The 576,716-nt window shown below is 36.1% G+C and overlaps 3 protein-coding genes and 1 non-coding gene across 4 annotated transcripts; 3 read left to right on the top strand and 1 right to left on the bottom strand.

Annotated features, from left to right (window-relative positions):
* The first annotated feature begins 5,226 nt into the window (after positions 1-5,226).
* Positions 5,227-31,093, top strand: LOC150097246 (uncharacterized). Its single transcript, XM_090407509.1, has 3 exons — positions 5,227-5,929; positions 11,273-11,432; positions 30,962-31,093. Exons 1-3 carry the CDS (start codon positions 5,492-5,494, stop codon positions 31,030-31,032), a joined length of 669 nt encoding a protein of 222 aa, XP_090263635.1. The 5' UTR covers positions 5,227-5,491; the 3' UTR covers positions 31,033-31,093.
* Positions 31,094-102,305: 71,212 nt separating this feature from the next.
* Positions 102,306-355,460, top strand: LOC150097244 (TOM1-like protein 2). The gene is made up of 15 exons (XM_090407627.1): positions 102,306-102,518; positions 130,451-130,535; positions 144,129-144,213; positions 177,529-177,675; positions 194,046-194,180; positions 206,760-206,864; positions 227,910-228,116; positions 249,189-249,267; positions 263,605-263,711; positions 276,079-276,171; positions 277,592-277,701; positions 291,974-292,037; positions 316,410-316,448; positions 346,300-346,342; positions 355,013-355,460. The coding sequence occupies exons 1-15, from the start codon at positions 102,455-102,457 to the stop codon at positions 355,087-355,089; spliced, it is 1,440 nt and encodes a 479-aa protein (XP_090263753.1). The 5' UTR covers positions 102,306-102,454; the 3' UTR covers positions 355,090-355,460.
* On the top strand, positions 123,148-123,266 carry LOC150097245 (U6atac minor spliceosomal RNA). The gene has a single exon (XR_016549746.1). It is a non-coding gene; the product is annotated as a U6atac minor spliceosomal RNA (small nuclear RNA).
* A 27,298-nt stretch (positions 355,461-382,758) lies between the features above and the next one.
* Positions 382,759-575,612, bottom strand: Nubp1 (NUBP iron-sulfur cluster assembly factor 1). The gene is made up of 11 exons (XM_090406875.1): positions 575,451-575,612; positions 569,451-569,555; positions 564,428-564,561; positions 526,610-526,678; positions 494,709-494,741; positions 490,650-490,740; positions 462,060-462,214; positions 430,082-430,192; positions 421,342-421,444; positions 394,179-394,262; positions 382,759-383,622 (listed from the first exon to the last, which is right to left on the bottom strand). The coding sequence occupies exons 1-11, from the start codon at positions 575,479-575,481 to the stop codon at positions 383,579-383,581; spliced, it is 960 nt and encodes a 319-aa protein (XP_090263001.1). The 5' UTR covers positions 575,482-575,612; the 3' UTR covers positions 382,759-383,578.
* Positions 575,613-576,716: the final 1,104 nt, after the last annotated feature.

Here is a 576,716-nt window from a genome sequence, read left to right as displayed (position 1 = left end):
TCAACTTCCAGCACATTTGTGACATCAATATCCTCTCTTGGATGACATGCCGTTCCAAAGCAGTTCCTCAGTAGACTCGACTAATTTGTCTGTTTCTGTCACTTCACTACTTAACTAGTAATTCTCTCTTTTATTTGCTACACATAGCAAAACACTTTCTTTTCCTTTCGCCTGTTTGTGTAACTTCTAATATGATTCTGCCTTCCTCTCCATATTGGTCAATTTTCTTACCTGAGTCTTGTAATGCCCTTGAAATTTCTGATTGCCTTCCTCTTTATAAGCTCTCCATAACATTTTATTTTCTATTTTTTTTATTTTTTATTTTCAGTTGAACATTAATGCTGCTATTCATTAATCAATCTCCTATCGATTTAGCCTCTTGATCTTGGGTTTACAGACTGATATTGCTTCCTCTCAGATAATCCTTAAATATTCCCTATGCACTTCTAACATCCTGAGATGTATATTTGTATGCCATAGCAGCTTATCATAATCACCTGACTTGTAGGTCCACATATAATCCATCATGATTGAAATTCCTCATGTTTTGAAGTCATCTGAATCAAGACCACCTGATCATTTTTCCCAATAGAAGGCAATATAAGTAAATGCCCATTTATATTGACTTAATAAATGTTTATTTATATTTATATTTGAATTAATAAATATGGAGTTATTTATTAGTTCAAGTCTCATCCAAGGACCCCAGTGTAGATTATACATCTTCATGTGATGATGCACTTCGTAACGAGTGCTGACTTTTATAAAAATGGTGCTTGTTTTTGTTTATTCTTCTTGTTATGACTCTACTGCCCAAATCGAAGCTTCGCTTCTCGGATTCTGCCCTTCCAAAATACTTGCTTCTCAGGTATAGACATTTCTATATGGCATTACACTCAATGGACGAAACATTAGATATACCTACTTAGTAGCATGTCGATCCTCCTCTAGCGCGAATAACAGCCTGTACTCTCTGAGGCACTGACTCCACCAGATGACGGAAATAATTCCTGTCATGCCTGTTGAGCATTGTCAACAACTGCATCTTAGGCGTCAGTCACGGATATATAAATCTGATGTCTTGCTCCATGGCATCCTAGTGAGATTCGATGAAATTTAATTCCGGGCCCTTGGGAAACACTGTAAAAGTGTTCCTCAAGCCATACCTGGGTGGTTGCGGCCCGGTGGGGTGACGCACTGTTCTGCTGAAATAGACCATCAGCTTCAGGATGCACGAAGGCCATGAAAGTCTGTAGCTGATCAGCCAGCACCTTCTGGTATTTCGTAGCGTCTTAGTAACTCTCGAGCCACACTAAGGTATCTAATGTGTCACATGAGAAGGATCCCGCAAAGCATCACGCAGCAACCACCTGCTTGAACATAGCCGACCTGGCACAACGGGCTATGGTCTCATACTGTCGACGCCGCACCCGCACCCTCTCGTCAGCTCGGTACAACTGATCACTGGATTCATTAGACCACACGATTTTGGTCCACTCTGCAGAGGTCTAGTTTTGATGGTCCTGATACCCGGCGAAGCGCAATGCTCGATGACGAACTGTCAACAGCGGTGCACGATTAGGACGCCGGCTGCTGTAGCCCATGGTATGCTGGGTACACCGTACCGTTCGCTCGCTGACGCTGCTTGGACCTCCGACATTGAATCGGGATTTGATTTGATCTGTACCAGCCTGAACAGTCAACATCGACCCCTGTGTTTTCACTGGCGTGTGGTTGGCTAGCACTTGCTCACTGAGTGCTGGTACATCCGTTGATGGTACACACGCGGTAGACATTTCATACGACTGTCCAATAGAACCCTAGGGTTCTTTCCACTTGGCTCATAGAATGACCCACCAGTCTTGCGCAGATAATACGTCCACGTTCAAAATCACTAAAATTGCTACATTTACTCATGTTCCTCGATTGCAATACACTGTTGGAAAGCCCGGATATCTGCCTATTACTGTCTGCATACGGTTTGGATATGTTTCACTCTACGCGGGGGATTGCAGTGTCAACTTCACATCATCCCTATCACTAACGTTTTGTCCAATTATTTCTAGATGGCCTAAATTAACCACACATATCTGGTTCTGGACTCAACTCTAGGCGGACACAATAGCTACACTCAAACGAAATTGAAAAAACATGCGTTCAACTAGTATGGGTAAATCTTCTCTAAGAGCTTTTCTGCTGAAAGTGTTAACCATTCACATACTGATATAGAAAATTATTCCTTGGTGACATTCAGGTTTCTCACTCTGTATAATAGGCAATAAATTTAATAACCAAAACAAAAACATAAGAATTAAGAAATGTCTCATTGACTATAAGAGGCAATCAAAGGAAAAGAAGATCGAGTATCGAAAGATCCTACAAATATGCCAGCACATGCTCTGATAAGATACTGACAAAAATGTAAAAAGTGAAGCAATATGCATGACTATCTACCTTCCACTCCATTTTGGATTCTTACCTGAGTCGTATAGTTCAGGGATGACTGGTTCGAACATAGAGCAGAAATATTAGGAAGTTGGAATTATAAGCTGCTGGTATTCGCAGAATTGTTACGAAAATTGAAAATAAAGATAAATGCAGTTTAATCCTTTATCCAAGTGTAATCCAAGTGTAACCAAGTGGGAAAAAACTTCCAACATCCTTCTCGAAAATAAAGATATTCTACGTGTCCGTAGATAATTACTTTGAAAGATTGCTAAATAAAAGAAAACGTGAAAGAACAGTGATAGAAAATATTCACAAGGAATGAATTGTGGAGTACATATAATTACATTAGGTAGAAAACGGTCAATCAAAAACCTAAAGTGTCGAAACGTTGCTGGAGTAGATGATATTGTTATTACTTTAACTCTCCGATTCTCAATGACTCATCAAGGGAGAGGTTTATACAATTAATAATTACGTTTTATGATTTCAAAATTGAGTTGCAAAAATAAAAAACAACTGCGGAAGGAATTTAAGGAGAAAGGTGACCTGCAGGCACATGAACGGTATAAAGCGCAGACCAGAAGGGTAACGAGTGTGGTGAGAAAAGCAAAAACGGTTTATGAAAGGAAATTAGCCATGCAAGCTAAAGAAAATCCCAAATAGTTCTTTCAATATGCTGCTAGCAAAAGAAAAACTGTACACGGCAGAATGATCTTAAGGAACGCCGATGGTAAGGAGGTCACCGAATCAGTTGATATAGTGGAATTACTGAGTGAGCACTTTGCAAGAGTATATCATCCAGGTGGTGACATTGAAAGAATGAAGGAACCATTAGTTTATACAGGAATTGTGATGAATGAAGTGGAGGTGAATAGTCTATTACAGAACCTTAATGTGAATACATCCGTGGGATTGGACGGTATACCGGCACAAATATTACGTGAAGCCGCTAAAGAATTGTCAGTGCCCCTGACCTCATCGTTTAATCTGACTCTCAGGTCTGGTTTAGTCCCTAAAGCGTGGAAAGAAGGGAAAATAGTTCCACTGCATAAAGGAGGATCCAAGACTACTGTTGCAAATTACCGACCGATCAGCATATCAGGAGTCGTTTTCAAGGTCTTGGAGAAAGTAGTCAAGGAAAAAATACAGGAATGGAATGATGAAAATGAGATACTGTATGGGGGACAGCATGGTTTTTGTGAAGGGTAGATCATGCCTCAGTAACTTGCTCAGGTTTTATAACACAGTGACGGCTGAACTGGATAACGGTAATGGGTTTACAGTGATACTGCTGGACCTGGCTAAGGCCTTTGACAGAATACCACATGGAAGTCTAATCCGTAAACTGCAATATGGGAATAGATACAGGGTTAGGGAGATGGATAGGAGGGTGGTTGATGGAGAGATACCAGAGAGTAGTGTACTCAGGAGTAGAGTACAAAAGACGGCCTGTGACTAGTGGTATGCCACAGGATTCTGTTCTTGAGCCACTGCTGTTCACTTTGTTCATTAATGATATAGGGAAGAGTCTGAGAGGAATGGTTCATTTGTTCGCTGATGATGCTAAGTTGGGTAGGGCAATAGTGAATGCAGAAGACGTCAAAATTTTGCAGGATGATTTGGATAGATTGGTGTTCTGGGCTAAAGAGAATGGATGTGAATTTAATGTGGCAAAATGTAAGGTTATGCATTTTGGGGTGAAAAGATTAGCAGCAGTATACCACATTGGGTGGAACTGTACTCTATGAGATTGATGAGGCCAGGGACTTGGGAGTGTTGGTGGATAGGGAGTTGAAGTTTAGGGGGCACATCGCAAAAGTGGCTAAATCAGCTCATTGAATCACTTGGATGCTGAAGAATACTTTGACGAGCAGAGATAAGCAAGTTTATTTTACTTGTGTATCGAACCTTGATAATACCCCACCTTGATTACTGTGCCCAGATCTGGTAACCTAGCTTTCTTCTTGATTGGGAGGAGGTTGAGAGGATCCAGAGGCGGGTGACCAAGATGATAACAGGTCTATGGCATGAACCTTAAAAAACAGGTTGAAGATTTGTGGGTTGCAGAAACTGGTTGACAGGCGGAAAGGGGGAGATATTGATGATGATGATGATGATGATGATGTGGCACTTTGAACGTTTTTCAACTTTTGCAGTTAATTCTAAAATAAAGTCTCGAGAACTCATTTCCAAATGTTTTAATACTACTGCGAATTTTCCTCACAATTGCTGTAAGTGTTGCTAGTTGTGAGAGGAGTTTTTCTAAATAAAATTGATTAAGAATTATTTACATTAGTATGAAATAGACTTCGCCAATGTCATCGACGATTTTGCTAAGAGAAAAGCAAGAAAAATAACTTTTTAGAATGTTGAAATTATAAAGTTTTACTTCAAACATAAACATAGTGTTTTAATTTATTTCCTATGCGTCGTTTTGACTTTTTGTAGTATTTTTGGTGTGTATTGAGTCGGGTGGCAAACTCATGGTCTGCTCTAGCCCCAGCAAAAGCACTAGCTACACCACTGATAATGGGTCTTCATTTTTTATTCAAAACAGATTTAGATTGGTTCTACATTCCTTAGGAATTTTCTTTCCTTCCTATGATTAAAATAAATTCGTATTTTGTCTACTAGTTTCTCTCCTGCAACAACTGGTTTCAACAGCGCTGTAGAAATTTAACAATTGCTAGGATTTTTAATTCCTGAATGATGTACTATATCGCCTAAGCTCTTGCCTCGTTGGTATATCTGTAGATGCTTCTTCTAGGGTAGTCATTGGCAGAAATTATTGAATATTGTTCATATTCAGTAATTTCTGGAAATATTTTCCCCGTCTGTTTTTATTTTATTTTATTTATTTGTATAAGGATGATGACTGACATTGAAAGTTTGGAGATTATAATCTCGTTAACTCACTCCGAATTTTTTTTTTTTCACTCGTGAAAATACGAATTTGATGGTTGTAGATTTTCTACAAGTTATGCTGCGTTTCGTGAAGATTAATTTAAGTGGTGTAATTAGAGACTTCATTTGAAATTTTGATATGAAAGTAACTAAGCGCCGTGTAAAAGATTCTAGGGAAGCAGTTCTCAAAAATTCGCGTAAGTACATTTCCAAATTTAAAATAAACAGCCAGGATACCATACATGAGGCTGTTACAGACTCTGAAAGAACCGTTGTAAATAATAATATACAAGTATATATTGATAATAATAATGATAATATCGATGAAGAAAGTAAAAATTCACACTCTGAAAATAAACGGAAAAACACTATTAAAGATAGAGAACGGAAAAGGGAAAAGAACAGGTTAAAAAGGTTGCAAAAGAAAGAAAGAAAAGCTGAAAAAAAAGGTGACAAATTAGAAGCAAGAGCACATGCTTTGTCTTATCTTCATTTATATCATTCATGTAAAGAAGCGTGGTCCTTTAAAAAGATACAACAAACGTGGTTGTTAAAGCACATTTGGGACAAAGAACAAGTAAGTGTCCGAAATATGCTTAATTTGCTCCCCATGTCTGTCTGTAGTACCATTGAGACTTAATACAGTTCCCAGTGCCGAAATGATCAAACGTTTTCAAGACGTTTCATTTTTTTTTTTTTTTGTTATTACAGTATATTGCATATCTATCTGTATTTTTTTATACTTAATAAGAATACACAGAAAACTAACAATGAATATAAATTTTTATTGTACAGGATATTATGATAGTACTACTTGAAAATGTTGCATTATTATCAATTTCTTTTCTTCAAATTAATCTCTCTGTTTGGACTTCAGTATTATCAGATATTATATTTTGGTCTTCTAAGGTATTTCGTAATGTATCAATCCACCTAAATCGCGGTATTCAACAACAACAACTGTGACTTCTTGCAATCTGTTTAAATGATCATGCCAGGTGAGACTGGCTGTAATATCCCTAAATGTTAATAATGTGAAGTCTTCCCTAATATCCATGTTTTTAATATGATGCTACCATCTGTTCACTCTCCTAATCTTTCTGAGTACTTCCACATCCGGTCTGCAGTCTGTGATTTTTTTTTTTTTTTTATTTTCCCCAACTAGCCCAGCTCTCAGATCAATTTAAAATTGGTTTGAACAGTGTCTTGTACATAGCCAGTTTAGCATTTTGACTATTTTCTTTATTCCATACATATTTATATGGTTGATTCCTACCACACCAACTTGGCTAATTCTTATCTGTTTCCATGTTTAGCTTGCCATCTTCATAAAAATTGTGCCTAAATAACTGAAATGTTCTACATGCTGGACGCAGCTGATGTTTTCTGTGTTTCTGCCTATTTGCATTGCCTTTATCTTTTTTTTTTTTTTTGCTGATTTTCATCCCAAATTTATTCAGCAGTTATTCACTTTAGTTAGGGAATCGTGCAGACTTGTACTGGGTTTATTTAAGAGTATCACATCATTTGCAACCAACAACTGCTGTGGGTATGAATGTTTGTGAATGTCTTTACATGGATTTCACCACCTAGTATGATACTACGTCCCCCACTTATTAGGGCTGAAACACCTTGAGAAAGTTCGTATTTAGTCCCTAGAGCAAGGTTTCTGGATCTGTTAAAACAATAAATCAAAATATTAAATATATATATATATATCTCATCATCATCATCATGCGTATCAAGGATTTGGCCCAGGATGGCCTGTTCCGGCCTTAGAAATCATCGTTGAATCGTGAGGATGTCCTGGTTTTCTTTTTCCTAATGGCTTGTACTTTAAGGCTTGTTTTGGTAATCTTTCTGTTTTCATTCTTTGAACATGTTCCATCCATTTATGTTTATATTTTTTAATTTTTTCTATTACTGGTTCTTGGTTTAATTCTTTCATAATTTCTTTGTTTGTTTTGTGATCAAATAGGGTATACTTTGCAGTTTTTCTCATAAACTTCTTTCTGCTGTTATTAATCCTTGTTTGACTTTTTGTTTGATTGTCCAGATTTTGCTTCCATACATTAAGACTAGTAGGGCTAATGTATTGTATACTTTTAGTCTGGTTTGTTTTTGAACGGTTTGATTTAAATATAAAGTTAATTACACCTGTTATTTTTAAATATTTTGCAATTTTTACATTTACATCTTTTTCATTTTCATATGTGATCATACATCCCAGGTAGTTAAATGAATTCACCTGTTCTAAGATCTTGTTATCTATTACTATTTTAGTTTTTGCTGGATCTTGTCCTTTAAAGGCCACAGAGTTTGATTTTTCTGTTGATATTATCATACCATAATCTTTGGTTATCTCATTTAGATCTAAAATAACTTTCTGTAAGTTATCTTCAGAATTTGTAATTATTATTTGGTTGTCGGCAAAGAGGAGAGTGTTTAAGTTTACTGTAGGAGAAAGTTTAATTCCTTGATGTAAATTTGTATTCCATTTTATTATTATTTCATTTAAGTAAATATTAAAAAGAGTTGCTAAGAGGGGACATCCCTGTCGGACCCCTTGGTTTATCTCTCTCATATATGATAGCTCCAGATTTAATCTTATTTATGTTTGATTATTTTCATATATACTTGTGATAGCTTTTAGGATATTATTTGGTATTTGTCTTTTTAATATGTTAAATAATGTTTCTTGTAACTTTTTCAAAGTCAATAAATGCAATATGTGTTTCTAAATTGTATTCTCTTCTTTTCTCTATTATTAATTTTAGGCAAAAGGCTGGGTCTATACATGATCGTCCTTTTCTAAATTCATTCTGTACTTCTAAAAAGTTTTCGAAATATTTCATTAGTTTGCTATTTAAGATTCTGCTATATATTTTGTAACGGAAATTTAGTATACTGATACCTCTATAGTTTTTAGGGTCATCTCTATTACCTTTTTTAAAGATAGGAATCACAATTGCTTTTTTCCATTCTATTGGGGGGGGATACCAATTGAATAAATTTTATTTAAAAATAATAAGTCTTTCTTTGAATCTTGTTCCTGCATATTTATATAGTTCTGAATTTAGCTGATCTTCTCCAGGTGATTTTCCGTTTCTTGTTTCTTTCAGGCTGATTTCTAATTCTTCTTTAGTTATTTCATTTTCGTTAATTGTTTGCCAGTTGTCTTTTTTAAAATATTTGTCTGTCCACAATTCTGTGTAGTAATTTAGAAATTCTTCTAATTTCAATTCGGTGTTTAATTTTGTTTTCTTTGGTATCTGCATTTAAGTGTTTCAAAATCTTATATACATTGGGTCTTATTTTATATAAATCATGTTCTAAATTAGAAACAAATTTGTTCCATCATTCTCTGTCCTTTTCTGACTTCTCTTTTAGCTATGGCTCTTATTCTTTTATATTCTATTTCATCTTCTAATCTTTTACTGCTTAACCATTTGTGATAAGCTTCTTTTTTTTTTTTTTTGATTACTTCTTTGATTGTATCATGCCAGATCTTCAGTTTTTTCCTTTTATTGAATTTTTTGGTCTTTCCTAAGCTTTCATTTGCTGCTGCATTTAGTATCGTTTTTATATTAAGCCATTCTATTTCTTCATTTTGTTTCATTTTATCTAGATATTGGTTAATTCTTTGTTCATATAGCCATTGTACATTTGTGTCATTCAATAGTCTAGTTTTATAAACAAATGTTTCAACTTTTCTTTCTGTTCTTGTTACTTGTAGCCATTTAGGTGGTAATCTTAATTTTATTTTAACAAGGAAGTGGTCACTGCTTATTTCATATCCTCTGTGAACTCTAACATCTAGTGAAAATTTTGATGTCTTTTCATTTAATATAAAATAATCTAATATTGATTTCCATCCTCTTGCTGCCCAAGTATATTTATGTATGTCTTTTTTTATAGCAGGAATTCATTATTTTTAGGTTATTATAAACTACAAACTCAATCAATTTTTTACCATTCCGGTTTAGAGTATTTTCTCCATGTATTCCTATATTATTATTAATTTTCATGTTTCCAGTTCTTGCATTTAAGTCTCCTGCTAAAATTATGTAATCATTTTTATTTATATTATTATATATGTTTTGTAGCTGATTATATAAAATCAATATTATCCTGTTCTCTTCCTTCTTCTGGGGTATATAAACCAATTATTGTTAAATAGCCTCTATCTATTTTTATTCTAGCTTCTATTATTCTTTCATTCCATAATTTATAATGTTTTAACTGTTTTAAAAGGGAGTTATGAATATATATATATATATATATATATATATATAAAATCAATAAAATGTAAATAGTACATGTGTACCCATGGTATGAATGTACTATAGGTACACATAACCTTACCTTACATGGGTCAAGCCACATAAAAAAAAAAAAAAACACTTGAGACATCTAGAATATCTTTGTCTTCATTTTTCATGTTACTGTTATTATTTCTGTTTCCTTTTGAGTTACTGTTTCCTCCATTTCTCGACTATTTTAATAGCCTTTGTAATATTTTTGCTATCTTCCTGATATTTGATTTCTATGTTCTTATCATTACTTTTCTTTAGCTAGTTTTACATAATACTTCACTTTCTTACATTTTTATTTGTATTCTCTCTGAGCCCAAGCTAACTTACTTGTTAGCTTGAACTCAGAGGTAACAAGTAATAAGGTAACTTATGCTTTTTTTACCATATATTTTGAAAATAATAAAACCAAAATATAAGTTCTATTTAGGAATTTACTAGTTTTTTGTTCTCTGTTTCCACTTGCAAAACATTTGTCATCGTGGTGTATTCAAACATTGGATTTATTGTGTACGTTTATATATGGAATGAATAATGCAGTATTGCTTACTTTCCTGTCATGATTTTTGCTTTTGGTGTGTCTTTTGATGAATTTGCAACTTCACCCATATTATTAGTCTTACATCTTTCTCTTCGCATAGTGTAAGCCATTGTTGAATATATGAAGCAGAATTGTAATTCATACACTTCATACATGCTGATCACTCATGCATGAGTTCTCTAGCATTAACCAAAGAACATCAGCTATAATCCAACAGCAGAAATCAGCTTGTAGTAATTCATCTTTTAAAAAACAATTCTGCATCACTATGATAAAAGCAACTAGTGAATTATATCTTCAGGAATCAATAGCTATTAAAATGCTAATAAAATATTAATAGCTGTTAAATGGCTATTAAAACCTTTTCTTTATTAGTTTCTTTTATCTTCAGTAATTTTTGTTTCCCTCTCCTCCCAGATTCATTAAAAAAATATCCAGTTTTCGCTAATAATGTTGTAGCATCAGACAAAGGCTACTGCTTTCTGATACTCAAGAAGTTGATAAAACATGATCTATGTGGCACATGATTGATGTCATCAGAAGTGATGTTGTCTATTGGTTTATTTGTTTACTGAGGAATGTTTTGTGAATTTTTTTTCCCCTCCTTTGAAGATGGTGTTATTATTTTTTATTGTTTTTTTGTAAGTGTTTCTGCAAATGGGTTGGATGTACTATTTTGAATGTGCTTTTGTTTTAGTGGTGACATGTTTAATTAGTGTTTTAATTTACAAGAGGAGAGAATACCAGAAACACAACCAAACATTCTTCTAGCTGCAAACTAAAGGCATGTGTTTGGTTGTGTTTTTGGTGCATACATTTCTGATATTGAATTTTTTGTTTGTAGCTTTTTTTTTTTTTCAGAGCCATACTATGGTGGTTTTACTGACTTTTCAAGTAAACTTTACTTGACAGTTAACTGTCAAGGACTGAAGGCAAAAGCCATTTAGTTTTTAGGACCTGTGTTTCTGTATTGGTGTTTTTTGTATTTGTGGCTCTTTTCTAGATACAGAAATTATAAAATTATCATTTTAGTTTTCAGTCATTAAACAATTTACTTTTGTTTTAGATACCTAAAGGTGACTTCAAACTTCTTGTGAATTATTTGATTGACATTAAAGGAGTTGCCAAAGAAAGATTACTTGCTGAAGCTCAGTTAATTATTCAGAAATGGGACACAGCACTTCAAGATGAAAAGAATTCTGTAGTTACAACCAAGGAAGAGGAAGGTAGTATGAGAGATATTAAGTTAACTATTTTATAATAAATATGATTTAATTTTTATCAGTGAATGTTATTGTTGTTGCATCCAATCATTTTTGGTGTTGGGCTGCTCTAGATGTAATATATTAGAACTTGACTGTATCTAGGTCATCTGGATGTTTGATGAAGACCATCAAAGTTTGATGACATTTATTTCATGGTGAAACACTATGTTAGCTTAATGAAGGCTTGAAGTGACTGTTACCATGTTTTGTTTGGCCATCTAAAATATAACCCCCTTTGAGGATTTAGCTATATAGCTAAATAGCAGCTATTCTACTAGTCATAGATAGTACAAAGTATTAAACCTGCAGATATCAGAAGGTAAAAGAGTACCAACTAGTGAAATAATTAGCTGCCACTCAGTTTCCTAAGTCATGCCTTGTTAGTTGGTTGATTTGGATTTATGGCTGAAGTAACCCATGCTGTTAGGACAGTGTAGTATTTTTGTCAATTGTGTGTGTTCTAATGGCTGGTTTGTCTGCTTTGCAAGATGAAAATCCCGGGAGGGAAAACCCTGCCACTTTTGTATGAGACTGACTGAGTGTTCAGCTATAGTGGTATTCATAGTGAAACTTTTTAAACTGCTTAAGAAACTGTTTCCATCTTCCAGGAAAAGAAACACTCTCCTTTCCACACAGTCGAATGGAGAGGCTTTTGCATTAGGAGACAGTTTTTTTCGTGTTAGGAATACATGCCTACAAGTGCAGTATCTCACTCATACTATGATGTCCCGACTATTTAACTTCTTAACATAATCAACTGTGCAGGTCACAAATAACAACAGCAAATAAATAACTTTAAAAAAAATTCTTCACATCCTTTTCATTAATATTTAGTCTTAACTATAATAAGCTGATGTGCACCACTACCTACAGACATCCAAACCTAATCTGATAAATTTAACAGAACTTCGGCTAGCAACCTCAATCACCACTGTCACCTCAACTTTACTAACTACACTCTCTCCATAATTTCTTCCACTACAGAAGTGGAGCTTGTGCATTTGTCAAATCTGGCATAAATCTTAAATCACCATTTTATGATCTGTTCTGGCTCAATGGGACAAGGGTTAAATGGGCCCCTGTCCCATTCGGCTGCACTCTCCAAATTCTGGCAACCACTCTGACTTTTTTCATTGCTTGTCTGAATCTTGATTACCTACAGTTACTTAGTAAAGTTGAGGTGACAGTAGTGATTTAGGTTGCTAGCTGAAGCTCTGTTAAAATTATCAGATTAGGTTTAGATGTCTGTAGATGTGATCTCTGAAGATGTCTCAGTGACAGATGAAATATTGGAAGCATTAAAATTAGTTTTTTAATCCTTTTATAGTGCTGTAAATATTCCATTAAACCTTAAACATGATGTCCGTAGCGCTTAAGCCTTAACACACAGACCATTAATGACACTAGACCTATTATACTGTTAAACATTCTGTATTTCTATTACCCTGATTTGCCATGAATAGTTGACTGTCTTAACTATCAGCTGCTGCCATTTCTTTATTTCTATTAGATCTTATGTTCTCATACTCTATAGTCTAACAAATTTGTTTTACGACTGCACCAGTCAGACTATATGTTGACTGAGAGATTATAAGATTTTAAACTAAAAACAAAGCAGATATTGTTAGCATTCTTCTATTATTTTAATCTTTACCTTTAATTAGTCGTGGCATAATTATTGATCACTTAAACATTATCTTATGCGGCTTTGAAATTTTCAGGATAGTGCATTGACAGAATCAGTCCAGTCACAAACCATTTAATTAAATCAAAAAGGAATATTTACACAGTCTGATCCACATTAACATATATCTCCTCTCTATATATAAAAAGATAAGCCGAAATTTGGAATTTTTTTTGTCTTACCAGCCCGGAACTCGGGAGGGGTGTAGCCGGCAGAGGACAGTCCCCCCTCTAGTATATATATATATATATATATATATATATATATATAGACAATTACATTACAAGTCTTTGTCAATTTCAATTCTTCCTGATTCAGACTTAGTTATGTGTTTCTTCCCTTAAAGTTAAATCACAATCTAGAATATCCTGCTAGTCATATGTACACAAACTGAAAAACAAAGCATATCTTGAGCAAGCTTAAATCAATATTAATTTATATTATCCAGTACTGTACTCCTCTTACTCTTCCAATAAATTATACACAGTTGAGATTAAGATGCACCTTGGAGCTTATTTCAGTTAAATTACGCAATCTTATTATACCCATAAGCAGACACACATGATGTATATTCTTGCTTGGAAATATCACATATATAAGTACCTTACAATTCTTGTTCAGCACCGCCTTTTATATGAATCTTTTATTCACATGAAAGTGCTCCTTTTTGTCTTTCTTTCCTTTTGCTGGCTCGTGTTTGATTTCCTGCCAGATTTCTTCTTTGTCCGAGTCGTCAGTTATTTTATGCCCTTTTGGACCCTTAACATGGCGGCAGTGTGCAGCTCTTTCCTGGTGAGATGTCCCGATGATTGACACAATACTTCTCATGGCAGTAGACCCAGGTAAGTACCAACAATGGACCTCACATGGCGGCAGACCCAGGTAAGAGAAGATTGAGAAACCTAAGACAAAGTCCTTTTCGACATTTCACCCTGTAAAGGCTCAGACTTCTGTTGTATGCATGTGCTTGTCTCCCGAAACTTCCATATGTGGTCATATATGGACATCCAAACATGACATCATACTTCATGCATCTTTTGAAATTGCTATATACGGACATGAGTTAACAGCATCACGTAATGATGTAATGTGCCACATTATTTTAACAAAAGGCTCATGGTTAAGTCATCACAAATACAAGATTATTATAGACAAAATTGACATCTCTCTAAGTGCAATCTCCTTAAACCACATGTAAAAGCAAACATGATAAGTTACATATCATGAAAGATTTTACAATACCTCTCCTTCAACTTGTTCGCCAGCAAGACACTCATTTATCATTATCCCAGTAAAAAAGACTAGTGCTTATCTCACTGTTACACCAATTTGAGGGGGTTGGTGCCTTGTTTTTTCTTTATGTTCCATCCAGTTATGTATTAAAAGATTTCATTAACATGTACTGTTCTTTAAAACTCCTTTACTAATTTATGTTTTATTAATATTCCCTTCCTCAAGGGCTCACTTGGTGAGTATGGGAATGGCAAACCTGAGGTACCCGATACTGGACCATGCCTTACTTAATTTAATATACATCTGTTATATGATCTGTAGACTGGTCACTCCCCTTCTTTCTTTCTTTACTTCTTGTTTATTTCCTCTGATGCTCTTAGAGTATTCAAGGACTAGGGGGTGAATCTTTCCTATTTTACTATTTTATTTCGTCTTGTGCAGAGGAGTATGCTGCATCTAGTAGGCAAAAGTCCCAGCCCACCTGGCCAATGTGGGATGAATTGGGGGCCAAAACTTCCCTGATATTTGGAAAGAGCCTCTGCATCCCTACCACCTTTTTTCTTGCAGTTTTTTCTTCACTCCAAAATGCTAATATGGTTGTGCTTTATAATACATCTCATGTGGCATCACTTATTGCACAGAATAATCAGAGCCAAGTTCAGGGCTTACACAGAGGGTCCTGTTTGAGAATTATATCACAGTCTCCAACAAAAGTCATTAATATTCTGAACAAGAAAATATGGAAGGTATGGGATTAATCGTATAGAGGAATTTTATCTATGCACATGGAATGTGTGAGGTCTACAGATGGGTATTCTTGATATTGTCTATAAAGAGATGGAGAGGTATAAAATTGAAATTATGGGAATTACAGAGACCAGATGGAATGGAGAAGGTTGCTTCAAACTAGTTGTTCATTCAGGAGGTGATTCAAAGCATCATGGGGCAGCTGTGATACTGAAGATAGTTCAGGCAAAAAACTCTTCTTGGTTGTAATCCTGTTAATGACCTGATGCTTTAGGTCTTTAATGCGAAAGTGGGAAAGAGTATGAGTGTTAGGTCTGAGTGTGGCATGTTTGGTCTGGGTGAACATAACACCCATGGCGAAAAACTGTTGGAATTCACCCATGCTAACAAATTAGTTATTACCAATTCATTACCAATACCTGCTTCTAGAAACACCTACAATGGGCCTATACTCAGATATCTATTATTCATAGATGTTTGAGTATAGATTGATTACATTCTGGCTCTCCAAGGTGGAAGACCAGCATCTTTGATGTGCATACTTGTTCTGGAGCAGACTGTGGTACAGACCGTCAGCTAGTAAGTCAAAGTAAGACTATGATGCTGAAACCTTCCAAGTCAGACATAATCACTATACTGGATGTCAAAGTAATTCATAATGGGTTCACAGAAGCACCATAAACTCACTTGTAATCTTTTTGAGATTAGTGAGGAGAATTCACCCCCAGGTGCTTTGGGAAGGAGTCAAAATAATAATACAGGATACAGCCAAGAAGTATCTCAGCCCAATGAAGACCAAGAGACCCATGGATATCAGATTCAACTCGGGATCTAATCGAAAGAAGGCAGTTGGAGAAACAAAGAAACAGGGACTGAAATGTTTTAGATTCATAAATGTGAAGAGATGTTCCAGATGAGGAGGCACAAATATAAAATTATGTTTCGTTTAGTGCATGATATAAACATGTTTGATACCAAATTGAATGGGAATTAAAAGATAAGAATGGAGCTGAGTAGTAACAGAAGAAATGGAATGGAAATCAAAATCGATGTAAAGAATATTGTGAGAAACTGTGCAACAGAGAAGATAAAGAAAGAAAATTGGAGGAGCCCCCTCACCAGAAAAATTTCAATTTGGAAACTCCTCCACTTAGGCATGAGGCTAAAAGAACAGTTAAGGCCATAAGGGATAAGAGTGTTTCATAGATTGATTACAAGGATATGGGATACAGGATTTTTGCCTAGAGATTGGAAGAAGTTGGTTTTCATAAGAAGAGTGAATATGAAGGATTGCAAGAACTATAGAACACTCAATTTAATCTCTCATGCAAGCCAGATTTTATTAAAGATCATCCTACATAGGATCAAGGCCAAAGTTGAGTCAAAGATGCCTGAGGAACAAGCAGGTTTTAGGAAGGGTAAAAGTACCAGAGATCAGATCCTTTGGCTTAGACAGATCATATAAAAATATAAAGAATTTAGACTCCCTGTGGTAATATGTTTCATAGACTACCCTAAAGCTTTTGACTATGTTTAATATGTTAAACTGTGGGAAGTAATGAAAAGAATGGGTTTTCCTCAACATGATAGCTAACTTGTACAGTTAACAAGTAAGAACAGGTGTTGGATTCACTGATTGGCTTCAGGTTGGAAATGGAGTTAGCAAGGATGTCTACTTACATGTTATCTATGGTCTTAAAGTTCTTTCTTCCAGACAGATATTAGGATAAGTGGTAGATTGATTAGTAATCTGAGATATGATGGTTATACAGTACTCCTTTGTAATGACAAGGAAGGACTAGGACCAATTCTTAACAATTTCAGTAAGAACAGAGAACTTCAGCTCAATCCTAGCAAAATAAAATTTATGGTTCTCAAAGGAAATACAGACCGGGAATCTTCTTAGAAACAAGTGTATCTTTATGGGAAAAGAATTGAGGAAGTCAGTAAGTTCAAGTAACTGTGCTTCATTATTAATGTTAATAAATTGCTGTTCAGAAGATGCAGAAGAATGGCTAAAAGAATTACAGACTTCTAGAAGGATAGATCGTCTGGAAGAAAGAACTTTTATCCTTGGATTTTGGATTCAGCTGTTTTTCCAACAGTGACTTATGGATGTGAGACTTGGAACTTAAAGAAGATAGAAAAATGATAGCTGCTTTTCAGCTGTAGTATTACAGAAGGCTGTTGAGGATATCATATGCTGAAAGGCAGACAAATGGATGGGTGCTAGATAGGATTGGTAGAACTTTAAAGCTCCTTAAGGATATTGACAGAAGAAAGTTGAAATATTTTGGACACATTGAAACTATGGAAGGTATTCTTCTCAAATCGGTAATAGAAGGCAGAGTTCCTCGTAAAAGAGGAAGGGGTAGACTGTTAATGAGATGGATGGTGTGTCTGGAGTGATTGATCTTCAGAGAGTTGAAACCTCCATAAAAGCAGATGGCAAGGACTGGTGTGTCACATCATTGAGCATCTGAGTGACCATCCGTCATTTGTTGATGTCTAATGAACTGATGGGTAAATCATATTCCCAGTCTTTGGTCTGGGGTCTGGGAACCTATGATCTAAAGTTTGTAAGTCACAGACCTTCAGACCACAGTCTGCTTTCTTTCTGTAGGTTTACTATTTTAGTCACTTGCTTCTGGATCATCTGAACCACTTCTCATCACCTAAAAGATGGGGGGGGGCAGAAAATTGTGCATAGCAGTCCAGTTGTAGCCTTATCAAAGCTTTATAAAGAAAGAGAATAGCTTGCTTATTCCTACTTGTCATTCTATGTCCTCCTAGTATTCAAGTGATCCCGTGAATTATTTGTCCACTTTTGTATTGTCCTCTGAACTTCAACTCTGTCCCTATATCAGTGCAGATTTTTCAGTGAATACAGCAAGGATTGCTGTATTTACATGTGCTACAAGAATGCAAGAGAACTGGTAGTGCCTTTGACAAATTGTTTAATATAAGTATCAGCTCTGGGAAGGTTCCAAGAGAGTGGAAAGAGGATAAGGTAGCTCCATTTCATAAAAGTGGGTCAAGATAGAAGTAGCAAATTGCAGACCAGCTAGTATCCCTGGAGTGTTGATTCAAGGTAAAATTCAAAAATGAATGGATAGGAATATGGTACTCTAGAGATAGCATGAGTTTTGTAAAGAATCAGTTCTGTGTTAGTAATTTATTCACATTTTATAATGTGACAACAGAACTGGATGAAGGAAATGGCTACACCATGATACTTCTGGACTTGCAAAGGGCATTTGACAATACCAAATGGAAAAACTGGGAATGGAGAAAATGGGAATGGATAGTAGGCTGGTGGCATGAATGTGGGTGCAGATGGACATCAGAGAGGGTGGAATCAAGGCAGTTGAGGGTGGCTAGTGGATTGTCCCAGGGCTCTGTACTAGGGCCAGTACTCTATAGTTAATATATTAATGCTATAGCAGAAGATTTACAGTGAATATTTCGTTGTTAGCTGAGAGTGCCAAACTGAGGAGGGCAATAGTGATAAAGGTCATGTAGATATCATGCAGGATTGATTTAAATAAATTAACAGTGTGAGCAAAGGACAATGGTTGTCAGTTTAATGTTGCAAAATATAACATAATGCATTTCGGGATGAAAAGATTACATACTTTGTATCATATCGATAGTTCTGGATTATAGGAAGTTGACAAGGCTGGAGATCTTGTGGGTAATGGTGGGTAGAGATTTGAAGTTCAGAGAACATACTGCAAAAGCTGTAAAAATAGCTCAAAGGATTACATTGATATTGATGAACACATGGCTAAGTAAAGATAGCAAGATATTATCTTCCTAATAATAATGGAAAATACTTGTTGGATTTCTGCTCAGGACAGGACTGATTATTACTAACACAATGTTCCAACATAAAAATGTGCACAAATTCACATGCAGAGAAGAGGCAAGGATTAAGAAAAATCTCATTGACTATGCTATTGTTGACAGTGATGTTTTCTTCCTGGTGCAGGGACACGAGAGTGTACAGAGGATTTGAAATTGGAAGTGATCACCATTTAGTCTTGAGCAGGATAAAATTGAATTTCATATTGAAAAGAAGAACATGTACGAAAGTTTTGAAGCAAATAAAAGTTGAGCAGCTCTCACATGTGAACTGTAGACTAAAATACACAAACATTATTCAAGAGAAAACTAAAAAGTTTGGGAACAGGAACCAAATCTTGGAGATTCAGTGGCAAGCCCTGAAGAAAACACTGATTGATTCAGCCAGAGAGGCATATGGTGAGGTTGTCTGCAAGGATAAAAAAATCAGAACTCCATGGTGGTCACAGGAAGTTAAAGAGGCAGTGAAGGAAAAGAAGAAAGCTTATCAAAAGTTCCGCAAATAAGTCAGCTTGTGCTCTTAGAGAATACAGAGACAAATGTAAGAAATGTTTTAACATGAAATGTAAGAAAGCTAAACACTGTTTAAAACTGGCTAAACAAAAGTCATAGGAGGATTTTGGTAATAGAAAATAAATATCTAGAAGGTGACAAGATATTCTGGAGGTTCTTGAAGACGCTCAGAAATGGAAAAAAGGATGCTGTAAAAGGAATTAGAGATGATAAAGGTGACAGGAAAACTGGAGAAAAAGATATCTTTGAAGTATGGAGCTATTACTTCGAAAAATTGCTAAATGAAACAAGCAGTAATAGCACAGTGGTAAAAATCACTCAACAGACATACGATCAGGAATACATATCCATACTTGAAGTAGAAAAAGCTGTCAAAGGCTTGAAATGTGGAAAGGCAGCAGGAGTAGATGATATTCGACCAGAAATGCTGAAATATGGTGGTATAAAAGTCTTACAGTGGCTGCACTGCATAGTTCAGAAGTCCTGGACAGAGGGACAAATTCCTGATGATTGGAGTAGAGCTCTCATAGTACCCATATATATAAAAAGGGAAATAAAACTGAATGTGAGAATTACAGAGTTATTTCCCTACTGAGTGTGCCTGGTAAGATTTATGCAAGTATACTTGAGAAACGGTTGAGAAGAATTGTGGAAGAAAAGCTTGGTTAAGATTCAGGCCAAATAGAGGCTGTCAGGATCAGATCTTCACTTTACGACAAATAGTTGAGAAAGCATAGGAATATAACAAAGATCTGTATTTAAGTTTTGTCTATCTAGAAAAGGCATATGACAAGGTGCCAAGGGAGAAGCTATTCAATACACTACAGTTATGTGGTGTCAATGGGGCATTATCAAGCAATACTTAGTCTTTATTTGAGTTGTAAGTCAGCAGTTATAATTGAAGGAAGTACAGGAAGATGGTTTAATGTTAAATCTGGTGTGAGTCAAGGATGTACATTATCCCCCTCTGTTATTCATTATCTATACGGATCACATTATGAAGGAGACAAGTGGTATTAAACATGATATCAAAATTGGAGATGTTAATCTCAGTTCTTTGCTTTATGTGGATGATGTTATACTTCTAAATAAATCCCCTACAAGTCTGCAAGATTCCCTGACTAAATTGAATAACTGTTGTAATGTATATGGTATGAAGGTCAGCATTAAAAAGACAAAGATAATGAAAATAGGCAGAAGCATTGAAAATATCACCTGCATGGTGAATGGAGAACCTATGGAACAAGTAAAATATTTGAGCTACTTAAGCACGATTTTTAATTAAGATGGTAAATTAAATATGGAGATAGACAACAGAATCAACAAAGCGGGTATGGTAGGAAATCAACTGAATAAATTTATATGGAATAAGAGACAAATTAGCATTATACAAGACAGTGCTCAGATCAATTTTAACTTATGGATCTGAAAGCTGGGTTAGAAATAAAACACTCGACCAAAGACTAGGGTCTACAGATACGAGAGTCCTGAGACAGATTAGGGGCATGAACAGATGGCATCAGTGACAATATCATATTAAAAACGAGGATATTAGGAAAGAACTTGACATTGTCAGCATTCAGGAATGCATTAGCAGAGCTAATCTCAGGTGGTATGGTCACTTAAACAGAATGGGCGAGGAACGATTAGCAAAAGAAGTGTTCTCTGCCAGGTTGGCAGGAAAAAGACCCATAGGAAGACCAAGATATTGGTGGATTGATATGGTAAAAAGTCCCTTAGAAGATAGAAATATAAGATCTGACAATGTTTGAAGGGTATCTAATATCTAATATCTTGACAGGTAATAGATTGATTTGGAGAAAAATTGTAGATAGGAAGTTGATAATGATGTAAATTTTTCATGTATTACTATCATATCCTGTAAACCCCCTTGAAGGTATATATCAGGAATTTGATGATGATGATGATATTATCTTCTTTATAACGCCATGATTTTTTTTTATTATGTTGCCCTCACCCACAAAAGGTTATTTGTAAAGTTATAGTGCATACATTTTGCACCAAGTTGGTCTCCAATAAGCAGGGTGGTGGTTTCACACCAGGCAATATGACATCTCCCACCTAAAGGCAATTGCAAACAACCATGCCCAAGGCAGGATTCAAACCCACAGCCTGCTGGTTTAAGAGTAGGTATGCTAACCTTGGCCAAATAGTCCAATATTTGACCACATCTTGACTACTGTGCACAGTATGGTCACCTGGGTTTTTTTGGAATTAGGAGGTGGTGGAGAGAGAAAGAAAAATGATTAAGCTGGTGAGAGGTCTATGATACTCATTGAGCAGTAAGGAAATGCATAACAGCATCAGTGTGTGAATGTATCCTGAAAGCTTAAATGCTGAATAAGGTAGGTGTAAAATGGATGAATGTGGAGCTTAAACATGAAATCTGGAAAAAGAAGATATTTTGGAGGAAGTACTAGATGAATAATGGTAATATCCAGTTACATGAAGTGTATAAAAAACAAGCCTGGAGAGTGACTTAGTAAGAAAAACAAAAGTAGAGTATGAGCAGAAATTGGTAAATCAGACAAAGAAAAACCCTAGAGAGTTCTTTAGATATGTGGCAAGTAAAAGGAAGAATGAACATGGTAAGATGATGTTAATGGATGAAAATAGTAGAATGGTAACTGCTGGAGAAGACATTGTTGAGGAATTCAGTGATCAATTTATAAGGATGTTTCATCCTGATCAGGGTGGAATCTTGAGGAACTTAAGTGTAGAGGACACAGAAGAGGATAGGTTAACTGTGAGTGAGCAAGAGGTATTGAGGAAATAAACTTGATGTCAATAAGGCAATAGGATTTGATGACATATCATCACCTGTCTTAAGGGAATGTTCCAGGGAATTGGCAATAGCATCGCCCTGCCTGTTTAATAAAAGTCTTGCAACAGGAGAGGTTCCAAGGAGTGGAAGGAGGATAATATTGTTCCAATGCATAAAGGTGGTGATAAGGCTCTTCTAACTTCACATTATAGGCTGGTCTGTATATCTAGAGCTGTGATAAAGGTGCTGGATAGATTGGTGAGAGGTAGGATGCAGAAATGGGTTGATAACAGCAGTATTCTCTGGTTATTAGCATGAGTTTTTTAAAGGGAGATAATGTTTTACTAACTTATATATGTACTATTACAAGTGACAAATACCTTGAACAGGGAATATGTATGTACATGGTGTACTTGGATTTTGCAAAATCTTTTGATAGACTGCCACACAATAAGCTGTTAAATAAATTGAAACAGATTGGATAACAGACTTCTGAGTTGGATCAATGTCTGTCAGATAGGTTGTATATGGGAGTGCAGTATCCTGAAAGATAAAGGTCACTAGTGATATACCACATGGGTCAGTTTTGGGACCATTATTGTTCAATTGGTATGTTAATGATATTGGGATGGGTTTAACTAGTGGTATTTGTTCATTCATCATATAGGAAAAGATCTGAGAGGAACTGTTCATTTTTTTGCTGATGATGCAAAGTTGGGTAGAGCAATAATTAATACGCATGATGTCAAAATGCTAGACTTCTCTGATATTTAGAAAGCAACTATCTTTTCTTCAATACACATTGTGACTTTTTGTAGACATCATTCAATGTTGGACCATTTGGTTTGTTTAGATACATGAATAAGAGATTCATTCATGAAATGAGCACATCTGGTTTCAGTGATCTTTGACATAACAGCACTAATAAAAGAACTAACATCATATCAGGTTATCCTCAAGGGTTGGATTTAAAGTAGTTTATAGCTGTACGGCTGAAGGTGGTCTTAAAATGCCATACTCTAAATTTTTTATAAATGAATGCATACTTGTTGAAATTCAGAGAGTTCATTGCCGATCTTGATTTTAAACAGTCCCTCAAATTTGTAATGACTTCTGCATAGTATTTATAGTTTTCTTCTATTTAATTCTGTCACAGGTGTCTGACATGTGGTCTGCTAGTGTTCATTTGCAGTAATAGTGACAGCAAATGTATTTATGTTGTACATGACAAATGTGTAGATCTTCCTGTCTGTCCCTAGTAGCAGGGTTGCCAGCAAAAGGTCATCATCAAATTCCTGCTATTTACCCTCAAGGAGTGTGCATGATATGATGGTACCAGATGAAAAATTTACATCATTACTAACTTCCTATCTACAGTTTTCCTCCAAATCAGTCTGTTACCTGTCAATACTATCAGATCTTATATTTCTGTCTTCTAAGGCTTTTTACTGTATCAATCCACTTATATCTTGGTCTTCCTCTAGGTCTTTTTCCTACCAACCTGGCAGAGAACGCTTGTTTTGCTAATCTTTCCTCTCCCATTCTGTTTAAGTGACCATACCACCCGAGATTAGCTCTAAGGCATTCCTGGATGCTGACCATGTCAAGTTCTTTCTCAATATCCTTGTTTTTAATATGATATTGCCATTGATGCCATCTGCTCATGCCCATAATCTTTCTCAGGACTCATATCTGCGGTTTCTAGTCTTTGGTCAAGTGTTTTACTTCTGACCCAGCTCTCAGATCCATAAGTTAAAATTGTTATGAACACTGTCTCGTATACAGCTAATTTAGTGGTTTGACTAATCTTTCTTATTCCATATAAATTTATTCAGTTGACTTCCTATCATACCAGCTTTGTTGATTCTGTTGTCTATTTCCATATTTAATTTACCATCTTCACTAAAAATCGTGCCCAAATTGCTGAAATGTTTTACTTGTTCTATAGGTTCTCCATTCACAGTGTAGTTGATATTTTCAGTGCGTCTGCCAATTTTCAGTGTCTTTGTCTTGATATTGCTGACCTTCGTACCATATCTATTACAACAGTTATTCATTTTAGTCAGGGAATCTTGCAGACTTGTAGTGGGTTTATTTAGAAGTATAACATCATCCATATGAACAAAGAGCTGACATTAATATCTTCCATTTTGATATCAGGTTTAAATACCATTCTCCTTCATAATGTGATCCATATAGATAATGAATAACACAAGGGATAATGTACATCCTTGTCTGACACCAGATTTAACATTAAACCATCTTCATGTGCTTCCTTCAATTCTAATGGCTGACTTACAACTCAAATAAAGACTAGGTATTGTCTGATATAATGCCTCACTGACACCATACAACTGTAGCGTTTTGAATAGCTTCTCTCTTGGCACCTTGTCATATGTTTTCCAGATCTACAAAACTTAAATACAGATCTTTGTTATATTTCTATGATTTCTCAACTGTTTGTCATAAACTGAAAATCTGAAACCAGCTTGTTCTTCACCAAGCTTCTCTTCCACAATCCTTCTCAACCATTTCTCATGTATACTTGCGTAAATCTTTCCATGAACACTCAGTACAGAAATCCCTCTGTAATTCTCACATTCAGTTATATTTCCCTTTTTATATAGGGATACTATCAGAGCTCTGCTCCAATCATCTGGAATTCATCCCTCTGTCTATGCCTTCTTAACTATACAGTGCAGCCACTGCAAGACTTTTATTCATCCATACTTGAGCATTTCTGGTAAAATATTATTTATTCCTGCTGCCTTTCCACATTTCAAGCTTTTGATGGCTTTTTCTACTTCACGTATGGATATGTATTCCTGACTGTATGCCTCATTTTGCAATTTTTTGAAGTAATTACTCCATACTTCAATGATATCTTTTTCTCCAATTTTGATGTCACCTTTATCATCTCTAATTCCTTTTACAACACTCTTTCCTCCATTTCTGAGCTTCTTCAACAACCTCCAGAATATCTTGCCACCTTCTTGATATTTATTTTCTATATTCTTACCAAAGTCTTCCCATGACTTTTGTTTAGATAATTTTACACAGTGTTTAGCTTTCTTACATTTGTCTCTGTATTCTTTAAGATCACATGCCGACTTATTTGCCAGGAACTTTTGATATGCTTTCTTCTTTTCCTTCACTGCTTCTTTAACTCCCTGTGTCCACCATGGAGTTCTGATTTTTCTATCATTGCAGACAACCTCACCACATGCCTCTCTGGCTGTTTTCTTCATGGCTTTTTCACTGAATCATCAAAGTTTGGGTCCTGTTCTCAAACTCTTTCACTTTTTCTTCAATCATGTTTGTGTATTTTTGTCTACAGTTCACATCTGAGAGCTGCTCAACTTTTATTTCCTTTAAAATTTCTTACATGTTCTTTTCAATATGAAATTCAATTTTATTCTGCTCAAGACTAAATGGTGATCACTTCCAATTTCAAATACTCTGTACACTCTAGTGTCCTGCACCAGGGAGAAAGCATCACTGTCAACAATAGCATAGTCAATGAGACAGACTTTTCTTATTCCTTGCCTCTTCTCTCCATGTGAATTTTGCACATTTTTATGTTGGAAAATGATGTTAGTAATAACCAATCCATGTCCTGAGCAGAAATCCAACAGGTAGTATTTGCCATTATTATTAGCTTTGTTCTTTTCTCCAAATTTTCCCAAAATATTTCTGCATGTCTGACAATCATTTCCTTCCCTGCTATTTAGATCCCCCAACAAAGACCCACTTTCGCTAAAGCCTCAAAATTCCTCCACTTCTACCTTAGTAGAACCTTTTGTGGGACCATAGGCACAAATTAGTCTCATTGTCCAGTTCCCCATTCTGATATTTGCCCACATCACTCTACTCGAGACTGCCTGCCATTCAAGAAGATTTGCCTTGTATTTAGTGTTGAATACTATGGCTACCCCTTCTTTTCCTTGCTTGTCATTGCCTTAATATAATATTTTGTATTTATTGTTCAGAAAGATCTCTCTAGTTTTGTCTTTTTTGTTTCAGTCACCCCTATTATGTTGATCTGGTACTTATCCAATTCCTCAGCTAGCTCCATTTCTTTGCCATTCAATCTTCTTATGTTGATAGTACCGATCTAGAACTCTGGTGATATTGAGTTGGGGTGGGTTTAGAATTTGTTTAATATTGCTAGCACACGTTATATATAATCCTGGATGTGTTAGTGAAGAATGGAGTTTGTTCTTAGATGTTATTCAGTCTCATTTCCATATTTCCTCTTGACATTTTTGAAGTATTTAGATTATCAGTTTGTGCTTGTATTTTATATGAAAGGGAAAAAATAAACAGGCTGGTAGATGAGCTGCCTCCCTCCCTTTTCCAATTTCTGTATAGAATATTTAGAGAAGAAAATCATCATTGCAGCTTTACACTCAAACTTAGCCTGGCTGCACTATGTATATTGTCTTTATTATTTTGATCCCAAGATTCTTTTTAGTGCATTTAAACACCTAGTATCCTGAAATGCACTTTCACTTTGGAAAATTTTTCCTGACTCTGCCTTTCTTAATCATTAGTAAGTATATCTTTAAATTTTTATTTTATTTTTATTTATTTTTTATAGAAAGTAAATACATGCACTAGGGCAGTCATCATCATCATCATGCATATCAAGGATTTAGGCCTAGCCTGGCCTTCCAGCCTTAGAAGTCATCGTTGAATCGTTTAAGAGGACGTCCTGGTTTTCTTTTTCCTAATGGCTTGTACTTTAAGGCTTGTTTTGGTAATCTTTCTGTTTTCATTCTTTGAACGTGGTCCATCCATTTATGTTTATATTTTTTAATTTTTTTTCTATTATGGTTCTTGGTTTAATTCTTTCATAATTTCTTAATTTCTTTTGTAATCAAATAGGGTATGCTTTGCAGTTTTTCTCATAAACTTCATTTTTGCTGTTGTTAATCTTTGTCTTTTTGTTTTATTGTCCAGATTTCGCTTCCATACATTAAGACTGGTAGTGCTAATGTATTGTATACTTTTAGTCTGGTTTGTTTTTGAACTAGGTTTGGTTTAAATATAGAGTTAATTACACCTGTTATTTTTAAATATTTTGCAGTTTTTACGTTTATATCTTTTTCTTTTTCATATGTGATCGTACATCCTAGGTAGTTAAATGAATTCACCTGTTCGAAGATCTTGTTATCTATTACTATTTTAGTTCTTGCTGGAACTTGTCCTTTAAAGGCCATAGTTTTTGATTTTTATGTTGATATTATCATACTATAATCTTTGGATATCTCATTTAGATCTAAAATAGGTTTTCTGTAGTTTATCTTCAGAATTTGTAATTATTATTTGGTCGTCAGCAAAGAGGAGAGTGTTTAAGTTTACTGTAGGAGAAAGTTTAATTCCTTGATGTAAATTTTTATTCCATTTTATTATTATTTCATTTAAGTAGATATTAGAAAGATTTGCTGAGAGGAGACATCCTTGTCGGACTCCTTGGTTTATCTCTCTCATATATGATAGCTCGTGCACAACAGGGCAAAAATGTACTAGGGCAGTATCTCTCATATTTCTGGTTGCAGCCCACTTGGACAAAGTATATAACTCTCTGACCCACTTAGCTCCCATAATCCACCATTTACTGATAGGTCATATTTTACCTCTAGGTGTGAGCTTTTTATGTGCTGCTAAGTGCAAAATTGTGGAGTAGTTGGCATAATTAACTCAGCAGAAAATTGGAATAGGAATGGGATATGTTGTGAATTTTACCAAAAAAAAATTAGATACTTGTGAAGTATTTGTTTGTTCAAGTTTAAGCATTTGAGGAATTAAGTTCGTATTAAAAAGTATAAAATATTTTAATTATATTAATGGGAAGAATTTTCAAGCTAAAGAATATACAGTGTTTTGAGATATATAGCGTGTGGTAAATGCTTATAATGAAATTAAACGAATTTTGTAAAAGTTTTTGATTGACATAATTTTTAATATGTTGTATGATATATCTGAAAAAATTACAAACTAAGAAAAATTATCTATATACTAAAATTCTCCCACAGACCACACTTTGAGTAAGGCTGGTGTATACTCCAAAACAATTATACTATCATCTCAACAGTATGATGTCCTTTAACCACCTTACCGGTCATTATGGATCAAATATGTATCCTCATACGCTTCATATCCATCATATATTTCAATGCAATATCAATAGTATTATAATTTTAATATGCACTTCACATCCATGATAACCTTGACATCTTGGCCGGTAGTGTGGTTAAACTACCAGCAGCACACAGGGATAGGGTTATTATTCCAGTCATACAGCTGATGCCAAAGAACTCAAGTTATGTATACCGTGTCTTTTTATTCAGTGAGTTCAACCCTGTTATAATATATAAAATGCTGCATACTCTCTGTCTTTCCTGTCCCATCTTGACATCAAAGATCTTATCAAAACTATTCATATTCTGCTATATCTTGGACACATCTGAAAAGATAGTGCTACATGTTATTTTCACACCACTTTTATGCCATGCATCTAAAATATTAGCAATCCTTATGTTTCCTAAGAGCAGACTATCCTTTTCCATATTCAACAGTGATAACATGCCTTGTGTCTGCAACTATCTGGCTTAGGTATTATCAAGGAAAAGAAGATAAGTATTGGTTTTCACTATCAAATGAATTAGATAATTAGTGCGTGATTTGTTAATTTTCAACAGGAAGGTCTACTGGAAAGTTTTTCCAGCAAAGATACCATTAATATGGTGACTAGCATTGTAGAAATGGGCTAATCTAAAGCAGTTCCCTAACTTGTTTGTAAAATTTTCTTCTTTAACTAATAACTGTAATCCTTTGGGTTGACAAGGTAAAAAACCTTTGTCATGCTTGTCATAATGGATTACACCAGAAAGCTACCCCTTTCAACTTCATGACCACTTTTATAAGATTATTTGTAGGAGAATGAAGCCAAATTAATAAGCTCAAGAAATTACTAAGTGAAATCTTGGGAATCTGACATTACTCATAAGCTTTGTAGCCATGAAGCCAACACTAGAGAGGAGGGTTCTTTTGACACTGATTTTTAGCAAAACTTTCCAAAACTCTGTTTTTATAGTTTCAAGGGTAATCATGGGAGCGCCTGTCATTTATCATTCTTTTGACTGTAAAGCAAAATTTAAGAACTTCATATCTGTCTGAATGAACTTACTGAAACTGTAGTTATAAACAAGACTCAGTCTGGTTTATCCATTCTGATTGTTTCATTTAAATGGGACAATTTATACTACACCAAATTGTTTACTTGAATGTAAGATTCAGATATATGAGAGTTGTTTGAAAAGTTTGGTAAATTTCCAATAGATGGTGATACAGTTCGTTCATTCATACCAGTGTTGGCACATATCATCTTTTTCATGACCCTGGCAAAATTTTAGCAATGTGCCATGTGTAGGTCCTGTTTTGCAAACATTTAAATATTTATGTTCATATTTTTCATAAAAATGGAGAAAAACGAGTTTCATGCAGTGATAAAACACTTTTATTTGAAGAAGTGGATGACTGCACAGATCAAAGCTGAGTTAGATGCAGTTCATGGGGACTCTGCACCAGCATTAAAGACTATTTATTTTTGGATAAATGAGTTTAAAGTGGTCGTAAGTCCATTGAAGATGAAGCGTGCTCCGAATGCCTAAGTGTGGTCACTACGAAGGAAAAGATTGACAAAATCCATGGTATCGTTATGGAAGACCACCGAGTGAAAGTGCATGAGATTGCTGAGATTGTAGGCATCTCAACTGAGTGGGTGTATAATAACCTGCATGAAAAATTGCACATGAAAAAGCTGTGTGCACAATGGGTGCTGCAATTGTTGACTGTCAATCAAAAATGCATGCAAAAAGACATTTCAGTGCAGTGTTTGCTGATGTTTAATTGCAATTCTCAGGATTTTTTGTATCGATTCATGACTGTAGATGAAACTTGGATCCACCACTACACACCTGAACCCAAGCAGCAGTCAAAATAGTGGACAATGCCCAATGAAAGAGCACTGAAAAAAGCAAAGAATGTTTTGTCATCTGGGAAGGTGATGGCCACTGTTTTTTGGGATTCCCAAGGAATTATCATGATAGACTATTTGGAAAAGGGTAAGACAATAACAGGAGTCTATTATGCGTCATTGTTTGACCGTTTAAAAGAAGAACTGAAGAAAAAACAGCCAAGATTGGCTTACAAAAAAGTGCTCTTTCATCAATACTGTCCCATACATCAGCAGTCACAATGGAAAAATTGCACGAATTGAGGTTCAAATTGGTTCCACATCCACTGTATTCTCCAGACTTGGTCCTGTGTGACTTCTTGTTCCCAAACTTAAAACTTTGGCTTGGTGGGAAAACATTTTCCTCAAGCGAGGATGTCATCAAGGCTGTCAATGACTATTTTGCACAATTTGACAAATCCTACTTTTTAGATGGGATTTAAAAATTGGAAACTCACTGGACCAAATGTGTAGACCTTGATGGAGACTGTTGAGAAATAAAGGTGATTTTTTCCAAAAAAAAATGTTTAACTTTTTTTTTACCAAACTTTTCAAACAACCCTTACAGTTTATATTGGACCTATACAGTTTATATCGGATCGCTTAATGTAATGCATATCTAATAAAAGCAATTTTCTTTGCAGGAAGCTCAAGTATCCAAAATGTTACTCTCCATATGTACAAGAGAGCAAGGGTAATCATGCAGACTCTTTAAAAGGAAATAACTACATGTAAAAAATAAATAAATAAAACATGTTAATTGGAAGAAGATGCCATTTAATAGTTAGAGAGGTTTTCAGCATGTTGTTTACTTAAATATTTTGGGGAAAACATTTTGCAAGTATATACTTTTCTAGGTACAGTCAATTAATGCAATGAAACCTGTTCACACTGAATTGCAAAATCCATATCGGCTCTCTGACCACTCCAGCAATATGAAAAAATTGTTAATATATTTATTCAGCTTTCACTATAAGGAAGTACTGTTATTGTAGAACTCAGCAACTAGAAAGTGGGAATGTTGTAAGAAAATACTCCACTTCCTCCTTTGTTTTGTTTCATTGTTCCAATGAAACAGATCCTTACCTTGGGATTTCTAGAATATTTTTAACTTTAAAATGTTGCAGTGTTTATATACCTGTTATCCCATAATGCACAAACTTCATTATTTTAATATTTCATTAATTCTGAATTTTGTGTTTCTTATTTTGTTTTCCTTTAGCAGTTATATAATTTTAAAGCCACTTACCTTTTATTCAACTGTATACCTCAATATAACACCAGAATCCAAATTAATCATTATAACAGAATGAACAACTATTACAATACAACTACATTGGAAAGTATGTGATTTATTCTAATTTAAAAGTATATTCCAGTAAAGGGAATTCGTTTGAGAATTGATTTAAAAAAAAAAAAGAAAGAAAGAAAGAAAGAATAGCTCTAAACAGCTTCTTGCTTGCTGATTAAATACTAACATTATTAAATAAAATATCAGGTGATTTGACCCTAGTTATTATGTATGGGCACCTCCATGGAGTCCAAAGACTCATTGTGGTAGACCCAAACTATCCACATAATCTATCATACCTCTCCTTGAACCCATTAACAGACAAAGTACTAACAACTGACTTTGGCAACCCATTCATTCACAACTCTCCAAGCAAAAAAATCTAGTCCTCATGCACCTACTAACCACATTTTTCTCAAATTTCAGGGATGACTTCTTGTTCTGTCCTCTAGCTAAGTGCTGAAACATTTCCCCTGCATCAATCCTATTAAACCCTTTAAGTAACAAATGTTTCTATCATATCCCTTCTTTTTCACCTATCAACCAACTTCAAGTTTGAAAGAGGTGTTCTAATAGGATGCCATTTTGCAGGCTTAACTGTTCGGCAAATTGGGCCATCCTAGGTCAACAAACAGTGATACTAAACTGAGATGGAATCTTTAAGTGAGTGGTTGGTCTTTCTTCTGGCTGTAGGAAATAAAACTGCCATTCATCACCCAACATGTTAATGCAGAGTTCTGGGCATCAGCTGGAATATGCATCTGCACAAAATCATTGAGAACCAAGGTTCACAACATGGGTTTCCATGGTAGGACTGCTGTGTGCAAGTCCCACATTACCTGAACAAACATGCAGCATCTTCAGTGGTGAAAAGACTGTGTGCAGTGGGAGTGGAAACTTGGAAAACTGTGTTATGGAGTGACAAATCATGCTATGCCCTTTGCTGAGCAGTGAACCTCATAGAATTAACCCTGAAGAGGTTTTTCATAAAATGGTGGGAGATAGTGGAAGAACAAGAGGTCATTCCTGGAAGCTGTAATAGGAGGTTGTCAGAAGTAGATTATTTTGTATGGAGAGTTGTAAATTATTGGAATGCATTGCCTGAGAGTGTAGTGTCTGCAGATTTTTAATAAGTTTAAGGCAAAGTATGATGAGCTGTGTGTGCGTGACAGACCTATATGAGTACATGCAGTCTTAGGACTGATTGAAAAGTCGTGGACTGATTACTCTCACCTCAATTTTGTCTCAAATAATTGAGAAGGTTATCAACAGTCAACTTCATCACTGCTTGAAACCAAAACACCATCTTCTTGCACTGCCTAAAACATTTGCTCACAGCACTTGTAAAACCGCTATTAAAAGGAAAAGTCTAAATTCAACAAAAATAAATGTAAAAAACTTGCTTCTTGTGCCTTCTGTTCCAGTGCCAGAGCTTATTGTTTATTATCTATTCACTAAACTATCAGATGGAATCCACCCTACCTCATGGAAGAAAGCCTATACAAACAGTTCCCAAAAAATGGTCATGTGTCTACCATCAAAGTCGTGAACTGATTACTCTCACCTCAATTTTGTCTCTAATTGAGAAGGTTATCAACAGTCAACTTCATCACTTAGAAAACTGCCATCTAATTAATGACCACTAGTATGGATTTTGCCATTCTAGATCTAGCCTACATCATGCACCTCTGGATCCAGTCTATGAAAAGGGTTTGGAGAAACCTGTACCATTGTTCTTGATGTCTCAAGAACAATGGTACAGGTAAAGCTCAAGAACAAGGTTTTGATAGGATTTGGCAAGAAGGGCTTCTCAAAAGGTTACTGCCATTTGGACTGCCTTAATCCTTGTGTAACTGAAATTTCCAGTTTTCTCTTAGATGGATTCAAATAATGGTGGATGGTGTTCTCTCTTCAGACTTTCCAGTTAATGTCTGTGTCCCTCATGGCTCTGTCATTTCATCTGCTCTCTTCCTGATATATATAAATAAACTGCTCTTATTGACTAAACCCTAGTCGTTTTGCACATTCCTTTTCATCTGCCTTTCGACGCTTAAGCATTTCAAGATTCGAAACCATCTGTAATAAGTGCCTTGAACTGAACACTGATCTCCACAGTATCCTTGGTGAAAACAAAACATAACAGCATGTGTGCAACATCATCCCACCCAGCTGCATTCAGCAGTTGAACACACTGTGATGGATGCAGTTTGTGGCTTACTGGGAAGGGCAGCACACATTGAACATTGCAACCCATGAATGCATAATGGAAGTGAATAAGAATGTGTTATCGATGCTTGTGTCGCTTTTCTCCTTACGCACAGAAAAATTATATCTACCTTTGGTACATCATTCAGCATCCCTTGGTGAATTTTGGGATTTTTTTCCCCCTCAGATGTCACCTCATGATGCACAGTTTACTGCAAATTTTGCAGCATTTGGATCACTGGGTGGTGCTTCACAAGGCCTGAAAGAGGGGTAGTTTAATTTTGATCATCGTGTACATAATATAAAATCAATATCTAATCATATTTAGTACAGAAATTGGGAACAGTAGAATTTTTACTGAAGTTTCATTGCCCATGTACACAACATTACAGCATAGATGCATACAACTTATGCTTTATGTTCTTGTATGCAGATGTGTACATACACTATGTTGACAAAAGTATTTAGACACCTAGTTTTGGTAAAAAATAGTTTTTAATGATATTTCTAGTACTGAGTGGGACCACCTGTGCCTCTATGACTGCAACTATCCTTGGCATGATTTCAACCATTTTCTGATATGTTGCAACAGGAATCTTCATGCAAAGATCCCCTACCCACTGCTGATGACTGTCACTGTGGTCTTAGGAAAATTCAACATTCTAGTTCATCCCAAAGATGTTTCATGGGGTTGAGGTATGGGCTGTGAGCTGGCGAGTCCAACATTATAACGTTTTGTGGAAACCAGTCTTGTACACAGGGCAGTATGGTTATGGAGCATTGTCATCCTGAAACATGCAAGGGTTACTGTACTTCATGTATCACCTTTTCTAGTACCTTTGCTACAGCAGCCAAGATACTACTTGTTCTATAAATTGCTACAGCTGTTTAACCTACTTTATGCAAATTATTTTGCACTTCTTTATTCTACTCAATTGGGACTTGGACAGAGCTGAGACACATAATATAGCCTGTGTAACAAATTACTAACACTGGGTTTAATGAGTTGTAATAACAGCTAAACCGACTATTTTTGTCACATATGTTAGTGGCTTCTGGAAGAACAGAAAATACAATAAGCGTTAAACATGAACCATTACATAAAATTAAAAAACAAACACATGGTCATTGTTCATACATGATAGGTGGCAGAAAGATCTAAGTAACTTCCAAATATCACAAAAATCCTTGGTTTCTGTTGAGTGCCTTGGAAGTGGTTAACGTTTGCAGTGTCCGATTTTGGGGGCATTGAAATTGTCTTCTATGAAAGCCATGGAGTTTTTGTCCAGTGGCATAGCTGGGGGGGGGGAGTGGAAGGGGTGGTCCAAACCTGCTGGCACTCTGAACTTTACCCTATATGTCGTTTGTAGCATTTTTGGTGAGTTTTTTTGGGGGGGGGGGAGGCAAAAGTTCTAGCAATGCCACTTTTTGTCCCATTCAATATTGTGATGAGTGTGGGAGAAATAGAAAGCTAGTCGAGCTGTCTTCTCTGTTGTTATTAACTTCTTCAATATGCTCTTTTGTCTAATGTCTAAACTTATAGCTATTTACTTTATATAAGCAAGGCCACAAGAACATGGAATATCATAAACTCCAGGATGTTTGTGGTAACGGTTGTGGTCCTTAGGTGTTACGTCTAGTCACATTGGGCCTGAATCCCAGTCTCCTGTTATGACATTTCAGATATAGTTCACCCACCGATTAGAGATCCTTCGACACTTCTGCGCATCTCAGAAAAAGGAGAATCCATTCCGATAATAGGGTAATCAGTCCGTATAGTCGGATGAGTTGTTTATTATTACCGGTCGGAAAATTAACTTCTCTTTTATGATTATTGTAGTTAACTATGTTGCTTGTATAACAGTTGGAAAATTTTACCTATAAAGCACGTGATTTCGCGTGTTGGCGACCAATTCGGACGTACTTCATTTCTTTCTCCCCTTCAGCATGAATCGGCTATTCTTGGAAAGACGCGAAGCAGGGACCTACAAACGGTGGGCGAACTATAAGAGATTTTGAGAGAAAGTTTGCCAACAATATAAGGGATGGAAAGAGAGGCTCTCATGAATGGTGGCGATCCATTGTGATGCATGAGTAGAGAAAGAATAGCGTTCGTTGTACCTAGAATATCTGTTACTCACCAACAGCTGGAGAAAATATAATTCTTTTAGTTTCTTCACTTGTAATAAACATTGCCCTTTATTTCAGCGTATGTGCGAGTATAAGAACTAATTTTTGCGATATATATTGTACAATGAAGAGAAATATAGTTAACGATCTGTATCAATCAGTTCAATCAATATCAATAAATAAATTTATCTAGGAAAGGTATATATACAATATACCTTTCCTAGATAAAAAAAAAAGCAAGAGACTTGCTTTTTTTTTTTTTTTTATCTAGGAAAGGTAATTTTCCTTCATTTTCAAGTTCTAAAATAAATTTAATTTTATGATGGAAAGAGTTAATTGACGAAAGAAAATCATGTAATTCAGCCACTCTCCCAATTATAAATACGAGGGTGGTCTGAAAAATTCTCAGCCTAACAGTGAAAAAACGAATTTATAATTTCAAAATTATTTTTATTTTTCAACAATCTCCCTTAAGACTAATACATTTATTCCAGCGTCATTAACCCGTCCCTGTAGTGGTTCTCAGTAAGATCTGCAAAATACCCCTCTACAGCTGGGATCACCTCTTGATTCGAAGAAAAACGCTGACCAGTGAGGAAGAGTTTTGGGAAAAGATAGAAGTCAGAAGGAGCAAATTTGGGGAATAGGGTGGATGTTCCAACAATTCATAGTGTAGATCCCTTATTTTCCCATTGCTAAAGCACCTTTGTGTGCAGGTGCATTGTCCTGATGAAAGATGTTTTGTTCTTCTGCAAACCGGGTCTTTTCTCACAAATTTTTTTGTCTAGTCTGGTTGAAAGATCGGAATAGTATTCCCTGGTTATTATTTTACCCTTTTCAAGATAATAAATAAACAAAAAGCCTTTAGCATCCCAAAACACTAATGCCATGACCTTGTCGTCTTTGGTGCTGAACAACCGGCTTCTGTCGACTGTTTTGACTGCTGTTGAATTCTGGTGTGTAATGGTGAATCCAAGTCTCACAATCGGTTTTATTCTTGTTAAAAGGCTCCAAGCACTGCTCAGAAATTTTCATGTGAGTGCGTTTTTGATCTGTGAGCAAGCGCAGCACCTGTCTTGCACAGAGATTTTTCATTTCAATTCTTCATGCAAAATATATCTTACACATTCTTTTGAAATGTTTATAGTCTCAGCAATTTCATGCACTTTGACTACTTTTATGAAGTTCATAAAAGAATTAATGTTATGTTCTTTTTAGGAAAGAATTTTATAACCGCACAATACTCAATTTTATCCGTTTCAAGGGATACAGACACTTTTGCTTCAGACAGCTGTATAAAACAAACTATTTGATATAATGACTTGCAATTTCACATGAGTGCTTATGACAGATATACCAACTTAGAAAAAAAATCTTGCCGATAGTGTTGCCATCTATGGTCGAGGCCAGGAACTTTTCAGACCAACCTCATGTCATCTATGTATTATTATTATTCCTGATTCCTCCAAGGAGTCCGAAGACTCATCGCGGGAGGACACTTCTGTCTCAACCACTACACCGAGCCTCTACTACGAATCAACGCCATCTACCGCCCACCTCCACCACCAGTATCTCCAACAAAGTGATGGCTTTTGATTTGCATAGAGCAGGTCTTTTTCGTTTTTCCATGAAAATAGATCAGCACATATAGGAGATAGAGGGCTTCGATTGCAAAGCCAGATGTTTGTAGATTTTTCCTATTCCATCGGAAATTTGAGTTAAAACAATGTCTAAATATTTGCAGAGAGCCTATGTAGCTCAGTGGATGTGGCGTTTGCACACCACGGCGCTTGGCCGCACGAAGAAAGACTTGATTTCGAGTCTAGTCGGCGACTAGATGAAATTTTTCGAAGTCTTTTCGACCGGTTCCCGAGTTAGTCGATCTCTGGCACGGGCAAGCGGGTTTTTCGTCCTGTAAACTCAAGAAAATCGACCGTAGAACCCACATTATTTCAGACATTTGAGCCGTCTCTCTTCACTGTGTACCGCTTAATTAGTGATAGCCTTGGGTCATCTATCTCTGATTGGTACCAGTGGAGATGAACTGCCCACTCAGTCTCCAAAAGTTAGATAGGGCTAAATGGCCTCGCCTACTCCCCGTATACGGGAATAAAAAGGCGTTAGCTAATTTTTTTCTAAATATTTGCAAGATGTCTACAGGAACATTAGTGAACAAATATACAATATCTAAACTAGCTGGAATGTGCGTGGTAAGATTTCTTGTAATTTTTCTACAAATTGTTGAGTGTTTTTGATGGAGTCCTTGTGTCTAATGTGCTCCTTTAGAATATTAGCCTGATTTTTTGATAAATAAGTAGGCGAGCTAATACCATCCACAAATAGGCCAAAGAGGAATATTAGTCTTCTGCACCTTGGGCATTCCATATAATCGTGGAGTTAAAGTGTGTGTAGATTACAATCATTAAAGTCTGTAGAACACGTAATGTTGCATAAAAGGTTATTCACTTCATGGTTTGTCCAAGTAGAGTCATAATCTAATTGGAGTGTAAGTAAAAGTATCAGAGAGTAAATATGAAATTTTGGACATATCAATTATATTCAGTACAGTTGAATTGCATTTATCAGCTTTAAGTACTATAATATATTTTCTTTAAATTTGAAACTGCTATTTTTTTTTTCTGAGGAATTAATGTTATGTTCTTTTTAGGAAGACGAGAAGATTCGCAGTCTTTAATCTAATGTCATTTTCAAGGTTGAGATAGAAAGTAAAGAGCCTTTTCTACGTTGCAAATACCTTTTTTTAGAAATGTGCTCTGGCGTGACAGCAAAATTGAACTCTTTCTTTTAAAATGCTAACTTTCGCCGATGTCAAGTTATAAATGTTGAACAGAACTTCTTGACAGGGGGGGGAGTAAAAAGAAAGGCGCTTAAACTACAACATATAAAATACAAGAAACACTTCTCAATCAACTTACATTTCTGAAAAGATTAGGAACAGAGGAGCTAAACAGATCTATCGAAAAGCGTCTTTGGCCTTATTACTCGAGAAAACAATCCACATGGTATGTACTTAACCAAGTTGATTTGTCGTGTCTTCACTTGAATTATACTCTAACTGCATAGATGCTAACCTGTGGTCTGGTTTAGATAATGATCAATGCAACGACAACAAAAAATAATAAAAATTAGCTAAAGCCTTTTTATTCCCGTATAGAAAGTAGGCGAGGCCGTTTTAGCACTATCTTTTGCAGACTGAGTGCGCAGTTCAATCTCAACTGGTAGCCAATCAGAGATAGCTGGCCCAAGGCTATCACTAATTAATCGTATGCAGTGAAGAAGGTGGCTAACAAGGGCCGCCATCTCGTGGTCCCTAACACTTTAATATCTGAGAATAGTGCGTGTTCGACGGCTGATTTTCTTGGGTTGTTTTACATATAAATAATGAATTGATAAACTATATTTGATATTAATATTAAACATTAATTCCTCAAGCACCAGGCGACAACCTTTTACTATATAATAAATATCACTTAGTTTGGATTAGGATTATATTCGCAGTCTTCTCTTGAAAAAACAGTCAATTCAAATATACGTAAGATCAGACAAGATGCAAAAACACAATTATAATACCAGACGCTTGCAACCACTGCTATGCAATGAATGAGTACAGGACGGATACATTATCCGGGCATTGTATATATCATTTTGGAATTTCTTAAATGATGCCTTAACAATAAATTTTATTATAACAAATACGCAATCAAAATGCCACCGCTTGGATTAGCTGTCCTGTGCTGAACAGCACGTACACCTACACGTATGGCAGGAAACGGAATATGCAAGCCACCGATTACCTGACGACTGACATGCAGCGTCTTTGTCTTTAGAGAAAGCGGTTGGACGTGGACGCTTGGAAAACAGATTGACGGGTGTAGGTTCGTGGATTCCAAGTTTACATCTCTTAGCAGTACGTGTTACCCTAGCTTTGAAGTTCAGATGTGGCGATGTGATGGTATTTTCTTGTTTTTCCTTTTTCAGTCTGTTTTTTGTGCCACGAACGTTGAACTCTGATTAGTATTTGAACATTCTGGAAAATCCAACACTTTCTACTTGTGGCGGTTCTATGGAAATGTCTACTGTCTCTTTCAGCAAGACAATGCACTTTGTCATAAGGCTGATGCTGTAACTAGGTGATTTGTGGACATGAACCTCACTACACTTTACTAGGCACTACAGAACCGTGATCTCAACACTATGAAACGCCTTTGGGATGAACATGTACGTTGCGTGATGTCAAGGAACATCTCCCACAATTGTCTAGGACTTCATTACATGCATCGCTATTGTACGCTTAAGGAAAGTATAACCCGTAGAACTGCTGCAGTCATCGCAGCGAAAAAAGGTCCTACATCTTATTAAGGTGGGTGCCATGTTTCTGTTTGGTTCTCACACAGTGGTGTCGGTTGACTTCTTTCTAAGCAGCGTATAATGTCTATTACATTACATTATTATTGTATAATGCAGAAATCGCTCAGTATTACATGGGTCTGTAATTACTGATTAAATTTCTTTTTCCTTGTTTGTATGTAATGCAGAAATCGCTCAGTATTACATGGGTCTGTAATTACTGATTAAATTTCTTTTTCCTTGTTTGTATATGGGTGGGATTATGGCGGTCTTTAGCATACTTGGTATCTCTCCTGTTTTAAATAGTTTGTTTATTAATTTTAGTAGGATAGGACCTAAGCTAGTTGCATGTTGCTTGATATCATTGGGTCTTATACCATCAATTCCTGGGCCTTTGTTTGGTTTGATTTGATGTATTGCAGAGAGAAGTTCTGCTTCCTTTATCGTTGGGAACCATACTGTCTGTTTTAATTGTGGTCCAAGTGGAGGATCACGTTTTGTGATTGGGGGAATATTTCTGTGCAGTTCTTGGATGGAATCTACAAAGTATTGGTTAAAGTCATTTGTTAGTCGTTGGATAGGTTTTGCGTCTTTCATGAAGCTGTGTTTTATGGTTTCAGAGGCGGTGGTGTTGGGAGCACAATCTAGCATCTCGTTGATCAGGTGCCAGGTTTGTTTCACGTTGTTTTGTGCGGAGGTTAATTTGTCTCTGTAGTAGATTCTGTTTGCATTTCTTATTTGTGTTGTAAGGCGATTCCTTGTTATCCTATATTCAGTTTTTAAAGCAGTGTTATTTGGATATCGCTTGAATTCTTTCCATGGAGCGTCTTTCTGTGTATTTCGAGGATTAAGTTTTGAGTTATCCAAGGATTTTGGGGTTATTTTTGAACGAATTCTGACTTTCTTTGTAGCTTTCTTATATATATCCTCCAGTGTGAATCTAATGTTGTTGTATAAGATATCTGCTGAATCTGATGCCATGTGTTCCCACTTGGGTTTTCTTATTTCGTGGTTGACTACTTCTTCGTCTATTATTGTTTTGTGTTGCTTTTCTTCTGTGGGGCGTTGCATGGATATTGCTTTAGTGTGCAGGTTTAGGGCCATGAAGTAATGATCTGCTACTTGGAAATTTTGTGACTGATGCAGTGTAACTGTTTGGTGGTGCTCAGACGTTTATATGATCTAGGCAGGAAGCAGTGATGGTATTTCCGAATTTTCTTCTGTAGTACATGATGTTATTGTTGGTATTAGATTATACATGGATAGCGTGTCTAGGTATTGTAGTGTTGTTCTGGTTTTCGTTTACAATTATTATTATTATTATTATTCGTGACACCTCCAAGGAGTCCGAAGCAATATTTATGTTTATGTCGCCGATTATCATTAGGTATTCGGTTGAGCATATTTCTTGGCGTGAAAGCCAGCAATTGAGTTCGTGCAAGAATTTTATCATGTTTAAGTTTGGTGGCCTGTAAATAGCATTTAGTATTATGGGATGCTGTCTATTTGTTGTATTAGTGATTTCGAGGCAAAGGGTTTCAGCATGCTCAAATTGATAGGTAGTTTCTTTTGCAATTAATTTATGTTCGATAAATATTAATATTCTCTATAATAATACTCCCTCTTTTTGTTTGGCGGCATGATCTATGTTGTTGGAAGCCTGGAATTTGGAAAGCAGTCGCTTCGTCATTAGTTATGGATATTTCTGTTTTGACCAATATATCAATAATACCGGTGTAATTCCTCAGATAAGCCTGTTGTATTAGTGATTTCGAGGCAAAGGGTTTCAGCATGCTCAAATTGATAGGTAGTTTCTTTTGCAATTAATTTATGTTCGATAAATATTAATATTCCACTCCCTCTTTTTGTTTGGCGGCATGATCTGTGTTGTTGGAAGCCTGGAATTTGGAAAGCAGTCGCTTCGTCATTAGTTATGGATATTTCTGTTTTGACCAATATATCAATAATACCGGTGTAATTCCTCAGATAAGCCTGTAACAATAACCGATGTTTTCGGATGCTTCTGATATTAATATGCAAGATTGAGTGTCCTCTCACTTGTACTGTGTTGTTTCCATGCATCAAGCGAGTCGAAAGTACAATTGCTGTTGTATTCTGGTTTGATTACATCTATCTGATGGTTCACATTCATTTTTGTTGTGTTGAGGTCTTCTTTTTGAACTAAATTTGGGTCTTTTATTTCACTCTGGCAACCTATCTATGTCGCCCGAGCTTTTTATTTGTGTAGACTTTGAAGTTTGTGACTTTCTCAGGAGTATCTTGCTGTTTTCGATCCACAAAAAGTGATATTTTTTTTCTGTTTTTGAATTTCTTGCTTGGTACATCAGATTCTGATTGAAAGGTGTTAAATACTCAGATACAAAGAGTGGTATATTGTCTTGTGTTGCGTTTAAGTCCTTGACAACTGGTTTTTTTTCAGTCTGCTGGATTTTATGAGATTATCTCTTGTAGCCTTGCTTGTTAGACGAACTATGACTGGTGCGAGTTGTGGCTAGCCATGTTTTTTTGTTCTTCCTGGGAATCCGCGATTTATGGTCTGGATGTCAATTGCATGACCTAACTTTATAACTACGACTGAGATTTTCTGTGGATTCACTTTCTGGAAGATAGTTTATGACAAAGTCTTCTTTATGTTGTTGTTGATTTAAAAGTTCGTATTTGTAGTTTTAGGGGATTAAATTCTAGGCGGAGTTCGGATGTGTGTTTTATCAATTTGTGTTACCTGTCAGTTAGTACGTTAATGCTGGTTTTAATATATTTTACCGTTTGTAAGACTTCTTCGACTGTTGTATTATTAAAGTTAACAAACTCTTCATATTCGCTTATTTTTTTGTTATTTGTTTATTCTGTTTATCAAATAGTTCTTGGACAAGATCTACTAAGCTGGCTTTAATATTGTCTAAACCTTTTTCTAGTAATAAATTTATGGAATTCAAATTATAAGACTCACCACTATGTTTTTGTTTGTTCAGTTCATCGTTCGATTCTGCCTCCGGCGTAATTAGTTGCGCAGTGGGTGGCAGCGTTTATTTGTTCTCTCTGCAGTATAAGCATTTCCATTCCTCTCGTTTGGCATTAGATTTGCGTTGCCATGTTGTTTCTGAAAGTCCGAAACATGTAAAGTGAAGATTCCTAAGGCATTTGCTGCAGGTTATATGACTTCCATCGGACGGTAATTCCTTCAGGCACTTGTTGCATTTATGACTCACCTTTCTTCCCTTGGACAACTGTAAAGATGGCGACGTCCTTTGTTCTATGCTCGTTAGTGACCACGGCAAACTGTGTTCAATTTTCAGCACAAAGTGCTACATTTTCTACATTGGATTTCAATTAAAATTTTTAAAAATACTTTCTTGTCTTTGTATTATGTATTTATAACACATGTTCTTCTAATATTTACAATAAAGATGTACAGAATTTTTGAATATAGAATATAAATAATAATAATAATAATAATTTATTTTATTTATTTATTGTTTTTTTTATGTCTCAGATAAATTGCATACATAGATCTTGTAATAATTATATATATATATAATATTTATAACACATTACAATTGTGAATAATAGATACTTGAATAATAATAATAATAATATGTTGTCGTAATTAACAATAACATATTCAACTATAAGCATTATGACAAGGCTTACTGGAATTTCGCAACGAAAGAAAAAAAAATGTATACATTTTAATAAATATTATTTTAAACCACCTTATTTTTCATATACAAGGGCAGTCTGAAAAGTTCTCGGGCTAACTAACAATAAAAAAAAACGAATTTATAATTTCAAAATTAATTTTATTTTTCAACATAATCTCCCTTAAGACTGATACATTTATTCCAGCGATGCTCCAGCGCTATTATCCCGTCTCTGTAATGGTTTTCAGAATCTGCAAAATACCCCTCTACAGCTGCAATCAACTGTTGATTCGAAGAAAAACGCTGACCAGAGAAGAAGCGTTTTAGTTCATGGGAAGAGATGAAAGTCAGAGGGAGTCAAATCCGGGGAACAGGGTGGATGTTCCTAAAATTTGTAGTGCAGATCGCTTAATTTTCCCATTGCCAAAACACCTTTGGTGACAGGTGCATTGTCCTGGTGAAAGATGCTTTTTTTTCTTCTAGTCTGGTTAAAAGATCAGAATAATATTCCCCGGTTATTGCTTTACCCATTCCAAGATAATTTATAAAAAAAATGCCTTTAGCATCCCAAAACACCGATGCCATAACCTTTCCTGCTAATGAACCGAATTTGTCTTTTTGGTGCTGAACAACCGGCTTGTCCACTGTTTTGTTTGCTGTTTAGATTCTGTTGTATAATGGTGACTCCAAGTCTCATCTATAGTAATAAATCGACTCACAAAATCAGTTTTATTCTTGTTAAAACTCCCCAAGCACTGTTTAGAGATTTTCATGCGAGTGCGTTTTTGAGCTGTGAGGAAGCGCGACACCAATCTTACACAAAGTTCTTTCATTTGCAATTCTTCATGCAAAATATATCCTACACGTCCTTTTGAAATGCCTATAGTCTGAGCAATTTTACGCACTTTGACTAGCTCGTTATGCAGTATCATACTGCATAACGAGCTTGATCAATGATTTCTGGTGTTAAAAGGATAAAAATCCTATGTTGTTATATAGCCAGTAAGTGAAACCCAAGATCGAGAACTACGATCTATGAGTTTCAATGCCGAAAAACTCGGCGAAGGCAATTCAAAGCAAAGGTGGAGCAAGCTCCCTCACTATTCCTGATATTCTCTCATAATGTAAAACACAGCTCCTAGGAGATGCTTCTGGTTAAATCAAAATGAAAAGCCGTTTGGCTTTTCATTTTGATTTCTGGTGTTGTTACACTTTTTGGACGTCCTTCACGTGGAACAACTTCAAGGCTGGTACGGCTACGTTAAACTCAGCAGCCCATTTCTTAATTGTTGAAAACGAAGGAGAAGAGTGTCCATAAACTTTTATGAACATGGAATGAATTTCTTTTGGCGTCAAACCTTCTTTTACAAAGAATTTTATAACTGCGCTATAGTCAAATTTATCCATTTCGAGGGATACAGACAATACTTTTGCTTCAGACTGCTGTATAAACCAAACTCCTTGACAGAATGGCTTGCAATTTCAGACGGATACTTATGACAGATGTACCAACTTAGAAAAAAAATTCTTGCCAATATTTCCATCTATGGGCGAGCCCGAGAACGTTTCAGACCACCATCGTATATTTCACGTGATCATTTTCTTTCGAGCATTTGAAAAAAATATCTGCAATTTTTTCAACGAAATTAAATGATGCGACGTGATGTGTCAGGAGAGTTCGAAGAATAAATAGAGTAGGAGTCAAATGGATGTGTAATCTTATTAAGCAAGAGATTCGTAAGAAATGTATGATGTGGAAGGAATACTGTTTGCATAAGGATGACGTCCGTTATGAAAGTTATGAGCAGGTTAGAACAGTCACGACTGTTGTACAGAAAGCAAAGCCTGAGTATAAAAAGAAACAGGTTCTGAGTGCTAAATAAAACCCACAAGAATTCTATCGATATGCTGCAAGTATATTATTATTATTATTTTGACACCTCCTGGGATCCAAAGACTCATCGAGGGAGAGTGTGCCGACAGCATCGAACGATTGGCCCCTTCCAACTACTAACCGCGCTCAAAGTTACTTAACTGAGCCATTAGTAGCAGGGGCTCTACCAATCGACCAACCTTTGCCGGCAAAGGTTGGTCGATTGGTAGAGCCTCTATATCGATATGAAAGAATAACCCTTCTAAAGCCAGATGGCGTGATGGTTTCAGATGCAGAAGAGGTTGTTCATTTCATGAGTGCCGATTTTGTTAAAAGCTATCAACCTGGTCAATGCAACATTGAGCTCAATGTTACCTCTTCAGTAAATGAAGAAACTTAGGTGTGTGGGGCCGAGGTATTAGAGCTGTTGCACAAATTGAATAAGAATTCGGGAAAGGAACTGATGGAATATCAGCACGTGTGCTAAGAGAGTGTTCAGCTAAACTGGTCATTCCTTTGACCAGGATGTTTAATAAAAGTCTCAGAACAGGGAAGATTCTGCAAGAATGGAAAGAATATATGGAAATTCCATTGCACAAGGGTAGCGCAATGACCGATGTATCCAACTATCGACCAATTAGTATCTCAGAAGTGGTGGTGAAGAATTTGAAAAAATTGGTTAGGCCCAGTGGTGAGTTATAAGGGGTTCGAAGGGCCTCGCCCGAGTCCTTTGTTCAATTTTTCTCAAATTTGCTAGCTCCTTGTTCTTGTTTAATAATACTGTAGAACTAGAAAATACTACCGTATTTTCTAGTTCTACAAAATCATTTCATTTCATTTTGTTCTCATGGAGTTAGTGTAATGTTAGGAAACAAATCAGGTGTTTCCTAAGTGTAAACTTAGGAAACACCACATAATTTATGCTTAGCATTAGACGATTCGATAAAAAACATTAAAGAAATAAATCATTTTGAAATATTTATGGATAAATTATATGCTTTCATCATTAATCACCAAAAAATCAATGACCTTGGTATCGAAATTTTAAAGATCGGCCGTGTGTTTGGACCACGATGGGCACCTTGCAGTTTACGAACGGCTCTTGCTTTGTGGAGAAATTACCCAGTGTTGAATTCTGAATATATAGAGATTGGAGTAATTATTATGTGATTCAGAATCCAACATGATCTTCCATCACAAAGGCTAGACTTGTAAATATTATTTAATGTAAACAACTTATTTTACAATTTAATATTCATATAACTACTTTAATTTTGTCTAATATCTAATTATTTAATCGAAGATATATGTATTAATAGTGATAAGACTGTATTAAATATTAAGTTTTTTTAATTATTACTATGTTAATATTATAAGAACTTGTATTTGATAATTTAACTGTGCATTAATTGAAATGTAAATATTCTTTATTTATTCCTATTTATAGAAGTTTAGCGTTATGCAATACCTCAATTTTATTATATTTTGTTTGGTTGTCATGGAAACGTATCTAAGTGAGCGCGTTTTTGGAACACCACGTGAGAAGGTTTATTGAAAAGAGTTTTAGAAAGAAATCACGAGAATAATTTAGGCGGGAAGAACAGATATATAAGCGATGAACGCTGAAATTATTAAGGGAAGGAGGCTCTCTGAAAAGATGGCGGCTCGTGTTGTAGTGTTTAGTGTCGTGTATTATTGATAGTGGATTACAATCGGGTTTGATATGTTTTTAGCGAGTTATAGTTATGCTTAATCATTAGGGTTAGTAGTTAATTGCTTGCTACCATAATTAGTCACATATTTTCCTGAGTGCTTTATCTAGTAGGTAAGTTAACCTTTTCTTTCTAAAACAACGGCGATACGCTAGGCTTACTGCCATCAGCATCGCCATTGTGTTATAGAAACTGTCTATTACCATAGTGCGGTGGAAATGGACAGCATGTACTGCTCCGCAGAACAACTTGCGGATCCAACCACAGATGTACCGTACGAGGACCTCACCTTTAAACAGCTCCTGGCCATTTTCAAGCACATTGGAAATCTGCTCCACACAAAATGGCCTGGCAAGGTAGTAGTTCATGAAATTCAAGAGGTTGATGCTGACGATGCTCAGCTTCTTGAACTGCTTCAGGGCGGCGCTGCTGAGGAATCAGCGGCGGCTGATGATCATTCCCGCACTGACCATGCTGATGCTGATTTTCAGGAGGTTCGCGCAAGCAAAAAGCGAAAAACCGCGACCTCTGAATCACCAATAATGGATGTTGTAGTAGAAGATGGCTCTGCTGCAGACTCTCCTACCTCCGCAAGGGAAAAGATCCCCCCGATTATTCTGCGTGAGAAGAAAAAATGGATGACAATAAAGAACATGATGTACAACCTAAAGATTTCGTACAACAATGCAAAGAATATCACAGATGGTGTCAAAATCCACCCCAACACTGTCTCAGATTACCGTAGGTTGACAGCAGAACTGAATTCTAGAGGGGTCCAGTACCATACTTATTCGCTCGGCTCCGAAAAAAATCTTAAGATCGTAATTAGAGGCGTACCTGAGGATGTCTCCATAGATGAAATCATTGCGGATCTGCACTCGAATGATTTACCACCAATCAAGGTCAGCAGAATGACCAGGAGGGACAAGACTCCAATGCCACTGGTGCTGATCGAAATCAGTCAAGCCCACAAACACATATATGACTTGACAACCATCTGTGGATTGAAAATCTCGGTAGAACCGCTAAGGAAGAGAGCTTCTACTGGGCAATGCCACAGATGTCAAAAATTTGGGCATGCCCAGAAAATGTGCAGGGCAGAGTTCAAGTGTCTGAAGTGTGGGGTTGGTCACCCAACGAACACCTGCTCTAAACCAAAATCTACCCCGGCTAAATGTGCCAATTGCGGCGGCCCTCACACATCCAACTACAAAGGATGTTTATATAATCCACGTAATAGGAGGTCAGAAGAGGGAACATTCTCTCCTTCCATTAGCTCACCTACATCTGCAGCTACTTCACAGTCTCCTAAAGTTCAGAATAAAGATTCAGAAGCCCATCTGCCGAAAACTGAGTTCCCTCAAAAAACAACTCTAAAAAGGCAGTCCAGGTCATATGCGGATGTAACCCGCCCTAAACAGACATCCCTAGAACAGCCAGCTTCACGCCCAAATTTGACAGCTATCATCACCGCGTCCCTGGCAAATATGCTATTAGATTTCAGCAGATCTAATCCTTCACAAAGTTCTACTAACAGATTCCTCAAAGACACCCAAGTCATCATTTCAGCGCTCACTAATGAACAGTAAAAAATTAAAACCAGAATCCTTAGAGATAATAGCCTGGAATGCCAACGGCTTAAGAAATAAGATCCTAGAACTTAAAAATTTTGTCCATAGACATCGGCCAGATGTTCTATTACTAAACGAAACACATCTAAGACCAGCAGACAATCCCAAAATCTACGGATATCAATCATATAGAACTGACAGATCAACCCACAGAGGTGGAGGCACAGCAATTTTCATCAAGAACTTTATCTCACATCACTCCATAAACCTTCCTCCTACCTCCACTCTTGAGGTCACTGGCATTGAGATTCTCACGAGCTCAGTAGGCAAATTAAAAATTTTTGCAGCATACCATCCACCACAAAAATCATTACTATCTTCTGACTTGAATGCCATATTTGATACTGGAGAGCCTACCATTGTGGCAGGGGATCTAAATGCCAAACATCCTACCTGGAATAGCCACTCCACTAACAAAAATGGACAGATACTACAGAACTATGCTGATTTCAACAACCTTCACGTAATAGGCCCTGCTGATCCCACCCATCACAACACTTATGGTAGGGCTGATGTATTGGACATTGCCATACTGCAGCACATTAGACTCCAATACAATTTAATGACAATCAATGATTTATCATCAGATCATAACCCAATACGATTAAAATTAGGAAATCTTGAAAAATTATCTCCACCCCCTCACTCATTTATTCCCTGGGAAAGGCTCTCCAAGATGCTTCCAAAATATATTGGTCCTGTTCCCATCATTAAATCAAAAGAGGAAATTGAGATAGCTGTCAAAAATCTAACAGAACAGATCACAGCAGCCTGTGCAGCAGTTACTACCCCTGTAACTACCCACAAACCCAACCATCTGCCCGAAGATATTATGAATCTGATTAGGGAAAAAAACAGGGCTAGGAAAAGATACCACAACACTAGGGCACCACAAGACAAGCGGATCTTAAATAGGTTAAATTCTGCAGTGAGAGATGCACTCGCAACTCATAGATCTCAACTCTGGGAAGAAAAACTGACCTCCATCTCCACTGATAACCACTCTGTATGGAATCTTATCCGTAAGATCAAGAACAAAAACAAACCTCTTCCCCCTCTACAAACAGATTTAGGCCTCATCCACACTGATGCTGAAAAAGCCGAGGCAATAGCGAATCATCTTGAAAAACAGTGCAAACCTGCCTACGACCACCTTGACATTAGTCATATTTACAAGATACACCGTAATGTCAGATATTCGCTCAATTCTGCTCCCACACAATCCACTCAAATCACACCCACCTCGCCTGCTGAAATATATGCTATTGTTCAGAAATTCAAAAATAAAAAGGCTCCTGGACCCGATGGTATCTCCAACAAAGTTATAAAACTTCTACCTCGCAAAGCTATTGTTCATTTAGCAAACATAATCAACTCCATACTTCACTACAAGTATTTCCCTTCCTACTGGAAACTGGCGTACATAATACCAATTCATAAATCTGGAAAGGATCCCACTCTGCCACAAAATTACAGACCAATCAGTCTCATCTCTAATCTCGGAAAAATTGCTGAGAAGGTGATTCTTACTAGGCTTCAAGATTCAGTACTCCACTTAAACATCCTGCCTGAGGAGCAGTTTGGCTTCAGACAGTTGCATAGTACCACTCAACAAATACACAGATTGGTGGAACATATCATTACAGGTTTTAACTGGCGTCAATGCACTGGGGCTGTTTTCCTAGACTTAGCCAGTGCATTTGACAAGGTTTGGCATTATGGTTTGCTATACAAGCTTATATCATCCGGTGTTCCAATCGGAATCATTCAACTCATCAAGACATACCTCTGCGATAGGCGCATGCAAGTGAGATTAAGTGGAGTAGTGTCTGCACAGAAACACATCTTGGCTGGAGTTCCACAAGGATCCTTATTAGCACCGATCTTATTCTCCTTATACTTGCATGATATCCCACACAACCCATTATCTTCAATTAAAGCTCTTTACGCTGATGACACGGCGATATTGGCCAGATCATTAAAGCCTCATTTAGCCATCAAGAAACTGCAAGAAAACCTACTACAAATAGAACAATATTTTGCCAAATGGCGACTCCAGGTGAACCCTCAGAAGAGCGTAGCCGTCTTATTCTCTAGAAGATCAGTGCTTCCTAATGAAGATATTCTCCTGTTTAACACAAAAATTCAGTGGAAAACAGAGATCAAATATCTTGGTGTAGTAATGGACAGAAAACTGACTTTCAACTCCCATATCAAGACTCTCTGTGTAAACACGTCAAAAACCATAGCCCAGCTCTATCCGCTAATAAACAGAAACAGTAAGCTGAGCACCAGAATCAAACTTCTCATATATAAACTGATGGTTCGTCCAATACTCACCTATGCCTCACCGGCCTGGAGCCATACTTCAAACTCAAATATCATTAAATTACAACGCATTCAGAACAAGTGTCTCAGAATGATCCTGGGCGCTCCATGGTTCGTCCGAACTGTCCGACTGCACCGGGACACGGAGGTCCCCTATATCTACACCTTCATGCAGACTATAGCAACCAAATTCTTTTCAAAGGCAACTGTGCACCCTAACAGACTGATCCAACTGGCTGCTGACTATGATGCTATGGACTACTCGAAGCACAAAAGACCTAAAGCCATCCTCAAACCCCTCACTGAGGATTAATCTCCTAGCCTGCTGAGGGCGAGCAATTAGCTCATAAACTCTTTCTACTCACAGTCTCTATTAAGATAGCCGGGAATATGAAAAGCTTTTGCTTCACCCGTTAAGCCAGTAATGTTACTTGTTACTTGTTATTATTAAGGGAATTAAGAGATAGATTAGAGAGAGAAAGGAGAGGATTGGCATTAGGTTGGAATCGGAGCATTTGGGATTCTCAGTGCGATATTAAAGAGTCGGCAAGTCACTCAAGCAGCTATTTTAAGTCTACTAGTCGAGAAGCAGTTAGCTAATAGGTTGTAGAATAACAATTATAACTACGAAAAACAGCTGAGAGACTATTAAATAGACTAGCGATACTTGAGTTGAGATTCAATTTCAGGGCCGATCTTTCAAGGACATACGGAACCTTGAAGCAAAGCGCAGAGTTATTAGAGAGAAGTAGAGGCTGAAAATTGAAATTTACTGATAGCTGTGTTTGAAATTGTAGTGTCTAAAGAATTAATTAAATGCCAGAAGAGTGAACAACTGTGCATATAAAACCTCAAGTTAAGGAATTATTGTGTGTTGCCTTATTTCATGAGTGATCAATAGTACTTCATGTAACAACGTTTGTTTATGTGTATTGTGACCGATGATTAATTCAGTTATTGCTTAGAAGAATTATTTTGATGAGTGCCGTATACTGTTTAAGTGTTTACAGTTATAAAAAGTGTTTACATATAAGTAGATGAAGAAAAAAGATTATCGGTAAGATTATTCCAACCGTTAATATTCCTATACAGAGAAGTGTGAGAGTTTCATCCTAGAATTTCCTTATACTAACAGTAACTATTGAGGAAGTTAGCTAAAGTGTAAATTTAAAAGTGTTTGGTTGTGAAGAGGTATTACTGCAATTTTTGTTGTATTTGGAACTTAAGGAACTGTGAGAAGACTGTATTATAGCGATAACAGATTTACCATTGTATGAGTTGAATGATTGAATTTATCTGAGGAGTTAAAATGTTTGTGATGTCTGAATTACTGAATTGAAGTTAAGTGTAAAATTTGTGATTTTAAAATTAAATGTTTGTTTTTGTTAATCAAAAGTTGTATTTTGCCTAAATCTCTTTTACTTCACCATTCATAAATTATTCGAACCAAAGCGGGTAAATTAAGTAAGATAAATATTCTCGGCCAGTATATTTAATATTAACACCAAAAAGGAGAGATAGTTGTGAGTTGGTTTGTCTTCAATTCTTGAACTAATTTAGATATAAAGTGGCGCAGTCTTTAAATATAAATTTTCTTTATATTTGAATTAGAAATCAACTAGCAACCTTCTATTTTGTTTAAGAACATCATAGTAAATGACATGTCACATCCAAAGTATAGAATGAGAAGAAGTAGGATCCAACACCAGCTTTATGCAAGCATTTTACATCGAACGATAAAATATAAGGGCTTTATAAACCGACTTCTCAATTTGGAATTCTTAAAAGATCTAGCATTAATGATTGATATCCTACAAGAATCATCATATCAGTCAGAAGCTCTACAAAGTCGCAATATAAGTATTATAAGGGCTGAATTAGGCCTTTTTTTTTTGCTCGACGATGCGAGCCCTTTGTTAAAATTTCCATAGCTCACCACTGGTTAGGCCCACATTCAGAAATGGGTTGACAATGAATCTTTGCAATGAACAACATGCGTTTACTAAGGGAAGGTTATGTTTTAGCAACTTGCTCATATCCCATAACAGTGTTCCCATTGAACTAGACAAGTGGAATGGATATACCATGATACTTTTGGATTTTGCTAAGGCTTTGGACAAAATACAGCATTGTAGACTCTTGCATAAATTGGAGAAAATGGGTTAGGGTTATAAAATATTAGCATGGGTAAAAGAATGGCTGACTGACGGATATCAAAAGTTGTGTAATGGGGATCTGAGTCTTCAAGGTTTAAGGTAACAAGTGGTGTATCACATGGATCAGTGCTTAGTCCATTGTTATTCAATCTGTACATTAATGATATTGGGAAGGATTTGAGAAACAACATACAGCTATTTGCTGATGATGCAAAAATAGGTAGAGTAATCAGAAATGCTGCTGATATGCAGTCTTTTCAGAATGATTTGAATAGACTGGAATTATGGGCATGGGAAAATGGGTATTAGTTCAATGTCAGTAAATGTAATGTCATTCACTTCGTTATGATTAGATATCCAATGTCGCATTATATTGGTGGGATTAGGCCAGAAGAAACTGATGATGCTAGGGATCTTGAAGTATTAATAGACAGGAAGTTGAAGTTCAGGGGAAAGTATCAGAGATTACAAATACAACTCAAAAGATAATTGCAATGCTGAAACGTACGTTCACATATAAATATTTGGATGTTATTTTGCCTCTTTACAAGGCCTTGATAAGCCCTCACTTGGACTATTGCGCACAGGTCTGGTCTCCTGGTTTCTGTTGTGATTCTGATGTATTGGAGAGAGTACAAAGGAGAGTTTAAAATGATATCAGGATTGTAAAATACTGATTATGAATGGAGATTGAGAATTTGTAGCCTGCAGACACTAGCAAACAGGAGAAAGAGGGGTGATATGAATGAAACTTACAAACTTCTAAAAGGGTCATACAGGATTTCAATTAATGGAATTTTTCAATTTATGGATGGTGGGGAATGGACGATAGGACATCCTTCGAAACTGAGAATGAAGGCCGCCAAGAAGGGTATCAGTGATATATTTTTCTCTCAGATGGTGGTGAGTGATTGGATTGGATTGCCATTATATGTTGTGAGTGTAAGCAATGTGAATGAATTCAAAAATAAGTATGATAGCAGGTGTGTGTAGTATGTGGCCTCTCTCGATGAGTGCCTGGAGGTCTTTCTTAATAATAATAATAATAATAAATTAATAATAGAATACCTTATTCATTGCAGTGATTGGAAGAATAAAAGATCTCAACTATTGCCAGTAATTACAAATATATTGTAATTACTGGCAATAGTTGAGCAACTGTAATTACTCAGATTGATCTCATATTTCGAAATAAGTGAAATTTATTTTCTTTTCACACATGAAATTTTACCTCTTGTAAATAAATTAAATAAATAAAATACGAAGCAAAACGTTTCGATCCTTGAAATATCGTAAAGTAAAATGATTTGCAGATTAATATTGAGACGTATGATGGGCGCATGAGAACTGTTTCATAGAACCATGTATGTCTAAGAAACCGGGTACAGTGTGATATATTTTAGTTGGAACATTCCATATCTCAAATCGCAGGTTATAGAGTTTTATACTCTCCAACTTGTCTCACCTGGGAGATAATTGGCCAGGCCTTGGTTGGTTCATTGAACGTTTCATTGTAGCCATTACATATTCCATTACGCCGAATAGACAGTACCGTAATATATTTTCAAAGGAAACATTCGTATATCTCCATGGTATTGGCTAATATACCAAGGTATTTATAAGGCATCGAATTTTTTCTGCAACATGCTACAATTTTCCTTTTAATTCAGTAGTATAGGAAATATTCACTCCAATCCTTTAAATACTATAACAGATTCTGAAGTGAAAATGAAGTCGGAAGAATGACCATCCTAAAGATGACAAGGAACCAGCCTACAGATAATAGTAAGGTTTCTGTTATTTGAAATAAGATATGATCCAGCATCAGGTTCCTCTGGGTTTCTATTCCTGTACTCACTAGATGCGATCGCTCAGAATGTATTAGAAACGAATAATTAAGGGAGCTTCTATATTTGGTCAGTATATTTAACCTAATCACTGATAAACAGCATCTTATACAGATATATACATATCGGTAATTGCGAAGGATTGAGCCAATCCCCGACATAGTTTCTAAAGTTAGGCTAAACAGTTTCATCTGCTCCTATATGAATAAAAGGAGTCAGAGAATTTATTTTTATTTTTGATTTAATAGGTGGGGTGGGGGGGGGGGGGGGTGGGGGGGGGGGGGGGTGGGGGGGGGGGGGGGTGGGGGGGGGGGGGGGTGGGGGGGGGGGGGGGTGGGGGGGGGGGGGGGTGGGGGGGGGGGGGGGTGGGGGGGGGGGGGGGTGGGGGGGGGGGGGGGTGGGGGGGGGGGGGGGTGGGGGGGGGGGGGGGTGGGGGGGGGGGGGGGTGGGGGGGGGGGGGGGTGGGGGGGGGGGGGGGTGGGGGGGGGGGGGGGTGGGGGGGGGGGGGGGTGGGGGGGGGGGGGGGTGGGGGGGGGGGGGGGTGGGGGGGGGGGGGGGTGGGGGGGGGGGGGGGTGGGGGGGGGGGGGGGTGGGGGGGGGGGGGGGTGGGGGGGGGGGGGGGTGGGGGGGGGGGGGGGTGGGGGGGGGGGGGGGTGGGGGGGGGGGGGGGTGGGGGGGGGGGGGGGTGGGGGGGGGGGGGGGTGGGGGGGGGGGGGGGTGGGGGGGGGGGGGGGTGGGGGGGGGGGGGGACCTGGTTGGCAAAAAATGATTTAGTTACAGGGATAGAAAGTAAAGGGTATTATATTTTCAGGAAGGATTAAAGGAATAAGATTGGGGTTGGATATTGTTGATGACATTTGAAGAAACCAACAAAATCATAAGTTAAAGAGGATCTTAAGTCTCAGGAAGATGATTCGTTTGAGGCAATCCGGCATGAGATAGAAGCCAACTGTTGGTTGCTACTATAGATAGGAGGTCTACAGAAAGATGTAGTTGCTATATATCAGCAGATTAACACAATGTGTGCAGGACAAGCAATTATTGTGGGGTACCTCAACTATGGGTGCATAGATTGAAGGGAGGAAAGGGGAAATGAAGAGATGGGAATAAAATTTATATAGTTGCTAAGGGATAATTACCTGAAACAGCATGTAATGGAAGGGACCAGAGGTTCAAGTGTGCTGGATCTGGTAACAGTATCAGATGATATGCCATAACCAAGACAGACACTGTGGCACCAATCAAGGACATTGACCAGGCAATATTGTTCTGGGAGGATGCTAAACGTGGAATTCTCTTTCAAGAAAGGGTTTATGTTGAAATATCTATAAAAATGGTAATTATGACAGATTTAGGAGGTATCTTGGAGAAGTGCCATGGCTTGAGAAGCTACAAAAGAAAGAATGTCAATCATGCATGGAAAGTGGTCAGAGATTGTTTAAGAAAAGCAGTATCAGACTGCACACCCATGGTTAGGATAATAAACCAAGTGGGGATTAAGTGGATGAGTAAAGATATAAAGTAACAGCTGCAAAAGAAAACAAAAATGTAGTGGAGGGAATATAAAGAGAAAGGTGATCAGCATACTTATGGGCAGTACAAATAGCAAGCAAGAAGGGCAACTAGAATGGTAAAGAAACCAAAATCAGATTATGAGAAAAAATTAGCTAAGCAGACCCAAGTAAATCCAGAAGTTTTTTTTTTATTATGTAGCAAGCAAGAGGAAAATGACTATGGAAGGATGATTTTAATCAATGCTAATAGCAGGAAGGTGAGAGAGGCAAAAGAAGTAGTTGAGTTCTTGAGTGATTCACTTTGCCAAGATGTCTCATCCAGGTGGAGATTTTGTGACAAGGTGGAATGTCAGAATTGAAGTAGATGTTCAAAAGGTGCTCAGCATATTGAAAAATATCAATGTGAATACCATAGTGGGATTGGATAGTATGTCAACTGGTGTATTACAAGAGTGTGCAAAAGAACTGACATTATCTCTGATGAAGTTGTTCAATCTAATTCTCAGCTCCTGCCTCATTAATTTATTCATATTTTATAATACAGTGAAAGCATATAGGGATAAGGGAAATGGCTACCACAACACTGCTAGATTGCAAAGGCATTTGACAGAATACCACCACATGGAAAAACTATTACAAAAGTTGGAACAAATGGGAATGGATATGAAGATGGATTGTGTGTGTGTGTGGGGGGGGGGAGAATCAACAGAAAGAAACACCAAAGAGTAATATATGACAGAGTGAAATCTAGGATAATAAAGATAACTAGCGAAGCACATCAGGGTTCTGTACTAGGGCCAGTATGCTTTAATCTGTATATTAATGACATGGTGAAAGATTGAAGGGAGGGGATATTCAATTGTTTGCTGATAATGCAAAGCTGGGGATGAAAATAGTTGATAAAACTGATGCAGATATCCTGGATGATAATTTAAATAAACTGACATTATGGCCAATTGTGAATTTAATGCTACAAAATATATAGGAATGTATTTGGGTTGAAAAGGTCACATATTGTGTATCACATTGATGGTACTGGATTGCAGTACCATTATCGTGATGATGTTGGATTGCAGGGAACTGATGAGACTAGGGACTTGGGGGTTAATGGTGGACAGAGAGTTCAAATTCAGAGAGCATATTGCTAAAGTTAGTAAAATAAATTAAAGGATTACTTTAATGTTGAAAACACACTATAAAATAAAAATAGAGAAGCATTTATTCCTCTTTATAAGGCTATGATACCACCACATCTTGGCTACTGTGCACATATTGGGTCACCTGGGTTTCTTGGGAATCAAGACAGAGCTGGAGAGGATTCTGAGATGAGTGACTAAGCTGGTAAAAAATCTGTAGACTGCACCCTATCGGGATAGGCTGAAGATGTATGAGTTGCAAAGCTTAGTTGACAAGTAAAGAAGAGGGAATATGATAGAAACGTAAGATATTAATATCTTTAAAGTTATCCCCATTGGGTGTAACTATGTTAATAATGGGAATGTGCATTATCATAGAAATAATTATGAGGAGAGAGAACTAATTTAATTTTCTGTTCATCCAGTTCAGACCCATCAAGCATGTGCAAAGATATCTGCATAAATAACATACCAGATAACAAGAGAGATCTGCAAGTTGTCCAACTGTGTCACACGGACTACAGACGAGAGTATACAAAAAAAACATGAAGGTAACTTATTATGCACATACACAAAAAGTATACAAAAACAACATGAAGGTAACTTATTATGCACGCATAGGAATGCTAACAGCATCAAGAACAAAGCGGAACAGTTTATTGCTTTGGACTGGGACCTCAGATTGTAGAGATTAGTGAGATTTGACTATTAGAAGCAGACATACTGACTCATATCAAGTGTAAAAGGTACAGAAGTTTTAGGAAGGACAGACAGGATAGGAGAAGAGGGGACACGCCACTAATGTGGCATGCCCCCTCCCCTCCTCTCCTATCTGGATTCAAGTCATCCAATGATACTGGATGACTTGAATTCAGTTAGTGTTGAGACACCCATGAACTGTAATACTAGTAACAGTTTTTCATCTGACAGTGTGTGTTTGAAGCCATCTGGTTTGAGGTGGAGGTTAACAACATCAAATACATGGTGGAATGTTATTACAGACCTAGTGGATCAGTTGCTAGCGATGAATAAATGCATTGCAAAATAAAGTTGATGGGCGCAAAAACGAGTAATGGGGGACTTTAATTATTCAAACATTGATTGAGTAGGTAAAATCTCATGATAAGAACAAAACTGAATTTATTGAGCTGTTGCGAGACAACTTCTTCCATCAGCAAGTGACAGGAAGAACTAGAGGTCAGAGAGAGTTAAATTTGATTATAGCATCAGAGGGTGTTTCAGTTAAAGATATGACTATTCTATTTCTGGTTGGTGACAGTCACTATGTAGTACTCGCTTGGAAAGTAGCTAGGTTTATGAATATTCCATTCAGAAAAGTTTACATGGTGAACTACAGAGCAGGAAATTATGACCATTTGAAGAGTTATGCTGGATTCTGCACCATGGTATCAGTTGTTGGATGGGAAGTATATCAACAGTGCCTGGATAGTATTTAAAAAATACTTAAATGATGCAATATCAGAATGTGTCCCTAGAGTTTGAAGAATAAACAAAGTAGGAATGAAATGGATGTAATCTGATTAAGCAAGAAATTCGTGATATAATCCACCAAAGGACTTATAGAAATGACACAAGGTAAAACAGGCATCCAGCAAGTTAGGTGTAGAAATGAGTCTGTAGGAAATAGTTAATCAGTTAGCCAAAGCACCAAGAAATTTTAGGTATGTTTTGGTCTATCCACCCCATAACAAGTTTTTCAACTTGTTCATATTTTCAACATGAACAAGTTGAAAATATTTGGGATACATATAGAAAGTTAAGAGATGAACAGATGAAAAGAACCATCATGATTAGAAAATGATTTTTTTTTCTTTTGACAGGATAACAGATCTGATTTGTCTATCCACAGGGTTTGCCAATAAGTAAGGAAATGGGAGTGGAATGTCATCAGCAAAATTAGAAGAAAGATATGAAATCAATGAGAGATAGACATTTATTTAAAAGTGAGCATATAAAAGAACAACAGCCATGAGGTAATCTCACATTATGAATAAATTTTAAAGTAGGTACCGTCTTCCACCATGACATGAAATGAATGGCCAAAGAGAGAAAGAGAGAGAGATGGGGGGGGGACAGACTATTCAAGTGCAAGTTTGGAGGGCAAACATAATGACAGTTTATGGCCATGCATCTGTTCAAGATCCATCAGATGCTCTGGAAATGTCAAAAGCATAGATTTCTCTAAATCTTTCCATGGCACATGTCACAAGCAGGTGATGTATGCTAAGAGATCTACTAGAGTCAAGAGCAGTAAAATTCACACAGGTAGTAACTGATTAATGAAGTTCTCTATTAATTTAAAGAAGGCTAAAGTAGGGCAATGGGCTGATAGTTTGATGGCAGACTTTTATTCCCTCTTTTTTAATGGATCAAATACAAATGGCTTGCTTCTATACTGTGAAATAGATGTGCTAAGTATGAAGAAGGATAAAGATGATAAAGGGCATATGTTTTGCAGAGCATGGCTACTAAATATGATTGGGGAAATATTTTAAGTATGAAAACCTTTTGAAGACTTTTTCCCCCTTTGTTATATAAAGTTATTCAAGATTATTTTAAGGTTTTTCTGATGACAGTCCACAGATCATAGCATAGCAGAAGGTTGTAAAACTAAAGAAGTTGGTAAAAAAGCAAGAGGTCAGCTTTTTCATTACATATGTTAAAATTGTACCAGCTATATAAAGAAAAACAATATAATCATTTATTCAGTGTTGGAAAAGTATTTATTGGGTTAGACGGTTTTGAATTACAGCAAAAGCAATTAAAGCTATAAGTCCAATGTATTATGATTTAATTGTGTGGGAGCACTTTCTTTTGGACAGATTGCAGGATGAAAACATTCAAGTTTTCCAGTTTCCATCCTGCTTCTGTGCTAACTCATCTTCAGCTAAAAAGCTCTAATAAAGGTTCTTTGCCTCTTAGACAGGAAATTAAGCTAGGTCTTACAATCAAAAGACATTACTGATATCATGGAAAAAAGTAAATTAAAGAATAGAGTTGTGCAGAATGAACAGTCACTGCTATGATCCTTTGCCAACAAGTCTGATCCACTGTATCATCAATCCCCATACTTATATTCATTTCTATATTATTACTAAATCACTTAAGGAATTGACAGTGTAGATAAGAATATAAATTAAGTTATACTTTAATAAATATTTCCGATATTTCGGCAACATCACGTTGCCATCTTCAAAAGGAACTTACAAAAAAGGCACGTGCACGTAGGCACTACAACACAGTAACTGAGAATGAAGTGATGAAGCTATTGTTCTCCTAAAAGTCCTGATGGTGCCCCCTAATGGGCTAAGCAGGTGTTCATGGCCACTGGGCTGAAGGTCTGCTGATTTAAGCCTCCCAAATTTGGGGCAGTCTCATACAACCAAATTTGTTGAGGTTTGGAGAGTTTCTTAGGGCTGAGGCTGACACCATGAATAGTCTTTCGAATTTGAATTTGCTACGGTGTATTACTGTAGCTTTCTTCCACCGTATTCTGTGGCATGTATCCAGAGCATGGTCTGCAAGACCAGAGTGGCTGTACTTGTGAAACCGGATGTAGTCCTTGTGTTCCGAAATTCTCATATTTGCTGTCCTGCCTGTTTGGCCAAAGTAAGACAGTTTACAGCTGCAAGGGACCTGGTATACACCAGGTAGGTCTAGGGGAAGTGGTTGGTCTTTAGTGGAGCAGATAAGGGATGCCAATTTTTTGTATGGTCTGTAACAGGAGATCAAGTCATGTTTTTTTTTAAATTTTGGTAATTTTTTCCGAGGTGCCTTGGATGTAGGGAATGGTGATGAATTTAGAGTAATCCTTGTTGTGAAAGGGGGGGGGATATAGTTTGTTGGTTTCGTTTTTTTTTTGGGGGGGGGGGGGGGGATAGCCATTGGCTGAGAAAGTGTTGAGGATGTGATTTAGTTCACTGTTTAGGACCTTGTCGATAGAACAGGTTAGGTTAGCCCTGTTGTATTGTGTTTTCACCACTCCATATTGTTGTGAGGGGGGGGGGGAGATTGTTGGTGAATGTACCTGCCTGTATGGGTGGGTTTTCTATAAACTGAGAAAAACCAAGGTTCCATCAGGCTGGCTGGTGAATAGTGTGTCTAGGAAAGGGAGGCTGTTGTTTTCGTCTTTTTCCAGAGTGAACTTGATTCTGGGGTGATGGTTTTTTAAGTGTGTTAAGGAGGAGAGGAGTGTATCAGAGCCATGTAGCCAAATAGCGAACACATCATCAACGTAGCGAAGCCATATGGTTGGTTTTTGTGGCGCAGAGGCTAAGGCTTTTTCTTCAAAGGTTTCCATAAAGAAATTAGCCGAGGGTGGGGGAGAGTGGTGAGCCCCTCTATTTGTTTATAGAATTTTCCCTGCCAAACAAAATAGCCTGAGTTCATTGTGAACTGAAATAAGGTTGAGATATCGGGAGAAAATTTAGCTTGGATTAGCTCTAAAGTTTCCTTAGTGGGACATTTGTGAATAAGGAGGTGATGGCAAAGCTGACCATTATGTCAGTATGTTGGAGTGTAAAGTTTTCTATGCTGGCTTTGAAGTGGGCTGAGTTTTTTATGTGTAATGGTGCGTTGACAGTATAGTGTGCGAGTGCTTTGGCCAAATGTTTAGCTAATTTGTATGTGGGGGAATCAATGCCATCCACTATGGGACGTAATGGCACATTTTCTTTATTTATTTTTGGGAGTCCATAAATACAGGGGGGGGAGGGTATAAAGTTAAACGGTTTTAATCTGCTAGTAACTTCTACAGGACAAGAGGTGACTTTCTTAAGGCGCCTGTGAAGTTTTCTGATTTATGAGTTGGTGGGATTGTATTCGATAGGGAGGTAAGTAGCCCGATCTAATAGAAGAGCATTAAGCTTACCTGTGTAGTCCTTTTGGTTAAGTACTACTGTTAGATCTGAAATCGGCGACTTCAGAATTTACTTCAGAATTTACCTGACATCACCATTCCAGAATCTAACAATTTACATAAAATCAAAATTGTATACTTATCCTTTAGCAGAAAAATTGTGTTTTTTGTTTGTAACTACTTTCTGTATAGTAAATTTTATGAATTTGTGAATTTTGAAACTAATACCTGAGTGTATAGCATAAATATAAGTCAGAAAAAAGGGCAGAATAAGAGAGGAATTATTAACAAAATAATGCAAAGAAAGAATGCGAACTATTCGATGACATAGGGGCAAAGATCACCCTAAATGCAGTAAAATCAGAGAAATACCTGAGGGCACTATATCTTAGAAAGCACACCGACTCATACGTTCCCCGAACCAAGAAGTCCCGTATGTAAATCGGTGGTCACCCGAACAGAGACCAATGGGTGAAGCGATGGAAAATTTCAAATGCGAAAAGGTTGCGCTCTTAAAGATGGTATATAACCCGTAACATGGAAGTAAATCCCCCCCCCCACGTTTTTTCTTGTTCCTGAAATTTCTCTCCGTGTGCTTTGAGAAGTCTTCGCGGCTCAGCTCTCATATTTGAGGGCTGACTTTCGACAGGGTTCAGTATGTCACCGTAGTAGAGTCGGCAAGATAAAATCGCAGGCCGTAGTAAGAAGTCCAACTACGCAAAAATCTAGGCAGAAGAATAGCGTCCAGCCCAACGAGCACGTGTAAACCACGTGGCATTGATATCGAGAAATCCAGATTCGAAAACAAAGGACGAAGGACGGTAAGAAAACCGAAGACAAAATTAGATAAGTACTCTCACTTATTCTAGCCTTTTTGAGATTGACTTATATTTAAAAGAGTGGGATTTAAGATTGTATTAGAAGAAAGAGTGAAAGGTTTAGATCTGAATATAAAGGATTATGTTTTCTCAAGACGAACTTTTGGAACTTTCAACCCGATAAAGATTCTGTTATGATTGTTCTGAGAGAATTCGAAGAGTGTGTTAATGTGCTTTAATGAGAAAAATGAATTGCAATTTTAAGTGTAACGTATACTGAGTTAATGAAGTATTGAGTTTTACTGATAATCTGAATTTAATGTATAAAGTAAATTGTAAATTTTAAGTGTAACATGTTCTGAGTCATTGAGATATTGAAATTTTGCTTATGTTCTGAACTTAGTGTTAATAATAAATTGTAATCATAAGTGTATTATGTATTGAGATATTGAGACATTGAATTGCTGATACTTTGAGGTAGATTACTGAAATTGATCAATGACTGAAAGAGTGAATCAGAGGTAATGATTTAACCTTAGAATTTGATAATTAATTTAATTTGTGTAGTATCTTCAATTGGATTTAATAAATGCTTGATTCTTTAAATGTATGTGTATCTGATCATGTTGACTGACTCTGACCCTTCATAAAAATCGAACCTGAGTACGTATGAGTGTGCGGGAATACCCCAAGTGAAAGTAAGGGTACGACTGCAAATAAGAGTAAGATTATGCCAGAGATTCCCAGTCTCTAGAAAATTAATTATATTGCTAGAAACATCTGAGATTCTATAGTTAACCTAAAGGTAGTGTCTATCCCTAACTTTAAGGCTCAAGCTGGCGCAGTAAAAAATAAATTTGTTTGAGTAATCAGGATAATATATAGAACTCAGGGAACGGGTAATTTTCTGGTGGCCCTAAAGGTTAAGATAAGTAAGAAAATTATAGAAGAAACGCGATGTAAAGCTTAGTTTATTATTACTAATGTGGAACGCATACAATAACGCTAATCTATTCAACATAGAGATATACGATCGAATTGACATTAGTATATTACCAGTACGATAAGATAAGAAAAGAAAATAACAATAAATAATAAAGAAGCATCCGCAACACTTTTTTCATTTGCATTTCCCTTATCCGCTTTGGTGATAACTATTTCTTTATTATTCCTCATTTCCTGCAGAGCTTTATATTCCTTGTTGGGTATGTTGGTATTTGGAGAGGACACAAGCTACATCCACTCTTAGACTGTCGGCGATTTGATTCGGAAAATGGTGGATACCGCATTCGATCTGGATTATAATATCCTCGCTAGGTATTTTTCTAGAAGCAATGTTTGGCATTGCTCCCAGAAAAATACCTAGCGAGGATATTATAATCCAGATCGAATGCGGTATCCACCATTTTCCGAATCAAATCGCCGACAGTCTAAGAGTGGATGTAGCTTGTGTCCTCTCCAAATACCAACATACCCAACAAGGAATATAAAGCTCTGCAGGAAATGAGGAATAATAAAGAAATAGTTATCACCAAAGCGGATAGGGGAAATGCAACTGTAGTACTTAACCAAAAGGACTACACAGGTAAGCTTAATGCTCTTCTATTAGAATGGGCTACTTACCTCCCTATCGAATACAATCCCACTAACTCACAAATCAGAAAACTTCACAGGCTCCTTAAGAAAGTCACTTCTTGGCCTGTAGAAGTTACTAACAGATTAAATCATTTAACTCTATATCCCACCCCCTGTATTTATGGACTTCCAAAAATTCATAAAGAAAATGTGCCATTACGTCCCATAGTGGATGGCATTGATTCCCCACATACAAATTAGCTAAACATTTGGCCAAAGCACTCACACACTAGACTGGCAACACACCATCACACATAAAAAACTCGGCCTACTTCAAAGCCAGCACAGAAAACTTTACACTCCAACATACTGACATAATGGTCAGCTTTGCCATCACCTCCTTATTCACAAATGTCCCACTAAGGAAACTTTAGAGCTAATCCAAGCTAAATTTTCTCCCGATATCTCAACCTTATTTCAGTTCACAATGAACTCAGGCTATTTTGTTTGGCAGGGAAAATTCTATAAACAAATAGAGGGGACAGCCATGGGTTCACCACTCTCCCCACCCTTGGCTAATTTCTTTATGGACACCTTTGAAGAAAAAGCCTTAGCTTCTGCCTCACAAAAACCAACCATATGGCTTCGCTACATTGATGATGTGTTCACTATTTGGCCACATGGCTCTGATACACTCCTCTCCTTCTTAACACACTTAAACAACCAACACCCCAGAATCAAATTCACCCTGGAAGAGGGAAAAAAACAACTGCCTTCCTTTCTTAGACACACTAGTCACCCACCAGCCTGATGGAACCGTGGTTTTCTCAGTTTATAGAAAACCCACCCATACAGGCAGGTACATTCACCAACAATCCCCCCCCCTCACAACAATATGGAGTGGTGAAAACACAATACAGCAGGGCTAAACTAATCTGTTCTAACAAGGCCCTAAACACTGAACTAAATCACATCCTCAACACTTTCTCAGCCAATGGCTACCCACCCCTCAAAAAAAAAATCCAAAAAATATTGAAACCAACAAACCATAACCCCCACTTCACAACAAGGATTACTCTAAATCCATCACCATTCCCTACATCCAAGGCACCTTGGATAAAAATTACCAAAATTTAAAAAAACATGACTTGACCTCCTGTTACAGACCATACAGAAAATTGGCATCCCTTATCCTCTCCACTAAAGACCAACCACTTTCCCCAGACCTACCTGGTGTATACTAGGTCCCTTGCAGCTGTAAACTATCTTACTTTGGCCAAACAGGCAGGACAGCGAATATCAGAATTTCGGAACACAAGGACTACATCCGGTTTCACAAGTACAGCCACTCTGGTCTTGCAGACCATGCTCTGGATACACGCCACAGAATACGGTGGAAGAAAGCTACAGTAATACACCGTAGCAAATTCAAATTCGAAAGACTATTCATGGCGTCATCCTCAGCCCTAAGAAACTCTCCAAACCTCAACAAATTTGATTGTATGAGACTGCCCCAAATTTGTGAGGCTTACATCAGCAGACCATCAGCCCAATGGCCAAAAACACCTACTTAGCCCATTAGGGGGCACCATCAGGACTTTTAGGAGAACAATAGCTTCGTCGCTTCATTCTCAGTTACTGTGTTGTAGTGCCTACGTGCACGTGCCTTTTTTGTAAGTTCCTTTTGAAGATGGTAACGTGATGTTGCCGAAATATTGGAAATATTTATTAAAGTGTAATTTAATTTATATTCTTATCTACATTGTCAATTCCTTAAGTGATTTAGTAATGCATAACCAACATATAAGCTTGTCTACGAGAATTCATTTCTATACTATACAGAAATTAGAAATAAATTATCTTCTTGGACTTCAGTAGTTATATATGCATGCTCATATATCACTTTTTGATAAAAGTAGGCATCCTACAGCATATCTAGTGCTTTATGCATTGTGTGAATCACACTCTGCCTATAAACTACATCAAAATCAACAGCTTAATAATCAATCTGATATGTGAAGAAGAAACACAGATACTTCTTTGTGAAACAAAATAATTTACACAAGAGAGAAATGACAAAGTAAAATTGTTACCTGGATTTTCTATATTCTGCTCCAAGTGTTCTAGACTGTGCTAACATATCAAATTCATCATTGCTGCTCTGGCTGTCACAGTGAGTGATAGATTTCTTTATTGATGTTGTTGAGGTATCATTATTTAAATCTGTTGATATATAAAAACATAACATCAGTATATAAAGAAATTGTAACATCTGTCTGTAAATTTTTGTTTATCTGAAAAAAAAAAAATTAGCAATGGTGAAACGATCCATCTAGCATACTGAAATATTACCTACTTTTTTAAAAAAATTTACCGATGATAAACTTTTACATAATTCTGCACGGCGAATACTGATATCTGTGTAACAATGAATTCAAGAAAGGTTGCCGGCCTGGTTGGCTGAGTGGTTAGCATATCCGCTCTTCAGCCAAAAGGCTCCTGGTTCGATTCCCACCATAGATGTTTATTTGTGAAAAATACTAGTGGTGATGGTGGTCAGTAGTAGATGGTGTTGGTGTAGATGATGAAGGTAGTTGTGGCTGGTGGAGTGGTGGAGACAGAGAGTTGTAGAGTAGGTACCTTCCCCTCAATGAGTCTTTGGACTCCCTGGAGGTGTTATGTAATGATAATAATAATAATTGTCATAATGTATGGAGACTTAAACCACAAGCAGTGCAATCAACATGGTAAACTAAAGATATGTGTTTCTATGTTGATCAACTGGCTAGTGTTTTTAAAACAGTGTGGAGACAGCAACTTGATACCCAACTGCATCACATTAAAAAGAACATTCACTTCAACATAGAAACACACATATTTAGCAGATCATTATCGATTTCAATAAAAATCTGTTATTTCTACATACAGCTCATGGTTCTGCCATGCCCAATCTGAAAGTCAAGAAAGCACTAACATCCACACATCTTTGGAGCCCTAATCAGATACTTCTTAGGGTTTTCTGTACTTCTTATTTAGGAGGTACATAAAGGTCTAACAGAGGAGGTTATACACCTCCCTATGTAGACTGTTAGCAACTAGAGAACACTGGTATATTTATAACTCAAATATATATATCACAGTTTATGTTTGAGGTATTTATTCAACCTCTTTTGTTGGGCTTATTTGGATATAACAATGAATATTACTATGTGCCAATTTATCCATGGAAAATTTTGAAAAATGTTTCTTCCCGTCAACAAACTAAATCTACAATTTGGTAGTGATACATAGATGACATCATCATCTGAAAACATACTGCTCCTGAGTTACACAATTTCCTTGTTTCTATCAACTCATTTCATCAAAAAAAAATTAAACTTCACTTTGAAACTAGAAAGTGAAGAAAACTTACCCTTCCTAGAAGTTTTAATTACAAAAAAAGCTGAAAAAGGCTTTTCACTTAGTTTAGATCATAAGCCTACTTATACAGGTCATTACTTGCACTCATCTTTATTGTACCATATGTCACAAAAACTGGTTCTCACTCACTCACACACACACAGAGAGAGAGTCTGTCAAAAAAGTGTACTTGGGACTTTTTTCAAAGTTGGATTGAATTATGGTAGCAATGTGTAGTATGATGTTCTCATTAAAAGATGAGATGTTCTCTCAAAAGATGCCATTACTCACATGAATACTATCATCAACACGTGACGGGAAGGACAGTCAAACAAAGTGGCCAAAGCATGATTTTCATTCGAGGAACACAAGACCATTTGAAAGTGGTATTTCAAATTTGAAAATGCTGTTGAAGTTCAATGACAATGGAGGCATGAGTTTGCAACACAACCTCCAACATGCCCGACATTTGAGCGTATTTGTTCAATTGTCAGGCATGGGTCTCAGACTTATCAAAATAAGTCTGAGACCCATGGTACCGTGTGTGATGTGCACAAGGGAAGATCTGGGAGGCTTCACACAGCAACAAGTCCAGCTTCCTCGGCTTTGGTGTTGACTGTCCTACTGGTCAAGTGTTGATGTTAGTATTCATGTGAGTAACAACATCTTTTGAGAGAATATCATACTACACATTGCCACCATAATTTGATCCAACTTTGAAAAAAGTCCATAGACGACATTTCTTAAAGTGTGCATACATTTTTTTACGGACTCTGTACACACACACACACACACACACACACACACACACACACACACACACAACAGATAGTCTCTATTACAAGAAATGAAGAAAAACTTAATGAAGTATACACTACTCCAACTATTCGTCCCAACATGACAATAGATATTCACAGAAACTTGTACACAACTTGCTATTGTCTAATCCTGCTCTACAGCAAAATCCTGACATTCACTATAGGAGCTTATGTTTCCATCCCTTATACTGGTAAAATTTCTTATCAAGATCTCTAATTAAATTAAAGATGTCAAAAATTATATTCTTGTTTAATTCTTTATCCAGGTTTAATAATCCTTTATCTAAGGATAAAGGATTAAACCAAGTATATAATTTCTTGGTATCTTTATTTTATAGTATAACCAACAACTATCTCTAATCCAGAGTCTTTTATTTTTTATTGAAATAGGTTTTATTAAGTTTTATTTTCATTATTGATCCTACCAAATAATGATCAAAATCACAATCAGCACCTCTACTTAGAAGCAGTATAGTTTGGATACTGCTTCTAAATCTTCTTTCTATTAAAATATGATGAATTTGGCTTTGGGTTAATCCATCAGGTGATGTCCATGTTTGCTTATGGATGTCTTTCCTCATAAATGTTGTGCTACTTATTATCAGATTCTTGGATATTGCTAAATTTATTAACCTTATACCATTATCATTTGAGATTTCATGTAGGCTATTATTTCCGATTGTTTGTCTATAGATTTCTTCTCTATTTTTGCATTAAGGTCTCCTAAAAGTATAATTATGTCATTATTTGGTATTTCATCAATTATTACTTCCAGAGTATCACAGAATTCATCCTTGGTATCTTGATCAGTTTCCTCTGTGGGTGCATGTGCATTAAATTAAGGTTATTTTGAACTTTTTTGTTAGCAGTCTTATTTTACTGAGTCTTTCATTGATGGCCTCAAAACTTATGAGTCAATCCCATAGCCTTTTTTGTATCATAAATCCTGTTCCAAGTTCATAATCTCCTAATTTATGTTCACCATTATCAATCCATCTAGTTTCCTGAATTGCCACTATATCCATTTTATATTTTTTAAGTTCATCACTTAAAGTTTGCAGTGTACCTGCTCTATATAAGCTTCTGACATTCCATGTTCCAAATCTTAATTCCTTTATTCCAAGCAATAGATCGAGTTCCATCTTGTCCAGTCAGATATTGAGGCTTATTTGGTGCTTGGTTCCTAACAAGTATGGTTTTTACAAGATGAGGTTGTCAGCCTCATGCTCGACCTCCAACCTGGAGGACCAGGGTGTCTCTCTCTTAGTCTGGACCCTCACCTTTGACCAGTCCAGCTTGGGAGGGCCTACTGCCAGCATTTCTCTCAGAGTCAATAGGACATGCAAACCCCACCATAACAAGGTGAAAACACCATCTGGGGGGGGGGGGGGGAATCGATATTAGACATTATGTAAGAAAGAAAAGAAGCTAGAATGTAAAAGTTATAGAACAATTGCTTTGACAAGTCACCTTTGTAATGTGATGATAATGATACTGACAGAAAGATTGAGAACACAATTGGAAGCATACCTTGCAGACAAGCAAACAGGATTTAGGAAAGATAGAAGTACAATTCAACAGATTTTGACAATGTGGTTAATAGCAGAGAAAGCTAGGAGAAAAAAATAAAAACATATATACTTGCTTCGTTGATTTTCAGAAGGCATTTGACAGTATCAACCAGAAAGGGACATTAACAGTGCTAGAATCCTATGGTATTGATAGAAAACTAATAGCTATATTAAAAAATGTTTATAAGAATGTAGTTACAGCAGTTAGAATAGGTAATGATTTGGGGAAATGGTTTAGAAGAAGCAGAGGTACTAGACGGGGGGGGGGGGAGACCCAATATCACCAAGCATTTTCATTGCACATTTAGAAAGGGCAATGGATAAAATGAAGGAAAATGCAAAAGGAATATGAATATCAGTACAGGGGTGAGAATTAACAATATGATTTGCAGATGACACTGTTACTACTGAAGAAGACGAAAGAGAACTACAAAAAACATTGAAACTGTTAAATGAGGAAGGGAAGAAATTTGGACTTGTTATGAACTTGGAAAAAACAAAGACAATAGTATTTGATGAGAAGAACATGAAATAAAAGATACAAGCGAATGGAATTGATATAAAAAATGTAGAGTAATTCACATGTTTAGGAAGTAAAATGACATGATTTGGACTATAAAAAAGAAATAAAGATCAGGATTGCAAAGGAAAGATCAAATCTGAAGGCCATGGATAACATCTGGAAAAGTAAAGTGATCAGCCTGCAAACAAAACTAAGAGTATACTAGAAACATACATCTTTAGCAGTGTACTGTATTGGTCTAAAATGTGGGTAATAAATAAAGAATCAAGAAAAAGAATTTTGGCATTTGATTACAGGAAGATTCTAAGAAAAGGATGGGTATAGAAAAATCACAAATGTAGAGCTCTGTTGGAAGATATAAACAAAGGAGAATCTAATGCAGAAGATTATAAAATGGAAGCTGCAATTATTTGAACACATCTGCAGAATGAGTGTGGACTGGAAGATAAAGACATTCATGTTTGGTATTATGGATGGTGTAAACTAAACAGAAGAAGTAGACCATACAGAGAATGGATAGACAACATAAAGGACTGGTGTGGAATGGGTTTACAGAAACTGCAACACTGTGCACTGGACAAAGAGAGGTGAAAGAAGATAGTGAAGGAGGCATCGGACACCAACAGGCAGTGAGCCCATGGTTCGTGATGATAATGATGATGATAATACCTGTGAAAGAGACACTTATGATGGAAATGGCATGATGGTTTGGAGAGGCATCTAGTTGGGTGGATGCACTGACCTGTATATGCTTGCTAGCAGAACCATATGTGCTTTGTTATGGGATACTAAGGTAAGTGATGTGAAGTCATTAGCTTCTATACACGAGTTGTCCCAGGCCTGAAATACTTCAGGCGCAAACTTTGTTTGCTTACACATGGATAAAGGATTAAATCAAGTATATAATTTCTTGGTATCTTTAATTTATAGTATAACCAAGTGGAAAAATTACAAACAACTATCTCTAATCCAGAGTATATTAAGTTTTTATATTTTAATAATAAGGTGTGACATGTTTTGGCCACTCATATATAAAAATATGATTTCTGCATTACTTCAGCCTTAGTATCATCTCTGGGTTTGGCTCCCACTGATGAGACCTCAATAAAGGTTGAAACCAGTCTGGGTAGTGACCCTTCCCATAATGCATGGCATTATACATGTCTGTAAGGATATGTGCTTTGCATTATGGTATATTAAGGCAAGTGATGTGAAGTCATTAGCTTCCATACACAAGTTGCCCAAGTCCTGAAAATACTATAGGTGCAAACTTTGTTTGCTTACACTTGGATAAAGGATTAAACCTTAATATATAATTTCTTGATATATTTAATTAATACCATTATAAACAGTTCGAAACATTGTTATGAGTGCTGTACTGCTATGAGGGATAATCACATTCCTTATTGAGGTACTTCAACAATCTTATTTTGACTTCATGTTTTTGGCCATTGTCTTTATGTGCTCATTTGTTGCTGAATTAGACTATTTATTTAAATTTTTTGGGGTGTTTCTTTCACATCTCATATCATACTGCTTTTCACTGAATTGCATAAAAATTGATCATGCAGTTTTTCAGTTGTTTTTTTTTCTCTTTCTTCCTTAATTTATGGAAATCAGTGTACTTTTACACATCCAATTTTGTCACTTGAGAGACTCGATTCCACCTTTTTTGATCATTCTCACACTTACTTGCCTCATGGGGTCTGCATGCGAGTGCATGCACACACATACACACAGACACCTAGGTCCTCCTTAATAACAGTTATTTTCATGACTTTCAGTGAACAATGCTTTTTTATTTCTTTTAAGACACCTAACTTCAAATCTATTTAAACACAACCAATCAGCATTAAGTCTTTCTATCCATGAGATTTAGTCCACAGGGATACTTCTTTCTGCACACATTTGAAATCATTGTCCTCCTCCTCAACTCATTTCCATCAGCAGAATTAAACTATGTGCTCTCTTATGCTTCTTTCAAGTTTTCAAATGACACATTAAAATTAACAATTTTGGAGTAGCAGGCCTCTCAGATCATGCTCTTAACACCCTGCACCAAATCGACCGGAAAAGTACTTCTTCTTTACATCATACAAAAACCTAGTATGAACAGAAATTTAAAGAAGCATTTAAAATTTCAATTAACCACCCCAATCTTAACAATAATGGTGGCATAAAAACCCCAAAAATTTGGATAGCACACATTCAGCCCACTTAGTTTTCCAGAAAACCCTGACTTTAGGACTGTAAGCAATTTTCAGCTTTTATTGGCCACTATCCATTGGTTTGTTTAAATTTATATGTATACTTATATAAGTAATTTTTTTTGGTGCGAACATGTTGCTCTCCAGCTTAATTTAATTTTACCCTAATAACAACAATAACAGGACTCTAGCTTGATGTAATGAGGGTTTTTTTTGTTTTGTTTTTTTACACTGGACGTCAGGCCAATAGTTATAACTGTTGATCAGTAATTTTAGCAAACCATGTAGATTGTTGTCAGCTTGTTTCTTTGTATATATATATATATATATATATATATATATATATATATTACTGCAGATGACCTTAATGTGAAGGTCAAAATGTCAAATGTTTATTTTGGTTTATATTAAACTAAAGTTTTACTCTAATGTGGTAGTTTGTTCCATAATTTTCTTAATGCACCAAACACAATATTTTAAACATATTCACTTGATCTGCTCTCCTAAGGATAAACTCCACCCCACCCCACTCATTTTAACGGTATTACAACACCAAACTAAATTATATTAAAAAAAAAAAGGGTGTTTATTAAATGGCCTATATTTTGCTAGATTTCAAATCAGCATCTTCAGAGCATATAACATCTCCCTATGCTCTATAGTTGATAGTATAGACAGTTCTACTTATAAATATGCTCAACAGTCAGCTATGTTACTTGCCACCTTAATGGAACTCTACTTTTATAAAAAAATTCTTTACACTTCAAATCACTATTCAAAAATCACATCCTTAAAAATTCAGAAATAATGGTTAGTTTTGATGTCACATCTTTATTTACTAATGTACTACTAATAGACAAGCACTCCTGATTTAATAAAGTCTAAATCCCCCCCCCCCACCAATATCTTTGAATTATTCAAATTTACTATGTATGTAAGTTATTTACATGGCAAGGAAAAATCTACAAAGAGATTAATGGTACTGCTATGGGTCGCCCACCTAACTTTTACATGGAGCACTCTTTGAAAACAAAATACTTACCATGGCTACATATAAGCCCTTAGTGTGTTTATGCTCTGTTGTGGATGTGTTTGCCATTTGACCCATGCACTAAAAACTTCGGATTCTTATGTTACATACATAAGAATTTACATTGTTATTAATCTCCCATCAAAAATTTTCTTCCAAATCAATCTATTACTTGTAAGCAATCCAATATTATCATATCTAACATTTCGTGCTTCTAAGAAATTTCTGACCAAATTAATCTGCCCAGACTTGGTTTTCGTCTGGGTCTCTTTCCTGCCATTTGGCACCAAACACCTGTTCTGCTTACCTCTCCTCACCCATTTTATTTAAGTGGCCATACCGCCTTAGATTAGCTCTGCTGACACATTCTTGAAAGCTCGTAATGTCAAGTTCTTCCTTTCTGATATCTTCAATTTTAATATGATTCTGCATTTGATGTCATTGGTTCACTCCCCAAATTTTTCTCAGAACCCTCATATCTGAAGTCTCTAGTCTTTGATCAAGGGTAAATTTGTAACCCAACTCTCAAATCCATAATTTAAAACTGGTTCAAACACTGTCTTGTACGAGGGTGGTCTGAAAAGTTCTTGGCCTAACAATGAAAAAAACGAATTTATAATTTCAAAATGATTTTTATTTTTCAACATAATTTCCCTTAAGACTAATACATTTATTCTAGAGATGCTCCAGCACCATTATCCCATCCCTGTAGTGGTTCTCAGTAAGATATCCAAAATACCCCTCTGCAGCTGCAATCAGCTCTTGATTCGAAGAAAAATGCTGACAAGCAAGGAAGAGTTTAAGTTTTGGGAAGAGATAGAAGTGAGAGGGAGCCAAATCTGGGGAATAGAGTGGATGTCCCAACAAATCATAGTGCAGACCTTTAATTTTCTCATTGCCAAAACACCTTTGTGGGCAGGTGCACTGTCCTGATAAAAGATGATTTTTTTCTTCTGCAAACCATAAACTCCTACCACCACCCAACACAAAAACTAGGTGTTGTTGGAGTCTAAATGAAGAGAAATGGAAATTGTTAATACATCATTCAGAGTCCAACATAATCTACCATTCCCTGAGCAAAAATAATTTTTTTTTAACTAATAGTCTCATACTCATAATTTGCTATTTATGTAATTTCTTTCAAGTTATGTTAATCAATATTTATTTATTTATATTTTTTGGGATAAATTATGGTTATGAAAAGCTGTATATTAAAATATCAATTATTTTGTAAATTTCATTCCTTTAATATAATGTTAAAGACTGTAATATGTGCATTTTTAATGTATCCAGGAAATTCCTTAAGATAACACTTGATTGGCTGCTATGAGAAATTATGTTACTTTTAGCTAGCGCGTGCCTTAGCGCATGTTACTGTACAGGACACACGAAGCCAGTTGGATATAAACAAAACCAGTTAGAACCAGATTTTGGTGGGAAAGGAGAGTAGGATTTTGATAAGCAGCACATGAAAAAGACACACAGGAGTAGGGAAGCAGGCAAGAAAGGTGGGCGATTAACATGGCGTAAACGGAATAAGAAGGACGGAGAATCGCTTGGCACTTTGACTTACCTTTTTCGGAGTACTAATCCTATTGTAATTTCCTATCGCCTTGCACTGGAATAATGCAGGTCAAGGGATAATAAGAATAAGAAAAGAAAGAAATTGGAAGTTAAGTTGGACCAGTGCAAAGGATATATTCTCCCAAGTCTATTAATCAGTTACGGAAACAGAAGATTCTTTTAAGTTAGTGTAGTCTCAAAGTGAAAGTCAACAAGAATTTAAGTGTGTTCATAGGATTCTCGATGTGAAAAAGTTATACTGCTTATGCCGGTAAGATTATCTTTTCTATGCCTAATGTGTAGTAGCGAACTTATTTCCAGCGAACATAATTTAATCCTTATCGCTGTATTTATCTATTCAAGATCGAATGTGATGTGATGTAATGAGACATTTCCCTCTTGTCGTGCCAAATATTCTACTATTTGGATTGATAGTTCAAGACTGAAAGTGTGATATAGAGAAGCCTTAATGTAATATTGGAAACTAAAAATTCTGCGAACTATTTTGCTAGGTTGATAGAACTTTAAAATCTTCAATTGAATGTCTGATGGTTTATATTTTATAACTGTTCTGAATGGTTAAACTGAGTTGATATTTAAACTATATTGAATAATTATACATAAAAATATAACGGAAAAACTCACGTAGAAAAATTATTTAATGGTATAATTTTCGCCCGTGTGTCACAGGCATCTTCAGTACAATTAGGCACAAAAATTAAACATTAACTGACAATTCCAAAAAGCGCCACCTAAGTAGCTGGTGTAAGATAACTAAAAAGGTCAATAACTTTCCTAAAAAAAAAAAAAAAAAAAAAAATTAATACAATAAAAAGTTAGGAAAGATTAGCTGATTTGTAAAGTACTATCTCCCATAAAGGGGATAGACGTAAGCCGTCGGATCTGTTTAAGTTAGGAGAATGAAGTAGAGTTTCACATGCTTCTTTATAAAGGCGTTCCATGAGAAACTGACTTTTGTGAAGAACTCTTGTCTTTTTCCAATGAACTCTGTGTCTAGTGAAGATGGCATGTTCTGCAAGTCCAGACTTTTCAGGTTTAAAGTATTCAATATAAGATTGGTGTTCTTCTAGCCGAATGGAGGCAGATCTTCCCGTTTGTCCGAAATAACATAATCCACAAGAGCACGGAATCTGGTAGACACCTGGATGATTGAGATGTGGAAGCTTGTCCTTTGGAGAAGCGAGAAAGGTGGAGATTTTTCTAAACGGTCGAAAGGCAACAAAAATATGGGGTGGGGGGGGGGGGGGGTGGGGGGGGGGGGGGGTGGGGGGGGGGGGGGGTGGGGGGGGGGGGGGGTGGGGGGGGGGGGGGGTGGGGGGGGGGGGGGGTGGGGGGGGGGGGGGGTGGGGGGGGGGGGGGGTGGGGGGGGGGGGGGGTGGGGGGGGGGGGGGGTGGGGGGGGGGGGGGGTGGGGGGGGGGGGGGGTGGGGGGGGGGGGGGGTGGGGGGGGGGGGGGGTGGGGGGGGGGGGGGGTGGGGGGGGGGGGGGGTGGGGGGGGGGGGGGGTGGGGGGGGGGGGGGGTGGGGGGGGGGGGGGGTGGGGGGGGGGGGGGGTGGGGGGGGGGGGGGGTGGGGGGGGGGGGGGGTGGGGGGGGGGGGGGGTGGGGGGGGGGGGGGGTGGGGGGGGGGGGGGGTGGGGGGGGGGGGGGGTGGGGGGGGGGGGGGGTGGGGGGGGGGGGGGGTGGGGGGGGGGGGGGGTGGGGGGGGGGGGGGGTGGGGGGGGGGGGGGACTTCTTTCAGTAGATGTAGTAATCATGTATATATATATATATATATATATATATATATATATATATATATATATATATATATATATATATATATATATATATATATATATATATATATATATATATATATATATATATATATATATATATATATATATATATATATTACCTGTTACCCGATATATATCCTTTAAATTTGATCTTCCCTAATTTAACAGAAAAATTTATCCAAGTATTTGGGCTGTATTCACTGAGTTTGTATCCCTATAGTAAGAGATGGTTTTCTCAGTAGAGGTCGTTACTCAACTGATTTAGCAAAATGGCGATGTAGCAAAATAGATGTTTTTGCAGGACGTTTTGGTAAAGTGCTGAAAACTTCAGACTGTTTTATCACTGACTCGAGTTTTTCTTGGTTCAGTATGTAACTTGCCTATATGAGTATAGGCTGGATCGAAATTCATTGTCATCTATTATGTGGAGTTGTTAGGGTATTCAGGACAGTACAGAATTTCCAGTGTTCAGCTTAATTCAGTTATTTTTGAGATACAGAAAAGGCAGAGTTCTGTTTTTGTCTCTGAATAATAACTGAGTTAATTCGTAGTACTTTCAGTCTCTACTATCTTTGTAATTAAGGGAGACTGATTTTTTATCCATTTTTTTAAATTTACATTCAGGAAATAGAAAACTTTGGTTTTTCTATTTCCTGAATTTTTAGATTTCTTCACTATTTTATGTATGGATTTACGCTGAAACCTATCATTAGGCCTTTGATTTGCCATTAGGTATAATTCAAAATGCACCAAAATAGATGAAATGTATTAGTTGATTTTATTTAATTGCAGACATATACAGGTTGACTGGTTACAGTTAATGATTCTTTCACTTCTGCAAAGTGAATAGGTGCATTTCCACAATTTTACAGTCCACTGGAGTTCCTATTTGTTTCCCGTTTTTTACTATTTCAGCATGTTCATATTGCTTACTGAGATCAGTAAATTAAGCGCTTTTTTGTGTCTATAACATACAATGTCCTATTGTATATTATATGTTTCAGAAGATTTCTAGTTCAAGGGAAAATATCAGGTAACATAAGAAAGTTGAAGGAAACATGCATATAAGGAAAGTTGGAAATTGAAATAGTTAAGAGAGCAATGTGTAAAAGGGTATGAGGACATTTTATTTACTTTCTGTTGATTTTCATCTCTTAATTCAGGTATTCAAACATCGGAGCTTTCAGTAAAATTTGGAAGTGGTTGGTGCTCAGTTAAAAGAGGGCATGATTTTCATCAAAAAAAATCAAAAATCATCTAACGCCATTTTATTCCCGTATACGGGGAATAGGCGAGGCCATTTAGCCCTATCTAACTTATTGGAGACTGAGTGGGCAGTTCAATCTCCACTGGTACCAATCAGAGATAGATGGTCCAGGGCTATCACTAATTAAGCGGTACACAGTGAAGAGAGACGGCTCAAATGTGCCGCCATCTCGTGGTCCCTGACCCTAACACAATATATTTAATGTCTGAAATAATGTGGGTTCTACGGTCGATTTTCTTGAGTTTACGGGACGAAAAACCCGAGTTTCCGGGAAGAAAAACCCGCTTGCCCGTGCCAGAGATCGACTAACTCGGGAACCAGTCGAAAAAAGGCTTAGAAAAATTTCCTCTAGTCGCCGACTAGACTCGAAACCAAGTCTTCCTTCGTGCGGCCAAGCGCCGTGGTGTGTAAACGTCACATCCACTGAGCTACACAGGCTCTCCATGATTTTCATATGATTCAATAAGAAGAGATTTAAAGCAATTAATCTTGACATTTATGTCTCTTTTCTCCTGTTTAAACGGAAAAAAGAATCCTAACTTTTAACTCAGAACTAAGCAAACTGTAGAACACACTGTTCCAGACCACAATCGTGTTAAATATTTTCATCCTCGGTGAAGGTTTAGAATCACTGAATGGTCGAACTCGTCCGTCGTGCTAATTACCAGATTTTAAAAATGACTGAAAGAATTGATTGTGTGTCTGTGCGTCTATGTCGACTTGTTTTGCAACTGATTTCCGAATAGAAATAGCGATAGTTCCGCCAACGTCTTGGGAAAAAAAAAAAAAAAAAAAAACTTCGATTTTTTTTTGTAAAAATTTATCCGCAAAAAAAAAAAAAAAAAAATAAAATACGCTAACGCCTTTTTATTTCCGTATAGGGAATAAACGAGGCCGGTTTTTAACCCCATCTAACTTTTGGAGACCGAGTGGGCAGTTCAATCTCCACTAGTACCCAATCAGAGAATCAGAGATAGCTAGCCCAAGGCTATCACTAATTAAGCAGCATGCAGTGAAGAGAATGGCTCAACAAGTGCCACCATCTCATGGTCCCTAACTCTAACACAATATATTTAATGTCTGAAATAGTGTGGGTTCTAAAGTTGATTTTCTTGAGTTTACGGGAAGAAAACCCGAGTTTCCGGGAGAAAAAACCCGCTTGCCTGTGCCAGAGATCGACTAACTCGGGAACGGGTCGAAAAAAGGATTAGAAAAATTTCCTCTTGTCGCCGACTGGACTCGAAATCAAGTCTTCCTTCGTGCGGCCAAGCACCTTGGTGTGCAAACGTAAAAATTTATGGATAGTTTAAAAAATTAAGAATGTATCTGAGATTTAATTTATAAAAATTATTGACTCTTTTTCAAAAATCTATGGCTGGCCTTCTGATGAGATGGATATGAACCAGCGCTGAGGGCTCGTGTCAGATGGGCGCCAATTCCAGATCATCGAAACTGTCACAGCATGAAAGGCACTTAGATATATTCACAAAATGATAAAAGCAACTTATAATTTTTTATAAGCTCCAAAAACAGACAAATTAAAAAGAATATAATGCTATGTACGAGAAACTTTTTCTCCCGAGAGAGTTATTCTATGCGTTGAAAAAAGTATCATTTAACATTTCTGATCATAACTTGACATCAGTAGACGTTAGAATATTAAAGAAAGGTTTAATTTTGCTCTCATGCCAGAGCACATTTCTAAAACTTATTGTTTGAACATAGAAATGGCCCTTTTCTATCTACTCAACCTGTTGTAAATGACATTATATTGAAGACTGCAATTCTTCTCTCTCTTCTAGTCCACGTATAAAGAACATCAATTCCTCAGAAAAAAAATACTCTTTCAAATAAAAAAAAAGAAAGAAATTATAGTACTGAAAGCTGATAAAGGCAATTCAACGGTTATTCTGAATACAACTGATTATTTTTCAAATATTTCATTTTTAACTTCTGAGAGCTCTACTTAGACTCCATTAGGTTATGACCCTACTTGGACAAATCATGAAGAAATCAATAACCTTTTATGCAACATGACTACGTGTCCTACGGATCTCGAATCATTGAAATATATGCACCCATTAACTCCACGATTATATGGAATGCCTAAGGTACAGAAGATTAATATTTTCATCTTTGGCTTATTTGTAGATGGTATCAGCTCGCCTACTTATTTGTTATCAAAAATTTGGCTAATCTTCTAAAGGAGCACACCAGACACAAGAACTTCTTCATCAAAAACGCGCAACACTTTATACGAAAATTCCCAGAAATTTTACCAACGCGCATTCTAGCTAGTCTAGATATTGTATTTTTGTTCACAAATGATCCTGTAGAAGTTATGGCACTTGTAGATGATCTATGTCCTGCTGTCACCTCCCAATTATTTGGATCTTGTCTCAACTGAAATTATTTCCGATCGAATGGGAAAATTTACAAACTATATGGCTTTTCAATGGAAAGCCCTCTATCTCCTGTATGTGCTGACCTATTCATGGAAACTTTGAAAAAGATTTCTTGCTATTTACAAATAAAAAACCGTCACTTTGGTGAATACGTAGATGTTGTTGTCATCCTGTAGAATCTCACTGCTGGGCAAAGGCCTCTCCCATGTTATTCCATTTGGCTCTGTTTTGGGCTGATCTCGATCAGGTTTGTCCTGCTGTTAGAATATGTATGTTGATGATATATTTATAATCTGTCACTGAAAATAGTGCGTATAACTCAGCTACACTAGAAATAGTGTCGCTGAGTTACACGATTTTCTTTCATTTATTAACTATTTGCATAATAAAATTAAGTTCACTTTAGAACTTGAAGATGAAGGAAAATCTCTCTCTCTCTCTCTCTCTCTCTCTCTCTCTCTCTCTCTAAGCGTATACCAAAAGCGCATTCATACAGATCATTACCTACATTTCTCTTCATTGTACCGTATATCGCAAAAATTAGGCACTATATATACAGATAAATCGGCCTTCAGAACACGCGCAATTTCCAGGCACAAAATGCTAGTGGTGGTGATGAGCAGTAGATGGCATTGGTGTAGATGATGATGATAGTAAAAGTTGGTGAATTAAATGGTGGAGACGGAGATTTTTAGAGTAATTACCCTCCGTCGATGATTCTTTGGACTCATTGGAGGTGCCACGAAATAATAATAAAATAATAATATATATATGCTGAAATAAAAAGGTAGTGTCTATTACAGGGAATGAAGAAACACTAAAAGAAGAATTACATTCTCTTATCCGTCTATTGGTGAGCAATGGATATTCTAAGAAAATGGTACAAAGAATACTATTCTCTACTCTTACATCACAATGGATCCCTGACATTAGCTACATTGCCTCAGTTTCCATCCCCTTTATGTTGGTAAACGTTTCTCTCAAAATCGCTAATCTCATGACAAAGAGTGGCCTTCAAACACCCATTGTGACTATTCGAGCTCTGCTACGTTCACGTAAGGACGACAACTTTTCAACAAACATCCTGGAGTGTACAATATCCATTTTTTTGTGAGCTTGCTTACATAGGCAAACATCTAAAAATTTTGAAATTAGACAAAAAAGAGAATATTGGGGACGTTAATAACAACGGAGAAGACAGCTCAATCCTAGCTTTTCACTTTCCTGCACTCAACACATTGAATGGGACAAGAGCTCCATGCCTTTCACAGGTGACAACTTCAATGCCCTCAACATCAAAGAGGCAACAACGATTATTCTCTCACCAGGCACACTCACCAGAAAGAAAGGTTTTTATGTAATATTTGGAAGTTACTCATTAGATTTTTCCACAAATCAGACTTTCTGCCAACTCTCATGCATACCTACTGAACAATGACTTACCCCACGCCAGCTTCCACTCTCCAAGTGTTTCTCGCTTTTTTTTCTTTTGTCTAATGGTTCATGTTTACTGTTTATTATATTTTCGTTCTTCCTAAGCAAAAAGCAGTCATTAGCATATATGGCGGAACTAATCGGTTTAACTATATTATCACGACCTATTAAAACCAGTGTTAGTTATGTCACATTCGCTTTTTGGTAGAAAAATGTACATAGTTATTAATAAATTGCCTAGTCCGAGGCATTGCTAGTTTCCTTAAAAAAATACGCAAGCTGATATCCCATTTTATCCTACAGCTGTAGAATAAAATGGACGAGAGTCTTTAAATTCCTAAGTACTTCAAATTGACCAAATTTTGGCCAACAAGTGGTGGCTCGATAAATGAACTGTATCAACTTCCGTTGCCTCACTACCATCAGGACTTGCTAAAGTTATCCTTCGATAGTTCTTCTTCCTCTTACTTTTTTCATAATGAACGAACACTGATTTCCTTTGGCATGCATTTTAAAGTTAATGAAATGAACACACCCTTTGAGAAACAGATACAGAAACGTCAAGTTTCAAGTAAATGAAAGCAACATCCTTTCATAAACAAATATATCCCCACCCAGGGCTGTCGCCAGATTAGATCGCGCCCTGAGGCAAACAATTAAATATTGCCCCTGATGGATTATAAGACAAAAATATAAGATAATCTCCAATTGCTATTTTTGTTTTTATTACAAGAGAAACATTAAAACAAAACCATTACATAACAACATTAATTAAATGTTTGCAATACGGGATATCGCACAATAAAACTGTTTATAACTTCTAAATTTAAATTATAAGTTATGTCTGCCTCTATCGATATAGTTGCTAGACAAACCAATCTTTCTTGGGTAATTGCTGTTCGCAAATAATTTTTCATCAGTTTAAGCTTGGAAAAAGGTCTTTCCGCACTTGCTACGTAGCGACTGGGCCTACCGCAATATGGCTGAACAAGCGCCCTTATTAAGCTGCGCCCTGAGGCAAACAATTAAAAATCACCCTTGATGGATTATAAGACAAAAATATAAAAAAACCCCAATTGCTATTTTTGTTTTTATTTCAAGAGAAACCCTAACGCAAAATGATTACACAAAAATATTAATTAAATGCTTGCTCTAAAGGGGGTATCGCACAATAAAACTGATTATAAGCGCTTCTAAATTTAAATTAAAAACCACGCCCACCTCTATCAATCATTCCTGTTCGCAAATAATTTTTAATCAATTTAAGCTGGGATAAACGTCTTTCAGCACTTGCTACGCCTACCGTATTATGGCTGAACGAGCAACCTTATTAAGCCGCCCTGTGAGGCAGGCTGCCTCTATGCTACACCCTGTCGACGGTAATGTCCCCACCAACACCAAAAAAGCGAGTATCAGAAACTCAGCGACCTACAGCCTTCGAGAAGTAACCGGACCTATTCAAGTCAGTGAAACCAATATATCAACGCTTCAGAAAGAGACGATGCCACAACAACAACAACAACAACAATAAACAGTACCAGGAAAGTCGGGTACAAGAAACAGGTACCTCTGAAACAGATACCTGCAACCCCTGCAAGCTTATCTGACCATTTAATAGTCAAATTTACATATGAGTTTCTTGGAAAGTAAGCAGCGTTAAACATTATGTGGGAAACAAACAGCCATGGCCCCCATCTATACAAAAGTGATCAATGGGAGTTCCAAAACCTCATTACCATGAGTTTCTGGACAATTGTGGGGCAGTCGTCTCTTGACCTCAATCGACGCTTTACTTCATCCCAAAGATGTTCAATAGGATTGAGATCAAGGTTCTGTGGAGCCCATCAAATGTGGTGATATTCGTTTTACAAAACATGCAGTTACAGCAGCAGCCTTATTACACAGTTCAATGCAATGGCTAGTTCCGTAGAAACGTCACAATGTAGGAAGTATTGCATTGTCTAGAATGTTCCGATATCTCTAGGAAGTCACTCAAACAGAGGTTTGAGGCCAAACTAGGATAAACAGGATCATACCATTACACCGCCACCTCCGAATTTTATCGTTGGAATTACCAACTCTGGTAAGAGACGTTCACCGAATATCCGCTACACCCATCCATCTGTTTGGAAGAGGGTGTAGCCTGATTCGTCGCTGCATAACACAGCCTTCCAATCTTATACTTCCCACTGTACTCGCTCTTTGCACCATTAAAGACGGTGAATGTTGGTTCGGCTAATGTGGACTTGTGTATTGCCTACCATGGAAACCCATGTTGTCAGCCTCAGTTCTAAATGCTTTTGTGCAGATTCTCATTCCAGTCGATGCATGGAAATCCGCATTCATCATGTGCGCTGACGAATGGCGGCTTTTATATATTATCCTTCTTAGCATCAACCGGTCATGTTTGGTGAGTGTGGTGGGTCATCTTAGCATCAACCGGTCATGTTCGTCCATTGCAGGTTTGTCAGATTATTGACAAACAATTTGACAAACAAATAGGCCTGCAGTATGGACTCCTATACGCCTCTTTCAAACAGTTCTCTTCTCGCAGCCATTTCACTCAGACACAGTTACAATGATTTGGGAGCATCATATTCTTTTAATTTATACCAATTGCAAACACGTGATTCGTTACATGGCCCGATGCAACTCATCCATGGGGTGTCCGTTGACTTCTTTTCAAACATTGAAGGCGAAAAGTAGAAAAGCTAGTACTATGAACCCATCACTACTAACTACCAGGTCTGAAATAAATAATAAATAAAAATGAAAGAATTAAAAGAGATAATTCATTAAAAATATTTAAAACGAACTGAAATAAAATAAGACATCCACAACACTGGTATAAGCACTGCTACCACAACCGAATTAAAAAAAAAGTAACGTTAAATATACCTACTTGAAAACGAAAGGAAACAAAACCTTACAAAACATAATGCAAACAAACACAAAAGAAGAGGCCAACCAGGAAACTGTGTTAGGAGGCTGTGAGCAGGGAAGTGAAGAGTGAGTTTTTTTGCCTTGAGAGTGGCATGGAAGATTACAATGATTTCCTTGAGAGCATGGCGAAAACAGCGAATACATGTAACACTCAGTATGATGAACTGTAGATGTGACAGTGGATCCTCCCATAAAGAGTATTTGGACACCATGGCGGTGTAACAATAATAATAAATTAATAATAATAATAATAATAATAATAATAATAATAATAATAATAATAATAATAATAATAATAATAATAATAATAATGTTAGGTACCTTTGATACCTTTATCTTTGATACCTTTATCTATTTCTGAACAAAACCAAACTTGGATATGAAATTCCTAAATGTAATATTAAAATTTCCTATCTATTGGATTTGGATGACTTCAAGTTATAGGGTAAATCGGCCAAGCAAATAGACTCTTTACTGAACATAGCGTTCGCGCGGTTAGCCTAGTGGCTGTCCACTTCGCAACCATGTGACTGGAGAAGGAGTGTAGCAGTTCGATTCCCATTGAAGACGTGAGGAATTCGAGGATCTTCCTCAGCCATAGCCAAGTTAGCCGGTCTTGGGCACGGGCAGTAGGGTTTTTTCCGCCAGTTTACCTGGCGTTTTTCATCCCGCAAGCAGGCAAACCGGCCCCGTGAACACACACGGATCTACAGCCTTAAATACTTAACCCCCTCATGAGGGGGCTCAACTCGCTCCAATAGGGACGTGGGAGAAAAAGGGAGGAAACTGCCCCAATAGGGACGGGGAGAAAAAGAGAGTAAACTCCATACGAATAAATAAATAAAAAAACTGAACATAGCTGGTATTCTCAGTTAGGACATCAAAATGGAATTTGGTTTAGATAAATACGCAGTTTTATTTATTAAACGAGCAAAAATTAATGGCACTAGCAATTTTAATTTTGATCAAGAGAAATATATAAAAGCAATTTCAGCTGACGAATACCACAAATACCTAGCAACATTAAAGGCCAGTGACATTCTCCACTCGAAAGTTAAACAACAGGCAGCAGAAGAATACACCGAAAGAATTTGAAATATTCTGAAAACAAAACTAAATAGACTAAAGGCAATAAAAGCAATGAATTCTTGGGCTATACCAGTCATTCGGTACACAGCTGGCATAATAGATTGGACAAAAGAAGACCTGGACAAATTGGACTTCGAAACTAGAAACTAATGACCATGTACATGCATTACATCCACGAAGTGATGGTGACCGTTTGTACCTACCAAGGAGAATAAGTGGACGGGGTCTGCTGCAAGTGAGACAAACTGTGGAAGAAGAAGATATTAGCTCAAAAAGTTACATCAACAATAGCTCTGAGCAAATGATTCAAGTAGTTACACGGAAGAGGGTTAACTGAAAGCAACAGGAAACAAATGCGATTACAAAGAGGAAGAGAAAAATCTGTCCAACATGAACAAGGCGTGGAAATGGCTACAATATGAATATATTAAAAAAGAAATAGAAGGCTTTATTCTAGCAGCTCAAGAACAGGCATTACAAACTGATGCAATGAAAGCAAAAATTGTGAACATCAATTATAATAGCAAATGCTGATTATGATCAGAAAATGAGATCAGAAAGATGAGACTGTAGAACATCTAATCAGTGCCTGCAGCAAGATAGCTCAAACTGACTATAAATACCGACATGATCGAGTTGCGAAAATAATATGGCTTTTCTACATCTGATAATTAGTGGCAGCATAAAATAGAGTACTGCATAAAATACTGGAAAACGAAACAGCAGAAATTCTCGTGGACTTTCGAATAGAAACTGATCCGCATTAGAAACACAACAGACCTGACATCACAATTATCGAACATTGACAGACTTGGATTATTGATATCGCAGTACCCCGTGATAACAATATTAACAACAAAGAACTAGAAAAAATTACTAAATATCGAGATCTGGCAATCGAAGTTGGCAGGCTGTGTTTTAAACACGCTAAAGTCATCCCAATAGTTATCAGTGCACTCAGCGCAATTTCAAAGAAGCCATCCAACTATTTACAGCAATTAAACATCAACGAAGTGACCCAATATGATCTACAAAAAACAGTATTACTGGGAAAAGTCCATAGTTTACGACGCTACCTGACCTGACAGACTATTTTTAGATTCTTGGATGGAATCTGAATTGTTCTGTATCACCACTCAAATTGTTCTTTAAATAATAATTTTAGTTATCAATACATGGCAGTACTTGTTTGCCAGTCTTTTCATCGGTTGCTGCTTATAATTAGTGCTAGTTTTGGGCCCGCTATCGCTGATTGGCTAGTAGTAGAGAACAGTCTCCAAAACCTAGATAGGGTTAAAAGGCCTGACTTACTCTCTATAAGGGAATAAAAGGTGTTAGGTGATTTTTTGACGGTGATGATGATGACAGTAAAAATAATAACGAGTTAGTTGATCTCTGGCACAGGTAAGTGGGTTTTTACCACTGAAACTCGGGTTTTTCGTTCAGTAAACTCAAGAAAATCGACTGTAGAAACCACACTATTTCAGACATGGAAATACTGTCGTAGAGTTTTGGAGCATGAGATGGCGGCGCTTGTTATTCGTTTGTTCACTGTGTGCCGCTTAAATTAGTGATAGCCTTGGGTCAGCTGTATCTGATTGCTATGAGTGGAGATTAAACTACCTACTGAGTCTCCAAAAGTTAGATAGAACTAAAACAGCCTCGCCTTCTCCGTATAAGGCAATAATAGGCGTGAGCTTATTAAAAAAACAAACTCAGAAAACTGCTATTACAACAAACAACAAGCCATGAAGAAAAAACAATTCAACTTTACCAGATGTTTCATATATGTTTTTGATGTCGATTCTAGGGATCCTGTGATAGTAATTGCTGTTACTTGCTTGCTCCAGCTCAGTGGATATGGCATTTGCACCCCAAAGCGCTTGACTGCATAAAAGAGGGCTTGCTTTCTAATCTAATCGGCGACTAGAGGAAATTTTTCTAAGCCTTTCTTCGACCGGTTCCGGAGTTAGTCGATCTCTGGCACGAGCAATCGGTTTTTTCTCCCGGAAACGCGAGTTTTTTTTTCGTCCAGTAAACTCAAGAAAATCGACCGTAGAACCTACATTATTTTTCAAACATTAAATATATATTGTGTTAGGGGGTTAGGGACCACGAGATGGCGGCACGTGTTGAGCCGTCTCTCTTCACTGGGTGTTACTTAATTAACCTTGGGCCAGCTATCTCTGATTGGGTGGATGCGGCGTTTGATGTTACCAGTCGAGGATGCTACCAGTGGAGGAACTGCCCACTTAGTCTCCAAAAGTAACATAGGGCTAAAACTGCTTTGCCCACTCTCTATACGGGAATAAAAAGGCGTTAGTCCCTATGCTTGGTCAGTTTCATGCACTGTTTCTTCTACTCTACTAACTCCCTAGCATATATTCTTGTACTATGTTGCTCAACTACAGTGAAGTTTGGCATATTATGTTAAAGATGCCTATCTCTATGAATTTTAAAGTCTTTGCATTTTCATTTTCAATTATTTTTCAACTGTTTTCCTTGGAATTTTTAGAAGTTGGGAAACCATATATTCTGCTTCAGCTCAGTGTATAGCGTTTGCTACTAAGTTATTTACGCTATTTGTTTATAGTCTGTATGGACGATCTTGTTGCAAGAACTAATTAGATGATCCATTGGCTCCTCGTTAGCTCTGCACATGCAGCTTTCGTTATCATTACAGATATTTTGAATGTTGTCTTTATTACATTTATTTCTAGTGATTGTTCTTGAGCTGCAAATATCAGGCCTATCTTTTTGTTGATGTTTCCATTGCTAAATTAAAAGATTGTCTTCTTTTTGTTCAGTATCTTTCAAATATCGACCATGGATTGCTTTATTTTTCTAATCTTCTGATCTTTTTCACACCCATTGCTTTCTCCTTGTGAGGCTTCAAACTACATCATTCACTACTTTTTCTTCGCATGCTTCATTGAGCACCTTTTATCTGCTTTTATAGATATAATCTTTCGACGACTACTTTTCTTGTACTGTTTTCTTGACTTGTAAAAGACCACGTCCTTCACATTTTCTTGGCTGTGTGTAACCGACTCACATCACTGCATGGGAGAAAGGTATGTTTCATTGTCAATCATTTTGGTATTTTACGATCAACTTCATCCAAACGGGCTTGTGTCCAGTCAAATATGTCTGCTGTGTATCTGATTACAAGAATGGCTCATGTATTATTATTATTATTATCATTATTATTATGATTAATATCGCTGCTAAAGTTCACACCAGAAATAACATAGTTCAGAAGCTTTGTGGTACTATAAGGGGCTCAAGTGCCACAACTCTGCGATGCACTTTAATGGGTCTATTTTACAGTGCAGCAGAATATGGTGCTCCTGTTCGGCTCAATAGTTACCATGTCAATAAACTAGATACTCAACTTAACTCCACTCTGCGTTTAATAACAGGTTGCATTACGAGTGCACCCTTACAATGGCTCCCCACTTTGAGCCATATTGCTCCTCCGGAAGCCTTGCTTCCGGAGGAGAAATATGAAGCCTCGACAACAGGAAGCCTTGCTTCGTGAATGTAAAAGAATTTTAAATAATCAAAATCTCCAAATACATGAATTTATTCCAGATGCTTTATCCAACAGACTAAAATCCAGAAGCCCTGCCATAAAAACCGCCCGTAATCTTCTTAGTCAGAATGAGAGTATGGTGAGTAGGTGGGATGTACTGTGGTCCCAAGCAGTATCACCTGAAGTTCGCAATCACATAAACATCTTCCAAAAAAACCATGTGGATTTGATCTGCCCAGGAATATATGGACGACGGCTAACAGGATTCGTACAGGCATGGTGTATGTGGAAACTTACTTTCAAAGTGGGGTAAGATACCAAATCCCCACTGTCCCTGTGGAGCCAAGATCGAAACCATTTACCATATAGTACAGGAATGCGAGCTGACAGCATATCCAAGTGACTTTAAGGATATCTTTGATCTATCCCCAAAAGCGATCAACTGGATCAAAAACCTAAATGTTCAAATATGAGTAATCTTCAATCTGATGCTTCTCATAAATTTCATATATGTATTTGTCTGAATGTAGACTTTTTTTAAAATCATATATGTGTATCTTATCTATACTCATGTGTATTATACATTCTTGTCTTTTAACCATGTGTACAAGCAAGCTATACGACAAATAAAAAAAACAAAACAGCTAACGCCTATTTGTTCCCGTATAGGGAGATGGCGGGGCGTTTACCCTATCTATCTTTTGGAGACTGAGCGGACAGTTCAATCTCCACTGGTAGCCAATCAGAGAGATAGCTTGTCCAAGGCTATCACTGATTCATCGGTACGCAGTGAACAAGGCGGCAAGCTAATGCCGCCATCTCGTGATCCCTAACCCTCACACAATATTTTTAATGTCTGAAAATAGTATGGAATCGACGGTCGATTTTCTTGAGTTTATGTGACGAGAAACCCGAGTTTCCGGGAGAAAAAAACGCTAGCCCGTGCCAGAGATCGACTAACTCTGGAACCAGTCGAAAAAAGAATTAGAAAAATTTCCTCTAGTCGGCAACTAGATTTGAACCACCAAATTCTTTCTTCGTACGTTCAAGCCCTGTAGAGTGCAAACGCCACTTTTACTGAGCTACATAGGCTCCGTACGATAGATACATAAATCATTATTATTTACTCCTTTTATTCCCGTATAGGGAGTAGGGGAGACCTTATTAGCCCTATCTAAATTTTTGGAGACTGAGTGGGCAGTTCAACCTCCACTAGTAGTTAATCAGAGACAGCTGGCCCAAGACTATTACTAATTTAAGCGACTCACAGTGAAGAGACGGCTCAATAAGTGCACCATCTCGTGGTTGCTAAGCCTAACATAACATTTTAAATGTCTGAAATAGTGTGGGTTCTATAGTCGATTTTCTTGAGTTTACCGGATGAAAAACTCGAATTTCCGGGAGAAAAAAAAAACGGCTTGCCTGTGCTAGAAATCGACTAATTCGGGAACCGGTCAAAAAAAAAAAAAAAAAATAATAAAGGTTTAGAAAAATTTCCTGTAATTCGCGATTAGAATAGAACTGATGACCTCTTTCTTCTGACAGTGTAGCATTTAGGAGTGCAAACACAATTTCTTTTGAGCCACACATGGCATGCATTAAATAATAAAAATTATTTTTAATAATAGTTTTTAATTTTAGGATGATTTCAATAAATTGCCATTGTGGGCAAAGGATAGTGATTGTCAATTTAATGTTGCAAAATGTAAAGTTATGCACTTTGGGTTGAAAAGGTTACATATAGTGTATCATATTGATGGTATTGGTTTGCAGGATATTCGTTGATGATATGTATTTCAGGATAATGGTGGTTAAAGCTCAGAGGGCATATTGTAAAAGTTGGTAAAACAGCTTAGCGAATTTCTTAGATGATGAAAAACATGCTTAAAAGTAAACATAAGTTATTATTCCTCTTTATGGCTCTGATTCCGCTACATCTTGACTCTGCGATCAGATTTGGTCATCACCTGGATTTCTTGGGGACGAGAAAGTGATCGAGGATTCAGGGACGTGTGACCAAGAAGGTGACACCACAAACCTTCTGCGGAATAATTTTTACGAGGATAGGTTTATGGTTTGTGGGTTACAAAGTTTAGTTGATAGACGGAAAAAAGGGGACATGATAGATATGTCGCCTTTTAAGGGGACATAGCTATCATGCCTATAAAATTGATGCAATGATATCATGTCTATGAAATTGACGCAAGTGATAATTTTTCAATATATAACGAATAGTCAGAGAACTGTCGGTCATTCTTGGAAATTTTGTATGAGTGTGGTTAGTACAGGTGTGCGGACCACTTTTTTTTTTTTTTTTTTTGCGTGGAGAGTGGTGAGTGAGTAAATGAATTGCCAGATATGAGTTCCCTGACAGTGAATGAATTCAATGAGAGTTATGATATGATTTATGTGTGTATGGTGGCTGATTTGGGTCTCTCGCGACGAGTCTCCAGACTCCATGGAGTTGTCGTAAAATAATAATAATACAGTAGACGCCGCTTATTGTGATCACTTTGGGACAGTCAGTTTTCGATAACAATAACTAGCTGATAACATTAAGCAAAGGATATAAACAATTGCATCATTTTATTTCAATTTATTGTTATGAACATTATTTAATTTCATTTATTGGTTTAAACAACTTTTTAATAATCTTCATCATAAAATTTATTTTAAAAACTTATCTAGTATTTATTGTCTGTTGTGTGTTTGAATACAGTACTTCACGAATAAATTGCTCATACTCATAATTGCCTTTCGAAGTTTGTCGCTCTATGTTGCACACACACACTGCGAGGAAGTATTAATAGAAGTTCTTGCATCTGGTCATTAGTTGCAGCAACTTCTAAATTTGTTATTGTATACTTGTATTAGGTTCGCTTTTTTCTATAATTTAAAGTTCTCATCGGAAACAGCTTAACATATTTCTGACACTGTCATTGTAGCCTCCACTTCAACGTTGTTATCAATATTCGACCAATATTCAAATTCTTCTTTTAACATATCGACTGGGGTTTTATTAAAAATTTAATTTCTAAGATATTAAAATTCTCCGGAACAAGGAGTTTCAGAGTTTGTTTTAAAAAATCCAACATGCGACTTCCACCCCCCCCCCCCAAAAAAAAATCAGCTCAAGCCTTTTTGTTCCCGTACAGGGAGTAGGTGAGGCCGTTTTTTAGCCCTATCTAACTTTTGGAGACTGAGGGGGCAGTTCAATCTCCGATCACAAAAATAAAATCTATAAAAAATCCACTTTTTCGGAAGGAGTTTTTAAGAGTCTTCTCTGAGACTTGCTTCCATGACATTGCTACCAAATGCAATGCATCAAGAAGGGAAATCTGTTTTGCAATTGCCCTTGCATCAGATTGGTCTTTTATATAATCAAGTTCAGCTATAATTTTCGCACGAACTTCCCTGCGATAATAAAAATGCTTTGGTCACATGATTGAATTAACGATGTAGGGTTCGAAGGCAAGAAAATTAATTTGATGTTCTTTAATTTAAGATCTCATTTAACTAATTGTTGAAAATGTCATTATTCATCCAAGCATTTGGACTAGAACAGTAGTGAACAGGCAAACGTTTGACACTTTTAAAACACCGATTTTTACTTTTTTCAATCACTAGGAGCTCTCTTTTCTCACCTTTCATATTAGCACAACAAAGAACTGTCACTCGCTCTTTTGAAGATTTTAATCCTTTAGTACAATACTTTCATTTTTAAACAAATAAGTGTGTTCAGGCATTGCACGAATATACAGCCCTGTTTCGTGTGCATTGTTAATATCCTCGGAAGAATATTCAGCAATAATTGTTGGCCACTCGGTCTTAATCCATCATCAGCTGATAAAAAATCAGCACTTTTTTCTTCGCCATGAATACGCTTGTACACGATATTCACTCACTTTTCCCATCTGTTAAACCACCCATCAGTTACGGTGAATTTTCTTTGCGCATTGTTTTGGCAAGTTCTGATTTTTGACAAATCAAAGGCCCATTAATCGAAGCATTCTTTCACGAACATTACTAAACTAAATTTTTAATGTTGATTCAACTTTAGTATCAGCAGTAAATGTACCAGATCTTTGCTTTTCTTGAAAAGATAGCCACTATCACACCTGCTCTGAGATCCTCTTATACTGAAAAGGTAACAGTTAAGGAAGTGCCAACAGCAACTCAGCAAAGGTTGGTCGATTGATAGAGCCTCTGCTACTAATCGCTCTTAAAAAGTTAAGCAAGTTTGAGCGTGGTTAGTAGTTGGAAGGAATTAAATCGTTTGATACTGTTGGCACACTCTTTCTCGATGAATCTTTGGACTCCCTGTAGGCGTCACATAATAATAATAATAATAATAATAATACAATTACTTGCAGAGCCTGTGTAGCTCACTGGATATGGCGTTTGCACGTCACGGTGCTTAACCACTCGAAGAAAGACTTTGTTTGGAATCTAATCGTCTAGAGGAAATTTTTCTAAGCCTTTTTTCGACCGGTTCCCGAGTTAGTCGATCTCTGGCACGGGCAAGCGGGGATTTTCTCCCCAAACTCGGTTTTTACACCCCGTAAACTCAAGAAAATCGACTGTAGAACCCACATTATTTCAGACATTAAATATATTGTGTTAGGGTTAGGGACTATGAGATGGCGGCACTTGTTGAGCCGTCATCTCTCTTAATTGCTTGCCGTTTAATTAGTGGTAGCATTGGGCCAGCTATCTCTGATTGGCTGCCAGTGGAGATAGGATAAACGGCCTCACCTACTCCCTATACGGGAATAAAAAGGCGTTAGCTGATTTTTTTTATAATTACTTGCTTCTGCCATAATGCCAAGGGCAGTTTTAACGAGCACTTAAAGTCAAATTCACTTACTGAAAGAGAGCACGCAAAAAAATTCGAAACATCACAATTAGACTGTATTTATATCCCACCCCACCTGCATTAACCTGGAAGATTTAAGATTTATGGAAGATTAAGATTACCCACCTGCATTTGCTTTGGGATTAAAGGAAGATTAGCAAGAAAGTTAGATTTCGACAAATGTTCTTTGTTAAATTTTCTCCTAATTGAACCTTATTTCTCAGAATTCTAAGAAATGAGATGCAAAAGGCTAAATATTTGAGGATTTCGATAACAATAACTGGAACTTTGATTATAATAGACAGATTATTTTAAATTCATTTTTATGATGCTTTCTGAGACAGACTGATTTTGATAGCAATAGCCGATAGATAATATTATCCGCGATCACAATAAGCGGATTCTACTGTAATAATAATAATAATAACAGAGCCTGTGTAGCTCAGTGGATGTGACATTTGCACACCACAGCTCTTAACCGCACGAAGGAAGACTTGCATTCGAATCTAGTCGGCGACTAGAGGAAATTTTTCTAAGCCTTTTTTCGACAGGTTCCCGAGTTAGTCGTTCTCTGGCATGAGCAAGCAGGTTTTTTCTCTCAGAAACGCGAGTTTTTCGCCCCGTAAACTCAAAAAAAAATCGACCGTAGAACCCACATTATTTCAGACATTAAATATTTTGTGTTAGGGTTAGGGACCACGAGATGGCGGCATATGGTGAGCCATTTCTCTTCACTGTGTGCTGCTTAATTAGTGATAGCCTTGGGAAAGTTATCTCTGATTGGGTACCAGTGGAGATTGAACTGCCCACTCAGTCTCCAAAAGTTTAATCGGGCTTAATGGCGCCTCGCTTACTCCATATACGGGAATAAAAAGGTGTTAGCTGATTTTTTAATAATAATAATAATAATAATAATAATAATTTTATTATTTTTTTTTATTATTGTTCTTTCAAATATTTACATATGTACAATGATCATCTATTCAGTATATTATTTTAAAAGGTTCAGCACTTTGTGCTACATATAATGAGATTTAAATACTAATGATGATAACAGTTTTTTTTTATATAACAATCATAATAATAATTTGCAATTATATTGTTCAGAGTTACATAAGTTGTATGATATTACATGTTGTGGTTTACTATTTTTTTTTCAAGTTTGAAAAGGTGTGATTATTCAACAGTATTTACACATATGCAATCTGAATATTATGTGTCTTTATTTTCACAAACATACGGTGTAAACTCATGATTTACTTTTAAAAGAATTTTTTTTTTTTACATTGCATACATTTGTTACAGTTATTATATACATTACATACATTTGTTACAATTATTATATACATTATATTCATTTGTTTACATATGATACATTACTTACATTTGTTTACATGTGATATTTACATTACGTACATTGGTTTACATATAATACATACATTGGTTTTCTTGTGATACTTACATTACATGTATTTGGTTACATATGATACATCTTGGATGAGAACTAATTTTTTTTTTCCTTTCCTCGAAGCTTAAATGTAAGCTTATCTGAGGATGACACCAGTTGGTTATTATTTATTTATTTATTTATTTTTTTTGCTGTGTTAGGATGCTACGGAATCTATGATTGAGAAATTCGCGCGCGCGCACTCACACGCACACGCATGCACGCGCACACACCGCGCGCACCCTCCGCCCACCCCACCCCCCACACACAATAAATTGGAATGTACTGATGCGTCACTGAACTGGAAGCCTGAGCGAATATATTGTGTTTCATTAAGTTTGTATGCCATTTTGGGTGCGTGTTTCTTGTTCGTAGTATGTCCTTAGAGCTCTTTTCAGGTTATTGTAGTTTGTAAGGTTTCTGTATTCAAAAGGAAATTGTTTATCATGTCTGGGATGTAGAAGTTTCGCGTGGCCTTTCCGTAGTGATTATTGTATTTATATGTGATATAATTAGTAGTCTGAGGTCTTGTTATACGGTATGTATTTCTAACTGTCCTGTAGTTGGCATCGAAATAATGTTTTAGCAATAGGCTGCATAGTGACATAAATGTTTTGCTGTCAGTATTTTGTGTTCTGCCATTGCAATGTTTATAAGGTCGTGATTTTCTCTTTGTTCCCAAAAGATCAGTTTAGTCATTTTGTACTGTAGCGACATTAATCTATTTAATTTGTAGGGTGCACAGAAAGCATACGTTGTTATAGCGTATCTTAGTATATTTTGGCATAGTGCTTTGTATATTAGTGATTTTAGGCGTATGGGAACTATGTCTTTTAATCTGTAGAGTTTGCCGCTTATTGTTCGGAGTTTGTTGTGTGGATGTTTTATATGGCTATTCCAGTTCATATCTGCATCAAAGTAAATTCCAAGGTATCATATTGTTTCAACCTGAGTGATTGTGGTGGTTTTGCTGTTCTGTGTGTTTTTTTGTGTTGGAAAGTGGATGTTGGATAGTTATATATTTGTTATCAACTGGTCGAGTCAGTGGATTTCTGAATATCATTAGTTTTGTCTTTTCTGAGTTTAGGTGTATGAAGTTTTTCGTGAGCCAGCCTATGATCAGATTTATATCATGTTGCATATTTGTTTGGGCTATGCTTGCGTTATTATGGATGGATATTATTGCTGTATCGTCTGCGTACTGGAATATCTTACCTTTGAGTGGTAACTGATTAATATCGTGAGTGTAAATGTTGAATAGAGTTGGGGAGAGTACAGCTCCCTGTGGCACTCCACAGGTTACTGGTAGCTCTCTGCTTTTTCTCTCCACAGGTTACTGGTAGCTCTTATAATTTTTTTTTTTTTTTTTTAACATTTTATTATGTCTCAGTATAAATTACATACAATAATAATATTTACAATATTTACAATAAGGTTTATACAGAATTTTTGAATTTAGAATATAATAATAATAATAATAATAATAATTTTTTTTTTTTTTTTTTTTATAAACGACTTATTTGTTTTTGTTTTTACAATGAAAATGATAAGGTTTACTATCACACAGAGTATCTGCACACACACAATGAAAAACATATTATCTTTTCTGTACAGTACGAAAATTCGATATACAAAATGCAGAGTACATTTTATAAATATGAATATACATTTTTTTAAACTAGCTAAATATGGATTGGCACCAATGTGCACACAATTCACGATACAATGCAGTAATGCAGCATACACACACACAATTCAATAATAATAATAATAATTTTTTTTTTTTTTTATTATGTCTCAGTATAAGTTACATACAATAATAATATTTACAGTATTTACAATAAGGATTATACAGAATTTATTTATTTATTTTTTTTTTTATGTCTCAGATGAATTGCATACATAGTTGCTGTAGTAATTATATGTATATAATATTTATAACGCATTACAAGTGTGTATAACAGATACTTGCAAGTTAGTAATTTTCTTCCTCGAAGCTTAGCAGAGCTTATCTGAGGAAGATAATAGATGACAGAGGGTGGTGGTTTCATGGTTGTGTTCCTATAGTGGTCACAAGCCAGGTGTTGATTTTACTGTTTGTTGGTACGTGCTTGAAAGACTTCGACTGCTATTACAGTTTAACTTTTTTTTTTTTTTTTGTGAAAATAGGGTTGGATTTAGACATGGTGTGTTTGTTTCTTTGTGTTCTTGTAGTGGTAGTTTTTTGAGAGGGGGGGGTTGTCGTAGGTTTGTGTGTGTGTGTATGTGTGGTGGGGGAGAGAGAAACAGGAATTGCTCTAATTTTCATTCTCGCTATAATATTTATATAGTGCCTGTTTCAGCTCCCTGTATGTTCCTAGGTTTCTGTTGTCGAACGGCAGTTTGTTTATCATGTCAGGTACGTAGAAGTTTCGGGTGGCTTTGCCGTAGTGATTATTGTACTTATATGTTATGTAGTTTGTTGACTGTGGTCTTGTTATTTGATATGTTGTTCTGGTTACTCTATATGTTGGGCTGTAGTAGTGTTTTATAGTTCGCCCACCGATTAGAGATCCTTCGACACTTCTGCGCATCTCAGAAAAAGGAGAATCCATTCCGATAATAGGGTAATCAGTCCGTATAGTGGGATGAATTGTTTATTATTACCGGTCGGAAAATTAACTTCTCTTTTATGATTATTGTAGTTAACTATGTTGCTTGTATAACAGTTGGAATATTTTACCTATAAAGCACGTGATGTCGCGTGTTGGCGACCAATGCGGACGTCCTTCATTTCTTTCTCCCCTTCAGCATGAATCGACTATTCTTGGGAAGACGCGAAGCAGGGACCTACAAACGGTGGGCGAACTATAACATGACTGTGTAGTGGCGTAAGTGTTTCACCTTAAATATTTTGTGTTTTGTCCATGCTTCCTGCATAAGAGTGGGTTGTTCCCAGAATATCAGTTTTATCATTTTATCTTGCAACCTTGTAGCCTGTTAAGTCTGTAGTCTGCACAGAATACGTATGATGTGATTGCATATCTTAAAATGTTTTCACATAATGCTTTATAGATTAGTATTTTTATGTAGGTTGGGGCAATGTCTTTTAATCTGTATAGTTTGCTTGCTATTATCCTAAGCTTGGTGTGTAGGTAGTTTGTATGGCTATTCCAACTTTGATCTGCATCGAAGTGAAGTCCAAGGTAGCGTGTTGTTTTCACCTGTGTGATGGTTGTGATTTTATGTTCTGCATTTTGTGTATAGGAGGATGAATGTTTGATAGAGATATTTAGTTTCTATGGGCAGGGTTTGGGGATTTTTGAATATCATTAGCTTTGTTTTTTCAGGGTTTATATATATGCCGTTTTCGGTTAACCAGTTAGTGATTTGATTGATGTCGTGTTGCATATTTTTGTAAGCGATTTTTGCAGTGTTGTGAATGGATACTATGGCAGTGTCATCTGCATACTGGAAGATTTTACTTTTTAGGGGGAGTTGGCTTATGTCGTGTGTGTGTTTATGTTAAATAGAATGGGAGATAGGACAGCTCCTTGCGGTACTCCGCAGGTTACATGTACCTCTTTGTTATTAATAATAATAATAATAATAATAATAATAATAATAATAATAATAATAATAATAATAATAATAATAATAATAATAATAATAATAATAATAATAATAATAATAATAATAATAATAATAATGCCATATGCATTCATTTCACTTTTCAGGATAATAATTAAAATAAAAATATAAAAAAATCGACAGCAACAGTGAACACTGAGACTTTACAATTTTACAACTCTACAATTCTGTACTAACCATGTATACAATTCGGTACAGCACTTCACTTCACTTCACTTATCATTACTTCTCAGAAAATGACATATACAGGGTGTTCGGGATAAATTTGACAGTTTCGTAAGGAAAAAGAAAATCTTCTTTGTATCTATTAAATTTAATGAATTGACAAAAAAACATTACAGGCAGAGTTAATTACAATACTATCAACAAGATTTACTCAAATAACCACCATTAGCATCGATCACAGCTTCAATTCTGCTTCGGAACCTCGAACAAGCTGATGCTACAGTCTCCCTGGGAAGGGCCGCAAAAACTGTTTTAATTTTATCCATTAACTGGGCTTTTGTATTACTGGAAGTGCGATTGGTGTCTTTTTCAACTGCGCCCCATACAAAATAATCCATGGGGTTAAGGTCTGGGGAGTTTGGAGGCCAAACATTTGGACTGGTGAAGTCGTAGAAATTTTCAGACAACCATTTTTGACTTTTCCCAGAGGTGTGGCAAGGGGCCGAATCCTGCTGCCATACATACGGCCTACCATTGGCTACCCTTGTTATCCAGGGCTTGACTACAGTTAGCAACTCCACGAACAAAGCCCGAATTCCAATGCCAGGGTTCTTCAACACCTGTTCCTGCAGATTTGTGAGGAATCCTGCTGTACGAACGCAATCAGATCGTGTGCTAGGGATCTTTCTTCTTGCTACATCCTCGTAGTCACCATTGCAAGTCTCTAGTTCATGCCTGATTGTTTTTACTGTATTCAGGGAGCATTGGGCAGCAGTCGTAATATCCTTATTTTGATGGCGGGCACGAATCATCATGATACAAGTTATTCTCTTCCATGATTCAGGTGGGTTCCAGCTATCCATCCTTTCTGACAACTTGTATATGAATGAAGAAGGGTCCAAACTTTTAAATGAAGAGAAGTGTGTGTTAATACATGTAACTTACGGAAAAATATAATTAATTATAAATATGTCAAATTTATCCCGAACACCCTGTATTTTATAATAGTTAGGCAACAGTACTACAATTTCTTACGTTACACAATTCTTAAAGACTTGAAACCTTAGAGATGGCGCTGCTAATCAAGCGTCATAGGCAGGAAACCAGGTGAGATGGAACATTAGGCTATGTGTCAAACAAACTTCCGATTTGCTAGTTGGAGATTGGTAAATAAACAGATAAACAGTAACATGCAGTGATTGTTGCGTGACGTATAATGTTTAATTTGCTTCATAGTGCTTTCCTATAAATGGTCTGCCCTTTCGTTTCGAGTGTTTCTGAGTATTAAATATCCCTATTAAAGAAAAAAATAATAATATTCAGCTGCATAATATGGCAGGTATTTTAGCCCAGTTGGGTGGAAACCCATTTAACACAGCTGTTGGACAGAAGATAGGTAAGTGGTATTTTAAACTACGGACATTTGTCAAGCGGAACCAACGAAATCCTTTTTTTGTTTAGAATTAAACAGACAACAACAAAATACACGTATCATATGTGACAAGCAATATCAATATTCACATGATGTTATTTGAATAAATAACATCATGTCAAATTATTAAATAGTGAATACTGATTACCTGTTTGATTGTTTATTATCCTTATCAGCTCTAAATGGAGTCAATAGGCTCATTGCAGAAAGTCTACGGGATGCCTCCATCCTCCTCCATCTACTTGACTGCAGTTTGCATTCACTCTCTCTCTCTCTCAAAGACCAGAAACCACTCTAGTCAATCATATCTAAACTCTTTCCAACATCTGGTCATCCTTTTGTAAACCAGTTGACCAGATCAGTGCATAGTAATCTATATGTGGTCTGATCACAACGTTATACAATGCAGTTATAACATCCTTATTTATACACATGAATATCCTCTGCATCATTGCCATAATCCACTAAAATGTTCTCACAATTTTAGCAGATTTCCCCTGAAATTTCAGATCCCTACCCATCATCACCCCAGATCCCTTATCTCCTCCATCTTCTCTAAGATATCCCCACCCCAATACTCTGAATCCCATCTTTGCTTCCCAAATTTTAAAACCTTAAACTTTGTGACATTGAACTGATAACCTACTTATTTGCCCATCAACAATGTTTATTCAAGTCTGCTTGCAAGGCTACAACATCTGTTCCACTTCTCACAGGTCTTCCCAACTTTCCATCAACTGTAAACAACTGTGTTTCACTATTTAAGCCCTTCTCAATATCATTTAATAACAAATTTTAAAAGCAATTGCCTACAGACCCTTGTGGTACACCTCTAGTGGTGTACTTATTTTGGGATATTATGCTCTCATACATAGCTTGCTGCCTATCAGACAGCCACTCTCCAATCCAGTACAGTAATCTACTATCCAACCCCATCTGTTTCAATTACGAGCTTGTCATGTGGCAGTCTGTCAAGTGATTTTTTGCAAAATCTAAATATACAACTTTGTATGCATTTCCCTTGTCCAATGCATTTGTTGCCCTGTTATAATAACTAACCAGATTGCTAAAACACGATTTTCCTTTAGCTGTGGCAACAAAGATATATTTTGCTAGCTTTCATTTCTTTAGAGTTATGAGTTTAGAGTTTTATTTTAACATATGCTGCAGAATTCAGCATATGTTAAAATCCTCTAATTAAATGTTACATGTTTATTGCTAGAGATGGATAATATTTTTTTGCTTGCAAGTTGAACTTTATAAAAGAAAAATAATTCATGTTTATTATTAAGTTTTTCAACTCTTCTGGCATTATCTCCTGACTATTTTTACTATATTTTGATGTTACTCAATAGCAGAAACTGAGGGAATAGTATATGAAAACAGGTGTAAGGTTCTTAAAATTTTGATGGAACACCAGGGCTAAAATTTTTGGATTTGATAACATTGTGTGATTGTGAAAGAATTATTCATTTCTTCTCTTTGTATGACAGCTGTTCTTCCAACCATCTACACAAAAGATAATATGCCTAAACATTTAGTTAGCATCCACAAACTTACTTTGCCACTCAAAGGAAATTAGGAAATTAAAACTAATTTTCTTTCTTAATATGATAAAAATTGTGAAATGTTTAGGCAAATTAGTTGGGCATGTAAAAAGAAGATGATCCTGATGGGAGACTTTAGTTACAAGAATATAGACTGGAAGGAGGAGATAGTGTATGGGAACAAGGAGAGCAAGTTTGTGGAATTTCTGAGAGATAAGTATCTTAAGCAGCACATGATTGAAGCAACTAGAGGCTTTAATGTTTTTGATTCGGTGATAACTTTACAAGATGTATTTGTTAATGAAGTGCTGACACTGCCGCCTGCTGGTGAGAGTGATCATGAAGTACTTGTTTGATAAGTGATTAAACAAGAAAAGGTCACTGCCAAAAATGGATACATATGGAAGTATAAAGCAGGTGATTATAGGAAACTGTAGTCAGTTAGCATCAGTACGTTGGGTAGATGAGTTAAGCAAAAAAGATGTTGATAATGCATGGAAACTCACAAGGCAGTATCTGACAAAAGCAAAAGCAATGTATGACTGCATACTGAGGATTAAGTGAGTAAATAGAGTGGGAGTGAAATGGATGAACAGTGAAATCAAGCAAGCTGTACTGAAAAAGAAAATGTTATGGAGGAGGCATAAGATAGTTGGTGGTGATAAGATCCATGAAGAGTATAAGTGCAGGCTAGAAAGGTGACGAGCATGGTACAGAAAGAATAGGTGTAGTATGAGAGGAGATTGGCTGGTCAGTCCAAGGTTAACTCAAGGGAAATTTTCCACTACATGCCAATCAAGAGGAAGAATAATTATGTCAGACTATATTCAGGGGCATGTCAGTAGTGTTTCGGCACCTGTTTGCAAAACTTCAGTTGGCTTCCCTATTCCCCCCCCCCTTCCAATAAAAAAATCACTTAAAAAAAAAACGTTTTTTTTTTAAATATTTCCTCCTCTTTGACGCCTTTACTATTCTGGCATAGACTATAATTTTTCATTGAGTTTTATTTTCATGCTTGTTTCATATTTTGTACTTTAAATATTTCTGTGTATTTCAAGATTGATATAATAAAAATTGATAACTTAAATATTTTAGTTCACTATTTTCTTTTAATTAAATGGTTGCAGCCCAGTTATTATAAATAAAAGTTAAATGTGGCCCGCGAGTCTGAAAAGGTTGCCGACCCCTGATGTAAAGAGTAGGTACTTTTCCAATCAATTTGATGTAGGGTGTTGAGAGCATGATCTGAGAGGCCTGCTTCACCAAAATTGTTATATTTAATGTGGCTTTTGTGTTCTTTTTTACCTATAGGGATTGTACATCCAGTTTCACCAATATAATTTTTTCACCAGAGGTCAGGCCAATAATTGTTGTAATGGTTAGTCAGTAACTTTAGCAAACCCATGTAGATTGTAGTGTAGCTTTTTTCCATGTGTATATATTGTGTATGCTCCAGATGATGACCTTGATATGAAGGTCAAAATGTTGAGCATGTATTTTGGTTTATATTAAGTTTAAATAAAGTTTTTTACTCCAACACGGTAGTTGTCTCCATAATTTTCAAAATGTATTTTGATCACCGTGTACGCATGAAAGAAAGACAGTAGACAGTTTAGAAGGTATATTTCTAGTGTTGCAAAGGTTGTACATCGTAGTTCTGCTATGATGAGAAGTACTCTTAATGTGCAAGGATAAGGAAGTGGTTGTACCACTGTATAAGGTACTGGTCAGATCACACTTGGACTATTGTGCTCAAATCTGATCACCTCGTTTTCAATGTGATGTGGAGACATTGGAGTTGGTCCAGAGATGAGTGACTTAAGACAATATAAGGAGTTTGGAATGCTGGAGAGAGATTGAAGAAATGTGGATTGCAGAGTTTGGTGGATAGGAGGAAAAGAGGTGATTATGATAGAGATGTTTAAGTTGGTGAGAGGATTTTATCAGATTAATCCAGAGGGGATTATAAAAGGAGTAAAAGACAAGAGGGGAAGAACCAGAGGTCATTCCTGGAAGTTATGTAAAAGTGTGGGGAAGAGTGTGAGGAGTAGATTTTTTACATGGAAAATTGTCAGTGAATAGAATGCATTACCAGAATGTGTTGTTAATGCAAGGAGCATTAAGAATTTTAAGATTCTATATGATAAATAGAATTTTGAGATTCTATATGATATGTCAGTTGAATGAACCTCCTACGATGAGTCTTTTGACTCCTCGGAGGGAATAATAATAATAAAGAGAAGAAGGAGAATGTGAGAAATGAATTGTTGAAGAACAGGAGAAAGGATATGTATGAGAGAACAAAAGAACAGAAAGTTCAGGAAAGCAGATATCAGGTGATCAGGTTCAACAGAGAATCTAGAGACTGTGAAAGGAAGCAAATGTCATAAAAGAGTTTCTGGAGAATGGTGATAGGGGTAGGTACAATGATATTGAACAGACTACAATCAGTTATGATTGGTGAGTATAAGAATTTTAGTATAGGGTGGAGTGGTTTGGGAAGTAATAAGCTGGGGGTAGCTGGAGTATTGATACCAGCTTGGATGCTATTATTATTAGACATTAGACTTCCATGGAGTCAAGACTCATTGTGGGAGGTGCACACTATACACAAAGTTCAGTAAACTATTCTTTGGTCATTCATTGTGTTCACATTCCTCACAATGTCAGGCAGTGCCTTCTACTCACCAACTGCTCTCTATGCAAAGACCCTACTCCTCACTTGCTCACAACAACCTTACATAGTGTCCAGGGGTAGCCTCTTACCCTACTCTCTTCTCCCTCCCATTCCAAGAAAAATTTCTTCCACACCAACCTGGTAACAGCCTCATATCAACTTAAACATTTAATTATACCTCCTCCTCCCATTCACAAGACTTGGCGCATGTTTAAACAACACATTAAATTAAAGATACCAAGAAATTATATACTTGGTTTAATCCTTTATCCAAGTGTAAGTAAACAAGTTTGCACTCGAACTATTTTCAGGACTGGGGCAACTTGTATTTAGAAGCTTATGACTTTATATCCCTTGCCTTAGTATCTCATAATGCGAAGCGCATATCTTTACGGGTATGTATAATGCTATGCATTATGGGAAGGCTCACTACCCAGACCGGTTTCGACCTTTATTGAGGTCTCATCAGTGGGAGCCAGACCCAGAGGTGATACTAAGGTTGAAGTAATGAAGGGTATGGCTCCCACTGCTGAGACCTCAATGCAGGTTGAAACCAGTCTGGGTAGTGACCTTTCCCATTATGCTTAGCATCATAGATATTTCTGTTTTTACCTTCCAAAACTATCCTAACCTGAACAAATTTGGTTGCATGGAACTGCCCCAGATTGTGCTGAAGTGCTGAGGATAAGAGCTTCTCATCCTCTGCACTTCAGCACAATTTAGTCCACCAGAGGGTACTATCAGGACTTTAGGCCTACTTTCAGTTGACATGTTTCACCTTACTGTAGTGCTGCATCTTCTGCTAATATTATGTATCCTATGGTTTTTTGTATCCTGATGATGGCAATTTGACTTTTCCAAAATATAGGAAGTATTAATTAAATTTATTTTAGTTAATATATTATGGTAGTTGATGTAATTTCCTTAAAAAATATGCCTATGAATGGTCAGTGTATAAGTCCTACCACCAGGATAGCATTATATTTTTCCTTGCCCAACCACATTGCCCAAACACATTAAAATAATTTCATAAGCCACTGCATGAAGTTATTTTAATCTTTTTCCTCTGCACTGAGTGATCATAATGCTTTTGCCAAAGCATTTGTTTATATTTAATTTGTAACGAATGAGTTGAGATAATCACTTGGTGAATAGGCAATTGGCTATCCACAAGGTGCAACATGGAGTCAATACTTATTGTGGGAGTTGGCAGTTGGTGAATAGGTTTGGTATTCCAATATCAAGGTGATTGATATTGTAAATGGGCTACTGTGTGTGTGTGTGGGGGGGGGGTGCATGCAGTTTTTTATATATGGTGTTAAACTGGGCTAAGTTATTAGAAGTGATGCTGATATAATTGGTTCTTTAGGAGGATTTGAGTTGGCTGGAAAGATGCAAATGAGTTAGGGATACAAGTTTTATCTTGACTGAGTGTAAAGTTTTAAACTTTGGGATTCTGTGATGGAAAACTGTATTGTATATTCCATTGTTGGGAATATATTAAATGAGACAAGCAGTATTGGAAAGTTGGGGGATAGGGAACTGAAATTCAGCAAATATGTTGAAAGGATGGTAAACATTACCCAGCAGATTACTACAGTAGAAGGACACTAACGAGCAGGAATAAGGATGTGATAGCTCGATTCTTTATATCCTTTATCAGACTATACCTGTCATTTCAGTTTATCACTGCTTTGAAAGTAGTCAGCAACCACATCATCCACCTTAATAAGATGGAGGACCTCCTTTCACTGCTGTGAATGCAGCAATCCTATGGGGCATACTTTGCACAAGTGTACGATAATGATCAATGGGAATTTTGGACATTCTTTGTGTAGACATGTATTGACATCCTGGGTGCTTCAGTTTATCCCACAGATGTTCAGTAGGGTTGAGATCATGGCTCTGTGGTGGAAAGTCAAGTGTGGTGACATTCATGTTCACAAACCATGCAGTTACAGCAGCAGCTTTATGACAGTGTACATTGTTTTGCTAAAAGAGACAATGGTCAGTTCTGTAGGAACACCACAAAGTAGGAAGCATTGCATTGTCCTGAATGTTCAGATACTGCTCGGAGTTCACTGTTTGTGGCACCACAAATGGCTGTAGGAGGCCAAACCAGAAAAATCAGGACCATGCCATTATGCTGCCACCTCCGAATTTCATAGTTGGGGTTATGCACTCTGGTAAGAGACATTCACTGGATGTCTGCTGCACCCACACCTGTCCCTCTGTTCAGTATAGGGTGTAATGTAATTTGTTGCTCCATAGAATGTTGAATTTGTTGCTCCATAGTATAGTGGGATCCAAGCTTCTGCATCCCACTGTACACAGAAGATGGTGCATGTTGGTTGGAGTAATGTGTGGCTTGCATGTTGTGGTTCTATATGCGGTTCACGTATTGGTTCACATATCAGACAGCATATTGGTTCACAACCAACATGTGGTCCTTGCATATTGGTTGTGAAATTCTGATTGTTTTTGTGCAGATTCGTACTCCAGTTGATGCCCAGAACTCTGCATTAAACGTGTCTGCTGACAAATATCAATTTTTACATGTTATCTCGTGTAGCACCCTATGGTCATGTTTGGTGAGTGTGGTGGGTCAACCTCTGTGAGTAGCACTTGCAATTGACTCCCCACTTCCATCTCGGTATGGTATCACTGATTGTTGACTTGGGATGTCCCAATTTGTCAACGGTTTGCTGAACAGATAGGCCCGCATCATTTGAAACAGGCATCTTATCAGAACGCCTGTTTCAAACTCTGTCAATTTCTTTCTCACAGCTATTTCACCCAGACACAGTTGCACTGACTTGGGAGCATCATATTCCTTCAATTTATATCAGCTACATACATGTGACTCGTCACATGGCATGATGCACCTTGCATCATGCAGTGTGAATATTATTATTATTATTCAGGCCTCCATGGAGTCAAAAGACTCATCGTGGGAGGTCCCTCCTAGGAAACACAAAGTCTATCATACTACTCCTTAAATGCATTGACCGTTCTCTCTCTCTCTCACCACTCCATCAGGCAATGCATTCCATGGTTCAACCACCCTCCATGTAAAGAAACCACTCCTCACCCTCTTTCTCACAGTTTCCTTTCGTAACTTCCAGGGATGGCCCCTTGTCATGACTCCTTCCCGCTGTTCAACCAAGCGAAAGAACTCCCCAGTGTCAACCCTGTAACCACTCTGAACAGTTTAAAAGTCTCAATCATATCACTCCCTCCTTCTTCCATGATAATGGGCATTTCTTCCATAAAAGGTAGGTGACCTGTGTACATTAGTATTAGTACTATAGTTAGGTTAAGGGTTAGATAAATTGGAAATCATGCAGAAAAAAAAAAAAACATGGAAACTTTTTCCAAGGTACATTGTACTGCAACTTCCTGGTCTTACACCAGGTGATATAATTGGTCTCTTCACTAAAAACATTCATGAAAGATCTATACTTGTGGTGGGATTCAAACCCAGAGTCTGTTAATCAGATGCTGGATAGACACACTAAGCACTTGGCTGAACTGGCTGAGAAATTTACCAAGGTAGCAATTATTGTTTAATTCAGAATGTTGTAAATCTCACATTATTTTAATATATAATCATAGAAGCTGTTCTTAATAAATATGGAAAAAGATGAGAGATTTATTTAGGAGTAAATACTACAACAATAAGAAAAAAAAAAACAGTTGTCTGTTACATAAACTATGCTGAAAATGGATTCTTAAATGGGCATCCTATTATAGAATAGTAGTTTTTTCTCTTTGTTGGGAGGCTCAGTATTATACACATTGGACTCATATGTGCCTTTGGTACATTTTTTTAATTTATTATTTATTTATTTTTTATGTTGAGCCTGTACATGAGAGGTTGGTTGATCAACCTATAGTACATTAGTACTGTATGTAGTGGATTGGGAAAGGAGGAATTTGTTTACATTTGATTTAAAAGACTGTATATTGTATTCCTTGGGAAACACAATGGGGCAGGGGGAGACATTGCACAATCCAGCAGTTGCAGGGATGTAGGAGGAAAAGAAACCTGTTCTGTGGGTTTCAAGGTACATTGTGAAGGGATGTTGAGCAGCAGTTGCACATGTTCCAGCAAACTTAGTACTAAGTGGGGGAATTATTAATTTATTTCAGATGAACATTTCCCATGGAAATATTTGTAGAATACACACAGTGCAGAAACCAAAAGTCTGTGTGAAAGTGGGGGGTTGCATGATGTTGTCGAACTTGACCAACAACATTGGTCATTAATAAGTAATTCCTCTCCTTTGTATTGAGTCAAACATTTTGAGGGAGCTTTTAGGGGCTCCACTCCATATGTGAGAGCAGTATTCAATAGCTAGGTGGATTTGCAATTTGAATAAAGTTAACAGCTGTTCAGGGATGAAGTAATGTCTTCAATGAAAGAGAAATCCAAGTTTTTTAGAAGCTGAGGATGCAATGGTTGTGATGTGTTTATGCCAGGAGAGGCTTGATGTCAGGGTAATTCCAAGAAGACAAATCTCAAATTGTCTGGAGTAGAGTGCCCTTCTTGGGAATGGGTTGAGTATAGGCCAATTTCCACGCTGTGGGTTAGATGCCAGTGGAGTAAGAGAGTATATACAGGCAAAATGTTAAAGAGATCATGCAAGCCATTGGTATGAATGCTGACAACATCATCATCATTATTATTATTAATTATGTGACACCTCCAAGGACTCATTGCAAGAGGGTGCTCTGCTCTACTCCACACACACATCTCACTGTCTTCCCTACCAGGGCCGGTATGAGAGTATCTGATGCCCCTAGACAAAGAAAATTTAGGTGCCCCTATACATTGTCTATATTATAGAGACAATGTATAGGGGTGCCTAAATTTTGATTGTTAGTTTGAGGGATACCCCATAACTTCCCAGCTTATCTTGGGACAGATGCCAGAAGGAGGAAAAATCTCTAAACTTGAGGTTAAGTATACAAAGATCAGGGGAGTGGAAGAAATAGAGAAAGGCAAAAATAATATAGGATCATCAGCGAGCACCAGGATGGCTAATTTTTTATTATTAATCAAGGTTTTACTAATTTTTTTCGAAGGTTGTAATTTTTGCCCGAACTATGTAGCAAATTCTGGCACCCAGAAGTCTTAGAGCCCCTAGGCGATTGCCTAGTTCACCTAATGATAAAATGTTCCCTACTACTTAATTTTCCAAATTATCTGCACCAAACATAGCAACGTTCCTCCATGACAGGTTTGCATTTCATCATGTAGCATCTCACTTTGTTAACTAAGGAAGTCCCACACTCTGTCATCTATATGCACAGAGCAGAGTACTCTGATTTTCTATCCATTTATACTGACAGGTCAAAATCTTGGACTTCTGTTGGTTATGCTGATGTGTTTGTTGATTGTATTATCCAAAAAGATCCCACTTGATTACAGTAATTATACAGCAGAGTTGTTTGGCTTGTGCATATAAAAGAAAACCACAACTGTTGTACAAAATAAAGATTCTTAATTTTGATGTTTGCCATTGATAATTTTGATGGTTGTGCTGGATTATCAGCCACACTGGAATTAAGGGCAGTGAGATTGCAGATGTATTTGCTAGATCTGCTTATACTTTTTCAACACACTATATGTCAGTCCCCTATCTGGAGTAGACATTTGATAAAAAGCTAAATACCGATGACAGTCATTTTGGCAGGAAGCACAAATAAATTAATTACACAAGATTAAGTTGACATTGACAGTCTAGTCAGTAGAAACAAAAGAGTTGTTTTTGCTAGGCTTTGCATAGGTCAGTCATCTAATACATTCTTATCTATTGAAGGCTGATGATCCACCTGTGTGAATACTGCATCACACAGCTCACTATTTGCCATGTTCTAGTAGAGTGCCGTATACTCAAGGCAGACATTATCAGACTCGGACACATTGCAAGAAGTTTTTAATTTTTTACAAAGAATTAATTTATACAGACACATTTGATTATAAATTCTGTTTTTGTGTAAATAGTGCATTGCTTAAATTATTTTTTTTTAAAATTCATTATCACATAACATGTTATTTATTAATTTCTCTCTTTATTGTTATTTATCATTATCTTGAGTACTGCTGTAATCTTAGGTTTGGTGCATTATGACCTTTGCTTTCCTTCTGCCAGTAAACTGCAAATCAGTCAGTCAGTTAAAAGTGGAATAATGTTATAAAAATTCAAGCAATAAAGCAAAACATGATTGAACGTGAAAAAAGAAAGTACATTCTCAAAGGGAAAAAAAGTTGTGTGTGTGAATCTCCATGAAGTTTTAAAACTCATCACAGAGCACTCCCAACAAACTGGCAACCCATTCCACTCATTCACCACTCTCCAAATGAAAATCAAGTTCTCACACCCTTGCTAACCACACATTTATCCTATTCCAGGAATTATCCCTTCTTCTGCCCTTCTAACCAATCACTACATCAATCCTATAAAACTCTTTTACTAGCTTAAACATATTGTAAAATCTTGCATGATATGTGACTTCATAATTTATCATGTTTGTTTTTACATGTTTTTGTTTAGGAGAAAGTACTTAGAGTAATGTTAATTTTTTGACTGAAATAATCTTTTCTGTAATAATATTATATCGAACCTTTGTTAAAATAATGTGGAGCATGACATCATCATGTAATGCTATTAAGTAATAATTATATAGTGGGTTTTATCCTTTATCCAAGTGTAAATAAAGTTTGTGCCTGAAGTACTTTCAGGACTGGGGCAACTCGTGGTAAAGGTGTTATAAGTTCTTATCACTTGCCTTAGTATCTCCCATAATACAAAGCACATATCCTTGCGGATATGTATAATGCTATCCATTAAGGGAAGGGCCACTACCCTATGTTTGCATTATGGGAGATACTAAGGCAAGTGATGAGAACTTATACCACCTTTACCACGTGTTGTCCCAGTCCTGAAAGTACTTCAGGTGCAAACTTTGTTTGCTTATACTTGGATCAAGGATAAAACCACTATATAATTAGTAGGCATAGCAAAGTGAAAACGACTTCCATAAACTTATCTCTAATCCAGAGAATTTTAATAATAGGGTATGACACCCTTTGGCAACTCATATAGGTAAATATGACTTCTCCATTACTTCCACTTTAGTATCATCACCTCTGGGTCTGGCTCCCACCGATGAGATCTCAATAAAGGTTGAAACCAGTCTGGGTAGTGGCCCTTTCCTTAATGAATAGCATTATACATCTGCAAGGAGATGTGCTTTGCATTATGGGAGATACTAAGGCAAGTGATGAGAACATAAAACCACCTTTACCACGAGTTGCCCCAGTCCTGAAGGTACTTCAGGCCCAAACTTTGTTTGCTTACACTTGGATAAAGGATAAAACCCACTAGTATATAATTAGTAACATAGCCAAGTGAAAAAAAACTTCCATAAAGCTATTAAGTAATGTTAAATCAGTAAGTTTAATGCTAAGATTAGTGAAGAATTCTGAGAATTGACATAGATGGAAAATTCCAAAGATGTGCGAAAGATGATGTCATCATGTCCAAAGGTCAATATATGACCATAGTTGTCATGGATAAAGAATTCCAAAGACACACGAAGAATGATCAGCATATCTGGATAAAGGATAAAATGAAGGTCAATAAGTGACCATTTTCGAGAGATGCGCACTTTAGAGGTCAGGGCCTACATAAGGAAGTTGAAAGGAAGGAATTTTGTCTTAGGATGTCTTCTCTCACCTGAGCCCGCCCGTCACACAAGGTTCGTTGTCGGGAAATGAATAGAAGCATCATTTATTTTAGGATTTTCTAAAAACCTTCTCTTACCTGAGTCCACCGTCATGCTAAGTTGTTGTCTGGAATTGAAAGACAAGCGATGTAGTCTGAAGTCTTCTACCTGGATTTGCTGCTGCATGAGAATCATTGTGTCGATTGTTTCAAAAGGAAGGAGCTGTACATTGCCGCCATATTAAGGATCCTATAGAGCAAGGCATAGCCAACAACTCCAACAAGGAAGAAATTTAGCAGAAAAAAGAGGAACGAGTCAGCAAGCAGAAAGAAAGACGAGGAAGACTTACGTGTGAACGAAAGGTTAATGTGAAAGACTGTATGCTGAACAAGATTTGTAAGTAGTTATAATATTGAACAAGAATGTATGCCAAGTGTTTATGTTTGTGAAATAATGTATATTAATTTTGAATTAGGCTTAAACAAGGAATGCCTTGTATTCAGTTAATTTTTATGCTAGATTGTGAATTAGCTTAGAACTAAGGTTTGATTAGAAAGAAAAGAGAATAGCAAGAGAATTGTAATGACATTGAATATATATGTGAATATGAATACATATTTCCTTTTGACTTAATTAAATAGTTTGTGAAAAACACGTTGAACTGATTCTGTCAATGCGCTATCCTAAAAAATTAGAACCTGCATAAGATAGAAGTTTATATGAATTATAATTAAGCCATGACTAGTTTAAAGTAAGAATATATTTAAGCTGGGAATATAAATGATATCTGCTTTGTCTTTGGGTCAAGATCTTATAATCTTGCACTCAGTATATAGTCTATGTGGTGCAGTCGTTAAATAAATAAATTTGTTAGACTGTAGAGCATGAGAAATGAGATATAGTAGAAATAGATAAATGACAGCAGTCAACCATTAACAATAAATAAGTAAAAAGAGAAATAAAGACAAAGCATGGTTAAAGCCGGGTAGTAGAGTTATGTATCAGATGAGATTGAATGTACATTACTTTAACAATAGATCACATATATCCTCTTTTCTATCTCAACCAACCAACCTCTGAAATCTACAAATTCTCATTATATCATCATATGTAAATTCCATAAAAATTTCACTCATTGCTTGGTTGCTTGATTCTGGATCCTTTCTATTCCTTCCTCATCCTCCAAGAAACCCAGGTAATCAGATCTGAGCACAGTAATTCAGAGTGACCATATCAAGTGAAATTAAGTTAAAAGACCTATTTGAAATGAGAAGTTAGTTCATAACAAATTAGTGTAATGGTACAGAATTTATTGATATCATCAGAAATATCATTCTATATCTCTGTGATGTTATTTCTGATGATATCAATAAATTCTGAAATATCAATAAATTGTCTACCTGTTTCTGAAAAGGCAGAAACAGGTAGAAAAAAGAAATTTTAAAATCATAATACAACATCACATAGCAGATATCCATTCAACTGTATTCTTCAATAGAGATCACACAATTACATGAAAAATAATGGATTTTCATGCAAATCTGTGTGGATGGAGAAGACGCCCACCACACAGTACATCCTTAACCCATTGAAGAAACACTCTCAACATCTGTTTCAGATAGATTCAATAAAGATCATACCTCAATCAAGAATTAGAGGCCTATTTTCCTATGTAATACTCACTATCCTTTTTCAAATCATCAGTGACAGCTCAAAATAGGAATGACATATATAATCAAAAGCATGCAGGTGCATTGCATTCCAGGATGATCAGTAGAATTTAATCTGTTCTACCTATGTGATCTACTCTGTCTGGTGAGAATAAAAAAAACATCTAATAGAAGTACCCCCTCAGTGGATCTGACTTCAGTGATAATGCCTGGCCCCTTTCTCTTCTGGTATTAAAATTGTTGTTTAATCATTGCAGTGTCAAAAATCTCTAAAATATGATAAACTAATCACATATGTACAGACTTCTTTGGTATTTACCTACAGTTTCATCTCCTGTTATTTGAAATAGATGACTGTGATAGTCCAATGGTTAAGCTTGCTTCTGAATACTACAGCATTTTTCTGACATTGACATTCTTTGCATCAATAACAGCATAACCTAGTATATGAAAAGAATCATCCTTTTCTGTCATAAACTTCCATAGTTGGGTACTATGATATGCTATTTAACAACTTAAAGTTCCAAAGATAACTTTATGGGGGTTTGCATGCTTGAAGAATTGGATGTGTGGTCATCTTCCAGCAAATGTTATTAAATGATGTTAATTTAATATCATTGATCCAGTCTTTGACATCTGTTACATGGGAACAGTAGAACACGCAGTCTACAGCTGTCCCATTACTTATGTATTTGAACAGATTATGCACTTGGCATTCCAATACTCGCAGCTGAATAGATTTTTTGCAGTACTGTCTACCCGTTAGCTGTGCAAAAAAAGAATTTCGGTGTTTATAATTAATGAATAAAAACATTATGTATGGAAAGTTAGGGAAAAAATTATTTGAAAAGCAACAACATAACATATAAATGCTATATTATGTTGTATTATTGAAGTGCCTGTCAATTTTTAAACTTAGAAAGAGTGAAACATCCTGGAGATATTAGATTTTTGGCAAGGTAGTGCAGGCCCTTCACGTGCAGTATTCATAGGAATAAGATAAAATTCTGAATTTGGTCTCTTCCTATCATTAAAACTTTCTCATATTTCGCACATAGTTTACTGTAATCTTATGCTCCTCTTTGGGAATTACTGAGAAGATACCCCAGGCAAGTGAAGGCTATTTCAAAGACTTAGTAAAGGCTAATCGCCTGGCTCAGTCACCCCTGAATTTTAGTTACATCTGAGTGACCAAAAGATCTATTGTGTGATCCTAGCGAAAATGAAAAAGAAAAACATACTCTTTGGCTCCATGACAATATAAATCAGCTGGTGTTTTCTCTATCTCTTCAACTATCTACATTATCTGATCAAAAATATTTGGATGCCTGTTCATCCCAACTCTCACTCTAATATGGAGTTGGTCCATCTTTTGCTGCTATAACAGTCTTCACTCTTCTACGAAGGCTTTCCACTAGTTTTCTACCTTGCTGCAGTAATTCCCTTCTGTTCTTCCAGAACATCATTAGTGAGATGGTCACTGATGTTGGGTGACTTGATCTTGCTCACAATCAGCTCCAATTCATTTCACAGATATTCAGTCGGGCTTAGATCTGAGCTCTCCCTAAACATTTCCGAATCATCTCTTTCTGAATTTTCTGGCCTGTAGCAACATCCCATTAAATATCTAAAATTTAATGGGATGTTGCTACAGGTTAAATATCTAAAATTTATATTCACCTGAATTTCACACCAAATAGCCTCACAACCATTATCATACTGCTTTCTTTAAGTTCTGCATGGAGGGGACATAACTCCTGTGAGGTCATCATTTTTATCCCACCTCCTCTTTAATCTTTTCTGTCTTTTTGAAAAATGCTAGAACCATCATATTCTCCAGTGAGTACATCATCTGTTAACCACATTTGACATCAGTGATTTGGAGACTGACTAATTGTATCAAGGCCACGAACTCTGCACCCTTATCTTAATACTCTTTGCATTGGTATATAAGCATAGCAGCTTGCCTTTAGTTCCTTTCCTTCTCACAATTCCTCACCATATCATTTGAGCTCTTTGACTTTCTTGCTCTTATTGAAGCTATTCCTGCTTCCTTATTATTATGTGACACCTCCAGGGAGTCCAAAGACTCATCGAGGGAGAGTGTGCCAACAGCATTGTACGATAATCCCCTTCCAACTACTAACTGCACTCAAACTTGCTTAACTTTTTGTGAACCATTAGTAGTAGAGGCTCTACCAAATGACCAACCTTGCTGGCCTGCATTCCCTCCTCATTTATCTCACACCAGCCCTTTTAGCTTACACTCACATTCCCATCATCTAGTTTTTATTTCCCTGAATGGCTGCACCCTTTTCTCCTCTCATCAACAGTTTACCCATCTTCACATTGCTACTCTCACTCAAATGTAGACCACTTTAAGCAAAGTTTTCTCCTCCCTTCATATTTGTCCCATACTTTCACAACTTCTCTGCATATACTAATAATCAGGCATTAATAATTCTTGTGCTTCTCCTCACCTTCTTACTATCATACCTTGGCAACAGACTCACAGTTCTCCCTCTCATACTCTACCACTTCACTAACTCCAGCTGCACTTACAAATCCAGTGCTGCATCGTCAGTGGGAGCCAGACCCAGAGGTGGTGATACTAAGTCCTTATAAGGACTGGCTTAAAGGGGCGAAGCAAGAATGCTTTTCATCTTCCCCGTTATCTGTAGCGGACAGTGTAGGGATAAGGTGTTGTTGAGCTATTAAAGCTCTGATTATGGCAGGAGGATAACAGCAATAGCCAAGCCTCAGTTAGAACTTCATTGGCTGCAGCATTGCCATCCATTACCCTCCAAGAGTATGGTCGGAATGACTCCAAGATCCCAGTAGGAATCTTCTGTCTGAGCCTTGAGAATGGTGATACTAAGGTGGAAGTAATGGAGAAGTCATATTTACCTATACGAGTTTCTAAAAGGTGTCTCACCTTATTATTAAATTACTCTGGATTTAGAGAAAGATGTTGGAAGTTTTTTTTCACTTGGTTAGACTATAATAAATTTAGTTGAATTCTTTATCCAAGTGTTAACAAACAAAGTTTGCATCTGAAGTATCTTCAAGACTGAGGCAACTCATGGTAAAGGTGGACTAAGCTCTCATCTTAGTATCACCACCTCTTGGTCTGGCTCCCACTAATGAAACCTCAATAAAGGTCAAAACCAGAGTGGGTAGTGGCCCTTCCCTTAAAGCATAGCATTATACATGTCCACAAGGAGATGTGCTTTGCATTATGGAAGATACTAAGACAAGTGATGAGAGCTTAGTCCACTTTTACCATGAGTTGCCTCAGTCCTGAAGATACTTCAGGTGCAAACTTTGTTTGCTTACACTTGAATAAAGGATTAAACTAAATTTATGAAATACAGAGTAATTTCAAAATAGAAGGACTAGTTGCTTCTTGAGGGTTAAAGATATGAACATAAATTAAAAATTAAAGCATATCTCATGTAAACTATTAGAATAGTGACATCCTATGAAACAACAATGAAAATGAGGTTCTCCAACCTCATTTTCATTGTTGCTACATTATTGAGTGCATATCATTTGTTCTCCAGGAGACTTCTACTGGAAGTTTGAAATCAATCCCTTCAATAAATATTAAGATGTCTACACAATTCATGTGATTTACCAATTTCTCATTTCAAAACTTCTGCAGACGTTTTGAATTAAGAAATTGGTAGATCACATCTGGAAGACAGCTTCTTCCAGATGTGATCTACCAGAAGGACATATCTTATGTATTAATGAATCCACTGCTATTGTACATTTCGGTTCCCTCAAACCAGGGATTTATTTTAAATGATATATGCCATTAATCTAATCTCTTAACAAAATTGATTTCAATTTTTACAACAGTCATCTCAGAAATGTTCTGGAGAACTGCTGATACATCATTTAATATGTACTCTAATTTGTATTTATATTCATATTTTTCCTTATAGAAGTAGTTGATTCTTTTGTTGTGATTCTAATTAATATTTAATATTATTATTATTATTATTATTATTATTATTATTATTATTTAGGCTTCCATGGAGTCGAGACTCATCATGGGATGTCCTTCCTAGGAAACACAAAGTTTATCATACCATTCCATGAACTCATTGACTGTTCTTGCTCTCACCACTCTATCAGGCAATGCATTCCATGGTTCAGCCACCCTCCATGCAAAGAAACTATTCCTCACCCTCTTTCTCACAGCTTCCTCTTGTATCCTCTAGGGATGGCCCCTCGTCATCGCTCCTACCTGCTATTTCACCAAGCAAAAGAACTTCCCAGTGTCAGCCCTGTAACTACCTCTGAACAGTTTAAAAGTCTCAATCATATCACCTCTCCTTCTTCTATCTACCAAACTCTGCAGTCCACATTCCCTCAGCTGATCCTCATAACTAACATTGTACAGTCCTGAAACCATCTTTGTTATCTCTCTGTACCCTTTCCACAGTTAATTTAATGTTCTCTTCAAATACTGGAGACCAAATATGAGAACAATAGTCTAAGTGTGGTATGATCAGGGTCTTAAACAATGGAATGATAACTGTTTTCTCTCTGCAGGTCAGCATCCTTCTCAGCATTACAGCAATCCTCTGGGTTACCTTCACCACCTTTGCAATCTTACGATTAATTGTTGAGTTCTGTGTAAAAAAAATTTGTATAAGCAGTACTAATTGATAGGTAACATTATACTGTAAAGTGTTTTCATTTGCTTTTCATTTCCTGTTCGTTTTATTCACACTTTATTCAAAAAAAACTTTTGGAAAGGTGCCGAACATTAATCGCACACACAAAAAAAGACTAGGTACTGGCGCTGTCCATGTTCACTCTCACAGATAACATTAACATCATCCAAAGCTGTATATGGTCCCTCACTAATTTCTCCAAGATCTTAACAACTACTGATGAAACACAAACTGGCCTATAATTTGACACTTCCAGTCTGCTACTGTCCTTATGCAATGGCACTGTCTTACCTTCCTTTTATTCCTTGGGTACCTTTCCCATAGCCAGACTTTCATTGAAAAGCCAGGTCAATAGAGCTGTCAGTTCTTTAGCACATGCTCTCAAAACCCATGGTGAAATACCATCCAGTCCCACAGCTTTACTGACATCTAGCATACTCAATATTTGGAACACACTCTTCTCTTGCACCTCTAAACCTTGAACCTGCCCTATCCCTTTAGTATTAAAACATACTTCTCTAGGATGAAATATTCCAATAAACTGTTCATTGAACAACTCCACTATGTCCTCTGCATCAGTCACTTTATTTCCATTTTTATCCCACAGTGTCATTCTTCTACAATCATTTCTCCTCCTACTGGCCACATAGCTAAAAAATTCTCTAGGATTTTCTTTGGATTTTGGTGCCAATCTCTTCTCGTATTCAGTTTTGCCTTCCTCACCATACTAGTCACCCTCCTGGCCTGAGTCTTATATTCTTCATGCATCTGCTCTCTACCCCTCTCCTTATATCTCTTCCATAACCTCTTTTTCACCTGCAGTTCCTGTTTGATATTGTTTGTCATCCGCTTTACAGCAAATTGTGTCCTCTTCTTCACTTGTGGAATACAGCTTACTATTGCTGCTAACAAATATTCTTTCACAATTTCCCAAGCACTAATGATATCCTGTCCTTCCAATTCTGCTCTCCATGGAACTGCCCCAAGTTGATATCTAAGACTATTATAATCACTTGCCTTATAATTCCACATACGTTCCCTTTTTTTTGATACTCCAAGTCAAAACCACATGGTCACTCTTTCCAACTGGGGGAGAGAGAGAGAGAGAGATGTCATCTCACTTATTATCAACTCTACTGATGCTATAACCAAATCTAAAACTCTCAGACCTCTTGTTCTCTCTATTACATGTTGCCTAAGACATTTGTCTCTCAAGAATTCTAGAAATTCCATTCCCTTATTGTTACATGCAATTTCCTCTTCCCAGCTTATACTGCTGTAGTTAAAATCTCCCATAACAATCACTCTTCTTGCACTTGCCAAGCTCAACTGCCTAAACATCTCCTGGTCCCCACCCCTCTGTACTCCCTGGTTTATAGCAACACCCCACTAAATATCCTGTTTTGTCCAATTCTACCTCACACCATATGCTTTCAAAACATTTATGTCACTGCCTTCCAAAGCCTTCACTCTTAGAGGACATAAGTCATCACTTATCATAAGCAGTTCTCCACCAACCCATTTTCCCTTCCTATCCTGCTGAAAAATGTTGTACCCTGCTACTTCTATTCCTGTTATTGTATCATGTACCATCAATTACGTCTCAGAGATCCCAATAATCTTTGGTCAGGCTGATGCTATCAGTGCCACCGATTCATCTCTTTTATTCCGGATACTCCTGGCATTAGTATGAAGCATAAAAATGCCACTGCTTTGTAATATTTGGTTTAACTTCTGTTATGCCTTAACACCTATTAAAGAAGTTTCATTCTCAAACAAAAAAATGCAGTATTACATAAGAAATGCATATATGATTACATTAAAATATATGAAATGAGAAGAAACGAAAAATTTATAGATCAGCTGTTGCAATAGCAATACAAAACACTACTTATCAAAATAAATAATAACAGTAATTATTACAATTAATAATTTACAGAAACTTTTTTTTGTGTTATTCCAAAGATTCCTGTGGTTATTAAAAAATACTCTATATTCTGTAAGACCAGAATTTTCAGTTTGACGAAACATTGATAAATTCCACAACTTTTGAATGACAGATGTTTAGCCAGAATAGGAGAGATATTGTATGAATAAGTAATCTGGTAAACTCTGGGATATACCAAGAGAACATAATTATTTTTATGAAAGGAAGAATCTTATCTGAAGGCTTCTAACATGCAGAAGATATATGTTATTTTTGTACAATATTTTAAAATTTTAATTGATTGTGAGAAATGTTCTCTTTTCAAATTATTGAGATACATGAATGATAATTTGTTGTATGAAAGGAGAGAAGGTTAGCACTCCCCTTGATAAGGACAGACCGGCCTCTGGGCCTAATACATATAAGGTTAAGGCACTGCCGCTTACTTCACGGCACTTAACCAATTTTTGGGAAAATAGTTACACTGCATAAAGGAGGATCCAAGACTACTGTTGCAAATTACCGACTGATCAGCATATCAGGAGTCTTTGTCAAGGTCTTGGAGAAAGTAGTCAAGGGAAAAATACAGGAATGGATTGATGAAAATGAGATACTGTACTGGGGTACAGCATGAGATACAGCATGGCTTTGTGAAGGGTAGATCATGCCTCAGTAACTTGCTCAGGTTTTATAACACAGTGACGGCTGAACTGGATAAGGGTAATGGGTTTACAGTGATACTGCTGGACCTGGCTAAGGTATTTGACAGGATACCACATGGAATTCTAATCCGTAAACTACAACATATGGGAATGGATATAGGGTTGGTGAGATGGATAGGTGGGTGGTTGATGTAGAGATATCAGAGAGCAGTTTATTCAGGAGGAGTCCAAAAGATGGCCTGTGACTATTGGTGTGCCACAGGGTTCTGTTCTTGGACCACTGCTGTTTAATTTGTTCATTAACGATATAGGGAAGGATCTAAGAGAAACAGTTCATTTGTTTGCTGAATGCAAAGTTGGGTAGGGCAATAGTGAATGCAGAAGATGTCAAAATCTTGCAGGACGACTTGGATAGATTGGAGTTCTGGGCTAAGGAGAATGGATGTCAATTTGATGTGACAAAATGTAAGGTTATGCATTTTGGGGTGAAAAGATTAGCAGCAGTATACCACATGGGTGGAACTGTACTCCAAGAGATTGATGAGGCCATGGTCTTGGGAGTGTTGGTGGATAGGGAGATGAAGTTTAGGGGGAACATTGCAAAAGTGGCTAAATCAGCTCATCAACTCACTTGGTTGTTGAAAAATACTTTGAAGAGCAGAGACAAGCAAGTTATTGTACCTCTGTACCGAGCCTTGATAAGACATCATCTCGACTACCGTGCCCAGATTTGGTCACCTAGGTTTCTTCTTGATGGGGAGGAGGTGGAGATGATCCAGAGGCGAGTGAACAAGATGATAGCAGGTCTATGGAATGAACCTTATGAGAACAGGTTGAAGATTTGTAAGTTGCAGAAATTAGTTGATAGGCGGAAAAGGGGAGATATGATTGCAACATTCAAATTGCTGAAGGGTTTCTATAGGATTAATTCAGAGGATAGTTTTGAGATCGGGACTGGTGGTGGGAGAACTAGGGGACACATATGGAAGCTGGGCAAGAGTGGGTTAGCAAGGTGTTAGAGCTGGGTTCTTCTTTTAGAGTGGTAAACGAGTGGAATAAGCTGCCAGAGTCTGTTGTGGGTGCTATGACGGTGAGTGAATTCAAGGCGAGGTATGATAGATATTGTGAGAATGTCGTATAGTTGTGTGGACATGATGTTTAGGTCCACCTTGATGAGTCTAAGAACTCCCTGGAGTCGCTCGTAATAATAATAATATTATTATTATTATTCATGACACCTACAAGGAGTCAGTAGACTCATTGCGGGAGGACACCTACTGTACAATTCTCTGTTTTCACCACTACACTGAACCTCTACTGCCAATCATCTACATCAGTGCCATCTACTGTCACTACCACCACAACTAGTATTTTTTGTCTGTAAATTGCATGTGTTCTGTGTTCTGAAGGACCAATTTGTCTGTGTGTGGAGAAAAAACCTGAGTTTCCAGGAGAAAAAAACCCTGTTACCTCCGTATGAGATCAGCTAACTCACCTTTGATTGAAAAAGTCCATATAAAGATTCCTCCTGTTATGACAAGAATCGAACTTAAGCCTTTTCTAATCGAAGGACGCAATGTACCATCATTCTTCCAATTGCACTATGGAGGTGCTTAGAAAAATTTCTTCTAGTCTTCAACTAGATTAGAAACCAAGTCTTCCTTCGTGCGGTCATGCGCCGTTGTGTGCAAGCGCCACATCCAGCAAGCTACACAGGCTCACCAAATGAATGGATTTGGAGTTAGATGTCTCGAGAAAGTGTCATTTAGTGAAAATTTGAAAGAACAGAGTCAAGGAAAATAGAGTTTTTAGCAAGGGGGAAACCAGGAATGTGTGTGTGTGTGTGTGTGTGTGTGTGTGTGTGTGTGTGTGTGTACAGGCATCCTCAAGGAAAATGAGTGGAAGAATGATCAGATAATGCTAAATGTAACTCTTCAGGTTCGAAAATTGAGTGGAATAGACAATACAAGGTGTGATGAAGATTGTAGGCCAAAGGAGAATATTGCTGTTTATGCATACTAAAACCAAAAGCATCTAGAATAAGGAGGAGGAAAAAATTTTTGTCATTGGTTAGTTCAACTTAACCAGAGATTATAGCATTAGTGAGACTTTTTCGACAGAAAATGATCTAGGAATAGAATTTGATAGGTACAGTATTTTCAGAATAGGACAGAGGGAAGGGCTTGCTAATGATAGCAAAAGAATTAAAGCCTAAAAAAGGGTAGAAGTTTCAGCTGGAAGTTTGGGATAATGAGGGCAATACATTGAGATAGAGGCTAACTGGGTAAATATATAGTTGGTGATATATATCAACTAATTAAACAATAAGTGCAGGTTGAATAATTATTATGGAACTTCAACTATGGTGAGATAGATTGGAAGGAGGAACAGTCACAATGATGGGTGGATATGGAATTTACATGGCTGCTAAGAGATAATTACTCTAGAAAGCATGTGATGGAGGGTATTAGGGGTGCAAGAGTGCTGGATCTGGGGATAGTTTCAGTGGACTTGGCCATAAGCAAGGTAGTCATATTGTCCCCTGTTGACAGCAGTTATGGGATCCTGACTTGGGAAATTTCTGGTTATGAACTTTTCAGTTAAGAAGGTGTATATTTGGAATTGCAAAGCAGGTCATTATGATACTTGAGAAGCCAGCTTGGAGCAGTTCCAGGGCATAGAAATCTGGATGATAAGGATGTTAGCAGTGCATAGTCAAAGGGGAGTTTGAAGGAAGTAGTATCAGAGCCAGGAAGATAAATATGTTAACATATTTAGGCTGAAGGTGGATGAATTAATAAAATCATTAAGTGAGAGTTGCTAGGCAAGAAAAATGGTGAAAAGTGTTTAAAGAGAAAGGCGACCAACATGCTCATGAGCAATACAAGGCACATAAGCTAGATGTATGATCAGTATGGTAAGGAAGGGAAAAGCTGATTATGGGAGTAGGTTTTTAGAGCAGACTAAAGAAAATTCCAAAGAGCTCTTGTTATCTGGCCAGTAAAAGGAACAAATATGGAAACATAACTTTAACAAGTGCCAGTGGTAGAGAGTTAACTGAAACAAATGAGATAGTTGAGTTACTAAGTGATCATTTTGCATTGGTGTACCATGTAGGAGATATTGCAGTGCCAGATGTGACACTGATTGATATGAGAATAGAGGTGGAAGAATTGGAGGTGCTTTGGGATATTGCATAACCTTAATGCAAATATAGCCAAAGATTAGGTAGGATATCATCCTGCATAGTATCTGAATGTGCAGGTGAATTGGCAGCTTTTGCTTACCAAGCTGTTTAAGTCTCAGCTCTGAAAAAGTGCAAGGAAAGTGGACAAAATAGTTCTGTTGCATAAAGGATGCAGCAAATTACATATTTTTCAGTATGTTGGGAGTGGTGGATATTGGAGAAATTGGTAACAGGCAGAATTCAGGAATGGGTGGACACAAATATGATACTGTGTGTGGAGCACATGGATTTGTAAAAGGCAGGTCTTGCCTTAGTAATTTGCTCACTTTTTATAATTAAGTGACAACAGAGTTGGATAAAGGAAATGGCTACTCAGTGATGCTGCCAGATTTTGCAAAGCCTTTTGACAGGATACCACATGAAACTCTGTTACATAAATTGACTCGAATGGAGTAGGATGTGAAGCTGTTGATATAGATAAGAGAATGGCTGGTGGGCAGACACATCAAAGTGAGTAGTCTATAAAGGAATTGAATCCAGGAGAATAAAGTGACCAATGGTATACTGCAGTCTCTGTACTTGGGCTTCTGCTATTTCGTTTGTATATCAATGATATAGGAAACAGTTTAAGAGGAAATATCCATTTGCTTGCTGATGATGGAAAACTGGGATGAGCAATAATTAATGAAGATAACATAGAGCTCTTGCAGGATGACTTAAATGAGATGGTAGTATCGATAAGGATAACAGCTGCTATTTTAATGTAGCAAAGTGTATGCTGATGGAACTGAACTGCAGGAAATTGATGAAGCTAAGGAATTGTGTGTGATTGTGGACAAGGAGTTGAAGTTTAGAGTACATATTTCAAGGGTGACCAAAACAGCTCATCAGATTAGTCTGGGATTTTAATATCCACAGTGCCAACCTACTTTCCTCCTCCAGCTGTACAGATCAGGCAGGTAGAGATGCTGAGACATTTGCTATCACCAATGACCTTATCCACTCAAATACCAGATAACCCTACCCAATCACCAAACACCCTGGACCTCTTCCTTACTAGTGACCATCCTTCTGAGTTTACACATATTGGCTACTGAATTAGAAACTTTATTTAATACAATGGTTTCTGTATAGGCATGAGACTGCCATTACTGATCCTCTTCAATTCCCTCTGCACATATTATGGTGAGATATGGATAGGGAACAGCCTTCATTACATTCTTCAGTCAGTTGCTGTACACAGGAAGCTCTGTTTGTTCATACCAGTCATCTCAGATGACAGCGATCTCATTCCTGACAGTTTCAGGACCACAGTTATGCCTCTTAGACAAGCAATGTGGGTTATTTTTCCACTGATTAAAAACCCATGATATCTCACCTTTTGAGAAACCAGTCAGCTCTGCTGTTTTTAAAATTGCAAACCCAGCAAGATGGGCACCCACAATAATGCCTTTATTGAACTCCAAAAGATTCTTTGTTTTTCCCATTGTTATCAATGTTATTGAGATTACTGACCAGCAACATTCTTAAATAGTTGCCTAGAACTGTGGTGATACACATGACCAAGTATTTTGCATATATGCTGCATAAGATGCTTATGTATATCTGTATAAAATTTCTAATTCAGTGGCCAGCATGTATACACTATGAATGTACTTGTCATTGAGGTAATTCAGATCATCTAGTATTGATCTTTTCCCCATGAAGCAACATGCACACAGCCATTCCTACTGGCATTATAAAAATGCCAATTGGAATGATCTTTACAACTTCCATGCCTCGTTTCCTTGGTTGGAATATGTTTTCAATTTCTGACCTGAACATATGTACCAAACACATTACTGAAATAATTCTCGTGGGTATGAAAATGTTTATTTCCCATTGCACTTTACATTCCCAGCTGCTAACTAACTTTGGTTCTCCAAAAGGTGCACCAATGTTGTATAGGGTGGCCCATAAAGTCATGAAGGGGTTTAAACATATTTTTTTTTTTTTTTTAATTATTTTATTTTATTTTTTGTTATAATGAAATACGGAACCTGGAGATTTTTTTTTTATATGAGTTATTCACATTTTAAATCCCTTCATGACTTATGGGCCACCTTGTACAAGTGAAGAATCAAGCATACTGTAACTGGCTCTTATCTAGCTTGCTGTTCGAAATAAGCAAAGAAAACAGTTGTTTACAACTGTTCATTGGTGAGATTCACATTAATAAAAATCTGTAGCACAATAGTATTGGGATGATCTAAGTTTAACCTAGCACAGTAATCTGCTTCAGGCATCCAATAAAAGCGGGTAAATTTTTTTTTTTTTAATTAAGGTAAATCCTACCAATAAATGATTATAAACCTGTAGCATGCTTCTGTTGGGATGAGCTAAGTTTAATCTGGAAAACTCTGATTCAGCAATCAAATAAGGTAAGTTTTTTAAAAAATTTTAAAATCTACTTGCTGGCCTGGTTGGCCAGTGGTTAGCGTATTCGCTCTCCAGCCAAAAGGCTGTGGGTTCGAATCCCGCTGTGGGCATGGATCTTTGCGATTGTCTGTGAAAGTAGTGGTGGTGGGCGGTAGTGCAGTTGCGGTTCATTGTAGTTTGTGGATTGAGTGAATGGTGGAAACAGAGAGTTGTAGAGCAGATGCCCTCTCTCGAAGAGTGTTTGGACTCCCTGGAGGTGTCACGTAATAATAGAAAAAAAATTTACTTCAGACCTGCAGTAAGGTAGTGATCTCACATCAACTGATGAAGTTCATCTACTCCATTTGCAAACATCTATTCATGCCCACAGATGCATAAAACACATTCCATTGGTCAAAGAAAAGAGGTGCTATCTACTTGACATATCAAGCTGGCAAAGTTTGCTTCTGATTTATTGTTTTTGTTTTTCCATTCTCTAGTGGTTGCCAATTATCATCAGCACATTATGTCTGTCTCCTGTAAGCATTCAAACATTGTTTGATGCAGTGACAGCATATGCTTGCTGAGCTCCAAATCATCACATGAAGGTTATAAATGATAATCTATATCTATATGCAGGATATACATACTGGAAAGAAGTCAATGTGAAGAACAAACAGCCATGGCACCCACCTTAATAAGATGGGCTTTTCACACTGCCACCACTGAATTTCATAGTTAGGGTTATGTACTCTGGCAAGAGATGTTCACCTGCCACACCCACACCCATCCATCTATTCTATAGAGTGTGTTACATGATTCGTCACTCCATGCCACTGCTCTTCCAAGCTTCCATGTCCTACTGTATATGCCCTTTGCACCACTGAAGATGACAGTGCTTGTTGGTTTGCGTAATGTGGTGCTTGGATATTGTCATGGAAAACATTGTTTTTGTGCAGATTCATGTTCCAGTCGATATCTGAAACCAGATTCAACATGTTAGCTGATGACTGGCAGTTTTTCTGTATTATCCTTTGTAGCACCCTATTGTCATGTGGAGTAAGTGTAGTGGGTCAATTGCAGTTGACTCCCTGCACTTTCATCTTAGTATGATATCATTGATTGTTGATCTAGGATGGCCCAATTTGTCAACAATTTGCCAAATAGGCCTGCAGCATGGCTTATCTATTCTGCCAGACACAGTTGCACTAATTTGGAGAATATTCTTCCAATTTATACCAGCTACAAGCATGTGACTCATTAAATGGCACAATGCACCTTGCCCATGGAGGTGTCCGTTGACTTCTTTCCAAGGAGAGGGGGGGGGAGAGAGAGTGTGTGTAGAGAGACTGTGTGTTATGAATATAGCCAAGGTTTTGTGGTATTTATATTTTTCCTTTTTTACAGAACAGGCAACAGACGGATCGTTAGCATCAGAAAACTGGACTTTGAATATGGAAATTTGTGACATCATCAATGATACTGATGAAGGGTATGTTAATTTTAAAGGTAGTAAAAGAGTAGACATTTAATTTATTCGGGTTATATATTTATGTGTTCATTTGGGTTTGGAATTTAGACTATAGTAGTTCCCCATTCAGGGTTTGTTTTTTTGTGACACTCAATTTTTTTCTTAGTCAGAAGAGATATAATACGAATTATTTAAGAATGGCATTCTTATGGAGGGGTTGATTCCATTATTAGAGGCAAGGTGTATGAGAAGTTACACAAAGTTTGTTTTACTGTTGAATGAACAAAATTATTGAGGTTTAGATATGATGATTAAATGAGCAGAAATGTTAACGATTCAATTTGAACAGTGGATATTAGAAAGTTGTCTGTAATTCTGACTTCTGACATTATTATTATTATTATTATTATTATTATTATTTTTTTTAATTTTAAAAAGCTGGGAGTGCTATGAGAATTCTAATACAGTTGTCTGGAATTCAACCTACTCACCAAGCTTTCTGACTTATTCGCTAGCCAGTGTATAACTTTTCTGCCAAAAGAATGATTTTGATAAGATTATGTTAATGAATTAAAATGGTGGATTGGTAACTGCTGCAGAAGACATTGTTGAAGTATTCTATAATCAATTTATAAGGGTGTTTCATCTTGATCAGGGTGGAATTATGAGGAATTTAAGTGTAGAAGACACGAGATGTGGATCACAAGAGGCACGAGATATGAAGACCCAATATCTCCTCAGTCATCTTTATGATGCTTTTGGAAAGAACAATGGATGTCATAAAGGATAATATAAGGGGAATTTCAGTTCAGTGTATGAAAATAAACAACTTACAATTTTCAGATGACTTAGTTAGTGAAGAAGATAAAGAGGAACTAGGAAGAACAATGCTGAAGTTAAGTGAAGAGATGTGTTGATAATGAACATCGATAAAATGAAAACAGCGATATCAAGAGAGAAGAAGAAGATGAAAATGCTAATAAAGGTCAGTGGACAAGAGCTGGAAGAGGTTAGGAACTTCATATATCTAGGGGGCATCATATCACATGATTTAGACTATAAAAAAGATATGAGATCTTGGATAACAAAAGAGAAAGTAAATTTACAGGCAATGGGCAAGATATTAAAAAGTAAATCAGTGAGCCTTCCCATAAAGCTGAGCCTTCTGGAAACATGCATATTCACAAGTGCTCTTTATGGTTGTGAGATATGGGTAATAGTCCAAGACTCTGTGAGATGAATATTGGCTTTCAAAAGAACATGCTATAAGAAATATTCTATGAATTGGATGGATGCAAAAAGTAACAAATGACGAGCTGTATCACAAAGTAGTCTGCAAGAAGAATAATGCGGAAAATCATTCAAAGGAAATTAAAGTTTTTTTTTTTTTTTTCCCCATATATCTGTAGAAAAGCCTGCGTAGCTCAATGGATGTGGTGTTTGCATACCATGGCGCTTGGCTGCATGAAGGAAGACTTAGTTTCGAGTCTAGTCAGCGACTAGAGGAAATTTTTCTAAGCCTTTTTTCAACCAGTTCCTGAATTAGTCGATCTCTGACACAGGCAAGCAGGTTTTTCATCCCGGAAACTCAAGAAAATCGACCGTAGAACCCACATTATTTCAGACATCAAATACGAGTGTTAGGGACCACAAGATGGCAGCACATGTAGAGCCGTCTCTCTTCGCTGTGTGCCACTTAATTAGTGATAGCCTTGTGCCAGCTATCTCTGATTGGGTACCAGTGGAGATTGAACTGCCCACTCAGTCTCCAAAAAGTTAGATAGGGCTAAAAATGGCCTTGCCTACTCCCTGTATATACGGGAATAAAAAGGCGTTAGCTGATTTTTTTTTTTTTTATTATATTTGTAGAATGGGTAGCAGTAGAAAGATAAAAATCTTGATGCTTGGTATAATGGATGGTATAAATAGAAGAGAACAGCCAAGGCAAGAGTGGCATGGAAAGAGTTTGCATGATTTGAGCCATCTGGCAATGGACAGAAAAAAAATGGCAAAGAATAGCGAAACGAGCATCAGACCCTAACTTGCATTGGATCCATAGGCAATGATGAATACATAATCCATATATGAGGTGTATGTCAGCAGTTAGAATTGAAGGTGGTAAAAGAGGGGTAGAATAGCTCTCAGGGGCTCACATTGGTGAGTACGGGCATGGCAAACCCGAGATACCCAAGCCAGACCTGATCTTACTTCATACAATATACACTTGATATATCATATACGGAGACTGGTCTTCTACTCTTATTTCCCTCTACCCTCTCTTACTTCTTACTCCTCCCCCCAGTGCCATTAGAGCAACTTGAGGGCGTGACTCTTTCCTCTCAAACTGTAGTTCACTATCTACTAAAAAAAGCGGCTGAATTCAGGTCAAGGAGTGGTGGTTGACACTTGACGGAAACTTAACCATTGAAACCGAATAAACTCTAACCAAACTAAAGATACATGCCGGCTTGACTGTCGCCCGGTCAAACAAGGGTCACACCCACTATTAGGGAACCAAGATAGTGAAGACGAAAAATATGCTATTGGCACAAAACATCACCTAATAGACAGGAAAAATATGACAAGCATAGGAACATGGAATATAAGAACTCTTCATGAGGAAGGAGCATTGGAAATACTACTATGTGAATTAGACAACTACCGATGGGAAGTGATTGGACTCTGTGAAACCAGATGGATTGGAAAAGGAGAATTCCACCATTGGACATTACAAAATCTTAACTTCAGGCAGGGAGGACAACAAACACCAAGAAGGAGTAGCACTTATATTAAAACCAAAGGCTCAAAACTCTCTATTGTCCTACAATCCTATCTCACCTAGGATAATTAAAGCAAGATTTAAAACATCAATTGGATCACTAACAATTATTCAACTATACTCACCAACTTCGACATCATCAGAAGAAGACATTGAGGAGTTCTATATAGATTTGCAAAAAGCAGTACAGCAGACATCAAGTCAAGATCTCCTAATTGTAATGGGGGACTTAAACACAAAAGTAGGCAAAGACTGGGATACCTGGCCAAGAGTAATCTTAAAGTTCGAGTATGGAGAAAGCAATGAACATGGCAAAAGACTGCTAAACTTCTGCTCAAATAATAGACTCACAATAACCAACACTCTTTTTAAACATCCAAAACCCCAAAGAAAATGGACATGGATATCACCAGACAGACAAACCAAGAATATGATAGACTATATTATTGTAAACCAAAGATGGAAATGAAGTATCCTAAATTGCAGATCCTTCTCTGCAGATTGTGGATCAGACCATAAGCTAGTATTAGCAAACCTAAGAATAAAGTTAAAATCTGGAAGCACTTTTAGAGTCAAAAGGAGACTGAATGTAAAAAAACTACAAGACAACAGTATTCTAAGAAAATATCAACTAGAACTAGATAAAAACCTGAAGGACCTACCAAAACAGAATATAAACATCGAAGAACATTGTTGCAAATTAAAGGAAATAATATTAAATTCGGCAGAAAAAACAATAGGTTACACAGAAAGAGAAAGTAAAAAGGATTGGATCTTGAATGAAGTAAAAAGGTTAAGCGATCAAAGGAAAAGCATGAAACTAAAACAGAACTATAACAGAAATGAATATAACATTTTAACCAGAGAAATTAGAAAATTGGTTAAAAGAGGCAGGAATAACTGGTTAGAAGAAAAATGCAAAATGGCAGAAAAGCTATCAAAAGAAAATAACCTTCGTGGATTATATAAACAAATAGACCAAATTAGTAAGACACGGACAACAAAAATTATAATGATCAAAAACAAAGAGGGACAACTAATTGAAAGTAAAACAAAAAGAATGTCCAGATGAGAAGAATACTTCAAAGATTTATATAATAAAAACAGCTCCCAGGATATTATGATTCCAGCCACTGAAATGGAAAAAGAAAACAAATATCTTTACCAAAGAAATAATAGCACACAGCATAGAAAAACTCAAAACTAGGAAGGCACCTGGCATTGATCAAATATATGCAGAATTCTTAAAAGCAGGAAATGAACAACTTTTGGAACCATTAAAAACATTATTTGAAAGGATCTACAAAAACGAAGCAGTGCCTACTGATTGGACCAAATCAGTCATAACTCCTATATACAAAAAAGGAGATAAAACAGAATGCAATAATTACAGAGGCATTAGCCTCCTCAGTATTCCAAGTAAGGTTTTTACAAAAGTACTCCAAAAACAAATTAAGCCATATATAGAACTGGCACTAGGAGAAGAACAAGCAGGTTTCAGACCAGGGCAAAGCATAATTGATCAACTATTCACCTTAAGACAGCCAATAGAAAAGACACAAGAGTACAACCAAAGTTGCAACATAAATTTCATAGACTTTTGTCAGGCATTTGATTCAATCCATAGAAGAGAACTATGGAAAACTATGGAAGAATTTGGAATTCTCAACAAAACCATAAGAGTAATAAAGAATCTGTTTGAGAAATCTGAAAGTACAGTACGAATGGAGGACACCTTAACCAACTGGTTCCACACAGAGAACGGAGTAAGACAGGGATGCAATCTGTCACCAGACCTGTTCAATCTTACACTGAAAGAAGCAACCAATAAGGCCTTAAACAATGAAGACTCCAGAATCAAAATATTTGGAAAAAATGTGACAAATTTAAAATTTGCCAACGACATTGCATTACTTGCAAGCACAAAAGAAAATCTACAGCGAATTTCTGATAAAATAAAGGAGGAGTGTATAAAAGCTGGCTTAAACATAAATATAAACAAAACAAAAATTATGCAAATAGGAAAAAGAAGCACCAATCTGAAAATTGAAATTGATAGTAAGAATCTAGAACAGGTAGAAAACTTTACCTACCTTGGAAGAGTTATTGAATACAACGATGAAATTATAAAACATATAAACAGACGAATCAGTCAAGCATCCCAAATTTTTGGACGACTTAATAAAATATGGAAGTCAAGAGACATCAAACAAGTAACAAATAAGAATTTATGAAACAATGGTCCTCCCTATACTCCTCTATGGAAGTGAATGCTGGAATCTCAAAAAGGCTGAAGAGAAAAAATTATTAGTTACTGAAATGAGTTGGCTAAGAAGATTACTTGGAGTATCTCTGCTGGATCGACTAAGAAACGAAGACATAAGGAAACGACTAAAACAAGAAATAACAATAATATACAAAATCAAAGAAAGAAGACTGATGGTTTTGGCCATTGCAGAATGGGAACAGAAAGACTACCATCTAAAGCCCTGAATACAACGATGGAAGGTAAAAGATCCAAAGGATGGATAGACAAACCAAATCATAACAAGCAACACCAAACTGGACAGAATTGTGCTGACTCTCCCAGGACAGACAGAAGTGGAAAGAGTTCATTCATCCTCATCATCATCATCCACATAGATGATGGAAGAGAGAAGAAGAAGAGGTGTTGATGTTACATCAGGTGAGAGAAGGGTACACATTAAATCCAGATTTAAAAACATTGTGAAAGAAAGTAGTATTGATCATCTTGATGTGACATTCCTAAATAAATCCTGTACAATCTGCAGATTCCATAATTAAATTAAATAACTGTTGTAATAAATTTAATATGAAAATCAGCAATAAAAGGAAACCGGCACAGTGAAAATACACAGAAACATTGAAAACATCAACTGCATTCTGAATGGAGAACCTAAAGAACAAGTAAAATATTAACTATTTAGGCACAATTTTTAGTATACATGGCAAATCAAATGTGGACATAGACAACAGAATCAGCAAAGCTGGAATTTCAGGAAATCACCTGAATAAATTTATATGGAATAAGAGAGAAATTTGCCAAAACGCTAATCCAGTTGTATACAAGGTGGTGTTTAAACTGATTTTGACTTATGGATCTGCGAGTTGAGTTAGGAATAAAACATTGATCAAAGACTAGAGACCACAGATATGAGAGTTCTGAGAAAGATTAAAGAAGTGAACAGATAGTATCAATGTCAGAATCATGTTGAAAATGAGGATATTAGGAAGGAACTCGGAGATTGTTTGCATTCAAGAGTGTGAGAAGCAATCTCAGGTGGTAATAGTCACTTAAACAGAATGGGAGAGAAAAGATTAGTAAAACAAGTGTTTTTTTTTTCTTCTTCCAGAATAGCAGTAATCCTGATAGATAATAGATTAATTTGGAGGAAAATTGTTTATAGGAAGTTAATAGCGATCTGAACTTTTCATGTAGGACTATCATAATATCCTGTATCCACCCTGAGGTACATATCAGGAAGTTGATGATGTTAATAATTAGCATCATTTTCCCAAAATCAGCCTGAAAGAAACAAGAAACAGAAAGTCACCTGGAGAAGATAAGCTAGGTTCAGAACTATATAAATACGCAGGAACAAGATTCAAAAAAAGACGCTTATTATTTTTAAATAAAATTTACTCAACTGGTATCCCCCCAATAGAATGGAAAAAAGCAATTGTGATTCCTATCTTTAAGAAAGGTAATAGAGATGACCCTAAAAACTATAGAGGTATCAGTATACTAAATTCCTGTTACAACATATATAGCAGAATCTTAAATAACAAACTAATGAAATATTCCGAAAACTTTATTCTAGAGGTACAGAATGGATTTAGAAAAGGACGATCATGTATAGACCCAGCCTTTTGCCTAAAATTAATAGTAGAGAAAAGAAGAGAATACAATTTAGAAACACATATTGCATTTATTGACTTTGAAAAAGTTACAAGAAACATTATTTAACATATTAAAAGAAAGACAAATACCAAATAATATCCTAAAAGCTATCACAAGAATATATGAAAATAATCAAATACAAATAAGATTAAATCACGAGCTATCATATACAAGAGAGATAAACCAAGGGGTCCGACAGGGATGTCCCCTCTCAGCAACTCTTTTTAATATCTACTTAAATGAAATAATAATAAAATGGAGTAAAAATTTACACCAAGGAATTAAACTTTCACCTACAGTTAACTTAAACACTCTCCTCTTTGCAGACGACCAAATAATAATTACAAATTCTGAAGATAACTTACAGAAAGCTATTTTAAATCTAAATGAGATATCCAAAGATTTTGGTATGATAATATCAACAGAAAAATCAAAAACTATGGCCTTTAAAGGACAAGATCCAGCAAGAACTAAAATAGTAATAGATAACAAGATCTTAGAACAGGTGAATTAATTTAACTACCTAGGATGTATGATCACATATGAAAATGAAAAAAGATATAAACGTAAAAATTGCAAAATATTTAAAAATAACAGGTGTAATTAACTCTATATTTAAACCAAACCTAGTTCAAAAATAAACCAGGCTAAAAGTATACAATACATTAGCCTTACCGGTCTTAATGTCGAAATCTGGACAATAAAACAAAAAGACAAACAAAGATTAACAACAGCAGAAATGAAGTTTATGAGAAAAACTGCAAAGTATACCCTATTTGATCACAAAAGAAACGAAGATATTATGAAAGAATTAAACCAAGAACCAGTAATAGAAAAAAATTAAAAAATATAAACATAAATGGATGGAACACGTTCAAAGAATGAAAACAGAAAGATTACCAAAACAAGCATTAAAGTACAAGCCATTAGGAAAAAGAAAACCAGGACATCCTCTTAAACGATTCAACGATGACTTCTAAGGCCGGAACAGGCCATGCTAGGCCTGAATCCTTGATACGTATGATGTTTAAGATTCAATACTATGATCATACTACATAATTAAGTCTTCAGTTAGTACTGATTTCTTTTCAATAGTATTATTCCAAATTAATTTATAATTTTCAAGATTTTCATGTGAGGAATAATTTCTTATCCTTCAAACACTAAAAGAATGAGAAATATTTTTCCTCATATACACAGCAGACATCCAGAACTTAGATATCTGATTACATAATACAAGAGGAAGACAGTAGGTGGCAGTTTATTTGAGAGGCATTTTTGCTAGACTGTAACTTCAAACTAGACCATTTGATCAGGTCTGTTATCAATATTTGCTCACTATATTGCCTACCTACTACCTACCACCTTCTGCAATCGGATAGCCAGCTTTCTCTTTATGGTAATTCATTTCATGTCTTGATGGGTGGTGCCCTCTCTTCAGCCTTCACTAATGCAGGAGTGCCTCAGGACTCTATTCCATTACCTGCCTTTTTTCTCCTATACATAAATGACCTACTCACAGTTACTACTAATCCTACCCACAATTTTTTACTTGAGTGATAATTGCACCCATAAAAAGCATGTATTTCTTTGCCTTGGTGACCAAAGCAAACATTTATTCCACTAAACATCAGCATGAGTGATAATCTCTAACCTCAGTAATACAAATCTCTCTCTGCTTGGACTGACATTTTCTTTCAGCCTCTCCTGGCGTAAGCAGATCAAATCAATAGCTTTCTCAACCTCTAAAAAATTTAAGTATTCTTTTCCACTTTATTTTTATATATTTATTTTTTTTTGAGACACTACTTGTTCATCCATCCAACTTCTAATGCTATATAAATCCCAAATTACCCATTCCATACACTACTTTTCACATGTTTGGGGTAATGCACTTAAAACCTTCCTAATAATTGTCGATGCTGTTCAGAGGAGTGATAAATTACCCTGCTCTTACTAACTCACTTTAACTTCCATCTCACAAAAGCAGTGTTTCAGCTCTGTGTTTTTTCTCCAAGTATTTTAATGGGCACTACTCCACTTAATTTGTAACCATCATTCTCCACTTTTTGTTAAACAAGAGCAGCAGCTGCTCAACATCCTTTTCCAGTACGCAGAGAACTTGCTTCTCTCCTTCCTCTTTTATTCCATCGCCTTCTGTTCTTTGAAACAGACTCCCTCATGAAGTGTTCCTCATTTCTTCTTTCTCACTCATCCCCTGCACCCCTACACATGGTGCTGATGTGCTGTGGTTCTTCTACCTCTTGTGTATGGGATATATTAAAAAAAAAAAAATCTAAACATTGTGAAATGCTAAATACAAAAGATGAGATTTCTTTGGTGACCCATGTAATAGTTTCTGGAAAAGTATGATGCTAGGAGGTCAACTTTGTTTATTGGTGATGTGGGTGAATCTTTACAATACGGAAGGAACTGGAAAATTGCAACTGGTGCTTGTGGTGAGTAACCAAAAGGCATAAGAGCCATTTGGGAACAAGGCAAGTTTTTTCCAGTGGCTAACTTTTTTATAGAAGGTTTTTTCTTGCTTCTTTAGATGAAGAAATTGAAGCTGGAGACTCCTTTTTCAGTTATAGTATGTTTTATTTTTCTTATGTCAATAGCCCATGAATTTCATTGATAGATAAGGTATTCAGGTACTCATATCAATGAAAATAATTTCTGTAATGCTTTCTGAGTGTGTGTGATAAGGATAGGAGACTGATTGCAACAATGCATCAAGGGAAATGAAGAGTAGAAATTGTAATTCACATCCTATTTATAATTTTTGCAGTGATAAATGGCACAAAGCTAGGAAAGACAGAGATACTAGGAACCAGCATTTTGTATCAAATTATTATTATTATCATCATCCAGGCCTCCATGGAGTCAAAAGACTCATCGTGGGAGGTCGTTTTTAGGAAACACAAAGTTTATCATACTACTCCTTGAACCCATTAACTGTTCCCGCTCCAACCACGCTCTCAAGCAATGCATTCCAAGGCCCTCCACGCAAAAAAACGACTCCTCACCCTCTTGCACACAGCCTCCTTTCGTAACTTCCAGGGATGGCTCCTTGTCATTGCTCCTTCCGCTGTTCCACCAAGTGAAAAAACTCTCCAATGTCTACCCTGTAATTGCCTTTCAACAGTTTAAAAGTCTCAATCATATCACCTCTCCTTCTATCCACCAAACTCTGCAGTCCACATTCCCTCAGTCGATCCTCATAACTCATATTGTTCAGTCCTGAAACCATCTTTGTATCTGCCTCTGTACCCTTTCCACAGTCAGTTTATCCCCTTCAAATCCTGGGGACCAAATCTGAGAACAATAGTCCAAGTGTGGTCCGATCAGAGACTTATACAATGGAATGATAACCCTCTTATCTCTGCAGGTCAGTGTCCTTCTCATAATAGCAGCAATCCTCTGGGTTACCTTCACCACCTTTGCAATATGTCCCCTAAACTTCAGGTTTCTATCAATCATCAACCCCAGATCTCTTGTCTCCCCTACTTCCTCCAGTATAACTCCTCCCATAGAGTATGCAGCATCCCATCGATGTTTTCCAAACCTCAAGACCTTACATTTTGCTGCATTAAACTGACATCCCCATTCATTTGCCAATCTGTCTAGTTTATTCAAATCCTCTTGCAGGACTGCCACATCTGCACTATTACTGATAACCCTTCTCAGCTTCACATCATCTGCAAACAACTGAATGTCCCCTTGAATTTCACTTTATTATGAAAGACAATTATATTACTAAAGCAAGAGCACCCCTTAACAAATCCATGTTGATTCTCACAGATAACATTACCCTCATCTGCTCAATGCTGTATATCGTCCCTCACTAATTTCTCCAAGATCTTAACAACTACTGATGACTTACAAACAAGTCTATAATTAGACACTTCCAGTCTGCTACTGCCCTTATGTAGCAGCACTATCTTGCCTTCCTTCCATTCCCTGGGTACCTTTCCCACAGCCAGACTTTTATTGAAAAGCCAGGTCAACAGAGCTGTCATTTCTTTAGCACATTCTATCAAAACCCGTGGTACAATATCCAGTCCAACAGCTTTACTGGTATCCAGAGTACTTAGTATTTGGAACACACTCTCCTCTTGCACCTCTAAACCCTGAACCTGCTTTATCCCTCTAGTATTAAAACCTCCTCCAGGATGAAATACTCCAATAAACTGTTCATTGAACAACTCCACTATGATTTCCATTTTTATCCCACAGTGTCATTCTTCTACAATCATTTCTCCTCCTACTGGCCACATAGCTAAAAAATTCACTAGGATTTTCTTTGGATCTTGGTGCCAAAGAAAATCCTAGTGAATTCTTCCTCACCATACTAGTCACTCTCCTGGCCTGAGTCTTATATTCTTCATGCACCTGCTCTCTACCTCTCTCCTTATATCTCTTTCATAACCTCTTTTTCACCTGCAGTTCCTGTTTGATATTGTTTGTCATCCCCTTTACAGCAAATTGTGTCCTCTTCACTTGTGGAATACAGCTTACTATTGCTGCTAACAAATATTCTTTCACAATTTCCCAAACACTAATGATATCCTGGCCTTCTAATTATGCCCTCCATGGAACTGTCCCTGATACCTAAGACTATTATAATCACCTGCCTTATAATTCCACACACATTCCCTTTTCTTTGATATGCCTGCATGTCTGTTCATCTTCCAAGTCAAAACCACATGGTCACTCTCTCCAACTGGTGGAAGAGATGTCATCTCACTTATTATTAGCTCTTCTGAAGCTATGACCAAATCCAAAACTCTTGACCTCTTGTTCTCTCTATTACATGCTGCCGAAGACATTTGTCCCTCAAGAATTCCAAAAATTCTATCCCCTTCTTACTACTTGCATTTTCCTCTTCCCAGCTTATACTGCTGTAGTTAAAATCTCCCATAATAATCACTCTTCTTGCACTTGCCAAGCTCAACTGCCTAAACATCTCCTGCTCCCCACCCCTCTGTACTCCCTGGTTTATAGCAACACCCCACTAAATATCCTGTTTTGTCCAATTCTACCTCACACCGTATGTTTTCAAAACCATTTGTGTCACTGCCTTCCAAAGCCTCCACTCTTAGAGGACATAAGTCATCACTTATCATAAGCAGTACTCCACCACCACGTTTTCCTTTCCTATCCTGCCAAAAAATGCTGTACCCTGCCACTTCAATTCTGGTTATTATATCATCCTCCATCAACCACGTCTCAGAGATCCTAATAATCTTTGGCCAGGTTGATGCTATCAGCACCACCAATTCATCTCCTTTATTTCAGATACTCCTGTCATTAGTATAAGAGCATAAAAATGTTACTGCTTCTCTAGCTATCATTGTCCCCCCCCCTGGGCTCAATGTTACCTGATGTATGTCATTCCCCTTCTCTCAACCACCCATTCCCACAAGAGGCCAACCCTGCTACCATCCACCCTGGGAATTCTAGTTTCCCTGCAATGACACACTGACTCATTCAGAAAACAACAATCTTTCCAGATGCCTTTGTACCTCCTCATTCAAATGCAAGCAGTCTCTAGCATACAGTTCCCTTCTGTCCTCAAATGCCCTCCAAGCATCCACGTATTCCAATCCTCTCTTTTCACACATTCTGGCTATTATGCAATTCAGTATTGCTGCTCTTCTGCTCAGCTCGTCACTATCATACCTGGGCAACGCACACACAATCTTCCCTCTCTACGTTTTCTTTTGCACAATTTCAAGCAAGAATCTCAGATCTCTCGCCGCCTGATTTATACTGCCTCTCAAGTCATTCGTGCCCACCATCACAATCATTTCATCCATCCTTTCACCCCTCTTAATTGCCATAGCCACATTTTCTATCGTCCCTCCATACAAACACACCTCTAGCATCCTATCTTGCACACCAGAGAGACCTGAAGTGCATTCATGCTAAATGGTAGAAAAAGCAAAGCAAAGGAGAAAGGGGGAGGGGAAGCTGGGAAAATTTCTCTGTCAACATGGTTATGCACCTCAGGTCTCTCTCCAGTATGCTGACAGTGTCTTTGTTACTCATTTCTCAGGAATTTCCTTTGTGGAAATTTGTCACAGCACATGAAGACAGATAAATATTTGACTGAAAGAGGATATATATACACACAGCCTTGTAATAAAAAAAAATTATCCCATTCAAATCCAAAGTATTGATATATACAAAATATTTTACCTGCCTCCTTCAAAATAACTCCCAAGAGACTAAATGCATTTGTTGTAACATTTGTGTAACTTGGAAACACTTGAAAAACTTTTTTTCGGGTGTGTTTTTCTGATGTCATACATACTATCAAATCACCGTCTTTTTAATATTAGTTCTTTTAAATTCATTTTTAATATTAGTATTAGATCACCAAACTGTATAGTTGGTTAGCTGCTTTTGATTTATAGCTGAAGCATCATTCAAGACTATGAGTTCTAGCATATCTGGTCTATAAATTGCATGTGGTCTTATGCCAATTTATTTTGCAAGATAAAAACCCTTCCACCTCCATATGAGACCACCCAACTGCATATCATATGGACTTATTTGTACTAAAATAAAATACAACAGTGGAGTACCACATGGCATCGCGGGAAGTAGTTTTCTGATGTTCAACATGGATTAAAATTAAATTTGATTAATAAATTTTGGTAAGATTCATTGTAATCATATATGTGATGCTGAGAACCCTATTTTTGATATTGTTGCTTCACTTTATGCAAATTCAATTTTGAATTAGATTTACATTTAGTATACAGTACTTTGAAATAAGGCAAATTAATTCTTTATTCTTCTTAATATTATTCATTGATTATAATGAATGCTGAAGGTTGTTAAAATAACATCTCATTATTTTAAGGTATGCATATATGTTTATAAATATTTATTATATTTTTAGTCCTAAAGATGCAGTAAAAGCAATCAGAAAAAGATTGCAACAAAATGCTGGAAAGAACTACACTGTGGTCATGTACACCTTAACTGTGAGTAAAATATTTTTAGTTGTAGTAAGTTATTAGCTTTCGTATAATCCTTTTAAACTGTATCATTGGCTTAATTTATTTGCTGATATAGTCTTTGTGGTGGGACTACCATAATACAAAACTGTGCAGTATAGGGAGAAGAGGAATAAAAGGATTCTGGAAGGACTAATGAATGCTTTCATGAGCTTGAGAGCCTGTTGATGGCAAACTAATATTTTCTGCCACTAATATAAGAAATCCTCATTAACCACCCAACTGGCCAAGACATATATATACATTCAGGTTACCATGGATGTGAAGTGCATATTAAAATTGTAATACCATTAATATTACATTGAAATATATGATGGATACGAAGTGTAGAGGAGCGATGTATTTTATCCATATTGATGGCGACGTGGTTAATTTGATATGAAGTAAACAAAACAAAAAAAGAAAGCTAACTTTGAAACAAACATGTACGTTTCTTTTCCTTCGTGGTTACATGGTGATCAGAATTCATCATAAAAAATTATGGAAACAACTACCATGTTAGAGTAAAACTTTATTTTTATAAACCCAAATAATCACTCGACGTTTTGACCTTCACATTAAGGTCATCATCTGGAGTATATACATATATACAAAGAAACAAGTTGCACTACAATCTGCATGGTATGTTAAAGTTACATTGACTTGTTCAACCTCTAAAACTATTGGCTTGATCTATGGTGGAAAAAAAAAACATTACTACATAAGCTAGAGCTATGTTATTATTATCTATTTGGTTATAAAAATAAATTAAACTAGAGAACAACATGTTCACACAAAAGTTACTCATATAAGTATACATATAAATTAAAACAAAACAGAATGGATGATGGACAATCAAAGCTGAAATAATTGCTTAGAGTCCTAAAGTTATAGTTTGTGGGAAAACTTGAACTAAGTGGGCTGAATGTGTGTCATCCAAATTCTTGGGATTTTTATGTCACCATTATTGTTAAGATTAGGATGGTTAATCAAAATTTCACAGGTTTCTTTAAATTTCCATTCATATCAAGTTTTTGTAATATGTAAAGAAGATGTACTTTTCCAATCATTTCGGTGTAGGGTGTTAAGAGTGTGATCCTGAGACTCCTGCTTCACCAAAATTGTTAAATTTAATGTGTCATTTGTGTTCTTTTTTTATGAATAGGGATTATACATCTAGTTTCACCGATATAAGGTAAGTTACAGGTGCAATAGATACAATAAACTCCAGGATGAGCCAATGGGGGGGGGGGAGGATCCTCTAAGGTGGTTTAAAAGTGGCATTAAGATTATAATGGTGTAGAGTTTTATTAATTTTTTCTAAAAAACTTTAATATATGGAATAGCTATGGTTTTATTGTAATCTTCAATATATTATTTTTTGATGAAGTTTTATGAAGAACTTTATTAATAGTATTTTTGCTATAGCCATTATTTATAAATGTATTGCTAACAATTTTTAATTCTTGTTTAGGAGCTTGTTTATTAGAGTAAATTGTTATAGCTCTGTTTTTGAGGGTGTTAATGACTCTTAAGTTTTTGCAAAGGGTGGTTAAATGAGTTAGCATATATATATATATATCTATATATATATATATTTATAAAAATATATAGATATATATATATAGAGACAAATTTATTGTTAAGATACAACTAGTTTCGTTGAAATACAACTTCTTCAGGTATCATGGGCAAAGAATAAAATAAAAAATAACAGACACGTGAAATTTTTAATTTCACGTGTCTGTTATTTTGAACAATTTTTAATTCTTGTTTAGGAGCTTGTTTATTAGAGTAAATTGTTATAGCTCTGTTTTTGAGGGTGTTAATGACTCTTAAGTTTTTGCAAAGGGTGGTTAAATGAGTTAGCATATATATATATATCTATATATATATATATTTATAAAAATATATAGATATATATATATAGAGACAAATTTATTGTTAAGATACAACTAGTTTCGTTGAAATACAACTTCTTCAGGTATCATGGGCAAAGAATAAAATAAAAAATAACAGACACGTGAAAAAATACACTAACAGATCTAGTATAAAACAAGTACATTTAAAAAAGAATGCGTGCTAGAGTTCCAACTGAAGTTGACTACGTGCGTGAGCTGGTATTAGTGCACCAGTATTGAACAGTGGCAATGTGCGCATCAGAAATATTATAGCTAAGACTGTTATTAATATGAGACGAATCAAGCAATATTTCTTTAGATTCAATTATTCTTCTTTCCAGTTCATCATAGCACACATGGATATTAGAGGTTTTTTGCCAGTCAACGATGTGTTGGCGATCATCATCTGCGTTGATGGAGAAGAGAATGTAGCTAGAGAGAGCGCTGGCTCTGGTTCTGTTGTAAGAAATGTCTCTTTGATGTTCTTCAATGCATAAAAGGATGGATTTAGCAGTTTGGCCGTAATATGGTTTGCCACAATCACACAAAATCTTACAGACTCCTGGATACTGAGTAGGAAGATGTTTCATTTTAGGTCTACTTAGTATGGAGCGAAGTTTAGGGAACGTAGTGAAGCAAGTTCTAATATTGAATTTCTGAAGCATTTTTGCCAGTTTCGGGGAGAGAGAGTTGATGTATGGTAACGAAATAAAACCTCTTGGTGGAGAAGACTCTTCAAGAGCAGTTGAGTGGTGGACAGAGAGAAATTTATTAATCTTTTTAAGAGAGAATCCATTGTTAATGAAAGACTTTTTAAGAAAATTGAGTTCATATTCAATTTCTGTTTCATCTGTTAATAAAGATCTGGCACGATATGCCAGGGTTGAAATAATACCAAACTTTTGTGGAGGGTAGTGATGGGAAGAAGCATGAAGATATCTGTCTGTGCGAGTGGGTTTTCTACAAATGGAGATTTTGATGTTCTCAGCGCATCTCGTAAGTTTTAAGTCCAGAAAGGGAAGACATTCGTCGGATTCTAGTTCACAGGTGAAGTTGATTTTCTGATGAAACTTGTTGAGGTGGTCCAGAAAAAGGTTGAGGTTGTTGATACCGTGTTCCCAGATGAGAAATACATCGTCAATGTAACGATACCAAACTTTAGGTTTAAGAGGTGAGGAATTAATAGCTTTTTCTTCAAAATCTTTAAGAAATATGTCAGCAAGAATTGGAGAGAGCGGGCTGCCCATAGCTAAACCTGGGTTTTGTTTATAAATCTTGTTATTGTATTTGAAGTATCCTGAGTTCACACAGTGAGAAAGTAAGGAGAAAATTTCTTGGATAGTTTCCTCTGGAGAAGGTATAGAACTTCTTGAGTAGAGACATTCATGAAGAGGGAAACAATATCGAAACTTGCCATTAAATCCGATGTGTTGAGTTTGATATCTTTAATATTTGAGACAAAATCAGCTGAATTTTTTACATGAGAAAAGGAAGTACCACAAAGGTTTTTTAAAAAGGATGTGAGGTATTTTGAGAGGTTGTAAGTAGGGGAGTTTATGCCTTCAACGATAGGTCTAAGAGGAGAGTTTAATTTATGGATCTTAGGGAGTCCATATAACCTAGGGATTAGAGGATGAAATGACCTAAGGAAAAGTCGGATGTTTCTTGGTTACTCTGAGGTGGTTTTCAGTAAATTGTTGGTCCTATTGTGCAGTTCTTTAGTAGGATCACTATTTAGTTCAGAGTAAGTGTCAGTGTTTAGTAGTTCTAAAATTTTGTTATGATAATCTGATCTATTTAAGATGACAGTAGCATTCCCTTTGTCTGCAGGGAGAATAATGATGTCATTATTGTATCTCAAACTTTTAATAGCTGATCTCTCAGAATGAGAAATGATATCAGAAGGTGGTCTTGCATGATTTATGGTGAAAATAGCTTCCATACGAAGAAGGTTTGCCTCTGGAATTGGTAATAGGGATGTTGCTTTTTCTATCTTTGTTAAGAATAGTTCTTTAGGTATTGAAGTAGGAGCTATAACAAAATTGAGACCTTTAGCAAGTACACTTTCTTCTGCCATTGAATAATTGAATATAAAGAAATATTGCTTGATTCGTCTCAATTAATAACAGCCTTAGCTATAATATTTCTGATGCTCACATTGCCACTGTTCAATACTGGCGCACTAATACCAGCTCATGCACGTAGTCAACTTCAGTTGGAACTCTAGCATGCATTCTTTTTTAAATGTACTTGTTTTATACTAGATCTGTTAATGTATTTTTTCATGTGTCTGTTATTTTTTATTTTATTCTTTGCCCATGATACCTAAAGAAGTTGTATTTCAATGCAACTAGTTGTATCTTAACAATAAATTTGTCATTCTCGGTTTAAAGTCATTTAATTTCCTTTTTTATATACAGTTCTACCGAGTAAATAATGAACATTAATATATATTTATATATATCGGCTCAATAAATATAAATAAATATATATATATATATTGGCTCGGGGCTTCCACGGGCTACCGAGCGTGTCCCCTAGGTGGCGGATGGGGGAACCATACCATCCATTGGATATCAGGGCAGCTCTGAATATATTGAAGAAAGAGCTGTGGAACTGTGGCGATCCCATGTGAAAATATTGCCATTTACCAACCCGCACTTGGCCAGCGTGGTGAATTAATGGTCTAACCTTCTAAGATGAATCTGACAGAAATAAAATGTCCCTCATTCCCCGGAGGCCAGATTGCTACTACCTATGGCAGCAGGCAGTTAAACATGAAGGCAGAGGGTGCTAAGAATCCCGGGTAACCAGATCATGCTGCCATTGGAAACTAGAGCTTGGAACGTTAAACTGTAGGACTCTGAGCAGTGAAGCACGGTTAACTGAACTAACTGAATAGCTAAAGTGACTAAAATGGGACATTTCTTGGACTATACGAAGTCAGACATAATGGTGAAGAAATTCTTCGATTAAAAAATGGAGACATATTATATTATAGAGGTCAAGATAAAGAAAGAATCAGTGGAGTTGGATTCTTGATCAACAAAAAACTGAAGAACAACATAATAGAATTTGACAGTGTATCCGATCGAATAGCAAGTATTGTTGTTCAAATCTCGAAAAGATACACTCTTAAGATCATCCAAGTCTATACACTAACAATAAGTCATACTGACGCAGAAATTGAAGCCTTCTATCATGATATATCCCAGCTCTACAATAAAGGAAAACATCATTTCAGAATTGTAATAGGAGACTTTAATGTTCAACATTCCGATAAAAGCTCAATGGGAAATTTTGGATATGGCATGAGAGATGACAGAGGAGCAAGGTTAATAGAATTTGCAGAAAAAGAAAACCTGTATATCATGAATTCTTTCTTCATGAAAAATCACATAGAAAGTGGGCTGGAAAAACTAGTGAAATGGACTTTATCCTCAGCAATAAGAACAACATCTTTCAAGACTGCTCTGTTATAAACACCTTCAACATTGGAAGTGACCATCGTATGGTACGCAGTAAGATTCAAATAAACTTCCAAAAAGAAAGAAGTAAAATGTTTCGGAGATCAAAGCAAAACATAGATGAACACAAACTCAACATTAAAAAAGATATATTCCATCACGAACTAAACAATAGATTTAAACATCTTATTATAGATGACAATGCTGATCTATCAGAAAGTAATGACATTATTATCCAAACATATAGAATGGGGAATGACCAACCAAGTCCTTGAGTGTTGCCGCTAATTTCTTGGCTAGGTGATAATTTGGGCTGTCTTCAACTATTGGCCGAAGCAGAATGTTACGTTTAGGTGGCTATATATTCTGGGAGAATGGGCATAATGGGGTAACAGTTTTTTAACAATGTCCAATGGCCAAGAAGTGACAGACTTTAAGTAATTTCACAGTTTTTTCCCCTTAATCCTGTTAGTTGATTTATAGTTCACAAGTTGATAAGTGCTGTTATCAGAGACTAGTTGATTCAACTGATAAATGTAAGTAGATCTGTTAGGGATAACCATGGCATTATCTTTGTCCGAATTTGTTAGTTGTATATTGATTAGTTTTCAGTGAATTTTTCTGAGCAATAAATACAAGCAATAAATATTCAGGCAATGACAATCAAGGATAAGAAGGAGTAGGTAGCCATAGTATTCAACAGAAAATACGAGGCTAATCTTCTTGAATGGCAGTCAGTCTCAAGTAGAGTAATGTGGACAAATATGAGAATGGAGAACTGGACAATGAGACTTATTTGTGCCTATGGTCCCACAGAAGGTTCTACTAAGGTAGAAGTGGAGGAATTTATTGAGGCTTTAGAGAAAGCAACTGACACAATGAAAAAGGAAAAGTTGTCCTTGTTGGGGATCTAAATAGCAGAGTAGGGGAATGATTGTGAGACATACAAAAATATTTTGGGAAAATTTGGAGAAAAGAGCAAAGCTAATAATAATGGCAAATATCTGTTGGATTTCTGCCCAGGACATAGACTGGTTATTACTAACACCATGTTCCAACATAAAAATGTGCACAAATTCACATGGAGAGAAGAAGCAAGGAATAAGAAAAGTCTCATTGACTATGTTATTGTTGATTGTGATATTTTCTCCCTGGTGTAGGACATCAGAGTGTACAGAGGATTTGAAAATTGAAGTGATCACTATTTAGTCTTGAGCAGGATAAAATTCAATTTGACATTGAAAAGAATAACATGTAAGAAAGTTTTAAATCGAATAAAAGTTGAGCAGCTCTCAGATGTGAACTGTAGACTAAAATACACAAAGATTATTGAAGAAAAAATGAAAGAGTTTGAGAACAAGAATCAAACCTTGGAGATTCAGTGGCAAGCCTTGAAGAAAGCCCTGATTGATTCAGCTAGAGAGGCATGTGGTGAGGTTGTCTGCAAGGATAGAAAAATTAGAACTCCATGGAACTGGAAGTTAAAGAGGCAGTGAAGGAAAAGAACAAAACATATCAAAAGTTCCTGGCAAATAAGTCAGCTTGTGTTCTTAGAGAATACAGAGACAAATGCAAGAATGCTAAACACTGTGTAAAACTAGCTAAACAAAAGTCATGGGAGGACTTTGGCAAGAATATAGAAAATAAATATCAAGATTTGGCAAAATATTCTGGAGGTTGTTGAAGAAGCTTAGGAATGAAGGAAAGAGTGCTGTAAAAGGAGTTAGAGATGATAAAGGTGACATGAAAACGGGAAAAAAAAAGATATCCTTGAAGTATGGAGTAATTACTTTGAAAAACTGCTAAATGAAACAAGCAGTGATGACAGAACAGTGGTAAAAAACACTGACCAGGCATGCAGTCAGGAATACATATCCATACTTGAAGTAGAAAAAGCCATCAAAGGCTTAAAATGTGGAAAGGCAGCAGGAGTAGATGATATTCGACCAGAAATGCTAAGGTATGGTGGTATAAAAGTCTTACAGTGGCTGCACTGCATAGTTCAGAAAGCCTGTACAGAGGGACGAATTCCTGATGATTGGAGTAGAGCTCTCATAGTACCCATATATAAAAAGGGAAATAAAACTGAATGTGAGAATTACAGAGGTTTCTCAAGTATACTTCATAGATCTTGCCAATTACATTGGCAAGATCTATGAAGTATACTTGATTGAGAAGAATTGTGGAAGAAAAGCTTGGTGAAGAACAAGCTTTAGCCGAAATAGAGGCTGTCAGGATCAGATCTTCACTTTACGACAAATAGTCGAGAAAGCATGGGAATATAACAAAGATTTGTATTTAAGTTTTGTCGATTTGGAAAAGGCATATAACAAGTTGCCAAGAGAGAAGCTATTCAATACGCTACAGTTATATGGTGTCAAAGGGGCATTATATCAAGTAATACTTAAGTCTTTATTTGAGTTGTAAGTCAGCAATTAGAATTGAAGGAAGTACAGGAAGATGGTTTAATGTTAAATCTGGTGTGAGACAAGGATGTACATTATCCCCTCTGTTATTCATTATCTATATGGATCACATTATGAAGGAAAGTGGTATTAAACATGATATCAAAATTGGGGGTCCCCATGGGGCTTGCAACTTCCAGGCACAGACATGGCTAACCCGGGATCCTAGAGCTACGTATGATCTATTTCAAAGCTTTTGGTCATACTTTTCTCTAACTCTTCCACTTCCTACTTCTACCCTCATACTAACATTCTTCCTAATGAGGATTCTTTACTTAAAACTTTCTGTCTGTCTCTTTTCTTGCTTACTAACCTCAGGAGGAGGTCCTCCATTCTCCCTGAAGCTATTACAGTACTCGAGGGCTAGGGGTGTTTCATCCTCTTTCAACTAACCACTAATAGTTATAGTAGTGGGCAGCAGTGCTACTTGTATTAACCTCCTGTAGCATACATGTTACGATACTGCAATGTGGAAGGCAAGGGGAAACCACCATATTACATTCCCAAGTAAAAGCAGCAATGGAAGTTAAAAATGAAATCAAGATTGGCGATGGAACCTTCACTGAAGGAGTCATGCCCGGAAGGAGAAGTAACCGGGCTTCTCAGGTTGACAGCCAATGAAATCCTGGCACTTATTCAAAATTGAAGACAAGAAATAAGCTGAATATTGGACCATGGAATGCAAGAACACTGCTAGAACAAGGTAAAATAGAAAATGTGAAAAAAGAAATGGAAAGACTTGAAATAGACATTCTGGGCATTAGTGAGACGAGATGGGAGGGACAGGGTGATTTCTGGAGTGGAGAATTTTGGATAATATATTCAGGACAAAAGAAGGGCGAGTCAGGTGTTGCAATAATGCTTCATAAAAAAGTTGGAAAGTTAATCACTACAATAATTAACTATAGTGACAGAATCATAGCGATAAGCATTCGCATTCAAAATGAACCAGTAAACCTCAATATTATAATGGTCAATATTATAAACCTCAATATTATAACGGTCTACATGCCAACATCACAACATAGCGATGAAAAAAATAGAAGAAATTTATGAACAAATAGAAGAAATCTGGAGCAGCTTTAAAGACAGAGACAATACAATAGTAATGGGAGATTGGAATGCTATAGTGGGAGAAGAGAGCAATGATAATGTTTCAGGAAGATTTGGTCTTGGACGTAGGAATGAAAGAGGAAAGCAATTAATAGAATTTTGTACACATAAACAGTTAGTTATAGCAAATACACTATTTCAAGCTCCAAAAAGAAGAAGATACACCTGGAAAGCACTTGGGGATTCAAATAGGTATCCAATAGATTATATATTGGTCAAGAAAAGATACAGAAGCCAAATAAAAAATTGCAAAAGCTATCCAGGTGCTGACATTAGTAGTGACCATAACCTTGTCTTAATGAAAACAGAACTGAAACATAGGAAACAAATCCAAAGATACAAACCAATAAGATGGAACCTTGAAAAATTAAAGAGTAAAGAAGTAAAGAGAGGATACCAAGAGGCAACTGATCATAACATCCAGAAAACATAAATAGTCAGAATAATATTGAAAACCAATGGAATATGATTAAAGAGTTAATTACAAATTCATCAAATCAGTTATTGAAAAATGCAGAAAAAGAAAAAAGAAAACATTGGATAACAGATGAAATACTTGGCCTTATGGATGAAAGAAGAAAATATAAAAATGCTGTTAAAGAAGAAGATGTGCCAAATACAAATATCTTAAAAATCAAATTACAAGAAAATGTAGACAAGCCAAAAAAGAATACATAGAAGAACAGTGTAATAACATAGATGAATTATTTACAAAAGAAAACATAGAGAAAGCCTATAAAGAAATTAACAAACTGACTTTCAAATTTAATAAGAACAGCAAAAACAATGCCATCAAAGATGAAAATGGAAAATTACTAATAGAATCTGAGGATATATTAATGGAATGGAAGAATTATCTTGAAAATCTCTATAATGGTGACGAACTTGATGTTGATATCAGCATAGAAAATCAAAATGAAGATAATCTAGGACCCCCAATAATGCGAGAAGAATTTGATAAAGCACTGTCCGAAATGAGTAATGGAAAAAGTCCAGGTGTAGACAATATTCCTATAGAACTGCTACAAAATCTAGGTGATGAGACAAAAACCTTACTCTATCAATTAATAGTCCAAATCTATGATAGAGGAGAAATACCAAAGGAGTTTATGAAATCAACCATAATACCAATACCAAAAAAGAATAATGCAAACAAATGCAGCCAATTTAGAACAATAGCTTTAATCCCACATGTTAGCAAAATTTTGCTAAAAATTATTCAAAATAGAATTTATTCAAAAATAGATTGTCTATTGGATGAAGACCAATTTGGATTCAGAAAGAATAAAGGAACAAGAGAGGCAATACCCTGTTTAAGAACAATAATAGAGAGAAGATTAGACCTTAGTCAAAATACTTACATTTGCTTCCTTGATTTAGAGAAAGCGTTTGATAAAGTAAACCAGCAAATACTGCTAAATTGTCTAACTAATATTGGCATAGATTTGAGGGATAGGAAAATAATTTATCAAATTTACAAAAATCAAAAGGGATGGATTAAAATCAATGATAAGGAGAAAATAATAAATATCAGGAGTGGAGTAAGACAAGGATGTACAGTTTCACCACTTTTATTTAATTTATACTAAACTAAAGATGAAATAAATAGTGGCATAAAGATAAATGGTGAGCAAGTCATGTGTATAAGATTTGCTGATGACATAGCCCTTGTAGCAGAAAACAGAAGAACGTTAAAAATAATGCTAGAATTACTAAATAATAACCTTGAAAAATATAAAATGAAAATCAACACAGATAAGACTAAAATCATTGTTACAGGCAAAATCCCTATCAATACACAGCATATAGACATCAGCGGGGAACAAATAAAACAAGTGAAAAGCTTTAAATATTTAGGAAGCCTAATAACAGAAGATGGCAGAACAAGAGAAGACATAAGATCAAGAATAAACAATGCAAAAGCCCAATTCTCTAAGATGAAAAGCATTTTAACAGGAAACCTCAACCTACAATTGAAAAAAAAAAATTAGTAAAGACATTGATATGGATGTGAAACCTGGATTCTAGGCAGAGAAGATCTAAGAAGATTGGAGGCTTTTGAAATGTGGTGCTGGCGTCAGAAGTAAAACACTTGACCAAAGACTAGAGACTGCAGATATGAGAGTCCTGAGAAAGATTATAGGTGTGAACAAATGGCATCAATGGCAATGTCATTAAAAACGGGGATATTAGGAAAGAACTTGGCATTGTCAGCATCCAGGAATGCGTTAGCAGAGCTAATCTCAGGTGGTATGGTCACTTGAACAGAATGGGCAAGGAAAGATTAGCAAAACACGTGTTCTCTGCCAGGTTGGCAGGAAAATGACCCAGAGGAAGACCAAGATATAGGTGAATTGATACGGTACAATGTGCCTTAGACGATGGAAATATAAGATCTGATAATGTTGGAGTCTTGACAAGTAACAGACTGATTTGGAGAAAAATTGTAGATAGGAAGTTAGTAATGATGTAATTTTTTTCATGTAGTACTATCTTATCCTGTACACCCCTTGAGGGTACATGGCAGGAATTTGATGATGACGACTTGACTGCTGCTAGTTCAGTTTTTGTAAGATACTACATATGGCTTTTTTTATATTCAAAAGTGCTGGTTTCTAAATGAATTTTATCAGCTATATTATTTGAAAGAGACCTAATGCCTCTTTCTATGTATGGTATATAATATCTAGTTTATTAACAGTTCTAGGTGCTACTGCAAAGTTTAAGCATTTTATTAAATAATGCAAGTTCACTGTTATTTAGGGTGTGGCTAGATAGGTTGATCACATGAATATTGCCTGCATGTGGTTGGTCGCTCCTGATCTTATTTGTTTGTTACTAGCTAAGAAAGCATTGTGAATGTAGTTAAGTTCAGTAGTTAGGACACTGCTATCAGAACTGATAATTTTGTCCTATTATATCATCATCATCATCATCATCAAATTCCTGCTATTTACCCTCAAGGAGCGTGCAGGATATGATGGTACCAGATGAAAAATTTACGTCATTACTAACTTCCTATCTACAATTTTCCTCCAAATCAATTTGTGACTTGTCAAGACTCCAACATTATCAGATCTTATATTTCTATCGTCTAAGGCACTTTGTACTGTATCAATCCACCTATTTCCTCTGGGTCATTTTCCTGCCAACCTGGCAGAGAACACTTGTTTTACTAAGCTTTCCCCTCGCCCATTCTGTTTAAGTGACCATACCACCTGCGATTAGCTCTGCTAAAGCATTCCTGGATGCTGACAATGTCAAGTTCTTTTCTAATATCCTCATTTTTAATATGATATTGCCATTGATGCCATCTGTTTACATCTCTAATCTTTCTCAGGAATCTCATATCTGTGGTCTCTAGTCTTTGGTCAGTTGTTTTACTTCTGACCCAGCTGTCGGATCCATAAGTTAAAACTGGTATGAACACTGTCTTGTATATAAATTATATATATAATTTAGTGTTCTGACTAATTTCTCTCTTATTCCATATGAATTTATTCAGTTCACTTCCTACCATATCAGCTTTGTTGATTCTGTTGTCTATATCCATATTTAATTTACCATCTTCACTAAAAATCATGCCTAAGTAGCTGAAATGTTTTACTTGTTCCACAGGTTCTCTGTTCAAAACACAGTTGACATTTTCAACGATTTTACCCATTTTCATTGTATTTGTCTTTTTATTGCTGACCTTCATACCATATCTATTACAACAGTTATTCATTTTAATCAGGGAATCTTGCAAACTTGTAACAGATTTATTTAGAAGTATAACATTGTCCATATAAAGCAAAGAGCTGACATTAACTTCTCCAATTCTGATATCATGTTTAATACCACTTTCCTTCATAATGTGATTCATATAGATAATGACTAACAGAGGTGATAATGTACATCCTTGTCTCACACCATATTTAACATTAAACCATCTTCCTGTATACTTCCTTCAGTTCTAACTGCTAACTTGCAACTCAAATGAAGACTAAGTATTGCTTGATATAATGCCCCATTGACACCATATAACTGTAGTGTATTGAATAGCTTATGTCTTGGCACCTTGTCGTATGCCTTTTCTAGATCGACAAAACTTAAATACAGGTCTTGTTATATTCCCATGCTTTCTCAACTATTTGTCATAAAGTGAAGATCTGATCCTGACAGCCTCTATTTGGCCTGAATCCAGCTTGTTCTTCACCAAGCTTTTCTTCCACAATTCTTCTCAACCGTTTCTCAAGTATACTGGCATAAATCTTGCCCAAGAACACTCAGTAGGGAAATACCTCTGTAATTCTCACATTCAGTTTTATTTCCCTTTTTATATATGGGTACTATGAGAGCTCTACTCCAATCATCAGGAATTTGTCCCTCTGTCCAGGACTTCTGAACTATGCAGTGCAGCCACTGTAACACTTTTATACCACCATACTTCAGCATTTCTGGTCGAATATCATCTACTCCTGCTGCCTTTCCACATTTCAAGCCTTTGATGGCTTTTTCTACTTCAGGTATGGATATGTATTCCTGACTGTATGCCTGTTGAGTGTTTTTTACTACTGTGCTATCACTGCTTGTTTCATTTAGCAATTTTTCAAAGTAATTACTCCATACTTCAAGGATATCTTTTCTACTGTTTTCATGTCACCTTTATCTAAGGTTCATATATTTTTGAAAAAAAAAAATACGGGACACTTTCGGTTTGAATAAACCAACAAAATTTTTTTGCTTTTCTTACTTATGAACATCAGCAAAGGGAAAAGAGTTTAATTAATTATAGCAATCTTAAAATTGAACTTTAAAAAACACTAAATCATTGATCTTTGCCTGTGATATACTTCTCAGATGACTGTATTTTCTCAAGTAAAGAATGATTATAATTAAAATGAAAAGCCAAACGGCTAGTTTTCTGGCAACTTAGGGATAAAAATCCTATGTTGTTATATAGCCAGTAAGTGAAACTCAAGATCAAGAACTACGATCTATGCTCCACCTTTGCTTCGAATTGCCTTCGCCGATAGTTTTTTGGCATTGAAACTCATAGATCGTAGTTCTCGATCTTGAGTTTCACTTACTGGCTATATAACAACATAGGATTTTTATCCCTTTAATATCTATTAAGTTGCCAGAAAACTAGCCGTTTGACTTTTCATTTTAATTACAAAATATAAGCACACCTTTATGGCATTCGTATAGTGAAGGTATGTAAGTTCTTTTCACTAAGCTTTGATATCTTCCAGGTCTACCTACTCACTGATGAGATCTCAAAAAAGGTTGAAACCGGTCTGGGTAGTGACCTCTCCTCATAATGTAATGACAGTATTACATCTCCTAGGAGCTGTGTTTTACATTATGAGATAATATCAAGAATAGTGAGGGAACTTGCTCCATCTTTGCTTCGAATTGCCTTCGCCGATAGTTTTTCGGCATTGAAACTCATAGATCGTAGTTCTCGAGCTTGTGTTTCGCTTACTGGCTATACAACAACATAGGATTTTTATCCCTTTAAAGAATGATTATGCTTTACCAAGTTATGAAATTCCACACAGTCCTTATTGAAAAACACTTTAACAATGAGCATAGCTTTCACAGTTTCTACAGATAACCTATTCTTTTCGTTTGTCCATAAGGAGTTCATCCGGGAAAACAGTCTTTCTATACTAGTATTTGTGCCAGGAATGCAGCAGAAGAACTCAACAATCTTCTTCAAATTTATTAATTCATTTACTCCAACACTGTTGAATAATTCATACCAAATTTCTCCTGTAGATTTTGCTTTAATTTCTTTTTTCTTCTCTGTAATTGCCTTTTTCAAGATCATCACCTCATCAAACAGTTTAGTTTCACTTATTTTTGTGTTTGGGCAGACCTCTTCAGTAGTTGTTACACTTTTCTGCACACTTTTCCAACTGAGACTGGCTTCTGGATTCTTCAATAAAATCCAAGACAAACTTTCAAAAGTAAGAGTTTCAGAAGACAATTCTTGGATGTATTCTATACAGGTGTTATAAAATTCATTTTTATAATTACCATAATTCTTCTCAGTGATGAGTCCATCTTCAATTAATGCCTTCAGTAAGGACTGTTCTTTCCTTGTTGCAAAATCATTATCTTGTCTCAGCTGAAGTTTCTGTAAGAGACTTTTAATAATGGATTTTGCTTCAGCAAGAGTGACTTTCTCACTTTCAATTGCACAAATTGTTGCATGAAACATTTCAGATCGGCATTCTAGAAATGTGGCTATTAGCTCTGAAACTGGATTACTAAAGAAATTTTTTAGAAGCAGTGGTGGTTTATCAAGTGAAAGAACATATAAATTGAGAACTTCGTACATCTCATTCATCCTTTTGAGAGCAGAGTACAGAGAAAACCATCGCGTTTTGGAGTGCCCTAACACTGTCTTGTACTGTATTTAAAAAGTCATAAAACCTTTGAGTGTATGCACTCTAACAGTATAGATATAAAAATGCTGATATAATTTTTCAATGACAGCTTGACCATGGACAATGTATCAGCTGCACATTGTATAGCATTATTTACGATATGGGATGAACAACCAACTCCTATCAATGTATGATTCAATTTTGATTTCAATTTATGAAAAACATTGTTCTTTTCTCTTCTGGAACTTCCACCAAAATTTGTATTAGTATTATCTGCTGACAAGGCAACAACTTTCTTTTCAATATTCCACTTTGTCACTAGTTGCCATACATATTCTGTAAGTTGGTTTGCAGTTTCACACGGTAAATCTAAAAACTCTAGAACCATAGTTTTGATGGCCTCTTCTGGTATGAAGTATCGAACTAGAACTGGAACTATTTTCAAAGCACCGTGGTTAGAACTGTTTATCATTATTGACACATAATTAGCTTTCTCAAGTTCGTTTCTGAAAACGGCCATTGCATAAGGCATTGCATAATTGTTAATACACTCACAATTATAGCTTGAGTCTTCTTTTGACCGCAAGAACTTTTTTGTCATGTAGTTTCCGGATTATTTTCAACGTGCAGTCCATTGAACTGAAACTCTGGTTGTGCATGCTTACGTGATATGCAAATGTAGCTTCATCAGCTGCAAGATTTCTTTCCATTTCACCCATTGTTTTTTAGAAAAATAATCTGACACTTTACTACTTACACTTGCATTTTCTGCTAATTTGTGTCTCTTTGTAGTGATGTGATGTCTGACCGACCGCCGTGTTATATGCTGAATATTGCATTACATTGTGTACATTTCACTTTCTCGTCGACTTTGCCATCACAATTACATGGTATAATAAAAGGGTATTCAGTCTTTAGCTTTTCTATGAGAACACACTTTCTCTTCGGCATTTTAAAGGTATATAAAATAATAAAACTAATTACTTTTCATAACCGATCTGTGTCATATCAAATAAGCCGCGCTTAGTTATTACAACGTCCGCTAGTTGTACTATTCTTGCAACATGTCAGTATTGTCAATTGATAAGACAATTTTATGATCAGTAACTAATATTGATTTCTTGCCAATTACATGTTTTATGTTTAAGAATGGGAATATTAAACACAAAACCACAAATTACAGGACAATTCTGCATTCCGAAGAGTTTTATCGGGATGCCAGGACACATACTCATAATAAGGGACAATCCCGTAAAATACAGGACGTATACGAACCCTACTTTATCATCTCTGATTCCTTTTACAGCACTCTTTCCTCCATTTCTATCTACAAGCTCCAGACCACCTTCTTGATATTTATTTTCTATGTTCTTGCCAAAGTCCTCCCATGACTTTTGTTTAGCTAGTTTTACACAGTGTTTAGCTTTCTTACATTTGTCTCTGTATTCTCTAAAAGCACAAGCTGACTTATTTGCCAGGAACTTTTGATATGCTTTCTCCTTTTCCTTCACTGCCTCTTTAACTTTCTGCGTCCACCATGAAGTTCTGATTTTTCTATCCTTGCAGACAACCTCACCGCATGCCTCTCTGGCTGAATCAATCGGGGTTTTCTTGAAGGTTTGCCACTGAATCTCCAAGGTTTGGTTCTTGTTCTCAAACTGTTTCATTTTTTCTTCAATAATGTTTGTGTATTTTAGTCAACAGTTCACATCTGAGAGCTGCTCAACTTTTATTCGATTTAAAACTTTCTTACATGTTATTCTTTTCAATATGAAATTCAATTTTATCCTGCTCAAGACTAAATAGTGATTGCTTCCAATTTCAAATCTTCTGTACACTGTGGTGTCCTGCACCAGAGAGAAAACATCACTATCAATAATAACATAGTCAATGAGACTTTTCTTATTCCTTGCCTCTTCTCTCCACGTGAATTTGTGCACATTTTTATGTTGGAACATGGTGTTAGCAATAACCAATCCATGTCCTGAGGAGAAATCCAACAGGTATTTGCCATTATTATTAGCTTTGCTCTTTTCTCCAAATTTTCCTAAAATATTATTGTATGGCTGAGAGAACTTGACCAAGTAGTAATGGGAATCCCTGATGGTGAGAGAGTGATCGTCGGAGTAGATCTGAATGGGCATGTAGGAAGGCGACGAAGTGGTGAAGAAAGGGTACATGGAGGTTGGAGTAGTGGTGAAAGAAATGAAGAAGGTAAAAAAATCATAGAATATGCTGTGGCCTTCGATCTGGCTATAGCTAACACGTGGTTCAAGAAGAGAGTTGGGCATCTGATAACCTATAAGAGCGGGGATAGAATGAGTCAGATTGACTATATTATGTGCCGTAGGAAACATCTGAAGGAGGTGAAAAACTCTAAAGTGATTAATGGAGAAAGTGTAGCAGCACAGCACAGGTTGGTTGTGGTAGACTATGATATAAAAGGAGAAAAGAAGAATAGACAGAAGTGGTGGGTACAGAGGAGAATAAAGTGGCGGAAATTGGAAGAGGAAGGACCAAGGAATAAGTTTGAAGAAGAGGTATTGAAAGAAATGAAGTTACCAGAGGATGTGGAAGAATGGTGGGACGTTAATAGTCGGAATATTAGAAAAATTGGAGAAGAGGTGCTTGGTATAACATCAGGAAAGGGACCACCTGAGGATAAGGAGGCATGGTGGTGGAATGAGGAGGTGCAGTTGGAGATCAAGGAAAAGAAAGAGGCAAAGAAAAAATGGGACATGACTGGAACTAGAGCCGACAAGGAGGCATATAGATTAGCAAAGAAAAATGCAAAGAGAGCTGTGGCAAGGGCAAAAGTGAGGGCAGTTGATGAGGTTTATGAAGAACTGGAGAGAAACGGTGGCGAAGCTCAGTTGTTGAGAATAGCGAAAGCCAGAGATAAGGCCTCGAAAGACATAACATCAGTCAAGCAGATAAAGGATGCCTCAGGAGTAGTATTACAAGACGAGGACAAAATCAGAGGAAGATGGAAAGAATATTTCCGAAAACTACTAAATGAGGAGAATCCAAGAGAGAGGTGCGAGGATGGAGAGGTAAATGAGAGACCGGTGCAAGACATAAGTAGAGAGGAAGTGGTTTGGGTACTGAGAAAAATGAAGAATGGAAAGGCTGTGGGAGCAGACCAGATACCTGGGGAAGTGTGGAAAAGTTTGGGCAGTGAGGGCGTGGATATGTTATGGGATCTGATGTGTAAAATAGCCCAACAGGAAAAGATACCAGAGGAATGGAGGAAAAGTATTCTCGTCCCAATCTACAAAGGAAGAGGAGATGTTCAAGACTGTAGCAACTATAGAGGAATCAAGCTGATGTCACACACATTAAAAATATGGGAAAGAGTAATTGAAGCAAGGTTACGGCAGTAAATGAAAATTGGTGAGGAGCAGTTTGGATTTATGCCAGGAAGAGGGACAACGGATTCAATATTTGCACTAAGGCGATTGATGGAGAAATATAGAGAGATGCAAGTGGATCTGCACATGGTGTTTATAGACCTGGAAAAGGCATACGACAGAGTGGCCAGGCAGGAGGTATGGAGGTGTATGAGGAAGAAGGGGGTGTCGGAGAAGCACGTGAGGTTGGTGAAGGAGATGTATGAGGGAACAGAAACTCAGGTCAGGTCTAGTGTCGGCATGACAGAAGGGTTCCCTATTGTCATAGGGCTACACCAAGGGTCAGCTCTGAGCCCTTACCTCTTTGACCTGGTCATGGATGTACTAGTGGAGGATGTCAAGAAGGAGGCACCATGGAGCGTGCTGTTTGCCGATGACATTGTTCTATGCGAATCCTCCCGAGAGAAGCTTGAAAATACCCTGGAAGAGTGGAGAAAGGCATTGGAGGAGAGGGGCATGAGAATTAACCAGGTGAAGACTGAATATATGTCAGCGGGGAGTGACGAGGATATCGTCATACGACTCCAGGGTGAAAGGCTAATTTCAGGGAAGAAATTCAAGTACCTTGGGTCAGTTGTCGAGAGGAATGGTGACCTGGATGAGGAAATACAGCACCGAATAACATGCAGTTGGATGAATTGGAGGAAGATGAGCAGGGTCCTGTGCAACAAGAGAGTGAGTTGTAAGAGGAAAGGAAAGCTCTATAAGATGGTGGCGAGGCCGGCGATGCTCCATGGTGCGGAGACGTGGCCTATAACCAAGGCACAGGAGAGGAAGATGGGGATAGCGGAGATGCGGATGTTGAGATGAATGAGTGGTGTGACAAAGAAGGACAGGATAAGGAATGACTACATCAGAGGGACAGTTAAGGTGGGACCAATTGGCAAGAAGATACAAGAAAGTAGGCTGAGGTGGTTTGGACATGTAGAGAGGAAGGGTGAGGAGTATGTTGGTAAACGAGTGGAATATATGGAGTTGGATGGAAGGAGGAAAAGAGGCAGGCCCAAGCTGAGGTGGAGGGATAAGATGACAGAGGATCTTAGGGAGAAAGGATGGAGTCCGAAGGATGCTCTGGACCGGAGAACTCGGAAGAGGAAGGTTAAAGATTGGTGCGCCGACCCCGTTTAACATGGGATAAGGCAGAGTGAAAGAAGAAGATTTTTGTATGGCTGACAATCACTTCCTACTCTGCTATTTAAATCCCCCAACAAGGACCAACTTTTCCTTTTTCATTGTGTCAGTAGCTTTCTCTAGAGCCTCAAAAAAATTCCTCCACTTCTACCTTAGTAGAGCCTTCTGTGGGACCATAGGCACAGATAAGTCTCATTTTCCATTTCCCCATTCTGTTATTTGCCCACATCACTCTACTTGAGACTGCCTGCTATTCAAGAAGACTAGCCTCGTATTTAGTGTTGAATACTATGATCATCCCTTTTTTCCTTGATTGTCATTGCCTGAATATAACATTTTGTATTTATTGCTCAGAAAGATCTCACCAGTTTTTGTCTTTTTTGTTTCAGTCACCCCTATTTTGTCAATCTGGTACTTATCTAATTCCTCAGCTAGCTACATTTCTTTGCCATTCAGGCTTCTTTTGTTGATAGTACCGATCTTTAACTCTGGTGATGTTGAGTTGGGGTGTGCTTTCAGATTTGTTCCAGTAGCTGACTTTTCACTGTTCACCCTGGGTCCCTGGCAAAAACAACGGAGGCCTTGTTTAACCCATCCGGCATGAAATTTTGTCATGTTGTACCATCATTTTGTATTTTGGTTTAAGCCAATAAGAATACAATTTGGTCAGCTAAATCCCAAATTGCCAGCCCATCCTCATTCATTCAGTATCCAGATAGATACCCAACAGGGTGCACCACGAGAAGGTGAGGATTGGACATTAGGTCAGAAGACCTGGTTGGTTCTCTGCATTCCTTTAAAGGCTATGTGGAGGTCTCCTCTCATTTATATGGCTTTGTCCCTTAAGCACTCCATCCTGTTATATAGGGTTTTATAATCCAATATTGTTAGGAGGGGTGGCTACTGGTGAATGTATCTAAGAAAGTGTTAAGGATGTGGTTCAGGCTGGCATGTAATCAGAGTGTGTAGGAAGTAGGCGACTGTTGTTGTTTTCCTTTTTTTAAGGTGAATGAACTGGATCCTGGGATGTTGATTTTTATGATGTGTTAGGCAAATGTTGAGAGCATCCATGCCATGTGGCTAAATGGAGAGGAGGATTCATCATCTACATAGTGTAGCCAAGCCATGGATTTATGTGAAGCAGAGTTTAAGGCTTTCTCTTCAAAGATCTCCATGGAATAGTTGGCCACGGGTGGAGAAAGTGGTGAACCCATGGCTGTTCCCTCTATCTGTTTGTAGAACGTTTCTCCAAACTAAATAGCCAGAGTTTATAGTGAATTGAAACAGGGCTGAGATATCGGGAGGAAGTATACCTTGGATAAGGTCTAAGGTATCTTTAAGTGAGACTTTGGTAAATAAAGTGGAGACATCTAAACTGATCATTATGTCAATGTGTTGGAGTATGAGGTTTTCTATACTGACTTTTAAAATTGGCTGAGTTTTTTTATGTGTGAAGGAGTGTTGTCAGTATATTGTGAGAGCACATTTAATTAAATGTTTGACTAATTTGTAGGTGAGTGAATCAGTGCCATCCACAATGAGACATAATGGCATATTTTGTGTATAGATTTTTAATATCCCAATATATCTGGTGGGGGAGGGTCTAGAATTATATGGCTTTAGTTTATTGGTGACTTCCACATGCCAAGAGTTGATATTTTTAAGGAGTCTGTGAGGTGTTCTGATTTGTGTCTTGGTGGGATCATAGTTTAAAGAAAGGCACGTAGAGCGATCTCAGACTAAGGAGGCAAGCTTACCTGTGTAATCCTTTTGGTTTTAAACTACAGTGGCATTTCTCCTTATATGTTTTTGTAGTAGTTACTATTCTGTTGTTTTTAATTTCTTGTAGCACTTCATTTACTTTCCTCAAGAGATTGCTTTTTAGTGATTTTAGTGATGTATGGATAAGTACACTGGCTACTTCCAGTCTAATGTTGTTGGCAATATGGATATGAAGGCTGAGGATACCTTCTTCTACTTGGATCATGCCAGACTGGAAAAAACTCTTCAAACCTTAATAAATTTGGAAAGCACTCATCCTCAGATCCTCAGCCCAGTGGCTAAGACTACCCAATTCTTGTATTATGGAGTGCCATTTAGACCTCTAGGTATAACTCTGGTTGCCTTTCTTCAACCTCATTTACTCAGTGTTAGTGCTTGTATGCATATGTCATTGTTCTGTGTTCTCTGATGATGACTATGTACTGTTTCCAAAATATCGGAAGCATTAATTAAAGTTGTAATTAATATACAGTATATGCTGTAATTTGCTGAAAAAAAAAATTATTATTATTACAGGCAACTCCAAGGAGTCCTTAGACTCATCTATCATACCTTGCCTTGAACTCATTCACAGTCATGGCACTCACAACAGACTCTGGTAGCTTATTCTACTCATTTACCATTCTCTAAGTAAAAAACATAGCTCTAACACCCTTGCTAACCACACTCTTGCCCAGTTTCCATGGATGGCCCCTAGTCTTCCCACCACCAGTCCTGTTCCCAAAAATATCCTCTGAATTAATCTTATAGAAACCCTTCAGTAATTTGATTGTCTCAATCATAACACCCCTCTTCCGCCTATCAACCAATTTCTGCAACTCACAAATCTTCAACCTGCTCTCATAAGGTTCATTTCATAGACCTGCTATCATCTTGGTCACTCGCCTCTGGATCCTCTCCACCTCCTCCCCATCAAGAAGAAACCCTGGTACCCAAATCTGGGCACAGTAGTAAAGATGGGGTCTTATCAAGGCTTGATACAGAGGAACAATAATTTGCTTGTCTCTGCTCATCAAAGTATTTTTCAGTAACCAAGTGATTTGATGAGCTGATTTAGCCACTTTTGCAATGTGCCCCCTAAACTTAAACTCCCTATCCACCAACACCATAATATTTACAACACCCGTGTGTTGAGGCTTAAGTGCTGTGAAGAATTCATGTTGGAGGTTTAATGGAATATTATCAGCACTGAGAAGGGATTAAAACTAATTTTAATACTTCCAATAGTGCAGATGTGGTAGCCCTGCAAGAGGATTTAAATAAGCTAGATAGATGGGCAAATGAATGGGGGTGTCAGTTTAATGCAGCAAAATGTAAGGTCTTGAGGTTTGGGAAACATCAATGTGATGCCGCATACTCTATGGGAGGAGTTATACTGGAGGAAGTAGGGGAGACAAGAGATCTGGGGTTGATGATTGATAGAAACCTGAAGTTTAGGGGACATATTGCAAAGGTGGTGATGGTAACACTGAGGATTGCTGCTATTATGAGAAGGACACTGACCTGCAGAGATAAGAGGGTTATCATTCCGTTGTATAAGTCTTTGATCAGACCACACTTGGACTATTGTTCTCAGATTTGGTCCCCAGGATTTGAAGGGGATAAATTAACTGTGGAAAGAATACAAAGACGGATGACAAAGATGGTTTCAGGACTGTACAAGGATAGTTATGAGGATCGGCTGAGAGAATGTGGACTGCAGAGTTTGGTGGATAGAAGAAGGAGAGGTGATATGATTGAGACTTTTAAACTGTTGAGAGGTGGTTACAGGGTTGACACTGGGGAGTTCTTTCGCTTGGTTGAACAGCAGGAAGGAGTGATGACAAGAGGCCATCCCTGGAAGTTACGAAAGGAAACTGTGAGCAAGAGGGTAAGGAGTGGTTTCTTTGTGTGGAGAGTGGTTGAGCCGTGGAATGCATTGCCTGATGGAGTGGTGGGAGCGAGAATGGTCAGTGAGTTTAAAGAGTGGTATGATAGACTTTGTGTTTCTCAGGGGGGGACCTCCCCTCGATGAGTCTTGACAGACTTTGTCTTAGGAAGGACCTCCCTCGATGAGTCTTTTGACTCCTTGGAGGCCTGAATAATCTTCTTCTTCTTTTGCAGCTTCTCCCACTTAAGTGGGGTCACTGTTTATTATGAGTCTCCTCCACACCTTCCTGTCTTGGGCTGTCACCACATCCAAGTTCTTCATCTTCAAGTCCTCTTCTACCAGCTCCCTCCATCTCTTCTTTGGCCGCCCACGCTTCCGCCTTCCTTGCACATCCATCTGCATGACCCTTCTTCCCACATATTCGTCCTCCCTCCTCATCACATGACCAAACCATCTCAACCTTGCCTTCTGTATTTTCGCTCCTAAGTTCGTAACTTTCACTGTTCCCCTGACATACTCATTTCTCAGATGATCCTTTCTGGTCACACTGCACATCCACCTAAGTATTCTCATCTCTGCTACTTCCATCCTGCTAATGTTATTTTTCCTCAGGGCCACAGTTTCTATAGCATATGTCATAGCTGGCCTCACTACTGTCCTATAAATTTTGCCTTTCAGATTGATCGGCACCCTCTTATCACATAACACTCCAGCCATCTCCCTCCAGTTCCTCCAACCTGCTTGTATCCTGCATCCCACTTCCTTCTCACCTCCTCCATCTTCTTCCACTGTCGAACCTAAGTATCTAAAGTCTCTCACCTTCCTGATGACATTTCCTTCCAGCTCCAGGTCTGTCTCTTGGCCACTGCCCACTGCGCAACACATATACTCTGTCTTACTTCTGCTCAGTCTCATACCTCTCTCTTCCAGTACTTTTCTCCATCTTTCCAGTTTAGTCTCCGCTTCTTCTCTTGAATCTACACACAGCAAGATGTCATCTGCATACAACATTGTCCAAGGTGCATCTTCGCTCACCTCCTCTGTTACCACCTCCATCACAATATTAAACAGAAACGGACTTAATGCTGACCCTCGATGCAAGCCAACTGTTACTTGAAAACTTTCTGTCTGTCCCAAACAGGTCCGAACACTTGTCTTCACATTTCTGTACATTTCCTGCACCAACCTGACATATTTCTCCGGCACCTTCTTCTCCCTCAGACACCTCCAGACTTCTTGCCTTGGCACTCTATCGTATGCTTTCTCCAGATCAATAAATACCAGATGTAGCTCCCTTTGTTTCTCTCGATATTTTTCCATCATCTGTCGTAACCCAAAGATAGCATCTGTTGTTGATCTACCAGGCATGAAGCCAAATTGTTCCTTTGCAATCTCCACCTCCTCCCTCAATCTACCATCAAGAACCCTTTCTAGGATCTTCATTGTGTGGGACATCAACTTTATTCCTCTGTAATTTTTACAGTCTTGTGCATCCCCTTTGCCCTTGTAGATGGGAACAAGAATAGTTTCCCTCCATTCCTCGGGTATATTTTCCTGTTGGCAAACTTTCATGAACAGGTCCCACAGCAAGTCAATTCCCTCTTCCCCCAGTGCCTTCCATGCCTCCACTGGAATTCTGTCGGGGCCCACCACTTTTCCATTCCTCATCCTCTTCATGGCCTCCGTCACTTCCATTCTACTGATGTTCTGCACCATCCCCTCAGAAGGCTGCCCATCTCCTCTGTGAGTCCTTGCATTTTCCTCATTCAGAAGTCCCTCAAAGTATATTTACCATCTGTTTCTTATGTCCACATCCCTCCATAATACTCTTCCTTCAGCATCTTTGATCTGCCTCACATGTAAGATGTCCTTAGCTGCTTTATTTCTACATTTCGCTAGTTGGTAAATTTTTCTCTGTCCTTCCTTTGTTTCTAATTGATCATACAGATCTTGATATGCCATGGCCTTCGCCTGTGCCACAACTCTCTTGGCTTCTTGCTTTCTCTCTTTGTACACCTCTCTGTCCTCTTCCACTCTTGACTCATCCCACTTCTGCTTTGCCTTCCTCTTAGCTGTCACTGCCACTTGTACATCATTATTCCACCACCAACCCTCCTTCTGCTCTCTAATCTTTCCAGATGTCTCACCAAGCACCTCGATTGCACAGCTCAGGATTACTTTTGAATTATGTTTCCACCAATCTTGTACACTTTCCAGTCCATCCGAAATCCTCTCTAACACTCTCTCCCTAAAATGATTCCTCACACTCTTTTCTTTTAAGCGAAACCACTTAATTGTCTTCATCCCATGGCAACCAGAAGTTCTTATCTTCGATCTTAATTTAAAGTCTGCGCACAGCAGTCGGTGTTGTTGTGCTACTTGATCTGTTGGAATTACCTTACAATTTGTCACAACCTTAAGATGTTTTCTTCTAGTCAAAATGTAGTCAATTTGTGAGCTGTTGTTACCACTTCTAAATGTTATCAAATGTTCTTCCCTCTTGAAGAAAAACGAGTTCACAATTGCCAGATCAAACGCTACTGCAAAGTCCACAACCCTCTCTCCTTCCTGGTTCATCATTCCCACTCCGTGGCCACCATGCACCCTTTCACAGTCTCTATTCTGTCTTCCTATGTGCCCATTCAAGTCTCCTCCGACAATCACCATCTCATTTTCTTCCAATTCCCTCATTTCTTCATCTAACACGTTCCAGAACTCATCTTTTTCTTCTGCTGTACAACCAACTTGCGGGGCATATACACATAATACGACCACCCGCTCTTCTCCAAGACCCAATTTCATTCGCATGATCCTGTCGTTCCTTCTACCCACGTCCAGTACTTCACCCTTCATTCTACCACACACCACAATTCCTACACCATTTCTTCCCTCGTTATTCGCTCCAGAGTAGAACAATTTATATCCATCTCCCAGTTCCTTTGCCTTTCCCCCTTTCCACCTTGTCTCCTGCACACATAAAATATCCAACTTCCTCTTCCTCATCATGTCTGCCACCTCTCTTCCCCTTCCAGTCATGCTTCCAACATTCAGTGTTCCCACTCGCAACATCCTCTCCACCTGCTGGGCTCGCTTCTTTAACCGCACCCGCCCTTGATGCGGTAGCCCTCGTCCACTTCTCACAGCTGTAGGGCGATGTGGCTGCGCGTCGCTTAAGGGGTACGCCCTAGCCCTTATATCATTTTCTCTTCGACTCATAATCATAGTTTGAGTTGGCACTGAAGTTTTACGACCGGATGCCCTTCCTGACATCAACCCTCGCATTTACCCGGGCTTGGGACCGGCACCTATTGAGGCTAGCTTGCCTCCTTCGGTGGCTGCATAAGACGAAATGACTTAGCAAGATAGGAAAGACTCACCCCTAGCCCTCGAATACTCTAATAGCATCAGGGGAAAGGAGCAAGGAGAGGAGAAAGAAGCAAAGAAAGAAGAGGAGGGACCAGTCTACAGAATAATATAACAGATATATATTATATGAAGTAAGGCATGGTCCAGCATCAGGTACCTCGGGTTTGCCATGCCCGTACTCACTAAAGTGAGCCCTTGAGGATGGAGGCCTGAATAATAATAATAATAATTTAATATTTTTTTTTCTTCTGTTTTCATTGTACCGTGCAACCTCCCCCCCCCCCCCCAGAAGTAAGCCAATATACCTAATTTAATATATTTTTTTCTTCCGTTTTTATTGTATTTGCAACCTTTTTTTTTTTTTTCAGAAGTAAGCCTGTGCCTAATTTAATATATTTATTTTTTTTCTTCCGTTTTTATTCTGTTGTGCAACCTTTTTCAGAATTAAGCCTATATCCCATCTTCATGGGAACATACAACTATGACACTTGCATGCAGGCACTACAAAGAACAAAAAATTAGTTTTAATCCTTTCTCAGTGCTGATAATATTCCATTAAGCCTTCAACATGAATATTCACAAGAAATAGTACTTTAAAGGGGAAATAGTTTACTTGTTCTTTAGGTTCTCCATTCATTGATTCCTGTAGATAGGCTTATACATTAGTAACACATGACTATTAAATTATTTAAGGAATTTACAATGTATACTGGAATGTTAATTAAAAGAAACTTGAATAAATACTTCCTATATTTCAGCAATGTCACATTGCCATCTTCATGCACGCAGGCACTACAAAGAGCAAATGAGGCAGAAGAGAGAAAACTGATGTTGTTCCTGGATTCCTAAAGGTGCCCCCCTCCCTCCCTAGCAGGCTATATTGGGTTGTCTTGGCTGTTGGGCTGAAGTTCTCAAGATACAAGCTTCCCAAATTTGGGACAGTCTCATGCACTCAAATTTGTTGAGATTTGGAAAGTTTTTTAGAGCTGAGGCTGATTCCATGAACAATTTTTTGTATTTAAATTTGTTGTGGTGTAATAACGTGGCTTTCTTCCAGCATATTCTGTGGCAGGTATCCAGAGCATGGTCTGTAATCCCAGATTGGCTGTAATGGTGAAACCGGATGTAGTCTTTGTGTTCCGATATCCTGACACTTGCTGTCCTGCCTGTTTGGCCAGAGTAGGACAGTTTACAGCAGTAAGGGATCTGGTATACTCCAGGTAGGTCTAGGAGAAGTGGCTGGTCTTTGGTGGAGTGGATAAGAGATGCCAATTTCTTATATGGTTTGTAACAAGAAGTCAGGTTATATTTCTTTTTAAATTTTTGTTAACTTTTCAGAGGTGCCCTGGATATAGGGAATGGTGATGGATTTAGCCTTTATTATGAAGGTCGGGTGTATGTGTGTGTGTGTGTGTGTGTTTAACTGGTTTTAATATTAAAATACAAACTTATTTAATACTGACCATTTACAAACAAACTTCACATTATAGCCTAAAAGTGTCGCCAGCAAACTGTCTGGCTTTTTCAAGGCGTTTACGGAAAGACATAAAAACTAGTAAATGCAAATTGAAAAGAACATAAAAAACATTGTAAACCAACTAGTAGCTAAGGTTACACGTTCGCGTGACAGAGAGGACTTATTGTTCTTATTCATTATCACGCATGCGTGTTTGTTATAAACATGTAATGTGATTACTGGCTAGCTGTAGTTCAGATTGATTTAGAGAGAGGATCAGGTTTTTCCACGAGCTGTTTAGGATTGCACCCTGATTTCTGTTGAGGTTTCCACCAGTTATTAACACTATTGTGGCTTCCTTGAATAAACAATGTCTGTAGTCGTCATCCAGATATGGCATGGAGCTGTTTTGCCACTCTATCGTGTGGTTAGATGTACAGAAATGATGTGCTAAGCCGGAAGAGATACTTCTGTTGTGGTTTACATCACCAACGTGTTCTTTTTGTCTGATTTCTAAACTCCGTGAAGTTTGTCCGATGTAGGCAAGACCACAGGAGCAAGGAATGCAATATACTGCTGGATATTTGTAGAGTGGCACCTTATCTTTTGGGGATCCTAAAACTTGTCTGATGCTGGTGGTTGGTTTGAAGACCACTCACTTTGGTTTTAATATTTTTTGGATTTTTTGGGGGTTTTTTGGATTTTTCAGTGGTTAGGGCATTGTCATCTGAACAGATTAATATAGTGTTTTATAGTTATATAGTGTTTTTATAACCCCATATTGTTGTGAGCAGGGGAGAGAGATTGCTGATGAATGTATCTGCCTGTATGGGTGGGTTTTCTGTAAACAGAGAAAACCAAGGATCCATCAGGCTGGTGAGTGATTAGAGTGTCTAAGAAAGGGAGACTGTTGTTTTCCTCCTTTTCTAAGGTGAACAGGATTCTGGGAGTGTTGGTTGTTTACGTGTGTTAAGAAGGAGTGGAGTGTATCTGAGCCACGTGGCCAAATAGCGAATACATCATCTATGTAGCGAAGCCAAACAGTGGGTTTTTGTTGGGCTAAGTTTAAGGCTTTCTCTTCAAAATTCTCCATAAAGAAGTTGGCCAGGGATGGGGGAGAGTGGTGAACCCCATGGATGTCCCCTCTATCTGTTTGTAGAATTTTCCTTGCCAAACAAAATAGCCCGAGTTCATTGTGAACTGAAATAGGGCTGAGATATCAGGAGGACATTTGGCTTGGATGTGCTCTAAGGTTTCCTTGAGCGGGACATTTGTGAATAGGAAGGAGATGTCAAAACTGACCATTATGTCAGTATGTTGGAGTTAGAGGTTTTCTATACTGGCTTTGAAGTGGGCTGAGTTTTTTGTGTGATGGTGTATTGCCAGTATAGTGTGTGAGAGCTTTGGCTAAATGTTTGGTTAATTTATATGTGGTGGAATAAATGCCATCCACTATGGGACGTAATGGCACATTTTATTTATGTATTTTTGGAAGTCCATATATTGAGGGAGGTCAATAGTTAAAAGATTTTAGTTTGTTGGTAACTTCCACAGGCCAAGAAGTGACCTTCTTAAGGAGCTTTTGGAGTGTTCTAATTTGTGAGTTGGTGGGATCATATTCAATAGGGAGGTAGGTAGAGTAAAAATATAGCACTTTATTATGTTCTTTAAATTGCTTTTTGTTTTTTTATATACTTTATTCGAAATCTATCTATTCAATATTCCTTTTTCTTTGCTTATTATCTTTATCTTACTTAACAGTCGTATCTCCGAGTTCTAATCTCATTGCTTGGTTTAGTCTTGTCACTTTTAATCTTTTGGTCTACAATTTCATCCCCCCCCCCTTTCAAGGTCGTAACCATTCTACTGTCACATGTGCATAGTTTAGATTTAGAAATTGCCTCTGGCTGGAGCCAATTACTTTGTCTAATTAGCTGGCTTTCTCTAACACTGATCTTTAAAAATTTATTTGTATTAACGACTGCACCATTAAAGATCGTGCAAGGAATTGTTTGTCTTTCCTATACATGTAAGAGAAATGCTCAGCAGAACACGGAAATATCTCTAAAATTCAGCTCTAAACCAAGCAACGTTTGTAACTTACTATTTAGTCAGTAATGGCTACTTCTAATCTCAAGGACACACAGGTTCTATCTTTTTATGAGAAGTGCATTGGTAAGTTGAAATCAGGCAAGTTATTTAACAAACAAAACAATTTATTCATGCTAGGACATGGTAATTACAAATTAAAAGAGAAAAGATTTCACACATATCTAATTTACCAGGCTCTTATCAATTTAGCTAAGTAACAAAGCAATGCACGTGTTTCTCAACTTACTTAAATCAGTACTTCTAGCCTTTAGTTTAGAGACAATGACAAATATTTATGTTCAAAATTATATCAGACACGTGGTTAGTTTCATACACACTTTAAAACAATTTAAATTAGACCATTAACAGAATTATTCTTAACTAAGCTTCATATTCAATCTCTCCCTCAAACACTAACTCTTAACCTTTAACAATTGCTCAGAATTCTTTAGACAGTTTAGACCATTAACAGAATTATGCTTAACTAAGGTTCACATTCAATCTCTCCCTCAAACACTAACTCTTAACCTTTAACAATGACCGCTTTACATTAGCAATTGCTCAGAATTCTTTAGACAGTTATTTCACGATAATTTAGAAGTGCTGCCTTCCCACTTCATAACCTTACAATATGCTAGCAATTTTATAATCAACAATCCCTGCTCTAAGGTTCACAAACCATAACAGTTCTACATTATTCTTACTTGTTACATTTCTCAGCCAGTTCCTCAGTCACAACCCTAGGGATCATGAACATAACCTTCTTCTTTCCCAATAGAATGGCAAAGACATTATTCCATGGCAATGTCAATATAGCATTCTTGGAGATCACTTATCGAACTTCGCAACAGGACTTTCTGGAACAGGCTGACACTGCTATATATTGCTACCGGAAATTCTTTCCCATCCTTGGAATGGCTGGATACAGGAAAACCTTCTTCAAAGTGAGAGCAGAGAGCCAAGCTAAACAGCAAGTTTAAACAACAAGTTCTGTATCCAGGAGCAGAGCACCTGTCTCCTTTTTATTCACCGGTGATGGCCTTTCCCCAGATGCTCTCCCAGGGGTGCCTTCCCCCCTGTGAAATTGCTAAGTCATGGTGGGAAATCCCGTAACTCGCTGACCTTCGTGCCTGGCGATAGCCTCAGGTCTACATTCTAATTTTGTCTGGGCTATCTCTTTGTTTGCACAATATTGGCGGTCAGATAACTTAGCAGTTAATTCTAATATTTTTATAGATTACATGTTGGTTGTTAAATAATTCAGCAATTCATTCTAGTATTTTTCCAGATTACAAAAACTTTCATGAAAATTTGTTAATTTAACTATAAATATTTCGCATTGACTTTCTTTTTTCAAGTAAAATCGGTATATAAGGATTTTATACAAAATTCCTTCTATACAAGATTTTATAGTAGCTTGATCTAACAATAAAGCATTAAGCTTACCTGTATAGTCATTTTGGTTGAGAACCACAGTGGCATTTCCCTTATCCACTTTGGTGATTACTATTTTTTTGTTTTTCTTCATTTCCTGTAGAGCTTTATATTCTCCTTTGCATAGGTTGGTTTTTGGAGGTCTTGCTTTGGTGAGAAAACCGCTACATCCAGTCTGATATTGTTGGAGATATGGTTTTGAAGGTTGCGGATGCCACATTCTATCTGAATCATTATTTCTTCAGCCAGTATTTTCTTAGGAGTTATGGCAAAATTGTAGTCATGTGCCAGTGCTTTGAGTGCCTCAAGATTGGTTGATTACAGTGTTGAGTGGTTGTTGAGGTTCGGAGGTAGAGTCCTCTTTCAAGTTTTCAAATTTTTTGATGTGCCAACTTCATATCTTTTCAAATTCCTTCTCTGCTGAAGCACACTAGATGTCATAGAGAATCATCCAAAGGTTGTGGTTCAGCATAGTGGAAAGCTCCTCCTCTAATGCCCAAATAGCTTTGTTTATGTCGGCCAGGAGAATGCGTGCAGCTGTAATTTGTTCTCATAGTAGAGTGAAGCTAGTGCAGTTATAAATGAGGAGAGCCTTCTGTGAAGAGAAACAGTGCTTTAATTTTACACAATTTGGTTTTGCCTTTCATCATCAAGTTGTATCAGTGTGCTAACAAAAACTATGAATTTGCAATAATATCACCTAAGAAGTTTATCTGATCACTGCATTCCACATTCAAATATCTCACAGTAATACTTAATCTACAATTTGTTCAAAATTAATCAAAATTACAAATCATTACATACATTACATCGATCATTACAACATCAAAATACAAAATTAATATACAATGCCGGCCTGGTTGGCCAAATGGATAGCATAACTGCTCTCCAGCCAAAAGGCTGCGGGTTTGAATCCTGCCTTGGGCGTTTGTGATTGTCTGTGGAAATACCAGTGGTGGTCAGCAGTAGATGGCATTGGTATAGTTGTGGTCAGTTGGTGATTGAATGGTGGAGACGGGGTAGTAGAGCAGGTGCCCCTCCCTCAACGAGTCCCTGGACTCCCTGGAGGTGTCTAATAATAATATATCATTATTTAGACAATATTGGCACACATTTAAATATAAAACTTACTTATCTTGCTGCAGCGCACACAATGACTAATGTTTTAATTCATGCAACCTAGTGCTGAATTTATTTTTAAAACAAGATGCAGTTTTATCAATCTAGAATTCATTTTGCCTTACTGATTTTAATTGAAAGCAGTTGATTATATAAGATTTTGATAATTCTTTATGATGTGTTGTAGGTACAGTGTAATGTAAAAATATACTGTTATATAACAGTTGTAGTAAGAAGTTTGAATTCTGTAAAATGAACTAATTCAATAATCTCACAAATCAATTTTTTTAAAAAAAGTTTACATATTTGACATTTTAGGTTTTGGAAACATGTGTAAAGAACTGTGGCAAAAGGTTTCATTTACTGGTTACTCAGAAAGAATTTGTTCAGGAATTAGTTAAGCTTATTGGACCAAAGAATGATCCACCTACTGCAGTTCAAGAGAAGGTGTTAACTCTGATTCAGGTAAATGTCACAAAAAAAAAGTCTTACTTTATAATTATTTTGTTTATGTTTTAAAGTGTAGTGAGACTATGATGTTATTATCATTATCATCATAGGATCTGCATGGAGTCATGATACACATTGCAGGAGGTCTGTTTAGATACCACAGTTGGTGTCACTTTTTGAATTTATACTCTGTCTTGTACTTTCGTTGCTCTCTCTTAGGCATATTCCATTCATCTGCTATTCTCCATGAGAAATTAAAAACTACATACTTCTCAACAGCTTATGTCTGAATTATATTACCTCATCATCTTCTGTCTGGATTATCTGCTTTTAATACTGATAGCCAACATTCCACAGTGTCATATTTTGTCGCTCACTTTTCTTCTTTTACTAATGTTTCTTCATCCTTGTAAATCCTGGTGACCAAATGTCAGGCAGTGCAGCCCAGATATGGTATCAGAGCATGAACCATTCCACTGTTTTTTTATACTGCTGCCCATTGTTCTCACTATTACAGCACTTTATTGATTTTCTTCAGTACTCTGCAGTGTTACCTTAACTTCAGATTTTTATCCACCATTATCCTAAGATTCCTTGATATCTTCACTTCTCTAATACAGTTTCCACTAACAGGATAAGTTACTTCTATCTGTGATCTCCCAAGTTTTGAACTTGGAGATCTGCAAATAGAATGAGAGATCCACTTGATTGAAACCCTATCCATACTCATTATCCACTTCCCATCTTAGATCCTCCTGAGAAGGTTCAGCAGTGGCACATGGCTAATAGCTAGGTGTGCTGGTAAATTTTTAATGAACATTTCACTAAAACAAGAATAAAGATCAGTGATATTAGTGAAGTGGTTAATTTGCAGAATGGAAAAGCAAAAGAGTTGACTGTTTTGGCAGGAAAAAATGATTTGAAATGGGAGAAATATGCAATGAAAGTCATTAAAAGAACAAAAATGAAGAGTAAAAAAGTACAGATTGTATATCTGTTGTTTCGGTATGATAGAAAAGAATTGTATATAAAAAAAAAAACATGGTTGCTAATGAATCAATGAGAAGATTGTGCAGGGGGAATGGTGTGCAGTTTATAGATGTATGAAATGAATTTGATGGATAAAAGGCTTATATATGCCTCATGGACTACATATGAATGGTTTTGGAGTTAGATAAGCAACAAAATTACATGATAACCACAATAATAAACTTTAAGGAAAGTACAGATATTTTGTACTGAAAATAACAGTATATCAATGTGTAGAATCAAGCAAATCACTGAACAGAAATACAAAGTACATACAACAAGCGCTTTACCAATTTAAAAAACAAACAGACAAACCTATATGATGATTTTCCACTTGACGTGAAAATTTTTGAATTTTTTATACAGTCAGGATATTTCAGCTGGTAAAACAAGATCTATACACAGGTTTAAGACACTGCGATGGGTTGTCCTCTGTCTCAGCCTTTGGTAAACTATTTTTTTGAACCATCCAGAAGATACCTTGTTCTCATCCATTCATCCATAACCCTCTCTTTGGTTTTGTTACATCGATGACATTTTTGCTTTTTGACCTCATTATGAAATTGAACTTACCATTTTTCTACATTGGATCAATAGTCCTCACTCACACATTCAGTTCACCATGGAAAAATAAACTGCTGGTAGCTGACCATTCTTGGACATTCTTCTTTACTCACACAGTCTCCAGTACTTTGTCATCTGGTGTTTATTGAAAACCAACCTTTACTGGCAGATACATTCATCAAAATAAATGTTGGAAGATGTTGGAAGTGTAGAAAAAAGAAACTTCCAACATTCATCAAAAATCTGCTAATCACACCTCTAAAAAATGAGTGTTATCAAGTCTTTAATTAACAGAACACATAATGTGTACTCCTCTTCCTCACTTGTCACTATCAAAACTTTAATGGAATTAAATAGTTGCAATCCTTAGCAAATTCAGCAGATTTTTCAACAGACCACAGGATTCCAATGCCTTATATTTCTGGTATCTCTGAACCTGTTAGTAGAATTTTGAAGAAGTATCATCACCTTATTCCTACATATTTTCCTAGCAAAAAAAATTTCTCATCTGTTACCATCTACAAAAGACAAACTATCACCTCTATTCTTAGCTGGTGTTCACCTGATTCCTTGTGAATGTAATGTGAGCACACAGGCCGTTCTGTGGAAAAAATAATTAGCATGAATACTACATGGAATATGTGAAACCTCAGAAGTCTGGTTTGGCACAGCATAGTATTGACATTAAACACAGTATCAGGTGTGATGAAGCTTGGCTTTTCCATAGATGCAGTTTTAAATATGCATGCCTTTCAAAGAAAGTTATGGAACTCCTTTTATATCGGCATAATCTAAATCAGAATGATTGTCTCTTCCCCCCCCCCCCCCAAAAAAAAAGTTTGGGAGATTCTCATTTTATGTAAATAGCAAAAATAATTTTAATATTATTTATTAATATTAATCATTTTTAATTGGTAAATTGATTGTTCTATGTGCCTTGTATTCCTGTTCTTTGATCTGCTTTGTTTCTACACACTGATGATGTACTGTTATTTTCAGTATGAAATATCTGTACTTTCATTAATAACATGTAATTTTGTTGTTTGTTGTGCCACAGGTACCCTTTAGAGATTAGATTTGGAGTTAGATGTTTGGAGAAAGTGTTCTTTAGTGAGAATTTTGAAGTGCAAAACCAGAGAAATTAGTGATATTAGGTAGGTTGCAATCAATCATATGTCTGACTGCCACTGGGATAAGTGAATGTGTGTGTGTGTGTGTACTGTACTGAGAAAGTGTTCTTTAGTGAGAATTTTGAAGTGCAAAACCAGAGAAATTAGTGATATTAGGTAGGTTGCAATCAATCATATGTCTGACTGCCACTGGGATAAGTGAATGTGTGTGTGTGTGTGTGTGTGTGTGTGTGTGTGTGTGTGTGTGGCGGGGTGATTTTACAGGTCAATTTGAATGGATTGGTAATGACATTACACAAGGGTAACTGCAGAGCCATGAGGATGCTGAAATGCATGTTCACGAATGCCAAAAATCAGAAATAAGGGAGAGGAATTTTTGCATTGGTCAGCTCAACTTGGCTAAAAATTATAGCCATTGGCGAGACTGGTTGACAGAAAATGATATAGTTACAGAGCTAGAATGTAAAGGGTATTGTATTCAGAGGGAGAATAGGGGTAATAGGACAGCAAGTGGGATGAAGCTTATGCCACCTGCTGTCCTATTCCCTCTTTTGGTGTGAGATAAAGGACAGTAGTACAAAATATATTGTTGGTTGCTGCTATAGACCAGGAGGTCCACAGAAAGATGTAGATGCCATGCATTGGAACTGAAAAAAAAAAAAGACAAGATGGAAGTGGAATTTATACGGTTGCTAAGGGATAATTACCTAAACATCAAGTCATGGGGGCAGGAGTTTGAGAGTACTTGATCTGGTAATAGCATTAGAAGGTATATCCATAATCAAGGTAAATAAACTCAGAAAAAAAGAAAAACCTTGTGGAGAGAATAGAAAGGAAAAGGTGATCAGCATATTTATGAGCATTACAAAGTGCAAGCAAGAAGGGTGACCAGTATGGTGAGAAAGTCCAAATCAGGTTATGAAAGAAAATTAGGTCAAAGGAAATCCAAAAGAGTTTTTTCATTATGTATCAAGTAAGAGGAAAAATAATCATGGAAGAATGACTTTAATCAATGCTGATGATAGGAAGGTAATGACAGGAAAAAGAAATAGTTGAGCTGCTGAGCAATCATTTTGCAAAGGTGTATCATCCAGGTGGGGATTTGCAGTTGTTGATGTGACAGAGATGCATGTCAACATTGAAGTAGATGAACAAGGAGGTGTTCAGCATATTGAAAAATATCAACGTGAACATAGCTGGATGACATGTCAGCCTGTGTACTACGTGAATTTGCAACCGAATTGGCATTGCCTCTGATGAAGTTGTTCAGTCTAAGTCTTGGCTCTGGCAAGGTTCCAAAGGACTGGAAAGAGCGTAAGCAAACTACAAACCAATTAATATCTCATGAGTGGTTGTTAAAGTATTGGAAAATTTTGTTAAAATTGAAGCCAACAGTGTGTGGATAGAGATATGATACTCTATAGCAGGCAACACAGGTTTTTAAAGGTATTTTAATCGCTTTTATAATAAAGCGACAGTAGAAGTGGATAAAGAAAATAGCTACACCATGATGCTGCTGTATTACCAGGATATTGCAAATGCATTTCACAGAATATCACATGGGGAAAACTATTACAAAAGTTGGAGCAAATGGGAATGGTTATGAAGCTAGTAGCATGAATAGGGGAGGGGGATTAAAAGATAGACACTAGAGAGTAGTATATAGTGGATTTGAATTTAGGAGAATGAGGATCACTAGTGGAGTACCTGAGGGTTCTGTACTAGAGCCACTACTCTTGAATTTGTATATCAGTGATACAGGAAAAGATTTAAGGAGGGGGGGATAAACATGATGTAGATATCCTGCACGATGATTTAAATGAATTGATATTGTGGCCAAAGGATAATGATTATCAGTTTAATGTTGCAAAATGTAAGGTTATGCACTTTGAGTTGAAAAGGTACATAATGCGTATCACATTGTTGGTACTAGATTGCAGGAAATTGACAAAGATAGGAACTTGGGAATAATGGTGGACAGACAGTTAAAGTTCAGAGGACCCTATTGTTAAAGTTGGTAAAATAGCTCAAAGGTTGAATTAACAAGTAAAGATATGAAAGTTATTATCCGTCTTTATAAGGCAATGATTCAGCTGCATCTTGACTATAATGCACAGATTTTTCAACTGAGTTTCTTGGGAATGAGGGACTGGTAGAGAGGATTAAAATAACAATGACCAGCCTAGTTATAGGTCTGTGGAATGCTCCCTACGAGGAAAGGCTGAATCCATGTAGGTTACAGCAGGTGGAAAAGTGGGGAACATGATAGAAATATGATACATTTTTTTTTTTTTTGTATAAAAGGTAGTGTGGGTCTTCCATGATGAGTATTTGCATTCCATGGAGATACTGTATATTAATAATAAGTGTTTATATATTTATTCTAAGCTTTACTGACTTACAGTAATTGAAAGTGCAAAAATTTCAAAATAATAAAGTATATTCATTTTTTATTGTACTTTCAATCTAGCCCATTGATTCTTACAAAATTTTTTTGTTGACTTTTGCTGAGTTCTTGTATCCACAGTCAGTCTGGTTGCAATTTAAAAATGTGATTTGTCCAACAGAGTGGCATACCAATCCGTTAACTCTTTTTTCTAATAAATTTATAATAATTAAATCCAGTATATAATCTCTTGTTAAACTATTTCTCTACCCTCCATCCTCTTTGGCAACTACCAAATGGTAGGTTCTCCCTTTGTTAGAATTATAACCGAATGAAAGTATATGCAAATTCCATTATCATCAAACATCTGTTTCATTTTGCATGGGCCACTTCTTTGGAGAATGCCCAACAATGGTAGAAATGTGAAGTCGCTGATAGATGTGGAACATGGGGATGTTGTTACCTTAAGAAGTAGTTCAATCAAAATTAAGTACATATTTGTTGAAAAATAACATTCCTGAAAACATTCCTTTGTGCTTCCTTTCCACAGTCCCCTTGCTCCGTTGGGAAGGGGGCTGTGGAAAGGAAGCACAAAGAGTGCTGCTGAAATAAGCCCATTGGCTGTTTTTGTGTTGCCACATATAAGATTATTGCTCAGATGCCACTAGCTTCTGTGGATTAAAGTGCATGCCACTGTACAATTTATAGTGATTGTCAGTTCAACAACTGGCTTTAAGTTTGTACTAGCTAGTTCTAGGACACCACTGCCAATAATCCTCCTCATATTCACATTATAAGTAATTGCTATAAGTAACTGAATGTCTTTCTTCTAATCGGTGGTGGAAGTATCATTGACATAAAGGTTGAATGCTAATAGTCCCTATACTGAGCTCCATGGAATCCTATTCCTTGTAACATTGCTTCTCTTTACTGCTTACCCATACATTTGTTTGATACCATGTTGTCATGTTGCTAGTTACCAAATCAGCCTGCTGATGTAATATCTAAATGCATTTGTTGCAACTTAATTATCAACTTTGCATGAATAACTTGCCAACTGCTAAGAATTAAGTTGACAGGTTTTTAATTACATATATTCTAGTATATGCATTCCTTCATTATTGCCTTGTTATTTTCATTATGAAAGCATAAAAGTAATAATAGATTACTGAAATGAGAGTACCCATCAGTAAAGAGGGAAAGAAAACAATGCAATAATTATAAAGGAATTTCTGTAATGAGTATTCCAGGTAAGATTTATGCGAGCATACTTAAGAAGAGGCTAGACAAAGATCTGTATCAGTTTTGTAGATCTGGAAAAAGAACATGACAGGGTGCCAAGAGAAAAGCATTTTGAAACTGCTACAATTATATAGGGTAAGTAGAACATTATATAGTCTCTATTTGAGTTGTAAATTAGAAGTTAGAAGAAGCACATGAAGATGATTTGAGCTAAAATCTGGTGTGAGACAAGTGCATACTTATCCACTCATATTCATCATCTATATAGATCACATAATGAAAGAAAGCAGACATTAAACCTGATATCAAAGTTAGCTCTTTACTTTATTCTGATTATGTTATATTCGTAAAACAAATCCAATGCAAGTTTCCAGGATTTTTAACAAAAGTGAATAACTGATGTAAGAAATTAGGTAAGAAAATCAGCAATAAAAAGATCAAAACTGAAAAAATATGCAGGAACATGGAAAACTTCAACTTTATTCTCAATAGAAAATCAGTAGAACAAGTAAATGACAGATGACAGAGACTAATGTGAGAATTGAGGTAGATGCTTTGCATATTGAAAAGTATCAATGATATAAAAAATCAATATAAAATAATAAAAAAAATCAGCTAATGGCTTTTATTCCTTATAGGGAATAATTTTATTCCTTTTATTCCTTATAAGGTTAATAGACCAGGCCTTTTAACCACCTTATCTAGTTTTTGGAGACTGAGTGGGCAGCAGTAGAATCTTCACCAGCAGCCAGTCAGAGATAGATGGTCCAAGAATATCACTAATTATAAGCAGCAACCAATGAAAATACTGGCAAATAAGTTCTGTCATCTCTTGGTACCAAACCCCAACAAGATATGTTCTTGTCTGAAATAGTTTGAGTTCTACAGTTGATTTTCTTGAGTTTATGGGATGAAAATCCTGAGTTTCTGGAAGAAAAAACCTGCTTGTGCCAGAGATCAACTAACTCAGGAACTGGTCGAAGAAAGGTTTAGAAAAAGTTCCTCTGGTTAGTAACTAGACCTGAACTTAAGTCTATCTTTGGGTGGCCTATAAAATCATCATCATCATCAAATTCCTGGCATGTACCCTCAAGAGGTGTACAGGATATGATAGTACTACATGAAAAAAAATTACATCATTACTAACTTCCTATCTACAATTTTCCTCCAAATCAGTCTGTTACTTGTCAAGACTCCAACATTATCAGATCTTATATTTCTATCATCTAAGGCACTTTGTACCCAATCAATCCACCTATATCTTGGTCTTACTCTGGGTCGTTTTGCTGCCAACCTGGCAGAGAACACTTGCTTTGCTAATAAATCAAAATATAAAATCTATAAAATCAAAATATCAAAAATATCAATGTGAATAGAAGAGTGGGACTGGATGGCATGTTGGCCTGTGTGCTATGCAAATGTGCAAGAGAATTGGCAGTTCCTGTGATAAAGTTGTTTAATTCTCAGTTCTGGCACATTTGGTAAGATATTTCTATTACATAATGGTGGCAATAACACTGAAGTAGCAAATTACAAACCCATTAATATTTCAGGAGTGGTGGGCAAAGTATTGAAAAGTTGGTTAAAATAAATTCCATGAAAGGATGGATAAGAATATAGTACTCTGTGGTAATCAGCATGGCTTTGTAAAAGGTAAATTACTTAAATTAATTTATTTATTTCATATCCAAACACAAGTAGTATAGTAGTAAATAAGTGGTACAACTTGATTTACAACAAATTAGGATACATTACAATGAGATCAGCTTAGATTTGGTAGGTGAATTATACAGGGAATAATAATTAAATATGAAAAAAAGGAAACTATACATAACTTATATACAATAAACATGGTCAGATGTTCTTCCAGTATCTTGCACAATCAACTGCTCTTTCTGTGCAGGATATAAGGTCCTCTTTTGCACAAGGCGATGGAAGAAAGGGACAAGAAAGAAGGTATTCCATGGACTTGGTTGTCCCACACTCACAGTTGTCTGGGCCAGTGGGGTAGCCCCATTTGATGAGGTTTTGTTTGTAGTGTCCTGTGGTCCGGAGTCTGTTTAGGCTTTTCCAAGTATTCCAGTCCAAGTGGGCACCATGTGGAAGATGTTCGGCTGTTGGAATACCAGTATTATTTTCAGGATATAGTGCAAGCCATTGTTGAAGTCATGTCTCTGGGTGGTTTTTAGGTGTTCAGCAGTTGTCAGGAAGCTATGTCGGGATCTTAGTCTTTGGGGCACTGTGGTCTAGCTGAATCATTCATCATTCATTTGGCTGCTTCTTTCATCAGCTGAGAATGCAGATGTTCAAATTGAAGTGGATGCAACACCAGCCAAAGTATACAGGTCTTTTAGTGGTATTGGTTTCAGGTAACCTGTAATTAAGTGGCAGCTTTCATTCAATGCTGGATCAAATTTTTCAGCATGGCAGGATCTGGACCATACTGGGCAGGCATATTCAGCAGAAGAATAGCAAAGGGCCAAAGAAGATCTCAGTGTGCTAGGATCTGCACCCCATTTGGAGGAGGTAAGTTTTCTTAGTATGTTGTTTCTTGCATTCACTTTTGCCTTTTTTTTTTATGTGGGTTTTATATGAGAGGGTGCGATCGAGAGTCACACCGAGGTAGATTGGTTTCTAGGAATGTTCTATATTAGAGCCTTCCCAAGAAATCTATAGCTTCCTGTTGGCTTCCTTATTGTTAAGGTGGAAAAGGCCAGTCTGGGTTTTCAAGGGGTTTGGTTTTAGTTGATTGCTGGTATAGTATGTGGTGAGACTATTTAAGGCAAGTGATAGAATAGTTTCAATGGACTTGAAATTTTTTGACTGAGTAGCTATGGCAAAATCATCAGCTTAGATAAAATTTCTAGTTCCTGGAAAGATGGGGGGGGGGGATCATTAATGTACATGTTGAAATGTAATGGTGATAACACACTTCCCTGGTGGGGTGGGCATTTTTTTGGTGGTGCCAGCGGCTCTTCCTACCCCCAAGGTCCACGTAAAAGCGTCTGTTTTCCAAGAGTGATTGGATCAGGAGGACAAGGCAATAGTCTCTAGTTATTTTGTATATTTTATTTCTGAGTGTGAGATGGTTTATGGTATCATATGCTGCAGTTAGGTCTAAAAAGACTACTCCTGTGGCTAGTTTTTGCTCATAACCATTTTCTATATATTGAGTGAGGTTGAGAATTTGTGATGTGCAGAATTTGCCTGGTCTAAAGCCAGCCTGCTCAGCAAGCTGGTTCATAGAGTTTAAAGAGGTTGCTGAGTAGTGATATAGGTCTGTAATTTGTTGTTTCAGTTGAGGTTTTTCCCTGGTTTCAGAAAGGCCACCACTTTGACATGCTTCCAGAATAGTTAGCATCCTTAGGGTTCTGAGGCAAGTGTTGTATAGATTTAATAACCACTCTTTAGTCCTGGTTCCAAAATGTTTAATCTGTTCATTACAGACATCATCAAGGCCTGCAGATTTTCTAGGTTTAATAGGTTTATGGCAGCGTTTAGTTCAGTGATGGTGAAATCTGAGTTAATCATATTTTGTTCCTCACTTGGGGTTCTAAGTATCTTATTTTTTGTGTGTTTTTTAGTGAATTTTCCATTCAGCAGCAGCTGATGAGCAGTTTGATTAGCTGTTACCTGCAGATGCTCATATGGTTTAGTGAAATCCTTCCTAATTCTGTTGATAAAGTTCCATGCCTTTTTTTTTTTTTTTTCCCACAGGAAGCCTGTGAGATTATTATAAACCACCCCAATCTGAACAACGATGGTCTAAAAAATCCCAAACATATGGAAGGTATATATATTCGACCTTCCTCACCAAGAACAACTATAAACAGGATTGTAGAAAATCCAGTATTGTAAATCAAAATAAGAATTATAATACTAAAAATAGGACACCAATTGTTTCTGAAAGAAAACCATCTAAAAGAATGTTTATTCCTGTCATTGTAAAGTAGAATTTAGCTTGATGTAAAAATTTATTTATTTATTTTTTTTTATTTATTTATTTTTTTTTTCCACCAGAGGTCACACCAGTAGAATAACATGTGATCAAATCATTGTTTCTCTCGCTTACAGTTAATGATGTAGCTCAGCTTGTCCTGTATATTTATGTATGCTCCAGATGATGATCTTGATGTGAAGATCAAAATGTCAGGATAATAATAAAAGTTTTTTAACACGGTTGTAAATTCCATAAAATTTTCAAATATCAATACCTTGATATTTTTAAATTTGAAAATTTAAAAATATCAAGGACTTCTATTTGATTACTTACAACTTGACAACACTGGAGGGACTTCTTCTATGGAGCGGTCAAGATCTTCCATGAAACCCTTAAATTAATTTAAAGTAAAATAAACTTAAATTAATTAAAAGTAAATCACTAAGTCCTACCTTAGTAATTTACTCACATTTATATAAGGGAAATGGCTACACTGTGATACTGCTAGAATTTCACAAAATACTGCATAGAAAACAAAAATTGAAGTATATGGGAAAGGATACGAAGCTGATGGCATGTCTAGTCTGGTTGCTGACTGACAGACACCAGAGAGCAAAACTTGGGAGGACAATGGTTGATAAAGGTTATGTAGATATCCTGCAGGATGATTTAAATAAATTGACACTGCGTACAAAGGATAATGGTTGTCAGTTTGATGTTGAACAACGTAAGTTTATTCATCATCATTATCAAATTCCTGCCATGTACCCTCAAGGGGTGTACAGGATATGATAGTACTACATGAAAACAATTACATCATTACTAACTTCCTGTTTACAATTTTCCTCAAAATCAGTCTGTTACTTGTCAAGACTCCGACATTATCAGATCTTATATTTCTATCATCTAAGGCACTTTGTACTGTATCAATCCACCTATATCTTGGTCTTCCTCTGGGTCGTTTTGCTGCCAACCTGGCAGAGAACACTTGTTTTGCTAATCTTTCTTCGGCCATTCTGTTTAAGTGACCATGCCACCTGAGATTAGCTCTGCTAACGCATTCCTGGATGCTGACAATGTCATGTTCTTTCCTAATATCCTCGTTTTAATATAATATTGCCATTGATGCCATCTGTTCATGCCTCTAATCTTTCTCAGGATTCTCATATCTGTGGTTTCTAGTCTTTGGTCAAGTGTTTTACTTCTGACCCAGCTCTCAGATCCATAAGTTAAAACTGGTTTGAACACTCTCTTGTATACAGCAAATTTAGTGTTCTGACTAATTTCTCTCCTATTCCATATGAATTTATTCAATTGACTTCCCACTATACCAGCTTTATTGATTCTGTTGTCTATTTCCATATTTAATTTACCATCTTCACTAAAAATCATGCCTACATAGGTGAAATGTTTTACTTGTTCCACAGGTTCTCCATTCACAACACAGTTGACATTTTCAATGATTCTGCCTATTTTCATTGTCTTTGTCTTTTTATTGCTGACCTTCATACCATATCTATTGCAAAAGTTATTCAATTTAGTCAGAGAATCTTGCAGACTTGTAGCGGATTTATTTAGAAGTATAACATCGTCTGCATAAAGCAAAGAGCTGACATCAACATCTCCAATTTTGATATCATGTTTAATACCACTTTCCTTCATAATGCGATCCATATAGATAATGAATAACAGAGGGGATAATGCACATCCTTGTCTCACACCAGATTTAACATTAAACCATCTTCCTGTACTTCCTTCAATTCTAACTGAACTTACAACTCAAATAAAGACTAAGTATTGCATGATATAATGCCCCATTGACACCATATAACTGTGGTGTATTGAATAGCTTCTCTCTTGGCACCTTGCCATATGCCTTTTCCAAATCGACAAAACTTAAATATAGATCTTTGTTATATTCCCATGCTTTCTCGACTATTTGTCTTAAAGTGAAGATCTGATCCTGACAGCCTCAATTTGGCCTGAATCCAGCTTGTTCTTCACCACGCTTTTCTTCCATAATTCTCAACCATTTCTCAAGTATACTGGCATAAATTTTGTCCAGAACATTTTAAGCCTTTGATGGCTCTTTCTACTTATGGATATGTATTATGGTTTGAAAAGATTACATACTGCATATCACATTGATATTACTGAATTGCAGTTAATGGATGGGGATAGGGATTGGGGGATAATGGTGGACAGAGAGTTAAGTTTCAGAGGGCATATTGCAGAAGTTGGCAAAAATAGCTAAAAGGATTACTTACATAGTGAAAAACACACACAAGTAAAAATAGGGAGGTTGTTATCCCTCTTTATAAGACTATGATTAGCATCATCTTGATTACTGTATACAGACTTGATCACCTGGGTTTTTTGGGTATTATCAGGAGGTGGTAGAGAGAATTCAAAGACAACTAACCAAACTGGTGACAGGTCTGTCAAATACTCCCTATGAGAATAGGTTGAAGGTATGTGGCTTGTAAAGTATAGTTGTTAGGCAGAAAAGATAGGAAATGATAGAGACTTATATTAAAAGGATTACATAAGATTGACACACAAGAAATATTTCTATACATGACAAATGGAGAGAGAGAGAACTAAGGATCCCTGGAAATTGTGTAAGAGTGTGGGTTAGTAAGGTGCACAGACTACTTTCTACTTGGAGAGTGGTGAATGAATGGAACGAATTGTCAGAATTATTTTCATGATGACCCCACATATGAAAGGTCACAGGACATATAACGTAAGAGTACCTTGTGGTGGGAAAGTGTTTATGAAGAAAGAAGTAATCTATTGATATATTTCTTAAAGATTTGGAGGTTGTACTCAGTAGGAAAAGCAGTATGGGGTAGATTGTTACAAAGAATAGAAATGGATGAAATGAAGGCGAATGATGGGAAGTTTGTTGAGTATGTTTGGAGTTGGACAGAATGTTGGTGTTGGGCAGTGGCTGCTCTAGTTCTTACATAGAAGAAAGTGGAGGAATGGTGGTGGCCAATTCATAGGAGTAATGCCCATGAAAGTACCTATAGAAAAGGCACAGTGTAGAAACAGAGCTTATGGGGAAGTGACTGAAGGGAGTCTTTGAGGGAAGGGTCACCTATTAAGTAGATCACCCTCTTCTGTATATCACCAAGAATTCTTAGAGAAGTTTTGAGTGCACTACCCTAAATGTGAGAACAATATTCCAAGGTGGTGAGGCCTTTGACTTATAAACTGTTACGTGCTGGGTGGAAGAGAAGTTGTAAAATTCGATGTGGTGAGATTTTGGTAAAATTTCCTCTGGAAATTTACATAGAAGAAAGTGGAGGAATGGTGGTGGCCAATTCATAGGAGTAATGCCCATGAAAGTACCTATAGAAAAGGCACAGTGTAGAAACAGAGCTTATGGGGAAGTGACTGAAGGGAGTCTTTGAGGGAAGGGTCGCCTATTAAGTAGATCACCCTCTTCTGTATATCACCAAGAATTCTTAGAGAAGTTTTGAGTGCACTACCCTAAATGTGAGAACAATATTCCAAGGTGGTGAGGCCTTTGACTTATAAACTGTTACGTGCTGGGTAGAAGAGAAGTTGTAAAATTCGATGTGGTGAGATTTTGGTGAAATTTCCTCTGGAAATTTTACCAAAATCTCACCACATCGAATTTTATGGGAGGACTGGATTTTTCGGAGGTCATAAATCATGTGAAAAGAACAAAATTATAAATTACTGTAATTTAATGGACACATACTGATTGTAAACTTGTATAAGTAACTGACAAAAAGAATGACATAGAATTGTTCATAAATTATAAAATATTGCAAAAGTTCAAATTGTGCACTACGTTGATTTAATATTAAGTTTTGATGTAAAATTGTAAGAATAATGGAATGTTAAAAGTAATTTTGCCTCAAGTTAAGAGGATTGGACAAGATTATGTTGGCGACTTGAAAGTGAACAAAAGTATTGAAGGTCATTCAGATGTGGAGATTTTGCTGCCAAAATTGAAGGTCAAGACAACAGTGACGTCAAGATTTGGGGGTCTCCAACCCTAAAACAAGGAACTTATGAATCGTACTTGAGAACCTCAAAAAAAAAAAGAGTGGAATTTTTTTTGTCTTGCTGCAGTTCATTGGACCGCTTGGACTTCCAAGATTTCATCGGAACATGAGGCAGATTATTCTTCGGAGATGTATTTTCAGTAATGGAATGTGTGACCAGATATGTGGTGCCTACAGTAGATCCAGAACTGATGGTGAGCTACAATTCCCGGAAGAGGACTACAGCAGGACGACCTCCAAAAGCCATTCGTCGAAGGCTAGTATATAGGATGGAGGAAAGTAGTCAGCAGGACCACCACAAATCTTCAAAGTTGGGAAGACTGAATATGTTTCTGCAAATTTGTGAGTAGATTCTATCGTATTAATGCTGAGGTAATGATTAAGTATTGTATGTCCACTGAACATAGCTTTGTTAAGATAATTGTATAATCGCTATAAGAAATAATTGAGGCTGAGAATTAGCTAGTATATATATTAAGAAGAACGTTAGCCTAAGATATAGATTATAACAGCCAGTAAATGCATAGATTTTGTAAAGAAAGTTATTTAAGCATTGTGAATAGCAGGTCTAAATTGTAAGGTTATGATTTTAGATTGAATAGGCATCAGAGAGAAATTGTTCAATTGTATATTACTTTATATAGTTGCTTATGGTAAAATAAACATGCTTTGTTTGTTTAAAACTATCTCCTGATCTTTGACCAATGCACTGTCTCATAAAAACAACCGAACCTGTGTGTTTAAATTAGAGAAATTGCCACGACTCACTATTGAAGTAATTAATTTAGAAAGTGATCTATTCTATAAGTGTTATAACTAATCTTCTCGTGCTATAAAATTAATTTAGGATGGCACAGTCGAAAAATAATATAAATTTTTCTTGAGTGGGAAATAGTTAACTGTAACCATGAGTTGTCTATTCCAGAGGCCTTCTGACTGACAGCACTAACACTTGTAGAAAGTATAAAGGATTTCAAATGGGGAGTAAGTTAATTGGATTAGATTAGAATAAGGTAAAGAGTACTACAGAGAGTCTGAAGTTAAAGCAGACATAGGAAGGATAACGACAAAAGCATAAAAATAATACAAAGATGCAGCAGCAGATATTGACGAAAGTAATAAATAAACGTAACAACATAATATTACAAAGTGGTGTTTTGAACAGAAGAGAAGTTTTTAGCAGTTGTGAAAGCTATATATGGAGTATATTTGTGCCAGATATGCGACAGTGTATCTGGCACAAACAGGAAATTAGAACATTATCAAAAGTAAGTGAGAGTGAAGTAGGATTTTTATTCTGTTTAATAAGGCAGGCTTGAGTTTTTATGCCATTGAAATACTAAATTGTCTTCTCCTCATTTGAGGGTATTGAAAGAGAGAGACAAAGAAAAGGTTATTAATGATAAAGGAGGGAGAGAATGGGTAAGAGTACAGAACCCTGGGGCGCTCCAGTATTGACAGCGAAATTGATAATTGCAAGCCATCCACCATGAATGACATACATTGAATGACCAGTAAGGAAGCTGGCAATCCAATCATAATGATTGGATTGATGCAGTGATGCCATAAGACGGTAACTTGTTCAGGATGCCTCTATGCCAGACATGATCAAATGCCTTTGAAAGATCAAGTGCAACAACATAGGTTTTTCTAAATCTTTCTGTGGCTTGTGGTAAGGTAGTTTAAGTCAGCTGTAAGAATGAGATGGTAGAATTCATATTGGTGATTGCTAATTAATTGATAAATCTCCATTTATGAAAGAAATTGGTTGTTGATAACCTTTTCCATCACTTTTGAAAGTACCGAGGTGAGAGCAATGGGACGATACTTGATGGCTGTCTTTTGTCTGACTTTTTTTTCTGTCATTTTGATTAATCACTTCATTATAAATTGTATAATTTATCATTATGTGTACCCTCAGTTACAATGAGGGTGTGTGGCATATACAAAAAGACAGTAGTTAAAGAAACTGCAACATTCCCTCCCCTTAAATTGCTTTTTCATAACCATTAGATCACTTCATAAATCTTGTTTTTAAATCCTTAATTTAGAGCTGGGCTGAAGCCTTTCGTATTAATTCAGAGATGCAAGGAGTGCTTCAAGTATACACTGATCTTAAGCAAAAAGGTATCGAGTTTCCAATTAGTGATGTTGACTCTTCAGTGCCAATACATACACCTCAGAGGGTAAGAATGTATAAACCAATATAATTCAGTACCTTAAGTTTGCTAGTATTGTTATTATATATATATATATATATACACATATATATATACACATATACAGTCATACTCTGACTTACACGAATCCAGAGTTACGCGGTTTCTTATATGTACGTATTCCCGTTCCGCTTCACCACTAGTCGTATGTTTCCAGCGCCAGCCACATTCGCCAATGTCGCACACATGCTGTGAAGAAGCACTGACGTGTTTCACACATTCTCCATTCATACACGATTTTTATAGCCTACAAACCTTGTGATTGTTTAATGTTATGTTCTTGATATAAATTTTATCACATAAAAAATAATGATGTTCTCCAACAGAAGCAAGTCCGATTCTGATATAACTAGCAAGAAAAGAAAAACATCGACTTTGGAAACAAAACTCAACATTATTAAGGATTTTGAAGGCAGAATGAAAATTTGTGAGCTGCAAAGAAGTTTGGTCCACACAAATCCACAGTAAGAACAATCATAAAAGAAAGGTTTACAAACCTTTTTCTAATGGTGAACGAATCGTAGCCACAAGGCAAGGAATAAAAAAATCATTGACTTGCTATGAAGAAATTTTGCATGACAAGAAAAAGACATTATGACATCAGACGAATCTATTTAGCTATGAAGAAATTTTGCGTGACAAGAAAAAGACATTATGCTGTCAGTCGAATCTACTTTGGGGTATGACTGTATATATTTATTTATTTATTATTTAATTTTTTTTTTTTTTTTTGTTTTATTCATTTAGCAAGATACTTCTTAATCTAGATAGCAATTTCTCTGAATATCATATCCAACTTATCCAGCTCAGGATAAGTTGGATATGATATTCAGAGAACTAATCTGAAAAAGAGCATGACACATTTCTTTCAATCATATAATCACATATTTCAATCACCTAAATTAGCTGGCATGGTTGGCCGAGTGGTTATCTTATTTGCTCTCCAGCCAAAAGGCATGGGTTTGAATCCTGCCGTGGGCATGGATGTTTGTTATTGTCTGTGAAAATAATAGTGGTGGAGGTGGGCAGTATATGATGATGATTATTATTATTATTGTTGTTCCGGGAAACTCCAAGGAGTCGACAGACTCATCGAGGGAGGCCCTAACATCATGTCTGGAACAACTATTCAACATTCACACAGTATCTATCATATCTTGCCTTGAACTCATTCACAGTCGTAGCACCCACAACAGACTCTGGAAGCTTATTCCACTCGTTCACCGCTCTCCAAGTAAAAAACCTAGCTCTAACACCCTTGTCAACCACGCTCTTGCCCAGCTTCCATGCATGGCCCCTAGTCCTCCTACCACCAGTCATATTTTCAAAAATATCTTCTGGATCAATCTTATAAAAACCCTTCAGTAATTTGAATGTCTCAATCATATCACCCCTCCTTCGCCTATCGTCCAATTTCTGCAACCCACAAATCCTCAACCTATTCTCATAAGGTTCATTCCACAGACCTGCTATCATCTTGGTCACTCGTCTCTGGACCCTCTCCACTTCCTCCCCATCACGAAGAAACCTTGGTGCCCATAACTGGGCACAGAAGTCCAGATGGGGTCTTATCAAGGCTCGATACAGAGGAACAACAACTTGTTTGTCTCTGCATGTTAAAGTATTTTTCATAAGCCAAGTGATTTGGTGAGCTGTTTTAGTTACTTTTGCAATTTGCCCCCTAAACTTCAACTCCCTATCCACCAGCACTCCCAAATCCCTGGCCTCATCAATCTCCTGGAGTACGGTTCCACCAGTGCGATATACTGCTGCTATTCTTTTCACCCCAAAGTGCATAACCTTACACTTTGCCACATTAAACTGACATCCATTATTCCTAGCCCAGTCCTCCAAACTCCAAATCATTGTGTAAAATTTTGACAATCTGTGCACTCACAATTGCTCTACACAACTTTGCATCATCAGCAAACAAGTGAACACTTCCTCTCAGATCCTTTCCAATATCATTGATGAACAAATTGAAAAGCAGTGGTCCAAGAACAGAGCCCTGTGGCACTCCACTAGTCACAAGACGTCTTTTTGACTCCACTCCTGAATAAACCACTCTCTGGTATCTCTCCTTCAACCACCCTCCTATCCATCTTACCAACCCTATATCTATTCCCATCTGCTCCAGTTTACTGATTAGGGTTCCATGTGGTATCCTGTCAAAGGCCTTGGCAAGGTCCAGTAGTATCACTGTAAATCCATTACCCCTATCCAGTTCAGCCGTCGCTGTGTTATAAAACGTGAGCAAGTTACTGAGGCATGATCTACCCTTCACAAAACCATGTTGTCCCCCATACAATATCCCATTTTCATCTATCCAATCCTGTATTCTTTTCTTGACTAATTTCTCTAAGACCTTGACAATGATTCCTGATATGCTAATCGGTCGGTAATTTACAACAGCAGTCTTGGAACCACCTTTATGCAGTGGAACTATTTTTCCCTCCTTCCACCCGCTCGGGTCTAACCCAGACCCAAGACTCAAATTAAACAAAATGGTCAAGGGTACTGACAATTCTTTAGCTGCTTCTCGTACTACACGAGCTGGTATACCATCCAATCCCACAGATGTATTGACATTGAGGTTATGCAATAGACTACTCACCTCCACTTCATTCACCACAATTCCCGTATAATCTACTGGTTTATTTGTTTCTGCAATGTCACCACCTGGATGATATATTCTTGCAAAGTGCTCACTCAGTAACTCAGCTATCTCAACTGATTCATTTACCTCCCTACCATCGGCATTCTTTAAAATCATTCTGCCATGTACATTTTTCCTTTTACTTGCTACATATCTAAAAAACTGTTTAGGATTCTCTTTAGCCTGCATGGCCAATGTTCTTTCGTAATCCTTTTTTGCTTTTCTTACCACACTCGTCACCCTTCTGGCCTGCGCTTTATACCGTTCATGTGCCTGCCGGTCACCTTTCTCCTTAAATTCCCTCCATAATTGTTTCTTTTTTTGCAGCTCAAGCTTAATGGTGTTATTCATCCATTTAACCCCTACTTGATTTATTATTCGGACTCTAGGTATACAGTCAGCCATTGCTTCATGCAAGCACTTCTTAACTACCTCCCATGCACTATCAACTTCTAGTTCTTGCAGTTGTACATGCCATGGCACTGAGCCAATCAAACTCCTAAGCTTGTCATACTTTCCAGCCCGATAATTCCAAATGTACCCTGTCTTAATTGAAAATTCTACACCTTTAGCCACCTCCCAAGTCAAGACACTATGATCACTCTCACCGATTGGTGGCAATGTGGTCATATTTGTTACAGTCAAATCCTTAGATGTAATTACTAGGTCAACTCTGACCCCAATTCCTTCCTCCCGTGTGTCCTCTCCTCACTCCAATCAATGCGACCATAGTTGAAATCTCCCATAATAATCACCCTCCTTCCTCTCATTTCTTCTATTTGCTTGTGCATATTGTCACCACCATCTTTTCCATCACCTGGTCTATAGCAGCACCCAATTGTATATTTAGTTCTGCTAGCCACAATCTCACACCAAATGGCCTCAAACGTGCTCTTTTCTCTATCCTGCAATTCAACTTCTATTCTCCTTGGCTGTAGCTCATCAGCTGTCATCAACAATACTCCTCCCCCCATTTTATTCTCTCTGTCATTCCTGAACACACTATACCCATCACATTCAATCAAACTCCTAAGCTTGATATAGCTAGTGGGATATCATCTACAGTCAGCCATGTTTCACTAATACCAATAACCTGTGGTCTGGAAGTGCCAACCATGGCCAAAAACTCTTCCTTCTTGTTCCTAATACTCCTAGTATTAGTGTACATGAATTTAAGGCCCCCATTAGCCCCAACCCTACCTTGATGCCTTATATTAACTATCCCACTCTGGTTTGTTGTCCTTATTTGCTCTAGCATTTTATATTTTTTCTTACATTCAACTGCCTCCCTAAGGACTGTATATCTACTCCCCCCCCTTAATGAATCTAGTTTCCCTGAATTTGCACATCCACTACATTCAGCAACACTTTCTCAAGTCTTCTTACACCATAACCATTCAAATGCAAGCCATCCATCTTATATAGATCCTTTCGCCCATCAAACTCACTCCACACGTCCACAAATTCCACGCCACTCGTCATACATAACCCACGCATAAAGTCATTCGCAATTATGGCCCTCCTTTTAAACATTTCACTGTCATACCGTGGCAAAAGACTAATCATTCTAACTCTCTCACTCTTTTCTTTTGCTACCTCAAACAATTCATTCAGGTCTTCTATCATTTCCATTTTATGTCCTTTCAAATCATTCGTACCTGCCACAACAATCATTTCTTTCCCTTTCCTTTTGCTCTCTAATAGACTCAGTTACATCCTTTATGGTCGCACCACGTTGGTACGATTTTGTCAAATCCTCTACTAACACGCCTCGTACTAACGAGTCTCCATACAGCACTCTATCCTTCATTTTGTTCATGTTCACATTCATACGCCTATTTTTCCTGTCATACCTTTTATTATTGGTTGGTTCATTCAGTCGACTTTTGTTCATGCACTCTAGCTGCTGTTTTGCCCTTTCTATCGCACCATTCAACAACGCGATCTCATTCATTGCATCTATCTCATCTTTTTTATTCTCTGAGAAACCATTAATACTATCAATCACACTTTCTACATTCACACTCTCATAATTCTCATGTACAACCTTGCCGTTTCTTGTCATATCGCTATTTTCTTCATTCTGAAGGTTGACAAAAATATCACACTCACGATCCGAAATACACTTCAATTCCTCATTCTCCCTACATTTTCTACACACATTCAATCCTTTATTATCATCTATCCACACTCCGACTGCACTCCGTAAAGCGTACATTTCACAGCTAGTACACTGACTCATTTCTTTTATACTACTGTTCTTTGATAACGATGGCGAACCATCATTACTGGCCGCCATTTTCCTTCGTACAGGTGCCATAATTATTGCAACGTGTTTTATCAAATAATAAGTTATACACACCAAAAACACACAAACAGATGCACTAAAATACGCAAGGCAAACAAAACTATGCAATATTAACTAATTTTATCAATGATAACTGAAAATGATGATGGTAGTTGCGGTTTGTTGTAGTTGGTGGAGTGAGTGGTGGAGATAGAAAGTTGTGGAGTACTTCCCTCGATGAGTGTCTTTGGATTCTCCGGAGGTGTCACGTAATAATGATTCTTTCAGGAGATATTTGTATATCTCCTTATGACTCAAGATAATGCTAATCCTGGACTAGTGTTATAACAATCATTTGTTGATGATCATTCCCTTTTCTCATCTTGCACAGTTTAGTATAACCTTATATGCCATGTGATAAATTGTTATATTTAGAGCAGCCATGTATGTAAGAATTTTTATTGTAATTTTACTTACTTCTTTTTAGATTTTTCAATTATGTAATTTTATGCATGTTACTGGAATACAACTCATGCAGTTTGTAAATACTAAATGTGTACTTGTACCCACTTTAAACCTGTGTGTCTCCAGAATGGGAGTCTCATTCTGGAGACTCCCATTAACCTTTATAAACAATACTTATTGTCCCTCTCCTACTCATTTCCGTCAGGGCACTCACAACTAATTCTGACAATCTATTCCATATATTCACCACTCTCCAAGCAAAATATCTAGTCTGCCAACCTTTATTAACCACTTTTTTTATACAGCTTCCAAGGATGACTCCCTAGTTTCCTTTCTGTTCATCACGTATTGAAAATTTTCTTTTGCATCAGTCTTATACAACCCTTTTAGTATCTTAAATATTTCTATCACGTTCATTCTTTTCTGCCTATCAACTATACTTTGCAACCCACACACCTTCATGCTATCCTCATAAGAAGTATTCCACAGTCCTGTCACCAGCTTGTTCACTTGTCTTTGATTCCTCTCCACCACCTGCTGATCCCCAAGAAATCCAGGTGAACAGATCTGTTCACGGTTATTGAAATGTGACTGAATCATAGCCTTATAAAGAGGAATAAGAACTTACTTATCTTTACTTTTGTGTTTTTCAACAGCCCATTAATTCTTTTATCTGTTTTATTAACTTTTACTATATGCTCTCTGAACTCCAACTGTCTGTTCACCTTTACCCTGAAATCACTAGCCTCATCTCTTTCCTGCAGTTCATCAGTGTGACACTCAGTGGGTAACCTCTTCAACCCAAACCTTACATTTTGCAACTTTAAATCCACAATCATTATTCTTTGCCCACGATGCCAATTTATATAAATTATCCTGCAGAATATCTGCATCATCACTATCAACTATTATCCTCCCAAGTTTTGCATCATCAGCTGACAACTGATCAATATGCCCATTAAATATTCCCTATATTATTAATATACAATTCAAGAGTAGTGACCCTAGTACAGAGTTATGAGGCACTCTGTACTAATCACCCTCCTTCTGCTATATTACACTCAACCATATACTACTCTCTCACACTTGTCTCTCAGACTCCAGTTATCCCAGTTGAAGGTGAGTTAACCAGTCTCATACAGAGGTGGAAGGTTTTTCTTCCTGATATACTTGGGTCTTTTTATCCTGCAAAACAGGCCAGTTGAGCATTAAAATGCATGCATTTAACAGACATAATACACTGTCTTATAGTCTGAGTTGCTTATGCCAAAAAATCCAAATACTCCTTCCCCCTTTCATCTATCCATGCCACAAGCTTCATATTCATTCTCATTTTCTCCAACTTTTGTAATAGTTTTTCATGTGGCATTCTGTCAGAAGCCTTTGCAAAGTCTAGCATTATCATGGTGTAGCCATTTCTCTTATCTAATTCTGTTGTCACTCTAATATAAAATGTAAGTAAATTACTAAGGCAAGACTACTTTTTACAAAGCCATGCTGCCTACTATAGAGTAACATATTCTTATCCACCCATTGCTATTTTCCAATACCTTAACCATGACTCCTGAGATATTAATTGGTCTGTAATTTTCTACTTATGTCTTGTAGCCACTTTTATGTAATGGGATTTTGTTTTCTTTTACTCCTATGAAGTCTTACCGGAGATGAGACTTGGATAAAACAATTTCAGTAGAGGTACTGATGATTCCCTTGCATATTTAAATAGTGCATGACATGACATTTTTTAATATGCTGAGTACCTTTTATTTTATTGAGTACAATTCTCACATCAGCAACTGCAAAATCTCCACCTGGATGATACACCAGCCTTGTAAAGGGATCACCCCACAACTCAACTATTGGATCCACGAAGAATAAATAATGAAAACATTCTTATGATGGAATTGTTGTGGACTCCAGAATATCAATAAAATATCAGTATATCAACATCATGAGCCTTGTGTCTCAGCATAAACCAGTGTGCTTTGCCTGCAGGAGACACACCTAAAGCCTAGTTGAAAATCCTACATCATAAAATGTCACCATCATCCAGGAGATAGGAGATGGACCTGCAAATGGAGAATCACCATCCTTGTGGACAGCCACTCCCTATTCCAGCAAGTCCCACTCAACATAAACATAGGGACAGCTGCTATCTCCTTCCCAGTAGGACCACTTATGTTGCTGCATTGAGTGTGTTGTCTGATGCAACCAATACATTCAATTTCTTCTTAACAAGCTCCCCTACCTCTCAACCTCATATGAGTCTCCTTTGCCATGGAACAACCTTCACCCAAAAATTCTCAGCATTACACTATGGGACCGCCAAAACATGAGACTGATCCAAACACCTGCTCGGGCAAAAACAAGAATTGAGGGCCTTCATCCCTCATTCCACCCCAAATCCCCAGCCACTACCACTCAAGTCTAGGTTCTCAAAAAAAGTATGACAATGCAGTATATGAAAAAAAAAAAAAAAACCCTCAGCATACCATGAGTGGCTCAAGACTAAACTTTCAGCTGCTGCTTCACCTATATTGCAGCTCTCAAATGGATCTTGCTATAAAAGAAAGATCCATCAACAAATACATATCAGATTTTGAAAGGTCCAAGTTCAAATTCATCTCCTTTCCAAATTGAAGTCAAAACTTCTGGTCCAATTTTCAAGGCCACTGGGCACATAACTTTTGTCCAACCATGCTTCCACTACTTGCTGACCTAGTTGATCAGTTGGTTAGTGTACATGCTCTCTAACCAACAGGCTGTCAGTTATAGGCATGGATATTTGTGATTTCTTTCGATGGGAGATGAATTTCATTGCTTGATATAAGACCATGGCTTCACTTACTGGAGGTATGAAGTGACTTGAAAACTTTCCATGTTTGGTCTCTAGAGCAGAATTTCCCGAGTATGTAAAAAATAAATAAAAAATACCAAAAAAAATACATTAAAAAAATCCAATCCTTAATCCACCCATTGTACAAATGTACTATTGGTTTAAAGAAAAACCTTTGTGGGTGGAAGCTACATAAAAAAACATATTCAGATGGTATCATAGCCACTTCACCCAAAGATAAGGCCAACTTACTGGCAATCATGTCTTCTCTTCTTTCATTGATGACCATGACAAAGTTTTCCCCACTTTACCAGGAACTGCTCACTCCATGCCACTCATAGTCTTGTGCCAAAAAAAAGAAATCCAGAGCATCCTTAATAATGTGAACATAATGAGCAAGGCATCTTTTACTGATGGTATCCTACATACTGTGTCAAAAACTTCTACCCCAGAACTAACGCCTATCTCGTATAGTCTTTTTGATCTATCCTGTTGAACTGACAATCACCCTGCATTATGAAAACAGGCCCATATTTAGCTCATTCCAAAGATAAGGATAAAAGTCAGCTACTAAACCACCATCCAATTGTTTTCGCTTCTGTTCTCTCTCTCTAAAACTATGAAGCAGCCATCTTATGCACTATCTGGAGACCCACCAACTAACCAGTGACCAGCAATATAGATTCCACCACTCTTGATCCACAGCTGATCTAGCTTTCACCACCTATCTCGCAACTCAAACATGAAAAATTTGGAGAAACTTGTGTGTTGCTCTTGACATATCAAAAGCATTTGATTGGGTTTGACATAGGGGTCTACTTAGCAACTGCCATTCTATGATCTGCCTTCCACACTCTGCAACTGAATCGGCAACTTTCTCACTGGTCATTTGCTACAAGTCATGGTGGATGGTTTCCTCTCCTCAGATTTCCCCACCAATGCTCAAGTACCTAGGGTTCTGTACTTTCACCTACTCCTGTATATAAGTGACTTGCTCTCACAGATTTTAAGTTTCACAAATGGCAGTACACTCCATTCCTCCTTTTCATTTGACAAATCTTGTAATACCCAATTGTTAGAACTCTCAAGATCCACTGTGATGATGTTCTGAATTCCATTCTCCTAGCTATATTTCAGTGGGGCAAGGATAACCTTGTAGACTTTAATTTCACCAAAAGTAAGTCCTGTTTGATTTCTTGCAAGAAAGAGCTTGCATCCCTTCCCCTCTAACCCTTAGTAATAAACTTGATATTCAAATGCGATTATTTCTCCCTTCGTGGACTGACTTACACATCCAACCTTTCCTGGCACAAACATATTTCACAATAGTTGCTGCAGCCACCAAAAACTTGGTGAACTTTTCTGCCAACTCTATACAAGTGCAAAATCTGTCTATCCATGGACCGTTGCTCACATATTTGGGAATGATTCCACATTATCAGATCTTATATTTCCATCGTCTAAGGCACTTTGTACAGTATCAATTCACCTATATCTTGGTCTTCCTCTAGGTCGTGTTCCTGCCAACCTGACAGAGAACGCTTGTTTTACCCAAAAATACACAAAGAAAATGTGCCATTACGTCCCATAGTGGATGGCATTGATTCCCCCACATACAAACTAGCTAAACATTTGGCCAAAGCCCTCACACACTATACTGGCAACACACCTTCACACATAAAAAACTCAGCCCACTTCAAAGCCAGCATAGAAAACCTTACACTCAAACACATTGACGTAATGGTTAGTTTTGATGTCTTCTTCCTATTCACAAATGTCCCACTCAAAGAATACTTGGAGCTAATCCAAGCTAAATTTCCTCCCGATATCACAGCCCTATTTCAGTTCACAATGAACTCAGGCTATTTTGTTTGGCAAGGAAAATTCTACAAACAAATAGCGGGGACAGCTATGGGTTCTCTCCTCTCCTCACCCTTGGCCAACTTTTATATGGAGACTTTTGAAGAGAAAGCCTTAACTCTACCCCACAAAAACCAACCATATGGCTTCGCTATGTTGATGATGTGTTCGCTATTTGGCCATATGGCTTCGATGCACTCCTCTCCTTCCTGACACACTTAAACAACCAATCCCCAGGATCAAGTTCACCCTGAAAGAGGAAAAAAATAACTGCCTTTCTTTCTTAGACACACTAGTCACCCGCCAGCCTGATGGAACCTTAGTTTTCTCAGTTTATAGAAAACTCACTCATACAGGCAGATACATTCACCAACAATCCCCTCCCCCCCACAACAATATGGAGTCATTAAGACACTACACAACAGGGCCAAACTTATCTGTTCAACCGACAATGCCCTAACCACAGAACTAAACCACATTCTCAACACTTTCTCAGCCAATGGCTATTCCTCCCCCCCCCCCCCAAAAAATCACCATTCCCTATATCCGAGGCACCTCGGAAAAAATTACAAAAATCCTAAAAAAACATGACTTAACTTCTTGTTATAGACCTTATAAAAAATTTGCATCCCTTATCTGCTCCACTAAAGTCCCCCTCCCCCCAGACCTATCTGGTGTAGACCAAGTCCCTTGCAGCTGTAAGCTCTCCTACTTTTGCCAGACAGGCAGGACAGCTAATATCAGAATTTCAGAACACAAGAACTACATCCGTTTTCACTCTGGTCTTGCAGACAATGCTCTGGATACCCGCCATAGATTACGGTGGAAGAAAACCACGATAATACACCGTAGTAAATTCAAATGCAAGCTATTCATGGAATCAACCTCAGCCCTAAGAAACAATCCAAACCTCAACAAATTTGGTTGCATGACACTGTCCCAAATTTCAGAAACCTACATCAGAAGACCTTCAGCCCAATTGGCCAAGAATACCAACATTGCCCACTAGGGGGGGCGCCATCAGGACTTTTGGGAGAAAGAATAGCTTCGGCTTTGTTCCTCATTTACTGTTTGTTGTGCGTGCGTGCATGTGTCTTGTTTTTAAGTTCGTGTGATAATGGCAACGTGACGTTGCCGAAATATTGGAAGTGTATTAAAATTTATTTTAATGTATATTCTATTGTACATTGTAATTTCCTTAAGCTATTTAGTAAGAATGTATAACCAATGTCTAAGCCTTTCCACGAGAATTAAATCACATATAATAGACCTTAATTGGTATTTAGTCATCTAGTTCATATCAGTAGACCCTTGAGATCATTATCATCTTCTTCCTTCTGATTCTTGCTTACCCACACTGTCACTGTTTACGATATCTATGAGGGCACTTCCACAGGCAGAGATCATCAGGAACCTTGGCGGCTTGAAATCCAGAATTTACTTTCTACACTGCATAAACAACCCATCTAGCATCTTTGGGTGTCTTTTGGCTGGAACTGGGTCCCTTCACCTAGAATCGGCAAGACATACTCAAACCGGGAGCCAGAACAGAAACTGGGCGAAAACAAACTTATCCAGCAATGACCATTGAAACGACCTCTCCTCCTAAGCAGTCTTCTAGCTAACTCAACTCACCTTCTCCGAAACGTACCCTCTTCATGATGACTGACCTTCCTCGAAAAAACTTCCTCTCTCTCCCATTTTCTTTTCACTGTCTCCCCTCTTTTATGCTGCTCAATCGACCTTGGTTCTTGCTACTTTTTTATTCCCCTAGATATTCATTGAGGTCTTCACCCCCACCTTTTAGGTCGCTGCATAAAGGCAGGAAACCCCGTACATTCTTGACCATCCTGTGTGCGATGGCCTTAGGTCTAATTCTTAATCCCATCTGGGATTTTTTTTTTGTCTTAACAATCTATTGTTACAATTTATTCAGACATTTTTTTTCTGTCCTTTGTTGTTGTACAGCAAGTCATTAGTTAAATATTAACCAAAATTACAACTATGTTAATTTGATTTGAATTCCTAAGTAAAATCGGTATAGAAAGAATTCTAATTTAAATTTGTCTATACAAGATTTTACAGTATACACACACACACACACATCATCCATATATATATATATATATATATATCATGCTTGCAAATAGAAGAATACAAGCATTTCTAGTAGTAATATTAAAATTATTTATTTATATTATATATATTTCTTAATTTCCAGCTTTTTTGAAAATACAAAATACAAAATACTAACATTTATATAGTGCTTAAAGAAAAGTACTGTTTAATGATAGGAGATAATATATTCAAAATACTAATTTTCTATGTTTTGTCCAGACTGCATATTGCAATCTCTTGATACAAAGGCCAAAATGTAGAGAAACTGAAAACAGTATTTTTGTTACTGGGAAATTTATTAATTTCTGTTTTCTATCCATCTAGAGTGTACCTGTTATATCATCTAGCAAACCACCACCACCACAACAACAACAGCAGCAGCAGCAGCAACAGCAGCAGCAGCAACAACAACAAGAACGAGTACCCCAGGTAAAAATAATTGCATAACTATCTTTGCTCATTTAAAAAAACATAAACAATTTTTATTATAATTACCTTTTCTTTAATGTATTCTATTTATAAATATGCAGCATTTTATTCATATAAACTTTTTAGTTAATGTGTTTAACAGTAAAAAATATCTGATTTTAATATAGTTCTTGTTTTAAATAATAAAATTTGCACAAAATATGACTCAAGTATTTTTTATATGGAAGGTGAGTTGGCTAGTCTCATCTGGAAATTAGGATTTTCTCCCAAAAAATAGGTAAACCAGCTAGAAAATACACACAGTTAACAATGTTATTGTTCTAAATTATGTGCACAATAGCATGCTGTTATTGCATGGTGTATTGTTGACAGTAAATCGTATGGCATCAAGCAGCCACCCATGATGAGTCCAGGTGCTCTGATAATGCTATACTCATTTCTAATACACTAAAATGGCCCTCATTTTTGCAGGGAGAATGTTTAGCCCTGACTTTTAGCACATTTCTTTGGGGAATTAAAAGGCATTAGTGGATGTTTTTAAAAATGCTAAATAACTCTTAGATAGTATTTCCTGAACACTGTTGCCTGAATTCAACTAAAAGTTGGATACGGGCAATAGCGACCAGGAAATGGAAGAGTAGTCATAGTATTAAATACTAAACATGAATTTCAAGTAATGAGATGTGTGTACATTTTAAAATGAGGGATTTAACAATGAGACTTACTTGTACTAATAAGTCAACAGAAATGTTAACTGCTCTACTGGCCATGTTTTGTTTAACCTCCCTATCAACCAGGACGTGTATGTATGTCCAGCAAAACCTGGATGCATACTATCCTTTGAAAGAACACAGATAATAAGTGCAAGTCATTTGTCATTTCCATTACATGGTGCAATAATGCTTCATGCTGAGGAAATACTTAACCAGATAACTTGAGTTCATAGTTAATCTACATTTCTATAACAAGAAATGTAGTTCCTTGTTGTAGGCCAGATAACTTAAGCCTTAGTTATATTAGATAGACTGAATACCTACAGATTTTTTTTTTCTACTTCTTTTAATGTATGATTATAGTTTATAATGCCAAGACAAAATAAGAGGTCCATTTACGTTCTTAACTTAAAAATTGAGTATGACCTTAAAACCAGTGTCATTTTCAGTTTTTTTTATGTTAATTGTGTTTAATTACTAAGGGGACATTTTGCCAAACAATTATTTTATAAGTTAATGAAAATCTGAATCTTAAGGGGAAAAAAAAAGAAAACGGGTCTCATATGTTCCAAATGAAGCTTTATTTATTTTTTATTCATCATCTTAGCTCGAGGAATACTTCACTGATTTCATGAAGCTCTGCACTTTTATGATTTTGCTTTATACAGAACAATACAAAAATCTTTAATCATATCATGAAATGTATAATCCTAATAATATAATGTGCAGTTCTTTGTGCTTCAACTTTCTTGGTTTCCTAGAATTGCTCATGACAAATTGAAATAAATGGTTATGAAGTAAATTGTTATGTATATATTTTCTGTAAGTTTATATATTATGGATCAATTTTGAAGTGGCAATACTTTTGCTATAATTTATCATTCAAAATATGTGTAGGTGCATGCATCAAAAGTGAAATTTCATTTCCAGATTTCTCACAAATAGAATTAAAATTGTATTTTATCTTTAATGTTTAACCCCTTCCCCCCATAACACTATCACACATACTCAAAACTGTTATGTAACATAGCTTCATTATTATTGTTGTTATTATTTTTTTTAAATTTATTTTTTCAAGATAATTGTACTGGATAGTTTTTAATTTTTCAATACTGAAACTAAGTTATGATTATTATAAATTAGGAAATTATGTATATTTTCAAACTTATATTATTTCTGATTATTATAAATCAGGAAATTATGTAATATTGGGTAATTGGGGAAAGTATTGTTTTTTTTTTTAAAAAAAACCACATGCAATATCAGAATAAAATGTTTTGAATGTGTACTAATCAATCAGAAAGACGAAAAAAAATGAAACAAGAAATTTCTGCATGATAGATATTAGCTATTACTTGAGGCTTTTTAGTGTGCATACTGGGACATTACAGTGCATGAATTTGAAACTTCACTAAAAACCCAAAACAAGAAAGTACCTGGATAGCAGAGGCCATTAAACACAGAGGAAAAGAGCTTTGGAAAGGACTGTTAAAAATCTGTAATACACTCCTAGCTACATCCAACATTCCATCAGAATGGAGAGAAGAGAAGCCCTTATTAACACCAATATAAAAAAAAAAAAAAAAAAAAAAAAAAAAAAGGCAATTTAAACAATCCAGAAAATTACAGAGGAATCGCACTACTTTTTACCACACTGAAAATCTATAACAGGATGCTTCTAAACTGAATTGAATCATATGTAACACCTCTTCTACTCCAAAATTAAGCAGGTTTCTTGAAAAGAAGGATCAAGAGATAAAAATCTTCCCTTAATCTTAAACTTCATAGGTTTCTCAGAAGCCTTCAATTCAATCAATAGACAAAGGATGTTAAAACTTCTCAGTTATTACAGCATACCCTTGAAAGTAATCAAAGCAATAGCAGAACTATATCAGAATTATCTTGCAAGAGTAATGGTTAATGTAGAGATATTTCCACTGGAGTTCTTCAAGGAGATTCTTTGGCACCATATCTTCTTCTTATTACCCTTGATTATATATTTAGACTCACAAGAAATGGATATGAAATAACTATCAAAGATTCAGCAGGACAAAACCACATAAGCAGTCTGTTTTGCAAATGATGTGCTGATTGACGCTAACATTTAGACTGCCAAAACCACTTAGATAATTTACGTAAAAATGTAGCTCTGATTGGGTTGATAGTCAATAGCAGTAAAACTAAAGTCCTAAAGAACAGAATAGGACATATTAGACATAGAGGAAGAGGATGACCAAGAAAATAGTTTTGACAATACATAAGCAACTTCTTTTTTTTTCCAGATGAGGCCTGTGAACCATCTGATATTTACTATTTAGTACAAAACAGACAACTTGGTTCATTTTTATCTAATAGACTATATTGCCATGAGTTTTTGTTCTCTGAATATTTCTGTACAATTTCCCTATTCATAAATGAATAAATGATGATAATAACTGGGATGTGTTCTTTCTTTCATTTCTCAGTGGGTGGTCAGTAATGTCTGTTAGCTTACAGCCTGTTACTCAGGCAGAAAGAAATATTAGCTAGTATATCCAAGGCACAATTCATTTCTGAGATCACAAGTAGTAGCAGCAGTAACATTCAGGATAAAAAAAAGAAAAGTTCGGGAGATGCAGAGAAGTTGGAGCCTTTGTTTTTCAAGTAGCACTTGCTCTACTGATGATGAGGGAAATTTTTCTAGCTCTGAAGATATTGATTCTGCCTGTAGTTTAGACATGTCTTCATGTGGAAGATGGGTGATTGCCACTGAAAGCATACCAGCTTGTTCATGGTTTCCATTCATAGGTAAGCCAGGAAGTACTGGAAAAATCAGTGCCTCCTGAAGTACTGAAGACAAAGGCTCTTTCCATATATTTCTAGACTATAATATTCTTTCCTTCATAGTGAAACAGGCTAACCTTTATGCTTGTCAACAACAACAACAGCAAGTTGAGTACGGTCCACATTCTCACAGTAAACTCGGGAGCCCAATAGATATCAATATGCTACTTAAATTTATAGGGTGCTTGATTGTGCAAGATATCTTGAAAAAGCCCACTCTTGAAATGTATTGGTCTACAGAATGGCTGCCAATGTTTTGTGATGTTATGACTGAAAAACAATTCAGTCTCATCATGAAGTATTTACATTTTCAAAATAACAAGAAATATGATCAGGCAACACATCCTTGCCCAGTGCTAGACCACCGCCCAGCATATTGGAGGCTTGAAGTGGCTTGAAAAAAATTTCATGTTTGTCTCTAGAGCAGGGTTTCCAGACTATATAAAAAATAAAATACAAAATTGATAAAAGCAGAAAAAAAATCATTAACCCACATACAGTACAAAATGTACTATAGGTTTGCAAATAACCTTTCGTGGGTAGAAGCAACATTAAAAAAAAGTCCTCAAAAAATTTATGATTTTCTGATGAAAATTTGTTAGTAATTTAGATGACTATACTATTACTATTCCTGAGAGAGAGAGACTTGAGTATTGATAAAAGCCTTATACCATTCAAAGTGAGATGTAAACAGTGTATTGCTCAAAAGAAAGCAAAGTATGGGGTAAAATATTTTATGTATTGTTGAAGTGTAAAGTGGATATCTTTGGGAATTCAAACCTTACGGGAAAGCTGATTGTACTTGAGCATGAATGTTCAGCATGATAAATATAAAGCTTCATAGTTGATGTCAATTCTAAAAATAGTTCTTAGACCTATAACAAATTCTATGTAATATAAATGGTTTCCTCCATCTCACCCTATGTGAATGAGTATCAGAACAAGGTCTGCCAATCTCGACTTGTCATGCAGATGATAGTGGATGTAATTTTTGTGTTCTTCAAGGCGGATTAACTAATCTATCAGTCTGTCCAAAGAAGGTTGAACTGTAGGCACAAGGAACTTTATACACGCTGGGACTTTCAAGAGAATGCGGTTAATTTTTAGTCGAATGTATGAAAATAGCTAGCTGAATGAAAGGTTTTAAAGTGGCATGGAGATCATATTTGCAGAGAACTGTGGTTATTTTTTCTTATGTACCCTGAACATATGGGAATGGCAATGGTTGCTATGATTCTGTGTTTTGGAAGAATGGAGAGTTGCATGCAATATTTTATCTATTTTATATGGGCTGTAGTCATTGGCTAAAAAGGTGTTGCAAAGGTCCACTAAGTTCAGTTTCAGGGACTGTGTCATTTGAACAAATGGCCTTGGCTTGGTCAGTAAATATTTTGAGGATTCCATACTATTGAGAAGAATGGTGTGATTATGTATGTACATACCTGTATGAGTGGGTTTTCTGTAGATGGAGAAGATTAATGAGCCATTAGGAAGTCATGTTACTAATGTATCTAAAGAGAGGAGACAAGTGTTACTTTCTTTTTCATTGGTGTTTATTTTAGGATGCTGGCTATTAAGATATGGCAACAATGTATGAGGGTGGTCTGAAAAGTTCTTGGCCTCGACCATAGATGGCAACACTATCGGCAAGATTTTTGTTTTTTCTAAGTTGGTACATCTGTCATAAGCATCCATGTGAAATTGCAAGTCATTCTATCAAGTAGTTTGTTTTATACTACTGTCTGAAGCAAGAGTGTTGTCTGTATTCCTTGAAATGCATAAAATTGAGTATCATGCAGTTATAAAATTCTTTCTAAAAGAAGATTTAATGCCAAAAGAAATTCATTCGAAGTTCATAAAAGTTGATGGGCACTCTTCTCCTTCATTTTCAACAATTAAGAAATGGACTGCCGAGTTTAAACGTGCATGGATCATATTCAAAGCTGGATGTCCAAAAAAAAGTATAGCAACACCAGAAATCATTGATCAAGTGCACGATATGGTATTGGATGACCGGCGAGTCAAAGTGCTTGAAATTGCTGAGACTATAGCCATTTCAAAAGAATGTGTATAATATATTTTGCATGAAGAATTGCAATTGAAAAAAAAAAAAAAATGGGGTGCTTAAGGATCAAATCTGTATAACTGAGAGGAGACCTCCACATAGCTTTTAAAGGAATGCGGAGAACCGACCAGGGCTTCTGACCTAATGTCCAATCCTCACCTTCTCGTGGTGCACCCTTTTGGGTATCTACTTGGATACCGAACAAATGAGGATGGGCTGGCAATTTGGGATTTAGCCGACCAAATTGTATTCTTATTGGTTACACCAAAATAAAAAAATGATGGTACAACATGACAAAATTTCATGCCGGCTGGGGCGTCGCCTGGTTAAACAAGGCTCCCCGTTGTTTTCACCAGGGAAGCAGGGCGAACAGCAAAAAGTCAGGTACTGGACAAATCTGAAAACACACCCCAACTCAACATCACCAGAGTTATAGATCGGTACTATCAACATAAGAAGCCTGAATGGCAAAGAAATGGAGCTAGCTGAGGAAATAGATAAGTATCAGATCGACATAATAGGGGTGACTGAAACAAAAAAGACAAAAACTGGTGAGATCTTTCTGAGTAATAAATACAAAATGTTATATTCAGGCAATGACAATCAAGGAAAAGAAGGAGTAGCCATAGGATTCAACACAAAATACGAGGCTAATCTTCTTGAATGGCAGTCAGTCTCAACTAGAGTGATGTGGGCAAATATGAGAATGGGGAACTGGACAATAAGACTTATTTGTGCCTATGGTCCCACAGAAGGTTCTACTAATGTAGAAGTGGAGGAATTTTTTGAGGCTTTAGAAAAAGCAACTGACACAATGAAAAAGGAACAGTTGGTCCTTGTTGGAAATCTAAATAGCAGAGTAGGAAATGATTGTGAGACATACAGAAATATTTTGGGAAAATTTGGAGAAAAGAGCAAAGCTAATAATAATGGCAAATATCATTTGGATTTCTGCTCAGGACATGGAGACTGGTTATTACTAACACCATGTTCCAACATAAAAATGTGCACAAATTCACATGGAGAGAAGAGGCAAGGAATAAGAAAAGTCTCATTGACTATGTTATTGTTCATGGTGAGGTTTTCTCCTTGGTGCATGACACCAGAGTGTACAGCGGATTTGAAATTGGAAGTGATCACTATTTAGTCTTGAGCAGGATAAAATTGAATTTCATATTGAAAAGAATAACATGTCAGAAAGTTTTAAAGCGAATAAAAGTTGAGCAGTTCTCAGATGTGAACTGTTGACTAAAATACACAAACATTATTGAAGAAAAAATGAAACAGTTTGAGAACAGGAATCAAACCTTGGAGATTCAGTGGTAAGCCTTGAAGAAAGCCCTGATTGATTCAGCTAGAGAGGCATGTGGTGAAATGGTCTGCAAGGATAGAAAAATTAGAACTCTATGGTGGACACAGGAAGTTAAAGAGGCAGTGAAGGAAAAGAAGAAAGCATATCAAAAGTTCCTGGCAAATTAATCAGCTTGTGCTCTTAGAGAATACAGAGACAAATGTAAGAAAGCTAAACACTGTGTAAAACTAGCTAAACAAAAGTCATGGGAGGACTTTGGCAAGAATATAGAAAATAAATATCAAGAAGGTAGCAAAATATTCTGGGGTTGTTGAAGAAGCTTAAGAATGTAGGAAAGAGTGCTGTAAAAGGAGTTAGAGATGATAAAGGTGACATGAAAACGGGAGAAAAAGATATCCTTGAAGTATGGAGTAATTGCTTTGAAAAATTGCTAAATGAAACAAGCAGTGATGACAGCACAGTGGTAAAAAACACTGCCCAGGCATGCAGTCAGGAATATATATCCATACTTGAAGTAGAAAAAGCCATCAAAGGCTTGAAATGTGGAAAGGCAGCAGGAGTAGATGATATTCGACCAGAAATGCTGAAGTATGGTGGTATAAAAGTCTTACTGTGGCTGCACTGCATAGTTCAGAATGCCTGGACAAAGGGTCGAATTCCTGATGATTGGAGTAGAGCTCTCATAGTACCCATATATAAAAAGGGAAATAAAACTGAATGTGAAAATTACAGAGGTATTTCCCTACTGAGTGTTCCTGGCAAGATCTATGCAAGTATACTTGATAAACGGTTGAGAAGAATTGTGGAAGAAAAGCTTGGTGGAGAACAAGCGGATTCAGGCCAAATAGAAGCTGCCAAGATCAGATCTTCACTTTACGACAAATAGTCGAGAAAGCATGGGAATATAACAAAGATCTATATTTAAGTTTTGTCGATTTGGAAAAGGCATATGACAAGGTGCCAAGAGAGAAACTATTCATTATGCTATAGTTATATGGTGTCAATGGGGCATTATATCAAGCAATACTTAGTCTTTATTTGAGTTGTAAGTCAGCAGTTAGAATTGAAGGAAGTACAGGAAGATAGTTTAATGTTAAATCTGGTGTGAGACAAGGATGTACATTATCCCCTCTGTTATTCTTTATCTATATGAATCACATTATGAAGGAAAGTGGTATTAAACATGATATCAAAATTGGAGATGTTAATGTCTGCTCTTTGCTTTATGCGTATGATGTTATACTTCTAAATAAATTCGCTACAAGTCTGCAAGATTCTCTGACTAAATTGAATAATTGTTGTAATAGATATGGTATGAGGCCAACTGTGTTGTGAATGGAGAACCTGTGGAACAAGTAAAACATTTCAGCTACTTAGGCACGATTTTTACCGAAGATGGTAAATTAAATATAGAAATAGACAACAGAATCAGCAAAGCTGGTATGATAGGAAGTCAACTGAATAAATTCATATGGAATAAAAGAGAAATTAGTCAGAACACTAAATTAGCTGTATACAAGACAGTGTTCAAACCAGTTTTAACTTATGGATCTGAGAGCTGGGTCAGAAGTAAAACACTTAACCCAAGACTAGAGACCGCAGATTGAGAGTCCTGAGAAAGATTAGAGGCGTGAACAGATGGCATCAATGGCAATATCATATTAAAAACGAAGATATTAGGAAAGAACTTGATATTGTCAGCATCCAGGAATGCATTAGCAGAGCTAATCTCAGGTGGTATGGTCACTTGAACAGAATGGGCGAAGAAAGATTAGCAAAACAAGTGTTCTCTGCCAGGTTGGCAGCAAAACAACCCAGAGGAAGACCAAGATATAGGTGGATTGATACAGTACAAAGTGTCTTAGATGATAGAAATATAAGATCTGATAATGTTGGAGTCTTGACAAATAACAGACTAATTTGGAGGAAAATTGTAGATAGGAAGTTAGTAATGATGTAATTTTTTTCATGTAGTACTATCATATCCTGTATACCCCTTGAGGGTACATGGCAGGAATTTGATGATGATGAGAATTGCAAATGAAAGAGCTTTGCACAAAATGGGTGCTGTGCTTGCTCACAGTAGATCAAAAATGCACTCTGAAAATCTGAAAAGTGTTTGGAGCATTTAACAAGAAGAAAACTGATTGTGTGCATTGATTTATTACTATGGATGAGACTTGGATTCACCATTATACACCGGAATCCAAACAGCAGTCAAAACAGTGGATAGAAGCTAGTTGATTAGTGCAAAAGAAGACAACTAGACAAAAAAATTCGTGAGAAAAGACCCGGTTTGCAGAAGGAAAAAGTTATCTTTCATTAGGACAGTTCACCTGCCTACAAAGGTGTTTTGGCAATAGGAAAATTAAGTGATCTGCACAATGAATTGTTGGAATATCTCCCATATTCCCCAGATTTGGCTCCCGCTGACTTCTATCTGTTCCCAAAACTAAAACTCTTCCTTGCTGGTCACATTTTTTTTTGAATCAAGAGGTGACTAAAGTTGTAGAGGGATATTTTGTAGATCTTACTGAGAACCACTACATGGATGGGATAATGGCGCTGAAGCATCACTGGAATAAATGTATTAGCCTTAAGAGAGATATGTTGAAAAATAAAAATAATTTTGAAATTATAAATCCGTTTTTTTATTGTTAGGCCGAGAACTTTTCAGACCACCCTCGTATGTAATGTCTTTGGACTACAAGGCCAAACAACAAACACAATATGAACGTAGTGCCTGCAAAACTTTCCAACAGTATGGCATCCCCAATAACTCCTTTTTCATACTGGAATAAAAGAATATTACTAGTACGATTAAAATTAAATAAGCAAATTTAACAGTTGTTGGAGTGTGCGCCCCTGAAGAAGGGAAAGAAGAAGAAATTGATGACTTTTGCAAACAGTTCCAAGGATTATATGAAAAATTAAATAAAACAGACAATATAATTATAGCTGGAGATCTTAACTCCAGAATAGGAATGAAAAAAATGATTAATAATATAGAAAAAATTGGAGAACCAATAGTAAACAAAAATGGAAAATGACTCATTGATTATATAATAATTTAAAAATAATGAATACATTCTACAAACATAAAAGTATATGAATGCTGTCCAAGGGTCCATATATTCATATTTTATTAATACATTTGATAAAGGTTTCACTGGCTAAATATGGACACCTGGGCAGTGCTCATGTCTTTTAAATAGTACAAACTAAGGCAACTCAGGAATGCCGAGGATTGTATTCTTATAAGCTCTCAGGTCAACTTATGAAACTTAAATAGTTTCTACAAACATTCATCTTTGAAATAATGTTGGATCTAGTATCCACTTAGCATATGTAATTTTACATCACTGAAATGAAGCTTTATGGCTTTCTTTAGTAATTAATTTTACACACCGACTGAGTTTACAAGAAGCCTTAAGAGAGAAAATACATTCCTCTGACATTTCAATTTCCTTAGTACTGAATGAGAATTTTTGCTCTCTTAAGGCTTCTACTTGGTCTCTGAAGAGAATCAACCATTTCGAAATAGCTGTCAGGCCAGTGGAACGTTTATCAAATGTACTAATAAAAGGCAAATATATGGACGCTTGGGTATTGCTCGTGTCTTTTAAGTAGTACAAGCCAAGACAACTTGTGGAAGCCGAGGATTGTATTCTTGTAAGATCTTAGGTCAACTTATAAAACATTAATAGTTTCTACAAACATTCTGCTTTGAAATAATGTTGGATCTAGTATCCCACTTTGCCAGGAGTATCCGGAATAAGGGAGAGGAATTGGTGGCGAAGATAGCATCAGCCTGGCCAAAAATTATTGCGATCACTGAGACATGGTTGACAGAAGGGGATATAACAACAGGAATAGAAGTCGCTGGGTATAGCATTTTTCGTCAGGATAGGAGGGGAAAGCGTGATGGTAGGGTACTGCTTATGATAAGTGATGACCTATGTCCTCTAAGAGTGGAGAATTTGGAAGGAAGTGAGACGAATGATTTTGAGAGCGTATGGTGTGAGGTAGAGGTAGGCAAGACAGGATATTTAGTGGGGTGTTGCTACAGACCCAGGAGCACAGAGGATTGGGACCAGGAGATGTTTAGACAGCTAAGTTTGGCAAGTGCAAGAAGAATGATTGTTATGGGAGATTTTAACTTCAGTAGTATAAATTGGAGAGAGGAAGATGCATGTAGCAATAGGGGAATGGAATTTCTAGAATTCTTGAGGGACAAATGTCTTAGGCAACATGTAACAGAGGGAACAAGAGGTTCAAAAGTTTTGGATTTGGTTATAGCATCAGAAGAGTTGATAATGACTGAGTTGACGTCTCTCCCACCAGTTGGAGAGAGTGACCATATGGTGTTGACTTGGAAAATGAATAGACATGCAGGAGTATCAAAGAGATGGGAACTTATGTGGAAATATAAGGCAGGTGATTATAATAGTCTTAGACGTCAACTTCGGGAAGTTTCATGGAGGGAGGAATTGGAAGGCCGGGATATCACTAGTGCGTGGGAAATTGTGAAAGAATATTTGTTATCAGCAATGGTAAGTTGTATACCACGAGTGAAGAAGAGGATGCAATTTGGAGTAAAGTGGATGACAAACAATATTAAACAGGAATTGCATGCGAAAAAGAGGCTATGGAAGAGATATTAAGGAGACAGGTGAAGAGATGCATGAGGAATATAAGACACAGGCCAGAAGAGTGACTAGTGTGGTAAGGAAAGTGAAACTGGAATATGAGAGGAGATTGGCCCTAAGATCCAAAGGAAATCCTAGGGAATTTTTTAGCTATGTGGCCAGTAGGAGGAGAAATGACTGTGGAAGAATGATATTGTGGGATAAAAATGGGAATAGAGTGACTGATGCAGAGGACATAGTGGAATTGTTCAATGAACACTTTCTTGGAGTATTTCATCCTAGAGGAGTCAGTTTTAATGCTAGAGGGATAGGACTGGTTCGAGGTCTGGAGGTACAGGAGGAGAGTGTGTTTCAGATACTGAGTACTCTGGATATCAGTAAAGCTGTGGGACTGGATGGTATTTCACCACGAGTTTTGAGAGAATGTGCTAGGGAATTGACAGTGCCTTTAACATGGCTTTTCAATGAAAGTATGGCTTTGGCAAAGGTGCCCAGGGAATGGAAGGAAGGTAAGATAGTGCCATTGCATAAGGGTGGTAACAGACTGGAAGTGTCTAATTATAGGCCAGTCTGTGTGTCATCAGTAGTTGTTAAGATCTTGGAGAAAGTAGTGAGGGACCGTATACAGCATTGGGCAGATGAGGGTAATGTTATCTGTGAGAATCAACATGGATTTGTGAAAGGACGCTCTTGTTTTAGCAATATGCTAGCCTTTTATAATAAAGTTACAAGAACATTAGATGAGGGAAAGGCATATACTGCAATTTTCTTAGACTTGGCGAAGGCATTTGACAGGGTGCCACATGATAAGCTGATATTTAAGTTGCAGCACATGGGTCTGGATGTCAGATTGGTCAACTGGATTCAGGATTGGCTGTCTGATAGGTATCAGAGAGTTGTGTATGGTGGAGCAGTTTCCAGGAGGCAGAGGGTTACAAGTGGGGTCCCACAGGGCTCAGTACTGGGACCTATATTGTTTAACCTTTATATCAATGACATAGCCAGTGGATTGCAGGGGGGATATTCAGTTGTTTGCGGATGATGCAAAGCTGGGAAGGATTATTAGTAATAGTGCAGATGTGGTAGCCCTGCAAGAGGATTTAAATAAGCTAGATAGATGGGCAAATGAATGGGGGTGTCAGTTTAATGCAGCAAAATGTAAGGTCTTGAGGTTTGGGAAACGTCGATGGGATGCTGCATACTCTATGGGAGGAGTTATACGAGGAAGTAGGGGAGACAAGAGATCTTTGGTTGATGATTGATAGAAACCTGAAGTTTAGGGGACATATTGCAAAGGTGGTGAAGGTAACACAGAGGATTGCTGCTATTATGAGAAGGACACTGACCTGCAGAGATAAGAGGGTTATCATTCCATTGTATAAGTCTCTGATCGGATCACACTTGGACTATTGTTCTCAGATTTGGTCCCCAGGATTTGAAGGGGATAAATTAACTGTGGAAAGGATACAAAGATGGTTTCAGGACTGTACAAGGATAGTTATGAGGATCGGCTGAGAGAATGTGGACTGCAGAGTTTGGTGGATAGAAGAGGGAGAGGTGATATGATTGAGACTTTTAAACTGTTGAGAGGTGGTTACAGGGTTGACACTGGGGAGTTCTTTCGCTTGGTTGAACAGCGGGAAGGAGTGATGACAAGAGGCCATCCCTGGAAGTTACGAAAGGAAACTGTGAGCAAGAGGGTAAGGAGTGGTTTTTTTGTGTGGAGGGTGGTTGAGCCGTGGAATGCATTGCCTGATGGAGTGGTGGGAGCGAGAACGGTCAGTGAGTTTAAAGAGTGGTATGATAGACTTTGTGTTTCTCAGGGGGGGGGACCTCCCCTCGATGAGTCTTTTGACTCCTTGGAGGCCTGAATAATAATAATAATATGTAAAATAAATATGTTATTATTTCTAGATGATCAGGTAATAATATCAGATAAGGAAGACAATTTACAAAGAGCAATATTTAACTGAAACATTATAATAGAACAATTTGGAATGAAAATATCCGTAGATAAAACTAAAACAATGGCATTTTGTGAACAAACTCCAGTTAGAAGTAAAATAGTTATTAATAATAAATAACTATTTATTATCAATCCCAATATTGTACAAAAAGAAACGCGCTTGAAAATATGCAATACTTCAGCAGTGCTTACATTATTATATGGCAGCGAAATTTGGGCAATAAATAAACAAGATAAAGAAAGAATAAAAGCAAATGAAATAAGATTCATGATAAGAACTGCAAAATGCATAATTAGACAAAAAAGGAATGCAGATATTTTAAAAGAACTAAAAATAAAATCACTAGAACTATTTTTTCCTAGAAGAAAAACTAAACAATTACAAACAAAATCGGATAGAACATGCAAACTGAATGACCAACACCTGATATCCTAAACAATTAATAAAATAAAAACCAGTTGGAAAGAGAAGGCTGGGTAGAACTCAAAAGAGGATATTAGATGGATAATGAGACTGGAACAGACCAACTTGATCTATAACCATAATTAGCATTATGATGATGATTTCTGAGATGGGTGGTGTTCTAATGTATTGTGAATATAGGGTCCTGTAAAGGTCGGTGTTCTGTAGACCAGAGCACACAGGATCTTCTGAGGGATGCTCAAACAGAAATTGGAAGCCATTAAACAAACAGCTCTACTAAATGGATTCAACCCAAGAAGAACATGATAAATAGTTAATACCACTTCAGGAGAACATCCATGAGAAGAAGTAGAATTACAAAGGACTCCTATACCTTACATAAAAGGCATCTCTGAATTAGTTGCAAAGATTATAAAAAGATAGCAACTTATTGCTATCCTCAAACCTATTAACCAAATCCATAATCTCTGCAACTCATTTTCATTTGTATACTCCAGGTAGTAGCATCATTGGTACTCTCTCCAAAAGACAAACTCTCAGCAGTGATGCTACCTGGAGTATAACATCTCATGTTCATGCTATCTGTCATACTATGAACAAACAGGAAGATCAGTCCAGAAACATATTTCTGAACATCAAGACCACATCTGACTTATCAAACTGCAAAAATCAGTCTTAGCTCAGCATGGAATTGAAAATACAAACCATAGGATCCAATGGGAAAACAGAACTTTTACATAGATCTATGTACAGATATGCTGGTGTCCAAAACCTAAGCATGAACACCATTTCTGAAGATTACAGCTGCAAATTCAGATGGGTCAGCTTGTGGCAGTTTGTATAACTGACAATTGTGAGTAGAAAGTGGTACACATTCAAATTTTTGAATTGCGTAGAAAGGATCACATGGTAGCACTCAGCAGGATAAAAGGCAAAAGGCTGTGCTAATTGAATTGTATTTGAAGGAAACTATTTTTTGTGAAGAAATAAAGTTGCAAATTTGGGTGTCTTGTAATGTCTCAAATACATCATCTAGATAATTTCACAACGAGAAGAATTGGAAAGTTTGAGGAAGACCACAGAATTACTGATATTGCCAGAGAGTTTGGGATTTCGCATATTTGTATCCAGACAGTTCTTCAAACCAATGGAATGTGTTCTGGACATTTGGCGAGAGATTGCCCTCACTCTACCACTGAGCATGAAGAGAGATTTTTGGTTATAACAGCAAAACATAATTGACACACCACAGCAAGTCAGCTTGCAAGTTGGCTCCATTCAAGCACAGGTACATAGATATCTCAATAAACTGTGGCGAGACATCTGCAACAAGTAGGTTTATATGCCCAAAGGCCTTTAGTCTGCATCCCTTTATCCAACGCTCATCATAGAGCACGTTTTCAGTAGTGTTGTATCTATAAAAATTGGACAAGACACTAATGGGCTAATGTACTCTTTATAGATGAGTTCTTTTAGTCTTTCTACCGATTCTAGACGACACTTGATCTGGCATGAAAATGGTACTGCTAGTATCGAGAATGTTCTTGAAAGGATAGATATGCTGATGCTGGGGTCATGGTGTGGAGAGGTATTATGCTTAATGGATGCACTGAACTATAAGTGCTGTAAAAAGGGACTATGACTGGTGAACAATATAGCAACGAAGTTCTTCAACATTAAGTTCAATTGTTCTATGGTGCTGTAGGCAAAGAATTCATTTTTATGGATAGCAGTGCCACACCACATCGTACACGAGCAGTGGAGATACTTCTGGAGATGGAGGATATTAATACATTCAAGTGGCCAGCTTGTTCCCCAGATTTCAATCCAATAGAACATGTTTGGGACACAATAGGGAGATGCATTGCTGCTCGAAATTCCCCTTCGGATATCATACAAAGCCTTATCCTTGCTCTGAAGGAGGAGTGGGCCAGTTTGCTCTTGAATAACTTGCCGCTAAGCCTGGTATGATGTTGTGAGAGCCACATCGCAGTTTGGGGTGGACATATTCCATACTGAAATGTCTCTCCGCATAGTTTTCTGTAAGCACTGTATGTTAATTCCTTATCTCCATCGTTAGGAAATTTGTAACTTTTGCCAAAAAGTATTGCAGTTTAATTTGTATGAAATTCATAACACACTTTTTGTGTGATATATAATATATATATGTGTGATATATATATATATATATATATATATATATATATATATATATACGTAGGCTGTTCAATAAGTTATAAGACTATATTTATACAGAAAACAGATTACCTTTAATCGTCATCATTTACATGGTCTTTATCGAAGTAACTACCGTGAGACGTGATGCATTTGTCCCAATGTTGCTTCCACTTCTTAAACACATGTGAAAGTCTGTTTTTTGAGAGTTCTTTCAAAACCGCCTCCGCAGCTTTTACACATGCTTTGTTGCTTTCGAAATGGCGGCCTCTTAGTGGTTTCTTGAGCTGAGGAAACAGCCAGAAATCGCACAGTGCGAGATCAGGACTGTATGGAGGGTGTGGTAGATTATCTATGTTGTTCTAATGCAAAACATCCACTACACAACCAACAATATGTGGCCTTGCATTATCGTGGTGCAATAAGAAGCCATTCTTCAGCAATGGACGCTTCCTTTTGACGTACTGTACCATTGTCCGTAAAACATCTGCATAGTATGAGCTGTTTACAGTATTCCCGGGTTCTACAGCATGTTGGTAAACAATGCCTTCGTAGTCAAAAAACATTATGGTCATAACTTTACCAGCCGAATTTACCGTTTTTGCTTTCTTGGGGGGTAGGCGAAGACAGATGCTTCCATTCACTGCTTTGTTGTTTCATTGTAGGGTCATAGTGATACAACCAAGCTTCATCTGCTGTAATGATGCGTTTTAAGAAGTTGTCACCTTCTTGTTCCAGTCTTTCTTTCCATTCTGTGCACACATCCACTCGATGCTGCATTTGCTCCGGTGTCAAGAGTTTGGGAATCCATCGGGTGCAAACATGTTTCAGTCCCAAATGTTCAGCCATGATTGAGTGAACACTTCCCACAGAAATATTCAGGACAGCATGCAGCTGGAGTACTGTAATTCTGCAATCCTCCTTGATGATAACTGCTGCTGTGTTGATCATTGTCTCTGTAATGGACGTTGAAGGTCTTCCCTCACGTTCAAGATCTTCCACATTTTGCCTTCCTTCCTTAAAAGTTTTATGCCAGCGAAAAACACTTGCCCTCGACATTGCTTCATTGTGGAAAGCTTCGCATATCATGTTAAAAGTGTCCGATGCCAATTTTTGCAAATGCACACAAAATTAATCGCATAACGCTGTTCCAAGGGCGCTTCCATTTCGACGACTGGTTGTGGCTCATAGGCGCGCCGAAACAAGCTTGCATTTAGTCACGTGACATTCTGGCACATCAGCTCGTATACGCAATCCATCAACCTCTTTTGTTAATACAGACAGCAACATTTCTTTATTCCACAGAAATTAATATTGTGATGAGTTGTTTTGTGACAGTAAAATTAGTCTTATTACTTATTGAACAGCCCCTCATATATATACACACACTTGGTCGTCGACTTACGACCGACTTCCATTCTGGCTGACAGGTCGTAAGTCGATCTGGTCGTATATCGGCCATATATTTATTAACAGTATTCTTTAACCTTTCTAATCTTTTTATCATCTTTATAATTTATTTTTATAATCTTTTAAATTTATAATTATGTATATTGGACATAATGTGAAAAATAATACTGTACATACTGTACTGTAAACATAAAAATACAATCTAAAATTAATGTAAAAATTAATACAAATGAAATTTACAAAATCAATTTTTAATCTTTGCTTGTGCTGGGTTGTGGAGTGTCAGGGTCATGTTCTTGGGTTGAGGTAAGAGATGTTCTCTTGATGAGGAATATGCTGAGCTTTGTTTGAACAGTTGGTTTCTTTTTTTCTTCATATATCTCATGATAACAACGCACAGCATCTTGAATGATATGTTCAACCTTTGTGAATCGTTCGACATTAGGGTCCATTGCTTCGAAACTGGCCAGTTGCAAAAAAGAATGTGATAAACTCTTTGCAGTGAATTTCTTTTCTGGCTCCTCTTCTTCTTTCTCTTCTTTCTCTCTCGCTTTTTCTTCTGACAGTCTCTGTGCTTCTAATTCAATCAACTCTTCACCCGAAAGTTCTTTTATTTCACAATCTAGCAACTCCTCTATGTCTTCTATTTCACATTCTAATTTAAGATTTTTTGCAAGTTTAACTATTTTTTCTGTAATCACTTCCAGTTCCTCTCCCTTTTCAAATCCTTCAAAATGTATTCACACAACGTTTTAGACACTTTTTCCAAATTCCCGACATACTATTCTTTGTTACACATTCCTATGCAGTCGAAATATTTGAATTGATCTTGAAGAATGTTGTACTGCTTCCAAAAGTCTCGCAAAGATAAATCAGCATCAGAATCTATCGCTTCAATGGCTTATGCAAATGTCGTTTTGAGATAGTGAGCCTTGAATGCTGAAATAGCACCCTGATCCATGGGTTGAATGAGAGCAGTTGTGTTAGGTGGCATAAAAACCACTCTAACGTCATGTTGTAGGTCGTCCAGATGAGGAGGGTGGCTAGGGGCATTGTCCATAATCAATAAAATCTTGAAAGGGATACCTCTCTCCGCACAATATTCACAAGCCTGGAGAATAAAACAGTTCATGAACCAGTCTTCGAACAGTGCTTGAGTCATCCAAGCTTTAGGGTTTGAACAGTAGTAAATGGGAAGTGTGTGCTTAAATGCACGAGGGTTTTCTGAATGATAAATGAGAAAAGGCTTCAGCTTAAAACCTACGGCATTCCCACCAAGCAACAAAGCCAACCGATCCTTAAAAGCTTTGAATCCTAGCATCCTTTTTGCTTCTTGGTGTATGTACGTACGTATGATTAGGCATGCATTTTCATTGCAAGCTGGTTTCATCCACATTAAATATTTGTTCCGGTGATAACCTTCTTCTTTGATTAAAGAGTCGAAACTATCAACGAATTTTTGGGCTTCATCTGCACTTCCTGCTTCTCCTGTGCATACATTATGCAAAGCAAATCTTTTTTTAAAACACTTAAACCATCCAGTACCAGCTTGAAAATCTTCGGCGTAATCGTCTCTGGCACATGATTTTAAACTCTGAAACAGACTTCTAGCCTTCACTTGCAATGTGCAAAGGCTCATGGGTGAATTTTTCTGTATTAAATCTTCCATCCACATAAACAACAATTTCTCCATTTCATGGATGGGTCCCTGTCGTTGTTTGGTTAAAATTGTAGACTTCGTAGGCGGAACCTTTCACAGTGTCCCGAATTCTTTCTTTGTCCTTAAGTATCGTCGATACCGTAGAATATGATAACTTCAAGTCACGTGCTATCGTATTCACTTTCTTTCTGCCTTCATACTTCTGGATAACTTTCATTTTACACTCTAAATCAATAGTTTTCCTTGACTTCTTAGCTGGTGTATCTGTAGATAAAGGCATTTCCTTTTACTAGACATTTTATGGGTAGTATTTCATTGGAATTTTAATTAATACACCACACGCAACAGATGCTTGAAAGCAACTGAGTGTATGTGAGAGATAGTTATCGTATGTGCAGCTGCCTGATTTATTATTAATTTATTCATTCATTTTTTTTTTTTCTTTGTGGTCGTAAGGGCAGACAGTCGTAAGTCGACAACCAGGTGTATATCAAAATCCTTTCCTTTAGTATTATGCAGTGATCAGCATTCATTTCAGACAAATTATGGAGACTTCAACCATGTTATAATTAATTACTTTAATTTCCCATTAAAGTAATTAATTATAATACGGTTGTAGTCTTCATAATTTGTCTGAAAAGAAATATAGTGTGTGTGTGTGTGTGTGTTCACATTGGGATGTAGTCATGAAATTTTTTCGTATACAGATAAAAATAACCTGTACTGGGACTAGAATACAGAAAATGTTTTCTTACAAAACATGTAAAATGTTTTGTAAAGGGAGCGGGGGGGGGGTTGATTCATCATATATTTGCATTTTATGAAAAAACATGAATATTTTAGATAAGGAAGAATATGAAAAGTCATTTGTTATTTCATTTTCTTCCCACAAATCATAATATTCACAGTGTAGAATGGTTACTCCATCTATATTCAAATATATTCATCATTATCCTCATCTGCCTAAGGCAGGTTAAGGCTTCCACAAAAAGTTGCTTTCCAGTCTATCAGCAACTAAGTTATTTAAATTGCTGTAAGAGTTCAGATCACTCGTGCTCTTCGTGTTTTCTATCCATTCTCTTCTAGGTATTCCTGGTGGTATCTTTTCTTCTACTCTTTCATTTTGGAGAATTTTGGGAAACCTTTTAGTAGGCATTCTATATACATGTCCATACTACTGTAATTGCTTTTCTTTAATTCTTGTTATATGAAATATTATTATCATCTGACCTCCAGGAAGGATGTAGATCTTAAACTTTTTACACAGGATGCACTCACTACTTCAACAGGCAAACTCTATTATCAGTCCTCTATTATATCATCCCTCTTTCTCCTGCTTACTGGTGTCTGCAGTCTGCACACTCTTGTAATCTACATTCCATAATATCAGTATTATCTTTCTTGTTCTTCTTTCCACTTCTTTTTTACTTTGATTACTGTATACAAGTATTTAGCATAATTACTCACTTTAATGTACAGCATGGAACATTATAAGGTAATTGAAATCATAATAAAATTTAACAAAATATACACAGCTAACAGGCAGAAATACTATTAGTGGATAGTAGATGATAGTGTGTAGATGGGTTGTGGTCTGGAAGACTTTCCCATGATGTGTCCATGGACTCATTGGAGTCCTCACATAATAGTAAAATTTAAGTGTAATTTAATTCCATTATGGTGATCAATTTTGTGTATATTGGTTGTGATTTATTTTTTATCCCTTAAAAATAATTTTGAATATCTACTTGAATCTAATTGAAATCTTGGATATTAATATTTTTTTTCATATTGGTCATTATTAAACATTATTTATTTTTAATCATAAAATTAATTTCTGTGTTTTAGCCACCTCAGCGGCAGATGCCAACCAGTGGTGGTGGAAGAGATGGTGGTAATGTAGGAGGAAGAGGAAGCAGTAATCTAACTCCTAGTCAACTGGTTAAATTGAGGTCAGAACTTGATGTGGTTCAAGGTAACATGAGAGTATTCGGAGAAATGCTGACTGAGATGACCCCAGGCATGGAACACCCCAGTGATTTGGAATTGTTAAGAGTTAGTAATAAATTATTACTTTTATTTCAGTAGAATGAAGCTATTAGTCTTAAAATTACACTTTTATCTAACTTTCAGTGTAGTTTGATAAGATTTTGTTTAGTTCTATTAAAACTGTTTTTTTGGTGAATATTTTGTCCTGAAATTAAGATGTAATCAGAATATCTGTGTCAGTCAGGCACTGAAGGAAATCTCTAACAATCACTATTTCAGCATGTAATATATATATACACACACACACACACACACACACACACACACACACACACACACACACACACACACACACACACACACACACACACACACACACACACACACACACATTAACTATCATATTATTAGGATCATAAGTAATTCAAAACATGTTTAGGCTGAATTATTAGCACAGCACTAATTGTTGGCCTGAGTGGATAGCCTGTCTACTCTCTAATATCCATAGTGAATTCAAATCCCACCATGGGCTTGTGAATATCTTGACATGGTTAAATGAATTTTATTATCTGGTGTGAGATCACATTTATTGGAGACTTTAAAACAACTTAAAAAAAATTCTATGTTTGGTCTCTAGAACAGCATTTTTGGATTATCTCACCCATAGCCTACTCTTGGTACTAATAGTAATATTCAGTAAGTTTACAGCCTTTTTTTGAATACTTTACGTTAAAAAATGCAACAACAACAAATGGGGAAGGACTGAGCATATTTCTATATTTATTCCTGTCCCATTCATTTGGCTTTATATTCATTCAAGAATTGAAGTAGTTCGAGTTACGGCATTTGGGTAGACTGTTACATTCATAAGTTCAGTATAGTAAATAATAAGTTAGAATTACTGGAAGTTATCATATTCCATGTTTTGTTGTTCTGTGATTTTGTCTGTATTGGGAAATGATTCTTCTTGTTATTTTACCATTCATACATGACTAATAATGGCTATCTTACAGCAGCAGCTAATTATTGCACTCATCTTTTCTAGATTGTTTTGATAATTGCTATATGGTAGCACTGGTACTGTCAATCTCTGTGAAATGTTGCAACTGAGTACTGTATGCTTGTCAAAACCAGTACTGTATATGTGTGTTGTTCCTAATTTTCAGATTGGTTAGTCATGTTGTATGTGTGTGTGTGTGTGTGTGTGTGTATATATATATATATAAATGTAATATGATAATTTGAGGCATTAACATTATTCTACTTCGGATGTGTTTTTTCTTTCTTTAAGTTCACCAGCAGAAATTTATTATCATTACCAAATCTGTGGAATCAAAGACCATTGTGAAGAAGGGAATTCTCACACACAACTCATCAAACTGCACCTTAAACTCATGCACTGTTTCCATATTCACCACACTCTCAGGCAATGCATTCTACTCTCCATGCAAAAGGCCTACTCCTCACTTCCTACCCACATCCTCCTTATACAGCTCAGGGATAGCCTCTTATTGTATCATTGCCTCCCTCTTTCCTATAAAAAATCTGTGGATCCTCTCAAATGTGCAGCCTCGTCCACCAACTTATATGTCTATCATATCACTTTCTACTTTTCCTGTTCTGGAGGTTCTACAAATGACATTCCCTTAATTTGTCCTCATGCTGCCTGATCAAGGTCTTATTACATTGAAACTATAACCTGCATGTCAAAATTTTCATTGTTGTCTCTCCCATTCTCTAGCCTTCCTCTTTCCTTTGCCCTCTGATGCTGTTCTCTTACATCTACTCTCATTCCTCTCACACTAGCCAACCTCTCTTAGAATGTTCGTATCCATAGTCTGTAGTTTTTGATCCTGTTTTGTTTCTAACCAAACTCTCAGGTTCATAAGTTAATTTTTTAGGTTTGAACACCGTCTTGTATACTGCTTCCTGAGCATTTTTGCTAATTTCTGTCTTATTCCATATAAATTTATTCATCTGGCTCTGCAATCATACCAGCTTTGCTTATTCTTTTCGTCCATTTCCATATTTTATTTGTCATCTTCACTAAACATTGTGCCTAAATAGCTGAAATATTTTACATGTTATAGGTTCTCTATGGGGTGCTTAAAGGTCAAAGCTGTATAACTGAGAGGAGACCTCCACATAGCCTTTAAAGGAATGCGGAGAACCGACCAGGGCTTCTGACCTAATGTCCAATCCTCACCTTCTCATGGTGCACCCTGTTGGGTATCTATCTGGATACTGAATGAATGAGGATGGGCTGGCAATTACAATTTGGTCAGCATTTTGCTGACCAAATTGTAATTCTTATTGGCTTAAAATAAATTACAAAATGATGGTACAACACGACAAAATTTGATGCTGGCTGGGATATCGCCCGGTTAAACAAGGCCCCCCCCCTGTTGTTTTCACCAGGGAACCAGGGTGAACAGCGAAAAGTCAGCTACTGGAACAAATCTGAAAACAAACCCCAACTCAACATCACCAGAGTTATAGATCGGTACTATCAACGTAAGAAGCCTGAATGGCAAAGAAATAGAACTAGCTGAGGAATTAGATAAGTACCAGATCGACATAATAGGTGTGACTGAAACAAAAAAGACAAAAACTGGTGAGATCTTTCTGAGCAATAAATACAAAATGTTATATTCAGGCAATGACGATCAAGGAAAAGAAGGAGTAGCCATAGTATTCAACACAAAATACGAGGCTAATCTTCTTGAATGGAAGTCAGTCTCAAGTAGAGTAATGTGGGCAAATGTGAGAATGGGGAACTGGACAATGAGACTTATTTGTGCCTATGGTCCCACAGAAGGTTCTACTAATGTAGAAGTGGAGGAATTTTTTGAGGATTTAGAAAAATCAACTGACACAATGAAAAAGGAAAAGTTGGTTCTTGATGGGAATCTAAATAGCAGAGTAGGAAATGATTGTGAGACATACAGAAATATTTTGGGAAAATTTGGAGAAAAGAGCAAAGCTAATAATAATGGCAAATATCATTTGGATTTCTGCTCAGGACATGGAGACTGGTTATTACTAACACCATGTTCCAACATAAAAATGTGCACAAATTCACATGGAGAGAAGAGGCAAGAAATAAGAAAAGTCTCATTGACTATGTTATTGTTGATAGTGATGTTTTCTCCCTTGTGCAGGACACCAGAGTGTACAGAGGATTTGAAATTGGAGGTGATGATTATTTAGTCTTGAGCAGGATAAAATTGAATTTTATATTGAAAAGAATAACATGTTAGAAAGTTTTAAAGCGAATAAAAGTTAAGCAGTTCTCAGATGTTAACTGTTGACTAAAATACACAAACATTATTGAAGAAACAATGAAAGAGTTTGAGAACAGGAATCAAACCTTGGAGATTCAGTGGCAAGCCTTGAAGAAAGCTCTGATTGATTCAGCCAGAGAGGCATGTGGTGAGGTTGTCTGCAAGGATAGAAAAATTAGAACTCCATAGTGGACACAGGAAGTTAAAGAGGCAGTGAAGGAAAAGAAGAAAGCATATCAAAAGTTCCTGACAAATAAGTCAGCTGGTGCTCTTAGAGAATACAGAGACCAATGTAAGAAAGCTAAACACTGTATAAAACTAGCTAAACAAAAGTCATGGGTGAACTTTGGCAAGAACATAGAAAATAAATATCAAGAAGGTGGCAAAATATTTTGAAGGTTTAAAAAAACTCAGAAATGAGGAAAGAATACTGTAAAAGGAGTTAAAGATGATAAAGGTGACATGAAAATGGGAGAAAAATATATCCTCGAAGTATGGAGTAATTACTTCGAGAAATTGCTAAATGAAACAAGCAGTGATAGCACAGTGGTAAAAAACACTCAGCAGCCATACAGTCAGGAATACATATCCATACTGGAAATAGAAAGAGCCATCAAAGGCTTGAAATGTGGAAAGGCAACAGGAGTAAATGATTTAAGGGGATAAAAATCCCTTATTGTTTTTCAGCCAGTAAACGAAACTAAGATCGAGAACTACGATCTGTAACGTTTCATGCCGACGAACTGTCGGCGTATCCAAGCGTAAGTGCCCACTTGGTAGTGCCACACCACGGCAACTAATCCCCTTAACTTATCAACCTCGCCAGAAAAAAATAGCCATTTGGCTTTTCATCGGAGTAGATGATATTCGACTAGAAATGCTGAATTATGGTGGTATAAAAGTCTTGCAGTGGCTGCACTGCATAGTTCAGAAGGGACAAATTCCTGATGATTAGAGTAGAGCTCTCATAGTACGCATATATAAAAAGGGAAATAAAACTGAATGTGAGAATTATAGTGATATTTCCCTACTGAGTGTTCCTGGTAAGATATATGCTAGTATAGTTTAGAAACGGTTGAGAAAAATTGTAGAAGAAAAGCTTGGTGAAGAACAAGCTGTATTCAGGCCAAATAGAGGCTGTCAGGATCAGATCTTCACTTTATGATAAATAGTAGAGAAAGCATGAGAATATAACAAAGATCTATATTTAAGTTTTGTCTATCTGGAAAAGGCATATGACAAGGTACCAAGAGAGAAGCTATTCAATACGCTACAGTTATATGGTGTCAATGGGGCATTATATCAATACTTAGTGTTTATTTGAGTTGTAAGTCAGCAGTTAGAATTGAAGGAAGTACAGGAAGATGGTTTAATGTTAAATCTGGTGTGAGACAAGGATGTACATTATCCCCTCTGTTATTCATTATCTATATGAATCACATTATGAAGAAAAGTGGTATTCAACATGATATCAAAATTGGAGATGTTAATGTCAGCTCTTTGCTTTATGCGTACGATGTTGTACTTCTAAATAAATTCGCTACGAGTCTGCAAGATTCTCTGACTAAATTGAATAACTGTTGTAAAAGATATGGTATGAAAGTCAGCAATAAAAAGACAAAGACAATGAAAATAGGCAGAATCGTTGAAAATGTCAGCTGCATTGTGAACGGAGAACCTGTGGAACAAGTAAAACATTTCACCTACGTAGGCATGATTTTTAGTGAAGATGGTAAATTAAATATGGAAATAGACAACAGAATCAATAAAGCTGGTATAGTAGGAAGTCAATTGAATAAATTCATATGGAATAGGAGAGAAATTAGTCAGAACACTAAATTTGCTGTATACAAGAGAGTGTTCAAACCAGTTTTAACTTATGGATCTGGGTCAGAAGTAAAACACTTGACCAAAGACTAGAAACCACAGATATGAGAATCCTGAGAAAGATTAGAGGCATGAACAGATGGCATCAATGGCAATATCATATTAAGAACGAGGATATTAGGAAAGAACTTGACATTGTCAGCATCCAGGAATGTGTTAGCAGTGCTAATCTCAGGAGTTATGGTCATTTAAGCAGAATGGGCGAGGAAAGATTGGCAAAACGTTCTCCGCCAGGTTGGCACAAAAACGATCCAGAGGAAGACCAAGATATAGGTGGATTGATACGGTACAAATTCCCTTAAACTACAGAAATATAAGATCTGATAATATTGGAGTCTTGACAAGTAACAGACTGATCTAGAGGAAAATTGTAGATAGGAAGTTAGTAATGATGTAAATTTTTCATGTAATACTATCATATCCTGTACACCCCTTGAAGGCACATTGCAGGAATTTGATGATGATGATGATGATCAACAAAAGAATTTATTTTACTAATTTCAGTAAAATTATTATTATTATTATGTAACACCTCCAGGGAGTCCAAAGACTCATCGAGGGAGGGTACCTTCTCTGCAGCTCTCTGCCTCCACCACTCAATCCACTAACTACAACTAACCGCAACTACACCAATGCCATCTATCCCCCCCGTATTTCAACAGACGATCACGAATATCCATGTCTGCGATGGGATTCAAACCTGCAGCCTTTTGCCTGGAGAGTGGATATGCTAACCACTCGGCCAATCACGCCGGCATGGTTGGCTAATTATCGAGACTAAAAATAATTATTAAAGTAATTATTCCTAACACGATTGTAGTCTCCATAATTTTATTAAAATGAGTGCTGATCACCGTGTAACACTAAAGGAAATTTATTTTACTCGTTTCTCACATGCTGTGGTGTGCTTATTAGATTAGACATTATAATATAACCTTCTTAGGTTATGTAATACTTTTAGTTAATACTTTTAACTGTAAAGGTATTATATAACCTATCTTGATATTTATGCAAACTGTTGCCACCAACATATTGGGAAAACTAATTCAAGAGATCGTCACCTGGGCTAATTGCTTGAATGGTTAGTGTTCCCACTCTCCAATTAACAGTCACCGGCTCAAATCTCCTTGTGGCCATGGATATTTGTGGAGGGTTTTTTAGTGGAAGATGAATTTCATTGTCTGATGTGGGACCACCACTCTGCTTATTGGAAGCCTGAAATGGCTTGAAAAAGTTCTATTTGTTCTCAATAGCAGGATTTATTGATCATGTTAATTAAGTAAAAATTTAAAAACAAAACCTCAGCCTCGCTACATTAGTAATGTATTAAAGGTTTACAGCATTTCATAGATGGGAGTTGCATAAAAAATAAATAAAGAAAGAAATCCACAGATCTCTTGGCAAATTTAGGTGGCAAGTCTAATTTCTGGTGTATCTAAGCTAAAAACAGTATTAATACAAGAGCTGTATCCTTTCACTATTGGTCTATTCAAGCATTTCTTAGACAATACAATTTTCAATTTGAGTAGAGAGGAGATTTAACATTTGACTGAACCCCCTTTCTGCTCATAATAATTATCAAAATTTGAATTTCACAATTTCTCCATAATTAGCCAATATTTAAAAATGGACAAGTGGGCTATCACTAAAATATGGCTACATTACATGGATGGCATTTCCTCATCTCACCAGGAATAAAAGAAAACCGACTAGATTTAAAAATGAAGACATAAGTGGATGGCATAATATTAAATAAAAAATTAAAATAACGGAATTAATGACATCTGTTAGAAAAAAATATTTAATATTTGCAGAATTTTTGGCTAGGTTTCCTAGCCGTTCTTGTTACACTTTAATGGAATAATTTACAGCACAAAGAAAAATAATTAAAATGAGTTTAATTCTTTCAATATTTCACCTTAGTCACAGAGACATCTTCAGAAAATAATGTTAAAATTGCAATAATACATAAAAAAACACACTATAAACAATAACTGAAAGAAATGAGGTAGAATAAATAAAGACTCAAGTCCTATGAGGGGCACTTCTATTGGTGCTATTGGCTGTCCTTAGATGTTGGGGTGGGAGGCCTAAGAATTAGTTTCCCAAATTTTGGGAAGTTTAATACAACCATATTTATTAAGATTAGGCTGGTTTTTTAAGTTTGCTGCAATGGAGCATGGGGGGGGGGTTTCTTCCATCTGATTCTGTGCAAGGTATCCAAGCATGGTCTGCTAGATGTGACCATAGTTGTAGTGACAGATGTATTTTTGTGTTCTTCTAGGTAGATGTTAGCAGATCTCTCAGTCTGACCATAATATGATAATTTGCAAGAACATGGAACCTTGTAAACACCTAGAATAGAGAGGAAACGGAACCTTTGGACAGGAGACAAGGGAAGGCAGCTTCAAATGGGGTTTGAAAGAAGTGCAAAGATTATATTTCTGTATCTATCTGTATGGGTTGGTTTTCTTTGTGTCCTTTCTTTTTAAACAGAAAGAAAGGACACCATTGTGCAGATGTATGATATTAGAGTATCTAAACAGGCAAGCTGTTTTTTTTTTTTTTCAATAGTGAATTGGATTCTGGGTTGTTGACTGTTGAGGTGGAAAGAGGCTAATGTGTCTGAGCCATGTTGCCAAATAGAGACCACATCGTCAGTATATCTTAACCAAATAGAAGGTTTGAGACTGGTAGTATCAAGAGCATTTTTTTTTTTTTCAAAAATGCTCCTTATAGAAATTGGCCAGAATGGGCTCTGCATCCTCCCCTCTCTATTCCAGGTGCTTACAAGGTATCTTGTTCTTGCAAATGATCATATTATGGTCAGACTAGGAGATCTGCTAACATCAACTAGAAGAACACAAAAAAATACATTTGCCACCACAACTGTGGTCAACTCAGGTTTAGCAGACTGTGCCTAGGTACTTTACACAGAATCAGATGGAAGAAACCACCATACTTCATCACAGCAAATACAAACTTGAAAGACTCTTTTTAGAATCAGCAGCAGACTTAAAAGAACAGCCTAATCTTAATAAATATGGTTGCATTAAACTTCCTGAAATTTGGGAAACTTTACTTTGGCCTCCTACTCAACATCTAAGGATAGCCAATAGCACCCAGTAGCCCTCGTAGTCACAGACTTCAGTCTTTATTTATTCTACCTCATTTCTTCCATGTATTGTTTGTGCATGTTATTACAACACACATATTTTGACATTGTGTTTCTGATGATTTCTCTTTGACTGAGATGAAATATTGAAATTGATTAAACACGTTTGATTATTTCTTTGTGCTATAAATTATTCCATTCAAGTGCAACATTAATGCAAACCAGCAACTATGCCTAAATACTCCTTTCCTAGCCATTATTGTTGGTTGTCTGCTGTATTGATAATGGCTAATGGCTAGGAAACCTTGCCAAATATTAAATTTTCTTATTATAACTAAATGACACCTCATATCCAAACAGCTTAAACTTCAAATTAAAGTTCACACTTCTGAGTAAAAAAAAAAACGATTCTTCTACTTCCTTAGTTGTTACTAATTGCTGCTTCAGCATAGATTACACTAAAAGTTTTTTAGAGATATTGACGTGCCACTTAATGTTATCACCTCTTGCGAAAATGATGTATCATTAAAATCTTGATAAACACAGCTTGTGCCCTTTCAAGTGATGAGAAGGATGAGAATTCCTGCACAGATCTTTTACAAAAAAACAAGAGCCTGCGATGCTTAAGAATACAATTACAGTAGTGTTGTCACTGTCCATGTATTAAAAACATAACAGATGAAATAGCTTTGGTTTTAAATAATACAAGCTGAAAGTGGGATTCACACCTTTGAAGAAAATATCATCTAAATTTTTTACTCCTTTGGTTACTCTTATGTAGAATAACCATGCTACTTGGGATAGATAAATTTAAAAGACCATTTTAAGAATGTTCAGAAAGAAGATCTTACAAATTGTCTTGGTTGGTACAAATGATTTGATTTGAGAGGCAAAAGTATTTTATGAGGGAGGATGTAAAGGAGTTGTTAGATGAAGCAAAAGAAGAGTTAGAAGAGGTAGTGCATGGGATTTGTTAGGGATCATCTAGAGCAATGGTTCCCGACCTTTTTCCTCTTGTGTACCCCTTTTAAACCCATTTCTATAAATTGTACTCCTTGTTTTTAAAATAGCAGTGATTCAAACTTAACATCTATTGTTCCATAACTAACATTTGCATTTTTCAAATGTTATTTATTTTTCTTCAGTTACTGATTATTTTTCGTATACCCCTGAATGGCCCAGCACATACCCCTGGGGGTACTCGTACCACCGGTTGGGAACCGATGATCTAGAGCAGGGATTCTCAACCTATGGTACGCATACCACTGGTGGTACTTGAGCCACTGCTGGGTGGTACGAAAACAGATTTGCTTACTGGTACATCTAATATCTTGAATTAAATATAGTGGTACGGCACTGGAAAAGGTTGAGAACTCCTGATCTAGAGGAAGCAGAGCAGTATTAAGTTGTTGTTGGAAGTTTTCCACTTGGTTATACTATAAATTAAAGATGCCAAGAAATTATATACTTGGTTTAATCCTTTATCCAAGTGTAAGCAAAGTTTGCACCTGAAGTATTTTCAGAACTGGGCCAACTCATATATAGAAACTAATGACTTCACATCACTTGCATTAGTATCCCATAATGCCCATAATAGTCACTCTTCTTGCTTGCACTTTGTATTGCTCATGAGCATGCTGATCACTATTTTCTTTATATCCCCTCTCTAGTGTTTTATTTTATTTTATTTATTTCTTTTTGCAGTTCATGCTTTATATCTCTATTCATCCACTTAATCCTCACTTAGTTTATCCTCCTGACTTTTGTTATGTAGCCTAATATCACTTCTCTCAAACAATCTATGGCCATTTCTCATCATAGCTTCTCAAGCCATGGCAATGCTCCAAGATGCCTCCTGAGTGTGTCATGAATACCAGCTTTTTAAATAGTTCAGCATAAACTCTTTCTTGACAAAGAATTCCACATGTTTAGCAACTGTCCAGAATAAGACCTCATGGTCACTCTGTCGCCAATTGGAGGCACAGTATCTACATTGCTTATAGCTATATCTTCTGATGCTGTTGCCAGATCCAGCACCCTCATACTCAACCCCTAGACCCCTCTATAAGATGTTGTTTCATGTAATTATCTGTTAGCAAGTGTATAAATTCTACTTCCATCTTGCCATTTCCCACTTTCCTCTGTCCAATCAATGTTCCCATAATTGAAGTCACCATCATCTAATTCCTGCCATGTACCCTCAAGGGGTGTACAGGATATGATAGTACTACATGAAAAAAATTACATCATTACTAACTTCCTATCTACAATTTTTCTCCAAATCAGTCTGTTACTTGTCAAGACTCCAACATTATCAGATCTTATATTTCCATCGTCTAAGGCACATTGTACCGTATCAATTCACCTATATCTTGGTCTTCCTCTGGGTCATTTTCCTGCCAACCTGGCAGAGAACACTTGTTTTGCTAATCTTTCCTTGCCCATTCTGTTCAAGTGACCATACCACCTGAGATTAGCTCTGCTAACGCATTCCTGGATGCTGACAATGCCAAGTTCTTTCCTAATATCCCCGTTTTTAATGACATTGCCATTGATGCCATTTGTTCACACCTATAATCTTTCTCAGGACTCTCATATCTGCAGTCTCTAGTCTTTGGTCAAGTGTTTTACTTCTGACCCTGCTCTCAGATCCATAAGTTAAAACTGGTTTGAACACTGTCTTGTATATAGCTAATTTAGTATTTCTGACTAATTTCTCTCTTATTCCATATGAATTTATTCAATTGACTTCCTACCATACCAACTTTGTTGATTCTGTTGTCTATTTCCATATTTAATTTACCATGTTCACTAAAAATCGTGCCTAAGTAGCCGAAATGTTTTACTTGCTCCACAGGTTCTTCGTTCACAACGCAGTTGACATTTTCAATATTTCTACCTATTTTCATTGTCTTTGCCTTTTTATTGTTGACCTTCATACCATATCTATTACAACAGTTATTCAATTTAGTCAGGGAATCTTGCAGACTTGTAGCAGATTTATTTAGAAGTATAACATCGTCTGCATAAAGCAAAGAGCTGACATTAACATCTCCAATTTTGATATCATGTTTAATACCACTTTCCTTCATAATGTGATCCATATAGATAATGAATAACAGAGGGAATAATGTACACACCAGATTTAACATTAAACCATCTTCCTGTACTTCCTTCAATTCTAACTACTGACTTACAACTCAAATAAAGACTAAATATTGCTTGCTATAATGCCCCATTGACACCATATAATTGTATTGTCTTGAATAGTTTCTCTCCTGGCACCTTGTCATATGCCTTTTCCAGATTGACAAAACTTAAATAAAGATATTTGTTATATTCCCATGATTTCTCCACTATTTGTCGTAAAGTGAAGATCTGATCCTGACAGCCTCTATTTGGCCTGAATCCAGCTTGTTTTTCACCAAGCTTTTCTTCCACAATTCTTCTCAACTGTTTCTCAATTATACTTGCATAAATCTTACCAGGAACACTCAGTAGGGAAATACCTCTGTAATTCTCGTAATTCTCACATTCAGTTTTATTTCCATTTTTATATATGGGTACTATGAGAGCTTTTCTCCAATCATCAGGTATTCATCCCTCTGTCCAGGCCTTCTGAATTATGCAGTGCAGTCTCTGTAAGATTTTTATACCACCATACTTCAGCATTTCTGGTCGAATATCATCTACTCCTGCTGCCTTTCCACATTTCAAGCCTTTGATGGCTTTTTCTACTTCAAGTATGGATATGTATTCCTGACTGTATGCCTGTTGAGTGTTTTTTAGCACTGTGCTATCACTGCTTGTTTCATTTAGCAATTTTTCGAAGTATGTACTCCATACTTCAAGGATATCTTTTTCTCCCATTTTCATGTCACCTTTATCATCTCTAATTCCTTTTACAGCACTCTTTCCTCCATTTCTAAGCTTCTTCATCAACCTGCAGAATATATTTTTAACTTTCTTACATTTGTCACTGTATTCTCTAAGAGCACAAGCTGACTTATTTGCTAGGAACTTTTGGTATGCTTTCTTCTTTTCCTTCACTGCCTCTTTAACTTCCTGTGTCCACCATGGAGTTCTGATCTTTCTATCCTTGCAGACAACCTCACCACATGCCTCTCTGGCTGATTCAATCAAGGTTTTCTTCATTTTTCTATCCTTGCAGACAACCTCACCCCATGCCTCTCTAGCTGACTCAATCAGGGTTTTCTTCTTGCCACTGAATCTCCAAGGTTTGGTTCCTGTTCTCAAACTCTTTCATTGTTTCTTCAATAATGTTTGTGTATTTTAGTCAACAGTTAACATCTGAGAACTGCTCAACTTTTATTCGCTTTAAAACTTTCTAACATGTTATTCTTTTCAATATAAAATTCAATTTTATCCTGCTCAAGACTAAATAATCATCACCTCCAATTTCAAATCCTCTGTACACTCTGGTGTCCTGCACAAGGGAGAAAACATCACTATCAACAATAACATAGTCAATGAGACTTTCTTATTCCTTGCCTCTTCTCTCCATATGAAGTTGTGCACATTTTTATGTTGGAACATGGTGTTAGTAATAAACAGAGGAGAAATCCAACAGGTATTTGCATTATTATTAGCTTTGCTCTTTTCTTCAGATTTTCCTAAAATATTCTTGTTTATCTGACAGTCATTTCCTACTCTGCTATTTAGATCCCCAACAAGGACCAACTTTTCCTTTTTCATTGTGTCAGTTGCTTTTTCTAAAGCCTGAAAATATTCTTCTACTTCTACCTTAGTAGAACCTTCTGTGGGACCGTAGGCACAATTTAGTCTCATTGTCCAGTTTCCCATTCTGATATTTGCCCACATCAGTCTACTTGAAATTGCCTGCCATTCAAGAAGATTAGCCTCGTATTTTGTGTTGAATACAATGGCTACTCCTTCCTTTCCTTGATCATCATTGCCTGAATATAACATTTTGTATTTATTGCTCAGAAAGATCTCACCAGTTTTTGTCTTTTTTGTTTCAGTCACCCCTATTATGTCGATCTGGTACTTATCTAATTCCTCAACTAGCTCTATTTCTTTGCCATTCAAGATTCTTATGTTGATAGTAGTGATCTTTAACTCTGGTGATGTTGAGTTGGGGTTTGTTTTCAGATTTATTCCAGTAGCTGACTTTTCGCTGTTCACCCTGGTTCCCTGGCAAAAACAACGGAGGCCTTGTTTAACCCAGCCGGCATGAAATTTTGTCGTGTTGTACCATCATTTTTTATTTTATTTTAAGCCAATAAGAATACTGTTTGGTCGGCTAAATCCCAAATTGCCAGCCCATCCTCGTTCGTTCGGTATCCAAGTAGATACCCAACAGGGTGCACCACGAGAAGGTGAGGATTGGCCATTAGGTCAGAAGCCCCATTCGGTTCTCCGCATTCCTTTAATGGCTATGTGGAGGTCTCCTCTCAGTTATCATTTTGACACTTAAGCACCACTATAATTGAAGTCTCCCATAATAATTGTTTGGTCTGCACTCATTGTGCTAATTTGCTGATGCTTGGCACCTGCAGATTCCTGTAGACCTACTGGTCTGTAGACGCAACCAACAATAAATTTTGTCCTATTGGCCTATATCTCACACCAGACAGCCTAAAAGGAACCATCTTCCTCTTGAACTAAAATTCTCTTTAATTTCTAATTTTGTTGGTTGCAGTTTTTCATCTATCATCAGAAGTACCCACCTCCTGTCCTATTTCCTCCATCCTTCCTGAAAATATAATTCCATTTATATTCTATCCCTGGAACTATAATTTTCTGTCAACCAGATCTTACTGATTGCCTGTAATTTTTGACCAAATTGAGCTGGCCAATGACAAAACTCTTCTCTCTTATTTCTGATACTTTTCGCATTCATGTACATGCATTTCAATATCCCCTTGGATCCAGAGTTACCCTTGTGTTATGTAATTGCTATCCCATTTGAATCTGATACCTGTGAAATCACATACATCATTGCTTAATCATTTCTGTACTCGCAATAATTTATCCCAGAGGTGGCCAGACATGCTTGATTTCATATCCCACTAATATCTTTAGTTTTCCTGTTTTCACACTTCCAGACTCTCACTAAACAACACTCTCCAAACATCTAACTCCAAGAACCATTCGAATGTAATCCATCAGACATAAGTCTTTCATCAATCAAATTCACTCCATACATCTATAAGTTGCCCACCATTCCTGCCGCACAATCTTCTCATTGACTCATTATCAATCATGGCCCTTCTTCTCATCTCCGCCCTATCATGCACAGGCAGTAGACTCACAATCTTTACTTCCTTACTCTTCATTTTTGCTTCTTTCAACACTTTCATATCCTCTCATTGCATATTTTTTTTCCCTTTCAAATCATTTGTTCCTGCCAAAACAATCAACTTTTTTCACTTTTCTCTTCTGCAAATTAACAGCTTAAGAAACATCTTTAATCTGCTGCTTAGAAGGATAAAAGAGAATAGTGTGACAGGAAGGGTGATCAGCATGTTGCTTAGGTATGACTGTGGTGAGATGAGGCAGAGAGCAAGGATTATGAAGGATATGCTGGCTGACATGTGTGAGAAGATGGGAGTTCAGTTTGTTAATGTGTGGAATGAGTTTGAGGGACAAAGTGAACTGTATGAGAGCGATGGACTCCATTTGAGTGGTTATGGTGTGAGTCGCTTTGAGAGACTGCTGCTGGAAGGTTGAAGAGTGAGAGAGAATGAATCAGATCAAGCGGGAAGTGATGTGGAAGAACAGGAGAGTAAGACAGGAGAGATTGAAGAGGTGGTTATGAATGAGGAAAGGAGTGGTATGAGTATAGAAAATGAGAGAATGGGTGTGCAAGTGGAGCAGGGAAACAGGGAGGCTCAAGGTGGACAGGGGTACACAGCATGAGAAAGGTGGATGCTCAGAGAGGAGATGAGAGGAAAGAAATGGGATGACCTGGGATCAAGAGGAAACAGTTGGAATTGAAAAGGGTTTTAAAACGAATAAGCGAATAAGCACAGAAAGGGAAATGGCCCCAGTCGAGCTTGGAGAGATCACATTGAGTGGGTGGTATCAGTGGAATTAAATGTAGATCCAGAAATGAGCTGTTGTGTTTGTATACAAATGCTAGAAGTATAAGAAACAAGGCAGATGAAATGGTTGCATTAATTGCATCTGTTCACCCAAAGATTGTTGGAATAAGTGAGACATGGTTGGAAGAGGACGACATCCTGACAGGAATAGAGATGGAAGGGTATGACGTGTTTCATGAGGATAGAAGGGGTAAAAAGGGAGGGGGAGTGCTATTGATGATAGAGAAAGAGTTATGTCCATACAAAGTAGAGATGCAGGAGGGAAATATTGCCAGTGGTTTTGAGGTAGTATGGTGTGAGATAGAGGTCAATGGAATCAAATACTTGGTTGGATGTTGTTATAGACCAGGTAATGTGGATGGTGGTGATAATGAAATGTATAATCAAATTAGCCAAGTAAATAAGAAAAGGGTGATCATTATGGGTGATTTTAATTATGGCAATATAGACTGGAATGATGAGATAGCAACTGGAAGTATAGAAAATGAGTTTCTTGAGTTTTTGAGGAATAACTACCTCAGACAGTATGTAACAGAGGTCTCGTGAGGATTGAGGGGCTTGGATTTGGTTATCTCATCAGAGGATGTAATTATAAATGAGGTGTAAAATCATCCACCAATTGGTGAGAGTGACCATGAGGTGATTACCTGGGTGGTTACTAGCAGTGTTAGGACCTCTGTGAGAAAAGGGTATATGTGAAACTACAAGGGGGGGGGGGGAATGATTATGAAGAGCTCAGGAGACAGCTTGCGAGTGTAACATGGAATGAGGAGTTAGCTGGAAAAGAAATCAATGCAGCTTGGGGGATTTTCAAAAACTATCTAGTAGATGCAATGTATAAATGTATTCCAAGGGTGAGAAGGTTAAATAAGGTGGGTGTGAGATGGATGAATAAAGAGATTAAGCATGCGATACAGAGAAAGAGGGCATTGTGGAGGCAGCATAAGAGAAGTGGAAATAACCAATTCCATGAGGTCTACAAAAGACCAGGCAAGGAGGGTGACTTGGCTGGTGAGGGTAGCTAAAGAGAGGTATGAACAGCAGTTAGCTAATGAAGCCGAAAAGAATTCTAAGGAGTTCTTTCGATATGTAGCCAGTAAAAGAAAGAATGATTACAGAAGGATGACATTGATAGGAGAAAATGGTATAAGGACAGCTGTTGCAGAATGTGTGGTGGAGATACTTAATGAGCAGTTCATAGAGGTCTTTCATGAATGTGACTATACAGAGAGATTAAGAGCAGTAGATGATGGGGAGGAGAGACTGACTGTAAGTGAGCAAGAGGTGTATGGGGAGTTGAGTAAACTAGATGTTAATAAGGCTGTGGGACTTGATAATATATCACCACATATTCTGAAGGAATGTGCCAGGGAGTTGACACTTGCCTTGACATATTTTTTTAATACGAGTCTTGCACTCGGTTGAGTTCCTAAGGAGTGGAACGAGGGCAAGATTGTGCCACTTCATAAAGGAGGTGATCGAACTCGAGCATCAAATTATAGGCCCATCTGTGTGTCAGGTGTTGTGGTTAAGTTGTTGGAGAAGCTTGTGAGAACTAGGATCCAGAGTTGGGTTGACAACAATGGTATTATCTTTGATGGACAGTTTGGATTTGTTAAAGGGAGGTAATGTTTTAGTAATCTACTTATTACAATAACGTGACTGCTTCCTTGGACAGAGGAGAAGGATATACAGTAACATACTTAGATTTCGCAAAGGCTTTTGATAGCGTACCTCATGATAAATTGATAGTCAGACTAGAGCATATGGGGTTGGATATTAGATTAGTGCATTGGATTGGAGACTGGCTATCTGATAGGTATCAACAAGTTGTGTATGGGGAAGCGATATCCAGGAAAAGGAAAGTCACCAGAGGAGTGCCTCAGAGGTCTGTTTTAGGGCCATTACTGTTTAACTTGTATATTAATAATATAGGTGAAGATTTGGATGGAGATATTCAGTTGTTTGCAGATGATGCAAAGTTGGGACGAACCATGAAGAGTAGTGAAGATGTTGTGGCCTTGCAAGAAGACTTGAATAAATTGAGTGATTGGGCACAGAAATGGGGATGTGAGTTCAATGTTTCAAAATGTAAGGTTTTAAAATTTGGAAAACAAGGATGGGATGCAGAATTTATGCTTGGTGAGGATATATTGTTAGAGGTGGAGGAAATAAGAGATCTGGGGGTGATAGTGGATAAGGATCTGAAATTTAGGGGACACATAGCCAAAATTGTGAACACAACACAAAGGCTTCTGGGAATGATGCAGAGGATACTGACATGTAGAAGTAGGGAAATTCTTGTTCCTTTGTATAAGGCTTTGATTCGGCCACACATTTTGGCCTAATCAAAGATTATTGTTCCCAGATTTGGTCACCTGGTTTTCAGAAGGATGAAGAGATGTTGGAAAGGGTCCAAAGGCGACTGACTAAGGTAGTTTCTGACCTCTGGAATGTCGAGTATGAGGAAAGATTGAGAAGATGCAATTTGCAGAGTCTGGTGGATAGGAGGAAGAGGAGAAATATGATAGAGACCTAGGGGTTGGTAAGGGGTTATTATAGGATCAATGCTGGAGAAATTCTACAGAAAATAGTGGGAGATCAGGGGAGAACTAGAGGTCATTTCTGGAAACTGTATAAAGAAGGTGTGAGTAGGGGAGTGAGAGGCAGATTTTTTTCATGCAGAGTTGTAAATGATAGGAATTCCTTGTCTGAGAGTGTGGTGTCTGCAAGGAGTTTGAATGTGTTCAAGGCACAGTATGATGAGCTGTGTGTGTGATAAAAGGACCTCCCAGATGAGTCTTTGACTCTGTGAGGTCTTGGGGTAATAATAATAATAAATCTTCGAACCTGGGAAACATACTATCATCGTTATCTCATTAACTATACCTCTTGTCATTGAATTCCTGTACATTATATTATACCTTATTATTTCCAGTTTCTTGCACTTTCATACTTTCCCCATTTACTTTTTCTTTCATTCTTCCGTCTGCCATACCATATAACAATCATTTCGCCAGTCACTCTAGCTCCCATTTTGTTCTGTGCAGGATGCTGCATAAATGTGCTATTTCACTCTGTACTCTCATCTCATCATCCACATTCTTCAGAACACTTTCACTATCTTTCATTTTCCTTCTTCGCACACGACCCATTTCTTACAAAACATTTGACTCTTTCTCTCTCTCTCTCTTGCTCGTTGTCTCTCATTCTCTCCAATTTCGCTTTCATACCATAACCCACTCACTCTTGGCAGTGATACATAGAACATACACTACATTATACGAAATCCCTCATAGTAAACTCGGTAAACAAGGATGCCTTGGTTGCTATTTTCCTTCTATGCATTGGTGCCATGAAAAAACACTTTCTAATGTTATCCAGTATTAAATTTCCAAAACAAACACTCACACTCACCTTCACAGACTAAAGCAAGTAATATGCAACCCAAAATAATAATTACTAAAATTTCTAATATTCACTTTAAAAAAAATTGTATTCTTATAAACCTCCTTTGGATAATGATAGGGTGATTAACCCTATCTTCATGGTGTGTTCTATCGGTTAGTACCCATGTTATGGAACTGGTGTCTCTGTTTTGTATTTGGAAATCCCAAGATTTTTCTAGGAGCACCGTATCACTTCATGTGATATAGTTTAGCTTCTAATTTTTTAGGAAATGACATAAACTAGATTATTACTTTCGAGAGAAACTTGTGACATGAAATTAAGAATTATCAACATGTTAGTACAAGAAAAGTATGTTCAATATATTGCCAGATTTTCAGTTTGAAAATAACAAACTGTCATCAGTGGCTTGACAGGAAACAGTTTTTTACAAGGTATAATACAAACAATTGACCATTCAAAGTTAGAATGAGCCTCGTGATGTTACATCACTAATCACGATATCATTTCACTGAAGAAAGGTAAACATAAGGCTGTCCTGGTTGGCTGAGTGGTTAGCGTATCCGCTCTCCAGCCAAACGGCTGTGGGTTTGAATCCCGCCTTGGGCATGGATGTCTGTGAAAGTACTAGTGGTGGTAGTCGGCGATAAATGGCGTTGGTGGTAGATGATGAAGGTTGGTGGAGTAGTGAGACGAGGAGTTGTAGAGTAGATACCCTCCCTTGATGAGTCTTTGGACTCCCTGGAGGTGTGATGTAATAATAATAATAATAAGAGTGCAGAAATAAAGTGCATGTATAAATTTACAGTGCCATACAAAAATCTTAATTTATAAAATCATATTAAAGATATCATTAGACAGATATAGTATCAAGAAGGTCTTAATTAAAAAAAGAAATGAATGTCTTATTCTGATCAAACTTTCCCATATTTTTGGGAAACATACAAATTTGGGAAGCATACATTCTAAGATCGGCAGCCTCAACACTCTCTTTGAATAGCCGTTAGAATTTATACCGACATCTATGTAGAAGGTGAGTTTTAAACCAGAGAATGTTTTGGTTTGTCTCTATTCCATGTTGCACCAATTCAGACTTATCAGATTTGTTATGAAGAATATAAGAAAGATGTAACTTGGTATACACCAGGAAGAGACATAGTTGAGCGTTTATCTTTAGACAATGGGAAATAGGTGGATATTTTATTGATAGGAATATAAGTAGCTGTTAGATCATATTTCTTCAGAATTCTTGAAATTGGTTCTGAAATTCTGAAGATATATGGGATTGGAACTTGACGTATTGATTCTTTGTTGCTTTGGTTTGGCTTTTGTTGATGGTTGGGAAATCTGCAGATACCTCGTTCTATGCATATCATTATTTCTTTTGCAGGGATCTTTTTAGGTGCTGTTATGAAGTTGTGGTCATGTGCGAGTTTGCTAATTGCTTCAGGCTAAGGGATGATAGGTTTATTACCATTTTAGGAGGTAGTTGAGCTTTGGAAGCCAGGTTCTTTTGTAGGCTTTCAAAGTTTTTTAATATGTCGATATCATGATCTTTGAAATTCTTTTTCTGCTGAAGCATTTGAGACATCGGAAAGGATTGTCCAAAGGTCGACGTTCATCATCTGGTTCCACCAATACATTACTCAGGACTTGCTGACCATGCTTTGGACACCCACCACAGAATATGGTGGAAGAAGGCCACTTTATTATATCGCAGCAGGTACAAGTATGAAAGACTATTCCTTGAATCTGCCTCAGCTGTAAGAAACTTTCCAAACCTCAACAAATTTTAGTATATTAGACTGCCTCAAATTTGGGAAACATACATTCTAAGATCGGCAGCCCAACAGCTAAGACAACCCAATTTAGCCCACTTGGGGACACCATTTAGCACTCTAGGTCCAACTTCTGTTGTCTTTCCTTTAGCCTCATTTACTTAGTGTGAGTGCCTGCTGCACATATCATTGTTTGTGATTGCTAAAGATGGCAGTGTAACACTGTCAAAATTTAGGTAGTTATTAATTAAAGTTTTTATAATTAATAATCTAGTTTACATTGTCATTTCCTAAAATATTAGAAACTATGTCCAACCAACATATGCGTTCATCTCCAAGAATTACAAACATGTGATATGGGCTAACTCACCTTCAGTTAAGAAGTCCATATAAATGTTCTACTCCATCTGAATGAGATGTGAACCGAGATCTTTCCAAGCAGACCTTTTCCACAACCAATATTTGTAGAGGCACTTGATATTATATGTTATGAAAATCAATTTTTAATGAGTACAGTTTACATAGCTGACTTTTGTTAATAGTTGTGTGAAAAAATTTTCTTTACTTTCAATGTTCAGGACTTACACAAGACTTGTCAAGCTATGCAGAGTAGAATTGTAGAACTTCTGGACAAAGTAGGAAATGAAGAAGTCACAGGTAGGTTACGAGCACATCACAATTTCATCTATAGCTTATAATAATAATACCTTATAATAATACCTGCAAAAATGTCATAAACATTTGTGGAATAGGTTGAGAAATTTTTCCAGCCATTAGCATTGTGGTAGTGGTTGAAGAAATGTTATTGTATAAATTATTATTATTATATGGTTATCTCCACAGAGTCAAAGACTCATTACAGGAGATCCATATCATGCTTCTTAAACTTATTCCCTGTTGGGGTGCTCATGACTATTTCTAGCAATCCATTTCACTCATTCACCACTCTCCAAGCAAAGAATCTGGTCTGCACACCCTTACTGACCACATCCTTATACAGCTTTAGGAGTGGCCTGTTGTTCTCCCTCTACTCCTCATGTATTAAAAATTTCTTTTCTGTTAATCTTCTACACATACTGTACACTGAATTAGAAACCTTTATGCAGATGTACGTAAATATCACTTTTCAACATATATGCAAAATAGTTGATCATATGCATCACTTGTTCTAGGTAACTATATAACAATACTGCTGCTCAGTAATCATCAATAGTGTCGATCATAATAGGAAAAACAAAGGATCTTTTGGAGTTTGGTGGCAAGGTGACCTTCTCAGAAATAAGGCATCTGTTATAGAGACTAGAATAATAGCACATACCCCCTACATATTTTAGGGAATGTGCAAATCCTGTTGTATGATAGTTTTATTCACAAGCTGAGGGAGATGGATAATTGACTAGTTACATGGGCAGGAGATTGATTCTCTGAATGATGATAGTAGATTGTATGTGTGTTGTTATAAAGTATTGTGTAAAGGAAAGTAAGAAGTGGTATGCCACTAGGCTCTCTTCTTGAGCTACTACTAAGGTTATTGATATTGTTGATGATATTTCATGTAGATTGATATGGGATATTCAGTTGTTTGCTGATTATTCAAAGTTGTGAAGAGTTATAAGGAATGATACTGATATCTTCAGAAAATTTTGGACATATGAGGATCTTAATAGGTGCAAGCAAAACGTGTTTCACTTTGGGTTTAGAGGCAATCTGGGTAGTGGATCAGATTTGGAATCTAAGAATGGTGGTTGATAGAGGTGTGAATTTCAAAGGTCTGCTGTTGTTGAAAGTTTTTCACTTGGTTATGTTATAAATTAAAGATACCAAGAAATTATATACTTGGTTTAATCCATTATCCAAGTATAAGCAAACAAAGTTTGCGCCGGAAGTATCTTTCAGGACTGGGGCAACTTGTGGCAAAAGTGGTATAACGTCTCATCACTTGCCTTAGTATCCCATAATGCAAAGCACATCTCCTTGTGGACATGTATAATGCTATGCGTTAAGGTAAGGGTCATTTCCCATACCAGTTTCAACTTTTATTGAGGTCTCATCAGTGGGAGCCAGACCCAGAGGTGGTGATACTGAGGTGGAAATAATGGAGAAGTTATATTTTCCTATATGAGTTGCCAAAAGGCGTCACACCTTATTATTAAAATACTCTAGATTAAAGATAGATAGTTGTTGAAAGTTTTTCACTTCGTTATGTTATAAATTAAAGATACCAAGAAATTATATGCTTGGTTTAATTCATTATCCAAGTGTAAGTAAACAAAGTTTGCACCTGAAGTATCTTTCAGGACTGGGGTGAAAAACTTTCAGCAACTATCTATCTCTAATCTAGAGTATTTTAATAATAAAATGTGACACCTTTTGGCAACTCATATAGGAAAATATGACTTCTCCATTATTTCCACCTTAGTATCACCACCTCTGAGTCTGGCTCCCACTGCTGATACCTCAATAAAGGTCGAAACCAGTCTGGGCAGTGACCCTTCCCTTAATGTATAGCATTATACATGTCTGAAAGGAGATGTGCTTTACATTATGGGATACCAAGGCAAGTGATGAGAAGTTATACCACCTTTGCCACGAGTTGCCCCAGTCCTGCAAGATATTTCAGGCACAAACTTTGTTTGCTTACACTTGGATAATGGATTAAACCAAGTATATAATTTCTTGGTATCTTTAATTCAAAGGCATACATTGTGCAAAAGTTGCAAAGACCACACAACATATTTCTGCTGTTGTAAGGAGGAACTGACAGTAGATAAAGAAGTAGTCTAATGTGATGAGACCATTCCTGAACAATTGAAGAAATTGGAGAAGGTTTATAGATGAGAAACTGATGCAATATGAACAAATTACCGTATTTTTCGATAGATAACGCACTCGTTATCTATACAAAAAAGTCTAAATTCGTTAAAAATTAACATGCACGTTATACATTTGAAAGGTATGAGAGGTAAATCAAATGTAATAACAAAAGTAAGGTAGAAGTATTACTTAATATTTATTGAACATTACACTATTCAAATCCAAAAAATCCTCATCAGACTCAATATTGAAAGATACAATTGCATTAAAATTTTCGTTTTTAATGCAATTTAACGGTATTTATTCAGCTTCATAATCATTGTCACTGGACACCACTGCATTCCCTTGTGCTTTAATGAAACCATTTCTAACACAGTTTTCACTTACAGCAGCCCAACTTTCTACAATCCACGTAACTATATCTTTATATGATGTTCTTTTCATCTGCCCTGTTTTGTTATATTCATTGATTCCTACCTTTCACCTACACCTACCTTTCAATTGTTGATGCAGCCTACACAAGTTATCTTTTGGGCCCAGTGGTCACACAAAAAAGTCGTAGTAATGTTACAGTGCTCCCCAATAATGTGAAAATTGTAAAATTTGGAATTAAAAAAATCGGCCACTGCTACTAGCAACGCACATGTTTTTAAAGAATTCCTCTGTCTGTACTGCCTAACTCTACCGCTAGTTGGCGCATGCACACTATACATCAAAAGGAGTGATGAAAATGTTGGGGTGCACGTTATCTATCAAAAAATACGGTAAGTTACTTTTACATCTTTGTCAGGTATCCCTAGCATAATAAACATTCTTTTTAGATGGTTTTTGTTTAGTTAGGGAATTCAATATCCTCTATAGCTATTTTTTTTTGTTCTGTCCATTGATGGATGATCATTGTTCTTTCATATGTATTGTTAATTCCAAAAAACTGCTGCACAATGTCCATTATATTAAATTATGATGCTGTTGTTAGTTATACTGCACTTACAAATTTTGTTGCCTTGGATATGAGTTTTTTATATTTAGCAAGTTCTTTGAGATTTAAATTCTGATGTTTAATGAAATCATTATGATAGTAAAAAAAAAAAAAATATTTCTTAGCATTTTGACTTTCATAGCAAGGTCTCCTCAAGAATATACAGGGTGTTCGGGATAAATTTGACAGTTTCGTAAGGAAAAAGAAAATCTTCTTTGTATCTAATAAATTTAATGAATTGACAAAAAAACATTACAGGCAGAGTTAATTACAATACTATCAACAAGATTTACTCAAAATAACCACCATTAGCATCGATCACAGCTTCAATTCTGCTTCGGAACCTCGAACAAGCTGATGCTACAGTCTCCCTGGGAAGGGCCGCAAAAACTGTTTTAATTTTATCCATTAACTGGGCTTTTGTATTACTGGAAGTGCGATTGGTGTCTTTTTCAACTGCGCCCCATACAAAATAATCCATGGGGTTAAGGTCTGGGGAGTTTGGAGGCCAAACATTTGGACTGGTGAAGTCGTAGAAATTTTCAGACAACCATTTTTGACTTTTCCCAGAGGTGTGGCAAGGGGCCGAATCCTGCTGCCATACATACGGCCTACCATTGGCTACCCTTGTTATCCAGGGCTTGACTACAGTTAGCAACTCCACGAACAAAGCCCGAATTCCAATGCCAGGGTTCTTCAACACCTGTTCCTGCAGATTTGCGAGGAATTCTGTTGTACGAACGCAATCAGATCGTCTGCTAGGGATCTTTCTTCTTGCTACATCCTCGTAGTCACCATTGCAAGCCTCTAGTTCATTCCTGATTGTTTTTACTGTATTCAGGGAGCATTGGGCAGCAGTCGTAATATCCTTATTTTGATGGCGGGCACGAATCATCATGATACAAGTTATTCTCTTCCATGATTCAGGTGGGTTCCAGCTATGCATCCTTTCTGACATCTTGTATATGAATGAAGAAGGGTCCAAACTTTTAAATGAAGAGAAGTGTGTGTTAATACATGTAACTTACGGAAAAATATAATTAATTATAAATATGTCAAATTTATCCCGAACACCCTGTATATATATACAAGAGACACAGATAATACTATTTCATGTGTAGTAAGCTAGTAGAATAACACTATTTTCTAACCCTTATGACAAGCTGGCATTTGATAGATAAAAAATTTGCTCAATTAAATAAATTCCTCTAACATGTTTTATTTCTCAAAGAAAGCAGGTGGAAATTTTTAGCTCTAAATAACTTTTAGAAATTAGTAGGTGGCCAGTCTCATTATTTATTCTTTGCAGGTATGTGATTAATGGTTAATATGATTTCAAGACTGGTTTGAGAGTACAGCAGATTATTGCTTTCATCTCCTATTCCTAAACTATAACTTTCATATTATTGTATGATATAGTGTAAGTTATATAGTTGATTTTTTCTGAATTGCAGAAAAAATCAACTATGCTAAAAATCAACAATTTGAGAACTAGTCGAAAAAGCCAAAAAAAAAAAAAAAGTTCTTCTAGTCAACAGTTAGAATTGAATCTATTCATTTTATTAATTAAAAATATCTATTAATTAAAACCAATCTTTCCTGGTATTCTCGTATTATGGGTACAGATTCATTATCACAAGACTACATAGGTGCTTTTCATTTAATGAAGAATTTATTATTATTATCCTAAGCCCCCCATGCAGTCAGACTCATCTATTAGGTCCCTTTTGTCTCATACACACACACACAACTCATCATACCATGCCTTAAACACATTCAAGTTCTCTGCAGACACCACACACTCATGCAGTGCATTCCAGTCATTCATAACTCTCGATGCAAACAACCTGCTTCTCACTCCCTCCTTATACCGCTTCCAGGGATGACCTCTTGCTCTCTCCCAGTCTCCCACCATTTTATGAAAAACCTTTCAATGTTAATCTCTATCATATCACCCCTCTTCCTCCTATCTACTAGACTCTGCAAATTGCATTGTCTCAACCTTTCTTCATATTTAACATTCCAGAAATCAGAAACTACTTTGGTCAATCACCTCTGGATCCTCTTCATCGTTGTGAAAACCAGGTGACCAAATCTGTGCACAGTAGTCTATACATGGCCTAATCAGAGCTATATATATATACAATGGAACCAGAATTTCCTTACTTCTACAAGTCAGTGTCCTCTGCATCATTGCCAGAATTCATTGTGTTGTCCTCACAATTTTGGCAGTATTGCCTCTAAATTTGAGATTCTTATCCACCATCACCCCAAGATCTGCCCAGTTGTGAAGTTCCTTCACATGCAAACTTTGTTTGCTTACACTTGGATAAAGGATGAAACCAATTATATAATTTATGGCAGCTTTAATTTATATTATAACCAAGTGAAAACACTTTCAGCTTCTGTCTCTAATCCAGAGTATTTTAATTCTCGTGGAAAGGCTTAGACGGTTATGCATTTTTTACTAAATAATTTAAGGAAATTACAACGTCAACTAGGATATATACAGGGTGTTCGGGATAAATTTGACAGTTTCGTAAGGAAAAAGAAAATCTTCTTTGTATCTATTAAATTTAATGAATTGACAAAAAAACATTACAGGCAGAGTTAATTACAATACTATCAACAAGATTTACTCAAAATAACCACCATTAGCATCGATCACAGCTTCAATTCTGCTTCGGAACCTCGAACAAGCTGATGCTACAGTCTCCCTGGGAAGGGCCGCAAAAACTGTTTTAATTTTATCCATTAACTGGGCTTTTGTATTACTGGAAGTGCGATTGGTGTCTTTTTCAACTGCGCCCCATACAAAATAATCCATGGGGTTAAGGTCTGGGGAGTTTGGAGGCCAAACATTTGGACTGGTGAAGTGTAGAAATTTTCAGACAACCATTTTTGACTTTTCCCAGAGGTGTGGCAAGGGGCCGAATCCTGCTGCCATACATACGGCCTACCATTGGCTACCCTTGTTATCCAGGGCTTGACTACAGTTAGCAACTCCACGAACAAAGCCCGAATTCCAATGCCAGGGTTCTTCAACACCTGTTCCTGCAGATTTGCGAGGAATTCTGCTGTACGAACGCAATCAGATCGTCTGCTAGGGATCTTTCTTCTTGCTACATCCTCATAGTCACCATTGCAAGTCTCTAGTTCATGCCTGATTGTTTTTACTGTATTTAGGGAGCATTGGGCAGCAGTCGTAATATCCTTATTTTGATGGCGGGCACGAATCATCATGATACAAGTTATTCTCTTCCATGATTCAGGTGGGTTCCAGCTATCCATCCTTTCTGACATCTTGTATATGAATGAAGAAGGGTCCAAACTTTTAAATGAAGAGAAGTGTGTGTTAATACATGTAACTTACGGAAAAATATAATTAATTATAAATATGTCAAATTTATCCCGAACACCCTGTACATTAAAATAAATTTTAATATACTTCAATATTTCGGCAACGTCACGTTGCCATTTTCAAGAAACTTAAGAACAAGACGCGTGCACATAGGCACAACAAACAGTAAGTGAGGAAGAAGCTGGAAGCTATTATTTCTCCTAAAGTCCTGATGGTGCCCCCTAGTGGGCAATGTTGGTATTCTTGGGCGATTGGGCTGAAGGTCTTCTGATGTATGTTTCCCAAATTTGAGGCAGTCTCATGCAGACAAATTTGTTGAAGTTTGGATTGTTTCTTAGGGCTGAAACTGATTCCATGAAAAGCCTTTCATATTTGTATTTACTATAGTATATTATCGTGTCTTTCTTCCACCTTATTCTATTGCAGGTATCCAGCGCATGGTCAGCAAGACCAGAGTGGCTGTATTGGTGAAACCGGATGTAGTCCTTGTGTTCTGAAATTCTGATATTTGCTGTCCTGCCTGTTTGGCCAAAGTAGGACATCTTACAGCTGCAAGGGACCTGGTATACACCAAGTAGGTCTAGGTGGTGGTGGGGGGGGGAGTTGGTCTTTAGTAGAGCGGATGAGGGATGCCAATTTTTTATATGGTCTATAACAAGAAGTTAAGTCATGTTTTTTTTTGTAATTTTTTCCGAGGTGCCTCGGATATAGTGTGTGGTGATGGATTTAGAGTAATCCTTGTTGTGGGGGGGGGGGGTTACTGGTTTCAATATTTTTTGGATTTTGGGGGGGGGGGTAGCCATTGGCTGAGAAAGTGTTAAGAATGTGGTTTAGTTCTGTGGTTAGGGCATTGTCATTTGAACAGATAAGTTTAGCCGTGTTGTGTAGTGTCTTAATGACTCCATATTGTTGCAAGGAGGGGTGGTGGGATTGTTAGCGAATGTATCTGCCTGTATGGGTGGGTTTTCTATAGACTGAGAAAACCAAGGTTCTATAAGGCTGGCAGGTGACTAGTGTGTCTAAGAAAGGAAGGCAGTTGTTTTTTTCTTCTTCCAGGGTGAATTTGATTCTGGGGTGTTGGTTGTTTAAGTGTGTTAGGAAGGAGAGGAGTGCATCGGAGCCATGTGGCCAAATAGCGAACACATCATCAACATAGTGAAGCCAAATGGTTGGTTTTTGTGGGGCAGAGTTTAAGGCTTTCTCTTCAAAAGTCTCCATATAAAAGTTGGCCAAGGGTGGGGAGAGTGGAGAACCCATGGCTGTCCCCTCTATTTGTTTCTAGAATTTTCCTTGCCAAACAAAATAGCCTGAGTTCATTGTGAACTGAAATAGGGCTGTGATATCGGGAGGAAATTTAGCTTGGATTAGCTCTAAAGATTCTTTGAGTGGGACATTTGTGAATAAGGAGGAGACATCAAAACTGACCATTAAGTCAGTGTGTTTGAGTGTAAGGTTTTCTATGCTGGCTTTGAAGTGCACTGAGTTTTTTATGTGTGAAGGTGTGTTGCCAGTATAGTGTGAGAGAGCGTTGGCCAAATGTTTAGCTAGTTTGTATGTGAGGGAATCAATGCCATCCACTATGGGACGTAATGGCACATTTTCCTTATGTATTTTTGGGAGTCCATAAATACAGGGGGGGGGGGTTATGGAGTTAAATGGTTTTAATTTGTTAGTGATTTCCACAGGCCAAGACGTGACCTTCTTAAGAAGCCTGTGGAGTTTTCTAATTTGTGAGTTGGTGGGATTGTACTCGATAGGGAGGTAAGTAGCCCGATCTCACAATAGAGCTTTCAGCTTACCTGTGTAATCCTTTTGGTTAAGCAATACTGTGGCGTTCCCTTTACAGCTTTGGTGATTATTATTTTCTTGTTTTTCTTTAATTCTAGTAGAGATTTAATTTCCTTTTCCTTACTGGCATGTTGGCTTTTTGTGGTTTAGCTTTGGTCAGAACACAAACCAGAGTATTTTAATAATAAGATGTGACACCTTTTGACTACTTGTATATGGTAATATGACTTCTGCATTTCTTCAACCTTGGTATCACTTGTGGGTCTTGCTCCCATGGATGAGACATCTATAAAGGTTAAAACCAGTCTGGGTAGTAGCCCTTCGCATAATACATAGCATTATACATGTCCATTAGGATATGTGCATTGAATTATGGGATACTGAAGCAATTGATGTGAGATCATGAGACTCTATATACAGATAGCCTAATCATGAAATTACTTCACACAAACTTTGTTTGCTTACATTTCGATCAAGGATGAAACCAAAAATATAATTTCTTGGCATCTTTAATTTATAGTTTAACCAAGCGAGAAAACTTTCAGCCTCCTAAGTTTGTCATACTTGCAAGTTTTGTAGTTCCACATAAAACCTTTCTTGACTGAAATTTACACATATTGATCATCCTCCCAGGACAAGACTTCATGTTCACTTTTTCTGATTGGAGGTAGAGTTGATACTGCAGTTTTAGTTAGATCTTCTGATGCTATTACCAGATCCAACACTGTCAAACCCCTGATCCCTTTCATCCATGCTCTTTCAGGTACTTATCTCTTGGTAACTGTATAATTTCCATTTTGCCATATGTCCTTTTCTCCTTCAAATCTATATCACGATAGTTGAAGTCTCCCATGACAATTGCTTATCTGCACTCATTATGCTAATCTGCTGATAAGCAATTTTCATTTGACAAACATCTGTTTTATCCATGTTTTCTGGACCTCCCAGGTTTATAGCAGCAGCTAACAATGCATTTTGTCATATTGGCCTCTATGTCACACCAGACAGACTCAAATGAACCATTTCTGTCAGATCTACAATCTTCCTTAACATCTTTTTTTTTTTGTTGTTGTTGTTGTTGAAGTTCTTCAGCTATCTTGTGTGTGATGTAATGACAGATGGTTTTGAAAGAGAGATTAAATGTGACACAATTGAGAAAGAGAGAGTAAATCTTGACTGAAAGAATAGTATGACTGATGTAAAGAATGAAGAGTTGTCTATAATGAGGGAGATAGCTCAGTTGCGTGAATAAAGGTATACAGCTGATAATAGAAAGAAAGAAGTATGAAATGAGAGAAAGAAAAATTAAGCAGCGAGTCTCGTACAATGATTCAATCTCGAAAGGTGTGATTGACATGAGATTGACAGAATGTGCTTTCTGGGTGCAAAAATTAATGATGTTAGTGAGGCTATTAGAGCATAAAAGGGTAGCTGAAAGAGATAATTGTATTGGCTGAAACAAATGATTTGAAAGAGAAAAGTATGGCATGAGAGAGGACATGAAAGAATTACTGAAAGTAGCAAAAGAAAAGAGTGAGAGAGTTAAGATAGTGAGCCTGTTGCCTCAAGATGACAGAGTAGAGCTGAGAAGGAAGGCCATAATAGCGAATGACTGGATGCGTAGATTATGCAGGAGGAATGGTGTGGAGTTTGTGGAGTGAGTTTGATGAGCAAAAGGACTTATACAAGAAGGATGGTTTGCATCTGAGTGGATTTGGTGTTTGGAGACTGGAAAAAGTGTTGTTGAATGAAGTGAAAGTGGATGTCCAGAATCAGGGGAACTAGAGCTTTTTTTTTTTGGAGGAGGGGCGGTTATTGAGTGAATATGCAGACATCAATGGGGCAGTTGAGTGTAATGTGTATAATATGCCTAAGTTAGTACCACTGGTAACAAACCAGAATGGCATAGTTGTACATTCTTTCTTTTACTTGCAGCATATCGAAAGAACTGTTTGGGATTATCTTTAGCCTGCATTGCTTACTAATGCCAGGAGCATTCAGAACAGCAAGAGGAATTTTTGGCATTAGTTAGTTCATTCTTGCCAAAGATTATTGGCATTAGTAAGAGATGGCTAACAGAAGATGGGATAGAATGTGAAGGGTATAGTGTGTTCAGAGAGGATGAAGAGAAAGGAATGGGAAGAAGGAGTGTTATTGATGATAGCTGATGAATTGCAACCAAAGAGAGGAGAAGTTCAACTGCAGGACAAGTGTAAATAACACATTTGGGATAGGCCTCTCTCTGGTAAGATAGAGGCCTACAGAACAAAATAATATACATATGGATGCTGCTATAGACCAGGGGATGGAAAAAGACTTCACCAACATCTGTGGTCTAAACTCCAACTTTAATAGTGTCCACTACCATCTTCAGTCTACCAAATCCCATCTACTCTTTCTGGCAGAAACTCATATCTCGCTAGTCATCTCAACCTTCCAAACCACACACTCTAATTCCTTTTGGAAAAGATGAGATGATGGAGATAGTATGCATCAGCAAATAGACTCAATGAGTGCAGGGCAGGTAATTATTATGGGAATATTAACTATGGGAACATAGATTGGTATTTATGCTGAATAAATTCTATGAAATGGAATTATTTAGTTACTAAGGGATAATTACCTGAGACAGCATGTGATGGAATATATTAGAGATTCAAGAGTGCTTGATCTAGTAATTACATCTGAGAAATTGTCTATTACGAATATGGCCATGTTGCCACCAACTGGTGAGAGTGATCATATGGTGTTGACCTGGGAAGTGGCTAAATGTATGATTTTCATTTAAGACGGTATGTGTGGAATTACAGGGCTGGTAAGTATGACATGTTTACATGGGAGTTAAATAGATGAATATCATCGTTAAGTTGGAGCTGCCAAAAAAAGACAATTATGGAGGGAATTTAAGGAGAAAGGTGATTAGTAGGCACCTCTGCCTTATACTGCTCATACTCTTCTTTTGCCTTTCTTACCACACCAGTTACCCTTCTGGTGTGGTAAGAAAGGCAAAAGAAGAGTATGAAACAAAGTTAGCATTGCAGGCTAAAGATAATCCCAAACAGTTCTTTTGATATGCTGCAAGTAAAAGAAAGAATGTATATTGCAGAATGATTTTAATGAATGCTGATGGTAGGGAGGTAACTAAATCAATTGAAATAGTAGCCATACTAAGTAAACACTTTGCAAAAGTATATCATCCAGTTGGTGATGTTGCAGGAACGAGAAGGACAAAGGCTTATATGGGAACTGAGGTAAATGAAGTGGAGGTGTGTAGCATATTACAGAACCTTGATGTGAATACAGTTGTGAGATTGGATGGTATACCAGCTCAAGTTTCACATGTGAAGCGGCGATAAAATTGTCATTACCCATGACCATATTGTTTAATCTAAGTTTCAACTCTGGGTTTAGTCCTGAGGGGATGGAAAGAGGGGTAAAAATAGTTCCATTGCATAAAGGATGCTCCAAGACTGATGTAGCAAATTACTGACTGATCAGCATATCAGGAGTTGTCAAAGTATTGGAGAAGTTGGTCAAGAGCAAAATAGAGGAATAGGTAGATGGAAATGGGATACTGTATGGGGGCATCATAGTTTTATGAAGGGTAGGTCATGCTTCAGTAACTTGCTCACATTTTATAACGCAGTGACAGCTGAGTTGGATAAAGACAGTGGGTTTACAGTGATACTGCTGGACTTTGTAAAGGCCTTTGACAGAATAGTACATGAGGATGGATATAGGGTGGTTGATGGAGAGATATCAGAGAGTAGTTTATTCAGGAGTAGAATCCAAAAGAAGACCTGTCACTAGTGTCATGCCGCAGGGTTCTGTACTAGGACCGTTGCTGTTTAATTTGCACATTAATGATATAGGAAAGGATCTGAGAGGAACCGTTCAGTTATTTGCTGATGATGCAGAGTTTGGTTGAGCAATAATAAATACAGATGATGTCAAAATTTTGCTGGATGATTTGGATAGATTGGCAGACTGGGCAAAGGAGAATGGATGTCAGTTTAATATGGCAAAGTGTAAGGTTATGGAGTGAAAAGATTACCAGTTGTATATCACATTGGTGGAACTGTAATCCAGGAAATTGATGAAGCCAGATACTTGGGAGTGTTAGTGGATAGGGAGTTAACGTTTAAGGGGCACATAGCAAAAGTGGCTAAAAGCAGCACATCAGATTACTTGGTTACTGAAAAATACTTTGACAAGCAGGTTATTGTTCCTCTTTATCAAGTCTTAATAAGATTCCATCTTGACTATTGCGTGCAGATCTGTTTGCCAGGGTTTCTTGGTGATGAGAAGTAGGTGGAGAGGATCCAGAAGCTAGTGACCAAGAAGATTGCAGGTCTATGGAATGAACCTTATGAGAACAGTTTGAAGATTTGTGGGTTACAAAAACTAGTAGATAGGTGGAAAAGTGGTGATATTATTGAGACATACAAATTACTGAAGGTATTTTACAAAATTAATTAAAAGGAATTTTTCAGAACAGGTCTAATGATGGGAGAAGTTGGGATTATCATGGAAACTGAGTAAGAGTGTGGTTAGCAAGGATATTAGAACCAGGTTTTTTGCTTGGATAGAGTAGTGAATGAGTGGAATAGGTTGTCAGTTCCATGACTGTGAATGAGTTCAAAGCAAAGTATGATAGATACTGTGTAAATGTTGGATAGTTCTTGACATATTTAAGGTCTCCTTCAATGAGTCTAAGGACTGCTTTGAGTAGCCTGTAGTATAATGATAATCATTAACAATATTTCCTCCTGGCTTTATCTTCTCTGAAAAAAAAGTATTCATTGCATTCCATCCCTATAACTACATCATTCTTTGGCAACCAGGTCTAGTGATGCCAATAATTTTTGACCAAGTTGAGCTGACCAATACTTAAAAACTCCTCTCCTTTATTTCTGATACTTTGGACATTCGTGCATGGATTTCAACATCCCCTTGGGCCGACAGTTACCCTTACATAATGTCATTGAATGTCCATTCAGATTAGAAACCTGGGAAACTGCACCCGACTCTTTATAATCCTTTCTCCACTCATACTTATCAATCCCAGGGGTGGCTAGATACATGCTTGATTGCTCCCCCCCCCCCCCCCCCCCCAATATTTCTAGTTTCCCTGGTTTTGCACTTCCAAACTCTCACTGAACAACACTTTCTCCAAGTACCTAACTCCAAAACTATTTAAGTGCATTCTATCAGGTATATACAGATCTTTACATCCATCAAATTCACTCCATTACATTTATAAACTGCACACTATTCCTTCTGCACAATCTTCTCATTGGCAATCATGGCCCTTCTCAATTCTATCCTATCCTACTGAGGCAGCAGACTCACAATCTTTACTTTCTTACTCTTCATTTTTGCTTCTGGCAACTCTTTCATATTTTTTCTTATTGCATGTTTCTCATTTTTTCAAATCATTTGTACCTTCCAAAACAATTAATTAATTCACTTCTTCAAACTTAAAACTTCACTAACATCCTTTATCTTTGCACCTGAAAAAATGTTTTTGTCACTATCTCATTAAGTATGTCTCTTATCATCGAATCCCCATACAATACTATCTCTTTTTTCCCAGTTTCTCCCACTTTTATGCTTTTTACATTCAGTTTTTCTTTCATGTTGTCCTTGGATTTGAAAGACCTGGGTTCAAATCTTGGCTAAGATCCAGAGAACTCTTATAAGACCTTTTCAGAAGGTGAGTTAGCAAGTCTCATATGGAGGCAGCAGAGTTTTTCTGCCACCTGAAAACTTGGGTTTTGAATCAAAACAGGCAAACTGGTCATAAGAACACTTGCAACTAACACTTAGTACATAATTTTAGCCATAATCTCAAATTGTATCACCTGCTGTTGGCCTAAGGAGATGAAATTTGTTTTTCTCTACTCGTTGCTCATAGACAGTATACAAGACAAAAATATTAAGCTATAGTCAATATTTATTGAAGCATCCTTATAATCACCTAATAATATGATATAATGTCAGCTTTTTCAAAGAATTATTTTGTAAAAAGTTTTAAATGATTTATTTCCAGGGGAATTGCTACAAGTGAATGATGAATTGAATAACTTGTTCCTTAGATATGAAAGGTTTGAAAAAAAGAGATCTGTAGTAAACCAACAGCAGGTACCACCTCAACAGGTAAATTATAAATGTTTTGTTACTTTTTAAACTGATATTAATAGAATTTCCTTGCTTATGTTGTGTTAGCTGAATGATTAAAGTTTCTGTTTTGCTACCAACAGACTATTTAAATACTACTGTGGCATTGATATTTGTAAAAGTTTTCAGGTGATGATGATGGGTGATTCTCATTGCCCAGTTGGGTACTATCTTTTCTTATTTTTATCCTTAATTATTATTATTCTGGCTGTTCCTCCAGGGAGACCAAGCATTAATCAAGAGAGGACACTTTTTTGTTACTCATGTATAAATACCTCTCATATCTCTTATTACATTCATTGAAAATGCACTTACAACATCTAATAATGAGGTACCTCATTCCTCATATTTACCACATTCCATGAGAATAACCTTCACCTCACATGCTTCTTAACCATACCCTTAAGATCCCATTATTAATTTATATGTTTCTGTCACATCTTCTCTCCTCAATCTATTCAACTTTGAACATCATATTCCATCAATCTGCTCTCATACATGTACTCCATAGGCTTATCATCTGGTTACCTGCTGCTGGATCTCCTTAGAAACCATGTAGTCTTATCAAAGTCTTATAAAGTTAGGACAGTAACCCCCTCCCACTTTGTATCAGATAGTTTTTTAACATCTGATCTAATTCCATAACCACCTTTAGCAACATGACACAAAGAATTAAAGTATAAGAGTCATCCCTATACCTTAATATTCTGTATGCTATAACTTTCAGGTCGCTAGCTTCATTGTCTACTTTCAGCAAATTCTCATCAATGTAATACTCTACTTTCAGTGTCCCCAGTCCAAAATGCATAATCTTGCACTTAGAAACTTTAAACTGACACTAATTAACATTTGCCTCTAGAATTAATATGTTTTCAGGTCACCCTTTAGAGATTCTGTATCACTTGTACCAGCTTAGCATTATTGGCAAATAACTAGAAAGCACTCTGTAGACCATCCTTAGTATCATACATAAACAAGTGTAAAATCTCTCATGATAAATAAAGTTAATTAATTTTTCAAGTTCGATTTTACAGAGGATTCCAAACATATAAAATAGAATTTATGTTGTAATAAAAATAAATGCAATAATTTTCTGTAAAAATGCATAATTTAATGCCCATTGAGCTGGATGTAAAATGAAAAGAGGGGATTAACCCAGATTAGAATGATGACTTAGCAGAAACAAATGTTCACAATGTTCACAAGGTCTTGCAAACATAAAAATATGCACCCACGAACGGAGGGAACCAAAGTGATGTCATCATGCTTGCGGGTAATCCTGGAAACTACATCATAGCAACAAAAGATTAGTGATGATATAAAAGGCGAACCAGCAGATTTCTTGATTTTTAGATTCCAAATTTTGCCTTGTCCTGGAGAACGGAGTTCCAGGTGTGTGCATATAGGTGAGGCCGTTATTTGATGGAGCTCCTGTTTGAATGTAATGGACATGCTAGGAGAGTGCTACTACCCACAGTCATAACTGAGACTTTGGCAGTACCTTTCCAGTTACTGATGGAAGAGTTGCAGCAACCTTGTCCGGCAATTCCCAGAGCGTGAACTGCTACATCGTCCAAGCAACAATCATAACCTATGGTGAAGACGGACTGAGGTATTGTGCAATTGACCGAAATGTGCATGTAAAGGACTATTGTACGTAGGCACAAATTTTGTTAATGCTTTGTAAAGGTGAAACTGGAATTATTATATGGAATGAGTGTGCTTGCAGATAATCATTAGAAAAGTGTAAAGTAATGAGTTTTGGTTACAAAGGGGTAGATTGATTATAAATTTGTACATAGAATGGAAGAAATTAAGCTAAGATATAACTTCAGAGAATAGCTACATGTTTAATTTAGATTAATTAACAATATGAAGGGGCTCAGGAAGTTGTATGTTGTCCTTATTGTGTATGTTGATAGGCTGAGAGAGAGATATCATTTCCTCTTTGTGTGTATTATACATTCTTTTTAGGTTTAAAGAAAATGTTTTGTTTGTTTAACTACCTTGCCTGATCTATTTGCCAATGCACCATCTCTAAAAAAACTAGCGAACCTGCATGCACATTACATTGAGAATCGCTATGACTTGCTATAGAAGAATATGTGTATTAACTAAGATCTTGCCTGTATTCCTTACCTTAATTCTCAAACTACATTAGTTCAATTAGAATGGTACAGTTGTTAAAAAAAATTTTTTTTCCGATTGATTAGTGCGAGAATTGGTAACCTGCATGTCGTAGATAGGCTGATAAATTAAAGTCTGTTTGCTAGCAATGGGAACAGGAAATGAGATTAAGTAGGATTAACAGTGAGATACATGTTAAGCAGATTAAAGTGAATTTAAGAACAAAGTAGCATAGTAGCAAAGGTGCTGGGAGCGTAGCACATAAAAGGTTAACAAAGCACAGTTGAAATTAAGATACAAGAATAAATTAATAGAATATTACAATGGCACAGATGACGAACAATAAAATTTAACGCAAATTAATACATTCACATCAGACACAGACAGATCATCTTGTGTTGCACTTGCCCATGGGGCCGATTTCTGTGCTTGCATATTGACTGCACGAGACAGATTGTTGCAATTACTATCAAAACTAAAACTGTTTAGATGGGAAAGGATATTTTCAAAATATGTATGTAACCAATAATTAAGCTAATTTCTAGAAGCAATTTTTTTTTTTTTTTTAATGTAAAGATTAATTTTTATGCATTTTAAAATGTTTGTTTCAATTTGCATAAAAATGTAGAAGTGTAAGTGTTAAAAATCTTTTGGTACAAGATTTTTATTCACTTATATGTCTATAATTTCAGTATGCTGGAATAAAACTGTGTGTAGTGAATAACCTTACCTCTATCCCAAGCCACCACTTGCTCCCCAGTGCTAGACATGTGAAATCTCACATGATAAATAATTTATCATTTTTGTTTTTTACGATTTTTTTTTTTTTTTGCAAATTACACATAAAGGAATGTCATTAATTGTATTTTTATATAAATTTTTTGTATGTAATAACTTATTCACAAGACTGTCAAACTATTGTGATGCATGAAATATGATGTCCCTACGTAACAATGTAAACACATATCCATATATGGAAATTTTGAAAGGCGAGGTGTGATGTCATCATGTCGAGATGTTTGATCCATGACCATATATGAAAGTTTTGAGAGATGAGCACACACTTACACTCGAAGTCCAGGCCTTTATAAGCTCCATCATCTGGAAGGAATTTGTCTTAGGGTTCTTAGCCTTCTCTTACCTGAGTCTGCTGCCATGTGAGGTTCACTGTCAGTCATCGAAAGAGAAGTGTCTTATGTCCTGAGATTCTTCGAGTCCAGTTCATTCCCTGAATTCACTGCCATGAGAAGTCTGCTGTCATACACCAGTATGCCTCATTAGAAGAGAGCTGCTCATTGCTCCCATGACTCATCATGGATGGTCCCCCTATCATACACACAACGCTTCACACCATACCTTAAATATATTCACACTCTCAGTTTTCATCATCTTCCACCACTCTATGAAAAATCTTTTCAACATTAATCTGATAAGAACTCTTTACTAGCATACATGTCTCCATCATATCACTCCCTTCTCTTCCTATCCAGCAGACTCTGTAAATTGCAAACTTCTCAACCTTTTTTCTGAATCAGTTTCCAGGAGAAAGAATCCTGCTACTTCTATATGAGATTGGCTATCTCACCTTCAGTTGAAAAAAAAAAACACTGTATAAAGATTCCTCTCATCATGATGAGAAGGATTCCAGAGAGCGGAAACTACCTTTGTCAGTCATTTCTGTCCCTTTCCAATACCACTTCATCCTTTTGAAAATCAGGTGACCAAATCTGTATACAGTAATCCATATGTGCTGTAATCAAGCCTTATATAATGGAACCAGAATCTCTTCTACAAGAGTGTCCTCTGGCAGAATTTGTTACACTGTCTTCACAATTTTAGCAATGTATTCTCTAAATTTTAAATTCCTGTTCACCACCACTTCCAGATCACTTATTTCTTCCACCTCTTCCAATATATCCCTACCACATGTAAACTCTACATCTCATCTTTTCCAAATTTTAAAACCTTACACTTTGCAACATTGACCTGTTGCAAAGTGTAAGGTTTGTACTCCTCTACTCTACTCATTCACTCAATCTATTGAAGTCCTCTTGTAAAGCCACAACATCTGTTCTTGTTTGCTGTTGATCCAAAGTTGAATCATCAGCAAACAACTGAATATCCCAATTCAAATTATTCCCAATATCATTAACATACAGGTTTAAACAGCAGTCATCCTAAATAGACCCTTGAGGCACACCGCTAGTGATTTCCTCTTCTGGGATATAGCTCTTTCTGATACCTATCAGATAGCCAATGACTAATGCAATATCCCACTCCATCTCTTCTAGTGTAACACTCAAAATCTCTCTTGTCCAATACATCTGTCACCTTATTGTAATTAAGTAAGCAGATTACTCAACATTACCTTCCTTTAGTAAATCCATGCTGTCCATCAAAGAGAATACCACTCTTGTTAACCCAAATTCTGGATCTTGGTTCTCACTAACCTCTCCAACACTTTAACCACAATAATTTGTGGTTAAACAAGTATGCCAAAAGTAGATATCAGTTCCCTGGCACATTTGCTCAAAACACATGTTGATACATCATCCAGTTCCACAATCTTATTGACATCAAGTTTGCTCAATTTTCCATGTACTTCTTGAAGCAGTGTCATTCTTCTATAATCATTCTTTTTTTCTGCTGGCTACATATCAAAAGAACTCCTTGTTTTGTTTTGTGTTTTTTGCTTCATTAACTAGCTAACTACTGCTCATACTGCAGTTTCCTTACCAACTGAGTTACTCTTCTTCCCTGTTTTTTGTACTCCTCATGGAACTGATTATTACCATTCATTGTCTCCATAATGTCCTCTTCCTCTGTATTGCATGCTTAATCTCTGCATTCACCTATTCTAACCTACTTTTTCACCTTCTATCCTCAGAATACATTTCGACATTGCTTCTATTAGATAATTCTTGAAATAGTATTGATCTCCTTTTCACCTAACTTCTCATCCCATGCTACAGCTGCAAGCTGTCTTTTGAGCTTTTCATAGTCACCAGCCTTGTAATCCTACATATATCTTTTTCTCATAGAAGTCATCCCTTTTCGAGGGTACAGTTTTAAAATGCTTATCTGCAGACTACCTGTCATATATTTGCTAAATCAAACTTGATGTGAACTACACTCTTGCCAAACTTACAAAGATGACAGCATTCGTTCTTTCTTCTTCTACCATGCAATGAAAAAATCTGTATCTGTCCTGTAAAATTCTTTCACCAAGGTATACATGTCTATCTTCTAATTTGCTTATTATGGCTAAAACACTCAGTGATTTAGTATCCTTTAATCTATCCTCATAATCAACATTTTGTACTCTTAATATTGCATTGGTTGTTCATCTGAGTCATTCAGATTATAACTGTCGATTTCTTCACCCATGGATGAATACTTTCATAGTCACTTAGGCTTGGTGTTATATGAATTATAAGTGGATTGAGCTGTATAATTTCTATTCTTTGTTTCTTTAGTTACTTATCATTCTGTCTCTTCTAATCAGCAAATATTTACACTTAGATGCATCAGTGCAGCAATTATTAGAGGCATGGAAACATTTATTCACCATTCCAATTTAAATTCTGTCATTTATCTAAACTTTGGTTCTCCACAAAATGTGTTGTCTTCCATCTTCCTTTTCTGCATCTTCTAATAACCTTTTCACTTGTACATTCATGTGGGATTGTTCAGTCTATTGTGAATTAGTGTAGATGAGAAGAAAGAAGAAATTGTTAATTGTGGATTCGAAGCCAGCAGATTGTATACTTTATGAAACTCATAAAAGAAGACTGTTCCCAAAAATACATTCCATGCAATGAATGAACAAATGAAGAAGGAAAATGAGTGGAAATAACTTTTAAAATCTGTTTATAAAGTAAGTTTCCAAATAAGTTGTAAATTAACAGTTTTGTTCATATGCATATATGCCAGAGAAATAGGAGGAAACTTCAAAACGTGGATGTTTGTGAATATTTTTGTGGTAGATAATTTACATTGCCTAGTGGCCCTTATAAATTCTGTTGCTTGCTTTAAAAACTTTATTTTCAAATGCAAATGTTTGCATATTTGATTTTAAATAACATATTTGTTTTCCTTTCTTTTGGCCATTTTTCATTGCCAAGTTTGAAGCCTTATTTTGCTCATTTCTTCGATTTCAATTGGATTCTCTCTCTTTTATGTAAAGTCAGTGATGTAATAATGTTAATATATATATATATATATATATATATATATTTTTTTTTTAATCAGTTGTAGTAAGAGTTCTCTTTCATTATTTTTGCTATGATGACAGTCCTTTTGGTCATCTTTAACAATTCTATAAGTCTGTGTCTGCCAGTTGGTCATATTTGCTATTCAGTTATTTTGGCAAAATAAGTTGGAACTTTTTTTTTTTTGTAATTTTATTATGTGACACTTCCAAGGACTCATTGAGGGAGGGCACTCTATGCTACAACTCTCTGTCTCCACCATTTAATCCTCTAACTACACAGAACCACTACTACCATCATTATTATCTATGCACAATGTCATCTACTGCCCACCACCACCTAGTATTTTTTGTCTGTAAATTGCATGTGTTCTCAAGTCTGATTTTCCTGTATTGCAGGATTTAAAACCTCAGTTTCCAGGAGAAAGAATCCTGCTCCTTCTATATGAGATTGACTATCTCACCTTCAGTTGAAAAAAACTGTATAAAGATTCCTCTCATCATGATGAGAATTGAACTTAGGGGCCTTTTAGAAACTAAAGGATGCAACATACCATTGTTCCAATTGTGCTACAGAGGTTCTTATGCAATTTTATGCAATTATCTGGTGATATGGCTTAATCATTACTGCTGTTCTGAGTAACCACATTTCACTAACATTGTAACTACTATCAGTATAATGTGACTACTGTCACTGTTACAATTATCAGATTTTTGTCATTCATTCATTCATTCATTCATTATTTATATTCATTTAGTAGCAGACTGGAAGTGTCAAATTATAGACCAGTTTGTGTTTCATCAGTAGTTGTTAAGTTCTTGGAGAATTGAGGGACCATTTACAGCATTGGGCAGATGAGGGTAATGTTATCTGTGAGAGGTAGCATGGATTTGTAAAGGAGCATTCTTGCCTTAGTAATACGATTGCCTTTTATAATAATGTAACAAGAGCAGTTGAAAGGCATGCATATTCTGCCATTTTTTTTTTATTTTAGACAGGGTGCCACATGATAAGCTGATATTTAAGTTGCAACACATGGGTTTAGATGTCAGGTTAGTGAACTGTATTCAAGATTGACTATCTGATAGGTGTCCAAGAGTTGTGTATGGTGGGACAATATCAAGGAAGCAGAAGGTTACAAATGGGGTCCCACAGGGCTCAGTATTGGGATCTGTATTGTTTAACCTTTATATCAATGGCATTGTCAGTGGATTGCAGGGGGATATTCAGTTGTTTGCAGATGATGTGAAGCTAGGAAGGGTTATTAGTAATATGCAGATGTGGCAGCACTGCAAGAGGATTTGAATAAGCTGACAGATGGGCAAATGAATAGGGGTGTCGGTTTAATGCAGCAGAATGTAAAAGTCTTGAAGTTTGGGATACATCAATGGGAGGAGGCAGCATACTCTGTTGGACGACTGGAGGAGGTAGGGGAGACAGGAAATTTGGGGGTGATGATTAATAGAAACCTGAAATTCATGGAACATATTGCAAAGGTGGCGAAGGTAACCCAGAGGATTGCTGCAATACTGAGAAGGATGCTGACCTGCAGAGATAAAAGAGTTGTCATTCCATTGTATAAAGTCCTGATCAGACCACACTTGGACTATTGTTCTCAAATTTGGTCCTCAGTATTTGAAAGGGATAAATTAATTATGGAAAGGGTACAGAGGCAGATAACTAAGATGGTTTCAGGACTGTACAATGTTATGAGGATTGGCTTAGGGAACGTGGACCTCAGAGTTTGGTGGATAGAAGGAGGTGATATGATTGAGACTTTTAAACTGTTGAGAGGTAGTTATAGGGTTGACAGTGGGGGAGTTCTTTTGCTTGGTGGAACAGGGAAAAGCAGTGAGAACAAAGGGCCATTCCTGGAAATTACGAAAGGAAGCTGTGAGCAAGAGGGTAAGCAGTGGTTTCTTTGCATGGAGGGTGGTTGAACCATGGAATGCATTGCCTGATAGAGTGGTGAGAGCACGAACGGTCATTGAGTTCAGGGAATGGTATGATAGGCTTGATGTTTTCTGGGAAGGACCTCCCATGATGAGTCTTTTGACTCCATGGAGGCCTTCATAATAATAATAATTATTATTATTTATTTATTATACAAGTGACTCTCACTACAGCTGTCTTATAGGGGCAGCAAGAAGAGTTTGTTATGGTGGATAATTTGCTATAGTGAATTTACTTTCTCCTAGTAGTGTCCATTTATTTATAATAACATTGTGCCTGTGGGACTTCAATTCAGAGCTCTTCAATAGTTGTTTGAATGGTCCTTTGTTTATACAAATGGACCTAAATGTTTCTCATTTGACAATCATGTAGAATTAGAGGGAATTTAAAAAAAAAAAAAAAAAAAGTTGGTAAACATGGAATCAAAATATTTATAAAAAAAAAAAAAAAAAAAATCAGCTAACGCCTTTTTATTCAGTAGCAATTAAGTAGCAATGGGGGTAGCAATAAAATTAAGTAGCAATGGGGCATACACCATTGCTACTTTTTTTTTTTCACTTGTAGATGTATGCAAAATATTTATATACTTCCCAAATTGATCAGACATGCAGAAGTGAAAAGAATATGTAGTAATTTCTAGGAATTCATATGTTTTCTGTAAATGGCATTTTTTAAAGGTGCCATTTTTTTCATAATTTTTCATTTCATCAGTTTACATGAAATTAAGTACAGGCATACCCCAGTCAACATGTTAGGTTCCAGACCACTGTCATATAGGAAATTGCTACTTTTTTTTTTTTTTCACTTGTAGATGTATGCAAGCTCTAATAAAATTTTTAAGTATTCATGTATGTTCATAAATGATGTAAATAAAGCATTTATTTATGTCAGATATGCAAACATACATGAACCATTTTGATCATCGATCTCTACTATTAATCACCCAAATGGCCACATGGTTGAATTATATCAGAAATATATGCTTGTTATCAATGTTATTACAATAGTAGCCAAATGTTATATTAAATGCAATGGATACTTTGCATCCACATAATTAGTGATGTGTATACATGTCAAGTCATGTGTACAATACTACAGTTATCTGTAAATGTGACAAATGGACCTAAATGTTTCTCATTTGACAATCATGTAGAATTAGAGGGAATTTAAAAAAAAAAAAGAAAAAAGTTAGTTGGTAAACATGGAATCAAAATATTTATATACTTCCAAATTGATCAGACATGCAGAAGTGAAAAGAATATGTAGTAATTTCTAGGAATTCATATGTTTTCTGTAAATGGCATTTTTTAAAGGTGCCATTTTTTTCATAATTTCATTTCATCAGTTTACATGAAATTAAGTACAGGCATACCCCAGTCATACAACATGTTAGGTTCCAGACCACTGTCATATAGGAAATTGCTACTTTTTTTTTTTTTTTTTTTTCACTTGTAGATGTATGCAAGTTCTAATAAAATTTTTAAGTATTCATGTATGTTCATAAATGATGTAAATAAAGCATTTATTTATGTCAGATGTGCAAACAAAAATGTTAGAATAATTGTTGCACTTGAAAACATTATTTTGAATAGCTTGGCTTAAGGGAACGCAACAACCATTTTGATCATCGATCTCTACTATTAATCCCCAAATGGCCACATGGTTGAATTATATCAGAAATATATGCTTGTTATCAATGTTATTACAATGGTAGCCAAATTTTATATTAAATGCAATGGATACTTTGCATCCACATAATTAGTGATGTGTATACATGTCAAGTCATGTGTACAATACTAGTTATCTGTAAATGTGACAGTCTTGTTGCTGAAACAGTGAAAAGTTTTTCTGTTTCAGCAACAAGATTGTCACATTTAGTATTAGCTAGTGTAGCACTTTTTTTTTTACTTTATCTTCGTTTTTAACAAGTGTGACAACAATAATGCATGGTAAGTTTTGTTGTGGCCTATCTCAGTGTTCAATACACTATTGTCATTCAATTTAATAATTTTAAGTTTAGTATCTAATGTAATAGATTTATGTGTCTTCTTCTTTTCACTGGAAGCAGCAGCATCCTTGCTTTGAATTTTATATGCCATTATTAACAACAATAAAATAAAAGAATGGTTATAAACAATTTATAGTTCACACCAAAACACAGATAGATGTAGCACACAATGATGTCATGTTGTTAAATGCATTGTATAAGTGAATACAGCATCATATCAATGCACATTGGTCAAAATTTTAAAAGTGTTGTATGAGAGGATCATGGTAAAGTAAAGCATCATAAGATGGCATATTACTGTACTGTTTTGCTTGAAAGCTTCCTCCCAATGACATTTATGATCAGTCATTTTCACTAAATTATAGCCTACTACTGAATAGATCCAATTAATGTTATAGTTTATCACAAATGATAATTGTGGTATTTATTTACTACTAATATCTTCTTTCAGCTAGTTTCAGTTTAAAGTTTCAGTTTCCACAGTGGATATATTCTGAATTCTCCTACTATTATAATGAGCATTTGTTATAACTGCACGTTTTTCTGGTCATTGGAAACTCACCATAATGAATCACTATTGTGTTTCCAATTTTTATGCATTTATTATTTTGTTAATGTGACTTCCAGCAATGAAAGGTTGTAAGTGCAAGCCTGTATGGCTAAAGATTAATATTCTGGAAACTTTATTCTACATTTGGTATTGACCAAATGTTGGATTTTTTCCCAAGCTAGTTGAGGCTTTCAATAAGAAAATTCATTGAAATTTCATTGCCTACTAAAGACATGCAGACATTCATGCCTTGCAGTAGAATTTAAAACCAAAATTGGAAAGCAGAGATACTACCCGTCAACCATCTAGGCCAGAAAATTACTTAACAAATAAGACTCTCGCTACAAAATAACATCATAATAATTTAACAGTTTGAAAGTTTTTTCACTTGGTTATATTATAAATTAAAGATGACAAGAAATTATATTCTTGTTTAATCCTTCATTCAAGTGTAAGCAAATAAAAATTTGCTCAACTGAGCATAAATAAAAAACATCATGACTGGGCTACTTGTATATAGAGGCTAATGACTTCACATTAATTGCCTTAGAATCCCATAATGCAAAGCACATATCATTTTGACTACTTCTATATGGAAATATGGTTTGTGCATTTCTTCAACCTTGGTATCACTTCTGGATCTGGCTCCCACTGATGAGACCTCAATAAATGTCTGGGTAGTGGCGCTTTCCATAATGCATAGCATTACGACATGTCTATAATGATATGTTTTAGCCTCTATATACAAGTAGCCCAGTCATAATGTTAATTCATGCACAGACTTTGTTTGCTTTCACTTGGATAAAGGATGAAAACAATAATATAATTTCTTGGCATCTTTAATTTATAATATAACCAAGTGTAAAAAACTTTCAAACTACTAAATTATCATGATGTTATTTTGTAGTGACAGTCTTATTTGTACAGTAATTTTCTGGCTTAGATGGTTGACACATTTCTCATCTAGAAATGTGTTGATGTTAGCCTATATGAATTACAGATTGAGCTTTGACACACTCAGGTTAGGTCACAAATTAAGTTTTTTTCATGTGGCTTCCACCTGTGAAAGGTTTTTTGTAAACCTGTAATATTGTTTCTGCTGTGAATGGGCTAAGAATTTTTTTTTCTATTTTTATTAATTTTATGTATTTTTTGCATTTTTATTTATTTTTTACATAGTCGAAACCCATCTCTACAGACCAAACATGGAACTTTTTTCTAGCAGTTCAGTAGTCTCACACCAGGTGTTGAAAATCATCTCCTACATAAAAGCAATTGCAAAACAAACACCAATACCCACAGTGGGATTTGAACCTGCAGCCAGTTGACTGGAGAGTGGATAAGTGGATATACTAATTAGGCTGGCAGTTTTGCATCTGCTTTCTCTAAAGGTGCCAACCTCCCTCATTACAGGAGATTCCTTTGTTTATTTAGTGATGTTTTCTGTTGTTATATGATTTATATTCATACAGAATAATCCAAAACTTTAAATTTCAGGCAAGTACTGACTCAAGGCCTTTGATAGATCTCAGTGAAAATGGAGGAGCCAGTCCTGAGGAGATTCAAGTTCAGATGACTGGAATGAGTAAGGTGCTTTTAAATTAATAAATTAATCTTTCAGGATATTTATGTAGTTTTCAACATTGTAATTTTTTGCTATAGTATATTATCTTGCATGATAAAATTAATGGCAATAAATATTATTGAATTATTCATTTGTCAGTACTTGGCTATCAAAACAACTGAAATTTTTTTATATTTTGCTTAAAGGAAGCATTCAGAATACATTAAAGTGGTACAGCAGATTTTCAAAAGTTTTTTCTTTTTTTTAGAGCGATTTCTAGTCAAATGCATTTATAAGGTTTGGTATACTGAAATCACCTCCACAGTGCAATTTCAAGTTCATTTGTGTTTTAGTTAGAAAGACTTGGTGGTTAAATCCAGTGTTGGATGTAAGATCAACCGAAGATAAATAGCTTTACTCATCCACTTAATCCCCACTTGGTTTATTATCCTAACCATGGGTGTGCAGTCTGATACTGCTTTTCTTAAACAATCTCTGACCACTTTCCATGCATGATTGACATTCTTTCTTTTGTAGCTTCTCAAGCCATGGCACTTCTCCAAGATACCTCCTAAATCTGTCATAATTACCATTTTTATAGATATTTCAACATAAACCCTTTCTTGAAAGAGAATTCCACGTTTAGCATCCTCCCAGAACAATATTGCCTGGTCAATGTCCTTGATTGGTGCCACAGTGTCTGTCTTGGTTATGGCATATCATCTGATACTGTTACCAGATCCAGCACACTTGAACCTCTGGTCCCTTCCATTACATGCTGTTTCAGGTAATTATCCCTTAGCAACTATATAAATTTTATTCCCATCTCTTCATTTCCCCTTTCCTCCCTTCAATCTATGCACCCATAGTTGAGGTACCCCACAATAATTGCTTGTCCTGCACACATTGTGTTAATCTGCTGATATATAGCAACTACATCTTTCTGTAGACCTCCTATCTATAGTAGCAACCAACAGTTGGCTTCTATCTCATGCCGGATTGCCTCAAACGAATCATCTTCCTGAGACTTAAGATCCTCTTTAACTTATGATTTTGTTGGTTTCTTCAAATGTCATCAACAATATCCAACCCCAATCTTATTCCTTTAATCCTTCCTGAAAATATAATACCCTTTACTTTCTATCCCTGTAACTAAATCATTTTTTGCCAACCAGGTCTCACTGATGCCTATCATTTTTGGCCAAGCAATTTTTGGCTATATATTTATATATACACCAGCTTTATAGATAGTTCAACATAAAACCTTTCTTTAAAGAGAATTCCACATGTTCATTAACTTCCCAGAACTAAATTGCTTGGTCATGCTACCCAATTGGAGGCAGAATGTTCTCACTAATTTGAAAGTACTCTCAAATTAATGAGACATGGCTGATGGGAGATAATATAGTTAGTAGTATAGAATGTGAAGAGTATTGTGCATTCCAGGAGGATAGAGAGAAAAGAATAGGAGGAGGAGGAGGAGGAGTATTGATGATAACCAAAGAGAGTAGAGGTTTAACTACAGCCAGTAAAGATAACACATTTGAAGCCATCTGGTGTGAGATAGAGGCAGCAGAACAGAATATACAGTGGATGCTTCCATAGATCAGGAGATGTAAAGGATGATGGGGATAATATGCAATTTTCAACTATGAGAACATAGATTGGATGTAGGAGAGGACATATGGGAGGAAGGAAATGGAATTTATGCACTTACTAAGGAATAATTATTTAAGGCAGCATGTGAGATGGAGTGTACTAGGGAGTTTGAGAGTGCTAGATCTAGTAATTGCATCAAAGAATTTGTCCATAACTAGTATGACCACATTGCCACCAACTGGTGAGAATAATTATATGGTCTTGATCTGGGAGGTGACTAAATGGGCAAAATTTTCAGTTAAGAAGTGGTATATGTGGAATTGCAGAGCTGGTAGGTATGACAAGCTTAGGAGATTGCTTAGATCAATGCATTTTAGTGCATGGTAAGTAATAACAGACTGCATACCTAGGAGAATAATACAAGTGGGAGTTAAATGTCTGAATACCATCATTAAGCAGGAGCTACAATAAAAGAAAAATTTGTGGAGAGAATTCAAGGAAAAAGGTGACTAGCAGATACATGAGCAAATAAACCATTTGGATAATTTCAAAGAGCTCTTTCAGCATTGTTGCAAGTAAAAGGATGAATGTTTATGGCAGAGTGATTGTAATCAATGGCAGGGAGGTAACTGAATCAGTCAAAATACGAGAGTGGTCTGAAAAGTTCTTGGCCTCGACCATAGATGGCAACACTATTGGCAAGATTTTTTTTTCTAAGTTGGTACATCTGTCATAAGCATCCACATGAAATTGCAAGTCATTCTATTGAGTAGTTTGTTTTATACTGTTGTCTGAAGCAAAAGTGTTGTCTTGTATCCCTTGAAATGGATAAAATTGAGTATCGTGCAGTTATAAAATTCTTTTTAAAAGAAGGCTTAACGCTAAACGAAATTCATTCGAAGTTCATAAAAGTTTATGGGCATCTTCTCCTTCATTTTTGACAATTAAGAAATGGGCTGCTGAGTTTAAACGTGGCCATACCAGCCTTGAATATGATCCACGTGAAAGACTTCCAAAAAAAATATAACACCAGAAATCATTGATCAAGTGCACGATATGGTATTGGATGATTAGTGAGTTAAAGTGCATGAAATTGCTGAGACTATAGGCATTTCAGAAGAACAGGTAGGATATATTTTGCATGAAGAATTACATATGAAAAAGCTTTGCACAAGATGGGTGCCATGCTTGCTCACAGCAGATCAAAAATACACTTGCATGAAAATCTCTGAATAGTGCTTGGAGTGTTTTAACAAGAATAAAACTGATTTTGTGTGTCGATTTATTACTATGGATGAGACTTGGATTCACCATTACACACCAGAATCCAAACAGCAGTCAAAACTGTGGACAGAAGCCTGTTGTTCAGCACCAAAGAAGACAAAGTCAGTTCCATCAGCAGGAAAGGTCATGGCATCAGTGTTTTGGGATGCTAAAGGCATTTTGTTTATTAATTATCTTGAAAAGGGTAAAACAATAAACAGGGAATATTATTTCGATCTTTTAACCAAACCAGATGAAAAAATTCTCTTCCTCTATTTTGAGGAAGATCCACTTACTTTAACCTTCCTATAAGGCCTTATCAGCCAACTTTTCTCATTTTATGACCCTTATGCTATTAGAGTACTTGAGGGCCATGGGGATCTTTCCATTTCTGGCATTATATCTATATCCCCTCTATAAACCTCTACTATAATTGTACTCTTTCCCTTTCAATATACCCTATTACTCCTATGGGTTTAAATTTGGAAGAAGGCTAGTTTATACTCCTTAAGGTAGCAGCCCTACCACTGGACTATCCATTGAGGATAGTGACCTGACATGGAGAACATTATTCTTCTTTTTAGCTGACAGAAAAAGGTAATTGGAATTAATCTATGGAAAGCGACCCTGGAATAGAAAAGGTAAAACAAAAATGGAAACAACAAAATATAATACATATAGCAAACTGGAACATAAGAGGAATTGCATATAAAGAAATAGAATTAGACCAGATATTAAATGAAAGAAATTTTCAAATAGCAGTAATCACTGAAACAAAAAAGAAATTAAAAGGAACCATGAGAACCAAAAATTTTAATGTAATATATAGCGGAGTTGACAGAGACCAAAGAGCACAAGCAGGAGTTATGATTTCGATTCATAACTCCCTTTCAAAACAGTTAAAATATTATAAATTATGGAATGAAAGAATAATAGAAGCTAGAATAAAAACAGAAGTTATTTAACAATATTTGGTTTTTATGCCCCAGAAGAACGTAGAGAACAGGATAATATTGAATTTTATAATCAGTTACAAATATATATATAATAAAATAAATAAAAATGATTATGTAATATTAGCAGGAGACTTAAATGCAAGAATTGGAAAACAGAAAATTAATAATAATATAGGAATATACAGTGAACATACTGTAAACAGGAATGATAAATAATTGATCGATTTTGTAGTTTATAATAACCTAAAAATACTGAATTCTTTCTATAAATATGAAGACATACATAAATATACTTGGGCAGCAAGAGGATGGAAATCTATGTTAGATTATTTTATCTTAAACGAAAAGACTTCAAAGTTCTCTTTAGATGTTAGAGTTCACAGAGGATATGGAATAAATAGTGACCACTTCCTCGTTAAAATGAAATTAAGATTACCACCTAAATGGCTACAAATAACAAGAACAGAAAGAAAATTTAAAACATTTGTTTATAAAACTAGATTATTAAATGACACAAATATACAATGGCTATATGAACAAAGAATTAACCAATATTTAGATAAAATAAAACAAAATGAAGAAATAGAAATAGAATGGCTTAATATAAAAACAATGCTAAATGCAGCAACAAATGAAAGCTTAGGAAAGACCAAAAAATTCAATAAAACAAAAAAACTGAAGATATGGAATAATACAATCAAAGAAATAATCAAAATGAAAAAAGAAGCCTATAATAAATGGTTAAGCAATAAAAGATTAGAAGATGAAATAGAACATAAAAGAATAAGTATAGCTAAAAGAGAAATCAGAAAAAGACATAGAGAATCATGGAACAAATTTGTTTATAATTTAGAACATGATATAAAATAAGACCCAATGTATATAAGATTTTGAAACACTTAAATACAGATACTAAAGAAAACATCAAATTAAACACTGAATTGAAATTAGAAGAATTTCTAAATTTCTATATTTTTTCTAAATTTCTATATTTATCTCTCCACAGAATTGTGGACAGATAAATATTTTAAAAAAGATATCTGTCAAACATTTATTGAAAATGAAAAAGAAATAACTAAAGAAGAATTAGAAATCAGCCTGAAAGAAACGAAGCTGAAAATCACCTGAAGAAGATAAGCTTGGTTCAGAACTATATAAATATGCAGGAACAAGGTTCAAAGAAAGACTCCTATTATTTTTAAATAAAATCTATTCAACTGGTGACCTATAAAAACTATAGAGGTATAAGTATACTAAATTCCTGTTACAAAATATATAGCAGTATTTTAAATAACAAACTAATGAAATACTCTGAAACTTTATTTTAGAAGTAGAGAATGGATTTAGAAAGGGCCGATCATGTATAGATCTGGCCTTTTGCCTAAAATTAATCATAGAGAAGAGAAGCAAATACAATTTAGAAACACATTTATTGACAAATAAATACATTTATTGACTTTGAAAAACCATTTGACAAAGTTAAAAGAAGCATTTTATTTAACATATTAAAAGAAAGAAAGACAGATACCAAATAATATCCTAAAAGCTATCATAAATATATATGAAAATAATCAAAGACGAATAAGATTAAATCATGAACTATCATATACAAGAGAGATAAACCAAGGAGTCTGACAGGGATGGCCCCTTTCAGCAACTCTTTTTAATATTTATCTAAATGAAATAATAAAATGGAATAAAATTTTCCATCAAGGTATTAAACTTTCTTTTACAGTGAACTTAAATGGTCTCCTTTTTGCCGACGACCAAATAATAATTACAAATTCTGAAGATAACTTACAGAAAGCTATTTTAGATCTAAATGAGATAGCCAAAGATTATGGTATGATAATATCAACAGAAAAATCAAAAACTATGGCCTTTAAAGGACAAGATCCATTAAGAACTAAAGTACTAATAGATAACAAGATTTTAGAAGAGATAAATTCATTTAAACTATCTAGGTTGTATGATTACATATGAAAAAGATATAAACGTAAAAATTGCAAAATATTTAAAAATAACAGGTATAATTAACTCTATATTTAAACCAAACTAGTTCAAAAACAAACCAGACTAAAAGTATACAATACATTAGGTCCACCAGTTCTAATGTATGGAAGTGAAATCTGGACAATAAAACAAAAAGACATTCATTCATCTTCAAGGCCCATCTTTCCTAATTGGGTTGTGGGGGCAGCAGCTACAAGAGGAACTTCCAGTGGTCATGATCCTCTGCCACCAAGATCAGGTGTTCTGGTGGGACTCCCAAATGTGTCCACCCAAGGTATTGGATATAATCTATCTAGCGAGTAACAAAAAGACAAACAAGATTAATAACAGCTGAAATGAAGTTTATGAGAAAAACTGCAAAGTAGACTCTATTTGATCACAAAAGAAACAAAGAAATTATGAAAGAATTAAACCAGGAATCAATAAAAAAATAAAATAAAATAAATAAACATAAATTGATGGAACACATTCAAAGAATGAAAACAGAAAGATTACCAAAACAAGCCTTAAAGTACAAGCCATTAGGAAAAAGAAAACCAGGATGTTCTCTTAAAAAATACAACGATGACTTCTAAGGCTGGAACAGCCACTCTAGGCCTAAATCCTTAATAGGCATGATGATGAGATGAAAAAATTCATGAGAGAAGACCTGGTTTGCAGAAGGAAAACATCTTTCATCAGGACAATGCACCTGCCCACAAAGGTATTTTGGCAATGGGAAAATTAAGGGATCTGCACTGTGAATTGTTAGGACATCCATCCTATTCCCCAGATTTGGCTCCCTCTGACTTCTATCTCTTCCCAAAACTAAAATTTTCCTCGCTGGTCAGCATTTTTCTTCGAATCAAGAAGTGATTGCAGCTGCAGAGGAGTATTTGTAAATCTTACTGAGAACCACTACATTGACGGGATAATGGCACTGGAGCATCACTGGAATAAATGTATGTCTTAAGGGAGATTATGTTGAAAATTAAAATTAATTTTGAAATTTATAAATTTGTTTTTTTTTTCATTGTTAGGCTGAGAACTTTTCAGACTACCCTTGTTAGTAGAATTACCAATTGAACAAAGTGAATGCTTTGCAAGAATATATCATTCAGGTGGAGATATTCCAGTAATGGAGAGACAAAGGGTTATGTGGGAACTTACGTAAATGAACTGGAGGTGCATAACATATTAAAGACCCTTGATGATGTGAATTCACCTATGGGATTAGATAGTACAGGTGGTCTTCAATGCATGGCCTGTGGAGCTCTTTGCTGTGGCCCACCTGCCATTTTGAAAAAATAACTACTTAACATTAAAATACGATTAAATAAAAAATAATTTCAGTGAAGCCCACTGACCACTAAGTTATACTGCAGTATTTAGAATTGTAAGATGCTTTCCAGATTAACAAGGAACGCTGTGCATTCGATACTTTACATAAAATCCTATAAAAATAAATATTAAATAGACATGCTTCTTCTACCAGTGCCAAGCACTTAAGTACTAGTACTAATGTTGCAGGTAGATGGCTGAAGCGTAGTTTGTTCCAGTGCGCTGTGTAGTGCCTTCCAGATACATCTCGAAGGTTCTCGATACTTCGTTATTTTCATATAAATACAAGAGGATCTCATCCACAGTCAGTCGTGAACAGTGTGATATTCGTGTATAAGCGCACACCGGTTCATCGCGTCAGCCATAGTCTATTGTGGTTTTATATTGCCAGACTTTTTTCATTAGTGTGAGACATATTCAGTGGATAATAACTGTTACACATGTATTTTGAATCATTGTTTGGGTTCACTTTCCATCACTCTGGCGTCTATGAGTAAAAAGCGTAAATCAAGTGATTCTTGTCGGGTTTTTAATGAAAGGTGGACCAATTTGTACTTTTTTGTGCCGATCGATGATAAGCCTGTGTGTTTAATTTGTCCTGTGTCAGTGAATACAATATAAAAACGACACTATGAGACAAAGCATGCGTCCAATTTCGATCACCTTCAAGTGTGGCTTCGTATGGACAAAGTGAACTGTCTCCAAATTTATTTAAAAGGCCATCAGGGTACTTTTAAAAGGCAGAGGGAAGAGAGTGAAGCGTGCGTCAAAGTAAGTTATGTAATAGCTGAAAAACTTGCTAAAAAATCGAAAGCCTTCTTCGACTGCAAGTTTGTGAAATGTCTCATCGCTGCTGGGGATATTCTGTACCCAAATAATAAGGAAGTGTTTAAAAAACCGAGTTTGTCTGGGGTAACTGTAGCATGACGTGTCGAAGAACTTACCAATGACATTGAAGGAACTTTAAAAAAAAACAATTGTCCGAATTTATGTCATATTCACTTGCTTTAGATGAGAGCACAGATGTGAAGGGTACAGCACAACTGGCTAGCTTTGTCCGTGGCATTGATCAACAATTTAATGTGACAGAAGAACTTCTAGCACTCATACCTATGAAGAGAACGATGAAAGGCACTGATATTCTTGAAGCTGCCAAGAAAATGCTCCAGTGTTTCGACCTCAGTTTAACCAACCTCGAGGGTGTGGTAACTGATGATGCCCTTGCTATGGTGGGAAAGAACGAAGGGTTTGTTGCACTGCTACAGAAAGAACCGGAACTAGAAGGAAAAGATTTCATCCATTACTACTGTTTAATCCACAGGAGAATTTGTTTATGAAAACTGTTGGATTTGAGAATGTCATGAAAGTTATTGTCACTGTCGTCAACATTATTAGGCATTGGATTGAATCATCGTCAATTCCAAGAGTGCGAAGCGGATCATGGTGATGTGGTTTATTATAGTGATGTGCGTTGGTTGAGTAGAGGGAAGGTTCTTAAAAGGTATCCAGAGAGTTCATCGAAAAGGCAATTCATCGAACGACAATTCGTCGCAAATGCAATTCATCGAAAAAACAGTTCACCGAAAATTTAAAATTTTCAAAAATGTTATGAGAAAATTGATCCATTTAGAACAAAACCTGAACTGTGAATAAGGAGATTACAATGCTACTTTCATAGGGAAAAATTATAGAATAATATGGTTCTTATAGTCTTTCTTGTCCGATAACTGTTTCATGTCTGTTCATGGGACTGATCTGCCTGTTTCCGGAAGCCCAGCCGTATCTATATTATGCCTGCTAACTTACCTTTAGCAGAACAGGACTGATAAAAATTATGCGTAAATGGGATCCAACTACCGGGGTCTTTCTAACTAAACGGCTTCGTTTTTACCGACTGAACTATGTGGGCTTCATTATTATTATTGTTGCTAGTAGTAATATGCGACTTCAATAGAGCAATTATTATGGGATGAATTTTACTCAGATTCGCTATTTGAAACATTTACAAGAAAATGTCGAACTGTTCTGATTTTCAGTTCAACTATATTCGGGGTGACAAAGAAATAATGTGTCCAAATTATGTACTGTTTACAAAAACTCTGACTTAAATGACTTAGTAGAAGTTGTTGGTACAAGAAACTGTCAGCATGGTTCAGTTTTTGTTCTAAACGGATTACTTTTACCATAACATTATCGAAATTTGAAAATTTTCGGTGAATTGTTTTTCGATGAATTGCATTTTCCATGAATTGTCTTTCAATGAATTGCCTTTTCGATGAATTCACTTTTCGATGAATTTTCCTGTAACCTCTTAAAAGAGTCTTTGACTTAAGGAGTGAAATACAGCAGTTCATGCAAACCAAGGGGAATCCAATTGCAGAATTTAACGATCCGAAGTGGATGACAGACTTTGCCTTTGTGACTGACATCTCATTGCATATAAATGACCTAAATACTTGGCTACAATCCGAAGATAACTGGTGCATACTCTGTTTGATCACATCAAAGCTTTTGTGGCCAAGCTCAAACTTTGGGAGCACAACTCGCCAAAAAAGACTTAACTCATTTTCAGCTTCTCGCTTAGTCCAACTGTTTGTTTCTTGATGAATACGCTACAAAATTAGCCGTGTTGCTAATTGAGTTCAAAGAGAGACGTAGTGATTTTCATAACCAATAGTCTTCTTTAGATTTATTTTCAATGCCATTCAGTGTCAATGCTGTTGAAATGCCAGGCTCAGTACAAATGGAGCTGCTTGAACTCCAAAACACCTCTTCTTTGAGAGAAAAATTATTCAACGTGCCCTTGCTTACATTTTACAGACTACATTTCTGAGGACGCTTTCCCTAATCTTTGCCAGCATGCTTTGAACATGTGTGCTTGTGATTGCAGAATTTAATGATCCGAAGTGGATGACAGGCTTTGCCTTTGTGACTGACATCTCGTTGCATATAAATGACCTAAATACTTGGCTACAATCCAAAGATAACTGGTGCATACTCTGTTTGATCACATCAAAGCTTTTGTGGCCAAGCTCAAACTTTGGGAGCACAACTCGCCAAAAAAGACTTAACTCATTTTCAGCTTCTCGCTTAGTCCAACTGTTTGTTTCTTGATGAATACGCTACAAAATTAGCCATGTTGCGAATTGAGTTCAAAGAGAGACGTAGTGATTTTCATAACCAATAGTCTTCTTTAGATTTATTTTCAATGCCATTCAGTGTCAATGCTGTTGAAATGCCAGGCTCAGTACAAATGGAGCTGCTTGAACTCCAAAACACCTCTTCTTTGAGAGAAAAATTATTCAACGTGCCCTTGCTTACATTTTACAGACTACATTTCTGAGGACGCTTTCCCTAATCTTTGCCAGCATGCTTTGAACATGTGTGCTTGTGATTGCAGAATTTAATGATCCGAAGTGGATGACAGGCTTTGCCTTTGTGACTGACATCTCGTTGCATATAAATGACCTAAATACTCTGCTACAATCCAAAGATTAGCTAGTGCATACTCTGTTTGATCACATCAAAGCTTTTGTGGCCAAGTTCAAACTTTGGGAGCACAACTCGCCAACTTCTCGCTTAGTCCAACTGTTTGAACTCCAAAACACCTCTTCTTTGAGAGAAAAATTATTCAATGTGCCCTTGCTTACATTTTACAAAGACTACATTTCTGAGGACGCATTCTCTAATCTTCGTTAGCATACTTTGAAGATGTGTACTTTGTTAGGAAGCACATACTTATGTGAGCAGTTCTTCTCCAGAATGAAGCATGTAAAGTCCAAGACAAGAACTCAGATTACGGACCAACATCTCAAGAATACTCTGTGCATAGCGACTTCCAACATTGATGCCAACATCGACAAGCTGGTGAAGAAAAAACATTACCAAGTTGCCCATTGACATTGTAAAAAATGAATGTTTTCTTCATTAAATTATCTTTTTTCAAGTATTAATTGTATTTACTTATCATGAACTTGACTGCTGCCTATGCTCTTAAAGGTGAGTTTGTTTATTTTTATAGGATTTCATGTAAAGTATCAAATGCACAGCTTTCCTTGTGAATCTGGAAAGCATCTTACAATTCTAAATGCTGAAGTATAGCTTAGTATCCCGCAGGCTTCATTGAAATTTTGAATGTGGCCTGCACTGTCTGAAATGTTGACCACATTATTTAATCTAAATCTTACCACTGGGTTAGTTCGAAGGGTGTGGAAAGATGGGAAATAGTTCTATTACATAAAGAATAATTTAATAATAAGGTGTGACACCTTTTGGCAACTCGTATATGAAAATATGACTTCTGCATTACTTCAACCTTAGTATCACCTCTGGGTCTGCCTCCCACTGAAGAGATCTCAATAAAGGTCAAAACTGGTCTGGATAGTGACCCTTCTCATAATGCATAGCATTATACATGTCTGCAAGAAGATGTGCTTTGCATTATGGGATACTAAGGCAAGTGAAGTGAAGTCTTAGCTTCCTTATGCTAGTTGCCCTAGTTCTGAAAATACTAAAGGTGCAAACTTTGCTTGCTTTACACTTGGATAAAGGATTAAACCGGGTATATAATTTCTTGGTGTCTTTAATTTATATTACATAAAGGTGGCTCCAAGACTGATGTAGGAAATTATGACTGACCAGTATATCAGGAGTCATCAAGGTACTGGAGAAGTTGGTCAAGAGCAAAATACTCGAATGGATAGACAGAAAAAGATACTATTTGAGGGCAACATGGTTTTGTGAAGGGTAGGCCGTGCCTCAGTAACTTGCTCGTGTTTTATAATACAGTGATAAATGATATGATAAAGGTAATGGGTTTACAGTGATACTGCTGGACTTTGCAAAAGCTTTTGACAGGATACCACATGAAATTCTAATTAATAAATTGCAGCACATGGGGATGGATATAGAGTTCATGAAGTGAATAAGAGGGTGGTTGATGGAGAGATATCAGAGAGTACTTTATTCAGGAGTAGAGTCCAGCAGAAGACCCTCTGACGTGCCACAGGGCTTTGTTCTTGGGCCACTACTGTTTAAATTGTACATTAACGATATAAGAAAAGATCAGAACTATTTAGCTGTTTGTCTATGATGCAAAATTGGGTAGAGCAATAGTTAATACAAATGATGCTAAAATTTTGGAGGATGATTTGGATTGACTGACAATCTGGGCAAAGGAGAATCGATGTCAGTTTAATATGGCAAAATGTATATTAGGTTCGGTATATTCATCCCAAAATGTTAGTTCTGCACTTTGGGATGAAAAGATTATCAGCTATGTACCCCATTGATGGAACTGTACTTAAAGAAATTGACAAAGCCAGGGATTTGGTGTTAGTCGATAGGGAGTTGAAGTTTAGAGGACATATTGCAAAAGTGGCTAAAGCAACTCATTGGATTACTTGGCTATTGAAGAATACCCTGATGAGCAGAGAACAAGCTGATTATTATACCTGCTTTACAGATAGAGCCTTGATAAAACCCCATCTTGATTACTGTGCACAGATCTGGGCACCTGGGCTTCTTGGGGATGAGGAGGATGTGGAGTGGATTGAGAGATGAGTGACCAAGATGGTCACTGCTTGGTGGAATGAACCTTATGATGATAGGTGGAAGATTTGCTGGGCATGGAAACTGGTTGTCATGCAAAAAAGGAGTGAAATGATTGAGACATGCAAATTACTGAAGGAGTTTTACAAAATTATTACAGAAATTTTTATAGAATAGTTCTGGTGGTGGGAGAACTAAGGGCCATCCTTGGAAACTGAACAAGAGTGTAGTTAGCAGGGGTGTAAGGACTAGATTTTTTGCTTGGACAATTGAGAATGAGTGGAATAGGTTGTCAGAGTCTGTTGTGGGTGTTATGACTATGAATGAATTCAAAGTAAAGCGTTGTGTTTCAATTTACGATTTCTACTGTAATCTTGCAAATTCCTTTTATCTATATTCTTCTAACTTCTATGCCCGAGATTTTACCAAACTTATACCAATATCTAAGTTATTGCTCCCCATAGTACCCCTAATATTTGTATTTATACTGTGCCTTTTGGGATATTTAGTTTAGGATATTACATACATAAACAAGGAGAAAGAACTCATATATATCTCAAAGTGTAACTATTGCAGTCGTGACACTTAACTCGAATCTCAACTTAAATTTTCCGCGCGACTAAGTACAATATTTTCAAGTGGTTATCGACTGCACCATTTATGTTGTCATGAATAGGGAGAAAGTCAATCTCGAATATATCTCTTAGTATTTAAATATTATTGCAGTCGTGACTCTTAATCTCTTTCCTCAACATTAAATTTCCCGCGTGATTAGGTACGATGATTTTAAGTGGTGTATTGGATTAGCAACATCAGACAACTCTTTTATCATTGAACAAAAGGTTTATTAAGTTTCTAAACATGGTACAATTCAAATACTAAACTAAAATACTTATAGACTAACATTAAATCATTACAAGCAATATGGCTATTTGTGATTATGCTGCCATACACATTAATTCATAAATTCACCTGATGTGAACAAATTAGATCAATTCACACTATCTGATTATTCATACTGAAGTAGATTAACATATCATCCACTGCTAACACATACTTGTGACATTTCAATTATTTTATACATTACATTAGGCATTCAATTCTTAGGATACGTAATTACTTAATTCACACTATTCCGTTATACCGTTATTTGCACTAACACACAATTATGTCATTTAAATATCTTGTGCAATATAATAGACATGCAAAAATACCTTAGGACTCTTAATCATTCACAAATCTTTAACACTAGTCAATCTACACATAACACATTCTATCATATACTAAAGTCCTAGTATAACTTCAACAGTTCTGTAGTGGAATCACGATACTTTTCACAGACAAATTTCTAGCTAACATAGGTTGTGATTTACAGTACCTTTCTTGAGCTCTTCGTATGGGCCTTTATTCTTTTCCAATCGAACCTCTGGTATAACTTCTCGTAACTCTGGAATACTTTAACACACATATATTTGCTCTACTATCAGCAACGAGGACATCGATCTCTTTACAGCTTTCTGCTTTGCGTAGTTATCACTAGCGTCGAAACGAAGAAGATCCTTCCTTTTCTAGGACTCTATGGCAATTTTTCCTTTGCTTCCTACTCGGGAAAACGGGAATCGAAATCCCGCTCACTTTCGTTTCCGTGTTGTGACGAGGAGATATCACCCCTGTCGGCCACTCAGGAAAACCCCCGTGAACTCCACCGGAACCAAAACCAAACTCCAAGGCCAAAAGTGACTATCCAAAAAGAAGTCCTTCCCAGGGGGTTACCAACCCTTTTATAGCTGCTACCCTAACGGCACCTTTTCTTACTTCCTTTCTCCTCCTTCTACTTGTTTTTAATCATCGACCAATTATGGTGGCGTTTTCTCGCCAAACATCATTTGATCGGCAAGCCCGTTCTCAATGTTTCAATCCGGGGATCGGCCCTAAGCGATAGCTTTGCTTTTCTTGTGCTAGCCTGACTTAATCCCCTTTCAAACTTTTTCTATGAATTCTACTTAATAACTTAATCTCTCACTTAACATATCTTATGACTCACCCATTTCTACTTATTTACTTAACTCTCTCATTTTTAATCGTATTACAATATTAATCTATACTTTCCTTTGTTAGCTACTTATTTAGTTAGAATTCCTTATTTTAAGTCATATTACAATATTAATACATTCCTTCCTTTATCAGCTACTTTAACAACAACCCTTATGTTTTATACATATTACTGGATGCAAGAAATTTTCCATTAAATAATTCATTTTTTTTATGCAGGGGTTTTAATTTATGATATTTATGACCCATGTTACACCATGATAGCTGAGAATACTATATTCCTAAGATATCAGGTGTAACAGCATGATAGCCACTGCGCAAATGTCGGATAGTGCTTGGGATAGTTTAGGGCCTCCCTCGATGAGCCTAAAGACTCCATGGAGTAGCCTATAATAATAATATGATGATGATGAGCTCATGATTCCCTGGAGGTTTCTCTTAATGCTACTACTAAACATTTCCAGTTCTAAAAGAAATTATATGTGAAGAATTTGATCAGGGATATGAATCAATTCTGTAGTTAAAATACAGAAAATGTGAGTAGTCTGTTGGTGAATAATCACTCAAGCATCTTTTGAACATATTTGTTGTGTTAATCTAAGTAATTTTTTGGAATTCCAGTATGAGTAATGAGTAAATACAATACTATAATGTATTAATAATTGTTACATTAATTAATAATTAATGTAATACAATACTGTATGAGTAAATACAATACAATACTAATATACTTATTAAATTACTTACTTTTTTAACTGTGTGTGTTCTTGTCAAACCTTTATATTTTGTTCATTTGATTTTTTTATATATAATATTTTACCATCATGGAAGCAAATGTTTTCCCACTCATTAGATATTATTTATGATAATTATTAACAGGATGAATATTTAAAATTTTTATGAGTAAGCCTAAATTAGTTTTCTTTTATACTCCTCTTGTAGAGGTGGAAGAAGCTCCATTATGATATTGAATTATGCTTTTTTGGAAATCAGTTTTTTTAGCACAGATATATGTTTTTTTAGTTTGTACCATATTTAAATGAATAATTTGTTTTTTTTTTCCTTCTTGCCAAAGTAATACCACTGATAGTAGGTTAGAAAAATCTGGGGCTACTTTGTCACGACCACTACAACAAAAGGTAAAGCCTTGAGATACATAGCTTACTTAAAAAATAGTTAAACTATGCAATAAAATAAATGTTTACTTATATGAATAACCTGAGAACTATCCCACTAATGTGAAATCCCTTGTCAGTTGGAATCACTGACATGTTTTGAGTCTTATTTATGGAATATGGTACTTATATAATAAAAGCAATAATATAAATAAAGTAAAATTTTAATTCGGTGTAGATATCTCATCTGATAACAGCTTGATCATGAAGTGTTAAACATTAACTAAAAATTAGTCCTTCTATTTAGTTGTAGGGGATTTTTTCACCTTGGTTATTACACATTATATTATACTTAACAAAAAATTATGTTCTTCATCATCATCATAACGCTAATTACAAATATAGACCGTATTGGTCTGTTCTGGTCTCATTATCCATCTAATATCCTCTTCTGAGGTCTACCAGGCCTTCTCTTTCCAATTGGTTTATATTTTATTATTTGTTTAGGATATTGGGTGTTCTTCTGATATTATATGAAGTTACAATAAATTTAGTTTAATCCTTTATCCAAGTGTGAGCAAACAAAGTTTGCACCTGAAAATATCTTCAGGACTGAGGAAAGGTAGTGCAACACCAGGCAACTCGGAGCAAAGGTGGACCAAGCTATCATCACTCCTATCTCAGTATCTCTCATAATGCAAAACACATTTCCTTGTTTGCGGATATGTATAACGTTATGCATTAAGAGAAGGGCCACTACCCAGACCGGTTTTGACCTTTGTTGAGGTCTTGTCAGTGGGAGCCAGGCCCAGGGGTGGAGATACTAAGGCAGAAGCAATAGAGAGGTCATCTTTACCTATAGGAGATACTGAGATAGGAGCAATGATAGCTTGGTCCACCTTTGCTCCGAGTTGCCTGGTGTTGCACTACCTTTGCGCAGTCCTGAAGATATTTTCAGGTGCAAACTTTGTTTGCTCACACTTGGATAAAGGATTAGACTAAATTTATTATAGTCTAACCAAGTGGAAAATAAACTTTCAACATCTTTCTCTAAATCCAGAGTAATTTAATAATAAGGTGGCACACCTTTTGGCAACTCCTATAGGTAAAGATGACCTCTCCATTGCTTCTGCCTTGGTATCTCCACCTCTGGGCCTGGCTCCCACTGACGAGACCTCATTGGCCCTTCCCTTAATGCATAACATTATACATATCCACAAACAAGGAGATGTGTTTTGCATTATGGGAGATACTGAGATAGGAGTGATGATAGCTTGGTCCACCTTTGCTCTGAGTTGCCTGGTGTTGCACTACCTTTCCTCAGTCCTGAAGACATTATGGGAGATACCGAGATAGGAGTGATGATAGCTTGGTCTGCCTTTGCTCTGAGTTGCCTGGTGTTGCACTACCTTTCCTCAGTCCTGAAGATATTTTCAGGTGCAAACTTTGTTTGCTCACACTTGGATCAAGGATTAAACTAAATTTATTATAGTCTAACCAAGTGCAAAATAAACTTTCAATATATGAAGTTACCTTTTGTGAGCATGTAAAGTAACTACATGCTTTGTTTCAATAAGGAAACACTGTGAGTAGGCATATTTAAATAAATTATAATGCTGGAATAAACTCACATAAAATATTATTTTATTAGTATAATTTTCACCTAAGTGTCAAAGGCATCTTCAGTACATGTAAGAAGCTAATCGAACAATAACTGACTATTCCAAAAGGCGCCACCTAAGTAGCTAATGTAAGAGAACTAAAAAAAAAAAGTCATTAAATTTTCTAACTTATTAAAAATATATATATTTGCGTGCGCGCACGTGTGTGTGTGTATTTTGTTATTATTTTTTACTAAGTTAGGAAATTTAGTTAAATTTTTTAATTATCTTACATTAGCTACTTAGGTAGTGCCTTTTGGAATTGTCAATTATTGTTCGATTAGCTTTTTACATGCACTGAAGATGCCTTTGATACTTAGGCAAAAATTATACTAATAAAATAATAGATTACTTGTATTGTGTGCTCACAACTTCACATCACATTTCTCTATTATTTTGCAATCTGGAATCATAGTACCCCATAATTGTGAAATTACTTGATGTTCCCATGCTTGGATAAAAGATAAAAACAAGACGTTAGGAATAATTGATGCTGTAACTAAGTAAAAAACACTTTCTATAACTGTCTCCCTATCTCTTTCATCTAGAGTATTTTAATGATATCACATTATACAAGTTTCCTTTTTTATATATAAAAGTTTGACTTCAATCATTGATTTAACTCTTAGAGACCTCAATAAAGTTGAAACCAGTCTGTATAGTGATCCTTCACATAATGCATAATAATATACACATCTGAGAGAAAATGTGCTGGGCATTATAAAAATCAGCATTCATCAGCCAACATGTTAAATGTGGAGTTCCGGGCATCGACTGGAACATGAATCTGCACAAAAACATTCAAAACTGAGGCTCACGACATGGGTTTCCATGGTAGGACCGCAATATGCAAGCTCCATGTTACCTGCACCAACATGTAGCATTGTCTTCAGTGGCGTGAAAAGTGTAAACAGTAGGATGTGGAAGCTTCCAAAGTTGTGTTATCGAGCAATGAATCATGCTACACCCTTTACCAAGCAGATGACCAGGTGTGGATGTGACAGATGCCTGGTGAACATCTCTTACCAGAGTGTGTAACTCCAATTATGAAATTCGGAGGTAGTGTTGTGATGGTATGGTCCTGTTTTTCATAGTTTGGCCTTGGACCCCTGTTTATGATGCCATGAACATTCTAGACAATACAATCTTCCTACTTTGTGGCATTTCTAAACTAATCATTTTCTTTCAGTAGGGCAATGCACTGTGGGATAAGGCTGTTGCTGTAACTGTGTGGCTTGTGGACATGAACATCACCACACTTGACTGGCCTCCGTGGAGCCCTGATATCAATCCTATTGGATAGTTTGAATGAAGATCACTTTTTGAATGAGGATCACAGGTTAGCAAACAATATTGCATAGTTACTGTGGGTTTAGCAAAGCTAACAGCACCCTGGGAGTATCTGTAGAAAAGACATAATGTAGAAACACTGAAGGAGGGAGTTTGAGTGGGGGAGTAAGTCATTTTGTACCCTCTTTTGAACAGTATCAAGAATTTTAGAGATTTTTGGTGTATCAGATATGAGTGAAGTATATAGTGTAAGGTGGATGGACTGGACTTTGCAAATGACAAGTAATGTCCTGAATGAAGGAGGATGCCAAGATTTTTAAGAATGATGATGATGCTGCTGCAAAAGTAACGTATTTGTTCCAGGAAAGGCTAGAAGTAAGTGTTAGTCCAAGAACAGATGTCTAGTCTTGACCATTCAGCTATACAGCAATCCCTCGATTAATGCGCTTAATGCGTTCTTTAAAACAGGCCATTAATTGAAAACACACTAATCGAATACAAAAACCTATGGGTAAATGTATAATTAGTTCCTCAGATTTCTTCTTTGACCCTTAATTTTTTTTATAAAAGAATTAGGGTATGTCTCAAAGCCTAGTTAAAGGAAAACCATGAAGCTTAAAGACAATAAAACATATTCAGAATATAAATTTATCATTCTGCTTCTTAACAAAGAATTGAGCTAACATAGTTTGGTGGGCATTCTGTTTCTTTTTTCCATAAAACTGACGGTATGGCTCTATTGCCTCTTCTGCAAATTTTACTGGTTCTCTCTTCACCAGGATCAGTCTCTAAGCATTGCTGCTTAAAAACTTTGATTGTACGAAAACTATTTTCAAATTGTGTCTGTGAAACCTCTTTGGGCTTGTCAGCGATTAAATTTTCCTCATATTCTTCAGGATTTCCCACTGTGCATCTAAATTTAGCAGGTCGGCATTCCTCAACTTCTCAGAATGAGATTTAATGAACTTAGATTCATTTGAAAAGCCTCTAAAATCATTTGCGCAATGAGGAAGAATGTGCTTCCAAATGACTCGCATACTTCTAGCAGTAATTTCATTCGACTTTGTGACTTTATAACCAGGCTGAGATTTATCTGATTTAGCTAGAAAAGTCTTGGAAGGCATTCGCTTCCAAAAAAAAAGGCCGGTTTCATCGACATTAAATATTTGTTGATCACAATAGTCCCCTTCTTACACAATTTTCTTCAAAAGCTCTGGATATCTCCTTATCTGCACTTGCAGCTTCGCCTGTGATTAGAACATTATGTAGGCTATTTCACTTCTTGAAATGCTCAAATCACCCAACACTAACATGGAATTCTTCTTGTTTTCCATCAGTGTTTAGCAGGATCTGTTTTGGGTCACAATCTTCGATCCATGTAAAAAGAAGTCTCTCTAATTCAGTCATTATAATACTTTGATTTAGAGTGCATGCATGATGAACTGGAAGCAGCCTTACCTTTCTCTTTGTATTCAGCAGTTGATTCACCCATTTTTGTGTTCTTGTCCTAGCTTTGCTCTGGACACACCTTGTTCATTTTTCTTTATTATTGTGCCCAGATTTGGTCACTTGGTTTTCAGAAGGATGAAAAAATGTTGGACAGGGTCCAAAGGCGATTGACTAAGGTAGTTTCTGACCTTTGGAATGTCGAGTATGAGGAAAGATTGAGAAGATGTAATTTGGAGAGTCTGGTGGACAGGAGGAAGAGGGGAGATATGATAGAGACCTACAAGTTGGTAAGGGGTTGTTATAGGATCAATGGATAATAGTGGGAGATCGGGGGAGAACCAGAGGACATCCATGGAAACTGTATAAAGAGGGTGTGAGTAGGGGAGTGAGAGGCAGGTGTTTTTCGTGCAGAGTTATAAATGATTGGAATGCCTTGCCTGAGAGTGTGGTGCCTGCAAGGAGTTTGAATGTGTTCAAGGCACGATATGATGAGCTGTGTATATGATAAAAGGACCTCCCATATGAGTCTTTGACTCCATGAGGTCTTGGGGTAGTAATAATAATAATAATAGCCCTTTCTTTCCCGGTTACAAAGAGACAATGCTTTCAATTTAATAAGGCCAGTGTTTAGCAGGCTCTGTTTTTGGTCACAATCTTCATCATCATCATCATACGTATCAAGAATTTAGGCCTAGCATGGCCTGTTCCGGCCTTAGAAGTCATCGTTGAATCATTTAAGAGGATGTCCTGGTTTTCTTTTTCCTAATGGCTTGTACTTTAAGGCTTGTTTTGGTAATCTTTCTGTTTTCATTCTTTGAACGTGTTCCATCCATTTATGTTTATATTTTTTAATTTTTTCTATTACTGGTTCTTGGTTTAATTCTTTCATAATATCTTCGTTTCTTTTGTGATCAAAAAGGGTATACTTTGCAGTTTTTCTCATAAACTTCATTTCTGCTGTTGTTAATCTTTGTTTGTCTTTTTGTTTTATTGTCCACATTTCGCTTCCATACATTAAGACCGGTAAGGCTAATGTATTGTATACTTTTAGCCTGGTTTGTTTTTTAACTAGGTTTGGTTTAAATATAGAGTTAATTACACCTGTTATTTTTAAATATTTTGCAATTTTTACGTTTATATCTTTTTCATTTTCATATGTGATCATACATCCTAGGTAGTTAAATTAATTCACCTGTTCTAAGATCTTGTTATCTATTACTATTTTAGTTCTTGCTGGATCTTGTCCTTTAAAGGCCATAGTTTTTGATTTTTCCGCTGATATTATCATACCATAATCTTTGGATATCTCATTTAGATTTAAAATAACTTTCTGTAAGTTATCTTCAGAATTTTTAATTATTATTTGGTTGTCTGCAAAAAGGAGAGTGTTTAAGTTAACTGTAGGTGAAAGTTTAATTCCTTGATGTAAATTTTTACTCCATTTTATTATTATTTCATTTAAGTAGATATTAAAAGGAGTTGCTGAGAGGGGACATCCCTGTCGGACCCCTTGGTTTATCTCTCTTGTATATGATAGCTCGTGATTTAATCTTATTTGTATTTGATTATTTTCATATATACTTGTGATAGCTTTTAGGATATTATTTGGTATTTGTCTTTCTTTTAATATGTTAAATAATATGTTTCTTTTAACTTTGGTCACAATCTTCGATCCATGTAAAAAGAAGGCTCTCTAATTCAGTCATTATAATACTTTGATTTCGAGTGCATGCATGATGAACTCGAAGCAGCCTTACCTTTCTCTTTGTATTCAGCAGTTGATTCACCCGCTGCATTAATCGAGGGATTGCTGTATTTTCAAAGTTAAAAGAGTGAAAGAGAATGAGAAAGATATTTTTTTTTTTTTTTGCATGAAAAAAAAAAGACATAACTCCGTATTGAAAGCATTGAAAGTGACAGGTTGTTATTGTCCCATTGAGGCAGGGTATGGTAATACGTATCTGGTACACTGTAGATTGTAGAAGATCTACAATCTTCTAATATTCCAAGCATCAAGATCTTCTACAATATCTTGATGCTTGGGATATTTGAGCATTGCAGGGTTTGTCACATGAGTGTAGAGTATTATCATCAGCAAAACTGTGAATAAGGTTTAAGGCCAGAGAGGAAAGGTTGCTTATTATTATGATTACACCCTCCATGGAGTCAACAGACTCATCATGGGAGGTTCATTCAACTGATAACATGTTTATCATACCAAATCTTAAAATCCTTAACACCCCTTATATTAACAACATATTCTGGGAATGTGTTCCATTCACTGAAAATTCTGCATGTAAAAAATCTACTTCTCACACCCCCTCTTCACCACACTCTTACATAACTTCCAGGTATGGCTTCTGGTTCTTCCCCTCTCGCCTTTTTCTTTTATCCATTAATCCCCTCTGGATTAATCCATTAAAATTCTCTCGTTAACTTAAACATCTCTATCATATCACCGCTTTTCTTCCTATCCACCAGACTTTGCAATCCACGTTTCTTCTACCTCTCATCATAGCCAGAATTCCAAAGTCCTGATATTGTCTTGGTCACTCATCTCTGGCCCCTCTACAAGGTTTCTACATCACATTTAAAACCAGAAAACCAGATCTGAGCACAATAGTCTAAATGTGATTTGACCAGTGCCTTATTCAGTGGCACAACCATCATAACAGCACTACGAGGTGCAGTCTTCACGGCACTTGCAATATGTCCTCTAAACTTTAGTCTACTTTCAGCCATCATTCCCAGGTCTCGAATCTCGTCCACTTCAATATAGCCTCATCAATATAATACAGAGCCTTATATTTCTGCACTCCAAAATGCAACACCTTCCTCTTATTGATATTAAAACTACGACCCCACGCTTTTGCCCAAGTAAAAAGTCTATTCAGATCTTTCTGAAGGGAATTAACATCAGCAGTGCTACCTATAATTCTTCTCAACTTTGCATCATCAACAAACAACTAAAGATCCCCAGTCAGTCCACATGATATATCATTTACTAACAAGTTAAGCAGTAGGGTCTCAAGAGCAGAACCCTGGGGCATGCCACTGGTTACCCTCCTTTCTTGAGACACTGCTCCATGAAACACGACCTGATCTGCCTAACCAATATACTATATATATTCTAATCCTCTGCAGCTTGTACACCAATTTATTACATGGTGATCTATCAAACACTTTTGCAAAACCAAGAATATCACTGCATATGATTCTTCCTTATCTAACACACTCATTACATTATTATGAAATGCAAGGGGTGTTTAAGGGTCAAAGCTGTATAACTGAGAGGAGACCTCCACATAGCCTTTAAAGGAATGCAAAGAACCGAAGAGGGCTTCTGACCTAATGTCCAATCCTCACCTTCTCATGGTGCACCCTGTTGGGTATCTACCTGGATACCGAACGAACGAGGATGGGCTGGCAATTTGGGATTTAACCGACCAAATCTTATTGGCTTAAACCAAATTATAAAATGATGGTACAACATGACAAAAATTCATGCCATCTGCGGCATCGCCCGGTTAAACAAGCCCCCGTTGTTTTCGCCAGGGAACCAGGGCAAACAGCGAAAAGTCAGCTACTGGAACAAATCTGAAAACACACCCCAACTCAACATCACCAGAGTTAAAGATCGGTACTATCAACATAAGAAGCCTGAATGGCAAACAAATGGAGCTAGCTGAGGAATTAGATAAGTACTAGATCGACATAATAGGGGTGACTGAAACAAAAAAGACAAAAACCGGTGAGATCTTTCTGAGCAATAAATACAAAATGTTATATTCAGGAAATGACAATCAAGGAAAAGAAGGAGTAGCTATGGTATTCAACACAAAATACGAGGCTAATCTTCTTGAATGGCAGGCAGTCTCAAGTAGAGTAATGTGGGCAGATATGAGAATGGGGAACTGGACAATGAGGCTTATTTGTGCCTATGGTCCCACAGAAGGTTCTACTAAGGTAGAAGTGGAGGAATTTTTTAACGCTTTAGAAAAAGCAACTGATACAATGAAAAAGGAAAAGTTGGTCGTTGTTGGGGATCTAAATAGCAGAGTAGGAAATGATTATCAGACATACAAAAATATTTTGGGAAAATTTGGAGAAAAGAGCAAAGCTAATAATAATGGCAAATATCTGTTGGATTTCTGCTCAGGACATGGATTGGTTATTACTAACACCATGTTCCAACATAAAAATGTGCACAGATTCAAATGGAGAGACGAGACAAGGAATAAGAAAAGCCTCATTGACTATGTTATTGTTCATAGTGATGTTTTCTCCCTGGTGCAGGACACCAGAGTGTACAGAGAATTTGAAATTGGAAGTGATCACTATTTAGTCTTGAGCAGGATAAAATTGAATTTCATATTGAAAAGAATAACATGTAAGAAAGTTTTAAAGTGAATAAAAGTTGAGCATCTCTCAGATGTGAACTGTAGACTAAAATACACAAAGATTATTGAAGAAAAAAATGAAAGAGTGAGAACAGGAACCAAACCTTGGAGATTCAGTGGCAAGCCTTGAAGAAAACCCTGATTCATTCAGCTAGAGAGGCATGTGGTGAAGTTGTCTGCAAGGATAGAAAAATTAGAGTTCCATGGTGGACACTGGAAGTTAAAGAGGCAGTGAAGGAAAAGAAGAAAGCAAATCAAAAGTTCCTGGCAACTAAGTCAGCTTGTGATCTTAGAGAATACAGAGACAAATGCAAGAATGCTAAACACTGTGTAAAACTAGCTAAACAAAAGTCATGGGAGGACTTTGGCAAGAATATAGAAAATAAATATCAAGAAGGTGGTAAAATATTCTGGAGGTCGTTGAAGAAGCTTAGGAATGGAGGAAAGAGTGCTGTAAAAGGAGTTAGAGATGATAAAGGTGACATGAAAATGGGAGAAAAAGATATCCTTCAAGTATGGAGTAATTACTTGGAAAAACTGCTAAATGAAACAAGCAGTGGTGACAGCACAGTGATAAAAAAAAACACTGACCAGGCATGCAGTCAGGAATACATATCCATACTTGAAGTAGAAAAAGCCATCAAAGGCTTGAAATATGGAAAGGCAGCAGGAGTAGATGATATTCGACCAGAAATGCTGAAGTATGGTTGTATAAAAGTCTTACAGTGGCTGCACTGCATAGTTCAGAATGCCTGGACAGAGGGACAAATTCCTGATAATTGTAGTAGAGCTCTCATAGTATCCATATATAAAAAGGGAAATAAAACCGAATGTGAGAATTACAGAGGTGTATCCCTACTAAGTGTTCCTGGTAAGATATACGCAAGTATACTTGAGAAACGGTTGAGAAGAATTGTGGAAGAAAAGCTTGGTGAAGAACAAGCTGGATTCAGGTCAAATAGAGGCTGTCAAGATTAGATTTTCCCTTTACGACAAATAGTGGAGAAATCATGGGAATATAACAAAGATCTGTATTTAAGTTTTGTCTATTTGGAAAAGTTATATGACAAGGTGGGAAGAGAGAAGCTATTCAATATGCTACAGTTATATGGTGTCAATGGGACTTTATATCAAGCAATACTTAGTTTTTATTTGAGTTGTAAGTGAGCAGTTAGAATTGAAGGAAGTACAGGAAGATGGTTTAATTTTTAAATCTGGTGCGAGACAAGAATGTACATTGTCCCCTTTGTTATTCATTATCTATATGGATCACATTATGAAGGAAAGTGGTATTAAACATGATATATCAAAATTGGAGATGTTAATGTCAGCTCTTTTCTTTATGTGGACGATGTTATACTTCTAAATAAATCTGCTACAAGTCTGCAAGATTCTCTGACTAAATTGAATAACTGTTGTAATCGATATGGTATAGGTCAAAGACAATGAAAATAGGCAGAATCATTGAAAATGTCAAGTGTGTTGTGAATGGAGAACCTGTGGAACAAGTAAAACATTTCAGCTATTTAGGCATGATTTTTAGTGAAGATGGTAAATTAAATATGGAAATAGACAACAGAATCAAGAAAGCTGGTATGGTAGAAAGTCAATTGAATAAATTAATATGGAATAAGAGAGAAATTAGTCAGAACACTTAATTAGCTGTATACAAGACAGTGTTCAAACCAGTTTTAACTTATGGATCTGAGAGCTGGGTCAGAAGTAAAACACTTGACCAAAGACTAGAGACCGCAGATATGAGAGTCCTGAGAAAGATTAGAGGCGTGAACAGATGGCATCAATGGCAATATCATATTAAAAACGAGGATATTAGGAAAGAACTTGACATTGTCATCATCCAGGAATGTGTTAGCAGAGTTAATCTCAGGTGGTATGGTCACTTAAACAGAATAGGCTAGGAAAGATTAGCAAAACAAGTGTTCTCTGCCAGGTTGGTAGGAAAACGACCCAGAGGAAGACCAAGATATAGGTGGATTGATACGGTACAAATTGCCTTAGATGATATATCTCCTTTCTTTCTTTGTGTGTGTGTGTGTCACTTTCTTGTTAATTTTCTATCTTAAATCCTTGTCGTACCAACTAAGCCTGAAATCTCTAACCTATCTCTCTGGGGCTGCTTCTCTATTCAGAACTCTGACAAAATTTATTTATTTTAGCTGCGCCAGCCAGAGTCCTAGTACAGAAGAGTTCTTGTACAAAGAAACCTTCTCAGAGTTTAAGTATTACCTAATCTGATTAAAGTATTAAGTGCCTATAGAAACTTCAACATTGCAGTCATGGCCTAAACTTTCTAAACTTTAATTTCTCCTTATTCACAGATTCGAAATTTAGCGAGTGGTAATTTCAGTCTCATGCTCAGACAGACTCAGACTTACATAGGAAAAACATGTTTATTAATTATCAAGATTACATACATTAAGCTTCCACACATCAAAGATATGTCATATCAAAGTTCTAATTTACTAGCTAAACAATAAGGAACATTCTAATTATCAAAATACTCTAATCTTACACCTCTAGGTTAAATAAGTACACATTCATCATAAAACACTAGTTCAAATTCTAAATAAAACTTGCTAACAAAGATCAATTCACATTCAACTATGTGTTGCATGCCCTCATGCTTTCAGACTACTAGATCAATATGACTAACACGTATATTCAAAGCTAATCAAGATCAATACTAAAAAACAGGTAAAGCAAGGCAGTGGTAATCAAACAGGCAAGTTATTTGTACACTTTCATGATTCATCTAAATCACAAACATGGTTCCTGATATCAAATTAAATTAGTGCTACTAACGACCCATACACATTAACTAGGGTTTAGACAATCTAAAAACGTAGACTACCAGTCAATCAACTTAACACATGAAACTGTCTCTAAATTCTCACTATCTTCTTTTCTAATCTCTGTCCATTTTTTTACAATCATCACTAATAGATAATACAAAAAATGAAGATTTTGTATGTTACCACCTTGTTAGACGATTTCTCGATCCTTCCATCTGTTCTTTGTCATGGGTTGTCCCCTCTTACGGTGATCTGCCGCCATGTGGAGTCACATGCTCGTCCCAATTTTTTTTATTTGTTTCCTCTGGGCTTATGAACTTTTCGTGACGCTGCTTTTAACACAAATTATCTTCAAAGGGAATCCTTTGCTGCCTTCTCATCGGTTAGAATCGTACCGATGGCTGAAACTTGAAATAATGTCATCATCTCGTGCTCAACTTCTTTGATTCACCCCACTCAGCAACTAGAGATACGTTGCCATCATGCCATCTTATCAGATATCAGCCGTGCTGACCCGCTTCGGAATTACGAGCCAGTAACTCAAGTGGGGGGGGGGGGGGTCACACGTGACCGGGGAACACCACAGGAACCAAAACCAAAATGTAGAGGGAACTAAGAGAGCCTCCAGCCCCGTGAGTTCGTTTTTAAACTCTTCTATAGCGCCCTCTTCTGTACTCCAAGCTTGTCTATGATGCTTTCCAATTGGCTGTCACCTCCTCGCTGAATGAGGATCGCTCTCTTCGGAGAATGCGAAATTCGAGCACCTTCCACGAATGCCTACTCATTGTTCGTTACATCATCTTTGGTGGTCACACAGCAACCTTTGTACTTTCGTTCGCACGACAATACACGATTTTATACATGGCATAGTTTAAGATTTCCATCTATTTTAGACAATACTTTAAATATAGTACAATCTAATACTTATTTCCTTCTTCAATTTCATTTTAATTTAGGATTCAATTTCTTCCTTTATATTTTAATTTCCTTCTTAAACAAAGTTAACATCTGCATTTTTACATATTATGTCTGTTTTGCCAAGAATACAAGTATGCTTTTGCTTGATATGGTTGTTCTTGTTAAATCTTGAATGGAGCAGTTCTATTCTTGATAGAACCATCATTCATGATCTAACAATAGAAATATAAGATCTGATATTGTTGGAGTCTTGACAAGTAACAGACTGATTTGGAGGAAAATTGTAGATAGGAAGTTAGTAATGATGTAAATTTTTCATGTAGTACTATCATATCCTGTACATCCCTTGAGGGTACATGGCAGGAATTTGATGATGATGATGCAAGTAAATTGCTAAAACAAGACCTACCTTTTACAAATCCATGCTGACCATCATAAAGAGTGCTATGTCCATCAACCCAGTCCTGTATTTTATTCATAACCAGTCTCCAAAACTTTGACTACAACTGCAGTTATACAGACTGGTCTATAATTGGAAACTTCTGTTCCTAGAACTATATTTGTGAAGTGGTATCATTTTGCCTTTTTTCACTCCTTAGGAATCCTGTCCACTGCAAAACTTTCATTAAACAACCAAGTCAAGGGCATAGCTAAATGTTGTGCACATTCCTTAAGAATATGTGGTGATATGTCACCATTTCCACAGCCCTTATTAACATCTAACCCAATCAACACCTGATACACCTCTGATTCTTTCACTCCCAATTCTTCTAATACTTGCTTCCCTTCTATATATTGCATGCCATAATTTACACCAGTTTGATATACACTGATAAACTCCTGATAAATTCTTTCTCTTGCTCACCATATAGTGAAAAATTCCCTTGAATTAACTTTGCTGACTAGCCAATCTCCTCTCATACTCATGTGTATGAGAGGAGATTGGCGTTTCTTACTTTACCATGCTATATGAGAAAGATCATGTGTTTGAGTGTTGTAATCAAGATAATGATATCAGTAAAGAAATATAAAGAAAAAACACCACTGCATTCAACAAATGAAGAGGAAAAACTGACAACACAGTTATCAAAAAGCTAGAAAGGAGGCCATAAGATGACAGTTCTGAGAAGCTTTATGCCAGATCCTATCAGATGTCTTTGAAATGTTGCATACAACCACAGTTTTCTCCAAATCTTTCTATGAAATGTATCCTCAAATGGTTAAAGTATGATTTCATTGAATTGCATTATGGAACTGCTTAAAGAATGAGAAGTACAAATCAGCTCTTTAATGTCATATTCTCTCTTCTCCTCTCTCTCTCGTTTTAATTTGTTTCCTATTGCATCATCTGTTTTATATTTTTTTATTATCTCTTATTAGGCTTTATTAGAGTTAGACTTCAAATAACAGAAGTTGTAAAGTTAAAACAGCATTCACCTAAGAATTGTATTTCCCTTAATTAAGTTAAGGGGATAAAAAATCCCTTTATTAAGAGCCTTTTGGCTCTTAATTGTATTTTCCTATGGTTTTTTTTTTCTTTTTTGTTTGTGTTCAACTTCCTCATCAAAAACTAGCAGTTTTTTTTTGAGTAGTGGAGCATTAACACAGTAGCACTTTCTGGTTTTTTGAATTTTTACTTTTTGAGGTAGTAAGTGTATGATTTTGCTCTGAGAAATCTAATCTAATCTGATATTAATAACAATAAAACCAGTATGTCAGAAATTAAAGAAATGTTTTACCTCTGGAAGCTGATTTGGTATTAGTCAAAAGAAATATGAATCATGTATGATTTAAAAAACGAAGTCTGCATGGGTTGCTGTTTGCTTTATTCTTTGTTTTTCTGGCAGAATTTGTAAACAAGATCTGGACATAAGGGAAAATTTTTGACACAATGTTAAACATCGATTGTAACTTTATACTTGAACCTGATATCAAAATTTATAGAAATAATAAACTAGACTTCATACTTAAATGTACCATTCCAAGTTGAGATTAAATAATAATAATAAAAAAACATTGCAATCTGAAGCTTTCAATATCTGTATTAATAGTAAGTTTGCAATGTCTCCTTCATTGAGTAGTATGTTCATATTTCATTTGTCCTGGAATTTCTGTGGTATTATTTTATGACTTGGATTCATATCCTGTGATGACAAGAGTTTCTTACACTTTAGCTGTGCAAGTTGCAGGATTGTTTTTTCTCTGTCCCTCCCCAGATGTAACCGATAGCAGATAGAAATCTAGCTCCACATGATATCTTTTAAACAAGAGTACCATGTCTGACCACTTAGACAAGAATACATAATATTATCCATTAGCAATTCATCTAGATGTTAAAAGAAAAAAAAAATTTTTTCTCAGATTAAAAGAATTTGAATAAATCGAAGTAGACAACTAATTGGTGCTGGATGTAATCTACTAACAATAAAGTAATTTTTCCCTGGATTATTTTATTATAAAATAATAATAATAATAATAAATAAAAATGAAAATTGATTCCTGTGTTTCTTTCCCAGTGTTTCTGCTTGCTGATATAGCAGTTCCTATTTTTTTTTTTTTCCCTAAGCCATAGTCTGATCGATCTGAGGGCATAGGAGAATTAAGTAGCTAGGTTGGCTTAGTGGATAACATATCCACTCTCTAAGAAACAAGCTGTGAGTCAAATTCTACTATGTGCATGTTTGTGAATGTTTTTAGGTTGCCATCACAATCATCAAATTCTTGATATGTACCCTCAGAGGTGCAGAATATTATGATTGTGGAAGAATGACAATGATGGATAAAAATGGGAATAGAGTGACTGATGCAGTGGACATAGTGGAATTGTTCAGTGAACCCTTTATTGGAGTATTTCACTCTGAGAAGTGGTTTTAATACTAGAGGGATAGTGGCAGGTTCAAGGTTTAGAAGTGCAAGACTAGAGTGTGTTTCAAATACTGAGTACTCTGGATGTTAATAAAGCTGTGGGACTGGATGGAATTTTGCCATGGGTTTTGAGAGAATGTGCTAAAGAACTGACAGCTCCTGGCTTTTCAATGAAAGTCTTGCTACGAGAAAGGCACCCAAGAAATGGAAGGAAGGTAAGATGATGCCATTGCATAAGGACAATAGCAGACTGGAAGTGTCAAATTATAAGGTGGTTTGTGTTTCATCAGTAGCTGTTAAGATCTTGGAGAAATTAGTGAGGACAGATGATAGTAATGTTATCTGTGAGAGTCAACATGGATTTGTTAAGGGACACTCTTGCTTTAGTAATATGATTGTTTTTATAATAATGTGACCCCTTATTCCTCGCCCCTTGGGGAAGGAGCGAGGATAAGGAGCCATCCCTGGAAGTTACGAAAGGGAGTTGTGAACAAGAGGATGAGGATTCTTGTAGATAGGCTTATACGTTGATAACACGACTATCAAAATATTTAAGATATTTAAGGAACCAAATTGTGTAAAATTAAAGCACCGTTTCTCTTCACAGAAGGCTCTGCATTTATAACTGTAGTAGGGCTAGCTTCGCCCTACTACGAGATCAAGTTACCGCTATGCGTGTTCTCCTAGCCGACGTAAATAAAGCTATTTGGACGCTAGAGGAGGAGCTTTCCGAAATGCTGAACCACGACCTTTGAACGATTCTCTAACGTGTTGTGTGCTTCGGCAACAGAAAAATTTGAAAAGATACGAAGTCGGCACATCAAAAAATTTCAAAACTTGAAAAAGGACTCTACCACCGAATCTCAACAACCACTCAACACTGTAATCAAACTTTCTTCCATTACTTTGAAGCCTGGGGCACTCAACGCACTGGCATGTGGCCACAATTTCACCATATTCCCCCTAAGAAAATACTTTAGAAAATACTGATTCAGATAGAATGAGATGGATAGCAACTGGAAAAATCAAATTAAACTCTGGTCACTACTTAATCTACTCTGGGAACCAAAATACGAATGACCACACAAAGGGAGTTGCGCTAATGATGACAAAGAAAGCTCATAGTGCACTAATGGAGTGGAACCCAATATCCGAAAGAATACTAAACTCTAGATTTAAAAGCAGAACATCACAATAACTGCTATATATGCACCAACAAATGATGCGATCCAGGAAGAAAAAGATAATTTTTATAACATGCTACAGAGAAGTATAGAAACAACAAATAAAAAAGATATGCAACGTATAATTGGAGACTTTAATGCTAAGGTTGGAAATGATAATACTAATAAAGAAACTGTTATGGGAAAGTATGCAGAAGGAGAAAAAAATGAAAATGGAGAGTTACTTATAGACTTTGTATGTTCAATCAGCTTGTAATAGGAGGGAGTCTCTTCCAACATAAAAAACATAAGTGGACATGAATAGCACCAGATAGAAAGACAAAGAACCAAATAGACCATGTACTTATATCAAGGAATTGGAGGAAATCACTCCTGGATGTCAGAGTTAAAAGAGGAGCCAAGGCATATTCACTTTCTTTCACTTTCTCCTAACAGCTACCATAAAAGTAAAAATATTTAAAAATAAACAAACAGTGCACAATAGGAAGAGGTTTAGAATTGAAAAACTCAAAAACAAAGATATTAGAAATAAGTTTATAACAACTCTATAGGATAAATGTGATAAACTTGAAAAAAAGAGAAGGAGATAACATAGAGGGAAAATGGACTAAGATTAAAGACATACTAATAACCACATCAGAAAAGATATTGGGATTTCGAACAAATTCAGACAAAGAATGAATATCAGAAAACACCAAATTAAAAATAGAAGAGGGAGATAGAATAAAAGAGAAACTGTTACAGATTGGCAAAAATGTTGAACAAGAACAAGCAGAAAGATATAGAGCAATTAATAAAGAAATAAAAAGAAGTGCAAGAAATGATAAAAGAAAATACATAGAGAATCTAGCACAGGAGGCAGAGGATGCTGCATATATAAATGATACTAGAAAGTCGTATGATATTACAAGGAAATTAAGTGGAAAAAGAAACAAATGGATAGTTCCTATATACAATAAAGAAGGAAAACTATTATTAAATGAAAAAAGAACAGATAAATAGATGGGTGGAATTCTTCTTAGAGAAATTTCAAGAAATGACTGATGGTAACCAGAGCCTAGAATTAAATGAACAAAATGCATCATTAGATATAAATTTGAATGAAATAACAAAAATAGAAATTACAAAAGCAATAACTCCGATCGATCAAAACAGGTAAAGCACCAGGGGCAGACAACATACCAGGCGATATACTAAAAGTAAATCCAAAACTTATAGCAGAGATATTATATCCCTTAATGAGATATGGCAGAAAGAAGAGTGGCCTAAGGAATGGAATACTGGATTACTGGTTAAATTACCCAAAAAAGGGAACCTATCTGAATGCAAAAATTGGAGAGGTATAACATTGCTGAGTGTTATAAATAAAATACTAGCAAGGATAATACTAGAAAGAATCAAAATAGAAAAACAACTAAGAACAGACAGGATTTAAAGCCAATAGATCATGCACCGACCACATTGCTACTTTATAAATTATCATAGAACAATCATTGGAATGGCAGGCAAACTTATATTTAAATTTTATCGATTTTGAACAGGCTTTCGACAGTATAAACAGATCTTCCCTATTGAAATTACTTAGACATTATGGACTCCCAGAAAAAATAATAAGAATAATTAAAAAAAGTATGAAGATTTTGAAATTAAAGTAATACATGGAAATACCCTCTCGGAACCATTTAAAACAAAGACAGGAGTAAGGCAAGGTTTTGTACTTTCCCCTGCTATGTTTTTAATTATCATAGACTGAGTGATAAGAAAAGTATCTCATGGAAATACAGGATTACAATGGTTACGTCAAAACCAACTCCACGATCTAGATTTTGCAGATGATATCTGCTTACTTTCACAGAAGCACCATATAGAACAAAAAACAACAACACTTGTAGAAACAGCCAAAAAAGTTGGTCTTAGGATAAATAAAAATAAAACAATGTTGATGAAAATAAATGCAAAGCAAAATAAACAAATAACAATAGAAGAAACACTGCTTAAAGAAGTAGAACAATTTATATACCTTGGTTCAATAGTATCAATAAAAGGAGGAACTACTGAAGATATAAATAGAAGGAAACAGCTGGCTTATTCAACTTTCAACCAACTTAGAAATATCTGGAAAAACAAGAATTTGTCTATAAAAACTAAAATGAGAATATTTAACTCAAATGTAAAGGCAATGCTAATGTATGGATCAGAAATGTGGAGGTTAAACAGAAAGATAGTTAACAATTTCCAGGTCTTCCTAAACAAGTGTTTAAGAATGATACTGGAAATATATTGGCCAAAACTATCAAACGAAGAACTATGGCAGAGAACAAATCAGAAACCAATGTTGCAACAGATACGTGAGAGGAAATGGAGATGGATGGGGCATGTGTTGAGGAAAGAAGATAAAATAATAGTAAAACAGGCTCTAGATTGGAACCCACAGGGTAAAAGAAGACGAGGAAGACCAAGAGAAACGTGGAAAAGAACAATACTGAAAGAAATAACAAATATTAATAAAAACTGGACCAAATAAAAGCAGAAGCAAAAAACAGAGTCCGGTGTAAAATGGTGGTTGAAGACCTATGCTCCCAGGTGGAGTGAAGAGGATTAAGTAAGTAAGTAGAATGTGGTATCTGCAACCTTCCAAACCATATCGCCGACAATATCAGACTGGGCATAGCCAGTGTTCTCACCAAAAGCCAACACCAAAGTTGAATACATAGCTCTACTAGAAATGAAGAAAAACAAGGAAATAATAATCACCAAAGCGGATAAGGGAAACGCCACTGTGGTTCTCAACCAAAAGGACTACACAGGTAAGCTTAATGCTTTATTGTTAGATTGGGCTGCCTACCTCCCTATTTAGTATAATCCCACCAGCTCCCAAATTAGAACACTCCAAAGGCTCCTTAAGAAGGTCACTTCTTGGCCTGGACGTGACCAACAAACTAAAACCTTTCAACTCTAGATCCCCCCCCACCCCCCGAATATGTGGACTTCCAAAAATACATAAACAAAACGTGGCATTGATTTCACCACATACAAATTAGCCAAAGCACTCACACACTATACTGGCAATACACCATCACACAAAAAACACAACCCACTTCAAAGCCAGAGTAGAAAACCTCTCACTCCAACATACTGACATAATGATCAGTTTTGACATTTCCTCCCTATTCTCAAATGTCCCACTCAAGGAAACCTTAGAGTTCATCCAAGCCAAATTTTCTTCCGGTATCTCAGCCCTATTTCAGTTCACAATGAACTCAGGCTATTTCGTTTGGCAAGGAAAATTCTACAAACAGATAGAGGGGATAGCCATGGGTTCACCACTCTTCCCATCCCTGGCCAACTTCTTTATGGAGAATTTTGAAGAGAAAGCCTTAAACTTAGCCCCACAAAAACTCGCTGTTTGGCTTTGTTACGTTGAATGATTTGTTCGCTATTTGGCCACATGGCTCAGATACATTCCACTCCTTCTTATCACACACTTAAACAACCAACACCCCAAGAATCCAGTTCACCTTGGAAAAACAGGAAAACAACAGTTTCCCTTTCCTAGACATTCTAATCACTCGCCAGCTGATGGTTCCTTGGTTTTCTTTGTTTACAGAAAGCCCACTCATACAGGCAGATACATTCCCCAGCAATCCCTCCCCCCCCCTCACAACAATATGGGGTTATAAAAACACTATATAACAGGGCAGAATTAATCTGTTCAGATGACAATGCCCTAACCACTGAACTAAACCACATCCTTAACACCTTCTTAGCCAGTGGCTACAACCCTCAAAAAATATTAAAACCAGTTAACCACAACCCCACTTCATAACAAAGATTACACTAAATCCATCACCATTCCCTATATCCAGGCCACCTCTGAAAAGTTAACCAAATTCTTGAAAAAATATGACCTGACTTCTTGTTACAAACCATATAAAAAATTGGCATCCCTTATCTGCTCCGCCAAAGACCAACCACTTCCCCTAGACCTACCTGGGGTAATACCATGTCCCTTGCAGCTGTAAACTGTCCTACTTTGGCCAAACAGGCAGGACAGCAAATGTCAGGATTTCGGAACACACAGACTACATCCGGTTTCACCAGTACAACCATTCTGGACTTGCAGACTATGCTCTGGATACCCTCCAAAGAATACCTTTTAAGAAAGCCACGTTAATACCCTGCAGCAAATTTAAATATGAAAGATTGTTCATGGAATCAGCCTCAGCTCTAAAAAACTTTCCAAACCTCAACAAATTTGGGTGCATGAGACTGCCCCAAATTTGGGACAGTATGCAAAGAATTTTTCCCTAACTCCTTTGCTCACACCTTCCTTATACAGTTTCCAGCGATGGCCTCTTGTTCTACTCCCCTCTCCCATTCTATGAAAAATCTCTTTCACGCCAACCTGAAAACATTCCCTGACTAGCTTATATGTCTCAATCATATCCATCTCCTCCTATTCATGAGATTTTGCAAATTACATTCTCTCAATCTATCCTCGTACTCCACATTCCAAAGACCACTGACCACCTTGATGAATCTTCTCTGGACCCTTTCCAACATATCCTCATCACTATGAAAATCCAGTGGCCAAATCTGTGTACAATAATGCATATGAGGCCTGATCAAGGCCTTATACAATGGCATCATAATCTCTCTCTTTCTGCATGTCAGGGTCCTTGCCATTATCCAATGTGATGTCTTCACAACTTGTGCAATGTTGCCCCTGAATTTCAGATCCTTGTCCACCATTACTCCTAGATTCTAGAGTCTCATATCTGTGGTTTCTAGTCTTTGATCCATTGTCTTATTTCTAACCCAGCTCTCAGATCCATATGTTAAAATTAGTTCTAACCAGTGATTTTTTTCTGGAAAAAAAGGTGCCAGTACCCACCATGAAGATGTTATTACAGCAACTTTCACACTTTTAACATATCCTCCGATATATACCCTCATCGTCTCGCTTTGTGCACTGCACTCCCCTTAAAATTGTAAATCTTTTTTCTTAATGACATTAATTGTTGTTTGCAAGATTCTCCAAAATGACTGATTTTACCATTTGCCCACTCCACTGAAATTTTCATTCCCATGTGTTTATCGGCGACAAGATTTCCGACATCATGACACATTTACAGCCCAACATTTTATTCTTGACATACAGCTACTCATTTCTCTCGCAGAAGTCCTTTTTCTGCAAAATGTCCAATCATTATCAGAATCTGCTTCCTGTTGACCACATGGATCTTCGATCTTGGTTTTGTGATCCTCTTCACCAAGTGTAATTTTGGTGCTAGTTTTCTGTTTTACAGGATCACAAGTAGATTCAACAATTTCTGCTAATTCAGCCTTCCTTTTTTTACTCATTGGTATAAAGTAACTACTTATTTTACTCATTTTGAACAATGATTGTACTGATTTAACTTAGATTAATTCAAAATTCACGTGAACACCTTCCTGTTGCAGAGTGAATATAGACCTGATAAACTGATATTGGAAGCAATCGGAAGTGAACACGACTTCCTGTTTCCGGTTCTGTACCAACCTATGAAACAGGAAAGCAGGATACCAACTTATGAGTAATCAAAACTGAAAATTCAATTCGTGAACACAGTACCATCTACCAGAATATTTATAATACGTTTTGTTGTCAATAAATCGCAAATTTTTAAAAACTTAAGAAAAAAGATGCTAGTACCGAGTACCATTGTGTACCGCCAGAAAAAAAGCACTGGTTCTAACACTGTCTGATATACAGTTATTTTAGTGCGTTGACTAATTTTTTTCTTATTCTGTATAAATTCATTTATTTAACTTCTTACCATACCAGCTTTGCTAATTCCGCTGGTTGTTTCTAAATTTAATCTGCCATCTTCACTAAACATTGTGCCTAAATAGCTCAAATGTTTTATTTGTTCTAAAGGTTCTCTATATAGGATACAGATGACGTTTTCAGTCTTTTTGCTTTTTTTTTAAAAAAATTACTGATTTTTGTACCAAATTTATTATAGCAGTTATTCAAGGAAACCTCCAGACTTTTACTGGATTTATTTAGGAATATAAGATCATCTGCATAAAGTAAAGAGCTGAGATTAGCACCTACAAATTTTGATATAAAGTTTAATACCATTTGTCTTCATAATGATCCATATAAATGACGACCAACATGGGGAATAATGTCCACCCTTGTCTCACATTTGACTTAACATCAAACCATCTTTATTTATCTCCTTCAATTCTAACTGCTAATTTACAGTTTAAATATAGACTATATATTGCTCGATTTAATGTGTTTAGGTGGTAGGTGAAATTTGACCAGTGTAAAGCAGCTTTTATGGAGGCTTGAGGTGGCTTGAACGAAAAAAAAAAGTTCATGTCTGGTCTCTACTAGATCATGGTTCTCTTAGCTCTTCCATACAATATGAATGTATTTATGATCTTTCATGAGTGAGATTCCTTTTAAAATTATAATCGGTTGAGAATCTAGAAAAATACCACAGAAACATGTACCACTATTGAAATTCCTGGATTCAGAAATGAGTGACCGAGTTGGTGTGATAGGTCTGTGGAATAAGGATAGGTTGAAGGTGTGTGGATTACAAAGTTTAGTTGATTGGCAGAAAAGAGGGGATATGACAGAAACTTATAAGATATTAAATTGGTTTTATAAAATTGGCACAAAGGAAATTTTTCCATATATGACAAATAGAGGCAGAACACTATGGAACTCCATGGAAGTTGTGTAAGAGTGTGATTATTAAGGGTATGTGAACTAAATTTTTTTGAATGGAGAGTGGTGAATGAATGGAATGTATTGCCATTTGTGAGTGTCCTGACAGTGAATGTTTAAGGAGAGATATGATAGGCTTTGTGTGTATAAAAGTTAGTGTGGGTCTCCCATGGTGAGTCTCCAGATTCTATGGAAATAATGTATAATAATAATAATAAGGAAAGAGTTCCATTACACATGGTTGGAAAGTTCAAATCCATCACTCTTGGATTCTGATCCTATATTGGATACAATGAATCTCTATAAGGACTGACTCACCTTCAGCTGAAGGTGAGTCTGTCTCACATGAAGGTGGCACTGATTTTCCAGAAGGAAAACCCCCACCACCTTCATATGCAAACCATGGTAAAGAAAGAAAAGATGCAGTGTGAGAGGAGATTAGCTGATCTGGTGAAAGTTAACTCAAAGGAATTATTCTGCTAAATGCAAGCAAGAGAAAGAATAATTATGGCAGGTTGAAACTGGTGGATAGTCATGGCAGCAGAATAAAATTTGCAAAATATATAGTGGAATTATTGAATGAGCACTTTATGAGTGTATATCACAATGGTGTAAATGATGCAGTGCAATATATAGAAAGGAGGCAAATATTAGGAGAATTGGGAGTGAAAGAATCAGAGGCGTATCAGGAGTTGGCTGCATTAGAAGGCTGTGGGAATGAATGACATATTACGCATTCTTAAGGAATGTGCACCACAGTTGGCTATGCCCTAGTTATATAATGAAAGTTTTGCAGGTAGGATTCCTAAGGAGTGGAAAGAAGGCAAAATAATACCACTCCACGAGCATGGTTCTAGGACAGAAGTTTCCGCTTATAGATCAGTTTGTATAACTGCAGTAAATATGGTAGCCAAAGTTTTGTCAGATTTTGTTTTGAGACATATAATATGATGATTAGTGTATATGCAGATACTTTTGTTGTAATTAATGTGTAAAATAACAATTTTACACATTTATCACAAGTAGTATGTTTATTTTTATTTGAGGTACTGCTTTTATGAGTTGATAAAATCTTCTTTGTTTGTATAGAGTGGAAGTGGTCGCACAGAAGATCATGGTGTAACAGAGGTAAGTGATCTGTTATAACTTCTTGTTTAATTGTAATATTTAAGATTTTAATGAACACTAAATGAATTTCATAAGGAAGATAAGAAATATTGACAGAATGAACACAATAAATCTTGTCATTTTAGGATAGTCAAGAAACAAAAATATATAATTTCTTGTCAAGAATAATGTTTCATATTATATTTGACAAAAAAATTATATTCTTGTTTTAATCCTTTACCAAAGCATGAACCAACATTTTGTGTGTGAGGTATGTTCACGAGTAATCTACTTGTATATAGAGGCTGCAACTTCATATCGATTACCTCAGTATCCTAGATGCAAAAACATTGTGGGAAGGGTCTCTATCTGGACTATTGACATTCTGTACATCATTCTAATTATGGAATTAAAATTTAAGTATACATTATATATTGTTCTGTATAATATTTGTTAAGATCTGGGTTTCTATGCCAGAATTATTCTTAGATTTATTTGGAACACTGAGGAAGGAAATTCTACTACAATCCTCACTTTTTCCATGAGTATTATGAGAACTTTACTTCAGCCATCCAAAATCTAACCTTCAGACCAAGGAGTCACATAAGAATAGAACTTTGAACCACTTTTCTCTTGGCAAATTAATATAACTTTTTCAGATCAACAAAACACAAATTGCTGTTGCAATTTCAATATCTTTTTGACTATTTGTTGTCATCATCAAATTCCTGACATGTTCCTTTAAGGGTTTGGGGGGGTGGGTGCTTGTACAGGATGCTGTGAGAGTACTACATTAAAATTTTATGATATTCCTAACAACAATTTTCCTCCAAATTATTTTGTTATCTGTCAAGGACATCGTTATTGCTGTATCTTATATTTGAGCTATCTTAAAGTAAATTCGTGATAGCCTCTATTTTGTCTGAACCCAGTTTGTTTGTCTTCTCTGGGTTTCTATGCTAGAGTTATTCTTAGGCTTATTTGGAACACTGAGGAAGGAAATTCTTCTACAATCCTCACTTTTTTCCATGAGTATTATGAGAACTTTACTTAGTCATCCAAAATTTAACCTTCAGACCAAGGTTCTGAATTTTACAGTGTTACTACTGTATATTTTCCTACCTCTATATTTGAGCATTTCTGGTTGAATATCATCTATTTTATCTATCTTCTCACTTTTTAGATTTCATGGATTTTTGGTCTCTATTGTATTCCTGATCATTCCTTTTGAATATAAAATTTAATTTAATGTCCAGGAGAATACAACAGGAATGCTATTTCATTTTATTTATTTCACATTTTTTTGCTTTTGAAATTTAAAATTTTTGCCACTAATATGTCCCTGCTAAACCTGTTTAACAATCTTTCAAATTAATTACTGTATACATCCAGATCATCCATGTATACAGTTTTTATGCCACCATTATCATTTCTGATTTGTTTTACAATACTTATTTTTATTTCCAGGCTTCTTCTTCAATAGCTTCCAGAATATTTTGGCATCTTTGTGATGTTTATCTTCAATATCCAAATCAAAATCTTATCAGTTTCATTCAGTTATTTTTACTCACAGCTTTTTTACATTGTTCCATTAGAGAATGCAAAGAACATCACTAGCTTTATTGCTAGGAACTTTCATTATGATTTCTTTTCGTGACTGCCTCTTAGCTTCTAGAATTCATTATGTAGGTCTGATTTTTCTTTCCTTGCAGACAACTTTACAGTATGGTACTTATTTTTTCCTTGTTCACAACTAAATGGTGATAACTCCCTATTTGAAATCCCCTGTATACTCTTGTATCCTGAACCAGTCTGAAGATACCACTATCAACAATAATGTATAAGTTTTCTTATTTCTTGCATGTTCTTGACTTGTGAATTTATGTATATCTTTATGTTCTAACATAGTCTTATTAATGACTACTACAAGTCTAGAAGAGAAACTCAGTATACAGCTATTATTACTAGCTTTACTCTTGGTTTCACATTTTCCCAAAATATTTCTTTATGTCTATGATTCATTTTTCCTTACCATTTAGGATAAAATTTTTTGGTAAGACAGCATGCATAGATGATGGCGAGTTAGTAGCTGTAGTGGTATGAGAGCCGGCGGTGAGTTAGCAGTAAGAAAGCAGATGTGCAAGATAGTGAAAATGTGATTTGTGTAAACGGTACTGAAAAACTAATTCAAGATGTGAAAGGAGATAATGAGAGTGAAAGATAACAGCGTGGTAGGTAAAGTAGTCAGCTTGTTGCCCAGATATGATAATGATGAGTTGAGAAGGCGAGCAAAGATTTTGAATGGTGTGAGAAGAAAAGTGTTCATTTTGTGAATGAGTTTGAGGGGTAGATGGAGCTGTATAAAAGAGATGGGCGCTACATTGCAATGGATTTAGTATGAGTTAGTTGAAGAAACTGTAACTGCAAAAGTGAGATGAGACCTGATGAGGCAAGAGGTGTTATGGAAGAGCAGGAGAGTAAGGTAGGCAAGTTTGTGAATGGAGAGGTGAGTGGCGCAAGTGAAGAGAATAAGAGAGAAGGAACACGGAGTGGACAGGGAAATGGGGGATAGAGTCAGGATGCATAGGGCGACACTGCATGAAAAGTGTAGATGATAGTTTCAGGAGTAGAAGTGTGAGTGCACAAGAAAGGATTAAAACAGTCAAGGATATGGGGGGCTGACATTTAGGTCTGGATAGGGGTGTAATATCAGCGATGATAGAGGGGAGAGTGTAGAGGAGTCATGTCCAAGAAATGGCACTTGTTATAGAAACAGAAATGAGCCTAGTGTGTATGTTTATAAATACCAAAAGTATTCAAAACAAGGGGAATGAGATTGTAACATTGATAGCGTTCATTCACCCAAAAATTGTTGATATAAGTGAGACATGGTGGAATGAGGATGACAGTCTTTTACAAAGACAGACAAAGCAAAAAGGGAGGAGTATTGTTGATGTTGGCAGTGGATTTGTGCCCATCTAGGGTGGAGATGCAAGGAGCAAATATTGACAGTAGTTTTGAAGCAGTATGGTGTGAAGTGGAGGTGGACAGGATGAATATTTAGTAGGACATTGCTATAGATCTGGTAATTGAGAAGGAAATGTTTAGACAAATTGATCTGGCTGATAAAAAAAAAAAGGGGGGTGATCATTATGGGCAATTTCAATTATGGAAATATAGACTGGAATGAAGAGACAGCATCAAGAACTAAAGAGAATGAATTTCTCGAGTTTTTAAGGGATAACTACCTTAAGCAGTACGTAACAAAAGCCATACGTGGATTCAGGATCTTTGACCTTGAATTGATATAGGAAGATTGAAGTAAGTCATTGATTAACTCATCAGAAGATATTGTTGTAAATGAAGTTTTTTTATGTTGAGCTCATATATGAGAGGTTGGTTGATCAACCTATAGTACATTGGTACCATGTATGACTAGTGGCCTGGGAAAGGAGGAACTTGTTTACATTTGACTTAAATGAATTGAATACTTATTGAATACTGCTCTCAGATATGGGGTGGGATTCCCAAAAGAAGCTCTCTCAAAATGCTTGATTCAATACAGAGGAGAGCAATTAGACTTATTAATGACCCATCTCTTACCAACTCACTTCCCCCACTTTCAAACAGACAGTTGGTCTCTGTAATATGTATATTCTACAAATATTTCCTTGGAAAATGTTCATCTGAAATAGCATCAATAATTCCCTCACTTAGTACTAAGCTCGTTGGAACACATGCTGCTGCTGCTCAACATCCCTTCAAAGTGCACCTTGAAACCCACAGAACAAGTTTCTTTTCTTCCTCCCTCATCTCTGCTACTGCTGTACTATGGAACAATCTTACCCTGATGTAAACAAAGGATTTGTGATTTGTATAAGTTTAATAGCTGTTCAGGGGTGAAGTAACATCTTGAATGAAAAAGAAATCCTAGTTTTTTAAAAGTAGAGTATGCAATGGTTGCGATGTGTTTATTCCAGGAGAGGCTTGATTCAGGGTAATTCCAAGAAGAGTAATTTCAGATTGGCTGGAAATTTAGGTATCGTCAAAAATAATACTGAGAAAATGGTTCTTTTTTTATGAGAAATAAGACAGTACTCAAATAACTAACTCTTATTTAGAAGCATTGATTAAGTGGTAATAAACTATTTAATAACCAACTAGTTTTGCCGGCTATTGCTGTCGGCATCTTCAGGGTACAAATAAGGTAGGTAAAGTAAATTACAAGCTAGATGTTAACTGACAATTCTAATTCAATAACAAAATAATACTGAGCGTGAAACAATACCCATGTCGCAGATACGTGATTTACTTGTTGAGAAACATTTTGTAGTTGGTGCTGAAGTTCATTTCATGTGTGTTTAGTGATTTAATCAGGTAGGATTAAATCTTGATTCCTGTTGAGGTTGTTTGTGGAACGAGCGACTGTATCTGCCCATTGAAGATTCTGGAATGGTAGTTTTCTTCTATATAAGGCATACAACTTTTATTCTGTTCAATAATGTGGTTGGTTGTAGAGAAGTGGTAAGAAAGGCCTGATATATCTTGTCTGTTATTTCTTACATAACCGATGTGTTCCCTTTGGCTCATTTCGAAGCTTCTTAGTTACATTGGTCAGATCTAGAAGCTTCAAAATGAGACAAAGGGAACACATCGGTTATGTAAGAAATAACAGACAAGATATATCTGGCCTTTCTTCCCACTTCTCTACAACCAACCACATTATTGAATGGAATAAAAGTTATATGCCTTATATAGAAGAAAACTATCTTTCCAAAATCTTCAAAGAAGCAGTTACCTGTTTCACAAAAAACCTCAACAGGAATCAAGGTTTAATCCTACCTGATATATGGAAGACCTTAATAAGATCACTAAACACACATGAAATGAACTTCAGTGCCAACTACAAAATGTTTCTCAACAAGTAAATCATGTATCCATGACACGGGTATTGTTTCACCTGAATTAGAATTGTCAGTTAACATCTAGCTTGTAATTTACTTTGCCTACCTTTTGTACCCTGAAGAAGCCGACAGCAATGGTTGGCAAAACTAGTTGGTTATTAAATAGTTTATTACCACTTGACCAATACTTCTAAATAAGAGTTAGTTATTCATTAATCTCTGTGGTCAAGAATTATAACAATTTCAAGACAGTACTCGGTTTTATTAGCATTGAAATTGACTAGATTATATGAACCCCATTGGAAGATGGCTTGGAGATCAGAATTGAGGGCAGTAGTGGTTGATGTTCTGTAAGTTGAGTTGTGTAGAGTAAGGTTTATCAAATGAAAGGGAGAAGTGCAATGTGCTGTCATCTGCAAAACTGTGTATTGGGTTGGAGGTCAGCTGAAGTAGGTCATTGATATAGGAAGAGAGTTGGTAAGAGGATAGAACCTTGCGGAACCCTGACATTATTTGAATGGTGAGAAGATAAGAAACCATAAATAAATAATAAATTAAAGATAAGATAAAGAAAGGAACCATCCACCACCACACATAGTGTGCATCTAGACAGAAAGCTGGTAATCCAACTACATGTCTACTACAACACTCTACTCAGTGTCACATCTTCTGCCAGTTGGTGAAAGTGACCATGAAGTGATTACTTGGGTGGTGGTCAGCCATATTAGGACTTTTGTGAGAAAGAGTTATGTGTGGAACTGTAAGGCAGTGATTATGGCAAACTCAGGAGGAGGCAGCTTGCAGTGATATCAGGGAATGTGGAATTGCATGGGAAGGAAATCAATACTGCTTGGTCTTATTATGTGCCAGGAATTATCTAGCACAGGCATGAATGAGTGTATTCCAAAGGTCAGGAGATTAAATAAGGTAGGTGTAAAATGGATGACTGAAGAGGTGACGCATGCATTCTGGAAGAAAAGGACATTGGGGAGGCATCACAAGATGAGTGGCAATCAGTTATGTGAGGAGTACAAAGAGGAAGCAAGGAAGGTGACTCACTTGGTAAGGGTAGCAGAAGTGCAGTATGAGCAGCAGTTAGCAAATGATGCTAAAAGAAATCCTAGAGAGTTGTTTTGATATGTGGCCAGTAGAAGGAATAATGATTATGGGAGGATGATTTTGATTAGTGATAATGGGAAAATGATAAACGCTGAGGAAGATATCGTAGAGTTCTGCATTATTGTAAGATAATGCAGAACTTGAGAGCAGTGGGAATGGAGGAGGAACCACTGATGGTGAGTGAGTAGGATATATGAGGAATTGATTAAGTTTGATTGAGTAAGCAACAAAGCCATGGGACTTGATGGTATATCACCACTTCTTGAGGGAATGTTTTAGGGAGTTAACAACAGCTTTAACATACATTTTTAACACGAGTCTTAGATTAGCCCAGGTCCCAAAGGAATGGAAAGATGGCAAAATTGTTCCCCTTCATAAAGGAGGTCATAAGACTAAGGCTTCGAATTATAGGCCAATCTGTTTGTCTGGAGTTGTAGTCAAGGTGTTGGAGAAGCTAATGAGGACAAGGATTCAGAACTGTTTGGACAGCAGCAGTAGAATTCTCTTTAATGAACAGTGGTTTTGCTAAAGGAAGATTGTGTTTTAGCAATCTGCTTGCTTATTATAACAAGGTGATGAATACATTGGACAGGAGAGATGAATATAAGTAGTATATTTAGATTTTGCAAAGGCTTTTTGATAGATTACCACATGACAAACTAGTAGTTAAATAGAAACATATGGAGTTGGATAGTAGATTAGTGTGGTGGATTGGAGATTGGCTGTCTGATAGGAATCAATGGGTTGTATGGGGGAATGATATTCCAGAAGAGGGAGGTCACTAGTGGCATGCCTCAGCAGTCTGTTTAACTTGTATGTAAATGACATTGGAAAGGGTTTAAATGGTGATATTCAGTTGTTTACAGATGATGCAAAGTTGGGGAGAGTTATGAGAAGTACAGCAGATTTAGCTTTGCAAGAGGATCTAAATAGACTGTCTAAATGTTACCAAGTGTAAGGTTTAAAAATTGGGAAGCAAAGATGGAATGCAGTGTATAGGATTGGTGGGGATATTTTGGAGGAGATGGAGGATTTGGGGGTTGTGGTGAATAAGGAATTGAAATTTCATGGAGATTTTCCTAAAATTGTGAGGACAACACAGTGGATTATGGGAATGATACAGGGAACACTGACATGTAAAAGTAATCCTACATGTAGAACCCTGACATGTAGGATGTTTTGATTCCACTGTATAAGACTGATCAGACCACATATGGATTACTGTACAGATTTGGTCGCCAGGTTTTCAAAGGATGAAGAGATGTTGGAGAGTCCAGAGACGATTGACTAAGTTGGTCTCTGGAATGTGGAATATGAGGACAGAATTGAGAGAATGCAAATTACAGAGCCTAGTGGATAGAAGGAAGAGGAGAGAAATGATCGAGATGTATAGGTTGGTAAGGGGGACAAAGGAGGAGAACAAGAAACCATCCCTGGAATCTGGATAATACAGCTGTGAGCAAGGGGCTGAAAAGTAGATTTTTTGCATGGAGAGTGGTGGGTGATTGGAATGCATTACCTAAGAGTTTGGTGAGTGCAAGGACAGTGAATGCATTTAAGTTGAGGAATAATGAGCTGTGTGTGTGTGTGAGAGAATGGGATCTCTCATTCTGTCATTTTTGATTTTTGCTTACTGTTTCTCTTTGATGATGTTGTCTTGCCATGATTTGTGTATGTCAACATAACCTTAAAAACTGTTGATTTCGATACACCTAATAATGTGGCAGTTTTTGTCACTGATTCTCCAGCTAAACACGCACCAGCGATTTGTGGTCTTTGAAAGTCAGTCTCCCATTTAACATGAATTATCACTCAGTACAATTGCTAATGCACTTGCCTGAAAGTGTAAATAAAACAAGAACATTCAGTGGTGCCACTAGAAGTTTTTTTAATGTAGCCAATGCAAACAAATCTTCTCTCATTTTCCTTTTCCCTCTTTTACCTTGCTGTGTCGAGGGTTTATTGATCATCGGACCTCAACTGTTCAGGATAAGGTGGTCAGTCCTATGCCTTGGTGTATCCTATGTCCATAGTGATGTTGAGTTCACAAGGCCAGTTTTCCTGCTTTGTGAGATGAAAAACCCCAGATAAACTGGGAAGAAAACCCTACTATCCAAGCCCAAGACCAACTAACTTGGGTATGGCTGAGAAAGATCCTTAAGCTCCTCACGTCAGTGATGGGAATTGAACCCAGGACGCTCCTTTCCCAGGCATATGGTTGCGAGGCACATAGCCACTTGGCTAACTGCGCGGACATGCAAACAAATGCAATTCCTAAATCTTAGTGTTTCCATTATTTTGTTCAACTTCTGTGTGTGTGTAAGCCTCTGTAGCTCAGTCAGTATAGACGAAGTCCTTTAGTTGGAAAGACCTGGGTTTGATTCCTGCTCAAGACATGAGGAACCGGTATCTGATCTTTTTCGACTAAAGGTGAGTTAACTGGTCTCATAGGGAGGTGGGGGTTTCTTCACTTGAAAACTTAGGTTTTTCATCCCCCAGAACAAGTAAATCAGCCCTGGAACACACACACACACATACACTTCTATAGTGTGTGTGTAAAATCGTTTTTACTCCCCCCCCTTTCCCAATGCCAGACTCTGCGACAAGCTAGTTGGGGTTTCCCATAGTTGCAAAATCATAGCAGACCCTGCATAAAGCAGGATAAAAGTGCTGTAAAGAGGAAGAAGATATATATATATATATATAAAAGATGGTTTTCTATGTCAGTCATCTCTCAAATTCTTTGATTACTACAAAAATGCATTTTCTTCTTCTTCTTCTTCTTTTTTTTTTTTTTTTTTTGTAGCTGCAACAAGAACAAGATTTTGATGAAATGGAACGATGGCTTGAAGATAAGGTATGCTTTTTCATTTTGTCCCCTTATCATGTATATCATTATTGAGAAGTTTAACATGTAATACTGTTTCCAATTTGTTGGAAAGTTTCAAAACAAATCATAACACAAACTGTTGGTATCTTTGCCAAGCTGAGGAGGTATGCAACTTTGAAAAAAAAGCAAAAGTAATTAAATTACTTTTTAAGTCTGGTCAAATGTCTACTTCAGCTGCTTTCCACATCTCAGAATTTTGATGCTTTTCTACCTCATATAGATATGTACTCCTGATTTCTACCACTGTGCTGTCACTGGTTGTTTCATTTAGCAGTCTTTCAGGGCAATTGAATAAGTTCATGTTTCAAACTTCTCTTGTTGGCATGTGTTTGAATCTCACTGCAGGTATGAATGTTTGTAATTGTCTTCAGATGGGAGATGAATTTCATTGCCTGGTGTGAGACCACTTCCCTGCTTATTAGAGGCCTGAAGTGGCTTGAAAAAGTTCCATGTTTGGTCTCTAGAGCATAGTTTCTAGACTGTGTGAAAAATAAATTAAAAATTACAAAAAATATATATGTAATTGATAAAACAAATGAAAAAAAATTCTTAGTCCTCCCATGATACTAATGTACTAAAAGTTTATTAATAATCTTTCATGGGTGGAAACTACATTAAAATAAAATTGAAAAGTTAGATATATGCATTGAGAGGGGATATGAAAGAGTTTTTTAAAAAAAAGTGAAATTGAAGAGTAAGAAAATAAAGATAGTTGGTCTGCTGTCTCCGATAACAGAATTGAGAAGGGCCATGATTGCTAATGAGGCAATGAGAAGATTGTGTAGGAGCAAAGGTGTGCAGTTTATAGATATATGTGGAGTAAATTTGATTAACAAAAGGACTTGCATGTGTCTGGTAGATAAACTATATTTGAATGAGTTTGGAGTCAGATGCTTGGATGAATTGTTGTTTACTGAGATTCTAGGAGTTAGTACAAAACCAGGGAAACTAGAGATGTTAGGGTGGGATGAAATCAAGCATGTGTCATCTAGCCACTGGGACGTGTGAGTGTAGGTATGAACACGTGGAAATAAATAGTCACCCCTGGGATAAATGAGTGTGAGAAATTACCATGAACAGCTAGCTAGGTACAGTAACCCATTTATATCTGAATGCGTTGATAATAACATTAGGCAAGGACAGCTGTGAGCCTAAAGGAATGTTGAAATGCATGTACATGAATGCCTGAAGTATCAGCAATAAAACAGAGGAGTTTCTGGTATTGGTCAGCTCAACTTGGCCAAAAATTATTAGCATCAGTGGGAACTGGTTGACAAAGAATGATGTAGTTACAGCCATAGAATGTAAAGGGTAATGTAAAAGGTACAGTTACCCATTTAAATCTGAATGCGTTGATAATGACATTAGGCAAGGACAGCTGTGAGCCTAAAGGAATGTTGAAATGCATGTACATGAATGCCTGAAGTATCAGCAATAAAACAGAGGAGTTTCTGGTATTGGTCAGCTCAACTTGGCCAAAAATTATTAGCATCAGTGGGAACTGGTTGACAGAGAATGATGTAGTTACAGCCATAGAATGTAAAGGGTACTGTGTCTGCAGCAGAGATACAGGAAATAGGGCAGGAGGTGGGCTATTATTAATGATTACTGAATAACCTTGACTAACAAACATAGAAATTAAGGAAGATTGTAGATATGAGGAAGATGATTCATTTGAGGTGGTCTGGTGTGAAATAAAAGCAAGTAGGCCTTTATTTTACACATATATATATAAAACCTCAGAAAAAGTTATATGCATTAGTGAGACTTGGCTAACAGCAGATAATGTAGTTACAGGGATTGAATGTGAAGGGTTTAGTATTTACAGGGAAGATAGAGAAGATAGATGGCAAAAGGAGTGTTGCTGATGATAGCAGATGGATTGCAACCAAAAAGAACAGGAGACAGGCAGGAGGGTTCATTTGAAGCAATCATGTGAGTTTAAAGTCAGTAAGAGATTAAGGCCATTTAAGGCACTTCAACTATGGAGATATATACTGGAAGGAAGAAAGATCACATGGGAGGAAGGAAATAGAAATTATACATCTGATGAGAGTTAATTACTTTAGGCAGCATGGAGGGGACTAGGGATGGGAAAGTATTGGACCTGGTCTTAGGATCAGAAGAACTATCCATAACCAAGTTGACAACATTGCCTCTAATTGGTGAAAGTGACCACACGGTCTTGACTTAGGAAATTGTAAAACATGAGGAATATTCTATCAAGAAGGGGTATTTGTGGAACTACAATTCAGGTAATTATGACATGCTTAGAAAGAAGCTTAAATCTGTACCATGGCATAAAACACTGTAGGGTAAGGATATTAGTAGTGCATGAGATATAGCTAAGGGTTATCTAGAGGAAGCAGTATCAAATTGTATACCTAGGATAAGGAGGTTTAATCAGGTAGATGCTTTAATCAGAAAATGCTGTGTAGGGTGTATATAAAGAGAAAGGTGACCTCCAACCTGATGAACAGTACAAGAGGCTCAGGCAAGAAAAAGACCCAAGGAAGGCAAAATCAGATTATGAGAAGAATCTAGCCAAGCATGCCAAACGAAATCCCAAAGAGTTCTTTTATTATGTGACAAGTAAGAGGAAGAATGACTGTGGAAGATTAGCCTTAATGAGTGATAATGGTCATGAGGAGACATAAGCAGATAAAATCGTTGAGTTACTGAGTGACCACTTTGTAAGCCTATATCATCCTAGTGAGGTTACTGCTTTAACCTATGTGACAGAGATACTAATGTGGGAACAGAGGTGGATGAATAGGAGGTTCTTAGGATATTGCAGAATCTCAATGTAAATACATCTGTGGGATTAGATGGGATATCAGTAGAGTTTTGCAAGAATATGCGAGGCAATTCACAATGCCTTTGACTAGGCTCTTTAAATTAAGTCTCAGCTCTAGTAGAATTCCAATGGAGAATAAAATAATTAATTCCCTTGCACAGGAAGTTCTAAGACTGCAGTAGGAAATTATAGACCAATCAGCCTCTCAGACGTGGTGGTCAAAATTGATACTAGAAAAATTGATCAAAAACAGAATTCAAGAATTGGTAGATAAAAATATGATACTGTATGAGGGTCAACATGGCTTTGTGAAGTGTTGATCATGCCTTAGTAATTTATTAACTTTTTATAATAGAGTAACAGCTATAATAGAGTAATAGAGCAAAAAGACCAATACTATGAAAATAAACAGAAACAGAACTCTTCAGCTGCATTTTGAATGGAGAGCCTATAGAACAAGTAAATATTTCAGATACTAAGGCACAGTCTTTAGTGGAAATAGACAACAGAATAGACAAATCTGGTATCTTTTATAGCCAAGTGAATAAATTTATATGGAATAAAAGAGAAATTATTCAGAACACTTAAACTAGTTTTATACAAGACAGTGTTCAAATCAATTTTAACTTATGAATTGGAGAACTGGGTTATAAAATACTTCATTGAAGACTGGAGACCAAAGACATGAGAGTTCTGAGAAAGATTAAGAGAGTAAACAGATGGCATCAGTGGCAAAATCATATTAATAACAAGGAAAGAACTTAATATTGCTGGCATTCAGTCATGTGAGAGCAGAGCTAATCTCAGATGATATGATCAGTTAAATAGAGTTGGAGAAGACGAAAGATTAACCAAACAAATGTTTTTTTCAAAGGATGGCATGAAAACGATCCAGAGGAAGACCAAAATCTAGGTGGATTGATATAATAAGAGTCTTAGAAAACCAAAATATAAGATCTTGACAGTACTGGAAACCTAACAGATTAATTTGGAGGGAAATTGTTACTAGTAAGTTAATAATGATGGAAGTATTGAATTTTTTTTTTTTTTAATTTTTTTTCTTTCTTTTTTTTTTCCGCACTTGGTTCTAATATAAATTATTGTTGCCAATAAATTATATTCTTGTTTAATCCTTTCCAAGTGTAAGAAACAAACATTTGCAGATGAAGTTTCTTCATGACTGGGCTATTTTTTTTATAGAGGCTGATGATTTCACATTAATTGCCTTAGTGACTTGGATAAAGAATTAAACAAGAATATATCTTAAGTATAATTTCTGGGAAATTCCCATGCTACTCCTCATAAACATTATTAATATAATTAACGGCTATATTAGCCTGTTTTTGTTTAGGAGTGTCCCTTATATTTAATACATTGGCTAACATAACTCAAAAGGGGTATATATATATTTTAGGGCATTATGGACGAGTATGGAAGGCAATTATGGCAGAATAAAAAATGTGGAAAAATTATATACATACCTTGATTTTGGTTTAAAAGATGCCTTCTAAATCCAAGCTCTTGTTGAAGGGGGGGGGGGGAGAGGGAAAGAACATGGGGATGTACTTGAGACACGGGAAATAAGTTTGGGAACCTGGGTTACTATTAATAATATATATATAAATATATATATATATTATTTTGTTGTGGGGAGAGGGGGGGGGGAAGAAAGAAGGGGAAGGGTATCCTTATGTGGAAACTGGGTCAAGGGTTTACGGGGTGTGGACCGTTTCGGTCATCGTCTGACCATCGTCAGAACTTTGTGGGAATAACTGTAGGGCTATGTCAAGGCTGCAAGATGTGTCTGCCAAATTTGGGCATTTGTTGTCGCTAAATGGCCGGAGGCATGGCTTAATTTGTAAGTTTTGGAACGTCCAACATTCGGAAATTAGGTAGGGACGGTGGACGTTGATAGAATTACCATCGCATTTTATGGCAATAGTTTCGGATATTCTAAGCATCATTTCGTTTTCTTGTTTGTCAATGATTATGGCTTTGTCAATTTGGGGGATGTGTTTTAGTTCAAGGGCGTGAGCTGCAATTTCAGTTTTTGTGGTTTGTTTTTCTTTTTGATGTTGCAATGTTTTTTCGTGTTCAGATATTCTGGAATGGGAATATTGCAATCCCTGAAGTGCTCTTGTAGTCTAGTCCATAATGACCTAATTGTAGAGCCCGTGTAGGTGATGTCACAGTCTCTTTGACAAGGAAATTTGTAGACTACGTTGTGGTGAAAAAAGACTGTGACGTCACCTACACGGGCTCTACAATTAGGTCGTTATGGAATAGACTACAAGAGCACTTCAGGGATTGCAATATTCCCATTCCAGAATATCTGAACACGAAAAAACATCGCAGTTTCCACATAAGGATACCCTTCCCCTTCTTTCTTCCCCCCCCCTCCCCACAACAAAATAATATATATATATATATTTATATATATATTATTAATAGTAACCCGGGTTCCCAAACTTATTTCCCATGTCTCAAGTACATCCCCATGTTCTTTACCTCTCTTCCCCCCCCCCTTCAACAAGAGCTTGGATTTAGAAGCCATCTTTTAAACCAAAATCAAGGTATGTATATAATTTTTCCACATTTTTTATTCTGCCATAATTGCCTTCTATACTCGCCCATAATGCCCTAAAATACATATATACCCCTTTTGAGTTATGTTAGCCAATGTATTAAATATAAGGGACACTCCTAAACAAAAACAGGCTAATATAGCCGTTAATTATATTAAGAATATATCTTTATTAACTGTTGTCATCACTGATGATGGCCTGTATTCAGGCTGCAATATATGGCCAATAATAAGTAGTATTACTTGTTCGTTGTGTTTTTTCATGTTAATTTGAACAAACCTCTCATCGCATTATAACCAAGGGGAAATCATCTATTTCTGATCCAGAGTATTTTAATAATAAGATGATACACCTTTCCACTTCTTGTATATGGAAAATATATGATTTCTGTATTTATTCAGACTTGGTATTTTTTCTGGGTCTGGCTTCCACTGATGACATTTTTTAAAGTTATACTTTGGGCTTACTTGTTTTCTGGGAACAGTTTTGCTTGGTGGTGGGTTTTTTCCAGTCACTGAATAGAGCCACCATGGAGTTTCCTGTTCTGGAGTGATTTAGGTCAGTAATAATGATGAGTTTATTAGTGATCCATTAGGGTCACTTAGTGAGATATAGATCTTGCAGATCATTTGGATGTTTTTTTTTTTTTTTTTTTTTTTTTTTTTTTTTTTTTTGAGTGGCATCACTACACTTTAACAATACCTCAAGAAAGACTGAAAGTGGTCTGGATGGTGGCCTTTCCTGTAATGCATAGCATTATACATGCCTGAAAGGAGTGAATTGCATTATGAGATACTAAGGCAGCTGATGTGAAAGTATTAGCCTCTATATACAAGTAGCCCAGTCCTGAAGCTACTTCATGTGCAAACTTTGTTTGCTTACACTTTTGATAAAGGATGAAACGTGAATCTAATTTCTTGGCAACCTTAATTTAATGTTGTAAGTATTGTCATTATATCCTGTACTACATCCCTTATTATTAGCATGATGTTTTAAATAATGACTTCACATAAAAATGAAATAGAATTTATTATTCCTACATAGGAATAATAAATTCTATTTCATATCTAATACCCATGTCTATTAAATGTCAAGTAATCTCTTATTATTACAAAGGTATCTCCACAAACCTTTGTACACATAATACTATCATATCTTTCTTTAAACTCATTCACTGTCAGGATACTGCTAACTAATTATGGCAAATCATTCAACTCATTCACCACTCCAAGCAGAAAATCTAGTCTGCATACCCTTACTAACCCACTCTTACAGAACTTCCAGAGGTGACCTCTCTATTCATGATGTATTGAAAAAATTTCTTTGTTTTAATCTCATAGAATTTCCTTTAATAATTTATAAGTTTCTGTCATGTCCTCTCTTCTCTGCCTGTCAACTAAGCTTTGCAACCCCCTACACACGCATTCAGTCTATCCCCATCAGGGATAGACTGAATGCGTGCGAAGGTTTTTAGGAAACCATCAGAAGCTAGTTCTAAAAGTTGTTCTTCTTCTATTGACGATAGACCCTTTGGCATAAATTTGTTTTTATTGAAAGGGTATCTTATCCACTCAATGTTAATGTCCAATTCAGGGAAATACTTTTCTAGATTCATTTGTAGCTTTTTAAATGCTGCATGATAGTAATTTTCACATCATCATCAATTTGTTCATTTGAACTTGCGAGCAATTCATGAAATGATGGAAACGCGTCAGATTCTCCATTACCAACCCGCTTTTGCCATAACTTCATTTTTGCCAACGTGGTGTTCACTTTATCTTGGACATGAAATATAGAAATTTCCTTGCCTTGTAAAGATAAATTAAGACTATTTAATACAGTAAATATATCTGCCAGGTATGCTAATTGACTGAGCCATTTCCAATTATGTAAATACCTTTTCAATTCAAACTTTTCGTCAAGAAAAACTTGTAGTTCATTCCGAAGTTCAAATAAACGAGTAAGAACTTTTCCACGAGAAAGCCAACGAACATCGGTATAGAAAAGAAGTTGTGTATAGTTGCTTCCCATTTCTTTGCAAAGTTGAGAGAAAATTCTGGCATTTAGAGGATGGCCTTTAATATAATTTATGATTTTTACAGCTTCATCAAGAACTCTTCTTAGGTCTGTAGACATCATATGTGTAGCCAAAGCCTCCCTTTGTATGCAGCAGTGTGTCGACTTTGCATTTGGTGCAACAGCTTGAATCCTTGAAACAAGCCCTTTTTTAGATCCGACCATGGATTTCACTCCGTCCATGCTTATTCCAACACAACTTTTCCAATCAAGCTTGTTTTGATGCATAAAGGTATTTATGCTGTTGAATATTTCTTCTCCTGTTGTATGTTCTGGCAAGGGTTGGCAATATAAAAGGTCGTCATGAATTTTTTGATTTTTTTCGTACCTAACGAACACTAGAAGATTTGCAAAATTTGTAATGTCGGTGGATTCATCTACCTGCAACGCATAATAACGACTCTTACGTATATCGGATAACAATGTTTGTTTTATATTTTCAGCCATTTCAGTGATTCTTCGATGAATGGTACTATTTGAAAGACAAATCCTATCAAAAGATCTTTTTGCATTATCTCCGATCATAATTTCCGCTATTATTTTTGCTATTATTAGTGACACACGATATGAAGCTTCTAAAGCCTTCGTGTTTTCACCTCCTGATCGACATCACCTTTTGAGATTCTTTTAAATTTTTTAGTTTATTTTGAAAAAATTCGACAGGTTTGTCCTTGCATTCATTATGTTTCGATTCAAAATGGCGATTTAAATAACATGGTTTCATGTTTTCACTTTTTAAAGTTTCACCGCAAATTACACATAATGGAATAGGTTCCTCTTCATTTCCCGTCCATGAAAATCCACATTTCAAGTAATTTATATCGTACTTAAGAAGTTTTATCATCTTCTTCCTAGTTGGTTCTTTAGAGATGTCAGATGACACACACTTATCAATTTCACTTGATCCAGATACAATATCAACATTTTCTTGTTGCTGACAGCTACTTGTATCTACTATGTTCCTCTCTTTTGCACATTTTAAAAATCCAGTCTTTAACCAGTGATCCATACTTAAGAAGTTGAAAGCTAAAAAAAATTACCGTATTTAACGAACAGTCCTTCAACAAATGGCTAGTGAAAGCAGAACTCGAAACAGCAATGGTAGGCCAGTAGAGATAAAGCAGCTATGAAGACGTGCATATGATTGGTACGGTATTAACAAAAGATCGCGCTACTAATTGACAAAAGCAAGCCGACAGTTCAGTTGAAATGCTAATTCTCTTCAACCGAATTCCTTATATAATATCTGAAACACATTCACTATATATTTCTTAGTTTTAACACGTTCACTCAAACAAAACCATATGTGCCGGTGCACCATATGGTTTTGATTGTCTACTATACAGCATTTTATGTGGGAGGGGTCATGCGATTCATTAGTTCCGTTTTTACCCAGTTGTCTCTAATTGCACTATTTGTTGAGAAACATATTACACAACCTGCAGATGTCTCTGTACCTTATTCAGTGATACAACAGGAACGTTTTACGATCTCAAACTTAAATTTTATTCCATGCGTTAATGATGCATAGCCGAAAATTGCCACGGAACCAACCCCCTGAAGACCTTTCGCGGATCCCTGGGGTCCGCATACCACACTTTGAGAAACACTGCAATACACAATATGTAACCTTTTCAACCCAGAGTGCATAGTCTTACATTTTGCAATGTTGAAATGACAATCATTATCCTTTCCCACAATGCCAGTTTATTTAAATCATCCTGCAGGATATCTACATCACATTTATCACTTATTTCCTTCCCAATGCACAGAATCCCTTTGGGAACATAGTTGGAAAAATTATTAAAAAGTAAAATACGAAGATATTATGATACTTTAAAACTCAGATGTTGGCATATTATGTTCCAGATAGACATCTAAAACACAATATGCTAGACATCACTGTAGTCAAACAACAACAACAACGTGTGGTTTATTGATGTAGCAATACCAGGGGATAGTAGAATAGAAGAAAAAGAGCATTAACAGTAACCAAGTAAAGGGATCTGAGATTGAAATTCAATAACTTTTGAACAAGAAACTAACAACAGTTCTGATTGTTATAGGAGTACTAGTTACAATACCAAGAGCATTTATGAAACATCAGGAATAGTTGAGTCACCCAGATATAACGCCATCTCGACTCCAGGAAATTACATCACATTTTATGATAATATCTAGTTGATTCCTAGGCTGTTGGAGAATGTCCAAATGGATTCATCTGTCAGTTGCAGATTTTATTATGCCATTGCATGTTTTCTGTTTGCAAACTCTGTTAATTGATTATAAAAATAATAATAATGGAGCAGGGGAAAAAAACATAAACATACATTGGAATCTTGCTGTTTTGTGAGTAATTTTTTCAAACATATTTGTAGAAAAAAATTTATGGAATAGCTCAGTGTTATCCAATGTCAAACCAAATTTAGAGTTTGAAAAGATTTAAATATGAATTTTGCTTGGATCAGTGCCAGGACATATTAACTGCAGGAGCTGGATGTTATAGTGCATGGGGAGTGGTAAAGGCGTACACCCTCTGTCCAAAAAAAAACCGAACTTTTGATAGAAAATAAAACACAGGCCAATTATAATTATTCAAATCATTTATTTCAATCAATATACTCTCCCTCAGCTTTGATACAGCATTTGGCACGGTCAATTAATTCGTTAAATGAGTTTTTTATATCGGTTTTTGGGATACTGTTGAGGATTGTGGTTACTGCCATTTGAACGTTTTCGATGGTGTTATATCGCTTTCCTTTCATCAGCAAATGAAGCAGGGGGAAAGAGAAAGAAGTCACAGGGTGCTAAATCAGGTGAATACGGTGAGTGATCCAACACAGATACTTGGTTTTTGTTCAAAAACTGTCTCATAATGTTTAAACGATGAGATGGTGCATTATCGTGCAAAAGTGACCAGCTGACGAATAAGTGACGAATTCTCACTATCGATCGCTTCAAAACTTTGAGATAAAACACCATTGACCGTTTGGCCAGGCGGAATGGATTTTTTTGTAGATGCCCTTGGAATCATAGAAACAAATCAGCATTGGCTTTACTTTTGACTCTCTGAGCGACTTTTTTTCAGATGCCCCTCTTCTGGTGGTCTCCACTCAGCACTCTGGCGCTTTGTTTCAGGCTCATACTCAAAACACCACGTTTTATCACGATCCAGTAACGATCATTTCAAGGAAGTTTGAGTCCTTACGAGCAGTTTTAATCAGGTCCTTGCAATGTTCAATTCAATACATTTTTTGGTCGTCGGTCAACTTGTGGGGAACAAATTGCAAATTCAATATACGAAAGCCCAAACTCTAGTCAAAATGTTGTGCACAGTTGATTTTGGAATCCCCAATTCATCTTCAATCAATCTCACAGATAATTTTGGGTTTTCTTTGATGAAATCATGCATGTTTTGGATGTTAACGTCATCCTCAAGTATCTCACGACCACTTTGAAATCGCTTAAACCACTCATAGACTTGAATACATTTATTAACATTGAAATGACATCCATTTTCACATGCCTGCAATTCCAGCCTGTTCAAATCATTCTGCAAGTAATGCATATAAGCAGCCCTCCTGATTACCCTACCTATCTTTGCATCATCAGTGAATAGCTATATGTCACATGTCAAATCCTTCCCAATATCATTAATGTACAGATTGAATAACAATGGACCAAGGACTGATTCTTGAGACACACTCAAGAATCAGTCCTTGGCCCATTGTTATCTTTAATCTGGTTACCTTTAATCTTGCAGATTCACCTCCCCCCCCCCCCGTACCACTCATATACCACATTTTGATATCTGTCAGTCAGCTATCCTCTTATCCATGCTGTATTCTGTCAAAAGTTAGCAAAATCCAAAAATATCATGGTGTATCCATTCCCCTTGTTCAGCTCAATAGTAACGTTGTTATAGAATGTGAGCAAGTTGCTAAAACATGACCTTCCCTTAGTAAACCCATGTTGCTCATTGCAAAGTAGAGATTCACTGTCAACCCATTTCTGAATGCGAGCCCTAACCAGTTTTTCCAAAATCTTCACCACCTCCCCTGAGGTACTAATTGGTCGATAGTTGGATACATCACTCTTTGCACCACCCTTGTGTAATGGAATTACCATACATTCTTTCCATTCCTGCAGAATCTTTCCTGTTCTGAGACTCATATTAAACAGCCTGGTCAAAGTAATAGCCAGTTCAGCTGAACAGTCTTTAGCACACATGCTGATATCCCATCAGTCCCATTACTGAATTCTTATTCAGATTGTGCAACAGCTCTAGTACTTCCTCCTCATCCACATAAATTTCCTCATATGGTGAAGAGATAGCGATGAGTTCATTGTTGCATATACCAGGATGATAGCTTTTAGCAAAATGGCTGCTCATTAGTTGAACAATCACTTCTGCATCAGTCACCCACCTACCATCTGCATTCAGTAGAGTTATTCTTTCAAATTAATTCTTTCTCTTACTTGCAGAGCCAGTTTCTTTTCATACTTGGACTTAGCTTTCCATACAACACTTTTGATTCTTCTGGCCTGCTGCTTATAATTATCATAACTTATATTATCCTTATGCACATGATATTCCTTCCACATAATATTTTACTTACAAAATCTCTTGCTTAATTAGATTACATGTCCATTTCACTCCTACTCTATTTATTCTTTGAACTCTAGGAATACATTCTATCACCATTAAGCTGGAGTTGCAAATAAAGAAAACATTACAGAGGGAATTCAAGAAGAAAGGTGAGCAGTACAAGTCATAGAGGAGAAGGGTAACCAGTGTGGTAAGAAAAGCAAAACGAGAGTATGAAATGAAATTAGCAGTTGAGGCCAAAGATAATTCTAAACAATCCTTTCGATATGCTGCAAGTAAAAGGAAGAATGTTTTGAAAGAATGATTTTAAAGAACGCTGATGGTAGGAAAGTAACTGATTCAGTTGAAATAGTAGAATTACTAAGTAAACACTTTGTAAGAGTATATCATTCAGGTGGAGATATTGTAGTAAAGAGAGAGAGGGGGGAGGGAGGGAGGGAGGTAGAGGCTTATATGGGAACTGAGATAAATAAAATGGAAGTGCATAGGATGTTACAGAAACTTAATGTGAATACAGCTATGGGATTAGATAGTATACCAGCTTGGGTTTTATGTGAAGGTGCTAGGGAATTGTCACTACCCTTGACCACATTGTTTAATCTAAGTCTCAGCTCTGGGTTAGTCCCAAGGGGATGGAAAGAAGGGAAAATAGTTTCATTGCATAAATGAGGTTCCAAGACTGATGTAGCAAATTACTTAATCAGCATGTCAGGAGTTGTCAAAGTACTGGAGAAGTTGGACTTTGCAAAAGCCTTTGACAGGATATTACATGGAATTCTAATCAGTAAACTGTAGCACATGGGGATGGATATAAGACTGGTGAATTGGATAAGAGAGTAGTTGATGGAGAGATATCAGAAAGTATTTGATTCAGGAGTAGAGTCCAGAAGAAGGCCTGTGACTAGTGGCATGCCACAGGGCTGTGTCCCTGGGCTACTACTGTTTATTTTGTATGTTAATGATATAGGAAAGGATCTGAAAGGAACTGTTCAGTTGTTTGCCGATGATGCAAAGTTGGGTAAAGTAATAGTTAATACAAATGATATTGAAATTTTGCAGAATAATTTGGATAGACTGGCAGTTTGGACAAAGGAGAATGGATGTCAGTTGAATATGGCAAAGTGTAAGGTTATGCATTTTGGGATAAAAATATTACCAGCTGTATACCACATTGATGGAACTGTACTCCAGAAAATTAATGAAGCCAGAGATTTGGGAGTGTTAGTGGATGGGGAGTTAAAGTTTAGAGGGCACACAACAAGTGGCTAAACGAGCTCATCAGAGTACTTAGTTATCGAAGAATACTTTGACAAGCAGGTTATTATTCCTCTTTATCAAGCCTTGATAAGAATCCATCTTGACTACTACATGCAGATTTGGTCACCTGGGTTTCTTGGCAATGAGGAAGAGGTAGATAGGATCCAGGGGTGAGTGAGTGACCAAGATGGTAACAGGTCTATCGAATGAACCTTATGAGAACAAGTTGAAGATTTGCAGGTTACAGGAACTGGTAAACAGGCAGAAAAGAAATGATATGATTGAGATACAAATTGCTGAAGGATTTTTACAAGATTAATTCAGAGCAAATTTTTCAGAACAGGTCTGGTGGTGAGAGAAATAGGATGAGTAAGTGTTTTACAACTAGGTTAGAACTTGCAATTGCTTACCTCTGCCACGCATTTTTATTTTTAGCCATTAACTTCAAACTCCCCCAGAATAAATAATAGACTCCCCTAATACACTAAACCACTATCATTGATTATATCCAGGGAACATCTGAAGAAATAGCCAGTGTTTAATACTATAAGCTCCACATAAGTTGAAGCCATATATAAAACTAGCAATTGTCATTCACTCACTGAAAAACAAACCCTATCCTTTATCAGATCCAGGAGTTCGAAAGTGTCCTGCATTTATGAACAGGACTATGAACATACAGGAAAATCTGTTGACATCTGTCTCAGAGAACATAAGAAATATGTTTTCCTCCATCATTATGACATAGGACTGGCAGACTATGCCTTAGATATTCATTCACACAGGATTAGATGAAATTAAACTAAAGTACTATACAGAAGTCATGAAGCCAGAGAGATTGTTTTTGAAATCAGAAGCAGCTATGAGACATTCCCAAAACCTCAAGTATGGCTGTATTAATTTACCGAATTCTGGGAGATGGTTATTTTAAGATCAACTTAATACTAGTACTCTTCTCTTTATCCATCAGTAGATGGCATGCCAAATTTGATCTTCCAGTTCTTAGTGTTGTCCATTATAATTTCGATTGTTTTCATTAATAACTGATTGTTAGTGTTACAAACTATTTGTGTTCTGATGATCCTGGAATGAAATCTGCAAAATATTAGCAGTTAACTAATAAAATATCTTTTGGTTTTGATCGGTTAAGTGGGAATTTATGGCAATGGATCAGTTCAAATTCTCGTGGAAAGGCTTAGATGTTGGTTATGCATTTTTTACTAATTAATTTAAGGAAATTACTTAGTAAAAATTACATCAACTAGGATATACATTAAAATAAATTTTAATATACTTCAATATTTCAGCAACTCCACGTTGCCATTTTCAAGAAACTTAAGAACAAGACACGTGCACACATGCACAACAAACAGTAAATGAGGAAGAAGCAGGAAGCTATTATTTCTCCTAAAGTCTTGATGGTGCCCCCTAGCGGGCAATGTTGGTATTCTTGGACATTTGGGCTGAAGGTCTTCTGATGTAGGTTTCCCAAATTTGAGGCAGTCTCATGCAGCCAAATTTGTTGAGGTTTTGATTGTATCTTAGGGCTGAAGCTGATTCCATGAAAAGCCTTTCATATTTGAATTTACTACGGTGTACTATTCTGGCTTTCTTCCACCGTATTCTATGGCAGGTATCCAATGCATGGTCAGCAAGACTAGAGTGGCTGTATTAGTGAAACCGGATGTAGTCCTTGTGTTCTGAAATTCTGATATAGGCTGTCCTGCCTGTTTGGTCAAAGTAGGACAGCTTACAGCTGCAAGGGACCTAGTATACACCAGGTTGGTCTAGGGGGGGAGGGAGGTTGGTCTTTAGTAGAGCGGATAAGGGATGCCAATTTTTTATATGGTCTGTAACAAAAAGTTAAGTCAGGTTTTTTTTAGGATTTTTGTAATTTTTTCTGAGGTGCCTCAGATATAGGGTATGGTGATGGATTTAGAGTAATCCTTGTTGTGGGGGGGGGGGTTGTGTTTTACTGGTTTCAATATTTTTTGGGGGGGGAGGGTAGCCATTGGCTGAGAAAGTGTTGAAAATGTGGTTTAGTTTTGTGGTTAGGGCATTGTCATTTGAACAGATAAGTTTAGCCCTGTTGTGTAGTGTCTTAATGACTCCATATTGTTGCGAGGAGGGGTGGTGGGATTGTTGGTGAATGTATCTGCCTGTATGGTGTGAGAGAGCTTTGGCCAAATGTTTAGCTAGTTTGTATGTGGGGGAATCAATGCCATCCACTATGGGACGTAATGGCACATTTTCCTTATGTATTTTTGCGAGTCCATAAATATGGGGGGTGGGGGGTATGGAGTTAAATGGTTTTAATTTGACTAGTGATTTCCACAGGCCAAGAAGTGACCTTCTTAAGGAACCTGTGGAGTTTTCTAATTTGTGAGTTGGTGGGATTGTACTCGATAGGGAGGTAAGTAGCCCGATCTAACAATAAAGCTTTCAGCTTACATGTGTGATCCTTTTGGTTAAGCAATACTGTGGTGTTCCCTTTATCCACTTTGGTAATTATTATTTCCTTGTTTTTCTTTAATTCTTGCAGAGATTTAATTTCCTTACTGGGCATGTTGGCTTTTGGTGGTTTAGCTTTGGTCAGAACACAAGCTACATCCAGTCTAATATCGTTGGCGATGTGGTTTGGAAGGTGTCATATCCTGCATTCAATTGTTATCATAATATCTTCAGCAGGTATTCTTCTGGGCGCGATCGCGAAGTTGTGGCTACGTGCGAGGCCGTCGAGTGCTTCAGGTTTTACACTAAATGACGAAAGGTTGACTACCTTTTCGGTAGGAAGTTGTGGTTTCGAGATTGAGTTCTTTTTTAAATTTTCAAATTTTTTGATGTGTCGATCTTGTACTTTTTTAAATTCTTTCTCTGCTGTGCACGAGATGTCGTATAAAATAGACCAAATTTCATGGCTTAAGGTGCTTGAAAGTTCATCTTCGAGTGCCTGTATAGCTAAGTTAGCATCATTCAGGAAACGGCGAGTCGCAGCAATTTGTTCTCTGAGAAAGGCTTGGCTGGAACGGTTATAAATATGAAGAGCCTTTTGCGAAGAGAAACGGTGCTTGAATTTCATACAGTTAGGAATTACCTGGTTATCCTAGCAGCATTTTAGGAAGGCGAGATGATTCATTTGTCTTGATAGCTTTAACTTCATTTTACCGTAATGGCGTGCTTTACGTGTGATATCATCTCTGTGGATTATCGTAATTCTCGTGGAAAGGCTTAGACGTTGGTTATGTATTTTTTACTAAGTAATTTAAGGAAATTACAACGTCAACTAGGATATACATTAAAATAAATTTTAATATACTTCAATGTTTCGGCAAAGTCATGTTGCCATTTTCAAGAAACTTAAGAACAAGACACGTGCATGCAGGCACAACAAACAGTAAATGAGGAAGAAGCAGGAAGCTATTATTTCTCCTAAAGTCCTGATGGTGCCCCCTAGCGGGCAATGTTGGTATTCTTGGGCGATTGGGCTGAAGGTCTTCTGATGTAGGTTTCCCAGTTTGAGGCAGTCTCATGCAGCCAAATTTGTTGAGGTTTGGATTGTATCTTAGGGCTGAAGCTGATTCCATGAAAAGCCACAACACCCCCCCCCCCCCTCATAACAAGGATTACTCTAAATCCATCACCCTATATCCGAGGCACCTTGGAAAAAATTACAAAAATCCTTAAAAAAAAACATGACTTAACTTCTTGTTACAGACCATATAAAAAATTGGCATCCCTTATCTGCTCTACTAAAGACACCCCCCCCCCTAGGCACTTGGTGTATACTAGGTCCCTTGCAGCTGTAAGCTGTCCTACTTTGGCCAAACCGGCAGGACAGCCTATATCAGAATTTCAGAACACAAGGACTACATCTGGTTTCACCAGTACAGCCACTCTGGTCTTCCTGACCATGCATTGGATACCTGCCATAGAATACGGTGGAAGAAAGTCACAATAGTACACCGTAGTAAATACAAATATGAAAGGCTTTTCATGGAATCAGCTTCAGCCCTAAGATACAATCAAAACCTCAACAAATTTGGCTGCATGAGACTGCCTCAAATTTGGGAAACATACATCAGAAGACCTTCAGCCCAATCGCCCAAAAATACCAACATTGGTCGCTAGGGGGCACCATCAGGACTTTAGGAGAAATAATAGCTTCCTGCTTCTTCCTCATTTACTGTTTGTTGTGCCTGTGTGCATGTGTCTTGCTCTTATGTTTCTTGAAAATGGCAACGTGATGTTGCCGAAATATAGAAGTATATTAAAATTTATTTTAATGTATATCCTGGTCGACGTTGTAATTTCCTTAAATTACTTAGTAAAAAAAAAAAAAAGATCAGTTCTAATAGCCACAGTTTTCTGAGAGTTGTAATTTCATTTTATTAGGGCAGATTCAAATGGCTTGTATGCTGTTATAGATCTCCCCATTCATCTACCTGTAACATCATGACACTAGGAATTATTTGTTTGCTTGTTTATCGTTATTATTATGATTTAGACCTCCATTGGAGTCAAAAGACTCATCATGGAAGGCCCATCCTAGAAAACACATAGTCTATCATACCACTCATTTACTGTTCATGCTCTCACCACTATATCAGGCAATCCATTGCATGGTTCAACCACCCTCCATGCAAAGAAATCACTCCTCACAGCTTTCTTTCATTACTTCCAGGGATGGTACCTTGCCCTTGCTCCTTCTCCCCTATTCCAACAAGCAAAATAACTTTGCAGTGTCAACCCTGTAACTACTTGGGCTGATGATCTTAGAATGTAAGCTTCCCAAATTTGGGGCAGTCTCATGCACCCAAACGTATCATTGTTTTGTGATCCTTGAAGATGGCAATGTAACATTGCCGAAATATAGGAAGGTATTGATTAGAGTTTTTAATTAATATTCTGCCTTAATTTAATTATGACAGCTGGAGTAGATGATATTAGACCAGAAATGCTCAAGTATGTAGGTATAAAAGTTTTACAGTGGCCACACTGCATAGTTCAGAGGGCCTGGACAGAAGGACGAATTCCAGATGATTGGAGTAGAGCTCTCATAGTATCCATATATAAAAAGGGAAATAAAACTGATTGTGAGAATTAGAGGTATTACTTCCTTCAATTCTAACTGCTGGCTTACAACTCAAATAAAGACTAAGTATTGCTTGATATAATGCTCCATTGATGCCATATAGCTGTAGCATATTGAATAGCCTTCTCTCTTGGCACCTTGTCATATGCCTTTTCCAGATCGACAAAACTTAAATACAGATCTTTGTTATATTCCTATGATTTCTCGACTATTTGTCGTAAAGTGAAGATCTGATCCTGACAGCCTCTATTTTTCTCTAGATTTCTCTACTGAGTTTCCTGGTAAGATATCCCAATATTATCCCAATATACTTGAGAAACGGTTGAGAAAGATTGTGGAAGAGAAGCTTGGTGAGGAACAAGCTGGATTCAGGCCAAATAGAGGCTGTCAGGAACAGATCTTCACTTTACGACAAATAGTCGAGAAATCATGGGAATATAACAAAAATCTGTATTTAAGTTTTGTCGATTTGGAAAAGGCATATGACAAGGTGCCAAGAGAGAAGCTATTCAATACGCTGCAGTTATATGGTGTGAATGGGGCATTATATCAAGCAATACTTAGTCTTTATTTGAGTTGTAAGTCAGCAGTTAGAATTGAAGGAAGTACAGGAAGATGGTTTAATGTTAAATCTGGTTTGAGACAAGGATGTACATTATCCGCTCTGTTATTCATTATCTATATGGATCACATTATGAAGGAAAGTGGCATTAAACATGATATCAGAATTGGAGATGTTAATGTCAGCTCTTTGCTTTATGCAGATGATGTTATACTTCTAAATAAATCTGCTAGAAGTCTGCAAGATTCCCTGACTAAATTGAATAACTGTTGTAATAGATACGGTATGAATGGCAGCAATAAAAAGACAATGAAAATGGGCAGAATCGTTGAAAATGTCAACTGCGTTGTGAACGGAGAACCTGTAGAACAAGTAAAACATTTCACCTACGTAGGCATGATTTTTAGTGAAGATGGTAAATTAAATACGGAAATAGATAACAGAATCAATAGAGCTGGTATGGTAGGATGTCAATGGAATAAGAGAGAAATTAGTCAGAACACTAAATTAGCTGTATACAAGACAGTGTTCAAACCAGTTTTAAGTTATGGATCTGAGAGCTGGGTCAGAAGTAAAACACTTGACCAAAGACTAGAGACAGCAGATATGAGAGTTCCTGAGAAAGATTAGAGGCATGAACAGATGGCATCAATGGCAGTATCATATTAAAAATGAGGATATTACGAAAGAACTTGACATTCTCAGCATCCAGGAATGCGTTAGCAGAGCTAATCTGGTGGTATGGTCACTTAAACAGAATGAGCAAGGAAAGATTAGCAAAACAAGTGTTCTCTGCCAGGTCGGCAAGAAAATGACCCAGAGGAAGACCAAGATATAGGTGGATTGATACAGTACAAAGTGCCTTAAATGATAAAAATATAAGAATCGATAATGTTGGAGTCTTGACAAGTAACAGACTGATTTGGAGGAAAATTATAGATAGGGAGTTAGTAATGATGTAAATTGTTCATGTAGTACTATCATATCCTATACACCCCTTGAGGGTTCATTGCAGGAATTTGATGATGATGACTCCAATGGATTCAGCATTATACAATGTATTCCCCCTTCTCCCAAGCGACTATTCCCTCAAGAGACCACCCCTGCTATCATTCATCCTGATAATTCTAGTTTCCCTGCATTGACACACTGACTCATTCAGAGAACAGCATTCTCTCTAGATGCCTACATCCTTACTCCTTCAAATGCAAGCTGTCTCTCACATACTATCCTCAAATGCCCTCTAAGCATCCACATATTCCGATCCTCTCTTTTGACACATTCTAGCTATCATACTATTCATTATTAATGTTTTTCTTTTCAGCTGTGCATTATCTGGGCAACACACATACACACAATCTTCCTTCTCGGAGTCTTCTGCCATACAACTTGAAGCAATTCTTTTGCCACCCAGTTCACACTGCCTCTCAAGTTATTTGTGCCCACCCATCATAGTCATCTCATCCACCCTTTCACCTTGCTTAATTGCCATATCCACACTTTCTATCGTTCCTTCAGACAAACACTCTAGCACCCTAAATTACAATTTTAAAAAAATTATAGGATATAAATATTGGTTATTCCATTTGAAATTTATTCTCCAACATTCTTGTATTTCAAGTACTGTTTGATCTTTTATACTATGTATATATTTTTATTTAACCATTCTCTTGAATTAGATTTTTAAAATTAACTTTTTGTCTTCACCTTTTTATGCTCACATCATGCCATCTATTAATTTTCCTTCCTTTATCATATTAAAATGCCTGGCAAAAAAAAAAGTTTGAAAGTTTCAAGGTGTTTTTTTTTTTTCTTTTCCATTAATTCTTAGTTATAATTTCATCTTTTAATGATGGAAATGAGAGATTCATAATATCCTTTTATGCTTTAATCTTTTCAGTACTTAATTGGCTTGACAGATAGCATAGATAGCATTTTTCATAGTGATGTTTATTGAAAAAAAAATTATTTATTCTCTTAGCCAGAAGCAGAACAAGATTCTCAGAATTCTATAACAAGTACTGGTAAGTTAAATCAATCCAAATTATTTGTGTTAAGTTAAATTTACTCTGGCAAATTATTACTTTGTTGTACAAGTAATAATTTGGAAGCAACTGTATTTATTTTAATTTTCAAAATTACATGATGGTTATATAACTTGTGGGAAGGTTTATGTAGCATGTCAGAGAAATTAGATTTAATGTATGATCATCATTTCACTAATTTTCTCCCATTCTGAAATCATAAGGGTATTAAAATATCATGCAGAATAAAAAAATTCCAGAAAAAGACCTGGATTTAAATATTATGATTGACATGAAGAACATTTATAAGAAATAAAAGAACTTTGATAAGGATCTTCACACTGGCTCAGGATAGATACAAGAATATAAAGGACATTTGAAATTGGAAGTGATTGTCACTTAGTGTTAAGCAGAATAAAATAAAATTGTAGTGTTAGATCGTACTTCCTTGTTTTTGATCCGCCATCTTGTTTTAACTCTGTTCTTAAACAAGTAATAAGTTGCTGGTTGATTACTAATTTAAATATAGAGAAATTTATATTTTTAGACTGCACCACTCTATATCTAGATTAGTCTAATGAAATGTAGTGAAACCAACCAATTAATTTTATATCAATATTATTTCTTACATAGGCCAAGTTTATCTCTTATGTTTGAAGCTCTCGCTAGGTCCGATAATTTCATGAACGGTGCAGTAAAGGAGATTCAGGCAAACACAATTTTAGAATTATCAAAACAAAACATTTAATTCTGGGTAATATATTATACATGTAAACTCAATTCTGAGAACAAGATAATATAAATGTCTTAGCTTAACTGGTCATAACGTCTTACAAATTCAGTCTATGGGCATTCTGCTATCAGATTTATAGCTTTCACAATATTAAAATAACTTTTAATAGAGTTCAATATCACAAAATCTCTTAGTAACAAATTTTACTATTATCACACAGTCAGTAAAGTCTCAATACATTAATGGTGGCAACAACTGCTTCTTGAGTATACACTTTCATACTTCATACTCCGGCTGATTTCAGCAAAAAACGTTATAGTTAATGTGGGGAATAAGAGGAGGAATTACACATATATCTCTGCACTGAAGTAATATAAAATTGGACAGTTCTTACCGGATAAATCCTTTGCTCATGGTATTCACTAAGGCACACTTAAAACTTTAGTTAACTATCATGCTGGAGCTACACATTTCAAAAGTAATCTTCTTTAAAATAACTTAATCATTAATCTCTGTGCATCACAAATGTAGACACACTTTCACTAGAAAATTCACTTGTTCCTCATTTACTACTTTGCAATAAAATCAGCTTTTCACTAATCTTCCTTAAAAGCTCTGGAATTCGTCATAACTTTAGAATTCCTTATCAATATTCTGAGTTGCCAATTTACATCCTGATCCTTCGTAATCTAATTACAGCACTTAATTCCTATTACTACAGCCTCTTATTTTACTCCGTGCTGCTAAATAGCTGCATGGAGTAAAGTAAGAGGCTGCCTGTTTCTTAATCTAATTACAACACTTAATTCCTATTACTACAGCCTCTTACTTTACTCCGTGCTGCTAAATAGCTATCTCCTCATCTCTTCTTAATCTAATTATAGCACCTAATTCCTATTACTACAGCCTCTTACTTTACTCCATGCTGCCACGAGTGCTCCCTGCTTCCCACCTCTCCGCACTGTCACGAGTGTTTCCCCCTTCTTTCTTCACCGCACTATCGTGAATGCTTCTAGTCTACTGATCCCCTGTATACTCTCGTTTTTCGCTTATATACCTTCACTTTCTTTCCCGCCCAAAATTCTTTCTCACGCTCTCTTATGTCAATTCTTTCTCTGCAGTTGAATACCATATCTCGCGATCCATACATGCGCTAGCTATTTTTAGCCCGTCTCCATAGTAACAAACAAAATAAAATAAAAACAGAAATATTGCATAACATTATACCTTTCCATACTGGTATTGAAAATTAATAAAAAAAAATATTATAGTTACTTAAATTTACCTTCACCTTCATTCACAATAACAAAAAAAAAAAAAAAAAAAAAAAAAAAAAAAAAAAAAAAAAACATATATTACAGTTCACATAAGGCTCATAAAGTTACATACATACAATTTCTTATAATATTATTGAAGGAATAAAGTAATAAAATAAATGGCATCTACTACAGAGTCCTTTCATTATTATGACATATCCTAAAATTATATAATTAATTAATAACTGACAAAATATAATTATATGAGTAATACAGTTTAAGCAAGAGACAAACAATAAACAATATTTACAAGTCTTGCTTATGTTATGGAAGATCATGTTGGATTCTGAAAGAAATACCAATAACTTTAATTTCTCTTCATTCAGAATCCAACAGTAGTGAAAAGAAAAATATATAAGAAAGTTTTTAAAAATAATTAGTCATGCAGCTTTTACAAGTGAACCGTAAACTTAACTATATAAATATTATTCAAGAAAAAATAAAAGTTTGAAAAAAGAATCAAACCTCAGAGACTCACCAGCACATTCTGGAAAAACATTAGCTGCATGACTAATGCTTTTTAAAATTTATATATATTTGTTTTCACCATGATATTTATTTTATTCTGCTTAACACTAAGTGACAATCACTTCCAGATATTTTTTGGTGTCTACATTGATGTGTAGGGAAGTGGCTGATGATTTTTTGAGTTGTTTTTGGATTGTATTCATCCAGAGCACACAAATAACAAAATTTGTGTGCTCTGGATACCAAAGATTTTATGATGCCATATTTTTGAGATGGATGGTGAGCTGATGAATTGTGGATGCAATGACCTGAAAAAGTTAATTTACGATAGACAGAAATGGAACCATCTAGTTTTCATTGGATGTATATATCAAGAAAGGAGATACCTTGTGATGATTATTTTTCTAGCGTGAATTTGATGCAAGGATGAATGTTGTTGATCTTATCTAGAAATGAGTATAGTTCTTGTTCAGAGTGACTCCAGACTGCAGACGTCATCAACAAATCATAGCCATATTTTTGGAAATTAGGTGATAAGGGAGAGCCCATTGCTGTTCCTTCCTCTTGTTTAAAAATTTTATCTTTCCATGTGAAGTATCTGGATGTGATAGCAAATTTGAATAATTCCATGATATCGGATGGAAATTTTTGAGTTAACAATTCTATTGTCTCCTTGTGAGGAATATTAGTGAAGAGAAAGACAATGTCGAAGCTTATTAGCCTGCCTGTTTCTAACAGTTGAATGTCTTTTATTTTTGTGTGAAATTCTGTGGAATTTTTAATTGATGAAACTGAGTGGCCTATTGAGAGGACAGAGAAGGTTAGACAAAAATCTTGATATTTTGTAAATGGGGTTGCTTATAAAATCCACAATAGGTCTAAGTGGGCAGTTGTTTTTGTGTATTTTAGGTGAACCATATATTCTAGGAGGCCTAGCATGATATGTTCTGAGTCTTTTGATGAATTCCTGATCTGTAGATGTTGTTTCATCCAGTAACCTGTTGAGTTTCTTGATCTGTCTTTTGGATCATAATCTAGTTAGGAGTATGTATTGCAATCTCGAAGCGATAGATTCATTTTCCGGTCGTATGAATTGGTATCTAAGACAACAGTGGTATTCTCCTTGTCAGCTTTGGTGATAACTATGTTTCTATTTCGTTGTAAAGAGTTGAGGACTTTTAATTCTCAAGTCTGAAGGTTTGTCATCATAGATTACTTTGGCTATTTTGAAATAGTCTATTGGCTTTAATATTAGACAGATGGCTGGTGTTCCTTTCAATATTATGTAAAATTTAGATAAAAAATACATTTAAGCGAAATGGCAAACTTATGACCTCGTGCTAATACATTAATTTCATCTTCCGTTAACGGATGGCCAGATAAGTTTACAATCCATTTGTCAGCTGGTAATTTGGTTATATTTTTCTTAGATATGATCATTCTAACAATGTTAGGTATTTTTATGGAGATTTACATTGCTTGTTTCAAATGCTTTAATGCCTGCATTTTTTGAAATATTAATAACCAGTTGTAGCAGGTCTTGATTTAAAGTATTTGACAGATCAGCTTTCTCTTCTGTTGTTTTTACAATATTTATTGCCAATTCATGTTTTGAAACTGTTTTGTTTCATAAATGTTATGAGCGCCTGGCAATTTAATAACTTCCTTTAGTTTATTGAACGTGGGAATGAGTTTATCACATCTGCTCTTTTTTAAAAATGAGATTCTGGCACCACGTAACTTACCCTGTTTCAATTGAAGTTTTCCTAGTGAGTTGCTCTTCTGCGTTGTTGGTTCCCTGTGGAGGAATAAGACTATTATATAGCGAAACCTGTGGAGTATTCATAACTAAAAATTCACATGTACCACAGTAATTAAATTTTAATAATGTAAATATTTCGTCTTAAGACATCATCAGTACAGTTATTACAAACAACACTAGGAACATTCAAAGGAACAGTTAGTGCCCATGCTTACATTGGAATCCCTCTATGCATACAGTATCGTGTTTGAGGACTAAAAAAAAAAAAATGACTGCAATAAAAATTAAATTAAAATATATCTGTAATATTATTATCCTGAATTGTATAAAATAAATTTATGAGATTAATTTTAATTACAGCCAAATTTTTTTTTTTTAGTCCTCAAACATGCTACTGTATACATAGAGGGATTCCAGTGTGAGCATGTGCACAACTGTTCATTTAAATGTAATTCCTAGTATTGTTTGTAATAATGGTACTGATGATATCTTAAGATATTTAAGACGAAAATCTACATATTATTAAAATTTAATTACTGTGGTATACATGTGAATTTTTAGTTATGAATACTCCACATGTTTCACTATGTAATAGGGTTATTCCTTCTGTAATGTTTATCACTTTCTTGTAAGTTATTTTGTGGATGAGACTGCACCTATTAGAGAGATAAAACTTTAGAGCTGTTTGTATGGCTGTTAATTCACCAGTGAAGTTTGAAGCTATTTTGCCATTTGTTGTGTTTTGATTTGCATTTCCTCTCCTCCAGTAAGTTAGTAAAACCTTGCTCCTCCTTGGTTGAGTACTTCATCAGATGATCCATCATTATAGACAATGACATGGTTTATTTATTTAAAAAGTGTTAAAAAAGTGTCAAGTCCTTTTATTCGCATGCTGTGAGTCCTTTTTTGAACAAGGTTCTAGGAGATTTAAGTTAATCGTGTTTTTTTGGTGGTATAGTGGAAAAGAATGGCTTTGCTTATTTGAATAGACAGGTGCTCTAGATCGATCTGTTTTCTAATTTCATGATCATATTATAAAGTAGATGATCCTTTCCTTCATGCTTACACAGTGATCAGAATACATTATGCAAATTATAGAAACAACTACCATATTAGAGTAACACTTTAGTTTAATATAAACCAAAACACTCAACATTTCAACCTTCACATTAAGGTCATCATCTGGAGTATACACATATATACAAAGAAACAAGCTGCACTACAATCTACATGGCAAGAAGTACTTTTCCACGCTCTTAACACCCTACACCAAATTGACTGGAAAAATACTTGTTCATTACATCATACAAAAAACCTGGTATGAACGAAAATTTTAAAGAAGTCAGTGAAATTTTGATTAACCACCCCAATCTTAACAATAATGGTGGCATAAAAATCCCAAAAATTTGGAGTGCACACATTCAGCCCATTTAGTTTCCAGCATACCCTGACTTTAGGACTTTAAGCAATTTTTCAGCTTTTATTGGCCCCACTATCCATACCAGTTGGCTGTAATTTATATGCATACTTATATAAGTAATAATTTTTTATTTATTAATTTTTCCTTTTTGTAAACATATTGCTCTCCAGCTTAATTTAATTTTGTAACCTAATGGATAAAAATAATAATAGGATTTTAGCTTTGACGTAGTAAGGTTTTTTTTTCACCAGAGGTCAGGTCAATAGTTGTAACGGTTGGTCAGTAACTTTAGCATGCCATGTAGATTGCAGTGCAGCTTGTTTCTTTGTATATATGTGTATACTCCAGATGATGACCTTAATGTGAAGGTTGAAACGTTGAGTGTCTATTTTGGTTTACATTAAACTAAAGTTTTACTCTAACACAGTAGTTGTTTCCATAATTTGCATAATGTAAAGTAGATGATCTCTTTAGTCTAGATTTTCTGTCCTGAGTGAGATGTGATTCTGTTAGTGAATTTGATTGTGGAGAGTTTTCTTCTGTCTTCTAGTATGTGATGTCTGCACTCTTGTTGAGCTTTTAAGTTATTTATGAGTGAGACTGCACCTATAATTTTTGCTGCTCTTGATTGTACTCTTTTTTTCTTTTCAGCTAGTAGAACCTGGAGCCCAGATGAGGCATATTCCATAGTGGGTCGTATGCATGCTGTAGTTTTAAGTGTCTACAGTTTTGCATCCCACTTCATTCCACAAAGCCTTTTGATGATGTTGAGCTTTTTTTAAGAAGTTTATTAGATATATTTGTAATATGAGTTGTAAATCTCAGTTCAGTGTCTAGAGTTAGGCCTAAGTATTTTGGAGACTCTGTTTTTCCTATTTTGGATTATATATTTTGATTTGGGGGTTAAATTATGTGTATTTTTTCTGCCAGTGGAGAAGATATTCAGTTTTGTTTTTTCCAGGTTTATCTGTAATTTAAGTTCCTATGCTCATCTTTCTAAATCTTGTATTGATTTATTTAGGATTTTTTCAGATTGTTGAAGATTACTGCTTGTGTGCCAGATTGCTATATCATCTGCATAGCATGCTCTATCATTTGTTGTGTGAGGATGAATGTTGTGCATATAGATGAGAAATAGGAGTGGGCTTAAAACAGAACCTTGTGGGACTCCAGCCCAAGTTTGATACATGTTGGAATAAATTCCATTGTATTTTACTTTTATTTTTCTTCCTTTCATGAAATCTGAAATCCAAATTAATCTGTTCTTCCTAATTCCAGTATTGTATGCAATTTTTATTAACTTTTGTCTCCAAACATGATCAAAGGCAGCTGTAAGATCCAAGAAGATTGCTGTTGTCTTCTTTGGTTACTTTTCTTGAATGTCATTTATGATCGATTGGGCAAAGATAAAATATTTGATTTTCTGTACTGTGATGAGACCTGTATGCAGTTTGGTAGAAGTTGATTTTGTCATAAGTCTAGTATGTATTATTCTTTAGTTTAGTTTATAGAGAGTACAAGTCAAAGCTATTGGTCTGTAGCTTTTACAGTCACTAGGATTTTTGTTAGGTTTTAGGAAGGGTATAATGACTGATGTTTTCCAGACTTTTGGGTGTTTACCTGTATTCAAGAAAGTGTTATGTGAGGATGAATATCTTTAGAAGGCAGTTTTTGGCTATTTCTCCCATGTTGTTTTAATTATATGTCCAAAGATAAGATCAATTCCTGGTGATTTGTCAGAGTCCATTTGACTAATTGCTGTTTCTAATTTTGTCATTGTAAGGTCCTGAGAAAATATTTCTTCAGAAGGATGTGTTTTGTAATTTTTACACACCTTTTGTCTTCTTTGTTGTATTGCAGTTTGCTTACTTTAGAATATTGTTTGGCTAGCATATTTTCCATCTGTTTGTTGCTGCTATTAATTCCTGAGGATATTGTGTTTGAAGAGTGATCAGTATCTGGAAGTGTTGCATTATTTAATAATTTGATGATATACCAGTGTTGCGAGTCTTTTCATGGATCTGGTCTATTGCAAAATTCTTCCCACTATTCTTGTTTATAGTTGAAATTTATCTTCAATTTTTTGTGTTAATTCTATTATCTTCTTTCCATTTTCTTCTGTATTATTTTGTTTTAACTGTTTGTTGATATTATCTCTTTCGGCAATCATAGCATTGATATTATGGTCTTTCCAAAATGGGAAAACCCAGTTATTTTTCCTGAGTCTTCTAGGAATTTAATATTTTGCAGCTCTCTGTATATTGCTAGTTAGCTCTAATACTTGCTGATCAATTTCTTTACTAGTGGGCGTGCCAGTGCAATATGTTTCTAATAGTTGTGTGTATTTAGGCCAATTTGCTTTTCTGAAGTTCCAAGATCTCTTTTTCTGTGATTTTTGGTCTAACTGCAAAATGATGATTGTGGTAATAGGTCTATGATCACTGATGGCATTCTTTAGTATTTTCCACTGGGTAAGATTTGCAGTTTTATAGTCTAATGCTGATTCTGTGCCCGTTATTTTTAACAGATATGTATTTTGTTTGTTGTTTATGATCTCAAGGTTTCAATCAGCAATTATATCAATGAATCACTCTGATTGAATCACTTTATGTCAATGAATCACTTCTGATTGAATTACTCCAAATAGACTAAGGTCTAGTTGGAGTGATTCAATCAGAAGTGCCTTAGAAGAATGAAATGCCAGATACAACAATATTGGGGCATGCTGACAAGTAATGGACCAATTTGGAGGGAAATTGTTAATAGGGATTAGTAATAATATAATCTTAATCATGTAGTGCTGTCAAAGTAGCTTAAACACCCCTCGAGAGTACATATATTGGGAAATTTATTAAGCTTTTATTGCTGAAATGAAATTCAGTACAAAGATATTACTAAATAATGAAACATTTTCAACCTGCCACTTTTTAACATAGTTATTAATGAAAGTACATTGTTGTTTCTGTTTCAGAGTTTGATCGTTTTCTTGCAGAAAGGGCAGCTGCAGCAGATAGACTTCCAAGCATACCAGCAAAAAGGCATCAATAGCATGCCAAATGAGTTTTATTCTTTTGCAATTTCTTATGTTGTTGTTGTTTTTTTTTGTTTTTTTTGAATTTTTATGTGAGTAATTGAATTGAATGGCAGCTGAATGGTGATAAAATATATCTTGGTTATAAAGAGAAAGAAATAAGTGTTATAACTTTCCTTGACTCCTAGAAGCATTTACTGGAAGAGTTATATTTGTTTATACTTTTCCTGGGAAGATAATATGTTAAGATATAAATCAGGTAATTGGGAGTAATCATATTCTGCATAACTTTATTTATTCTTTTATTTTATATTGTGTTTAAAGACGAAGTTTTTGTTGAAGTCAAATGGCGATACTTTTGTGTTATAGGGAGCAGTTAATTGTTTACTTCCATGTTAAATTTAAAAATATGTGAAATTGATATTAATATATTTTGAAATTATGTTATATATATATTATATATATATATATATATATATATATAAATGTTTAAAAAAGTAGTTCCTCAAGATTATGTAGTTCGGTTATGAACTGTATAATACAGTACCGTTTATACTAATAGTTGAATGTGGAATTATTAAAATGTATAACAAAACTTAATCAACTGAATATTACTGGCAATCTGAAAAGATGCATTTAAATTAATAATCATTAATTTAGTAGCATTTTGTCATATAAGTTTCCATTAGATGCAGCCTATAAAATTGACAGAAAAACAGATGTATGGTTAGTTTTTCAATATCACTTGAGAAGTGTAGTATGTTTGAGATTATTTTCATTAGTTGGGGGGGGGGAGAAAGAAAGAAAACATTCCTTAAATAGCACAATGCTGAGTAAAACTGAATATTCACATAATTTGCATAATGATTTACATTACTGCTTATTGCTTCTTACTGAAAAAGTGCTTATATCTTCTCTGATTCTCAGTTCAAAGACAATCCATTTTTAATTAATACTTTCACGTCTCAATTCTTCGATAAACCAAAAATGGGTTTGTCGTGAAAGTAGAATCCTCACCCCTTGAATTGCATCACCTTTAATTTCAGAATAATTTAAAGTTTAATGAAACTGAGGCCATGTCTTCTTAAAACAGTTCATGTGAGTGTATCATATTGTAGGGAAGAAAAAGTGTTATAATCATAAATATATATAAAATCTCAATAGTCAAAGCTTGAACATGTGTAATTATTCAGCAGTTGTATTGCAAACTTCTAGATAAATTTTTCTCTGATGAACAGCCTGTTTAAATCCTCCTCCTCACATGAATGCATGTTTATTTAAATCCTAATGTTATATATATATACATATATATGTATACATATATATAGTCTCCCACTTCTCTTCTCACATGAATGCTTTTTTTTATAGAACATGAATTTTGAATAATCGTTATTAATCAGACTATGAATTTTTTGTATTGGCACATATGCTTTTGAAGGTAAACATATATCTTCTTCTTCTTTTCAGCCATTTTATATATATATATATTGTACCAGTATATTTATTATTCTTATGTTATGTCTCTAAATGAGTGATACATTTTTTAGTTTCACCAACTAAATATAAGAATAGTAATATTTTATATATGATGGAAAGATTAGGGATAAAGTAATAGTAGAACCTACACCAAGAAATAGCTCTTGTAGATTATCGACTGCTATATATCTGTAATAGTTCTTTATCTGAATCAATGGATATATCTATCTATATTTTTGATAGTACCTTCTACCAGTTTAATTCTGGTAGAGTGAAAACCTACTAATACTCTATTCATACCAAATCCTCTACCATTGTGGAGGATTATAAATTCCTCATTAAAAGCATTTGATTTGGCACATAAATTTGCTATCTTTGAATTTTTGCATGGCATTCATTTTTGTAATTATTAGTACCCTAACAATCAATTTTTGGAATTGACTGAAATTGGGGAGGAGAGGCTAAAATTTATGTAAAAATAAACTACAAATAAAATGGGACACTTAACATAACAGGATAAGTTTTTCTTTTGACCCGTTTAAAGTAAAAAAAAGTTAGATAAAACTGAACTTTTTTAAATCCTTGAAAATACTGAGACATGACAGTTGTCAAATTACATATGATTTGTAAGCACTTGATGCTGGAGACATATACCATCTTTCATTATAATTTAAAAATAAAAAAGCTGATTTTTAGAACTTACTGTTCCAGTCAACAGTAATCCTCAAATATCTCCTCAGTTTGTTGCCAGATTGTACACAGTAGGGCATTATCGTTCTCTGATTTGCTTATTCTCATTCAGTTTTAATGACCTGTTATGTAGATTGCACCAGCTCCTATGACTGCCAGAGTAATTTTGAGTGGTTCATAAGATTATGACTACCATTTTTACCTCTTGTATACAACTACTTCAGTCCAAAACCAACCTTGGTTGGATGAGCAGATAGCACTTCAGCTCTCCATCCAGTAGGCTGAGAGTTTGAATCCTGCTGCAAGCATGGATGCTTGTTAATGTCTTTAGATGGCAAATGAATTTCATTGCCTGGTGTGTGAAAGGAGCATTCTGCTTATTTTAGGCCTGAAGTCGTTTGTAGAAGTTCCTACAGCAGCATCTTCAAATTATCTGATCCTTTATCCCTGTTGGTACCAATATTTGATAGGTTTACAACCTTTCATGGGTTAAAAAAAAACATATATATCAAAATAATTTGCCCCTAATAAATCACTCATCCTTTAATTTTCAAGTGAATTAAATATGAAGTACATCCTCATTGGCAAAACACAAATACCAAAATGTACTTATAGTGGTGGAAATTTTTTTTTTTTCCAATAAAGATTTTGCCAAAGTTTAGGAACCTACTTTCTTTTTCCCTAGTCTTATTTACACACTGTCGCAATGATTTTCACAAATGCAACTGTTACAAAATATGAATGTTCTACATTATTAATACTAACAAAATACTAAGAGATGATAAACACACTTCAGTATTTGAGGAGCTTACCTGGATGTTTATTCTTAAAATGTTTTATTTTACAACTGTTAGAGATATAACATCTGATAATATTTGGGTCCTGACAGATAACAGACTAATCCAGAGAAAAAATTTGTTGATAGGAAGTTAGTAATAATGTAAGCTTATTGTGTAGCACTACTGCTGTGTCCTCAATGCTCCCTGAGAGGTCATATCAGGAATTTGATTATGATCAAATGTTTCATATCTGAAGAAAACTATGTAATTTCCTTCCAGTTGAAAACCTATACAGTAGTGCCATGAATGAGTCAAGAGTAGATAAGCCATAAATACCTTGCTTTGGGGATTAAATATGGTTTTTCATAACACTTGAGACATTTTTTAAAATGATGGTATATGTCTCTAATACCAGATATGACATTTAAACCCGTAGTTAAACTATGTCAAATCAAACTGTCATGACTTTGAAATATGCCATAGCTTGCTAGAAAAGATGCAGAATGTAGATTGTGTTTAAATGAATTGCTATATCAGATAAGATGTGTTTCTCTCTCTCTCTCCTTTTCAAAGTGGGCAATACATTTAACATCTTATGTTATATACAAAAAAAAAAAAAAAATCTTTTGTATATTCTTAGTTACTCTTAATGTATATGAAAATTCTCCAAAGCTGCTATTATATAGTGGCTTTACATGGTATTTTTCTTAGATATGTATTATTGCTAATTACTGAAATCACCCTTAAAACTGCTTTTGTTTTTCTTTTCATTGTTATTTATTTTTTTTATATAACTTTGTTTGCAATGTTTAAGGATGCTGCTATAACATTATTATATACAAAAAATAGTATAGACATTCTGCCTGAAATTTTAATGTTTGTGAGATTGGCTCTGAATTTTAAAAATGGTTATTGATAGTAACTTGTAAGACAGTTCTTTGTTCAGGTTTTAAGTGAAGGTTCTAGTCTGTTTTTATGGTATGATTTAAATCTTATGATTGTTCATTTTAAAGAGATATATTAATGTTTTTCTTTATATCAATTATACTTTTTATTGCATTCTATCTATACCATATAAGTTATATCACCAATGGACAAAGAAATGCATTTATTACTTTTTTTTTTCTAGTTTTAGCCATTTTTTTTTTTTGTCAGAGGTTTTAGAAATATTTTTGATCACATCTGAGAACTATTAAATTTTCTGTCAGAAAATATAGCATAGGTCTGTGCTCCATCTCTGGACTAAATAAGGTTTAACTGTATCAGAAGTATAAAAGTTATTTAGTTATAAAGTTTTTAGTATTGTATCAGATCACAGAATTTATGCATAGAAAGAACTCAGCTATTAGGCTTTTGCTACATGTGTTTACATTTGCTTTAGTCATTTTTCTTGACTGGTATCTGTCCTGGTAAACAAGCTACTAACATACAAATTTTAATACTTTGTTGCCTTCAGAAGAAGGGAAACTTCAAGAAAAGAAATTATGAACAATGTAAAAGTGAAAAGCCAAATTTAGCACTTTTTTTTTGTTTTCCATAATCTTGAATTTTACTTATTATTACAAATTCAAGGACTTATCAGAGAAAAATACTCTACAGCCTTAAATTATATAATAAGATCCATCAAGAATGGGATCTAAAGATCAAAGAAAAACGTCTTTTTTTTTTGAGAAAACAGCTGCATTCATATTTTTGGATATGAGAGGGGGGGTTAAGAACAGCTAGCTTAAACAAATATTATTTGATTTAATATTAATGAGTAACTAGTACAAATTATATATATGTGAGATTATTATTTAAAACAGTGCATGCTAAATGGAATTAGCTTAAAAAAATAAATAATTTTCATGGTGGGACCAGTATTGATTAAACATGAAACAGAAACATTTAGGCTTTCGTTCATATGTTAAAATGATCCACTGGCATACCTCTGTTCAGGAACTTGAATCTCTCCTGCTGTATATTATACCTTTTTCCATTTTAAATGTTTATAGCAAAAATAATTTGGAAGCACCTGTATATATATCTATCTAGATGCTCGTATGTATATTAGAGTATAATAGTGTTAATGGCCAGCTGAACTGTTACCTTAATTGTGCAATGATCACCATCTTACTTAATCTTATTATACAGATTAGTGAAAATGCAGATATTTTGGCTGAATATATTAAAATGGATATCTCTCTTTGTACTTCATACAAGTGTGATGTAATGTCAAGTATAAAATGTTTATACATTTAATTAAGCATTATGAAGAGAACCAATTTATGTGCTGCTCATCTTTAGCATGAATCTCAGTTGAATTCACTGGCAAAAGAATCTCAAAGTTGGAAACTGTAATGTAGATGCATTTTCATAGAAAATTAGATGCACATATTCCTTAATGAATTAAATTTACTAGTAATTGGATCATCAGAATATTCAGATCAAGTATGCAAGGTCAGTCACTGGAAGAGTAATTGCTTGTTTTATTTTTTAATAAATTCATTAAATTAAGAAACATTGATAATAGCCATTCCCCATGCTAACCAACAGTTATTTCAGAATATAGTTATATTTTAATGCAAAAACAAAATTTAATTCCGTTAGGCATATAATTATAATTAAGTGAGATAATGGGAATATAGCTGTTTTCTAACCCTATAGGATAATATTTTTAATATCAGTGAAGTCATATTTTGTTCTCCAGTGCCAGACAACATCTTCAGGAAGTTTAACTTGGGTGGGGGTAGAGTGAAAGAAGTAAATAAAAATTATAAAGTATAACAAAAAAGTCCAGAAATGGTCAAGTGCAGTTCAATATGTGAAATGCCTACTTTACTTGCTGTTTGCATCTCATTGTTATAGTTGATTATTGATATAGTAAAATTTCTGATAAACTACATGAACAGATGAAATAACCAAATGGCCTTGGTTTTGTTTTTAAATTACTGTGTGTGCATCCTTGCTAGATTCTTTGAAAATCTCTGATAGGAGATTGTCAAGGCATCACAGCTGATGACCAGTCCATACTATAAAGTCGAGTCTGATTTATTCTTGGTTTTGGGTGTTGTTCACTCTCCTCAATTTCCGAACTACTTCCAGATTTGAAACAGGATATTTTTTGGAAAGGAAGACTGCAATGGTTTGAAGAAGGTTCAGACATCTTCATATTCTGATATAGGAGCTATACATGTAGGAGGCACTATTTTGGAAGTGAGAGATGGAGTATTTTTTTTTTTTTTATCTCTGGTTGATGGTGTGCAGGATTTCCAGTAAATAACTTTTTAATAACTCTTTCTGGGTAACTGTTCTGAAGGGATTGGCTTTATTTTCATTAGTATCATCTTTTAGGATGCATATAACCTATTTTTCATTGTTGTGATGCTTTCATTTTGTTGTGGATGAGTGAGCTGGCATTAAGATATTTACTTTTATGCGTTAGCTATTCGGTGTTATGTTGCCTTTTTATGGATTAAAACATCCAGACAAGGTAGTTTGTTGTTTCTTTATTTCACTGATGTACTTTAATTTTGGGTGGAAACTATCTAGAAAATACAAAATTGTTTCGGCCATTTAGACTGCTTCCAAATAATGAATATAACATCATCACAATGGTTCCAAATTGGCTTCTGATAAATGTATGTTTTCAAAATTTTCCATATATAAGTTTGCACTAGTGGTGATAACAAAGCCCATAATTTTTGGATAAAAATCTTGTTTCTTCAAATGAAAAATCAACAGAAAGAAAACCAAAATCTTTACCAAAACATTAAAAACTTTTCTTCATCCTTCACCCAGTAGAAATAGCTCTTTTAAGTATGGGTGACTTACTTTAATTGGTGCATTTGTAAATTATATTAAATCCAAGCTAGCCAGAATGTCAATCATTTGGCCTGTATTTCAGATATTTTCCAACAAAATGTGAAGAATTTGTAATAAAAAGAGTAAATATTCAGCATGACATTTTAAAGTTTAATTTTAAAAAAAAAAAAAAAGAGGGGGGGGTGCAGTGGGAGAGTTCATGCCACATCAGCTGTATGAATTCTTGGTAAACCGTATTAAACTATAAATAATAGTGGTCAGATTGTTTCATTAAATCTTCAGACAAACCAAGTGTGTGGTTGATAAGATCATTTGTCATTATGAGATGACCAAGTCTGTTTCTGAGAAAATAGTTAACTGATAAGAGAAGAAATTTTGGCATATCTGTGATGTTCAAGGCAGACGGATGTATTCACGTTATCTCCCTTCATTCTAAAGCAGTTTACTTTGTTTCTTGAAAATCTGGCATTTATAAGAAATGCTATTTTTAGCATGTTTGTTTATAAAAATGATTGCCCTATACCAAAAGAAGATTGTTACAAAAATTTTTAGCCATCAATTGAATCAAATAGAACTATCAATTTTAAATAACAGTTTTAGCTTATCAATAATACCTGCTGGCATTCCAAAAGTTGATATTATTATGTCAGATGTGGAGATAATAGTATTTTTTCTTTCTGAAGATGTTACTATAGATGCTACATCCTCTGAATAAACACAGCATTTATTATTTTACAGGCCAGCCTTCTAAAAAGCAATGTAACTGTCTCAGAATCTATGATTTGATAAAGGAAATTAATCAGTCATTATTCATATGAAGCATATTATCCTATACACAACTGTATTCCCAGTATCTCATATAATTGTTCAGTCCTTGTGTTTCTTCTTTTAAAAGGCATGCTTTTTATCCCTAATTATTGAATTCCTTTCTAATTTCCAAGATAGGGATTAAGAATATTAGAACCACATTGTACAAACTCGGATTCTATCAAGAAATAGGTAATAAAACTATACATTAGTCATGTATAAAGTTGTAGTTTTCGGTATAACTGCACATTTTCTACATGACTCATCAAGATCACATTTATAGCGAAATTTGTCAAGTTGTAATTTCATCAAGTGGTTTTCACTCATGGGAAAACATATTCTTCCATTGTATTTCTACACAGTTCCAGGAGCCACTGTTGTTTTGCCACACTGATTCTTCATTTATCAATTTACTTTCATTACTAGATTCATGATTACAAAGAGCAAAGATAAAATATTTTCTTTTCCTTCAGCAGTGAATAAAATATATTGCCATGTGATTATCATAATGAGAATGTGGTTTCCACTGGCTTGAAACAAAAAAAAATGATTTTGCATTTCATCTTAAACCCTGATACACTTTGAGCCATTCATTTTCATGAAGAGATGCAGTACAGCTTCACCCCCCCCCTTTTTTTTTTTAATATTACATCTTCATCAATGTATATTGCAATTTTTGAAAATAAGCCAAAAATAGATCGTGCTGTTTTATTACAAAGACAGCTACTTGTTATTGAATTCTTGTCTGCATAAGTGACTTTTCTTTTGGAATACATTGAAGTCAAATCTGCTTGAGCATGATTTAACAAGACATGCAATCATGCCATAAAATAAATATTAAACAGCATATACTGAAAGTATTTTTAAAAGCCCTCCAAAATTCTGATCCACTTTTTTTTTTTGTGTATATATTCGATTTTTTGTTTCTAGCTAGGAAGAAGGAACAAATCTTCAACTTTTCAACTCATCTTTTGTGAGATATGCAAAAATCTTTGTGGCCATAATACTCAGTCAAGGTGTAGACAGATAAGCTTGACCTGTTTTTGAAGAACATTTGAACAATTTTCATTATTAAAAGTGAATTTTAGCTTGGGAAATTGTTTATCTAGTTACTACACAGTGGGGGGGAGGGGGGGTAAAAATAGTGGATTTGAATACAAAGCTGAAAAGGAGTCTCCTTGGGTGAAGCTTCTTTCAAAGAAATATATTTTTCATTTAAATTTGTGTTATTAAAATGCAATTTGCAGTTATGTTTATTTTTACATATATATTTTCTTGAAACAAAAAGGAATGTCATGAATATTTCATCTAAATACTTAGTATATATGCCACATTATTTGAAGAGTAAAATATTTTATTTGGAATAGAAAAACTGCTATTTTTGTAAATCATAGGACTTACATTGTCAGGAGAAAAGTGGTACCTTAACTGATAAAAAAATTAGCCAAAGCTGTCAAGTCATACCCACCCATAAAAAAAGCTGGGAGTCTAAAAAATTCACTGCTATTGTAATATTTGCTATGTTGGCCAGAGGACATTCCAGAGACACCTACTTGTGCTAGAATATATTAAATACATCAGAATACATTAAAGATGTCAAAAAGAATGAGAACACAGATCAAAATTAGCCTTCCATATGACTAACACCAGCCATTATAGTAAAAAACAGAAATGCTTCACATCCAGCGCAACTCAAAGCTCATGCTGCACCAAGTTTTGCCTCATTTGTTAAAAATTAGGCATCCTCCGACCCAGGTCATAATATGCACTATACCAGAGACTGTGATAGAATTAAGTAGTCCTCATTCCATTATTTGCATATTGTTTGATTTACTGGTTTTTCATTCTGTTATACCCTTGAAGTTCATAATATTATGCAATTATATTTTTAATTTTTTTTTGGTTCTAACTAAAGCAACTTACTTTTTAAATAATGTGATCTGCAAATGGCATTTAGATGAATAGTCCCTGAAGTCACGAACATTTTTTTTGCATATTTCTTTATAATGCAATAAACAATTTAGATATTTTTATTCAAAAAAAGAAAAAGAAAACACTGCTCACATGGATTGTGAAATTCATTTCCTATGATTTTTTTTTGTGGGGGGGGGGTCCCACATAATCACAGTAAGTGGACATCTACTGTGTTTTTTGATTATGTAAACTAGTCTCATATGGTTTTATTTTCATTTGTCGTAAAAATTTCTTTCTTAAAATTTTTAAATAGCTCGTACAGGTAGAGAAAGTTAAGCTAATTTGCTTACCTAATATATACGTGTATTTCTTGGCAGTTTGTTTTAAAGAGGATGGTTTTGTCAGTTTTTCTACATTGAAAATCCTGCTCCTTCTGTATGAGGCTAATTCATCTTCACTTGAAAGTCCTTAAATGGTTTCTTATGCCCTAATATAATTTCAGCTTTTTCATAAGAAATCAAGGCCCTCTACTGCACATTCTGATCATCTGCAGCATATTTGTGTGTGGTGTTCTTAATAAAGATATATATTACAGTGAAGATTAGAAGAGATATGTATTTAATTGCATTTAACTTAGTTTATAATACTTCATTTAAAATATGTATATTTTTTTATAATGCTGTGACACATTAAAAATAGGTATTACTGTTAAAGCACTATTGTTTGTATATGGAGTGATATGTACTTTTTCCAAAAAAAAAAAAAAAATTGTTTTTAATTTTCTTTAAATTTGAACAGGTAAATAAAATATTTCTTTGTTCCAATTCAAGAGCATTTGTTCGAAAGTATACTGGAAAGTGTTTAGCAGTATAACAGCTGAAGATCTGATGTTTTATTGTTGAGATTGTTCATTAGTTGAAGCTCCTAGAGAAAAAAAACTGTTATTCTGTAAACTGACACCTTATATGAATTAATAAACATATTTCCTAAATTTTGAGCAATATCATTTTATCACTGCCTAACAGTAACTTCATTTGTAAAACTGGAACACTTATTCAAATTTTTTAAATGCTTTGATCATCCAACAGTCAATCACCTGACCATGAGTTCAAATCTCATAGGCATTGTATATATCTCTCTCATAAATATATAAAAGTTTCTGTTTGGTAAGTAGATTTGCACTCTCAAGACTACCACTACTTGTATAGTCTTTTTTCTTTTGAAAAATGGAAAGACTGCAGGATGTTTGAGCCTCCAATACTCAATCAAATGACTATGTCCTGATTAGAATTCATAAGTGCATGATGATGATAAGCGGATGGTTCTAATGTAGTTTTTTGTGTGAATTGCATGTGTTTAAACTCAGAATGAAAAACCGGAGTTTCTGGGAAGAAAAAATCCTCTACCCCTGTATTAGGCCGTCGAATGATACCAGATAAAGATTCCTACGTCATGGACAGAATTGAACCCAGGTCTTTCTGACCAAAGGGCTTCATATACCGACTGAGCAATGGAGGCTCTCTGTGATTAGAAAGACCTGGGTTCAATTCCTGTCTAGGATACAAAGAACTTTGATAAAGCTTTTAGTCTGAAGATGAGTCAGCCAGTCTCAATGGAAGTGGATTTTTCATCCAGAAGAACACATGCAAGACATAATGATTTACTCAAGCAGACTACCAAACCAATACATAATTTTGCTGGCAACAGCACTGTTTCTCCTTTTCATTTGACAAACCTGACAACAAAACACAACTCTGCCTTATTTCCTACAAAAAAAAAGAACCCTTCTCTTCCAGCCTTACTTTTGACAACACCCAAATCACTATGCATGATGAGATCTATCTTTATAGGATAACACTTGGCACAAACATATTACAAATATTGCCTCCTCTGCTTCCAAATGGTTAGGTTTTTCTTTCTTTTTGCTCAGGATGTTATTTTAACTCCAAACAGCTAACTTTATACAAATCATAAATCTGTCCGACCATTGAATACTGCTCTCACATCTGGGGGGGGGGGGGTCTCTAATAGCTCCCTAAAGATACTGGACTCTGTACAGAAAAGGGAAATCAGACTGATTAATCACCTTTCTCTCACTAATATACTCCACTCACCTGTAGAAGTGTTTGCAGAAGATACAAGCAGCTTCTGCTTGCATCTTCTACAAATACTTCTATGGCCACTTTCATCAGAATTAGCATCAGTAATACAGCAAATTCTTAGTCAAATCTGTTCAAATTCATGCAGCAACTAATGGCCACTCCTCCAAATTGCATTTCCAAACTCACAGAACAAATTTCACCTCCTCATCATTCATCCCTTCCACTATTGCCCACTGCCCTCAGTCAAGATCATAATTTTGCCATCCATTCAACATGGGTCTGCCATTTTATCAATACAATCCACAGCTCTTCAAAGTAAATGTGAACAAGTTCTCTCTTTCCCATTCATATTACTAGTGTACTATAGGTTGACTAACCTCTTATGGATGGAGTTCCCCATAAAAATAATGAACTGGCCTCAGATTTTGGCTGCTGTTAGATTGTGCCTGAATAATCACATGAAATAATCCAAACCTTTCAACAGCAGAACATCCTGGTGCAAGTATGACTACATTACGTAATAGTGAATTTATCACCACAGCTACTTACAGAAGATGCAGTCAGTGCCCTCAGTCAAGATCATAATTCTGCCATCCATTCAACATGGGTCTTCCAATGTAACTAACAATATTCATATGGATGGGGTAGGTATTTTGCTAAAATCCAGGCTTCCTAAGGGCAATATTCCACCTAAAGAACAGCAACCTTAATAAACTTATAACATGCACAAAAAAAGTGTATGTATATATATATATTAGGGGGTTCTGACACCTACGGCACCCAACCGCTGTGCTCCAGACTGATAGGCCGGTTCTCCTTGAATTCTGATGACTCGACACTCAGGGTAGCCCGTGGGTGTCGAGTCTTCAAAAGGGGGGCTCTGACACCTACGGCGCCCAACTCCCCTGTGTTCCGGACTGATGGGCCGGTTCTCCTTGAATTCTGATGACGCGAATTTTGAAGACTCGATCACTCAGGGTAGACCCTGAGTTTCAAATAATTTGATAAAAATGTTACAGCCTACATCCGTTTCAAGCCAACATCACATCCATTTCCAATTTCAGCTTATTTTATAGTATAGAGTAGATATACATATATATATATTAAAGAAATTTAATGACTAGAGAGAGAGACCAAAACAGGAAAAAACTTATTTGAATGCACAACTGGTTTTATCTTCTTAGATGATATATATATATATTAACCAAAGTAAATATATATATATATACATACAGTGGAATCTCGGTTGTCAAACATAATTCATTCCTTAAGGCTGTTCGGGAACCGATTTGTTTGAAAACTGAAACCTGTCCAATGAGATTTGTTTTTGCCTGCATTTTAAAATGTTTCTGAAGTGAGACATGGCACTGTCATTGAAAAGGCTTATGATGTGGTTTGATACAGCTTTGTCAGGGTGATTCCTCTTCCTCTGTGTCTGAAGACATTTCCTTCACCTCCATCTTTTGCTACTCCTTCTGAAGGTGTGTTCCTCCACATCAGCATTGTCAACTTCCAAGCTCATGCGTTTGCCCAGAGACATATCATCGACAAGAGCAACATACTCAGCTTTGAAGCCCTCAATGTCTCTGTCTGCTACAGTCTGGCCACAGTTTCCTGCAGGCTGAGTTCATGGTCCTGTAAGTCACTTGCACCCAGGCTTTGTCGAGGATACTTAGGCAATGGAAGATGTTGAAGTGATTATTTTTCCAGACTTCTCTGAGTGTTAATTCTGTGTCAGAGGTCACTTCACCTTTGAAACTGCTTGGGTGTAGAGTTTCAAGTTTGAAATGACCCCGCTGGTCCATGGGCTGGATTAGAGGAGCTGTGTTAGGGAGCAGGAACTTCACTGTGATAAAATCAAACTCTTTCACTAACTCGTCCTCCAAGCCTGGAGGATGAGCAGGAGCATTGTAAATCACAAGAAGGGATTTAATTAGCAATTTAATTTTTTTTCTCCCTCACCAGAGGTCAGGCCAATAATTGTTGTAACGGTTGGTCAGTAACTTTAGGAGCTCATATCAACCCTGGATAAAAACAGACAGGAAAGATGGATCTCAACTATCAATGAACTCTATTTCGTCACATCTAGTCGGAGAAGCTGGTCACTTTTGAGAAAATTAGGTGGAGCAGAGCCAACGACACACAAAACAACAGAGATAACTCCTTATCAAATGGCTAACCATTTATTGAAAACCTCCAAGATCCATCCCAGCTCTACCAGGAAAATTGCTGTACAAGCTTCCATCAGAACGTTATTCACTGAAGATGGAACACGAGCTTCATGAACTCGGACACCCAATATCTTGGGAAGAGGTACAAATAGCCTTAAAACTTAACCAAGAATGGCAAAGCTGCAGGAGTGGATGGTATACTCCCTGAATTCCTAAAACATCTTGGTCAATCTTGGTCAACATGGCTGACTGCCCTTTTCTCAGAAATCATCATGTCTGGTAAATTACCAAAGCTGTGGCGGGAAGCCAAAATAATTGCAGTGCAGGGAAAGATCCAGATGAAGTGAAAAACCTACGACCTATCTCCTTGCTTTGCAACACCTTTAAGCTCTTTGAAAGAATTCTCCTTAAAAGAATTTCACCACTCATCGAAAGAGTACTTCCGACTGAACAAGCTGGCTTCAGGCCAGGAAGAAGTTGCTGTGTCCTGGCCCTGACAACTCAAATTGAAGCAGGCTTCCAGAAGAAACTTAAATCTGGAGCCACTTTCATTGACCTAACATCTGCTTATGACACTGTCTGGATCAGGGGTCTCCTCCTAAAACAAGGAAATATTATAAAGTGTAAAAAAAACTACAACTTTTTCAATCTATTCTCTCCAACAGAAAGATCCGGTTTCATATTGGCAGAAAAAAGAACAGGCCCAGATTCCTTCACAATGGTCTTCCTCAGGGCTCTGTGTTATCCCCTATACTTTAACATTTATGTGTATAATCTACTTCATACCAGATCAAGCAAATATATGTACACCAATGACCTAGCGATCTTACATCAATCCACCTCCTTTACCATCCTAGAATACCCTGGAAGAGTCTTGAAGCCAAATCCAACGAAAACAGTGTCCTCAGTATTTCACCTGTACAATGCAGAGGCGAATCGACAACTCAACCTTTCCTTCTGTGGAAAAATGGTAGAACATGAGCCTCACCCAAAATACCTTGGAGTGAGCCTGACAGAAGCTTAACCTATAAAAGGCACATCATCAACCTCTCCAATAAAATTAAAACCAGAAATAACATCATTTCAAGGCTTGCTGGAACAACCTGGGGTTGTGGTGCAGGTCCTAAGGTCATCTGCACTAGCCCTCACATTCTCTGCAGCAGAATATTGTGCCCCTGTCTGGGAAAGAAGTACACACACTAACATTATAGACACCCAGCTGAACTCTACCATGCGCACAATTAGTGGGACAGTGAGAAGCACCCCTCTCTTCTAGCTGCCTGTTCTATCCAACATTGCTCCACCACACATATGGAGAAGACAAACCTCGATTAAGGAATTTAATAATGCAATGAGCAACCTACCCCTACACCAGACTCTCATAAACCCACCTAGTCTTCACCTCAAATCTAGAAAGCCTCTCTGGTCCATGGACGAACTCTCTTCAGCTGCACTGCCATCAATATCTGACATATGGAGAGAATACTGATCCAACAATCTCCCAACAAACAGCTTCCTGGTAGAAGATCCCTGTGCTCCGCAGTTTTGATCTTCCCAAGAAGATTTGGTCATCCATAAACAGGATCAGAACTAGTCAGGGCAGATGTGTATCTTCTACATAAATGGGGGCTGTCAGATCACCCTTATTGTGATTTTTCTCCCGTGGCTCAGATGATTACTCATTGTGTACGACTGCCCAAGGCGCCAATTTCAAGGTGGCCTACAAGACATGGTGACGGATGAGGCCTTGAATTGGCTTTCCAGCCTGGACCTTGACCTGTAGTTGGTATGATGGTGGTATTGGTTATGGAGGAAACAGAAGATCACGGTCCCGTCTCACCACGAAGACGTTATTCTCGTAGTTACTCTCATAGTATCAGCAGAACTCCTCCTCATGTTAGAAGATGATGATACAGTGTAAAATGGGCCTCTCTAATGGATCAAATTTTCTCACAAGACACAACTGCTCTCTACTTAAACCTCGGATACAGCTACTTTTATGTTGTGAGAACATGCAGCCTTGTCATACTTGGTGCAGCAGGACAATAATTGTTCCTGGCTTAATTATGACAAGTCACTTTTGCTTTATATATATATATATATATATATATTTTTTTTTTTTTAAAGGAAAGACTTAGAAAGCAGGTTGTGCCTTTTATGTAATGAACTTTTATGTTAAGATTTTCATCATTTGTTTCTGGAAATTGTGATTGTACTTTTCACTTGCCAGTTTTCATGTAGCCATAAGCATAAATAAATAAATAGTAACTTTAGCAAACTATGTAGATTGTATTGCAGCTTGTTTCTTTGTGTATATGTGTATGCTCCAGATGATGACCTTAATATAAAGGTTGAATCGTCGAGTGTTCATTTTGGTTTATATTAAACTAAAGTTTTGCGCTAACACGGTAGTTGTCTCCATAATTTTTGATAATGTATTCTGATCACTGTGTAAGCATGAAAGAAAGGATTTAATTAGCAAATTTTTTTCTTGAAGGTATTTTCTCACACTTGGGGCAAAGACTTCATGGTTCCACTCAATAAAAAATTGCCTGGTCAAGCCTTACTATTAGCCCTCCATATAACAGATAATTTACTTTTCATCACGATATTTTTCTTAAACACCTTTGGATTCTCAGAGTGGTACACGAGCAATAGCTTGACCTTGAAATCCCCACATAACAAAAGAGTCAGCCTGTCCTTCGTTGGTTTGTGTCCTGACAATGCTTTTTCCTCCGTAGGTCCTCTGGCAATTTTTTCAGAAATAGGCCAGGTTTCATCACAGTTGTTGGGGAAGAAAACCTTCAGCCTTTACACATTCTTGCACATATTTCTCAGAAGCTTCTTGGTTCAAACTTGCAGCCTCTCCATGCCTAACCACACTATGTATGCCACTTCTCCTCTTAAATTTCTCGAATTACTCTCTACTAGCTTTGAACACATCAGTATCAGCACTCATACTAGGGTTTTTCTTTAACAGGTCATCATGTAATCGCCTCACTTTTTCACAAATTACAACCTCAGAAACACTATCACCAGCACTGTTTCTCGTTTATCCAAATCAGCAACAATTTTACCACTTCTTCAATTGTCTGTGATCTTTGTTTAGTAAAAACGTTCATCAGCAACAATTTTCCCACTTCTTCAATTGTCTGTGATCTTTGTTTAGTAAGAACTTTCACTCCTCTCGCAACATCAGCTCCCTTGATCACCTCTTTATTTTGATTATCGTACAGATCGTCGATTTCACCATACCAAACTGCATAGCAAGATCCAAGACACGAATGCTATTTCATGTTTGGATACGATTTCTTTTTTCACCTCTATCGTGGTTCTTTTCATTTCGCTTTGCTGCTGTCACTATCCTTCTTTGGCCCCATGGTGGCTTATTTAATAATAATTTATGAAAAAACACAAAGAAAATCGAGAAAAAGCACTGCAAATTTGAGCAGGTGGCCTGCATTGAGCGGAAGCTGCTGTGTAACTGACGCTCTCCTGAATTACATCTCAGCCTGCGGGGCACGTGGTTGCCGGTTTGCCTGTTCGGAAACTGGTGCATTTTTTGTTCAGAAAATATGTTCAGGAACCGATCTGTTCGACAACTGATATATATATATATATATATATAAACCAAAATAAATAAGATTGCAATTGTCATAATTGTTCAAACAGCCTGCTCATTTCGCTGAGTGGTTAAACAGAACTGCTTTTCTGACCAACAGGACATGGGTTAAAATGTTTGCTACTGTCTTTAGGTTAGAGATGAATTTCATTAGCTGGTGTGAAACCACTGTCCCAATTACTGGAGGTCTGAATTTTCTTGAAAAAATCTGGATTATACAAAAAATGATTTTTAAAAAAAAATAGGTGTACAACTTTTGTGGGCGGGAGAGAAATACCTAAAACCAGAACATAACTGAAAATCTAATCTGCTTACCAGGTAACACATTGAGATCTCACTAAATCTCAAAAGAAAAAAGTATATTATCGAGAAGTTGCATCTTGGCCCCAAAGAAATTACCAAATAATTAAAACTTTACCATGCTAAACCACGCTAGATATCCAGTGGATGTCTAGTGTGGTTTAACATGTAAAGAAGTCAACAGACCATATAGTATGAGGAACAAACAACCATGGTGCCCACCTTAAGATGTGGGAGCTCCTTTGCTGCAATCCTATGGGCATACAATAGTGATCAATGAAAATTTTATACCATTCTTCCTGTAGGCATATAATTGAGGCCCTGGACAATTTTGGGATGGATGTCCCTTGACCTCACCTGAAGCTCCAGTTCCATCCCACAGATGTTCAGTAAGGTTGAGATCAGGGCTCTGTGGATGCCAGTCAACTGTGGTGATGTTCATGTTCACAAACTACGCAGTTATTACAGCAACAGCCTTATGACAGTGCATTGTCTTGCTGAAAGAGACAGGGATCAGTTCCATAAAAATGCCACAAAGTAGGAAGCATTGCATCGTCCAGATTCCTCTAGGAGTTCAGTTTTTGTGGCACCACAACCAGAGGTCCAAGGCCAAACCAGGAAAAACAGGACCATACCATCACACTGCCACCTCCAAATTTCATTGTTGGGGTTATGCACTCTGGTAAGATATGTTCACCGGGCATCTGTTTGGTAGAGGGTGCAGAGATTTATCGCTCCATAACACAGCTTTCCAAGCTTCCATGTCCCACTGAAGATGACACTGCATGTTGGGTCAGGTAACATGGAGCTTGCATATTGTGGTCCTATCATGGAAATCCATGTTGTGAGCTTCAGTTTTTTTGAAGTTTTTGTTCAAATTTGTGTTCCAGTTGATGTACAGAACTCTACATTCAATTTGTCAGCCAATGAATGGCAGTTTTTACATATTATCTTTTGTAATCGGTCACATTCGGTGAGTGTCATGGGTCATCCACTGTGGGCGGCACTTGCAGTTGAAAATAATACCATTTATTAACTTATTTGCTGTTATTATATCCAGCACCTTCAGAGCACAAAAAAACAGTTTGTCACAGTACGTGAAACAACAACAATCTGGTATAATAATGGGAGTATTTTAAACATCCAGCACCTTCAGAGCACAAAAACAGTTTGTCACAGTATGTGAAACAACAATCTGGTATAATAATGGGAGTATTTTAAACATCCAGTACCTTCAGAGCACAAAAACAGTTTGTCACAGTACATGAAACAACAATCTGGTATAACAATGGGAGTATTTTAAACAATTGCAACAGAAAAACAGAAAAAGCAGGTATTAATTAGGTCTCAAGATGACTGTCTCCCAAATTTTTGGTAAATTTATACAGCCATGCTTGTTGAGGTTTGGAGTGTGTTTCAAGGCTTCTTTTGATTCCAAAAACAGAATCTCAGAGCACAAATATAACTGTTTTGTGCTCTGAAGATGTTGGTTATAATACCAGTGAAATATAAGCAAATAAGTTAATAAATAATATTATTTTCTTATCAGTCTGTGTTCTCATCAATACCATTAAAAATAAATTAACATGTACGACAACACATAAGCCTTTCCATGTGCCTATTAGTTCTACTTTCCAACTTGCCAAAGAGCAACATTACTTTCCACCTCATCACAGGCACTTTCTCCCTCCATTAAAAATTTAATTCACTTTTAAAACCTTAATAAAAAAAAAATAACTTAAAAGATTCAGATATCATGGTCAACTTTGACATTACAAATGACAGAAACCCTTGACCTTATTAAGCCACAATTACTCTCCCCCCAAAAATTATTTAAATTTGCCACACACACACACACTCATATTATATGTTATATGTCTGGGTTGCATTCTCGAGAATTGCCGCATATATCAAAAACACATAAAATGGGAGGCTTATAACATGGGATAATAGAGGTTGCATTCCCAAACCAGAAAGATTCCAATCTTTCTAGATTAATTTAATTAAAAATGTACTTATTTTTCATATATATTAAAGCATAATAGTAAATAAAATATTGGTACTTATAAAACATAACTATTAAAATAGTTCTTTATTTTCAAGATTAATATATTGTGTCCACATCTTAATCATATCTTGTTTAACTGGCATATGTGCTGCAATTTGGGCTAAAGGAGGACCAACATGGTATTAAATAAAAGTTTCTAATTCAATGGCCAGTATGTGTATAAGGATGTTGAGGTTCCATTGTGTAAGGTTTTCATGAGACTGCATATGGATTATTGTGCAGATTTGGAGACCATCCCTGAAAGCTGCATTAGTAGACTAAGCAGTGGAGTGAAAAGTAGGTTTTTTGAACAGAGAGCAACAGGTGATCGAAATTCACTGCTTGAAAGTGTGGAGTGTTGCAGATGCTTCTTTATTATTTATTGTTATTTTATTTCTTATCTTATTGTACAGTAATTTACTAATGTCGATTCTATCGCGTATGTCTCTATGTTGAATAGACTTGCGTTGTTGTTATGCATTCCACGTTAATAATAATAAACTAAGTCTTATATCGCGTTTCTTCTATGATTTTCTTACTTAACTTAATCTTTATGGGCCACCAGAAGATTACTCGTTCCCTGAATCCTATATATTATCCTTATTACTCAAACAAATTTATTTTTTACTGCGCCAGCTAGAGCCTTAAAGTTAGGGATAGACACTACCTTTAGGTTAACTATAGAATCTCAGGTGTTACTAGCAATATAATTAAATTCCTAGAAACTTGGAATCTCTGGCATAATCTTATTCTTGTTTGCAGTCATGCCCTTACTTTCACTTGGGGTATTCCCGCACACTCACACGTACTCAGGTTCGATTTTTATGAAGGGTCAGAGTCAGTCAACATGATCAGATACACATATATTTAAAGAATCAAGCATTTATTAAATCCAATTGAAGATACTACAAATTAAATTAATTATCAAATTCTAAGGTTAAATCATTATCTCTCATTCACTCTTTCAGTCATTGATCAATTTCAGTAATCTACCTCAAAGTATCAGCAATTCAATGTCTCAATATCTCAATACATAATACACTTATGATTACAATTTATTATTAACGCTAAGTTCAGAATATAAGCAAAATCTCAGTAACTCAGAACATGTTACATTTAAGGTTTACAATTCACTTTACATTAAACTCAGAGTATTAGTACAACTCAATACTTCATTAACTCAGTATACGTTACACTTAAAATTACAATTCATTTCTCTCATTAAAGCACTTTAACACACTCTTCGAATTCTCTCAGAACAAACATAACAGAATCTTTTTGGGTTGAAAGTTCCAAAAGTTCGTCTCAAGAAAACATAGTCATTTACGTTCAGATCTAAACTTTTCACTCTTTCCTGTAATACAATCTTAAATTCCACTCTTAAATGTAAGTCAATCTCAAAAAGGCTAGAATAAGTGAGAGTACTTATCTAATTTTGTCTTCGGTTTTCTTACCGTCCTTCGTCCTTTGTTTTCGAATCTGGATTTCTCGATATCAATGCCACGTAGTTTACACATGCTCGTTGGGCTGGACGCTATTCTTCTGCCTAGATTTTTATGTAGTTGGACTTTTTACTACGGCCTGCGATTTTATCTTGCTGACTCTACTGCGGTGACATACTGAACTCTGTCGTAAGTCAGCCCTCAAATATGAGAGCTGAGCCGCGAAGACTTCTCGAAGCACTCGGAGAGAAATTTCAGGAACAAGAAAAAACGGGGGTGGGGGTCGTTACGGGTTATACACCATCTCCAAGAGCACCACCTTTTCGCGTTTGAAATTTTCCATTGCTTCACCCATTGGTCTCCGTTCAGGTGACTACACCGATTTACATACGGACTTCTTGGTTCGGGGAACGTATGAGTCATTGTGCTTTCTAAGATATAGTGCCCTCAGGTGTTTCTCTGATTTTACTGCATTTAGGGTGATCTTTGCCCTTATGTTGTCGAATAGTTTGCATTATTTTGTTAATAATTCCCCTCTTATTCTGCCCTATATTTATTTTAGACACTCAAGTATAAGTTTCAAAATTCACAAAATTATTATACAGAAAGTAATTACAAACAAAAAACACATTTTTTCTGCTAAAAGATAAGTATGTAATTTTGATTTTATGTAAATTGTTAGAATCTGGAATGGTGACGTCAGAAAAATTCTGAAGGTGCTAATTTCAGATCTAACAGGAGTAAGTGAACGAAGGCATGGTATTATATTATGAGCTATGTGTGACAGTGAGACCTCCCACTGATGAGTCTGGAGTTTTTATGATGATGATAATAATATCTAGAAACAAAAATGAACTTATTCAATCAATGAATCAGAATACTGTTTTCTCCTCTAATGCAGTGTATGTCTTTCTAAAAATCACTACATTATAGAAGCTCACACAACAAAAACAGGCAAGTAGGAAAAGTAGGGTCAGAATACACATACTGTTTCATAAGTAATACTGTATACTAAAGATAAAAATGTAATACAATTTTAAGCATGATTCCTAATCAATAAATAAATTGCAATAAATACTGCATTTCTTCAGACAAATGATTTTGCAACATCGCAGTTGTTCCTGCTAAACAAGTTTCTTTTATTTTCAGAGCATTGTCTCTGATGGTGCCCTATGTGGATTCTTTCGGACTGTTGTTCTCATGATATTACATCTTGTTTCTTTATCTTCAATACTTAAGGCTTCCATTTTTCGGTTCACTACTTGAATTCTCATAACCAGGATGTTTACTCATGTTTGAGATGCTATATTAAATACTTTTATCAAGAAAGTACACAAATCCTGGAGAATAGCACAATGCATACTCGTCGGGAAACATATATGGGTATACTGGGGTAAGAGAAGTTGAGACGTGTATTTCTCTGCAGGTCACTACAGTTAGCCAGGTGGCATTTTTCATGTTAGCTTATATGCGATTTTTCACGAGGTGAAAAATCACGTCTGAGTTAACATGATTTCATGCTTTGTTTGGTGATTTTATTCTCCTATTTATCTAGTGCATATGAAAAAATTCATGCATCACACACACATATTATAAGAAAAACAAGGTATGCAAAAAATACACAAACAGTACCTTGAAAAAATTTGACTAATCTTGTCATTGAAAATATGCTTTCCAAAGCAATCCTTGAGCAATATGAATTAATGGAGATTTTCTAAGGGAAACTGCAGATAGCAGTAGCAAGTTTCCTTGCACACAAACATATATAAAGAATAATAATCCATACCTATATCTGCAGTTGTGCCTTAATGCAAATATATTTTCAGTCTCTGTTAAAGCAGTAACCAAATACATCAATGATTTATTTCACATGCTTTAGCTATTGTGAAATGTTTCTGTGTTTTTATTTGACTGTTGTCAAGTCCATAGAACACACTGTACAGTTTTCTTTTCAGTGCCTTTCTTTACCAGCCTGGTTGATTAATGTACCTGCTCTCCAAACAACAAGCTGCAAGTTCAAATCCTAGCATGGGTGTATGGGTGTTTGTGATTATCTTTAGATGAGAGATGAATTTCACTTCTCAGTCTGAGACAACTGCTATCCTGCTTAACACCTGAAAAAGTTCCATACTTGGTCTTTAGCACAGGATTTCCAAGCTATGTAAAAATAAATAAACACAAAAAAAAAATATTAAAAAAAATCCTTAGCCTGCCCACAGTACTGATATACAATAGGTTAACAACATTTCAAGGTTGGGTGACATGTTAAAAAAAAATTCACAATACATTCATCTTATCACTTAATATGAATATTAATTTATCTATAGAAGGTTTCAGCAATAATGAAAAGCAGAAAAACAGTATTCTTTCCTTGTATTTTAATCCCAGCATTGAAAGGAGGTATATATACATCTTGATGCTTTTTGTTGCTGCTAAATGAAATCCTGTTTCCATCAGTGACTTGAACCATGAGACACAGTCTGGTCAGGAAGAAAACAACAATACTAGCTTCTTCCATTTAAACCAGACCTATAGCAGTCATGACTGCTATAGGTCTGAGAGACTATACACCCAATTCTCCATTTACACGGTGGTTTGGTTCCAAAAAAAAACCGTGTAAAAAAGAATACTGTGCATATGAAAAAATTGAAGAATGGTTCCAGATGTGAAAACCCGATACAAACAATAAGTTATTTTCAAACAAAACATATGAAAATATTATTATTATTGTTATTATTATTCAGGTCTCCATGGAGTCAAAAGACTCATCACGGGAGATCCTTCCTAGGAAACACAAAGTCTATCATACCACTCCTTAAACTCATTGACCGTTCTTGCTCTCACCACATTATCAGACAATGCATTCCACGGTTCAACCATCCTCCATGCAAAGAAACCACTCCTCACCCTCCTGTTCACAGCTTCCTTTCGTAACTTCCAGGGATGGTCCCTTGTCATCACTCCTTCCCACTGTTCAACCAAGCGAAAGAACTCCCCAGTATCAACCCTATAACCACCTCTCAACAGTTTAAAAGTTTCGATCATATCACCTCTCTTCTTTCATCTATCCACCAAACTCTGCAGTCCACATCCCTCAGCCGATCCTCATAACTAACATTGTACAGTCCTGAAACCATCTTTGTTATCTGCCTCTGTACCCTTTCCACAGTTAATTTATCCCCTTCAAATCCTGGGGACCAAATTTGAGAACAATAGTCCAAGTATGGTCTGATCAGGACTTTATATAATGAAATGACAACTTTTATCTCTGCAGGTCAGCATCCTTCTCAGTATTACAGCAATCCTCTGGGTTACCTTCACCACTTTTGCAATATGTTCCCTGAATTTCAGGTTTCTATCAATCATCAACCCCAGATCTCTTGTCTCTCCTGTTTCCTCCAGTACAGCTCCTCCAACAGAGTATGCTGCCTCCCATCGAAGCATCCCAACCTTCAAGACTTTACATTTTGCTGCATTAAACTAACATCCCCCCATTCATTTGCCCATCTGTCTAGCTTATTCAAATCCTGTTTCAGGGCTACCACATCTGCACTATTACTAATAACCCTTACCAGCTTCACATCATCCACAAACAACTATATTGAATAAAACTATTTCATTTTAATGGAATATTTTTATTTTAAATACTTATTTAATATATATACATATGTATCTTTCTTAAAGAAAATAGTGTGTCATTAATAAAACAGAAATTCGAAAAGGCCTAAATACACCCACGCATATGGTTATTAGTTAAATTTTATTTGCCATCACTTTCTGACAGTAGCCGCATTCTTTTGTGTGAGACTGGAATTAAATCTCTTCCATCACTTGAAACACTTTGGCCATCCTGTTCATACTGCAATGCCAAAACGTTTTCTTCAGTAAAAGGAACTAAATTAGCACTAATTTCCAATAATTCTGAAGGTCGATTTTTCCCCCCCCCCCCTACAAACTCTGTAATTAATTGTTGAGAATCCTGTTTTGACCAGATCTTTGTATAATTCTTCATATCACACCATACATGACTTTAGTTCACGTTTAAACTGTTCAAATTTGGATCGTGTGTAAGAAAATTACTGCAATTTACTAGCAATTGAAGCTCTTTAATTAATCTTGCAGGCATCATCATAATTTTTTTTCATTGAGATTCTCAAGGACAGCTTCTATTATTTCCTCATCACTAATGCCTTGTCAATCAATTCTTCAATATCTGCAGATGAAAAATCATCAAATCTTTCTCCGCCAACTGCATGTGCTAATCTGATGATATTGCAATATTCAGTTGTATGTAAAGGTACACAGTTTTTCTTTTTACACATTCTGGCCAAGTAGCTTTCCAACATGCATTTAAAGTTGATGGTTTCAATTCTGATAATGCCAACTTAGCAAGTTTGATGTAATCCAAAATAGAAAATTTTTTCCACACATCAATAACTGTCAGTAAATTATCTTTATCTAGTTTATCCAAAATGTATTGGCATGTTCTTCTTATGTAGTAAGTTTTGAGGGTAGTGATCACACCCTGGTCTAGTGCTTGTATTAAGAATGTTGTATTAGGTGGCAGAAAACAAAATTCCACATTCAGGTGTTCTAAAACAGGATGGCCAGGCTCATTGTCTATAATAAATAAAACTTTATAAAGTCCAGATTTTTTTCCATCAAATAGCGTTTAACTTCTGGAACAAAACTTTGATGGAACCCAACCTTTTTTTTTTGTTTGTCTTCCAGTGCACTGGTAACGTGTTAAAATCCACACCTTTCATTTCCCATGGTCTTAGGGATTGATTAATGAGTAATGGCTTTAATATACGATCTCCTAAAGCATTGCTGCAAAATAATAGTCACACGATTCTTAGCTGCTTTAAAGCCAACATTTTTTTGTGATTTCGCTATATAAGTTATACTTGGCATTTTTTTCCCAAAAAAGGCCAGTCTCAACTGCATTCCAAACTTGATCAGGAGTGTAGTCACCATGTTCAATAATTTTAGACAGTTTTGTAAGAAATTCCCTAAATGCCGGATCATCTGCAGATGCAGCTTCTTTTATTTTTACATTACGATGCATGCATCTTTTGAGAAATTTTGTAAGCCAACCTGTGCTTTGCAGAAAAATCACAATTGTTGTTTGATGTTGTTGGTTCCTTTTCCTGAATCTGTTTATACAACCGTAATGCTTTCTGTTTGATAACATTTCCGTCTAAAGGTATTCCTTTTTGTGAGCAATCTTCTATTCACATCACTAGGGCCTTTTCCATCTTCACTTTTATAATGTCTCTCGTATACAATGATGACTTGGCACCTAATTTTGTTCCATACAGAACAGATTTTCTAATGGCCTCTTCATTTTTCTTAATCGTTCTCATGGTAGCTTTGTTCAATCCAAAATATTTAACTAAGAATGTTGAACCTTCTCCAGCTGCTAAACGATCTAAAATTTGGATTTTAGTTTCTAAAGAAATAGCTTTTCTTTTCTTCTTCTAACTGAATTATTTGACATTGTGATTAATGGTATGTCTCAAAAATATCTGAAAATAATTAATAATTAATTTCTAATTGATATTACGCATATAAAACTTCAAATTTTAATATTGCACGAACTCTATTTTAAGTGTATTGCATGAACAAAACAAGACTTTGTATAAACATTTTGAATTGTAAACAAGAAATGATTGTTTAGCAAACAGCTTAACTCCTTCCAAGCAGCTTTATATTGGCGGGCCTCCCGTAATAAAGGTCTATTAAGAAAACTCTCATCATTCGGTCTGTCCCGTGACTTACAATTGGGTAGCCAGCTTTCTGGCTGGATGCCCAATCCAAGTGATGGTGGATGGCTCCTTCTATCTATACAATTATTGCTGGTATTCCACAAGGCTCTGTTCCCTTGCCTGCCCACCCTCTTCCTTTCCTCCTCCTATATAAATGATCTACTCCAGCTGACTGCCAACCCAGTACAGTACTGTGCACTGCACTGTACTGTACTGCCAATCCAGTAAACAGTTTTACTTATGACAATTACACTTCTTTTCATTTGACAAATCCTGCAAAACACAAATCACCACAACCTCCAAAACTCTAACCTGTACTACCTTAAATTTCAATCTTCAAAAGATTCATTAGTGGGGTTTGGATAACATCAACTTCAACGCCAGCAAAACACAGCTCTGTTGTAATTCTGTTGTAAAGGTGCAACAGCTAATCCACGAATGATGTTGACAGACGTTTTACCATCTCATATGGATATTATCTGGTCCAACAGCAGTTGGACAACACTTAAGCAAAGCAGTTTTCATTTCTTTAGTGCCGTTTGAAGAAAAATGGATTTGTTGTTTTTCTACATGACTCTTTTTGGGCAAGGAACTTATGAGGGATAAGAAGATGACGCTGATGTTTTTGCAAAAAATCTTCCCTTTGCAGAATTTAATGTGATTTTCTGATTTAAAGCAATTAAGTACTTAGAAGTTAAACACTGAAGCCACAAGATTTCACACCACAAAACAGATATTAAATAGAATGTGCACTCGTATTTTTGTTAAGTCATCAAATTTTTATTCAATTTTGTTTACATATTTATACATTAGTTACATTTGTTTTTGTTTCCAATTATTTGGAGTGAAAGAACAACCCTTTAATTTTTCATCTCATCTTATGTCAGACAGCAAGATAATATTATGCAAGTTACAGTGAACCAGAAATGTGAGAAAAATTCTAGGTCACACTAATGAGTTCATACAGATGTGTGTATATGTGCTTTTATTATTAAAAGCACATATCATTCTAAGCACCATCTATATATCATTATAATAGCAACACAGAGTAACAGTTCAGGTAACTTTTGCATGTGTAGGTGAACCCTCACTGCTTGCAAATTATGAAATTCACCAAGACATTTTTTGCTGGTCCCAAAAAGCCATGGTAAATGGACATCCACAGTATTAGGTTTTCACTCAGGATAAATATAAATTTTTGCCTCTAAGTTTACTACAATGAATTTTAGCAAACTTGTAGAGATTAAAGAAATAGTTTGTTATAATGAATTTTCTTTAAAACATCATTGTTGATATGGAGTTTCAGCTGGAATGTTTTAGAATCTTATTACAATGAATGTGTTTGCCAAAATCAGAACAGAATTGACTTTCAACAGTTTTAGGTATCCTTCAAATATTAGTCAAGTAGTCATTTATAAATTATAATGAAACTTTTTTCTGAAGCAAAATATTGTCATAAAATGCAAAAAAGGAGAAAAACTATAAAAAATTTTTTGTCTTAAAACATATGTAAGTTACATATACTAATTTTGTAAGCAAAGCTGTTTTATTTCCCTTCTGATCTGATCAAGATGGAACACTCTGTCAGCTAATTTCCATTTTCTCTTCATCTAAGCATTCAATAATTTCTAAAAAATAAAGAAAGAAAGAAAAAGAGAGAGTCATTAAATATCAGATTTAACTGAATCTAAGTCATTCACAAATGTGAGAGAGTACAAAAATAAACAAAATTTCTCAAATCTAAAACATACCATACTAGCACTTAATACTGGCTATCAAAAAATTAGACTCCAACCCTCTTCATCAAATTGAGACAGCTGCATGTTAATCTTTGAATCATAATACAATTAACATTGCACTTTGAGAAAAGCAAACAGTGTAATATAATTGACTTCTGAGAAGACATCACTAATGCAAAAAAAGAGAAGTAACACTCATAGTAAAAACTATGTAAATTGCCAGATTGTGAAAGGTTGCTATTACAAAGATTTATATATAATTTATATGATTATGCATAACAGTTAGTTATCTCCTTGATCTGCTTATTTAATGAAAGTCCTGCAGTGGGGTACAGTTCCTAAGGAGTTGAAAGAAGGCAGAAATGTCGGGAAATTATTTTAATTTCCCGACATTTCGACCTTCACATTAAGGTCATCATCTGGAGTACACACACACACACACACATATATGTATACAGAGACAACTATATTACATTTCACACAGTTTGCTAAAGAGACAATGATTTGATCAATGGTTAATCTACTGATCAAATCATTTTCTCTTCAGCATACTGTGTGAAATTTAATATAGCTTGTCTCTGTATATATATGTGCATACTGCAGATGATGTCCTTAATATGAAGATCAAAACGTTGAGAAATTAAAATAATTATTTCTAACACAGTTGTACAGTCCTGATTTTTCTAAAAAGTAAAGAAGGCAAAATAGTACCATTTTGCAAGCATAGTTCTAGGACAGAAGTTTCCAATTATAAACCAATCTGCATAACTGCAGTTGTAGTCAAGGTGTTGGAGAGATTGGTTACAAATAGAATACAAGATTGGATTGATGGACATAGTATTCTTTATGATGGATAGAATGAATTTGTGAAGGGTAGGTCCTGTTTTAGCAATTTATTTGCATTTTATGACAAGGTGATGAGTGTGCAAGATAAGGAAGAATCATATGGGAGGAAGTAGGGGAGACAAGAGATCTGGGGTTGATGATTGATAGAAACCTGAAGTTTAGGGGACATATTGCAAAGGTGGTGAAGGTAACACAGAGGATTGCTGCTATTATGAGAAGGACACTGACCTGCAGAGATAAGAGGGTTATCATTCCATTGTATAAGTCTCTGATCGGACCACACTTGGACTATTGTTCTCAGATTTGGTCCCCAGGATTTGAAGGGGATAAATTAACTGTGGAAAGGATACAAAGATGGTTTCAGGACTGTACAAGGATAGTTATGAGGATCGGCTGAGAGAATGTGGACTGCAGAGTTTGGTGGATAGAAGAGGGAGAGGTGATATGATTGAGACTTTTAAACTGTTGAGAGGTGGTTACAGGGTTGACACTGGGGAGTTCTTTCGCTTGGTTGAACAGCAGGAAGGAGTGATGACAAGAGGCCATCCCTGGAAGTTACGAAAGGAAACTGTGAGCAAGAGGGTAAGGAGTGGTTTCTTTGTGTGGAGGGTGGTTGAGCCGTGGAATGCATTGCCTGATGGAGTGGTGGGAGCGAGAACGGTCAGTGAGTTTAAAGAGTAGTATGATAGACTTTGTGTTTCTCAGGGGGGGACCTCCCCTCGATGAGTCTTGACAGACTTTATGTCTTAGGAAGGACCTCCCTCGATGAGTCTTTTGACTCCTTGGAGGCCTGAATAATAATAATAATAATAATATACAGTGATATTACAAAGATTTGATAGATTGTCCACATGATAAGTTGGTGTACAAGCTGCAGACGATGGAAATGTATAGTATATTGTTAGATGGATCAGAGACTGGCTCTCTGAATGACATCAGCAAGTTGTGTATGATAGAGCAGTGTCTCAAAAAGAAGGGTAACCAATGGTGTACCCAGTCCATCAGCCATCCTCTTATCCAAATTTTCAGCTTCATATCCATTCCAATTTGCTCCAACTTATGCTGCTGAGTTCCATGTGGACTCTCTTGTCATATGCTTTTGCAAAATTTAGCAGTATCACTGAGTAGCCATTTCCTTTAGGCAAATAATTTATCAGTTTATTATAAAAGTAAGCTAATTAATAAGTTAAGACCTACTCTTTACAAAACTATGTTGTCTCCTATAAAATATCATATTCCTCTTCAATCAGTCCCAAATTTTGTCTTTTACTACCTTCTCTAGTTCCTTAACCTTGGGGGCCTCCTTTATGCAGTGGAACTATTTTATCTGCTTTTCACACACACATATACTCTCTCACTCTCTCAACACCTTCCCAGAACTGAGGCTGAAAATAAACATCTTGGTCAATTTCAGCCTCAGTTCAAATTGGTATTGGCACTGATGAAATTAAACATCAGTGCCAATAATTGCTCATTCTCATAATACGTGGGCTGATATGACATCTAATTCCATGGCTGTGTTTGCATTAAGGTGCAGCAATACTGTAAGCACCTCCACTTGATCTGTATTCTCTCATCAGTCAATGTCATATCTGGCCCTGGATTATTTCCACCTGAACTGTATATATCAGCAAATGATCCCTCAGTAACTCAACTATTTCATTTGCTACTGTTACCTCACTATTAACAGCACTCATTAAAGTCACCTTTCTATTCTTTAGTCATTCTTCCTTTTACTTGCCCAACAAAATAGCAAAAAAAAAATTCTTTGGGATTTCCTTCGGCCTCATCAGCCATCTTTTTTCATAATTATCTTTGGCCTTCCTTACCATACACACTTCTTACCCATGCCTTGTATTACTCATGGACTTGTTGACCATTTTTTTCTTCATATTCCCTTCATGACTTTTTTCTTTTTCTGCAGCTCCCTTAATGATGCCAATTGGCCACAAACTCAGACATCCACCTTCTGCACCTTTTGAGGCTCTGGTCCTCTATGCCCCTACAGATGGAAAAAGAAAAAGAGGCAGATCCCGAACTCAATATTGGAAATACATCAGCAATATTCTCCCCATTTCTCCCCAACTCTCAGCATCAGAGATCCATCAATTAGCATATGACAGAGAAGCCTGGTTTTCCTTCACGTCATAAGAACCTCTAAGTCCTATCTTGGTGTACACAGACTACTTATTTGTTCTGATTAGTTTCCCTATTTATAATTGTAAAATTATAAATAACAATGACGATGATCTTCTTGGGTTTAGCTTCCAACGATGAGATCTCAATACACATCTATAAAGAAGTGTGCAGTGCATTATGGGATACTAAGGTAATTGATATGAATTCAAGAGCCTCTACATACATGCAGCCTAGTCATGAAGATACTTCACTTGCAAACTTTGTTTTTGTTTTGGTAAAGGATTAAAACAAGAATATAATTTCTGTACTATTATAAGTTAGTTAGAGGTGTCATGGATATACAGCTGGTATGAATATATATAATAATAGGACACTTTTACAGGGTGTTCGGGATAAATTTGACAGTTTCGTAAGGAAAAAGAAAATCTTCTTTGTATCTATTAAATTTAATGAATTGACAAAAAAACATTACAGGCAGAGTTAATTACAATACTATCAACAAGATTTACTCAAAATAACCACCATTAGCATCGATCACAGCTTCAATTCTGCTTCGGAACCTCGAACAAGCTGATGCTACAGTCTCCCTGGGAAGGGCCGCAAAAACTGTTTTAATTTTATCCATTAACTGGGCTTTTGTATTACTGGAAGTGCGATTGGTGTCTTTTTCAACTGCGCCCCATACAAAATAATCCATGGGGTTAAGGTCTGGGGAGTTTGGAGGCCAAACATTTGGACTGGTGAAGTCGTAGAAATTTTCAGACAACCATTTTTGACTTTTCCCAGAGGTGTGGCAAGGGGCCGAATCCTGCTGCCATACATACGGCCTACCATTGGCTACCCTTGTTATCCAGGGCTTGACTACAGTTAGCAACTCCACGAACAAAGCCCGAATTCCAATGCCAGGGTTCTTCAACACCTGTTCCTGCAGATTTGCGAGGAATTCTGCTGTACGAACGCAATCAGATCGTCTGCTAGGGATATTTCTTCTTGCTACATCCTCATAGTCACCATTGCAAGTCTCTAGTTCATGCCTGATTGTTTTTACTGTATTCAGGGAGCATTGGGCAGCAGTCGTAATATCCTTATTTTGATGGCGGGCACGAATCATCATGATACAAGTTATTCTCTTCCATGATTCAGGTGGGTTCCAGCTATCCATCCTTTCTGACATCTTGTATATGAATGAAGAAGGGTCCAAACTTTTAAATGAAGAGAAGTGTGTGTTAATACATGTAACTTACGGAAAAATATAATTAATTATAAATATGTCAAATTTATCCCGAACACCCTGTATTATATATATTCATACCAGCTGCTTTTCTAATGGCAAATTTCACAACTGGTGCATTTAGTGGAATTGCTGGGTTAAGGAAATTACATTTCTGATTTTATAAGTTGTTTACAGATCTACTTTAAATCATCTTCAATTCAAGAAGCTGATGTTCATGTTTAATGCTGAATACTAATCATGAGCATTCGAATGAAGTTTAATTACTTTTCATTAGGGCTATTCCTTCCTTTCCTTAATCATTGTTGTCTGAATAATGACATTATTTAGAAAGGCCTCAACCATGTGAATTTAAACAGGAAGTGACAACTTTTGTCCTGGATACAAACTAGTCATCATAAACACTCTGTTTCAGTACAGATGTGCATGCAGAAAAAAACCAGATGAGAAATCTTACTGATTACGGATTATGGTGATATCTTCACACTGGTGCAGGATACAAAAACAAGCTTACAGGATTTGAAATAGAAGTAATCAATTAATTTTGAGGATAAAAACAAGCACATTCAAAAAGCAAATCTGTATAAAATTTTGTTTTAAAACAGATGAATACTTGAAGATATGGGCTGTAGATTGAAAGAAGAAAATCTTGTTAAATGCAGTTAAGGATATGGTGAAGTTATTTGGAAACATAGAAAAATACCTTGATGGATAATTCAAGTGGTTCAAAAGCATTTTAGGAAAAGGCAAAAATGTATTAAAAATTTCAAGAAAATCAGCATATGCCTTTAGGAATATAGAGGGGGAAAAATATTATATACAGGCAGTCCCCAGGTTACGAATGAGATACGTTCCTGAGAATATCTTTAAGTCAGATTTGTATGTAACTCGGATCCCTGATGAACAGCGCATATGCAGTAATAATAATAACAATAAATAGCTCATATGTGGCAATAATAATACAGTGTAATAATAATAATAATACCCCTGTAGTGTAATAACAAGTTACAGAAACTATTGTGCTCGTTCTTTTAATTCGAACAAACAGAACATAAAAACAAACTCATACAAAAAGTTTAGATAGGTGATAGGAGAAATTTCAAAAAAGAATATTAAAGTTTTGCTTACTGGAAGGGACATTTCTGAGGCAAGAAGATAGGCTAACATTAATCGGAAGATCATGATGGAGATGGTGCTAGAGAGGATGGAATAGGTGCTGGAGAATCAGAATTTGATTCTGTTGCTGGAGAAGTGGAGTTTACTACTGAAGTCGGTTTCTTGAAAAAGGTATATAGTGTTGTTTGCACAGTCAGTCTTTTTCTTTTTTTCATCATAAATAGCCTTGTAGCAGCTGATGTTCTCCCTAACTGCATGGTAAACCTTTGTAAACTGCTGAATGTAAGGATCTTATTCCTCAAGCTTAGCAAATCATGCTTCAATGAGATGAAAGGTTTCAGTTAATTATTTTGTCGTAAACTTTCTTGGCTCTGTATTTTCTGATTCTTCGTGTTCTTGTGTTTCTATCAGCTGCTTCTCTATCTCCATAAGGTCTTCATTGGTTAATTCTTGTGAATGGGACTCTAGTAAGTCAATGACATCATTTTCATTCATGTCCAATTGTAGTGCATTGCCAATATCCACCATAGCTTTTCTGGTTTCGGCGATGTCTTCTGTGAAGCCACGAAAATCATCACAGAGTTGAGGGCACAGTTTGTTCCACACTTCTTTAATTGTTGATTACTTCACTTCCTCCCAAGAATCAGCAATGTTTTTGATGACATCGTGGATGTTATAATTCTTTCAGAACTCTCTCAAGGTGATCACATTATCTTCCATAGCCCTGAATGCTTGCGGGAATGTACGCTGAAAGTAATAAGTCTGAAATGCAGAAATGACCCCCTGGTCCATTGGTTGTAGTAACAATGTAGTGTTCGGTGGTAAAAATATGACCTTTACATTAGGGTGTAATGTAAAGGTCGTATTTGTACTTTACCGTATTTGTTGTATTTTATTTTATTTTTTTGTATTTGTTGTATTTTTTTGTATTTGTTGCATTTTATTTTACTTTATTGTATTTGTTGACTTTAGATGACCCAGGTCATCTAAAGATGTTGGATGCAGGAGTATTGTCCAGCACAAGCAGAATTTTAAAGAGAATTTTCTTTTATGAACAATAACATTCCACAGCAGGAATAAAACAGTTCAAGAACCAATCTTCAAACATGGCAAGTGCGACCCAGGTCCTTAAATTTGACTTCCAAATAACGGAAAGATCTGCTTTAATAATGTGGTGAAGTGCGAGTTTATTTACATGCTCGAAAGAAACTAGTTCCCGAATTATTAATTTAATTATTATCCTTATGTGGATCCTTGGGAGCCTGTTCGCAAGTACAGAATGCCATGAATCAGGTTGTCCGTAACCCAGGGACTGCCTGTATATTTAAGTTGTGTGTAAAATTAGCAAGGGACTATATGGGAAAGAATACTGAAAATAAATATCACAAAAATGGCCTGAAAGTTACTGAAAAAGCTTAGAAATATAAGTAACAGAAAAGAAAACAAAGATTATAATTTTAAAATTTCAAGTTACTTGGAACAACTTGAAAAATTATTTAATGAAGTAACCAGCAACAGAAAAGCATCAGAATTACCCATGAGGAAAACACTTCAATAGTCGAGATATAAAATGATAAAAATAAAAAAAAAAAACGAGAGAAGGTAGAGGAATTTGTTAACAAAGAAACCCTGGTTTTTCTTGATCTAAATATGAATAAATAGTAAATGAATCTCAGATACACAGAAATTATTTGGAAAAAATTTGGAAGAAAAATGTTTCTGTAGCTATAATAAGTACCTGATCTCTGCTCAGGATATGTCCTATATATAGCAATCAATTTTCACTGTAATAAAGATAACTATAATATGCTATAACAAATTCACTCATTATAATAAACTACAGCAAATCTCTGAACAACAAATTAAACAACAATGGCTTGGACCATTGTTATTTAATTTGTTGTTCAGAGATTATAAATGATATAGGAAATGGCTTAAAGGGAGATATTCAGTTGTTTGCTGATGATGCAAAGTTGGGTGGCGCAATAGAAAATCAAGCTGATATTGAGAGTTTGCAGGATGATTTAAATAAGCTGGTAAAATGGGCAAAAGATAATGGATGTCAGTTCAATGTGGAAAAGTGTAAAGTCATGCATTTTGGGATTAAAAGATTGCCAGCTGCATACTGCATTGATGGAAAGGTACTCCAAGAGATTGATGAGGCTAGGGACTTGGGGGTGTTGGTGGATAGGGAGATGAAGTTCAGAGGACACATTGCTAAGGTGTCCAAGATTGCACATAGGATTACTTGGTTGCTGAGGAACACACTGACATCCAGAGATAAAGAGGTTATTATTCCCCTTTATAAAGCGTTGATACTTCCACATTTGGATTACTGTGCTCAGGTCTGGTCACCTGGATTCCTTGGAGATGGGGAGGCTGTGGAGAGGGTTCAGAGAAGAGTGACCAAGTTGGTGAGTGATGTAAAAAATGCTCCCTACATTGATACATTGAGAGCTTGTGGATTGCAGAGATTGGTTGATAGGCAAAGAAGAGGGGATATGATAGAAACATTTAAATTACTGAAAGGTTTTTATAGGATTGATGCAGGAGAAATGTTTCAGCTGTGTGATAGTGATGGAAGAACAAGAGAACCCTGGAAATTAAAGAAGAGTGTGGTTAACAAAGGTGTCAGAACGAGGTTTTTTGCCTGGAGGGTGGTGAATGAGTGGAATTCATTGCCTGACTTAGTTGTGAGCTTTTCGTCTGTAAATGAATTCAAGAAGAGATATGACAGATATTGTTTTGCTAGTTTGGGTCTCCCACGATGAGTCTACTGACTCCATGGAGATACCTGTAATAATAATAATAATAACACTCCGTGGGTATAATGCTATGCTAAACAAAACTTACTATAGCAAACTATCCACTATAGCAAGTTACATATCTGTGGTCCTTACAAGTTTTCCATAGTGAGAGTTGACTATATTATCACTATGTTCCAAGGAAAAATGTGCATAAATTCAGAGGCAAAGGTCACACAAAAGAAGTCTTATTGATTTATGTTATTACTGACTGTGATGTCAAACTGATGACACAACACAAGAAATACACGAGATCTGAACAGGAAAGTGACCACCTGAGCAGGATAAAAATGGGTATCCCATCCAAAACAAAAATGTGTACTCAAGTCCTGAATATAAAATCAAACTGACTACTAACTGAAATATGCAAATATTACTGGGGATAAAGTAAAGAAATTTGACAACAAGAACCAAACTTTAGAGAATGAGCATCAAAATCTGAAGGATCTTAAATAATTATTTAGCCAGGGAGGTGGAATAATTTCTTCAAGAACAGAAAATCAAAACCCTATGATGGATGTAGGAAAGAAAAGAAGAAATTTTACAAAACCTTCCTAGCTAGTAAATCAGGCATGTACTCTTAAAGAATCCAGAAAAAAATTTAGAACTAAGTAACATATAAAAGTAAATAATAAGTCATGAGGAAAAACATAGTACAATAGGTAGAAATCAAATCTCACAAAGTGATATAATAACTGAATATAAAGACATTTTTGAACTGGAGTAATTACTTTGAAAAAATTATTAGTCAGTTCAATTCTCTCTACAATAAACTTGCAGGGACCACAGAAACAATTTGTTATAGTAGACAGTTTTCTATAGTGAATTTCCTTTAGTGGAAGTTTGGTTGGGATTTTTCTTGGTAGTTTGCTATAATAAAAGTTTATTATAATGTTATTATGAGTGTTAACCCTAATAAGGTAACAAATGAGGTCAAAAATACAGTTACACTGATGAATAATTCTGAAGATTGGATTGCAAATGACTGGAGTAGAGCTCTCACTACCAAATACAACCTATCACTGAAGAATATTGTCCAGGCTACTAAACATAGACAGGTGATTTGGTTGCTGCAGAATGACCAGATTCATTGCAGTTTACACCAAGACTGTATGGTCTGAACAGCAGTGTTTTAGACTTTCAAGGTTTAGTAGGTGCTTTTGGTAGGTGCTGCCAATTGATGCCTATCTTAGTCAAAAAGGATACTGATAGCCCCCTTTTTTTAATGGACTTTAGTAATGAAACCTTAATTATGCTAGACTATCAGAGTGTCCTACACACACTCCATAATGCACATTCTAGAAAATGATGATGATTTTAATTATGTTTATTTTTAAACTAAGCAGATTAAGCAAAGTTACTTAACCTTATGCTGAGATTAGTGGATACATCACTTATTAATGTACTGCAAAAAAAGGAAGAAGCAAAGGTAAAAAAGGGGGGGAAAAGAATTTTTTTAATCTATTCTGCTGAAAGCAATGTGAGAGAAATGATTTGAGGATTAACTTAAAAAAATAACAGAAAGATATTTATAAATACACATTGAACTGCTGAAGTACTATCAAAAAGCAGCCAAAAATGACAAAGTAACATGTAAAAATCATAACAGTAAAAAACACCTATACTGCTGACCAGGCTAACAAAGTGGTAGCATAGTCACTTTTTGATCAACAGGTGGAAGTTCAAATCCCACCATGAGTAATGACGTTTGTGAACATTAGGTGGGAGATGAATTTCATCGCCCACTGGGAAACCACTGAAATTAGTGGAGGCTGGAATGGTGTAAAATAAAGCTGCGTGTTTGATCTCTGGAGCAGGGTTCCAGATTATATTGAAAAATAAAATATTAAAAAAACATTAACTGACCACCATACTCATGTACTATAGGTTCATAACCCTTTATGAGAGTCACACAAAACATTTATATATCATGCCTCCAGGCACAGGTGCTACTCCATACACAATGCATAATTTAACTCATTTTTTCTGTTCCTTTTAAATAGTTTTTTTAACAAAAAATAAAAAGAAGTTGAAACTTTTCTTAACCTCTTGTTATGGGGTAACAGGGGGGGGGGGGAATTCTTGGGATATTCTGTATGCTTAATTGAAGCTTAAGAATATATATTTTCCTATGGCAATGAAATTAATCTTATATAACTTATCTTATATAACTCAGTTATAACATAACTCAAAAACTTTTTTCTACCCATGAATGGCATCTTAAACAAAATAACAGGCATTCATTTTAGATGAGGAAGAAAAGAATTCTTAAGCTGAACAAAAAAATCTAAGAAATACTTAATACCTACTATTAACAATTTTTTTTGCACAAATAGCTGCAGGTGAGTCTGGAACTTCTTTTAAAAAAGACTTGCCTTCATCACAGCTTCTTCCTAAAATAGGAGGGAAAAAAAGTCAAACCGATAAAAAAAATAAAAAAATAAAAATTAAAATTAAAAAAAAATTGAGTACAATCAGCTTTCAGTATGCAAAACAGATAGGGACTGCCAGAATATATTGTTAAAATGGATAGTTTACTACAGTGAATTTCCTTTAAAATAGCTTTTTGCCCATGGAACTTTAGTCAAGACTTTCCAGTAGTTTGTTATAGTGAATGAATCTGTTATAATGGTGTTTGCTATAGTGAGAGCTATCTGTAAAAAAATCATGAAGATCAAGAATTAAAAGTTATGCTGTATTAGAAACAAATCACATTTAACACTTCCAATGTGTCAAAGAATGAGGCAGGCAACACTGCAAGCATATAGATATACTTACAGACACAAGCACACACACATGTATGTATGTATATATGAAATATATGTGAAAATATTTCTATATATATGTACTGGGGGGGGGGCTATGCCCCCTGATGCCCAATTCCCCGTGTTCCGGACTGGTAAGCTGGTTCTCCTTGAATTCTGATGACTGGAATTTTGACGACAAGGAAGACAAAATAAATTACAAATAGGAAAAGCAGGTTTAATGTTTAATGAAAATGTTAAGATGGTTTGGTCATGTGATGAGGAAGGAGGACGAATATGTGGGAAGAAGGGTCATGCAGATGGATTTACAAGGAAGGCGGAAGCGTGGGCGGCCAAAGAAGAGATGGAGGGAGCTGGTAGAAGAGGACTTGAGGGTGAAGAACTTGGATGTGGTAAGAGCCCAAGACAGGAAGGTGTGGAGGAGACGCATTATCAACAGTGACCCCACTTAAGTGGGAGAAGCTGCAGAAGAAGAAGAAGAGGAAAAGCAGGTTTAATGTGTTTGTAGCTGTACTGTAAATGGCTGTTGAGCAGCTGCTGCTCTTGTTTTAAGAGGGCACCAACAAAATGAGAAAGAATGATGACTGAAAGTTTACTAGAGTAATGCCCACAGAAGTACCTATAGAAAAGACACAGAGCCGAAAGAGTGCATCTGTGGGATCAAGGCTGAAATGAGTTTGTGAGAGATTTAAGGCTAAGAAAGCTGTTGATATGATGTGTTTATGCCAAGAGAAGCTGGAAGTAAATGTCAGTCCAAGCAGAAAGAGAGAGAGAGAGAGATGATCATGTCTGGTGATTTGTATATTATTGATGGTAAGGAAAGGTGAGGCTGAGATCCCTTTTGTAAGAGAAAAGACAGGATTCAGTTTTGGTGGCACTGAAGGTGATCAGGTTATCCCACTAAATGATGGTATGGGGGGTCAGAGTAGTTAAAGGTTTTGGTTGTAGATGATCTTGAAACTTGAGATGTTTGAGAAGTACATGGTTTGAAAGAGCAGAATGAATGGAATGTACTATCATCAGCCATGCTGTGGATAGGATTAATGGTTATTGAGAGAAGGCAATTTATGTATAAGAGAAAAAGGGTAGATTTTAGAATGGAGGCATTCCTGCATTGGTGGGAAAGCTTGAAAGTGGGGGGGGTTCCATCTCCATGACATGAAGTGACCTGAGAGCAAGCTGACAATTCAACTGCAGAGGGAAGTAGAGTGAAGGTAGCCAGTCTGCTAAGGAGACCTTGATGTCAAACATGCTCAAAAGCCCTGGATATGTCAAGGGTGACAGCAGATGTTTCTCCAAATCTTTCCATTACATGTGTCTATTGGTGGGTGATGTAAGCTGAGATCATCTGTGGAGACTGGGATCATCTGTGTCTAGACTGGCAGAACAAATACTTGTGGTCACTAATTAAATGTCTATGTAGTGCCGTTGACTGTTGATAAATTTCTCCATTATTTTGGAGAGAACTAAAGTGATGATGATTAGTCAGTAGTAGTAGCAGGCTTTTATATCTATTTTTTTTTTGGAATAGGTTGGATATATGCTTGCTTCCATTTGTTGGGATAAGTGCCAACTGAGTATAGAAGATTGAAGAAACAACAGAAGATAAGGGTTAGTTAGGAGTTAGTTTGGAGCACAATTCTTGAGTATAACTGGAAAGATGCCATCAGCACTAGAAGAGGTTTTAGTATACAAGTTATTTAGTATTCTTCTTATGCCTTTTGCTGAAAATCCACAGCAGACATATGGTGCTCAGTTACTGGCATGATAGAAGGTGATTTGTTTTTGTCATCTATGCAGGAATTGGAGGAAAAGAGTGATGCCAGGAGATCAGTTTAATCTTTGGATGTTTAATCTATTTGGATAGGAAGCAAGTTTTCTGCTACTGGTCTCTTTGAAATTGGATTTGGATTAGCTGATGGATGTTTCACATTTATTGGATGGTTCAGCACAAGCTGAATATGAACCTGAAATTCTTGTTGCAAGTCAACTACAGTAAGCTGAGTTTTTTTTTTCTTTTCTTCAACTGCTTTCATACATCTTCTGTTGAACTTGGATTTGGAAAGTGGAAGGATAAACCATGATGAGTCCTTGAACTCCCAGGTGTTCCATAATAATAATAATTTTAGGTAGAATGGGGGAATGAAAATAATTTTTGTAACTTGCTCAGTATTGGTATTCGAGTCAGAAAAGTAGAAGCAACAGCAGACAATGAAAGGAAGGGCAGCAGTTTTGCAGATCATCCCACTTGGTATATCTTTGCAGCACCAAAGGATCCACGACTGGATATTCTGTGTGAGTGGAAACCTGCACAGATTGTGATCTGAGTTACCAAGATGAGAGATGGCCTCTATGGTGTATCTAGAAGGAGATCTTGTTAAAAGAAAAAGATCAAGGGTATTGGGAAATGGAGAGAACTACATCTTCAGGTAGGAAGATTTATAATTACTTATATCAAAACATGCCATTGGAGCTGGAGACATTAAGTTAACTGGGAAGGTGACTTCACTATTTGGATAGCTGGATTGCTGATAGTTACAGAATGAGACAAGGAAACCGTGTGCCAGAGAAGATGAAGCAGGAGATTTTAAATTTGGCATTCTCTGGCAGGCAATGTCAGATTACATGTAGGCAGAGGTGACACTCTTGTGATGAAATGAATCATTAGGTGTGTAATTTGGGCATTTAAAGGTGGGCTGTGGCTGCAATTTGAATTTCTGAAAGTAGCAGGCAGTCTAGTCTAGTCTAGTCTGGATGACTGTAAGTGGTGATAAACATCATCTATGTTGGAGCTTATGCCATGGATATTTGTAAAGTGATGTGAAAGTGTTTTTTTTTTTTTTTTTTGTAGGGATTCTTGTGTGTTTTGAATATTGAGCTTTGTTGGATTTGCTTGACAGGTCAGTTCTTGAGGGAGGGAGTTTTTTTTTTTTTTTTTTTAACCAGTGTTCATTGTCATCATTTGTCTGTTTCATTTTTGGTTCCTTGTAAGATGAAAGAAAAAAATGGAACATGCAGTGAGAGGTGATAGACTCTTGCACATGAAATCCATATGCACAACGAAAAGTCTCCTTGACATAATGTGACCTCAATTGTGCCCTCCACATACTACTACTAAGCAGAATTATGTGCTAGTTGCTGGGAAGCCTCCTGATTCATTATTGATAGGTTCATGCCTATGTTCTATCTGACACATGGCTTATGGTATCACTGATATCCTTAATTTTTAAAAAAAATTTTTTATTGTTTTTTAATTATGATATCCTTAATATGGGAGAGGTTCTGGGTTTCTAAATGTCTGGGATATCCTTGAAGGGTATTACTCATATTGCATGGAGTAGAAAAGGGGAAAGGAAACCAGAACTCCTGATCTGGAGAAAAAACATAGCATCTACATTTCAGGCCTCCAATAGTCGGGATAGTGTTGGATGGAGGGATGAAGGTCATCTACTACCTAGTGGGTTTTGTTGGCATTTCCTGCAACTAGGAAGGTATCCTTTTGCATATATAAAAATATACATTTAATCATATTTATACATAGATAGTGGCATTGTGATGGATAGTGATACAGTGTGGATAGATGGAGGATTAAGTAATGTAACCAGTGGATGTGCACAGAATGGAGTGCCCTTTCATAACAAGTCCTTCAACTCCCTGGAGGTGCCATGCAATAATAATAGAAATATAGAAAGTATAATAACTAATAAATAAATAAATAATTTATTTATTTAGTTAGTTGGTTTCATTTATTTAGTTCCAGCCTTTAAACTAGTACATATTGGTACAGATATGTGGATGATATTTTTGCAATTTGAAATGGCTCATCCTCTGAGTTGCAATAATTTCTTTCCAGATTAAATGCATTTCATCCCAGGATCCAATTCATCTTAGAAAAAGAAATAAATAACCAAAATCGAATAGCCTTTTTAGATCTAATTCTTTGTCAACCAGATGGAAGCTTATAAGTTTCAATTTTTCAGAAGACGACTCATACAGGCCATTATATAGGCTCCACATGTGTTATATGGTTTCCACTCATACAGGCTGTAGATAATGGAGACAGAGAGTTGTGTAGTAGGTGTCCTCCCTCAATGAGTCTTTGGACTCCTAAGAGATGTCATGTAATAATAATAATATATCCATGCTGAAGATGATATCTGTTTACTTTCACAGAAACACCCAACATGTAGAACAAAAAACAACAACACCTGCAGAAACAGCCAAAAAAGTTGGTCTTAGGATAAATAAAAATAAAACAATGTTGATGAAAATAAATGCAAAGCAAAATAAACAAATAACGATAGAAGAAACACCACTTAAAGAAGTAGAACAGTTTATATACCTTGGTTCAATAATATCAATAAAAGGGGGAACTACAGAAGATACAGGAAAACCTCGATTAATGTAAATTTGATATTCGTGATAATCAGTTAGCGCGAATGAGTGAAATGATACTATTTCCCACTTTAAGCAAGTGAAAAAGCTGGAAGTCATTAAGAGATATGAAAGTGGTGCTAGTAATACAATAATTGTGCAAGACCTGGGGTACAGCAAGTCTACAGTTTAGACTATATTAAATAAGAGCAAAGAATACAAAGAACAAGGAAAAGTTCCTACTGCTTCTTTAAGCATACAGATCATCAAAAATAGAAGTCATTTAATAATCAAGATGGAACATCTATCACTCTAGATTGAGGATTATAGCCAAGAAAGAATACCTCTTAGTACAGGGAATAATCAGGCAAAAGCTCTCAATATTTTTACCTCATTGAAAGAGACCAAATTTCAAGAGGAATGTGAAAAGCTTTACTGTGAGTTTAGGATAGTTTGATTGTTTTAAAATCAAACTGGACTGTATAACGTGAAAATAACTGGGTAATCTACTAGTGTTAATAAAGATTCTGCAGCCAAGTTTCCTGAAGAATTGCAAAGGATGATTCAGGAGAGTGATTATGACGATCGGCAAATATTCAACGTCAATGAAATTGGTCTCATTTGGAAGTGTATGCCAACAAAAACTTTCCTAGCTAAAACTGAATCATCTCAGCCAGTATACAAAGCATATAAAGATCATCTTACGCTTTTATTAGGAGGCAATGCAGAAGGCAACTTTAAGCTCAAGCCTATGTTAGTTTATCGTGGGCAAAATCCAAGATCTAACATTATTGAAGAAATCAGCACAATTGGAAAAGAACTTGGATTTAATGAACAGGATAATAAAGATATGAAAAACGTGCTCAATTCCCATTCAGAACATTTAAGCGAGAATGATCTCTTTCAACAAGAAGAAGTGTGCATATGAAGAAGAAGATAAGGAGTGAGAAGAAGAAGAGAATGCTATGACTAAGAAGTTAACTGCAAAAGAACTTGAGCTAGTTTTCAATAACCTTGAGTATGCTAAGTATATTTTGTTTGATGCTGATCCTGATATAGTAGGAAGCTTTGAAGTCCACTGAAATCTTGATAAAGCGAGCGCCAGCTATTGCAAACTGCATGATAAGATGAAAAAGTTAAGCACGATTCAAAACATCTTAACTTAATTTTTTTTTGTAAAAAAATAGCTCAATCAAATATTTAGACATTAAGTAAAAATTTAAGATATTGATTTTTTATCCTCTAATATAGCTTATACTGTAATTTTTTTCCCCAAATTTATGCTAACTGATAGATTAATTATAATTATTCCTATTGTTTATTGCATTTGCTTAACGTGATTTTGCTTAGCTCGCATTAATTGATGGATTAATTAATCATGTTAAGCGAGGCTTTCCTGTATAAATAGAAGGAAACAGCTGACTTATTCAACTTTCAACAACTTAGAAAGATTTGGAAAAACAAGAACTTGTCTATAAAAACTAAAATGAGAATATTTAACTCAAATGTAAAAGCAATACTAATGTATGGATATCAGAAACATGGACGTTAAACAAAAAGATAGTTAACAATATCCAGGTCTTCCAAAACAAGTGTTTAAAAATGACACTGGAAATATATTGGCCAAAACAGATATCAAACAAAGAACAATGGCAGAGAACAAACCAGAAACTCATGTTGCAACAGATATGAAAAAGAAAATGGAGGTGGTTGGGACATGTGTTGAGGAAAGAAGATAAAATAATAGTAAAGCAGGTTTCTAGGTTGGAATCCACAGGGTAAAGGAAGACGGGGAAGGCCAAGAGAAACATGGAAAAGAACAATACTGAAAGAAATAATAAATATTAATAAAAACTGGAACCAAATAAAAGCAGAAACAAAAAACAGAGTTTGATGGAAAATGGTGGTGGAAGAGCTATGCTCCCAGACAGAGTGAAGAGGATTAAGTAAATAAATAATATTCATACTAAATCTCACCACCACCATCCTAGTCAAAAGGCTGGAACTTTTAAGACCTTATCACACTATGAAGGAACTCATTCTTTATGCTCTTCAGACAAACTTTTACAGAAAGAATTACAACATATTAAATCCAACTTTTTATCAAATGGTTTAAGGATTCTATCACCAAAAAAAAGGTTTTAACATTTATGGTGCAGAAGAAATAGCTCACATTCCTATCCCTTATGTGCAAGTCATTTCTGAATGCATAAAGAAAAAGTTTTAAAATTAGTGAATTTTTTTTGTAGCCTTTTGCCCCATTAGAAAAATCTCCACCTTTCTTGCTTCTCCTAAAGACAAGTTCCAACCTCTAGGTTTTCCAGGCATCAACCAGATTCCTTGCTCTTGCAGCTTATCTTGGAATAAACCAGAAGATCTGCTTTTATTTGTCTAGAAGAACACAAGTTTTATATTAAATACCATGGGCCTCAGCAGTCTGGACTTGCTGTGTGCACAAAACAGTTTATTGGAACAAGACAGGAGTCCTTCATAAAAGTCATTTTCTCAGAGAATGTCTTTTTACACACACACACACACACACACACACACACACACACACACACACACACACACACACACACACACACACAACTGTTTCAGTTGTGTGTGTGTGTGTATTTAGTTAAGAAATTTTTGACCATTTGCAAATTGTTTTTGAATTTTTTAGAATTGTTTGTTATTGTTTAATCACCATTCTATAATCATGTATACTGAAGATGCCCACTTAGGACAAAAATTTTACAATGAGTTATCCTCCATTTTTATAGTTATTATTATTATGCCAACTCACAGTATTCCATTACTGAAACAAAGAGGGGGGGGTTAAATATTATACTATTAATATATGATACAAGTGTGTGCATGTTAAAAAAATTAATGAAAAAGTATGGAATACAAATTAAAAATGAAAAATTAAGAATAACTGGATGTGCTGATGATATAATCTTACTAGAGGAAAATGAATATGATTTACAAAGATTAATAAGTACATTCAATAATGCAACAGAAAAGAAAAATATGAAGATATCAACAGAAAAAAAAAATTAAAACCATAGAAAACTCATAAGATGTAAATCAAAAATCAATGAAAATATAATTGAACAAGTTAGTAAAATAAATATTTAGAAATAGAACTAAATAACTATGGCATCACCCATAATGAAATACAAGAACAAGTAATGAAAGTTAGTAGAATATCTGGATGTCTCAACAGCCTAACCTGGAATAAGAACATAAGAATCTACAGAGAAGTTGTCAGACCAGTGCTAACCTATGTAGTAGAAATGTGCAGAAATTACCAAAATTAGACAAATCGATGAAACCACTGCAATGAAAACATTCAGAAAAACTGAAAATGTAATAATATTAAGCAAAATGAGTAACTCACAAATTCAGAAAAAATTGAGTTGTTCAAGTGATACTTGTGCCACAATGATGAGAACTGTCAAAAATACAAGGATAAATGAAACAATTAAAATAAAATGAGCCACATGATGGTATAAATAGCAAGATATAGTGATAAGTTTTAACAAGGGAATACCGTGAGCAGACATATAAATACAAAAAATTATTTAAATTACGTAAAAAGATTATTTAATAGTATAATTTTCACCTGCGTGTCACAGGCATCTTCAGTACATTTTCAGCTAAAATTAAACAACTGTCTAAAACTTTTAATTTAAAGGATTTTATTCAGTGTACTGTTTGTGAAATGTATGCTTTGAGAAGAGCAGGTGGAGTCTGGTTAGACAACGATAGTGGAGTGAATGTGAATGTGCAGAAAGTGAGAATGTAGAAAATAGTGATATGCGAGGTATGAATAGTGATAATTGCAAGGTAGTACCAGATAACTGTGAGAGTGACGTTGAAAGTGAGAATGAAGGTAAACATACAGAACGATGAATGAATTAATGGATAATAAAAATGATGAGACAGATGCAATGAGTGAGATTGCACGGTTACGTGGAGCGATACACAGGGCAAATCAGCAGCTGGAGCGTTGGCAAAAATGTTTACCGAACGTACCAACTAATAAACAGCAAAAGTATGATAAGAAAAATAAGAGTATGATAGTGAGTTTAAACAAAATGAAAGAGCGAGTGTTGTATGGAGATTCTTTAGTAAGAGGTGTGACAGATGAGAGTTTAACAAAATCGTACCAACCTGGTGCGAACGTTAAGGATGTAAGCAAGTCAATTAGAATGATTTGAAAGGAAACAAAATGACTATGAGAGAGGATTGGCAGGAATTACTTGAGGTAGCAAAAGAGAAGGGTGAGAGAGTTAGGATGGGTTGAGTCTGTTGCCACAGCATGACAGTGAAGAGTATAGAAGGAGGGCCAAAATTGCTAATGACTTTATGCACGGATTATGCAGGAGGAGTGGTGTGGAATTTGTGGATGTGTGGAGCGAGTTTGATGGGTGAAAGGATTTATATAAGATGGATGGTTTACATTTGAATGGATTTGGTGTACAGAGACTTGAAAAGGTGTTGTTGAATGAAGTGGAAGTGCAAACTCAGGGAAACTAGAGTTATTAAGGGGGGGGGGGAGTAGATATATGCAGACTTTAGGGAGACAGTTGAGTGTATGAATGTGTGTAATATACCCGAGCGAGTACGAAAGACAACAAATCAGAATGTGATAGTTAGTATAATAGGGATGGGACAAATGGACTTCTGCAATTCATGCATACTAATACCAGAAGTGTATTAGGAACAAGAAGGAAGAATTTTTGGCCTTGGTTGGCACTTCCAGGCCACAGGTTATTGGCATTAGTGAAACATGGCTGACAGAAGATGATATAGCTAGTGGGATTGAATGTGAGGGGTATGGTGTGTTCAGGAGTGACAGGGAGAATAAAATGGGGGGAGGAGTGTTATTGATGATAGCTGATGAGCTACAACCAAGGAGAATAGAAGTGGAACTGTAGGATAAAGAAAAGAGCACATTTGAGGCTATTTGGTGTGAGATTGAGGCTAGCAGAACAAAATATACAGTTGAGTGCTGCTATAGACCAGGTTAGATGGTGGAGATAGTATGCATAAACAAATAGAAGAAATGAGTGGAAGGAGGGTAATTATTATGGGAGATTTTAACTATGGTAACATTGATTGGAAGGAGGAGAGGACACATGGAGGAAGGAATTGGATTTTATGCGGTTATTAAGGAATAACTATCTGTGACAGCATGTAATGGAAAATACTAGGGGTCAGAGAGTGCTTGACCTAGTAATTGCATCTGAGAATTTGGCTGTAACGAATATGACCACGATGCCACCAATTGGTGAGAGTGATCATAGGGTCTTGACTTGGGAGGTGACTAAAGGTGTGGAATTTACAATTAAGACAGGGTACATGTGGAATTATCGGGCTGGTAAGTATGATAAGCTTAGGAGTTTGATTGGTTCAGTGCCATGGCATGTAAAACTGCAAGGGCTGGATGTTGATAGTGCATGGGAGGCGGTTAAGAAGTGTTTGCATGAGGCATTGGCTGACTGTATACCTAGAGTCCGAATAATAAATCAAGTAGGGGTTAAATGGATGAATAACACCATTAGGCTTGAGCTGCAAAAAAAAAGAAACAACTGTGGAAGGAATTTAAGAAGAAAGGTGAAAGGCAGGCACATGAACAGTATAAAGCGCAGGCCAGAAGGGTAACGAGTGTGGTAAGAAAAGCAAAAGCAGATTATGAAAGAACATTAGCCATGCAGGCTAAAGAGAATCGCAAAGTTTTTTCGATATGTTGCAAGTAAAAGAAAAAATGTATATGGCAGAATGGTTTTAAAGAATGCCGATGGCAGGGAGGTAACTGAATCAGTTGATATAGTGGGATTACTGAGCGAGCACTTTGCAAGAGTATATCATCCAGATGGTGACATTGCAAGAATGAATGAACCAATAGCTTATATGGGAATTGTGGTGAATGAAGTGGAGGTGAATAGTCTATTACAAAACCTCAATGTCAATACATCTGTGGGATTGGATGGTATACCAGCTCGTGTCATACGTGAAGCGGCTAAAGAATTGTCAGTGCCCTTGACCATTTTGTTTAATTTGAGTCTCGGGTCTGGGTTAGTCCCGAGGGGGTGGAAAGAGGGGAAAATAGTTCAACTGCATAAAGGAGGTTCCAAGACTGCTGTTGTAAATTACAGATTGATCAGCATATCAGGAATCATTGTCAAGGTCTTGGAGAAAATAGTCAAGAGAAAAATACAGGATTGGATAGATGAAAATGGGATACTGTATGGGGGACAGCATGGTTCTGTGAAGGGTAGATCATGCCTCAGTAACTTGCTCACGTTTTATAACACAGTGATGGCCAAACTGGATAAGGGTAATGGGTTTACAGTGATTCTACTGGACCTTGCTAAGGCCTTGAACAGGATATCACATGGAATTCTAATCAGTAAACTGCAGCATATGGGGATGGTGAGATGGATAGGAGGGTGGTTGATGGAAATATCAGAGAGTGGTTTATTCAGGAGTAGAGTCCAAAAGACGGCCTGTGACTAGTGGTGTGCTGCAGGGTTCTGTTCTTAGACCACTACTTTTCAATTTATTCATTAACGATATAGGAAAGGATTTGAGAGGAAGTGTTCATTTGTTTGCTGATTATGCAAAGCTGTGTAGAGCAATAGTGAGTGCACAGGATGTCAAAATTTTACAAGATGATTTGGATAGTCTGGAGGACTGGGCTAAGGAGAATGGATGTCAATTTAATGTGGCAAAGTGTAAGGTTGTGCATTTTGGGATGAAAAGATTAGCAGCAGTATATTACATTGGTGGAAATGTACTCCAGGAGATTGACGAGGCCAGGGATTTGGGAGTGTTGGTGGATAGGGAGTTGAAGTTTAGGGGGCACATTGCAAAAGTGGCTAAATCAGCTCATTCAAATCACTTGGTTGCTGAAAATACTTTAACAAGCAGAGACAAACAGGTTATTGTTCCTCTGTATCGAGCCTTGATAAGACCCATCTAGACTACTGTGTCCAGATTTGGACACCAGGGTTTCTTCTTGATGGGGAGGAGGTGGAGAGGATCCAGAGACAAGTGACCAAGATGATAGCAGGTCTATGGAATGAACCTTATGAGAACAGGTTGAAAATTTGTGGGTTGCAGAAATTGGTTGATAGGCAGAAAAGGGGTGATATGATTGAGACATTCAAATTACTGAAGGGTTTCTATAAGATTAATTCAGAATATATTTTTGAGAATAAGACTGGTTGTGGGAGGACTGGTGGGGGGGCATACATGGAAGCTGGGCAAGAGTGTGGTTAGCAAGGGTTTAGAGCTAGGTTTTTTACTTGGAGAGTGGTGAATGAGTGGAATAAGCTGCCAGTGTCTGTTGTGGGTGCCATGACTGTGAATGAGTTCAAGGCGAGGTATGATAGATACTGTGTGAATGTCAAATAGTTGTTCTTGACATGATGTCAGGGCCTCCCTCGATGAGTCTAAGGACTCCTTGGAGTTGCCTGTAATAATAATAATAATAATAACTGACAATTCCAAAATGCACCACCTAAGTAGCTAATGTAAGATAACTAAAAAGGTCAATAAATTTCCTAACTAAAAAAAAAAAAAAATTATATCAATAAAAAGTTAAGAGAGATTAGCTGATTTATAAAGTACTATCTCCCATAAATGGGATAGACGTAAACCATTGGATCTGTTTAAGTTAGGAGAGTGAAGTAAAGTTTCACATGTTTCTTTAAAAACCCGTTCCATAAGGAAACGACTTTTGTGAAGGACTCTTGTCTTTTTCCAATGAACTCTGTGTCTAGTGATGATGGCAAGTTCTGCAAGTCCAGACTGTTCAGGTTGAAGGTATTGAATATAAGATTGGTGTTCTTCTAGCCAAATAGAGGCAGATCTTCTTGTTTGTCCGAAATAAGATAATCCACAAGAGCAAGGAATCTGGTAAACACCTGGATAATTAAGATGTGGAAGCCTGTCTGTCCTTAGAAGAAGTGAGAAAGGTGGAGATTTTTCTGAATGGTCGAAAGGCAACAAAAATATTCAGTGGTTTTAAAACTTTTGCTATACGTTCACTACTGCCTTGTACATAAGGGATAGAAATGTACATCGTTTCTTCTGTATTTGAAGAGGAAGACATTAAAACTACTCAAAGCTCTTTTGATGAAGGAATTCTTATATCCATTAGATAGAAAGGAAGAAATAATATATTGCAGTTCTTTCTGTAATAGAACATCTGAAGAACAAAAGGAGTGGGCCCGATTAACCAGTGTTTTAATAGTTCCTGCATTTTGTTAAATCTTGAATGAAAGGTTTAAATTCTCATAAAACATTTCATTCTGGATTTAACTAGGATACAAATAAATTTTCTTAAAGAAGTACTTGTATATAAGTATAAATGAAATTGTAAATAATGTATTAGTCCTTGTTTTGTGAAGTCCTCTGTTTTGCTATATTGTTAACTGTCCTATGTATAACCGAAAGGAATCTGATGTTTGTGAGAATTATATTAGAACAGGAAAGGTTAGATCCTTTGAAATAATCGGCTTCAAAGTAACTGAAGTAATCGGCTTAAAGACATAACCCGAGGCAGTTGCGAGGTCCAAGGTGCATGCAAGACATCCATGTGGAGAACATATCAAGAAGAAGATAGTACCCAGTGCAAGGGATCTCGCCCTATGTCACTGATTCCACTCGTGCCGAGTGGAATCAGTGACATAGGGAGAGAGCAGAAATGTGGGGTATAAGAAGCTTAGTGGTGTGGGCTTGAGGCTCTTTTTTCTCTTCATCTCCCTTTGGCTACCGGTAGAAGTGGCACGAGCGGTCGGAAAGGATGATGGTCAGTGGCGGCGGTCCAGTCCAGGCATATCTACATTACAGCTAGACAGTCAGTGAGAACCGAAGCTTCATGCCGAATCATGAGGACCTGTCCAGGCAGAGCAGTCTCACCCACATCGGCAAGAGGGTGACTCGTGAATGTAGTCACTAGAGGGTCATATCTGAAGACAACAGGCCGTAGAATGAGGTAACAAGCCATGTGCTCACAAAGGACTGATCTGGAGAAGATACCAGCATGAACCAGATGTTCGATAATTTAAAATCTTTCTAATTCCATTGTATTCTGAACTAAGCTGAAGTGCAGAAAGGTGCTGATATATTATGTGATAGGACTTGCTAATTAGTAACAGGACTCTAGTACTTAACCTATCAATAAATTACTGTAACTCTAAAAGAGGCACAGTAGTAGAGTTTGACATTGAATTGTTGAGGTATGCCATTGTCTGTCAGCCTTAGCTGAATGAGATAATCGCTAGCTTAATTGTGTTACATAAGTAGAAGCAGGACAACTTAAATTTGATATTGTCTCATAATGTGATGTATTGATTGTAGTTCTATTTTGTCTAGTTAATAATTGTTATGTGCAAGTGCAATTCAGTTTAGTTAAGTGAACTGTTGATAAATGTACAACGAGCTAAAGAATGAATAAACATTCATGTTTTCTTTACCTTATAAAATAGCCTGATCTCTAAAATGAATGCACCACTCACTAAAATCACAACCTGTATGAATTCAAATGCGGGGATCGGCTACGACTGCATGTAGAAAAAGTTTCTAAAGATTTGTAATTGTTTGCTAGATTCTAGAATCATAACATAGTCTGTGTGTTAACTCCATGACAAGGAGATTTCTCTTGTATAGGAAATAAGATGGCGCAGCGTTATCAAACAAATTTTTCTTAATTCTGAAAGGGGGTTAATTCTGGAATTTGCATTCAAAGAGGCTTGCCTCTAGCCTGAGAGAGACTCTTTGTCTGCTGAGCTTTGCACGAAGGAACGGCCACCGAAGGGATAGGATTTAGCTAAAGCAGATTATAGTAGCAGAGGGGTCAAGGATAGATAAATTACTATATTTGCAGGTACATCGAACAATTTTCGAACGGAGTTGAGTAAGGATAAGGGAGAGGATTTCTAGCATACCATGAAACACTAAAATGTAAGAAAACAATAATAGCATGAAACTAACAATTTTGACTGGGATGGTGATGAGATTCAGCATGGATATAATGGCCTGTATGAGTCTTCTTTCTATACACTGAAAAATGTAGGTTACCATCTGGTTGGCGAAGAATTAAAAGATCTAAAAAGGCTAACTGCTTATTTGATTCTACTTCTAGGGTAAACTGAATCCTTGGATGAAGTGCATTTAACTTAGAGAGAAACTGTTGAAGTTCATCAGAAGAGCCATTCCATATAGCAAAAATGCCATTGACATATCTGAACCAATGAGTAGGTCTGGGTGAAATGTTGTCAAAGATACATTGTTCAAAGTGTTCCATGAAACAGTTGGCAATAGCAGGAAAAAGAGGATTGCCCATTGCTGTTCCTTCAATTTGTTGATACAACTTATTTTTAAAGGAAAAATAGCCAGAATGGATTACAAAATCAAATATTTTTACAATGTCTGAAGGAAATTCCTGTTGCAGTAATTCAATGCTTTCAGATAAAGGAACATCTGTAAATAAAGAAACAACATCTAAACTGATCATGATATCTGAAATGTCCAAATGAAGATCTGAAATTTTATTTTTGAAATCCAAAGTATTTTTTATATAAGTATCAGTTCTTCTAGTTTCGCCTGTAACATGCAGGCAAAAATTATACTATTAAATAATCTTTTTATGTGAGTTTTTCCGTTATTAATTTTGTATTTATATGTCTGCTCATGGTATTCCCTTATTAAAACTTATTTCGAGACTTTACAGAGAGTCTAGTTCCAAACAATGTGCTAGATACGGTGAATTATTGGTAAAGAAGGCTAAATGCATTAACAGAATAATATTCCTAAAGCATTGTAAGATGGCTCAGGTTATTCCTACCTGCTGTAAAATAAAAGACGTTTTTAGGTATCAAAGAGCTCATCAGATCTATTTAAAAGCTAGTACGTCTCTATAAATTATCAGCTACACGAAGCTAAAAAATCTCTAGCCCTCTTAAATAGAGGAATTATGGACATCAAGAATCAACGCTCTAGAATCTGTTTTAACGGCTGAAACTTTTAACACTATATTGCGCATATCTTCGAATTCTTACCTAAAGGTTTTTAATGATTCTCGTGATAAGTTAAAATGCAAGTTTGAATCACTGGTCAGCCTGCCTAGATCACATACTAATGTTATTGATACAGATAAAGTAGTTATTAATGTTTCCAGACATCCACTAACAGACAGTGAACGTTTTGTTTTCTCAAAAGGAAAAGGATATGATTTTGCCGTTGCGCTGAATAAGGTGCCCCTGATAGATTTTTTTCATAACATAGACAGAGGTAGTCAATCCTTATCACAAAAAAAGCGCCAACAATTTACGTTTTGAATGTGCAAAAATTCTTTTTAATGCCAAGCCTCCTCGTCCTAATCCTTCTTACTCTGAATTTAAAGCGCTGAAATCACTGAAGAATAATAATAATTTAATTATTACAAAAGCTGACAAAAGGGAAGGCTGTAGTTATTCAAGATAGGAAAGAATATGAGAGAAAAATGTCTCTATTACTCTGCGACTATTCAACTTATAGGCCTCTTACATCAGATCCTACCGGGAGTCAATTGAAGAGACTTAATTCTCTTATAGATAATGTATCTATATGGGATGACTTAAAACCTTCTTCGGTTGTCCACCTAGATTGTATGGTCTTCCAAAAGTTCATCAACAAAAATTGAGGCCAGCTGTAGATTGTATAGGTTGTCCCACTTACAAAATTTCAAAATTTTTATCAAATTTACTCACTTCTTCAACTAGAAGAACTGATACTTATATAAAAAATACCTTGGATTTCAAAAATAAAATTTCAGATCTTCATTTAGATGTTTCGGATATCATGATCAGTTTAGATGTTGTTTCTTTATTTACAAATGTTCCTTTATCTGAAAGCATTGAATTATTGCAACAGGAATTTCCTTCAGACAGTGTAAAAATATTTGATTTTGTAATACATTCTGGCTATTTTTCCTTTAAAAATAAGTTGCATTAACAAATTGAAGGAACAGCAATGGGCAATCCTCTTTTTCCTGCTATCGCCAACTGTTTCATGGAACACTTTGAACAATGTATCTTTGACAACATTTCACCCAGACCTACTCATTGGTTCAGATATGTCGATGGCATTTTTGCTATATGGAATGGCTCTTCTAATGAACTTCAACAGTTTCTCTCTAAGTTAAATGCACTTCATCCAAGGATTCAGTTTACCCTAGAAGTAGAATCAAGTAAGCAGTTAGCCTTTTTAGATCTTTTAATTCTTCGCCAACCAGATGGTAACCTACATTTTTCAGTCTATAGAAAGAAGACTCATATAGGCCATTATATCCATTCTGAATCTCATCACCATCCCAGTCAAAAGGCAGGAACTATTAAAACACTGGTTCATCGGGCCCACTCCTTTTGTTCTTCAGACAATCTATTACAGAAAGAACTGCAATATATTATTTCTTCCTTTCTATCTAATGGATATAAGAATTCCTTCATCAAAAGAGCTTTGAGTAGTTTTAATGTCTTCTTCTTCAAATACAGAAGAAATGATGTACATTTCTATCCCTTATGTACAAGGCATTAGTGAACGTATAGCAAAAGTTTTAAAACCACTGAATATTTTTGTTGCCTTTCGACCATTCAGAAAAATCTCCACTTTTCTCACTTCTCCTAAGGACAGGCTTCCACATATTAATTATCCAGGTGTCTACCAGATTCCTTGCTCTTGTGGATTATCTTATTTCGGACAAACAGGAAGATTTGCCTCTATTCGGCTAGAACACCAGTCTTATATTCAATACCTTGAACCTGAATAGTCAGGACTTGCAGAACATGCCATCATCACTAGACAGAGTTCATTGGAAAAAAACAAGAGTCCTTCACAAAAGTCGGTTCCTCATGGAAGGGTTTTATAAAGAAACATGTGAAACTTTACTTCACTCTCCTAACTTAAATAGATCCGATGGTTTACATCTATCCCCTTTATGGGAGATAGTACTTTATAAATCAGCTAATCTCTCCTAACGTTTTATTGTATATATAATTTTTTTTTTTAGTAAGGAAATTTATAGACCTTTTTAGTTATCTTACATTAGCTACTTAGGTGGCACTTTTTGGAATTGTCAGTTATTGTTTAATTTTAGCTGAAAATGTACTGAAGATGCCTGTGGCATGCAGGTGAAAATTATACTATTAAATAATCTTTTTACGTGAGTTTTTCTGTTATTAATTTTGTATTTATATAGTGATGATATACTGATGGGAAAACAACCACTGATGATGTCTAATAAGAATGAGACATTTTCAGATTTTTAGAAAGGGGAGACAGTTCTTCCCATTCAAATTAGGATGTGAACAACTGTCTAATTACAACATTCATGAACATCCATGAACACGGAGGAATTCAGACCAACAGCCTATTGGATAGAAAGCAGATATGCCAATAACTCAACCAACTGAACCAGACATTTTATTGTATTGATTTTTCATTAATTATATATTTGGTTTAATCCTTTATCCAAGTGTAAGCAAACAAAGTTTGTGCCTGAAGTATTTTCAGGACTGGGGCAACTCGTGGTAAAGGTGGTATAAGTTCTCATCACTTGCCTTAGTATCTCCCATAATGCAAAGCACATCTCCTTGTGGACATGTATAATGCACTATCTTTGAGTAAACATGCAAATCCAAAGCAGCAGCACTGGAAAAGATGCATTCTCAACCAGAAGACTCTGTGGTCAGTGTCGGTTCCATACTGCACCACATCAGATTATCAGATTTCTTACTGATGATGTAGAACTGGTGTTCTTGTAATCTCTTCTCCATACAATGTCCCATTTGTCTGAAACAGGAGAGGTGGCAATCACACAGAATATAGTAGATACCAGGTATAGAAAAAGGAGATCATATATCTTAAGAAGGCAGTCATAAGGAGAGTGTATTAATGAGAAAAACGAAAGCACTGGGATGTATTTCTTGAGGATTCTTGAAATCGGTTAGGAAATACCTGAAATATAGGGAACTGGAACTTGTGTAAAAATTTTATCAGGTTGAAATATCTGTAAATAAGTCTTATTTTATTTTTATTTGTTTAATTTAATTAATTAAATAATAATTTACTTTATTATTTAATTTTTAATATACGTTAATTTAATATAAATATATCTGTATGTAGACAGTTCTTAGAATACAGTCAATAAATAATTGGATCACAAAATGAAAAGAAGATTGGAAAAATCATGCAGAAAAAATGCAGTATCACAGACAGGCAAAGAAAGTAAAAAAACTGGATAACAAATGAAAACAGAAGCACAGTAGGGCTAAGGTGAAAATATACTGAAAGCAGCAGTGCTACAAGCAGCTAGTCTTAATAGGGAAAGAAGGTGAATATTTCTTTTAAAAAATTATTTATCCAGAAGATTTCTGCTTACAGTGATTAACTGGCACAAAAATGTTTTGATAAGCAAACTTGACAATCAGAGCAATGAGGACATGTTTCCCTCACTCACCCCCCCACACACACACAAAATATCTATGAAAAAAAAAACAATTGGTCTTGCTCTTTCCAAGAATATATGTATATTAAAATAAATCTAATCGATAAAATAATTCTGGTGTTTAGGCATATACATTGATTCTCCAGCAGCATGTTGTTTAAGAAAATTAACAACGTAGACTAGATAATAACTAAAAATATTTAATTATTACATATGCAAAGTGGATACTAGATCCAACATTATTTCAAAGCTGAATGTTCGTAGAAACTATGTAAGTTTCATAAGTTGACCTGAGAGCTTACGAGAAGACAATCCTCATAATAATTTACAATCCAGTAAAAATTTAATTATTACTTTATATATATATATATATATATATATATATATATATATATATATTTTTTTTTTTTTTTTTTTATATTTCGCTGAAGTTAAATTGGCATCTTCATGGATTAATACACTGGTTAATAATTAATAAACAAAATAGCCAGAGTTTATAGTGAACTGAAACAGGGCTGAGATATCAGGAGGAAATTCTGCTAGGATAAGTGCTAAAGTGTCCTTAAGTGGGACATTTGTGAATAAAGACGTGACACTGTAAACTCTGCAACAATGACAAAGTCAGTGTTGCAGAGTGTGAGGTCTTGTATACTGGACTTAAATTGGGCTGAGTTTTTGATACGTGACAAGGTATTGCCAGTAGTACATGAAAGCACTTTGGCTAAATGTTTAGCTAGTTTGTAGGTGGGTGGGTGAGTGAGTCTATACCATCTACAATTGGGCACAGAGATACATCCTCTTTATGGATATTTGGAAGTCCATTCAAAACAGAAATAGAAATTAACAACAACCTGCCCTTCCTGGACACACCCACAATACAAGACAATCAAATGGATCTCTGACCTTCACAGTCTTACAGAACCTCTCCCCCCCCACATTACACACAGGTAATACATCCATTAACAGTCACATCATTCCTCCCCTCCCAACAATTTGGAACTACAAAAATCTTAGTCCACTGGATTTAATTAATTCGCTCAGATAACATTGCACTCAACACAGAACTCACCCACATAAAAAACACCTTTTTGGCCAATGGCTACACCTCCCACCAAATAAAAAGGATTTTTAAACCATGTACCCCCCACCCACTTTCCAAACATAGATTACAGCAAATCCATCAACATCCCATATATTCATAGTATCTCAGAAAAGGTAGCCAAGATCTTAAAAAAAAAAAAGCACAATCTCATGACCACTTATAAACCACACAAAAAAGCCAGCAACCTCCACTTCCCCAAAGAACAGCTACAAACTCTGGATTCACCAGGAGTGTACCAGCTACCCTGCAGTTGCAACCATTCATATTATGTACAAACAGGTAGGGCAGCCAACATCTGTATATCAAAGCACCATGATTACTTCTGTTTATGCCACTACAGCTGCTCAGTATTAGCAAAGCATGTCCTGGATACCTGGCACATGATCTGTTGAAAAAAGGCACCTTACTCCAATGAAGCAAATTTAAATTTGAGAGGCTTTTCCTTGAATCTGTTGAAGCTCTTACCAACTATCCCAACCTAAACAAATATGGTTGTATCAAACTGCCTCTCATATCTAAAACTCTCATCAGCAGACAGTGTTCCAACAGTCAAGAACACCCAAACAAAGCCAACAGGTGGCGTAATTATAGGACTTTTGGTCTTCCTGTATCTGCAGGAAGACCAAAAGAGATGTAAATATAGGAAGTAATAATTAAATAATTTCAGTAATTATCCAGTTTGCATTGTTAATTTCTTTAAATAACATGATGCTAATGCATAAAAAATGCATTAAAAATTTAAATGAAAAAAAAAAAAAAAATTGTAACTCTCACACACACACACACCTCTTTCAACTTGTTCAACAATATGAAGCTTCATGCTCAAATCTGTAAACTTTTTAGACCTCCAGTTTTGCTTTTATCTGAAATACATCTGCTACCATCACTTTTCATTTTTTGTTAGTGCATCAAAACTAGATTATCAGTTCAAAGATTCAGATAAGTTATCTTTAATCACTCAATAATAAATTAACAATAAAAATTGTTCAAATGTTCTGAAATCCCAAAACAGGCAAAGAATATATATATATGTATATATATATATATATATACTGTATGAGTTCAACCACTTAACTGAGCATGTCATGTGACTCCCACCAATAAAGGTTGTAAACTTATTCATTAGAATAACTGTGGGTTGGCTGATGATTTTTTTCTATCTTTATTAATATTTTGTATTTTTAATAATTTTTAAATAATCTGAAAACTTTTCTCTAGAAACCAAACATAGAACTTTCTCAAGGCCGTTTCAGGCATCAAATAAGTAAGGCAGTGGTATCACAACACATGATGGCATTCATCTCCCACTTAACGACATTCATGAACATCCATGAAATGGAGGAATTCAGACCAACAGCCTATTGTATAGAAAGCAGATATGCCAATAACTCAAATAATTGAACCAGACCTTTTAGTGTATGGATTTTTCATTAATTATATATATATATATATATATATATATATCTGGTTTAATCCTTTATCCAAGTGTAAGCAAACAAAGTTTGTGCCTGAAGTATTTTCAGGACTGGGGCAACTCGTGGTAAAGGTGGTATAAGTTCTCATCACTTGCCTTAGAATATCCCATAATGCCCCTTAATGCTATGCATTAAAGGAAGGGCCACTACCCAGGCCAGTTTTGCTCTTTATTGAGGTCTCATCAGTGGGAGCCAGACCCAGAGGCGGTGATACTAGGTTGGAAATAATGGAGAAGTCATATTTACCTATACCAGTTGCCAAAAGATGTCACACCTTATTATTAAAATTCTCTGGATTAGATAAGTTGATGGAAATTTTTTCACTTGGCTATGCTACCAATTATATATTTGATTTAATCCTTTATTCAAGTGTAAGCAAACAAAGTTTGCACCTGAAGTATTTTCAGGACTAGGGCAACTCGTGGTAAAGGTGGTATAACTTCTCATCACTTGCCTTAGTATCTTCCATAATGCAAAGCACATCTACTTACGAACATGTATATTGCTATGCATTAAGGGAAGGGCCACTACCCAGACCAGTTAAAAACTTCTATCAACTTATCTCTAATCCAGAGAATTTTAATAATAAGGTGCGACACCTTTTAGCAACTGGTATAGGTAAATATGACTTCTCCATTACTTCCACCTTAATATTACCACCTCTGGGTCTGGCTCCCACTGATGAGACCTCAATAAAGGTCAAGACCGGTCTGAGTAGTGACCCTTCCCTTAATGCATAGCATTATACATGTCCGCAAGGAGATGTGCTTTGCATTATGGGAGATATTAAGGCATGTGATGAGAACTTATACCACCTTTACCGTGAGTTGCCCCAGTGCTGAAAATACTTCAGGTGCAAACTTTGTTTGCTTACACTTGAATAAACGATTAAACCAAATATATAATTGGCAGCATAGCCAAGTGAAAAAACTTCCATCAACTTATCTCTAATCCAGAGGATTTTTCATTCTAGTGCAGGGGAAAAAAAAAAAGTGAAAATAGTAATACATATCTTTTGAAATATATGTTGCGATCTCACATAAGAAGAGATGAAAATCTGAAATTCTGTTCTTGTTTTCTCTGACCAGTTGCAAACAAAACCAAATCTAATATGCAAAAAAGCTGGTCAAAATTTGGCTTGAAGAAATACATCTTTTTTTTTCTTTTCTTTTATGTGGCTCCCACCCACAAAAGGTTATTTACAAACTTACAGTATATTATGAACTGTGAATGGACTACGGAATTTCTTTGTATCTTTTTTTATCAATTTTTATATATCTTTTTGCATTTTTAATTCATTTTTTACATAGTTTATACATACATTTTTTACATAGCTCTAGAGACTAAACATGGAACTTTTTTCAAGCCACTTCTGGCCTCTAGTCTCACACTGGGCGATGAAATTCATCTCCCATCTAAGGACAATCATAAACACTGGGTGCACTAACCACTCGGCCAACTACGCCTACATCTAAATGCATATGCCATTTAATATCTATTCTACAGTGTGTTAAGTTATGAGTTCAGTGCATTGTCTCAAATTATATACTTGTTAATAATAGGCAGTGTGAAAATTTCACTTGTTTGAAGGGGGAAAAAAATGAGTGTCTTGGAAAATGGTGAAATAAATATTGATTAATTCAGCAGAGAGGCATGTGATGAGATGGTCTGGAAATATAGAAAAATCAAAACTCTATGGTGGACAAATTAAAGAGGCAATCAAGGAATAGAAGGCCTAGCAAAAGTTCCTGGCAAGTAAGATAGCTAGTACTCTGAGAGAATACAGAGAAAATGTAAGAAAGCAAAGCACTGTGTAAAACTAACTAAACAAAAGTCATGGGAAGACTAGTAAGAACATGGAAAATAAATATCAGGAAAGTGGTAAAATATTCTGGAAGCTATTGAAAATGCTTGGGAATGGAGGCTTCAGAAATCTGAAGATATTCTAAAATGTCTGAAGTGATTACTTTGAAAAATTGCTAAATGAAACAAGCAGTAACAGATGGTGGTAGAAAACATGCAAGATGAATGCAATCAGGAGTACATATTGAAACTTGAAGGTTTTACAGTGTCTACATTTTCAGAAGGCTTGAGCAGAGAGATGAATTCCAGATGATAGGAGTAGAACTCTCATAGCATCTCAAAAAAGGGAAATAAAACTGATGTGATAATTTCAGAGGAATTTCACTGCTGATTGTTCCTGGTAAGATTTATGGAAGTATACTTGAGAAATAGCTAAGAAAAATTATTGAAAGGAAACTTGGAGAAGAACAAGCTGGATTAAAGTCAAACAGACGTTGTCAGAGGATATTTTTACTTTAAGACAAAGGACAAACCTGTGTAGCTCAGTGGAAGTGGTGTTTGCATTCCTCAGCACTAAACTGCCCAAAGAAAGAGTGTTCTAGAGTTTGATTCTAGTTGCCAACTAGAGGAACTTTTAATAAATTTAGTTTAATCCTTTATCCAAGTGTGTGCAAACAAAGTTTGCACCTGAAAGTATCTTCAGGACTGGGGGTAAAGTGGTACAACACCGGGCGACTCCTTGCAAAGGTGGAGCAAGCTACCAACACTCCTACCTCAGTATCTCCCATAATGCAAAACACATCTCCTTGAGGATATGTATAATGTTATGCATTAAGAGAAGGGCCACTACCCAGACTAGTTTCAACCTTTATTGAGGTCTCTTCAGTGGGAGCCAGGCCCACATGGAGATACCAAGGCAGAAGCATTAGCAAGGTCATCTCCTCGTATGGTCCTAAAAAGGTGGCACACCATTTGGCAGCTCCTATAGGAGGAGATGACCTTGCTAATGCTTCTGCCTTAGTATCTCCACTTGGGCCTGGCTCCCACTGAAGAGACCTCAATAAAGGTCGAAACTAGTCTGGGTAGTGGCCCTTCTCTTAATGCATAACATTATACATATCCGCAAGGAGATGTGTTTTGCATTATGGGAGATACTGAGGTAGGAGTGTTGGTGGCTTGCTCCACCTTTGCAAGGAGTCGCCCGGTGTTGTACCACTTTACCCCCAGTCCTGAAGATACTTTCAGGCGCAAACTTTGTTCGCACACACTTGGATAAAGGATTAAACTAAATTTACTAGAGGAACTTTTAGTAAGCCTTTTTTTGCCTGTTCTCAAGTTAGTTGATCTCTGGCATGGGTAAGTGGATTTTTTCTCCCAGAACTCACGTTCTCGTCCCATAAACTCAAAAAAATTGATCATAGAACCCACACTATTTCATACATTACAAATATCGCCATTAGACAGCTAACTGTCTAATGGTAGTTAGCCTTCTCTTCACTGAGTGCTGCTTAAATCAGTTATAGCCTTGGGCCAGTTATCTCTGATTGGCTACCAGTGGAGATTGAACTGTCCACTCAGTCTCCAAAAAGTTAGAAAGGGCTAAAAAATGGCCTAGCCATTTTTTAGCCCTTTCTAACTTTTTCACCTAAAATATATACACACACACCAATAACCTTCAGTCTTTTTTAAATCATTTAAACAACTTCCACCAAGACATCAAATTAACAATGGAGGTTGAAGAAAATGGATCTCTTCCCTTCCTGGACATAAGACTTACTAAGACATCTGATTCTAAAAAAATCTCAATCTTTAGAAAATTTACACACACTGATAGATACCTACATGCATCCTCACATCACTATCCTGCACAGAAAGTGGGTATCATCTCAACTCCAGCACATCATGCCAGATCTATACTGTCAGATGATGAAGAGCTAAAAAATGAACTACAACATCTACAAAGAACATTCACAAGTAATGGCTACTTGTTGAAAACTATTAATAAGCATGTATACCGCTGCCATCAAAACAACTTAGAAACACAAGACAACCCCAAAGGTTATATCTTCTTACCATACATCAGCTCGCTCTCCACGAAACTAAGAAGAATTTTACGAAAGTTCAACATAAAAACCTGCTTCTCCAATCTTCTTAAACTAAGATCGATTTTAAGCAAATACAAACAAGCTCACAACCGCTATGGCAAGTCGGGTCAGGCAGACCATGCTTTGGATACCCCAGCACACAGGATCAATTGGAAAAAAAACAAAAGTAATGCACAGAAGCTTCTACAAGTCAGAGAGGTTGTTCCTGGAATCAACAGAAGCCTTAAAACATACTCCAAACCTTAACAAGTATGGCTGTATAAATCTACCAAAGATTTGGGAAACAGTCATCCTAAGACCAAATTAATATTTATTACTTTTATTTTATTTTATTTTTTTCAGACTATTACTTGGACTACTATTTCAAAACTTTGAACTATTTTTTTTTTTTAAACTTAGGTGCCGCCCTATTAGGACTTGAGTCTTGTGTTTCACGCTGCAATACTTATACTAGCCCCACTGTTACACCGGACTGTGGTTGTCTTGCATTTGTAACAAACTTTGTGTTGTGTGCTCTGAAGATGCTGGATATAATACCAGCAAAATATTCGCTTTTAAGTTAATAAATAGTTATTTTCTTATCCATCTGTGTTCATATCAATACCGTTAAATCTATTACAACAAGCTCACAACCATCTACAATTCCCAGGAGTGTACAAAATCACGTGTCACTGCGGGAAACAATACTATGGCCAAACTGAAAAATCCATCCTCCTACGTCTGGAAAAACACCAGAGGGACATTGCCTACAAAAGAACTAGAGCAAGTGCCCTGTGAAGCCATGTACTGTTTTCAGTAAACACAAATGATGAAGGCCATCAACGTGAAATAAACTGGACACCAACTTCAAATCTTGATATATGCCATGACAAGGTGGGGTGCCGCATAGTTGAGTCTAAGGAAATTGTTATGGACTCTCATCATATAAATAATAACCTTAGTTATAATCTACCAGACTCTTTCAGCTCTGCTAACCGATATTGGCACACTTGTGAAATCAGACGCATGCAGATGCCCAACAATAGAACTTCAACACGGACTGTAGCTACAATTCAAAGCTAACTGAATTTTATAATGGTCGTTTTTATAGTGATACGATGTTTCTTATAGTGTTTTTTATTTGCTTTCTATGTTCCCACGCCTGAAGAAGTCGGGCAATCCAATAAAACATGTTGCGTTTTGAATATATATATATATATATATATATATATATATATATATATATATATATATATACAGAGAGAGAGAGAGATTATTGTTATTAGTATTATTACACACTTAAATATATCTTAACAAGCTCTAATATTTATATAAAAAACAAGTTAATATAAGAAATAAATAATAATAATCTCTTACAAACCTATTCTAGGATCTAATGGAATTTTTCCAAGAAACCTAAGCTCCATTTCTTTTGTCATTTCTTCTGCACCACCTGTGCTTGGTGGAAATATCTTTGATTCTATCTGAAATTATTAGAAATCACACTGATGAAAGGTAGGAACAAATGCACACAATCAACAAAAAAAATGTTTTCTTTCTTTACTGACCTCAGTTCAAAACAATAATATATGAAAAGCATAGCTCACTATTGATGACTTTTCTGTCACCAACAATTTCCATTTCCCATCTTATATGCTCTTCTCTTCTATATTCTTTTCTATTTATACTTCAGTCATATCTAAACAACATGACATATGCTGCATGGCTAATTAGCAGAATTTTACTATGTTTGCACATGTTCTCTTTTATCAGATGTTTGTTGCTAGAGGGATGAGAATATTTTGTGATGTGAAAATAAAAGTGGAGAATAAATATGACTCACCTTGACATTTAATAAAGTATATTAAAAATAAACCAACACATCCAATATTATTATTAAGAGACATCCAGGGAGTCAAGGACTCACTGGGCCATACATCATACACACATACACACCACCTGCTGTCACACCATCTCTTAAACTTCTACATGCTGAATGCACTCACTACTTCAACAGGCAAATGCTTCCACTTCTAGTATTCTGTGAGAGAAAAATCTAGCTCTCGTCTTCCTTTTTCTTAACTGCAAACAAACTAGATGTCCCCTTGCACTCCCCCCTTACCTTCCATTATATAGAAAATTTCTGCAACCAGCATCCATAACACCCTTTCAGAAGTTTATAGGTCTCTATCATTCCTTTCCACCCCCTCATTTTGCTTACCAGTGTCTCAAATCTACATACTCTCAATCTGTCATCATAATCTACATTCAATCCTGATATTATCTTTGTAACTCTTCTTTGCACCTCTCTCCACAGTTTATTATCCCTTCTGTATCCAGGAAAACAATTCTGCACACACAATAGTCCAGGTGTCATATCAAGGCCTTGAAGAGGCAAAATAATTTCCTTATCCTTGCATATCAATGTTCATTTCAGTACTGTGATTATCCTCTGAGTTGTATTTGCAATTTTTGACCTCCTTGACCTTTGAACTTCAATTTCTTTAACCAGACTGACAGTATGGACAAAGATAATAAATGCCAGTTTAATGTGGAAAAGTGTATAGTTATGAATTTTTGGATGAATAATTACAAGTACTATACTACATTGGTGATGAAACTGTTGAAGAAATTGGTGATGAAATTGATGAGGCTAAGGATATGGAGATACTGGAGGACATACCACTGTACTAAGGTGGCCAAGGTAGCTCACAGGATTACTTGATTATTAAGAATACACACAAAGAGATAAGGAAGTCTCCCTCTTTATAAGGCCTTGATACAGCCACATCTGGATTACTGTGCTCAGGTTTGGACATCTGGTATTACACACACAAATACTTCTCTACTTAAGGATCACTACATCTATCACCCTTTGGAATGTGATATCAACACACACATTAGAACCCTCTAAAAGGTCACATCTCAGTCTGTGGAAATTACAAATAAACTTAAACCATACAATTCCAACCCCTCTCAGGATATATGGGCTACCAAAAATTCACAAAAAGAATGTGGTACTGATTCACCCACATACAAACTAGCTAAACATTTAGCAAAAGTGCTTACTCAATATACTGCAACACCTCTTCATACATTAAAAATTCTGTCCACTTTAAGGCCAATATAGAAAGCCTCACATTCCAACACACTGACATAATGGTCGGTTTGACATCTCCATTCTATTCACCTATGTTCCTTTTAAGGGTATTTTAAATCTTATTCAAGCACAACTTCCTCCTGAGTAGTAGGGGAGATGAGATGTGTGTGGCAAAGTGGAATGAGTGTCCTCTCATGATGACTCCTTTGACTTCTTGAAGGTGTCACATAATAATAATAATTGCAGTCTTATTTAAGTTCACCATGAACTCAGGCTATTTCTTTTAGCAAGAAAAAATTCTATAAACAACAGAGTGGACAGCCATGGGATCTCTACTTTCCACCACCCAAGCAAACTACTTCATGGAGATCTCTGAAGAAAAAAAGCCTTAACCCCCCCCCCCTGCATAGAAATGCAGTTTGGCTTCACTATGTAGATGATGTGCTCCCTAATTTGACCACAAGTGTCTTCCTAACACAGCTTAATAATGAGCACCCAAGGATCCAATTCGCCTTGCTAAAAGAAAAAAACAGTCTCACTTCTCTGGACACCTTGATCACTTGCCAACATGATGGATCCTTGGCATTCTCAGTTTACAGAAAACCCACCCACCCACCCACCCACACACACACACACACACGCGCAGATTCATTCACCAACAGTCACCCTTCCTTCCTCTTCCATCAGCATGAGATTATTAAAACCCTGTGCAAGAGGCCAAAATTGATTATCTCCAATATTAATGCACTCACCACTGAACTTTAACATATTAACATCACCTTCTTAGCCAATGACCACAACATCTACCAAATTCAAAAAAATATTAAACACTAAAACCACTCTTTCTCCTCCCCCCCCACCAACTAGAGAACAGGGACTACATGAAATCTATCATCATCCCAAATATCTGATGTACTTTAGAAAAACTTGCAAAAATCCTCAAAAAATGCATTGCAACAACTTACAGACCATAATAAAAAATGGAATCCCTTATCTGCTCTTCCAAAGATCAGCCAGTCCCTAGACCTGCAAGGTGTTTACTAGATACAATGCAGTTGTAAACTCTCCTCCTATAGCCAAACATGAAGGACAGCCAACAAAAGAATTGCCCAATACAAAGAATATATCAGATTCCACTATTATAGCCACTCAGGGATTACTGAGCATGCCTTGGACATCCACCATAAGATACAATGGGAAAAGGTCACTTTACACCACAGAAGCAAATTTAAATATGAGATTTTAATCATCTGGCTAAGTCTTAAGGAACTACTACCCAAACTTAAACAAATTTGGTTGTATGAAACTACCTCAAATCTAGGTAGCACTTGTCCTTAGATTTTCAGTGCAACAACTAAGAACACCCATCCAAGCCCACTTGGATGGGTGTTCTTAGTTGTAGGAGCCAATGTTCCTACCTGATGGTAGATTAGCAAACCATTTTTGATAAAATTATGTCAAAAAAAAAAAAAACAGAGCAATACAATGATCAAGGTGAATGGATGTAACAGGTAGTGCCTTAGAACAAAATGAAAGATGTGAAAATAATGGAGACCTAACATAGCAGTTTAATCGGGAAGTAAAATTGTTGTTAGGAAACTAGTAATAATGTAAAATTAATTATGCAAGGATACATATCAGGAATTTATTATGATAAAGTTTTTTTTTTCTTTTTTCTTAGAAAATCCAATAAATAAGAGTCAATAGCATGGTCTTCAAACCCCTGAGTTTTCTTTACATGTGAGACATCTGTTTCTGATGGATTGAGAGGGGGAAGAAAAAACACACATCCTGGTGATGGTATTGGCCCTTTTCATTCTTCTTCTTCTTCTTCTTATAACTTTTCTTCCCATATTCTTCACTCCACCTCTTCCAAGTCTTTTATTATTATTATTATTATTACACGATACCTCCAGGGAGTCGAACGACTCATCGAGGGTGGGCACCTGCTCTACAACTCTGTCTCCACCACTCATCCACAACTGACCGCAAATACACCACCGCCATCTACCGCCACAGGTATTTCCACAGACAATCACAAAAATCCATGCCCCACGGCGGGATTCAAACCCACAGCCTTTTGGCTGGAGAGCAGATATGCTAACCATTCGGCCAGCCAGGCTGGCCATTATTTAACTTTCCTATTTTCCGGACCACTATCCTCTAGGATCTAACACCTTCCCACCATGCATTGCAACCTGTCACTATCTAGAAAAGGGGATACTGGTAGTGCCTTTCACAATTTGGCAAGGTGGATGATCCTGGATTAATCCTGGCTGTGCTATCCTCCATGGTTCAACTGTGTTGCAGTAGGTTTCCTTCCCCACAGTCTCAGGATGAGACCAAAGGCTTGCTGTGAGGCTGGTATGGTGCATGGGGTTGCCCTGATCATCCACTCCTGAGTGCAGTTATTGTGTGCAGAGAGTGGGCATCCATGTATGGCTCCATGGGCAATGGGGAGCTCTGGTGCTAATGATAAATCTCCTTACTTTTATGAATGAATATATTTTCATCCTCATGTTTATCAGGGCCCTTCAACAGGCAATATTCACAAAGAAAAAAGTAACCCTTCTTTATACAGAAGGGTTTGGAAGGGTTGGCAGGGTCTCCAAAATCTATTAAGAAATTCATAACTTATTTTTAATAGCTTTAATAACACTAAACAAACTATTTGTTTAAATAGTTTGCTTAAGGGTCAAAGATGTATAACTTAGAGGAGACCTCCACATAGCCTTTAAAGGAATGCGGAGAAGAGACTAGGGCTTCTGACCTAATGTCCAATCCTCACCTTCTCATGGTCCACCCTGTTGGGTATCTACTTGGATACTGAACGAACGAGGATGGGCTGGCAATTTGGGATTTAGCCGACCAAATTGTATTCTTATTGGTTAAACCAAAATAAAAAAAAAAATGATGGTACAACATGACAAAATTTCATGCCGGCTGGGGCATCACCCGGTTAAACAAGGGTCCCCGTTGTTTTCGCCAGGGAACCAGGGCGAACAACAAAAAGTCAGCTACTGGAACAAATCTGAAAACACACCCCAACTCAAAATCACCAGAGTTAAAGATCAGTACTATCAACATAAGAAGCCTGAATGGCAAAGAAATGGAGCAAGCTGAGGAATTAGATAAGTACCAGATCGACATAATAGGGGTGGCTGAAACCAAAATGACAAAAATTGGTGAGATCTTTCTGAGCAATAAATACAAAATGTTATATTCAGGCAATGACAATCAAGGAAAAGAAGGAGTGCTATAGTATTCAACACAAAATATGAGGCTAATCTTCTTGAATGGCAGTCAGTCTCAAGTAGAGTGATGTGGGCAAATATGAGAATGGGGAACTGGACAATAAGACTTATTTGTGCCTATGATCCCACAGAAGGTTCTACTAATGTAGAAGTGGAGGAATTTTTTGAGGCTTTAGAAAAAGCAACTGACACAATGAAAAAGGAAAAGTTGGTCCTTGTTGGGAATCTCAATAGCTGAGTAGGAAATGATTGTGAGACATACAGAAATATTTTGAGAAAATTTGGAGAAAAGAGCAAAGCTAATAATAATGGCAAATATCGTTTGGATTTCTGCTCAGGACATGGAGACTGGTTATTACTAACACCATGTTCCAACATAAAAATGTGGACAAATTCACATGGAGAGGCAAGAAATAAGAAAAGTCTCATTGACTATGTTATTGTTGATAGTGATGTTTTCTCCCTTGTGCAGGACACCAGAGTGTACAGAGGATTTGAAATTGGAAGCAACCACTATTTAGTCTTGAGCAGGATAAAATTGAATTTCATATTGAAAAGAATGACATATAAGAAAGCTTTAAAGTGAATAAAAGCTGAGCTGTTCTCAGATGTGAACTGTTGACTAAAATACACAAAGATTATTGAAGAAAAAATGAAAGAGTTTGAGAAACCAAACCTTGGAGATTCAGTGGCAAACCTTCAAGAAAACCCTGATTGATTCAGCCAGAGAGGCATGTGGTGAGGTTGTCTGCAAGGATAGAAAAATCAGAACTCCATGGTGGACACAGGAAGTTAAAGAGGCAGTGAAGGAAAAGAAGAAAGCATATCAAAAGTTCCTGGCAAATAAGTCAGCTTGTGCTCTTAGAGAATACAGAGACAAATGTAAGCTAAACACTGTGTAAAACTAGCTAAACAAAATTCATGGGAGGACTTTGGCAAGAATATAGAAAAGAAATATCAAGAAGGTGGCAAAATATTCTGGAGGTTGTTGAAGAAGCTTAGAAATGGAGGAAAGAGTACTGTAAAAGGAGTTAGAGATGATAAAGGTGACATGAAAATGGGAGAAAAAAGATATCCTTGAAGTATGGAGTAATTACTTTGAAAAAACTGCTAAATGAAACAAGCAGTGATGACAGCACAGTGGTAAAAAACAGTGGCCAGGTATGCAGTCAGGAATACATATCCATACTTGAAGTAGAAAAAGCCATCAAAGGCTTGAAATGTGGAAAGGCAGCAGGTGTAGATGATATTCGACCAGAAATGCTGAAGTATGGTGTTATCAAAGTCTTACAGTGGTTGCGCTGCATAGTTCAGAAAGCCTGGACAGAGGGACGAATTCCTGATGATTGGAGTAGAGCTCTCATAGTACCCATATATAAAAAGGAAAATAAAACTGAATGTGAGAATTACAGAGGTATTTCCCTACTGAGTGTTCCTGGTAAGATCTATGCAAGTATACTTGAGAACCGGTTGAGAAGAATTGTGGAAGAAAAGCTTGGTGAAGAACAAGCTGGATTCAGGCCAAATAGAGGCTGTCAGGATCAGATCTTCACTTTACAACAAATAGTTGAGAAAGCATGGGATATAACAAAGATCTGTATTTAAGTTTTGTCGATTTGGAAAAGGTATATGACAAGGGGCCAAGAGAAAAGCTATTCAATACGCTAGTTATATGGTGACAATGGGGCATTATATCAAGCAATACTTAGTCTTTATTTGAGTTGTAAGTTAGAATTGAAGGAAGTACAGGAAGATGGTTTAATTTTTAAATCTGGTGTGAGACAAGGATGTACATTATCCTCTCTGTCATTCATTATTTATATGGATCACATTATGAAGGAAAGTGATATTAAACATGATATCAAAATTGGAGATGTTAATGTCAGCTCTTTGCTTTATGCAGATGGTGTTATACTTCTAAATAAATCCGCTACAAGTCTGCAAGATTCTCTGACTAAATTGAATAACTGTTGTAATAGATATGGTATGAATGTCAGCATTAAAAAGACAAAGACAATGAAAATAGGCAGAATCATTGAAAATGTCAACTGTGTTGTGAATGGAGAACCTGTGGAACAAGTAAAACATTTCAGCTACTTAGGCACGATTTTTAGTGAAGATGGTAAATTAAATATAGAAATAGACAACAGAATCGGCAAAGCTAGTATGGTGGGAAGTCAATTGAATAAATTCATATGGAATAAGAGAGAAATTAGTCAGAACACTTAATTAGCTGTATACAAGACAGTATTCAAACCAGTTTTAACTTATGGATCTGAGAGCTGGGTCAGAAGTAAAACACTTTACCAAAGACTAGAGACCGCAGATATGTGAGTCCTGAGAAAGATTATAGGCGTGAACAGATGGCATTAATGGCAATATCATATTAAAAACGACGATATTAGGAAAGAACTTGACATTGTCAGCATCCAGCAATGTGTTAGCAGAGCTAATCTCAGGTGGTATGGTCACTGGAACAGAATGGGTAAGGAAAGATTAGCAAAACAAGTGTTCTCTGCCAGGTTGGCAGGAAAATGACCCAGAGGAAGACCAAGATATAGGTGGATTGATACGGTACAAAGTGCCTTAGACGATAAAAATATAAGAATCGATAATGTTGGAGTCTTGACAAGTAACAGACTGATTTGGAGGAAAATTGTAGATAGGAAGTTAGTAATGATGTAATTTTTTTCATGTAGTACTATCATATCCTGTACACCCCTTGAGGGTACATGGCAGGAAATTTAATGGTGATGAACAAACTATCTATAAAAAGATGTTTATAAACCTCTTTGGACACCCCTTCACGCAGGATTAGATGGAAGAAAATAAAAGTGCTATTTAGAAGTCATTACAGATGGAAAGATTATTTTTTTTGAGTTAGCCATATGAAGAATTCTCCTAACCTGAACAAATATGGTTGCATTAATTTGCCAAAAATTTGGGAGACTGTTATTATCTTAAGAGTGACTCCCACATAGCTGTAGTACTACTACTTCTCTCTCTCTTTTTTACAACATTAAAGGGTGAAAAATTAGGACTTTACATCTTTTGTCTGTTACAATTTATGTTGTTTCGCTTACTCACTGTCACATATACATGTTGTGTTGTGCTCTAAAGATACTGATTTGAAATTCAGTGAAATATAACCAAGTTAATAAACGTTCTTTTATAAAATAGTTCATTTGGTGTTGTTGATACCATTAAAAATAAGTTATGAATAACCTTCAACACCTAAGCTTGTCTGTTTGACATCTACTAAGAAACTTCATTTGGCCATTCTCATCAAAACAGCCATCTCCGAACATAATCGGAGCAACCCCTCTAACATCTATTAGTGGGGAAGGGAATACCAATTATGGTTATTTCCCACAAAATTTTGAACTTTTATCAAGGAGTAATATCAGAGTGTCACCTCCTTGAAGTTCCTGACAAGGAGATTTGCTTCAAACTGAGGACTGAGGAGTGACAGCTATAAGAAGAATTCTCATACATAGGGATGTCACCTGGTCCTGACTAGATATATTATCTTTACATTTAACACACCAAAATTCTCAACATCAGTGAAAGCAGGTTATTTCAACTGTCTTGTTAGGCTCTATATCCCAAACCTTTGTGTTTAAGTGTCAAAAATACAATCATTCCCAGACTGACTGGCTGTTGTTGCAAAATTTTTCCAAAATGCTCGATAACTACCCTTTCAATTAATAACACACACATAATAATTAAACATCTTAAATAATAAAAAGTGTTAACACCTGACTTACTTTACATTTTGGGCATATAAAGCCACTCATGTTTTCTATAACTCCTAATACTGGTAGTCTCACCTTCTGACAAAAGTTTATTTCTTTTCTAACATCTATAAGTGACACTGCCTTTAATAAAAAAGAAAAGCATTAACATATAAAGTCAGATATTATAATGATGTAAAAGTACTAATTTTAAAATGTACAGATATGAAAATGAGTCAGAAAACTATGCACTTAGAATTTAAAAACCAGTAAAATATCTATGAGGTAAAGAATTTCCCATACTGAAAGATCTTTAAACCTAAAGCATTATCTAGTGGATTTTATAGATGAAGTCATCCTAATAAACATCCTTTTACTACTTTCTATTCATTTAGTAATGACTTTATTGTTTCTTAATACATCAACAGTGTGGAATGCCTTAAATATTATTAAAACAGAATGATATATGCACGTAAACATAAGAAAGATATTTAATTAACCAAATATTTTGTTAATTAAATAGCAGACCATCCTCAGTGGTATTACAAGAACAGTTTTAAAAAATACAAGCTAGAATACTAATAATAGATTGTTAAAAATAGAACACACCGCGTGATGTTATATCACTAAGTATTAAGTATAAAACGGAATATTTTGAAGTAGAGACATGATTGGAAAAAAAAAAAAAAATTAATGAGTAATCTTGATTAGACTTTCCCAGATTTTTGATATAATTATGATTCAGGTTGGGACGATGGAGCAAGGCCTCCACGCTTTCCTTGAACAAACGTTCAAACCTATAACGGGATCTATGTAAGAGGTGAGTCCTGGACCAAAAGATGCTGTGGTCAGTTTCAATTCCATGTTGAGCCAATCCAGACTTCTCAGAAATGAAATCTTTACAGTCCTTGAGAAAAAATAATCACCTCATTATCACCAAAGCTGATAAGGGAAAAGCAACAGTAGTTATGGACTCAGCAAATTACAGAAGAAAACTTTCTCTTTTGCTTCGAGATCGCTCCACATATCAAGAAATTGATTATAATCCAACCAACAGACAACTAAAGAAATTAAATTCTCTCTTAGATGAAGTCATCAGTTTAGATAAAGACACAATTGAAAGACTTAAAACTCATTTTGCAAGACCTCCTAGATTTTATGGCCTTCCAAAAATCCATAAGATTGACTATCCTCTTCGTCCAATAGTAGATTGTATTGATTCTCCTACTTACCGTATAGCCAAATATCTAGCTAAATTATTGAAATCTTACATTGGCAACGCTAATTCTTTTTTAAAAAACTCCTCAGATTTCTTAGAAAAATTAAAAAATGTCTCATTACAACCTACAGATCTTATGGTTAGCTTTGATATAGAATCTTTATATATCAATGTACCTGTCAAGGAAACTTTAAAATTACTTGCTGACATCTTTCCTCAAGACATTATAAAATTATTTGATTTCGTAATACATTCTGGATTCGTATGTCAAAATAAATTTTACAGCCAAGTAGAAGGAATGGCCATGGGAAGTCCTCTTTCTCCTGCTTGAGCCAACTTTTATTTAGAACATTTAGAAAAAGTCCTCTTCTCATCTATTTTCCCTCAACCATCTTTTTCCGTAAGATATATAGATGACATCTTTACTATTTGGCCTCACAGCAAAAACTCTTTACCTTCTTTTTTAAACAGTATTAATTCCTTGCATCATCGTATAAAGTTTACTATGGAAATAGAAGAAAACAACCAGTTATCTTTTTTAGACTTTCTCCTCATCTGGTCACCTTCAAATATTCTTACAACTACAGTATACAGGAAACCAACGTTCACAGGTCGTTATATTCTTAAAGAATCAGCCCATCATCCATGTCAAAAAACAGGAATTATAAAATGCCTCATCAGAAGAGCCAAAACTAATTGTTCTACTTTTGATTATCTACAAGAACTTTCTACTATCCAACAACACATGAAACTCAATGGCTTTTCTAAAAAAAGTACTCAACATCTTCTCAATTCTTATAATCCTCCACAAAACAACAAAGTTTCAATACGTCGAGTGCCTATTCCTTATATCTCCGGTATTTCAGAACCTATCGCAAAAATTTTAAAGAAATATGATTTAACAACTATGTATTCACCTATTAACAAATTGTCTTCTCATTTTCCTTCTCCTAGAGACAAACGCTCAACTTTATCTCTTCCTGGAGTTTATCAAATTCCTTGCAACTGTGATCTCTCCTATTTTGGAAAGACTGGACATTCTCTTGAAAAAAGAATCCAAGAACATCAATCCTCCATTCTTCACAAGAAACCTGAAAAGTCTGGATTGGCTCAACATGGAATTGAAACTGACCACAGCATCTTTTGGTCCAGGACTCACCTCTTACATAGATCCCATTATAGGTTCAAACGTTTGTTCAAGGAAAGCATGGAGGCCTTGCTCCATCGTCCCAACCTGAATCGTAATGACTGTATATCTATATCAAAAATCTGAGAATGTCTAATCAAGATTACTCATTAATTTTTTTTTTCAATTATGTCTCTACTTCAAAATATTCCGTTTTATACTTAATACTTAGTGATATAACATCACGCGGTGTGTTCTATTTTTAACAATCTATTGTTAGTATTCTAGCTTGTATTTTTTAAAACTGTTCTTGTAATACCACTGAGGATGGTCTGCTATTTCCAGACCAAATATTTGGTTAATTAAATATCTTTCTTGTGTTTACGTGCATATATCATTCAATCTTATGTCACAAGTATCCTTAAAACAGCATATTATTAAAACAGTATTTTATTTCAGAAGTTCCTTCAGAACATATAAAGATATAACATTCAGAGTATTATTTGCAATAATGAAATCTGAAAAAAAAAAAAGTGAAATTAATATTTATAAAATGAATTTTTTAAATACCAACCAACTTAATTTATTTAAAAAAAACAATAAATGTGAAACACTCTTCTGCCTTAATAAAAAATAAAAACACTGCAAGTACCAGTATTTTACAATTCATAATGTAAAATGGCCAGCCTGGCTGGCCGAGTGATTAGCGTGTCCGCTCTCCCAAGAGGCTGCAGGTTCGAATCCCATCGTGGATATGAATGTTTGTGATTGTCTGTGGAAATACTAGTGGTGTACCAGGTGGAAATCTACCGCCAACCTCTAGTGGTACTAGAGGTTGGTGGTAGATGGCGTTGGTGTAATTGCCGTCAGTTGATGGAAGCAGAGTTGTGAGCAGATGCCCTCCCTCAATGAGTCTTTGGACTCCCTGGTGGTGACAAATAATAATAATAATAATTATTATTATTATTATGTGACACCTCCAGGGAGTTCAAAGACTCATCAAGGGAGAGTGTGCCAACAGCATCGAACGATTGAACCCCTCTAACTACTAACTGCACTCAAAGTTGCTTAACTTTTTGCTAAGCCATTAGAAGCAGAAGTTCTACCAATCGACCAACCTTTGCTGGCTTAGTCATTTTATATTTCTAAAAGTAACAGTAGACGAACTGTAATATTTTTTTATTAACTGTGATAACTTTTTAATTAATTGTACTACAACTGCTGACTTTAATTTTATTATGGTTGCACTGTGAAGCTAAAACCACTATAGTGAGCCTACTTGCTATCACAAAATTACCAAAAAAGTCTCAATATAATCTCCGTAATTATCAATATTATAGTAAAGAAAATTCACTATACAGTGAGGTGGAAATTATGCTCTACACCGAAAGCATTTGACAAAAGAATTGGCAAGAAACTGTAGTGAGGATGGAACACAAAGGATGGATTTTGTGCATAAAGGATGGAAAACAAAGAAAGAACAAATTCCAATAATGAGAAAAAAAGAAGAAATCAGAAAACTAGAAGTATGAAATTATAAAAATTAAAAGCAGAAAAATTAACATTTAACTTTCTAAATGTTACAACACTTTAAGTTAATGTTACTTATCTGAAATCTTCAAAATGAACTAAAGATGTGCAATCAGTTCAACCAAAAAGAAAAAAATGCAACCTAATCATTAAAGAAATACACCTGAAACTATATTCCAACTCAAAAGATGTCACCAATGAAGAAAATTCTATCCTTTATGGACACTTAACTTGAACAATAAGTGTTTTGTAAATGGTGGACTTGATCTCTTTAGAGAGGCACATATGAATAGCAAAAACTAATACTGTTATCTGTAAGGACTATAAATTAAGGAAATCTAAATAAATAAGAAAAAAACTACCTAATGTGAAGTTTAAGGGTTGGTAACTGTGGGCTCTTTTTCTATTTAAAAAGATAAACACTTTATTTAAAAAGTTAAAAAACTCCAAATTCTTAATTTTTAAAACAAGCTAATTTCTTTTTTCCTTATGAAATTCTTATTCCTTATGAAAAGAAGGAATTTTTGGTGGGTAATTTCAATATCCATGATAGACGAGCATTCTAAAAAATGGACATCCAGCTAAACCTTGAAAAAAACCAAGAGTAAACTAGTGCAGCCAGATGTTGAGCTTTAATTTTTTTTTTTCTTTTAATCCAATCCATGGCTTGTAATCTTCAGTGGTAATTAAATGCCAGTCCAGTTGACTGAATGGTTAGTATATCTGTTCTCCAACAACAGGTTGCAGGTACAAATCCCACCATGGACATGGATATCTGTGAATGTCTTTGAACTTAATTGCTTGGTGTGAGGCCACACCCTGCTTACTAGAGGCATTAAGTGGCTCGAAAAAGTTCCATGTTTGGTCTCTAGAGCAGGTTTATAGAATACATAAAAATATATATAAAATATACAACATTAATAAAAATATTTTAAAAAATACAGATATACTATAGGTTTACAAAAACCTTTCTAGGATGGAAGTCATCATAAAAATAAAAAAAATCATGGTTTTTATATAATCCAAAAATCCTATTTCTAGACAATAAACATGGAGCATTTGCAAACCACTTCAGGCCTCCAGTGATAGAGGTCACACACACTGGGCAACGAAATATATCTACTGCATTAAGATACACGCACGCACACACATCCTTGTCCACAATCCACTCCCACTCTGATAAGGTGCATATTAAAACTGAACTGCTGACATGGATACGTGAATAACTCTAAGTGGTAGATTTACAGGGTGTTCGGGATAAATTTGACATATTTATAATTAATTATATTTTTCCGTAAGTTACATGTATTAACACACACTTCTCTTCATTTAAAAGTTTGGACCCTTCTTCATCCATATACAAGATGTCAGAAAGGATGGATAGCTGGAACCCACCTGAATCATGGAAGAGAATAACTTGTATCATGATGATTCGTGCCCGCCATCAAAATAAGGATATTACGACTGCTGCCCAATGCTCCCTGAATACAGTAAAAACAATCAGGCATGAACTAGAGACTTGCAATGGTGACTACGAGGATGTAGCAAGAAGAAAGATCCCTAGCAGACGATCTGATTGCGTTCGTACAGCAGAATTCCTCGCAAATCTGCAGGAACAGGTGTTGAAGAACCCTGGCATTGGAATTCGGGCTTTGTTCGTGGAGTTGCTAACTGTAGTCAAGCCCTGGATAACAAGGGTAGCCAATGGTAGGCCGTATGTATGGCAGCAGGATTCGGCCCCTTGCCACACCTCTGGGAAAAGTCAAAAATGGTTGTTTGAAATTTCTACGACTTCACCAGTCCAAATGTTTGGCCTCCAAACTCCCCAGACCTTAACCCCATGGATTATTTTGTATGGGGCGCAGTTGAAAAAGACACCAATCGCACTTCCAGTAATACAAAAGCCCAGTTAATGGATAAAATTAAAACAGTTTTTGCGGCCCTTCCCAGGGAGACTGTAGCATCAGCTTGTTCGAGGTTCCGAAGCAGAATTGAAGCTGTGATCGATGCTAATGGTGGTTATTTTGAGTAAATCTTGTTGATAGTATTGTAATTAACTCTGCCTGTAATGTTTTTTTGTCAATTCATTAAATTTAATAGATACAAAGAAGATTTTCTTTTTCCTTACGAAACTGTCAAATTTATCCCGAACACCCTGTATTTTAATACCCAGAATGATATCAGTGCGCTGCTACTACTGAGAGCCTGAAGTGCCTTGTTTGATTCCTGTACTTTATTTTAATTAAAGTACAACTCATTGTTTTTAAAACAATAATGGCATCATTACCATTACTAGCAAATTTTGTGTGATAGTCTTAAATGACTCGGCTAAGGCAATACCTCAAGTACTCATAACTGATCAAATGGCAGTCGTGATGATTAAGTTGGCAGTTCTTCTGCAGCTTGTCCCACTTAAGTAGGGTTGCTGTTTTTGGTAAGTCTCCTCCACATCCTCCTGTCTTGGTCTGTAACTACATCCAAGTTCTTCATCCTCAAGTCTTCCTCCACCAACTCCCTCCATCTCTTCTTTGGCTGCCTGCGCTTCCTCCTCCCCTGCACATCCATCTGCATGACCTTTCTTCCCACATATTCGTCCTACCTCCTCATTACATGACCAAACCATCTCAACTTTGCCTCATATATCTTTGCTCCTTAGTTCATAACTTTCACCATTCCCCCTTACATAGTCATTTCTCAGACGATCCTTTCTGGTCGCACTGCACATCCACCTAAGCATTCTCATCTCTACTACCTCCATCCTGCTGATATTATTTTCCTCAGGGTCACAGTTTCCATGGCATACGTCATAGCTGGTCTCACTACTGTCCTGTAGATTTAGCCTTTTAGATTGATTGGCACCCTCTTATCACATAGTGCTTCAGCCAGCCATCTCTCTCTCCAGTTCCCCCATCCAGCTTGTATCCTGTATCCCACTTCCTTCTTAGCCTCTCCATCCTCTTTCATTAGTGAACCTAACCTTCCTGATGACATTTCCTTCCAGCTCCAGATGTCTCCTGGCTACCATCCACTTTGTAACACATAACACGTCTTACTTCTGCTCAGTCTCAAACCTCTATCTTCCATTACTTTCCTCCATCTTTCCAGTTTAACTGCCACTTCTTCTCTTGATTCTGCACATAGCACGATGTCATCTGCATACAACATTGTCTAAGGTGCGTCTCACTTCCTCTGTCAACACTACCATCACAATATTAAACAGGAACAGACTTAATGCTGACCCTTGATGCAAGCCAACTGTCTGTCTTTCCCAGGCAGGTCTGAACTCTTGCCTTCACATTTCTGTACATCTCCTTGCACCAACCTGACATAATTCTCTGGTACCGTCTTCTCCCTCACTTCCAGGACTTCTTGCCTTGGCACTCTATCATACGCTTTCTCCAGATCAATAAACACCAGATGTAGCTCCCGTTGTTTCACTCAAAACTTTTCCATCATCTACTAACCCAACGATAGCATCTGTCATCAATTGACCAGGCATGAAGCCAAATTGTTCCTTTGTAATCTCCACCTCCTTCCTCAGTCTTCTATCAAGAATCCTTTCTAGGATTTTCATTGTGTGGGACATAAACTTTATTCCTCTGTAATTCTTACAGTCTTGTGCATCTCCTTTACTCATGTAGATGGGGACAAGAGTACTTTCCCTCCACTCCTATATTATACTATATTTTTCTGTTGGCAAACTTTTATGAACAGGCCCCACAGCAGATCAATTCTCTCTTCCCCCAATGCCTTCCATGCCTCAACTAAGATCCTGGCAGGGCCAACCGATTTTCCATTCTTCATCCTCTTTATGGCCTCCTTCACACTCACTTTACTGATGTTCTGCACCATCCACTCATAAGGCTGCCCATCTTCTCTGTGAGTCCTCGCATTTTCCTCATTCAAAAGCCCTTCAAAGTATATTCTCCATCTGTTTCTTATATCCACATCCCTCCTTAATACTCTCTCTCCAGAGTCTTTGATCTGCCTCACATGTAAGTTGTCCTTTGATGCCTTATTTCTACATTTTGCCAATCGATAAATTTTTCTTTGTCCTTCCTTTGTTTCTAAAATGATCATAAAGATCTTCATATGCCAAGGTCTTTGCCTGCGCAAAAACTTTCTTGGATTCTCGCTTCCTCTCTCTGTCCTTTTCCACTCTTGACTCATTCCGCTTCTGCTTTACCTTCCTCTTAGCCATCATTGCTTCTTGTACATTATTATTCTACCACCAACCCTCCTTCTAATCTGCTCTCTAATCTTTCCAGATGTTTCATCAAACACCTCAATTGCACAGCTCAGAATTGCTTTTGAATTAAGTCTCCACCAATCTTGTACGCTTTCTGGTCCATCTAAAATCCTCTCTAACACCCTCTCCTTAAAAAAGGTTTCTCACACTCTTCTTTTAAGCAAAACCACTTAATTGGCTTCATCTCATGACTTCCAAAGGTTCTTTGGAAGCCATGGAAGCCACAGTCTATTTATCTTTGATAAGGTCATTTATCAAAGATAAATGACCTTATTTTAAAGTCTGCGCACAGCAGCCAGTGTTGCTGCACCACTTGATCTGTTGGGATACCTTACAATTTGTTACTTCCTTAAGATGTTTTCTTCTAGTCAAAATGTAATCAATCTGTGAATTATTGTTACCACTTCTAAATGTTATCAAATGTTCTTCCCTCTTGCAGAAAAACTAGTTCACCATTGCTATATCAAACGTTACCAAGAAGTCCACAATTCTCTCTCTCTCCTTCCTGGCTCATCATTCCTCTCCATGGATGCCATGCATACATCCTTTCAGAGTTCTTATTAAGTTGACAGTTACTTATTATTAAAAGAACACCTGCAACAAAAACTGTTATGAGTACTGAGGTATTACTTTAATCACAAGTCTTTTAAAACTGCTCTTAGCATAACAGCAATTCTACGAGTGAAATTTCGAATGAACTGAGTAATAATATAATCATTATTATATTCAAAACATTTTGCAGTTCATCATCAAATTCCTGATATGTACCCTCAGGATGTTGTTATATCGTTTTCCTTCCTTCAACTGGTGTTTGTAATTTTATATAACGATATTGATAAGACCCTTTCTTGATAACACGTGATGCCTCTGGTTAACAAGAGAATTGGCTCTGGGAGGAGTCGATCCCAACGTGTCAGAGTCCTGAGATCAGCTTCTCAAGAAGTTCTAAGATATTTATTTTTTTTGAGACTGTGCCTCTTAGGACTAATGAATTTTATAAGTTATATTAAAAGAAAGATGATCTCAGGAAGGAACACAAGTGATATCCTAAATCTGCAGGCATGGCCAAGGTCTTATTCCTTAATTCCCTGCTGAGGTTCTCATTAATCTTTTTTATAAGCGGTGCATCAGATTCCACACACAGACAACTTGATTAGATTAAAGAAAAGAAAGATTTAATGAACATTATATATGATACATACAGATAAGAACACTACACAATTTCAGTCAATGGTTAATATATCAAGATATAAAAATTCTAACTGGGCCCAATCATTCCATGCTTAGTATTATCAATGATATTAACCAATAAATTTTCTTACAAGGCTAGACACATGTGGTAATAATCACTTCTAAACTAAATGCAAACAGGCTATCTTGGATATCAGCATTATCATTAAATTCAATACAAAATTCTAGTAGTAATATCATTTAAACCTCAATGCTAATCTTCAAAACCTTTTCTGAATCATCTCAACAGTTAGTACAATAACTCAGCACTGCTACGAAACTACAATATTTTATCATTCAAGATTTTGATCGCTACAGTCCTGTCTTATGATATCATTAATGCTCTCTCCTTAAATCGATCACTTAACCAAATTCCTTTCATCCACAGCTAGCAATGAAAAGTTTCTACTTATCTATCTCGGAGGTCATCACCGTTGTTGACTTGTTGGAAGCTGGCTCTCTTCAATAGAATGCCCCTTTTCCTTTCCTTAAATGAAAACAGTGGCAAGTGGTCTTCCGGCTGTTGACAATTCTGCTCAACCTCCGTATGACGAAAGCATGGCCCCTCCTTCTATGGCTGGCTGGCTCGGCTGTAGATCTAGGGGACTTCGGATCTACTGTCTCTGCTGATGCATCATCCAACCAGTTCTGGAATGGAGGCTCTGCCACCTGCGTCCAGCCTATGACCTCGAGAATCCCAATGTGAGACAATCCAGGAACAAAAGAGAGCGAGGGGGTTCTCTTGACCTTTTTATTTCCTGCTGGTCATGGGGATTCCCGTACTCTACGATATCCACATAACGTCGAAAGTCTTACTCACATGGGTCAAACGTCATAGTAACCACCTTCTCTTTTACCCCTTTCCTGTGCCATTGGTATGCAATCGCCAGGGAAAACTGTCCTTCTCATATTACTGCTCCGGGACCTTGGATGACACTCCCTTCCAAACTTTATGCAAGCCATGCTGCAACGGTCTGAAAGCTTGACCAATCCACCCAAGTTGAAGGGTGGGACAAAATTGCCATATGCAACTCAATTCAAACAAAGACGGCAGGACCCTGACCTTGATTGATACTGGTATTGTGATGACAAAGGCATATCTTATGAACAACTTACGAACAACAAATTTTAATGTAAACTATACAACATTTGACACATTTACTTAGTTGCACTTATGACAGGACCCTGACCTTGATTGATACTGGTATTGTGATGACAAAGGCATATCTTATGAACAACTTACGAACAACAAATTTTAATGTAAACTATACAACATTTGACACATTTACTTAGTTGCACTTATGACAGGACCCTGACCTTAATTGATAATGGTATTGTGATGATAAAGGCATAGCTCATATAAAACTTGCTAACCACATAATTTAATGTAAATTATACAATATTTGATACACTCACTCAGTTGTAGATAACTTGCTAACAACATAATTTAATGTAAATTATACAATATTTGATACACTTACTCAGTTGTATTCTAACATACTTAGACAAGGAAAACTATACAGTATGGAACTTGGATATATTTAAAAGGTTACACTACAGTATACTCAGAGACAAACACATGTATTTATTCAATCTCTCTAGTCTTGATTGTTAAATTATGAAGAGATTGGAATTTCTATATTCTCAATCGATCACAATTTAACAATGTACAGGATACTATGACAGTACTACATGAAAATTTATATTATTACTAAATTCCTACTGACAATTTTCCTGCTGATTAATTAATTCTGTCAGGACTTTAAATATTGTCAGATCATATATTTCAGTCTTCTAAGGCAGTGCTTCCCAAACTTATGGATGCCAAGGCCTCCTTTGGAAAAATTAAAATATTTCACAGCCCCCCCATCGAAAAAAAAAATCGTAATACAGACATATATTATTCTAATATTTATTGTATTTTCAATATAATTAATTTTGGTTTGTAATCTTTTCTGTGTTGATTATCAATACCTTTGAAACGAAAGTTATATGAATAAGCATATACAGGTAACCCTTGTATAACGCTGTACTTACAATGCAGTTTCGATATAACGCGGTCCAAAATTGTAGTAACCCTTGTTGAACGCCGTACTTATACAACACGGTTCCGATAAAAACACGGTCTACAAATTGTGGTAACCCTTTATCTTTTCATATGTTTTTCACCGGGCGACTTAAAAATCAAATTTTATCTTCGTTAAATTTGTGTTTGCCTGTATCCCGCATGTAATGATAAGTAGCGAATTTATATTAGGGGAAATACCCTTTAGCACGCATGTACCTCAATTGTTTACTGTATAAAATGTTTATTGAAAATTGTCCTCGTTTCTGCCAGGAAAGTGCATTAAAAATCATAAATATGTTCATCTCAAGCTGAGCACTTTATTTTCTAGTGAGTTACATACAATATGTAATGCTTGCTTTTTTTGTGTAAAAAATTATTTTTATAGTAATGGCCACAAACTGCAATGAAAGGGAAAAACCAACACTGAAAACAAAATTAATTTCTCTCAAAGAAAAATATTCAAAATCTTGGATCAGTTGAAAAATTGAGAAATACCAGGAGTTTTTGCAGGGACTTCGAATTTAAATGAATCAAAAATTCAAACAATCAAACATAATGAACATAAAATCCGAGAAAGTGGTTATTGCTGGGTCAACGATAAGTGCAAAGCGCGTTGCTCGTGTATGCGATATTCTAATAGAAAAAAGGAGAAATCTCTAATGATTTCGATAGAAGATTGCACCTCAAAAGAAAATTCCTATGGATGGAAATCTTATTAAACAAAACACTCTCAAAGTTTATAAACATTTATAGTGCAGACCAGGTGTTCAATGCAAATGAATCCGGGTTATATTGGAAAAAAGAGTAAAAAAACGCGCCTATATTTTGAAAAATGAAAGAGCAGCTCCTGAGTTCAAACTTTCCAAAGATAGAATTACTCTACTGTTTTGTAGTAATGCATCAGGTGATTACATGACAAATCCAGTATTTATTAACCAATCCTCAAATCCTCGTGCTATGAAAGATTAAAATATGCACTATTTTATTTTGCCGAAAACATTTATGCATTATGTGCAATGAAGTTTAAGTACAATTTGTAATTTTTATACTATGTATTTGTTTCACAGTTTATGTTTTCTTAACTTACATGAATTACCTGAATTAAATAAAAATATTTTTTTTTGTTGGATATGTCATTGTTGTTTATATAATTTAAAAAAAAAAAAAAAAAAAAAAAAAAAAAAAAAAAAAAAAAAAAAAACGATTTCCGAACATAACCCTACTTTTTCTATGTGATCTGACACTCGCATAACGCGATTTATATAATGCGGCATTTCTGCGGAACCTAACATCTGCGTTATACGAAGGTTACCTGTATTTACTAATATTCATTAATCACCGAAAATACGTAAGAAGCAAAATTTGTTAACCAACATCAATGTGTGATTTTTTCCATAGTAAAATATAAAAAAGAACAAAAAAGAAATAATAAATAATAAAAAGTTAATATGTTTCTTTTAAGATTAACAGAGTAAAAAAAATCTACTGTGTCTTAAAACATTTTAAATTTGTTTTCATTATTTTACCCCCCCCCTTCAACAAAACTTATGATCCCCAAGGGGACCACAGCCCACAGTTTGGGAAGCGCTGTTCTAAGAATCTTCTAACTGCATGAGTCCCATCTCCAGCTTGGAACTTTTTAGTGACATCAAACACCTGTTAACCTTTCAATTCCCTGTCTCCAGTCTTCGATCAACTGCTTTATTTCTAACCCAACTCTCAGATACATAAGTTAAAAATTGCTTTATTCAAATTGCTTTGAACATAGTCCTATATACTGCTACTGAGGTGTTTTAGCTAATTTCTAATGTTAAATTAAATATAACTCAATATAAATTTATTCAGTTGACTCCTGTATACCATCATTGCTTCTTACCTTCTCTATTTCCATATTTAATTTGCCATCTTCACTAACAATTGCACTAAAATACCAAATGTTGTACTAGTTCTATAAGTTTCCCATTCAGCATGCATCTGATGTTTTCAATGTTCCTGACTATTTTTATAGTCCGTCTTCTTATTGCTGCTTTTTTAATAAAAAAAATTGTTGCAGAAGTTATTCAATTGCATTAAGGAATCCTCTAGATTTATACTGAATTTATTTAAGAGCACATCACCTGCATCAAGTAAAGAGCTCAGATTAACTTCTCCAATTTTGATATTGTAATGCCACTTCCATTCATATTGTGATCCACATAGATGATGAAGAACAACAGAGATAGTGTAGGTGCATCCTTTTCTCATACCTGATTTTACATCAACTCTTCTCTCTGTATCTCCTTCAATTTTAATTGTTGACTTACAGCTCAAATAAAGACTACCTATTGTTCAATATAATGTCCCATTTAGATAATAGACTTGTAGCATTTTGAGCAATTTTCTTCTTAGCACTTTGCCATTTGCATTTCTCATATTTACAAAACTCAATACAGATCTGTGTTACATTCCCATGATTTCTCAACTATTTGTCCTGATAAACTCTATTTGGCATGAACCAACCTTACTCTTCTCTCAGTCTCCCTTCCACAATTTTTCTTAGCCTTTACTAAAGTATGCTTGCATAAATCTTACCAGGAACACTACACTCAATAGGGAAATCCCTGTATAATTCTCACATTCAGTTTTATTTCTTATATATATACATATATATACACACACACACACACACAGATGGTATGAGAACTTTTGCCTTAGGGCATTTGGAATTTGAAACTGTGACCAAACTTCTGGATTATGCAGTACAGCACAGTCATGTGAAACTTTTATATTTCCATAATCAAACATTTTTAGTTGAATATCACCTAACCTCAGGTGCCTTTCCACATTTCAGGATTCTGACAACTTTTTCTATCTCACATATAACATTACAAAAATGGCAGAAGTGTCAGCAAAAAAAAACATGTACACCAGAAGTGCAGAAGGTCTCAACTCAGAGATCGTTTTTCCATGGACTTTTTTTGCAGTGGATAAAATGCGACAATTGTTTTATGTATGCATTCAAAAATGTTGAAGATTTATGGAGTGTTAGACTGAAAGATAAAAAGGAATGTATTATAGTATGTGAGAAAAGCGATGAAAGGCTAGGACATTCCCAAAATGAGAATGGTGTTACCAGGAATAATCAGAAAATGGATTAAAGTGCTTGCAACAGTAACAATATAAGTGAGGTCGAAAAACTTAGGCAAGAATTAATCAAAATGAAGGTTAATCAGGTTAAATGTATGGAGAGGGAAATTGAAGGTTTAAAGAAAAGCATAACTGATGTAAATGACAAGGAGGTTAATAAGAAGAAGCAAATATCTAAAGATGATAGGATTGCTTTATATAGTGACTCAATCATTCAAGGCGTGGTAAAAAATAAGGTGCACAAGACATGTTTTACGGGTGGTACAATAAAATGAATATCAGATGCTTTGCATAGAATGAAGTAATGGGCATCAGATTTAGTGGTAGTGGTGGGCACAAACAACTTGGATAGTGAGACAAAGAATGTGGAAAGGGATTTGAAGATGCTGTTGCAGGAAGTGAAGGATAACAGTATCACTGGGAAAGTAATTAGTTTGTTGCCCAGATATGATAGTAGTGAACTGAGAAGGAGAGCAAAGATGTGGAGAATTGTTATGCTTGTATACTAATGTACACAATATCAGAAATAAAGGGGCTGAATTTGTAGCATTGACTGAATCAGTATGCCCAAAAATAATTGGCATAAGTGACACTTGATTGACTGAGGATGATATACTGTCAGGACTTGAAATGGTAGGATATAGAATTTTCCAAAAGATAGGAAGATGAAGAGAGGAGGGGGGGGTATTGTTAATGGTACCAGCAGAATTGTGTCCTTCAAGAGTTGAAGTGGAAAATAGTAGTGCATGTGAAGATTTTGAAGCTGTTTGGTGTAAAGTTGAGATTAATAGAATAGTATATCTAATAGGATGCTGTTATAGGCCCAGAAGAGTAGAGAGTATTGATTGTGAAATGTTTAGAGAAATTAGTTGGGCAAGTAAAGGAAGATGATCCTAATTGGAGATTTTAATTATACGAATGTGGACTGGAAAGAAGAGCTAGTGTATAGTAACAAGGAGAGTGAATTTGTTGAGTTTCTGCAAGATAATTATCTAAAGCAGCATGTGATGGAAGCAACATGAGGTTTATCGGTGTTAGATTTGGTCATATCCTCAAGGATGTGGTTGTGAGTGAGGTATCAAACACTGCCATCTGCTGGTGAAAGTGATCATAAGGTATTGGTTTGGAAGGTAGTCAAAACATGAAAAAGTTGTTATCAAGAGGGTCTATAAAGTGGAACTACAAGGTGGGCGGATTATGAGAAGCCCCATAGTCAACTAGCATCAATACATTCGGTTGATGAATTGTGTAGAAAAGATTTGGACAGTGCATGGGAAATAATATGGCAATATCTAACATAAGCAATACATAACTACATACCAAGAGTTAAGCAAATGAACAGAGTGAGAGCGAGATGGATGAACAGTGAAATTAAGCAAGCAGTGAACAGATACATGAAGAATATAAAGTTCAGGCCAGAAAAGTGACAAGCATGGTTAAAAAAGAAAAAGTAGAATATGAGAGGAAAAATTGGCCAGTCAGGTCAAAGCTTATCCAAGGGAATTTTTCTGCTGTGTGGAAAGCAAGAGGAAAATAATTATGATACTGGTATATAGTTATGGTAGCAGAGTAACCATAGCAAATGATATAGTGGAATTATTTAATGAACACTTAATCAACGTATATCACAGTGGTGTGAATAATGATGTGCAACATGTAGAAGGGACACAAGACTTAGGAGAATTAAAGGTGAAAGAATCAGAGGTTCATCACGTGTTGCTTGGGTTAGATGTTAATAAGGCTGTGGGAATGAATGACATATCACCACATATTTTTAAAGAACAAGCAAAAGAATTAGCCATGTCCTTGTCATTTAATGAAAGTCTTGCAGTGGGAAAGGTTCCTATGGAGTGGAGAAAAAGCAAAATATTACCTCTCCACAAGCATGATATGAGAATAGAAGTTTCAAAGTATAGACCGGTCTGTATATCTGAAGTTGTGATCAAAGTGTTCGAAATAATGATGACGGATATAAGATACTCTGTGATGGTCAGCATGGATTTGTGAAGGGCAGGTCTTGTTTTAGCAATCTACGTATGCTTTATCATAAGGAGACAAATGTGTTGGATAAGGGAGAATCATATACAGTGATATTCTTAGACTTTGCAAAATCATTTGGTAGATTACCACATGATAAGTTGGTGTACAAGCTGCAGAGGATCATCATCATCAAATTCCTGATATGTATCCTCAGAGGGGAGAGGGGTACAGGATAATTATGATAGTACAACATGAAAAAGTTATGCCATTACTAATTTCTGATCAACAATTTTCCTACAAATTAATATATTATCTGTGAAGACTCCAACATTATCAAATCTAACATTATGTTTCTGTCTTTTCAGGCACTTTTTACTGTATCAATCTTTCTCAGGACTCTCATGTCTGCAGCCTTAGGTCAAGTGTTTTATTTCTAACCCATCTCTCATATCCATAAGTTAAAATTGGTTTGAAAACTGTCTTGTATACAGCTAATTTAGTGTTTTGACTAATTTCTCTCTTATTCCATATAAATTTATTCAGTTGACTTCCTAACATACCAGCTTTGTTGATTCTGTTGTCTATTTCCATATTAAATTTACCATCTGTACTAAAACTGGTGCCTAAGTAGTTGAATTGTTTTACTTGTTCTATAGGTTAGAAATATATACAAGTTAGCACAAGAATAATGTTTAATTTGCCAAATATTTCGGTCTGAATATTACAGACCATCTTCAGTGGCTACATAGGAATAGTTTTTAAAAAACAAAGTGGAATACGAACAATTGATCATTCATACATAGAACGAGCCGTGTGATGTCATATCACTAAGTATTAGAAGAGTAAACATTTTTAAAACATAATTAAAGATATTAATTCAAAAATTCATATAATGATCTTAAATAACATTAGACTGATAAAAAAAAAATATATAAAAAAAAAAAAATAATAATAAAAATTTAATGTGCTATCCTGATTAAACCTTCCCAAACTTACATCCTCGTATAAAGTTTACCATGGAAATTGAAAAAGACAACAAGTTATCACAAGTTATCCTTTTTAAATGTCCTTCTCATCCGTTCACCTTCTGGTATTCTTACAACAACAGTTTACAGAAAACCAACTTTCACAGGCCGTTATATTCTCAAAGAATCTGCTCATCACCCTTGTCAAAAAACAGGAGTCACAAAATGTTTACTCCGACGAGCCAAAACTAACTGTTCAACTTCTCATTTATTACGAAGGAACTTTCGACTATCAAACATCACATGAAACTAAATGGCTTCTCCAAAAAGAGTACACAACATCTTTTCGATTCTTACAAACCAACACAGAACAACCAAGATTCAATACGTCGAGTTCCAATTCCTTACATTTCCAGGATTTCAAAACCAATTTCGAGAATTTTAAAGAAATATGATCTAACAGCCACTTATACACCTATTAACAAATTATCCAACCTTTTTTCCTTCATCTAAAGATAAATACTCAACATTGTCTCTACCTGGTGTGTATCAAGTTCCTTGTAATTGTAATCTTTCTTACTTTGGACAAACTGGACGTTCCATAGAAAAAACAATTCAAGAGCATCAGTCATCAATTCAACACAACAAACCTGAGAAATCAGGATTAGCTCAGCATGGATTAGAAACGAACCACAGCATCCTTTGGTCCAAGACTCTCCTCCTACACAGATGTCACTACAAATCTGAACATTTATTTAAAGAAAGTGTAGAGGCCTTACTTCAACGTCCTAACTTGAATCGTAATGACTGTATATCTATATCAAAAATTTGGGAAAGTTCAATCAGGATAACACATTAATTTTTTTTAATTTTTTTTATCAGTCTAATGTTATTTAAGATCATTATATGAATTTTTGAATTAATATCTTTAATTATGTTTTAAAAATGTTTACTCTTCTAATATTTAGCAATATGCAATCACACGACTCGTTCTATGTATGAATGATCAATTGTTCATATTCCACTTTGTTTTTTAAAAACTATTCCTATGTAGCCACTGAAGATGGTCTGTAATATTCAGACCGAAATATTTGGCAAATTAAACATTATTCTTGTGCTAACGTGTATATATTTCTAATCATTATGTCACAGGTATCGTTAAAAAATCAAATTTTGTTGTATAGGTTGTCCATTCACAATTCAACTTGATATTTTCAATGCAGCTGATGTTTTCAATGCTTCTGCCTATTTTCATTGTCTCTGTCTTGCTGTTACTGATTTTCATACCAAATTTATTACAACAGTTATTCAATTTAGTCAGGGACTCTTGCAGACTTGTAGCAGATTTATTAAGGAGTATAACATCATCTGCATAAAGTAAAGAGCTGACATTACCACCTCCAATTTTGATATCAGGTTTAATATCACTTTCCTTCATAATGTGATCAATATAGATAATGAATAATAGAGGGGATAATGTACATTGTTGTCTGACACCAGAATTAATATTAAACCATCTTACTGTACTTCCTGCTTACTTCCTCTTACTGTATCACTGCTAGTTTCATTTAGCAATTTTTTGAAATAATCACTCAATACTTCAAGGAAAAGTTGGTCCTTGTTGGGGATCTAAATAGTAGAGTAGGAAATGATTGTGAGACATACAAAAATATTTTGGGAAAATTTGGAGAAAAGAGCAAAGCTAATAATAATGGCAAATACCTGTTGGATTTCTGCTCAGGACATGGACTGGTTATTACTAACACCATGTTCCAACATAAAAATGTGCACAAATTCACATGGAGAGAAGAGGCTAGGAATAAGAAAAGTCTCATTGACTATGTTATTGTTGATAGTGATGTTTTCTCCCTGGTGCAGGACACCAGAGTGTACAGAGGATTTGAAATTGGAAGTGATCACTATTTAGTCTTGAGCAGGATAAAATTGAATTTCATATTGAAAAGAATAACATGTAAGAAAGTTTTAAAGCGAATAAAAGTTGAGCAGCTCTCAGATGTAAACTGTAGACTAAAATACAGAAATATTATTGAAAAGAAAATGAAAGAGTTTGAGAACAGGAATCAAACCTTGGAGATTCAGTGGCAAACTCTGAAGGAAACATTGATTGATTCTGCCAGAGAGGCATGTGGTGAGGTTGTGTGCAAAGATAAAAAAATCAGAACTCCCTGGTGGACACAGGAAGTTAAAGAGGCAGTGAAGGAAAAGAAGAAAGCATATCAAAAGTTCCTGGCAAATAAGTCAGCTTTTACTCTTACAGAATACAGAGACAAATGTAAGAAAGCTAAACAGTGTGTAAAACTAGCTAAACAAAAGTCATGGGAGGACTTTGGCAAGAATATAGAAAATAAATATCAAGAAGGTGGCAAAATATTCTGGAGGTTGTTGAAGAAGCTTAGGAATGGAGGAAAGAGTGCTGTAAAAGGAATTAGAGATGATAAAGGTGAAATGAAAACAGGAGAAAAAGATATCCTTGAAGTATGGAGTAATTACTTTGAAAAACTGCTAAATGAAACAAGCAGTGATGACAGCACAGTGATAAAAAACACTGACCAGGCATGCAGCCAGGAATACATATCCATACTTGAAGTAGAAAAAGCCATCAAAGGCTTGAAATGTGGAAAGGCAGCAGGAGTAGATGATATTCGACCAGAAATGCTGAAGTATGGTGGTATAAGAGTCTTACAGTGGCTGCACTGCATAGTTCAGAAAGCCTGGACAGAGGGACGAATTCCCGATGATTGGAGTAGAGCTCTCATAGTACCCATATATAAAAAGGGAAATAAAACTGAATGTGAAAATTACAGAGGTATTTCCCTACTGAGTGTTCCTGGCAAGATCTATGCAAGTATACTTGAGAAACGGTTGAGAAGAGTTGTGGAAGAAAAGCTTGGTGAAGAACAAGCTGGATTCAGGCCAAATAGAGGCTGTCAGGATCAGATCTTCACTTTACGACAAATAGTCGAGAAAGCATGGGAATATAACAAAGATCTGTATTTAAGTTTTGTCGATTTGGAAAAGGCATATGACAAGGTGCCAAGAGAGAAGCTATTCAATACGCTGCAGTTATATGGTGTCAATGGGGCATTATATCAAGCAATACTTAGTCTTTATTTGAGTTGTGAGTCAGCAGTTAGAATTGAAGGAAGTACAGGAAGATGGTTTAATGTTAAATCTGGTGTGAGACAAGGATGTACATTATCCCCTCTGTTATTCATTATCTATATGGATCACATTATGAAGGAATGTGGTATTAAACCTGATATCAAAATTGGAGATGTTAATGTCAGCTCTTTGCTTTATGCGGATGATGTTATACTTCTAAATAAATCTGCTACAAGTCTGCAAGATTCTCTGGCTAAATTGAATAGCTGTTGTAATAGATATGGTATGAAGGTCAGCAATAAAAAGACAAAGACAATGAAAATAGGCAGAATCAATGAAAATGTCAACTGTGTTGTGAATGGAGAACCTGTGGAACAAGTAAAACATTTCAGCTACTTAGGCACAATTTTTACTGAAGATGGTAAACTAAATATAGAAATAGACAACAGAATCAGCAAAGCTGGTATCATGGGAAGTCAATTGAATAAATTCATATGGAATAAGAAAGAAATTAGTCGGAACACTAAATTAGCTGTATACAAGACTATGTTCAAACCAATTTTAACTTATGGATCTGAGAGCTGGGTCAGAAGTAAAACACTTGACCAAAGACTAGAGACCGCAGATATGAGAGTCCTGAGAAAGATTAGAGGCGTGAACAGATGGCATCAATGGCAATATCATATTAAAAATGAGTATATTAGGAAAGAACTTGACATTGTCAGCATCCAGGAATGCGTTAGCAGAGCTAATCTCAGATGGTATGGTCACTTAAATAGAATGGGAGAGGAAAGATTAGCAAAACAAGTGTTCTCTGCCAGGTTGGCAGGAAAACGACCCAGAGGAAGACCAAGATATAGGTGGATTGATACGGTACAAAGTGCCTTAGACGATAGAAATATAAGATCTGATAATGTTGGAGTCTTGACAAGTAACAGACTGATTTGGAGGAAAATTGTAGATAGGAAGTTAGTAATGATGTAATTTTTTCATGTAGTACTGTCATATCCTGTACACCCCTTGAGGGTACATGGCAGGAATTTGATGATGATGATACTTCAAGGATATCTTTTTCTCCTGTTTTCATATCACCTTTATCATCTCTAATTCCATTTACAGCAATCTTTCCTCCATTTCTGAGCTTCTCAAACAATCTCCAGAATATCTTGCCACCTTCTTGATATTTATATTCTATGTTCTTACCAAAGGCTTCCCATGACTTTTGTTTAGCTAGTTTTACACAGTGATTAGCTTTCTTACATTTGTCTCTGTATTCTCTAAAGAGCACAAGCTGATTTATTTGTCAGAAACTTTTAATATGCTTTCTTCTTTTCCATCACTGCCTCTTTAACTTCCTGTGTACACCATGGAGTTCTGATTTTTCTATCCTTGTAGATAACCTCACCACATGCCTCTCTGGCTGATGCAATCAATGTTTTCTTCAGAGCTTGTCACCGAATCTCTAAGGTTTGATTCCTGTTCTCAAACTCTTTCATTTCTTCTTGAATAATGTTTGTGTATTTTAGTCTACAGTTTACATCTGAGAGCTGATCAACTTTTATTCGCTTTAAAATTTTCTTACATGTTCTTATTTTCAATATGAAATTCAATTTTATCCTGTTCAAGACTAAATGGTGATCACTACCAATTAAAAATCCTCTGTACACTCTAGTGTCCTGCGCAAGTGGAAAAACATCACTATCAACAATAACATAGTCAATGAGACTTTTCTTATTCCTTGCCTCTGCTATCCATGTGAATTTGTGCCAATTTTTATGTTGGAACCTTGTGTTAGTAATAACCAGTCCATGTCCTGAGCAGAAATCCAATAGTATTTGCCATTATTATTAGCTTCGCTCTTTTCTCCAAATTTTCCCAAAATATTTTTGTATGTCTGACAATCATTTTCTACTCTGCTATTTAGATCCCCAAGAAGGACCAACTTTTCCTTTTTCATTGTGTCAGTTGCTTTTCTAAAGCCTAAAAAAATTCTTCCACTTCTACCTTAGAAGAGCCCTCTGTGGGAGCACAGGCACAAATAAGTCTCTAGTTCCCCATTCTGATATTTGCCCACATTACTCTACTTGATATTGTCTACCATTCAAGAAGATTAGCCTCGTATTTAGTGTTGAATACTATAGCTACTCCTTTTCCTTGATTGTTATTGCCTGAATATAACATTTTGTATTTATTGATCAGAAAGATCTCACCTGTTTTTGTCTTTTTTGTTTCAGTCATCCCTAGGATTTTTATACCAAATTTATCGCAACGTTTATTCATTTAAAGAGCTCTCAATATTTTTTACTGAATTTCATAAGTATAGCACCACCTGTTTAGAGTAAGCAGCTCTGTTGAGAATATCTCTCAATTCTAATTGCTGAATCACCACTGAGGTACAGGCTATGGATTATATCCTCATTAGTCCACTTTCTCATAAATAATGAAGAAATAACCAAAGAACTGAAACTTCTTGCAACCACATTTCAGTAGAATGGACTACAATTTTTTTTGTTACCAGACTTTTGTTCCATCCACAAACACAGAAATTGAAAATAATGAAACAAAAGGTTACATTTCTCTCCCATACATCAATTCCATTATAACTAAGTTTATAAAAATTCTCAAGAAGCATAAAATCCATACCATACCTATAACGAAATTACAAATTTTGCTTCATCCAGTAAAACCAAAGCACTGCCTGAAGTGCTCTTGTTTATTGCCATTTGTGCTTGTAATGTCCCACATTATGGACAAAGAAAAATCCATAGAATGGCATAGAGAGAAGCACATTTGAGACATTGCATATGAGGGATATAGGTCCTCAGCTATGTCCAATCATACTAAATTCTCCAAATGCTAATGACAACTGCCCTACTAGACACCTAATAAAATGGGGCACATCAGAGTTCTTACAGTAATGCTATGACAAAATATTGAGAGGAAAATGCTGAACCCTGTCAGTATGAATGTAAATCTTAATTACAATTTATCAGACAGTTATTCAACTGCAATTCAATGAATGCAAGATCACAAAATACACATAAACTCAACAATACTAATATATCCAGAATAGCTTCAAATGGTAGCATTCCCTTTTTAATGTAATGACAGTTGTTATATTTCTAATGTTTACTGTAAGTTTCTGTATATTTTCTTCTGTTTTCTGCTCACTAAATGAAGTCTTTAAGAGTAATATAAAACTAGTTATGCTCTTTTTTAACAATAAATAGGATAGTTGACTGAATTTTTTGTGTTTCTTGGCTTACTCAGTCATAAAATTTATCTATTTATCGCTCTCTCTCTCTCTCTCTCTCTCTCTCTCTCTCAAGAAAGAAAACCATTACATTTCAATTTTCATGCAAATGGTAATAAAAGAACCTATGATTGAGTGAAATCAGTACCATGACTGAAACTTGTACAATTTAATAAGCTGGAAAACATCAGAATGAAAGTTAAATAAGTCAAAGATATACAGAATTAGACAGATGAGGTTAATATTATTTATGAAGACCAGCATGGATTTGACAAAGGATGCTCTTGTTTTAGTAATCTGGTTACTTTTTACAATATACCGTATTTCCCCAAAAATAAGACCGGGTCTTATATTAATTTTTGCTCCAAAAGATGCATTAGGGCTTATTTTCAGAGGATGTCTTATTTTTTCATGTACAACAATCTACATTTATTCATGTACAAAAATCTACATTTATTCAAATACAGTCATGTCATCTTTTTCTGGAACATCTTCATAACTCTCCAAACCCCAAATTCCGGCCTGAATTTCTTGCGACTCCATTTCCTGTAGAACCATTGGTATTTAGGAAAGTCGATGCCATCAACAAAGGACTTGAATGCAAATGCACGTTTAATAACTTGAGTATCTTCCAGCTTGAACAGTGTTGTCGATCATCTTGGAGGCAGTTCATATCGCTGAAGGAAGCCATCCAGCCAGTGTTGTGATGCTTTGAATTCTTCTGGGGATATTTCTAACTGTGGTGCCATTGCAATGGCAAATGCTTGAATATCAGCCCTGCTCACAACCAAAGCCTTTGCTCTCCTGTCAGCAATCCATTCACAGATGATGTCTTCCAGCTCAGGAAATAATGATTGCCGACCTGATCCACACTTGTGCTTCTTAGCATTTCCCTCGTCCACCTGTTGACTGAGGTTATCGTACTCTGCTCACCATTTTCGGACCATTCGGAGATCCAACTTCTCTTTGCAGAAAGCCATAAGATTCTTGCCCCAGGAGTCCTCCACGATTCCTTTCTTGTACTCGATGGAATAGGTCTTTCTTTTTGCACTCATCTTGTCTGTGGGTCAAAATATTATTTCCTTTAAATCTAACATTAAATCAAGTGTCAATTGAAGACTTACGAGACAGGAGTGGCAAAAATGATGATAGTTAAGAATGATGGTCCACACAAAAGCAACGAAAAATTCAGGCACCAAAATTTAGAAAACGTTTCTTTATTTCAGACGAGTGCATTAAATACGTCCTTTACAACACCCGACGTATTGAATTATGAAGATTCATATTAGACACAACCATGTCCGTTCATTATCAAGTGCACACGTTATTCGTGTGTTGTGTCTGTACTCCGATTGGTCATTCGGCAATAAGTCTCGAGTTCATCTGTTTACATAGGTGTTTACCTCTCGTCCAAAGGCACCCGCTTGGGTATTTACAAATACTTAATTATAATTTATATTATCATACATTTTAAGTATTAATGTCAATAATATTATTTATTTATATTTAATTATATATTAATATTATTATTTTATAATTCAATACGTCCACTGTGTGTTGCAACGGACGTACTAAATGCGTCCATCTTAACTGGGGCTTATTTTTTGGGGTAGGGCTTATATCAGAGCATCCTGAAAAATCATGCTAGGGCTTATTTTCCGGTTAGGTCTTATTTTCGGGGAAATATGGTAGTAACAAGAGCAGTGAATGAAGGTAAGGCATGCACTGTCATTTATCATTTTTTTTTGGATTCTTCCAAGGCATCTGACAGGATTCCATATGACAAGTTGATTTTTAAGTGCATCATATGGATTTGTATATCAGGTTAGTGGATTAGATTGGTGATTGGCTCTCTGATAGATATCAGAGAGTTGTATACAGGGGAGCAGCATCAGGAAGTAGGAAGGTTACAAGTGGAGTTCCATAGGGTTCAGTCCTGGGACCATTACTATTCAATCTTTATGTCAATGATATTGTCACAGGACTACAGAGAAATGCTCTGTTGTTTGCAGATGACGTGACACTCAGGAGGGTTATTAGCAATAGCGCTAATGTTTTGGCCCTTTGAGAGGATTTGAATAAGCTGGAAAAGTGGGCTAATGAATGTGGGTATCAGTCTAATCCAACTAAATGTAAGGTTTTAAAATTTGGGATCCACAGATGGGATGCTTCATACTCACTTGTGAAGTGAATATGAAGTGGAGGAAGCAAGTGATCTTAGGATGATTGTGAATAGAGAATTGAAGTTCTTAAGGCATACTGCAAAGGTTGTGAAGACATCTCAGAGAACTGCTGAAATAAGGATAACATTGACCAAGAGAGAGAGAAAAGTGTACTGATCCCATTGTATAAAGCTTTAATAAGACCACATCTAGATTTCTGTGCTCAGAGAGCTGGTCATGAGGATTTGAAGGGGATGAAGTAACCTTGGAGAGGATGAGGAGACAGATAACAAACATGATATCAGGACTGTACAACAATGAATATGAGGATAGACTGCAGAGTTTGGTGGATAGAAGGCAAATGAGGGGGGAGATATGATTGAGAGCTGTTGAAGGGTTATTATCACATTAACACTGAGGAGATTTTTCATATGGTAGAATGAAGGAAACAAGCAAGGACAAGGACCCATCCTTGGAAACTGCAAAAGAAGGTGGTGAGTAAAAGGGTAGGAAGTAAGTTTTTTGCATAAAGAGTGGTAGGAGCATGGAATGCATTGCATGAGAGGGTAGTGAACGTGCAGACCTGTAGATGACTTTAAGGAGTGGTATGATACTTTGTACTGACCTCCCACAATGAGTCTTGTGACTCCATGAAGGTCAAGAAAATAATAATAATAAAGTGCTACTAGGAATGATAAAGTATAGAACACTCACAAATTAGTATTTTTGACAGATAACTATAAACTTCTAAACAGAGTAAATCCACACTGCAGTGAATAATGTGCTACTATAACAGAAAAGTCTTGGCCTTAGTCTCATAGATCCAATGCTATTTTGAGAACACTATTATAAACAACAAAAGTTTAAAATCTTAATGATAACAAACTAAATTTGCTAGCATATGAAGTCAAAATTCATGTCCCAAATTTTTCACTTGGTAAACATAGATGCATATAGTTTAACTTAATTAGCACCAGAGCAACATGTGTTATCTGCATTGGCACTGCAATACATGTCCAAGGTAATGTTTACACTGTTGGCTATTAAAAACCATCAGCTCAAAATACAACTGCTGCTGTTGGAAGTAACGCTGTGAAAGTGCTGCACAGAATTTATTACAACTAGAAAGTAGAAGAAAGAGGAAGAATCTAGTAAGTTTATACAATAATTCCATACACAGTAATTTATTATGTCAATAAAAAAATGCAAAATTTATTGTTGTTTCTGACTTTTGTATTGACAGAAGCTAAATTAAATTCATATTATTAATCAACTGTAAAAAAAATAGTTCACCATATCAAAATAACAAACCAACAAAATTTTTAAGCCATGGCATAACAAGAGTAAAAATACAATTAAATTTTAAAAATTGCATGACTCCCACCCACAAAAGATTGTAAACCTGTAGTAGATTAGTACCATGGTGGGCTAAGTTTTTTTTTTTTTTTTTTTTTTAAACATAATAAAGAAACCCTGCTCTAGAGCTCAAATGTAACTTTTTCAAGCCACTTCATGCCTTCAGGTAAGTATGAGAGTAGTCCTAGACTGGGCAATGAAATTCATATTATGCCTAAAGACATTCCTAAAACATCCATGTCTACAGTGAGATTTGAAACCCACAGCCTATTAGTTGGAAAGCAGGTGCATTAACCTTGCTAGCAATGTCTAACAAATAAGCAATGTCCAACATCACAGCCTACATGATCTTTAATTGAAAAGTAATAAATTTTGGAGGAAAATTATGCTGAGGTGAGGGTGATTAAATCAATGAAATGGTGGGAAACTATATGCTGACAACTGCATGCAAAGTACTGTCAAAATGTACATCAAGTACACAGAAGGAAAATGTGAAAAAAAAAAGGCACTAATTTAAACAATAATGAGAGAAATTGGTCATTATGGGCTAGTGATGTGCAATATACAGCCTCTCCTATTAAGTCAACACTGCCTTCTCAAGGCATGGCCTTCTTCTGCTAAAGGGGCTCTGATATCAGTAAGTATTCCTACTGTGAAAGGATACCTTCCTTGTTGGAAAAAATGCTGACTAGATCTACTGATGGTAGATGATCTTCGTCGCTTGATAAAACACAACTACTTTACTGAGGTCCTGAAGGCTGTTACTATGTTTGGTTTCCAGAGTAGGTGGTTCTGGCTTATCTCCCCACCCCCCAAATCTTTAAACATGCAGTGTGAGTGATATCTCTCAAGGGCATGCCAAACATACTGTACCAGTATGTTTGGCATGCCCTTGATCCAGGACACCCCCCCCCTCTACCTTTGGAGGTACAGCAGTACCAAAGGCTAGGTGTCAGATAATCTATGAGACTGAACCAGATGGTAATGCAGTAAGCTTCTTGATCAGCTGATACATAATCTTGTTGCCATGTATGCTGTCAAGTCATGTATGGAAAAAGATTGTGTAATGGTATGCAAGGAGCACTGTCAAGGCGACATCATTAAGGCATGGAGATTGGATGCTTGCTCTGTATGGGTGATATGTCTAAGAGTCTGTCTTCTCTATACGTTTTCCCTGTTGTTTTTTTTTCACTTTTGAAATTCTGACATGAGATTAATAGCCAATTAAATTAAAAGACAAACCTCAAAAAATTCCTCTGAAATTTTTTAAAAGCTCAAAAAAACTTATAAAAAATTTCTTCCATATTTACATCAACAACATTCATGGTATAAACTCCAACCTAAATGATGTGCACCATCAGTAGTAGACATCCAAACTTGATGCTCTGTTTTTTAATTGAATCTTACATCTCTGCCATAACAACCACAGCCCACGTTAAGTGTGTAAACTACACTCTGTATTATTCCTTCTACCACAAAGGATTGTACTTGTGCATTTATGCATTCTGAAAAATCATTGCTAGAGAATGCCTAATCTTGAATCTTTCCTTTTTCAAAAGTGTAGCTTAAAATTTTTTTGCTTCATTATGTCTCATTTTAGCTACTGTCTGTACTGTTCCCAAATTCTGAAAACCATTCTGACATCTTTTAACTTCCTTGTCCTTCAAGTTTGATTTCGTACAATCAAAATTCCCTAAGCAAAGTTATCTTCCTTGCTGACTTTAATGTCCACAATTCTAGCTGGCTTCCTTTTTCCAATTCCAATGAACAAGTTGCAGAGGTATTTGCTGTAAACAATGACTTAAAATTACCTCCCTTACTAATATCCCCCCCCTTTGTCCAATAGTTGGCAGCATAAGCAGCCCCTTCTACAAAATGGCCAAATGTTTATCCCAATCACTTCCCTCCCCCCTGTTGCCTTTATGGGCAATTCTCCCTTATTTATTAAAAATTCTCTTCACTTTAAAACATTGATAAGAAATCTAATCCTGAGAGATCCTACCGTCATGGTAACTTCAACATTATATCGCTATTTTCTAATGTACTTTTGAAAGACACCCTTTACCTTAAGCCCCATTTTCCCTCTTAGATATTTGAATTCTTCAGATTCACCAATTATTCTGGTTATTTTTCATAGAAAGGAAAAATATTTATAGATGGAACTACAATGGGTTTCCCCATTTCACCCATTTTTCTATATAGAAGATTTTGAAAACCAAGCACTCATCTCAGCTGCACATAAAAACCAATAGTTTAGGTATACTTTGTAGATGACATGTTTACTAAATTCATATTTGGCCTCACAGCCTACACACACAGACACATATTTTTGGTGCATCTAAACAGCAAGCATCCAGAAATATGCTTCACAATACAAAAAGAAAGTAGCAATTGTCTTTCCATTCTAGACACAATAGTGACATGACTACCAAATGGTTCATTATCTTTACTGTAAAGATATCTCGATTTGTGAAATTCCCCCTCCACTGTATGTTTTTTGTCCTTTTTTTAAATAATGCAATGCTAAATATAAAATTATAAAGTGACAAAAGAATCTAATTTAGCAATGAATAGCTCCAGGCATCCTAGATATCTGGAGTAATAACTTTGGAAGACTTAAATGAAACAAGCAGTAACAGAACAGTAGTAGAAAATTTTCAAGAGGAATGTAAATAGGAGTACTCAGCAATATTTGAGGTAGAAAAAGCCTCAAAAACTTGAAATGTGGAAAGGTAGCTGGAGCAGATGATAATCGATCAAAAATGCTTAAATATGGAGGTATAAAGTTTTGTAATGACTATATTACATAATTCACAGAGCCTGGTCAGAAGGTCAGATTCCAGATGATTGCAGTAGAAGTCTCATAGTTCCATCTATAAAAAAAGGGAATAAAGCTGGATGTGAGAATTACAGAGGAATTTCTCTGTTAGGTGTTCCAGGTAAGATTTATACAAGCATACTTCAAAGGAGGTTGAAAAAAAACTTGGAGAAGAACAAGCCAGGTTCAGGCCAAATAGAGATTGTCAAGATTATATTTTCACTTTAAAACAAATAGTTGAGAAATTATGGTAATATGACATGAATCTGTACTTTAGTTTTGTAGATCTAGAAAAGGCATAAGGCAAGGTGTCCAGAGAAAATCTTTTTAAAACACTACATACTAATTATATGGGGTGAATGAAACATTGTGCAGAGCAAGACATAATCTATATTTAAGTTGTAAGTCAGCAATTAGAATTTAAGAAAATATAGGAAGATGGTTTGATGTAACTCAGGAATAAGACAAGTATGCACGTTATCTCCAGTTTTATTCATCATCTATACGGATTACATTATGAAAGAAAGTGACATTAAATCTCATATTAGAATTGGAGATGTCAAACTTAGTTCTTTGCTTTATGTAGATTATGTTGTACTCATACACACATCCTGTGTTTATGAGTACAAATTCTGAAAGTGGATAACTCACCTTCAGAATTCTCTGAGTTGAATATCTATTGTAACATATTTGGCATGAAAATCATCAATAAAAGACCAAAACTGTGAACATAGGTAGGAACATAGAAAACTTCAGCTGCATTCTGAATGGAGATCCTACAGAACAAGTAAAATATTTAAGCACAAGTTTTAGTGAAGATGGCAAGTTAATTCTAGAAATAGACAACAGAATAAGCAAAGCTGGTATGACAGGGAGCCAGTTGAATAAATTTATATGGAATAAGAGAGAAATTAGCCAAGACACTAAATTAGCAGTATACAAGACAGTGTTCAAATCAGTTTTAAGTTATGGCTCTGGAGTTGGGTTAGAAATAAAGTAATCGATCAAAGATTAGAGACCACAGATGAGCCCCTAATTCTTAGAAAAATTAGGGGCCTGAACATATGTCATCAATGCAGATTCATATTAAAATCTACATTTTAATGAAGATATTAGGAAGAAACTTGACATTGTTTGCATTCAAGAATGTGTGAGTAAGGCTAATCTAAGGTGGTATAGTCAAGTAAACATGAATGGAAGAGGAAAGGTTAGCAAAGCAGGTGTTTGATGCCAAGATGGCAGGAAAAATACCCAGAGACAGACCAAGGTCCAGGTGGATTGATTCAATCAGAAGTAACTTAGAAGAATGACATGTTAGATATAACAATTGATATATTGAAGTGGTGAAAAGTAATAGACAAATTTGTAGGAAAGCTGTTCACAGGAGATTCTTATTAATATAAACTTATTCATGTAGTGCTGTGTAGCCTGAACACTCTTTGAGGATGCATATCATGAAACTGATGATAACATAAGACTGGGTGGGTGTTATGTGGGACTTGGGATATTCAATAGTTTATTATGGAAAACTTCTCTGTACATAAAAATAATAATGCTAGACTGGAATTAATTCATGAAAAGGATGTTTGACATTAGAAGAAAAGGCAAAAGAGTAAATTGAAAACAGTTTTTAGTTAGCATGACCAGTCAATTACTAGTATGAATTACCAATTTGCTATATTATATAAACTTATTTTTTGAGCTAGGATTAAATACTTTGAAAGTTGAAAAAAAAAAAAAAAAAAAAAAAGAATTATTAGGTTCCAGATAAATACAGTATCTTTATCTCTTTATCTGCTGACTCACTTGAGGTGTGGTAACAATTACAGCACCAGCCAGATTACAGTCTTTTAAATACTGGATAACAGAAAGATGCTCATCTGATGTACCAGGAGGGGTATCTATCACCAAATAGTCTAACTCACCCCAGTCCACATCTCTTAAAAACTGTTTGATGAGACCTGTTTTGAAATATTTGGATTATATATAATAATGAAATGACACGTTTTCCAAAATATTATCAAAACTCACAAAACAGAGTATTAAGGAAAAACTGGAGAGTAATTAAAAGTTACTGATTTAATGATATCTAATGCATTTCTTTCAAAAAGATTTTAATTATTTATACTGCTTTCACCCCCCCCCCTTCCACATGGCATATTGTTCTGGGAAGTATCTAACTATAGAGATTTCTTTTTACCACTGGAGGTCAAGCTAAGTAAAAGATCAATGAACAGAGTAGATTCAATTTACCTTTGTAGAGTGCAAGAGCATGCAGCTTTTTTCATATACACATGTATTTTTCTGATGATGACCTCAATACAATAAATTCAATATCAATAAAATAAATTGTTATTTTATTAATAATAAGTAAAATAATCATTTCAACACGTGTTTTGCATCCCTAAATTCGTAAATATGAATGCTGATCACGTGTAACCTTAAAAGAAAGAGTAACTATACAGATGTTTCAATTAGGAGATGTTACATGCTGAACTGTGTGTGTGTGTGTGTATTTTGCACCCACACGCACACAAAGCTAGTTACTAGCCATTAATAGAACAAGCAATTGGGTAAGGTTTCTACCTCTAGAAAAATTGGGAATTGAGCTCTGCTAGATACTTAAATAGTAGGAAATGAAAGGGGGGGGGGGGCAGATCAGTCGGCTATGATCAGTTATTAGAAATAAGATATGAAAATCCAAAAAATTTTAGTAATAGTAAACTAAAGTTTTTATTCAAACACGGTAGTTGTCTCCATAATTTCCAAAAATGCATTCGGATCACCGTGCAAGCCTAAAAGAAAAGATATGAAAAGTTTTCAAAATCAGTCACATTAAAAAAAAAAAACTTAAAAAAAACTTGTGAAATTAGGTCTAATACTGTGGGAAGAAGAGAAGAAAATCCAGACATGGAACAACAACAAGAGCACTTTAATAACTGCATGTGCAATCTCCTGACCATATTTACACATGGAAATACAAAATCAAATTCCAGTTGAAAGCAAACTCTCTCTCTCCATGATTAATGATGGCATTATGAAGGAAAATAAGACATTATCTACACAGATTTCTCATTCTTGAATTGTGATCCTGCATCTGTTTTGAATCTAAACAAAGTACTCACCACCTCATTTTGAACTGCAAGTTATGAAATATACTCATATGCTTCTGATATAACATATCTTCACTTTAGAGGGCAATAACCAATATCAAAACCAGTATCAAACCAAAGATTCCAAAATTATTATACAGAACAATTCATTCATAAACAAAGTAATGATAGAGTAACATGCTTTTTATATATGTAAAATACAAACAACAGTATATGATAATATAAAAAATAAAAATATCAATTAACATTTATAAATAAATATAATTACCACCAGTTGGTAATAGTGATCATGCCATACTGTTCTGGGAAGTAGCTAACTATAGAATGTTTCAATTAGGAGATGTTGCATTCTGAACTATAGAGCTGGAAATTATGACCAACTCAGAAGAGTACTATCTTTGGTCCCATGGTATCAGCTACTGAAGTGGAAAAATATTAGCAATGCATAGGAATCTTTCAAAAAAGTGCTTAAATGATTCACTATCTGAATGCATTCCTAGAGTTTGAAGAACAAATAGAGTGTGAGTAAATTTGCAACCTTATTGAGCAAGAGATCCATAAGAAGAAGATTACATAGAAGGGAATACCATGAAAATAAAAGTGAGAAAAGTATTGTGCAGAAAGCTAAATCAGAGTACAAAAAGAAATTGGCTGTGCAGGCAAAAGGCAATCCAAAAGAATTTTCTTCTTATTCTGCAAGTAAAAGAAAGAATGAATGTGGAAGAAAAACTTTACTCGATGCAGATGATACTCTTGTGTCAGAAGATGAAGTTGTTCAGATGAGAATGAGTGCTCACTTTGTTAAGATATATATGAACCAGGTGTATATAACAAGATGGCACTACTAGCACAATGAATTTTTTTTTATTTAATTTATTCGTATGGGGTTTCCCCCATTCCTCCACCATCCCTTAAGACTGGTTGAGCCCTCTTAATGAGGGATTAAGATATTCCTTTAGCATGCAGATAGAATATCAGCATGCTAAAGGAATGTTCGGCAGAAATGGCCAGACCCTTGACATGTTTGTATAACTTGAGTCTCAGCTCAGGAAAGTTACCATGGGAATGAAAAGAACATATGAAGTTCCATTGTACAAGGATAGTGCAAAAACTGATGCGTCTAACTACTTACCCATTGGTATCTCTGGGGTGGTGGTGAAGATTTTAGAGAAGATATAAAGAACTCACATACAGAACGGGTTGACACACAAGCTATACTCTGCAAGTAGCAGCATGGGTTTACTAAAGGGAAGTCATGTTTTAGCAATTTGCTCATATTTTATAACAATATTATGGCTGAGTTGGATAAATGGATTGGATGTGCTATGATAATGTTGGACTTTGCTAAGGCATTTGATAGAATACCACACGAAAGGCTGTGGTACAGACTGGTGAATATACTCCTGACTTAGATAAATGGATGGTTGATGGACAGCTATTGGATACTAGTATATGGTAAGTGTGAATCTGCCAGATTTAAGATGTACCACAAGGTTCAATCCTTAGACTATTGTTAGTTTATTTAACAGTATCGATTCAGAACACAAAATGATAAGAAAATAATATTTATTAACTTATCAGCTGATATTTCACTAGTATTATATCCAGCATCTTTACAGCACAAGAACAGTTTGTCACAGTACTCGGTCGGTCGGTCGGATGGAGAGAGAGAGAGAGAGAAAACAAGTATTAATTAGATCTTAAAATGACTGTCTCCCAGATAGTTAGTAAATTAACATATCCATACTTGTTGAGGTTTTGAATATGTTTTAAAGCTGCTGCTGATTCCAAAACAATCTCTATTGAGATTCCATTTGATCCTGTGTGAAGGGATATCCAAGGCACGGTCTGCTAGACCTGACTTGCCATAACAATAGTGCCAGATGTATTTTTTATGTTGTCCAAGACAGATGTCAACAGTTCTTTCTATCTGTTCATAGTAAGCCAGGTCACAACGACAGGGCACTTCATATACATACTTCTGGATGTTACAAAGAAGAGAGTTTGTCCTTAGGCAACTGAGATATTTAAACCATATGTCAAATTGGCAACTCTCATCTGTTCACAGATGAGAGTTGCCAATTTGACATATGGTTTAAATATGGTGCATAGCTAATATTTATTAAGCACTCTAGATATCCTTATACCCTTAGTATTAATTTGGTCTAGCTATTCACTGATGAGATCTCAATCAAGATCGAAACTGGTCTGGGTAGTGACCTCCCACCATAATGTATAACATCATAAATCTCCTAGGAGATTGGTTTTACATTATGAAAAATACTAAGAATAGCGATCAGAACTTTCCCCACCTTTGCTACGAGTTGCCCTAGTTTGTACTACATACTTTGAACTACGTACTTTAGCTTATGCTAGTAGTCACCGATACTTATATAGTTACTATACTATATTCAGCATGAAACTCTTTGATTCCGATCTTTGAGGTTCTTATTCGGTTTTGAAACAATGTGGGATTTAATATCCCGTTAATTTAAATAACGTTTACATCGCTGAAATGAAGCCTATTGGCTCTTTATTTTAAATAACTCTAGATATCTTTTCAGATGTGCCTTGAACGTATGAGATGGTAACAGTTTTGCTGCAGTATTGTTCTTGTGATCTGGCTTACAACTTACAATGCTGAAACAAGCATTGACATATTAGGATAAAGATATCATTTTCCTCATTACAAGGCCTTGATACAACTGCACCTGGACTAAGAGGGTGGTCTGAAAAAGTTCTCGGCCTCGACCATAGATGGCAACGCTATTGGCAAAAATTTTTTTTTTTTCTAAGTTGGTATATTTGTCATAAGCATCCATTTGAAATTGCAATGTTTAAATTAAGCCCAAGTTTATTACTTTCCATCTCAACCAATAGAATCAACTGTTCCAGATCTTCCATAGTTTCTGCTATGAGGGTTGTATCATTCTGTCACCAATCTTAATTCCAGCTGGATCATTGTCTAAATCAGCCATTCTGATAATATATTCACTATAAATATTAAAAAGGTGGGGTGACAATATACAACTCTGCCACACCCCTTTTTCCACTCCAAACACTGTTTTTCTGAAGCTTCCTGGTTGTCATACAGCTCTCTTATCAGGAGAATTAAATGTTCAGATATTCCCATTGATCTCATTACAATCCACAGCCTGTTGTGATCCACGCAATCAAAAGCTTCTTATAATCAATAAAACAGATGAATACTTCCTTCTGAAATTCTCTTGTTCTTTCCATGTATCTCTAGTTGGTCTCTAGTTCCTCTACCCATCTTAAAGCCTGCTTGTTCTTGTGGCATTTCTCTATTCGCATATGGCTCCGACCTTTGTTGGATCACTTTCAGCATAACTTTACTTGCATGTGAAATTAAAGTGATGGTTCTATAATTCTCATGATATCTGGGATTTGATTTGTTTGGAATTACAATGAATACTGATGTTTTCCAATCTCTAGGCAAGTATATTTTCTTCCAAACCTGTTAACAACTTTCAGTCAATATATTCACTACTTCATCCCCAACTGCTTTCAATAATTCCACTGACATACCATCAGTTCCAGGCACTTTTCCTTTTGGCAGCTGTTCCATGCTGATACCACGACACTTTTCATTATCATAAGTTCCTCAACAAATACTCTTCTTTCAAATTCTCCTTCAATATTATTATCTTTCTTGTACAAGTCCTCTGCCATACTCTTTTCATCTTTTTTTCACTGCTTCTTCTTCTGTCAGACATTTTCCCAAATTACATTTTATAACTCCTAATCTAGGGAGGATAAACTTCCCTGAAGCATTTATTTTTCTAAACAGATCTCTTGTTCTACCCATAATACTGCTTTCTTCAATTTCCTTGCACTTTTGTTTAGATGTTTTTTCCTTATCTTTCCTAGCCTGTCTTTGGAAATCTGCAGTTGTCTAACCTTTTCTGTAAATGTGTGTGTGAACATAAACACACTCGGGGCTCCCACTGCCTACCGAGCACATCTATCAGGTGGTAGATGGGGGGGGGGGGGAATCTGGACCACCATCCGTTGGATACAAGAGCAGTTCTGAATATATTGAATAAAGAGCCATGGATCAGTGATTTTGGGACTGGTGATCCCACTTGAAAATACTACCATTCACCAATCTGAAGTGGCCAGCATGGTGAATTACCCAATCTTTCAAGATGAATCAAACAGGAATAAAATGGCCCTCATTTCCCAGAGGCCAGATTATCACTACTTATGGTAGCAGGCAGTTAAACATGAAGGTACAGGGTGCTAAGAATCCTAGGGTAACCAGATCATGCTGCCATTGGAAACTAGACCTTGGAACTTTAAACTATAGGGCTCTGAGCAGTAAAGCACAGCTAACTGAACTAACTGAAGAGCTAAAGCGATTAAAATGGGACATTCTTGGCCTGTGTGAAGTTAGACATAACGGTGAAGAAATTCTTCAATTAAAATACAGAGACATAGTTAATTATAGAGGACAAGATAAGGAAAGAATTAGTGGAGTTGGATTCATTATTAACCAAAAATTGAAGAACATAACAGAATTTGATAGTATATCTGATTGAATAGTAAGTATTTCAGAATTGTAATGGGAAACTTTAATGCTAGAATTGTTATACAAAAATCAGATGAAAGCTCAATGGGAAATTTTGAATATGGCATGCAAGATGATAGAGGAGCAAGGCTAATAGAATTTGCAGGAAAAGAAAACCTATATGTCATGAATTCTTTTTTTTTTTAAGAAAAAAAAACACAAGTGGTCGAGGAAAAGTCCAAATGGAAAAACTAGTGAAATGATTTTATCCTCAGCAATAAGAAAAACATCTTTCAGCTCTATTATCAACCCTTCAGCATGGGAAGTGACCATCATATGATATGCAGTAATATTCAAATAAACTGCCAAAAAGAAAGAAGAAAATGTTTCAAAGATCAAAGCAAAACATAGATGTCAAACTCAACATCAAAAAAGATATATTCCAATATGAACTAAACAACAGATTTAAAAATCTTATTATAGATGTCAGTGCTGATCCATTGGAAAGTAATGACATTATTACCCAAAACATTTTACAGTGCTCATTTGAAATTGCTGGTACCACAGAACAGAAACAAGACACAATTTCTGAAGAAACAAAACAGAAATTAAGAGAAATGAAACAAGCAAATAGTCTGCAGAATAAAACTGAATTGCCCAAAACAATCAGAAAACGTCATGGAAGAAATAAGAAAATTGAATTGTAAATTCATACGACAAACAATTGAAAACAACCATAGTCTCAAAAAAGCTGAATAACAATAAACAGATGGTTGCAGTCAAACTACGAGATGGAACTATAACCAGAGATATATCTGCTATAGCTAAAAGAACTGAAGAAGTTTACTCAGTATTATACCAGGACAGATTCTATCAGAAAAAGTTATGTGGAGTATCCAAAGCTTGCAAAACGGAAAAGATGCACATGAGGATGGAGTTATAGCTGAACTTCTAAAAGGAGGTGGGGAAATAACGATGTACAAAATCTTGACAAAACGATTTACTCTATGTCTGAAGAAAAATGATGTACCAAGAATATGGAAGAAGGCTACCCTAATTCTGATACATTAAAAAAAAAAAGAAAAAAAGATGACTAGCCTGTGTAGCTCAGTAGATGTGGCATTTGCACTCTACAGCGCGATGACTTGGGTTTGAATCTAGTTGCTGAGTAGAGGAACATTTTCTAAGCCTTTTCTAGACCGGTTCCCGAGTTAGTCGATCTCTGGCATGGGCAAGTGGGTTTTTTCTCCTGGAAACTCGAGTTTTTCATCCCGTAAACTGAAGAAAATCAGCCGTCGAACCAAAATTATTTTCAGACATTAAAAGTATTGTGTTAGGGGTTAGGGACCACGAGATGGCGGAACATGCTAGCCATCTTCTTCACTGCATACCGATTAATTAGTGATAACTTTGGGCCAGCTATCTCTGATTGGCTACCAGTGGAGATTGAACTGTCCATTCAGTATCCAAAAGTTAGCTAGGACTAAAAACGGCCTCGCCTACTCCCTATGCAGGAACAAAAGGCTGATAAAAAAGTGAAGTAGAAGATTTGACAAACTACTAACCCATCAGTCCACTATTAATGGTTTACAAAATGTTTACAAAAGTCTTGGCCCATAGGCTTTGTGCAACTCTAAACCTAGCAACCAAAAGAACAGACAGGCTTTCAAAGTGGCTTTAGTACAATGGACCATATTCAAGTTGTACAACAGATTATCAAATGGTGTAATGAATATCAGTTACCATCAGTCTTGGTTTTATTGATTATGAGAAAGCCTTTGATTCAGTAAACACTTGTGCTAGGTTTAGAGTTGTAGTATCTCTATGTAGTTCCACAGTAGAGATGTTTCCACTGAAATGAATTGCTGCTTTGGGTTGGTGTATATGCTGATTTGATGGTCTTGAAATCAGCAAGTGCAGGAGCCATACATCAAGACCATCAAATCAGAATATATATACCAATGCAAAGCAGCAATTCATTTCAGTGGAAACATAACTACATAGAGGTATAAGGCAGAGTGACACAATATCTCCAAAATTATTCACAGAATGCCTAGTATAAATATTCAAATTTCGTGAGTGGGAAGAAAAAGGCCTGAAGATACACTGAAGATATTTAAACCATTTACACTTTGCAGATGACATAATTATCTTTACTTCAACTGCACATGAATTACAGACTCGTACTCCAAATTGCTAACAAAGCAGCTGGCCTCAAGATAAACCTAAAGAAGATCCAAGTTATGTTCAATAGCTATGTCCAACCAGAAATAAAAAAAATTAATAATGATGAAATTAAAAAAGTAGATCATTACTTATACTTAGTACAACAGACATCAATGGAACAAAATATCATGGATAAAATTAAAAGACACACGACGCTTAGTGGGTGGAAAGCATTTGGAAAATTACAGTCAATATTCAAAAGTCAACTATCATTATGTCTGAAGAGAAAAGCTTTTAACCAACGTAAAGTGCGAAGAATCTCCAGGATCAAAATGGTGTGTTCATTAAAACTAGAAACCTGGAATGTCAGAACCCTGTATGAAGCAGGTAAGCTAAGAAATGCTATCCAAGAAATGAAAAGACTTGAAATTGGGATTTTAGGAATGAGTGAAGTTAGGTGGCCAGGATCAAGCAAAACTCAAGTTAATGACATGACAGTGTATCACCCTGGAAGTAGTGAAAACAACCATCAAAACGGAGTTGGAATAATATTAAACAAAGATGTCAATAAGTCACTGTTGAGCTTCATCCATACTCAGATAGGATGATGTTATTAAAACTGAAAGGTCAACCACTAAATGTTAATCTTATACAGGTCTATGCCCCTACTGCCGACAAGAGTGATAGCGAGATCGAATAATTTTATGATCAATTAAAAGAACTAATGAAAAGCACAAAAAAGCATGATATTAACATCGTCATGGGTGATTTCAATACTAAAGTTGGGAAAAGTAGAAGTGGAGATGTAGTTGCCAAACATGGACTGAAAACAAGAAATGAGAGAGGCGACCGTCTTATTCAATTCTGCCAGGAAGAGGAGCTAAATAATCACAAACACATGGTTTAAGCCATCCCGAAGGCTGTATATTTGGCGATCACCACAGGATAATAATGGGAATATAGTCAGAAACCAAATTGATTACTTACTAATTAATCAACGATTTCAAAGTTCTATAAAGAGTACAAAAACCTATCCTAGTGCAGATATTGCTTCTGATCATAACCTACTGGTGGCAGAATTAAAACTTAGACTGAAAGATATACTTAATAACTTTCAAGGTTTGATTTAGGAAAATTAAAAAACACAGAGATAAGAAACAAATTGAGTCAAGATCTGAATCAAGAGCACTTATCAAGAATTCTAGCACTTATCAAGAATGATAACATCATGAGAGTTGATGAATCATGGGACAAATTAAAATCTGTCTTCATAGAGAAATGTACCAATACCTTGTGTCCTAATAGAGCAGTAAAAAAGAAAGATTGGATAACTGATGAAATTCTTTCTCTCGTGGATCAACACAGATCATATAAAAATCATAGTCCAACAAAATATAAAGAAGTTCAGAAAATTATTAAACGCAAGATCAAAGAAGCAAAAGAAATCTGAATGAATGAAAAATGTAAAGAAATAGAAATTCTACAGGAAAAGCATGACAATTTTAATCTACACAAAAAGCTGACAGAGACCTCAGGTATATTTAAGAAAAAACAGTTCTGTATCCTTCGAAACAAAAAAGGAGAAATGATATCTGAAATGGATGACAAAATACAAGAATGAGTGAAATATACAGAACTCTTTACTGATAACAAACAGAACCCAGAAAATACTTATGAACATATGGAAGGTCCATGCATTCCAAGATCAGAGGTAGAATGTGCACTAAACTCAGCTAAAAATGGTAAAGTCTTAGGCCTAGATAGAATACCAGCAGAAATAGTCAAGTTAGTCGAAGGTGACAATATTAATATATTAGTAAAGCTATTTAATAAGATCTAAGATACAGGCATAATCCCTCAAGACTGGTTACAGTTGACCTTCATCATGCTACCTAAAAAAGCAAATGCGAAAACTTGCAATGACTGCAGAATGATCAGCCTAATGAGTCACGTTCTCAAAATGTTTCTGAAAGTAATTCAAAAAATAATATACAGAAAATGTGAAGACACCATCAGTGATACCCAATTCGGCTTTAGAAATGGTTTGGGAACAAGAGAGGCTCTTTTCTGTTCTCAGATCTTATTCCAAAAATGTATTGACCTAAACAAGGAAATATTCATTTGCTTCATCAACTTCGAGAAAGCATTTGACAAAGTCAAACATGCTAAAATGATTGCACTATTAAAAAGAATTGGATTAGATGGCAAAGACATCAGGATCATTGAAAACTTATACTGGAATCCAAAGGCATCTGTTCAAGTTGATGATATTATTACAGAGTAAGGAAACGATGTGTGCTGTCACCTCTTCTTTTTAACATATTTCAGAAGCCATATTTCAAAAAGTCTTGAAAGGAAGGGATTAATGTGAATGGTGAAATCATCAGTAAAATCCGATATGCTGATGACACAGCTCTCCTGGCTGACAATATTCAGGATCTTCAAAATCTTCTGGAACTAGTGAATGAAGAGAGTGAAAAAATGGGATTAAAAATAAATATCACCAAAACTAAATTCATGGTCATAAGCAAGAAACCAATTCTTAATTCAGCACTTTCTTTAAATGGAAAACAAATAGAAAGAGTGGCAAAGTCTAAATATCTTGGATACCGGTTAAATGAAGATTGCAATCCAGAAATGGAAATAAAAGTTAGAATTGAAATGGCAAGAAAAAATTTTCTCTTGATGAAATCAACACTGTTTAACCGCAGCTTAAATTTAGAGCTTAGCGTATGCATGGTTAAATGCTGTGTATAGTCTGTACTGCTGTATGGTGCAGAAACTTGGAACTTGAAGACAACATCAATAAAAAGACTTGAAGCCTTTGAGATGTGGTTATACAGACGAATGTTAAAAATCCCATGGACAGCAAAAACGTCCAATCAGGAAGTACTGGAACAAATGGGGAAATCACATGAACTTTTAAATACCATAAAAAGAAGGAAAACTGCATATCTTGGTCACCTACTTAAAAATGAAAAATATAAGATACTTCAATTGATTATAAAAGGGAAGATAAATGGAAGAAGAGGACAAGGAAGACGAAGAAAATCTTGGCTGGCAGACATCAAACAGTGGACTGGCATGAATTCTGAGAGACTGCTCAGAATGGCTGAGAATCGCTCAAAATTTGCCAAGGTGGTCACCAACCTCCGATAGGAGATGGTACTCAAAGAAGAAGATTATTCCTATATTGAAATTCCTATATGAAACATGAACACTAAATGCAAAGGAAATTCAAAAATTAAGAACAACGCAATTTAGTATGGAAAGAAGTATACCTGGTATCAGACGATGGATCACAAAAGAAATACATGGATAAGAAATCAAACCAAAGTCTCTGACATCATAGGAAGAGTGAAACATCTGAAGTGGCAATGGGCTGGGCATACTACTTGAAGAAAACATCAGCAATAGACAAAAGAGGCACTGAATTTGATTACACAAGAGGATAAACAGCCACGATACTGATGTAAATCGCAATGGATTGATGATATCATCAGATTTACAGGAGTGATATGGGAAAGGAGAGCCACAGACAGATAGTTCTGAAGTAATCTTGGGAAAGCCTTCATCCAGCAGTGGATTGACAATGGCTGATCATTATAATGATATAAAATACAAAAAAATAAATTGGAAGTTTTTTTTCCACTTGGTTTTTTCCACTTTTTTCCACTATAATAAATTTAGTTTAATCCTTCATCCAAGTGTAAGCAAACAAAGTTTGCGCTTGAAGTATCTTCAGGACTGACACAACTCGTGATAAAGGTGGACCAAGCTCTCAACACTTGTCTTAGTATCTCCCATAATGTGAAGCACATCTCCTTGCGGACATATATAATGGACTATGCATTAAGGGAAGGGCCACTACCCAGACCTTAGTGGTGATACTAAGGTGGAAGTAAGATACTTCAGGTGCAAACTTTGTTTGCTTACACTTGGATAAAGGATTAAACTAAATTTATTATAATCTAACCAAGTGGGAAAAAACTTCCAACATCTTTCTCTCTAATCCAGAGTAATTTAATAATAAGGTGAGACACCTTTTGGCAACTGGTATAGGTAAATATGACTTCTCCGTTACTTCCACCTTAGTATCACCACCTCTGGGTCTGGCTCCCACTAACAAGACCTCAATAAAGATCGAAACCGGTCTGAATAGTGGCCCTTCCCTTAATGCATAGCATTATACATGTCTGCAAGGAGATGTGCTTTGCATTATGGGAGATACTAAGACAAGTACTGAGAGCTTAGTCCACCTTTCCACGAGTTGCCTCAGTACTGAAGGTACTTCAGGTGCAAACTTTGTTTGCTTACTTGTTTGTTGGATAAAGAATTAAACTAAATTTATTATAATCTAACCAAGTGGGAAAAAAATTCCAACATATTTCTCTCTAATCCAGAGTAATTTAATACAGTGGTATCTCACTAATCCGAACCCTCCAGTAATCCGAACTGCTTTTAAATGTAATTTCCCAAAATTATGACTTTACCATATCAATAAAAAATATAAGTTTGAAGAATGTAGCATTCTCAGTTGCTTGGGAGGCCGTGAAACCTGAAGCAATTCGAGCGTCAAGGAAAAAACTATGGCCTTCTAGAATTTACCAAGATAACTACGGTGATACACAAAAAGAGGAAATTCAAAACTTGCATAATTTGGTTAAAAATATAAATCCAGATGTTGAAATTAAACAAACAGATGTCATAGAATGGATTACAGGTAGAACCGAAAGTGAATTCAAAATCAAATCAGATGCTGAAATTATAGATATGACGCTACAGAATGAATTAGAAGACGATAAAAAACTCGAAGAAAAAAAAGTAAAACACAAAGAGGCAGCTGACAGCTTTAATACATGTATAGAATGGGCTAAGTAGAATGACACGCCATTCCACAAAATTTTATTGCTAATGCAGCTCCGAGAAGCAGCATTCGAAAAAAAAATTTAGCTTCCAAGAAGCAAAAGAAAATCAATAACTTTTTTACAAAGAAATAAAAAACCTTCTTTTTTGTGTGTTGTGAACGAAAGTGATATTTTTTTACGCAAATTAAGTTATGTACTGAACTATGCAATTTTATTAAATCAGAATCCCCAACAACACAGGTACATACAAACTAAATATTTTACTAAAATAAACTTGTGTATTGTATTATTTTTTAAGTTTTACATTACAACAGTAGCTTTTTTTTTTCTATCAGTTACTTCATTTATTTACAGAATTAAATTGATGTACCATTACAATCTGATTATTTTTGTCTCTTGGGGAAAAATTCGATAATCCAAACTTTTCGCTAATCCGAACGAGCACGGTTTTTATTAGTTTGGATTAGCGAGATACCACTGTAATAAGGTGAGACAGCTTTTGACAACTGGTATATATATATAAATATGACTTGTCCATTACTTCCACCTTAGTATCACCACCTCTGGGTCTGGCTCCCATTGATGAGACCTCAATAAAGATCAAAACTGGTCTGGGTACTGGTCATTCCCTTAATGCATAGCATTATACATGTCCACAAGGAGATGTGCTTTACATTATAGGAGAAACTAAGACAAGTGTTGAGAGCTTGATCCACCTTTACCACGAGTTGCCTCAGTCCTGAAGATACTTCAGGTGCAAACTTTGTTTGCTTACACTTGGATAAAGGATTAAACTAAATTTATTTTAATGCAGCATATTCAATGGGACAAAATATCATGGAGAAATTAAAAGACACAACAATGCTTGGGTGGAAAGCATTTTGAAAATTACAGTCAATAATCAAAAGTCAATCACCATTATGCCTGAAGAGAAAATCTTTTAACCAATATATTCTTCCTATATTGACATATGACTGTGAAATATGGACACTAAATGCAAAGTAAATTAAAAAATTTCCTTTGCATTAAGCATCCATGTTTTACAGTGTACTTTGCACTGTGATTAAGAAAAGATTAAGTGTAAAGAGCTTCTTTACACTTAATCTTTCTTCAAAGCATTCTTTGAAGACTGTCTGGCTTGAAGGTTTCTGGAATTCAGATTTTTAAAAATTTATGAGCTGCATTCAGAAATGTCTTTTATGTAGGAAATGGAAATTCTCTTGTTATCAGATGATGAGCTACTAGGAGAATAATTGTCCACCGTTTTAGTAAATATTGGTAATATTTACTTTTATAAAGAACTTTTTAGTAAATATTGGTGATAGTGTTCAATATATTTGGTATTATTTTCTTTATTTTGACTGTGTTATTAAGTGTGTGATTTAGTCCTGACTATTATTATGCAATATTATTTCAAAAGCCTTCTAAGTTATGGCACTGATATGTATGAGAAAAATGGTGGCCAAGACATAGATGTTGAATGATATTAATATGCAGGATTAAGTGCAATGTGGTGTTTAATGTATTCACTGTCGAGAGTGAATGGTTTGTCGTACAAGAGTGACAATGGAGAGAATCTATGTCGGAAATGTTTCATAAGCGAATGCAAAAAATGCGAGTCATGTTGGGAGCAGAAAAATGAAGTGACTGATATTAAGGATATAAAGCAGGATTATGAAAGTGTTACGGAGAATGTAGCGGAAGCAGTGAATGATAGTGCATGAAATATGAATAAGAGTTTGAAGGAAGTGGATGAAAATAATAACGTGGATGATGATATCTCAGTGTGAAAAGAAATTGCATGCTTATGCAGACTTCTTCACAGGAAAAAACATGAGCTCATATGACTGGAGAAACAATTGTCACTGGTACAGTGGGGGAGAAAGAAATAGTGAATGGGAAAATTATAAAATGCAAGAAACTGGAAGAAAAGAGATAGTGTTGTATGGGGATTCGATGATAAGAGGTATATTTAATGAGCAAGTGACAAAAGCATGTTTCCCATGAACAAAGATAAAGGTGAAGGTGTAAGTCAGCAAAAGAAAGAAGTGAATAAGTTAACTGTTTTGGCAGGCATGAATGATTTGAAAGGCAAGAAATATGCAATGAGAGAGAGAGGATATAAAAGAGTTGTTGGAAGCAAAAATGAGCAGTAAGAAAGTAAAGATTGTGAGTCTACTGTCTCAGTATGATAGGACAGAACTGAGAAGAAGGGCAATGATTGCCAATAAGTCAATGAAAAGGTTGTGTAGGAAGAATGGTGTGTAGTTTATAGATGTGCGGAGTAAATTTGATGGACAAAAGGACCTGTATATGCCTGATAAATACACTTGAATGATTCTGGAGTTAGATGCATGGAGAAAGTGTTGTTCAGTGAGCATTTAAAAGTGCAAAACCAGGAAAATAAGGGATATTATAGAGGAAGCAATCAAGCATGTGTCTAGACACCCTGAGAAAAATCAGATTGAGTGTAGGAATGACTGTGAGGAAATAGCTAACCCTGGGATAGATGAGCATGAGATGTGCAGGGATGAGTGAGAAGAGCTGGATACAGTTTCTCAGGTTTCAAATCTGAATGGGCAGGTAATGGCATTACACAAAGATAACTGTGAGCCTAAAAGGATGTTGAAAGGCATGTATACATGTGCCTGATGTATCAGAAATAAAAAAAAAAGGAGAGGAGTTTTGGGCAATGGTCAGTTCAACTTGGCCAAAAATTATTGGTGTCAGTCAGACCTAGTTGTCAGAGAATGATGTAGTTACAGGATAGAATGTAACAGATATTGTATTTTTAAAGAAGATACAGGAAATGGGGCAGGAGGAACAGATATTATTAATGATAGCCAAAGAACTTCAAAAACAGAAGCTAAGAAAGATTATAGATCTGAGAGAAATAGTTCATTTGAGGCTGTCTAGTGCTAGATAGAGGCCAATAGGACAAAATGCATTGCTTGTTGCTGTGGGTTCAGAAGGAGATGTCGATGACATGCAACAGCAGATTAGCAAAATGAGTGCAGGCAGAGCAATTATCATGGAAATTATACAGTTATTAAGGGATAATTACGTGAAACAGCACATGATAAGTGGCAATCCAATAGGTGGTGCCTGTGAATAAGTTTCATTAACCTTGTGCTCCCACATTTTATTGTAATTGCAAGTGTTTTTTTGTGCAAAATAATCAGTAAACAGAAAACTAACAGAGGGTACTAAAGAGCCAATTACTTCCACACAACTTGTAAGTACCCATAGTCCTTCAAATCAGTTATTTTACAATTAAAAAACAGCAGTCACATGAAACTACCTACTACTATGCCTACCGTGAGAAGTAAAGATGGTGGCAACAAAGGTCAACAACGAAAGATTACTTCATGTCCCGTCAGCATAGCATAGCCAATCGCAAACAAACTGAATGACAATACAAAGTGCCACAGCTGCGAATCTGAAGTTCCCAAAAGAAAAAAAGGTATATTGCACAATTTCTGTTGCCACTGGCTACATACTAGAGTGAAAATAGATGAATCAGTGCACAAGCTTTTTACTGATCTCAACCAGAGTTTCTTCTGGTCAATGTGTCTTTCTTCTATTAAACAGCTACTGAACCTAGGCAAACAAGTTGAAAACCTCAAACAACACCTTAATACTATGATCAATACTTTCTCTTCTGAAATCTGAAAGTTGGAAACTAAGTTCGAGATACTCGACGACCAGCAGCCGATCGCAAGTGTACCCATGCCTGCTAACGAACTCCGCAACCTAATCATATCAACAGTACATGAGTAGCTCGAGATTGAAAACATGAGACTCAACGCTGTTATTCTGAACTTTCTGGTGGAAAATGGTAAATCATTAAAAGAAGACGTCAGCAAATTAGCAGGTGAATGTAACTTCGATCCCAGAAATATCATCAAATGCTATCGTTTCGGACCCATAAACAAAAGAAAGGATGGAACAAACGTTCCACGTCTTGTAAAAGTGACCTGTGACACACCAACAAACACATCCAAATTAATAACAGTGATAAATAACAAGCTAAACGACACTTGCCCCCAATCACAAGTACGTGCTTGACCTGATTTAACTTTTCCCCAGAGGGAACAAAGACGCCAACTCCAAAGACAACTAGAAGAAAAATGCCAAAATGGAGACAACAGTTGGATAATGGACTACAAACAAATAACTAGTGCAAAAATCAATGACACCACTAGTAGCCAAGTATGCAGGCATTGCATAGGAAACGTGCAAGACCCTTGTGGTCAAATCCATGCCTCACAGAACCTTGCATATCCAGTTCACCCACATCCATAGTCTCAATTCCAACCTTAATAGCATCCACTACCATCTGCAGTCCACAAAATCCCACCTACTCTTTTTAGCAGAAAACACAAATCTCACCTTCCCCCCCCATCACTATCCATCTCAACCTTCCAAACTATACACTATTTAACTCCTTTTGTCTCAAGGGTGCCATCTGTACATATAACTGCTCTGACATACCCTGCCAGAGAGCACCTAACCTAGAATAGCCCAACTTTGACCTTCTTTGGTTGAAAATATCCCTCCCCCTACTCACTCAAATTCATCTGCTGTCTCTATCGCTCTCCTAATACCACCAATCACTCCAAGCTCTTTAATTTCCTCTCCTTAAAAGTTGACTTTCTCCAGTCCCCCTCTGCTAACAGTGAAATCATCCTCCTAGGTGATTTTAATGATTTTAAGGCCCAAACTACCTTGCAACAATGCTTACAGTCACACCCACACAAGAGTAGTTTGGCATTATAACAGTGCCAAATGGGACAACCTCCGAGACTACTATGCTTCGTTCCAATGGTTGGACTATTGTTTCCAGTCTTTTATTATTATTATGTGACACCTCCAAGGAGTCCAAAGATTCATCGAGGGAGAGTGTGCCAACAGCACATCGAACAATTGTCAGTTATGCATGCATTGGAGGCAAAGTGCGAAGCCGCTTCCAACTACTAACCATGCTGAAACTTGCTTATCTTTTTGCATGAGCCATCAGTAGCAAAGGCTCTACCAATTAACCAACCAACCTTTGCTGGCAATCTTCCAAGTCTTCCAATCCAAACATATGCACTAAACATATCACCAAAGTAATCCTCACTGGCATGAAAACATATATTCCCCACACTTCTCTGAACTGCTGTCCCCCTATCTAACGTCTGGTTCTCCAAAAGATGTGCCAAGGCTGTACAAAGGAAACGGGCATACCACAACTGGTTCAAATCAAGAACTCCATCCTCCTTCAATGCCTATACAAACTAGATACAAGGAAATTATCAATGCTTCCAAAACAGAATTTGAATGGGCAAAAAGCAGGAAACTTGCAACCTGTTCAAATGGCAGCCAAGCTTTTTGGTCTTTTGCCAAGCAACTGGTCGTAACTTTTGCCCTACACTATTCCCACCTGTATCATACTCAGATGGCTCAATTGCAACATCACTCACAGAAAAAGCTAATCTCCTGGCTTCGCACTTTGCCTCCAATGCATGCATAACTGACAATGGCAAACACCCCCCAGTCATTCCAACTGCCCAACATACAATGTCTCCTGTATCCTTTTGCCAGAAACAGATCATAAACCTGTTGTCTAAATTAGACACAAAAAAGGCTCCTGGCCTTAATGGCATTCCTGCAAGAGAGTATGTACACTCTTGCTCCACTGGTATATCCCAAAGACTGGAAACTGGCCTATATTCAACCCATTCCTAAAAAAGGTGACAAATTGCTGCCATCTAACTACCGTCCTATCTCACTCACCTCAGTCCTATCTAACATGATGGAAAAAAAACTACCTTGAAGGTACCCAGCTATTAAGTGACCACCAGTACAGATTCCGATCAACAGGTGATCTGCTCTCATATATCACCCATCTTTGGACAAATGCCATGGAGAAATTTGGCGAATATATCTAAAGCCTTTAACCAGGTCTGGCACAAAGGCTTACTAAACAAACTCCCATCATTTAGATCTCAGGACTTCTGCAGATGGAATGCCAGCTTTCTGTCTGGATGCACACTATGTGTGATGGTAGACGACTCCCTATCCTCTCACCATCCAACTAATGCTGGGGTCCAACAAGGTTCAGTTCTCTCACCAACCCTCTTCCTTCTGTATATCAATGACCTATTTCAGTTGACCTCCATCCCAATACACAGTTTTCCAGATGACAGCACACTGCACTCCTCCCTTTCATTTGATAAACCTTACCCTACACAGCTCACTCCAACCCACAGAACATCAACCACAACTTCCCTTAATTCTGACCTCCAAGTCATCCTCCAATGGGTCTCAGATAACCTTGTCAATTTCAATACTAGTAAAACCCAGTTCTGTCTTATTTCCTACAAAAAAAAAACATTTTCCCCAGTATTATTTTTGATAACACTCAAATTCCCAGACAAGATGAGATTTCTTTTCTCAGAATTACCTTGACATCAGGCCTCTCCTGGCATAAATACATCACAACCATTGCATCCTCAGCTTCCAAAAAACTAGGATTTCTCTTTTGCTCAAGATGTTACTTCACCTCTAAATAGTTGTTAACCTTATACAAATCACATATTCACCCAGCTATCGAATACTGTTCTCACATTTGGAGTGGAGCTCCTAAAAGCTCCCTCAAAATGCTTGACTCAATACAGAGGAGAGCAATTAGACTGATAAATGACCCATCTCTTACCAACTCACTCCCCTCACTTTCACATAGATGTTTAGTCTCTGCAATTTGTATATTCTATAAATATTTCCATGGAAAATGTTCATCTGAAACAGCATCAATAATTCTCCCCCCCACACACACACTCTGTACTAAGCCCATTGGAACACGTACATCTGCTGCCCAACATCCTTTCATAGTACACCTTGAAACCCACAGAACAAGTTTCTTTTCCTCCTCCCTCATCTCTGCTACTGCTGTACTATGGAACAATCTTCCCCTGATGTATTTCACAAGGAATACAATGTACAGGCCTTTAAATAGAATGTCAACAAGTTTCTCCTTTCCCACCCACTACCCATATACGGTACTAAAGTACTATAGGTTGATCAGCCAACCTCTCATATATGGACCCAAAATTTAAAAAAAAAAAAAAGAAGAAGAAAAAAATAATGGAGCAGACCAGGGATTTGAGAGTGTTGGATCTGGTAATACCAGAAGATCTATCTATAACTATCGTAGCAACTCTACCTCTAATAGGAGAAAGTGACCATGCAATCTTGTCCTGGGAGGTTGCTCAACATGTGGAAATTTCAGTCAAGAAAGGGTTTACATGGAACTACAATGCTGGCGATTATGACAAACTTAGACAGCAACTTGGAACAGTGCCAGGAGATAGTGTAAGAAACTACATGGAATGAATGTCATTATTGCATGGAAAGTGGTCAAGGATTATTTGAGCAAGGTGGTATCAGAGTGCATAGTCAGGAGGATAAACCAAGTAGGATTAAGTGGATGATTAGCAATATAAAGCAGAAGATGCAAAAAAAGAAAGCATTGTGGAAGTAATATAAACAACAAGGTGATCAGCATGCCCATGAGCAGTATAAAGCACAAGCAAGAAGGGTAAATAGTATGGTAAGGAAGGCTAAATCAGATTTCAGGAGAAAATTAGTGAAACAGGCTAAAGTAAATCTAAAAGAGTTTTTTCAACTACATAGCAAGTAAGAGCAAGAATGATTATGGAAAGATAAGTTTACTCAGTGCTGATGGAAGGAAAGTGACAGAAACATAAGAAATAGTTCAGTTACTTAGCGATCACTTTGTAAGGGTATATCATCCAGGTGGTGGCTTTGTGGTTACTGAGATTACAGAGACTGATTATGAGCATTGAGGTAGATGAACTGAAGGTGCTCAGTATATTGTAAAATATCAACCTGAATACAACTGTGTGGAACTACAAAGCTGGCGATTATGACAAACTTAGACAGCAACTTCATGTCATGGTGTAAGATCAATGTCATGGTGAAAGAAACTACATGGAATGAATGAATGTCATTAGTGCATGGAAAGTGGCCAAAAATTGTTTGAGCAAGGCAGTATCAGAGTGAATACCTTCAGTCTGGAGCTCATGTGCAACGAGAATGTGTAAGCGAACTGGCAGAGTCCCTAACCAAATTGTTTAATCTAAGTATCAGCTCTGGCAAGGTTTCAAGGGAGTGGAAAGAGGGTAAGATAGTTCCATTACATAAAGGTTGCTCAAAGACAGAAGTAGCAAATTATAGACCAATTAGTATCTCTGGAGTGGTGGTTAAAGTATTGGAAAAGTTGGTTAAAAGTAAAATTCAGGAATGGGTGGATAGGAATACAATACTCTATAGAGAGCAGCATGGCTTTGTAAAAGGGAGGTTCTGCCTCAGCAATTTATTCGCACTTTATAATGAGGTGACAGCAGAACTGGATAAAGGAAATGGCTACACTATGATACTGCTGGACTTTGCAAAGGCATTTGACAGAATACTGCATGAAAAATTATTACATAAGTTGGAGCAAATGGGAATGGATATGAGGTTGTGGCATGGATAGGGGAGTGGCTGATAGGCAGACATCAGAGGGTGATATATAGTGGATTGGAATCAAGATAAATGAGGATGATTACTGGAGTGCCCCAGGACTCTGTACTAGGACTATTATTCTTTAATTTGTACATTAATGATACAGCAGAAGATTTTAGGAGGGATATTCAGTTGTTTGCTGATGATGCAGAACTAGGGAGGGCAATACCTGATGGAGGTGATATATATCTTGCAGGATGATTTAAATAAATTGACAATTTACTGAGGGGTGCTTAAGGGTCAAAGCTGTATAACTGAGAGGAGACCTCCACATAGCCTTTAAAGGAATGCGGAGAACAGACCAGGGCTTCTGACCTAATGTCCAATCCTCACCTTCTCGTGGTGCACCCTGTTGGGTATCTATTTTGATACTGAACGAACGAGGATGGGCTGGCAATTTGGGATTTAGCCGACCAAATTGTATTCTTATTGGTTAAACCAAAATAAAAAATGATGGTACAACATGACAAAATTTCATGCTGGCTGGGGCGTCGCCCGGTTAAACAAGGCCTCCGTTGCTTTCGCCAGGGAACCAGGGCGAACAGCGAAAAGTCAACTACTAGAACAAATCTGAAAACAAACCCCAACTCAACATCACCAGAGTTAAAGATCGGTACTATCAACGTAAGAAGCCTGAATGGCAAAGAAATGGAGCTAGCTGAGGAATTAGATAAGTACCAGATCGACATAATAGGGGTGACTGAAACAAAAAAGACCAAAACTGGTGAGATCTTTCTGAGCAATAAATACAAAATGTTATATTCAGGCAATGACAATCAAGGAAAAGAAGGAGTAGCCATAGTATTCTAATCTTCTTGAATGGCAGTCAGTCTCAAGTAGAGTAATGTGGACAAATATGAGAATGGGGACCTGGACAATGAGACTTATTTGTGCCAATGGTCCCAAAGAAGGTTCTACTAAGGTAGAAGTGGAGGAATTTTTTGACGCTTTAGAAAAAGCAACTGACACAATGAAAAAGGAAAAGTTGGTCCTTGTTGAGGATCTAAATAGCAGAGTAGGAAATGATTGTGAGACATACAATAATATTTTGGGAAAATTTGGAGAAAAGAGCAAAGCTAATAATAATGGCAAATATCTGTTGGATTTCTGCTCAGGACATGGACTGGTTATTACTAACACCATGTTCCAACATAAAAATATGCACAAATTCACATGGAGAGAAGAGGCAAGGAATAAGAAAAGTATCATTGACTATGTTATTGTTGATAGTGATGTTTTCTCCCTGGTGCAGGACACCAGAGTGTACAGAGGATTTGAAATTGGAAGTGATCACTATTTAGTCTTGAGCAGGATAAAATTGAATTTCGTATTGAAAAGAATGACATGTAAAAAAGTTTTAAAGCGAATAAAAGTTGAGCAGCTCTCAGATGTGAACTGTAGATTAAAATACAGAAAGATTATTGAAAAGAAAATGAAAGAGTTTGAGAACAGGAATCAAACCTTGGAGATTCAGTGGCAAACTCTGAAGAAAACATTGATTGATTCTGCCAGAGAGGCATGTGGTGAGGTTGTGTGCAAGGATAAAAAAAATCAGAACTCCCTGGTGGACACAGGAAGTTAAAGAGGCAGTGAAGGAAAAGAAGAAAGCATATCAAAAGTTCCTGGCAAATAAGTCAGCTTTTACTCTTACAGAATACAGAGACAAATGTAAGAAAGCTAAACAGTGTGTAAAACTAGCTAAACCAAAGTCATGGGAGGACTTTGGTAAGAATATAGAAAATAAATATCAAGAAGGTGGCAAAATATTCTGGAGGTTGTTGAAGAAGCTTAGGAATGGAGGAGAGAGTGTTGTAAAAGGAGTTACAGATGATAAAGGTGACATGAAAACAGGAGAAAAAGATATATTTCTCATGCAGTCAGGAATACATATCCATACTTGAAGTAGAAAAAGCCATCAAAGGCTTGAAATGTGGAAAGGCAGCAGGAGTAGATGATATTCGACCAGAAATGCTGAAGTATGGTGGTATAAGAGTCTTACAGTGGCTGCACTGCATAGTTCAGAAAGCCTGGACAGAGGGACGAATTCCCGATGAATGGAGTAGAGCTCTCATAGTACCCATATATAAAAAGGGAAATAAAACTGAATGTGAGAATTACAGAGGTATTTCCTTACTGAGTGTTCCTGGCAAGATCTATGCAAGTATACTTGAGAAAAGGTTGAGAAGAATTGTGGAAGAAAAGCTTGGTGAAGAACAAGCTGGATTCAGGCCAAATAGAGGCTGTCAGGATCAGATCTTCACTTTACAACAAATAGTCGAGAAAGCATGGGAATATAACAAAGATCTGTATTTAAGTTTTGTCGATTTGGAAAAGGCATATGACAAGGTGCCAAGAGAGAAGCTATTCAATACGCTGCAGTTATATGGTGTGAATGGGGCATTATATCAAGCAATACTTAGTCTTTATTTGAGTTGTAAGTCAGCAGTTAGAATTGAAGGAAGTACAGGAAGATGGTTTAATGTTAAATCTGGTGTGAGACAAGGATGTACATTATCCCCTCTGTTATTCATTATCTATATGGATCACATTATGAAGGAGAGTGGTATTAAACCTGATATCAAAATTGGAGATGTTAATGTCAGCTCTTTGCTTTATGCGGATGATGTTGTACTTCTAAATAAATCCGCTACAAGTCTGCAAGATTCTCTGACTAAATTGAATAGCTGTTGTAATAGATATGGTATGAAGGTCAGCAATAAAAAGACAAAGACAATGAAAATAGGTAGAATCATTGAAAATGTCAACTGTGTTGTGAATGGAGAACCTGTGGAACAAGTAAAACATTTCAACTACTTAGGCACGATTTTTAGTGAAGATGGTAAATTAAATATAGAAATAGACAACAGAATCAGCAAAGCTGGTATGGTGGGAAGTCAATTGAATAAATTCATATGGAATAAGAGAGAAATTAGTCGGAACACTAAATTAGTTGTATACAAGACAGTGTTCAAACCAGTTTTAACTTATGGATCTGAGAGCTGGGTCAGAAGTAAAACACTTGACCAAAGACTAGAGACTGCAGATATGAGAGTCCTGAGAAAGATTAGAGGCATAAACAGATGGCATCAATGGCAATATCATATTAAAAATGAGGATATTAGGAAAGAACTTGACATTGTCAGCATCCAGGAATGTGTTAGCAGAGCTAATCTCAGGTGGTATGGTCACTTAAATAGAATGGGAGAGGAAAGATTAGCAAAACAAGTGTTTTCTGCCAGGTTGGCAGGAAAATGACCCAGAGGAAGACCAAGATATAGGTGGATTGATACGGTACAAAGTGCCTTAGACGATAGAAATATAAGATCTGATAATGTTGGAGTCTTGACAAGTAACAGACTGATTTGGAGGAAAATTGTAGATAGGAAGTTAGTAATGATTATAATTTTTTCATGTAGTACTGTCATATCCTGTACACCCCTTGAGGGTACATGGCAGGAATTTGATGATGATGATGACAATTTACTGTTGCAAAATGTAAGGTAATGCACTTTGGGATAAAAAGATTACATACTTCGTATCACATTGACGGTACCAGATTGCAGGAAATTGATGAGGCTAGGGATTTCAGAGTAATGGTGGATAGAGATTTGATGATACAAAACTAGGAAGGGCAATATTTGATAAAAGTGATATATATATCTTGAAGGATGATTTAAATAAATTGCTAGTGTGGGCAAAGGATGATGGTTGCCAATTTAATGCTAAAATGTGAAGATTACATACTTCATATCATATTTGTGATACTAGATCACAGAAAATTGATGAGGTTAGGAATATGGTAGTGATGGTGGATAGAGATTTGAAGTTCACAGGACATATTGCAATAGTTGACAAAATAGCTCAGAGGATTACTTGGATGCTGAAGAAAGCATTGAAAAGTAAAGATAGAGAGGTTATTATTCCTCTTTATAAGGCCATGATTCAGCCACATGTTGACTACTGCACAGATTTGGTCACCTGCATTTCTAGGGGAGCAGGAGGTGGAGAAGGTTCTGGTACAAGTGACCAAGGTTGTGACAGGTCTGTGGAATGTTCCCTATGAGGAGAGATTAAAAGTGTGTGAGTTGCAGAGTTCAGCTATCAGGTGGAGGAGAGGTGATATTATAGAAATTTAAAGTTACACTTGGAAGTTTTCTAAGAGTATGGTTAGTAAGGGTGTGCAGACCAGGTTCTTTACTTGGAGAATGGTAGATGAGTGGAATGAATTGCTAAAGGTGGTTGTGAGCACTCCAACAGCAAATAAGTTTAAAGAAATGCATGATAAGTATTGTATTAATGGATAGTGTAGGTCTCCTGTGATGAGTCCTGACTGCATGGAGTATCCATATACATAATATACATAATAATAATATAATTTTTTTTTCTATGAAAAAGATTAATTTTATCTAAAAAACTAATTCTCCAATTGAGTTATGGCCAAATAGCAAGCATATAATCAACATAATGAAACCAACTAAAGGAACACTGGCTGAGAGTAGTCAAGAGATATTCCTCCAAGGGTTCCATGAAATAATTGATAAAAGTGGTGACAAGGGGAAGCCCACAGCACAATATTTTTCCTGCTTGTTATTGATTACCTTGCCTGGAAAAGTATATGGGGGGGGTATAGCAAAGTCAAATCATTTAAGGATGTCACCTGGAAAGTCCTTAGACAGCAGGCAAATAGTTGTATCTAATGGAAGTTTTAGTGAAGATGGAGACAACATCAAAGCTCCCATGATGTCAGAGCAGAGAAGGTGGAGGCCTTTCATGAAGAATACCACATGGATTTCATGGAGGCCTACATGAAGACAAAATCTGTGGTATTCTTCATGTAGGAAGGTGATTTTCTTGCTCAACTGAAGAGCGATTAGATAAAATTTTTGACAGTTTATATAATAGATCAGCCAATACAATTCCACTCACAGCAAAGAAATGCCCAATTGTTGTATTTCTGGCAATCCTAGTATTTATGTATTTTTGGTAGCCTTAGGTGTTCTGGTATGAAAAATCGAAATTTTTGATGGTGTCAGCATCAAATAAATTTGTATTGCCAAGCAACTAATTCAATTTATTTGCTCATGATTTGGTGGGATCTGTATAGATAAGTTTGTAAGTACAATGATCTCAGAGAAAAAATGCTGATCTTACAATTATAGTCAGATGAATGCATGATAACAATGCAACTGCCTTGTCCACTTTAGAGATCATAATTCCTTTAATATGAAGCATGAAATTAGCATAAGAAATTTTCTTAGATGTAATAGAGAAGTCAGCCTCTAGATAAAACATCAATTTTGTCTTAAATAAGTTTAAAATGAGATAATTTACTACCCATTTATCTGTAAGCTGAGGAGTGGAAAATAACTTTTGCATAAGATTTTGTTTAGAGTTATGAAATGCTTTTGTGCCAGATTCTTTAGAGATGCTGATACTGTCAAAATACTTTGAAAGATTTTTCATGCCAGAGCACCCAGACTACATGAACAACCAAAAAAACATAAAAGGGGTGTTCTTTTGCAACCACCTGTCAATGCTATTGAATATATACTAAATAATTTTATAGTGAAGCAACTATAGATGTGAGTACTGTATGCCATTGAGTATAAAGAATGATACACCATGATGACAAAGTTGATATTCATGATTGATTATAAAGTGGGTAGTCATGAACTGTAACTGATGATTCTGTTTACATTCTTTTACTGCAAAATTCTGTTTAGGATGGGAAAGGAAAGGTTAGCCACCTCAGATCAAATCTGCTCAGACATTCCCAAATGCGGTTTCACTTCCTTACCAATATCTTCATTTTTAACATGATTCTACCATTCATGTTATCTGTTCACTCTGCTAATGTTTCTCAGAACTCTCATATCTGTGATCTCCAGTCTTTGATCAACTGTTTTATTTCTAATGCAACACTCAAATCGATAAATTAAAATAAGTTGGAACACTGGCTTTTATACTGCTAGTTTAGTGTTGGGTTAATTTCTCTCTTACTCCATATAAATTTATTCAATTGGCTCTCTTTACACAGCTTGGATTATTCTGTTGTCTACTTTCATATCTAATTTGCCATCTGCACTTAAAAATGTGCCTAAATAGCTGAAATATTTTACTTATTCAAAAGATTTTCCAATGAGAATGTGGTTGAAGTTTTCTGTGTTCTTGTCTATTTTTTACAGTTTTGGTCTTTTTATTGTTGATTTCTATGCCAAATTGGTTACAGATTTTATTCAATTTAGAATTTAGTTAATGAATCTGGGAGACTTGCACTATATTAGTGCACATGTACATCATCATCTGCATAAAGTAAACAACTAAGTTCGATATCACAGATTCTGATATCAGGTTTAATGCTCCTTTCTTCATTATGTGATCATATAGATAAAAAAACAGAGTGGAGATAGAATGCACTCTTGTCTCACACCTGATTTTACAACAACCACTTTCCTGTACATTTCAATTTTGACAATTGACTTAAACTTAAACACAGACTATGTATTGCTCTGTATAATGTTTTCCATTTACCATATATAACTGAAATGTTCTGTACAGTTTTTTTTTTTTATGTATGGGATTCATGTGAAAAATAAATAAATAAAAATTTGTTATATTTTTCATTGCTTTTTGAAAGAAATAATGACTTTTTTTCTTTCACTCCTGTGAAAAAAAAAAAAAAAAAAAACATTATCAGGTTTATTAGTTATACAATGAAAGGACATCACAAGTTACCAGATGTTCACATTAATTTCTGTAAGACTGTACAAAGCAACCACTAAGTATGCTATCATGGCTATCAATTTCTCATTAACACTGTCTAAAATAATAAAACTGCAAAGCAAGGTAGGCTTTATATATAGCATTCATAACTTCATATGCTTCAGTCTGGAGGGCATTTGATAAGGACCATTTAATTGTGTTATATGTGTACACTCATAATAATGAGAATAAGATTACTTAATTACTTTTCAAATTAAAACTCCCAGCTCCATATGATAATCAATATAGCTAGGATATAACTAACCTACAAAATCAGAAAGGAAGGTTAAACAAATATTTGAAATTATAATTCAGTATATTCAATGACTTTTAGTATACCTATGAAAAATGCATTACTAATTACATTCATAATTTATCACATTACCATTTTTCTTTGGGCCTCTCCATATAATGGCAGAATCAGGACTACACAGAAGGAATCCAACTGAAATGACCCCCAAGTTATCTTCCACAAACTAAAAACATAAATGAAATTGAACCATGCCACATGTACATAATTTTTAAATTATAAAAAAAAAAAGTACTAAACAAATAAACAGAAACTGTGACATTTTTCATGTGTTGTCAAATAGAGTACTGCACTTGTCATCAAAACTTAGGGCTAAACTACCATTTTCAAGAAATAATATTTATTAATTTCTTAACATTTTGACCCTTATATCAGCTGTCCTCAGGAGTACACACACACACACACACACACACACACACACACACACACACACACACACACACACACACACACACACACACACACACCTGTGTACAGCTTCATCTAACATGCAATAAAAACAAATGATAGTAATAATTATTATTATTATCATCATCAGACCACCATGGAGTCAAAAAGACTCATCAAAACTCACTATTATATATGTCTCATCAAATTGTTCCTTTAAACTCATTCACAGTTTCTGCACTTACCACACTCTTGGGAAATATGTTCTAACCACTCAGGGAAGGCTTCTTGTTATATCCCTGTTACATCCCAGTCAATGAAAAATCTCCTACATTACTCTAGTAACAATTCTTTACAAGATGTTTTAGGAATTCAGGGAGTATACCATCCACTCCTGCAGCTTTGCCATTCTTCGTAAGTTTTAAGGCTATTTGTACCTCTTCCCAAGATATTGGGTGTACAAGTTCAGAAGCTCGGGTTCTGTCTTCAGGATTTGTCTGATGGAAGCTTGTACAGCAATTTTCCTGGTAGAGCTGGGATAGATCTTGGAGGTTTTCAATAAATGGTTAGCCATTTGATCAGGAGTTATCTCTGTTGTTTTGTGTGTCGTTGGCTCTGCTCCACCTAATGTGACCAGCTTCTCCGACTAGATGTGATGAAATCGAGTTCATTGATGGTTGAGATCCATCTTTCCTGTCTGTTTTTATCCAGGGTTGATATGAGCTCCTTAGCAATAGCTGGATCTTCAGTTTCCTCATATTTGGCTAGGAGTTCCTCACTTTCTCTACTCCAACATGGGATATATTGTTTTCTGTAGCCTCTAAGGATAGAGGCTTTTGCTGCAGATTTGAGTAGTTTAACAAATCTAGGATAGCAATTAGGAGTGGGTGGAATTGCTCTAATGATTTGCTCGATTTGTTTCTGAAATGCAGACCAGTTGGACCTGCGGAGATTCCATCTAACGATTGGTGTTCTGCTGATGACTGGGATTGATGTTCCTATCTCTATTAATGTAGGACAATGTTGACTATTAGGGAATCTGTTAAGGATGGTTCTGGTTGATGGAAGAGGGTGATCTTTGGAGTCTTTAGTGACTATGCACAGATCTGGGGTGTAGGTTCTGTTCCATCTGGCTGAGTAAAGAGTGCCATCCTGCTTGGCATCATAATTCAAATACAAATTATATGTATCCATCCAGTTTGCTAGATTATTACCATCCCAGTTGTTAGAGGAATAGCCCCACATGGTGTGATGGGAATTGAAGTCACCAACATAGATAGCAGGGTGAGGAGGAGGTTGGTCCATCTGATCAGGCCAGGATTGCGATGGAGGTTTGTAGACATTATAGATATTGATATTTTGAACTTTAATGCCTATGGAGTATTCTGTATCAGGAACATTTTGGGTTATATCCTTGAGACCAGGCCGGATATAGGTTGCTAGGCCATGCTTGAGGTGGCAGTTATAAGACACGAGAATGAGTCCTGGGATCTTTAGTCTACTGAGGGCGGTGTCAGGCACATAGGTTTCCTGGAGAGTCAAGACATCAATCACTTTATCTTTGGCTATTTTGCCGATGACTTCAGCTTTGGATTTAGATATCCCTTCTATGTTATCTGAAAATTGAAATTGATAGTAAGAATCTAGAGCAGATAGAAAACTTCACCTACCTCAGAGGAGTAATTGAGTACAATGGTGAAATTATAAAAGATATAAACAGGCGAATCAGTCAAGCATCCCAAACTTTTGGATGACTTAATAAAATATGGAAGTCAAGAGACATCAAACAAGTAACAAAAGTAAGAATCTATGAAACAATGGTCCTCCCAATACTCCTCTATGGAAGTGAATGCTGGAATCTCAAAAAGGCTGAAGAGAAAAAATTATTAGTTACTGAAATGGGTTGGCTAAAAAGATTACTTGGAGTATCTCTGCTGGATCGACTAAGAAATGAAGACATAAGGAAATGACTAAAACAAGAAATAACAATAATAGACAAAATCCAAGAAAGAAGACTGCAATGGTTTGGTCATGTGACCAGAATGGGAACAGAAAGACTACCATCTAAAGCCCTGAATACAACGATGGAAGGTAAAAGATCCAAAGGACAGCCTAGAATTAGATGGATAGACAAAATAAAAGAGAACCTGAAAACCAAATCACAACAAGTGACACCAAACTGGACAGAATTGTTCAGACTCTCCCAGGACAGACAGAAGTGGAAAGAATTCATTCGGCCTCATCATCATCATCCACATAGATGATGGAAGAGAGAAGAAGAAGAAGAAGTATTGTCTCAGTTCATTTCCAAGTTTATAAATTTCAAGTTTATGAAGATAGAAACAAGAAGTACTAAAGGTCAATCCCAGAGTATGTGTTTCAAAATGCATTATCTATGTCATAATAGTTTTAATTACAAAATCAATGAACAATGAATAAAATCAAAGCCAGTACAAAGGTGTTTTACCTGTAGAGATTCATGTATTCATAGGCTGTATTAGAAGAAATAAATGTGTGAAATATTTCTTGAAAAACAACAGAGAATTTTTTTTCTGTTATATATCATATTTACTTGAATATAACTCGCACTTTATGTTCAAAATTAAAGCTAAAAAATCATGGTGTGAGATATATGTGGGGATTTTTAGTAACTACAGTTTTCAGGAAAAAAAATGAAAATGGGTATGACTTACTAAGAATCTCCTATTTGCTATCACTACTTCTAGTGTCAAGAGCAGTTTCCTTGTGCAACGTCAAAAGTCATCTACACAAATAGCGAAATTTCTTTCCCATTATTTCAAGCAAAAATTACCACTAATTTACAAGACTTGAGATACATAATGAACAATCCTTCACAAATGACAAATGAGAAGTGAAAGCAGAGCGCAAAACAGACAGCAATCAGATAGGCCAGTAGAGATAGAGCAGCTCTGAAGACATGAATATGAGTGGTGGGGTATGAACAAAAGATCGTGCTACCCAACAACAAAAGCAGGTGCAGGCAGGCTCGACTCAGACAAAGTTTCAATCCTTCGGTTGAATTTTATTGCAGCTTGTTTGCATGCTGCTTCCACATGAACTGCTGGGCAGACTCTCACAAACATTATATGGAATGTTTCAATTCACAGTAGAAATTTATTTGAAGTTAGCCTTTGTGATCTGTCTTAATGACATCAAAAATTTCAAGTGCAATCAAACAAACACTTATTTCATGTAATTGAAAAATTGGACAATAGTTTTTAGTTAGATACTGTGTTTGCCAGTGCAACATGTGGGAGGGACATGTGATTCATTAGTTAATGTCGTTTTTATCCCAGTTATCTCTAACTGCACTATTTGTTGAGAAATATATTACATAGACTGCAAATGTCTCTGTACCTTATTCAGTGATACAATAAAACCACTTGTTTTTCTTGCATCTACAGTGTAGTGGCTGTTGGGAAGGGCATGGAGAGCAAGTTACTATTGCCCTGATGTGAACGTGTTTAAAATTTTTTGTGTGTGCAAGGCATATTCAAAAACTTTTTTATTTCTTTTTTCATAAAGTAAAATCAGGGGTGCGAGTTATACATGAGTAAATATGGTAACATCTGTAACATGCTATCCCAAAACCACATACCTCTTCTCCTCAAGACTTATGTAATTTATGAATGATCCCTTTTATATGTGATCAACATTTTTTTTACAAAAAAAATTAACTGCTATTATACTATATCTTAATAAAACTTCATATCTTTTATAACTTACCACAGGTGACCATCCAGAACCACTCTGATGTACCTGAAAATAATTTAGCTAAGTTGGTTTACTTGACAATTATACTATTCCTTGCTTCTTAATAGTACATACATAGATAATAAAATTACTTTTCCTACAAATTACGCTGAAATTTAGCTCAATTTGATTTTCTGCTGGCAATTTTTAATTAAAATTATACTAAGCCTCCCATTAACTAAATGAGACTAAAGGTAATCATTTAAAGGTGTTCATATATGCACAGTACACAAAAAATTTTAACACAGTTTGATATGCTCTTGCAAAGTGATTTCAAGGCCAAATTTCATTGCACTTTAAAATCTGTAGAACAAAAGTTCAAAACAGCAATCATCAGTGTTCATGTATTATCAGTAGCAAAGTATCACAATTAAAATGACACCAAGGTACAAGTGTATATAATAATAATCATTATCCTATTCGAGTGAAAACACTTGTGTTGGCAGTACATGTCAGTTTATTTTAACAGTACTTATTATAAACAGAATGATAAGAAAATAATTAATATTCATTAACTTATTAGCTGATATTTCGCTGGTATTATATCCAGCATTTTCAGAGCACAAGAACACTTTGTCACAGTACACGAAACAACAGTAGGATTAGTTTCAAATTTGGTATAATAGTGGGATTAGTTTCAAAAAATTAACGGACAACACAATGAACTAAAGTCCTAATTTGCACCATCTATTTGAAAAAAGAGAAAACAAGGATTAATTAGATCTTAAAATGTCTCCCAGATTTTTGGTAAATTTATACAGCCATACTTGTTCAGGTTTGGAATATGTTTTATAGCTGCTGTATATTCCAAAAACAATCTCTCTAACATATAATGACTTGTGTAGCACTGTTGTTTTCTTCCATGTGAACCTGTGTGAAGGGGTATCCAAGGCATAGTATGCTAGATCTGACTTGCCATAACAAGAGGGCTGAATAAATTTTCTCTATGTTCACCAAGGCAGATGTCCACAGTTCTTCCTGTCTGTCCATAGTAAGTCTGGTCACAAGAACAGGGCACTTCATAAACTCCTGGATGTGATAAAGAAGAAAGTTTGTCCTTAGGTGAACGGATGAGAGTTGCCAATTTGACATACGGTTTAAATATGGTGCACACAGCTGATATTTATTAAGAACTCCAGATATCTTTTCTGTTGTTTCTTTAATATATGGAATGATAACAGTTTTGCTGTTGTCTTGTGTGATAGGCAATGGAGAGGGAATTTCTGGGGAGCATTTAGTATTTGTTTTATCCTATGGAGATTATAGCTATTTGCTAAGAAAGTGTGATGAAAGTGAGTTCAGTAGTAAGAGCACTGTCATTGGAACAGATGGCTGTAGTCTGTGAATTAGTATTTTTAAATGATCATACTAAACAATAAAGTGAATGTTTGTGCCAATCTCTCTCTGTATGTGTGGGTTTCTATAAACAGAAAAAGATAATGAACCATCAGGAAGCCATGTGATTAGTGTATCTAGGAAGGGCAGGCAGTCATTAGCTTCATGTTCCATTATGAAGTGGATTTTAGGGTGTTGGCTATTTAAATGCACTAAAAATGTATCCAATGTGTTTGAACCATGTGGATAAATAGCAAATACATCATCAACATAGCGTAGCCAAACCATTGGTGTGAGAGTGGCTGTATTCATAGCTAGATTTTCCCAAGTGTTCTATGTAGAAGTTGGCTAAAGTGGGAGGAGGAGGAGGCAGAGTCCACTGCTGTCCAATCTAATTGTTTGTATATCTTCCCTTTCCATACAAAATAACCCGCATGTACTGTAAATTTAAATAATTCAAATATTTCTGGGAAGAAATGTCACTTTACTAATCAAAAGTTTCGATAGCAGATTATTAGACAGACGATGAGGGAACTATAGAAAGTCAAGTGACGTTTAGAGGATCACGGGAAGAATAAAAAAAAATGTTCAGCAGCAAAATGGAAAACAAAGCACAGAAGGTAAGTTAGTGTATAATAACAAAAATCTGGTGAGTAAAGATGATTATAAAAAGAAGGATGTTATTAAGAACAGGGCAACTTATAAACTCCTGGATGTGATAAAGAAGAGAGTTTGTCCTTAGGTGAATGGATGAGAGTTGCCAATTTGATCTATGGTTTAAATATGATGTTTAGCTGATATTTTTTAAACTCTAGATATCTTTTCAGATGTGCCTTGAATGTATGGGATGGTAACAGTTTTGCTGTAGTCTTGTGTGATAAGCAATGGAGGGGATTTCTGGGGAACAGTTAGTAATTTTTCTATCCTATGGAGATTATAGCCATTAACTAAGAAAGTGTGACACAAGTAAATGATTCAGTGGTAAAAGCATTGTCATTGAAACAGATAGCTGTAATGCTAATTTTTTGTGATATCATATTGTTGAGCTGAATGATGGTGTGAAGTTTGTGCAAATATCTCACTGTAACGGCTTCCAATGAACAGGGTATATATGATCATCCTCCAGCGATAGCCAATAACATTCTTTTGGATGTAGCCAACATCTTAATCCCATCGAAACCGCCAAAAAAACAATATGCCAAAAAAAGAAATCGGCGCTTTAAAAGAGCTATACTGTAATAACTATAACTAAAGCAGACAAAGGTAATGCAACTGGGGTGATGAATTTAGGTAAATATGAAAGCAAAATTCACATACCTTTACAAGATCAGTTTACATATAAAATCATAAATCATGATCCTACTAACTCTCAAAAGAATAAAGTTTGAAAATTATAGAAGAAAGTCACTTCCTGGCCAAAAGAAACAGTTAACAAACTAAAGATTTTCATGTTTAAACACCAGAATATATGGATCACCTAAAATTCACAAAGTACACCCATACACCCTATTCTGAATATTATAAACAGTCTCACATACAAACTTGCTAAACATTTAGCTAAATTACTATTTCCCCTCGCAAATAATTCTCCCTCCTTTGTTAATAATTCTGTTCACCTAAAGAATATATTAGACAACCTTATCTTAATACAGTCAGATGTAATGATCAGTTTTGATATTACTTCACTATTTACCAATGTACCGATAATTATTATTAGTAGTGGTATTGTTAAGAGAGATCTCCAGGGAGTCAGGAACTTATCGTTGGAGACCATACTATTTGCACCAGCTGTCATACCTGCTCTTGAATTCATTCATGCTACTTGCACGCACGCACGAACGCACGCATGCACGCACGCACACGCACACACACACACACACACACAACATTCAATGGCAATCCATTCCAATCATGCACTACTCTATGAGAGAAAAATCTAGCCTTAATCTCTTTCTTGACAGCATTCATTTTCCACTTCCATGGATGCTGTTGGATCCTTTCCCTAAAATGAATCTTACTCCATCTTCCATAAAATGAAAAATGCCATGTACTGATGTTCTGTATGACCTTTTTTCAGAAGTTTGCAAGTCTCAATCATATCACCTCTCTTTCTCCTCTTGGCTAGTGTCTGCAGCCTACAAATTTTCAATCCATCTTCATAATTTGTATTCCATAATCCTGATATCATTTCTGACACTCTCCTTTGCACACACTCTCTCTCTCCACTGTATCAGAAATTACCATGGCAAGCAGGAGACCAGACCTGCATGCAACAGTCCAAGTGATGTCTTATCAAGGCCTTGTAAAGAGACAAAATGACTTACTTATCTTTTCATATCAAGGTTTGTTTCAGCATTGCCATTATTCTCTGAGTTGTATTTACAATTTCTGCTATATGACCCTTGAACTTCAACTTCCTGTCTACTAAAACTCCAAGATTCTTAGCCTCCATCAGTTTCTTCAAGCATAATCCCACCAATAAAATACAACATTGAATACCTAATCACACCAAAGTAGATGAATTGACATTTATTAACATTAAAATGACAGCTATTTTTGCTATGGAGTAATTACTTCAAAAATTTTGCTAAATGAAAGAAGCAGTGATAGCACAATAGTAAAACACATTCAACAGACATTCAGTCATGTTGTTTATTATTTTAACGGTATAATAGAACACAGAAACTAAGTAAATAATTAATTTATTAACTTGATGCTGATATTTCGCTGGTATTATAACCAGCATCTTCAGAGCACAAAAACACTGTTTGTCACAATACGCGAGACTAAAACAACATGGTGTATTTCAACAAAATTGTAGCAGCAACACAAAGACTAGAGTCCTGATTTTGGCGCCCTCTATCTGGAAAAAAAAAAAAAAAAAAAAAAAAAAAACGCTATCATATATTACTAGAGTCCTAGAAAAGTGCTAGTTTTTTCTTAATATGACTGTCTCCCAGATCTTCGGCAAGTTAATACAGCCATATTTGTTGAGATTTGGAGTGTGTTTTAGGGCTTCTGTCGCCTCTAAGAACAATCTCTCTGATTTATATGGGTTTCTGTGTAGTACTTTTGTGTTTTTCCAGTTGATCCTGTGTGTAGGGGTATCCAGAGCATGGTCTGCTAGGCCCGACTTCCCATAATGATATTTCCGGACGTATCGTTTATGTTCGCTGATGCGGATATTCACAGTTCTTCCTGTTTGACCGTAGTAGGCTTGATTGCATGAGCAGGGTACTTGGTAGACTCCTGGATGTGATAAAGGAGGAATGCTGTCCTTGGGTGAGCGGATGAGGGTGGCTAATTTGCTACATGGTCTGAATGTAGTGCGTAGTTTATGTTTATTGAGAATTCTTGAGATCTTTTCGGATGTACCTTTAATGTAAGGGATGGTGACTGTTTTGTTGTAGTTCTCTGTGGTGGATGGTGGGAGGGGTTTCTTAGGAGTGTTTAGTATTTTGTTTATTTTTTGTGGATTGTAGCCGTTGGCCAAGAAGGTGTGGCGTAAGTGAGTCAGTTCAGCAGTGAGAGCCTTGTCATTTGAACAGATTGCTCTCGCTCTATGGGTTAGCGTTTTTAATATGCCATATTGTTGAGAAGGATGATGGTGTGATTGTTTGTGTAAGTATCTGCCTGTATGTGTGGGTTTTCTGAAAACTGAAAATGATAAGGAACCATCTGGGAGACGTGTGATGAGTGTATCCAGGAAGGGCAGACAGTTGTTGGCTTCCAGTTCCATAGTAAAGTGGATTTTTGGATGTTGGCTATTTAAATGTGCTAAGAATGTTTTCAATGTCTCAGGGCCATGTGGCCAAATAGCAAGCACATCATCAACACAGCGTAGCCAAAGTGTTGGTTTGAGAGTGGCTGTATTGATTGCTTGTTTTTCCAGGTGTTCTATGTAAAAGTTGGCTAGGGGGGGGGAGAAAGGGGGGAGCCCATGGCTGTCCCATCAATTTGTTTGTATATTTTCCCTTTCCATGTGAAATATCCTGCATGTATTGTGAATTTGAATAGTTCAAATATATCAGGGGGGAAGTGTGACTTCAGTAGATTGAGGGTTTCTATTAGTGGCACATTTGTGAATAGTGAAGTGATGTCAAAGCTTACTATTAAGTCTGAGCTTTTTAGGGTGAGGTGTTGTAAGATGCTTTTTAGGTGTGCTGAATTTTTGATAAAGGAGGGAGAATTGTTAGTGAGAGTGGCTAGTAGCTTCGCTAAATGTCTAGCCAGTTTGTATGTGGGACTATTTATACTGTCCACAATTGGGCGTAGGGGTGTGCCTGGTTTGTGAATTTTTGGTGATCCATAGATCCTCGGTGTTTTAACATGGAAGGGTTTGAGTTTGTTAACTGTGTCTTTGGGCCAGGAAGTGACTTTTTTTAATAATTTTCGTGCCTTATTCTTTTGTGTGTTGGTGGGATTGCGATCTATAATTTTGTATGTTGACTGATCTTGTAATAGTGTGTGCATTTTGTTTTCATATTCAGTTGTGTCCATCACCACGGTTGCATTTCCTTTGTCTGCTTTTGTTATGGTAATCTGGCTGTTGTTGTGTAGCTCTTTTACAGCAATGAATTCCTTATGTGGGATATTATTTTTTGGAGGCTTGGACTTTTTTAGGATGTTGGCCACATCTAAACGTATGTTGTTAGCTATTGTTGGAGGCAGGTCGTAAATTCCTCGTTCGATGGACTTCGATTGCTGACTGAAGACATTCAGTCAGGAATACATATCCATACTTGAAGGAGAAAGAGCCATCAAAGGCCCGAAATGTGGAAAAGCAGCAGGTGTAGACGACATTCGACCAGAAATGCTCAAGTATGGAGGTATAAAAGTCTTACAGTGGCTGCACTGCATAGTTCAGAAGGCCTGGACAGAGGGATGAATTCTGGATGATTGGAGTAGAGCTCTCATAGTATCCGTATATAAAAAGGAAAATAAAACTGAAATGTGAGAATTACAGAGGTATTCTTCTAGTGAGTATTCCTGGTAAGATTTATGCAATTATACTTAAGAAACGGTTGGGAAGGATTGTGGAAGGGAAGCTTGGTGAAGAACAAGCTGGATTCAGGCCAAATAGAGGCTGTCAAGATCAGATCTTCACTTTACGACAAATAGTTGAGAAATTATGGGAATATAACAAAGATCTGTATTTAAGTTTTGTAGATCTGGAAAAGATCCTCGCAGTTAGCCTAGTGGCTTTGTGCTTCACAACCATATGCCTGGGGAAAGCATGTTCTAGGTTCGATTCCAGTCAGTGACGTGAGGAGCTTGAAGGATCTTCCTCAGCCATAACCAAGTTAGCCAGTCTTGGGAGTGGACAGTAGGGTTTTCCCCCAGTTTATCCTTTGGTTTTTCATCCTGCAAAGCAGGCAAACCAGCCTTGAGAACTCAACACTACAGGACATAAGATACACAGGGGTGTGCAGCTGACCACCTTATCCTGTGAATGGTTTGAGGTCCAATGATTAATAAACACTTGACACCGCAAGGTAAAAGAGGGTAAAAGGAAGATGAGATGATATGAGATGAGATCTGGAAAAGGCATATGACAAGGTGCCAAGAGAGCAGCTATTCAATACACTACAGTTATATGGTGTCAATGGGGCATTATATCAAGCCATACTCACTCTTTATTTGAGTTGTAAGTTAGCAGTTAAAACTGAAGAAATACAGGAAGGTGGTTTAATGTTAAATCTGGTCTCTGAAAAGGATGTACATTATCCCCTCTGTTATTCATTATCTATATGGATCACATTATGAAGGAAAGTGGTATTAAACTTGATATCAAAATTGGCAATGTTAATGTCAGCTCTTCGCTTTATGCAGATGATGTTATACTTCTAAATAAATCTGCTACAAGTCTGGAAGATTCCCTGACTAAATTGAATAACTATTGTAATAGATATGGTATGAAGGTCAGCAACAACAAGACAAAGACAATGAAAACAGGCAGAAGAATTGAAAATATCAACTGCACTGTGAATGGAGAACCTATAGAACAAGTAAAACATTTCTGCTACTTAGGCACGATTTTTAGCGAAGATGGTAAATTAAATATGGAAATAATCAATAAATCTGGTATGGTAGGAAGTCAACTGAATAAATTTATATGGAATAAGAGAGAAATTAGCTGAAACACTAAATTAGCTGTATTTAAACAAATTTTAATTTACGGATCTGAGAACTGGATTAGAAGTAAAACACTTGACCAAAGACTAGAGACTGTAGATATGAGAGTCCTGAGAAAAATTAGGGGCATTAACAGATGGCATCAATGTCAATATCATATTAAAAACAGGATATTAGGGAAAAAATTGACATTGTTAGCATCCAGGAATGTGTTAGCAGAGCTAATCTCAGGTGGTATGGTCACTTAAATAGAATAATAAATATTAAATAGAATGGGAGAGGAAAGATTAGCAAAACAAGTGTTCTCTAGGTTGGTAGGAAAAAGACCCAGAGGAAGACCAAGATATAGGTGGATTGATACGGTAAAAAGTGCCTTAGAAGACAGAAATATAAGATCTGATAATGTTGGAGTTTTCACGACAGGTAACAGACTGATTTGAAGGGAAACTGTAGATAGAAATTTAGTAATGATGTAAATTTTTCATGTAGTACCATCATATCCTGTACACCCCTTGAGGGTACATGGCAGGAATTTGATGAAGATGATGATGAAGGGAATTGCCAGTTCAGCTGAACACTCTTTTAGCATCCTTGCTGATATCTCATCAGTTTCTATTGCAGAATTCTTATTCAGTTCTCTACTTCCTCCTTATCCACATGTGTTTACTCATACAGTAAGAGGTGAGTTCAATGTTGCATATACCAGGCTGATAGTTTTGAGCAAAATGGCTGTTCATTAGTTGAACAATCACTTCTGCATCAGTCATTCATGCTATCGGCATTCAGTAGAATTATTCTTTCATTTATTCTTTTTTTTCATTAAATTAATTATTTCTTTTAACTGAAGCATAATAACAGAATTGTTTTGGATTGTCTTTAGCCTTGCAGAGCCAGTTTCTTTTCATACTCAGACTTAGCTTTCCATACAACACTTGTGACTCTTTTGGCCAGCTACTTATAATTATCATAACTGACATCATCCTTATGCATGTGATATTCCTTCCACATCATCTTTTTCTTACGAATCTCTTGATTAGAATACACATCCATTTCACTCTTGCTCTATTTGTTCTTAGAAATCTAGGGACACATTCTGATATCATATCATTTAATTATTTTCTAAACACTCCCAAACACTGTCGATATCCTTCCCATCCAATAACTAATACCATGGCACAGACCCCAGCAAATACCCTCAGGGGGTCATAATTTTCTGCTTTGTAATTCAGCATGTAACCTTTTCTGAATGGAACATTCATAAACTTAGCCACTTCCCAAAGGAGTACTGCATGATCACTGTCACCAATCAGAGGCAGAATAGTTATGCCTTTAACTGAAACCCCTTCTGACACTAAAATCAGATCTAATACTCTTTGACCTTGAGTTTCTTCTGTCACATGTTGCTTGAGATCTGGGAGACAATCATTTTAAGATCTAATTAATCCTTGTTTTCTCTTTTTACAAACAGATGATGCAAATTAGGACTTCAGTTCCTTGTGTAGTATGTTACAGTTTTTTTAAACTAATCCCACTGTCATACCAAATTGTTGTTGTTTCCTGTACTGTGACAAACTGTTCTTGTGCTCTAAAGATGCTGGATATAATACCAGTGAAATATCAGCTAATAAGTTAATAAATATTAATTATTTTCTTATCATTCTGTTTATAATAAGTACTGTTAAAATAAACTAACATGTACTGCCAACACATAAGCCTTTCCACTCGAATAGGATAATAATTATTATTATATACATAAATGTCTCTCGGGGGACCCTGTAACCCCTAGAGAGCGCATCCCCTGGGTGGTGGATAGGGGAGCCCACCGTGTGTGTATGCATGCATGTGTGTGTGTATATGGTGGGATGGTCTGAATATACAGAATAAGGACTCGTGGACCAACAGAGCCATAAGGGGCAATCATCTTGATTGTAAGGGAAGCAGCATTCCCATGGACCCCTAGCTGGTTCTATCCTCTCCTTCTACTACTTTGAGGAAGATCCACTTACTTTAATCTTTCCTATAAGGCCTTATCAGCCAACTCTTCTTATTTTATGACCCCTGTGCTATTAGAGTACTCGAGGGCCATGGGGTCATTTCATTTCTGGCCTTACAACTATGCTCTCTCTATAAATCTTATATAATTCCTCTATAATCTACTCTTTCCCCCTTCAATATACCCTATTCCTCCTATGGGTTTAAATTTGGAAGAAGGCTAGTTCAGAAGCCTTAAGATAGCAGCCCTACCACTGAACTATTCCATCGTCAGGCTAGTCCCCTGACATGGAGAACATAATTCTACTAGTAAGCTGACAGAAAAAGATCATCGGATTGAATCTATAGGAAATGACCCTGGAATGGAAAAGGTAAAACAAAAATGGAAACGACAAAATATAATACACATAGCAAACTGGAATGTAAGAGGAATAGCATATAAAGAAATAGAATTAGACCAATTATTAAATGAAAGAAATTTTAAAATAGCAGTAATCACTGAAACAAAAAAGAAATCAAAAGGAACCATGAGAACTGAAAATTTTAATGTGATATACAGTGGAGTTGACAGAGACCAAAGAGCACAAGCAGGAGTCATGATTTGGATTCATAACTCCCTTTCAAAACAGTTAAAACATTATAAATTATGGAATGAAAGAATAATAATAGAAGCTAGAATAAAAATAGATAGAGGCTATTTAACAATAATTGGTTTATATGCCCCAGAAGAGGGAAGAGAACAAGATAATATTGATTTTTATAATCAGCTACAAAACATATATAATAAAATAAATAAAAATGATTACGTAATTTTAGCAGGAGATTTAAAGGCAAGAATTGGAAACATGAAAATTAATAATAATATAGGAATACATGGAGAACATACTCCAAATAGGAATGGTAAAAAATTGATTGACTTTGTAGTTTATAATAACCTAAAAATAATGAATTCCTTCTATAAACATGCAGACATACATAAATATACTTGTGCAGCAAGAGGATGGAAATCAATATTAGATTACTTTACACTAAAGGAAAAGACATCAAAATTTTACTAGATGTTCACAGAGGATATGAAATAAGCAGTGACCACTTCCTTGTTAAAATAAAATTAAGATTACCACCTAAATGGCTACAAGTAACAAGAACAGAAAGAAAAATTGAAACATTTGTTTATAAAACTAGACTATTGAATGACACAAATGTACAATGGCTATATGAACAAAGAATTAATGAATATCTAGACAAAATAAAACAAAATGAAGAAATAGAAATAGAATGGCTTAATATAAAAACAATACTAAATGCAGCAGCAAATGAAAGCTTAGGAAAGACCAAAAAATTCAATAAAAGGAAAAAACTGAAGATCTGGGATGATACAATGAAAGAAATAATCAAAAAGAAAAAAGAAGTCTATCACCAATGGTTAAGCAGTAAAAGATTAGAAGATGAAATAGAATATAAAAGAATAAGAGCCATAGCTAAAAGAGAAGTCAGAATAAGACAGAGAATCATGGAACAAATTTGTTTCTAATTTAGAACATGATTTAAATAAAATAAGACCCAATGTATATAATATTTTGAAACACTTATGTGCAGATACACCAAAGAAAACATAAAATTAAACACTGAATTGAAATTAGAAGAATTTCTAAATTACTACACAGAATTGAGGACAGACAAATATTTTAAAAAAGACAATTGGCAAACAATTAATGAAAATGAAAAGAAAATAACTAAAGAAGAATTAGAAATCAGCCTGAAAGAAACAAGAAACAGAAAATCACCTGGAGAAGATAAACTAGATTCAGAACTATATAACTATGCAAGAACTAGATTCAAAGAAAGACTCATTATTTTTAAATAAAATGTATTCAACTGGTATCCACCCCCAATAGAATGGAAAAAAGCAATTGTGATTCCTATCTTTAAAAAAGGTAATAGAGATGACCCTAAAAACTATAGAGGTATCAGTATACTAAATTCCTGTTACAAAATATATAGCAGAATCTTAAATAGCAAACTAATGAAATATTCCAAAAACTTTATTTTAGAAGCACAGAATGGACTTAGAAAATGGATTTAGAAATGGATTTAGAAAAGGCCAGGTCTATACAATCATGTATAGACCTGGCCTTTTTTGCCTAAAATTAATAATAGAGAAAAGAAGAGAATACAATTTATTGACTTTGAAAAAGCATTTGACAAAGTTAAAAGAAACATATTATTTAACATATTAAAAGAAAGACAAATACCAAATAATATCCTAAAAGCTATCACAAATATATACGAAAATAATCAAATACAAATAACATTAAATCACGAGCTATTATATACGAGAGAGATAAACCAAGGGGTCCGACAGGGATGCCCCTCTCACAACTCTTTTTAATATCTACTTAAATGAAATAATAATAAAATGGAATAAAAATTTACATCAAGGAATTAAACTTTCTTCTACAGTAAACTTAAACACTCTCCTCTTTGCTGACGACCAAATAATAATTACAAATTCTGAAGATAAACTACAGAAAGCTATTTTAGATCTAAATGAGATATCCAAAGATTATGGTATGATAATATCAACAGAAAAATCAAAAACTATGGCCTTTAAAGGACAAGATCCAGCAAGAACAAAAATAGTAATAGATAACAAGATCTTAGAACAGGTGAATTCATTTAACTACCTAGGATGTACGATCAAATATGAAAATGAAAAAGATATAAACGTAAAAATTGCAAAATATTTAAAAATAACAGGTATAATTAACTCTATATTTAAACCAAACCTAGTTCAAAAACAAACCAGACTAAAAGTATACAATACATTAGCCCTACCAGTCTTAATGTATGGAAGCGAAATCTGGACAATAAAACAAAAAGACAAACAAAGATTAACAACAGCAGAAATTAAGTTTATGAGAAAAACTGCAGAGTATACCCTATTTGATCACAAAAGAAACAAAGAAATTATGAAAGAATTAAACCAAGAACCAGTAATAGAAAAAATTAAAAAATATAAACATAAATGAACACGTTCAAAGAATGAAAACAGAAAGATTACCAAAACAAGCCTTAAAGTACAAGCCATTAGGAAAAATAAAACCAGGACGTCCTCTTAAACGATTCAACGATGACTTCTAAGGCCAGAACAGGCCATGCTAGGCCTAAATCTTTGATATGCATGATGACGATATACATAAATGTGTACGTTGGTGTCATTTTTGTACTCTGACAAATTGTTCTTGTTATTTGAAGATGCTGGATATAATACCAATGAAATATCAGCTAATAAGTTAATAAATGTTAATTATTTTCTTATCATTCTCTGTTGTAATCAATACCATTAAAATAAACTAATATATTATTCTATTCATTAGATAGTAATTTTGTTTTCCAAATTATTACCCAATAACCGAAATAGGGGTAGAATTTTTCAAAATTGCTTCCAAATTTCATTAGATATTTTTCATGTAAATCCTATCCCTGAATGGTTATAAGTATATAATATAGCAGGAGTGGCCACAACAAGTGGCTCATGAGCCACATCGGCCCGCATCCACTTGTCACACGATTCTTCACGATCTACCAGGAAAAAAATAAACAAAAAGAGAAAAGGAGACAACAAAAAAAGAGGAACAAAATTTAAAAAAAAAAAGAGAGAGAAAAACAATTTAATAAAAATTACTGCAATAAAAAAGTTTAATTTGAAACACATTAAATGAAGTTTACTTTGAACAATTAGAATTTTAAAGTCGAAACACAATAATTTTAGTCACTTATTTATATTAGTAGAGACCTTCCTTGTATCCATTTTCTTAGTAAGCTCCTTAAAATTACGTATGTAATTAGTCAAAGCAGTTCTTACAAGCTCATTACAACCTTGCCACAAAGACATCAGTCAAAGATTGTGGCTCTTCTAAGTCTTACCAGAATTATTTCGGCTCCAAAAGGACATGTTGTTGGCCACCTCTGTAATATAGTATAGTATTAGTAGCAGAGGTGGACTATGGCAAAACAATCAAGAACACTGCAATTGCATAGACTCAAACATTTAGAACTTTTTCAAGACATATCAGGCATCTATAAGTATTAAGACAGAATCAATGCATTATGTCTGTAATTAAACACACATAATGCACAGGTTTTATGAAAAATATTACTACACTAGTGTCCAAAACCTAAGGATGAACACTATTTCTGAAGATTACACTGCCAATTCAAACAAATCAGTTTGGGGCAATTTATATATTGACGATTTCAAGTAGAATGCAGGTACATATTCAAAATTTTTAATAGAGCACAAAGGAATCACATAGTAGCACTCAACAAGATAAAAGACAAAAGGCTGTACTAAGGGAATTGTGTTTGAAGGAAGCTCTTTTTGTGGAGGAATAAAGTTGCAAATTTGGATGTCTTGTAATGTCTCAAAGACATGATCTAGATCAGGGGTCAGCAACCAGCAGCCCGCAGGCGGCCTAAATGTGCATTTTTGGCCATAAAGGATTGACTATATTTACATAACATGTGGCCCATAAAATGTTATCATCAAGAAAAGACATTATGGACATTATCTACTAGTCAAGTGCTAGATGGTTAAGTAGAGGTGCTGTGCTAAAAATATTTTTTAATTTACGTGAAGAAAGAGATATTTTCATGACGGAACACGAAAATACTGTCCCACAACTATTGGATAAAAAATGGATCTCTTGCATTTATGGTAGACATTACAACTACCTTAATGAACTTAATTTGAACCTGTAGGGCCAAGGTAATTACTAGCAGAACTGTTTTCTGGCATAAAAGCTTTTGAAGGCAAACTATGTCTGTTAAAGAAACATATGATGGAAGAAAATCTACATGATTATATATGTTGCAAGTCAGCCTCTACAGTTGGATGGCAAACACAAAAGGAAACTTTTGTTGCTATTATTGAAGATTTACAAAACCAGAATTTTCAATAAGATTTGTGGATATTGAACCCTTTTAATGTCGACACTGATGACCTACCAAACCGACTACTGATGGAAGTTTTGGGTCAGCAACACAATGAAACATTAAAGAACGCATTTTCGTTATAAAATATCCAAAAATTTTATCGATGCTTACCAAAAAATTTGAAGGATTAATCAGTTTCGCAGAGAAGATGATAGTCGCATTTGGAAGCACATACATTTGCGAACAAGCATTTTCTGCCATGAGTAGAAAAAATAAATTTTCTTCTCGACTGACTGATGAATATTTGCATGCTTCGATTCGAATTTACATCTCAGGTTATAAAGTGGATTTAGATAATTTGACTAAGGGAAAACAATCACAAAAGTCACATTAAGCAGGGAGAGACACACACATGTTGTGATGCACAAACTATATTACTGTGTTTTTGCATGATAATAATTTTTCATCAAGTTTTATTTTCATGCTTGTTCCATATCTTGTACTTTAAATATTTCTGTTTTTTTAAGACTGATATAATAAAAATTGATACCTTGAGTATTTTTTTCACTCACTATTTTCTATTAATTAAATGCTTGCAGCCTGATTATTAAAAATAAAAGTTGAATGTGGCCTGCGAGTCTGAAAAAGTTGCTGACCCCTGATCTAGATGATTTCATGTGGGGAAAAATTATTGGAAAGCCTGAAGGCCACAGAATTATTGATATTGCCAGAGATTTTGGAATCTCAGATAGCATGTTTTCAGGCTTGGGCAGTGTTTCAAGCCAATGGAATGTGTTCCATATGTTTGGTAAGAGGTTGCCCTCACTCTACCACAGAGCATGAAGACAGATTTTCGGTTATAATATCAAAATACAATTGATGCACCAAGGGAGGTCAGCTTGCAAGTTGGCTCCATTCAAGCACAAGTACATGAATATCTCAACAAACTGTGGCAAGATGTCTGCGACAAGTAGGCATATATGCCCAACAGCCTGTAGCCTGCATTTCTTTATCCACAGCTCATCAGAGAGCATATTTTCAGTGGTGTTATAACCATAAAAATTGGACAAGACACATTGGACTAATGTACTCTTTACAGATGAGTCGTTATAGTCTTTCCTCCGATTCTATACAGCACTTGATCATCGTGAGAATGTTCTTGAAAGGAACATTGTCTCTCCACATAATTTCTATAGGCACTGTCCTTTGGAAATTTGTAACTTTTCCCAAAAATGTATTGGAATTTAATCTGTACGTTATGTAATATAATTTATTAGTATGCTGGCAATAAATTTATATCCACATTTGGCTGTAGTCATGAAAATTTATTCATACACAAATAAAAATGTAGTTAGTTATCTTCCCACACACAGGAAATGATTATTTTTTCCGACGGCTCATTCCTTTTTTTTTTTTTTTTTTTTGGTGTAACAGAAAACATCATTAGGACTTTTGAGCACTTGAACTACACTACTCTACTTTTATTAAGTGAAGAACAGCTTTGCCTTATGGGAAATTCTTCTTCTTCACATAGCAAATCCTAATGTAAGATTTTTTTTAAACATATATAAAAAAATGTTAGGACTTTTGAGTAGTTTAAATCATGCTACTCTACTTTTATCATATGTGGATAACAAATTCTCATCACTGATTCAGTTATGGTTTGCTTGTGCCTTGTTTAATCTTTGAATTCTTACTGAATATGTCCTTGATACTTTGGCAAAAATTTTACGTAATTAAGCTTTACAATATAAAATTATAATGGAATATTATAATAATAAAAATTATTATAATGTTCATTATAATATTTGAACTGAGTCATCATTATGGATTTTTTTAAACTAAGGGGTAGTATGATGAAACATAAGTTTTAAAAGAGCTATACCGCGAGTAGACATATTGATACAAAATTAACAACGGAAAAAACTCTCATGTACAAAGATTATTTAATAGTATAATTTTCACCTGTGGGTCACAGGCATCTTCAGTACATATTAAGCTCAAATTAAACAATAACTGACAATTCCAAAAAGTGCCACCTAAGTAGCTGGTGTAAGATAACTAAAAAGGTCAATAAATTTCCTATAAAAAAAAAAAAAAAAGTTAGGAAAGATTAGCTGATTTGTAAAGAAGTACTATCTCCCATAAAGGGGATAGACACAAGCCGTCGGATCTGTTTAAGTTAGGTGAATGAAGTAGAGTTTCACATGTTTCTTTATAAAGGCGTTCCATCACATGAGAGTTCTTCACAAAAGTCAGTTCCATGAGGAACTGACTTTTGTGAAGAACTCTCGTCTTTCTCCAATGAACTCTATGTCTAGTGAAGATGGCATTGTTCTACAAGTCCAGACTTTTCAGGTTTAAAGTATTCAATATAACATTGGTGTTCTTCTAGCCGAATAGAGGCAGATCTTCCTGTTTGTCCGAAATAAGATAATCCACAAGAGCATGGAATCTGGTAGACATCTGGATGATTAAGATGTGGAAGCTTGTCCTTAGGAGAAGTGAGAAAGGTGGAGATTTTTCTAAACGGTTGAAAGGCAACAAAAATATTCAGTGGTTTTAAAACTTTTGCTATCCATTCACTGATGCCTTGTACATAAGGGATAGGAATGTGCATTATTTCTTCTGTGTTTGAAGAGAAAGACATATTAAAATTACTCAAAGTTCTTTTAATGAAGCAATTCTTATAACTATTAGATAGAAAGGAAGAAGTTATATATTGTAGTTCTTTCTGTAAAAGATCGTCTGAAGAATGTCTAATGGTTATAATTGCTTCATTAAAAGAACTTTGAGTAGTTTTCCAGCTTAACAGGCTCTCATTTTTTCTTTTCTTATCTCTCTCTCTCTCAAGTGATAAATGATAAGTGATTCCAGTGATAAGTCAAAATGCAACTTATCACTGGAACCATAAAAACAACTCCTATTTACTGGCTCCCAATGCTGAGTAACATAATACCACCAAACCTACGAAGACATGATGCCCTACTATGTGAATATGCTAAAATACTCAGAAACACTGAATTGCCTATACACAATGACATACTAGAGCTACAGCTCAACAGACTGAAATCAAGAAAACCCCCTCTCTGTAAAGCTAAACACCTGAGAACGACCAACTACAACACCAAAGAACAATGGAAGCAAACATGGAGCATAAATACCAATGCTCAACTCCAAACTTAGTTTGATAGGCATCGTCTATCATATTGATAGGCACCCAGGTATGGAACTGAGCCGAAAGACTTGGACAACGGTGAACAGGATTCGCACCGGACATGGAAGATGTGCAAGCTTCCTCTACAAGTGGGGAAAAATTCCCTCACCGGAATGTGACTGCAGGCACCCGAATCAATCAATCCACCACATCTCTACTGAGTGCAGTCTTCATGCATACACAGGCCAAAGAAACGACTTCCTGGAGGCGACACCGCCTGTTATAGACTGGATCAGACAACTTGATCTTAACCTATAAGTGTTTTGTTTGTTGAAAGTATAAGTGTCTTTGTTTTATTCTAATTGTTTGTCACTTACTTTCTATATATTTATTTTGACTTATGTACCTTTATAACTGCATGTAGATTGCCATACGATAAATAAATAAGTAAATAAATAAATTTTGCTTTATTTTGAATTTTTAAGTTTATATATCCAAAATATGTTATTTTTTTTGTCTATTTTATCAAGTAACTCCAAATAAGCAATACAAACTATGCAATGCAGATACCCACAGTATGAGTTGATATATTTTGCTGTTGTTGTTGCTGCTGTTTTTTAATTATTAAAAGTTAAGTAAAGTTATATGTCAGAAATGTGTGCTAATTAGGCAAGTTGAACAAGGTAGAGAATCAAGATGTGCTGAATTAAGAGTGGGAATTCAAATAAGCTTGTGTGGTTCAAATAAGCAACATGTGCAATTGAGAATGCAAGCATGAACAGAATATTCAAGTATAAAGAATGTGAGCAGAGGTATTTATTCAAGCATACAACAGTGATAACAATTTTGAAAAAAAAAAAAAAAAAAAAAGTTGAAACAGTGTGAGAGAGGTATGAAAGTAATAATGATAATAATAAAAAAAGAAAACTGTGAAAGAAATAGTTGTGAAGAGTCAAGCACAATATTGAAATTTTGTAGCTGAAATGAGTAATTCACTACATTAAATAAGAGTTTGAGGGAGAGTGGAAAAAATGCCAGGTAAAAGGAAAAGAATTCTACGAAACAAAGGAAAGTATAAAGAGGCAGTAACAGGTAATGTGCATTGATGATGATGACAAATCAACAAATATGCATGATTACAGTGAGTATATTTTGGTAGCCGCAGACTAGATAAAATTGAATATTTAATAATAATAAAAAAATCTAAAAAACTTTTTAATTTAAAAAAAAAAACACAGGTTTAGCATCACTAATGACTTTATAGAACTCCCATCTCACTAACTGGAACATACCATTTAATAAACTTGGGGGGGGGGGGGTCATGAGCAAGCAAATTTTTGTGTGGTGAGTAGTGTTTTGCTTAATCTATTAAGTCCTGATGATGATGACATAGTGAAGACAAGGTGATGTGTAGTGGTTCCATGATTAGAGTGTGATAGAATAAAACACAATGAACATGTGCTTTTCAAGTACAAAGATTTGTAATATCACTAAGGTTAAACACAAGTAGATAATGGAAGTGATTAGAATGAATGACTTGAAAGGAAATAAGTATGGTTTGAGAGAAGGTATATCATCATCATCAATTTCCACATGTACTTCCAAGGGGCGTTCAGGTTACTATAATAAATTTAGTTTAATCCTTTATCCAAGTGTGAGCAAACAAAGTTTGAGCCTGAAAGTATCTTCAAGACTGGGGTAAGGGGATACAACACCAGGGCACTCCTTGCAAAGGTGGAGCAAGCTACCAACTCTCCTATCTCAGTATCTTCCATAATGCAAAACACATTTCCTTGCGGATATGTCTAATGTTATGCATTAAGGGACAGGCCACTACCCAGACTAGTTTCGACCTTTATTGAGGTCTCTTCAGTGGGAGCCAGGCCCAAGTGGAGATACCAGTCAGAAGCATTAGCAAGGTCATCTCTACCTATAGGAGTTGCCAATTGGTGTGCCACCTTTTTAATAAATTACTCTGGATTTAGAGGAAGATGTCGAAAGTTTATTTTGGTTAGAATATAATAAATTTAGTTTAATCCTTTATCCAAGTGTGAGCAAACAAAGTTTGTGCCTGAAAGTATCTTCAAGACCGGAGTAAGGGGGTACAACACCAGGACACTCCTTGCAAGATGTGTTTTGCATTATGGGAGATACTGCAAAAGATACTGAGATAGGAGTGTTGGTAGCTTGCTCCACCTTTGCAAGGAGCGCCCTGGTGTTGTACCCCCTTACACCAGTCTTGAAGATACTTTCAGGCGCAAACTTTGTTTGCTCACACTTGGATAAAGGATTAAACTAAATTTATTATATTCTAACCAAGTGAAAAATAAACTTTCAACATCTTCCTCTAAATCCAGAGTAATTTATTAAAAAGGTGGCACACCAATTGGCAACTCCTATGACCTTGCTAATGCTTCTGACTGGTATCTCCACTTGGGCCTGGCTCCCACTGAAGAGACCTCAATAAAGGTCGAAACTAGTCTGGGTAGTGGCCCTTCCCTTAATGCATAACATTAGACATATCCGCAAGGAGATGTGTTTTGCATTATGGGAGATACTGAGACAAGGAGTGATGAGAGCGTAGTCCACCTTTGCAAGGAGCACCCTGGTGTTGTACCCCCTTACCCCAGTCTTGAAGATACTTTCAGGCACAAACTTTGTTTGCTCACACTTTGATAAAGGATTAAACTAAATTTATTATATTCTAACCAAGTGAAAAATAAACTTTCAGGTTACTATGACAAGACTACATGATTCTCCTATCAACAATTTTCCTATAAATCAATCTATTTCTTCAGAGAACTTCAATATTGTAATATCTAACATTTCATGCTTCTTAGGCACTTCTGACTGAATCAATCCACCTCCCTCTCTTTCCTACCATCTTGGCATCAAACTAACCTTGCTAACCTTTCCTCAGCCATTCCATTTAAGTGGGCCATACCATCTTAGATTAGCTCTGCCGAAACATTCTTAAATGCTAATAATGTCAAGTTCCCTTCTAATATATTCATTTTTAATATGATTCTGCCATTGATGTCATCCATCCATTCCCTAATCTTCTAATTTTCCTCAGAACTCTCATATCTGTGGTCCCTAGTCTTTGATCAAATGCTTTATTTCTAACCCAACTCTCAGATCAATAACTTAAAACTGGTTTGAACACTGTCTCGTATACTGCTAGTTTTGTGTTTTGGGTAATTTTTGCTTATTCCATAGAAATTTATTCAGCTGGCTACCCACCATACCAGCTTTGCTTATTCTGTTGTCTATTTCCAGATTTAACCTGCCATCTTCACTAAACCTTGTGCCTAAATAGCTGAAATATTTTACTTGTTCTATAGGATCTCTGTTCAGAATGCAGCTGAAGTTTTCTATGCTTCTATCTAATTTCAGTTTTGGTCTTTTTACTGCTGATTTTCATGCCAAATTTGTTACAGCTGTTAGAGAATCTTGGATACTTACACCAGATGTGCTTAGGAGTACAATATCATCTGCATAAAGCAAAGAGAAAAGTTTGACAACTCCAATTCTAATATCAGGCCTAATGAAACTTTCTTTAATAATTTGATCCATATACATGATGGATAAGAATGGAGATAATGTGCATATATGGAGATAATGTGTCTTACCCATGATTTTACATCAAACTATTTTCCAGTATTTCATTCCATTCTAACTGCTGACTAAAACTTAAATACAGACTGTATTGCTCTGTACAATGTTCATTTCACCCCTCCCATATAATATATGGGGGGGAAACAAATTTCCACATATACTCCCCTTGGAAGTGCATGTGGAAATTGATGATGATGATGATATACCTTCTCTCATACCATACTTATTTCCTTTCAAGTCATTCATTCTAATCACTTCCATTACCTACTTGTTTTTAACCTTAGTGACATTACAAATCTTTGTACTTGAAAACACATGTTCATTGTGTTTTATTCTATCACATTCTAATCATGGAACCACTACACATCACCTTGTCTTCACTATGTTATCATCATCAGGACTTAATGGATTAAGCAAAACACTACTCACCACAAAGAGAAAAGCATTTCTATGGGTACCTTGTTATATGCCTTTTCCAGATCTACAAACCTTAAGTATAGATCCTTGCCATATTCCCATGATTTCTCAACTATTTGTCTTAAAGTGAAAATCTGATCTTGACAACCTCTCCAAGTATCTCTTCCACAACTGCTTTTCAAGTTCTATTCTATTCCCTCAGCAGGTGGCGGTAGCTATATGCTACCATACTAGGGAAATGATTATGAACAAGGTGGTTTCCCATTGCCTTCCTTGTCGTACTATATCCTATGACTGTAACTTGTGTGTTCGTGGGGGCCGGTTTGCTTGCTTGCAGGATGAAAAACCCCAGGTAAACTGGTGAAAAAACTCTGCTGTCCACGCCCAAGACCGGTTAACTTGGCTATGGCTGAGGAAGATCCTTAAGCTCCTCATGTTGTCAACGGGAATCGAACCTAGGACACTCCTTCCCCAGGCATATGGTTGCGAAGCGCATACCTACTAGGCTAACCTCTTTTCAAGTATTCTTGCATAAATCTTACCTGGTACACTTAATACAGAAATTCCTCTGTAATTTTCACATTCAGCTTCATTACCTTTTTTATAGATGGTGCTATGAGAGACCTACTCATGGTATATCTGGGAGAATAGACAGGATAGAAAAGGTGGAGAAATGTTGCACATCATATTAATTAAATCCAACCACAGAAGAAATATCTTAAATGGTGAGGTAGTAAACAATTACAGGCAATGGGTTCAAAGTTTTGTTCCACAAAATATCAGTGATAATCAACAAATGTCTGTTGTTTTTTTCCCCAAAATGTCCTTTATTTCTCACGATTTCCTTTTTTCTATTTCTAGCAATTTCCCTCATTTTATTTCTTGTGATTTCTGCTGTTCCAAACTGCCATAAATAAACATTCTTCTTGTCAGCACTGCCATTTCCTTTGTCTACCGATCAGAATGTCATCTGCTAGGAAATTGAGTATACTATTATGAAAGTTTTGAGGTTTTACTATTTGTAATAGTGAGCTAAAAATAGCATCAGTTCCACGAGAGTTAGGCTAGGACTTTTCCATAATTCATTACAGCACATCACTTTGTTATAGTAATGTTGCCATCTGACACTCTTTTTGCACATTCAGTGAGGTTTTATTCCATCATTTTCTTCTTTTACTTGCCACATATCAATAAAATTCTCTCAGCTTTCTCTCTGCTTGTAAGGCTGAGATACTGCTTTTCATTATGGCTGTCACTTTCAAAGTTGGCCTTTTAAACTGCTACTGGGCTTAGTCATCATTTTTCTCCTGGCACTGAATTCATAACATTTTATTTTTATGTAATTCTTGCTTCAAAAGTCCTATTCAGCTATTTAACTCCCATGAAATTTATTCTCCTGATGCTAGAAATGCAGTCAGAAGTAGATACCTTCAGACAACTCTGACCACTTTGCATGCCCTGCTGATTCCTCTACTATGCAGTTCTTCATGCCAGTGAAATGTTTTGAATCACCTTCTTAGTTTATCATAATCGCTTGCCTTATAGTTACACAAATATCCATTTTTAATCAAAGCACTCACATGATTTGCTATCTCCCAAGATAAATCTGCATGATTATTGTCTCTAAATTGAAGGAAAACAGCTATCTTATTTATAGTGTAAGGCCTGCCATATAATGCTTTGCTTTATGATGTTCCACTCATACAACAATTTTCAAGTATGACCAATACCCATACATATAACACTGCATTTTCTCATACAATGGTTTTAGCAACATGATGTTGCCATGAAACAACCAACATGCAGGTTTAGCATCAGCATTACTTTCAAGCCTCCATGAAGTCTGAGGACTCATTGCAGGAGATCAAACACTCACAGACTGCAATAGCTATCATACCTTGCTTTCAACACATTCCATGGGGTCTAAGGGAAATAATTTCAACTAAAATATAGTATATTATATATGTGCCTCAGAAGTCAACTACGAATATACTCATATGTCGATTACCAACCTCCTATGCGAAGCGTGAGTTAATCCGTAGTATAACACGTAATTTGTAAATCAATTTAAAACTAATAAAATCAATAAAAATAAAAACCAATCAATAAAATAAAAAAACAATTTATTCAAATTAAGAATGGCACATTTTAAAACAATTTTCCACGCACAATGATGGTTTTTCCTGGCAAATAGGACAATAATAACGTATTTCGCATCGTCGTTTGTTTCGTGTACACACACGGCATGGCTTTGTCGGGCGATTCTCTTTTTCTGTTTAAAATTTCCAAATAATGAAATTCTCGATTCCTCCCGATATTCTCTGATGTTGTAAGCTCATCCATTCCAACAAAAACTGAGATAAATTGATCTCTAAATTTTAATGCAGTCATTGCATTTCCAGTAATCATGTTATAAAATTTATACGTATTTTGAATGTATACCTCAAAAATGCATATTGCCAATTTCTTTGGCCATCTAATTGTCTTTTGTAAGGTGAAATAGTAAGAAAGCATTTGATCAAAAGATCGGTGCCTGACATACCCAAATTATAATCCCTAACGATAGTTGGTTTTAATTGAAATTTACCATTCCGATTTTGCGCTTCGACCATTTCAAATTTGAGCATATTTGAAATGGAAAGAACTTCCCTCTTATCCTTCCATTTGCTGACTACAACAGGACCTCTTCTTTGCCAGACAAATTCCCCTTTCTTTAGTTTCTTCTGAATAACATCTGGTGGATTGTTTTTCCTAATATTTCTGTGTTTTTCTGTCAGTAAGTGATTCCGTCAGAGCTACAGAATTATAAAAATTGTCCATATGCAATACATAACCCCTGTCAAAATATTCTTCCATCAAGTGGAATAAAATATTATCATATGCGTGACCCATTTTCGCTAAAGAGGATTCAGATTTTCCTGTATGAATTTTTATTTTTATCACCAATCCATTCGATTCACATAGTTCATAGAATTTCACGCCATATTTATGTTTTCTGTTTTTTATGTATTGCCGAAACGCCAGTCTACTGCGCCACAACACCATCGACTCATCAATACATAAGTTTCCGTCTGGTGTGTAGCTATTTCGCATTACACTATTAAAATGATCTAGGACTGGTCTTAATTTGTGCAATTTATCATTAGCTGCTTAGGAATTATCTGCGAAATGCAAATGACGCAATAACATTTGAAATTGATTTCGGCTCATTTTAGAGCACCAAAATGGCAAATTGTAAAGTTGATTTGTACTCCAATAATGCTCAATAGATGGTAAATTATAAGGACCCATATGAAGTAAAAGTCCAAGAAATAATTTCATTTCAGGTATGTCTGTTGCTTTCAAGTTTGAAATTCTTTGACTTTTTTTTTGATCTGCACTAGACTTTACTCAATATTTTGTAAAGCATATAAATTGGTTTGTTCTACTAAAATTGTGAGAAAATCTTCAGAAAAGAAAAGGTCAACTAACCTTTTGATACTGAAATTTCCAGTGTCAATTTTAAAACCTGCAGTTTTAACAAAGTCAAATTGTGGGGGCTCTAGTTCTGAATTTTCCCAATAAGTAGATGTTGATGTATTTGGCTGGATGCTAACTTCATCTTCAAAAGTTTCTTCATCATCTGAGTCACTGCTAGAGTCATCTGTAGGATCATCTTCGGAATCGGAACCAAATATTTCATGAAATTCATCATCGCTCATATTAGCATAAGCTTCTACTTTTATATCAGTAAGTTTTCTTTTACTGGCCATGGCGAAACTGAAGGTTCTTAGAGACTAGAAACTAAAACTAGACTAGAAGCAATAAACACCGTCGTCAGTGCATGTAATATATAGGTGGAAGTGATACGAGATTACTCGTAGTTCGCCTATGAAACAAAATTCTGTCTGATAAGCCGGCTATGAGATTACTCGTAGTGATCTTGAAGATGGGGGTGATACGAGATTACTCGTAGGTGGCGTATGAAACAAAATTCTGTCTGATAAGCCAGCTATGAGATTACTCGTAGTGACCTTGAAGACGCGAAAGCACTTGGCGTGTGGGAACAAACTATGCCTGAGGAGCGTGGCAGCAAACGTGTTAACTGATAAGATGAAAAACTGCCCTGTTTGACTGACCTGTTTGACTGGAGGGGGGGGGGGTCCCATTTTTTTTTTTTTAGTGTTCAATAATTGACAATAACTTTCTGCTATCACTGCATGACTTAAACCAGCAGTTCCCAAACTGCTGGTTTAAGTTTAAGTGTGCTGCGGTGCCTTGATTGCTATGAAATATTCCAATATTTTCACTGAAATAACCACACCAACTGTTAGGTAGGCCTAAGTTCTGACTTTGGGTGCCGTGGAAAAATCCTGATATACTAAGGGCGTTGTAAACCAAAAAAGTTTGAAAACCACTGACTTAAACAGAATCTGGAAATGTTTAGTCAATCATGTGCAAAGGAGAAAAATGTGGTAACTAAGATAAAGAGGAATAATATGAAAGTTTAGTTTGCAAATGCTGTCTCTTTTAGAGAAGTAACATTAAAAAATGCTGAAATCCAATAAAATTGAAAAAAGGAAGAAATTAAGGATAATTTTTTATGCTATGATAATTAGAAGAAACCAGCAGTAACAGTTTAAAGTTTTGGGCATAATGGTCTAAAATGGGGGAGAACTCTATTTTCATTTTAAGAATTTTGGAGGGTTGTGCTGAATTTATTATTGGAATTTGTAGTGACTAGTTCATATAGAACAAGCCGGATCATTTTGATTTTGGAATGGAAAAACTAAAAGTAATAATGGGGTGTAATCTAGCTCGCCTCCTCGTGGTGCACCCTAGGTAACGCTAAATGAGCCAAAGCAGTTTGACAGCCAGTCTAAAGTCTAACACTTAGTTCTCCTAGCTAAGGCGATGCAGTTACAATACTGATTTCTCTAATTTTATTGATGGTGCTGACAAAAAACTGGGATTTAGCCTTAAGATGTGTCAACTGAATATCGAGAGAATTAACTGAGCAAAATGTGACTATCTCTGCAAAATACTACAAGAAAATAACATTGACGTTGTGCTTCTAAGAAATGCATGCTGAAAACGAAGACGACCTTAATAGAAGAAGATCAATTACTGGTTACACTCTGATTGGTGCTACATACCACCGGAATTATGGCATTGCAACATATATCAAGGATGATATAGAAAATGCTTCTGTCCTGACAATGAGCTGTGATAACGATACCCATCTTGTGAGTGGGAAAATTCACAACATAACAATAGTCGATGTCTATAAACCTCCTTTAACATCATGGCGATTTTAATAGCCATCATGAAGAATGGAAGTACCATGATAACAATGACTGCGGTACTATCCTCGTTCAATGGGCAGAAATAAATAATATACACCTTGTATTTGATGCCAAGGATAGCAACACCTTTAGATCATCAGCATGGCAAACAGAGTCTAATCTGGACTTATGTTTTGTCTCAATAAACACAGAAGGGCAACCATTACCAGCAAGACGATATGTACTTTCTAACTTCCCACACAGTCAACATCGACCAGTGTTACTGGAAATTAGTATGACACTACCTATAACAGGATCCTTTCCACGACCGTGTTGGAATTTTAAAAAAGCAAACTGGAGAAATTTTGTAAATGAATTGAATAAATGTGTTCATTGGATACCTGCTAGAGTTGCGGAGTACAAGAGATATGTAGGAGCAATCATATCAACTGCGAAAAAATATATCCCTAGAGGTTACAGAAAATATTATGTCCCCAGATGGAAATGAAGAGAGTGAACATCTCTATGGAAAGTTCCTGAAAAGTGAAGATCCTGAAATAGTAGATGAATTACTACATAGCCTGAACTCATCTCGAAAAACAAAATGGATTGATACGGTTGAAAACCTTGACTTCAAACGATCAAGTAGAAAAGCTTGGAATCTTCTCCAACAACTATCCACAACTAATCTACCTAAAAGAAAAAGCACAATTATCTCCTCTGAGAAAATAGCTAATGAAATCATTAATATGTCAAGGGCACCTAGGGACCATGAGCATACCAAGAAAGTTAAGAAAGAGCTTTAAAAACAAATGCCCCTGCTTTCTCACAATATACCTCAATCTTCACTATAGATGAAGTCAAAGCCATCATAAAAGATATCAAAGCAGGCAAGGCTTTCTGACCTTAAACTGGCCGACTACCTAGCCAGTTTAAGAAGTCAAAAATAGCTATTCTTAAACCTGGAAAACCACCCCAGGAGGCAATAAGTTACAAACCTATTGCTTTATTGAGTTGCACCTATAAAAGGTTAGAACACCTTCTGTACAACAGATGGTCCATACCAATTATGCAACATGTCCCGATTGAACAAGCTGGTTTTAGAAAAAAAAATTGGTTGCTGTGATCAAGTGTGCACTTTAACATCATACAAAGAAGCTGGATTTCAGAAGCAAGAAAAACCGTTAGCTTTCTTGGACCTAACAGCAGCCTATAATACAGTATGGGGTGAAGGTCTTATATACAAATTTTTTAGCGTTGTCCCATGTAAGTGGACTGCACATTTAAGTTCCTCCATGCTCACTGAACGTTTCTTTCAAGTTATATTAGGAAATAAAATGTCCTGACAACGAAAAGTTAATAATGGTCTTCCACAGGGGTCAGTATTGGCACCCTTACTTTATAACTTATACAAACATGACTAGCCTGCTACCATCTCACCCAAGTTCTGTTATGCTGATGACACTGTAATTGCCATTCGACACAAAAACATGAGTCAGGCTGAAGAGGTACTTACAAAAGATCTGAAAACAATAGGTGAATATTACAAAAATGGAGGCTCCAGCTCAATCCAGATAAAACAGAAGTATCAAGCTTTCACCTTAATAATCACATGGCAGATGTCACTTTACATATCTTCTTTGAAGGATGTTTACTAGGATACAATAAGTTTCCAAAGTACTTGGGTGTGACCCTGGACTGCAATCTCTCTTACAAGCAACACCTAACAAACATTTCTGCTAAGTTAAGAATCCGTAACAACATAATAAAAAAACTAATAGGCACGACATGTGGAGCAACAGCAGCTGATAATCTGCAGATTACAGCTCTTGGTCTAGTTTTCTCTGTCGCCGAATATTGCTCACCAGTGTGACTAAATAGCACACATGTTAAACTTGTTGAAGGCGACCTTAATAGAAGAGGATCAATAGCACACATGTTAAACTTGTTGTTAAACTTGTTAAATAATACAATGAGATTGATTTCTGGCACAACGCCCACACACACTGGCTTCCAGTTCTTGGCAACATAGTTCCACCGAATCTGCGCAGGACTAAGGCTCTCTTACAGGAGTATAAGAAAATCTTGGAGCACACAGCCCTACCAATACATTTAGATCTCCCAGGCTTAAGTGTACGATGATTGAGATCAAAACATCCACCACTATAATTAGTCCAACTACTACTACAATCTAACTTTGACCTGAAGCAAAAGTGGCAAGAACAGTGGGAGAGCCAGACAGATGACATCACAAAATTTTCTCTCAAAGAATTACAAGAAAGTTTTGATGCTTGCTTACACCTCCCACAAAAATACTGGACTCAGCTTAATATAATACGAACTGGTCATGGTGTATGTGCAGACATGCTTTTTAAATGGGGTAAACGACCATCCCTGCATTGTAATTGTGGAGCTCAAAGACCAACTGTGGACTATATTGTGACTCAGTGTTATCTCAGAGCATATTCAGGAGACAAATTGGACTTTTTAAGTGCTACACCCAAAGCTATGAACTATTTGACCAATATGGATGTAACCTTTTAATTTTATTGGTTTTTAAAATGACTTTTAATTTTATATGTTTTTAAAGTGACAGTGTATTGTCACTTTAAAGTACTGCATGTTTTGTTATTCATGCCATACGAATAAATAAATAAATGGGTCAAGGTTTAGGTGAAGAAAAAAAATTATTTTTCAAATTGAACATTCAATTATCAGTTTAAAAAATTCAGACAAAGGTTGGCTGAAGACTCTTATACAAAATATCAAATCTGCACTGTTTGCTAAAGTTTTTTACAAGCTGTTTTTCTAGAACAAGAAATTTCATTATCAATGAACTCAACTATCAAAAATCTTTGCACTGTTCTAACTCTGCAGTCAATCTTAATTGATTTAATGGATGTGTCAAAGTAAAAGTTGTCATTTGTATGAGAAAATGTTTCGGTCATACTTAAAGGTAAACATTGCATAAGAAAGAAACTCAATTCTTTTTGCTTTTAGGTAGCATAAAAAAATATTTTTAATTTTCCTTAAAACAAGAAGGCTTTCCTGTAGCCATTTTCTTAAGAATTGATTTAGAGGAATGACAAATGCTTTATTTTTATTTAATTTTTTTAGTACATGTGCAAACAAAAAAGACAGTTAAACTTGCCAAAATATATCCACAATCATTTTGATTTTAACCTTATCTTCTGATTCTGCTGCGCCACAGCTGAATGCATCCTTTTTTGGGTGGCTATGAAAGTGCCAGTCATCAACTGGGAGAGGTAAGGGACTGTAAATTGTACATGTTCTCTTCTGGTTGGTATGCATGTTCTGCAGAATGAGACTGGCTAACTTGTTTTCAGGTGAAAAGTTCTTAATTAACTTAAGTATAAAGAGCTAATAAGCTTCATTTCGGCAATGAAAACATTACTTAAATTAAGGGGATATTAAATCCCACATAGTTTTAAAACCGAATAATAAACTCAAAGATTGGAATCAGAGAGTTTCTTGCCGAATATAGTAAACTATAAAGTATCGGCGACACTAGTGTTAGCCAATGCAAGTGATCCTAGTACGTAGTACAATACCAGGGCAGCTCGTTGCAAAGGTGGGGAAGTTCAGATCGCTATTCTTAGGTATTTTCCATAATGTAAAAACACATTTCCTAGGAAATGTATGCTGTTATTACATTATGGAGGGAGGTCACTACCCAGACCAGTTTCAGCCTTTTTTGAGGCTTCATCAGTGAGTAGCTAGACCTAATACCAAAGTGTATAGCGAAAAGAACTTATGTACTCTGCGAACGAGTTTTCCAAACAGGTGCAACCGTTAAGTTACTTAAGTATAAAGAGCTAATAAGCTTCATTTCGGCAATGAAAACATTACTATACACTTTGGTATTAGGTCTAGCTACTCACTGATGAAGCCTCAAAAAAGGCTGAAACCGGTCTGGGTAGTGACCTCCCTCCATAATGTAATAGCATACATTTCCTAGGAAATGTGTTTTTACATTATGGAAAATACCTAAGAATAGCGATCTGAACTTCCCCACCTTTGCAATGAGCTGCCCTGGTATTGTACTACGTACTAGGATCACTTGCATTGGCTAACGCTAGTGTCGCCGATACTTTATAGTTTACTATATTCGGCAAGAAACTCTCTGATTCCAATCTTTGAGTTTCTTATTCGGTTTTAAAACTATGTGGGATTTAATATCCCCTTAATTTAAGTAATGTTTTCATTGCCGAAATGAAGCTTATTAGCTCTTTATACTTAAGTAACTTAACGGTTGCACCTGTTTGGAAAACTCGTTCGCAGAGTACATAAGTTCTTTTCACTATACACTTTGGTATTAGGTCTAGCTACTCACTGATGAAGCCTCAAAAAAGGCTGAAACCGGTCTGGGTAGTGACCTTCCTCCATAATGTAATAACTGCATACATTTCCTAGCAAATGTGTTTTTACATTATGGAAAATACCTAAGAATAGCGATCTGAACTTCCCCACCTTTGCAACGAGCTGCCCTGGTATTGTACTACATACTAGGATCACTTGCATTGGCTAACGCTAGTGTCGCCGATACTTTATAGTTTACTATATTCGGCAAGAAACTCTCTGAACAATCTTTGAGTTTCTTATTCGGTTTTAAAACTATGTGGGATTTAATATCCCCTTAATTTAAGTAATGTTCTTAATTAAGGTTCCACACTGGCAGGAACTAAACACAAGATTTTGAACAAAACAAAAGCAACATTCAGGCTTAATGGCAGATGAATATTAGTTTTCTTCTGAAATGATCAATTAGCAGTAAAAAGAATAACATGCACAAATCCTATGTTTCAGAGGGGTGCTGCTAGTGGAATGGTTAGAAAACACAAGGATAAAATTATTTTAGATCAAAAGAAAAATAAAACCTGTGTAAACATTAATTAGATGAGCAGTAATTATAGTTTTTTGATATTTATGCTAATTACATAACTGTCTTATTGGCAGCCTCAGAAAGCAAAACTTAAAAAACATAGTTTACAACTTACCTGTTCATTTTCAACTCCCATAACCCTAGGAATGGAAGGACCACAAATATCTATGTCCAAAACTGCAACCTATTATAAAAATTCTTTCATTTATAGTGACTTTCATAAATGAGAAGTCATAGAATAAAAAAACTCAATAAATTCTTTTACTAAAAAGCTTTATAATATTGGCATTTTCAGCACATGACAATAAGTATGAGTTACATTAAAGACAGTCAAATCAAACTTTACTAATAAGTATATTACAAAACAAATTGTGCAGATAGTGTGCACATAACATTCAGCAATAAGGTATTCCAACAATATGGAATATGAATATCCATTAAGGGCAGTGGCCCTTCCCTTAATGCATAACATTATACATATCTGCAAGGAGATGTGTTTTGCATTATGGGAGATAGTGAGATAGGAGTGATAGTAGCTTGGTCCACCTTTGCTACAAGTTTCCTGGTGTTGTACTACCTTACCCCAGTCCTGAAGATAATAAGTAGCAAACTTTGTTTGCTCACACTTGGATAAAGGATTAAACTAAATTTATTATAGTCTAACCAAGAGAAAAATAAACTTTCAACTTCATTATCACATCATATATTTCTGTCTTTTGAGGCACTTTTCACTGCATCAATCCATCTACATCTTGGTCTTCCTCTGGTTTTTTTTTTTCCCTGCCAACCTGGCAAAGAACGCTTGTTTTGCTAATCTTTCCTCTCCCATTCTATATAAGTAACCATACCACCTGAGATTAGCTCTACTAACACATTCCTGAATGCTAACAATGGCAAGTTCTTTCCTAATAAACACATTTTTAATATGATACTGCCATTGATGTTATCTGTTAACTTCACTAATCTTTCTCAAAACTCTCATATCAGAGGTCTCGAGTCTCTGATCAAGTGTTTTATTTCTAAACACAGAAATCAGACAACTGGTTTGAACACTCTTATATACAGCTAATTTAGTGCTCGACTAATTTCTTTTTATTTCATATAAATTTATTCAGCTGACTTCCTACCGTATCAGCTTTACTAATTCTATTTCTATATTTAATTTGCCATCTTCACTAATGATATGGAGGCTAGCTGCGATATAAGCAGAGCAATCTGGCGAATAAGCAGCCGTGGACCACAGCGACTGAGCTATCAGGGCGTGGGGGAGCAGAAGTTGCAACTCTGTTTCACTTAAAACCTCACAAAGCCCAATGACAACTCGGTGACATGGCGAGTAGTGCCGCCATTAAATAAGCACCTGCTGGGGTCACTGCCCCTGACATTGGGAAGCAGCACTGACACAAGATTGAAGCCAAATGATGACGGAAAAGCTTGTGATCAGAGATTTGCAGATGGCAATATAATTATATATTGTGTATGTCTGTAATACTGCAGAGCAGAAAGCAAATGCAGAAACTACTGCTCTACCTTATCTCCAGAACAACCACCATGGCGAGCAAACCCTTACAATTGGCCCCAGTTCCCGGCGTCCCTTAAATGGGACAGGGGTGCGAAGAATCTCCGGGCTCAAAATGGTGTCCACTTTTAAAACTGCAACTTGGAATGTCAGAACTCTGTATGAAGCTGGCAAATTAAGAAATGCCACAAGAGAAATGAAGAGACTGGGCATCTGGATTTTGGGAATTTGCGAGACAAGATGGCCAGGATCTGGAAAGTGTCAACAAGATAATACGACAATGCATTACTCTGGGAATGATGAGAACAAACATCGACATGGTGTAGCTGTAATAGTAGATGAAGAAATCAATAAATCAATAATAAATTGGATTCCATTTTCTGAAAGGATAATGCTGTTACAACTTAAGGGAAACCCCATTAACATAAATATCATCCAAGCTTATGCACCCACAGCTGACAAAAGTGAAGAAGATGTTGAAGAGTTTTATGAGCACCTAAAATAGATTAAAAACCTAACAAAGAAATATGATATAAACATAGCGATGGGTGACTTCAATGCAAAAGTGGGAAGAGGGGGTGATGGAGAAATTGTTGGCGAACATGGCTTAGGCACCAGAAACGACAGAGGAGATCGCCTAGTCCAGTTCTGTCAGGAAGAAGATCTAACAATAGCAAATACCTGGTTTAAACTTCCACCCAGAAGACTGTACACTTGGAAATCGCCTCAAGATAATCAACATAACACTGTCCGAAATCAAATTGATTATATACTGATAAATAAAAGATTCCACAGTAGCATAAAGAGTGCAAAGACTTATCCTGGAGCAGATATCTCATCAGACCACAATCCCATAGTTGCAGAAGTACGTCTTAGATTAAAATCAGCTAAAAAATCACAAAAGAAGAAAAAGAAAATTGATGTAGAAAAACTGAAAGACCCGAACATAAATAAAAGTGCCAAGACACAGCTTAACCTGCGATTACAACAGATTAACATAGAAGAAAATAAAAGTGTGGAATCTCTTTGGAATAGCTTAAAGAATGCCATCGTAACAACAAGTATTGAAGAAGTAGGTTATGTGAATAACATAAAACAACAGGAATGGATGACAGATGAGATTCTTTCTCTTATTGATACAAGAAGAATGTACAAAAACAAAGACCTTGCCAAGTATACAGAAACACATAACATCATCAAGAAAAAATTAAAAGAAGCCAAGGAAAATTGGATGAAAAATTTATGTACTGAAATTGAACTGCTTCAGAAGAAACATGATAATTTCAATCTGTATAAGAAAATCAACGAAATTTCTGGAAAACTGAGGAAAAAGCAAATAGTGTCTCTAAGAGACGAAAATGGAAAGATAGTTCTAGAAGAAGAGAATAAATCACACATTTGGATAAAATATGTAACAGAACTTTTCAATGATACTAGACAGAAGCCCATAAATATAAAAGATAACATTCAAGGACCAGCAATCATGAAATGCGAAATAGAGAATGCTATATGAACAAGTAAAACAGGAAAAGCCAGTGGACCAGATGGTGTGCAAACAGAATTTTTAAAATTAATAGAACCTGATAACATCAAACTTCTTGAAAAACTATTTAATAAAATATATGAAAGTGATGAATTTCTCAAATTGGTCAAATCTACATTTATCACTGTCCCAAAGAAACCCAAAGCGAATTCCTGTGGTGACTTCCGACTTATTAGTCTAATGAGCCAAACATTAAAAATATTTTTGAAAGTAATTCAGAATCATATTTATAGAAAAAGTGAAGAAACTCTAAGTGAAACACAATTCGGCTTTCGGAATGGTTTTGGTACTAGAGAGGCCCTTTTCTGTACCCAAATATTGATACAAAAATAGGTTACAGGCAAATTCATCGAAAAACAGTTAATCGAAAGACAATTCACCGAATGCAATTCATCGAACAGCAATTCATCGAAAAAGCAATTCGCCGAACGACAATTTAACGAATGGCAATTCGTCGAAAAGGAAATTCATCGAATGACCAATTCCTCGAACGACAATTTGTCGAAAAAACAATTCACCGAAAATTTTTCGATGAATTCTTTCATAATTCATCGAAAAGTCATTTTTCTTGCAAACTATTGTTTAGAAAATGTTCAGTAACAATGCGGAACGTTACTCATGATACAGACAACATATGGAAGCGGTCATTGAAACGTAATAATTATTTTCTTGCATTTTAGAGCATTTAATGTAAGTGTACATCCTGCTTCATTGTACAGTTAACGATTTATCTGTAGGGAAGACAGGAGTACCACATGCACTTATCTCCCGAATAACCTCGAAAACATGTAATTGCAGTTAATAAGGGGAGGAATAGGCTAAGAAATTCGTTCTAGCAAATTTTGTCACAATAAGTCTAGTCGGTTGAAATTAAAAATTTCATTAATTTCATCCAGCCAGAGCAAAATTGCTAATATCATTTAGGAACTTCTTTACGGAAATATCATGATAAAAGTGATCCATTACGAACTAAAACTGAACCGTGCATTCAGCTTCTTGTACTGAAAACTTCTGCTAAGTCAGCGAGTTATTGTAATACATAATTTCGACATTTTTCTTTGTCGCTCCGAATATAGCTGAACTGAAAACTGGAATGGTTCGACATTTTTTTGTAAAAGTTTCAAATACGGAATCCAAATAAAATTTTTTCATTAATAAATGTAATAAATAAATAAATTTACTGAACGTAGGTTAGTAGGCCTAATACTGAGATGACTAGGCTTTTCCTCCTGGAAATAGGCATATCGGACAAGAAAGAAAATAAGAATCCATATTGTTCTGTAATTATTCCTTAGTAAAGCAGCATTGCTATACCAACAATCATTATATTGAGGAGGATGAGGGAAAATAGTATTAATCATTAATATTACTACTACTACTACTAATAATAATAAATTGATTTTTATGTAAATATTTTTCACAATATAATAATAAAATATACAGGAATTCAGAGTAAAAATATTGGAAAACTTGAAAAATTTCATTCCTGAAGATTTTTCAATCATGTTTCACTTATTTACTCCTGTTTCTGTTATTCCTCAACGACAGGAGTGCCACATGCACTTATCTCCCGAATAACCTCGAAAGCAAGTAATTGCAGTTAATAAGGGAAGGAATAGGCTAAGAATACTAATGAGTATATGTGTGGGTATATTTCTGGGTTTTGAGGAGGTGATCGGTACAGTTTGTTAAAAAAAAAAAATAAATAAAAGGTTAAAATATTCTCTAGGAAAGGAAAATAATAAAATATGGAATGATGAATAAAGAGTCTTAAAAAACAAACCTGTAAACCTTTTAGAAGCATACTCATCTAGTGTTATATTTAGATGAGCAGCGGTTGGAAGTCTTATTCGACTTTTGAAGGATGCCAGTGGTCGGCAGATTACAGTTAGAAAACACAGTGCTAAAGGAAATTGGAATTGGATTGAGCTGTTTTGAATTAAGGAAGAAGCAACTGGCCTTAAATCACTGCGTGTTTTTCCTATTCGGTTCGCTTGTTTTTCGGCAAGAAAAAAACAAAGAAAAAATTTCAGAGAGGAAAACCTTCCATCCTCGTATGAGACAGGCTAACTCACCTTCAGGTTAAACGCCCTGATAAAGGCGCTTGACATCCTTGATAAACGTAGGATGCTGACGTCTTTTTCAGCAGTTTCATTAAATGGGCTGTCGAATTTTTCTCTTCTCGGTTTCTGCAGTTTTGTAGAAAATAAATTTAGGATGGAGGACTTTTTTTTATACATTCACGCCAAGTTTTTTTGTAGTCTTCCATTTTCCAGAGATGAGATGTTTCTTAAAGTTGATTTTTCTGTTTTGGAATTTTCGAGTTGGTTCGAAAAAATGGCTCAACAATGCGATCGTGCATGATCACATTGTTGAGCCATTTTTTCCATGAGGAGACGACTACGAGAGTGGCATACCTAAATATGCTAGAGAAATTTGTGTTTCCCAGATTGAGAATGTGTAGGGCCTCATTTTCCAGCATGATGGAGCAACTCCACATTATGGCGACTGCGCGTATCCCACTGCTTGTGGCCACCGCGCAGTCCCGATTTGATTCCGATGGATTTCTTCTTTTGCGTACATTTATATTCGTGTATAAATAATTAAGTAAAAGAGTTATTTTCCCAAATGATTACTTTTTCCGATTTTTACTTATGGCTATGTTCGTGACCGAACAATTCATCGCGAGGAAAAATCAGAAAAATTCATCTCGCGAACTATTGATTGCAGAAAAAATTCGCTGAAAATGTTATTCGCTAGAAAATTGAAATGATATTGCATTGATAACGATATAAAAAGTAAATGCAGTGAAGATAAATTTCGTAAAGGCGTAAACTTTTACTAACGCATAAACTGAACAAACTTATTTGCCATCGCAATACATAAATGTCTTTTTACTGTATTCAGTGTTAAACAAAGCCACCTGTTTTCTAGCTTCTGCATTATAGCATCTGTTGAAGTGAAAGTTTCTTTAATGGTACATGAACATTTTCATTGTAGTCTTCGGACAAAACAGAAGTAGTAAAAATTTATCAATTCCTGAGTAAAAATGAATACTTCTGTGTTATAAGAAGTTGATTTACAACAAAATATTAGCATTTTTGAGATATCTTCTATTATTGATAAGACATGAGCTGCTGAGTGTAAAAAATAAATAAATAAAATAAAAAAAAAACCTAATGTATTGAGATTAACAAATTGTTCAATGCTAGCAATGTTGAGTTCTTTCCTCATATCGTTGTTTTTAATGATATTGCCATTGATGCCCTCTATTCACGCTCCTAATCTTTCTCTCTAATATCTGCGCTCTCTAGACTTTGATAGTGTTTTTTTTTCTTTCTAAACCAGCTTTCAGATCCATAATTTTTTAAAACTGGTTCAAACACTGTCTTGTATACAGCTAGTTTTAGTGTTCTGAATAATTTCTCTAATTCCATGAAACTTTGTTCTTTTTCCTTCCTACCATACCAGCTTTGCTAATTCTGTTGTCTATTTCCATATTTAAAATTTTAAATTTGCCAACTTTACTAAAAATTGTGCCTAAATAGCTGAAATATTATGCTTCTTCTGTAAGTTCTCCATTCAGGATGCAGTTCACATTTCGTCTTTTTATTGTTGATTTTCACACCAAATTTAATACAGTATTTATTCAGTTTATTTAGGGAAGCAGACTTATACTGGATTTATATGAGAGTATATATATATATATATATTTTTTTTTTTTCTTGTAGGATGTACATTACGATAATATCCAGTGCGTAACCACCGTAGATATGTTGAAAATATAATATGAAGGATATCATATACAGAATGATTCAAAATTTATGCTTATTTAGAAGAAATTCTAATGCTTACGCCCCCCCACTCCTTATTTTCTCCTGCAATTCAATTACATAACCACTCTTAATTTCTACAGGTTTGAAAAAGTTTCCAGATAGTATTCAAAATCTATTACTCCATTTTACCATTTTGACAAAAGAAATAAGAGAATAATATTGTTGTACCGTGAAGATTCTAATTCTGTAATCTTTCTTTGCCATCTTAAATCAGCTGTTCTACTGTCTGCTGAAATTATTTGAAATTTTAGAAACACTATGCTACATTTTCAACGTGTAAAACTGCTTATATGCATACCACACAAAAGAAAGTTCAGTAGAAATTTCAGATTTTTGTTTCTTTTTCTTAAAATAATCTAAATATTTTTACTTCTACTTCTGATTATGGTTGCTATTTCTGAAGTAATCTACGTCTTAGAAATATTTGATAGTAATCCTCTTAGCTGGAGGAATGCAGGATGACTTAGATAGATTGGAGTTCTGGGCTAAGGAGAATGGATGTCAATTTAATGTGACAAAATGTAAGGTTATGCATTTTGGGGTGAAAAGATTAGCAGCAGTATACCACATGGGTGGAACTGTACTCCAAGAGATTGATGAGGCCAGGGACTTGGGAGTGTTGGTGGATAGGGAGATGAAGTTTAGGGGGCACATTGCAAAAGTAGCTAAATCAGCTCATCAACTCACTTGGTTGTTGAAAAATACCTTGACGAGCAGAAACAAGCAAGTTATTGTACCTCTGTACCGAACCTTGAGAGGACCTCATCTTTACTACTGTGCCCAGATTTGGTAACCTCGGTTCCTTCTCGATGGGGAGGAGGTGGAGAGGATCCAGAGGCGAGTGACTAAGATGATAGGTCTATGGAATGAACCATATGAGAACAGGTTGAAGATTTGTGGGTTGCAGAAACTGGTTGATAGGCGGAAAAGGGGAGATATGATTGAGACATTCAAATTGCTAAAAGGATTCTAAAAGATTAATTCAGAGGATATTTTTGAGATCAGGACTGGTGGTGGGAGAACTAGGGGACACCTATGGAAGCTGGGCAAGAGTGTGGTTAGCAGCGGTGTTAGAGTTGGGTTCTTTACTTTTAGAGTGGTAAATGAGTGAAATAAGCTGCCAGAGTCTGTTGTGGGTGCTATGACAGTGAGCGAGTCCAAGGCAAGGTATGATAGATACTGTGAGAATGTCGTATAGTTGTGTGGACATGATGTTTAGGGCCTCCCTCGATGAGTCTAAGGACTCCCTGGAGTAGCCCGAAAATAATAATAATAATAATATTCACTGGACCGGTTTGGCTGCTTGCGGGATGAAAAACTCCAGATAAACTGGTGGAAAAAACCCTACTGTTCACTCCCAAGACCGGCTAACTTGGCTATGGCAGATCCTTAAGTTCCTCACGTCACTGACGGGAATCGAACCTAGGACACTCCTTCCCCCAGGAGTACGGTTGCGAAGCGCATAGCCACGAGGCTAACCGCGCGAACTGATTTTCAGTGATATTACACTGTAAATGGATCATATAGTTTATATGTATGTTATCTGATTTTGCTGAACTTTTTTTTTTTCAAATAACTTTTCCATTTTCATTCAGTTTACCAGACTTATTTACACTTAGGCTGGTAGTGATGCATTTTCTCTTGCTTTTATATGTATAATGTAATAAACTTGCCCTCCTTTTATATTCCCGTTATTTTCCATGTGTAATTGCAATTACCAGCAACTTTCGTATACTGATAATAAATTAATCATATGAGAATTAGTAAGGAAATACAATTATTCAGTGACATATATTATATATATTATATATATTATTATACATATTATATTATACATATTATGTTACATTTCAATTTTTGCAATAATGTGCATTTATTTTAGAATACTATTCAAAACATAACACTGCAAGTTTCTTAAGCATTATTACTCTACATTGTAAACTGAAGACAGTCGTTTTTGTTGTTTTCTATACTTCTTTTTATTACCTATTTTTCTGAAATCTAGTCTTCTCGTTTCCGATAATCTTTGTTAGTGCATCCTTATTTATTTATTCATTTTAATTTACTCATTTTAAACACTGCATTTGTATACCAATTCTCTTTCCTGTTTTGGATTATTGCATGTGGTCAGTAGAGGATTATTATCATTAGGGGAGATACTAAGGGAAAGTGATCAGAGCATACTTCACCTTTACGACGAGTTGCCTCATACCTGAAAATACCTCAGGCTCAAACTTCACTTATCTGTCTGTATGCTTACTTGCGAAAAAGGATTAAAACCGAGTTTAGAAAATTGCTTGGTATCTTTAACATAGTATATACCCAAGTTAAAAAACTTTTCACATATATATTATTATATTATATTACATATAATTATACTATATTATATATATTATATTATAAGCTGTTGATTATCCACCATGACAACTGGAAAGTGTAGTTCACAAGTTGAAAGTGTAGTTTTAATAATTTTACAAATTATTAAAAATCAAATCAAGCTATAAGATACAAACGGGAGTGAAATCTGTCGCATTAAATAAAACATTCAAGATTTCTGTTTGTGTTAATTATTTTGAGTTTTTGCCTGTAGCTTCGTGATGTGACTTTTTTTTGGTTTCTTGTTTTGTTTGTGGTTGATGGCTCTTGGCTCTCAAACTGCTATCTTAGGGTATATTCCTAAACAACTAAATGTTTTCGAGGATGCCATATGTGTAGTTTATTCATTTGAATTTTATGGGTTTCACACTAATGACTTTCCATATGCAAATATCTGCGGCATAAATATGCTTCGGCTGAATGGACTAAGGCTTCGATGACTGTGTAATGTCTAAGTGAATATTAAATATGTTCTTCTGGCCTGCTTGCTTTTGATAGAATAAATAAATAAATAAATAAATAAATAAATAGGTCACACTATGGAATCTGTGATGCTTGTAGCTTTCTAGTGAAAGCTCTAAGTGTATTCTATAAAAATTCTGAATTCTGAAGGAACTTCGACAATGGAAATAACTTCAACCCTAATACCCCATTAGGAGATGGAAATGAAATTAAATGTTAAATATATTAAATATTAAATATCTTTGTGATAACTTAAGCGTTCTCCTTACGATTTCTTTTAACTGCAGAGAATAGGATATGTAGTTGTATCTCATTAAAATCTCAATCTGAGCTAATTTCATAATTTTTGATTACATTTCTTTCTTAATTGTGGAAAGGCAGCATGCTCTAGGTTTCCCATTACTATTGACACTATGGAAAACTGTGATGCTTGTAGCTATCTAATAAAAGTTCTAAGTGCGTTCTACAAAAATTCTTTAAATTCTTCGTTTATGATGCAACTTTATATTCAATGATGAAATTGTTGATTTCAGCCACTGATTTCAAAAATGTGATAATATAAGTACTTTTAAAAGATAAACCAGAAAGAAACACAAATAACAGTTTATGAATAATATATTATCTATTATCTACCTTTTCTGCAACATGAATAATTATTCACTTTTAAGTGAATAATTATTCATATATAAACAATTATTCATAAATAAATATATGAATAATTTATTTATGAATGACCGTCAATTATAATTGACGGTCAGCTTAACAGCACAATACAACTTATATCTGAGACTTCTCAACAAAACTAACGGCTCTCAAGGGGCCGTGCCCACAGTTTGGGAAGCGCTGGACTAAAATACTCCACATTTGTCTCAAATAATCAAAACAACCCATAACGGTCTTTCCAAAGGTCGAAGTTCTCAAGGTAGCCAGTCAGCTAAAATACCTAGGAGTAACAAGAGATGTAAAATTGAGATTGAGGGATTAGGCCGATGAGCGCTGAAAACAATATATACAGGAGCTATACTACCATTGATAACTGACGATCAGCTTAACAGCACCATGCGACTTATATCTGGAACGATTAAAACAACTCCTATTTATTGGCTTACAATGCTAAGCAACATAATACCACCAAATCTAAGAAGTGATGCTCTGTCACGAGAATATGACAAAGTACTCAGAAATACCGTATTGCCTATACATAATGACATATCAGAACTATAGCTTAACAGATTGAAATCAAGAAAGCCCCCCCCCCCCTCTTCGTGAAGATAAACATCTGAGAATGATTAATTAAAATACTAAAAATTAATGGAAACGAGTGTGGAGCATAAATACTAATGCCCAACTCAAAATTTAGTTTGATAGTAGCTGCTTCAACATCCCGGCAGGGGAGCGCCAGTAGTGTCTGGTACCTGTGTGCAAAACTTTAGTTGGCGCCCCTATCCTCCCCTCCAATAAAAAAATCACTTTAAAAAAAACGTTTTTTTTTTTAAATATTTCCTCCTCTTTGGCGCCTTTACTATCCTGGCGCCAGTGTGCGTCGCACACATTGCGCACATGGCCGGCGTACCCCTGTATCCCGGGTGTGGAAATGGAAAGACATGGATAACACTGAACAGGATTCGTATGCAATAGAAGATGTGCAAGTTTTCTGTACAAGTGGAGGAAAATTCCCTCACCGGAGTGTGACTGTGGACAACCGAACAAATCAATCCATCATATTTGCATTGAGTGCAGTCTTCGCGCATATACGGGTCAAAGGAGCGACTTCCTAGAGGCGACACAGCCTTCTATAGACTGGATCAGAGAACATGATCTTAAATTATAAGTGCTTTGTCTGTCAAACGTGTAACTGCCTGTTTTACTGTAATTATTTATCATTTACACTTTTTTTTTATTTTACTTTTTACATATCTGTACCCATTTTTGTAAATATACTTTTATAACTTTATGTAGATTGCCATACGATAAACAATAAATAACCTCCTGACAGGTTACTGTTGGGAAGAAAACGAAAACACCACACACACACACACACACACACACACACACTTAGTAATCTAGTTTATTCGACATCTGAAACAACTATCGTTCAAAGATTTGAACCGTAGGTCAGATGTCCACAGAAACTGCACTTTCTCGCGATAGTTTAGGGCTCCTGTGCAGTCAGTCGAAATTATCAATTTATTGTTTTTTCCCTTAACATTAGATATCACTCTTTCTAGACATGTAGAATGATGCTAAACTGCAAACATAACTTTAACTAGGCAAAATAGCTGAAAATATCACAACATTTTCTGCAAAAATGGTATGGCGCCGTAAATGAATTCATTTTTTATATTTAGAAAGACATCCCAACTAATGTAATTCTGATTTTTATGTGTGGTCTCTTTGAGTTTACTTAGGTAGGGCGATATCGATGTTTATTCTTCTTTCCGTCAATTTACTATTTCATAGCGAACCCTCTCTCTCGTTTCGTTTTGGTTGCCTAAGAAATATCGATGTTTATTTTAATTTTTTAAATTTAGTAAAAAAAAAAAAAAAGATTACAAGCATTTATACTTTCAGTCTATTTTTGACATCCGTGCATCATGGTACGTGAAGAAATTTCATAGTGAATGCTTTGCTTTCTCTATGTAAAAAAAAATGTGGCTAATATTCCTTTCGTAATTAAGTTCATGTATTTCAGTAATGTAAACTTGCGTACTACAGAACTATATATATATATATATATATATATATATATATATATATGGGTATATTATGTATTCAAGATACCAAATAATTTTATATAAACTTGGTTTTAATCCTATTTCCCAAGTTAGCAAACAGACAAGAAAGTCGAGTTTGCACCTGCAAGTAGTGCAAGTCCAAGACAACTCTTGGTATTGCCAGTCGAGGCAACTCTTGGTAAAGGTGGATAAAGTTCTGATCACTTTTTTAGTGTGTATAATACTAATAACTAACTAACTAATATATAATATATATAACTATATATATATTATATATATATATATATGTATGTATAATATAATATATATAATAATATATAACTAAATAATAACTAATAAAAAGTAATATACTAATAAAGTATACTAAGAAAAGTGATCAGAGCTTTATCCACCTTTACCACGAGTTGCCTCGACTGGCATTACCAAGAGTTGCCTTGGACTTCCACTACTTACAGGCACAAACTTGACTTTCTTGTCTGTTTGCTTACTTGGGAAATAGGATTAAAACTAAGTTAATATAAAATTACTTGGTATCTTGAATATATATATATATATCTTCTTTCTTAGCATAAACTTTCATTTCCTGATAACATGATCAGGAAATGACACTGTCTACTGGCAATTTATTCTTACAATTCATTTGTAAATATGTAGGCTGTGTATTTTTTAATGCCTGGAAAAGAAACTTTTTTTTTCCTGGAATTATTCATTCATTATTTGGTGCCACAAGTAAACATGTGGAGAGCAATTAACTTTTCTTAACAATTAACTAGAATCTACACAACTCTTAGTGACTGATCTTCAGGGCCGTTCCGTGGGTTTGCGCTGCCTGAGTGCAAAATTTTTGTGCCCCCAACCCCCCCCCATTAAAAATTAAAAGATCCCGAAGTACAATAACATGTTTAGAATCATTTCATTATACTGCACATTAAGAGGAAATCTCTCTCTCTCTCTCTCTCTCTATGTAAAAAATATAGTTTATGATCCTTTTTCATTAACGTATGAATTTTTATTTGCTAACTGCTATTTAGAATATATGATCAGAGATGTTGAAGCCTAGATTAATATCATGGCTTTTAAGATGTCATTAAAAGAGTTTTTTTAAGGGGAAGGGGCGGAAAAATATGCTACTGCACTTGGCGACAAAATTTCTAGGGTTGGCCCTGTGGCCAGTCCTGGTGAATATGGTGTTTGAGGTAGATATTGAAATCGCAAGTCGTATATTGTCTGTTGGATTTCATAAGTAGGTGCATTGTCCTGCAAAAGCAACACGCCTCTGCTTAGTTTCTCGAACCGATTTTCCTTCAGTACCTCCTTCAATTCCTTCAGAGCTGCTGTAACAGTTTCACCTTTCTTGAGGTAAGGTAAGGATTACACCATCCATATCCTAAAAGACAATGGCAAGAACTTTCCCTGCTGACTGTTTGGTTCGAAACTTCTTTGGCCATGGAGAACCTTTGTGTCTCCACTCCATTGACTGTTGTTTGTTCTCTGGGTCATAGTGACGAAGCCATGTTTCATCAACGGTTAGAATATGAGCTAAAAAATTTCACGAGGATGAAATCCCTTTATGAAATGTTCTTTTAACATCTCAACTATACCCGCCTCAGTGGCTATCATTCACTGCAACCAGTATGCCCCACCAAAAAATCGCTTTCCGAACGAAGTAGGATAAATACTAGTTATAAATAGTAGGATAATAAAAAGATATATACCTCTCAAAATAATCCAAAACAAACAAAAAAATAAATAAATGCACACACATCTTCGCCCCCACATGCCTTATAATTAATTTTTCGGTGAACTGTATTTTCGATGAATTGTGATTTTTCGATGAATTGTCTTTTCGATTAACTGCTCAACGGTGAATTGCTTTTTTGGGGAATCGTCTTTTGATGAATTGCTTTTTCGATTAATTGTTGTTCGATAAACTGATTTTCGATGAATTGTTTATTCGGTGAATTGCTTTTTCGATGAATTGTTGTTCGATGAATTGCCTTCGATGAATTGTCTTTCGGTAAACTGTTTTTTGATGAACTCTCCGGATACCACAAAAATGCATAGAAAAACAGAAATCTGTCTTTATGTGTTTCATAGATTTTGAAAAAGCATTCGACAAAGTCAGACACACTAACTTAATAGAAGTCCTTCAACAAATAAGGCTAGACGAACAAGACATAAGACTAATAACAAATCAATCTGTATTGGAATCAGTCAGCTACCGTTCAATTAGACAACATTACCACCAGTGATATTAACATCAAGAGGAGTGAGACAAGGATGTGTGCTCCCACCACTCCTGTTCAACATATATGCAGAGGTAATCTTTAAAAAAGCATTGGAAGAATGTTCAGAGGGAATCACAATAAATGGAAAGATTGTTAACAACCTTCGATATGCAGATGACACCGTGCTAATTGCAGATAATATTATGGATCTCCAAAAACTCATTGACAGAGTATACACAGAAAGCCAAAGAATGGGAATAAATATAAACATCAACAAGACAAAATACACGATCATCAGCAAACATCCAGCCTCATCAATGAAACTGACACTCAATGGGGAAAATATTGATCAAGTGTCAAGATTTAAATATCTTGGTTGCTGGCTTAATGAACGGTGGAATCCAGAAATAGATATAAAGACAAGGATTGAAGTTGCATGGCAGTCCTTCATGAAAATGAGAACACTGTTCTGCAATAAAGACCTAAACATTGAAGTCAGATGCTGAATGCTGAAATGCTACGTGTGGTCTATTCTGCTCTATGGAGTTGAAACATGGACATTGAGGCGACAACCATCAAGAAAATCGAAGCCTTTGAGATGTGGCTATACAGAAGAATGCTAAAGATATCATGGACAGAAAAAATTACCAATGAAGATGTCTTAAAATCCATTGGTAAAAAGCTAAACATCTTGTACAAATAATCAAGAAACAAAAAACATCATATCTTGGCCACATCATGAGAAACAGCAAATACCAACTTCTACAAACTATTTTGATAGGAAGAATTGGTGGCAAAGGAACTAGAGGAAGAAAAAGAATATCATGGTTTGACAACATCAAGACGTGGACAGGAAAGAGCAGTGCACAACTGCTCAGATTAGCACAAGAGTGCAGTTTGTTCGCCAAGATGGTCGCTGACCTTCGATAGAAGATAGCACAATAAGAAGAAGAAGTTCTATAGGTTCACCAGTCAGGAAACAGTTGAGGTTTTCAATATTTCTGTCTATTTTCATTGTCTTTATCTTTTCATTGTTGATGTTCATACCAAATTTATTACAACTGTTATTCAATTTAATCAGGGAATCTTGCAGACTTGTGATTTATTCAGAAGTATAACATTATCTGCATAAAGCAAGGAGATAAGATTTTTATTCTATTCCTTCAGCCATATGGTTGGTGGGGGTAGCAATATGCTACCATACTAGGAGATGATTATGAGTCAAGTGGTTTCCTGTTGCCTTCCTTGCCATAGTATATTTATGACTGTAGCCATGTGTGTTCACAGGACTGGTTTGATTGTTTTGAGGGATTAAAACCCAAGTAATCAGGAGGAAAAACCCTCCACCTCTGTATGAGACTGATTAACTCAATTTTAGTCGAAAGAGAAAAGGTAAAGGTTCCTCACATCGTAGACTGGAATTGAACCCAGGTCTTTCTGATCAGAGGGCTTCGTCTATACTGACTGAGCTACGCAGCTAAGATTAACATCACAAATTTTAATATCAGATTTAATACCACTTTCCTTCATAATGTGATCCATATAGATAATGAATAACAGTGGAGATAATGTGACCTTTGTCACACACCTGATTTAACATCCAACCATCTTCCTGCACTTCTAACCGCTGACTTATGGCTTAAATAAAGACTATTTATTGCTCAATATAATATCCCATTTACACCACACAACTGTAGCATTTTGAAGAGCTTTCCTCTTGGCACATTGGCATATGCCTTTTTTAGATCAACAAAACTTAAATACAAATCCATGTGATATTCCCAAGGTTTCTTAACTATTTGTCTTAAAGTGAAAATCTGGTCCAGACAACATCTATTTGGCTTAAATCCAGCTTGTTCTTCACCAAGCTTCCCTTCCACAACTGTTCTTAGCCATTTCTCAAGTATATGTGCATGAATCTTACCAGGAACATTTAGGAAGGAAATACCCCTGTAATTCTCACATTCAGTTTTATTTCCCTTTTTATATATGGGTAATATGAGACCTCTACTCAAATCATCTGGATTTCGACCTTCTAACCAATTCTTCTGAATTATGCAATAAAGCCAGTGTAAAACTTTTATACCTTCACATTTGAGCATTTTTGGTTGAATTTCATCTATTCCAGCTGGCTGTCCACATTTCAGGGTTTTGATGACTTTTTTCCTACTTCAAGCATGGATATATATTCCTGACTGCATTCCTGTTGGGAGTTTTCTACAGCCATGATGACACTGTTTGTTTCATTTAGCAATCTTTCAAACTAATTACTCTAAACATCTAGAATATCTTTAATTTTTATGTCACTTTTATCATCTCTGACTCCTTTTACATTTCTGGATTTCGACCTTCTAACCAGTTCTTCTGAATTATGCAATAAGGCCAGTGTGTAAAACTTTTATACCTTCATATTTGAGCATTTTTGGTCGAATTTCATCTATTCCAGCTGGCTTTCCACATTTCAGGGTTTTGATGACTTTTTTTCTACTTCAAGTATGGATATATATTTCTGACTGCATTCCTGTTGGGAGTTTTCTATCACAGTGATGACACTGTTTGTTTAATTTAGCAATCTTTCAAACTAATTACTCCAAACATCTAGAATATCTTTAATTTTCATGTCATTTATCATCTCTGACTCCTTTAACAGTACTTTTTTCTTCCATTTCTAAGCTTTTTCAGAATATTTTGCCGCCTTCGTGATATTTATTTTCTATGTTCTTACCAAAATCTTCCCATGACTTTTGTTTAGCTAGTTTTACACAGTGCTTTGCTTTCATTTTTCTCTGTATTCTCTAAAAGCACAAGCTGACTTACTTGCCAGGAACTTTTGATATACTTTCTTCTTTTCCTTGACAACTGGAGTTCAGAGTTTGTCACCGACTCTCTGGGTTTGGTTCTTGTTTTGAAACTCTTTCATTTTTTCTTAAATGATGTTTATATACTTGAGTCTACAGTTCACCTCTGAAAGCTGCTCAATTTGGATTAATTTTAAAACTTTCTTACACACTCTTGTTTTCAACATGAAATTAAATTTTATCCTGCTCAGAACTAAATAGTGATCACTTTCTATTCTAAATTCTCTGAATACTCTATTCCTGAACCAGTGGGAAAATATCACTGTAGACAATAACAGAGAGACTTTTCTTATTACTTGCATCTTCTCTCCATGTGAATTTGTGCACATTTTTATGCTGTAATATGGTCTTAGTAATAACTAGTTTGTGTCCTTAGCAGAAATCTAGAAGGCACTAACCATTATTTGCACTTTGCTCAAAATTTTCCCCAAACTATTACATTTACAGCTATTTTGCCTGCTTCTGTTTAGGAGTGCCCCTGTTTAAATGTCATTGGCTTTTTACTCACGGATTCTTAAGGCATTGTAATGTATATTTACCAATAAATATATGTAGCATAAGAGAAAGAAATTTGCACATACCTTTTTCTGGGTGCTGTGGCTTTTCTTCTTTCAGCTATGTCCAAACTACTGTGTGTGTGGGGGGGGGGGGAATTAGGCAATGTGGGAGAATTAAAATAGAAATGGAAAAAAAACGGTTTTTTTTTTATTAATATATATATATATATATATATATATATATATATATATATACATATATATTGTAAGGGATGGGCAGAGCGTTTTTTTATATTTATATAGGATGGGAAAGGGTGAAAGGGGTTGAAAACAGCAATTGATTTTTAGAGGGGGGGTTGACGGGGTGCGGTCCGTTTTGACTATTCTTGGTCATCGTCTGAACACATGGAGGAAGTGGATGCTATGTCAGGTTGGGTAGGTGCTTCTGCTTTTGAAGTGTTTGTGTTATCCCCTATCCTTTCTTCAGTTATCTTGAAGCCTGAAGCACTTAACGCTCTGTCACGTGGTCACAACTTCGCCATTGCTCCTAAGAAATTACCGGCTGAGGAATTAATGATCCAAATCGAACGCAGGATTCGCCATCTTCTAAACCACATCGCCAACGATATCAGATTGGATGTAGCCTGTGTTCTCACAAAAGCAAAGCCTCCAAAATCCAACTTATCCATTAGTGAATACAAGTCACTACAAGAATTGAAGAGAAACAAAGAAATAGTGATCACCAAAGCGAATAAGGGGAACGCCACTGTACTCAATCTTAATGACTACACAGGTAAGCTCAAGGCTTTACTATTAGATCGATCCACTTACCTCCCTATTGAATATAATCCCACCAACTCTCAAATTAGAAAACTCCATAGGCTCCTTAAGAAGGTCACTTCTTGGCCTGTGGAGATTACCAACAGACCGAAACCCTATAACTCTAGACTCCCCCGCATATATGAGCTCCCAAAAATACATAAAGAAAATGTACCATTACGTCCCATAGTGGATGGCATTGATTCCCCCACTTACAAACTAGCCAAGCATTTAGCCAAAGCGCTCTCACACTATAATGGCAACACACCATCACACATAAAAAACTCAGCCCACTTCAAAGTCAGTATAGAAAACCTTACACTCCAACATAATGGTCAGTTTTGACGTCTCCTCCTTATTCGTGAATGTCCCCCTCAAAGAAACCTTAGAGCTAATCCAAGCTAAATTTCCTCCCGATATCTCAGCCCTATTTCAGTTTACAATGAACTCAGGCTATTTCGTTTGACAGGAAAAATTCTACAAACAAGCCATGGGTTCACCACTTTTCCCACCCTTGGCTAACTTCTTTATGGAGACTTTTGAAGAGAAAGCCTTAAACTCAGTCCCACAAAAACCTACCATATGGCTTCGCTACGTTGATGATGTGTTCGCTATTTGGCCACATGGTCTGGATTCACTCCTCTCCTTCCTAACACACTTAAACAATCAACACCCTAGAATCAAGTTCACCCTGGAAAAAGAGGAAAACAATAACCTCCCCTTCCTAGACACACTAGTCACCTGCCAACCTGATGAAACCTTGGTTTTCTCAGTTTATAGAGAACCCACCCATACAGGCAGATACATTCACCAACAATCCCATCACCCCCGCCCTTTCACAACAATATGGAGTTATTAAGACACTATTCAACAGGACAAAAATAATCTGTTCAAATGATCAAGCCCTAACCACTGAACTAAATCACATCCGTGACACTTTCTCAGCCAATGGCTAACCACCCCCCCCAAAAAAAGAATCCAAAAAATACTTAACCTAGTTATCCACAACCCACCATCCCCTCCCCTTCACAAAAAAGATTACTCTAAATCCATCACCATTCCGTACATCTGAGGAACCTCGGAAAAAATCGACAAAATTTTAAAAAAACATGACTTGACCACATGTTACAGACCACATAGAAAATTGGCATCCCTTATCCGCACTACTAAAGACCAACTTCCCCCCCCCCCAGACCAACCTGGTGTATACTAGGTCCCTTGCAGCTGTAAACTGTCCTACTTTGGCCAAACAAGCAGGACAGCAAATATCAGAATCTCAGAACACAAGGATTACATCCGATTTCACAAGTACAGCCACTCTGGGCTTGCAGACCACACTCTGGATACTCGCCACAGAATAAGATGGAAGAAAGCCACAGTAATACACCGCAGCAAGTTCAAATATGAAAGACTATTCATGGAATCAGCCTCAGCCCTTAGGAACATGCCAAACCTCAACAAATTTGGATGCATGAGACTGCCCCAAATTTGAGAAACATTTATCAGAAGCACTTCAGCCCAAAGGCCAAGAACTACCAATATAGCCCAGCAGGGGGCACCATCAGGACTTTAGGAAAACGTTAGCTTCCTAGCTTCGGTTCTCATTTGCTGTTATGTAGTACTTGTGTGCACTTGTCTTTGTAATAAGTTCCCAAGAAGATGGCAACGTGACGTTTGCTGAAATATCGGAAAGTATATATTAAAGTTTATTTTAATTTATATTTCTAGTGTACGCTGTCAATTCCTTAATTATTAGTTATCATGCCTAAATTTAATTCAGCCACATTGGTACGCTGATGATACAGTACTCCTTTGTAATGACATGGAAGAACTAGGACTAATTCTTGACAAAGTTAACAAGATCAGTAATAACAGAGGACTTCAACTCAATTCTACCAAGAAAAGATCATGGTTCTCAAAGGAAAAACAAACAAAGAAGCTCTTGAGAAACAAGTGTATCTTAATGGAGAAAGAATTGAGGAAGTCAGCAAGTTTGAGTACCTGGGATCCATTATTAATGTAAAGAATTGCTGTTCAGAAGATGTCAGAAAAAGGTTAGGAATGGCTAAAACAACAGTCAGAGACCTGTCTAAAATCTGGAAGGATGGATCTATCTCCATAGGAACAAAGTTGAGGATTTTAGATGCAGTTGTTTTTCCAACAGCAACTTATGGATGCGAGACTTGGAACCTAAAGAAGTCAGATAAGAAACGGATATCTGCTTTTGAGATGTGGCGTTGCAGAAGGCTGTTGAGGATATCATATACTGAAAGGCACACAAATGAATGGGTGTTAGAAAAGATTAGTAGAACTTAATGCTCCTTAAGGATATTGACAGAAGAAAGTTAAAATATTTTGGACACATAGAAAAGATGGAAGGAGGACTTCTCAGAACAGTAATAGAAGGTAAAGTTCCTGGAAAAAGAGGCAGGGGTAGACCATCAATGAGATGGATGGATGGCGTGTGTGGAGTGACTGATCTTCAGAGAGTTGAGGCTGCCAGAAAAGCAAACAACAGGACTACATAGTGAGGCCTGGTGTGGCACATCATCGAGCATCGGAGTGACCATATGGCATCTGTAAATGCCCAGTGAGCATAGAGAGACACATTGCCTACCCCCACACACACACACACAGTAGTTTGGACATTGCTGAAAGAAGAAAAGCCACAGCACCCAGAAAAAGGTATGTGCAAATTTCTTTCCCTTATGCTACATATATTTATTGGTAAATATACATCTACAATGCCCTAAGAATCCATGAGTAAAAAGCCAATGACATTTAAACAGGGGCACTCCTAAACAGAAGCAAGCAAAACAGCTGTAAATGTAATAGTTTGTTAAGAGGAGTAACATGGGAGTTTTCCCAGAAATAATATCCATAATTTTCCAAACATTTCTGTATGTCTGGTAATGTCCGCAAGGTTAGCCTAGTGGCTGTGTGCTTTGCAACCATATGCCTAGGGAAGGAGTGTCATAGGTTCGATTCCCATCGGTGACGTGAGGAGCTCAAGGATTTTCCTCAGCCATAGCCAAGTTAGCAGGTCTTGGGCGCAGGCAGTAGGATTTTTGCACCCAGTTTAGCTGGGGGGTTTTCATCCCACAAGCAGGCAAACTGGCCCCGTGAACACACATGGACTACAGTCGTGAATTCCTCCAATAGGGATGCAGCAGAGGAGTGGCGTGCCGGCTGCATTATTTTGCCATGACTCCTCATTAAGAGGAGTCTCAACCCATCTGAAGCAGATGGAAGGGAGGGATAGATAGATGTCTGGTAATAATTTCCTACCCTACTGTTTAGTTCTCCAACAAGGACCAACTTTTCCTTTTTCATTGTGTCAGCCACCTTCACTAATGCTTCAAAAAATTCCTTCATTTCTTCGTTGAACCTTCTGTGGGACCATAAGCACTAATAAGTCTCAGTGTTTAGTTACAAACACTGATATTTGGCCATATTACTCTACTTGATACTGCCTGCCATTCAAGAAGATTATTCTCATATTTAGTGTTGTATTACTATAGTTACTCCCTCTTTTCCCTGATTGTTATTGCCTGAATATTAACATTTTGTATTTATTGCTTAGAAAGATCTCATTTGTTTTTGTCTTCTTTGTTACAGTCATACCTATTATGTTAATCTATACTTATCTAATTCTTCTGCTAGTTCCATTTCTTTTCCACTGATGCTTCTTATGTTGATAGTACCAATCTTGAGCTCTGCTGATGGTGAAGTGGGATGTCTTCTGGGATTTGTTCCAGTAGCTGACTTTGTGCTGTTTTCCCCAGCACAAATAATGAAAACATTCATTATTTGTGCTGAAAACAATGAAGGCATTGTTTAACCAAGCAGCACACCAGCCAGCATGAAATTTTTTCATGTTGCACCATCATTTTGCATTGTGGTTTAAGCCAATAATAATACAGTTTGTTTGGCTAAATCCCAAAATTGCCAACCCATCCTTTTTCGTTCAGTATCCAACACAAATGACACAATAAATATGTTAAACAAGCCTTTCTGAATCATGCACTCCAAACATGTCACAGAATTAAGGCACCAAGCCCCTACACCAAAACCAAAATAGGGTTTGAAAGAAAGTTTAAAGAAGCTTGTTAGAGGGCTGATTCATCATCCCAAACTCAACAAGAATGATGGAATAGCAATTCCAAGTGTCTGGAAGACCAATTTGCAACCCCATATAGCATTCAGATAAAGAACATTGGAAAACAAAAAAGACAGAATCCAACATAAGAAAAATGGATCAGTGAACAGAACTGTATAGTAAGACTGTAGAATTGATGTACAGTGGTATCTCGCTAATCCGAACTAATAAAAATCGTACTAGTTCGGATTAGTGAAAAGTTCGGATTAGCGAATTTCCCCCGAAGAGACAATAATAACTAGCGTTTAAGACAAAAATAATAAGATTCTAATGGTACATCAAATTTAATTCTGTAAATAAATGAAGTAACTGATAGAAAAAAAGCTACAGTATTGTAATGTAAAACTTAAAAAATATTACGGTACACAAGTTTATTTTAGTAAAAAAATTTAGTTTTATATGTACCTGTTTTGTTAAGGATTCTGATTTAATAAAATTGCAAGTTCATTACATAACTTAATTTGCGTAAAAAATATCACTTTCTTGTACACATCACAAAAAAAGTTTCACATAATGACACACAAAAAAGTTTTTTTTTTTATTTCTTTGTAAAAAAAGTCACTGATTTTCTTTTGCTTCTTGGAAGCTAAACTTTTTTTCGAATGCTTCTTCTCGGAGCTGCATTAGCAACAAAATTTTGTGGAATGGCTTATCATTCTGCTTTTTCTATACACATATTAAAACTGTCAACTTCTTTATTGTCATTATCGTCTTCTAATTCATTCTGTAATGTCATATCTATAATTTCTGCATCTGATTTGATTTCAAATTCAGTGATTCATGCCGACAATACAGTACGTACTGTACAGTATAAAAAACAAACGTGAACACACGCAATAAATCAAAATAGGCCTACAATATAACCGTACAATCGACAGTATGAAAAAAAAATACTGTACTGTAATAATAATAAAATAAATAATAATTATTAAATAAAAATATAGTGCATAAAATAATAATACGTAATAAATATTTCTTTTTCTTTCAAACCGCAGTTCGGATTACTGGAGGGTTCGGACTAAAGAGGTTCGGATTAGCGAGATACCACTGTAATTCAAATTTTATTTTATCATTTTTATTTTATTATACTTTTTTGATTTAAATTGTTTTTTATTTAATTTTTTAACTAATTATTTTTTTAATTTTAAATCTTACTCTTCTCCTCTTTCTTTCACTCATCAAAAGCCAGGCAAGTGAAAGAATACTACATTACATATAGTGTGATGTAGCTTATGTTTTAGTTCACATATATGTATTTCTCATGATGACCTTGACATATGGGAAACGTTGAGTGTTATTTTTCAAAGTAAGGTAACTGCTCTAATGTGTGTGTTTTTGTCTCTATAAATTCTACGCATAATATTTTAATAATAAAGTGTTATTATTAAAATAACACTTTTTTGCTACTTATATAGGAAAAATACAAGTTCTGCATTAATTCAACCTTGGTGTCTTCCATCGTCTGGCCACCAATAATGACACCTCAAGAAAGGTAGTAAAAACTGGTCTGGATAGTGACCCTTCTTATATGGCGTGTGTGTGTGTGTGTGTGTGTGTGTGTGTGTGAAAGGAAGTATGCTTTATATTTTTTGGGGGATACTCTACATCAGGGGTCGGCAAACGTTTTAGACCATCGACCCCCTTCATGGAATCGTTGATCCCTTATCGACCCCATCATGTTAAATAAATGAATAAATGTTATAGTAATAAATTTCTCAATTTAAAAATAATAATTCCTTCACCATTTTACTTCATTTACTGCTTCTTGATAAGAAATATTTAAAGAAAATACTTAAAGAAATTTATAAAGAACATTAAAAATTTAAACCCTCCCTTTTGAACCCTAGACATTTATCGACCCCTTGGATAGCCATATCGACCCCCAAGGATCGATAGACCATTTTGCTGACCCCTGCTCTACATCAATTGATATGAAGTCAACAGCCTCTACATATAAGTAGCTAAGTTGTGAAGATACTTCATGTGCAAATTTCACTTTGATAAAAGATTAAAGACAACTTTCTCAATCAGCATGTGAAAAAAAGAACTTGAGTTCAAAGAGTGTTAGATTTGTTTATAGTGTCAGAAGGGATCTCTGTTAAGAATATGACTATTTTACCACCAGTTGGTGACAGTGATCATGCTGTGCTTTTTTGGGAAGTATCTAATTATATTGATGTTCCCATTAGAACAGGTTACATGCTGAACTACAAAACTGGAAATTATGATCAACTTTGGGGGAATACTATCTTTGGTCCCATGGTATCAGTTACTGAATGGGAAAAATATCAGCAATGTATGGAAATCTTAGAAAAAGTGCATAAACAAGGCAGTATCTCAATGTATCGAAGAATAAATAGGTTGAGTGAAATAGATGCACAAGCTTATGAAGCAAGAGATACACAAGAAGAAGAAGATGATGTGGAAAGAATATCATGAGAATAAGAGTGAGAGGAGTTATGAAATATATAAAGCTCAGGCCAGAAAAGTAATGAGTATTGCGAGGAAAGCTAAATCAGAGTATGAAAAGAAATTGGCCATGCAAGCTAAAAACAATCCAAAAGAATTTTATTGTTATGCTGCAAGCAAAAGAAAGAATGAATGTGGAAGATAACTTTATTGAATGCAGATGGTACTCTAGTGTCAGAAGCTAAGATTGTTCAATTATTGAGTGCTCACTTTGCTAAAATATATTAATCAGGTATATGCAACATGGTGCACAGTGCTACTGCTACATTAGATGAAGTTAGGGGGGCAAGAAAATAAGGTTTCAGAGCTGTTGCATAATTTGGATAAGAATTTATCAATATGGACAGATGGAATATAAGCATGTTTGCTAAAAGAATGTTCAGCTGAATTGGCTAGGCCTTTCACATGTTTGTATAACTTGAGTCTCAGCTCAGGAATGGAAGGAATGTTTAACAATTCCACTGTACAAGGGTGGTGCAAAAACTGATGTGTCTAACTCCGACCTATCAGTATTTCTGGTGTGGTAACGAAGATTTTAGAGAAGTTGGTAAGAACTCGCATACAGAAATGGGTAGACAAACAAGCTATACTCTGCAAGGAGCAACATGGGTTTACTAAAGGATGGTCATGTTTTAGCAATTTGCTTATATTTTAAAACAGTGTTATGGCTGAGTTGGATAAAGGGAATGGATATACTATGATAATGTTGGATTTTGCTAAAGCATTTGATAGGATACCCCATGAAAGGCTGTTGCATAAACTGGAGAATATGGGATTGGAATATAAACTCTTGACTTGGATCAGTGGATGGTTGACAGACAGATATCAACAAGTGGTATATGGTGGGTGTAAATCAGCCAGATTTAAGTAGAACTAGTTTTTATGATGTGTCCAGGTCAAACCCAGAAGGAAGCTTGGTCACGGATGTTGTTGGTTGGAAAAGGGAGGCTCCCTGTTTCACAAGAAATCACAGGATTGGAACTTGGAATGTTAAAAGTATGAACCAAGGTAAGCTAGAAATAATAAAGATGGAAATGAAGCGCAAGACGCTGGATATATTGGGAATAAGTGAACTTAGATGGACAGGAATGGGCCATTTTCAATCAGGGGACTATATGGTGTATTACTCAGGACATGAGACAAGTCGTAAAAATGGAGTATCTTTCTTACTCAGGAAAAAGATGGCTAGGTATGTATTAGGTTATAATCCAGTGAGTGACAATCATTTCTCTCAGAGTGAGTGGACATCCAATGAATATGACCATCATTCAGGTATATGCACCCACTACAGAGGCACCAGAAGAAGACATTGAAGAATTTTATGGCAAGTTACAAGAAGTGATAAATGCAACACCAAAGCAAGATTTATGACTACTTTTTGGAGATTGGAATGCAAAAGTGGGAGGGACTGAGGAACAAGGAATAACAGGTCGTTTTGGTTTAGGTATTCATAACACTGCAGGGAAGAGACTAGTTGAGTTTTGTGCAGAGAATTCTTTGTTTGTTGCTAACACCTGCTTTAAACAGCACAAGAGAAGACTGTACACATAAATATCACCTGATGGACAATACAGAAAACAAATTGACTATGTACTTGGACAAAGAAGATGGAGAAGTGCAATTCAGTCTGTCAAGACTTTTCCAGGTGCAGACTGTGAAACAGACCATGAGTTATTAGTGGCTACGATACATGTGAAATTACAGAAATTGAAAACAACACATATGTCGATCAGATATGACCTTGGAAACATACAGCTGAATAATATATTACTACACAGAACAGATTCAAAGAAGAATATTCCAACAATTTGTAAGAAGTTTAAATGGCTGTCAGAAGATGCCATCAAAACTGCTCAGGAAAGGAGGAAAATGAAGGCTACAGGAAATTTGCAAGAAGCATGTCATTTGAATGCAGAGTTTCAATGACAAGCCAGAAGAGACAAGAAAAAATACTTTGACCAGAAATGCCAACAAATAGAAGACCAAAACAAGAAAGGAAAAACAAGATCTCTTGTTTTTCTTTTCCTGAGAAGAAGGTGACAATATTGAAAAGTAAACACAAAGGATATTTCACAGAAGCTGCAGACATCAAAGAAAGATGGAAAGAGTATACAGAAGCCCTTTACAGAAAGGACTCCAAAATTACTGAGAAATTTGAAGAGCAAGATTATACACAGGAGCCAGTGCCACTGGAGAGGGAAGTGAGGTGGGTTCTGCAACAGCTATCCAGTAAGAAAGCACCAGGAGGAGATGGAATACCTACTGAGCTGCTTGGGAGAAGAGGCAGTTAAAATTTTAACAGCTCTATGTCAGCGAATCTGGATCACAACTACATGGCCTAGGGAATGGAAAAAATCAGTTTATATACCTTTATTGAAGAAAGGCAATGCAAGAGAGTGTGAAAATTACAGAACTATAGCACTGATTTCTCATGCAAGTAAAGTCTTCCTTAAGATCATTCAGAAAAAACTGGAACCATTCATGAAGAGAGAAATGCCAGATGAACAGGCAGGATTTCAAAAAGGCAGAGGAACAAGAGATCAAATCGCCAATGTGAGATGGATAATAGAAAGAGTACAGGAATATCAAAAGAATGTCTACCTTTGTTGCCTTGACCATAGCAAGGTTTTTGACTCTGTAGATCATGTGAAACTGTGGAATGTGTTAAGAACAATGGGAGTACCAGAATATTTCATTATCCTTTTGATGAATCTTTATTATGAACAAGAAGCTACTGTCTGAACAGATCTTGGAGAAACTCAGTATTTCACAATAGGTAAAGGGGTGCGAAAAGGATGTATTTTATCTCCGTACCTGTTTAACTTGTACAACGAATACATTTTAAGAATGGCAGAGCTGGAGGAGTCTTCAGTTGGAATTAAAATTGGTGGAAGAAATATTAATAAGAAATATTAATTTGAGGCGTGCAGATGATACCACCTTGCTAGCAGAATGCAAAGAAGATTTGGAGGAACTTATTATGAAAGTTAAAGAAGAAAGTGCTAAATATGGTCTTAAACTTAACCTCAAAAAGACAAAAGTTATGGCAACATGTGAACTTAATGATTTTGAAGTAGATGGGGACAAAATGGAAGCAGTTAACAATTTTGTGCTCCTAGGATTCCGAATTGATAAAGCTGGTTATTGTACTGAAGAAGTTAGAAGATTATTACTCGGAAAGAAAGCAATGACAAATTTAAGCAAGATCTTTAACGATAAAGATATTAGCCTCGCAACAAAAATCAGAATCGTGAAGATTCCCTGTGGTACTGTATGGATGTGAAAGTTGGACCCTGAGAAAGAGTGAAAGAAGGAAGACAGATGCCTTTGAATTATGGGTTTGGAGACATTTACTAAAAATACCATGGAATGCAAAGCAAATCAATAAATCAGTGATAGACAGAATAAAGCCAGATTGTTCCCTCGAAGCTACAATCATCAAGCAAAAATTGTCATACTTCGGACATATTATGCGAGCAAATGACAGTCTGGAGAAGATGATGATGCTTGCTAAAGTTGATGAAAGCAGGAGAAGAGGAAGACCAAGAATTAGATGGGTGGATGGAGTTCAAGAAGCAACTGGAATACACTTGGAAATTCTGAAAGATATGGCCAGGGACAGATACAGGTAGTTGTCTCTTACGACCTATGTGCTTTACGACTGATCGACTTACAACTGTTACTGCATCTTCCACCACGTTTCAGTATGAACTACTGTAACAGATTTTTTTACTACACTCACACGCCCTATTCGTGTGGTCCCCGTAGCCTAATGGGAATGGGTTGTGCGTGTAGCGTCAACCCACTGCCCAGTAATGTGTGTTTGACGCGATTCATGCGTCTCGATCTCTGTTTGCATACATATTACATTCACTATTTTTGGTTCAGTTATAATTTGTGTTACAATTAGCATTTTTAAAACCCCCTAAACATGTCAACCAAGAGGAAAGTGCCTTTGCCTATTCCTAGACCTGTCAAGAAAGCAAGAAAGGCCATTGATTTAGACACAAAATTGAAAGTGATCAAGCATCATGAAGAAGGAAAGAAGGTGAACGCGATCGCACGTGATTTTAAGTTATCTCATTCTACAGTGTCGACGATTTTGAAAGACAAAGAAAGGATTCTTGAAGTTGTTAAAGGTTCGGCACCCATGCGAGCAACAGTGACAATGAAACAATGTACAGGACCCATCCATGAAATGGAAAAATTATTGTTTCTTTGGATAGAAGATCAGATACAGAAGCGAACACCCTTAAGCCTTCTTACAGTGCAGTCGAAGGCTAGATGTCTCTTTCAGACGCTGAAGGAACGTGCCGAAAAAGATTACACTCAGACATTTATAGCAAGTACAGGATGGTTCAAAAGAAGATTCAACCTTCATAAGGTTCGAGTCACTGGAGAATCAGCAAGTGCGGATGTGGAAGGAGCTCAGGAGTTTGTTAAAAGTCTGGATGAAATAATTACGGAAGGAGGGTATCAACCAGAGCAGCTTTTCAACATGGATGAGACTGGATTGTTGTGGGAAAGAATGCCAGAATGCACTTACATTCACCAAGAAGCCAAAAGCATGCCTAGTTTTAAGGCACTTAAAGAGAGGCTGACTTTGCTCCTTGGCAGGAACATTGCAGGTTTTAAACTGAAGCCTTTTTTAATTTATCATTCTGAAAATCCCCGAATGTAAACAAGAATGTAAACAAGCACACACTGCCTGTATACTTCCGTTCAAACCGAAAAGCCTGGATGACTCAAACATTGTTTGAAGACTGGTTTCTAAATTGTTTTGTACCTCAAGTTCGTGAATATTGCTTCGAGAAAGAAATTCCTTTCAAAATTGTATTAATCTTAGATAATGCACCTGGCCATCCACCTCACCTAGACCACCTCCATCCAGATGTAAAAGTTATTTATTTGCCACCAAATACAACTCCACTTATTCAGCCTATGGACCAAGGGGCGATTGCCACATTTAAGGTGCACTATCTTCGAACCACTTTCACCTAAGCTACAGCCGCAACAGACGCCGACCCAGAACTATCTTTGTGAGAGTTTTGGAAACAGTATGATATTTATAAATGCATCAAAAATATTGCGGCCGCTTGGGAGGCTATGACAAAGAAATGCATGAATGGAATTTGGAAAAACTGTGTCCAGCATTTTGTTAATGATGAATTTGATAGCGAACATGAACTTGAAATGGTTATGGAAAATACTGTAACACTGGCAAATGAACTTTCTTTAGACATTAAAGTGGAAGATGTTGAGGAACTGCTAGAACAAGAATCTGGAGAACTTACGAATGAAAAACTTATCGCTTTGGAAGAAGAAAGAATGGCTGAAGAAGAAAGGATGGAAGAAGAGAAAAATGAAGATGAGGAAGAACCAGAAAGAAAATTCACCAGTAGAGGGTTATCTGAAGGTTTTTCTCTACTAAATAAACTTCTTCAACATTTTGAGGAAATGGACCCAAACATCAAATGATTTACAGGGATTGAATAAATGGTACAAGATGCTTTTTGGCCATACCATGAAATTTACGAGCAGAGAAGGAAACAAACAATTCAGACAAAAATCAACATGTTTATGAGAAAAACAACTCCCACTACATCAAGTGGTGGCATTGATGACCCACAGCCAACACGAGTGGTCAGTAAAATATTTCTTATCTATTTTCTGCATATGTTTTGTTTAGTTCTTTAAGATAAAATATTTTTTAGGTTATATACAGTATTTGATATCTTTTTCATAATATTTTTTATTTTTGTAAATAGTAAACCAATTGTGTTGTACACAGTGTCTGATTTACCTAAACTGGTCCGACTTACGTCCAGATCGCTTTACGACCGGTCAGTCGGAACCTAACATGGTCATAAGTCGACGACTACTTGTAGAGAATGTATGTTCATAGGATCACTAGGAGTCAAAAACGACTTGATGGAACCTAACAACAACAAAACAACAAGTGGTCAAAATCAAAATCTTCAAGAAAACTGATATTACTAATAAAATGGATGACATCAAATAGTGTCTATTACTATTCTTAAATAATGAAAAGAGAGCTGTCATCATCTTTCCTGTTTGGACCTAAAAAAAAAGAATGCTGTAAATGTAAATCCAAAAGAATTGAATCAATTAAGACTGAACTGAGATTTCAATTCATACTATATGTACAGATTTAATCATTTGTTTTATGTGAGGTTCTGTAATAAGATGAAATTAAAATATATCTGAATGAGCTGTTTTTTTTTTTTTTTGAATAAATAATCATTAACCAAAACTTTATAAGAAAAAGAGAGAGTAAATGCATACCAAAATAAAGTAACCAACTCACTTTTAACCACCCAAACAGCCACACAGATAAAATATATCAAAAACATATGCTTCACATCCATAGTGTTTCTAGAATATCCAAACTTCAATTGATCCTCACATCCATGCAATTATAGTCAAATGTACACATCAAGACAAGTCGAGTGGTTAAAGCATATATTTTCAGAAAGGCTTGTCTTGATGCGTACATTCAACCATAATCGAATTATACCAACTTTCATCAAAGTTGGTATAATTGTTTAAGTTGTAATAGAAGGCAACTGACAGACATAGACATGGTTTGCATAGCTTAAACCATACAATGAGTGTTCAGTTTATTTGATATGAGAAACATATCCAGTGAGAAACATATCCATTAATCCTCATACGAATTAACTCTTCAGAATTAATGCTCCATCGTGTTGAAAGCAGATTCTAATATGATTCCCATTCAGACAAGCTTGAAACTCACCAAATCAACTTCTTGGTTCTCCTCTTTCATTCTATTTACTTCTGTTCTCTGGAAAAGCCTTCCCCCACTATGACTTCCTCAAAGAATGCAACTTTCAGTTGTTAAAAAAAAAAAAAGGTGAACAGATTCCTCCTTTCTTCTCTTGCCCACACAGCACAAATATACTATAGCTCTTGTGACCCTGCATGTGAGTCAGATATATAAAACATATGATGCTATGTAGCTAAGTGTACATCATCTAACAGTGGCAGCAATTCATCTTACAGAAATTCTAGCTAAAGGTCACAGTAAAATGACTTAAAAAATAAATAATCAATGAACTGATCACAGCAATTATATTCCACATTGACATTGAAGTGATGTTGAAAAGTACTTTGCATGGGGATTACTTTCAGACCATACGTCAGTGGTGAGCTCCGAAAGGATAACGTGCCATGGCACAAAGACAGATTTTTTGGAATGATTCCCAGAGCATGAAGTGACCATCATACTTGACTGGCTTGCTCAATCACTAAAGGCTTCTCACTTAATAGCTATAATCATCCCCTCTAGCCCTCAGGAGCATTAAATCTGAAGTGTTAAAGCTCCTGAGGGAAAAAACTAAATGTTTCACATACCCTTACAAGCAATAACCACCAATGTGATAATTCAAATTCTAGCTCACCATATGAATCTTACATATACATGCATTGCTCTCAGTATACATCACAGATACATGAGGATCAAAACTGCACTCCAGTAATCATAAATGTCTGGTAGGCAATATGAATCTTTCATTTAGTGTTGATCACAACTTTCACCTTCTTAGTTTAAAGTGACCATTTCAATTTTTGGTCAAATTTCTATCTCACAAAATATAAATTTTCTGTAATGGGTCAAACAAGAACAAGGTTTGCTTGTTCCAAACAATACTCTATCAGATAAGATGATAATTTGACTAAAATTTAAAGGAGCAGTCAAAATCAAGAAGTAAACTAATGCAAGCTTCATTATGAACATCTAGCAGGTAATTGTGGATCTCATGCATCCCACCAAGAAAAAGTACAAGAAAACGTGTGATATCATGTATGGTGGAAAGTAATACTTATAAATTAGGACATAAACAGTTTGATCATTATGGATACTAATGAAGCAGGATTTAAATTGAATGAAACATTGAATTTTTTTTCAACATTTCCATAATCATCAATTTCCTGATACATACCCTCAAGGAGTATTCAGGCTACTGTGACAGCACTATATGATTAAGTTTATATTATTATTAATATCCTATCAAAATTTTTCCTCCAAATAAGTCTATTATTTGTCCACACTCTTATTGTCACATGAGGTTTGTCCAGGAAATTCCCAAAATTTTGAATTATTGCGCCCAACAAGCGCTACTAGCTGTGTGCTTCATATGCTGCAATCTAGTGGTAATTGGGAAACAGTCTAGTGAAAACCGCAACATGATACTTCATCATCATCATCAAATTCCTGCCATGTACCCTCAAGGGGTGTACAGGATATGACAGTACTACATGAAAAAATTACATCATTACTAACTTCCTATCTACAATTTTCCTCCAAATCAGTCTGTTACTTGTCAAGACTCCAACATTATCAGATCTTATATTTCTATCGTCTAAGGCACTTTGTACCGTATCAATCCACCTATATCTTGGTCTTCCTCTGGGTCGTTTTCCTGCCAACCTGGCAGAGAACACTTGTTTTGCTAATCTTTCCTCTCCCATTCTATTTAAGTGACCATACCATCTGAGATTAGCTCTGCTAACGCATTCCTGGATGCTGACAATGTCAAGTTCTTTCCTAATATCCTCATTTTTAATATGATATTGCCATTGATGCCATCTGTTCATGCCTCTAATCTTTCTCAGGACTCTCATATCTGCGGTCTCTAGTCTTTGGTCAAGTGTTTTACTTCTGACCCAGCTCTCAGATCCATAAGTTAAAATTGGTTTGAACACAGTTTTGTATACAGCTAATTTAGTGTTCCGACTAATTTCTTTCTTATTCCATATGAATTTATTCAATTGACTTCCCACGATACCAGCTTTGCTGATTCTGTTGTCTATTTCTATATTTAGTTTACCATCTTCAGTAAAAATTGTGCCTAAGTAGCTGAAATGTTTTACTTGTTCCACAGGTTCTCCATTCACAACACAGTTGACATTTTCAATGATTCTGCCTATTTTCATTGTCTTTGTCTTTTTATTGCTGACCTTCATACCATATCTATTACAACAGCTATTCAATTTAGTCAGAGAATCTTGCAGACTTGTAGCGGATTTATTTAGAAGTATAACATCATCCGCATAAAGCAAAGAACTGACATTAACATCTCCAATTTTGATATCAGGTTTAATACCACATTCCTTCATAATGTGATCCATATAGATAATGAATAACAGAGGGGATAATGTACATCCTTGTCTCACACCAGATTTAACATTAAACCATCTTCCTGTACTTCTTTCAATTCTAACTGCTGACTCACAACTCAAATAAAGACTAAGTATTGCTTGATATAATGCCCCATTGACACCATATAACTGCAGCGTATTGAATAGCTTCTCTCTTGGCACCTTGTCATATGCCTTTTCTAAATCGACAAAACTTAAATACAGATCTTTGTTATATTCCCATGCTTTCTCGACTATTTGTCGTAAAGTGAAGATCTGATCCTGACAGCCTCTATTTGGCCTGAATCCAGCTTGTTCTTCACCAAGCTTTTCTTCCACAATTCTTCTCAACCGTTTCTCAAGTATACTTGCATAGATCTTGCCAGGAACACTCAGTAGGGAAATACCTCTGTAATTCTCACATTCAGTTTTATTTCCCTTTTTATATATGGGTACTATGAGAGCTCTACTCCAATCATCGGGAATTCGTCCCTCTGTCCAGGCTTTCTGAATTATGCAGTGCAGCCACTGTAAGACTCTTATACCACCATACTTCAGCATTTCTGGTCGAATATCATCTACTCCTGCTGCCTTTCCACATTTCAAGCCTTTGATGGCTTTTTCTACTTCAAGTATGGATATGTATTCCTGACTGCATGCCTGGTCAGTGTTTTTTATCACTGTGCTGTCATCACTGCTTGTTTCATTTAGCAGTTTTTCAAAGTAATTACTCCATACTTCAAGGATATCTTTTTCTGCTGTTTTCATTTCACCTTTATCATCTCTAATTCCTTTTACAGCACTCTTTCCTCCATTCCTAAGCTTCTTCAACAACCTCCAGAATATTTTGCCACCTTCTTGATATTTATTTTCTATATTCTTGCCAAAGTCCTCCCATGACTTTTGTTTAGCTAGTTTTACACACTGTTTAGCTTTCTTACATTTGTCTCTGTATTCTGTAAGAGTAAAAGCTGACTTATTTGCCAGGAACTTTTGATATGCTTTCTTCTTTTCCTTCACTGCCTCTTTAACATGATACTTTGCTTAGTTATTGTACTATGTCTATATGTGTCAACACATGTTCAGTGTGTCTAGTGATTTTTTGTTGCATTTAAATTGAGCGATTTTCATGACCAACAAATTTGTGTGAAGTTTTGCGTCAAACTGGGAAAATCTTTTGCGGAGACATCGGAAATGTTAAAAGCAGCATTTGGGAATGAGACTTTAGGCCAGACTCAAATGCACTAGTGGTAGAAACATTTCAAAGATGGTCAAACTTCAGTCAATGATAATCCCTGTTCAGGACGACCATCAACATCGAAAATTGATGAAAATGTTGTAAAATTTCGTAAAGCTATCTGTTCTAACTGCTGTTTAATTGTTTATGAGGTAGCTGAAGAAGTAAACATTTCAAAACTTGTCTATTGCAAGATTCTTATATGACATTTTGACATGCATCGCATTGCAGCCAAATTTGCCTTGTCTAAATGATCAAAAACAAATTCAAGTTGATGTGAGCCAAGAGCATTTCAGTCAAACTTATAAGGATGAAAACTTTTTAAGAAACATCATTACCAGGGATGAGACATGGGTTTATGGCTATGATGTCAAAACAAAAGTTCAATCATCACAGTGAGTGTCAAAAAGGTCACTACAACTCAAAAAAGTGAGACAAGTGCGGTCAGAGTGATGATGATGCAAATTTTTTTCGATTCTGAGATCATTGTTCGCCATGAATTTCTTGCACATGGCAAGACAGTGAACAAGGAATATTATTTTGAGATCTTTGTGAGGCTATCAAAAAAAAAAAAAGGCCTGATGCTTGGAGAGTAAACCGATGGATGCTTCATCATGATAATACACCCACACATACATCATCACTAATCCGTCAATTTTTAGTGAAATGAAACAACAGTCATTCCAAAGCCTGCTTACTCACCTGACCTTGTATCAGCAGCCTTTTATTTATTCCCCAAATTGAAATTGATGCTGAAAGGCCAATGTTTTGAGTTGACTGACTCGATAAAGAAAAAATCGCTAGTGGAGCTTCACAGAATCCTGAAAGAAGAGTTCAAAAAATGTTTCAAAGGGTGGAAGAAATGCTGGTAGCAGTTCACCCAGGCAAACTTCATAGCTAACATTTTGTGTTTCTAAGGCACTTCTGATCAATCCAACTAGACCTTGGGCATCATCTGAGTCTTTTTCCTGCCATCTTGGCATTAGACACCTCTTTTGCTAACCTTTCCTCATCCATTCAATTTAAGTGGCCATATCATCTTAGATTAGCTCTGCTCACAGATCCTTGAATGCTAACAATGTTAAGTTCCTTTCTAATATCTTCATTCTTAATATGATTCTGCCATTGATGCCATCTGTTCACTCTAATTTTTCTCAGAACTCTCATATCTGTGGTCTCTAGTCTTTGATCAAGTGCTTTATTTCTACTTCAAATCTCAAATCCATAACTTAAAACTGATTTGAACATTGTCTTGTATACTGCTAGATTGGTGTTTTAACTAATTTCTCTCTTATTTCATATAAATTTATTCAACTGGTTCCCTACCATACCAGCTTTGTTCATTCAGTTGTCTATTTCCAGATTTAACTTGCCATCTTCACTAAAAACTGTGCCTAAATAGTTGAAATATTTCACTTCTTCTATAGGATCTCCATTCAGAATGCAGCTGAAGTTTTTTATGATCCTGCCTATTTTCATAATTTTCATCTTTTTATTGCTGATTTTCACATGCAATTTGTTACACCTGTTATTCAATTTAGTTAGAGAATCCTGGAGATGCACTAGATGTGTTTAGGAGTACAACATCAACTTCATAAGGCAAAGTGCTAAATTTCATATCTCTAATTCTAATCGTCTTCCTCTTTATATTGCTTTTATCCAGCATAGTGCCAGATTTGCCATGATTATGCGACTGTGGGAAACCCTAAAGGTTCCTCATGTCTTGGAACAGAATCAAATCCAGGTCTTTCCAACTAAAGGGCTTCGTCTATACCAACTGAGATACGGAGGCGCCTGATATCTCCAATTCTAACATCAGGTTTAATGCCACTTTCTTTCATAATGCGATTCATATAGATGATATATGAATTGCATCTATGTTATTTAATAATACATTGATTTCTACCATCTATAAATAATACAATTAAAGAAATCTCAAATAATTAAAAAATTCTATTTTAATAAAAATGAATCTCTCAAACATTATGTATTCATTAAAGTGGCTACCTACTCACATTTTTTGACTCATCTTGTGCTAAAGTACGTGCAAGAACTGAAGTCACTGTACTTTTACCAACTCCTCCTTTCCCAGATAACACTAGGATAATGTGTTTAACTGCTGACAGATTTTGTTTTATGTTTCCAAGATCTACAAAACCAAAACTTGTAGTTATTTCCAATACCTTATTATCCAAGTGGGATATGTATCCATAAAAGAATTTAATATTAAAAATATTTCAATGAAATAAAAATTTTTGAACCTCAACACATTATTTCTAAATAATTTCATTCTTTAATTAAAAGCTCTATTAGACATGTTCAGATTTAACCAAGTTTACCTAATTTCATCAGTGAAATGAATTTTATTTCTCTGCTTATGATTTACATACACATTTAAGGTTTCTCTCTCTTGACACAAAGCAAAAACATTTCTATATTACACAAGAACAAAAGTTCACTGGTGATTCTTTCTGCATAATTTAGATAACCTACTTATTAGGTATGGTATATTCCATTACTGCATTCTGACATGCATGTTTACCTAACCAAACATCCATGTGAATCTGGTATCAGCCATCTTACACTTGATATCCATGTTATTTCAATGAATATCAATGGTACTACAATTTCAATGGACACTTCACATCCATATTTTGGTTGGCATATAAACATACGTCAAAGCTAAATGGGTGATTAATGATACATAGTAATATCAAAGTAATACAGTATTACTTTGACTGCAGTCCTAGTCAGCTGAGTTGTTAGCATATCAACTCAAATCAACAGGCTGCAGGTTTGAATCCTACCAGGGACATGGATATATGTGAATGTGTTTAGGCAGGAAATAAATTTCATTCCATGATGCTTGATTGTTGGTTACCTGAAGTTGTTTGAAAAAGTTTCGTGTTTAGTCTCTGTGGCAGGATTTCTAGATTATATATAAAAAATATTAACAATAACAATTAAAAAATACTACTAATAATAATCATAAATTAAAATAATAAATGAAATAAAATCAACACTTTGCCCATCCTCATGTCACTAAATGTACTACTACAGGTCTATAACCTTTCTGTGGATGGACATAATATAAAAATATAACCTTTTTGAAATAGGAACATACATGGATAAAAAAAAAAAGAAAAAAGATGGATAAGTTAAAATTAAATATTTATCAGCAGAATTTCAGTAAAAAAAAATGGAATAACATATCATGCAGCTTAATAGAAAAAATTTTAACAAAGTGGCGCAACAGCTTTAGGTAACAAATGGTGAATAATTCCTAGACGAAAAACTAACTAATTGGAAAGATCAGACCAAAAACTAACTAATTGGAAAGATCAGCAGATTGAAGAAGTACTATTTCTCATAAAGGAGATGAACATTGGTTATCACACCTGTTTATGTTAGAACAATGTAATAAACAGAGGATTCTTTGGAAAAAAATGCAAAAATTCATCATAGGAGTTCAGCATTCCATAAGTTTCCTTATGGGTTTATAAAGAAAGATGTGAAACATTATTAGCATCGCTGTCCTAATTTAAGCAATTCTGTTAGTCTACATTTATTTTCCCTTATGGGGAAATAGTACTCAATGAATCTGCTAACCTTAGGAATTACTGACTGTTTGTTACCTTCCATAAAGCTTTCATAGCACTTCGTTAATTTTTTTTTTTTCTGTTTATTATTATAGTGGATGATGATATAAAGGCTGCGAAGCCTCTTTTACAGGGAAGTATGGCACCATCTCAATTCCTCCAAATTTTATCTGGGCTCGGGACCGGCATAGCTGACGAATCAGGCCAATGACTGGGACTTGAGTATTCCTCACTGTAATCAGTGTGTGTTTTCACAGGGCTGGTTTGCCTGCTTGCAGGAGGAAAACCCTGCTGTCCACGCCCAAGATTGGCTAACATGGCTATGTCTGAGAAAGATCCTTAAGCTCCTCACGTCGGCAACAAGAACTGAATCCAGGACACTTCTTTCCCAGGCATATGGTTGCAAAGTGTATAGCCACTCAGCTAATCACACGGATGATTTTTTTCTGTTAAGTTATGGTATGGTTATTCGATCATTTTGTACTGACAATACCTGTGATATATAAGTGAAAAGTCTATTAATAAATTTTAAAATTTAAGCCAGCCATCTTTTATTCTGTGTAAGAAAATAAACATGCATGCACAGGACTTGAAAACTTCTGTGTTGGCTTACTAGTCTGGTATATATATTTTGCGAGTTAGATGTTGGCATGAGCAAACTGTACCTATGGTCATCTCATCTATCATAGTTGCATGTTCAATTCTATGATGACCTGGTCAATTTATAAGCTTTTGTTAATGCTATGCCTAATTTTTACCCTGTGTAACTACCAGTGCTGAATATGTCAACTACTTACACTGTCCAATCAAAATATAGGGTGTTTCAAAAGGGTGTATACAACTTTGAAGGAGAACAGAGAATAACTCAGAAGACATCCAAAAGCTGAGGGAGTGTCATAATGTAGTAAAGCATATCAATTTTTGGTCACATAACTTTATTACCAAATGACAACAGTACATGGCATGATACATCACACCATTTGAAAATGGTGACGTTCGATGGTGCAGTGCAAGTATGCTGTGTTTTGGTTTGAGGAAACAAAGTCTGCAACATAAGTGCAGAGGAATTTTTGCACACCTCCAACGAACCTCCTAGTAGGTGCATGATCTACATATGGCAAAGAATGTTGAAACAGGCTGTTCTATGTGTCATCCAAGGTCAATGGGAAGGTCGCATGCTTCTGATGCTGTTGTGGAACAAGTCTGTGAAAATTTCCAGAAAAGTGCTGGAAAGTCTGGAATTCCCCATGTGACTGTATGGCATGTTTTACGACAGCATCTACATTTAAGGTCGTACAAATATACCCTTGTACAACATATGAAGAAAGATGGATGATAAGAAGATATGCCAGGATTGCTGTACAGAAATGATCGGAAATGATCAGTAGAATAGAAGAAAAGGAGGACTTTTTGGACACAATCATTTTCAGTGACGAGGGCACTTTTCATATAAGCAGGTAAGTAAACACTCATAAATGCAGAATTTGGGGAAGTGAAAATCCACGTGCTATCGTAGAACATGTTCACAGCATCCCAAAGGCTAACATTTTTTGTGCCATAAGCAAGAAGAAAGTGTATGAACCCTTCTTTTTTTGGAGTCTACTATTACTGGTGGTGTTTATCTGGGCATGCAACAAGGGTACCTAATACTCCAATTAGATGACAATGATGCCCTCCACAACAGACACATTTCCAGATAGATGGAGCACCTTGTTACCTGACAGACATAAGGTTGTACCTCGACACCCATTGGAGATGTTGGAAATAAGAAATCTTGGGGTGATGGTGGATAAGGATCTAAAATTTAGAGGACACACTGTCAAAATACCTCCCAGATGAGTCTTTGACTCCATGAGGTCTTGGGGTAATAATAATAATAATAATAATAATAAAATTGTGAGGACAACAATGAATTCTGGGAATGACGCAGAGGACACTGAGTTGTAAAAGGAGATTCTTGTATAAGGCTCTGATTAGCCACACATGAACTACTGTGCACAGATTTGGTCACCTGGTTTTCAAAAGGACGAAGTGATGTTGGAAAGGGTCCAGAGGCGACTGACTAAGGTAGTTTTGGATCTCTGGAATGTTGAATATGAGGAAAGGTTGAGGAAATGCAATTTACAGAGTCTACTGGATAGGAGGAAAAGATGATATGATAGAGACATACAAGTTGGTAAGGAATTGTTATAGGTTCAATGTTAAAGAGGTTTTTCATAAAACAGTGGGAGATCAGTGGAGAGGAACAAGAGAAACATCCCTGAAAGTTGTATAAGAAGGGTGTGAACAAGGCAGTGAGAAGTAGTAAGGGTAATAATAATAATTATTACCCTTAGTAATAATTATTATTATTATTACTAAAGGTAATAATAATAATAATAATAACTTCAAACCATTCCAAATTTCCTTCAAATTCACTCCACAAATTCACAAATTGAACCTCCTTTGTTTTAACAACTCGGCCATCTTGCTATTCATTATCTCTGCAATCGTCCTCAATTTACTATTGTAAATTGACACTGACAACTTTTCCAACAACACTATTATCCTTTATCTGCTGAAACACACTAACAACATTTTCAACAACACTATTATCCTTTATCTGCTACAACAACTTCCTTAAGTCTCTATCAACATTCTTTTTTTTTTGCTAAGTCATTTGTACCCACAACTACCACAAATTCTGATGCTCATTCTTTCCTTCTCTGCAAACATCAGTTATTTGTTTTTGTGCAATGTACCTGAATCGTCATGAGAAAAATTAATCATTTGAACAATTACAAAAAATGGACAGAATTAATTACATCCTTAAAAAATAAAACTTGTATTGATCATTTGCAACAAACAGTTTTAGATAGTGAAAGGAAACGTTGGTATGAAGTTATAAAAAGAATAATTTTTGTAGTACAGTTTTTAGGCAAACAAAATCTAGCTCTTCGTGGTAAAAGTAATTAACTTTACGATCGCAACAATGGCAATTTTTTAAAATGCATTGAGATTTTAGAAAAGTTATATACATCGGAACACATGTGAAAAGTGATATATATATCCTTTTATATTGGAACACATGCGACGTGAAGCTAATGATCCTGACTTTAAAAATATGGCCTCCTATTTAGGAGCTAAAATTCAAAATGAAATACTCACTTTATTGGCATCAAATATTAAAAATAACGTTTTTATAAAGTGTTTTTTTTTTTATTTGGCAGGGGGGGTATAGGGGCACCGACTAAAGTTTTGCACAGTCATTAGCCTCTATTTACAAGTTGCCCTGTCCTGAAAGTACTTCAGGCACAAACTTTGTTTGCTTACACTTGGATAAAGGATTAAATCAAAAAATATAATTTCTTGGTATCTTTAATTTATATAGTTTATATGGATATACAGTTTCTTATTTACAATGATGGGCATAGTGTAATAAAAGTTTGGACTGTTTTACCTGGATCTGGCTCTTGAAGTTTGGCAGATGTACAGATTCTTTGATTAGGACATCCTTGACAGGCAGCAGCTTTCCCAGCATCAGAACTACTTGTTCCTGGACAACCTAATAAACAGCAAACATAAATGTATAAAAATCAAATTATATAACCAGGATTCCAAAAATACTACTTAATCTGGTAAAAGGTAGGTAGGTGTGTGTGTGTGTATGTGACACCTTTTAAATTTCATCTTTAAATCTTTAATATAATTTATAATAGTCAAATTCAAATTAGGTGTGATAATTTATAAAAGCTGGAATATCTCTTTAATTGTGCCACTAAACCATTGGTTTTTTTTCCCCCCACATCATGCTAACATGCTACTTATGTTCCAGGTGCCTGCTAACCAATTAACAGTCTTCTGAAAAGTAAAGGTTGTTCGTTTCATTCTCTATTCTAACAAAGTACACTACAGCCGAGTTTTGGAGAGAAATTATACAATTTTAATCTACTAATTTCGTATAACTGATGAAATTTCTTTTCATATGAATATCTACTGAAGCATCTAGAAGAAGACTCATCTGAAGTCTTTGATTTCTTGAACTAATTTTTTTTTTAATGATATCAACAATAACAGACACAAATTCTATATATTTCATGTCATTTTGGTTCTATTTAAAAAACAGTCAAATTCAAATTAAATGCAATAATTTGACTATTGGGCCTTTGAAGTGTTTGAAGTCAGTAAATTAGTTTATTGCATTTAGGGTGCATTAGAAAGGCATTTCAGGTATTCAAACATTTTAGAATCCACCTTTCTTTGGAAAGTAGCTAGAGATGTGTTTACAAGGTGATTTCTGGCTGAGTCTATATTACAACTTTTTTTTTTTTTTTGGTGAAAATTGAATGTCTTATGAACACTAGATGTCTCTAAGTTGAAAGGAACTTGAAAATGTAGTAATCTATAGTTTCTGTCAGCAGCCCCAAGTTATTGTTTATATATTACATACTGTCTTTATAACACAACCACTTGAATTCCTTCAATCATTTTCTTTGCAAGCAAATCTTTATTGTTTTCAATTGATGACACAACAGAACTCTTTTCTCCAGTGTTTTTAATACATTCTGGTCTCTTATTTTCACCTTCAGTTTTGCACCATTTCATAAAACTAAAAATGTGTGGTTTGCATTTCATTTATTGCCATAATGAAGAATGAATTTATATAAATTATCCATAAAAATAATTCCACAGGAAGAACAAATGATAAAATTTATGAAAACCAAAAATGGCCAGCATTAGTAATGACTATAATAAATATACCCTCCTGTACACCTCCCCTGAGGTGTACAGGAGGGTATATGTTACGAATTTGATGATGAAGAAGGGGACTTATAAAACTGATGAAAAAGAAATTTTTCAATATATGACAAATAGAAAACTAAGACCATCTGTGGAAGTTGTGTAAGAATGTGGTAAGTAAGGGGTATAGACCAGATTTTTTGCATGGAGAATGGTGAACAAGTGGAATGGATTGCCAGAATTAGTTGTGACTTTTCCTGATAGCGAATGAATTTAAGGAGAAGTATGATAGGTTTTGTGTGTATAATGGTTATTTTGGATCTCCCACGATGAGTATCCAGTCTCCATGGTGATACTGTATAATAATAATAATATCCTCCTCAGTATTTATCAGCCAGCAAAGGTTGGTCGATTGGTAGAGCCTCTGCTACTAATGGCTCGCAAAAAGTTAAGCAACCTCGAGTGCGGTTAGTAGTTGGAAATGATCAATCGTTCGATGCTGTTGGCACACTCTCCCTTGATGAGTCTTTGAACTCCCTGGAGGTATCAAATAATAATAATAATAATCATTCCCCCATAAACATTCTTCATTCTACTGGCCACATATCGAAAAAACTTAGCACTGCACTTTTGCTACCCTTACCAAGTGAGCCACCTTCCTTGCTTGTTCTTTGTAGTCCTCGTGTAACTGATTATTGCCACTCATCTCGTGCTACCTCCAATTGCAATTTTTTCTACCAGATTGCATGCATTACCTCTTCAGGATCCATTTTACACGTACCTTATTTAATCTCCTGACCTTTGGAATACACTTAGTTATTGCCTCTGCCAAATACTTCCTCAATAGAGACAAAGCAGCACCGATTTCCTTCCCATCCAATTCCTCAGTCCATGATATCACTGCAAGCCAGCTCCTGAGTGTGTCATAATCACCTACCTTAAGTTCCATATATAACCCTTTCCTCACAAAAGTCCTAATATGGTTAGCCACTTGGACAGTTGCCAGCCATATTACCCAGCTAGCCTGATATATTTAATACACATTTTCTTTGGTAGAACAAAAACCTATTTATTCTGCTACAATCCTGGCAGAAATTTTTTTTTTTTTTTTTTGAATGGGAGGCAGTGGGTAGAACAAGAGGCCATTGCTGTAAACTATATAAGGAGGATGCAAGCAGAGTTAAGAGTAGGTTCTTTCATGGAAAGTGGTTGATGAATGCTTGAGTGTGTTGTGAATGTAGACACATTGAATCAGTTGAAGGCACAGTTGGATTAGCATTGTGTGTGATAGTGTGTACCTCCCACGATGAGTCTCTGACTCTATGGAGGTCAGATGTTAATAATAATCACCTTCACCATTTTTGAAATGATAAAATAACACTGATATGGTTGTTTAATTATAAAAAAAACTGTTCAAATTACAATTATATTAATGTACACAAACTCAATAAGATTCTGGAGAGACAAGGAAATAGAAAATGTTCTGAAGGAGGCAGCAAGAATAACATCAAGCTGTGAATCATCTGCCATAAGTATAGACTGAAAGAATACAATCTGTAAAACTTTATTTATATATATATATATATATAAATAAAGGAAGGTAATAGAAATTTTGTATTGAAAAATTCATTAACAAAAAAGAAATGGAATGTTGTTTGCAGTGTGCAAAGGAATGCTTCAGAATTGTAGAAATTGTAACACCACTGGTGTCAGAAAGGTGCCAGTGACAGAATATTTTACCAATTATCAAAATTGTCATATAAAAGGTGCTAAGCTACGTATTTACAAAGAGTGCTAAAAACCTAGTTAGTTGTTGGCTTATTGAATAGTTCTTGGAAGTAAGCCAAATGTGGAATTACCTGCCAGCCTGGTTGGCCGAGTAGTTAGCTTATCCGCTCTCCAGCAAAAAGACTGTGGGTTCAAATCCCACTGTGGGCATGGATGTTTGTGATTATCTGTGAAAATACTAGTGCTGGTGGTGGTGATGGGTGGTAGATGTCATTGGTGTAGATGATGTGGTTTGCATTAGTTGGTGGATTTGAGTGGTGGAGGCAGAGAGTTGTAGAGTAGGTGCCCTCCCTTGATGAGTCTTTGGACTCGCTGGAGGTGTCAAATAATAATAATAATCTTCGATAAACCTATTTTCACCCAATATTCATGCAATTTTCTCTATATGCATTAAATTATAAACAATATATCTCTGATAAGAGATTTTGAGTGATGTTTATGGTAAATAGTCTGTACTTTCTGCAATAACAATATGATTTTGTTTTTTTGAAAAACAGAAATATTACGAAACTCAATTTCAGTTTTAATTCACAAACAAATAATAATCTATACCAAATTCAAGAGATAAAGTTAGTAAGCTAGGCATGAAAGTTCAAAGTTTCAATTCCATTTTAGTTTCACTGAAATGGAATTGAGCCCTTGGAACTTAGCATACCATTTTTTTTAAATTTCACTTTCAGTCATGTAAATTATTATTATTATTATCAGACGCCTCCAGGGAGTCCAAGGACTCATCGAGAGAGGGCACCTGCTCCACAACTCTGTCTCACCAACTGACTGTAACTACACCAACACCATCTACCGGCGACCATCGCCACTGGTATTTTCAAAGACAATCACAAACATCCATGCCCAAGGTGGGATTTGAAACCGCAGCCTTTTGGCTGGAGAGCGGATATGCTAACCACTTGGCCAACCAGGCCAGCGAATAATATTATTATCAGGAACTACAGATACCATGCAATACTCTTTTCTGTGACTAGAGAAAAACCACATGATCACTCCACACAGGATGCAGATCTGTTGCAAATAATTCTATACATGGCTCACTTATGCAGAATTATCAGCAAGTTATTTCATTCCTTTGCTATTTTCTGCAATTTTAAAAACTATTCATTATTATTATTATTATTTGATACCTCCATGGAGTCAATAGACTCATCAAGGGAGGGCACCTGCTCTACAGCTCTGTCTCCACCAACTGACCGAAACTACACCAACACCATCTACTGGCGACCACCACCACTGGTATTTTCAAAGACAATCACAAACATCCATGCCCGTGGTGGGATTTGAGCCCGCAGCCCTTTTGCCGGAGAGTGGATATGCTAGCCCTCGGCCAGCCAGGCTGGCTATTTATTTATATTTAATGTTAAACCTTATCTTAATAATAGCTGTTCTCTTGAGTGTCTACTGTCTGTTTGCTGGAAAATCTTCTTAGGGAAATTATCTAATCACCAATAACAATTTGGAAATGGATACAATTATAATGAGTTCCATGAGCCAGCATATCCAGCAGTAATTCTGCAGAATCTGTTTTGTGGACGTGAATAATAAGACTTGATGAATCATCTGCAATTTTCGAGTCTTCATAAAGATTCTACAAGTACCTGAAGGGATTCAAACCTATGTCCTCAAAGAATGCTGGGTGGCCAACCATTCTTTGAGGACACCCACAAACCTAAGCTTATTTTTTAATATTCCCTAAAGTTTGTGTGTGTGTGTGTGTGTGTGTGTGTGTGTGTGTATACACACACACACACACACACACACACACACACACACACACATATATATATATATACACAGCACTTTAGGAAACTTTTCTGCTCCCACATATATATGGGAGAAGAAAAAAAAAAAAAAAAAATACACACACATATATGGGGGAAACTCACAGCTATTAAGCATGATCTCAACAGAACTGTTATTCAATACCATTACCATTATTAATAATAATGGAAGTTCTTCCCACAGATACTTCCTTTATATTCTCTTTTAGAATATATATATTATTTAACTGAAATGTATATGATATACACTTTAATACTTTTAATAATAATAATTTCTGCCGGTACATACTAGAAAGAATGACTTAAACACTGATATAACCAAGAGCGTGTGATCATGTCTCTCGATAGGACAGCAAAACTGTAGAACCTAAATGAATGAATGAATCACTTGTACTTTAATATGGACCATCAGTTCACTGCTGAAATGTTAGGAAAATCAGACGCGCAACAAGGACTCAAACCAGAAATCAATACTTTATTCACAGCTTTATTAAAGGAACTAGTTTACAAAATTGTTATGTTTAATTTATAATAGCCTGTTCATGAAATTCGATTCTTTCGGACATGTGCCGTGATATAAGTTAGAGGGGTAAAACCTAGCGAACGATTGGACACCCTAATTTTGCCAACTTTTAATAGACAGAGCTTGTCTAAAGTTGGCAAACATTAGGGTGTCCAATCGTTCGCTAGGTCTTACCCCTCTAACTTATATCACGGCACATGTCCGAAAGAATCGAATTTCATGAACAGGCTATTATAAATTAAACATAATAATTTTGTAAACTAGTTCCTTTAATAAAGCTGTGAATAAAGTATTGATTTCTGGTTTGAGTCCTTGTTGCGCGTCTCGTAGGTTGTCTATTGAAAGTTGACAAGCATTATGAGATATTCTTCTACAGCTTTAAATGGATAACCTCCATTTCTTACACCTGCTTTTTCCCGCTGGCTATGGACTTCTCTCCTTCCTCTGCCATCAAGAAAGGTCTTAGAAACACTAATACAACAAAATCAAGATATACTATAAAATAAAGGAGCAACTTGTGATCTGTTATCATAATACAGGCAAAATGAAATTTAGAATTATGCGATTTCAATAATTTGAAGCATTCGTATTTTCAATAACATGCGCCAAGCCTTACTTTCAGGTGCATTCACAGGAACATCAGCCATTATAAACAAACGTCGGGACAGACCATTGATACAGACCAAGCAAAATAAAATTTCAAACACGTTTATTTCTAAAAGGGATTACCAGAATAACAACACCTGAGTAGGGATGTTAGCGGATTTATTTATCAAATAAAAACAATCAGACAACAGAGGCGTATTAGAATCGCTCTAATATCTAAATATATTCAAAACATTTGGCGTATTTTAATGAATTACGAAATGCAGTTTTTTTTTTTAATATGTGAGAGGTCGTGTAATTTAGGGCTCGAGTAAAATTACTAATTTTTATCTGTTTTTTCCTCAGAAAATTTGTGTATTAGTGTAGATTTTCGTGTTTTTAGAGTACTTAGTATCTTATCACATTTTTATTGTGATATCGTCAGCATAGCACCCAGGCAACGAACAATGGAGGCAATGACCACGTTGTTCGTCGACGTGAATTTACGGGATATTATTCAGTACCAGTGGCGCACCTGGGGAGGGGGGGACAAAGGGCACTCCCCCCCCAAAAGAAAAAGGGGGGGAAAGAAAAAGAAAACACTCGGAATTTTTCCAAACATCTTTTCCTAATTAAAATTCATTTTTTTATTTATGTTGTGTAGTGTCTTTTATTTCTATACTCCTTATGAATTAGCGGCCGGGCCAGAGGAGATCATGGATATCATGTATTGGTGATCACTGCAGATGCTCTGTCATAGGTTAATAATGTGCACTGTGTATTCTCAAATCGTCTACTCCAAGGTTTCGCAAACTTTTTTTCCCGTGGCCCGGTTATTTTAATACTTCATCTTCGTGACCCATTAAAATTTTTATGGCCAATAAGATAAAATAAAACAGATTTGAATGTTCATAAAGTTTTCATTTATTATTATTATTATAAAGAAGCATTTACTCTTACAAAAATATAAAGAAATTAAACTAAAGCCAAGTGCCGTATTTCCCGGCGTATAGGACGCATCCCCTTTTTTGTACATATTTTTTAGGAAAAAAACTTTATCACTGAATATTATAATGAATTTACAGTATTTCAAATATAAAGTAATAAGTAGGTCTACTTTCAACAAATACCTAATCTAACTACGAAAGAGTAACCACCTTTTGATCGTCAAAACCCAGAAATTCATCTCCAGAGCTAAATGAAGAGACACCTGAAACCTCTTCTAAATCAGAATCTGAGTCCTCATACAACAAATTGTCCTCTGTACCATGCAGTTCATTACTAATTCCACACTTCT

The sequence above is a fragment of the Typopeltis vanoorti genome, chromosome 17, assembly GCF_054136105.1.
Source record: "Typopeltis vanoorti isolate ZY-2024b chromosome 17, IOZ_Tvanoo_1.0, whole genome shotgun sequence".
NCBI lineage: Eukaryota > Metazoa > Arthropoda > Arachnida > Uropygi > Thelyphonidae > Typopeltis > Typopeltis vanoorti.
The sequence above is the reverse complement of the archived record's forward strand: the minus strand, read 5'-3'. Positions and strand labels throughout refer to the sequence as shown.

Excerpts from the sequence above, each read along its gene's own strand:
- LOC150097244 (XM_090407627.1), top strand. The coding sequence starts at position 102,455 with ATGGCAGGTATTTTAGCCCAGTTGGGTGGAAACCCATTTAACACAGCT. Across the intron at positions 249,268-263,604 it reads AGGAAATGAAGAAGTCACAG|GGGAATTGCTACAAGTGAAT; the intron begins GTAGGTTACGAG and ends ATTTATTTCCAG. Across the intron at positions 277,702-291,973 it reads AACACATTTGAAGCCATCTG|TAATACCACTGATAGTAGGT; the intron begins GTGTGAGATAGA and ends TTCTTGCCAAAG.
- LOC150097246 (XM_090407509.1), top strand. The coding sequence starts at position 5,492 with ATGAAAGTAACTAAGCGCCGTGTAAAAGATTCTAGGGAAGCAGTTCTC. Across the intron at positions 5,930-11,272 it reads ACATTTGGGACAAAGAACAA|ATACCTAAAGGTGACTTCAA; the intron begins GTAAGTGTCCGA and ends CTTTTGTTTTAG. Across the intron at positions 11,433-30,961 it reads TACAACCAAGGAAGAGGAAG|GAAGCTCAAGTATCCAAAAT; the intron begins GTAGTATGAGAG and ends TTTTCTTTGCAG.
- Nubp1 (XM_090406875.1), bottom strand. The coding sequence starts at position 575,481 with ATGGCTGATGTTCCTGTGAATGCACCTGAAA. Across the intron at positions 569,556-575,450 it reads TCCTGTGAATGCACCTGAAA|GTTGTCCAGGAACAAGTAGT; the intron begins GTAAGGCTTGGC and ends GCTGTTTATTAG. Across the intron at positions 462,215-490,649 it reads GAGAGGCCCAAAGAAAAATG|GTCTCATCAAACAGTTTTTA; the intron begins GTAATGTGATAA and ends ATTTCAAAACAG.